The sequence below is a fragment of the Thunnus albacares genome, chromosome 11 (genome assembly GCF_914725855.1).
Source record: "Thunnus albacares chromosome 11, fThuAlb1.1, whole genome shotgun sequence".
Taxonomy (NCBI): Eukaryota; Metazoa; Chordata; class Actinopteri; order Scombriformes; family Scombridae; genus Thunnus; species Thunnus albacares.
Genome location: NC_058116.1, coordinates 18791035 through 19323275, shown reverse-complemented (window position 1 = coordinate 19323275; position 532241 = coordinate 18791035). Strand labels below are relative to the sequence as shown.

At 39.0% G+C, this 532241-nt stretch overlaps 3 protein-coding genes across 4 annotated transcripts; all 3 read right to left on the bottom strand.

The window, feature by feature from the left end:
- Window positions 1–42994: 42994 nt before the first annotated feature.
- LOC122991722 (60S ribosomal protein L38-like) lies at window positions 42995–53213 on the bottom strand. Its single transcript, XM_044364957.1, has 2 exons — window positions 52820–53213; window positions 42995–43376 (listed from the first exon to the last, which is right to left on the bottom strand). Exons 1-2 carry the CDS (start codon window positions 52849–52851, stop codon window positions 43160–43162), a joined length of 249 nt encoding a protein of 82 aa, XP_044220892.1. The 5' UTR covers window positions 52852–53213; the 3' UTR covers window positions 42995–43159.
- Window positions 53214–62022: 8809 nt separating this feature from the next.
- Window positions 62023–413293, bottom strand: LOC122992442 (receptor tyrosine-protein kinase erbB-4-like). The gene is made up of 28 exons (XM_044366234.1): window positions 412897–413293; window positions 252242–252393; window positions 209332–209518; window positions 190124–190255; window positions 186819–186884; window positions 177448–177566; window positions 175670–175811; window positions 170152–170265; window positions 169739–169865; window positions 168858–168931; window positions 162745–162835; window positions 158991–159190; window positions 153856–153988; window positions 145373–145466; window positions 139990–140144; window positions 137435–137479; window positions 134089–134221; window positions 130375–130497; window positions 128139–128237; window positions 122798–122983; window positions 82859–83014; window positions 81523–81598; window positions 79249–79395; window positions 75067–75164; window positions 74713–74883; window positions 69896–70145; window positions 67638–67766; window positions 62023–67284 (listed from the first exon to the last, which is right to left on the bottom strand). Exons 1-28 carry the CDS (start codon window positions 412973–412975, stop codon window positions 66614–66616), a joined length of 4149 nt encoding a protein of 1382 aa, XP_044222169.1. The 5' UTR covers window positions 412976–413293; the 3' UTR covers window positions 62023–66613.
- A 15232-nt stretch (window positions 413294–428525) lies between these two features.
- ikzf2 (IKAROS family zinc finger 2) lies at window positions 428526–453697 on the bottom strand. 2 transcript variants are annotated; one of them, XM_044366572.1, is made up of 9 exons: window positions 453014–453697; window positions 451681–451764; window positions 449984–450030; window positions 444164–444265; window positions 440666–440860; window positions 438999–439166; window positions 435041–435178; window positions 434255–434368; window positions 428526–433377 (listed from the first exon to the last, which is right to left on the bottom strand). In XM_044366572.1, exons 3-9 carry the CDS (start codon window positions 450009–450011, stop codon window positions 432572–432574), a joined length of 1551 nt encoding a protein of 516 aa, XP_044222507.1. In that variant the 5' UTR covers window positions 450012–450030; window positions 451681–451764; window positions 453014–453697; the 3' UTR covers window positions 428526–432571. The 2 variants fall into 2 exon arrangements, with proteins under 2 accessions (XP_044222507.1, XP_044222508.1); XM_044366573.1 differs by lacking the exon at window positions 453014–453697 and having other exon boundaries at window positions 451681–453007.
- Between the last annotated feature and the right edge of the window lie 78544 nt (window positions 453698–532241).

The window sequence follows — 532241 nt, the reverse complement described above, 5'->3', positions numbered from 1 at the left end:
TTTTCTTCTACTCCACTACATTTCAAGGGGTTATATTATAACTTTAACTCTGACAGCTATACTTTGCAGATTAAGATTTTACAAAACATAGGATGACTTTACAAAATATGATGCATTGTTATAGATTTAACTACTCAACAGTATTAAAAGCTGTTCAAATTAGCTCCAACTCTGTCAGCTATAAATACACCAACCTTACATGTATACAATCCAATAATTTATATATATATGAATGTATATTTTATATAGAGGTATATTTTCTTAATGTAATAAGAAGTGTCAACAAGTGTTCCAACTTTGTGTTTTGAATTTTGGTAGTGTGGTTACCCTTTTTTTTTTTTTTTTTAAACATTTGAATCACAAATTGGATCATAAAAACCACCAATATTCTTGACAAGCATGTTTTTTGAAACAAACAAACAAACAAACAAACAAAAAAACAGTTAGATGGGCTTGAAAAATTACCATGACTCAGATCGACATTAAAAGTGGTTTATAGTTTCAAACAGAAATGGAGCAATGTCTGTAAAGCAGGATTTCCTTTGAATTCTGTGCCTGCGGAAAATATATCATCTTTCCTTTTGATTTGGCTAAGGTTAGTAGTTGATTGTTGATGAATGTGAGTAAAGTCAACCTCTGAACAGAGAGTGATACAACAAAAGCGTATTTTACAAAGCAGAATCACTTAAACCATATTTACTACGGAACTACAGGGCTTTATTGGTCTCAAAGCAGCTCATCTTTTGGCACTTTGCTCTCGGTGACATAGACACATGGCATAGGCAAAAAAAAAAAAAAAAGCCTCAAAAACAGAATCAAAAAGTCTTTCATTAAAGTGACAGATTTTGTTGGATTATTAGGATCATCAAAAGCTCTCCCACCAAGCTGGGCCTCTGTGTTTTATCCCTGCTTTCTCTCTTCAGCCCCAGGGTGCAGAACTGCACAGATGAGTGCCAAGTGGGTTCCTTAAAATGTGGAACTTTAAGACAAGCTACATGAATAGAGCTGGTATACTCGCAGTTAATTAGAGACATTTCGGAACAATGGCTTATTGCTGCTCATATCACTAAACCGTTCCCACTGAGACAGGCCTAGGAGACATATGGAGGAAAACTTCTAACTTATCAGGCAGCTGTAGAAGTCCGACTTGCATTGCATAATTAATAATAGCAACAACATTGTTAAACATTTTAAGTCATTCAGCAAATTGCATATTGGAGGATAAGCCTGAGTCTAGTAAGAAATGACTCTGAAATTGATTGATTCAGTCTGTTTATATTCAGAGGATGACTAAGAGAAGGTTGCATAAGAAGAAAGCTCATTCTAAACTCTGCAAATGCTTTCTATGAGAGCAGCAAGAAGAACTCATTTAAAGACGAGTGAGGGGTTCACCAATGTGTTCACAACAACACAGCATTAAACATTTAACATTGACTGTGTTGCATAACTGGTTTTCTTTTAAACTCATTAGATATGAATCTAGGCCAAGTAAATATTTCACCATAGGCTACTGTTAAGTCTGATCCCTAGCCTCTCCTCTGTCTTTGACCCACATTGAAAATATCCCTCTACCTCTGTTGGTAAAGCTTGCGTTGCTAAAATAAATCCTAGATGCATTGCCATTTTTAAACCAGACCATGCTCAGCATCTTTGCAGTTTATTGTTTATTATAGTTGATTTATGAAGCTGTTTGTACTGATTTGCCTCTCCCTTAGCTCCTATGACAGCAACAGCAATACCATCCTCTCTTTGCTGTTCAGTGTCTTCCTCTTGATTATAAAAGGGCTAAACAGTGAGAGAGGTGGTCTGTTCTCTGATGCAATGCCAGGCAGCTTGTGTCAGCCATTTTCAATTTAACACTACCTGGCAAAGGGGAACAACAACATTTATTATGTCTGGCAGGGGTAGGTGGGGGGAGTGGGAGCACACCAGGTATGACAGCTTAGTGGTGCAGTGGCAGCAGTGCCCATGGGGGTAATGGCTGCTTGGGTAAGGGAACAAAAACCATAATGAGATAACAGTGCTCATTGATTACCTCTCGTTACAATACAGATGATCCCCATCTTTATTACCCAGTGGAGGTGAGACCCCTCCCTGCCTCTATTTTCTCTCTCTCCAGTCCAGATATGTGCCATTTGTGTGCATGAACACAGACGCATGAATCCATTCTAGATTGTAGGAGATTAAGGGGGCTGAAATATAGGCCAGTGCCAAGTCAAAGTCAGAGAGGCTATAACAGAGATAATAGTTTTGCCTGATTGCTGCATTTTGGAGTAGTTATAAATACAGTGAGGTGGGCTACTGTCAGGTTTAAAAAGAGTTGTAGTCTTTATGACTCTTGTCCTCCTGGGTCAAAATTGACCTGGTCTGGTTTGACTGTTTATAAAGCATAAATTATCACCCAATTCTGTATTACTCCTTTTTAGTCAACTTCATTTCAACTCATTGCCACAGGTTTTACACTTATTTTTGAAATTTATGGTCAATAAACATCATTTACATTAAATTATACCCCATTTTTGAGTAATAAAAAAGCAGAAATTATTAATTATTTGGATTATAGTTAAGATCAGAGGAACATATGTTGATGGATTATCACAGACTGGTATATGTCACCTGTTTTGAAACAGTTTCAATTTTTTGTATGGCAGCATATAATGACATCTGTTGTTAATTTTTTGGCAAAGAGTGTAGTATGGCACCATCCCTGTGCCTGTAACAGTGATTAAATATTGATATCATGTAAGTAATACACATATGATAATATTGTGTAAATAATCCAGTGCCTCTTAAAGCCCTTTAATGTTCTGATGGGCTGTCACTCTGTTAAGTACACAACTATGCTATGTAAACAACTCCTGTCTTTAAGTAGGTACTCATGCCACACAACTTTGGAAAGCTAAGATTCTTGTGATTTGATTGATGCAAACCATTTCAAGATACAATCACAACAGCAGGTACAATCAATGCCTCTGTCAAACCACCAACAAACAAACAATTACAAAATTCACGCTACTCACCTATGAAGCCTCATATTACTCCACTGACTGATACAACTCCGACAAAAACGGTCTTGTTACACTGGCAAAGGTTCAGTTGATCCAACCCAGTAAAATATTTAGTCCAAAACACATTAATACATCAATAAATATCCACGAACGGCCGTCGCATCATTTCAAATGAGCTGACAGATGTCCTAATCTTTCACCGTACTCTCCATCATAATTTGCGTTAGCACGTTAATGGAAAAAATGGAGGCTGCACTCTGACTTTTCGATTGACACCTCACTTGACCCAATAGGAGTTTCCATGTCCTGTCCACAGCCTACGATAGCCAACAAGAGTCCATGTTGAAAGGAGGTGCCTGCCGCTCTTCTTTCGTGTAAAGACAGAGCCAATAGGAACAGAGTCTGCCAATGACTGGCGCTTCAAATAGCCAATGAAATTCCGAAAATGACCATATGCTACTTTATTGCTTTACATAAAGCCACAACATGGAAATTGTGTAAATATAAATAGTTTGCCCTGATTTACTTTTTATATGAACTGATTTTCCACCATAGCACTTGTTTTGACAAAGTTTAGTTTCAACAGGGGAACAAAGCACTATAATATGTTTATGCTTCAGTTACTCTGAAGCAGGGGTTATTTGGTGTCTCTAAATGGCTTTTTTGGGGGGGACCCCAAGACATACCCTTAGAAAAATGTGTAAAATATTAATTTTCTGTGATATTGTTATTAAATTTGAACTTGGACTAGGTAAGGCTCCATGTTGTGGTCCCATTGTCTTTTCCAGCCAATTAGTCACAGCTATAGGTCATCTGCGGGCATCTGTTTGCAAAAAAATATTCATGCAGAAATACAAACTACTTCTACTTCAGTGTGTTCAAACTTCTTTCAAACTTTGTACAGTTATGGTTACCGACTCTCTCCACCTCCCTACACTCGTATTTTGAGTGTAATTCATTTGACAGAAAAGAGGCAAACACACAATAAAGTTAAAGATGATTTGACTGATAGCATTTTTTTTCAAATTTTCTATAGATATCACAATAATATAATTATTGTGAATTCTTTTGTCTACAATAATCGTCTTGTGAAAACCTGATATTGTGACAGCCCTGATCCCTGTTATTTTCTGGCAACTAGATGAAAGAAACCCATATTTCTGAGGACAACACTGTCACACAGGTGGGTGAATTGAGCAGGTGGACCCAAATGCAGAAACGGCAGGCAGGTTGGATATGACGCTGAATATTTAATTAAAGAACTCAAAAATCACAAGAGACACTGGGAACAGGAACAAAGACCATAAATGCAGGGGAAAAAAACTCGGCGCATACACAGTGCGAAGGCAGAACAAAAGCAGACAACTCGACAAAGACCAAACTGAAAACTGGACTATAAATACACTGGGAGTGATTGCAAATGAAACACAGGTGAGGGAAACGAGACACAGGTGAGACACATGAAATAATCAAACACAGGAAGTAAAGTGACCAGACACAAGGAGGAAATATTTCAAAATAAAACAGGAACTAAAGTAAACCAACAGGTGACACAAAAAACACAGGAAGAACACACAAGGGAACAGAGAAAACCAAAACCAGGAAACAAATGCAACACAAATGAAAGAGTACCTAAAAAAGTCCAACTAAAAACAGAAAAAGTCTGAGGGCATCAGAAGGATAACAAAAACCAAGGAAGTCAAAAGAACAAAAATACAAAGAGTCCAAAAAACAGAAAAAGTCCTGGTAGGACGTGACAAACAAGAGGGCTACATATGTAATATTATGGAGTTGGATAAGACGTTACTGAACAAGTAAATGAGCACCAAACTAATTTCAGGTCACAAAGAACACAAAGATTTGATGCCAGGTATCCAAGGTCTTCCAAAAATCTAACAGCAGTGTTGGGAACCTAATAGAAAAAAACAAAGCATATTCTTGCCTTCATATTGTTCCATGCCCTCAAGCTCTCAGCATCAGCAAGACAGGTTTAGAGATGCCAGGCCATCAGAGTCATTCAGCTTTACAGTTAAGTAAAACTGTGTAGAATCTACAAAACAATTGAATTAAACATTCTATTGACACACAAAGCATACGAAAAATAATAGAACCCAGGACTGAACCTTGGGGTACGCCATAGCTTATGATAATGTAGATTCCTGTTCTGAGCAAGTCTGCCTCAAGACTTTAACCAGTCAGGAATCAACCCTGTCTCTTAGAAATTATGTTTAGATGCTACAAATTTGCTTTGCCAGTTATGTTCAATGGAAAATGTAATCACTGCCTTGAACGTCTTTGTACTGCCTAAAGGTTATATGGAGGAAGTTGGGGTGGATAGTATACATTGCACAGGACCTTGGCACTAGAGATGGGGGTTCACATCCTGTGCCGTGCATGTGGCTAGGGTTAGGTCAAATAAAGAAAAAAATTGTGGTCTAAATGTCAATACAGTTAACACTAACTGTCTTGTGCGTCAAGTCACTTTTTCGATATTTAACTAAAACCACTATCTTTCCCTAACCTTAATCAAGTGCCATGGAAGCCTAAATATAACAATTTTAAAAAGTTCATCATGGTTAAACTGTGAACATTTTGCAGATATGTTTCTCAACATTTTTTGACATAGTACAGTACATATATTCATTAACAGTGTTTCCTACTTATGTTGAGGGAAAAAAAATCCAAACAGTGCCATATTCTTTTTCTATTTGCTGTTGCACATTAGCAGTATATAAATGTAATTTCTGTGAGACAGAGTTGCAAGGGCCGTAACACTGACACCAACTCAGTCATGCAGGCGGTGTAATAAAACAGAGTGGTCGATGGTGTCAAAAGCCACAAAATCTAATAAAACAAACACTGAGCAGTTGCCTGCATCTGCTTTTAATAAAATTTGACTTTTAAAAATGCCGTTTGCTGTGGAGAGATATAAAAGTACATAGAGAGGTATCAAAATGTAATTCCTTCCCATACTAGAAAAATATTTCCCTGCAACAATTTTATTTGTAAATAAATCTGAGAGGAATGTTAACTTGGGTAATGGTTTGTAACAGTTTAGGGCAGAAGGATCAACACTGGGTTTTTTTTAAGGGTTAGTTTAAGGGGAAACACACTGTAAACTGCATAACCACTGACAATTTAAAATAATATGTGTGTCCCTTTAGACACTTGGTAGGAACCACATCAGATGAACAAGTGGTGGAGTTAATTTAGAAAATTCTCTCTATGAAGTTGATGAGTGAGATTTGGTCCAGACAGTCATTGTAACAGTGCTTGGAGGCGAAGTAGCCAGTTTTCTGATGATGGAGTGATCTACAGTTTTATACCATCATGCTTGAACTCCTCGCAGTTATGAATGGATTCTTTGACAGCAAGAGGATGAGAGTATATTTTTCTTACTGTCAACAAATCTCATGTTCAGAGCCAAACCAACAATAAACTCATCCTACAAGTATTGTGCCTGTATGGAGGTCTATGGCACAGAGGAATAAGATATATCAGACTTTTAGATAAAAAATCTGATATATCTTCACAAGGTAAGTTAGCGTTTCACTGGATGATTTTGTTTTTGTCAGGTTTCCGCTTCTGCTCATCTTGTCTGCATTGTCTTTTCAGAGTCATTCCTTTGTACTAAATAATGCTTTCAAACAGCACTAGCAACTCATGCTGACTGACTACATGATGCTCCGACTGTGAACGCTTGTCTGAGAGCAGAACATCAGAGCTGACACTGAGCTGACAGAGAGCAGGAACATGTCTTTTTAGGTTCAGATTATGCCCACGGTTTAACATAATATACATAAGTCATACATGAAAATGTCGGGCTATAGTCCTGTTTTTTCTCTTAATATAAATATTCTAGTAATACAGCTAACTGAGTGTGGAGGTAATAAGCACCAAGAAGAAAAAAACACAGGATAACCTTAAATTCTATAGTCTATTATGATCAATACCCTTGGAATAAGTAGATGTAATGTCAAATGTATATGACTGACCATTTTTCATTGTTATGCTGTCATGTCATGTTCACTGGGAGTTATTTTCTTCCTCACTCCCTTGAGGGGCATATCCTTGTTTTCATGATTAATGTGGGCCTACCAAGGAATGGTTAAAGGCGACACAACTTGATGTGATTCACCTGTGGGAGTGCACCACCAATTAACAGAATGACCCAGAAACACACACACACAATAGCCTAAATTATTATTGAAATAAAGATGGATTTTTATAGTTACAGTTTATAATTTCTGCCATTGTCTTGATATAACCCAAATCTATTCAGCATTTCTAAGATAAAGAAAAAATATCAAATAATGAAAGCACCAGAAAACACCTTAAGTAATGTCAAACAAAAAGGAGAAGCAGAAGATGAACTACTGACTGACTGACTTAAAACTGTCCTTTTTTACAATGGATCTAAGTAAATGAAAACAATGTCGCCTAAATGTTCTTTTTCATACCACGTGACAGTACTCAGAGGATACTTGGTGTAAGCCAATTTAACTTTTATTCATTTTGACAACAATAATATTACTTTTAATTTCAAAATAATACTCTGACACTTACCATGATATTTTGGTAGTCTCTCCACCTCTTAATGCCCCATGCTCACATCCACTTCCCCCTGCTGTCTACTTTCAGAGCAGGTATGTGCAGAGCCTACCTTCTTCCGCTGCTGCTGATTTCACCATATGGACCATATACCACCATAACAAAGGTCAATAAGACATTAGCTGACAACATATAACACTGTGGCAAACAGTGTCATCATCATGATGTACATGGAGTTTATTTACTAGTATTATAATTAACAGAAAAAAGTGATAGTATTTTACCAGTTAGGAAACTGTCACAGTAAATCATGGTCTCTACATAAAATCCAACCTGAACAGTTGGTTTTCAGTTTGCTAATTTGAGCTTGTTAATTGTCCAGTTCAGTTCAGTTAATTGTCACAAACTTCTGTAGCAAAGCAAGGCAGAGGCAGAGTTATATGACCTTTCAACTTGCTGGGCCAAGTTTTTTCTCATGAATGTGGTCACACCGTATTGATTGCATTTACACCTGGCTGATCACATTCCAATCCCAGTGCACTCTGCATGCATTTACACCTTGCATTAACATGTGTTTTTTCCTTGTCCAGATAACATATCCAAATACATATCACATCTTAATATCAGGTGTAAATATGGTATAAATATCAGATGAAACACATTGACTAATTATTTGTGGCATTCAGTAAAAGCCTAGTGTAATGCACTGTAGTGCAACAAATGATGTAGGGTGTGCTTGTATTTAAAGTAACAACTTGCTGGAAGGAAACTCAGGTCTTGATAGCGTAGTAACACACAATATTGATTACCTGCCCTATGGGCAATTATCCAACACTACCTCATCTACCTACTACACATGCAGAATGTTGTAAAGGTTCATTTAATGGCTAGAACATTTGAATGTTTTCTACAGTGTAACAAACACATTGTACTGACTAAAAAGAGCCTCATTTTAACCTATTTGAAACTCCATCTTTGCTGCCATGAGGTTGTGAGATCATATAGGCTGCTTCTCAGCACAGTTTTCAATTTCGCGAATCATATGAGAGGCCAAGGCATTCTGTCATGAGCTCTGGGGCAGAAAAAGAGTGATCAATCAGCATGTTTGTGTCATTGCAAACAGAGGCCTTTGAGTTGAATTTGTTCAGAAAAAGACTGACCCACTTCCTGAGCACAGACCATTTCAAACAAAAACAACTTTGTGGTGGAAAGTAGCCCCTTAGAAACCTCAAGAAACCTTTCTTCAGGTTCACACAAAGATATATACTGCACTTTTGATTCAGAGGATAGAATGCAAACCAATGAGGTCAGCCCAAGTGCACAAGATTGTTTCAACTCACCATGTTGCAGCATTTCTTCCATACAGCATCTTTTCTGTATCTTTGCACCTCTAAAATCTCAGATATTCAGATTCCTCTGAGACCTCAGAAGTTCATTTTAGAGAAAATAGGTCCTGGACTGTGGAAATAAACATGAAGAGACTTTTTACTGGTGTGTGATACTTGGGAGACTGAGCAGTGTTGTGTTGTGTTTATCTTGTGCAAATCATCCTTCTTGCACTTGCACATTGTAAGCTGCTTATCTTGTAAAACACATATTCTTTTGAGTTCTGATTTCCATTCCAAAACACTGAAGGGGTAAATGCAATAAAATGCAATAATGTATGTCTGCCAGAAGCTTTCAAATGTAAGGAAATAACTTGCAACATAGTCATACCTTTTTCTGCCACTCTCTATTGCTGATTGACACTGCACATTGACGTCAATTGCACGTTGACAGAGGTACTGGGTCATTGAGACATACTCAATGTTAGAGTGAAGTAACACTGCTAATTAAATGACTGTGATTGAATGTTAGAACCACAACAACAGCAGTAATAATATTTTACATTATTTATTCAAGAAAGTCCTGCCACAGAGAGGTTGCAGATCAGGGTCAGCTACATAGAATAAATTTTAAAATTTCCTCGCCTAAATGGGGCGGCTAATTGCAGTATAAAACTTTAACCAGGATTGTCCATTTGAGGGATGGTCCTCACAGCTCCGTATTAATCCACCAAACTCACCCAATAGCCTCTGCTGTACTGAAGGTCCTCACTTAAAGAGAGATAGCAATCCATTTTTCCCCGCTTAAGCTCTCCTCTCTGTTGACCTCATCACCCCAATCAAATATTTCAGCTCTCTTAGATAATCATACTTTTTTTCTTTTTTGAAATAATGCACCTTTTTCAGTGAGCAGTGTTCTTAAAACGAGTCTTGCCCTTTTGGAAGGAAAGTAGGGTAATAATAATCTGGAAAGACCAAGTACACCTCTGTCTACGATTTACCTGGAAATGAAACCAGCAACCAGTGGTGTATAAATGTGGTCATCGCAGAATGGCATTAAAAGGGGTTCATGATAAGGGTGCTATATAAATGCAGTCCTTAAAAGATTTTTTTTTTGTAAGAGACATGAGAAAGTCTAGAGAGAAATTGAGTAGCTGGGGTTAGGTAGGAGGAGAAGGGCACTGACTGTAGGACTTACGGTGGGTTTTAAGGGCTGGTTCACATTTTTAATATTATAAGTATTTGTGTAGGAGCTTTTGAAATATATTTTACCAAATGCTTCACAGAACATCAAATAAATGCCACATCAATCAAAGCTGAATATATTATATAGTACATACACTAACAGGCACTAAGATAAAAACAAGAATTTTGCACATTTTACACCTAACACATTCTGAATGAAGAGTATTATTAGGCTGCTCTAAATTTCTCTAAACTCTAACTAATCACAAATCCTCCATTAGGGTTATTTGGATTTTGAATGAAAGAGTAATTCATTGTGTTCCTCATTAAAGTGTTAAAATTACAGCTTAATGTGTTTAGGTCCATGCCACACACTCCAGCTATCATTTAAAAGGAGTTCTCGGGCACAGGCGTGTTGTTTATGGTTTTGTATATCCCTCTAAAAGCTAGTCAAGCACATCTAAAGGTGGGCCCATACTCCATATTTATGAAATTGGCTCTGTGTGAAATTGGTTTTTGCCTAATGGATCCCTGCATGGGTGCTCCGCCTGATACCTCTGCCTCAGCTTATCGGCACCGGAGTCACACTGAGGACAGAGAGACAGAACAGGAAAAAGGGACAAATAAAAAGGAACAAAGTAAAAAAAAAAAAAAAAAATAGCTGGAAATTTAAAAAAAGGAAAGAGAATACATGTAAGAATTATCCAACTTCATCGGAAAAAAACAGAATGAACCATAAGCACCATTCAACTGAATTAACTAAATCATTACATACTGTACATTACTGCACAAGGTGTTTCAGATGTGTCAGGAGCATAATATCTAACAGAGAACTAACACACTTCCATTTAGAAGCAAACGACAGTGCATTAAGGATTCATGTACTAATTGCATATTAACACACATTTTAACTAAAGTGGTGAAGCAAAGCATCTAACAGAAAATGGACAATACTCTCACTTCAAGAACCTCCACAGACACAACTTCTTACTGCTCTCTCTCTCTCTCTCTCTCTTTCTCTCTTGCTTAAGTACCGATGAGACAGCTAACGAAGCTGAGGTTGCTCAGTGCAATGTGACACCAAATGCCATCTCAGATTAGGAGAGAAAAGAGAGTGCCAGGAATTGCCAGCACCCTCTTTTTATAATGCTGTTGGTCATTCAACCATAAATGGCACCATTTTAGCATTGCAAAGTCAACAACCACCACAAACCGGCATAACTTGTATTATGAATCAGGATTGGATCAGTGTGTGTCTGTAGCTGGATAGTCTCCTCCTTTCTTAAAATAACATCATCCCTTCAGTGTCATCCACCACACATGATGGTTGTGGTGACAACCAGATCAGGCATGTAAACCCTCTACTGTGTCTGTTCTGGGGTCTGTCAAAAGTGATAAAGGCTAACAAGACAGCTACTATGGGAGAATCACTAAATGTCTGAAAAATTTTGGCAAATGCAATGCTGTGACAGGCTGATGTCTAGTGTGTTACATCAACAACTAACACTGGCAAATGTTAGTGTCATTGTTACCAGTCCAAAAAATATGCTGCCAACTCTGCATCAGTATTGTGTCCAGCTTTGAGTCCAAAGATCCTTCCAAATGCAATTCTGGTGTCCAATCAAGTTTTAAAGAAAGTAAATATAGTTCACTGTCAGTAACTCATTTTCAGAAAATGCAACAAAAGCTTAAAAACTCAACAAAACATTGAAGAAACAGAAGAACTTACTGCTATTCATCAGCAATAAACAACCTACTGTTGATAACCAGTATGATTATTTATTTATGGTGCCAGTATGTTACAGTTGCCCTTTTACACCTTTCAATTACAGTAAGTAAATGGCACAAAGAAGGACCTCAGCACCAAGCATCACCTCTGTTACCTTTTTGGAAAGGCCAATGCCTATTTGACTAGATTAGTTGCTTTTAGTGGAGATGGTATGTACAGTAATAGTTTGCATTCAAGATTCAAAAAACTTTATTGTCTATCACATAATAATAGAAAATTGTCTTAGGTTAGGGGTTAGTCATGAAAGACTCACATAAAATTACATTTAAACACAAGCAGTTCCATAAATAAATAAGAGCAGGTGTGCAAAGCTGCTTTAAAAAGGTAGTGACAGTCTATTTGACCTTGTTTAAAATGGATATTGTAGTGGGAATGAAAGAGTTTTTATAAATTCTCTTTTTGGCCAGAGGTACTCTGAAGCAGCTGCTTGATGGGAGTAGCTGAAGGGGGTGTGAAGGGTCCTTCCTTTTTACTGTGTAACTGTAAAGGTCAGAAAGTTGGGATTGAGTGGTGCCAGTGATTTTGGTTGCTGATGATTCTTGTGAGTTTTTTCTTGTTTTTCTCTGTGAGGAAGTTGTACCAGGATGCAATGTTGAATGGGAGGACTGATGCAATGAGTGCAATGAGTATACTGCTGTTAAAAGGTCCTGTCTGACATTAAAACCTTTCAGCCTCCTCAGGAGAAACATGCGTTATTGGGCCTTTTTGTAGACCCCATCCACATGTTGTGTGAGGGACACATGGTGGTCAGTCTTAGTACCCATGTACTTAAAGATCTCAACCTGTGCCACCACCTGCCCCTCTAGCCTGAGTGGTCCAGAGAGAGAGTGTGGGGTGTCAGGTGCACGGTGCACCCTGCAACACAGCTCTTTGGTCTTACTGATGTTCAGTTCCAGGGAGCTCTCCTGCAACCAGGGGACCATGGTGTCCACATGTGACATCATAGTCTCTTTTTTGCTTTCTTCTATTTTTAGCCAGAAGTGTGGTGGCAAAGATCTCTTTGTACCTGCACTCTGGAAAAAGACCAAGGATCTTAAGGGAGAGGGAGGGAGGGAGGGTGGGTGGGTGGGTGTGTGGGAGGGATGGATGGATGAAGGTTGGCTGGAGCTGTCAGTCTCATCTCTCTCCTGTCTCTCTTCATCCATCCTCACCATGCTGACAGCAGTCTCCCAAGCAGAACACTGCCTGCCTGCCAGGTAATTCATATTCCCTACCTGCACAGCCACCACTACCACCGACACAAGGAGACAGACATGCAGCGAGGGACTGGTGGGAGAATAGGAAAGCACCAACAATTCAAATGGCAACATGTAACAGTGAAGATGTTGGATATATACTATTATGAGACAATTTAAGGTATTTTTTAAGCATACTCATTTTGATGCGATGATTCAGAGCAGACTGCACGTCATCTTTTGTTCTCTACAAGTTTAATGCCATCCATGTTCAGATACAATCAGTTCCTATAAGTTGGTTATAGAGATTAATGATGATAAATGTAGATCATCCACGTCTCCATCCACTGAATCACTCTACACATAATTAAAAGGACAGGCAAATCATCATACCCATTTCACCCTGATCATTACCTGTTCTAACATTTGCCCTGCAGGAGCCACCGCAGGTCTCCCTCTGCCAAAACAAACATCCTGCTTCAAGAACAGTTCTGAACTCAGTCTCTCAACTCCAAGATATATCCCTGCATTTATGCAACATGTTATGAACATGCAGTTTCCTCTGTCTACCTTGGAATACTGTGAATTATTATTCATGGTATGATATTTTATATTGATGTCTGTCTTGTTGCTGTGAACTGAGCCTTTTTACCATGCTGTATCAAAAACAACTTCCACCGACTTTGGTTGTGTGGTCATTTAAGTCAAGTGTCAAGAGACAGTGCCATTGTGAAGCTGTAGTGTATTGCAACACAGTGTTAACCAGCTGTTTACTGCATTGGCATTTGAGCAGCACCAAAAGAGTGATTTATTATTGCTACTGGTCACAGCTAATAACAATAAACTCTGTGCTAGGAAATACTATTTTCCTTTTTCCTCACTTTTATTAATTGCAGTATGAGGTGAGAACTATAGCTTGGCAACAGATCTATTTGATTTGTACGTTATTGTATGTTGCTTTACACAGAAGTATCTGTCAAATGAAATTAATACAATGTAATATTTTCTCTGATATCCTGAATTCCCACAAGCCAAGCAGAGAACAACAAGGTGACTGCTGAGGTCACATAATGATATGTTCGTCTCATGAACAATGATCCCATCCTGCTGATAGGGAAGACAGATCAAGAAACATTGATATGGATTGTTTTGGAAGGCAATGAGAAAAGACTTATTTTGTTGTTTAGGTTTGAGGATTTGTTGTATATTGTACACATTCTTTAGATAAGTGTTATGGAAAAGACATAATTAAAATGTGACATTTTGTCATCACAGCATGACTAGATGGTGTGACACCTGTGCTGTCATCTGACCATCCAATATCGGAAACTAGCCTCCTTATGTGTGTATCTCTCCCTCATTCTTTTTCTCTCGACTCATTCTGTTCCTCTCTTTGTCTCCCTATTCGTCCTTTGCAATTCAGGAGACATCACAAAGAAATCTCCGCCATTGGATGAGGACAGATTGTGGGCCTCTGTAGCGTAGCGTAACCGATAGGTGATTGGATTGAGAATAATTCCCTCTAATGACGAGGCCGGCTCAAGGCTGTTAGTGGTAATGAGAACACGGTGCGTGCACAGAGCCAGACACTGCTTTGCCTCTCAATGCTCCACTGGAGGCCAGGAAGCAGCACACATACATACACATCGGCTCACAAATAGAGACCCTGATACAAGGACAAGCGCACAATGTACACCGTAATAAAACAATTGAGTTGTACCTTGCTAAACATGTACTCCACTGAATCAGGCAAAGAAACACACACACACACACACACACACACAGAAGATACAAAGGGTTAAAGGTGCCATAAAGATGTGCATGCTTAATTCCTGTTTTCCTTAGTTTGCTTGAATATACTTCAGAAAACATTGTTTGGATTGGTGAAGGACACTCACTTATACCAACTAGTGAGTGTTTCTCTGCCCTGAATGAGCCCCGTGGCAATGGCAGGAGTTGGCATGGCTCCACTCTGGTGCTTAGTGCTTCTAACTGGCACGTGCAATACCACTGGTGTGTCGCAAGCCACATACCAGGCACACATGTTACATATATGTTGCCAAGAATGGCATTTCCGCACCCCTGCTGCACATAGTGTGAACACAGCAGAGCGTCCCTCTGTCTACCTGTGTCTCCATCTCCTCATTCCCACATGTACGCAATGTAACACACACCTGTAAATCATCTACACACATGCACACTTACTCACAAACAAGACAACCCATCCAAACACAAGCCAAGACACATGCAGGTATAGCAGGTCACTCAAAAGCAAAACTGACAGATGCTGGTGCTGGTTCATTCACAATCATACAGTAATAGCAGGCAGATTGTGTACCATAGTATTGGGAGCCTAACCAAATGATGCATGGCTGTGGTTGTGTAATCATAAAACTCATCCGGTGTCCCTTGCGGGGGTGTCACAGCAGAGTATGTGAATAGTAACACTTCAGATGCAGTTTGTAATGACGGACCGCCAGATGCTCAATGGAATGCTCAATAGAGCTGATCACTGCTCAGTGTGATCATGAAGCTCCCTGTATACCGACTATTCCCACTTCCACTGGCAGGGAGACGACCACTGGTAGCAGTCAAGCAGGTCGTTCAAGTCTCCAGAGCCAGTCGAGAGGACAGATGCTGAACCCCTTATAACCACTTGAATGTTCCATAGCTTTGTTTTAAGGGAATAGATTTTCATGCACAGGTACACTCTTGTTCAGCAGTTTAGGTATGTATGCACTTGAGGAATTGTCTGGTAAAGTTGTCTCATAATGACATCAACACTGAAGATTCACATTTTATTCTGCCCATAGGTAGTAGTATGTTTAAATGGGCTTCCCTGTATAGATTCAAATTTAAATATTTATGAATCAGCAGCTGAATGAAATGCTGTTCTATCATTGTTATGCCCACTGTAAAGAATATTTCAGCTGTGTTTTGTGACTAAGAGATAGTTGTTAAATGGAAGCTGCAACTGATAGTAAACACATCTAACCTCAGATTACTCACTTTTTCATTTGTTCATCACCTTTTTGTAGTGACATTTTGAACATATGTCTCCATGATGTCAATTATAAATATTCATCAGAAAGAGTTGTCAGAAGAATGAAAGCTCTAGAGGTTTATTATAATTGATCTTATTTTGATTTGTGCTAAATTGGAGGCTTCTATGGTTCATAATACACTTTGGCTTCAGGTCAGATTTTACCACAACTGCAGAAGTGTAATATCTTTGTGATGATTCTCAGAGAGGAATAGTGTTCAATGTTCCCTAAATCCAGCAGGAGGAGCTATTGCAGCTCATCTTGACTCAAAGAGAGCTCATGGGCCCAGGAGTTGTGTAATAGTTGTGTAGAAGACACACCTGGGTTAAAAAATAATATAAAGTCCTGTGAATACGCAGCTAGCATGTAACTGAGCTGGTACTTCCTAAATCCACTGTGCTTTTCATTTCATTTCAAAAGACTTGTCTAGTAAAACATGCAGAGGCCTGTAAAAGCAGATGCTGTGAGTGGGATTAAAGTTAGTTTATATAGTTTATAAAGTGTCACATTCCTGTTAAAAACATTACTTATGTGTGTATATATATATATATATATATATATATATATATATATATATTTATTTATTTATTTATTTATTTTTTTTCCCGAACGTTCAATAGCCTGGAATATCCATGAGCATATATGTACAGAAGAGTTTAAAGCTGCTGAGGGACTTCCGAAGGTACATATTTGTGTATGGAAGCCAAGTGACTGACAACCCATATCCTTCACACTAACACACACAAGTGAGTGACAAAAAGATAAAGGCAATTAAATGTTCACTATGTATCAATATTTGTCAATGGCTTCTGATAAAAAGTGATTAAAAGAAAAAAGGAGAGGAAAGACAGTCTCAAAACATCAGTCTGCGCTGTGCCTCGTTCCACAAGTCAGCTTCGGGTGTTCGCCACAGATGATTGAATTAATTCACAATTATGACTGCTCCTCATCATCCATCTACCTGCTGTGACAGTGATGAGCATGGGGACAATACTACTACCCATAGTCATATTTAGTAAACAAACGATGCATGCTTAATGGGAGGAAAACAGCCACAATCAAACTATGATCTCAGCTTGTCGCCATCCTAGTCCTTACACCTGAGTCACAACAATTGATATCCACCTAATAATATTCTGTTGTTACAACATAAATACTTCATCATTGTATTCTTCTGTGGAAAAAAATAATAATCGTAAGACATCACTTTTTTCACTGTGTGATTCCTGATATGGAACTGCTCTACTTTTACTCTCAACATACATGCCAGGTTTCTTTATTTCTTTTTTAGAAGCACACAAGCATCCACTGTTTTCACTTCTCTCAGGTTAAAAACACATTTCAATCACGTTTAGTATAATTTTGACAAAGTACAAAATTATCATAACAAATATGCATATTAAAAGATGACTTGTCATTTAGCTTTATAGGTTTTCTTAACATTTGACATGGATTTAAAGGAGGAGAGTCTTTTCCTGTTTCTACAGTTTCATATAATTACCTCTGGTCTGGCAGACACTGCAGCCCTGCAGTGCAGGCACCTAACAAGTCAAAGGGCCCCTATGCACACTTGTGAATTATAGTCCCCATGCTTCTATGAATCTGTGGATGGCTTGTGGCAGTACTTGCCTATTATGCCTGTAATGGAGAGTAGATCAGCCCCCACCCTTCAAAACCCTTCTGGACTGAATGCTGGAGTTGATTGCTGGATATCACTGTCACTTCAAAGACAGAGTGGAAAGTTTGGGACAATGAAGCACATGTCATAAAGCAGTGCTCAAAGTAGATTTAAAAAAAGTAAAATGTTTTTTACTCAGCAGTCTGCATTACAAGACTCAAACAGCTCCAAGATCAGCCAGCCTACCGGCATTAGCCTTTTCTATTTTACCTTATAACAACTCATATGCATGCAACTGCAGTTTTTAACAGCTCTGACTACAGTCAAGAGTTGCTCAGGTACAGTCAACAGCTTAATGAATGAATGAATGAATGAATGAATAAGTAAATAAATAAATAAATAAATAAAACTATAACCAATGAAATTTTCATTATTTCAGACTCCATATCTCAAACTCCTTGCTTGCATTTTTTCTGAAATAGCCATTGACATTTTATTGACATTATAGTAGTTTTCATTGTTACTGGAAGATTCTGCAACCAGTAACAATGATTCACGTCGTTCAAGGGATTCACAGGAAATGATACATACATGTACTCCTATAGCCACGTCAAAGCTGTATTAAGTCATTGCCAATGCAAACTGAACATTTCCTAATGTTGCTGCTTCACATTAAATACATTCAACTAGCAAACCATAGGGTGTGTGTTATTGTGAAGCAGCCACTAGAAATGCAGTGTGGTTGTCACTGAGTTTGGTGCATCAGCAAAAAAACCCCCAAAAAAACATAGTCATTTTTGATGCTTGTTAGCAGAGCGGTTTAAAATATTACAAGGTAGGGATGAAACAAGAGAGAGCAGCTGTTAGATGAAGAGCTGCAGGATTTGGCTTTTGAGATTCAGCACACCTCTAGCGCGTCATCAAGGTAAACAACTCCCCTTTCTGCGTCATCCTGTTGTGTGTAAAAGTATTTATTTTCTTCTTCATTAAAATGACAAATCCTCTCATTCCACAGTTTGTTTGGCTGTGCTGTATGCAGATAAATGAGTTACCTACATTGACCTAGTATGTTTGTGTTTTGCTGACAAGTGACCTCTTGTCCTTCCTAATGGCAGGAGAAATTCTCCCTATTGTCTCTCAGAAGCAACAATAGAAGCAGTGTGATGTTGTTATTGTGCACCAAAACTGCTTAGGAAAGAGGTCAGGTTGGGTCTACACAACATTCACATCCTCTTTCCTTTGGTTTCTTTTTAATTGTTACCATATTCTTTTCTTAATCTTAACCAAGCAGTTCTTATGCTTAAACCTAACTAAAATGTAACCATAGAGAGGGCAGGTCAGAGAAATCATTTTTGTAATTTGTCATTTGTAATGATTTTGGGAGGAACTGACAAACAATGTAATCATGCTAATAGGGGCACTAGATCAGAAAACGATTATATGGATTGTTTTTGAAGGCAATTATAAACAACCTATCCTGTCATTTTGTTTGGAGGACTTGTCAACCTTAGATGTGGCAACATTGGATAATCCCTGTTCCAGAAACATGCAGCACAACCACAGTCAATGTTTTAGACCCCCTACGGCCCAAAGACCATAGACCACCAGTAGAGGCAGTTTCTATTTTCCCAAGATCACCTTGCTGCTTCACTGATTTGGTTTAATTTTTGCTGTTCCACACTGCTGTAAGACCCAGTGAAAAGGAGCAGACATTAATTCAACATTTCCAGTATATACTTAGAATGCGATTCAACAAATAATAGCTTCAGGCTTTGTTTAATAAGTGTGTCCTTTACACAGATGCATTTTAACCAAACAAAGGAAGAGTGAGGCACTTCAGAGTCAATCATTAATAACAGAAATTCTCAACTTGATGGCATAAAAAGAGCTGTATTGAAGATGCTTGTCAATCAAGTTCCATAGTCTGCCTGTTCTCCGCTACAGAGCTGTCAACACTGACAACTGACAGCAGCCAAACCCTGTCTAGTCCAGTGTGTGTGTATACTGTTCAGTATGTGTGTGTATGTGTGTGTCTGTGTGCGTATGTGTGCACTATACCAGAAATAAATTCCACCAGCTTAACTGCATGGTCATTAAAGTACATTGAATTGAATGTTTGCAGGCTCTTAAAGAAATAATCATAACTAGGGTGCAACAGTTTGGTCATTGAGACTAATAGGTTACCACACTGACCAACCGTGTATTGAGTTTCTTTCACTAGAAATGTACTAAATTTTCACTGTAGAGGTTATGAATTCTGATGGCAATTGACAGGCAACTAGAATTCGGGACTTTGTCATAGCTTAGGGTTTAATGAATTGGCGCGCTGATGTGGCTTATCCTGTTTTCCGATCAGACATACTTGAGTTTGTGACGGGTCAGGTACTCTGGGTAAGTCATAACCTAATCCATTGCCAGAGGCATTACATTAAAAAACACCTCTATTAATATTCTGTTTTCCATTGACACAAATGAGAGAAAAGACCATGAAATGATCACATTGAAAAGAGTAGTACATTAATGGTTTAGACCAAAACCTCCCACAAAGCACATTTTGTGCCTATAGTGCCGAACGGCTCCCCTAACATGGGAACACACCTTAATGGAGGAAGATTGTAAGCAAGGAAAAAAATGCTATCAACAGATGACTGTGAATGAAGTTCCTTAGTGGGTTCATTAAAGAATGAGTGACCATTCTGTTTAATGATGTAAGCAGCAACAGAAATGGCAAGTTAACAGTCCAGAAAAAGTAGATTTGGTGTTTGTGTTGTTCTGGAAACTCAAATAATTTACTTATATTATATGAGCAATTACATGCTCCGATAACTGTTGAGAAAGTTATATTGTATGCCCCTTTGAGGTTATCATAACCTTTCAAAAGCTATCAGATAACACAACAAATGTGTCGTACACCCAATGCTAAAAGCTTATTTCTTACTTTCTTAAAAGCTAACATTTCAAAGTTCTCTCTGCAGTGTGGATTAGCTTTTTAAAGCAGTGTAAAACTGAAAAATGGGAGTAGTGGGGAGGAAGATGAATAACAGACTGAAGCAGTGTGTCCTCATCACTGGAACAAGAGAGATAATGAACATTTGTTGGTAAACACACACACACACACACATACATGCATACCTCGACGTCAGGTGTTAGCCAGCACAGCTTTGCTATTTATTCTCTTTCTCTAGGCTCAGCTGAAGAAGGTATTTTATGTTAATTGCCCACTTTCTGCTGCACTGGTTATCCTCTGAATGCTCTGTTAGAATTGCTTGTTTCTCTCTCAACCACCTGTCACACAGAATAAGATGAAAAGATGAAGAAGCGGATAATGGGTGCGAGTGAGAACAGGGCAGCTCTACTTTCTGCCTCTCTTTTTGTCTTTTTGAAGAGAAATCCAGGATTCACCTCAGCTGTCTCCTCCATCTTTGCATATAGGCCTGCCTGTCCACAGCTATCACATTAACAAAGCAGAAAAGATGATTAGCAAAATCTGCAATTGCCCCTGATCCAATCTCTGAGGATGTTCCTTTTGCTGCACGCAAGAGCGCAAATAGGAAGGGGTTTGCGAGAGCTGTTGCAAGAAAAGCAAAAACGACCTCATCCTCTATTTGAAATGAACCCTTATTAATATTTCAAAATGTTGGATATATGTGGGGCTTTGAAGAAATGAGCAGCCTTTTTCCAGTCATTTGCTGGTGGAAAAGGGGGACTGTGATTGGGAGCTATGGCAAAAAATGGTTGGCTCAGAATGGAGCCCTCTTTCATACAGAAAGAGCTCAGCACCATTTCCCCTACACTGAGGCAGAAGAGCATAGATGTGAAGTGGCTAAAAAGATCTGGTAGTGGAAGAAAGGTAGAGGAAAGTACACCTGCTAGTGTCTCTGTCATTATCCTTTCACTTTGCACACTGCCAAGCCCATTACTTAATTTCCCTTGCCACCCTTCACTATGACAGAAGTTTAAGTGAGTTAAAAGCAAATCTGCAGAGACATATCGGCCCAGAGAAAAGTGATGAAAAAAATCAAAACAAACAATATCAATTTTGAAATAGGTCAAAGATGCTGCTGATTGTTGGGTGTAATTGGCCAAAGGCTCAAAGGATTCTACTTATAATAGACTACATTACACAGATTGTTAGCATGCGGCACATTCACACATACACATACAGTCACAAACGGACACATTTGTGTATAGAAACCACTTCTCTGCTATCTCACAGATGCAGCACTTTAGCCTAAAAGATTTGTGAGCTTAGTTGCAGGAACATTAAAGCTCAACTCACTCCATCTTGAAAAAAAATGTCTCAGCGTTTTTGACAATTTTTTATTGTAGAAGTGCAAAACTCATTTCGGTGGTTGACACTTGGGTATAGATATCAGAGATACATGTATTTTTGGAGAGGAGCTAGTGCGTGGAAGCAAAGTATGTCTGTAAATTGGATGTGCAAGCATTTTTGGTGCAGGCTGTGGTGGGTTGGGGGATATGGAAAATAAGTACACCATTTTGCTTTAATGATATAAACCAAAGTGTATGTCATCTGTAATAGCAAGTGAGGAAATCTTCTGAGGGGATGTCTCTGATAGAAGTCCAAGCAGCTGGTAAAAAAAACACTCCACATTTATCGGGCTTTATTTCCCAAAAAAGCAGCAAAAAGTGTTTTTTGTGGGGAATAAAAAAAAAGAAACTGTTCAAAGTGTGCAGGAAGTATTTAACGCACCAGCAGAACAAGTATGGGAGCTTTTGGATTAAGTCTTTTTGCTCTCTTGCTTTGTTCAACCTACGGCGGCAGTGTTCTGAATTCATATGCTTTAAAAGCCCTCTTTTGCCAAGCAGCCAACAAATGATTAGCAGGGACAATTACCCAGGAAAGGCCTGCCAACCAAATAGGGTAAACAACAAAGGCCCATTAGTTTGTGGAGTGCACCTCAGCTCCACTGGGGACCGTTGTACTGGGCTGCTGGCAGAGGTATACAGACGTAATGGGATGTTTTCATGTAACCCCACATGTGAATGCAGTACCTTGACGTGTTAACAGCCAAGGAAAGCTGACATGGTTGCTAATTAGCTGGAATCAAACAACCTCACAAAGAAACACAGCCCTGTGAACAGGACCTGCATGATGTAGAAAGAAAAGGCAGAGCATTATTCAGAGGTTCCACCTGATGTTTGATGGAAAATGAATCAAAGAGAATCAACATGTTTTTTTCTCAATGGGTGGTTGAAAGTAAACCAAAAACTACAGACAGATTGATTAAAATGATCTATGCTGACTTTTTTGTACTCTGACTAATAATTAAGTTTGCCCATGTCCGTACAACTAGTGGTGTAGTGCTGCTGACCTTTTGTAGGCCAAATTACAAGCATTCCTGCAGCACTCAGTTTCTATGCTTGTGCTCCATTTGGCTGAAGAGCTGCTTGTTACCGTATGTGGTGGAAAGGGTAGGCGAACCTGCTTGAATAGAGTGCAGGCATCACGAACTTCAGTTAGCTGATTATCAGATAGCAGAGACTGTTTTCCCAAGAAAAAAGGCACAATAGGTGGTAATGTCAATCGCCCAAAAACAACATATATTTACGTTTGAGTGACTAGATGCCATCTAGTGCAATTATTACCTGGAGCAGTTCAGTTCAGCAGTTCGGATGACATCTATATAAAGATAAATTTCTTTATTTGGAGGAGGTGGGGTGAATGGACGTTATAACCCAACAGTGGACTTGCCACAGGAGACTGTTGTTAATTTCCCCTTTCTAACTGCTAGTCTGGGCAGTTTTTTAAAACCCATAACTACGATAATCCCCTAATCTTAAAATGTGGTTATTTTTTTAGCCATGACAATGATGGTCACTTAATTTTAAGGAAGTAGTAATTTTAACCCACACCACATTTTAACAGTGATTTGTAACGGTTTTGGAAAGCACAGAAAAATGATGTTGTCCTGCAGATTACTGCCATTAGAGGCGCCAGATTAGAGAACGCTCTTATGCGTAAGTCTGGAGTGCACATGGTCGAACAACGTATTTGCTTGTTTACTTTGGAGGACTTGTTGCACAGCAGCAGGTAGAGAAAATGATGTGGCAAACTTTAATTCAATCTTTTGAAAACTTTTAATTGTCGGCAGAGACGGCACATTACCTTTTCCTTTTGGATTCGGCCATGACAAACCATTTAAAATATGTGTTTCTCACTCTGTATTGTGTGCGATGCTGCTTGTTCACGTTTTTTTGTTTACTTGCACAACCCATCAATTCAAGTCAGCATAAGTGGCATGTGCCTTGTTGTGGGCTGAACTGAAATAGAGTGGAATGAGAGGTACTGCATTCCTTGGATGTATCTCACTATTTTCAGTATATGGTTCTGGTGGGCTGACCCTATACTCTTGTGGTGTTACCTTACAGAAAGTTACCTCACTGAACACCCACTCACTCCCATCACCACCTCAATAACCCCACCTCCCACTTGAACCTCTTCAGAGCCCCAGGAATGCTGTGTGTGTAATATCACAGCCATATTATTTTATTCATGTAGATGGAGTGTTTGGGTGGCCCTACTTGAGACTGGGACACGATCTCTGCTGCCGGTAAACACCAATTTAATGGGCCTGACTGGCTAAGAAGCGCTGCAGCAGCTTGGGGAGATGGCATGTATAAGAAATGAACAACAAGGATGTGTCACAAAAGTAGTGAGAGGGAAAAAGTGGCAGTGTAGAAAATGTCTCCGACTAGAAAAAGGCTAAGGGGGATGACAATGTGCTGGTGTGAGCTCTTGCAGCACCCCCAGGGTGTACGTACTGTATGCTGAAATGCTCTGAAATGTAAGTGCTGGCCCATTTTGCCTGTCTGGAATAGTGATACAGACAGAGAATCATGTTGGATGCTTAACAAAACTAAAAGTGACATACAGGTCCATGTTAGAGAGGGGTCCTAGGAGGTGATACACAAATATACAGTATGTGTGCACATAATACAATGAATACAAATTATATTCTGGGGCATCAGAAAGCTGGGAACATTCAAATAATCAGATTAATTAAAAAAAAACTCAAAAACTCAGCTTTTCTTGTGCAGGCAAACTTTACAATATATGTATTTAAAGAGAGAGGACAAAACAAACCCTCAAAGTTCTAAATCTTTGGATTAGATGTCAGATTTTTTTCTCTTCCCACATCCCCTGTCACACACACACACAAGCATACAGAATATGCATAAAGCACATTTACCTGTGCACACTCACATGCCAGTGGGTTGTGAGCCCCGAGAGTAGAAAAAGATTTCTAAAATATCAAGTTTGTGCTCTTATATGTTCCACAGGAGCATCCTTAGTGCCAACCCTATCATGGTTAAATAGGAATGGATTTGGGGAATGGGGACAAGACAGCAGCTTGAGCTGAGAGGCTGAAAAGTCAGCAGAGCAAAGCCGAGCAGACAATAACTCCCCACACAAATCAGCATACAAGAAATGTCCGCAAACAAAAAAGGCTTTCACACATGCAGTTTTACAGCTCAGCTACTGAAAAGAAGTCAAAAGAGCTTTCTTTGTTATGTCATATTGTGATGATTTAATGAAACTTACACAAGCAAGGGGTACCCTTGTTTGGTAAAGCTTAAAAAACAGTATGACAACACTGTCTTGTTAGCTTGTGACTCAGCGTGGCATGCAACAGTAGCAGGAGCTGGTACTGTGCTGATACTGGGATGTTGGCTTCTCTTGTCTCCACCACTTTGCCTGTTGATAATTTCACAAAACTGCTGCTGTCAAACTCTTATCCTGAACCTGACAAGTTTTCACAGTCCTAATAAAAATAACCCAGGGATGTTATGGGGGGTGGGGGTGGGGGTGTGGAAATTGAATTAAAGCAAACAAAGCCAGATAAATTGGCTTGGTGGCATTTGTTATTTAGAGAGTGTTAATCCAGAGCAATGCTGCCCAAATAAAAGCGAGGGCAGAATGAACTGTTGCCTTTAAGCTAATGAGATATTAGCCAAATCCTCTTAGCCAAACTATTTTGTGAGGGTTCAGTGAGCGATTGCCTTGCTGGCACTAATATGAATGAAGAACTGTGTTAAGTACCAGGCTGAAAGTGACTCACGTTGAGAGACACATTTAACATGCTTGAATGAGGCAGGCAAGTTTAAGATTAGTTTCTAGCTTAAAGAAAAATATATTGAAGAATCTCTAAAGTAACTTTCTCATATTTTATTGTGCAAGTCTAGACTATAATGTTATAATGTGCAGTGTGCAAGCTTCATTACTGAAGATTTATAATAGATACAATGAAGGACATGCAAAAAAAGAAGATACATATAAAGGCAGCAATAAATAACTGTTTGCATTCAGGCATTTGTGAGATTTTTAAAGAAATATTTTCTCTTTTGCTTTTAACCTTCCTTATTAAAATAATTTTGATTTTGGTAACTACCATCCGTAGCTGCTGTAGGCTTATTCCAATGATTTTGTGCTTACTACTGAGATTTCTATTTTAGCACGACAACTGCAACTATTTTCACATGTACACTAGACCAAGGCTTCCATACTGTGCCTGATACTTGCAATAGTTGTCCATACTTGCTTTTTACATATTTTTCATGTTTTCTTGGCTGCTGATTGTAAAACAGAAGGCCAGCTTTTAGACAATCAAGTCTTGAATTGAAAAATAAACCAAATAACCAAAATTATCTGTAATCTATTTCAACCAAACCAGTGGGGTATTGCACCAGAAGTCAACAGAAGCTTCACAATAGTCAGTGGGAGTGTGAAAGAGTGGGGTACCAGCCAATTCTTGATGTGAGATGCAGAACTTATAATAGACTGACATGTGCAGATTCTGTTCCTTTGCCAAATCACTTTCTTTTCCACACGAGTGGGCTTGACACTGGGGTTGCAGAAGTGATTTGATTTTTACAAAAGATCATACTAATTAAACAAGGGAAATCATCTCCTGCATGGCACAATATTATAAATAGTAGTTTGGTCTTCCTAACTGAGCACACATGACCTAAAATGCGAAGAAAAAAATATTTTTTCACCTGGAAGTACTCAGATTTTGTTGGGCCCAAGCATGAAAGTACCTACCTATTTTTTGGTAATATTATTATTATTCCCCTACGCCATTGCATTTTTGAAGGGCTTGGGATGCTTGAAAACTCACAAAAATTGGCACATATGTCAGAACTGGTGAAATTGCAAAGTTCTGGAGTGATTGGGCTCAGGCATGGGCAGTGAGCTCCACAGTGCCCCTAAAAACAGGGCCATGTTGGGATAAGGTTGCTTGGGTGTTCATCAAATTCAGTGGGATCTTTGCGCCTATCATTCTGGACATAATATATATTTTGAAAATTTTTTTTGCTGAACAGGAAGTCAGTCATTTTGGATTTCGTGTGTCAATTTTCATTTTATGAACACATGTTTGAGGCCTTTAGGATGTGCAAAAACTCACAAAACTTTGCACCTATGTTTGAACTAGTATTTTAGCTCTGTTTTGGTCTCGATCAACTCTTTAGAAAAATGGTTTACTCTTTAGCTGCTGAATGCTCCTCTACTGTGTGTTAACCATAGACTCTACATATAGATGGAAATAGTAAGGTGTAACGTCACCCACTGGTTTGCATTAGAGCTGGTTAGAGCTGGCACCAACTTTTCCTTTGGGACCCTCCAAATAAGAAGTACAGGGTGTTGCCTTTCATGTTGGAAACATGCTCCACTACCTTGGCCCGAAGTGAACACTAGCTTATTTGGAACACCAAAGGGTGCACACTTGGGCTGACCTTAGCTACTTTAGGTAAATTATGCTAACGGCGCAGGTAGAGGAGGAGGAGCAGCAGGTGAGTGAACTGTCAATCATTTCCCACATGGCAGACATCAAAGCCAACTCTAATTATTCAAATCTTATTAACAACCATTTCCGAAATGACCACCAGCACAATTATTAGGGCCTGAATTTAGTGAATGAAACCATAATTACTGGTTGAAAAAAAAAGGACTTATTAGACTAGAATTGCTATAGAGAAGTTGAGGCTTTTTGAATGGGGGTTAGTTGGAGCCTGGGATTTTTTCGAGCCAGAATCTAGCGGCAGTTGGTGGCATTGCACTACTCCCACAATGGCTTCAGCGTCAAGCCGTGGTCGTTGCTGCTTGATGTTCACCAGCTAGCTGCAAAACTTTTCTTTCTGCTGTTTAGTGCCAGGTAGGTAGTGTTCAGTGGACTTGTCAGATGTTTTTTTTCTGAAAAACAGACTATGAAATCAAAACAATAAGCTAAGATCTTTAAAACTGAGCTGAACTGCAGTTCTCAGCTCACAGTGGGTTTGTCACTAAGAACTAGTATTTAAACCCTTCACAAAATCCTTGCCCTTACTACCTCCAAATAAGGTTATTCTTCACACATTTACGCCTCTATTGGTTATTGAACTATAAACAAGACACTATACTGATTGAAGTTAACTGAAGTCACGTAGTTTGTGCACAGGTTACTTGCTATCCATTCAAAGAGGAGACCAGTCTGACCGTCTGCACAAAGCACAGCATATCTCCACTTAACTCCACTTGGTTACCATAGGAGACAGCCAGCCTTATCAAGACAGCTGCATATCCCAGCCAACCTCAGTAAACAGAGAGATGAACCACTCTGAAATAGACAGGTCATGACCTACTGCTCCCAGGAAAGAGAATGACCAGATAATGACCTGTGGAACACAAATATTTCCCCCACACCTTTCACATAACACTTTTGATCCATTGTTCATACAAACATATTGTTAGTGCAGCTTTAAGTACAGTGTAGTGTAGTATTTGTGTGAATATACTAAGCTAACTTTACGCCACTAGAAACAAGTGATGACTGTAGTGGAGTGAAAGGGTTCAGTTGCTTACTTAAACTAAGAAATCATCTACTGTAAGTGAAGCTGTCATCTCTAGTGTATGGTAAAAGTTAATCACTTACTTAATCTCTAACCTTAATCAAGTTGTTTAACTTGCCTAAACTAAAAAGTATCCACGACATATAACATGTTAATTTCACACTCTCACTATCTGTTGATTTAGCTTTTCTTACCTCAGTGATACAAGTGTACTCCATATAGAGCAATCACATGTGCTGATAACGGAATCTGTAGCTTTACATACTACCATGCCAGTACAGGGAGCAGTCTATTCTCTGAAAGGAACAGACTTCTATTTCTCTGCTTTGTATGCTAATTAATTCTAAAGGCAAAAAACAGGTTGATTTACAAGCTGACCCTTACCATCCCAAACAGTATTACAAACAGCTCTGATTTCCTTGCACCCAGGGATCAGGGAAGACAGAGAGGGCAATCATATTCATCTGTAGCCGCCCTCAGTCCGCATTTGCCAGGTCTGACAGAGAAACCGCGGGGGTTGCGTGCTCGCTGAATGAAATGTGAATAAATAACAGAGAGAGAGAGAGAGAGGGAGGGAGAGGAGGAAGGAGAGGCAATAGCATTAATTTCCCTCCTTCATTCATATTCACGCGGTGGGGCCATCGCTCTCAGATGTGTGATCTTAAACAGATTTCTTGGCGCTCACCCCCATCAGCGTATTTTCTCTGTCATGTATCAAAGCTGTCGTATATATGAATAAACCCCCAAACCCAACGTCATATCCTGCCTGAGCTACAGCGATATTCAGGACAGAATCAGGAGGGGGTGGGGGGGTGCGAGGCAGCAGGGACCCCGGTGCACATTGCGGGGATCGTGGCAGGAGACGACACCATACATCAGTGGGGACATAGGCTGTCAGAGCGTGAATGGGTTTTGTCATGAATGAATAACTACCAGAAATGTGCGGTGAGGGGAAGAGGAGAGCTTTACTTGCCTAAGCCTTTTCATCTCCTGTGATCCACACTTCAGGGTTTGAGTGAAAAAAAGGGGGGTCGGAGTGGGGGAGGCTTGTTGAAATAAACAGATTCCTCAGTGGGAGAAAATGAGGAAGGAGAACGTCCTCTTCACACAGAAGGAAGGAGAGAACAAGGAAACAGATAAAGTCCGTAACAGAAGGTGCAGCCAAGCCAATCCGACAGTGTAAATGGAGTGTGTACTGTCTGCGCAAGCATTGTGTTGTATACTCATGTGAACTGTCCCCTCAGGCTTGTGTCGTCTGAACACTTTGTTTTAGAGTGTGGAACTAATTTCCCACCCAAAGGAAACTCTGTCACAAAGAATATGCAATGAGAAAAAGACTTACTGGAACTATCAAACCATCACTGTCTCGCTGTCACCATTGTTGTCCCCGATGGTGATTTTTACAGTGCTCTTACTGTTAAGGCCATAATGGCGACAATGTATATCCACCTTATGCATACAGGAACTGAATCTGCTATAAGACTGTAATAAAAATTCTCTTTAGTGAGTGATAAAGGAGATAGCTGCGGAAACAAGATGGATAAATGGGCATTGAAAAAAAAATAGATGTAGACCCTCCTACAGGATGAAACAGTCCATACTGTGAGGAGGTGGGTGAGACTGAGAAGGTGAGGGAGCTGGGCTTAAGTAGGAGGAGGGGGAGGGGATACCAAGTCTTGCCGACCACAGTGTTTGTACTTTACTGGCACTATCCCAGAAAGCCGCCTGCTGATTTCCCGTCTGCCCTGGCACTGCCTCTCACAGCAGCTGGCATCCTTTCTCCGTGTCCCTCCCTTCCAAGAATGGCAACAATGGATTGGAGGGCTGGGCTGCTGCCAGTGTCAAAGATTAGCTCCACCTCTCACTTTCATGCTCCTGCTCTCCTGTTACCTTTTGACCTTTTTTCACCTGAGGATATGATATGCTGATGCATGCACACACTTACACACACTTATATATGCATCCATGTCTGCTGGGATATTCACAATATTACAACATATATGCTGCCTCTCTAATTCCAAACTCAGGGAGCCAGAGAAGGGAAAACCAATGTAAGCCTAGATTTACCTTTTTCATATACTATTCATATCAAACTAAAATAAGTTGCCTGATATCAAACTATTACAAAAGCATGACTGTATTTGTCATTTTTGTATTGCATTGCCTCGGATTGGTTCATTTGTTCCATTGATTATTGTTGTATGTTGATATCTTGATACCAGCAGGAGTGTAGCAGTAAGTCAGTCTCTCTCATTGTTCCGTCAATGCTGCCTCACACACACGACATTACTCTGTATTGTCCATTGTACCCTTGACTATACAAGTTGGGCGTGATTTATGTATTTACAGGGACAGTGAACAGTGAAATACACTTATTAGGTGTCATGTTCTTCATCGTTCATGAGCAAGGTTAAAGGAGGCTTTTAAACATGTGCTGCAGAATAGTAGTGTGAGTGTGTGTGTGTGTGTTTGCCGGTTCCCAAAGGCCCAGTGGTTCCCCCTGACTAACTGTGTAATCGATCATAAAAAATGCTGAATAGCTCAGTCTGGAAAAGAGACAGGGAGGCAGCAGTGTACAAGGGACATTGACCGAGTTAATGGTGGTTTGTGTGATGGCCTGTGTGTAGCTGTCTTTATGGTCACTGGTATGAACTCAGTTGCACTGAAATGTTTTACAGGATCGAATCATAATTTATATTTTCTCCACAAAAAACTATGAGCAGCATGCGTATGTGTGAGCAGTATGCTGAAAGATCTTTGAGTTCTTGACTTTTAATTGTACTATGTATTTTCTTATTCGCCTACACACACTAATATTAGGAGCTTGAAGAAACACCCTTACTTTTTGGCAAACATGTTTCTTAGCTGTAGTCTGATGAGAACATTAACTTTATCTTTCCGTAGAACAGAGATCTGGTGTGTGATGTAGTTAGCAACTAACTCAAAGACTGGTGAAACAGCTTCGATCAAAACTGGAAAAACTCTTGATGTAGCTTGTTAGCTAGCAATACAAGGCTCAATCTGGTTTGGTTCAGCATTATTATGAAAGTGAAAAAAGTTGGCATTTCACCATTAAGACTAGAATATTGATTTATTTTCTGCATGCAGTTACAGTAAATATTAACTCCAAATTGATTGGCCTGCTTGGTTTGGATAGCAATCAGTAAACCTTTTACAACAAGTCTCTCTGTCCCAGGCTGAAATAGCAAAATAAGCTTGTAAACATGGTCAAAACCTATCTCAAGGATGAAGCTCAGTCAATACACATGTGATTGTTTGATGCAAAACATGATGCAGATATAATGTTCCATTATAGCCAAACCCAAAAGTATTTTTTCCACCCACTGCAGATTTCCAAATGATTGCTTGCATTGTGTTTAGGATAAATTAGGAAAATAAGATCTCTTTTGTTCAGCAGCATAATTGTCACAAATCAACACATGCTTTACAATGTTTGAACCACACATTAGACTTCAAACAGAAAATATTGTTATACCTGGTACTATAACTGATATATAACTGGTACGATTTGTGGCTTATATCTTAAAAATGAAAATGCCATAGCCATTTAAATCCACAATTTCTACATATACTGATATTCATTTAGGGAAAAAAAGAAAAAAAAGAAAAAATCCTCAGAAGAAACCATGGCTGACACAGTTCTGGGTTTTAAAAACTACAGTTTGTAACACTACAGCTCCCACTAAAAACCCTCTGATTGCTAGAGCAATCGCATCCAAAATTACATTTTGTGTTGCATTAATAAAATTTGCAGTAGATTCAAGATAATTTACTTCTTAATGAAAATGAAATGGCCTTTTGCAGTGGTGACACTGAAGTCTTCTCTGAGAAAAAAAGAGACAACTTAGAGGGAAGATCTTGAAAGTTAAGAAACATTAATAAGACAGAAATGGAATTTTCAACAAGTAACATAAAGCAAGCATGGGAAAGCTTAAATGCACTAATGGGCAAGGCTAGGAAAAAAGAAAAAATGCACTGTCAGTAACAGCCAATTCTTTCCTAATGAAATGGTTTTTACAGTAGATTTGACTGTGCAGAATGTGACAGACTATAAAGCAGGATAACCTTAACTTCACATAAAGTTGAAACTTCCTCTGTGGCCAGGACCTTACACCTACTTCAATTTGTTAATAAAAGTCGCAGAGGTATAGATCATGCACTTTCTTCAGCTTTTAACTCTACGAAGATACATGTCTTTTTACAAAGACTCATTGATCTTGGGGTTAATGGTAACTTAATTATGTGGATAAAGGATTTTCTTTCTAGTCGACAACAGTGAGTCTGTGTCAGTAGAACAATGTCTGAATTGCTCACAGCGAGCACAGGTGCTCCTCAAGGATGTATTTCCTCTGTACTCTTTTATTTGTACACCAATGAATTTGTGATTCAAGAGCAGGGTTTTTATTTGTTGAAGTGTATGAATGACATAGCCTAGGTTGGCACAAACAGACCTCTTAAGGGAAGCTTAGTATTTGATCCAAACACAAGCTTTTCCAGCTTGGTGCAAAAGCAGCAATTTGGAGATCACTGTTGATAAGACTAAAGATTATTTATTCCCAAGCAGGATTTTAAAACAGGGTGTGTTGTATTTGAGGGCCGACTTGCTGAAAATGATTTGAATGTTCAAATATCTTGGTGCAGTTCTGGATCATCAATTAAGCTTCTCTGAAAATACTAATTGTATTTTCAAGAAATGCACACAACAGGTTCATCTAAGGAGACTTCATTTAAGTGAGTCAGTCAGGCTTAGAAATTGTTTACAAAACCCTGATTGAGTTTTTTTTATCATTCTACTTGACATTATGGTTCGGTCACCTGAACTGCAGGCTCAGAAGTAAACTGGCTAGAATACTTGGGATTGCCAGCAAAATAATTGGGAAGCCCCAGGTAAAGCTGAGTGAATATCATCCTGACAGACAGTTCTCAACCTCTATTTTCTCAGTTTGAGACTCTGAACTCTGGGAAGCACAATAGGGTGCCTTTGGCTACCAAAAATATTTTAAGAAGTCTTTTATCCCAAGTGCAATCAACATTTTAAACTCAAAAAACTCAGCTACAAATCTTGCACCAAAGTATTTTATGTTGTGTTACTTTGTTTTGTTATAGACATTAATTTAGGTATTTTATCTATTTTCTTTTCTGTTATTTTCACTTATGTATTGTAGTGTATTTCATACTTAGGGGCTTTTTGTCTTGGTGGTACATGGTTTCTATATGTACAGTATATGTCATATGTTCTTGTGCTTGTGTACTTGTGTTCTTGTGTTTGGTGAGCCAAAGGCAATTTTCAACTCTGATGGACAATAAAGTTCTATTCTATTCTATTGTTTGCAACACAGTGTTTGGACAATGATTGTCAGAAAACCAGAAAGCCAAACTGGACATTAATAGCAACATCAACATCTGCTTGAGACCAGCAAACACTGACAATGACTACATGTTATGTCACTGGTATTAGCTGCTTTATTTTCAGAAACAAGGCCTAAACACCATTATTATATCAAGTCAAAACAGTTTCTAGTGATGTTCAAGTGTGGTCTTTGGTTTGATGCTGAACCTTCACATCATGTACTGGATGTAAACCTATAAGGGACTGAACTTGCTAGAACATTAAAATGCACGCTAGATATTTTTAGTCTGAGAAATATGTGCACATGCAAACACTCACACACACAAATACACATAATCAAGCTGTGCATCCCTTCCTAATCCAGCCTGGATGGGGCCTGTAATACAGCAACTCATCTCTCCTGGTAGACCCCGGTTTGTCTTTTATCTCCCAGGGACTGTTTACTTCCAGTAATTAGGCCATTCATCACCCTAATGGGAACATCCCCCTCCACTAAATAACTTCTCTTTTCTCTGAGCAGGTTTACAATCCTGGCACAGCATCTTGGGAGGAAGGTGGTACTCCTCCTATAGGTGCAGTGCCAAGGGGGGACAGGATGTCCAATCTGTCAACATTTCTTATCAGATGGCCAGTACCCGCAGTACACTGAGGCAGAATGTAAGAGGAAGTGAGGACTAAAAAAAAAAAAGGAATGCATAATTCCAAATGTGGTGCAGATGTTCTCCAGATATAGTAATGTGCTACATGGAAGTATTCTTGTGATTAATTAGAAGCTGCTAGAGTGATCTGCTACCGGCAAACTGGATGTTTAGAAACAAGCTAACTCATCTCATCATATAAATCTACACCAAAGGCGGTGTTCTGAATGACATTAGCGCTGTGTGAAAAAACAAAGCCCTCTCATTCATTTGAATGGGGGCAGTGGGGTGCCAATGCAGAGGGCTTGGCAAAGCAACACAGGGTCATCCAGCAAAAAAGTTGAACTGGGCTCAACTTTGCGGCAATACAATGTCATCAGACAGGATGCTGCATTTGTCAGTCAACATGCAAGCGCACATCCCTGGTGGATTACTTTGTAACATAAACGTTTACCTTGCAATTGTCGCAATGAAAGATAAAATAGTTTCCGCTGTGATAACTTTCTAAAGTTGTAAAATTCTGTCTGTGAGTATTACAAACCTTTGTGCTGTGTTTTGGCTTCTCTGTTCTGGCAGCCTTTAAGTGCATTAATATGTAGCTCCAACTCGATTTATTATATTTCATTGTCTCACTGGTACCTTAAACAGCATGCCCTCACCAATGCAACCAAACTGCAGTGTTTAAAAGCAGGGCAGTTTTGTGCACTCAACCAAAGTGATATGGTGGAGGTTTGTGTCTCAATATCAGGTCAAAGAGGTCTAATTTATTAATTTCTCCCTGTCCTCTGCCTCTTGATCTAACAATGAAGTGGGGACTTGCACATGGAGGCAAACAGCCCTCTACAGACCCATATCATCTGTATTATATTGAGACTTATGCTTGGTAAGCCACACACTTTTTTTAACAATCCAGTCAAATCCTTTTAGAAATGATACCCACATACTACTGGTTCTAGTCAGAAATACATCATGTGACACTGCCATTTTACTGGACACAGTGTGTCAGAATCATCCTTGCTGCCAATTTGTCCCAGTGGTGAACTGCAGTACCACAACAAAAACAATCCCCTGTGGCCAAAAATGCTGCAATTTTAAAATACATTTTTGTAAAACTGTTGACAGGACACTTCAAATGGCACAAGGTCATTATTGAGAGTTTGTAAACCAACATAAGAGATTTTTTCCATGACAAGCTATTCTTACCGGTGTAATATCATCTCAATTTAAACTATGGGATGAGCCGGCAGGTTCAGGGACAAAATCGCTTATGTTCATGTGTTGTGGACCACACAACACTGACGCAAACATTTTTTGACATATGCACTGGATGAGCAACTTTAATTGAAATGAATAGCAGCCTTCTTTGTGCACGGCATCAATTCATAATACATCCATGACCTTGAGTATTAAAAATGCTTCCAGAAACCCCTAAACTCTGTGCATATTCCTGCCTCTAAATGATTTTTTAAACAAGCAAGCACTAATTATAGTTAATATATAAACAGATGTTTCCCCACAAAGCTAAATATGTGTGATGGTGCAGGCCTTTTATCTCATTGACAGGCTTGCTGTCAGTAAGAACAACTTGGGAAAACCTCATCTTGAGTGGAGGTCAGTAAAACCACATAATTGCTAATTATTTTCCCCTTCAAGGAACTCTAACTCTCTGTTTCAGAGTGAACAATAGCTATTGTGGTGTGGACAGACACCTCAGACAAAGCCATTGGAAGAGAAAGGGGGGTATATTAATCAAACACCGGTGGGAACTGAGCTGAAGAAAGATTGGTGAGTAGATGGCTCCAACATTACTGCCTTTCCATTCATTAACCTGTCCTGCTGTATCGGCACAGGCTGAAGTCCAAAGCCTTGTCTTGTCCACTGGGGAATGAGTGGACGAGTCGGACTCCTCAACTTCCTTTGATCACCACTCACCTCTTTGAGGGTGGCATTGTGTCCCTCTTCATTAAGATAGGCCTTAATGGACTTTTTCCAAGCTTCTATGTGCTTGCAGAGAGAGATAGAGACTAGGGAGATGTAAAAGGGCACAGAAGGCTGTGGATGAATGTGTTCCCCTTCTCTTGCTACCTATACAACAGGTTAGACTGGCTAAAAAGAAATTCCCTTTCAATAAAGAAAGGGCTCTCTTTCAATATTTGGTCTCACAGAAAGAGAAATGAAAAGATAAAAATAAGGGAGGCGGGGTGTTCCTCTCTATTCAGGGGTCTCTCTACAGAGGGTTCCTATTCCTATTTGAAAACTGAGCAAGACCAGCCCACAAACATGTATCATGCATTTTTAAAAAAGACATGTATGGAGTCTGTGCTCTTTTATCTAGATGCCTGTCAGTGGAAGTATGTTCAAAAGCTTGTTTTTGTCTGATTCATCAAGAACAATTCAGAACCCTGCAGCTTTCACTTACCCTCCTATTTCCTCTCCCTCTTTCTCTCATTATTTCTTTTTCTAGGATTGTGTCCATTTGGTTCATCCAGATGTCTCTGCTTCATGTCCTCGTCCTCCAGGAGACTAAACCATGTATTTGCTCTGTCTTTGTTCATAATAGCTCATGTATTGTGTGTTTTCTACAATTAACTGCAGTATCATCTCTCAGTATCTCATACCTCTGCTCCTTCTACGTGAATGATCCGATCCACAGTCTTCACTCTAAACACTTTTATACTCTGCTTTAAAGTATTTCACTTATTAGGGACCGAGCCCTAAGGGCGAGGACCCTATTGTTTTTCATGTGTTTGTTTGTTTGTTAGGGCCTGAGCCCCAAAGGGGCGAAGACCCTATTGTATTTTGTGTGTTTGTTTCTTTCTTCTTCTTCTTTCTGTCAGGTGGGGAAGCAGGAGTGAACCCAAATGCAGAGGCCGAAATGCAGATATGACAAAAATCTCCTTTAATCATGGATGGTCAAGTACAGGCAAACAGAGCTGAACAGAACTAGCAGACGAGACAACATAAATGATCCAACAAAGACTCTACTCAAAACCAGACCTTAAATACAGACTAAACTAATCAGGGAATGGGGAACAGGTGACGAGACACAAGGGCAGGCTGGGAGTGATTGGCTGAGAGAAACGCAGGAAGCAGGGCAGGGCTGACAAGACTGATACAGGGCAGGTGTGGGGAAGACACAGAGCAGAGCAGGGCAAATGAGGGTGAAGCAAGGCAGGTGAGGAGGAGTACATGAACACACAAGGGAAACACAGTAACAAAACTAAAACCCAGAAAACACAATACTCTAAATACAACCCACACCAACCTGTCCAAGAACCATCATGAACCTAAACTAAAGTATACAACACACCAGGCTAAACAACAAAAGGCAGTCCAAACCCACCACCCAAATATAACAAGAAAACCCATATGAACCGAAGGACTAAACAGAAGTGCAAACCAGGAGACCCCAAAGAACACAAGAACATAAAAAGACCAAAAAACACCCAAAGTCCAGGCAAGGTGTGACACTTTCTTTATTATTATGCCACTTCAACCCTAAATTTGACCCCCTAAACATGTTCAAAAACTCACCAAATTTGGCACGCGCATCAGGTCTGGTGAAAAATTTGATAAAATGTAAAAGTTATCCCCCAAAGTGCCAAAATGTGCTTGAGAACACCACATACCTATCTAATATGGCCGCTACGGCCTGTAGGAATGTCGCAGAGAGATTGAACCAAAACTCAAGTATTCGTCTCATCAAGACCTATAAATCATACACTGACACCCCTGACCTAAATCCAACAGGAAGTCCGCAGTATGCCCATCAAATTACGACTTTGCGCCAATTTTTGACCCCAAACAAATGCTATCTCCTCCGAGGGTGTTAATGGTATCGGCTTCAAACTTTAATTCATGACTTATCACACTGTGCTGAACAAAATTTATTAAAAACTTTGTAATAACTCGAACGGTTTAGATATTATAAGCCCCGAAAGTTGAAGTGCCACATCGCACCTTACAATGTAAACCAATGGGGAGACAATCTCTAGGCATGGATTTTGTGTCAAACAAATGGTTCTGATGTCTAAACTATAAGTCTGACCACTTTGAAACCTGTATCAATGGATTTGCGACAAAATTTCCACAAAAATATGATTTTTAATGTTAGATTTGGCCAAAGTAATGAGATTTATGAAGATATTTCACAAAAAGCGTACTCTAAAATCCTACTGTCCAACTGCTCCTGATGATATCACTCTCTCAGTGCTGTGAAACATTCCGCAATACATACTCATTATAAAATCACAGGAGGAGTAAGAAAAGACTTTAAAACTCACACTCTGATATCTCAAAAACAGTAAAAGCCAGAAAACTTATGTAAATTCAAGATTTGTAGGTCAAAGTCTCGTGATTCATTTAAAGTTCAAATGAAGTTTGTATCTAAAACTATGTGGAAACAGTAAATGTTCAAAAAGGTGTGGGTTCACTCACACTCTCCATTCAAATATATGAGTATTTTTCTGTGTCCAGCTGCAGTTACTTATTGTCTCTACACACCTGACAGTACACATTTCAATCACACTTTCAAAATTAAAGCACACCACACTTGTAAGAAATATCCCTCATTTTTAAAAAGCAAAATGATCTGATCTCAACGGGCCAGAGTGCGAGGTCCCGACCAATGCTGCTTGCAGCTTTAATTACACTTAATATTTATGTAATATTATGTGCTATGTACTTTATTTAAGACAGACAATATAAAACATATGCAACCAATGATGCTTTGTTACAAGTAGTTGCAAGAACCACTGCTCTAAAGTATTTTGGGTTTAATTACGGTTAAACTACTCTTTTATTTAATTTATTATTTTCTTTTTCAAAAGTATGTTTTTACAAATTTGATGTCACAGAGATTGTATAGCTGCACTGGAGTGTTGTGATAACAGAAAGATGTAGAGGATGTTTGATACTGTACATCTACATATTGTGACATACACTCATCAAGCACTTAATTAGCAACACCTGTGCAATCTAATGCAATCCAATACACCACCACCACCACTACCTACTATAATAGACATAAAGCACCTTTCTGACAATGTCAACAAAACTGAAAATGTATAAGCCTTGTATAAGTAGAATTTATGGCAGAGCTGTTGTATTGGATTGTGTTAGATTGCACAGGTGTTCCTAATAAAGTGCTTGGTGAGTGTATGTTCCCTACAATGCACCTAATGTTAAGTCAAGTGTCTCTTGTGACTGACTCGATGAATACAGCTGGTCATAAAAAAACACAACTTCTTGTGTCTCAAGAACGCAGAGCCACTTCATCTGCCCATCCCCCACACCCCTTATCAGATGCAGGTTTTGTATTCAGCAAAGGGTCACTCTCATTAGTCAAACCCTTGAATGGCATGGTAATGAATTAAATTAGGTAGCTCATTAGCCAGCAACTGGGTAATAGGCGAACTTATTTGAAGTGCGTGTGCCTTCTCTGGTTTCAACACTGATGAGGATGTTATTGGAACAGGAAGGTATGCTGCAGTGGGATGTTGTTTTGCTGCTCACCTTTGAAGGTTTTACAAAAGGCAAGGGAATGAAACCAGTTTTCATCCACCAAGCCCAGACTGATGGAAGAACTGGGAGCTCTGTTAACAATGCTGAGAATAAAAGAGAAAAATAAAAAGACCTAATTTGCAAAGACGGGTTGGAGCAGCATTGCCTCAACAATTAGTTCTTGTGTCATTATTATTTCCATTGTATTATATAGGAATAGAATTGGGTAAATATTTGTATGACATTAGAATTAAACTCAATGAGGTAAATTACAGGTTAAACTACAGCCCAACACTTTTGTGTGTAACTCAGTTCAAATCGTGCAGAATGCTCTTTAAGATCCATTGACTGAACATATAAAAGGCAGGAGCTCTGAGTGAAGTTGTTCCTCTATTGCTTTTCCATTTATTCTTCATTAAAATCAAACTTAGAAAAGAAAAAAGAGGGGATTATGGATCCACACAATGCCATCTGCAGCATGAAAGAGACTGTTCTTCTGTTTTTGTTCATGTATTCCTCATGACAGGACAACCACTTCACGAATAGAAAATAGCACTTTGCACTTTTTATGGTGGCTTAAAGCTACGAATGAAAGTTTATTCTTGACCTTGAAAGTAGTAGTTTGACAAAGCAATCTCTGTGTGATGCTGCTGAAAGCTTTGAAAAAAAGCAAATAAGTGGACCGTGATTGTTTTTCAGAACAATGTTGAGGCAGTGCTGCTCTTTCCTAGTTGTAGTTGTTATTCCTTTTCAAGTATTCCTTAATATTCAGCACCGTTACTAAAAGTAAAAGTGAATAGTGCTACTATCAATATCACCATGGATTCAGAAAAGCCTGCCCGAGGAGCACAAACTTTTTTCTGTTATGTAAGATGACAGTGGATTAAGTTATATTCATCCCCTGGAGAGTAACGTGAACCCTAACATAACCACTACAGTTCATGCTTAACCCCAACCTTAACCAAAAATCATGTTTAAATCATGATTAAGTCTGAAATTTAATGACCTTACCTTGAGGGCCAGGTTTTTGAGTACAAATGAGAAGTGAGTCTGACACACACACAAGAAACACAAAAAAAGAAACACACAGATTCTCTTTTTTCCCCCAGATTGTTGCAGTCCCTTTCCCATTGCTTTAGTTTGTCTGTATGAAGGACACATGATTCAATATTTGAGTGGTGGTGTGTGCAAAGAGCACAGCTGAGGCCCTGTTTACTACATAATGGAGACAAAGAGACAGAGAGTGAGAAAGAGAGAGACTTGCCTTCATGAAGCTTTACCATTTCCAATGGTACCAAAAAGACAAGTTTTTCTCTGTCTTTATCTCCCCCTCTTTCCCTACACACACATACACACACACACACACACACACACACACACACACACACACACACACACACACACACACACACACACACAAGTACACACATAAGTACACACAGTCCCATCACAAGGACAAAACGCACAGTAATCAGAGCTGTGAGTATCCATTATGTTATAAAAGGGGGAAAATGATTGATGCACATACGAATTAAAGTTCAATTGAAGGACGCAGCTCCCAGTTATGGCTGCTATTCATCAATTAGATCCTTAAACACCCCCTTCCAAAGAGAAAAAAAAGGTAGCACAGAGTTTCCTCCTCTAGTTTAATATTTTCCTCTCGATGGACACAGCAAAACTCATTGGCTACTTTTAATTTTAAGGAGCAAAGACAACCCTTATGCAATAATTTTGAGTTTGCAGAACATTTGTGAACACAAAAATACATTATGGATGTGAGGCTGGCAGAATACTAATAGGAAAAGAGGAAAAAAAAAACCTCTCTCTTTGGCTTTACATGCACAGCCTCCAGAGAACGATGTTCACAAGCAAATATACTCCATGTCTAGCCCAGTCTGTCTGTAATTTTTAAATACTTTCAGTGCTGTGTTAATTTTTTTAACTCTGACAAAATATATTTGTTACCAACCTTTTTTCCATGACAAAGATGAGACATTGATGAGACAAAAGAGGGTTTAAGAAACAAAAGCTGTTACTTAAACCTGCAATAATATATTTTTTGGTCATCTGCGGGCAACAAAACAAGCTGCAAATACAAAGCTGACATATTATCACTTATTATATGGCCTTTTTACACACCCAACTGACATGAAACAACATTTATATTCACCTGTAGTTGAGTTTCTAACCACCTCATGAATATGAGAGTGGTGAGAGTGAACAGAACAGTAAAGATGTGGGCCAGGAAACCAAAACAATGAGTTGAAAGACTGAGTGATAATTCTGTGTGGGCTCATCACTACTAGTGACCCATTTCACATAGTTATATGATCCATTGTTTACATAAATAATATAATAATAATATAATAAAACATAATATTTGTTTATTTGTCCCGTTATATAACACATGTATGTAATCACACTCAGAGTCTCAGAGTCATATATTGTTTAAAGCTGGTAAAGGTTGGTGTCTTTGAAAACTGAGAAAGAAAGAAAGAAAGAAAGAAAGAAAGAAAGAAAGAAAGAAAATATATATGTTCAGCAGGATTGTCGGCTAGTAGAATGGCAAAAAAAACTTTTTCTGGTCATTCATACATGTGTTTCTGACACTATAAGCAGATAACATCCCCTAAGCCTTTTTAGAAATCTCAGCACGTTTGTCCACCACAAGTGTTGATGCGTTCTTTCAAATACCACACAATATTTCTCACACTTTTGTACTACGATTCAGCTGAAAACCAATAAAGAACCAAGCTTCCTTGACATTTTGCAGCTTTACCTGTGTCAATTCTACCGTACATTGTTTCTGAAGGAGATAATCCGTGACACGGAGCTTTGATCAGGTACTTGTTTATGGTGCTGCAATCTAAGGCCTTAATCTGCTAGGTAGATATCAGGTAGTGTCATCCCTGGGTGGTGTTGAGTGGATGGGAGAGTGTCTGGTCGTGACTTTGTGTGCATAGGAGGGGATTAACTGGGAACAAAACAGAGTAGAGGAGAAAAAAAGAGAGAAACTATATAGAGGTAGGATGATGACTATGCCTCACCTTTTTTTTTTCAGTCTTCCAATTTTTATTACAATTATCTGTACATCATGGATGTTCACGGATCGTCCTTAACAGCCAGAGCTGGGGGTGGGAGCTGCTTGAGCTTGTCAGCCTTCTTCTCGTTTGTGATGACCAGGGCGTACAGGTGTCTGCTGCAGTGCACCTTGAACTTAACATTGTCCTTGTCCTTCTTGATCTTTATGGATTTAGCATCCTTCCTCTTGGCTGTCAGCAGGAAATCTTTCATTTCTTCTATCTTGCGAGGTATGTGACTGAGCTTCACCCTGCTAGGGAGGAGAAAAAGGGGCTATGCCTCTTAATTGAGGGAATAAACAGATTAATGGGTGCTTTCAGATGACAAGCAAGACCAGGACCAGAGTCAACCACGCACGTACTCTGGGTAGTTTCTCTGTTAAACGGCATCATTAGAGTAATACATTTACAGGGTCACTAATCTTGGCTTTAGCTATATATCCAAAACCATGCAATTAAATGTCAGTCACTGTACACATTCAGGAGTCATTCCACACTGGGATGAAATTTTGTATGGTGCTCTGACAAATCCACCAGCAGATGTGATTTTAGGAGTTAGTTGGGAAAGGTGATACACAAGATTGATTTTCTGATTTTACCATATGTACTTTCACATACATACTTTATATAAATTGCAATATAAGGAATCATTGGAGACTGTTTAATATTTATATTTTGTACCACCTGACTGATCTCCTATTAGAAAGCATTTGTCTGTTCCCCTCTAGTGCCTTTGTTCCTACCAGAGTAACAAGTTCTAACAACCTAAATGGCCAAATACATAGTTTGTACATGTTTTGTTATGTTAGTTTTGCCTTCCAAAATATCCAATATGCAGCCTGGCTGCCAGAATAAAATGTTGGCATTGTATGTTTCTGAAAACCACAGAAACATTGAATATCTATGTTTCAACACGTGTAATATGTAGCAACATTTCTACAAAACGTAGCATATTAACATTTAACAATACGTATCATATCAAAATGTCAACAAATTTATCATGTCAGCATTTCTACAAAACGCAGCATATTAACATTTCAACAAAACATATCATCAACATTTCCAAAATACGTATTATCTCAGCATTTGTAAAGTGACGTAGTTCACATGCGATCTATATGAGCTGACTTTCCTATTAGGAGGTGGAGGGGTCGGTGGATGGTTAGTAAGTTTCTTGGCGCAGAGAGTTGGAAATCAGCAGGGAGCACGGTTCGAGCACCCACTTCCCGTTTCAACCGAGAGAAAGCTGGTGGGTGTTTTTAGCGAGATGTCAGGACATTTGCAGCCTTTTTTCTGGAGAGAAAACTGGATATTTTTAGTGTGTATAATGGGATGTTTGCAGTCGTTTTTATTTTATTTTAACCCAAATCATGATCTTTCCCTAACCCTAACCAAGTGGTCTTTGTGCCTCAACCTAACCAGACCTTAACCACAGCATTTTCACACCATAAAACATCATAATTCAATGGATAGAAATGCTAATATGCTATGTTTTGTAGAAATGTTGATATGATACCTATTGTTGAAATGTTAATATGCAATGTATTACACGTGTTGAAATGTAGATATTCAACGTTTCTGTGGTTTGCAGAAACGTTCAATGCCAACGTTTTGGTCTGGTGACTGGGTTGCCATGTGACTGTTCAACAATGGACTTGTGTGTGTTTTCACTCAAGTTAAAGTATGGGTACCTTTAGGTTGGGCTGCAACTAACGATTATTTTCATTATCAATTAATCTGCAGATTTTTTTCTCAATAAATCGATTAATAATTTTGTCTATAAAACATAGAAAAAAGAAAAAAACAGCTCATGGTGACATCTTCAAATGTATTGTTTTGTTTGACCAACAGTCCAATATTGATAGATATTCACTTTACTCACATTCGAGAAGCTGCAATCAGCATTTTTTTTGCATTTTCCCTTGAAAAATTGACTACAATGATTATTTCATTATCAAAATAGCTGCCTATTAATTTTCTCTCAATTGACAAATCGATTTAATCGACTAATCGTTGCAGGTCTACCTTTAGGCAACTAAAATGACTTCAGAGTTCAGGTCAGGCCTTTACACTGTGCATCATGCTTCACATATTGCTACAGAAACCTTATCCACATGGATTTGTTGTTGTATGGGACCTTGAGGTTGTTAGCATGACCCCTGTACCATCCTGGTGTCTGGAATTCCATGAGAAAAGTCAGACTCATCTATGGTTATTTCATGTATTGTACAACTTTATATACTTTGTACAGTCTATCGTATGTAGACGTATTTGTTTATTAGGAAAACCTGTGATTCTAAATTGAGTTTACCTTTCAAGGCAAGTTGACTGTTGGTAGCAGATGGGATGTGTCTTCAGCTGTCCAGTGAGGGAGGCCAACACTTCGCACTAAGGTTATGGTTAAGGTAATGTTTTCCTTTATTCATAGGAATATATCACTGTTTCCACTTTTCAAGTTCATATTGTATTTTGTGTGTGTATGCATGTGTATGTGTGTTGATATGCGACTATTTACAATAGATACACCTGTATATTTCTGTCTTCAGATCTGAAATTTGCCCATAGGGTAAGCAGCATTAAGCAGAAAACAAAAGGTCACCTCCACGTGACGGTGCACATATTTACAGACAGTCAGTATTGGATCAGCAACACATGCACATTCACTTATGCTGCGCATCCACTGCCAATATCTTTTGGTGCAGCAGTGCATTAGTATCAGCTATTGTATTGTAGCAGTGGGTTCACATCTCTCATTATGCATCACCATGCCAAGTGGAAAAGAGATTAGAGTGCAGATTAGTGAGACTCCGTTATTTTATGTCCCGAATGGTTTTGGAATCAATGATCCAACCCGAGAGCATGTTTTTCATTCCAATGTTGGCACAATCCACTACAATGATAGTTTTCACTAACAAAAAGGGATATATTCTTAACGGTATCTATTCATATACGCAATACAAGGCACCTTAACAGATGCTTTGATGCTTTCAGTCAAATGACTGAACGGCAGGGAAACTTGAGTCCCCTGAACTTAACGGCTCGGACTGAGTGGCTATGCTGTTTGTGAATAAACATGAACCCCAGACTGCAATTCAATTCTTCTCTCTCTCTCTCCATTTCTTTCTCTCATATATTTGAGGAGAGGTGAGATTGCTGTAGACACTTTATAGAGTTAATTCAGAAAGAAAAATGAAATTATAGGAAGGACATGTCTCCCCTTTAAATTACACCCAAAGTCCAAGCACATCTCACGTGCAGTTGCACTGTTTAGATTATAAGAGACAATGAGATATGGAGGGGGATTGCCTGGAAGGATAGACGAAAAGATGGCTGATCATTTTTCAAACTGATGTTTTCCGCAGGACAAGGCTGGGAGGGGGATGGAGACACAGCAAAAAGAGGAGAAAATCACAATAAGAAATGCTAATATACACTGAAATTAATTAAATGATGTCGAGTCTGATTTTATCTGACAGGGAGGTAATTTGTCTCTCTTTGGCTGCCTGAGGACGATGGCTTTGTATGTGAATGTGTGTGTGTGTGTTTGTATATGTGTGTTTGGGTGGGTGTATTGGTTTTGTAATTGCTTTGTGCCAATGGGGCACGTTCCCTGTGTTGTATGTGACTGTAATATGAGCATTTTTGATTTTGCACATGCTTGCTTATGGTTTTCAAAGTGGGATGTGTCGGCTGAATCACACAAGTGAAGGACATAAGATATGGTATGGTCACAGCTACAGAATAATCAGAGGAGACAGATAGTTGGCTGTTACTTCCAGAGATACAATGAACATTCAGTTGTTGAATGTGCAGAGATTTTGAAGCACTATCTACTGAATTATTACTGAAATAATATGATTTATTTCACCTTGAGACAGAGATTATATAAGTAATATGAAATACACAGCACTTAAAGCACACTAAGGAGACTGCATGTCCTCACTTGAAAAAATGGCAGCACTGGTCATTTTTCAAAAAAAGCAGAACAAAACAAACAAAAAAACAAAAAAAACTAACACCGTTTTTTTTTTTTTTTTTACAAGTGACGTCTTGTGGTTGTGTAATTAATAATTGTCTCTCTTAAGAGCAAAACCATGCAGTGTGACATTGTAGCACTTCAAATGGTTATGGCATGTTATGGTATGTAGGCTAAGAGTTTTTTTTTTGTTTTTTTTTTACTGTTTTCATTAAATGGCCACCCCATTTATAACAGCAAGTGGAGACTAAATATTAGGAACATCTTCCACAATAATGCAATTCAACAGGGCAGTTCCAACAAAAACGGAACATTATAACCTTCATGAAGGTACCAAATGATGGAAAAAAGAATCCAACTTCAATCCGACTGATGATAGATGACAGGATACAAACTGTGGTCTCTAGTGTCAAAGTCAGACATTTTGCCCAACAATTCACCCCGACCTAGAGAGCACAGCTAGTGAACAGTTAGTGATCAAACACTCAATATTATTTTTCTGGTGGGGAAAGTGACTAGGAGCCTGTAACACAAAACAAAATGTTTTAATGTTTCTTCTTGAGGTTTTCAGCATTGTTAACCACAGTGAATTTAGAGACTGTAGACCATTTCTGATCTCCTGCGCTGCAGGTGCTAGTCAGTAAGGTCAACTCTTGTTGTGCCCAGTTGGATTGAAACCTTCACAATGAGTATTTATAAATTCAGCTTGCTGCAGTAAATCAGACATCTTTAAATGAGAGTTTAAATTCTCCACCTTTCTCTGAATCTATTCCAGTTAAATGAACTTCACTCTTGCTTTTGTAACCCTTCCAGAGACCCTGTGGCTTACATCTTAGTGAAAGCTTTTCAGCAGATAAAGAGGTGGTGGACCAGGAGGGTCTCCCACCAGGCTTTAATCCTCTGCCCTCCTCTACAACCATCTTCTATGCATCTACAGCCGTTAGTGGCCCTTGTACTTTGAGTATGTGAAGGGCTAAATTAGAGAAGGATGTCTTGTGGGAGGATCTCAAAGCTTTTTAAACATTGCTGGTCTAGTATAAAGTAAAAATACTGCAAAGACGAGGTCAGGAAGGGGCTCTGCCATCTGCTGTATTTTAGTAGCTGCTTGGATCTGTGAACTTTAAAGGAAAGTACAATTGCCTCTATTGTGTTGAAAAAAAATCAAATTGCATCATGTAGGAAGATGATGACAAGGATAATGGCACTCTGCATGATATCAAGACATAATGTGTTTCTTCCTTTAGCACCAAAAAACACAATTGTTTGTTAAGGAAATGTGTGGGAGCAATCATCACCTCTTCTTTTGCCGTGGTGATGAAACATGAAGAAAGCCAACATGACCAATCAGCACAGACTGTCCACTTTCAAGCTGCACTTTATAACTGTGTGCCCCCAATCAAAGCAAGCACAATGAAGGTACACTCATTTTGGGAGCTCTAGCTTCTGCAAATGACCATGCACTGATTGTCATATTGTCATTTAAAAAGATTAAGTTTCTGATGAACACACTCAAACATGGTGGCTGCATAATGACTGTAATCAGCCTTGCTTTGATCATGTCTTGTGTATTCTTCTCAAACAGCTATCTCTTGATGTTTTCTTGTCCTCATATCACTGCGTGAATGTAAGATGGGTTGAAGCAAAATGAAAAATCCATTTTGGAGGCAGACAGAGAATAAAAGGGACAAAAACCCACACAAGCACACAAACATTAACAAAGTCCCCTCCCATTGACTGTATGTTCTCCCACAAATAGACAGTCTGCACTCTTTCCTTTGAGGGGTAGAGGTCTCTTGGCTCTTTATTTGTCCCTTACATTAAGTGGACAGAATAAATGGAAGGCATTCAATAAAGTAGAGATCTTGACCAGACCAAATAATGTCCCCAGTTACTTTCCCAGTCAGAATTTTGCCATATAGATGGCAGGAGAAGCCAAAGTTTAGTCTGATGGTACCGCTATTGGAAAGGTCAAGTGATCTCCAAAATCAATAGGTTTCTCCTTATTGGGTGCATGACTGTGAACAACAAATATTGTAGCTATGTGAGTTTCAGGGTAAAGTTGAAAAGTTTATCCCGATGATAATAACAATGGAAAAGTCATTGGATTACCACAATAAATAGTTTCTTTCAATTTAAGAGTGAGAACAGCAAATTTTGTCCCATTCTGTAGGCCCTATATTTGTTTTTAGCCACACTAGCAGCTAAAAACAAGTGCCTTGCCAGGGGACACATAAGAACAAGTATTCAAGTGTCCCAGTGAGCCATGACAGTGACAGTGAGTCGGCATGCACAGTAACCAAAGCAGCTAAATGGAATATAGCCATCATTAATGTAATTATTTACACGTGTGCTTTTCTTATTGTGATATGTCAAAATGTCTTCTGTGAAAAAGGCCAATATGCTCTGACAGGATAAAGAAGTAACTTCTACCTTATTACTGAATGAGTCAAATAGAAAAATGAGATGTGCCATTTTTACGTGTGAAAGGACACAATTATCCTTCCACTGTAAGCCAACAAAGAACTGTCGTTAAGTCATTATGTTACACATGAATAGAGCAGCATAAATGCAATGAGTTGACTTTAACAATGACGCCTCCTCGCTTAAGACTGCTGCTTAATTAAAATTCAGCATTGCCCACAATTGGTCTAATTTATCACTCTGTTCACATGTTATTAGTATATTCTATGAGCAGAAGTCATTTAAAAACCTTACTTCATTGCCATTAACTTTGCAGACATGAGGAAATGTTTCCCTTTAAGTCCTTGTCCTTGATTAATCTCTAGAGTCTAGCAACTCTTACCATTATAATATGTCCACTTGTCTCCATGTTTGCAATATATTGCATGCTTGACTGAGTTTGACAATTATGTAATAGATCTAATGAATAGTATAGGCTTGGAAACTAAACCAACACAAATAAACAGACATGACTTACCATTTAAACCATGCAGAAAATAATTGTAATTTTAGTCGTCACTGTCTCTGAGGACTAAAATTACACAATACACAACGTGTTGCAAAGTCAGACAAAACAGGACCTTCCTCTGTTAAGTAAAGAAAGAACTGAGCGCAACAATATTTCCAGGGCTCTAATGATGCACCTGAAGATGATGCAATTGCAAAAGGCGGAATGAAGTTGGTTTGGAGCTCCATGTGACACACCTAAAAATTATGATGGAGATGACAGTGAATCTACTGCTTGAGTTTTACACTAAAATGGAGCATATCCACTGCAAAAACTCAAATACATGTTGTGATTAATAACTGTGGAGAGATAATGTCAACAGATTTGTTTTTCCATCAATGAAATAAAAGAAATGGTATGACAGTGTATCAAATTTGATTGGTCAAATGTTTAGTAGCATTATTTTAATGTACCAGCCCTCATTTTCAATGAGTTATGTTACAAGTTGGATCATGTGTTATGCTACATATAAAATTAATTGGCCTGGGGTCTGTACCTGCAAGTTTAACTCAGCTCTCCATGGGTTACTTGGCATTACCAAGCCTAATATTGGTGATCCTTGATAGCAGGTGTCCTGAAATCAGTTAGCATTTAGTTCTGCTAACTCTTTCCTATCCAGCTACAAGTGCATTCATGTGGAAGAGGAAATGTTGCATTTATAATCTACTGGGGGATAATTAACAGCGAGTGGATTATTTTTCTAATAAAAGGACAAGTATAATTTCTATTTCTAATTATCCTCACAAAGTCACCTTGTGTTTTTCTGAAATGCAGTGATGGAGTGTAAAACTGCCAGACATCCTGGAATTTAGTGCAATTAAAATAAAGCTACAATAACCATTCATTATGTGTTTAACATGGTAAACGATCCCTCTGTTTGTTAGAAGCTCTGTTGTAAATCCAAAATGGACAAATGAAAGCCTGGAACAGCAAACTCATTCTAGTGGTCTATGAAAACGTCAATTACATTTTATTACTTTAGTTTAAACTCAGTACCTTTCTCCATGTCAGGACCCTGTAGGAATGATAAATCAATCTTCAGTCAACAGTCAGGCTGTTGATAGCTTCATCAGGCACAAATTATTTTCACAAGCATCTCATTATACACAAATCTCACAACAATGACAATAAGGAACAGGTGTCCAGTCTTACCAGTCTTAAACACCATTGGCTACAATCCAGAGCAACCATGTATTTGTATATGGAGTAATCATCAACCACCAAGTGACAAAAACTGGAAACCAAAGCAATATGATAAACCCCCAAATGAATATATAGTATATAATTAAAATATAAGAAAAACAAAACACAGGCGAAGAAAGGAAAAAATGTTAGATAATAATCCAAAACAACCACGACAATAAATAAAACAAACATGTGACTGGATATATAGCACATGCAGTAGAAACCATTTGGGCCGTATATACGCTGATAGATTTTATAGAAATGATTCACTTGGAGATCACTGAACCAATAATGTCAGAGAAGTTCCAAAAACATTAAGTTCAGGATCAGATTGATTTATTATCTGGTGGCTATAGTGGATGTACTTTGTCAAGATAAAAGATGTCTAAATCACTGATCAACAGTGTCTCCTAAAGGTTAACATACACAGAGTAAGCCACAACATTTAATAATTCAGATGCTAGATAGTCTTATGAAACACGTTTTGACCAGCTCAAGTGGAAAGACTTTACTAAAAGTTTTAGCATAAGATTAGAATTCAAACTGACAGAACAGAAGCAAATACAAGAGCAACATGATTTTAGTTTCTTTTCTTCTTTAATTTAATGCTTCTGTAATAAAGTTCTGTAATGTCTGAGCTTATCTCACAGGCAAAATACTTTGAGTACTTTGGTTAATTAGCATAATAGAATTTCTGAAAAAACGTGGCTGAATAACATTATCCTGCTAACCAAACCTAGATCATATTATTCCTGTTTTCTTCTGCCTGCTGCTTCAGCTGCAGAATGTTGACTGGTGCTTTCACTGGACTCAGATGGGCAGCATTTCAAAGTTGGCATGATCTTGAGTCAGTTAACAACACTGGCAATGCCACACAAACACTCAAACGCACACACTTCCTGAAGTTATTCAGTTATCACAGTGTATCTTTCAATATTGGAAGTGAAGGGAAGTATAAATGAGTTGTAATGACCACTTTCTCTTGTAAAATGCCAATGTGGTTTCAATAGGAGCCCCTCTGTGTGAATATTGCCTTGCCTAACAAAGCGAGTGATACACACTAAATGCTGAGCAGCTCATATTCAACAGTAATCAGATGAGCTGTATTTCACAAGCAGTATGCAAATAACCAATGAGATTGCCTTATTAATCTTAATGTGTGTGTTGTCAACCACTACTTAGTGATATTCCGGACAGTTTTAGGTCTCCCCAAGCTTGAAATGACAATATTTGAATGTAGCCAAAATTAAGTAGCTTGTGCAAATCTCTCCTAACTACTGATTAAATTCTAATGTGTCCAATAAATCATTAAGCTTAAATGCATTTGGGGTAGTTTGATTTATGTTATGAAACTACTTGAGCATTCAGTGACTTGGTATAATTGTGCGACACTGGTTGTATACTTTGCCTCTGGGGTCATTTCAGTGAGGAAGAGAATGTAATATGACCGTAATATGGAAACTGAAAACCTAGCCTTCTAGATGTCAGCTTGTCCTCATCACACATATTTCAAGACTCTCAGGTAATCATGGCAAACAAAAAATATTCTTAACCTTATCCGCAGAATTTGTGTGTGTGTGTACATGTGCAGGTGTGTGTGTGTTTGTGTGTATGTCCTCTCTATTTGCTGTAAAAAAGCTGTTCAATCACACAGCTCTCCTTGTCTCTGGTTTTGGCACATTCCCAGTACAGATCCTTCTAGAGTAAGGGTTTAATAACAGTACACAGCACAAATTTCGAAAGCTGGCGAATTGCACTGCCTTATTCTGATGAAGCATATAAAGCAGAGACATTTATAAAGTTTAGTGTTAGTGCTAAAAAAATGCAGCAGCAGCTGATGATAAGGTGTTAACCTCTCAACCACCTGTTTATTGTCCACAATAGGGTTAACATGTTATAGATTATGTCTAGGTTAAGCATTACAATGAAAAAATCCATGACAGAATGTTAGCAGCAATGTGGAGTGCTGCACTGATTTAGCTGAGGTTTGCAGATTTTAGCATGTGATACATGTAGAGGCAGTGTTCTCGGAGTCAGCTGATTTGTCAGCTGAGCTTGAATATTGCCATCACCTTCTGCCTGTGCTATTTACGCAAGTCATGTCCACTACCTCACACCCATGGGCTTTGTTTTAATCTCCTCCTTTCTCACTTTTGCAGATATAAATTAAGCTCTGTGAGAGGAGATATACAAAACACATTTATGTGGAACATGTTCCTGATATTATGTTTTTGTGTTCACTCTTGGTGATCCACCATGTTTTGTGGTTACAATAATCTGCTCAAATCCAGCTCTCTATTGATTTGTAGGATTAATTGTCAATTTGACACTCAAGGTATTCCTCCAAACACACAAGTCACCAATATAAAAACGCAATGTCAGAATTGTGTGCCAAAAGCTAGCAAGCTCACAAGGTACATATTGGCTAGCATAGCTATCTAGCTTGACAACTAAAAGCAAAGCACAAAGAGGAACATAAAGTCACACTAGAGAGAGAGAGAAAATAATCCGTATGAGCATTTGCAGAGACTAAGGGGTCACGACTAAAGGAGGTTACTTTTAAGTTGTAATGCTAGCTTGGTTACTTGTGCTGTCGAAATGGGAGTGGGGTAACAGACAAAACTGGTATTGAAATTTAACATCTTGAAAAACACTTTTCATAGCAATACCTATTTTTGTGATTTGAATTGTCTTTAATGAAATGTCCAATGTACATACAATTGATGACTGGTACTCTATAGAAAATGCCAGCAATCTCACTCCAAAATGTTACTTTAATGTCACACCCTTAAGGGCTGACACTGGAGGGAGTGCTAGAGTGGATATATGGACGCATGAGAGTGAGATTGGCATACTGTAGATGAATGCAAAGAGCAACTGTTTGATGAGACTATGATGGACAATGAATGATAACCCTCACTCCTGTAGTATTTTATTTTAGTGTCTGTATGTGTTTATTTGTTAATCTAAGTAAACTGAAACCAATGCTGAACTAAGGGCACTGTTGTTGAGACGAGAGCAGAGTGAGCTGGCACCACCACACCGTCGAGTCTGTACAGTCACCCTGTATCCGGCTCCTTTTACTACATCCACGGCTGACAGACTGTATATAAAAATGGATGACATGAGCCACTAAAAGTTCACTTCAAGTACACTTCAAAAAGGACGCCTTGTCCATCAATATGTTATAGTCAGACAGGATCTCTTCCTCATTCCTATTGTCTCCTGCAGTTTTGCCCTCCCTTGTGTGTGCCCCCTGTTGGTCTCTGTTTCTGTTTATGTGTGTGTCTCAGCCTGGGGTGTGGCAATCCAGTTCACCATCACACTTGCCGCTCATCCAGCTCACAGCACACCTGCTGCTCATCCACTCATCAGAAGCCTGCAGTGTTTAAACCCCGGTCCTGCACTCCACTCGTCGCCAGATTTTTCTGTGTCCTATGTGGTATAGACTTCGGCCAATCTTCCTAGTCAAAGTAGTTATTCTCTTATGTGGTGTGTACCCTGTTTAATCTTCTGTTTACCTGTGCCTCAGGTTCATCACCTCCAGCCCTCTCAGTCTGCCGGCTCAGCTCCAAGTCTCGTTTGTCCCCTGAGTCTGCCAAGGACTCTGTTCACAGCCTGCAGTATTCCACTACCTGCCCTGGCTCAGCTACTGTTACCATCGCCTGCCCCGCTTCACTGATCGGAATCTGCTTCATCTACAACTTTAAAATAAACTTTACAACGCCTCTGTGTCTGAGCTCTTCTCTTGGGTCCAGAATAATTCACATTTAAATTTAACACTATATATAATCTGGTTGCTAGATTGCCATTGGTTAGCAGAAAAAACACATTCCGGTAACCATTCCAACTGGACTTAATTAAATGATTATGATGATTCCATTCAACTTATGTGATGGCCTAAATTCTGTTGGGGACAGGCCCTAAACCGTTACTCGAAAACAACCAGAAAATACCCTTCACCCTCTCTGTCCCACTTTAAACATGCAGGTATGTGTATGCAAAGTACCTGAACTCATACTTCTTGGCTGGCACTGCATCGATCTGACTGTAAAGGTCATGTGAAATACTGGCAGTGATAGCATCAGGGTGCACTTATTGTGTCTGCACTGTAAAAAAACAACAACAAAAAACTGATCCACTGAGAATCAGACAGGGTTGTCTACATATTGTCTAGTTCAAGGTTCAACGTTATCTTTATGGTCCCACTAGTGTAAATTTGTTTTGCAGCCAGGGCTCACATAAAAACAGAATACAAAAAGACAACAACAATGACACATCAACGCAATAAAACACAGAGCTAGAGTGGAGAATAGAAATTCATGCCAAGTACAAATGCGCAAGAGTGCAGATGTGCAAGTGTGCAAATGTGCAAGGGAAGTGAAAGGAATGCAGCCAGAGTGCTATTTGCCATTAAGCATATCAATAGCACTAGGGATGAAGGAGACATGGAATCTTTTAGTCCTCCAAACGGGTGCCCTGAAACGACATCCTGAGGGCAATAGCTTAAACTCCCTCTGGAGTGGATGATGCTTTGTGTGTGTGTGTGTGTGTGTGTAGAGCCTCCAGAGACGGCAGTCTGTGAAGAGAATCCAATATGCTGTTTCATAATAAAAGCTCTCAAGGGGGATAGCAACAGTGCTTAGTGGGCTTTGTACAGTCCATTCAATCAGAGGCTGCCAGCATGCTGGGATTTAGAGGCAGGCGCCCTTTCCACTGGCTCTCTGAGAAAAAGAGATAGCAATGCCAAAACAGTGAGAACAAGACAAAACAAGTTTTAGAGCTTTGGTTTTAAGCTCAGCCTTCATTTTAAATTATATTATTACTGTATGATTGCATCAGGTGATAGGATGTGAATGTTCGAGACTGCAACATGATGAGTAACCATCTGCTCTGGTAAAACATCCCCAGCATGTCTCGTCTACATGGAAGGTTGTACAGCTTAGTTGCTGTGGCAATTGGTTCACTAACCTGGGATAAGACAGCTAAAACAGAGAACAGTGTATACATGACACAAATGGCGTACTGTGGAAAAAATGACTTCTTGATAGAGCAAACAAAACTGCCATTCTGGCTCACAGCCAATACTTAAACCTCTGACTTTGGAAGTGTTTACATCAGCACATATTAAAATAGCTGCATGTGAAAACGTGTGGAAGTAAAATGGTTTTTCTGTGCTGCTGAGGTGTTGTGGTAAAGATTGATGTACTGTCAAATAGAGCCTTCACTTTTATTTGCTGAGAAGCATCAGTCAATCGATTCACCTAAAGACATTTAAGATCATTTACATTCAACTGTGCCGATCATCCTTCATATCAGATAAAAATCTATACACTTTGTCGGGGTGGGGGGTGAAAGGGAGAGGAGAGGCAGTGACAGATTGTTTCGATCACACTCTATTACCATCTTAAGGCAAGTGATTTGACTTTACATGGGGCAAAGGCTCCGGGATGCCGATCTCGTTATTGGATTTCCTATGATAATGCCATAAAATGTCATCAGCTGGAAAAGAGATGCATCTATCATGCCCGAGCAAGTGTCAGAAGAAATGACAATTTATGATTGGTGCTCCTGTGTGATTTTTCCTGCAAGTTTACAAGTTTGTATGTCTGTGTTGACAGAGAGAGAGAAGCTTTTAATGTGAAAAACTGTCTGAAGAATAGAGGTTGTGCTCATGGGAGTGGAGCTACAGTGCTGTCGGACTCCTTGCTCTTTCTAACCTAAAGGCATAATCTGTTGAATGGTGAGAGATGTCTGCAGCCAGGCTTCATCTAGGCAGAATGAAGATGTCATGCTGTGACTACAGGCTACACAACACTCCCATGTGTCTGGCTGAACTACTTAAGAATGGACTGACATTTGAAGTATGTGGGTGTAAAGGGCCCTCAAAACTGTAAGGGCTGAATTGAAAGTAGCACTGGATCCCATCTAGAGGGGAATAAAGACAGATGGCTATATTTAAGCCAATCACAGTTTGAAAGAAACCTTGACTGATTTGTGAACACTCACTTCTGCTATTCCTGCAAAAGCACAACCAAGTTGTAGTGGACAACTTGCTAAAATGATGGGCCATTTATTATAATTGGATGAGAGGTGACCCATCAGTGGTAACATTAGTATGCCTTGTGAAACCCACTAGGACTTAGATTCCCTTGGGTGACCCATTGAGGTATTTATGCCCCCAAGAGCAACAATCCAGTGTAACTTCCAAGAATTTCACTGGACACCCTGGTGTCCCAGTGGGACCCCAATGGGCAATCTCAAATGTAGTTAATTCAACCAGTTCATCATAACACAATGGTAAAATAAATATTATGGCCAAGAAACCGCAAGAATAAGCACAATCCATCTTTAAATATTGACTGATCTTTATTCATATTGAATTAAAAATATATTTTAATTCATGTAACAAAACAGAGAGAATACATATTTAAATGTTTTAGCTTGGGAAATGTGTCAATTAACCAGTGAAAAGAAACATTTAAAACTGGTAATATGTGACATGTAATATGGTCTATAAAACTTAGTTTTCAATCACTCTAATGAGTTGATACAAAGAAATAATCATTTATGATCATTTTCATGATAGAAGATAGTTTCTTCCAAACTTCAATGTATTTTAAACTGACAATGACTTTTGAGGAGCTTGCCAAACTGACCACTTTTCCAAATATATATGTAAATGCTGGATATTATAAAATGACGGGATTGCCACCAAATTCATCTGTGCAAATGCCCATACACTTTCCAATGGTAAGTGTACAATAGGCCTACAGTATTTTGTAGGTAATATACAAAAATTCTGACGAACATTTAAGGAATCCAAAGTTGATACCGGTTATGCTATAGCCTGTAAAATTGTGAAAACAAAATTTCAGTATTCATCATTTGTCAAGTCTACAGTATAATGGAAAACAGCACAAAACCTTTAGTTGCCTGGCTCACTTCCTGCATATACAACACAAGTTGTGCTTGAGTGTGACAGTATATTCCAATTGTCAAATTGTGCATCCATAAAATGTTCCTAAAATGGTGATCTCCCTGACATGTTTAGATTGTAAATTTAACAAACCATCCAGCTTCAGTTTTTCAGCTCTGCAAAACTTGACATCAAAATTGAACTGCAATGCTTGATCACTATTGACACATTTATCGCTACACCATTCAACTTTGGTGCAGTCATGTACACGACCAATGACCAAAATACCACACAAGTGCAGCTGAGGATTTTTTCTACAGCTGATGAAGTCCTCCAGATGAAAACATCGCTTTAATGGTTCAAAGCCCTATGTGCACCATGAGCCACAATGAAAACAGTTCACCCTGATGATTTTGGTGCCAGTCCTCACATCAAATATTAGGCAAGGTGACAAATGGGCCAAACTCCCAAAAAGTCCTGTAGAGATCCAGTGAGATGGAAATATTAATTTCCTGTAGAAGTGACTTCTGGAAAAGAGTGAACATTTAAGTCCTGATGAAGCCAAAGAAGTATACCCACTAACCTACCTGTACAGGCAAATATCAGTGATTTAAATGATCAATCCAGCCCATGCAAACTGTTTTCCATTTAGTTTTTTTTAAAAACATCATTAAATAACTCTCAGGGCTGTGACATAATATTGCTACACCATTCAATCAGTATTGCCCCAAATGGATGAAGAGCTGAATATCATCTGAAAGTAAACAATGACTGAGCTCAGTGCAAATGGAAATTAAGTTATCCAAGGAAATAAAGTGTAGGTCCTCAAAACTCAGGGTGTAAAGTGACACTGGTGGATTAATAACATTGGTGAGATAAAAGACTGAGAGAAAAGGGGGATGACATATTGAATATTCATTAGTATTGCAAGAGCATCTTAAGAGTGTACAAAATCTTTAAAAAAATCTCAAGAGGTGGCTAATACTGAGAGAAGCGTTGAAGATAGTGTGGGTATAATACACCCAATAAAAAAAAAAGAATAACACTCCCACGAAGTGAGCAAGAGCAAAGGCTGAAACACAAAATCCACCAAGTTGTGCTGAAAACACAATCACGCAATCACAGGGGAAATAATGGGTTGGGGTGACAAGAGACCCTGCAAGCATTTTAAAAGTCAGAGTTCACTCTTCAAATTACATTTACAGAATATATATACTGTATATATATTTATATACATACAGAAAAGATATTCCCCAAAGAAAAAATACAAATTCAGTAGACCACTAAAAATGCAATGATGCAAGGAGAAATAAAAACAAACAAACAAAAAATCTTCAACTGGAAAAAGACGCATCATTGTCCTATTTACAGATGCACCTGGCCTTCTTTTACCTACCTATAAAAATACTATCCACTTTTTATTGATTTTTACATTTTTTAACAATGGTAAAACCGTTGAGCAACCCATTATTTTAATCTTTATGTCATTTGGTTAAAACATAATTCTTAATTTCATTTAACAGTTTTACCATCAATTCAATATATTGTAAACTGTGCTTACTCAACCACTTTCATCTATCCCTGTTATTGTGGCACTGTAGAATACACACATATAAATCTGTGATAGAGTATGTAATGCTAAATAGTGTATGATTCTCCTTTAAAATATGGGATTTGTTTAATGATGCATTGACCAAAACTATTTCTAGTTGAGAAATTAATAATAAAGTTTTCTGAGATGTAACACGTGTTTATCCGGTACAGTAAGATCATTTAAACGATTTAGGTTGATTGAGTGAAATGTCCTCATAATATGAATAATCAAAGCATAGAAAAGTGAAATAGAACACACACTATAAATAAAGTCGCTCTCTCCCACTCCAGGGGCTGAACCTTCCAAAGTCCTCATTTCTGGGTCATTTGAATCATAAAAGGCTGACATGGGTTGTCCCATTTCAAAGGTCCCACAAAATGTGGCTGAGAAGTGAATCCAAATCTGAAACGTGAAACAACTGGTGTATGCTTTGCAGCCCTCATTATCACACTATCAATTGTGCACCAATCCGTTTTGAACTTGATTGGTGAGGCAATCCTTGCCAACTCGTAAAGCTGGGTTTGTATGTTTAACATTTGTGTTCAGGTTATCTATCACTGGTAGTTATATCAAGTTTACTAAACCAATGAAAAAGCTAACACAGTGTAAATAATGGAAGCCAGGCATGGACTCCTGTGTTTGTTAGAAGCCTGGACATGTTAATGGCAGGGAATTAAAGATAAGGGGATGTTATATTGATATTTGTCCATCATGTGTTGAAGTTATCAAACTTTTACTGTAAACTCAGGTATCATAAAACCTATTCCTGTTTAACACTAGTATTCAAAAGGTATAGGCCATTTGAGGGCAACTGCTTGATGAGTTGACAAGGAGCACCTACAAACAGCAGCTTGGCCTGTGAGTTTAGGCTGTTTCATTTGGCAGATTCAACCTGACCTTCTCATCCTCTGAAGGGCCCATCTTAGTGGGCTACATTCTTGTAGAAAAAAATCCAGCCCCTGAATTGGGACAGAGCTAGTAATTGCTTTAAAGTTGATTAGAGAACACGATTGACATGATGAAGATGATGAAGCCTTTAAACTGCATATCAAAAAACTCCATGTTGCCACAATGAGACCCTGAAGAGCAAACACAAGAGTAAAAACAAAACTTTACATACCATTTACAATACTTATGATAACATTAAAATACACTAAACCCCCAAAACAAAAGTAGATGCACAAAATAAATATAACTGTTACTATAAGGCTGATTTACTGGGTGAGCAGTCAGTATTGAGGGGGAGTTATTGTGCTCCTTTGAATACCTACTGTACCTATTAGGCTTACATTTTCACCGAACATAATATCTTCTCACATGAAACTATGATTCATGTTAACATTTGACCACAATCATTTTTTCCTCTGTTTTAATCTTTGTTCGTATTCACTCCAAACAGAACTGCTTTTCAGTTTTCACTGTTTCAGCTGCAGAACAGTGTTTGCTACATACAATCCTACAGTCATCTCTGAGGAGAAAGAAAGAATGGCAATCACCTCTGGTCTCCACTGCCAGTTACAGTGCACTTGCAGCTTCTCCCCTGCTAGCTTTTGTAACATTGATGCATTGGTCTGGTAACATTTCTGGAATGCTAATACGTTAGTTTTATTCCCGCTGCAGGATTACAACCTATTGCCTGTCGTTCAGGGTTTCTCAGCTGGCGCACTAGGTCGAGATGTTGGGTAACATGATTTCCCCCCAGAACAACAAGGGAAAGTGGATGAATTAGCATTCAAAAAGCTAAAAGCCCCTTGTGATCTTTGCCGGCTGAGAGCGCCAGCAGGTTTTCTCCTCCAGAACATTGGCTTTATTTTTCCATTGAGATCCATTACGAAACCTTTTGGTGACTCTCCACTGCTGCCATTGCACTTATACACATGGCCATACAGTAGTCTACAAGCACTATTATGAATACCTTATGGGTGATGGTAAAAATAAACTTATATAACTGACTTTCAACTGTAAAAACATAGAGAGGACATTTTCATTGCACACATTTACAAGACGAATGTATACATGGGTTAAAGCTCAGACTAGCAAATCTGAAATCAGCAGAATAATCAAGATCAATAAATCAATAAATCAAGAAAGTGTGAGAGGACAGATCTAGTACAGCTTAATCAGGTTAGTAACAGAGTAATGCCAATGCCAAAGTGATACTAAACATAGTGCCGACTTCAAGATTTACCATTTAAACCCTGCCCCCCACCCCCCATCCCACCCTCCCACTTACAAAATTCACATTTCAGTTGAGTTTCATCAGTGATTCTACTGTGGTATTATGGCACTAATCTGCCCACCATTATTCTTTCATTTCAATAGGTCTGACATCCCTTTATGCTGTGGCAACTTGTGCCTCAGCTGGCGCTCAACTGGATGATAATTATTTCCCATAAAACCTGAGAGGGGGAGAAAACACTACGTCTGGGCAACATCTGTGTTTTGGACAGTAAATCATCAGTACTGTTTGTCTGAATCTTCGCTCTGCCTGGTATTTTCTGTGTAGAGGCACAAAGTTGTGTAACAGTGGTTGTGTATTGGTATGTCAGCAGTGAGACATGCACAGGCATTGGTCGGTCTCCAACTTTCATGATGTTATCATCTATTACGTAAGGTGGGCGATATGGATAATTAGTTTTCTTTCATGGTTCTGTGGGTTTATAATGCAATATTACTATACATGTAGATTGTGCTATAGTACATTTTCTGGAACTTTAATTGATAAACTGTTCTTAACCACTGACTGTAGATAAAATAACCCAATGGGAATGTCAGTTTTTCAGTTAAAGACCCACTGATTTTACACATAATGTTCAGTTTACTTGTCACAAGGACTACTACTCAGTGTGTGAAAAAAAGTTATATAATTTCTTCTATTCCTCTAGAGGGAGCTTTCTAATATTTGAAAGAATAACCCTGATGACATCATGTCTGCTTGGGCTTGAGACTTTTTTTTACAAAAAGCCCTTGGAGGTGTGGGGTTTGGAAGAAGTGGGCATTTAGGTGGCAGAGAGGGTCCTATGAAAGACACTATTGAGCTGCACTACGGGAAATGTTGGATCTAGTGTTTTTGGAGGTTTAACCATACTAGGGATTGATTCAAAAATCCTGTTAAACAAATATTTCCATCAGTACCTGCAACAGTCTAGAATGAGAGATATTAAAGGGATAGCTATGTATATTCAAAAATTGACAAATTTCTATCACTTAGTGTATGGTCATATCGCCCAACCTGTCCTGTTACAACTATGATATTCAGGATGATGTTGGGATACTCCTGTACTATCAACAGGTAACACAGGGCCTCAGTGCAGTGGAAAGAATCTATTGTCTCACTGTGAATTATAGTTGCAACATGATGAAAAAATGAACTGCCGCTTAGAGCGAGAATAACAGCAAAGTCATCTGGCTGTGCCAGAGCAGTAAGTGCTATTAGATTATCAACCCCAGCCTAAATTAGGCTTCAAAGTCATTTGACAACAGATGCTAGTGGTCTCCATCAGTAACAGAGTTTACTGTGGCATCTGGCAGTAATGTATGTGTACAGAAAGCTGATTCAGTAACGTCTAACTAGTGCTAGGCGGTATGACCAAAAATTTGAATCATGGTATTTTTTTTAACATTCAGGTGGTTTCATGGTATCATGGGTTGTTTTTTTTGGGTTTTTTTTTTGCATGACTGAGCCTTTATATAGGTTTATAGTGGCTTATTCTACTGTCAAGAGTACATAGAGTTTACATGAATTGCTTCAAAAGTTTGTTTCTGAGTCTGAATGAAAGTAAACATAGGAACTAGCTGCCTGTAGCAGCATTATGGCTAACTGCATAGATTTCTATATCCGGGCAGTTTTCTGGATAACCGAACCACCAACATTCATCCGTGCACGCCGGTTTATTTACATGTATATGGCTGACTTTCAATGCGGTTAGACTGTAATAAAACTAAAAAAATTAATTAATTAAGCACAATGACGGATTATCCTGTGGACTTTTTTGAGGATGATTGTGAGTCATTTCACTTTGAATGGTCAACCATATTTATTTGAGTACACAGAGGAGATAAAACAGAATAAAGAAGAAAAACTAAGAATGGATGCAGAACAGTTTATCAACATTGCCATCCTGGACATTGTTTCACCTCCACAGAATCAACTGGAGGAAAAAAGTGAGGCTGGCTGGATCAAACATTCAGCGCCACATGGTAAGAAAAATGCGATTACAACACATAATTGTGTGAAGAATTACAGTATGCAAGTCTCATCATCCTTCAACAGAAGTCCATGAAAACTGTTTAGTGTGGATTTTGTAATTTTATCCTTGCAATTTGGAAGCTGGCAGACATTTTATTTCATCTACCAAGTTACTATTTCTCTAGCATGAACAGATGCTTATTATCCACAGCCTCAGACGTAAACAAACGGACGTGCAGACTGCCCCGAGTGTAGTTCCCTGTACAGTTAGCCATAATGCTGCTACAGGCGGCTAGTTTCGGTGGTTACATTTGTTCAGACTAACAAACAAACATTTGAAATGATTCATGTAAAAATCATGTTTATTTTAAAGCAGTAGGAGGCTGAAGGAGCTTGCCCTTTATGTGAGGCCTCTTTTGCCAAATCTCAGTCTGAATCTCCGGAATCTCAATAATGGAGCTACCTGGCAAGCTAGCGAGCTGTACCCAGCATGCTGTTTGGTGGTGTAATTTTGTAAATGTACAATTGGCGTTACAAGTTGTTTATGTGTCACAAATTGTTGTGTACCATGGTGTTTTGCCCTGTTAAAGAGAGTTAGTTGTGGGTTATTAATTGTGTTATGAAGTTTTAACTGTTAGTGGTAAGGTTACACAGTTAACAGGGGTCCCCTCTCAACACACTCTACACAGCTTGCCCCACCTGTAGCGCTCTTTGCGGCCTATTGAAGAGTTACAGCAATTATTTCAGCTGTGTACCAGAATGGCGGTATATGAAAAATTCATATTGTATGGGAAATTAAAACTGGTATACCGGATGAATCGGTATACTGTCCAGCACTATGTCTCACCATTATTGTCAAACACCAATACAAAAGAAAGTGTCCCATTTTCTTGTAATTTTCCATTGTAAAAATATGGAGGAGGCCTCTTAAGACAGTTTTGACAGTCTCTCTTCCTGAACCACCCCTAACCCTAAGAGACAGAGCAAGGCCTTGCAGTCAGGACTACAAGGTTAAAGTTAATTTTCTGTTTTTATGACATACAATAGTATGAACACAGAGAGGTGAAAAAAATGAAAAAAATCTTTTGATGTACTTTTCCAGAAACAGCCCAGTTCACAGAGCCTTTTTCTGGGATTGTGTCTGTCTGGTAATGACATGTAATTGGCTTATTTACAGATCTGCAGAGTTTGCCTCTTTGCCATCTCCACAGTTCAGTTTCGTGGCTGGATGTCTGTGCTGTTTATCCTGCCCTTCATTAGTCAAATCCAGTGTAAGACAAGGTGACAAAGTAAACGGATCTCTAATGTCTAAACAGAAGGAAAAAAAAGATTATTATATGCTCTGTTCCAGATTGCGAAATTTCTCCCTCATGTTCTGTTTATATGTGCTCAACAGTCATGCTTGTTGCCCTGTTTAAATAGTTGTCCATTCCCCAGCACCAGTTCCACTGTAACATTATTCCTTGTCCTGTAGTTATGTCAGTCACCATGGTGCTTACAGCAATCTTATGATGAATATACTGAACTGGATGGTTTGCTGTCTCTTCGGACTGCATTGGTGTGAAAAGGGGAACAAGAGGGATACCATTGTGGGAAGTGAAGAGTCATCTTCTGAGCAATCAACCTTTTAAATCCCACCCTATCCATGCCAATAATCCGTCAGATGCTTTCCACCAGGTACTGGGTGATATCACAGCTTTCCATAAAGCTGTGGTGACATTTACTTTGGTGTTGACCCTTTCTCTGCGTTACACCACTGAGATTGTCATTGGCACTGACACTGCCATTATGGACACACTCTGTCTTCCAGCTCAAGGTCAATCAAGCTTCTCCTCCAGAATATATTTCAAGTGGCAGCAGGCTTATCTGACAATGTGTGTGTATTTAGTCATGAATTAATGTATGGTTATTATTGGTGTGTCAAGGCTGGCGGCATGTTCACATGTTTAGGTATGATATGAGCTGTATGTGATAAATATTTGAATTCCATTACTGGTATAGCAACATGTAAAAGAAGCGTGTGGACAGACATGCAAGCCACATCTGGGCTTTTCAGCATGACTGCAGGTTTGCTGGTAAGTCACGACACAACTCCATGTGCATGTGTCATTCACAGACTGCACCCAATGTGTGCATACTGCAATGTGTACATCTAGTTGGGTGAAAAGTATGCTAAAAGCACACGGGAAAGAGTAATTTATGGGTATATAAAGAAAAGCAATCATAATGTATGTAAGGTCATGGCAATAATTCTCTCTTTGGGCTAACCTCAGTTTATTTCTCCCTTTTTTCCTATTAAAGATTTGTGTTTTTGTGTGTTTCTGGCACTAATGATGGCAGGACAATTTGCTTTAGGACAGAACCAACCTTTAGGGGTCATGTTCAAGGATGGAGCTAAAAAAGATGGTTTGAGTGTAAAGTGAGGCTGTCAGTGACTGTTATTGTAGTACTGTCAAGAAAAAGGCAGAACCTTAGAGTGAGAAGAAAAGACTTGCAATCAGACATGACAGAGATAAGTGTTCAGGGAGGGTGCAAGGAGAACCCAGTTTGAGAAATACTGCATGGAAATGAGAGGACTGTTTGAGGTCCATTCATCTCCACCCCTATCCCTCTATTCATCCCTTTGCTGTGCTACAGGGGGGTCACTACACCACAGTGTTCCTCTGTCTGTATGGAGGGGGTGGCAACACATTTCCGGCTTTCATAGCAGCCTCGGACAAGTATTCCTGGTTTTCAGCCACAGCAGGGCGAATGCGTCCATTCTGCCGGTAGAAGAAGCGTGTGCTGCAGTCCTGCAGGTACTCAGGGTTGTGCAGTGAGGTTTTCGGGGGGAGACTGTGCTGCCAGTATTCAGGATTGTCAAAAGTGGCCTTTTTGCCTTTCTTATCAAACACGATGGTGCTGCTGGTAATCCCTGAGTGCAGGGCATGTCCTGAATGCCCCGAATGCAGGGTGTGTGATGGATATGATGGGTGGGGATGGTGGCCAGGGGGAATCACATATCCAGAGGAGGAGACGGTGTGGCTTGATGTTGACGGGTTGACTGTCTGCGATAATGATTGGGCAGCAGAGGACCCAGGGCCAGAGATGGAGACAGCACCAGCCAATCCGTTCTTGTCCCCAGGGTTAAGAAAGGTATTCAGGTACAGTGGCTCATTGACATACTCATCGTTCCCGTGGATGGACTGGCTCTTGGGGGCAGCAGCAGCACCAGCCATGTGCAGGGTGTGGCAACCTGCTCCATCAATCACTGCATGGGCTTCACCATTCCTACGACGTGTGACGAAGGGGTTTTCCTCTACAGGGTTGAGATAGTCTGCAAACAGAAAGAAGAGTTTAAGATTAGTTAAGACCTTTTTATCTCAGTCGATCTTTGCTGTAGGTCAATAGAGATGCTTGTGAAATTATTTCAAAGGCTTCAGAATGAGTGCGTGTAGAAGACTATGTTATTACAGCCAATAAAATGTCATAAAGGCCAAAATAATGCTTATAATATGAAGCCTGCAGTTCAGCATGATTTGGGTTTGCATATCATATATCAAAGTGTAAAATATAAATAAATGTGAATGTGTAAACTATTCTATTTAATTCAGTTATATATCCATCCAGCAAAATGTCCACTGACTTTATGGACACATACAATAGTGCTCAAAACTGTCAAAGTACAACCTGAGTTGTTCTTATCTCTCATGGAAGTCATGTATACATCCTGGTCCTTCTCTCCTTTTGCTCCTCTTTCTGCCAGAAGACCGGTTGGGTCGGCACTGTAACGCTGCCCACTACTGTCCTCCCCTCCACCTTGGAAAGCAGAAAGAAAGAAAGGAAGTGTTGAGGAAATTATTCAAAAACTCTCTTCTTCATGATGCAAACATTTATTTTGAGGAACAAGAAAAAAGTAGAAAAGGTTGCTCCAAACGTTGCTGATTCTAGGACATGTGCACACGGAGAAAGCAGAGAAGATTTCTCTCTGGCCTTGTTTCCTACAGTACTTTATACCTTCTCACAAGTCATCTCAGTCGGTGTCGAAATGCAAATTAAGAGGTTAAACAAATTGTAGCAGTACAAAGGAGTAAAACACTAGAGTACAAAACAAAGGAAATCCTCCACAGAAGCAACAATTCAATCATACTAAAAAAAACTGACAATTTGTCAACTGTCTTCTAATAACTTCAGTGTGGAGTCTGGGTGCTAATACTAAATCTTGGATTGAGATTTGTGGAATATGGTATATCTGTCATCCTTTTAATGTAGGTCATTGTTCATCAATAAACAAGCACCATCATGTAGCTATGTTTTCCTATAACTAAACTCATGGCTATGGCTACCATGGAGGACACTAATATCAAGCACTTTGATTATTAGTATTTTCATTGGGATATGGGGGGTTTAGTGACCAGAAATGCATTTCCTTTTTAGTTTTCATCTGTTGACAATAGATAGATCACTGTCAGTGCATGAATAGGATCCACATCAGTATGACACACTCTCACACTCCCCAGTGAATGCACAGTAGGTAGATGCACATGTATTGATACAGCTTATTTTAGACTTGATTTCACCTTTTCCTAACCAAACAATTCTGGAAAGGAGGCAAAAATGTGCTGCTCAGTGGTATGAATATAGACAGATTGACTGATTCATGTTACCATCACGAAGGCTGTGCATCACATTCAGAATATGTTTTAAAGTTATCAGTTTCCCAACTTGCAAGCATGTGTATTCACTTATTCAGACCCTGTGATTTAAAGACAAAAATGTAAGTAATTTTGTCTTTGCCACTGTGTTGTCTACTTAGAGCAACCTTGTTTCTTAGAAATTGCGTCCATATCAAGTGGGTAGCTCCCGTTTTAAAAAGTGAAGCCAATGCAGAAGTGCCTTAAACCTGCATTCTTTCTACTGGCCAGCAGGGGGTGACTCCACTGGTTGCAAAAAGAAGTCAGACTGTGAGGAAGTCAATGAGACCCTACTTCTCACTTAATTTATTAACTCAGTAAACATTTTCCTAATGAGTTTATGGTCTCAATCGCTAGTTTCAAGTCTTCTTCAATACAGTATGATGTTCATTTTGTAAATTATGGTCCCGTTTAGAGAAAAATAGACGATAAAGCAGGGTAAGCTTTAGGGCGTGCTTACCTTGTGATTGACAAGGTGCTGCCACAGCAACAACATTGATTTTGTAATGTAACAATGGCATAACCCCAGATTCACAGACTATAGGCATAGCTGCCGCTATTTCACAGTGTGTTTTCCATTTATGAAAGTTAATTGTAACATTTTGGTCACCTAAAAAAGTCTACTACTAAAAGACCCTCTAAGGATGCAAACCCCAGTCTGTGCTGTCATAGTCCTGTATCTTGTACATTCCCCATCCACCCTGACCTCCTCCCTACGACTGCAGAATGATACATGAATGAAGTGCTTAATTCATTGAAAAAAGTTACCTGTGAACATAATCCAGGCAGCGAGTATGTTTGTCAACACAATGTAATTGGGAACACAGTTTAGTTGTATATGAACATGATTTCTAGGAGACAGGGTTACACACACACACACAAACACACATTATTAACGCACATTATTCAGAGCACAAACTGAACCTCATTACCTTCAGATGTATTATTCACATATATTTCTGTGAAACAACCCTTTTGAGTGTTCACATCTGCAGAACCACGCAGTATTACCTTCCGCTGTAACCTCTGTGTCCACTGTTATATTTTCAAGAAACACTTACAATCCTATTTTAACACATCAAGACATACTGCATTGCCATGTAAAATTTGATAATGGTTAATTAAAGTATATACTTTGCTGATGTAAAAATAAATATAATGGAGAAATACAAAAATAATTCAATGGCTTAATCAGAGCATTGCTTTACTTAAAGCAACAACATTATTTACATTATTGTGCAGATAACACTCTACCTTGTCCAGTAGTGAGAACTGAGCCAACCCCAAGGGCGCTTGACCTTGGGGAAGCCTGCTTCCTCAGGGTACCATTGCAGCGTGGGTCCTCCTGGTTGCCACGGACAAATCCACCACCAATCTGCCCCACTGAGGCCAGGTCCTGGGGCACTAGGCAGCCTCCAGTCACGGGAGGAACAGAGACCACTCTGGGCAGGGTGGCGAGCATGTCCTCCATGCTGAAACTGGGGTCCTGGTAGCCAAATTGGTTCTGAGTAGAAGGAGAGTAGACAGAGGATTTGGAAAGAACAGAAAAGCAGGAATTTTAGACCGAATTACAAGAATATCAGTTTACCAGGCTAGTAATGGCAAAGTTTTTTTCTGCTCTTCTGTGGATGGTGAACGATTAAAGGTCAAGAGTGAGTGAGTGAAGAAATTATTTGGTGTGTTGTCCAATATTTGGTCTATACCCTAGTTCTGAAAGCTGCGATTTGATTTACTAGTGCAATCATACAAACAAACAAACAAATAAAACAAAAGTAAATAAATAAATAAATAAATAATACAAGTATATCGTTAATTTTGAAATTTTATACAATGTCCAAAAAATGGCAATTCAAGTTCTGAATGTGACAGGCAGGGGAGACTACTAGCAGTGTCAAACAATAACATAACAGCATGACTGCCAAGGACAATTTCATTAAAAGGATTTTAATTAAAAGGCTCCACGCAGCAAAGCCTTAAACTAGCCATATCAGCCCTACCCTGCTGTGTGCATTTTGTGTCTACGCTCATAACAAAAAAGGAGTTTTTTAGAACCTCGCCGGGTGCTCTTTTCTGATTCATCTTTTTTTTCCTTTTATCCAGCAAGAGGGCTGTTTTCATTTTTACACCGTCTCACAGTGTCCTGTGTGAAAAGTTTGTAACCATACCAATAAGATAGAACATTTGTTATTTTCCTGTTGCACTCATTTTAAGGTAAAGTCAGTAAATGGCTGGTAGTCAAAGGTATGAGTTAAAATTCCCATTTAGATCACCAGTTTTGATCAGGTTCCCTAATTATCCATGACTTTTGGCCACCTGTTTACCACAAAAAACTGGTTCTTCAGTCCTGTAAGAGTCAGAACTATATATATATATATATAGTCTTTTATTAGGATTTTATAAGGTCAGTCAGTGTTATCTAACTATGATATACTGTAATGCTGGTCTGTGTATTCACATATTTGATAAATGTTTTATTAATACTACACTGGTTGTCTTTGGCAAAGACAAAATAATAATCTGAGAGAAATATGGACGGTTCTTAATTCATGGACTTTTTTTGATAGGGACATTCAACTTCAAATTTACTAAGATATCAGTACAGCGAGTGGCAGCTTTCAACCAACATTTCTGGTCAAACACTGCCTGGATACTTTTATACTTATGAAGGGACTTTTTAAGAGGCTTGCTCATTGTAACTGCATCATTTCACTTTCACTGTCAGTCTAACTGTTGGATTTTTCCTCACTCTCTCATGCAGTGATCTGCATTAAGGCTTGCAGGTATTAGATGAAGCTCCAAAGCTCATGCTGTGTTCTCATTCCCCTACTACTATATCTACTAAATCACCCTCTCTCAGTCTTCATTTACACCTCTTCATCCTCCTTCTTCCTCTCTTATCTCAGTATTCTGACAGAAAATACTGTCACTAACCTGAACACATAATACAGTTTCTTGCAATCATGTTTATAAAAGTGAAACGCCACAGTCACAGTCATATTATTTTCTCTAAATCATGGCCATCTTGGCCAAGCCCATCAAATGAAAATCACACCATCGCTATTAAACTTGCAAATACCATGCACTCAGGAATGTTGTCATGGTCACTAGAAACACAATACAAAACTTACATTGTTCAGCGTCGTTAGTTAGACAGGATACATATCAATAATGGCAGTTTCAAGTGTAATGATGACAATGTGTTTGTGAATCTTGGGAAAGCTTTCAGTTATGCTATACAGCTATGCAAGTGAAAATAATATTTATGTGTAAATATTTAATTTTGTTGGATACAGTAATTGTGTCCATTACAATCATCTACATGATTTATGTAGATTTATATGTATGAGCTTAATCAAGTGAAATCAGTGTCCACCCCATTAAGAAAGCCTCAAAATAGAGGAGGATAACTTTACAAATATTATGCAAATAAATAATATTTCATCCTCTGAAATGCACCAAATAGAGCTGGAAAAGAGTCATGCATCTCTTTGGCATTCAGAAGGCATTTTTATCCTGACACAAACACAGGAGGATATTGGAATACAAAATGGCTGAGTTGCCTGGCTGTGTGACTGGTTTTGCGATAGATTTAAGTCCAAAGATAGACGGTGCTCAGTTGAAGAACTGAAGGAATCTGGCTGAAGAAGGCAATTACCGGAGTTTCACGATGGAGAAAGACAGAGAAAGAGAGCAAGAGGAAGATGAGAGTGAAACTGAGAAAGCTGTGTGAGCTCTGTTTTAAGATTTCAATCTTTTGTGTTTGAACAGGAGAATCCTGCAAGACACCCATAGAAAACTCATTCTCACATCACTTTACAGATCATCTAAATGATCTGATCTGATTAATTTGATTTCATATTGTATCCTTCTCAGTCATGGTTCAATGCCAGTCACCCTGCTACTAAACTCCAAAAAAAAATGGTAATTAGAAATGGTAATCAAGAGTCTATGTGAAATGTAAGGATAAATTATAAGAAATTATAATTTACTCTACAAAGAAAAAATAACCAATTACTAAGTTAAATATTAAAGTTTCAAGCCGTCCACTCAAAAATGCATTTTGTTCATTGCTACTTCACTTGGATGTTTGACCTTCATTGTGCAGAATGATGTATATCAATGTTTTCCTTCAGATTTCTGTTCAGGAGCTGCATATAAATGTCACTACTTTTGTGTGGAGGCTGCTGGATCTCAACAAGGGTACGGTGAACTGAGAACTTTTACTGATCTGAAATAATGGTGGTTGAATGGCTGGTATACATACAACCCATACAACTCATTGGGCCTTTTTTTTCGTGAACCCAGAGCACGGTGCAGATCACAGTCAAGTGCAACCTGTGCAGTTTGCCCAGAGCACTTTTGGTATGTTTGTGGCCAGGATTGCTGGGCACACCTCTTATACATTTGGATATGGGGCGGGATCAGAGAGAATTCATTATCATGCATTATAGGTGGGCATGTTGGAGGCTGTGACAATCATGGCCAATCACATTCCCTACTTTCATCATGGATGGACTTTCCCCATCATGACTGACAGTTTGGGAGTCCTCAGAGGAAACTTGTTTCTGTCCAGGACGTAAAACATTTCAAATAAGAATACATGCAGCCAAGAGCAGTTGATGACTCTTTTTAAGTTGAATTTACTTCTCTGGACACGTTGATGATCCAGTAATCACCATGTTTTCCGTGCATGATAGCTTGTGATTTTACTTGGCATTACAATGATCCATACAATAACCATCTGTACCTCCGTAGTGCCATATAGAAAATGAAAGTAGAATTTAAAATGTGGGCTCGTATTTTGCATGCTGTGTTTTTTTTTTTTATTTCTGAAATTATTTTTAAAGTTTAAATCTGTTTGATTTGACTGTTTTACATGCAAAGTACCTGCTGACAGTTTGGGAGGGAAATAGTTGCTTGTTTAATCATTATATTGTGTGATCTTGGTAATGATCAGGGTTGTTAAAAGCTGAGGTGCACAGAATATAACTAGCAGACCTGGTGTGTCTAATTGTGGTGTGACAATTTGCAACATCATTCCAATTAGAAACTGCAGATGAAATAGATAACTGATACCCTCAGATGGGTTTAGAGTCCACAGGATAAAGTAAAGGCTGTAAGTATAGGATGCTAGCTGTTGTGAACGACAGATGTTGGTGAGAATCACGCATTTATCTTTATTCAGTCTTGCAAGGATTTATTCCAAAACCAGAAAGAATCTGTCTGGAAAGTGTAAAGACAAGCAAAACTTTAAAAAAGTTTGTGTGATTTCAGAGAGGTTTATATGGGTGTGCCTTCACCAAATAAAGTGACACAATATCACGGGGCATGAGTTTTCTGAGCCATTCCCTCTAGTGCACCTCTCCTCCCACTGTGGCACACGGCGAGTCACCAAGAAAGCAAATTAGCGCAGTCGAGGAAATAACCTCAATGCACCGCAGGAAAATAGCAGTTTACCAGTGTGTCATTGCGCTTTGTGCCAGCATACAAATAGGGCTAGTTATATTTCTTTTAAACCACATCTTTAGCCTGTTACAACCCTTACTATCAGCTTTCCAGATAGTTGATTTTTCATTTGAATTCTCTGAAAGATAAGTCACAACTATAAACAAATGAAGCTGAAAGCTACGAATTGTATTACTTGCTATGGGGCTACATCAAAATCATTTTTAATAACACTGGCCTGTTCATCATCACCATCACTGCAGTACAAATGCTAATAAAATCACATGTATTGCAACACAGTTCATTCTGCTGATCAGCCAGATTTCGGATCTTAAATTTTATACCTTGAGAAGAGCCAGTCATTTGAGGACTGCACTGCTCATATCATCCCTGCCATCTGGTAGCTAACGGGAAAAAAAGGTAAATGTATGTCTCAATGAAAAGAATTGGTTCCCCCCAATAATCTAAGATAACTACTGAACACATCAGTTCAAACAACCCACCACTAATAGGACTTTTAGGAAGTTTACTGCCATTACAGACTCTGTCCCATGAATATCACAATTGACATGTACCCAATGCTTCCACATCCAACTTGTTCCATACAGAAAATATACCTCAAATACCTTGTTGGAGTCCAAGCGTGTTCGTGGAGTGTATGCCAGTGGTGGAATTTCAAAGGAGTGGGGCACCAGGTACTCCTCAGCGTCCATCAGATCCTCCAGCTCCTCCTCATCCAGGAGACTCTGAAAGAACTTGCTGTCGCTGGGGCTCGGGAGCTTCATGCGGTCGTCACCCTGAGAAAAGTTGCATCAATATGTGTGTTTGTGGTGGTTTGAGGATGTAAAACGTGCAGTCTTTTCCATGGATTGCACCAAACATTATAAGCAGTTTATGCAAAGGCTGACCTAACAGTCATACAGTCATTGCAAAGACATATTTAATTCAGATCTTGTAGGAAGTCATCAACATTCACATACCTGGATGACCAGGTATCTCTGGGGATCACGAGCCATCCGAGTGAACTCTGCAGCCAGCTCCTTGAACTTAGGCCGGCTGTCCGCATCAATCATCCAGCCTGGAAAAATGTCTTTATATTAGTGTTTGATGAATATGAGGTTTCAAAGACAGATATAGATGAACTAAACCAATGAATATTTTATATTTTTTTGCCAATAGCCAATGACTTTAAATTTGACCAATTAATGTGCAAGTCTTCTAACAGAATGTTATTCTTGGCAGAAAGGAAAAGCCTCATCTACACCCATAAATATCAGTTTATTTTCTGACTCCATCTAAACTTAACTGCACCTAAATGGGAGGAAAGGTGCATGTGTTCAGTATTCTCAATACTTTGGTGTCAACGGTTCTGCCGACTCAGACTTGAATATGTATACCATGTTATATTCTGTGCCATTTGTATACAAAACGTATACAAAACATCCCTAATAATTTGATGTTGACATCAATCCTTAGGACTAAATAAAATAATGTAAACACATTTTTTTCATTTGAAGCACATGCTTATGTGGCTGCAGTGTAATTTACTGTATTTCAACATGAAATGATCTAATAGTAATAATAATGCTGAGATCAAATTAGTAAAGAGTGAGTAACTGACCTATAATAACCTCTCAATGCATCTCGTCATCAAACTTACATTCAGACAGATGCAAACACTGCTAATCATAAAATTCCCACTTCTAAAAATCTCAAAAGATTTTCTATTTAAACAAATTTCTATCATATAAAACTACCCTATTTGTTCCATAATGAACAATTACAGATTTTTAAAATGGTGTTGTCTTTATTGTAATCACTTTTTCCAATCTCAAAAAAAAATACTGCTTCATCACTAGAATGGCCATATGGAGTAATGCGCTCTTCTGCCAATTTCTCTGTGAACACATGAGTATGATGCCAAAGCAATCATGTGATCTGGCCCTGAGTGGAGCCTGTAGGTATCCAGGGAAATAAGAGATAGAGATCGAAAGAGAGCGATATGGCTTTACACACACGCACACACATACAGATACAAGAGATTTCATATTTAAAAATGATCATCTTTTATCTTGGTGCTTAGTTTCATTCCAGCGAAACTAGGAGTAGTGAACTGAACTGAAAACGAGGAATTTCTATCACATGTGTGCATCATGTGGGAGTGTGCATGTACTTAGAGTGTATGATTTATATGTGTGTAGTGATGCAAAGAAAGCCACATAACAGGCAGGTGACAGTGACCTCTCCCTGTTGTGCGTGTGTGTCTGCTTGCCAGGTTGGCGCAGGTTCTGGGTGTCAGTAAGAGCCAAGGTGACAGTGAGGGCCAGAGGCTTCAGCTCTGAGACTAGAGGACAAGGTCGGGGTGGCACTGGCACCAAGTGTTTGTCCTGGCAGCAGTGGCCAGAGGTTACGATGCCACCTGTGACCCCAAAGCCTGACAGCATGACAACAGTGACCGACCAATAAGGACAACATGTTGGTGGTGGGTGGTGAGTTCCTAATTCTATGAACTCCTCCTAACCTTTGTCATTTTTGAAGGATTTTCTACCATTGGTGCCATTAGAGAGACATATCAGTGGCATTCATAATGTAACACAAACAACTGAAATGATGAACTGAAAAGAGACAGCTGGGTTGAATTTTAGAATTGTAATATTTCTGATTCAATCTTTGACACCACCTAGATCCTTTTGTGCAAAACAGCTGTTGTGGCATTTTCAAAATCACTCAATAAAAATAATTATTTTTGCTTGCTTCAACTGAAAACCACTTGGCTTTCTCTTCACCCATAAAAGCCACTGGCATTTCAACTGTTTAGAAATACAGGGGGTGGACACAAAAACTGGAAAAACTTTACAATATACTGCAATCCCATACAGGAGTTCTGCAGTACCAGCATACATTTTATAGCTTGTAATGTTTAATATTTGTGGAGACTGAGACTGAGATGACAATTTAATTGCATGCATTGATTTTTGAGGCTGTAGTTTATGCAGGGTTATGATGGATTTCCATTACTTTGATCAAATCTTCATGACTAAACATTCTGTGATTTCTGTGTATACATGAAAAGTACAGTATGTATAGTAAATTAACCACAATAATTTCCAAATACATTTATGGCCAATAATTTGATATCTTTAATAAATTATTAGTGGTGGTGTATTGTAATACTTTAGATATGCTCATATCATGATATCATTTTGTAATGATTGTAATGAATGATGATGAAGCAAATTGTAATTTCAAACTAAACCACAAAATGAGTTACTCAAGGTTTTGTTTCACATTTGAAGAGTTTTATCTGATGTCAAGCATAACAGTGGAAAACACTCACCATATTATTTTTGCATACATTTGCCATATCATGATATATATTGATATGGGAAAAATGTTCTTATCAGTGTTGTGATATTGATTGTTATGCTATTCAGTCCTAGTGTACTGTATATATGTGTATGTGTACACTGCTGGAAAACCCTGTACAGTTAATGCTGTTAGTGTTTCATTTATGGATACAGCATCTGAAACTGACATTTAGAGGAGAGAGAGACTGTGGCAGGTCTCCTCACCATGGTTGTTGTTTTGCACAGAGCAGCAGCTTGGCTATTGAATGAGTATGCATCATGTTGCGGTGCCACAGCTGCCGGAGAAAACCGCTGCCAGTCTATTCAACGACCCTCTTACAGAGGCAGTCCTCTAACAAAACTGCCTCTCCCATGTTCCAAAATGGCAAATATTTGTCTACACAATCTACATTTTGTATGGTCTTTCCAAAGCTTTTATATACACTCACTGAGCACTTTATTAGGGACACCTGTACACCTGCTTATTCATACAATTATCCAATCAGCCAGTCATGTGGCAGCAGTGCAATGCATAATCATCATGATGCAGATAAAGGTCAGGAGCTTTAATGTTCACATCAAACATCAGAATGGGGAAAAAGTGTGATCTTAGTGACTTTATCTGAGCATGATTGTTGGTGCCAGACAGGCTGGTTTGACTCCTGAAAATGCTGATCTCCTGGGATTTTTACGCAGTCTCTAGAATTTACTCAGAATGGTGTGAAAAACAAAAAACATAGAGTGAACCACAGTTCTGTGGACACCTTGTTGATGAGAGAGGTCAGAGGAGAATGACCAGACTGATTCGAGCTTACAGAAAGGCTACGGTAACTCAGATAACCCCTCTTTACAATTGTATTGAGCAGAAAAGCATCTCAGAATGCACAGCTCGTCGAACCTTGAAGCGACTGGGCTACAAGAGCAGAAGACCATGGCAGCTCACCATAGGCAAAAAACTTAGCCTGGTCTGATGAATCTTGATTTCTGCTGAGGCACACAGATGGTAGGGTCAGAATTTGGCTTCTACAGCATGAATCCATGGACCCAACCTGCCTTGAGTCAACAGTCCAGGCTGGTGGTGGAGGTGTAATGGTGTGGGGAATGTTTTTTTGTCACACTTTGGCACCTGAATACCAATCAATCATCATTTGAATGCCACTGCCTATCTGAGTATTGTTACTGACCATGTGCATTGCTTTATGGCCAGAATTTACACATCTTCTAATGGCTACTTCTACCATGTCACAAAGCAAAAGTCATCTCAAACTGGTTTCATGAACATGACAATGAGCTCAGTGGACTCCCCAGTCACCAGATCTGAATCTAAGAGAACGCCTTTGGGATGTGTTAGAACAGGAAATTTGCAGCATGAATATGCAGTTGAAAAATCTGCAGAAATTATGTGATGCAATCGTGTCAGCATGGACCAGAATCTCAAACTAATGTTTCCAATATCTTGTGGAATCCATGCCATGAAGAATTAAGGCTGTTTTGAGAGCAAAGGGAGGCTCTAATCAGTATTAGTATAGTGTTCCTAATAAAGTGCTTGGTGAGTATACATTGTCCATGTGTAACCCACTATGTAGAATGGACGTCCCTACAGGAAAGACAACATGCTACTGTACCGAATCATTAAAACAATAAAATATTCATGAAACTATTTTCCAGAACACTTTGGGCTAAAATGTTTTTCCGCAATGTGTCCATGCCTGGAAAACACCAGGTTTTTCATGACCATATGAACTCTGTTCATGGTGCTGCTGCATTTGATTATATTATATTGTAAGGCGTTTAGTACCCTTAAGCTCTACCTACATTTGACCATGACCATGTACACGTCAATGGTGCAGATGGGTGGCTGGGGAAGACGCTCCCCTTTCTCTAGCAGGTCTGGGATATCTCGGGTGGAAATTCCATCGTATGGCTTCCCACCAAAGGTCATCAGCTCCCAGATGGTTACCCCTAAAGAGAAGAAGAGGGATGGGAGAAGAAAGGAGAGGGTATGATGACAATTTAAGGGAACAAAAGAGGAAACATGTTCATAGAGAAAAGAACAAGTGGCAAAAAGATAAATAGAATTGAGATAAAAGGAAATTAGTGTAAAGAGAGTTAAGATGAGTAAAGAGTTGAGAAGATTAAAGAGTTGAGAAGAGAGAGTTATTCATCAAGAGATGAGACAAGTGAAGAAATGGAAACAAAGTAGGATAGTTGAAAGAAGAAAACAGAAAATGAACCAGAACAAGTGAAAAAGAATAAAAGCAAAGAGAGAAAGAGAACAAGAAGAAAAAAAGGAGAAGTGACATCGTATGGGAGAAGCAAAGATGTGAGAGAGCCAAAGAGATCAGAAGGTTGGATAGGATGAAGAGACAGGAGAGTGCAGAAGCAAAGGAAAAGAGGAGGCAACAAAACAAGGGGTAAGGAAAAGATGGCAAGATGAGAGTTAAAAGAGGACAGAAGATGAGTGGAAGAGAGGAAATAATCAGAGTCTTGAAAGTCATCAGTCTTCTTCTACTTCTAGACTCTTTTGCCTTAATCATGTTAGTGTTAATGAGCTAATGAGTGGCAAATGGAGTTAATGCACATTATAAGATGGATATATAATAGCCCTCGGTCATAGAGGACCACTGGGGATGGTCCATATGATACTTTTAATCAAACACACATTATTCTCTTTGATATGACCAATCTTGCATTTTTTAGAGTCATCAGTAGAAAGGGAATTGTTATTTGAAATATGGTGATAAAAATCTCGTTAGACTGAGGAATAATGGTGGAGAATAGTCTCCAGATCTAAATCTTGCTGACATGCTGATGGCTGTAAAGACTGATTTTAATATAACAGGAGCTAAAGGAGTAGATCACCCAGTCTGCATTTTACAGTGATTGTGACTGCCACATGTTCAAGCAATTAAAGAAGTAGTGGAAATCATCAGTCTTCTCTCATTTGTCAGCACTGCTACGGTGGCAAAGCTCTGCCTTGGCTCAATAAATTTTCTGCCGGTCCAGCAAGTAGACTGGAGTTCACTGTACATGTGACATGTACAAAATATCCATTCCCAAGATTAAATTGCATCAATGTTTACACAATCTACAGCATTTCTATATTTTTTCTCAAATCTCTCTCCTTGTTCTTATGCCTACATCTAAACTATTCTTACCAATGTGTTTTTTTTTGTTTGTTTTGTTTTTTGTGGTTTCTGGCATGACCATTGCACTCCTCTGCCTCTGGATGACCACTATGTGGTTGCTTATCTCAGTCAAGGCTCTTCTCTTTCCTGACCCCACAGAAGTGGAATGAACTCCATACTGATGTACGGATGTGTCAGGACAGGAGTTGCTGCCCTTATTCTGACAATAGTACACAAACACGTGCCACTTACTACATACTGTATAATTTCCTTGAAAAAGAACTCAAGGCAAGTCAATTTATGTATAGGGCACATTTAAAAACAACCACATTGCTTTGCAGAGTTATTAGAAATAAAATTAAATGATTAGAATTAAAATACATACGTAAATAACTGTAACAAAACTGTGACAAAATTTAACCAATTATATAGTTGTATTAATATTTAAGGGCACTAAAACGCATTTGTAAAAAGATGGGTCTTAAAATGGGAATTAATAGAGTTGATACGTGGACACTAAGGAAATGGAAAATGCTCAGTCACCTTTGGACTTCAACTGGAAATGCTGAATAGTAAGGAGCACTAGACATAGAGTATACTGGTACTGGCCCATTTAGTGCTTAAAAATAAATAAGTAAAATAAATTCTGTAGGCCCATGACAACTGGTAACACCCCAGTACAATTTGCAGGACAGGAATGAGGACCCAGTCTTATTCTCATTAAGCTGGAAAACATTTTTGGACATCTAGATTTTGACATCCATTTAAACACCTGTGTGTCAGGACTGAACATATTCTAAGTTGTTTAGAAGGCATGCACTTCTTACTCTTGTTCCCATGGAGACTAAAGGAAAATTACTGAGAGGATATATTTGTTTTGTCTGATATATAGAAAATACTGGGGCCATAATGGTTTTACCCACCTAATGCAAATTCCCCAAAATGAAAATTTGAAGCTTACCGTAACTCCAAACGTCACTCTGATGAGTAAACTTCCTGTAATGAATACATTCCAGGGCCATCCATTTGATGGGCATCTGCCAAGTAAGCATAGCATGTCAGTATTATATACATACAACATCCACCTGACCATGATCTGTTTTGCATATATTTCTTTAAATAAAATTGATATGATAACTGACAACAATAGATAATCTGCTGGTGAGATGTTGGCATGAAATTAACTGTTTTGGCAAACCATATTAGAGAGAAGAGAGGTATGACAGAATGAAGGAAAACAAGGTTTTATGATGAGAGAGAGGAGGCACAAAAACTCACACATACACACAAGCTCCAGCTGTATTGAAATACAGTAAGGCAAGTGGCAGGCTGGTCTGGGATGCATCTTAACACTGTGATTAGATTTTGAGGGCAATTCTATTGATTACAGTGATGGTGGTTGAGAGGAGTGGGATGTTGAAGGTGTCTGTCTTTCATTCAGTGGAGAGGATAATACTACAATGTTCAACATTGACACAAAACATGATGGACAGACTGGAAAGAGGCGTGAGAGAGGATGCAATAGTCTTTCATGAGAGGAGAGGATTTGAAAACAAAATACAAAAGAGGCAAAGGATGAAGAAAGATTAGAAGAGGCCAGAAGCCCATGTAAAGAGAGCCCCAAGGATAGATTTGTTTACTACATTTATACGGTTTTGAGATCTCCCTTCCCCAAAAGTAAATAAAACGGTCCAGTAGAGCAGAATAGTATCTCACTGACTCCATTAAAATTGTCCTTTGTGATGGGCTAAGTTCCTCCCTCAGGATATAAAACCCTAATTAATGTTAATGTCTATTGTTGTCTTTTAAAACATATCAATGCAGGCTCAGGTGATCATATACAGTAGTACGCTTAGTACAGCACAGTATGGCAGTCACTATACCACCACAACTACTGATGCTATAGTGGTATAACTTCCACTAATAGTACTGATTTAATACTAGCAGTAAGGCTACAAATGGTGCAGTTGCCACTAGATACACTAATATTCCTACTACTTGCAAAAATTAATTCATAAATTAAAGACAGAATAATGAAATGGATTTCATATAAAACATAAATATTATTTAATCCTATAATATAAATAAAAATTCTATTTTAAGATATATTTTTTTTCTAAATACTGTATATCAATTCAGAATTTATTATAATTAGCCATTCAGAGTGTTCTATTCCAGGGGCTCATTCTGGCCTCCATAATCATGCAAAATACAGCATTGGAAAGGCTTAAATATTTCAGCATAATCACAAACAAACAAATAACAATTTACAAGTGTCAAGTGAGTCCATGATTTACCTTGCCTCCATCAGCATTATATTCCTTCTCATTAACATCCAGCAGGCGAGCCAGGCCAAAGTCAGTGATCTTGATATGGTTGGGAGATTTCACCAGGACATTTCGAGCTGCCAGATCCCTGTGGACCAGTCTGCGTTCCTCCAGATACATCATCCCCTGCAACACACACAGACACACACACACACATTTTCTATTGCGGTCATTTATATACAATCCTTGTATCTTCAGGCGTGAGTGTGCCCTGGTATGGTGCACAAACACGCACATGCAAGCCTGACTTCTGTTCAACATCACCATCTGTCTTCATCATCATCACTACCACCATCAAGACCCCATTAGAATTTTTATAATTATTTGTGTCATCATCATTACCACCACATTGTTATTTTTATGGTTATAATTCTCATCAATCAACAACTAGACTGCGGAAAAGCCGTCTTTATTGCTAAATGCTCGGTGATGCAATAACAACAGCATTCATAAGCATCAACCCAGAGGCAGGTTTTCAATTAAAAACAGGACCCATAGGAGCGAGAAATGTTGGAGTAAAACATTTCATTCAGTACATTTATTGAACAATTAAGAAACCACCTCACCACTCTTTCTCCCTGTCCTTACTTTAATTAATAATGATTATCTGCCTTGAAAAGAGGACTTTTTTTCCTGACATTCTCAGATGTTTAGATTAAGTTTCCACATGAATTTAAATTCATTCCTAGGGGATCTTAGCCCCTTTTTTCAGTAAAAAGAGTAGCTCCCCCCAAACCATTTTGAGCGTCAATTCAATGCAACTGAGACGCTGAACACGCACACTTCAATAACTTGGGCTGATACTGGTCTTTTCTTTGGAATATAAAACAAATAAAATCAGTATATTCTACCAGCAGCATCAACCAAAAACTGTCTGCATCAGCCTTCAAAAAAACAACTATGACATGTAGATACAGATTCACACTCACACATATACACACACACTGTAGAAATAAGGTGGGTATCAAACTTTGCATCACCAAAAAAACTGATTGGATAGGTCAGTCTGACACAAAATGCCAATAATGCCCTAAAGCTATAAAAGAACAGCTCTGCATAGTTGTATAAAAGCTTTGTAGTTACTGCATCTTGTGCTTGACATCTAGAGTCTACACTGCGTATCACAGCAAGAGTGGACCTTAAGAGAAAGAAAGATAGTACCTGAAGGGAAAGAACGATGTGAAAAAAAAAACAATTTCAAATTGGATGAGCAATAACAGAAGCCACTTTGTTTGAAGTGGCGAGAGGACAGAAAAACTAGGCCTTATTTGAAACCATAACAAATTGGATTTAGTTGGAATGGGCTGAAATGAAAGGAGGAGTGGATGGAGGAGGAGAGAGGAGGAGGGGTGGAGGTAGGTAGGGGTTGAGTGGTGGCAGCCTAAGAGGTGAGATTACATTGGTAAGGCTGCCTCATTTGGCTCCCTCCTAGGAGGGATTTCAGCACACACCTGCGCATTTACACACATACATGCAACTCACATGGAGATACACCTGCATTAATGTGTATGTGTGTGGGGAGAGAGAAACATGGTGACAGAAAAACTGAGACAAGACATCCATGTCGAGCTGGTCGAGAGTTTAGCAAGGACAGTGCAGTTAGAAAACAGTTTTTTATTAGATGTCATTATGTGACCCAAATGAAATAAAATGATGCACAATCACACACATACAAAAACAGTACATGCTGTTATGATACAAATATCCACTTATATAATTCATATATCAATGTGTTGTCATGTCTCATAGAGATATGTGATTGTTAGTAAGGAAATTATTGGATGGATAGTGCATAAAAGTAACTACAGCAGAGCACCGAAGGCTCATATTCACACTCATTTATTCAGATTATGTGATTAATCACATAGACTGGACTTGGCCTCCCTCATGGCGGGAGATTCGGTCAGGATATGATGAAGATGGTAAGTTCCAGCCTGATGATCAATTTTGTTAAACTTCATTCAGTTTCACACAGTTTGAGAGTCTTGCCTGATTGGATGAATGGACAAAGATCCGTTCACAGGTTCCCGCAGACCAGCAACTAAATGGTGGAGCCAGTAATGCATAGTGATTTTACTGCAAGCAAAATAAAATATAGGACTTTTTTTCAACTATAACACAAGTATGAGTTGATTGCCAAAACATTTTGTGATTAATGAACATGATAGCTTATGCAATATTTTACATAAGAATCTGATGAGGAATACATCGTTATACGCAGTCTAAGAGCAGGGAAACATAGCAAATATTATGTACACTAAACACCAGTGATTTAAGCTAAATCTGATGGTGGTGCTAGATGAGAAGTTAAGGTTGTCATCCAAGTTATCACAGTTCATCCTGAAGGGGGCATGAATGTTTTATAGTTATCCATTGTTACTGGATCCGTTGTTGAGACATTTCACTAAAAACCACAAATGTGAACCTCATGGTGGTGCTAAAGAAAAAACATCAGGGGATCAGTAGGACTAATCCTATGGGGACAATGAATGTCTGTGCAAAATGTTATGGTTTTCCATCCAGTAGCTGTTGAGATAATTCAGTCTGGATCACTGTCTGACAGACCAATCACCAGACCAACATAGCCATCCCTTGATCCTTTCCACTAGCATGTCTAAAAATAGCAGATGCCACTGTTGTTGGCAGTAAAAATGATGCTGGGTATGCTGCAGCATGAATTGATGTACAAAGTCAAGGGAGAATACATGTTAGGAAAAGTGACATTGATGTAGACAAACACAATGCTGATCAGCATCAAAACATATTGAGTAAGATTTGTGAGTTTCTTGATCTCGCCAGTGTTTTGTTCTCCTCTGTGCACACATGCATTGCACAGTCTCAGCATGAGAGTAATACATGGAAAGGGTGCAATTGAAAAGGTTGGGATTTTAGGTATCCCATGCTGGCCATTGCGTAAGGCTTACAAATCATCAAGTATATGTGTGTGTGTGTATGCCAGGTACACACCAGGTTTCTGACAGATTCTTATTTGTACATAAATCGCACCCGGTAATCTCCTCAATTTTCAAGACAATTAAGCAGTGGAGGGAGAATAGATGGCTTGGCAGCCCGTGAATTTTAATTTGCCAGCACAATGAGATTGAGAGGGGGAGGTGATGATAGAAGTGTGCAGAGTGGGAAGTGGCTGCAGACGTGCTTTCGGAACAAACTTTTTTTTTTTCCTTTTTCTACTTGGTTGCTCTCATTTACTGCCCTCCCATGTGGACATGAAGAGAACAACTCACTGCCAGAGGTTTGTAATTGCAGCAAACTTGGATGCGACGACCTGGGAGATGCCAGTTGTGGAAGCCGTTATTCAGGTAAGCCTGCCACCGGAGAAAATCCACAGGCTTCAGACAGACTCTGTTATGATCGCACCTCCAGACAAGACCTGCTTTCCAATCCGTGGGGATCAGACCTATGCCCTACACCTTGCACTCTGAGATTTTATATGGAAAAGCAAGCCAAGGTAAAAATTTCAATGAGGCTGAAATATAAAGGCTTTGAATCATATAGAACCATATAAACCAAAGTACAAGGTTTTGTACTTTGTGACAGCCCTATGTTTTCACATTGCTACATAAAGAAAACATCTGCACCCTGAAAGAAACCAAGGTTCGCACAATTTTCGACACGTATTTTCATGCAAACAAATTGCATTTTTTAAAAAAGCCCTCTATGTAAAGTCTGATGTCAAACTTTCTGACTACCTTTTGTCACTGCAGTGTGTGAAGAAAGTTACTGATTTATGCATAATGGCTTTATGTTTGTTTAAAGTAATAGTGGTATAGTGGTAAAGAAAATCTCTTTTATAGAAGAAGAAGGGAAGCTTAAGAGGAGATGAGCAGTGCTGCAGGTCTGAATGCAAGGTGCTTAACCGCGCTCTCACCGGTCTAGAGAATTATTGCCCTCCCAGAAAATATTCTGACCTCCTGTCATGGTTATTTATGCTTATTTTACCGAGTCATGTGAACAAAACCTGAGTGGACGATATTGTCCTCAGATGTGTTTTGTGAAGACAGATTTGGTGGCGAGTGGCAAAGGGCTGGAGATTAAATCAATAGGAGGAGAGAGTAGAGAGGTGGTGCCCATTTTTCACCAGCTGGCACTTCCATTGTTGTTTATTCTGGCAAGATAGACACACACACATAGTCACACATAGAGAAAGCTGTCAACACAAACAGGCAGCACACACACACACACACACACACACAGAAATCTATAATCAAGTGATTCATCCTGATGGAATGTTATTCATGAGGAAACACTTCTAATGAGATTGAACATCCTATAGAGCCTCTATAAATCTCTTGTGTGTGTGTGTGTGTGTGTTCTGGCGTAGGAGTGACATCTCCTACTGGGTATTTGTGTTCATTGTGATACAAGAAGAATTTATTCTTGGGTCTCACTGCATGTCACCATAAATTGTATGTTTTAATTAAATGTAAATTATTATTTATTCATTATCTAGCTGAAATACTATTTTACAAAAAAACAACATTTTGGTACGTGCACCAGGTTGCAAGTTCCCAATTCTACTAATCTGACGTCACTTCGGTATCGTCCACTGTTACGTGCACCGGGTTACCAAATATCATAACTACTCTTACATCATATCAGTAACATCTATCCTTTACGTGCACTGGGTTGCAAGTTACTAATACAACTAGCCTAACCTCACTTTAGTATCGTTTGCCGTTATGTGCACCAGGTTGCAAGTTACTAATACTGACTCAAATGTCACTTCGGTAACATCTGCCATTGCATGCACCGGATTGCTAGTTAGTAATGGAACTAATCTAATGTCACTTCCAATCAATCAATCAATCAACTTCCATTGTTATACGCATCTGGCACCGGGATGCCAGCGCCCCTACTGCCGCCTATTTCCAGTTACCGCAGAAGCAAACTCGAGTCGGAGCATCTGGCACCGGGATGCCAGCGCCCCCCCGCCGCCTACTTCCAGTTATCGCAGCAGCAAACTCGAGTCAGAGCATCTGGCACCGGGATGCTAGCGCCCCCCTACCGCCTACTTCCAGTTATTGCAGCAGCAAACTCGAGTCGGAGCATCTGGCACCGGGATGCCAGCGCCCCCTGCCGCCCACTTCCAGCAACCTCTGCCACCAGCTTTAATTGGGGCCTCCGGCACTGGGTTGTCAGCGCCCCCTGCCGCCCACTCCCAGAAATGCCCAGACAACACCAACTCTATAAAGGTGCTGTCCTTTCTGCCAGTTTTTGGGGGTTTCCATGGTAGATGATGATGATTCCCCTCCAAATGGCCAACCGAGATCACGCAGTTGCAGGAAATTCTCTAAAACGTCTCCAGTTCATGAGATCTATCCAGCGTCATTGCTTCACAACATATACAGCATAACCTACCCATCATTCGATCTCGTTACCGTGACAGTTTCATTTCCCTACGCCCTTCCGTGATGGCCATCAAAACACATACCATCCATGTTTACCCAAGCGGCATCAACTTCTTCTCTAATCTCCTAACGGACAGCTGGGCCTGGTCTCCAACCATTCTCATTTAATTTCACTTCTCATAGAACTTTTACACCAAGAGTGAGCTAAAAATCCTCGCCGCCTTCCTCTTACTGCCGACTTGCTGTCAGTCAGCATTCACACTATGCTCCAGATATCGCATTCTTCGCGTTGCTCGTAATTTAGAAGTCAAATTCTCATTTGCATTCTTCGGTTAGCTCATATGCTCAGAATTCACTGCCTCAACTCTTCACTCCGACCCAAGCTGCTACTCCTGCTTTTCAGACTTGCCTTATTTCTTGGATGACACCGTCTCCCTCTCTCTCAACCCAGCCAGTCAAAGCAGATGGCCGCCCACCTAGAGCCTGGTTCTGTTCGAGGTTTCTTCCCATTAAATTTTTTCCTCGCCGCCGTCGCTAAGTGCTTGCTCATGGGGGAATGTTGGGTCTCTATAAATTAAGAGTATGGTCTTGACCCGCTATATACGAAACATGCCAAAAGATAACTTATTCGTGATTTGGTGCCAATTAAATAAAATTGACCCGACTACTTAAATCGAACCAAAACAGATCAATCCGGTCAGCCATACTTAATTTTACTTCAAAGTCAATCGCTTCTAATCCTTCCGACACCAACGCACTGCTTGCAATTCCAATTCATTTTGATGGACACTCCTTCAAGACCAGTGCCGCTACTTTCAGCCTTCATACAATTCATGGGTCATCTTTCCTCCCAAACGTACCATCGCTACACCCTTCGAAATCTCAAAGATCTCAGATTTGCTCAACTTTATCTTAAGTAACTGGAGGTTTTTGGGGGTCTGCTGTCGCCCGGGTGCTGAGGCGGATTCCCCATAAGCTTCCCCACAATGCAGTCAGCAACTGAAAGAACTATGCACATTAATTGTTTTCCTCAATAAATCATCCAAACGCATCTTGTTGATGGTGTGGTCCTTGCTAGTGAAATCATATTTATTTTTACTATTTGAAATCTGTGGTTGCGGTGAAATCATTGTGGTGCTCAACTCTCCAACATCCACAGAGGTGGTGCCTGTGCCTGGTTCACTTAAGAGTATGGTTGGAGTTTGATGTCATGTTGGCCATAAAGTTAAGTTTAAGCTGGCAGTCAATTGCTACTTTCCCTTCTAATGTGCACATGTGTAAAGAATCATTGTTTAGTTAAAATATCGTTGCTGTTTTCCCATTGTGAACAATGATGACTGCATTTTTACAGGGGGTTAACCGTTATGTTGTTGAGGATGAATGAGACTTTTTAGCACTGAAGATACTCCCTCAATGATGGCATGTAAGACCCAAGTCCTTGTGGATTCTGAAAAAGTGCCAGCACTTCTTGCTTTCCTGGCTGCTGAGGCACAACCAGGAACACTTGTTCTGATGATCAGAGGTCTAGTGCATCTATGATGAATCATTAAATCACTGATATATGGTGTGCCCAAGTTGTGTAAGGCCTTAAAAGTAATTAGGAGGGAAATTTTGAGTTCAATCCAAAATATAATAGGGAGCCAGTGCAGTGGAGCCATCGCTGGGGTTATATGGGAATACTGTGGGGTCTTAGTTAGTAAATGTTTGTCTTGGCTTAACCCTCTGAGGTCTGAGCCATTTTTTTCCTATTACTGGTGTAACATTTTATTCATTTTCCACAACAACCAATATGTGCAAATGTTTACTGTCTTCATATTTGTAGAACAAGGCCTCAGATGAAAAACAAACAAAAATAAATAAAATCTCTATTCATAAAGTTTCTATTACACGGAAAAACAGAACTATTTACATTTTTATCGAAACTGTCCATATTCATTTCTTGGTGTGTTTTTATGTTGTTTTTTGTTTTTTAATGGAAACTGGCATTTTTGCCTGCCACGTCACTTCCACCAAGCTTGCTTGCCGTTCCTCAATTTCTGTTAAGTAATAAAACATTTGCAGACAGAATAAAACACCAAACAGAATAAAAACACACATTTCACTACATGTGTAATGTGCGCATGCTCCAATAGTCAAAGTGCACACAGAGTCTTCATGTAGCTCAATACGCTTCAGATACTATCTTAACACATTACTTACTTGCTTCAGTGGTTCCTTGATAGACTATCAAACCCCTGAATGGATTATAAGAACTGATGGCTTGTTGTAATGGCTGAACAGTGTGCTGCAGGACAGTTTTTAAAGTGTCTAGCAAGCAGCGTTCCAGAGATATTCTAAAAATAGCAGTTAGAGTAGTTTTTTGTTGTATACAACATTGTTACAAGTAATCAAAATGGTCCATGCAAGAGGAGACAAAACAATGGATGGTTTGTTTTAGTTGTTGAAAAGATAAGAAGGGGTGAAGTTTGGCAATGTTTCTTAACTGGAAATAGCAAGACTGAATTACTGACTTATGTTTCTCAAAGTTTAGCAGGGAATCAAAAATGACCCTATGGCTAGAGGACCTACAGCAAGAGCTGGTGTGAAATGTCAGAACTCTGATCTGGGACAAAAGCCAGAACTTCAATTTGAGATTTAGCTGAAAAAAAAAGACATCCAAGTAGCAAAGTAGACAGATTTGAAAGTTCCTCAGTTTTCCCAAATACGTAAAGCTGGACATCATCCACACTACAAAGATAAGAGACACAGAACAAATTGAGCACTGCACCAGTAATCCCTACCCATATCCTCGGATGATCTAATAAAATATTATGGTCCATGGTGTCAAACGCAGCACTTAAATATAGAAGAATTAAAATACAGCTTTGGTCACAATCAGAGTGTAACAGGATGTTATGTGTGGCTCTAAGCAGAGCAGTCTCTGTGCTTTCTGAACCATGACTGGATTTTATCAAATAAATACATTTGCCCAACAATTTCCAAAAGCTGCTTTGAGACAACTTTTTTCTAAGATTTTTCAAGCTGTTCTTCAAGGAACAGAGTGGTAACACAGTGAAATTAACTTAGTTTAGATTAGCTTTGTATTCCAAGGATGCCAGCTGTTGTGAGATACTGTATGCACTTCTCCTTTCTACTGCAGTATACTAGACCCTGTAAAAAATATTGTAATTACAGTGGATGAGAGTATTTTATTCTGAACACTGAATACTCAGCAGCAAGACAGCATGATTCATCTGTGCTTTTTTTTTCTCTTTTATTATACAGCCTCATTGGCTTATTTTGAGAGGGATGCCAGTATTTCTGGAGGGCACAAGATGTTTGGTGACTATCTATTGTGTGTTATCATATTGTGAATAACGGTGCAGCTTATTGGAGGTGTGTGACACCAGTGCAGCATCTGCTTGACGTAGTACATGTTTAATGTATGGTTTAGATATAAAAAGATCCCAGTGGGCATGGGAGAAGGTGAATCATTGTTTAGGGATTGATGTGAAACAAATCAGACCAATGTGGAGGAGAAAGAAAGAGAAAGGGGAGGAAATGATTACACAATAATGATGAAAGCGGTAGGCTTTCATTTCATTTTGAGCTCCCATGTCAGAATGAATTTTAGAAAATGACATTGGGGGCAGCTTGAATATGAACAATCTGTCTGTGTGCAGACTGGGTTAGCAGTGTGTGAGGGGAGACCTTGTCCGTATGCATTTATTCTGTCTGATGAATGCTTAGTGCAGCATTCACTACAGTACCTACAGCTCAGAGGTGGGTTTATATCTCTTATACAAACACACACACACACGCACACACACACACACACATACACAAACATTGTCATGAGTGTAATCAAACTGACACAATATACAACCATTCCTTTTAATCTAGAAATCACCTGACTTGCACTGATAAAAAAGAAAATAAATGACTGTGCACCCTATATTAATAAGTGCCTGCAATATTAAAAATAGTTATTAGCCACTCTTCAAAAATCAAGGGCACTTCTTGTATTGTATTTTTTGTTGGGACAAATGCATAATGCTAGTCTATTGTGCCTTTATCTTTGCTTGTGTCCCTGGTAAAATTGATGTGTGACCACTGACAGGAAAATCAGTATTCAATACAAATTCAATATTTGCTGGACTTTCACTTGACCAGCACAGATTCTGGAGAGGAAGTTTTTTTTGTTGTTGTATTCTGAGTATATCACACAATTGGATTCTTTGCCTGAAAAATCTGTATGCAAATATGATGTGCTGATGAGAACAAATAACAGCACATTTGGCTTCATTGCCAAGTGTTGTGTGCAGAATTATTACACACACACACACATAGTGCACCCAGACAGTCCTCAATTGTGCGTAAAGCATTCATGGATGCCTGGGAGCCAGCAAGCTGGCCGAAATCTTCTTATAGAATTAAGTCTTTCTTCTCTCTATCGCTGCTATCTCTGGTTCAGCATTAATAAGAGAGGTTAGAGAAGCAATTCAGATGCCAGCTGAAGTCAGGTCAAGGTCTTTACTCACCAAGGCACCATTCACATAAATTTTCTGACCTGTGCCCCAACAGAAGCAGAGTTAGAACGCTGTCATAATAAACCATGCAAGATGAGTTTGTGTAAGCACACAAAAAGGATTATTTAAAACCTCAAAGCTATATTGCTTTGTGCAAAATCTTAAGGGGAGACTATATTGGTATATCGGTTGTGACAACAAACAATTTGTTATAATTTTGTGAAAGCAATAATTAATACAAAACAAATTAATCTTTGCATTGTTTGCGAGAGCTTACAATTTTGTCAAACCTTTTCCATTATTGTCATTTGCTAATGGACTGTTAAACTTTTTAAAATCACTGGAATTAAATGACAGTCAACTTACAGTGTTGGAAACACTCTGAGATAATTGCAACATTATGTGAAGTTACTGTGCGACTTTTCCACAGCAAAACTGTCAATGTGCATTATTACACACAGAAAATATGACGATAAGAACTGCTACTCTCAACCTCATTCACCAGCTTTTTACCTCAGACTTTGCAGAGCTGCCTGTAGTCCGTCCTGCTTCCCAAAACACCACCAACACAAGGCCTCTGACATAAAGGGTGCACCTGTGACTGACAGCTCACATGACTGATAAATTCAACCCTTCGTTAGTATTGCTGGTTAGCTCCACCCTGGAGGCTACCATTTGTTTTTTGTTTTTCTCTCTCTCTTTGACTTATAGTTGAAAGAGAAGTGTGGGAAACACACGGGTTATGTGAAAATCTGTTGTTCTTTGTAGGATTTTAGAAGTTTTCTTTTAATTTTTATTTTGGACATCTGTGCAGTCTGGTTAGGCATCAGGTTTAACAACAGATCCTGCTCAAGGACATTTCAGAGGGATTGATGTTTGCCTGCATGGAGGCTTGAAACAAGATTATTTTGTTAAATCATAATACTTGCTACCCTGTTTACTATTCCATATTACTGTAGCTAGATAATCAAGTAAATGCACTTTAGAGCAAAGTTCAGTTGCTATTACCAAAAGTACTCCTGTGACCCTAGAATAATCATAGATCATGGAAATGATTTGTTAAAAAAATAAAATAAAATAAAATAACTGTCTTGAGATGATTGAAAACATTGTGTATTACTTCAAGACAGCTCCATACCGTGTGGGAAATGAGGATGTGATTCTGGGGAAGATGGGTGGTTCTGTTTTTGCTGAAAAGCTGTCGGGCAGCCATCACTCTAAATAGGATTCAACCTCTTTCCTGTAACTGTCACTGTGGCAGCTGAACAGGGAGTGACCTCACTCAGCCATGATTGTTGATTTTTTTTTAAGTTAACAATCCTGCTGTCATTCAGTGAATTCATTCTGTATCTTCTTCCAATAGAATAATCAGGTCAGAATTTAACCTTAGTTTTAGTTCATGAATGTGACTAGATGGTCCAGATATTTGATGTCTGGGTCCAGTCAGAATTGATATCTTTTTTTGCATTGAGGAAAGGAAGAAACGTGGATTCTTGGTAAGGTTGCATAATATTACATAGAAAAATAGTATGGGCAATAAAAAATGAAAAGATTTGAAACTGAGGGGATAAAAAAGAATTAATCTTGTCAACAATCCACAAAGAATCCCCATTACCTCTCTTGATGGGCTCTAAAAAGTGCTCTATCCATACTTGAAAAGATTACTTTGCTAGTAAAATACATATTTTATCTCAAGTCTATTAGGCAGTTTAAGCACATATTTTATAGACTAATGCATTTAGCTAAAAGGGAGTTAAATTCCTCTCTCTCCTACATGTCAAGAATTCTTATTCTGTTTTGAGTCAGTGGAACTGATGTTCACATAAACTGTAATTTTAATGAAGCGTAATGAACAAAAAATTAAAACCTGATACAATACACAAGAGAAAAACACCAGAGTCCTTTTCTTGAGAGAAAGGTAAGAGTTAAGCTAATATTTCTGAAACCCTTCATCCGGCTTCTTATGAATAAATGTATGAAGGGTATCCTTTGACCTATCCACCCACAGAAGGAGGGACAGAGAAAAAAGCTCAGGCAGAGAGAGAAATAAAGAACAACAAGACAGCAATACAAATAAAGCAGAGTTATTTAAAGCTGATTTAAGTGAAGATCGTATGCATCCCTTTCTTAGTGGCCGCAATCACAAATTTTGGCGTCAACACAAAACAATGTCCATCTATACCCATATGGATGCCAGTTATGGCTACTTGTGTGTGTAGGCAGACCTGTCATGCACAAGTGCCTCTAATAGTGAATATTACAAAACAAAAACAAAACCAAAAACAAAAAAAAACACTTAATGAAACTTTTTCTACATAACTAATTTGTTATTGCATGGAAGACTCTATTGCACCTCTAAATCTTGATTTTGTGGCTGACATAAAGGGAAAAGAAACCAAGCACTAACATGAACATTATTCATTAAGTAAAATAAAAAAAAATACAACTGCAAAATCTTGAATTGGGCACAGAGTTTACAAGTACTTGCAAACCAAACAAACTGCTGTCCATTTCCTTTTGTTGAAGCTTACATAATCTTAGCTCAATATCAGTGGAGTCCATCCAACTCTGTCTTCATTTGCTCTTGGCTTGTCCTGTCAATGTGCATCTAATCCATTCATTCTTTACTGTTAGTTTTAAAACAGACAGCCATATCCACAGGGTTGAACTCTTCTCTATCAGGACCCATCCAGTCTCCTGATTATTAATCCAAGTCACCACAGCACTGAGACATCCTGCCCAGAAATAATATGTTAAATCAGGTAAACCCAGTCCTCCCTTTTTTTGTTTTGTTCTATAAATTTGGATATGATTTGTCTAGCCAATTGAAAGTGGATATGGGTATCCTGACAGCTAAGGGTTAAAACAAAAAGAAAAGCTAGGGCAACGTAAATCTTTACTGATTCTATTCTTCCAAATAAGGACGGGGGAAGGATATCCCACCTCACCTCCTACCAGATCTTCTTTTGTTTGAATAGCTTATCATAATTTGCAGTGAAAAGCTATGACCTCTTGACTTTGTACTACATTGTATATTGTACAATTCTCAAAGAAACTCAGTACAAAGTCAAGAGGTTGTGATATGTAGCACAACAAGCTAGCAAAGCACTGTAAATGGAATCGCATTCCCACACATGTGCAGTGGCGTCTGCCTTACGCGGAACTATTCTCCGGAGACTGAAAACATGATCGCTGCTATTAGTCTTTGGCAACTGGGCTTTACGTAATTGAAAAGTAAGCAACCTATTTGCTCTGCTGCCCATCTCATAATATTTCCATTAATAAATCAAAGACCTCCCCTCAACTCTATAGGTTAATAGCTCATTCAACTTAAATCTGGTGTTTCTTTCTCACTTGATTGCTTGTGTACTCTCTAGCCTTTTAATTTAATTCTCCAGTTCCTGCTGTTTTTCAAGCCTCAGTTTATTTATCCTAGAAGATGTAGCAATTATTTCCCCTTGCTTCCCATAACATAGAAGAAAAGACACTCTCATTATGATTAAATATAAAGTACTCAGCCAGATCGTTCTGCAGTTCCTGTTTTATATTTGGGTCATCTAATAATGAAACATTATGTCTCCAGCATTTTAAATATGTGTCTGGGCCTCAAAAAATTTTAAGGGTAATTGCTCTATGGCCAAAAATCATGATAGGCTCTATTTTATTTTATTTTACTATATGTAGATCTTTTTTTTTTTCTTGAAAAGATCTTTTCTATAATATCTCCCATGAGCCCGAGACTTAGATGTGAACTCCCTTATTTTAGGGTGGAGAGAGCGCCTAACTTCAACTAAACCTATTCCCCCATCATCCCTTGGGTGGTCTTAGATTTTTTTGGATTTAAGTGATTTGTCTGTAGGTAGATCTAATTCCATGTCTATTATGCAACTGAAATCTCCTCCCATGAGAATTATTTAAAACGAACTTCCACTGACAGAATGGTTTCATAAGAAATATATGATTCTTAATATACAATATATATTTTTGCTGTAAAAATCCCTTTCTGGATATATATTTTTATAATTTTCTAATTTCCACTCTCTCTGTTCTTGACCTAAAGGTAGTTTTGTACTACAGAACTGTGCATTTGTGTCTGTGTGTATGTATGTATATATGTATAAGCAGGACCCAGTGTTAGGCCAGTCTGCCAGTGGGATGACAGCATAATGTCAACATCTATAGTCTGATGGGGTCTTAGGTGTTTAGGTGAGGTTGGTAGGAGGGTATAGTGTGCAAACTAACCCATTTAAGACCACAAAATAAAAGGACACATCAGAAAAAAGAGCAGGTGTACATGTGGTGAGGGCAAAGAAACGCTAACACTCAGCAGAAACACATCCATCCTTCCTCTTGTTAATTGAATCATCTCATACTGATAGGTCAAAATGAAAGACTAAACAATGGTGTGGAAATGGCTGGCTTCAGCAACTCACAATTTATTTCTCTGTCTCTGCCTCTGCAGGGGCATTGGCTCACTAAACACTAAGTGAAGTCCCTGCTTCTAAAAACCCTCAAGGGTCATTTTCACTGACACATCACAAAAAGGATACAGGATCTAGACCAGCTGATTTAAAGTTCATGTAGGGCACGAGACGGTAGAACAGTGAGCCATCCAGCAGCCATTCATGGCTGAATAAAATCAACTCTCACTTTGACTCAACTCTCACTGAACACGTCCCTTTTTTTCATAGCAATGCTAAAACAACAACAAAACAAAACAAAACAAAAAAACATGCATATCCCATAGTTGCCTAAATTGTAACTTTGCTATGGCTTTAAACACCGAACTTCCAAGACCAACTGCCCTACAGTAACAATGCATGACAGAAAGTCCCCTGTTAGCTTGTCACTGACACAGCAGAGCATCGCAAAATTAACACAATGTCAATTCTACAGCATAGTTTTGGATTAGGCAACTTGTACTGTGTTCAAGTTAATTTGAACAAATTAAATGTTACTTCTGACCTGGCTTGAATTTTCCACTGATGTCATTTTAATTTTAGATAATGCTTGATACTTGCCCTCTATCATAGTTATAAAAAATACACAACTTAGACTCGCTTGAGCTACAGTATACAGTTTTAAGGGTTAACTCAATAAATTGTATCATATAGTGCATTTCTCTGCCTCTCTTTTTCTCGCTCTTACACACTTTCAATATTGCAATATTTCCACTTAATGTCTTTACTTACTGCAGTCATACCATCTGTGTGTTTGCCTGTCCCTCCCTGTCTCATAGATATAAGGTATGGGCCACATTGCACAGTGTTGCACACTTGGTCATCACTGACCCACATACAACCTGGCTATGAAAGTGCAGGGACTGCCAATACCTGAGGCAGACACACAAACATACACACAGGACAAATGCATATTAAGAATATGTAGCTAAAACATTAGATCCTGATATTAGTGTGACGAGAACAAGTAAAAACAAAGAGAGAAACAGATTAAATGGAGAGAAGATGAATGCCATGAACGAAGAAAGGTGTTACTTTGTGGGTTTTGCGTGTATGTATGACCCAGATTGTGTGATCTAGCCATGCTTCCTGTCAATTTACCACTACTGTCTCACTACTGCCAGCCTGCTGGTGCGCCAGGCTCCCACAGGCACCTTTGGGATCAGGTGGTAGATTCATAACATACGCCAACAACATGACCTTGTCCTGGAAAAGCCTACTCAAGCCCAGTGATGGGGGCAACAGGGGCCAATGGGGTGAGTGGGAGTGCAGGAACAATCAGACACCAGATGGATATGTTAATGTACTTGGCATGGTGTAATCCGCTACTACTTGTTCTTTCTCTTTGTCAGTCTGACTCTTGTTTCTCTTGCTGCCTTTGCCAATGAGTATCCACAGCAGAAAATATCATTCTTAAAGTGAGGTCCATAAATATATGACTGGTCAGCTTCTATCAGCAGCCAAAGAGCAGCAGCGACATAAACAGGTTTCTGGCATAGATCCACCTAATTTTTGTCCCCTTCAATCACAGTAGCCTGTAATTTGCACAGTAAATCACAACACTGGGCACTAAGCTTGCTAATTAAAGTAGAGATCCAACCAAATATATGTTGAAGAAGATACACAGTGCAACACCACACTTCATAATGTAATAATAATCATGGGTGGTGCACTTGGATGAATAGTTTTGTAGTTTTTGTTCCCAGGACCAGAAGGTGACACTGTACAACCACAATTCTCAACATCTGACTCATTGATTATCGATTAACAACCCTTAAAAAAAATAATATTTTTTTTAAAATAACAAAGCATCAAATAACCACTTCATGTGTAGCCTGTAGTAATAAACCCAGAGAGGTCACTTATTTTGCAGTATTCTTCAGCTCTACAGAGCTGTTTATCATCTTTCAGCTCATTGTTTTGGTTTCACAGCTCACAAACTTTGCTTTGCTATTTCTTTTTACAGCAGCAGCAGCAGCAAATGTCAGACAGACAAAGTTGGTGACTAGCTGTTGCTGGTGAACACAGTGAAGTAGAGTGACTATTGGATTACTGTTCTGTGCCATGACAGACTGGAGAGTTTTTAAGCATACATTTAATGGAAAGCAGGGAGATGTGTAGAAAATGACTCACTCACATGGTTGTTGGAGGAAACTGGAGCACTTGGAGGAAACTTATTATAAGAAAGGGAAAACATGCAAAACTACCTGATATTTCTGTTCACATCACTACTGTGTTTCATACATTTTTTAAAGGTTAGTTACATTGTCTCTTGCTATTTAGTATCAGACTAAAATGTAAATTCATAGACCAGGAACATGAAGAAGGCTGGGAAGGTATTCATCCAAACAGAGTGAAATGAAAAAGTTACATAAAATATGCACATATTTAAAGAAAATAAATCCTCATTTTGTTGTGGATACGTGTATGGTATTTGTGTGTGTGTATTTACAGCCCCAAAGTCTACATCATTTGTTAAAATGAAGTGTGAGTATGATGCTGAAAAGATTGAAAATGTGCACATGAATTTGTTTTTACTTGTGAAAAAGTACACAACAGTATGTAAGCAATAAATACAGCAATTTGTGAATTCCTTTTTTTCTCTGATGTGAAATATCACATCATATCGTGAATAATTATAGGCATCAAATAAAACATATGAAAGTGATTTTCTTCTTTTTTGCAAGGTATTGAGATTACTTGCTAAAGTGGATTTCTTAATTAATTTGTTGATACACCGTTAGAAAATAGAGAATGCATGCAATGAGAAGGTGTAACTGTAATTTGTGTGCATGGAGAAGAAAATAATGAAAATAAGTGTATCTTATTGTGTGTATGAGCCTGTGTATTTTTGTCTGTTAACACCTTTTAATGCAATGAGACCAGAGGTATCAAACATAATTAATTTGTTTAAAAGATTTTTCAAAAAGTGCTGTTCAAACGCAATTCCCAAAACTATCAATGACATAATTCTGAATTAATGGCAGATGAAAAATAATTATAATGTAATTACCATCTGAACTTTTAGATATCACATGAGTCACACATCCATGCCGGAAGTATAAAGCATGCAAATAAATGAACACAGAGACAAAATTTCCCTCTCACTGAAGTCAAATGAATGACAGAAAATAGGTGGAAGAGTAACTCACACACACTCAAACATACAAATGTGGTGTGGCGATGTGTGCCGACCTCTCAACCTGAAAAGGTATTCAAATTGGCAAACACTGAAGGAGTAAGCAGAAAAACCCAATCATATCCAACCTCTCAAGGAGAGAAGCTGTTTTGTATTCAATCAACTGGTTTTGGCAGGAAATGTATTTAGAGATTTTCCACATTCCTCTTGTTACCGTTCTTCTCCTGCCCTGTGGACTTCTGCTTATAATCAAACCAGTGCAGTGCCTGCTTAAAACGTGCCTGTTCGGAACGGGCTGATTTCTTGGCCTCCGGTATTGCTACTTCAACGCATAGAAAAATTAACAGGCTACTATTGATGTGAGGTATGAATGAGTCCTACACCAACAACATGAAATAAACTAACATTCTATTATAGCCTACACAAGTACTCTTATAGTAAATAAACGTTCTTTTCACATTTCAAGTAAAATAAAGGCTGGATTTAAAAATAAAATAATGTGCATCCTAAAATAAAGTGAATCAATCATATTGGGCTCTTAAATCGTTTATTCATTTGGTATGTTTGCTCAAAAGAGTTGGTCTTCGTTTGTAGTGGTGCTTCACAGTTGCCATGGTCTTCAAACATATGATATAAACTACCTGCCTTTTGAACTGTCTGTGGAAGTATTTGTTCTGTTTTACGTGTGTATCATGTGTCCAAATCACACCAAAGTTGACACTGACAGAGTGTCAGACAGAGATACAGACAGACATAGATAGAGATAGACAGAGATTCCTTCCTGTAGTAGAGAGAGATAATCTGACCTTTGTTTCTACTGTGGCCTGTATCTATTATAAGGTGAAACACTCTCCCTGTCCCAGCTTCTTTAATTTGTGTTGTCATTTCCAAATCAAAGACATGTTTTGAACTGAAATAGAAATTGAGTTCAAAAAGCTACTGGTACTGAGGTTATATATCATATATTTCAGTCAGCCAACTCATGTGGAATAGATTATTTAAATGTAGAATATGTACATGAATATGTGTCGGTCCCACACAGCAGGGAGTGGGGAGTGACGATACTAATTTCTATCAGGGTAAGATAGATTCAGAGCCTACAGGTGAATGCTGGGGTGGAGGTGGGGCTTTTGAAACGCTATACGAACACGCTGAAGCAGCAAGCAACAACATATCTTATGTGAACAGTGTGGCAACAGGCATGGAGCAAAAGTGTGAGCAGGGCACTGATAGCTTAAGTACGCCACTATGATTAAAAGGGTGTGTTGGATGTATATTGAGCGGAGTATGCCATGTGAGCGGAGTGGCGACTTGAGTTAGGCTGCCTGAACTAGATTGCAGGCTTCGCTTCATGTAATGTATATATATATATATATATATGTATATATATATATATATGTGTGTGTGTGTGTGTGTGTGTGTGTGTGTGTGTGTGTGTGTGTGTGTGTATATATATATATATATATATATCCTGACACCAAACTGACATGTTTTTTCAAAGGAGATATTCGCACATCCAATTATCTCAGATGCAGATGCAGGTGCATTGGAAAGTATCACTTCAGTTGAGAAAAGAAGAGTACTGGATTTTCTTTTCTTAAGACCAAACTGACAGTCATTTGGATTCAACACCACAGATGGAAAAATCATGGATAAAGGTGAAGCTCTTTGCTTTCTTTTAAAAATGCAACTGCCTTACAGTATTACCATGACAACAAGAAGTCCCTGGTTAACTTTTCACTAAGGCAGTAAAGCCACCATGAATAAAAACAATGTCAACTATGAACCTCTGTGGGCTGTGTTGAAATGAATTCGAAAAAATCAAGTCCTAGCTCTCAATTATTCAAACTTTATTTACTGAAAAAATGACAGCCCTAGTGTGTTTTGGCTATTCATGAACAAAAGATGAAGTATGAAAGGAAGAACATTTCAGTCTCTAATTTGTCAGTTTCTTATCTAAGGGGATTTAGCCAGTTTGGAAAACTTAGGCATTTCCATTTTTGGTTTGCGCTGTCATTGTGTTCTTTAGACATTGAAGCAAAGTGGCAAGTCAGGTTTGATTTACTGTAATGCTGGTAGTGATTTGTTTGCTGGTTTGTTGTTTTGATAGTTTTAGGGTGTGCCTTGTCAGTGGGGCTGAGGTTTGAACAATCTGCCTCTGTGCACATGATGGTTGGCCAACTCTACTGATAATGATGATATTGTCTTGATATTTGTAGCCAATTCACTCTTCATAATGATGGATAGGCTGATGGATGGATGATGGATAGGCCCTTTTGCAATTTTTAGACTTTGTTAAATCTAAACTCACACAAAGAAAGGGAAAGAAGAGGGTACATCCCAATTCCCTTAATTACATCCGCATTTCCCTCACTTGCCTCGTTCCTTGCATCTTCTCATCACATCAAGCCATAATCTCTACCCGAAGCATAGAGATTTACAGCCTCAAATGTGACTGAATAGACATGGCAATATAAAATTAAAACGTGTCTCTTGTTGAATAATGACTGACTCCTGACTACAATATTATCTGTGATGATTAAAAGGAACAATAATATATCTTAAAAAGAACATTTTTCTAATTAATGGGAAACTTGAAGCTTTCCAAATAGGGATGTGTCACCAGGTAAAAGATTTTGGGTCAGGTCTGGTTTGATTGTTGTACTGAGATACATCACACAGATGAACATATATTTTACTGTATATCATATCACTATTGTCAGATGAATATTGTGTGTGTGCTATTCATATTTTTCCTTCAACCAAGTCTAGATGTGCTTCTCTATGGGCTGGGAACAGTGCATGACCTTTTGGATTATGAAATTATTTCAAAGCATACTGCATTATTTCCTAAAACGCATGGTTGTCAATCTAGCCCTAAGTGTATTTGTCTTATTTAATGAAAATTTGACATTTCTGAAGAGAAAAAAAAATGTTCTGCCAACAGCTGCATGATGTGACGTTCTTTCTGTCCTTAATCACATTGGTACAGCTTGTGTGTCTGGCATACAGCAAACAACTGAGTTTATGAGTCAGTCGCTGACTAAGGTTGGTGACTGTGGGAGACAGCAGCTATTTAGAGGATACATTTATTCTAATTTCTTCAGCTTTAAGAGATGGGACAGCTCCCTATCTGGTGAGCCATCCGTCTGCCTGTATTTGAGTGTAGGCAGCCCAGTCTGTTTGTGTTTTCCAGCAAGGAAGTGTGTGGAGATTGCCTCAGGCTACTTGCAAAGTTGAAACGAAGGTTATGATATTGTAACCCTAGTTCTACAAACATGGGTGGAACTCTCTACTGGACTCTATGGGTAATACTCTCCTCTACATCACACACATGCAATCGCCCACTGAAATTCGCATGTATGTAGCCGGCCAATCAGGACGTATAAATTACGTGTGTCTCGCACATTATAAAAGCAGCATCTCACTTCTCCTCACAATCCGAAACCACTTCAGTGAGCGGCGTAGGGGCAGCAGGGTCCATAGGTAGAGGGCTCTGCCTGTGCTTATAGAACTAGGGTTATAAAATTGTAACCTTCGTTCTATCTCACACAGGCTCCGTCCTCTACTGGACTCTATGGATACAGTACTCTATGGGCCAGATGAATGTTCGCCATGTCATCAGACTGCGTTACTTAGTCCAACACTATAGGTTAGTCGCCACAGCACTCCTACTACTTTATAATCCCAGCCATTTAAGCTTAAGCAGTAGGGGGCCTAACCCAGTCCAGTTAACATGGACCTGAACTAGGTGAAAACATGGCCTAACCTTGCAAGGGTCCTAGGTCACACACCAAACACCCTGCACACCCCAGTCCCCGAGTCATCTTTGATCACAGGAGAATGCAGGTGTATAATTGCCCAAGGGGGATCACGTGTACCACAGCTCACACTCACACCACCCTTGTCACAAGTTCTGAGTTGCACCTGCGAGCACAGACCTTGAAAAGGAGCCTGTCATGTCCAAGAGATGAAACCTTATCAACGGACAAGGAGTAGAATAGGATGCTGTCATGCATATGTCTGTAGATGCTGCCACACCACATGTGGAATGTGCTTGGACCACAGTGGGGGGGTCCTTACCTGCCTGCCTGTAAGCCTGGGAGATGCACTCACAAAGCCAACTAGCTAGGTGCTTCTTGGATAGGACTTTTCTGTGAACTCTCTCATCATAGCACACGAACAGCTGTTCAGTGCACCAAAAGGGGACTGTGCATTCAACATAACATGCCAACACATGTACTGGGCATAAGAGGTACAGTTTTGCCTCCCTAGGTTGAATAGTCTTCAACCTAAATGAGCTCCTTATGTTCTTAGGAAGAAAGGAGGGGTTCAGTCTGAGTATAGCACTGCTGTGGTCACCATGAAGAAGCAAACAGCTGGGGTGAATTGACAGGATGCACAATTCGCTCACTCTCTAGCTGAGGTCAGCGCAAGCAGCAAAGCTCTCTTGAATGACAACACCTTCAGAGAGGGGCACTCCAGAGGTTCATAGGAATCACTCATCAGGGCCTTGAGCACCACCTGTTCTCACTGGGGGGTGGAGACATGCATCACTGGCCGTTGTCTCCTAACCCCCTGCAAGAAATGTTTCACGAGGGGGTGGGTGAAGACAGGTCTGTTGCCAAAGCCCTCATGACAGGAGGAAACAGCTGCTGCATACACTTGAACAGTGACATGAGACAGCCCCTTTTCCACCCGATATTGTAGAAAGGAGAGAACCTCTCCCACTGCACATGTCATGGGGTCCAGTCTCCTTTCCTTGCACTAGCGTTGTAATCCCAACCACTTTGCCTTGTGACAAGTAATGGTGGATCTTGCGCTTGCTGCCTGGATGGTCTGCATCACCTGTGCAGACAGTCCAGCCCACATCAGCCTGTCCTTCTCAGGAGCCAAACCTGGAGAGGATGGCCTAATGTGGGCAGCGCACCTACCAAGACAGAGCCCCCCACACTTGGGGGATGGACCAGGGCTGGGTTGCCAACATCTGGATCTGCATATCACAGCACCAAACGGTGGTCCAGAGCTATCAAGAAGACCTACAGCTGCTCTTATCTCACTCTCTCCTGCAGCGGGGGAATGAGACGAAGAGGGGGAAAGGCATAAAGCAGCCTCCTTGGCCATGGCATATGTGCAAACACATCAGATTTTGTATTGATGTGTCTATCACCCTACGTATTTCCCACAGAAATAACCAGAGGGGAACTGAGCAGACACAGTGCCTCCTTCCTCGCCTCCCACGGGACCGGGGTGTTACTCTCTAAGGAGGAAGTAATGCCACCAACCATGCCAACGTAACCCTGAGTGGCGAGCTGTATGCGCCGGTTCCGAGCAGGGTGACGCGAACAGTGGGAGACAGTGCTGACATTAAGCATACATGAAGCGTCCTCGCTCCAGTCAGTGTGTGGGCACAAGGTGTTATTCCTGTGTGAGGATATAACACCGTGTGCCACATTACCATTTCCTGGGGAGACACGCTGTGTTGGATGGTCTGGTAAATAACGGTACTGGCGATCGCAGCAAGACTCAGGTCTGCTTTTGAGTGTCACTGTGTCAGGCGGGATATGTTTCTTTCTCAGCACATCGTGCCTAACATAGTGTTCATGGATGCACTCAGTGCTCAGCTTTTTTTCTTTTTTTTTTAGCTAGCATTGTCTGCAGCTGAATAAGGCCACCCACCGTCTGCGTCTTTAACAGAGAGAAGAGAGGCAGGGGCACCAGCAGAGCAAGTGTCTTCTGCATTACGCAGCCTCTGTGACCAGCTGGATGAGGCAGCTTGAGATGCTATCGTCCCAGAGCCACAGAGGGTCAGAGAGATAGTGCTCTTTGGAAAATGAATTTGTTTTTATTAAAACATTTTCAACATTTTCAACATGTGCACACACACAGCAAACATGAGCTTAAACTTGAACAGTGGTGGGAGGGGGCCGTGAAGTCTGCCAGCACATCTGGGGGGGCTGTTGAATATGGCTAGTGTTGATGTGACACGCCCTCCCGCTGACAGCCATTTCAGCGCTACTGACTTTCCCGGAGTGTAAACCAGCTTTTGCGGGGGTATGTCGACGCTCCTTGCTCCAGCCTAGGCTGCTCTGCAGTCACAAGAGGGCTGGTACTGCGGTGTCTCTGTTGAGGTAGTGTGGGAGGTAGCTGAGGCAGTGGGGTCTGATGCTGACTCTGCAAGTCCTCCTCCTCACCGTGGCATTGTAGCGATGCACCTTGTTTCCTCTCTGGTTTGAAGAAGGTGCAAGCAGCAGGTGACAGCTCAGCTGGGCCTTCTCTTCTTCCAGCCTCTTGAACTGCTGAGTTGTTCACTGCCACGGCCAGCTGCGCACCCAGCTGTGTGTCCAGCCGGAATATTTTGTCAAAATATTACAGCTTGTCTCTGTCCTGCATCAGCAGAGGCTGTGGCCTCCTGCTCACCGTCCAGCCAGCCGAGTGAGCAATCAGGAGGGCCGTGAAGGCCTCCTCTAGGGGTGGCACACTGGGACAGGCACTCGAATCAGAAGAGATGCCTGTCAGTGGCACTAATGTGACCAGGGCAGGTAAGATCAGTGGGCTGATTTTGCTGTTGCTGAAGAAAAGAGGATAGTGAGCAGCAGTGAGATGCTACTTTTATAGTGTGCGAGACACATGAAATTGATAGGCACATCCTGATTGACCAGCTACGTACAGGCAAATTTCAGTAGGAGATTGCATGTGTGTGATTGGAGGAGGATATTACTCATAGAGTCTAGTAGAGGGTGGAGTATGTGGGATAGACCACACTGCTGAGACACCTCTCAAGTAAACATCAACTGTGAGCTTGATTTGAACTGCAATGTTGCTCACAGGATGGGCCTTAAAGTATGTTGACTCTATTTTTAAGCAGATACTGCTGGTTAGTCTTTAAATCTCGTTCAAATGACACAAGATTGTTGCATTGTAATTTGAGCAATGAACTGGCGAAACATACTCAAAAACAGAGTAAAACAGGTTACTGTCCTTTTAGGCTGGCATGATTTTGGCTGATATTTAATTTATTTTTCTACAGGTTGGTAGTTGTTTAACTTATGATAGCTACAAACTGAAGGTCATAATAAAATCTACTTTTTTCATTGACAATAACATTGCCAGATAGCAAACACTGTTCAGTCAATCATATGCTAATTTATGGCCCAATTGGTTAGGCCTGAGGTAACCGGTGGATCGGCCTGTGCCATGTCAGCACTCGGTTAGCTTCAGTTAGAGCAGAAAACACCATGCAACAAGGTTTGCAACCCAACCAATCAATGAATGGAATAACTGCCACTTAGGCCATTATACCATCCTGTTTCGGGTCTGGAGTAATGAACTGTAATAGAGAAATGATAATAATGATGATAGTCATAATTAGTGGGATAATAACAGGGCAATCACAGAGTGCTGTAACAGGAGACATTAGCTGTGATCTATGATTGATCTGTTGTGAGGCTGGAAGCTTGGTAATCGAGTAGGAGTTTCTGGGAATGGGTTACAGAGCGTCTATCCAAGTGTGTTTGTTGATGTCATTTAAACATTTTTAAAAACATAGATCAGATCATTTCTAATGACATTTCCTGAGCTTTAAAGGGTCAAGTCACCCAAATTACAAGAGAAAAAAAAACAAACTTAAAAATAACAGCATGATATATTTCCATGAATCAGTGTCCCAGTTTCTCTAGATAATCCACAGAACACACTGTCAACAGGTCGTAGGGACTTTTTATTTGGTAGAAAGAAGTTCCAATCAAATGTAAATTTGCAAATTATGCTAAGTAAAAAGGACACTGATTCTGGAAAGAAATCTTACCAGAGAATTTATTAAATCTTTTTTTTTTCATTATAGTATTAGAATTGAAATTACATTCACTTTATTGGGGCGGAGGCAGAAATATCTCAGACAACGTGGGTAAATAAAACCAAAACCACCTGCATGACTATACCAACAGATGTTTTTTTTTTTTGTTCCAGCTTGTCCAGTGTGGGCCTCATTTATTCATGCTGCATACACATAAAACAGGGGTTGAAAGATGTGTACAGTACTTCCCACGGAAAAGTTGAGATTTATAAAAACAAACAATGATGGGAGAATGTGTGCACCGGTACAGGAAAGTCTGACCCAGGCATACATTTTGGAGAGACAGGAAAATGGAGACATGCATTAACAGCTGTTGCAGCCAACAGCCTTTTAAACTTTCCTCTGTTTTTAATACTGCTGCTCTTCCCCAAAGGAACAAAATGTATATCAATATTCATAAGGGTTTTGCAGCAACCACTTATGGTTAATTGTGGGCGGTATGTAAAGCTTGTCCACATATGCACATTTTCATGTTAATTGTGATTCATAAAGGGAAAACTGCATGCTGATGTACTTGCGCACAGTTTATACATTTGATTACTTTTTGGCGTACACCATTTTTGTCTTTTATACACAAGCAAATTTTTGATATGAATCCTAAGCACTGATTTATAAATGAGGCTCCAGATCTTTCGAAAAAAAAAAAAAATCTTAACAGACTTGCATGATGAAAGGAAGGTTAAATAAATAAACATAGCAATATTTTGTCCATTCCTTAAGCTCTTGACTCTATTTCTACCCACCAACCCGTTCTCTCTCCTCCCAGACGGTGTTTACTCAATCTGAGTTTGCTTTGTACCCTGTAGTTCCAGTAAATAATACATACAGTATCTCTCCTCAATCCAAGAGGTGTGTGAGTATGTGCACATGTAAATCTCTATATTATGGTCTGCATTTGAACCCCACTGCAAGTGTGCAAGTGTGTTTGTGGCTGTAGGTGATTGTGTGGTAAGCCTCGGAGAGAATGGGGTCTGGAAGCTGCTATCAATATTGTACGGTTTCCTCTTCTGAGCCCCGGGATGTGTCATTGTGTATGTGTCTGGATGCAAGAGTGTGAGTGTGTGAGGCCTATACAGCCAGCCCCAGTTTGCCGAGGGGAGTTTGAGACGTGCTTGCATCCCGTCCACTAGCTTTAACAAAAGCCATATTGTAACAGGAGGATTCTGTCTTGGCCATGATAACAGCTTCAACAATGCCAAACCCTGCACCCCGATCAGGACAAATGAGCAGGACGGGTTTTTCTATAGTTTTGTTTCATTTGCTTCACTTGTCAGATGATACTGATGACACTCCAAAACAACCTTGAACTGTGACAGTTCCACAGGGCATCTTGAGAGAGTTTGAATGAGCCGTGAGCTTTCAAAATATGCCATTTTAGCTTTTCAGATGTGTTTGGATATGAATCTGCACAAGCTGGGGTCCACAGGCACAGGGGTGCAGAACTGGGTAAGGACAAGGAAAGTGAAAATATAAACAATTTTGTTTCATAATGACACTATTCAAATTTGACCCAAAGACACATTAGTATGCTTACAAAGACCCATTGCGATAAGCATACCTGTATTAGCATAAGAGACAAGGTCAGCGTGTAGGTTATGTTCTTCATCATGGCACTGCAGTACTTTTTTAGCCATTTTAATTCAAATTAAAGAACTGTATACACACCTGGTGGCAGCGACTAATCATTATGAGATGGAAGTGATGCATCTGTGTGATATACTGTACCTCTATACAAAACACATCCACACACACAAACAAGCCAAACAACCTCTGTTTTTGCATGACATTTAGGTTTGTAAATAACCACATATTTAATTAGTCAGGTACCAGATAAGAAATATTTACATGTTACTTGCCACATTTCAACAATTAATAAAATTACACACTGTGGGTAAAATGTCTAATTCTGCAACTCTGTGGTCTATTTCAGCTACGGCCTATTTGAGAGTCAGTGTAGTGAGACAGGGGGTGGCGGGGGTCCCCCGACGGCGAATCAAGCCATGGACGTTGCGATTATTTGGTATGCGCCTTAAACATTAGGCATCATGGGTGACCTGCCTATTCCAATTTATATAGATACTGCTTTAGGTGGATAGTTTTCAGCTTTCACCAGCCACTATTTATTTTCCAAAAATACAAAGTAAATCTGAAAAGGAAATATGATAAACTACAATAACAATATAACAAACTATAATGCAAAAATAGCTCACAGGCACAGAAGATTTAATGTATCTCTGACTCACTAACTTGAATTTGCTTTCTTAGGCTTCTTGATGGCATAACTGTACTGTAAAAAGAAAAAAAAAACAATCAGCCAGAACAAGAGGTACTTACATTTCAATGCCCTCTGTATGAGTCAGACACTACTGAAAATAACAGATGGTGCAGGTCTGTACCATATAACTTGACCTGCACTCAAACAGCTACATCATAAGTCCGCACCCGTTCAGAGTTTTATTGCTAATTGCAGTGAACTGGAATATGGACAGACTGAGATCATTAAAAGGTTTAATGGCATGTTGGTTGTGCTTGGCTTTGATTGCTTTTTCCACAGTTACTCCCTCTCATCTTGGTAACTGCATTCTTACAACACCAAAAGATTTCCTCTTAACTGAATCATTAGGGTGTTTAACACATTTTGGGCACATTTATTTAGTACTAGCTGATATGTTTTAGGTCAAATATGATCACAGGTTTGAGAGCATTTCAATTACAAAACCAATAGGCACTAAAATGGCTAATGTCCTGCCACAATTACCTTGACATAGAGCACAAACTTTAATAAATTAATATGAAGTAATTCCCACATATTTCTATTTATAATATATTCATCTCCACATAAAATTAATATGGACTCCATATTTCAAAACAATTATTAATTAAAAAAAATCATTAATGCCACATTAACATGCACATACATACATACAGTATATGCACGTCAATATACTTCTCAGATAAGATTGTTGTATTTGATATACAAGGGACGGCCACACATCCTTCTCAATTGACCAGTGTCACCCTCAAGTCTCTCATTCAAAGATCTAGCAGGTGCCTGGCAACCCTGAGGGGTGAGATGTCACACAGACTTGCACCTGTCTAGCAAAGGGACGGACATATCCACTGGACATCATCACACATACTCAAACACATACATTCATTAACCACCTTCCTCCCGCCACAACCCTTGAAGCGGGAAAAATGCACAAACACACACATTCATATGCATGCGCACACATTTTATTTACATACAATACATAATGGGGATGTTAATTCCCATCAACAATCACTTCTCACGCACTCGCTCTCTCATTGTTACACACACGCAGACACACACACACACACAGACACACACACACACACACACACACGCAGGGTTTGAGTCACTTCCAGAGAGGCTGGTGAGGAGGCATCTACAGAGGCAGGCGACTAATTGAAAGTGAAGTGGGTCCAAGCTGTCGCAGAGTTGGCCTTCCGCCTACATGGCTAAGAGATGACAAGCTATCCACCAGCGTTGGCACCAGCAGCCTCAGCACACACATTTTCATGTATATATGACCATATACTGAATGGATGTATGAATTTATTCACTTATTTCAAAGCATGTCCACAGATTTAACCAGCAACATTTCCCACAATAAACCGCTTCTTTTTTTACATTTGTGTGCATCATCTAACAGTAACAATACACAAAGACATACAAAACATTTGAACATTAAAAATTAAATTAATTAAAAAAAAATCAATTATGGTACATTAGTAAGACTTATAATTGCATTTACATGTATTCATTTCACAGATGATGTTAGAGTTTAGATCAAGGAGAAGCTTCCAGAAAGTACCTTAACACTTTCCCCCACATACATGCCTTTTTTTTTTTTTTTTTGAGAAAGATAGAGAGATGTATAGCGAAGGGCTGAGAGATAGACTTTCCACTGAGTAATTTTAGTCATGATGACATAACGCTCAATTTCATTGGGTGAAATAATCAAACTATATTCATTGGATGTGTCTCCAACTGTAAAACTGCAGGGGAAAAAATGTCAATGGGCAAAGTGCTGAATTAATAAATGGGCACTCCAGAGCATTAAATACTATCTACAAAACAATTTTAGTAATTGTCAGCATGAAGAAATAGAGGTACCCTCTACCTTGTTTCTGTAGTTATTATAATTGTTTTTTGTCAAATGAATTCATATTTCTTATAACAACGTATGTAATGGCAGTGTGTAATGTGAGGGGTGTCACTCGCACTTAACACCTACATGCACCTACAGAGAATTATCACTAGACTCCGCAGCTCCTCTCAGCTTTATAGGGCTTTACAGTGAGTTTCAGCTCATTGTTTAGCTGTCTGGCCTGAAACTATACTATTTTGGTTCACTCTCTCACTGAACACACACAGTTAGCAACTAGCTGATGAACTTAGTTGAGCATTTACCAACCAAAGATCCAGATATGTCCCCCAGGAACTGGTAGAGACCAAAAACAGCTTAAAGAGAATAACATTGGACTTGCATTCATGACTCCAAATGGATGATAATGTTACTCCATAACTGTTGGATGTGTAAATAAGAAACTGTTTTCTAACAAGTTCAACATCTCAACTTAAAAAATAATATGTCAATGTTGTGTTCCCAACTTCCACTCCCCCCAAAGTAGCCAAAAAATATTTTATTGCAGGTAAAGATTAAAATTAGCAAAGTCTTCCTAAAGATATTTAACAGAGGAAGCGCAACACTATCTATAAGAAGCAAATAATGTGTCTTTACAAAACTCCAAATGGTAGCTGTATACATTTGCTGAAATGGTAACAGGATTGTCTGCATCTGGTGGATTAGTATTGACTCAGTCAACTCATGGAAAAACAGACATTTGCTGACATGTGTAACGGTGGCCAACGGGTACACACACACCACTAATCCTCACTTCCAATCTGGGTCACAGCACCAGTGTAGCCTACATTGTGTAGCCAAGCACAGTTCCGCACTGGACTCAAACTCATGACCTCAGAGATGGGAGGCAGGCGCGCTAGCAAGGAGGCTAAAACCCATAGGCGACAGTGTCTGTCACCAGCACGTCTCTTAAGGAGTTGGTGAGTTAAATTTACTCACTGCGCAGTACTGTACCTGCTGGCTACCGTTACACATGGTCAAAGACTTACAGGCCAAGATATGAGTTGAACTTTGTGGTGGCACTACCGGCATATATCAATGAACCAGAATGTCTAAAAATTGACCAGATGGGTCTATGACCTGCTGTACCTGCCCATTATAGAAAAATAACTAAAAAGAAGCTCACAGAAAGGCCCACACATAGTCGAAGCATGCTTGTTGCCACGCTTACGCAGCCTTGTTCTTAACCTCATTATCACAAAGATACTCGGAATAATCAATAACAATTAATACAATGCAAAGCAGTTAATTGTTTTTATAGTAGACAAACCTTTCTTCAATTCCGTGGCATTCTCTTGGCTACATCCCACACTTTTTCAAATTTCTATTCAATTGCCTTGTTGAGAAAGCTTACTTTTACAGCCTCTAGGCTACATAATGATACAAAAAGACTGGCACAGCGAACGTTAACACACACACACACACACACACACAGAAACAAATCTCTGTTTGCAAAGATGCGAGTGTTGGTATATCTATGTCCTTGGGGAAATAAATATAAAATCACAGGGTGAACCTGTTCTGTAATGAGTAGTGAAGGGAGCAAATATAGGGCGAAGTCTTGACATAAAGCAGTGGATAAAGATACATATCTCTGCCACAGTGTTTGTGTGTATGTGTGTATGTTTGAGAAAAGGTAAAGAAGTAGTGAGAACATTTGCAGTTTGACACTGACAGACAGAGAGAGGGAAAAGAGAATTAATTGGTAAATAAAAGAAAGACTGACAATGTGCTTTGTACGTCAAACAGTGTCTGTGTGGGTGGGTTTGTTTGTTTGTAAGTCTGGGGTCATCACAACACATATATGCGTGTGTGTATATGCATCAAATCAAATTATGAAATGTTCTCTTTGTTAATGTCTGTGTTTGCCAGGTTGGATACCTACAAGCCTTCATTTACCTGCGTGTGTGTGTGTGTGTGTCTGTGTGTTTGTGTCTGGCAGTCACTCATTAGCGTAGACCTGTCTCCCTGAGCTGCCAGTCTCATCCATTGTGTGGGCTGCCTGCAGTCATCCATTACCCCCCACCGCCCTACCTGACCACATCCATCTCTGCTCAGCAGGATGCTGTTAAAACTGTGTCACTGCCATATGTAGCTGTGTGTGTGTGTGTGAGAGAGAGAGAGAGAGAAAGAGAGAGAAACACAGAAACAGATATGGAGAAAGTGAGTGAATGTATTTCTCTTGGCTTGTTTGTGTGTGCGTCTGATTGACAACATGGCAAGCACAAGTCAAAGCTTTTTCTTGTTAAAATTGACCTTTGTCGGGTTAAAAAAAGAACAAAACAAGTGTAAAAAAACTACACAACTACTACTTTTATTACTACTATAACAACAAATCAATACATTCATTTTTCCACTGCTAAGTAGCTCAGATGTCCTTCCTCCCAGCATTCTCCTCCAGGTCTCTCTGAGAAATCCCAACGTATTCTAAGGCCAGATGGGATATATGATGCTCATGTTCTGTTCTGCTTATGCCCCCTCGGTCTCCTCTCAGTTGGACATGCCCGGAAAACCTCCACATGAATCCTCATCCTGCCAATGAAACTCATTTCCTCCCCTGTTATCCACAATCTCTTTCTTTTGGTCACAACCCAGAGCTTATGACCTTAACTGAGGGTTGGAAAGAAGAGTGACTTCCACTTCAGGCTCACCTTTATTTTCATCACAACAGTTTGTACACTCTGTCTACTGACGGAGCTCCAACCCCCTGTTGGTCTCACGCTGCATTTTACCCTCAATTGTGAACAACATCCCAAAATACTTGAATTCCTTTGTTTGGAGCAAATAGGCGAATAGAGACAACAGTCTGCACATTTTCATTACAACCGATCACCTCAGCAGGTGATTTCTCTGATACTGATTAGGAGTGCTACTCCAGACTTACAATTCATGCAGACACTTAGCTCCCTGATTTAAAACTTTTATTTACATTTTTTAAATCTTTGAGGCTGCAGGCATATTATGTGTAGGTATTACTGTGGCCAAAATAATGATTTCCTGCCATTAGAAGCCTCTTAATTCTTTTCACACAAAACTGGGAAGAAGGAACTCTAATAAATCAAATGAAAATGGTCAAAAAGATCAGGCAAGTAATGGTTGACTGTACTTAATTAAGTAACACACTGCACATTCATCGATTAAATGCACTGACAGCAATTGATGTGTGTCAGCTACGGCCTGAGCATTGTTGTTAATCAAGTGCAGCCTGTATGGCCAAATTCAACCCTTTTATCAAAAGGATCATTTAAGCTGGGTGATGTTTAATGTCACAAATCACTTTCACTTTCAGACGAGGATGAGATTGCATTTTCATTAAAGACTATATATCAAATATCATTTCATTTAATCATGGATTTCCTCACAACTTTAGGAATACACTATAGATGATACATTACATTGCAGAGGTGTGGACTTGAGTCATATGACATGGACACGAGTCTGAGTTTGCTCTTCATGGCATAGGATTGTCCAACCCCAATTTAAAACCTTTCTTTGGTTACTTATTTACTCATTTTTTATCTTTGAGGCACCAGGCGTATTATGTGCGTGTATTACTGCAACCAAAATAATTATTTTTTTCAGCTGTTAGAAGCCCCTTAATTCTTTTCACTCAAAATTGGGAAGAAGCAACTCTAATGAATCAAATAAAAGTGGTCAAAAAGATATTTAGGTCATCAGGCAAGTAATGGACCGTTGAATGTGCATAATGAAGTAACAAATTGCACATTCATGGATTGAATGCACAGTGAGAGCAACTGATGTGTCAGCTACAGACTGAGCATTTCTGTTCAGATGATCAACCCTTTTATCAAAAGGATACTTTAAGCTGAATCATGTTTAACGTCACAAACCACTCTTACTTTCATTTAAGACAACTAATGCAGTGCCCATTCAAAATGTGCCTGTTCAGAACAGGCTGATTTCTCAATACCTGGGGAGAACAGTGCCCGCCCCCTAAACACCTCTCATGCAAACTATTGGTAGACGCTACAATTTACCAATGCTCCCTAAATGCCTCAAATGCAGTATATCTGGACACTACAATTTTGAGCTGAGCTGAAGTTCATCGGATGAACTGCATTATGTCTTAAACATACATACAAAGAAGCCACGTGTGAAGAACGGGAATAGAGCTTAACTCTCTAAACTTTTTCAATTCATTCGCTATGGTCACACATCAACACTGCACTTCCATGATTCCTCAGCAATCTGCCTGCTATTTTATTTTTTTTCCCTGGATTTACCTACGAACTTTAGCAATAGGCTGTTGGTGATAGCATTAAAATGCAGAGATGTGGACTTGAGTCATGAATCTGATCTTGGACTTTAGCCTTTTGACTTGGAATGACTTGGTATTCTCCCTTTGCTGAAAACATTCAATTTATGTTACAAAAAATGTGCCGCAGATAAAACAAATCATGCTGCACAAGTGGGAGGAAAAGGTGAGTACACAACAGCCTGTTATCACATTCAGACATGAAAACTTTTTAAATCTAAACTTCTCCCAATGGTATTTTACTATAGAAATACAATAGCAGCACTGAGTCCCACCTCTTTTACACTGTGCTTCAACACCACTTACGTAAAAAACAGAAAAAAAAAACAAGCATCCATTAATTCCACCTAACCAGTCCTTCACTTTGATGTGAATTGCAACTGATAAAAACATGCATAAAGCTGCTGTCAAACCAAACAGCCCTTTCAGGCTGATATTTACCCGGGAGAAGGGAGGTATTCCGGCTGCTAACATTGAATCATATACTTATTTATGCAGTCATGAAAGACCACCACAAAAAAGCTTCAGAATTAATTAGATTGGAAATCAAAGAGAGGCAGACAGCAAGAGCGAGAGATAGAGCGAGGGGAAGGGAGATAGGCGGACACTTGTTGACATTTCTAAGGGTTGCTATGTATCAAAGGCTTGACGCCTGATCTGCTTCTGTGTGTTAACATGCAGGCTTGGAGCAGGCATGCTATGTGCCACTGCTGGCTGGAATCGAACATCTGAATGCAATTTGAGGACTTTCCACAATAGACAGAGTGGGAGAAGAGAGCAGAATTCGTGTTGGTTGATAGTCAAACTAACATGGGTGGTCCATATCAAAATAGAAGGAAATGAGCAAGAGATTGAGGGGTCCAGTAGACATGGGATATAACTGGAACAACAGTGTTTTCTTAGTTTTCTGCTTAATACATTTAACTCAATTGTTTAAATTTAAAATTATGGCAGCACTCCTTGTTCTTGTGTTCAGTTACTGTGATGATGATAAGGTAGTCAATACCAGGCATCTCCACTGTATGTCTGCATTGCACCAGGAGAAATGTATCAGAACCACAGCCATTCCTTTATTAAAGTCATTAAAAAAACTAAAAAGTAATCATATTCATTCAAGGGCAAACCTTTGTTGCCCTGAGCTAGCTGGTGCCCTTGAAAAATTGTCCCGGTGGAAATAGTATTCTACAAATTTTTTCATTTTGAATATTTTACTCTTGCTGTGACGAACAAACGTCCCATTTCATAGCAAACATTCTAAATGTATTCCATGAATATAAATAGATATATATACATTTATTGATATAAAGAATCGATAAATGAACAAAATAGACCTTCCGTACTATTGCACAATAAAAAAAAATTTAAAAAATTGCCAACCTTTTTCAGCATTCATAAGACAGCATTATTAGAGGTTGCTCATAGAAGTGAGGGTTTAGAAAGTGGCAACACACGGGAGACAGTTGGCCAGTGGGTAGCTTATAACAGGGGTCCACATAATGAGGCAACCTGCCTTATTACTGACATGACAGCAGTAATACAATATATGTACCAACAAAAGACAGAGAACTCAAATGAGCATCTATGGGAGCCTACAGCATATTCTTCTTGCATGAATGTTCAGAGAGAGAGACACACAGAGAAAAAAAGAATAGAATAACATACTGAAATAAAAACAGAGAGACATGAGAGGGAGAATGCTGTAGACAGAGTAGAATTGGAAGTGAACTCAGTTTTCACTGGAACCCCGGGGGCGTATGTAATGAGTTGAAGGGAAGCATGTTTGCGTAGTCTGGTTTACCTAGAAATGACCCTGTGATACACACTGTGGGGCCTTCTTATTACACACACAGATACTCGCACAATACCTGAGTTGGAGGTAATCTAAGGCAGTAATGTATGAAAGATTTGCTGGTGAATTCGACAAACAATTCCCACTGTAAAGCTTGCTTCGATGAGATATTCCTACCATGTAACTGAGATTCACAACTGTAACTGAAACCACGACAGCCTGTTGTATTGATGCTGTTCTGACAAAACACATCACCTTACGTCATCCTGACACAAGCCTCACAGGTACCGGGACACCAAGTTCTGCTTCAAAGGCAGAGGTGTGCAGTTCACACTAAATATTAAACAGGGAAATTAATCATGACAGCAACTGTCAGTGTTATGTATACCCTGTGCAAGCTCAACTTATGACATCATCTCCCCTCTTTCTGTCTCTTTTGGTGTCTCTTCTACCAGTTCAAAAGGATTCATGTAGAAGCCTCCAAATTGTTCCCTTTAATATCAGGGAGCTTGTCACTACAGTGCCTTACAGAAACGGTCCCATTTTCATACTACAATGCAGCAAATAACTAGAATAATTGGATCATCACCGGTGTTTTCAAATGAAACTCGTTAAACTTCTGATGCTTTCTTCTTAGATGACAGTGAATTGAGCACAGAGGTAGAAAAAATGCTGTCAGATTGACAAAAATTGTGGTTTGAGCAATAGATTGATTTCAGTATTGCAAGAAGACATGTGTTACTTTCACCAAATTCCCTGTCATGCCAAGAAGGTTTACCAATATCAAACTTACAAAAAGATTTAAGATCTGGAATCAGTTTACAGCTGCAACAGTCGTAATCTAATGACTGGATGTGCCGATCCGATATTCAGTATTGATATTGGTCCAATGAAAGCCAAAAGTATTGGATTGCATATCAGAAAAAAATAAAGTTGCAAACAGATACAAACTACTGACCCCGTAATGTCATGTAAATATTTGTATACTCCCACGTTGTGTGTAAAGAGAAGAAGCAAGATGTCATTTGACAGCTCACTCATTTACATATACTTAGCAACAAGCTGAACAGCTAAATGCAAAGTGTGCTTCATCATAACAAACTTCCTCCAGACACCAAAGACAAGGCAAAGCAGAAAAAGGGAAATATTATGTTGGATGACCGACCCCTATTTATTTTCATTTCAGCTGTCCAACATCTGTAGTGTGCAGGTGTGTCAGTGAGTTGTTTTCAAAATGCTCAGAGAACACTGAGGCAGTGAGTTTTAACAGATGATATATGGAAATCAAATGTGTGTACTAACTCTGACAGCACACTGGATTACATATAAACTCCAAAAAGTGGCACCCCGGGATCCATTGCAGCAGCATTTTACAAGACAATGCCAGGAACATGCCAGTTACATAATGGTTGGCTTATTGACAGTTTAATAAATGATAAGGGGGGAAGATTTCTGGTTATCTGAATGGTATCAGTTCATTTTATGATAGACTGTCCCCTCTGTCTCTTTTGGTATACTGGAGTATCAGCAGACACAGTAATATTTTTGCATTAGTATTCCTTTTGGAAATGAAAAAGTGATATCAAGCCATCTCTAACACTAAAAGCTTTAACCATGTTTGAAAGTGAATTTCATGTCCCCTAACCTACTTGACAAATTTGTGTCATGAGCAAAATATGGAAACATTTCATCCAATAAAGACAAAGCAACATAATGTCCACTTGTGAAAAGCCTCTTGAGTAAGTTGCCCAGATCAACTGAACAACACGCTGCTTGATGGTATCATATTTTGATATATCCTTTTGAATATTGTAGAGGCAGTTCCAGAATTGAAACTTCTGACACTGTAGCAACACAACACTGTAAAAGCAAGAAGCAAATAAGGTGTGAACCAAGAGGAAGAGGGATAACTCAAAAAGCAAGCAGATATAATGAAGAGGAAGTGATATACTATAGTTGGTTGTAGAAAAGGGATATGGAAAGATAAAACATGAGAGGGAAAAGACATTCTGTAGCATCAGAACCCTGCATGCTTCGTAGCTCTGATGAATCTGCTCATTAGTATGACTCTCATGGTGGATCACTCCATTATTAATCTATGGCTGTGATTGTGGCCATGACAGAGAGGGAGGGCCACAGGGATGCTGCCTCAAAAATTGAAGCACTATCACTTACAAGAGCCCTGAGATCCCCGTAAGACCCATCATGAGTCGATGTATACATCCACAATAAAGATAATGAAATAATTTGCAGAAAAGATGTTTCAAGACTCAAGAGCCTGGAATAAGTTATTATGGGCACTACACTTGGGGATGTTGATGGCATTAAGTCTTAAGTGTCCCAATTCACCTTATCGGCATTCAGAGTCCTTCGTCGTGGAGGTCACTTTGTCTATGTGGTTGTGTGTGCATGAACCCATGATTGTGCATCTTATTAACTGCGACCCCTGACGGCTATTTGTGTCCCCAGGAGCTGTAGCCAATTATTGAAAACACTAAACAATACATGCTTGGGACACAGAATAATGGTGGTAAATAATACATCATTGTATCTACCCTTTATGAATTATACATCTCTCCATGTTGACAACTGTTCACAGTGGGAATATATTTTTTCATGTGTACATAGCTGATCTCCCTCCTTTTTCCGAGAAGCAATTTAGGTGATTAATTCCATACCATGAAAATATTTGTGCTACACAGCATGGGAAGTTTGTCAGTGCGGTAAGACTTAATACATATCGCTTTGGTATAAAAAAAGCACTTCATGTGGTATGATTTTAACTGTGATCCAAAGTTTAATTTATGGTTTAATATTTTCCGGTGGAAGCTCACTGGTACTGCCTGCCTCTGATTTAGCCAAAAATGGCAACAGAAATATTTGTCTAAGATATTAAATCTAGGACTCATTTTCATACTGCTTTCCTGTTTTTTAACCCATTACTTTGCTCTCTGTGCATGACAGTTTCATCAGCTATTGACCTAATCCAGCATGTTTGGAGAGATAATTATATCATATGACACATACAGAGGTATAATGCAATCCAATACAATAGCCCTGTTATGAATACTGTTTTAGTAAATAATATAAAATGAATAAAAACATGTTTGTGAGGCTTATAATGCTCAAGTTTTGCAAGGATGGTTAGACTGTGCCAGAGAGGTTGACTCAACATTATGGTGATTTGTGAGTCTGTAATTTTTGTTCCAAATCCTACAGATACCATGAGAGACAGAGTGAGAGACTATTAGGTGTAGCTGTTACCTATTAATATTGACAGCTAAATTATAACTAATTACAATGCACATCTTCATCCATGATCCTGTACCACTGAGTTCCCTGCACTCCACACTTTCCCATACAGAGTCAAGCAAGGCTTTGAATTATTTACTTCAGCTCTCCAGAGAGGCTAGCAAGGGGCGCCGCTGTCTGCTGTTGAATCCTCCACACACACCAGCACACACTCATAGGCACTTTACCAAATCTCTAGTCCTTGTCTCAGGCTTGCAGCTATTTACAATAGACCAACACAGACATATTTTTCACTCTGGACACAGTGTAGTAATTCACTTGGTCTCTCTTAGCTGAGACATTTTGTAAAAAGATGTGTGTATGTAGTCCAAATAAAACATCTATACAGTAGGATTTCTATTGGGGAAAGGATGCATGGCGGCTTGCCACAACACAACACAAATGTGGGAAAGAGAAAACATTTAACAAGTATTGTAAAACGTGTGTAACAACAAAAGTAGATGTAGTGAGAAACAGACATCACTTGCTTACTACTAACCAAAGAAAAGGTGACAAAAAAGGGAGACACTGAGGAAAAAGGAATTATAATAGGAACACAGCAATTATAGTGGATGAATCTATACAAAATATCATGAAAAAACAGTCAAAAACAACTTACTGAAGTATAAATCTTGTAAAGCTTTGCAAATATGAGCACAGTATTGCAAACTAATCATGAAATATAAAGCAGTGGATCCACAGTCTGCAGCAGAGATCCACATGCAGTTCAAGGGCTTTCCAACTCTCCAACTCTCCAACCTATCACATATTATTGATTCAGATAATTGCTGCAACAGTCAAAGCAGCAGAAGTGCAAATCATGATAATGAACCACTGATTAACAACTTAATCAGATAACAAAATGAATCAATATTAAAACAACCCCTAATTTATCTGTCAACCCACCAACCTGCCAACTACCCAACCAAGCATTTGGCCAATAACCAAAACATCCGACCAGTCAATTAAGTAATAAATACACCAACCGTATCAACCAACCATCGATGCAGCCAGTCAAACAACTAATGAAGCAACCTTTTCTATCCTTACCTTGGCAATCTGGACACACCAATTAAGCAACAGCTGGGATCCGATGTTGTCCTTGTGCTCGTGGACATAGTCAAGCAGGCACCCATGAGGCATCAGTTGTGTGACCAGCTGGATGGTGGGACTCAGGCAGACACCCAGCAGACGGACCAGGTGGGGGTGTTCCATGCTAGCCATGATCAGGGCCTCCTGAATGAGACAGATATACACTCAGGCATGTGGGGGAAAGGCTTAGGGATGAAGGTTGATATTTTAAACATTAGGTCAACAGATTCTACAATATTGTGTAGTTCAGGGAATAACCAACTGTTAAAGATTTGTATGCTTGGATTTGAAAAGCATTGTTAAAGAATCAACAAGTAGGAACTACACCACAGCTATAGTATTTCTGTGACATTGTAAAATTCAGTGTAGAATTTTGAACTTGACATTCTCCTCCAAAACTGTAGAAGGTCACTGTAATAAAGGCGAAAAATGGCAGCTGAAGAAGAAAAGTAAAGTTTATGTTCTCAACTTTCTGTAAGCCAGGCATTTAACTGAGTTGTTCATAATCAGAATAGCTAGGATGTGTTTCTATTTGCATATTAAGAACAAAAAATATATTCAAGCACTTGTAAATACCCTATTCATAATATTTCCCTGGTATTGGGCCTTAAAATTTTTTCTTCCAGTGTCAAAAGAGAAATGCCAGAGTAAAGGTTCAAAGACTCAGCACATTCAAGAGCTGGCAGATAGAGCATCTTGTGTACAAGTATAAACTGAACTACCAAAGATCATAAGACCCCTTATTCTGTTTTAGGCTCAAGTTTCTATTGAAGCGAGCAGCAAGGTTCCACTAAGTCAGATACAGTAGAATTTTATTTAAAGCTTAGACATCAAAGTGACTTACTGCTTCACAAGACTGTCAGCAGTCTTTGTGTAAACTAAAAATGTAGTAAACACACTAAGGTGAGATTGTTGTAAGTTATGTGTTTCTGCCAAACAGTTGTGTCTTTTCAGTGGTGTACAAAGTTTGGTCTGAAATATTATCATACAGTAGCATATGCTGCTGTATAGAAAACATGTACATTTAAAGATGAAGAAGCTGCTCCAATATTTAAAGAGCTTTGAACTCACTTGTTACATCTATCTGTAGGAGGTTTAGTATTGTACAACAGCAAATATGATATATTAATCTGCAATATTGCATATGATTGTAGCATTGTAAATGCCAACATACATGACTTATTATTCAAATGATACAGACGCCCCATCCAGCAAATGCACCAAACACAAAAATACACCTTCATCTATTCTGTGTAACTATGTAACTACCAACACACATGAATACACACATGCACCCACACACACAAAAGATTGTGACTACAAGGGTTATGGGTTGATATGACAATTCATCTTGTCATATCAACTAGCTGTGCAGCAAAAATATACAACATGCAGTAAGTGACGCTGGATGTGTGTGTGTGTGTGTGTGTGTGTGTGACGGAGAGACAGATATATACCCCGTGTAAAGCTTCACTGAGCACTGACAGAGAGATACAACCACAACGCAGTCTAGGATTTATATGGCTCAAGTATTACAACACTTGCATAATCAGATCCCTGCTCGTGTGCTGGAGATGTTCGGTGGTGGCAGTACATAACGGTGATGGTAAATCAGACTCCATGTCTGTGAGAGACCAGGTCTTTCTGTCTGCCTGCTGTTTGACTGCCGTTTAAGTAAACATATGTTTAAAGGATGATTCTAGGGTTCAACTGTCACTGTGACATGGCATTCTAAGACCTGTGAGATATTATTTTTGTGGTTGTACAAGGGGTTTTTTAACTTCTTGTACCGCTGTTGCACCACAAGGGGAAATTTGTTTTTATAGACTGATATGAAAGGAATCTCCTCAACAACTTAAAAAAGGCTCTTTCACAGTGTTTCATAGTTTATTAAACTGATGTATTTTCTTTGTGCATAATTAAGATTGAGAAATGTACTGCAGTGTTTTTAGAAAGCTGAACAAGATGCATTTAATCTCTCTCTGGGTATATTTTACCTTATACTGCTACAGCCTTCACATTAGTCTGGCAGCATTCTATTCAGACTTATACCATGTTAAGAGTGATATAGAAATGTTAAGATTGCCATTGTGACTTTCACGTAAAACTGTCTGGCACTTATTCAGACACGAGACATGTTAAATTGCTATCAGATGGAGCATAAAGGGGTGCATGTCTGAAAGGGGCTCTAAGTAAACAACTAACAGAACTATTGACTACACAGCACTCAGCCTTTTAGGTATAGTTAAGATTTAATCAAACTCTGTTCCATTTAATTTGATTTGTCTGAATCCTTATCTTATACTGCTTGAAAAACGTATGCTGTTTGGAATTATGCTGATAGGCTGATAAATTATAAAGAAATCAAGTAGGGGGTATGTTTCTACTGTTTGTGTGTACATATATGGGTGTATAGATATGTATTGTAAGAGAGAAAGAAGAAGACTGTGTGTGTGTATGTTTAGTAATAATCTGTTTAGATAGCCCAATGTGGATACTTGGCTAAAAATACACTGAGGAAAAAGATAGTTCTTCAACATTTCTTTAGCCTCTGGAAACGTAACTTTCGAGCTAAGATAACCTAAAGCATAAAAGGCCATAACTGTTGTGCTTTTTAGTACAGTGCCTTCAGAAATCATTTCATTCCCCGCTGATTATTTCTCATTTTGCTGTTGAACAAAGTCAAATTAAAACATAATGAAAGAGGATTTAAAAAAAAAATAAAAAAAACTCTCGTTAAAGTAAATTTCTATAAAGTTAAAAAGAAATGAGGTGTTTGCATGTGTTCAAAGTTATATTAAAATTAAAATCCGCCAATTGCAGTATTGGGAAAAGTAGTCACCCCATTCGCTTTAACAACCTAAACACGAAGAGATGTGTTCAGTTTTCTTTAGTAATCACATTAAATATGCAAACAACGTTTCGTTGTTTGCCTTAGTTTGAGGTTATTTTCAAATACTTTCAAACTGTGAAAAAACTCAAAGGGAGTGATATTTTTTCCTCAGGAAGTGTAGGTATTGTTGTAACTGTTTTTCTGAGGCACTGTGTAACTTTGTCTTAAGAAGCACTTTGCAAAGTTAATTATAGTTTTATAAATGTGTTGTATCTATGCATGTATTTTTTTTTGTTGCTCTAGTCTGTTTGACACTAACAGAGAGTAAAAACTAAGCAAAACCTTAATGAAAAGAACAGAATATTATCATTTTCATGAACAAGGGAAACAGCATTACTGAATACAATTTCCAAGGACAAACCGTAAGAGTATATCCTGCTTCAGTGAAAACAAGCCTTGAGCAGTAGTTTGGCCTTCAGCAGGAATAACATAGTGCACCCTGTCTGCCTGTAGCCACTATTACGATTACACACAAGCACACACACTCACACACACAGGCATACATATAAATGTGTGACAGTCTTGCACGATATTGACACCCTGTCCTCTTGCTACGCCCTGGTAGCAGGGAGTTGTAATGTAATGTGTTGTAATTTCGTTGCGGGGCTAAAAACGCCCATTTGACTCAATGTGATACTATGATTTGATTGCTGTTTAAAAGGATGAGCTTCCCTTCTCAGAACCCTCAAAAGATAAGGAACACAGGTGAGTATCAGAGACAAGGGCATAAATAGAGAGACTGGAAAAACTCCATCCACTGGGAAACATATTCACACACACGCATACACACACAAAGACGATCAATCCTCAGTGACATTCTTTAAACAGTCAGTGGCAAGTGAGTGTGGCCTGCAGCGAGAAGGTCAGCAGTCAGAATTCCCAGACGGGCTGAGAAAATATGGATGGGTAAAGTAAATGAATGGCGCTCTCCTCCCCTTCTGTAACTACCACTGATGTTCCCTTGAGCAAAAGCTGAGCCCCCAGCTGCTCTGGAGTCAATAGAAGAAGACTGTGGAAATGGATGACTGTGAAGTGAGGTACCATTGGAAAATAAGATGGAGCCTTAACGATTTTACTGGGAGGCAAACGAAATGAATAAAGCAAACATCAACAAAATTGGACTGGACTCTTCCACTGTTATTATGTTTGGGTATGTAAATGTATTTTCTTCCACTTTATGTAAATGCATCTTCTAGTAAATTGTATATCTTAAAATAGAGTTATGTTTCAGTTAGATTTCTCTCTCCTCCTGCTGCTGCCTCCTTGTTACACACAATTTGTTTAAAAGTCCACTCCTCCACTGCCTGGGTGAACTCTACATCATTCAAATATAGGTGAATTTTATTGTTTCCCCTTCATATTGACTGGTTAGCACACAACAACCACAGTGAAAGGATATCCAGCATGACATGTTAATAAAAGCTCATTTGCTACATGCAGCTTTGTCACACAACCCATCTCAGTGAGTGTTGAATGAAAGCTGGGGGCGAAGGGCTGGCTTTGTGTCATGGTATGCACACATGGAGCCGTGTACATATCAGGAAATGTATGTAAATGCATGTTTTTTTTTCTAATACATGAATATGCATGGTTTATAGCCTACTTTATTGTACCTCTCCCTCTGTATATACTATGACCACATATAACCTTGTTGTGTCTCCCTTCTGATTGTCAAACAAGGACTCAAAGCACACTGAGCATAAAATATACAGTAACACACGTAGGTTATTCATCAAAGACATGATAAAAATAGAAATGCTAACACTCCAAAATTCTTCCTCTCAGACTGTCAAACTAAGTGCAAAACATGAGTGCAATTGGGTCGATGTGTGTGTGCCTGGGTTTGCATCTGTACGTGTGTTGATGGGAGTTATTTCATCTGCATTGCATCATCATGGGGTAATAATTTAGATTTTTTTCACTTTTCTTTTTGAAATGAGCTGAGGCTGTGAATGTTTTATAAATGGGGCCATGTGCACTGTGCTTGGGAGCCTGTGGCATGGTGTATGTGTGTGTATGTGTATATATAAGGGTCCTAGGGGCCTCTGATGGTTTCTTTTCTGGTCTCTATGTAATCGAAGTGTAGTACTTAATAGCTTAATTTCACCGATGGAGTGGATGTGTAAGTTGTGAAAAGTGGTTTCAATCACTTGGTGAAATTAAGCTTTTAACTTTATTAGCTAAAATTTTTGAGACAGTCATATTCTGACAGCAGCCTGGCAGTTATATGATGTATGATCATGAAATACTTCTATATGATGAAATATACATTGAGAAACCAGCTTACTTATGTAAAAATTGAGTTTGAACTGTAGAGAATGATTGTCAGGTTTAAGCTGATAGAAACCTAGCAGCATAAAATACAGTTAACTGCAATGGATTCTTTTTTGTTTTCAAGATACTCACGTCCATGAACTCCACGTTAGCCTTGGGTCCTGTGGCTTCATTTAGGATTTTAATGGCTACAGGAATCTTCACCGTTTCACCCTCTGGGACCCAAATACCCTAAAGAAATAAACAGACCATGAGTCATTATAGTGAAGATAAAGTCACAAAACCCCCACTCATTATTAAAAGAAAGAAGTTATAGATTTGAACAGGAGGAATCTCCATCAGTAAATTGATGAGTTTTCACCCTCCTATTCTTCTTATTCTTCTTTCAAATAACTACCTTCCATATTCTCACTGGTGAAGTATGGGGATGTAATGCCTGCTGTATGAGTAAAGGTTATTTTGTCCTTCAAAGAGACTTGGGTAAAACTATTTAATCATTTTGAAGTATCTAATTTCAGGTGGGATTAAAGTGATTTAGCAGCTGCCAAATTGGTCAAAGCATTTAAAAGAGGAGATGATTCAAGTGCCTCTCAACTTTTCAAAATGCTTCAAATGTCTTCCACCTTTGTTCAGCCCTGATGTGACTACATATCTCCAGTGACAGGAGGCCCAAAACCCCCACTAATAAAGTTAAAACACCTGTCCTATCAAAGCTGTAATTTCAATGTGATCCCTTTTGTTTGATACACTCACTCTACCTGCACGTGTATAGATGATTATTATTCAGCAGAGTGAATCTTACTTTTCAAATTAACTACACTTACAGCATGTAATATTGTGCATTTATTCCATAGTTAAGTGGTTTTAAGTTTGTAAACCCTTAGGTATTTCAGCAATATTTCAGACATATTGATTGCTACAGTACCTTGAGTGAAAACCTCATCACTATGTTGCTAATTAAACCTAAATGGGATGCTACAGTTGCCCCAAAAGGAGACTGCTCTGTTTTTATGGTCTATTTCCAAATGTCCAAAAACACATTTTCCCTTTTTGCTCAAGCTTCAATCATTTCTGCTTAGAAAACAATGGAAAATATTTCCAGTTTATAATATATTAAATTGCGTATATGAAAAAAATACACTGTCCAATTTAAACCAAATTGTAATGCAGCTCAGTGTAACATGCTGGTAAACAACCTATAAGGGCATTATTCTCTTCACATCGAGAAATTGAGCCAGTACCGGTTAATGGTACCATGAGAAGTAATCAAATATCGTTTACATTCAGTGTTTCTCACCAAAATCCAGTTTGTGTATCTTTAAGGCCTAAAATGTGTTTTAGTCTTCATGAAACATTCACAAAGAAGATTTTAAGAAAGAATTTTTGAAACCTTACATGTTTACATCAGCTAGCAGTTTTCTTCTTCACTGCCTTTTGTTGGTACATTGCTACATCATATGGCCCCACTATCATTTAATAGACATGGGGGATAGGTGTAAGTTAAGTTTTTATTAACTAACTCTCCTCTGCATCGTTTCACCTGTCCATCATCTTTTTTGAGCTGTTTGGCTTGCAGGCACTACACCTGCGTCCTTGTTTAATGTGGGATTTATATTTAAGTATTATGGTGTACAGAGAGCTGAGCCACAAAGCATAGCTCTAAATTTTCAAGTCAATCTGAATGACCTCTGACATGTCCCTGAAATAATAAGAACATGTAATCATGCTGCTGATGTGAGGTTTTTCTGCTGACTGGCTGGGCTGATCTCAGCATCACTCCACTGTTCCTCAACTCTGAGAGGATCCAGTGAGGAGATTTACCATAGTTACCCAGTGCCTCTTTGATGCCTCCTGGGCACCATAAACACTGCCAAGAGGTGCCTGGAGATTCCACAGGGGATTGCGCAAGATGTTTTTTTAGAAAATGACATCTGTCATTCTGCTACCATAACTCTGACCCAGAAATGTGCTATAATGTGAATGGATGGATCTACAAAATGACCAATGATGCTTTCAGTGAGAGAGAGTCCATTCTTTCCTATTCCAGCTTTGTCTGTCTTAACCTCTCCCCAACCTATCATCACACTGCTTGTGACCTCAGCTACCTCTTATTTCACTGTAACCCCAGGGGTCTCAATGTCTGCTATTACTTATTCTTTTCATCTCCCGCCTCCAGCCTTCCATCTCATTTCCTGTCATTAATGATCCTGCAATCTGTCTCTCTTGTCTTCCTCTTATTCAAAGGTCTCACATCATATCAAATTTAGAAGTATATTAGTTAATGTGGCAAGGATCCAACACAGACACAATGCAACTGAAATACATGCAAACTGTTATTATTAATGTTTGATTTTTGTGTGTGTTTTACCTTGTAAACAGTCCCGAAGGCCCCAGAACCGAGGATCTTCACCCTTTTGAGTTCTGTTTCTTTCAGAATGCGAAGCTGGGCTTGGTTGGGTGCTGTTCCACTGGGTGTTAAAGGCTCCACCAGCTAAAATCACATCCAGTAACACAGAAGACATTCAGTCAGTAAAGCGTGTAAGACAGGGTCACAGAAAAATGAATTATTTTGTCATGCAGTCGCCCACCAACGAGTCATAAGTAATTATGGGTGGAGACTGAGAGACAGTTGAAATATCTGATATTTCTCATATTGTCGAGTAATTAGTAATTAAAAAGTAAGTAACACTGTAGCTTTTTAAAGTCCAGGTACATTTAATAACCCCTTTTACTGTAGATGGTGCCATCTTACATACCCCACATTTAGGATGGCAAAAAAGAGAAACTGTTACTAAAAAACTCTGACCTCATTTCCAGGAAGTCATACTGTGAAGCTTTTATTGAGAATTATAATTTCAGGTTACTTGAAATGATGACTGAAAATAAGTACTTCTTCAAAATAAGAATAATTTGTGTTATAGTGTAATTTGAAATGCCATTACTGTGTCTAGTTGAAGTTGTGATTACTTAGAAACCTGTTAATATTACCATGTATTTTATAAAATAATAATAATAACCTTAATAATGAAGCTTTTTTCTGCAAAATACCTAGTCACAACCAGTAATTACAGTCACTGTCCAGTACTTAGGATGACAGCAGGGTTAGAATGGCATTTTGGAGTATTTCAATATCACAAATGAGATATTTAATATGTGAACAGAGGAGGAAGATGCAGAGAGAGAAAGAGGAGGGTGAGGTGGATAATTGCAGAATCTGAAAAGGAGTTGACACTTTTGTTGTCTCATTACTTCTCAAGTGGAGGAACAAACGGATGAAATAGCAAGAGAATGAGAAAGATTATACGAGGGGAGGGAGTGAGGGAGGAGGATGTGGAGTGGGAGAGGAACTGTAGCAGAAAAAAACAACAACAAGACAGCGATGAAGAAGCGAGCGGCGGAATTAGTCAAGAGGATGCAAAAGCGTAAGAGAGGGAGCAATATAAGGAGAATTAGGAAAAGGGTGGAAGATTAGAGAGAGGGAGGGCGGGCAGAGAGAGGAAAAACAGAGAGAGAGTGTAAATCAGCCTGGCTGTGGTCGGCAGCTTCTGTCCCTCTGGCTCATGGTTACCATTTGATTAAAAACAATAGCCATTCCTCATTTAAATTGAACAACAAATCAGCTTCTGCAGGGTGGAAACAAGAAGGACAAGAGGGTGGGTGGGTGACGCACATATACACACACACAAACAAGAAAACACAGATGTCTTAAAAATGACCATTTATATTCACACACACATGCACACAAACAAGTACTGTATGCTATTCCACCGTGCAGGGAGCTGTTCAGCATTAGTGGTGCTGAATATGTTGAGGCTGTGTAAAGCACAGTGGAGCTGTCCACCTTGTCACTCTACAATGTGGTGCTGAAACACTGAATGATGCATAGTTACACAAGCCATTCAGTTATGTTACCATGCTACAGTTGAAACATATCTCACAATAACAATTGTGAGACAACAGAATGATGAGTAAACACTCAGACATGCTGCTCTGTTTATTAGAAATGGTTAAAAAGACAAAGATAAAACACAAAAAAACATGAAAAAATAGCTACTGACCACTGTTTGACATACAGTACAGCATTTTCACAGTGAAAGCTTGTATGGTTGGATTGGTGATTGGCAAGTGTCCCCCCACTCATGAATGAAGGCACTGTTCAATAGTCTGCGTGGCCTTGGTTATCACAAAGACTTTGACAGATACAATTTACTTTAATGTAACTACTTTTGACTGATCTCCACAGGATAGAGGTCACAGTGCTATGCAGTGTCTTAACCCTCGCTGGCAAGTTTTCACACTTCATTTGGTATTATAAGCAATCAACAAACCTCCAGCACATGATTTGCAGTGGAATAAGATGGAAAACACAATTTAATAGAAATGTGAAACATCTGAAAAAAAGTAGAATTCTCCTCTTCAAGGCCAGAAAACAGATGCAGACAGTATAGTTTCATTCAGAGCATGGGAATTTCATTTGGAATCTTTATTTTGAAATCTTTGAAGATTTCATGGAGCACAGGCTTGTGAACTTTGCATTCATTCCTAAAGTTGACATTTGCTTCTACCTTTGGTGCAGCTTGTAACAGCACAGCCCAGTAAGCTTGGGTTTGATTGTTTAAGCTGCCAAGGTTGCTCATAAAAGTGTGACTGTTAAGATATTTTTCTCACATATAGTTGAACGCATACACAAAAACTTTGCTGTATTAGATGAAAAGCATTTAGAAAACTGAAATGCTTTACATAGACCACAGGAGTGTTGTGTGTAGGTTTATTAGTGCGATGCATGTAGTAGAGGTTTGTAAACTTCCGCCTACATCTTCGGATCGCTCTCAGAAAAATATGTTTCTTAAATGTATTAAATACTTTCAGTTTAGGCATTCAGTTAACTTTTAACATTGTTGGTGGCACATTTTATTATGCCGTCATTAAGATTGACAGCCGACTTATTTCTCATGCAGGTGTATATCCTAAGTATTCTTTATTAACCATATAATGTGGTAGAAGCATGCCTCTGTAATATATTGAACATTAGTGTAGCCAGGACTGTGATTTGTCTATGTAACCAAGAAAAAAGAGAAGATTACAAGTACTCAAGAGAGAGAGTATAAGTGTCAGCCATGTGAGAGGAATATGTGCATGATAATATGCCATATTAGTGCTATTTTGTCATTAGAAGTGTCACTGATACTTGATACTGTGCTCTGAAGAGTGAGAAAACAGTAAAACAAACTTATCCTCACTATAGACACACAAGTGCATTAAATGATGTACTCTTCGTGTTTCTAACAGAGGGGAAAAGTGTTTTCTTCTCTGCTAATTGTATGCTCCTTTACCTTTTCCTAACAGAAGTGTCCTCTCCAGTATACTATGACAAAATCAACACCTGACCCTCTGGGTTTCTGACACTTTTCTACCTCCGCAATCTCCGTCTGGAGACATGAGAAATCTGAAAGACTGAAAGAGAGAGAAAAGATGTCTCCATCTTTTCTCTCTCTTTCAGTCAGACTTCACACACACACGCACACACACGCATCCACAAATGTACACAGACTTGAAAGCGCACACATATGCGTTCAACAATGTAGACGTACAAAGTCAGACAAAAGTCTTCAGGCATTTCCTATGTTTTGATCTTTTTTTTTCTTCAGAAATGAATGAGAGACTTCGACTAAAAGCTGTCAATCATGTGCTGAAGATAATTTTGCTCCTCTTTTAATGAGAAAATCTACAATAAGAATACCCTTTTCACTAATTTGCCTTCAATTTTGCATCTCATACTGTATTTCTCACATGCTTCCAATGCTTTCAAATCTCTAAACCCAAGGTTATGGCAAGGTTATATTTATACTGTATGTCTTACAGATTTCCCAGAACTCCTTCACAGTAATGCAGTAAAGACTCATTTATGCCAAAGTAAGATAAGTAGTAGTAGTAAGCAGTAGTAGGTGTCATACATCTGTCTCTTATGTATTATGTTTTGTCTCAGTCATGCACAGCCTCCTGCCAACATGATCTTCCAGTGCTACAAGCAGCAATTACTCCTTTCTCCGTTTATCTGTTTTTCATCTACTTTCCTGCTCACCTCTGTCTCCAGGAAGCGACGAAGGGCTCTCTTCTTCTTAATGTTCTTCCGGCGCACAGACACCGCTACGCTCAGCCCCATGATCACCACCATGAAGAGGCCACCGATCACCCCCGCTGCGATCAGAGGGGTTCTTAGGACAAGAAAGTGGAAAGAAGGAGGTAAATGAGTGAATGATGAAGACAGAAGAGGATGCAGGCGATGAGAATGCATGAAACATTATCACCAGGAGGAGAGAGACAATGACAGAAGGGGGGCGGGGCAGACAGGTTGAATAGGTTGAGTAGGAGCAGGGAGGAGAAGGACAAAAACATAGCAGTTGGCATCACTCTTACACTGCCATGTGCGCACACACACACACACACGAAACAAACAAGCAAATAAACAAACATGTCCCTACAGTATATGCTTATGTGGGCGATCCTTAAAAAACCTCTTCACCTTCAGTTTTTGTCTATTTTTCCACTAAGCTTCAACTGGTAACAAATATCCCTCTATACCCTCTCATTAAAACTGAGGCTGAGATAAAAAAAAAAAAAAAATGGAAATAGCCATCAAAGTGAATTCTCAGCACCACACCAATGCTGTCATGTGAAATCAAGCCTCTCAATAATTTTCCTGATATGCTGCCCAAACTGTCTACAGATTTGCTGCAGAAATGAGGAGGAAGAGATGGTTTCCCAGTATTCCAGCCCACACTCCCTTTTTTGCTGTAATGAAAGAACCTAATTTGGTCAGGGCATACTCAAGCTCTCCCCTAAATCAGTAAAAAAAAAGCTGTTATTCAGGATTGCACTGAAAGGATACACCCTATAAAATGTTATCACAGCCAGCCATCTTCATGGCAAGTGAAGAACTATCTCCCCCTAATCTCTTTTTGGCATGCACAGGGAGATAACCCCTAGTTTGGGGACTTAAACATGCGGTTATAAAGAGCCGGTGAGAACTAGAGCCTGCCCAATAAATTAGCCAGGCAAATATGGCCATTATTAGCTTATTGCAGACATGTTGGTACCTATACCTATATATATATATATATATATATATATATATATATATATATATATATATATACCAGAAATTGCAGTAAACATTCTTAAAATTTTGTTTGAGGTAATTTAGAAACAGTGTCACCATTACATAGATTGTCTACCAAAGAGTAGTGACAATTTCCTTCCTTCTACTTAAGAGGGTGTTTAGACAGAAGTCAATTTTAGAGGCACCATGATTGCATACAAAGTCGATGGAAAGACAAGATTAAACTGCCCAGAGTGGTGTGGATATATGCAAACATTTTGCTTTGGTTTCTGCCTGAACATACCTTTATATGAAAAGATCGATATGACTCTCATATCTGTCCGTTATTATGAAGTTAGAGCCAGGAGAGGGATAGCTTACCTTAGCAGCCACCAACACCCTCTCAAAATAAATTAATACGTTATCTCTTTTGTTTAATAATTGACAAATGAAAAAATGTGTGGAGTCTATATTTCACTATGTCTCTTTTTAGAAAAACAAATAAATCCAATGGTAATTGTGAATATAACAAATCAAACAATGCTGACCCGTAAATGTCACACACAAAAAAAGTCCTGATTCACATGGTCACAATGGCTGTTTCTGCAACAGCATGTCAAAATCATTTAGTAATCCAGGAATCCATTTCAGAGCACATAAATAAAGTATGATGAGCATGAGTCAATATCTCGTAATCTTCCATAATGGCTTAAGCAAAAGGACCACTAAAGGCCAGTGTGCCACAAATAGGGACATATCAATCAGCAAGAAACGCCACAGAGGATTTGACGCATGACCAAATGTCATTTCAGCATCAAGATCCACTTTAGATGTCTAATCTGCACGCTCCACTTACGTGGTCTTTCCAGCTAACATTAACAGGTCCCTTGAGTGATTTGATAAAATCCAGCTGTGCCGTAAATGCACTCAAGACATACAGTTCTAAAGATTGCCCAACAAGCCACCTTTGCACATGGTCAGAGATGCATTTGACCACATTAAATGCAATGTTTCTCTACCATTACAAACATCAGAAAAGCAAAAAAATAAATAGTGCAAAAATAGTAATCATATGCAAGAAGCCAACCAGCGAATACTGAGATAAATAGGCAATTCTGATTACATGGTATGGAACCATGTTAGATGAGGTATTGTGAAATATTATCAGACTAATATTACGTTACATGAGTAAGTGACAGATTAATCCATCTTAATCAGATACGCACACAATCCCTAACACAATATATATGGTAATACCAGGTGGAACGATGGCCTTTAAAGGCTTAGTGTAATCAGGTGTTTCTGATAAGCCACTCACAGACATGCTCAAAAGCCAATACCTCAAACACCTAGCAGATTTACAAGATGTGTGGCAGCTCAGAGCAGGCAGCTAAACCTGAGGTTAGCCAGAGGTCTACTGTATCCAAGCCACTGCTATCAGAGATGTGATAAGGGCTGATCCGCTCACCAGGTCAGCTGATAGTTACATTCCCCCCACCTGCTGCAGGAAAATACTTTTTCAGGAGAAAAGGTGTAGATTTTGATCAGTTCTCTTAAGGGGGCGTGGATTTTTTAGATGGTATCTCCTTCACCATCTATCGTAATAATTGTGGTAAAAGGTTTAAGAAACCGAATATTGATCACTAAATACCCCAAACAAAGAAACAAATCTATGTGGCTTTGATTTATGATGTCTGTTTGTCTGTCTTTCTACTGTAACAGTATGACTTCTTTTTTACAAGCAGCCATTATTGTTGCCTCCTGCTCCACCGCTACTGCAGACAGTCTAAATGCATTTTCGTTTTCTCCAGACTTAGTATAAAGCCATACATTGTCTTTTAGCATTCTTGTCCTGTCCTGTATGTCTTTGTTCTATTTGGTGGCAGTGTTGTAGATATCCAGACGCACATTTTGTTGTTGTTTTTTTAATCATCCCCCAAACGACGCCTAACAATTCTCAGCGCCACCTGATGCCAAACAGTTTCTCTTATGAAATCTTGAATCCATTTGCTATAAACTGTTAGCAGCATTGTGTTCCTTTTTCTCGCCCTCGGCCTCAGAACAAAAGCAAAAGCGCTATCAATTGATCAAGAACCAGGCAAATTGCTTGTGCACAAACATAAAAACACACACACACACACACAAGCATGCATGTACAGAGAGGCATTAAGGACACTCACAGGGATTTTGGGCCTTAGAGCTAGCCATTAATCACAGACTTTGCTTACTGGGATTCCTCTGTGTGCGTGTGTTCGTGTACATGGTGTGTCTTATTGTGTGAGGTGTTTTTGATGAGTATAAAGGAACTCAACAGAAAGTAATTTTGTACCTGTCCATCCAGCCAATACAGTCTTGCAGCCTTGGTCCAATACACCTAGGTAAACAAACGGAGCAAAAAAATAAACAACAAATACACAAACATTCATATTTCACCATAATATCTCTAAATGATGTGATCCTGTAATGTTACAGCAAGGACCTGTGTGTATCCTCTTTTCAACCCAGTTAAACAAGATGGGGTACGGGATGCATACAGTATAACAGTTGGCAGTGCATTATGTAAATTCATGGTTGTTCTCTATGCTAGACCTATAGATATATTGTAGGCTACACTATTATTATTTTCTGGTTTGTATTTTCAATTTCAATTGTAACATATTGAATGATAGAAATATGTATCCATGTTGATAATCAATCAAAAACTAAACCTGTAACAAGTGTATTACATTTCTTTGCTATGGATACTTACCTTCATTAGCCTTTTGCTACACTAGCTCGCTCAATAATGTAACCCAAGTAATGTGGAGTATAGACTTTTGCAATAGTGAGATGCCCATAATGCTGGCTAAAATTAAATTTTCCATGCAGCCTCACTGTATCTCTGCATACATCTCTGGCAGCCTTCACATGTCAGCAATATGATAATATATCATAAAATGTACATTAAATCATCATTTATTATGCACAAGGAAATAATAAAACATGCACAGTTTAGGGCAAAATACTATAAATGAAACATTTGAAATTGTAGATATTAAAGATGTAGTTTTTAAAGATTTATATTCCCTACTTTTTTTTTTTTCCATTTTTTAGTAGTGGTGCACTTGATGTGTTTTACTGCCTGGTGGAAGCTGGATGTTTTAACCTGAACCCTTTGTGAATACAGCTGTTGAACTGAAGCCTAGTTTCTCTTCAGCAGCTATTTTGTCTGAGAACTCACTGAACTGACCCCGAGTTCAGTTTCAGTGTGTGTACATGAGTGACAGATAAAAAGATGAAAAAGTTGTGTTATGTTTTAAATTTCACCAGTCCTCCTATGTTTTTTTTTTTTTGTTTTTACTTTATTCATAAAGCACCTTTCAAAACACAGTTACAAAGTGCTTAAGAGATTAAAACGATAAAAAATAAAGACCTGAGCTGCCTAGAAATAAAAGGAAGCTCAGGTAAATCAAGAAATGCTTTCTGATAAAAGTGCATTTTAAGAAGAGACTTGTTGGCGTTTCAGATCTCCCATTATATGCCACATTTGACAGATTTGACACTAGCTCCAAAAATTTGGTGTCTCCTCTGAATATTTAGTAAGGGATATTGGTTTCATTCCTGTCTTCCTGTCTCTTTCTCTTCATCTGTCTGTCTCTCTTCGCTCTCCCTCTCTCATCTTGCCTTTTTGAGAGGCGGACCTGCTTATGAAGCTGTACCTGTGACAAAGTGTCAGCCTGGTGTTTTCCATTCACGACTACATTGTTATGCTCCAGCGAGCTGGAGGCTGTCACTCAAGAGAGGAGAAATAACACCCAAGGAAGTGACATAAACTCCCTGTGGACAAAACTCCCTGTGAGACAAAATGTTGTCTCACCTACCCTTGTTGAATATTACATTGAGCGATCAGTGGCTAGTGAGCAATGGAGATTGGCAAGAGACTTCACTGACTGCTCTCATTTCCAATCTTCCTCTCTTCTATCTCATTTTCTGATTCACTTTTCTATTTATCCCTCCTGGCTCGCGAGATGTCGGATTATAATTTTATGTTTGCAGGACATGGATACTGAACAGGAATTTCTGTGAGAGCTCTTCAACCACAACTCATATGAAAGCCAAATGTACTTACAAGAGGATGAGAAAATTTAGCGAGAATATTCTGTTAGGTCAACCAGAAAGCGGCAAAAACAGAAAAATCCATTTGGAATTTTTCTTCTGAAATAGGTGGTGCTGAAAGCTTGGTGATGTAGTGACTACTTGTAAGCTTTGTCAGTACATTTTACAATTGGTCAATGGTGCCAATGTGCATACTAAAGCTGACCAAACTCAATACTAAAGCTCAGCACAAATTTACTTCACCTCTGCTAGCAAATCCACTAATTGCGACGATGCCTTTGCAATATTGACTTTGGTACTTTGCAGTTCAAAAAGCTGGTGTGACCGAGCCCTTAGGGTTAGAGTCAGGACATTTAGTTAGGACAAAGCAGTACTGGGGTTGGGGTGAGGGTTATATGTGAAGTAAGTGGAATAATAATATACATAATATGAACATTCACATACACATACCTACGTACATACCTATGTACGTACACACAATATGTATATCACTTCCCTCATCAGTTCTCTGTGTTAACAGGGATTACAGTAATGACATTATCTTAAATTGTGTGAGGAATTCAAATTTCCAAGCTTACACCATGTTAGACACAAATGGTAGAACTGTATATGTATATATATATATTTATATTTTTATTATTGATGACATTTAACAACACCAGACATCACTACTGTTTGGTTCCGTCCATCTTGTACAGACTGAAGTAACAGAAGTGTCTTCCTTTTTTGAAGTAATAATGAGCATTGACCACGACATCTTTAACTAATCTTTGTTCTGACAGCACTCACCCCTGAGTGCAGTTGGCATGGCATGGATGGCATTCATTGTTGGCCTCGGCGTACTTGAAGATGAAACTGTTGGCACCTTGCAGGCCATCGGGACACTTTTCAACACAATTGGGACCATCCTTGAAATGAAGGCATTTCACACAATGGTCTGGGCCCTGTGGAAAATAAAACAAAACTGCTTTTTCATATGCACATATTTATTTTGACAACATACTGTAGTTCTGGATAAAATTCATATAATACAGGTCTGAGAAGTAAGTCAATGACCATCAACAAGGTGCTGAGCTGCTATTTGGCAAGGCACTAAACTGACAAATCAAGGGAGGCCTGCAAGCCTGTTCACATGGTATATTCCTCTCACTTAAACATATATCCAATTGTCAGTGCTCTGCTCACCTGCCGCCATGCCTTTCACTCAAAGCTATGCTATTACTTGCTGCCGCCGCCACTGCTGCTGTTTATATAACATTTCAAAAGCCCCACCTCCACCCCAGAGTCCACCTGCAGGCTCTATATACCTTACCCTAGAGAGAAGTTGGTATCATCACTCCGCACTCCCTGCCATGCTGAGCTTAATGTTTCCTTTTGAGACGTAAGCCATATACATATTCTACATTTGCATGATAATTAATTTATTCCATCTGTGTTGGATGACTGAACTATTGTTATTTTATTAATACAGATGATGACTAGTAGCATGTATAATTTCTGACAAAGCCTGTTCTGTAAGAGTTTGGACATCGCATTATAGCAGTATTACAACACTTATAATAAAGAAAAATTTGAACTGAAAAAAGGCAAGTTAGTGGCAAGTGGAAGAATGAATTTCTTGCAAATTCTGACTTCTTCATGACTCATGACTTTTCACCAGGTTCAGTTATCTCTGGTGAGCCCAGCTTTCTCAACAGGAAGCGCAGAAAGTTAAATTTTTTCTGTGTAGAGAAGATATACCCTACCTATACTTGACAGTGTTAAGTCGGGCATAAAGAACAAATCTACAGTGTAACAAATTTAGGGGATGAAATATCTGCTGTAGCCTCAGTTTGCAAAGTATAATGACCAATGAGTATATTTCTCCTTGATCGACTTGCCTAGTTTGTCTTAGTGGCTTTATAGATTAAATTGCTGTACTTGCATCTGGGTAGCAATGAAAGCTTGAGAGTGAAAGAAAGATAACAGGGAGTAAAAGACAGAAGGTGAAAGCAGCGAGAGGAGAGACAAGGAAACAGAAGTGCAGTAGAGTAATAAGGGAAAGAGAGACAGAGTGTGGACATGCATACAGAATGCCAGAGCAGAGGAGAGAGGCAGTAAGAGCGAGCGAGATATAGTGTGAATAAGAGAGAGAAAAAGAGGGAGAAAGTGGGACTGTTGAGGGGGGAGGGAGGCAGGGAGGGAGGGGGGCAGACAAGACGCATAAAGCAGTGTGAGCGGAGCAGGCAGATAATAACCATCGCTCACAGCACACACAATGACCATAACAATCCGCCTAGAACAGGATTTATGGAGCTAATATAGGCGAGGGAGGAGGTCGGGGAGGAGAGGAAGAGAGGCGAAGAGCTCTCCCAGACAGGCCTCGCATCATCAACAGGCCTAAAGAAAATCTCATTGACAAATAGCACACGCACACACTAACACACACACAGTAACAAAAATAAACACACTAAGTGGAAATCTACAGTAATCAACAACCATAACCAAATTCCACACATGCACGATAATTAACATAAGAACATACATTACAAACATACTGTTCTCATTGAACAAGGAGTCACCAAGGAAAAGAGATGATAGCGAAGGCAGATAACTATGCTTTCCCAAGTGGAGGAGTGTTCTTGTATGAATGCTTGATCATAAATAACCTCAAGTAGTATCTGTGAATGGGCACGTGTGTGTGCGTGTATGAATAATCTCAAATACACTGGTTATCGTCTGATGACAATATAGCCTCTGGGGGCAATGGCCAATATTTCGGGGCTACACCGGATATCTGGGCTTTCTCTACTGTGTGCTGGTCATTGTTTACAGTCCGATTAGCAACTGGCTAAAGCAAATTGAAAGAGTTCTGTTTCTTTCATTACACGAGTGGAACGTTTCTCCACACATTACACAAACATTGATACTTTTTGTGGATGTTTTAGGTCCAGACAACATTCGGCTAATGTGTTCCACCTCTTCCACTCCCCACATGGACTGTTTCTGGAAAACCAGAAACGGAAATGGAAACCAGAATGCTTCCGATACCAAAATCTTGTCCCTTGCCTACAGACTTTGAATTCATATGCAGATATCTGTTTATAGAGATTAGTGTATGAGTGACTACTAATGCTTCTGCTTGAGTTCTTTGTAGCCTTTGTGTGTGTGAATATGCATTCACCCTGGCATAATTATGCAAATTGAAAGTCTCGCTGCTCTCACTGGCTTTAGCGTCGAGCCTGGCACTTCGCTTTTATGAGTGTCTTCCCACCTGTGGCTATTAGTGTGTGTGTATCCAATAAGCCCATCACATCAGCAAGCTAAATTATGTGACAGAGCAAACAAACACGGTTTGGTCCAGCAGGGTATTGGGACAACCAAAAAATGACAGGGAGGCACCGTGTTGTGACCAAAGTACCCTGCTGTAAATTTAAATTAGCTTGCTGGTGTGCTTCACTAAATGTTTGCCTGTATTTTCCTTCTCTTCTATGAGCAAATCACACTAGTATCCCAGGCGGATTAACCGTTACTCTTTATGGTGTCAGAGCTTATACCTAACTTCAAACAGCCACATAAGAGCCACATAAAAGGCTTTTCAAGTCATGATCAGGTACATGAGTAAGTATTTACATGATATTTTACTGTGATATAACATCATACTCTATCTGACATTGTGCTATCTACTGGAGTCCTTAAAAATGCTCTCACACTAAAGTCACACCACAAAAACTTTAAGCATGGATGATATGGTGGAAAAGATAAAACATGTAGAGAGGAAAGGAGGTAGAAAAACGTGGGACAAATTAGAAAAAGATGGATGTGGTACTGTAGCTCCCATGAATAGGATACTAGTCAATGACGCAATTCAATGTCCACTAGGAATATAAAGCCACCCCACTGAATTTAAGTGTATTTTATGTAGGTAGATATCAAAGTGAACAGTTTATATGTCAGAAAATGAAATTTCTCTCAGATGGCAGCAGTATATTGCCTGAGAGAGTGTAATGAATATAGGACCTGACAGACAGCAACATGCAAAGTATCAACCTCATTCAGGAGGAAACAAAATATCTTTAAATATATGTCATGATGGTACTATAGTAATTTACACAACAGCTTTGTGATTTTTCAAACTGATCAGAAATATAATGGAGAAAAAGTAGGAACTAGGACAGAGGAGGAGAACTGAAGAGGTTAGAGGAGAGAGTTGAGATATATTTTCCTCACCAAAGGACATATGTCTTAACATTTTTGTCTAACTAACAAACTAATTAACTGTCTTTTGCAGAGAGACTGTTCTGCAAAAGTATTCAGTGTGATACTTGAGTTGAGCTCAACTGAACTGAACTAAAGTTTTCTAGTACCTGTTGTGAGATGTAAGTGGAAGCTCTTGCTCCAGTCTTTCAGTAAAGACAGAGTAATAGATGGACTTTCTGAAGATGAAATGAGCAACAACAGCAACAACATCAGATCTAGCATTCATCACATATTCTGTTCGTAACAGGGCCTGTATTCATGGCTATTGTCATATCTCCAATCTCCCTCTACACAGGACATTAGGCCTATCAAATCACCATGTGTAAACTGCAATGTAATTACTATGGGCTCTGTGGCCATAACATGATTGCTGTAATCCATTTGTGTGCCTGTGCTGCACATGTGATGTCTACACAGGGTCTCTATCCCAGGGGAGCTACCCTGGGACATTTCCATAATACACACCTTGACAAGTCACACACATACACATGCACAGACACACTCAGGCGCAAATACTGCATGAGAATGCACGATACTTGTATATGAAAATTACACCTTAATAAAGACATATTGAAACAGTCCTGGAGAAGTCACATTTATTAAGTCTTATTTAAATAGATATAACCTTTCATATGCAAGCCTCAAATCTTTAAGGGGATAATTTATCTATATGGGCCAAAAAGAGATAATGATGTGAACATAGCCCTATTGATTTTACATTTGTTCTAATTAACTAGTTGAGGCATGAAAATATTTACACTGCTAATTTAAGTCATTACAGAGCACTTATGTGCACAAGTGTTGGCTCTTGTTTTTAAATCACTTTTTTTTCCCTCAAACTGCTGGAAGTAACCTGCAGGTTTCCATATTATTTTATTGCATCCACCTTCCCATCACTTGTCTAAGAGAGTCGACTGCAGGGCTGTGAGGTATCAAGTGGTTAGCCAAGTATATAATAGTCAAACCACCAAATATCCTCCAACAACAACAACCGCACTATACTCAAGCCAACAGCCACAGATGTGCTTACTTTGGCCTTTGCTTTCCATGCTCGCATACAGACATTACTGTGGCTTTGGAAAAATAAAATCATGTTCCACACTTCTAAACTTTATTTAAAAAAACTATCTGACAGGGTGTGATGGGGCACAAACGACAGCACATGGCCCCTTTGGCTTGCATCTGTCGCAAATCATCCCTCTCTATCAAACAGCAAGATAGGATTTTAAGAGAAAGCGCAGGGTCAAGGGCCTCATGTGGCTGTGGGTGTAATGTGTAGGAAAGGCAGACAGAAATGAAGGTCAGGAATTTTTTTTTTCCCACTCTGGCATTTTTCTAATGTACAGCTGCTACCAAACAATCTTTCAACAAACTGCTATGCTTCGCTAAGAGCTTGTGCAAACATTTGATAGGAGTATAAATGTCTCTTGGTTGAAAAAGCAAACAAACAAAAAACACACTTATGGTCAAAAGAGAAAAAAAGATATTACTGTTACTGTGAATGTTTGATAGCTGACATAGAATAAAACCAGAACCATACAATGTGCACACATTAACGTACTGAATGCAAACACACTGCAAATTAGCATACAGAATAATGCTGAGCTTAGCTAAAACAGCATGCACACAACCCCCCCATCACATTAAAAAAAATTTTTTTAATAATACTACTGTTTACTGGTACATTATTAGTCTTGACTCTGTGGCTTCTAACTTTACAGATAAAGTGCTGTTTATTTTTTCAATAATGGAAAAAGCCTCCATGTATATTACTTTTTTTTATGCTGAATGCTATTCCTCTTTAACAACTAGATAAAAGGAAACAAAAACAAACTGCTCAAATAGCCGAACTCTTCTCAGTCTATATTCACAATGTGAGTGGAATGAATGCTTCAGTCTGCCTCACTACTGCTGTCTCTAAGAGCAAGCTTACCGGACCGTGGCAGGTCAAAGAGTCACCGTCAGCTCGCTCACACTGGGCATCACACTCCACACACACTGACCTGTTGGCATACTCTCGGATATCCCTGAGAGAGATGAAGGAAAGGGGGGAAGGAGGGATTGAGACAGGTGGGGAATAGAGAGAGAGATACAAGGGTGAAAGACAAGAGGGGGAGCACAACATTATTTGTGAGATATAGCACAATGAGAATGTCTTTGTCTCCCAGCCAATCTGGATGTAATCTAAATTCATCCTGTTATTGCCATTTTAATAAGATGGGTCTATTTGCTAGAATATGAAGGGAGTGAAAAAGCTGATCGACAAGACTTTTATTCTATTTGACCGAATCATTTAACACATTTATTTAAAATAAAGCTGTGCTAAGCAATATATGAACATAAAAAACATCTGTTTTACCCAAAATGGCGTGGCTTATGAAAGCAAGGAGTGTCTCAAATCATTAATTTTCATTATTCTGATGATAGGTTTAGTCAGTGGCTGGAAATGTAAGAGAAAAGTATAAAACTGGGTGTTCTGAGGACCCATAAATTATGAACAAGGCATTTGTACTACATCTACCACCACCAAATTCTAAAAGTAATAATGCAGATGTAATGCAGATAACTGTTCAGGCAGGCACGGAAGTCAGTTTATAGTCACATGTTCCATACATCTTCCAATCATATCCGTCCATGACCTACCTCTCGCAATAGGTGGCCTATATAAACATGCAGCGCTCATTCAGTCTGTGTTCAACAATGCTGATCTCCTGTATTAGCAGTCAGTTGTTTGTATATGTTGAAAGTTTCTTTGTAATATGCTAGTCAAAGGTTTTTTCACATCATCCTATTTCCTTGAATGAGAAACTGTGTCCAAACTTTTCACTGGTAATGTATGTTCATCAAATGTTGTGTATTTCAGGCTCTGCCAGGTGGGGTCTGTGTCAAGTTTGCTAACATTTGTTCCAGAACAGCATATGAGCAGAGCCACAGCACCAAACTAAAATGCCTACTGTTGCGATAAATGGTTAAAATCTTGATGTGAATGTCCTGACTGACATGTCTATAGTGTTTCATTATGTGACTTTTTAACACTTATTGTTTTCATTGTTTCATCAAAACATTTCTTGATATCAACTATTTTCTCTGCTAATGTGCCTGTAAAAAAAAAAAAAGAAATGGCTCTGACATTAAAATTACAGTTCTCTGAATCTGTCAGGTGATTGAAAAGACACAAAGCATAACGCAGAATTAACATAAAAACACTGCAAAATTACATTGTGACTGGTCTACATTTCATTATATGGAATGTAAAAAACTCAATGGAAGCACATTTTCATAATATGTATGTCTGCAAAATGAGTGGAATAACCAGGTAGACAATGTGTGCAATCTACGAGAGAAAACAAAATCCAACGGCAATGATCTGTTGAAATCTTGCTAAATGTTCATCTCAATCTTAATTATTTTCCAGAGCATTCTCTTTAAGAGCTTGAACTGAAGTGTATGAATGATCCTTTTCTATCAAAAATACCCTAATTAATGAAGAGCTCAGGATGCCATTTTCAGAACCAAGAAGACAGATGGAGAGACAGAGAGAGAAAATAATCATTTGGAGTAGATTTGTCAGTTTCAATCTGCTTGAATGAACCTTCCAGTATGAGCACTGTTTCTGACAATGCATGCTTTGGAAATAAAGATCAGTAGATGTAGTCGTAGCAGTAGGCAGTGCCAAACACACACACACACACACACAGACACACACACACAGGAGTGGGACACACTCCTGTTACACCCACAAGCATTGTTGCTAATCAGCTGGCTGTAATACTGATACCATCAGTCAGAAGTCCGACGCAGTTGAAAGGTGCAGTACCTGTGAGAGGTGCAATGTTTTCAAAAATCATTTCAATTAAGTGCCTTGTTATTCAATTTCTGCAATCCCCTTATAATAGTAGAACAGCAAAGTGGCCTCAAAAAGTCATTAAATTTGACCACAGTGCGACTGAGTTGGCACTTTGCCTTTGTCACTATAGGACAAGGAGAATGAGTTTTGGGTACTTCTCTTTTGGTCTGAAACGAAAACAGCATTCCATCTCTGCAATGGCAAAAAAAAAAAAAAAAAAATGGCCCAGTGGGATCGAAATCAAATTAGTATTAATTATGCTTCATCTGGCCTTCATAAAACCTTCCAGGAGGCAGGGGAGTTAAGCCTTTGTCTGGGTGTGTGCTGGGTGAAATAATAAAGGCTGCAGTGTAGCTGGAAAATATCACTGACGCTTAAGACTAATAGGCTATTGCATGATGTACTGATGTGTCCTGCTTCTCTGTATTTTCTGTCTTTCATGGTACAAAAACACAGCAACACATTTGCATTCAATAAAAAATAAACCCTCATATGGATTTTATGCTAAATAAACAATCATTTCAAATGGCTTACACAGGACAGACAAAACTGCATGTTTGGCATTTTGAACAGTAACTTTAAAACTATGTTGACTTTGTAAGCATATTTCACAGTTATCATTTGAGATATATTCAAGGTCCTTGTTGTCATGTGGCTGTCTGACCCATGCTGTTGTTATTATACCTTGGTCTGAATGAAAAATGAATGCACAATAACGTCAAGTGTATCATATTTGATACATGAGTTTTTGAAACTTCTACATCATCAGTGTGATAATTTTTTTTCCTTAAAAACCTGATGTACACAATCAGATACATGCAGACACCTTCTACATTCAACGTTGAGAAATTTGAAATGTGTTTTTCAGGAACTGTTGAGACTATATTCTATCTGGTCCAATACTTTGACATTTTAGTTAAATTTTCAACATGGAAATCAACATACATGGTTCAGCATGCTAAACTCAGACTTCAAGGTTAACTCTGCCCTCCAAGTTTTTGATATTCACCTGAAGACGGTCTACGTGCTTCCACGGTAGCCTTTCAGGTAGGTCTGTTGTACTGCTAAACCAATCCACATCAATTGGTAATGGGCAGCGGAACAAAAACTGTATGACTCATGATTCAAAGTATGACTCATGAAACATACAGTGTGACGTGGGAATGCTAAGAGAATGAAGAGTTGGGGTTTTACACAGTGTTTGGTGGATGACGTGCTGCTTGTGCTGGTGATGCTGATGGTGTAGGTGGTGCTGGCGTGCAGGTGGACAGGTAGGCAGGGCGTGGCCCCGTGCGCAAGTTGTGACTGTGACACGCAGTGACACGCCTAGCCCCCCTGCCCTAACATCCCTTCTGGTTCACCTCCTCCTCATGCGACCAACAAAAAATTCCAGGTTGGGACTATGAAATTAAAGCATCTTTCCAGTGGTTCTGCAAGACAAAATATCTAAGAGGTTATTTATGAAACTCAGCAGGGGAATGGTCTTCTCACCTTCCATTGTGAGGTGGATAACATCAAGCTATACATACTTTTAAAGTCAAGGGACCCCTATTGTTTTGGCACTCTGCAGGTGCCTTTTAAACCGAGAGTTACCGCCACGTCTTAAATTGTTCTTTTCACCCCCTGGCTTATAATTATCATCCATAGCAAATAGAGAAATTATTGCAGAACTTGAAAGCTGTTACAAAGAGCCTTGGGTTGTTCTTGAGCTATAATTTCACTTTTGATGGGCAGGTTATGCAGCGGGTGTTCGTGCAATTGAGGATTATTTTAAAAAAGTACAATCATGCATATCCATAGCTGGGTAGGATGAGTTGATTTATGCTCATATTTATCCCTTGATTAGATGAATGGAACACATTTCACTGCTGTTTCACTCTCCTGAAACGTAAGTGCAATGCTCCTGCAGGAGTTATGTCAAGTTCTTCATATGGGAATCAGTGCGATTTTTCCTGGACTGGTAACATGGAAGTTCTTTTATAATAGTGTTGCAGCAATATTAGTTAATTACAAAACAAACCCTGAGGCCTGGCACAGTTTGTTCAAACTGCTAACCTTTCAGACAATACATATGGAAAAGTTCTTTCATAAGTCCAGCTGCCTTAATGTGTTGAATATGATCAAAAGGCATCTAAAGTGGACTGGAAAGTGGGTATCCTCGATGAGGAGTGCATGTTTGATTACGTATTTGCAGCTAGAGGCCATTCTATTTCCACTTGGCAGTGACACAGCTCTGTATTTTCTTTTACTGTACTGGTTGCTGAGGTAGAGTTTGCACCAGCTTTGTCCATCTCTTGGACATTGGTTACCATAAAGACTTGACAAACACTTTCTATTGCTTTTTTATTTATTTTTTATTTTATCCAAGGTTTGTAATTGACCATATATTATGCTGCTTAGGAACTGGGATGGGAAGGGAGGGAACACCTTTGAAATTAAGTCACAGTTGAAGTTAACACAAAATAGTCGTTAATATAAAAGTCTACACACTAATTTGGCAAATTAGGAGAGCAAGACAAAAATGTTTAACTGCCACTTAAAATTCTCAGTACAGCGGAGAGCAGTTTCATTACTGTACGTCTTGCCTGTTTTTGGTACAGTAAGCAGTACAGCATGTATGTGGATCCAAGGGCTCTACCGGGGACATGTAGTTACTTTGGAGCACATCAATTATGTAGAGTCAGTACATTTATAGACAAGTATTAGGATCTTAAAATCTATCGTAAACTCTAAGGACTTTAAAATAGGAGTGATGTGAACTTTTGTTTTGTTCTAGCAACATTCTGTGCAAGTTGTGGGAGACCTAAGAGCAATTACGCGTAACAATCAGCCTACTTGAAATAAAAACATTTTTTATGTGGTTAATGCAATCTGAGTGCACTTGTTACTCTGTGCACATGAGGCACCTGAATTTCTTCAATAGCTGTAAAGTACTGTATTGATTTATCTTGTGACTGGCCCAAATCTACTTTTCCTACTAGCTCACTTTTAAAGGTTGAATCTTAAAATGTTTAATAAAATGTGGACTCTAGATACCATTTCATAATTGTAATGAGTGTCAAAGTGAAGATTTCACTGCATATTGTTGCAGCAAAATAAATACTGTGATAATCAGAAGCAAGAGAATGAGTTATTGGTATTTGACCAATGACAAAGTCCAGTGTGTTATAAAGCATAAATATGTAATCTATTGCTTCAGAGCCTGCTTGATTGTCAACATAGAGTTTGAAGTCACCCTAACCTACCTACCTTTTTATAATTAAAGTAAATGATTAATAACAGCTCTGAGAACCAATCCAAAAATGAAGCATTTTGTTTAGGAACATAAATTAAGTTGGTCTGATTTTGTCTGCTGTGTGAATCTTGCACCACACAATTAATATACATGTAAGCAACACGAGAAGAATGATAAGTTTGGGCAGGATCGATTGGTTCCTGGATACTGAAGCCATTCCTTGGTACATAATGGCAAAAGTAGGAAATGTCCCGGGTTAACTGAAGGGGTATTGTAAAATGCATTTCATTCATACTCAAAGAAGGTGGTGTACTGGGGAATAGCGTCAAGGCAGGGACCCTATTAATCCTAGTCATCTGTGTGTCTGTGCTGCAGATTTGCTTTGTGGTGATTTACCTGGCAGAGAGGAGAAAGTGGTGGCAGATATGGGAGACAAGCAAAAGCAAAAAAAATAAGCTTATTTATTTATTTATTTATCTTAAATTTAAAGGTTTTTAATATGAAGTGGAAAAAGCAGGAAATGCTGGGTTTGCATCGGCGGTAACTTGAGGGGCTGCATAAAGGGCCAGTATAAATTAAATAAGGAGTTTTTTGAACTGTGAATCATTCAAAGCTACTCTACTTGAGTCCTAGAATAAAAATATAGAACTGGAAATAAACATAATAGGTCCCCTTTAAGTAAATCCAGGATACATTTGCACACTGTCCACTGCACACAATAGTGTGAACATGTAGTCAATTATTTTCTCATCCTCCTGTATTTCATAGATTGGAATTCTGCCCTCAAGTTCTGCTCTTGTTAAAGTCTCTTTTCTATTTTGCTTTCTAAATTAGCCACAATTTGGCCAGCTCGATATAGCCAGAATAATCCAGACTATACACTGGGGGAAAAAATGCAGCTTTTTTTGCCACATTCATTATTCATTTGGTAAATCATTCAGTTTAGAATTAAGATGTTATCACATCCTAGGTAAACCACAGTAAAGGAGAACAGAATTTATGGAGTTTAGTAATTTGTTTTATTATGTGAGCAACAAGAAGAAAAAAAAGAGATGTATAGAGGTCAGGGTTAGAGGAAAAGATATACAAGCTCTTCACAATTTGTGCAGACCTCAAACTTCTAACTTGTAGTAACAATGAGCAAGGCCTGTTCCCTTCTGTACCTGTCCTCAGGACATTTGAAGGACAGCATGACTACAGAACGACCTCTGATCACAGCTGCTCACAGTAGCTCAGCGCAGTTTTTAAGGCCTGTGCACAGTACCAGTGAACCCACAAGGACCTGTGTTTCCACTTTGTTTGTATGAAGGAAATCTATTCACTTTCTCCTCTTTTATTTGTGACCGATTTTTTAATTTATTTTGTTTATGTTATGTTATTGACAGAGGTCCTTGTGGAAAACGAAATAAATTAAAAAATTGGTCACAAATAAAAGAAGAGAAAGTGAATAGATTTCCTTCATACAAACAAAGTGGAAACACAGGTCCTTGTGGGTTGGTAAAAGATACAGAAAAGTAACAAAAGGCATACACCTGCACCTTTGATCGCTCCTTAACCCTGACTTACGCCTGGGACACGCTGGATGCGTGAGCAGTGCTTGTGCGTCATGGAACCTCTTGCTTTTCATTGCAGCGCCCATGTTAACAGGTCAGAGCAGCCACACAGCCCACGTGAGGCTGCTGCGTCGTGTCATCTAGAGATTCAAGGTCTCGCCTATTTTCTCCACGTGACACGCGGTTCTCAGCAGAAATAGACAGGGAACACGATAGAAAGATAGGGCTGCCAGTGGATGCTGCAAGCGCGTGAGACGCAGCAGTTCAGCGACACACGCGCACTGCTGAGGTTCACGCATCCAGTGTGTCCCAGGCGTTACCCCATCCCCATGAGTCTTTCGCTAAATTCCACTATACATGCAGGATATTTCCTAACAGTACATAACTTCCTAGCCTCGAGCATAACCTGGCCTGCCCTGTTCATAATAGCAACATAGAGCTCCATGGATAAAATCTAAAATCTATTATGAAATCTATTCTCTCTCTTTTCATGTATTCTAAAGTGTGCGTTGCGGAGGGAATACTGGCATACAGTAGATTTATATTTTTATATATAAATTATATTTTTAGCTGAACTGCAATGACCAGCCCTATAAATGTGAATGTCTATCCCTGACTGACTGAGTGACTGAGTGACTGGGTGATGAAGTTACACCATTGGTTGGCTGAAGGCTGCCGAAGCTTGGGACAGCCAAGTATCCCAGAATGCATTTTGCACCAACTGGCAGCGATGGCGGAGATTTTGAGCCAGGCTAAAAATTCTGAGATGTGAGGAGACGCTGGTTGGGTGACGCTGGTTGGGTGAGACTGGCCGGAGATGATCGGCCAGTCAGCGTCTGTCATCATCCCAGGTAGAACATGACCTGAGGAAATGATCTGTGCAGCTCTTTGGTAATTTACTGCTGGCTCTAATGTCTCTGTAGCATTTTGAGATATAATTCTCTTTGGAAGATAAATGAAGATGTACAACAGATGAAATTGTAGCTGCCACATTAGTTTGTCTGAATGTAAAGTGAAGCTTCATGTTTTTACTGGACAGAACAACAGTGCTGCTTCTGGGGTTCATGTACAGATATCACCACATTTCAATAAATATAAAAATGTATTTAAAAGAAAAAATCAGTCTATATTAAATTTCATTTTATTGTATAAAGCTACATAACAGTTTGGATTTTTATTATAGCTGCATTACAGACTGAATAACATAATTTACTGCACCTCTCTGTCAATGAGGTTATGTTTTTGAGAGAAAAAAGTGTTAGTGGAGCTTTGACTTGATATTATTTTGTCACAGCACACTACAGTCAGGTAGTTGTGTTGAAGCTGCTTCTGTCAGCAGGAACACCAATTGCAGAATGATCGTACTGTGTCCCCCGTCTTCAGAAATCTGTACTCCCAAGTCGAACTTGCCAAGTCCGAACTAGCAAATATTCAAGTCCGAACTTGGTGTACTTGGTATTGAGAAAGGTCCTATGTCAAATTGACTTCAGTCAAAGCTCAGCACACTTCCTGGGGACTTGGTTGCCACTTCCTGTATCAGTCGTTTCAAATTAAAAGAATTTCATACACGATCCAGCCATATACTAGGTTTTGACCCAGTCTTGTCAATCAATGCATTGTCTGCTGTCTCTCTCAGTCAGTCAAGGAGCAAGAATGCTGCTTAACCTCCAACCATACATCCGTTTACCCATCTAGAACTGTAATCTGCAGGTCAGTATGACATATGAACAATGTGTGTTGACAAAACTGACTGTTTGTGTGCATGCACTTGCATAACTCACCCTTCATAAAGGTTGCACCTATCCACACAGGTTCGTCCACGGCTGAAGTCTCGGCAGGAGAGGCACTGGTCTGGGCCAGGACCCCAACACCCTGCATCTGAACACAGCGGGTCACACACCATGCGCTCCTTGGCTGCTCCACACACACACACAAAAAAGACAGCATAAGAGCAAAGAATTACATTCATATAAAATGGAAGTGTGCTTTGTTGATTCTGTCAGTGCAGATGGAAATAAATGGCCCCAAATTAGCTGGAGGCAATAATAGCCAAAATAATCACATGTATTTATAAAATGACACAGGGTTAGATGAATGACAGCACACACAATTTGAAAGGGTCTATTTTTGCATTAAATTTCTCTGCCTCCATAGAGTAGCTGTTAATTTGTGGTGGCCTATAAAAGGTGTGTTTTGTCTGAATGACTTAACACTGGCAGCAGTAATTGCAGTAAGACAGAGGAAAGAGTGTAGGCCAAAAATCAAAGACGTGCTGAAGGATTACGCTATTTCTACTCCCTGAACAAGAAAACATCATAGACTGTAACAGTCACAATATAATTACCCTCCTGGATGAACTGAAAGACGACATTGATCCTCCCACATAATACTCCTATTCCATCCTGTCAACACTTAAACTTCTTGAAACATCACAAGATGGCTGTCAAGTATGTGTGTATATACTGTATGTTCTGAATCTATATAAATTGTGTGTGCGCAGTACTGTGTGCTAGGGTTCACAAAGGTGGGAGCTACATGCTGCTCCGTTATAAAATTGCTGAGCCAACAATGATGAAGCTCTAGTGGGACGTAGAGAGCACCTGTGGATGCCATGCAGGTGTTTGTTTAAAGAGAGCATGAAAAATGAACCCTTAAACTTTATTGTCTGTATTTATTTGAAGGGTTTGAATCGCTGAGCAACATTTCATTCTGAAACACAGCCTGCCAGCAAATCTTTCTTGGTAATTAAATATTTGCTCTTGGCCTCGATCCAAAAATATCAGTATCTGCTTTCAAAAACTCATACCTGCCTAACGCACAAATTCATAGCTTCACAGTAAAAACAAGTATTGTTGGGTGTTTGGAAACAGGTAAAGCCCTAATAAAAGCAGCCTGAGCTTTCAAGATACAATGAAGAAAAGTATTGATTTGATTTACTCTGGATTGCCTTCAGTCATAGAAAGAAAATGCCTTTTTCCCATCCCATTCATAGTGAACAATCAGTAGCCTATGTTGTTCTCTCTGTTTCTGCCTCTCTGTTTTTCCATATAGGCCATTACATCTACTCTACTGTTTATCTCTTACTCTCTGTTTCTCTTCTGTTCCCCTACAGCACTCGCTCCCACAAAGGTTGCTACATCTGAGAGCATTACAGTGACAAAATGAGAGTGTTGAAGTAACACAGTGACACTGCAGATACACTGGGAACTTTTATCATCCCATCTGCATCTGAGATGATTTTCCCCTTGTCAGTGGATTTTAAAACAGTCTGTATATCTCTTCTCTTCTCTCTCCTCTTCTCTCATCTCCTCTCCCCTCCCCTCATCTCCTCTCCTCTCCTCCATAGATATGGACATGATTTTCAAAAGGCCCCTACTGTTTTTGAGGTCCTGGCCAAATGTATTCTAAGGGCTATGCCTCAGTGTCAGCCATAGCCATGTTCAGAAATGCTTAAAAATCCAGACAGAAGGATATAGATACATGGAGAAAACAGAAATCAAGTGTTCCTCTTTGAGGGCAGAGGATGAAAGCATTGCCATTCACAACAGATTAAACCAACTCTGTTGTGCGTCCAGCGCCATAGGTAAACTGACCATGCGGAGGGATAGATAAGGAGAAGGATGGATGGGTGCTACAAAAAAGGAAATAATCAAGGGAGGAGAAGTTGGATGGATTTTTAACTATGCAACACTTGCAAGATCAAAAAGATGCCTACTTCAGATGTTTCTGACACGGTTGGAAAACAAAAGCCCATGGGGCTCAAGCTGACAGGTTACTTTTTGAGTCCCACGAGAAATGGGAGAAAAGACTGATGATTATAAGGGCTTGGCAATAAAGCAAGAGAGAAAGCAAGAAAGAAAGAAAGACAGAAAGAAAGAAAGAAAGAAAGAAAGAAACAGGACAAAGACAAAAAATCTGTCAAATCAAAGAGAACGAAAGAAAAAAAAAACAGAACACATAATACAATAAAATATTGAGTGAAAAATAAAAAAAACCTGTCTATGAACTATGGTGATAGTTATCAGATTAAAGGGGTTGAAGAAAATGCAAGTGTTGCCTCTAGTTTCCTGCGCCCCTCTCTTCTGTATCAAAGGCAAGATTGAAAGCGAAGCAGGCCAGCCACGGAAAAGGCTTAAGTATGCAGGCAGGCATCTGGAAAAATGATCCCTGCATTGTGCAACACAGGACAACTAAATGGGTGTGGTATTTGAGAAAACTAGTTCTTTTCTGTTTTTTTTTAACTTTACTCTAATCCCATATCGGGGATTCTTTACATTATACGTAGACTATTTACTCAGACAAAGTTCCAGTGACTTGGCTTTATTGTTGAAAGTTTGCGTTGGGCCCAAGTGTGCAGATTCTTCTTCTTTTCTAAAGACCTTTGAGAAATGTAATGAAACTAAATCATGACTGACTGTCTTGTTTGCACACCATGGTTAACTAAAAACAGACAATGCCTCTATCTAAAGGATAATTTGTGTGCTACTGATAATACTTTAACTTTGATGTCATGGTTTAGCTGGTTAGTAATGCTGATCAGGACTACACTTCCTCCTGTGTACTGACTGTTCCTCAATTAAAAGAAATCCAGCATTTTAAAGCACACTACAAAAAAAAACAAGTCATCCAAAGCAGACTTGAAGAGAACAGACGATTTGAAGACCAGCTTGTCAAGCTAAGGACAGAACATCTTCTTCTATAAGATCCAAAGCAAACTGTAAAATTGTGCAGTCAAAAAACTGTGACCTTAATGGTTGAGCAGAAATTTGATGTGTTTGACAGCAGGAAAGATAAACTTCTAACTTTTTTTTTTTTTTAATAGTGAAAAGGTCAAGCCAAAATAAAAGTATCCACTGCATATGGAATGACAATGTTGTATTTGCTTTAAATAGGATGAAACATCATTATATCATTGGCTGTTACATTCAGCTGAAAAAAAAATGCTACTGTTAAAACTGGTTACCTTGTTTTCAGGTTTCTACCCACTGATATTACTACATACAACTGAACACATACTCAAATGAATAAATGGGCATATGCAAACTCCTCCTCTGTCTTTGCTGCGGGTGTGAGTCCTGCCCTTTCAAGTTCCTGCTAGGCTCAATCAAGTGTAGACACACACACACACACACACCCACACACATCCTCACTTATACAGTGCACTCTAATGCACACATGCTGCGCCATGACAAGGAGAGCGGTGTGTGACTCTTGAGTCTCACCCAAAGTCTTCAAAGTCACTGAAGAGTATGTGCGTGAGTGTGTGTGTGTGTGTGTGTGTTTGTGCGTGTGTGTGTTCAACACTAAGGAACTGCTCAGGGGAAAGGAGCACATGAACAGCGAAAAGGGGCCAACTCAATAATGCAAATACTGGCTCATTAATGAACATTATACATAAATTAATAATGTCCTAACACTTGTGGCAGTGATATAATAAAAGCTCTTCCATTTTTAGAAACACAATTTTTGTCTCGTCATTTCAGTTATTTGCCTAATTTCATTTGGCCATCTTGTATTGTCTGAATGGTTCTGTTGGTTAATTAGTCTAATTATGGGATGATTTTTTAAGTTGTTTTAGTCTATCTCAATTAATGAGATAATAGCTCATAAACTCAGACAAAGAATAACACCAGACAAAGAATAACAGAAAGGACAAGTGTGTTTCTATTATATATATCTAGTGTCAATGTTGCTGGTCAGAGTTTTGTCTAAAGTTGATTTTGTGTCACGTCAGCCCCCCCAAATTCTTTCAAACCCTTAGTTTCTGAGTCCTATGTGTTCCAGAGTAAATCTCAAACATATTTCTCCATAATCTTTCAATCTGTAGCCTTTTTTTTTAGCCCCCTTTTTTTAATAAATATGAATACATTTTGTCAAAGCAAAATACAAAGAAGAAAACTCTCTGCATGGTGCCTGCAGCTGTACAACTGATGTTAAAAGTACGACTAAAATACAAAAATACATCACATTTCATTTCACACACACAGCTCAGTGCAATTAAATAACCCTCATGTGGCGTTCCCCAATATTCAGTGACTCAAAAAAAGTCGCTCAACAATTTGTCAGAGGATATCCCAGATCAGAGCCTTAGAAATTGGTTTGATGTTATATTTTTCATTAATTTCATAGTTCTGATAACAGCCCAAGAGTTGCTGTCCAAAGGCTTTTTCATCATCCCATGGCTTACAGATTTCTTGGATCTTTTTACCTTGGGCTAAATATCACTTGCAGTAGTTGTGGTTGTGTATGACCTCTGTTTAGTGGGATCCAAAGGCGGAGACATGTTACAGTTTTTAGACATTGTTACTTACTTGCCCTTTAATATCATTATTTTTGGGTTTGGACACTGGGTTTGAATGGAGTTTTCACCATAAAAATCTAAAGATGCCAAGTGTCACATATATGAAAGCAGCAAAGGATATTTGTGAGCATCACACAAACATTTCAGACAAAACTGGTTATAAAAGAAACTGAGCGGGCAAACAAGAGTTTCAATAAGACACAACATGGCAGCTTTATTGTTAGAATTTAGATTTTTCAAGCTCAAAAAGGTGAGATTTTCTGAATTTATTCTGAATGTTTTACTGTAACAGCTGCAGCTTTGTGCAGATGTATAATGTCATACAGCTTGTTTGTATGATCATCTGTTTTTCGTAACACCAGATCCTTTGAACAATTCATCACAAGTATACTTACATCCAGATTTGGAAAAAAATGCTTTTTCATTGTGTTTCTGTTACATGTGGCAAGCAAACAGTAAAACAGTGCAGAATCAAACTGGGGACATTGTATTTAAATGTTATGTGTCTTAGATAACTAGCCAACGGGGAAGCAAGGCTAACTATTTTTGATGGCACTCCATTTCAGTTTTGGTGTGGATCATTTGTGTTTTTTGATGATTTTGGTATTAACTTACAACATTCTTGCGGGCTTCGGTTGTTGCGGACCAAAACCTTCTGGTTTGCAGTGCGGAACAGTCTCGTCCAGTTGACAGTGTCGTAGTAACAAAGCTGGCTGTTCTCTGCAATGTGGACGTTCCCAGCGCTGATCTCTCTTAGAGACTGAAGCTGCAGTGATGAAATGCCCTGTTGCTTTAACACCAGCAGGGAGATCCCACTGAGAGGGAAGAATGGGTGGAGGTGGGAGGAAGACAGAGCCAGACAGGAAGGGTAGGAAGATTATAGGAGCAGGAGGAGGAATGAGGTGCAACCGGGAGAGGAAAGACAAAAAAGGGAAAGTAAAGAAGCAGAAGAGAATGTGGATTTAGTTTTGTATTTTTTGTAGAAACAAATATTTTCACGTTATCACATACATACCAAATATTATCTCCCACAAATTTTATATGACAAACTACCTTTTTCAGGGAAACATAATGTGGAATACATTATTCTTCAGCCTTTATACTGAGTATTAAGATTCTGATCTGAAAAATATGTTATTATGTTTAGGAAACTAAAACCATATGGTTAAGGATTGGTGGAGATTGTGTCCATTGTGAAATTACAAAAATGTGCAAATTGACAAACAAATTGTGAACCACTGATGTCAGAGGGAAATCCTTACACGTGCATCCTACTGTACACCCAAACTTGACATCCTTTTTGTAGCACAACATTAGAAATGACCATTTCCACTGAATTTAAAACACTGATGGAGTATAGATGCTTATGAGTGTACGTATGTGTGTATTCATATGAGACAGGATTAGTGTAACACAGTAACATAACAACAGGCATGGAGATGGTGCAACTGGATTTTAGAAAATATATATTTTTTTACTTGTAACTGATATATAAAGAAAAAAAACATGCACAATTAATTAACATACATAGAGAGAATGAAATTATTTTCCCTCTTATAGACAATGATTCACAATAGGCATATTTTAACTTCTAATGCATCCTGAAATCAATTCATCTGAAATCAGTCCTATTTTTTCACACAGTGAAATATATAAACACAGATCAAAACCATTTGGTATATTTTAATGTATATATTGTTTTACATAACTTTTACCTCAGTGTGTTCTGCCTCTGATTTTGTAAATGAGACCTGGCAGCCTCTACTGTATGTTGCATTTTATACTGCGAGCCACTGAGCCTGATTGTGATTGGAAAATGCTGGATTTCTTCGACAATATGTAAACCAAATAGAAGATTCAGGAGGGGGACAGACACTTAATGAGTAAACTAACTTTCAGTATGTTAAAGTAAACAGACGGAGACAACAGAAACCATAGTACAAAAGCAAGTAGCAATATTCCTATGACACCACTGGAGCAAGATAAAGGCTACCAATTATCTCCATCATGGTCTCGTTTGTGCACAATAATTACACCACACTGTCATCATTTCACTATGATATAGTCTGTTGATGTTTAAATATGTTCAGTCAAGCGCCTTCACTATTCAAGTGTTGTCAGAGTACAATTAAAACTCTGCATCTGCTCAATTCTTGCTTTCATCTAACTTTTTTTTTGTTGTCACATCCTGGTATATGCCAGTGCAACGGCAGAACTTCAATAGATATTTTCATTTTTTAAAATTCTACCTTCAAGCCTCTCTTTCTATCTTTCTTTTTTTTTCTCCTATCCCCAACCTTCCACCATATGTCCCACTTGCACAGTTTAAAAATGACAGGAGGCCAGTGGGGTGTCAGAGCCATCAGATAGACAGAGAGTATGCAGGATCAAGCATGGGGGCAAGGGTGGGTGGCAGGCTGTAATTTGTACTGCTGCCTGCTGTTTCCATCTGCAGGTGGATGACACACAAGTGCACGCACGCACACACGCACACACACCCTCAGGCACACACTCAGACACATGCACAGAGACAAGACACGCTGCATCACACAGTCCACGATGCCAGCCGCACAGACACTCACTTTATTTCCATCTAAATGTCACAGAAAATTTATAGAGCACCTTTGGAAAAATCACTAAAAACGTAATGATAAATAATTATGTTCTACCAGTTAGGTTAAAACAACTCAGCTGGCTTTTTAAATGTCATCACAAAAATGTGTTTCAGGCACAGCGTTGTTTGGTTCCAACTAATGTAAAAGAAAAAAAAAAAAGAGAGAGAATTACTTAGTTAACCATTGATACATAACCGACCAAACCACACTATTACAGTTGTACAATTGCATGCATGCATGGTTCAGTACTGAGTCTGCATCTTCAAAACTCTTCACAGTCAACACAACAGCCACAATTATGGACCAAATTGTGACAACATTTGCGTTGCTTTCACACAAAAAGCACTCAATGACTACATCCTTCAAATTTCCTGAATACTTTTCTCACTCAAACACACATAACCAGCACAACTTTGTGGATCTGCAGCCCATTTTGTAAATGCTTACACATCAAAACTCTTCAGTTTATGTTCAAAAACTAACATATGGACAGCAATTTGCTGTTGTTGATCAGGATGGAGTAAGGTGTGCTTTCTGTTTGTTTTTCACTGTATTAGAGAATTTACAGTACCTTATGTTGTCTTACAGCATTCTTTAAAAAAATGTACTGTATTGATATTGTATTACAGTATTATAAAGTGCTGTATTTTGTATTTACCTTATGACAAGAAAAGAAAAAATGCCAAATATAAAGCCCACTGAAACCTTTCTTGCTGCATTTCTGACTTGTTCCTATATAATATTTTGTAGTAAATTCTATAGAGAGGTGCAAATCTGACTTTATTTTATGATGAATAGTTTGTTTGTTTGCACAATACAGACATTTCTTACACTATCAACAATGAAAAAACAACATATACAAACAAACTAGTGATCACAAACTGATTTACTAAAGGCTTCCGTAAAAAGATGCATCATGTTGTTAGTGTTTTTTTTTTTATCTCAGTGTGTTCTGATTGACACATCTGTCAATTGAAATCAAGTGTTAGTATCTGCTGGAAGGATTTGCTTTTGTATGCAAAATGAACTGCTGTGCCCAGCAGTGTGTTGATAAAGTTGACTGTGTTTTGAGGACTCAGTATTGAACCCTGCATGTAACCAATCGTAAAAACGGTAATTTGCATAGAAAAGATCTAAATATATAACCAAAGCTGCTACTACTCTCTTCAGTCTATCTTTTTAGAGCGTGTAATTTTCATTGCATGTAAAATGTTCTGCACTACCTTATGGTAGAGTGTTGTTACATGTCAAAATAAATGAAAAAATAAAAATGAATAAATAAAGATGTAGAAGTTCATCTGATGGTTTAAGTGTGCATTGTGAAATAAATTCAAGTTGTTTTATGTTTATGTTGCAAGAAGACATTACAGTTTTCAGTTGATCTAGAGCTTCAGTCTGATATGGGTTATAGCAGTCAAAGCATTTTGATTACCTGTGAGTTAAGCGCAAACATTAATAGTGTGTGTAAATTAATTGTGTCTAATTACATTGTCCCGATTTAGTTGGAAGTTTTACTACATTGACAAATTAAATCACCTTTGGTATTTTCTAATTTCCCAAAGAGCTCTAGCTTCAGAAAACACTGATGTTTCTCTACATTTTTTGCTATTAATTAAAACCAAATCCATAAATGCCTTCCCTTTAAAAGTCTGAGCTCTGTTTGAGGCATTGTTGACACAGTTATGATATAAATCACACTCATAGTAGTAGTACTCATACTAATTACAGCAAAGCTATTATGTTCTCATGTGTACCTGTACAGCGCTCTCCCCCCAATAGTTGCCAGGTTGCTGAACACACTCAAGTCTGTCATGTTGTCAGGCCAAGACTGGATGTTCAGAAAGCCTAAATGGGGACACAGACACACACAGGTACAGTACACAGGTTATAATGAGTCACCAGGACTGACAGACTAGAATCAGCTGTCTATCATATCCTCTACTTCACACAGTGACAAGAATAAAATGAGTAGGGAGAGTTGGCATCTCTCTAGAATTAGCAACATTCCAGGACGCTAGTAACCACACCACCTGAGTCTCATCAGAAAGCAGCCAAGCACTTCTAAGCCAGAAAAATGTTACACTGTAGGTAAAGCAACTCCAGAAAGGAGTTTGGTGCCAGCTATGACAAGTGTAAAGTTTGATATATCAACATTTTTGCATTTCCTTTATGTGCCTCTGAACTGCTGAATCATTTAGAGGAGTAAATGAAGAGTTGAGAGGGTGGCTGTGGCTCATTTAGGATTTTCAATAATGGATTCAGAAATATGAAATATTTAGTAGAGGAATGGTAGGGGGTTACAATCCCCAAGCCTACACCAGAGGACAAACAAAACGATTGGGTGAGGTAGTGAGACCAAAGAAAAATGTACAGCGGATTGAAGAGTAGAGGAAAGAGAGATGAAGAGGGAGAAGGTGTAATTAAGGGGAGTTCAAGTAAATATGACAACAAAGACACACTGATGATAAGGAGGAGGAGAGCAAGGTGGTGGTGGATGGTAGGAAACACCTTATGGGTGCTTTATCAGTTCATGGACATAGTTTTGTTTGTTACGTAAATCCCAGCTGAGCAGCAGTGTGGTCTGAGTGAGTGTTTGATGAAGAAATTAGAAAAAAAAAGTCAGGTAATTGTGAGGAATCACACACCAGGGCTCATTCAAATGGACCTGAGCTGAATTTGATACGCATCCCTATACTACAGTTACTGATGCGTCTTTAGCAAGAGAGCAATAGTTATTGCCAAATAGGTGGAAAAACCTAAATAAATGACATTTTATTACAATTTTCCATAATGGAAAACAATGCTCATTTTTAATATACAGTATCAACTCTTTTACTGTTTTTCTTTTCCTGGAGAATATACACTATGAGCATAAATAATGGCTGCCATTATGATAGAATAGTAATAGGAATTCATTCCATTATTAAGTATTATGTGATATTTTTAGGATGCTGAGGGCCTCTTAGCCCACAGGCAGCAGTGCTATAGAATTGTTAGCATTACACTTGTAGACACTAATTGCCTTAATGGAAAAACCTGCAGTGCTCAGGCACCTCACAGTTCCACCATAGTGCTCTTCCGGGGAATAGGGGTGCTCCCTAATCAAGGTAACAAGCTACTGCCTGCTGCACACTGTGCTAATGTTATACTGGGCTAACAGCATACATAGTCTATACCTGTACAAGGTAGGTACAGATTCTCTCTCCAGACACCAGGTGCAAACTTAAAAGTTTATAGACTAGAAATGTTACATTTTCATAACACTTTTACAACTTTTTTTTTTCTCCTCAATTGGATGCTGCTCAGAAAAGGTCGAAAGGTTGCCATTTTGTATTTCTGGAATGACTGGGTAGAGAGGGTGGATGAATGATGTTCATCATTCTCACCTACTACTGCTGAGATGACATTCAGTAATGGCAATGACGTTACTGAATGGCAGTTGAACAATGACAGCATGTAGAAAAGTGAAATGTGGAGTAGAGGTGTCTCAACCCTTGTGTCTGAAATTTGTCTTGTAAGGTTTTGATTTTCACATTTAATTTCAATGAGTTTGGTCTCACATATTCATATATTGGATGAATCCAGTAATGCCCATGTAGCCAGAGCCTTTTATTGTTTATTTAGCTGAGCCATAAATAGCCATTGCTGTTCAAAAGCTATTAACAACACATCAGTAAACCACATTGTTGCAATGGGTGACATGTTCCTTCATTATGATGAACACGGGCACTGCAGTTCCTGTTGACTCATGCACCATTCTTGCTCCCTGGTGCACTAAATGCCTATTATTTTGAGGCTGAATATAATAGCCAGCAAGTGCACTTATTTACTTATTCTGTTACACTATTGTTTGAGTACCATTTCATAAAAGCTACAGTGCCCAACTGTTTTAGATAATTACCTAGGCTTTCTCAAAAAATAAACTGTATATTTGTGACCCATTTTAAAGGATTTACTGTATGTCTTCAGTAGGAATTAATTCTTGCAGCCGAGTGCAAGTTAAGAGAAATATAGAATAAAAATTGTGACCTTAGAATTATAAGGTTCTATCCGACATTTTTGGCCAAAATGAGTTATTCACATGAAACAAGTTCTTAACATTTTGTGTAGGTTCATTTTTTTTCTACATTATTGGCCCTAAAATTTGAGAAAAGAAAAGGCTCTGTTTCCAAAATCAATCTCAAACTTGGTGCTATGTGGCTCCATCTGCAAAGCACAAATCAGTGCTCAGACTGTAGACAGGAGGACCAATCAGGTTCCGCCTCATTACCATCTGACCTCACTGCTTGGTGACTTTGAACTAAAAAAGATTATGAAATGTTGCTCAATTTTTGAAACCTCCAAATAGTTTATTTTTTCAAAATTATTATGAACGACGTTGATACAAATGCCAACTGAGTTAGTCTTTTATCTTGTTTGAACTCAGTGAGAAGCTGATTTTTACCTTTAGCTACCATGCTAGTCAGCTAGCTGTTTAAGTTTAATTAAACAGCAAAGTTCTCAGCAATAATTACTGTTATTATTAGTGCCTTAAGTTACTCTGACTACATAACAATGACAGCAACGATAGCTAAAGTATTAATATGTAAGAATATGAGAAACATTCAGGCTGCTAGCTGCTGATGCTAACTCTACCTGCTGCAAAATGGGTGTGTGTATAACGTTATAACTTAGTCCTGCAGCGGACACAGTGATGACAGTGAAAAGCTCAGACACTGACAGAGACCCCAGTTTGTCAAAAAAGCAGTAAAAAGAAAAAAAGAAGTAAAAGCAGAGCAGAAAAAGACCAGAAAGGCTCTGAATGCAATAGACAGAGACTGCAGCAAAAAAAAAAATCAAAACAAGGTAGAAGAAGAAAAAGGAAATATCAGCAAAAATTATTTTGAATTTTGTTTTTAGTAAAACTTAATTGACTGTATTATTTGTTCAAATCTGTCATCTCAGTGAAAATCAAATATAATTATGTTTAAATTTAAAACATGCAGCTGAATTGTTGTCTGTGCCCAAATTTTGTAATAACTCCCCTCAGTAGTTCCTACATTGATTTTGTGTATTAAAACAAAATAAGAGTGATCTGTCCTCTTTATTCAACAAAATCATCACTATCTCTGAAGCCTCAGCAGATTGAACCAAAAAGTGAGGTATCAGCGTTAGAAGGTTCTATCTGAAAATAACTTGATCATAATAACACCATTTAAAGATGTGACAGGATTTTGATATTATATATTTAAAGTACATAAAGAAAACTGTAATGTATATCTTTTTTTAAGAATGTCAAAGCTTTTAACTTCAACATTTCAAAACCACTTGAAATGCAGATAGAACCTTGTAATTCAAGGTCATGAAATACAGAAAAAACATCCTGAAAAAATGGAAGGATGTGCTAAGGCAACTACAGTGATACAGTATGTACAGTATACAATAACACTAGTCAAGGACATCTGAGAGCACTAAATCTTGGTTCTGTTGGGTTGTATAGGTGTGATGGGGAGAAAAAAATGCATTTAGCCTTTCTGTGTCTTTGCCCTCTTCTTACCTCTGTGGATGAGTGGTTTTATGCAGAAAAAGTGAATTGAAAAGATCACCGACATCAGCAGCCTGTGTATCAGGAGTTTATGTTCTGCTGAGAGCCACATCAGTGGCACACCAATGCACACTGCAAATTACACCATGGAGACACTTAGAGAAGAAGACCATGAGCTCACAAGCAAAGGTTAAGAGTGCTTAAATTGTGGTGATTACATTCCGAGTCACAACACTGAGAAAGCCACTTGTGTGAAATTGCAAGAGTTGATCGCCCACTCTTTAGCTGAAACCTGACCTGGTAATATGTGTTTGAAGACGCTATAAAAGAGAAGCAAGAATAACAGAGAGGATGGAAGAAAGAAATGAATTGGAGAGGAAAAGACTGGTGTGCCTTTGTGTAGGATGAGAACTGCTCTACACAGCTCATTTGAAAGCAAGAGCGACGCTAGTTGTGACCCTGGGGTCAGAGAGGCAGGTTGGATGCCTCTGTCAAAAGTCATGTTTTCTAGACAGCTTGGAGAGATGACAAGCTGAGCAGACACACATCTCTGACTACATAGTCAATGGTTTATGTCACCAGCTCTCACCCTGCCCCCCCTCCCCACAAAAGTAAAATCCTTGGGAGTCCAGTTTTTTTTTTTTTTTTATTTTAAATTGATGTTATTGCTCTTGGCATTCCTACTCATCCTGGGAAATCAGATTTTTATCAGATACACAAAAATGCATTCAGGAGCAAATCAGGGCCAGATTTGCAAGGCTACATGAAAGACACAATGCAAAAGTTGCTGTGCCTTTCATACATCTTGAGCTCACAGTCTGAAATAAATGTGCAAACTGATTACTCTATTACAGTAATGACTGAGATTGCTTACTAATCACATTTTATGGGTGAAGGAAAGTTTAAAACCATTTTAATCTTTCATCGCTATGTTGTTCTCTGTAATACTTTTTGTTGGGCTGGGGGTTTCTTTATGTGCTGTGAAGGACTAGGGCAACTGAGTAACTCTTTCAAATCACTTTTTAGTTTGTTAAGTCTTGTTTGATCAATACATATGGGTATTTCTTTTCCCCTTTCCTATCTGTTTTCTGTGTTTCTGTGAAGTTTGATCTTGTGATAAAGGGATCAGTCTGTTGTCGACCAATGGATCACAACTTGTTGAAAAGACAAACACAGCCAAATTAAGTGGATATAATTTTGATGATGACCTTTAAAGAAGCCTACAAATTAGCCATAATTACAACTCTTGAATTCTATAGTTAGTTGCTATTTTCCATTTAACATTTGACACATTCATTAGATCTGATTTTAGATTTGGTTTAATTGATCATCATTTTTGATACACAAGTTATTAGCTGGCTCACTCTCATACCTGAACTACCTCTATTTTCTCTTCGACTACAACAAAGCTACATGCTTTTTATAGCAGAGTGGTTTGCTTTTAATCACATTTAGCTCATGCAGATGATCAGAAGGATGTGGTGGCACCATGGAAGCATCAGCAGGTAGGAAAATACAGTACAGGCAAGAATCAGCCACAACCACTACATTTATCGCCCTGTGTATAACCATTAACAAATAATTACCATCAATTATATTCTTACTATCAGTTGTAAAGGAGGTAGGAGAAACATGTAAGAAAAATTATTTATTTCAGTGTGTATTTCAGAGGTGCTTTTAACTACAAAAATATGATATGTAATATGTAATCTGCTACATATAGACATAAACATAAAATGTGTATTTTTAAAGGGAAAGGAAGATACTGTTTCATGAGCCTTTTTCTGAAGCTATTTCATAACTCAAGAATGTCACAAATCATTTTTCAACAGTAATATTTTCTAATTTCATGAGGAATTGTCACATTGGAGAAACAAGGTTTCTTTCTGATGGCATTGTCAAACGTCTAGGCTGGAAGGATGACAGTGTACATGCAGCTCAGAAATGGGGGTGGCGTAGGGGAGCTGGAGGATTAACGATGCACACCGCATGTTCTGGATCTTTTCTTCATGGTGCGTGAAGGGAGAGCTGGGACTGTGGGACTCAAGGCTAGGGATTCCCCGAGGGAGAAGCAGTGGAGAGAAAGAGGAGATTGAAAGACTCATCTGATATTCATCTTATGCTGCAATGTCTGTCCTTGGTGTGGACAGTCTCGTGGGGGGGGGGATGAGATAGACTTGAGCAAATACGCACGCACACACACACACTACATATATGCACACTAGATATGGCATTAAGTGCAAGAGAGGGGACATGGGTAAGAGTGCATTTTATTTAAATATTAACATTTGTTCATTTGTATCCATATGCAGATATACATGCTGTACAAGTGATATTACTCACCCGTGATCTCCCGAACGGTGCGGAACACATTGAGTTTTTCTGGGTCCAAAGCTTCAATGTTGAGATAGACATCCCTGTGAATGGTAATGGGAGATCAGAACAACACATACAAAAGGAGAAATAACAAAGCATCTGCAATTTATACTGCATAGAAAAGAGATCCACAGAATCCTCTTAATAACAGCAATGGACAGTCAGCTGCACTTAGAGAGGTGTAGAAAATGACAATTTGGAATACCAGATCAAATCAGTAAAGCATGTGATCTATGTGTAATATGTGTTATTATTTCTCTTGTTTAACTTGATAAAATACTTAAAATATAATTACATGTATGCACACCCACCCATACATAATATATGCATGTTTGCTTTGTCCTCTACAGTCACCAACTACAATCTCACACACCACACTTGTACAGCAGCTTTCCTTTTTCACTCTTCAGACTAATTTATGAGCATATACATACTGTATACCAGCACTTTTCTCACTCTTGAGGCACTTTCAGCTTACTCACTTCCCTCTTGCCAGCACTGACACTGATACCATTAGTGATATTCTTTTAAACAATTACCACCATGCTTAAACTTCATTTTCAAGCTTTTAACTGACACTCTTATCTCAAGGAATATGCCTTATTAATGGAATAAGTAAAAATAACACAGAAAAAAACAAACAAACACATGTATCATTATTTGCAAGGTGTTCGGTCCCAAAGGGAATCATGTCGAATACCTAGTAGCCCATTTTAATACTGTCAGTCCTGGACTGATGCTAACATATACCCTATAGACACAACATAACATGTCCAAACATGAATATAGTTCTAGTATTTCACCCCCCCTTTTATTATTCTGAGAAGCTGAATATTCTCAACTTTCACCCTTTGATTCCAGTGATGAGAAAAACCAGGTTGCCGTTGATTTTGGTGCAGTTGACAAACTTGTCGATGTTGCTGGAGTCCACCGTCTGAGCAGCCTGTAGACTGGCTGTCCCAATGCCATCACATGCTGGAACACACAGTGTGACAAAAAATTGCATTTGTTTAACTAAATATCCTTAATAATCTCAACACATTACTACATAGCAGAGACAGCAGCATAAGACCATAGATGATACATCTGTTAGTCTCTGTCTCATCTCAGTGGTATTCTTGGTATTTCTCAAAATTAAAACTTCCGTACAAAACTTCTGCTAGTCTTCTTCTATTGCTCAAAACTTAAGAATTTATAGCTGTTCTTTGCAATAGAAGAAGACCTTTGCAAAAGATGAGGCTTGGTTCAAAAAGTGGTTCACCTTTTGGACAGATGTCAGTGCAAGGAATGCACATCTTAATGCGGTTCTCCTCCACCTCCATCTTGTTACTAGGGCACGCTCGCACACAGGAGCTATGGTCCACCACAAAGTTATCTGAAAAAACAATTTGTAGAAGTCGTAAATGTCAAACACAGATGGCTGCTGTTTTTCACACGGGAACATGTTAACAGAGAAGTGACACTCGGTGTAGGCAATCACATCAAAACAGACAAAAGTGTTGAAAGTCACTTTCTTTCAATTTGTCTGTCTGATGTTCACCTGACTGCACATGAACTGCATTAAAGGGTAAAACCTTAATATTTGGTTCTCTGCAAAGGTTAAACTGCATCACATTCACTAATTGGTGAAAAAACATTAACATGACATTCACATTTAAAATATAATTATTAGAATTACTTACCATTACAAGAACAAGTAAAAGGTCATACAATACCTTCATTAAAATTGTTGACAAACATATTTATTCACAAAATTCAATTGAAAATATCATATGCTGACCTTTTGATATATAATTTTCAGAGTAGTTGGTCAAACTCACAATGTGTTTATTTACTGCACTTTTATTCTGAATTTTGTTTGGATCCTGTTTAGTTTATAGAAGTCTAATAGCTGTCTGTAAGCTCTGGGTGGTCACAAAGGCTAACAAGCCAACAACAAAAATACAGGAATGTGTGAAATTAACTCAGACTCCAAAAGAGGAAAAATACACATAGAAATGAATACCAAAACAAAGCAACATTTTGCCTGAAATATGCATACAGCCATGACTTACAGCCACTTACTTTTATCATAATAAACGCTGAAATGTATACATTATATATCTTATGTCTGTCTAAAAGTAATACTGTGTTCAAGTGCAAGTCCCCCTTCCTTCCCTGCTGGTTGGCCTTTTCAGTGATGTTGGAAACAGCATGGAGCATCCACAATTAGCTGTGGGCAGAGTGAGTGGTTAGCGGCTGGCTGGACCGTGGCCACAGAACAGAAGAGTAATACCAGGACTAATAATAGTGCAAAGCAGGAAAAGGAGAAATGATTATGTGCTGTTTCTTTATCACCAAGGCTTTGTGAATAGCAGTTACCCTAACCTAAGGCTGGAGGTTGTTTCAAGGTAAACAGCTCATCAAGAAGAATGAGTGCTGGGGTGAGACCTTGACCAACTGTACACATAGGGTGACCAGATGAGAATGGATAAAAGTAGGGACTGGGGAGTTGGGGTAGGTGTGGTTACAGTGGGCGTGGCCTCCAGTACATTACATTCAGTGTCCATGAACAGTAAAACACCTTAACGTCAAAACTCAATGCTAAAATTTATCATTTTTGTTCATGAATTCAACTGTCTGTTAGGAGAAATAAAGATAATGACTGTGTCGTATGTAACAGTGTGTAAATCATTATCTGTTACATAAAATTCATTTTATTTTATTCATTTCATCAGTGCAGTGCAAATCACATCTGTCTGCACATCAGATAATTCCTTCTCCATGCCCTCGCGACTGCAACTTCTGTTTAAAAAAGAATAAATTCAGAATAAGATTACAAGTAATTTATTTTTTGAAATAACTACATCTTGTTTTCTAGAGCAGCATCAGTAATGTTTACTCAGAAAGTCAATATATAAGCTCAATAATACCTCACTGGAAACAAATTTAGTATTCCTGAGTTCAGTTGACTCACAATGTTTATATGTAGTTAAATTTCACAGCAGTCACTCACATTTTCATGTTGAAAAAACTGAACCAATGACTCAAACAGGTGGCTTAATTTTAAATGTCAAAAGGATTAAAATATATAGAATGATTCTAGTAACATCAGGCTCTAACGCTGATAATTTGTTATTAAAATTATGAAGATCAGTTTGTACAGATGGATGATATGAACTGCAGTGTCCTGGCTGTGTTTAAATGATGCACGAACCGTTACGCGCAGGTCACAGGTATGTTACAGTCATTTTAAATGCCTTTTCAGCAACTAAAATTGTCATTAAGCTGTAGGATCCTACAAACAAATATTTTTTTTTTTATCACAAATTCCTCCCGTAGTGATGGCTGCATTCTCTGTCATCTGCTTTAAAACAGGTCAGATGACATCAACAGTCCTTTATTTATGATAGCCTAATCAGTGCAATAGATAAGTGAAACCACATCAATACTCTTGAATATTTTACAAAAACAAACTGGAATTTTAATTAAATACTAAAAGCAGGAATTATAGCTTACAAAAGTGATTTGATCAGAATATTTTCACAGAGTCAGGGAGTAAAAAATAAACTATTGAGCTACTAATTCATGTAGACTAATTGATAATTTAATGAAAGGGTTCTCTCATTTGAATTCAGAGTCTTCTACATTTTCTGGTGACAGCAGCAGCTTGTTGCATCTCTGTTACGTTATTAATTATTCATGACAATTTGGCAGTGCTCCAAAAGACACAATACCTTCAGAGCAGCATTTTTCAATATTACTGTGTCACCCAGTCAGGTCTCCTCAGTATTTTTGCCTTCAAGTCTCAGGTCAAGTCGAGACTCACATCATACAGATAACTCTTGTCTTCAGTGAGGAGGGCTATGACTTGTACCATGTTATAATGAGGTTTGAGCAGGCAGGTGACATGCACAGACTCCAGTCATCCTTGGCACCAACAGGTGATACATCAACCTCATACATAATAACAGTAATCGGGAGGAAATTCTAGATTTTAAAAGCAAACACAGGCACATTTGTACTTCTATAGTTGTGAGAACCCTCATTTACATAATGCATCATCATCACAGCCTTAATCATTACAACTAAATGCCTACCCTGACCTCTTATCCTCAATTTAACCTGGCCACCCCAACCTTAACACCAAGTCTTGACTGTTAAAAATCCCTTTGTAGAAGTGAAGACTGGCAACAATGTCCTCACTTTGCGACAATGTCTTCATTCTGAGGTCTACCAGGTTCTCTACCTGCTTGTGACTGTTTTCACTGAGCCTGCACACTGTATATTGTCTAAGTTTAACTGTTTTTTTAATGGGGGCCTTGCTGTAAAGGAGCATGAACCTACCTTGTATAAATAAAGGTTGAATAAATCAATAACAATTCAAATTGTCCCTCACAACTACAGATAAACAAGAACACACACACACACACACACACACACACACACACACACACACACACAGGTTATCTTATGAGAACATAAGACAAGCTGTATTTATAGTGGCAATATTTTCCATGGTCAATGTCGCCAGTAATGAGAAGGTTATGAGAAGCTTAAGAGTAAATGCAATTCAAGCTCCCCCAGTATCTAATTGTTGCTCTTGATCATGGTAAAACTTTGATTTGTACATGAGGGCACACCAGTGGGAAGAGGTGATTGCATTTATCTGTTCAAATGCAAATAAGGCATTTAAAGAACATGGCTGTTCTTCCTGCTGCTAAGGGATGAGTGTGCACTTCGCTTGCATATAAATCCATGATAATCAGTATGTGAAGATGCACCTGGATGCATGTGTGTCTTTAAAGAGGAATATAATGTGTAAATTTGACAGATATGCACATACATTGTGTCCCTTTAATGTTAGTTGTGTTTTATAGTGTGCTGCATTTATCAACTAATCAATGTTTATCTAATCCTCAGGGACAGCAGTAGAGGGTGGGATTCAATATCCTTACTGAATTTGTTATTTAACTTTACTTATATATGTCATACATTAATTTACCATAGGAGAAACACTTACCCTTAGCACAAAAAGTAAGCCAGATTAACTAACAGTAAATTAAGCGCTCATTATTTCTTAATTCTTAAAAAGAAAAAAATCTGGGCATTTATCAGTGTAAATTATTTAGAGGCATATAATCAGTGGTGAGTGTGTTGTCCTTATCTTTCTGTTTATTTTCAATTACTAAAATCATTTGTTGAGCCATCAAATTGACGAGAGGATCTAGTTTGTAAGTTTGTAAGTGAGCAGTGCTGACTTGCAATAGGAAACAAAGACTTTTGGGTGCATAAGGAAAGTCACAGTGAAAATTTAAAACATGGCTTAAACGTATCTGCTCCTTTTGCAAAAACCCAGTGATTGTGGGTGAAATTGATATAAAACAAAAAAATGAACCTTAAGTGTTGTGAATAATGTCAGGACCTTTAGCTTATCAGGTGTCGCAAAATGCAGAGTGATCTGATTCCATGTTAATATCAAAAATATTGATTATGCTCATTTAAGTATATCAATGGGCCTCATACAAGAACCACTCGTACAAACAGCTTCGTTCTTAAGATGCATGTATGAGTGATTTAAGAACATTTGTGGCATTCATCAATTTTCTGGTAGAATCAAATTGGTATTAAATTAGAATTTCTGAACAAGATTTACGAGTGGCACAAATAGATCATCTCTGCCTTTCTTCACAGAGGAGAAACACTTGTTTGTCTTACATTTATAATACCTATAATCTGAATTGATTTAATCAACAAGAAATAAATAATATAATGAATGTTTTATTACTAAAACAAACTTAATGTAAAATTAATATTCTGTTCACCATATTATTGTCATCATAGCTGCTAATTTACTGAAAGGTTTTTTTAGATTTTAGGATTTTTATGGCCATATTTTGGCACAGTTACTTCTACATTTCAGTAGTTGCTAGGAAACTTCTTTCATTCTGACAGCTGCCTCTGTGTCTCTGCAGGTCTCTGTTCAGTATCATCTTGTGTTGCAGCTGACAGAGTAACATCACCTGTAGATTATAATATTCTCAGTGACTGTCACATCCCTTGACCGCTTCCCATCACGGAGCGCTTTGCTTTAGAAAGAGGTTTCTTAGCATCTAACTTCATGTCAAAGCATCCCCTCTTCTGTCACAGTGCAGAACTGCTCTGATGAAACGTCATTGGAAGGTGGATTCATATTTTCTAGTTGTATTGAGTCCCCTACTACTAAATTTGTTATGGTTTGTCTGATGATTTCTGAAAGCAGGACTCGAAGCTGCGCTGTGTTTTTACTCTTTGGGAACATTTTTGTGAATGAAACTCATCCACAAATGGAGCGGAACATGAACCCTTATATGACAATTTCAGGGACATCCCTAATGATCACATTAGCGCACCTACTCATGAACAGGTGAAATACATCAGGCTGAAACGAGCGATTTACGACAAGTTCAGGCAGTTAAGCAAGTTTGTTGAATCCGACTTGGAATACTCGTACAAGCAAACCTCACAGAAAAAAGTAATAGAGTTTTAGGATAAAAATATGAAAATGTTCTTGCATGAGACCCAATGTGTTTCATGGGGTATGTGTTAATACATATAAGTCTAAATGCTTCTCTGCATCCTCCAGTGCCTGTCAGTATTGTAATTTTGCAAAGTATTATAAGTACTATAAAAATAATTATAATTATTATATTATTAAAATGGCTAGGATTATCATTACATACAAGTATTGTACAGTAGTAAAGCAGGTGTGTGTTTGAGTATGTGTGAGTATGCGTTTGTGTCCAGGTGGTAAGACTTACGTGGACACTTCTTGACACAGAAGGCTCCATAGGTGTACTTTGCCCCAGGGTTATGTTCCAGTTGGAAGGTGGTGGGGTTGTAGACAAATGGCTGAGGGCACTGGGTCACACATGCCCCACTGTCATTGAAGTTGGTGCATGCCTGAAAACACACACACACACACCCCACAAAGAGTGGTGGAATAAGTATTTAGATCCTTTACTTTATTTAAATTTAACCAACATAGCACACAACATTAGTACTTGTGCTTAAACATCATGAGTAGATGCAAATATAACTACACCAGATTTGAATTAAGAGTTAAATGGCGCTGATTGAGAATGATATGCATGCACCCAATGAAAATATCACTGGGACAAAGTCACTGTGATTAGATTTCTTGCAAAAAAAAAATACTGATGTTCATTGTACAAGGTACATAGTACACAGGTTATATACCTGTCATACACACAGTATTCACTGATACTTGCACACACAGATCTGGTTAGGAGATTTTGAAAATGAGAAGCATTCTGAAAATAAGTATACCACGCTTGACCTAAATGTGTTGTCACAAATAATATGGCTAAATAATAAATTTATGTGGGTTGACTTCTTACCATGTGCAGAACACAAATTCTGAAGTGCTATAGTTCCACCCAGACAACTTTGGCAGTTGTTGCCTGTTGCCAAACCACACCAGTCAAGTTAGCGCCTGACGGATACCACATACAGTATAACCAACACAAATTTTGATTTTTCCAGTAAGATACAGTGGCACTGGACAAAGACTGTTGGATCAGACAAAAAAATGTGTGTCGACATTGATGAACCGAAGTAGAGTATGCACTGAAATCACACCAAACAGTCTGTCAAACAGTGATTCCAAAACTGAACTATACTGATACATGGATTATGATCGACAGTCTTGACAGTCAGTCAAGACTTTGCTCTCTCATTTGGAATGTAGTTCAAAATGACTTCCTCATTTATTCATACTTCATTCTTATGATGAAGTGTCAGTCAGAGAAAAAATAGACAATGACAGAGAGAGACAAGGGGGAGAGAGTGTTTAAATTGGTAATAACATTAACATATCATCCACGAATGTAAGACTTTATCAAGTGTGATTTAAAAAAATATCTATAAATAGGCCTACCTTTTTGGAAATAAGGTCTTAAGACAATTAATACATTTGATAAGAGACAATCAAGGCTTTACTCTCTCATTTGGAGAGTAGTTCAAAATGGTTTCCTGATTTATCCATCCTTGAGTGTAATAAAAGATGAAGTGTGAAGAATCAATGATCAAGAACTCGCCTGTCCAAAAGCAGGCGGAGGAGCTCCATAAGTGATGGGCTCTGAATTACAAGCACAGAAACAAGTTCAACACACAGAGGGATGAAAATAAAATGGACAAGGCACACAGCAAAGAGCCGAGATGGAGGAGGGCCTGGTGAAGTCTGTATTTAACAATGACATTCATGAAGAAATTTCATTTAATAATATTTACCATACAAGTGGCAATTCAACATAAAAACTGAGACTGGAGAGGAGAAATCCTTTTTTAAAAAGTACCCTGAATCATAGAAGTGAAAAGTCACCAATAGAATGTGTCAAGTTTGTGAAAAACAGGACATCTAAGGTATACATAGAATGATCAGGAAATGTTTCTGGGTTTTGATGATATGACCATGCAAACAATTGGTTTGCACCCATGTTTTTTTAACAGATTGGTGTAAAGTAAATGTGTGGCTGTGTATGTATGTGTGTGTGTGTGAGTGTGTGTGTTCACTTACAAAGCAGTCTGTGTCCTTTGGACCAAAGCAGCCACCTGCACACTCACGGTGGCAGCAGTCAGTCACATAGGGGCCGAAGCAACGGCCGTCACACTGCTCTGCACACACTGTCTTTGTTACTGTGGAGCGACAGACGTAGAAAAGATACAGAAAAAGAGAGAATACATGTATCATTAACAAGTAAACTACAATAATTATTTCTTAATTATGAATTATTTCTCTTGTTCATCTGACCATGAAGAGATCCCTTCTTAATGTGATCCCAATGTCCTCTTTCTGCGCTAAAATGCATTTGCAACTTTAGCCAAAGCTATTATCTGATGCCTCAGTTGTCTGAGTTAGCCAAATTAAATGAGTATCTTTTTTAGTACAAAATTCCCACTGCTAGTGTCAATGAACTGTATTTCCTTGATGATGTGCAGTAGAGGAAACATAAAGTGCAAATTTCACACTTCATATTAGCTTTGGCTGAAGTTGAGAATGCATTTTTTGTACAAAACAAGGACTGTGGATTTTATCCCCCATCTCTTGCATTGAAATCGCTTAAGGATTTCTTAATGGTCCATAGGGACAGTGGGAACAATAACAGTGAGCATAATTGTTTCAGTGTACATACAGCCATCTGAGTGCTGTTTTAAGAAAGACTTGAACAAAAATGTGAACCTACCTTTTAAGAGTAAAAAAGAATGTATCGTCACTGCAAATGTATCATTGTAAAACTTCAAGAAAAATGGTCAAGGATACCGAATAAAGAATGGCAATATAGAAAACGAATGTGTTCTTAGAGGATTGTTCTCCTTTAGTGAGTCACTCAATTTGTCACCTTCTGCTCTGGCAATATATATAATGTGGGTGTCAAATACTGCAGGTTAAGCTTTTCAAGTGAACTGAATTGGAATGAAATTAATTTAGACAGAAAAGCTTCCACCTCAAATGTCTGTGCACTATATTCTTTCACTGCAGGACACCGGATGCACAGCTGGGTAGCCAGTCGTAAGTCTGATTGTCTAAAAACTCCATAGCTATTGTCTTGTAAGCATGTGAGACCTGGCTAACTCCAGCAGACTTTGCCGCTCTTGCAAGTTTCCTTCCCAATTTTTACACATTAACATTTTATTTTACATATTATCAGGCAGCCATACAAGATGTGAGATCAGATATTTCTCATACTCAATAACTCATAACTCAAATGTTTTATTTAAGATAATCAGTCCTGTCCTTAATGATCCATCTGATAAAAATCTTAAACCTGGAAATTTTATTGATGAGGTGGAAAATATAGGTTATCACATATGACCTGCCCCTTGAATTTGTCCATATTTCCTGCATCTGTAACTCAGTTTCAAACTGTCAATATTTTGTATTTAGATCAACTGATCCCTACAAAGTTTTTAAAAGGGGTATTCCCTCCTATTAGTCATTTTATTCGATTGAATATTAACAGTTCATTTAAGACCATTACTAAAGAAACACAATCTGCACCCTTCTCACTTAACAATTATAGACCAACTTCAAAATTACCATTTTTATCTAAGGTTCTTGACAAAGTGATTTCAAAGTGATTTTACTGTTTTCAGTGTAGTTTTAGAGCCCCTTACAGCACAGAGACAGCCTTTGTTAAGGTCGCCAGTTACCTTCTTCTGGCAGTTGACAGAGGTGATTGTTGAGTCCTTGTTCGATAAGATTTGAATGCAGCTTTTACACTGTTCACGCTGTTCTCCCGCATCACCTAGAAATTTGTGTAATCCTTAAGGGTACTGCTCTAAATCTGCCATCTTTAGAACTTTCTCTGTTAAAATAGCAGACTCAAGTTCTCTCATAATAGTAATTGTGTTCCCCAAGGATCCATTCTTGGACCACCTGTATTTTCAATATACACACATTCTCCCTCTTAGTCAGGTTATGATGACCTTAGATCAGTGGATGGGGCTCTGCTGGTTATTTCCTGGTCTTGGCTGGTGACAAAAGGAGACTGGGGCTTTTGCAGGTAGAGCCCCCAAACTTGGGAATATAGTGGAAACTGCTTATAGTGATCATGGTTACAGTGATCAACCGTTTACATGGAAAAAAAACTCAGGACAGAATCATTCCTACTCAAATGCTGTTTAAATAATTTGCTTATAGTAGTCAAGTAACCCCCTTACAGTGTTCATTTGGGTCTTTTCATACATGACAACATATGAAAAAAAAATTAAACTACAGTTATTATTGTCTTGTGGTAACACATCTGCTTCTGGCTGGTTAGCTTAGGCTGGTGCTGCATGCACATTGAAATCATGATGGGAAAACGAAAGTCGTTTTCTCTCAGTGAAGAATATAGTCTCCTTGAAGCTTATGACAAACTGCCAAAAACGAGCCAACAAGATGCAGCAGCAAAACAACGAGCGTCTGAAACAGCTGCACTGTATTTTGAAATGTCAATAAAATTCAGCAAATAGTGAAGCTGCCTGTTGCACTACTTCATATTCATGTAATAAATATACAAATGACAATAAGATGGTAATCAGCATGAGAAAAAAAGAATATAATAATCATCCACTTATAGTGATCAATTTGACCCAGACAGACGTGATCACTATCAGCAGTTTCCACTGTACTGTACTCGGCCCACTGAGATTAGAAAGGCTACATTTGTAACGTCTTTCAAATCCCTTCTTAAAACATTATTTTTATAAGAAAGCTTGTATGCATACTTAATATGCCTCTTGTGATTTTATTTTTCCATCCTTACAATTTTATATTATCCCCTGCTTTTAACTTTATAATCTCCTGTGTTTGATTATCTCATTGTTTGTCTTCATGATCCCATTGTTTGTTTTTATTTGCATTTGACATTGCCTCCATTATTTGCTTTTCTCTTTTCTCTGTAAAGTACTTTGTAACCATGTCAAGAAAAGTGCTATACATATAGTTTTATTATTATTATTGTGTTTGCATCTGTGTGTGGCAGGTTCAGCCTCTCTGCCACCTACTCGCTATCTTCAATCATGTTTCCGTCTCCCAGCTTGCTCCTGTGAGGCTCTCTCGCTGGATGTGACAGAGACATAGCAATTCCTATCTGATTCAATGTACTGCCATCCCTCCATGGTGAACGCCTGTCCACCCTTTCCTCACATGCCTGTCGAAGTCATATGGGCTGCCGTATGCCTGTGTGCCTCACTTCTTGACAGTCATATGTAAATGTACACGGGACTCTGCCATTTCACAGATAAAGAAAGCTGGTAATAGACACATCTTAAGTGTCTGCAGTAGGATTTATATGATAGAGTGGGAAAACTTTTAAAGCCACTGGGAATTAGAAGTGGAATTAGCACAAGGAACAGTTACGTACACTTGCTGCTGAGACTTGTTTAAGTGTGCACAAGCATAAGTTTGTGTGTGTGAGGACAGTATGTGAAATATGCACGTCATAGCACTAAAATGGGTGTATTTCTCATAGTAGAAGAAAAGCACTTGCCGCTTGTCACTCAATAAAACAATACTTATTTCAAGAACTGCTACTAATTTCAAATAATACGACTAATGATATCATTTTATCCCCAGGGATCAGTAATTTGTTGAGCAACTTGTTAGTTCATACTTTCATCACATTCCCCAAATCCCATCCTTCCGCAGGATCCAGTCAGTTTCCCTTTTCCTTAGGAAACTTGCAGCACTGATATCCAATCTCCCTGTGAGTGGATAAAATCAAAGTAGTAGGAAAAGGTCCTACCACAAAACGATAACGCTCTCTAATGAAAACTGGTCTGTGAGGAAAACAACCAATGATGAGTAAAAAAAAAGAGATTAAAGTAGAATGAAGTTACTGGATAATTCAGCTTCATTTTTATATTCACAGTAGCTGATAACACTAAAGTACTCTAAGTATTACTGACATTGAAATTGTAAGTTGTCACACTCATTTATGGGAAAAGTATCACTGTTAGTGTACAACATTACAACACAGTGCTGGTGCGTGTATGTGTTTGTGCTTGTGTGTGAATGCACGCAGTGGTTTGATGTGTGCTGCGTTTCCCTTTGGGCATTGCGGGACGAGATACTATCACAGTGATGGATACAAGCCACCGACAACCCGCCAAACACACATGCAAACACACACACACTTCACCGTACGTCTAACCTGCCATCAGTGGCATTCCATTAAAGGTGCCTCGGCTAAAATGAAACAGCCTACTTTACTCAAAAGACACTTTGTCAAACAAATGACCTTGCCAAGAGAGAGACGCAACGTTGTTGATCAATCTGGCTTTAAACTTCCACTTTATGAAAAAAAAAAAAAAAAAAAACAGACTGGTGACAACAAATACAAAAGGAATTCATCTCATAAAATATGCCTGGAAGCTTCCATTTTAACAGGCTGTGGACAGCGGCATCAGTCACGGGAACCACTCTCACAGTTCCCATTTACATGAGCTAAAATGTGCTTCTTTCACATCTGGTTTCCAAAAGAACTTCATAAATAAAGATGGGAAATTTGGTGCAGTGGAAACACTTTCTTTACAGGGTGAAATTTGTGTAGAATATGCACAAATGTCAACAAGAGGAGATGTAACTGAACCAGATTTAGTCTGTTTTATTTAATAGGCCTTCTGTCTTTATATGAAACATGAGTTTATCAAAACCCCACTGCACTTAAACAATGTCTTATTGATTAGATGTTGAATAAAATAAGGAAAATTACAAGACAGATGATCTTTCATCTTTCATCTTTTCTTAGTGGGGTGTTTGTGAATACATGTCCCTTGTTTTGCTGTCAGCTAATAGAAGTGATGCAGATTCTATTTTAATATTTTTTTTGCTATGTTTTAGAAGACTCAGTGCTCCTCAGAGCATTATTTTATGACAATGAACTAAGAGAGACACAAAGGAAGGTGATCTCTCTGCATTCCCCAGAATTTATGTTTTACTGATCCACTGTTAAATAATATGCCAAAATAATTACTATGCTGACTGTGGCCTTTTCACCCTTCATATCAGTAAATATTTATATTTCAGCGATTATTTTCTAACTATGCCGTAATACAAGACAAAGTGCCTGTATTATCTTTTATGAAAAGGAGTCAAATTCAAATAAGTGATTGATGTTTGCAATTACTGCCCAGAACGTTTGGTGAATTTGTGTTCCAGCATCATACCATAAGAGGTGATTGTATTTTTTTTGGATGACTCTATTTACTTGGATACAATACATTTCATGTTTGGTCTGATTAAACATGTAAATTTAGGCCTGATGATTGGGTGGTTGGACCTTTGTAGTGTTTCCTCTATTTATTTTTAAGCAAGATGAACGGGAAAGTATGGCTATTCTGAGATGTGGTATAAGTTAATGGTATTGATCTTTCGACTTTAGCTTAAGCTGCAAGTTGTGGTCTGAGATCTCCTAGCCAGCTGATGGCTTCCCAGACAAAATGAAAAGCTATAATTACAGCTTCAACAATAGCTCTCAAAAAAACAAGCAAATTAGTTGCTGTTCAGCAGGAGGAAACAGCAGTGACCTGTCAGAGAAAAAGCACAGAACAGCATCAGCTCATAGTTTTTAAGCTAATTTGACTTTGTGCTATGTAAATAGGCCCCTCTGCATCCTTTTAGACACTATGGACTGAGGTCTGAGAGCAAAGTCATATAAAAAACACATTACAAAGATGATTGATGTTGTGGACAGTTAAGATTCTTTCTAGTGTTGACCTATGGTTTAAAATTGTTGTCATAACATGACTCCATCTGTTGGTAATGTTTATCTGGCCAGTCACCAGCTGGCTAGAAGATCTCCAGTTACACCAACTATAACCATAAAATTGAAGTTTTCTTCTCCAGGTTTTATATACGTTAGAGGTTAGACGTACGGTGCGTGTGGCTAGAAATGCTACTTAGGTGGTCTTTACCTCCAAACAGACCTTTTCTCACAGTGGACATTTCGACTTGCCGTCGCAGGAAAACACAAAGGTGCAAATACTAACTTTAATGATGGCTCTGTTCCATGTACAGAAGATGTTAAGTGACCCAGCATTAACGACAACATCTGCTAATGGCAAGTAGAATGCAACCAGTATTACCGTAATTATCTGTGTTTGACAAGTCAAAAGGTCTAATGTGACAAAGGTCTACCCCATTAGTATTTCCACAGCAATTTTGTGTTATCAAGTACATGTGAAAAAAATAAGGATTTTCAGGTTTTTGTTTTGTTTTTTAAAAAATAGCACACATCCATTGTCAATTATTTAATGAAGTAAAGGCAGCATCGGTGTGCTATACAGACATTTTGATTAAGTTTTATAAGGGAGAGTAAAATTGTCACTGAAGAGGCATCTGAGGGCAGGAGCAGTGATTGATTGACCCTTCGGTTTTGCTACACTGTACCTATATAATCCACAACAGCCTCCGGACCACAGTTTAGTTTTGTTCTTCATGTACTTCGAGGATAAAATCTGTACTTCTACTTATAGGGCTGCACTCCGCTAGTGTTATACAGCTGTGACTCTCAATTCCAGTTGTGTCGAGCTCTGAATTACTTCTTTGATGTACTCACTTTCCCCCTGAGGTGCTGACACCATCAACTCCTGTTTATTGTTGATCTTGAGACAGTTGAATAATTATTCATGAAAATGTCACAAAAAGCATCTCTGAAGTTGTTTTTCATTTCACATTTTTCCACTTATTCATTCCATGTATTTCAGCACAACAAAGTTAAACGGTTGTGAGAAAAAAAAGAAGCAGAGGAAGAATGAGTCATGACATCCACGTATGGATGAAGATGGAGAGATAGCCTCATATCGGCAAAAAATGAGGCAGACAGACAGGGCCCGGGCTTATCGGGGGCTGGTCTGTGACGTGTCGTTAACAGGTCCTGGTCAAACAGTTCATTCCTCATTATCTTAATGAGATCGAGACCACAGAACAAATAAGATGAGACATGCCCGGGTTGGAAGGCATAGATTAAGTGGTCTGTGCACAGAGTGATGGAACGAGAGGAGGAAACTGATGGTGGGGGTAGTGCAATCAAATTGGAAGAGGGAGGAAAGAAACAAAGAGATATTTCATGGGGGAAAAAAAGTGTGTGTGAGTCTTTTTTTCGTCTGCATGAATATGTGTTGTGTTCATAGTTAAAGCTGTAAAGTTTCAGTGTGCGGTGTGTGTTGTGTATGTTATAATGCACAACACAGAAAAGCCAAACATGGTCATATAAAACATCAAGCTTCCTGTGTATATGAGTGTGTGTGTGTGTGTGCATGGAGGATGGGGGGAGGGAGGATTAAAGAATGGATGGATAGACATCTGTAGAGACAGTGTTAGTATCTCTGACAGCAGATTGATAAATTGCAGGCAGAAGGACCATGACTTGACACTTTCTCATGTTCACTGCTTAAAAAATATGTCAGGTTCCATTACTGGTCAGTTTATCTATTAAAGGCTGAAAACACTGAAACTTAAATCATCAATGTGTCACAGGCCTCAAGTGCTCTATGTGCTTGATGCCACGGCTTGAGTGATAGTTTTTCCCTCCCCTGACACTCGGATGTTATGTTTTACACTGTGCTGAGTGATTGTGAGGTCTATGCCAACAATGGGACTCAGTTGGAAAGTAACAAAGTAAATTTAAAGTATTGCAGTTACCGACAGTTTAGAGGTACTGGTACTTCAGTATTTTTATTGTCTTACATCAAGTTTAAATTACCTAACAATACTGCATATGTAATATTTGACATTAGTGAACTATAAAAAGGAAATATGTTTGCATTGATTACTTTCACATTTGATACATTTCACCCTCAATATCGTTCACAGGAAAAGTAGTCAGTAGACCACTGTTCATGTCTCATTTCCTACTGACAGTCAATATTGATTTAAACAAGACAACAATCTTTTCCTAAATGTAACCAAGTAAGTTTTATGCCTACACCTAACCAAACATAACACATAATTAATTTTTGTAACAGTCATACACTGTTATGGAAGTCAAAGATATGGGTCAATCTGAAAGGTAGTGACAAGTGACCTAATTCGTCATTTAATTTGATGGGACTTAATTGGATCTGAAGCACAAAGACAAAATTTCTTATTCATTGGTTCAAATTAATTGGTGGCATGTGCGTGGTCTGCACTGTACATTGTCCCTTGCCCTACACATGTATCAGGTGAGAAGGGGAAAGGCAGACGGGAAGGGTGAAATGGAGAAAATGATGGAGAGAGACACTGACAGAGTTTGAGAGCCTGGGAAAGATGACTGAAGGAGAGGGAATAAATAACATAGAGCTCTCCCCTGCTAATGGACTCAGTAATGCATCATTCTCACACTCTCTTCCAGCTGCCATTAGCTGGTATGAAGGGTGGGAGGTCCCAGCAGGAGGGTGTGCAGTAGATGTGTTGGGGGTCTGGGGAGGTTGCTGGTTAATGCTATGTGTGAGTGAGCCATTATGGACTCATGAATTCATGTACAGTTGGTTTATTTAAAACACTGGCTGAAACCTTATAAACGTATAAAGGCTTGTATTACATAACATTTAATTGTCTATTTATTGTATTAGACATAAATGTATTATTTATGATGTAATGGTCAAAGAGTGTTCCTCCTTTGGAAATACCAGCCAGAACCATATTATAAATGTCAGGCTGCAATTAAAAGTTTCTCAAAAGACATTTGCAAAATGCTAAGAAATGCTTTGGCCTAAAAAAATCAAAAGACCTTAATTTAGGAAAGTACAGGCTATATTGCCTTCCAAAAAATCATTGCTACTGGAACTGATGACTCACCAGTTAATTTTATTACAAAGATTTGGGTTACATTTTGTGTTTATAGGAGGCGTCTAGAATAACTGTTGTGCTGCATTATAAAATCATGCACATTGAAATCCCTTCTTCATTTAGATCTTGTAGTTACAGTTAGAATTTTATCTATTAAAATTTTAAACATAGATGCAAAACACAATCTATGACCCAGCTGCTCAAGTTACCTGATTTGAGTTTTTAGCAATTAAATAAGTACATTTCATGACTACATTATTTTTCTGAACCAAGTTTAGTTCATACTTATGTAAGCAATCCAGGATTGTCACAGTTAGATAGATTAGCATAGAATCATGTCATAGACTTCATTTTTGTTGTTTGTTTTCTTGGTGTCTGAATCACGTATGGATGTAGATACATGTTACAAAAAATAATGTGGCAGCAAAAGGAAAAAAGTGTAGAATTTTGAAACAGAGAAGACCACTACAACAAAATCTATATTAATCTAACAAAGGTGTTTATAAAGCATCTATGTCCAAATCAGAATATGCAAACAATTAAAAAATAACTTGAAGGCATTTCATGTTGATCCTAAACTGAGAGGAAGCCAAAAACAGATCATCTTCAGCTAATAATAGTAATGTACTTACAGCTTTGACACTGGTCCTCTTTGGGTCCCCAGCAACGACCATTACAGGTACGATGGCACTTTTGACCTGCACATAATGTCAGGGAAAGAGATGATTGGCATTTCCAATGGCAACTTAATCACAAAATATGATCAGTATCCATATTAGCTTAATCTTAAAATGTGTGTGCCTTCAAGCACGCCACTGGACCCAAAATTGATCCAAATAGTGTGCGATCATGTAGCTGCTCCTTTGGCTTACTTGTAAATACCAATAAATAAACTACACATCTTTAAATACAAATAATGTGTAATGTGCAACATGTGTAGAGAACAGGCTGATAATACACACGTGTGTGTATGCTTGTGTGCATAGTGCAACACAATTAGATTTAATTGAAGTGTTGAAGATACAAGGCATCACCATACGTGTATTTCAAGCACTTTGTGATTCAATGATAATTATTATAATTAGAATTGGAAAACATAATGAACACAATCTGCAAGAAAATGCAGGCACTTGGGTAATACAAAGGACTGGTGAGTTAATTATACAATATGATGATATGTTTATTAATTTATTTAATTGAAATAACAGCTTCTATCCATTTAATGGCGTCATAGATTTATTTGCACTTGTTCAACATTGACATCACATAAAATTTAACAACATGCTTCTCTGGTATTTTTATTATTATAAAAGAATGATGATGAAACTCACAGTCTTTGGTAACAACACAGCATCTTCCTAGACTTGTGTGTGCTGTCCTAGTCATAAAAACTTATCTTGGCACAGGTTGCTTTGATAAATTAAGACAATACTTTTTTGTCACTCCACTCTAAATCAGCTCAACATGAAATCCGCACACACCAGGTTGAGATAAAAGGAGTAAAGCAGCAAAGCACAGCATTATACCCTCAGAGCTCTAGCCAGTGCCTTTCTGGTGCCTTTTTGGAGGACTTAAATGACTGTCTCGTAATTGACTGCGGGGGAAGTGAGCCTGGATAAGTGCAGAAGTGCTGTCCTCTGTCCATCAGCCTCTCCAGATGAGAGCTATTAGCATTGAGACTGACTCTATTCCCCAACACGAGTCTCTCCATCTTCTACCCTCCTCTTCTTCCTCATCTGTGCCCCTCTCCATCGCATATTTCGTCTCTTCACTCCATCCCTCGACCCCTCCCTGATTCATCACTCCTCTGTGGTTCACTTTAACTTGATGCTTTTCCCCGTCTCTCTTTGTATTTTCCAGTATATCCCTCTGTTTTTCTCAGTTTCTTCAACGTGTTGCCCTCAAACTAGCACTTTCACAATGTTAGAAAGAGAGGTCAACAGCCTTGACTATATGAAAAGCAGCCTACAAACAAGATAATAGTATAAATGCCAGCCAGCCATAAGAGGTTGTCTAAAAGTGCCAAGTGTGCAGAGACTCTGCTGCACTTAGCTATATCTCTGTTCTCCTCTGGGCCTGGCGCCCTGTGAAGTCAAGCCAAAGAGTTTTCATTTAGTGTCCAAGGTCTTCACTATCTCAACTTATAAATTCTCAGTGACCTAGAATAAACCTGTCCCACCCCTCTTCCTGCACCATAATCTTTTACAGCTTTTTTAAAACAGTCCCTGAAGGTTAAAATGTTGAGAATGCCGCCATACCAGGGCTGGTGGAGGGCAAAAGACAGATGGGGGGGTTCAACTAAATCAACAGGGCATGGATTTCAAATTATTGTCTTGTTTTTGAAAAGAAACCAGTAAACACAACAACATTGGCACAAATAAGTCAGACGTAATGACAATGTAAAGCTTGTGTCTCCCAAAAGAATGATGCGGAGATTACGTTCTCAATAGTGGATTACGGGTTTGGAGACCCTTGAACTTTTGGCGGAGTCCCATGAGGACTTGCACGTGAGTAAGGGTCGATCAAGGGGTAAGGGGACCGCAGGGAGGAGGTTGATTGAGCAGAATATCAATGCTTGGGGCTGCAAATCTGCATAGGAGCCTTCAGTGAGTGTTGTGAGAGGAAATCCAAGGACATATGCAGAGAATGTCTTTTTATCTTTTACATAATGATAATTTTGTATTTGTAGACAAACAAGGTGAGACGGCTTAAAGAAAATTAAAAAAACAACAACAGATTTAAATGCCAAACAGCTTGAGCACTAAATTAATAACAAATGGAGAGTGTGTTAAGAGTGTTAAGTCAGTGAATGAGCAGAACAGGGTTAGAGTAGGTGACTTATTTAATCTTTACGTCCCTGACAACCACCTCAAACATCATCTCCCTAACCCTTAACAGATTGCAGTATGTTTATTTCACCCTAATAAATCCCCTCATAACTCTAAGTATTCATTAACTTGTCTACCAGCTGGCTACAGTGGGGCATTAATGTTATATGAGCGAGCAGTCACTGTAGATTGTTCTGGTTCGCAGACTGACAGAATGGGGTCACAGGGTAATTTTGTGATGACAATGTTTTGCTGCTCACACTTGGTCACTTATTATGAATGGAGCGGGGTACGATGTAGGGGCTCTTTTGGGCTATTTTCCTTGTCACAACTTACTGACCCCTGTTGCTTTACAAAAGATTTCTCAGAGAGTAAAAAAGTATGGCTGTATATACTATATACTACCATACAAGACTTTAAGTCGTCTCAGAATCCAATTAATTTGAGTTCCAGCAACCTTCATGTAGGACTGGCTGTGCTTTCAAATTAGTCATCACATCTGTAATCATGAGCTATCCTCATTAGCAAGGTACACTGCCACAACTACTGTACCATTTTAAAGTCAAGAAATAAATGAAATGGCAGGTGGGAGAAATTATGGGATGCAAGAAATTGTCAGTGTTGGAGGAGAAAAAAAGAATTAGAGTTTGAACTGGGTGGGAGGAATGTAGAAGTGATGAGGTTGTGTCAGGTGCACAACTTGCCATTAAAATAATCAAGAAATGTAACAACTACAGAACCTAAAACCTCTGTGGTTTATTGAGTACAGTGGAAATTACAGAAACTCTGAACAGTTCACAATCAACTCTTTACTGTCAAAAAAGACCCAGTTGAGAAATGAGGACCAACTTATGTCACGACCTAAAGGTTGTGGGTTTGATTGCCAGATCACCAGAGTAAATCTTGGTGAGAAAAGTGAAATAGCTAAACTCACCTCGCTTACAATTCCTGAGGTGCCCTTAACTTCCAACTTTTACATTCAACTGATCAGAGTGTGGTTGTACTGTGAAGCATTCAGGTGTGAATATGTGTAAATGAGTGTGTCCTAAAATAAAAGGTCAAATCCAAATAATTTTTTCTCATACATTTGTGCTTGCTTGGTTACTTACACATGACACTGCTGTTGGTGGGCACCACCAAAGAATGGGTCCGTGGATTTTTGACAATGTCCTGCCAATGGATGGTGTCTGCATGACACAGGAACCTGTTCCGGTCAATGTACACACCTCCACTCAGGATCTCTGTGGAGAAGATAGAGAGCACACACTCAATATGTATTTACAAAGTTTTCTGGGTACTTAACTGTTTCTGCCTGAAGGACACACACTAATTCAGAAATCATGCTATCAGGCTCCTTTTTAACCAGGCTTACAAGTTCCACAGACATGGCTAGACACTACATGTTGAAGTCATTAACATCGCTGAAGAAGTGTGGTTGAGGCAGTTTTATCATTTTCTCTCCATCTGAGGGCAAGAGCAGGGTCGGGATTTAGGGCGAGCAGCTAACCTTGGGACACACATCTGATGATGGTTGTTGTCATAAGGCAGACAGGATGAAGCCATGTCATATCACTGTTATTACAACCTCTGATCTTTTTCCATTTTGTTGTTTATCCTCTTCTTTCTCTTCCCACGCTGCGAGCAGACAGAATCAGTTATGCCCCACTACCATCACAACCCTAAATCCATCTGGGATTTAAGCTCCGGTAAGGCACAACAGCTCCAACAAGTTTGTAATTTTATATTATATCTAGGTGGTGGAATAAAAGACAAATATCTTCCCATCATAATATGTATTACCTTGCTGAACCAGACTTGGAGCAAAAGTTGATTCCATTCACCCACCTACCCACCTACCCACCCACCCACACACACACACACACACACACACACACACACACACACAGTCTGTTGAATGATTTGAATGGTGGTTCCGATTATTGTTGTGTAGGACTTTAGAGAAAGCCTAATCCTGACTTTTGTGTGAGAGAGACAGAGTGGTGAAGAAAGAGAGACAAAAAAGATGGGAGAAAGCCACAGAGGGATGGATAGAAGGAAAGACAAAGTGAAGCCCAGTAGCAGATTTGCATTATTTACAGAGCCTGTGTGTTCTCTATCTTCCTACGAACAGATTACTGACACAGGGCTAAAAACCGATGAGACACATAATCATATACGAGGCACCCTGCCAGCACCACACAGAAACGGCAAAATACAATATCATCCCACAAAGGCCCGATTAAATGATACTCCTTGGATAATAGGTGGTAGGTATTACCTGCAAACCCCTCCCCATCCCCCAACCTCAGCTCTCCCTCTCTATCTTTCTGCATGTGTGGTGGGAGTTAGGGAGAGAAATTAATCCTGCCTCTCACCACAGGAGCAATATCGCTAGGCTAGGAGGAGGCCACGTCTCAAATTCAAATTGTTTGCACAATGGGATGCTGCTGGCAAACTGGGGCAATGGACAAACCAGCAGACAAAGCAATGACAAAAACGCCGGCAGGACATCTCGATTCTGGTTAAGCAAGATACATTCACATCCTCTGGGTATTCACCTTCATCCTGGCTGGTCAGATTGTAATTGGTGCCGAAATATATCAAATTCAGGTGTAAACATATCCAAGACATATTTGGCCACATTTACATTTAAATGTAAATGCCATCTCTATGCAACAGTTACTGGAAGTGCCTTCCAATGGGCTTTGAAAGTCCTTGTTAATGTATGTTTTTTCTTCATTAAAGTTTGGATTAATGAATGTCCTTAATTTAAATGTAAATAAAGAACTATCACACAAGCTGCCTGCCTCTGTCTCTGATTTATCTTCGCTTCACATCCTGAGGAAACGGTGACACATAGCAGCAATTGACAACATGATCATATGACCACAATGAGTAAAAAATGCAACCACATTAAAGTGTATTTGAGACTGATTTATTTCCTTAACCTTCAGTGACTTTTGGGGTCTATTAATTTCACTAAACATACCTTGAAAATCATTGCAAAGTCCTTGAGTTCAATCATTATGTAGCTCACGCACTCAAGGGTGGAGGGGAGGGCGTTGCTTTTCTGCTCAAGACTTCCTGATCGACATTATGCAGCAGGATTTGAGAATTTGAATATTCTCAAATGAGCGTGGAAAACCTGTTGAAACTAAACCTAAATTTCTGGGGTCCCTTGTGCAGAAATAGCAATGCTGTCCATCATTAATTGCACAGATAAATGTTTCGTTACATCCTTAAATATGAGCCAGCAGGCCACGTAGCTACAACCACAGTTTTTCATGGATCTAATATGCAAATATAAACAATTGAGTTGAATTAATAAGTAACAACATAGCCAGAAATGAATTGTCAGGATTCTTGTGTGTGGTAAACAAGTGAGACGAGGTGTTTCTGACTAATTCCAGCTGGAAGTGAGGAGCATCCACTCTCAAACCCACAGAAGGCAAAAACAAAACAAAACACATTGTTCAACACTGTCACAACAAGTGACCGTCAACACCATCCAGAGGGCTTCACTGTTTGCTAATGCTTTTACACACACATGGTGCACTTGGATATGTACTATACACATAAAACACTAATTTGAAGTGTGACATGACCAACTTCAAGACACTGGATAACAGTTTAATTGGCTGGCGCTTTGCCCGGGAAAGTTCTGGCATTTCCCATGGCCTCTGTCACAAGATATGAATAATTAACAAACACATATTACAGAATGCCTCCGAAAGCACGCAAAACTCATACAGGCTTTGCTTTCATTACATGTAAATGCTTGGCTTGCACATTTGCTGGGTGTGCAGACGGTGGCCAGGGGGAGATCAATAGTTAAATTCTGTTGTTGATTGTTTAGTGGATAGAGAAAATGTCTTAATTAGTTCGCTCACAAAGCTACAGCTCGTGTTTCCAAACTACCCCCTCCCCTCCTGCCTCGTCCCGAGAGCAACTTCTCTGAATGAGGGTATGGCTTCAAAAGGCACAGCAATCGACAATATCAGGCTGCATGACCGTTGGAGGAAAACAATATGAAATTCAGGGAGGCAGAACAAATGCATGCAGGCAATTATTTTGATGGTAAGTGCTTGTTGTGATTTTCTTTCTTTATTGCAGTGTGGGGATGAGTTTGATTAAGACTGGGAGGCAAATAGCAAACCAATGATCAGAAAAAAAGCCATATTAATGAGTTTGTGAGAGTGAATTAATAAGCGTTGTGTGGACTGTTTAATGAAGAAATATGTAGGACAACAGAGGCACAATAATAAACGGTTGATTTGCTCCAGTGTTGGAAGACCACATTATTGAATATCCACAATAGTGTTTATTCTTCTGTATACTGAAGTAGATCCCTGTGCTGAACTACTACCATCAATACATACCACACTCAATATCTGAACTTTAGTCTTTTTCATATTGTCTGGCACAGGCAGGTGCGCAAACATGAGGAAAAACATACTGACTTGATGGATAAGTAAGAGCAAACACAGTCAGCTAGATGATAGTTAAAAAGACAGAAGAGGCGGCAGGAAATTAAGAAAGACAAACAGTCAGGCAATTACAGCAGACAGACAGGTATTCAATCAGGGCGACAGAGGAGTTTCTCTTTTTCTCCAGCAGTGGGACTGGGGATTTTACCCTGGGTCTCCACTGTGCTGTCTCATTGACTCTGAGAGCTTCAACTTGGTTTCGGCTCAGTGCTGCTATCAGCTCAGTGGAGCAGAGGAGAGAAACTCTGCAGGAAGATGAGGATGCATTCTGGGTCAAAGAGGCTAAATGCCGGGGCGCAGATCCCGCTGTATACCCCGCAAGCAACGCAAAGCTAAAGTTGTTGCTAGACTGCGCTCAACAGGCAGACTGGCAGGAGTGCCAAAATAAGAGACGAGTGTACATGAATAGTCTACACACGGGAGGAAGCATGCTCAAAAACACATTCATGTGCACACACTTACACACATGGCCCAGGGTTGGCAGTAATGAGTCATTATACTTGCCATGAGCATCAATTAAATTACCAGTGTGCTTTATCAGTGAGCTTGCAACCAGAAGGTCACTAATTTGAATTGTTAAAAGAGCTGGGTAAATGTGGGCGGGGAATGTCAGCACTGCTATGCCGTCCCTCTGTAACTGCTATCATGAATCGCTTGAGTAAAACACTTTATCAGTGACTGTTTTAGTGGCAAACAACAATAAACTGTCTGGGATCTCTGAGGTAGAATTGAGAGGAAACTACAACGAGCAAGGTGTTGCTGGGAAACAATATAGACTTTCCTGAGACTGTGCAGTTTGTCTAAATTCTAAATAGGGTTGTTAACCATTACAGTAGCTCTGTTGCTCGTCCACTTCAGCATCCCCAACTATTGATTCAGCAACAACAACAAGAAAAAAATAAGATATTCAGTAAGCAGTTCTACAGGGAAGCTCAAAGTGGTGTAACCCTTTGAACCGTTGTTTTTTTTTTTTGTTTGTTTGTTTTTGTTTTTTGGGGTTTTTTTTAATTTCCTTAATTTATAGGCTTATGGCATAGTCGCTGTATGTGTTACTCAGGCATGCCATGTATTAGGCAATTCAAAAATGCCATCATTTTGCATACTATACATGCTTTAGGTGACTTTTTATGAAAAAAAAAGTAAATTTTGTGATCTTTATGTCTAGACATTTTAAATACAGCATAGATATACATATGTGAATGAATATAGGACATTGTCAGGGCTCCAGGGATCAACATTTTAAATGTTAGTAATGTCATTCATTTTATTACTCCTATTGTTTTGGTGATTGTAATTGTTCTGTATCAGCCAGCAAGGCATGAATATGTTTTGTGACATAATTCTGATTAATGTCAGGTTGTGGTTCCATGTTTTTGTTTGTTTAGCCTACGGAAAGTACCCTCACCTTGACCAAACGCTTTGCTTATGTTCCCTCCTGGAGGCTGTTTCAAAGAGCCACTGTTAAAAATCAAAACATAAACTCATTATCGTCGGTAAATTCAAGTTCAGGGTCCGCTGACATACAGAAGAGAGAGAGAGAAGCTTTGTGCAACATGTGCTCTCACCCTATGGTACCAGTAAGCTCTCTTATGCGCAGCTGTGTTAGCTTTTACACACGGTGACGTACAGGCACAGCTGTAGTTTTGAGGCTGCTGAGGATCTTAAGCCCTGCAATTTTTGTTGCCCCGCTGGATTCTAAATAACAACAACAAAGATGAATTAGCAACCTGATGGACTCTGTATGAGATCAGCCTGACTGTCCGTCATAACTAAACTAGTTACATGATGCTTGGGTTTCATGGCCAGTCATGTTGGATACTCATAGAGGATGTTCCTCTTCGCAAGTGTGTCAAACAGCGCACTGTTAAATAAGTTAATCACCGCCGGTACGTCCATTGTCAACTGACATGCAGGAGAGAGGGGGAGACAGCTGTGTGTGGCACACACTTTCCCGCTGAAGGAACCAGTAAGTTCTGATTTTGCCTTTAGAGATAAGGTGAAGTGTGGGCATAAATGAAGCTCATTAGGTAACCATGTGGTTTACAGTGAAAGAACAGATAGCCTAATGAAGTGTGTTTCTTTAGCATGCCTGGACTGAAGAAAATCCACGTGTACATTAATAAACTGCACAATAATATTGCAAACTGTAAACAAAAACAGTCAGCGTGTTTCATTTAAATTCACCCATTCATCACAGAACAAGTTGACAGCATGTTATAAAAACTAAAAGTATAATTAGCCTGTGATGCATAATAAGGTAAAGGTAGGAAACACTGTAGGTGGGTGAAAAAACAATACATTCCGTTGAGAGATAACATTCATTCACTAATAACTACAATGATCCACTTCTGTTTCTCAAACCTGAAACATTGATCTACGATCTGATTTTGATGCGAAAATAAAACACTGATGCTTGCACTAAAAGAAGTCCACTCCAAGCTGCTGACTGAATGTGGACCACTTCATATACAACAATGGTGGGATGAATGAAAGAATCACTTGATAGAGAGCCACTCCAAAAGCCCCGGCCTCGAGGAGAACCATCAGCACTGCTACTGAAAAAAAAGAAAAAAAAAGAAAAAAAAAAAAAAAACGCCCCCACGAACTCCAACTAATAACAACACTGATAAACAACCAACAATAAGCTTTAAGAGATGACATTTCTTGTGCAGACTTTTCCAACACCGCTTATGTTGCCGCACAGCGCCGCGTCAATCACTGTGCTCTGAGTTGCTCAGTTGCCGACAGGAGATGTCAGGACAGCAAAGCTCTGCCTTTGCTCAACAAATAGGTGATATCCCCTCCCATCCATCATCTGCTGCTACTGCACAATTCCATCCTCGCCCTCCAGCCCCCTCTGTTCTCAAGGAAATGCTTGCAGATTCTGAATGTAAAGTGTATGTGTGTATCTATGTCTATGCATGCATGTGAGTGAAAGACACCAAAAGAGGAAGAGTGATTGCATGAGTACCTGAATTTGTCTTGCGCATTTGTGTGTATAGACATGGAAGAGAAAAAGAGAGAGAACATCAGTGTGTCTGCGGATACGGCTTTGGTGAAATTAAAAGACTGTGTGTGTGGATTTATACAATAGAAAAGAAATCAAGAGAAGTTGTTCATGATTTCCTTAATTTTTCGATGCTTGTGGATAAATTTGGCCCTGTTGAGATGAGCTGTATAACTTGGTAACTCACTACATTATTTTTAAGGCAATGTGTGTTACCTCTTGTTGGTGTCATCAGGAGCCATGGTATCTCTTTTCATCGCTATGTTGATGACACACAGCTTTATGTGGCTGTGTCATTTGATGACAGAGTACCAATTAATGCTCTTTCTAGATGTATTTAAGATATTAGTGCCTGGATGTCACAAAACCTTTTAATGTATAAGTTATTTTTATGTTCTAAGATTCAGAGCGAAAGTGGCAACAATTTTAATTCTCAAGGACATACCCGTAGCCAACACGCAAGTAAATCTCGGTGTCATCTCTGACTCAGAACAAAACTTTAAGGATCATGTAGGTATGTTATCAAACTATTTCTCTTTCTGAGTAACACAGACAGTCAGATGCATACTTCAAGGCTTTACTGTTATTGTAATGCTCTCCTATCTGGCTGACATTTCCAATTAATAGGAATCTAATAACATATCAATATCAGTGTCATATTAACAAATGAATTCCTTAATTCAACTTCTGTGTGTGAGGTGTATCTCAGCATGCATCACAAACTTTGTCAGCTCTCTAATCTCATCTCATAAGGTCAAAGGATGCAGCACCTCCCACAGGAATGCCATGCAATTTTAACGCAGTCCCCAAGCAAAATGGTGGTACCCATTCGAATGTAATTGCACTTTTATGTGTTTAACTATTGACCTGAAAAGAACAACTACATTAATTCGACTACATCAAAGTGCTTTACGAGAGGTTCACCAGAGAGATGGCAGCACTGGGATTTGACTGCCTCTGAACACACTGCGGTCAGAAGCAGTGGCGTGGGCAGTGTTTTTGTGTGTGTGTGTGTGTGTGTGTGTGTCATTGGCGGGTTGGTAGAAGACAGAGAAGAACTAGCAAAGGTTTATGAAGAGAGATGTATTATAAGACCAAAACAAATAGATGGCAGCATGTTGGGAGATTGAAAGAAAACTCAAATGGAAGAAAAAGGAGATATTAAAGATTTTTTACATTAAAAATTGAACAGAAAGAAACATAAAGCTGCGTGTTTTCCTCCTGAGTAAATATGTACAGTGTGTATCTGCCTATTCCCATGTGCATATGTCTGTGGAGGGACCTTACACATTAAATGCATATTTAATTTTCACATGATGACTGACATTCACATGCATAGCATCATGTACACAATGGAAAATTTTGGGGGGTGATGAATAGCCTCTTCCACTTCATTGCAAAAAGCTGAATTTGAAACTGTTAGTCTCACCAAGGTCTGACCTTGAAATAAAGCGTTACCCTGTTACTTCATTGAAGCTAAGAGTTCTATCTTTCCCTGCCTGGCAGTCGACTGTTTGGGTGGAAAACAAGTTGTGGAGCCCCATATAAAGGCAGCTGAAAATAAGTGACATTGAGGATAAATAAAAGACAGCAGTGGAGAAGACATAAATCATCCTGAAAAGGGGTAAGAGCTGTGGATAAAACAGTAACAATAAATGGTAAAGGAGGAGATGAGAGAGGTGGCTTAGAGAGAACAGAAGAAGAAAAATAACTGCCTGGATGCACAGCAGGGGTTGTGCAAAAAAATGGTATTTGTAAAGAAACAATACATTTGACATTGGAGTACAGAAAATTATTGAGGTACTGGTATAATGGAACAATTTGTAAGGTGTGATTATCTGATAACTGCTCATTTATTTCTCAATATAACACATATACACCATTTAATTTGAATATGTAAGGAAAACACATTTTGTACTCCACCAGTGGTGCATTTCAACCTCAATATAGGTCAATTTTAGTCAAAATAATAATAATTAAACTTCATCAAAATGGACTGAATTTGTCATCAGAAAATTCTTTTGAGCTGATATTTAAAAATAAAAAACGGATACATTGGTCAAACCTTAGTCATAAAATGAATCCTTTTTATCCTTTGTGTCACTCTGAAGGAGAATGTTGTTGAGATCTTTGCTGAGGCATAGTAGATGACATGGGGGCGTCGGCCATGGCCCCCATCCCCCAAACATACGCCTCTCCTCCACCAAGATAATTGCATTCACAGGCTGCTGATTAAATTTGGCCCATCCCTCACGCAATTGTTTCCTATGAGTCTTTATGAAAAATGGCTGAGATTTAGGGATTATGGAATTATACCCGAGCAAAGGCAAAGCATCTGCTTAAAGATGACAAGAGGAAAAAATTAAATCATGACAGAATGGTTATGGGGGAGTGTGAGGTTGCATCCTTGCTTGTTTTCAACTTAAACTGTGATAAAGCCCTGGTAATCTGAGCTTTATGGAAAGGACGGAGGAGGAGGAGGAGACATATTACAATACCTTGAGATTAGATAAATCTATGAGCAAGAAAGAAAAACAAAACAAAGCAAACAAATGAAGAAAGAGACAAAAAAGAACGACAGAAATGATTATCAGGTGGACAAACAAGTGAGTGATTAAAAAAGAGTAAAAGGACCTTCAATTGATCCTGCTGAGGGCCACTTAGCTTATCAAGGCTGATGTGTGATCAGCCTGCCAGCTGAATTAAAATGAGCCACACTCCCTGCAATGGACAAAACAAAACAGGGTCTGAGAGACAGAGAGAAAGAGAGGGAAAGATGGAGAAATTGAGGGGAGAACGAGTGTATCTTAACACAAGCATACCAAGTATGTTGGTTTTACCATAGAGGAAGCTGGCTACAGTTAGTGCATGGTTTGCTAAGACAACAACACGTCATTAGGCCTTGTTTTTCCAGGCCTGCTGAGAGACATTAACACACTACAGGCCATGGCTCCCACTTTGTTCACACAGCACTCTTACATGGCATGTGTCAGCCAAGGTGGGAAAATCCACCCACAAGACTGTATATTAAAAGTGAATCTACGAAGCATTCAGAGAGTGCACATTGCTGCCAAAGCTGTACATAGTCCTCTAAATGTGTTAACATAATGACAACATACTGTCTTTTAGTTTAGTAGATTCGGATACGTATTGGATGAGATCAGAAGGTCAGTACTGAGGTCACACAAGGGGAGATATAGGTATGATTTGTTATTAGCCACTGATGCAACACACCTGGAGATCCATGGCAAAGTTGTTTAGTGGTGCCACACTCATACATTTCCACAAACTGTTTAATTACTTTGCAACGATTTGTCATCCACCTTTTTACCCATAAAATAAAACCTAAAATGCTAAAGAGGAACAGGCTGGGAAAAGCCAGAGAAGGCCTACCAGGCTAACAGGTGGATGGTTTAGGTGGAAAGTGGATGTTTTCAAACTTCCAACAGTAACCTATTGTTTTTGTCATGTAAATATATATTAAGAGATTTTATAACTGCTAGGTCATTCTGCAAAGTGAAACTCAAACATCCAAGTGAAGTAATAAGCAAAACACATTTTTGAGTGGTGGTAAACATTAAAAAAAACATCAAAGTGCAGCAGAGTAGATAACCTTCCCTTAATTGATTGTCATTGATTTGCACCTTGCATAAACTAACCTCTTGCTCCCCTTTCCTCTAGAATCCCAATAACATCAAATGATGTATATAATAATATCAAAAGAGGTGTCCAAAAGACCACGTAAATTTACTGCTGTTTCCATCATCTTCACTGTCTCCAAGGTAAGGTCATCTTCTGTGAAATCAGCCATCATTACCAACTGTGTCCATCCTGTAAGTAAATGTCATGCTCATATGCGTGAGAGGCCACCCTACATGTGGGCAGGAACTGTCTGAGTACACAACTATGGATCAAATGCTTTCAGAACACATTCGTGATAGAACATCATTGATGTGTGTGTGCAATAAGCAGCTTGGTTGTTGCAATAACAGGCTGTAATAGAAAAAAAAAAAAAAAAAATGACATTATCAAAAAAGGGACCACCTTGTAAATATGGTGGAAATTGACAGAGTCAGAAAAATAGTATCGATGGAGGTCAGAACGTTTTAGCCCCATAACAAATAAATGCACCATGGAGAGGTGGCAGGGAATGCTTTCTGATGAAAAAAAATTATTTGGTGAAGTCATGCTTGATGTTGCATACAGTAACACCCACCATATCTCTGTGGAGACCTGAGATGAACAGAAAAGTCCTTTTCATGTTCCATTACCCACCACTGCTCCCATCAATAGCTGCTCCACTTACCCAAGGCTTCGGCCTAAGAGGCAAAAAATAAGCATATTAATTATTAAGCTGCCAGGGGAGAAAGGGGAGGTATCGTAGGGTTGGAGGGTAATATGTGTGTGCATGTGTGTGTTGGAAATGAGGCAGGGTTATTAAATTGGTTTTGGGAACACTGTTTCTTTCAAACTCATGGAACGCAAGCCTCTGTGATAAGTATATAAATGGGTGGTTACAACTGGAAATCTCAGGCCTTTTATGTAGCTTTTTAATGTATATGTTCTCTGTAACTGATAAGCTCATATCTATGTTGTGTATATATTTGTCAGTGCCAGAATAACATGGCCCTCCATTTAACTGGTAACTTTTTAAACAGGACAGATGCATTTGCTGTGTGAAGATTGAACCACTATACATAGGTGCAGTGACCTGTTTGCCAAAAGATTGACTGGTGAACCACTGTCCTAGAGCAACATAATTTCTGTAAAGCAAAAACTTCTACAACATGTCATTGTGAAAATGGATGGCAGACAATTATTACACAGACAACACCAACACAAAAGCAAACAAAAGACAAAGAACGAAGTTAACTACCATTAACAACAGGGCATTCTGCTGCCTGCTTGCTTATATTAATGTAGAGCACGTCACATCCCCTATCTTTTATTGCTCAAAGTCACAGGTGTCCATTTAGGCCTCATATCAGAAGTTGATAGAAAGTGACATTTTACCTCAGTGGCTTTTGAGACCCACCAAGCTGCCAGTCAGCTCCTTTTTTATTTGCTTTCCTCCCTCATTTTGCTCCTCCTCCGAGATGAGCACTGAGCATCTCTGACATCAAAGACCTGTCTGAAACACAGTCTGGCCTTCAGAATCAAAGTAAGAACTGGCTGCACAGCCGTGTGCTGACACGGAGAAGCCGCAATGACAACCAGTCAGTGACAGAAACTGAACATGACAATCACAGTGTGACTGTTTGTTTTGTGGACTGTTTGTATTAATGGGCTACTTTGCAAAAGCAGAAGAATGAATAGAGAGAAGTGGGCAGAGTATACATTGGACAAACAAGAAAAATGATTGTTATGTTTACAGGGTTAACAGATTAAGTAAAGGAGTTAATATACTGTGCAAACTTGTTGCAAAGCGCAGGTTTCTCTCAATTCTAATTGACAGGGGTCCATTAATCTAAAGAAACCGGACAGGTGTTTGTTTGCAGTTCTAAATGAATATGCCAGTATTAAACTCAAGCTAAGAACAGCAACAGTATGACTGCAGAGAAGTACAAAATAACGGCATATGAATACACAGTGTCTGATAGTTACACACTACATACTGTACTTATTTAATACTTTACATCTGCAGTGTCTGATTTTGAATAATACGCAGTTCAAGTGGATGAGAAACACATGGTAATATATGTAACCTACAGAGCAAATTAATCCCTGGCACACATACTCTACCAGACACACTCACACTGACTCTGTCCCTTACTCCCTGCTTTAACAACAGGGTAGAATTCAGATGAGATTTCAACTAAGTGAACAGCGTCCTCTTGGTCTCTGAGCCAGTTTTACATCTACATCATGGCAGATCTTAGCCTGATCTAAGCCATAGCCCAGGGGGATGGGAATGTTGGAGAAAGAGAGAAGGGGACTGTGTTTTGATTATTAATTGGCATTAAAATTCCTTCCACGCCTACTTTAACTTTTAATGAGGTGAAAGTTGGCTCGCACTTCCAGCGGGCCGTTGAGGTTCAGTTTGGAAGGCAAACTGGTAATAAAGGGTATATAGACAAGTTTAGGCAAGTCAGAATATTTTTTCAAGCTGACGAAAGTTGAGGCAGAGGTGGAAGCTTGGACTGGACAATATTTTTAATCAGTTAAGATAGTTAGATTCCTCATAGGCTTGTCCCAAATGCAATCATAAGCGTAGGCAATATGAATTATTTATTGGAAATAGACACATACTACACATGTGAGCACTACTGTATTGATGTATTCACACACTAACATGCTTGCGTGCATAAAAAACTAAGGTGTAAATTGTCCCCAGAATAGAAATAAAACACTAACGGGTCTGTATTTCAGATTCACATCTAAAAGAATACACATCCCAGTAAAGCTTTTGTTTCAGAAAGTGTTTTCTTCACACTGATTTGAAACATCTGATATTAAACAATTTGAAAGATGAGAGTTGTTTATCATAAAAGCCTTTTGCTGTCTTAGGGAAGCTGTGTCTGATAAACATTTTCTTATCCATCCTTAACTGATAGTTACACAGTTAGATGCAACATTGCTATCATAGGAATATAATGTTAAGAAAATATGGGTTCTTTCATCTCAACATAAAAATTATCGGTCATTTATTTATTTGTAGGCAAAGAGTTCGGGGGAGGCAGGGAGATACAGTATGTTGCCTTCAATGGAAGACAGACGGACACAAGTTGCAAGTAATTATATTGCTTAATTTTAAATACTAGCCGATCCGAAATATATAAAAAAGTCAGTTGTTAAGTGCTAGATGTGCTTTGCTCTAGTATCAATCCCTGTACAAGGTAGCAAACAAATGCTCAGGACAGACATAAAAGACTTAAAGATTACAATCATTAATCTGCTCTTTCTATGGAATTACAAAAAACATGCAATAGGGATTGTAATATCAGAGCTATGTGGTGATTGAAGCTGAGGGGTGATTGTATTCTTCTCTCAATTATGCCAGCAGAATAATAATTATCAAAACAAGGAACCTACACTGCGCTATGGAGAGTCAGTTCAAGGCTTGATATGAGCTACTTTAATACTGCAACAGCGTGTCCATTTGATCTAAATGTAACAATTACCAATCTTTCTTCCTTTCAAAAGCTTTTCAAATTCCTCTCTCTCCTTTATCATTTTATTTATGGTTTCTAAAGGCCTATAGCTTTTATTCTAACTGTTCTTACATCCTCCTGTTCTTTGAGTCAGGGTGAGGAAAAGGTCCAGTTTTAGGTAAATATACAGTAGACATAAATGGTTGTCATATTGGTTGCCTTGATGGTTGTTTAAAACGTTATCAAGTCTTGTAACAGTTGTATGAAAAAAAGGAGCCTGGATTGACACAAGAGGATTTTGAGCAAAAACTGTAATGTGCTACAGGCCAGCAATATAATATGTGAAATGCACGCAGACAAAGACGCACACACTCATTTTTAATTGGTAAAGATCTATTTTGTATTATTAGTTCTCCTTTCTAGTGGCAGGTTGGGCTTTTGTTGTCCATTAATATTTCATAAAGCTCAGTTATGTTCTGCTTATGAAATCTGAAACATCACATTATTAAAGAGTGGAGAACACAACAAATAAAAAAGCAACACTGCACCCTTAAGCCACGCTGTAAGCAGCTATGCGGATGGATCTGTACACCAGAAATAATCCAGATAATTGTCCTGGTTACAGTTTATTGTGAGATTAGGCACGGAGGGATTGTAAGATTTGAAAAGTGAGATTTTAAATTATGGAGGATATAATACTTATTTTGCAAACACAGAGAAACTGGGCCATCATGGGCAGAGGTGGCCAAAGGTATGGAAATATTAAGCATGTAAATAAATAGTATCTTACCATGTTAGCTTACCGTGTTTGTTTGTTATAGTGACGAAAACAAACAAAACTTCCAAAAGTAACTTTCTAAAGAAATTAATCCCTGCTGTTCTTGTGGCATAACAGACTGCCCATTGGCTCTAATAGTCTCACTATCTCTGTCACACAGTGGTATTACAGAGCAATCAATTAACACCAACCACCACTGATGGCCCGTTCCGGACTTCAATTTAACATGTGCTTCCTCACGATCCACATTAGGGGCTCACAAATGTGACAATATGAATGTCGTCCTTCAAAAAGAAAGTCCCTCTTGCCCCCTTCCTGGAGCAGTGAAATATTGAGTGTGACACGGGAGTAATTGCATGGGAAGTAATCAATTAGACACACAGTTGAAGGAGACCTGAGGTCTGTGGGCTGCCAGGCAAGAGGCCCGACTGAATTCTAGTGACGTGCACTGAACCAGGCTTGCCTCTTGTGGCAGAATTGCTCTTTCTCCTCCTAGTAGAGATGGTGAATGGAAGTCTCAAGGATCAGAAGAAGGCAGCAATTTTATGCCCCCCTCTCAGCAGTCCCTTGTCTTGGGGGAGATGCACTGACTGTAATCGTCCCTTTCACCTTCCCCCATCCCATCCTTTCCCTGCTTCCCTTGTACATCACCATCACAAGATGCTGAACAGAACACGTTCAACCGATGACAGCATACGTTCACTAAGATTTCACCTTCAAAGAATTGCAGTAGGCTTTGGACAACACAGTAAGACTCGAGTGCTCAAAAGGGTGTTACATATAGTACAAAATGGTACAAACATTACATTGCACGCGTTTGTGTGAAAGGCATCAATGTGACAAATCAAGACAGCCAACTGAAATATGATGAGAGATCGAGAGCCAAAGAAAGAGGGGTAAAGAGATGGAAGAAAGACAGAAAATGGGATAGATAAAGAGAGAGCAGATGGGCCATGAAGGAGTGGATAACGCCTTGGCGTATAACACAGGCTTGTGTACATGCATGCAATGAGAGAGGATCATTCAGCAGATGGGGCCTCAGATTGGATGCTTCATTTTGGACAGACGCAGCGCAGGCATAGGGTGGTTAGAAAAATGAATCAACAACACTAAACAAATCTGAAAAAAAATCATACTGGATGAAATGGGGGAAAGTGGGGGGGAGAAATAAAATGTGTTAAATAAGAAAGCTCATCTGCGTTGTGCTCCTTTTTGAGGCTGTTATTCTTTTGCCAGGGAAGCAGGTTGTAATTACCACGTGAAAGGATACTGGGTCCATGTGAATTCAGACAGAAGTTTTGAAAATGTTTGCCTAAGCAGAAAGGAAGACGTTATAGGTCATGAACTCTAAAAATGTCAAGAGGTTGCTCTGTTTAACCCTTTTCTTTGGCTACATGGATGAAAGAAATTCATGTTTGCAGCAATCATTAGGTTCACTTGTTGACAAAAACATTTTAAAAAAATGTATAACCTTATGTGGATCTTTTTGTCTTTAAATGACAAGGTGAGTCCCCACAATGTCACTGTGCAAAAATATTAACATTAAACAAACAACACAACTAAACTTTCCACATGTATGCAAAGACTCTCTTTTACATTTGCTATTCACTTCTATACACCCTTGTGCACACACACCATCCCTCAACTTTTCCCGGCTTGACTTTGCCTTATATTTCATATTCATGAGGATAACTTGGCTAAGCTTGATTGAAAGGTGCATCGGAGGGAGTCCTATCCCTGCTCAGCCAGAGACCTCATCCACCACATCCTCCAGTCCCCTCAAATCCAGAGAGTTCATTCACAGCTCGCAGAGAGTGCACCAGAAAAATCAATAAGTGCAATGCTACAATATACTGGCGACAAATTGATTTCATCCCAGGCAATTTCGACCCAAGTAGAAATGCGGGTGGGTTTCATCACTGAAGGGGTCTTTTACTGTGCCTTCTCTCGATTAGCCCCTTATGTAGTTAATATGTTTTATCCTCTTATATATGTTGCTTATGGATTATATCGATCATTTTACACTTCTCCTGGGAGCTGCTGGCAGAGGAACGATGGACTAATTTGACAGCAACATCAAAGGCCTTGTAATGAATGGGACAGCTAGCCCCGAACTCACCAAAGCACTTGAAGGAAGGAAAGAGTTTTGATCTGTGCTGCTTGATGTACAGAAGTGGATCTTTCCTGATGATTCAAACTTATAGAATGATGACAACTGCAACAGAGCAAACTGGGACACAAGTGTCTTGTTTCTTTCCTCAAGCAAGAGCTTGTTTAACTGTCGGGGCCATCTATGCAAAAAGCAGTGATATGATAGACTCCCCAAGACAAGTTCACAGTTGAGATAAGTTGATATTCACTGGTCAAAGACCAGTGACCTACTGTAGTCCTAGTCCTAAAGAGCCCTGTGGAAAATCTACTGGAACTTGGGCTATTTATGAACTATTTATTTGTAACAAAAAATATAAATAAGCAAATATTTTAAACAATATCTATTTTCTTTGGACATTAACATTGCCTCTTAAAATATACTCAATATCATAATGTGCACCATTTAGGGTTATTTATATTATTATGCATTATTCAAACATATCATGTAATATTTCATATTCATATTTTAAGCTGATCAACGTAATAGTCGTGAAGCAAGACCTTCAGTATTCGGATCAAATAGCTTGTGATAAATAAGGTGTAAAAGTCACTAGGCTGTTAATCACATACTTAATCAATATATCTTCTGCTGTCCATCTCATTTTCACATTTTATCTATTAGTTGTGATCAATAATTATGCTGCCACTCAACACTGTAGGGTTTATGCCTTCTCAATCAACAACAAGTACAAAGATCAATATTTTTGATAATTTGAGTGATATAATTTGAGTTTTAGTTATTTTTAGCTTCTGTCATAATATTGTAAGATGAGGACAAACTGATTTAGTAAGGAATTCAAAACTAGATCCTGATTTCATAAAATGCTATCAAACCCTAACTTTAGTTACAGGAATAATACATTCCAATGCACACATGATCATTCTGCCTTTTATTGATTTTTTTTCTAATTGTTACTTGTTGTTACTCTGTTATATGCAATAATTCCATGAGGAGCACATAATTACTTATTTGCGACTCAAAACACAAAGTTTAGAACTTGAATTGATTTGGTAATCGTTGTTATTGATTTGGTACTTGACTTAGAACTTTGTAGCCACAATGTGAGGCTTATTTGTAACTTGCACAACAATTACTTGTCCCAAGGGGACCACTGAAGACCTCCAGATGGTGTCTTGTAACAAGGAAAATGCCCTAACATGAAAGTAAGTTATTATAACAACAAAGAAAAACAAATTTTTCTGTCACAATGGCAGCAATATGCTGACATACAATTCTGTTTACCTCCATGTATTTCTGTAATCTTAGCTCCACTGTAGTGTTCTGTACTGCTTTATTTCTATTCTATTCTATTCTATTCTATTCTATTCTATTCTATTCTATTCTACTTGTTAGCAAGAACAGAAGATACTAGTGTGAATCTCAAACAGTCAGATTTATGAAGTAAGAGCAGATTCAGGCCATGGCTGTTGTGCATAACTTCCCCTCTACTTCATGGCTCGAGGCCACGGATGGCACATCAAACAGCAGCCTCTCACAGAGTCCAGCCCTGGCTCCCTTAGCTCTGGCTTCAACTTGGCACCACAATGAAAAGGACCAGCTTGGCAAAAATGCAGCTGTGGTGCTGGACAAGTGCAATTCCCTAAGTATATCGCAACATGCAAGAAGGAATATAAGATGGAACATAACACACAAGCACATACTGTACTCCACATACACTCGCGGACGGCTGTGTTGTTTCCTTCGACTCTGGGGGATCACCAGGAAGAAAAAGTTGAAGAGAAAAATGAGAAACATCTAAATTATTTAGAAAGAGGATTTGGAAGCAGCAGAGACACAAGCTCCGTGCCATGCTTCTTCCTTATAAATCTAAATGAATTCTGAATAAATTGTAATCTTTCAATACAGAAAGTGTACTTGACAATTCTAGCACAAACAGATGACACCGTCTTTCTCATGTTGCTTCAGTGTATCCTTGACATTCATGAAATCATGCTTATATGTCATATATATTTATATCACATTACTTCCAAAACATCATTGGGTGGAAGCAAGCTTTCTCTGAACTGTGTGCCACCAGTCCTGTCTGATTACCCTGGGAGCTCATCCCAATGGTGAGATAAGCAGCAAAAGTCATTTTAAAAACACATTATACTGACATTGCTCATCAACAAGGACATGCATGCACTTTGTGGTGCTAACTAATAAATCATTCAAATCTCATTTCTCATGGTCCCCAATGTGCAAAAGATAATAAGGGGAATCATTTCTGTTATGATTGCGCAAAAAAATGGGGAAAACATTTGCAGTGTTTGCACTACGGAGCTAAACATAACGGACCAAGACTTACTGATAAAGATTCTACTTATCGTTATCCAACCAAAACACAAATTGCTTCTCTCTCCATTTTCTCTCACTCAGAAGATTTGTGAGGTTGGATTTAGCTTCAAAATGAGTAAATGACATCTCTGATCATGTGTTTCACACATCATGAGTTGGTCCTGACATTCTCTACTTAGCCCTGTAGTGGAAAAGCTCTACATTTATCAAGTCAAGAACTTCATTTCTTTCTGACCTTAGGGTCGGGATGCCTGAAGGAAATCTAGCAGCACAGGGATCCATTGCTCATAAAGAGACAGACAGAGCCATCCACACACTGCTTTCGTACTTATTGTTGTACTCTTTGTATCAGCAATCCCATTCACTGTCTTTAACCTTTATGAAACAGGGTTGGGTTGATTGCTGAGTGGGTTGTTAATCAGACACTTCACATACCAACAATAAAACACAGAGCAGACAAAAGTCAGTAACAACAATGACCAACTACAGAAAAGATTCACTCACCTGTGAGGTTTTTCAGACCCAACTGCCGCAGGCCGAAGTTTCTATCACGTCGGTAGTTGAGGAAGATTGCGAGGGAGTAGCTGTCCTCGTACAGCTTGGTTCCTCGGATGATCCTCAAGTTCTCCAATGGCAGGTAGTCAAACTGGTTCAGAGCCACCAACACATAGCCTGTCACTTCTCGAATAGACTGTGGACAGATTTATTAAGGGAGGTGTTAGCGTGTGTTTTAGATGCTTAGATGTTGCATAAAAAACACTTCAGGGACATTTCCTGTCATGTGAAAGACGTGACTCGAAAAAAACAACTATTTTTCTTGGTGGATCTAAAATTATTGATTTAGCAGGTAAGCTATAGGTATTTTATTGAGCTGTAGTGCCCACTAGCAGGCCATGAGGACACCATTTTCATGTTTTTCCAGTGTGTGAGTCTGAGGAGTTCAGGGTTTAGCCAGCAATGTTCTCAGCTAACACGCACAACTGTACAAAACAAGCACAAATGATCTGGGAGATGAAGAGAAAAACAGCCACCTGTTCACCCAAGTTGACAAATTCAGAGCTGCCAACTCTCACACATTGACCATGACACTTACACAATTGATACAGATCTCACGATCCCACACCACACAAGCTTTTTCTCACGCAAACTTTTTGTCTTCACTTCCTGTGATGTAAAATTTGTGTTTTTTAAGCAAAGAAACAGCAGTTCAGACAAGCTGAGGCACAGATTGTCCATGAGCGCACCGATCATCATCTGTTTGAACCGAAAGCGTGCAACAACAAATCATTGCAATGAGTGTTCCAGTGGGTTGATGATTTATTCAGATATTACATTTATTTGTATAAACCTGTGAGACTAAAGTGGGGGGGTGTTGGATGATAGGAGCAACTTGGTGAGCAGCATAGATCTTTCTTATCCTATGTTTTGAAGAAAAATATGTGTAATATCTGGAGTGTATATCAAAAATGCTACCCAAAAAACACAAATTAGCAAAAAGAAAAAAGTCTTATGAAAAAGTTACTAGTTCATAAGGTCAGAAAGAGGTCAAGTGGGTCAATTTACCACAGATAATGCTCCCTTTATTGTGAACAAAAACAAAAATAAGTACAACTAAAGTACCCTCCTACCCCCCAGTTGGCAGACCTGCAAAGTGCATTATGCTATATTTGTACATTGTGCAGCCTGAACTCTAGTGTCTGCCTACTTTAACTACAATTTTGTACACATAGCTCAACCTTGTTGTACACTAATGATTTATTTCAAATGAAATATACTCCATTTAATCTCATTATTCTAGCAATTACAAGCTCCTCTGAGAAAATGAATTAACACTAAGCTGTTTAAATGATGCCCTTTCAAACTTCAGGTCTTGGCAACTATAAGAAGAAGTTAACAAAGATATAAATGCACTAAATGTTAGCTCTTCTAGGTAATTCTGTGTCTGTCTGTGTTGCAGAATCGACTACACTGCCCTCCGTGGAAAGATTAAGCTCTTAAAACACAACCCAACTAGATCTTTGTTGTGTGTTTAAGATGTTCCATCTTATATATATATATATTTTTTGTTCTGCTGGCATGTCTCCTCCCTGGACAGCCCATCCTCACTAGACAAACAACAGTATATGTCTAAAATTCAGGCTGGCAAAAACAACCTACAGCAATTTTTACACCATCTAGCTGCAAAGTACTTATGACCCAGGGAAGTGGCGCAGTTCAGATAGATTCACTATTAGAGGACGTGATAAGATGATTTTGCCCTATTAGGAGGAGGTCGGTTGGGTGGATGGCTAAATAGTTAGATGACAAAAAGTGGACTTTGCTGCAGGAGACTGTTCGCTTCCTGTTTCCAACCACAAGTATCATGTTCCAATTGAGGTTCGGAGCATTTTTTTAAAAAATGTAACATTGTGGTCTTTACTGTTGTCATGACGACGAAGGTTGCGTGACTTTAAGGAAGTGTAAACCACATGTCAAGTGATCATATTAACCCAAACAATGATCTTTCCCTAACCCTAACCAAGTGGTTTTTGTGCCTAAACCTGACCAGAACTTAACCTCGGCATTGTCACATCATAAAGCATAATTATTTTTTAACAGGGATTTGTAACGGTTTGGGAAAGCACCATATTACATTCCTATGGGTCTTTCTGAAAACGCTCCTATGGGTCACTCTGGAGTGCAGGTACAATCAACCTGTGTGGTCTGGTCCCCATCCGTCCTATGGAGGGCGCTGAAAACACTCATATATGTCATTTTGGGAGTCACTGGAGTCGTTTCGGTATGAGGACGTGTTGCCTTAGGAGCTATGAGCCCATCACTGCTCACTTTCTGTTAACCTGTCTGTTAACCAACAACTACTAGCTATTGGATACAGTGCATAGTTTTACAATGTCTCTACATTTTTGCAAAGTTTGAATGAAGTCACATATAGACCAAATTCATGTATATACATGCTGTGGCCCTTAGGCAGCCTGCAGAACCAGTGCAGAAGATCAATGCCATTTCATGCATTGAGATTTATCCCAAGATTGTAATGTATTGTGCCTTTTAAATGCCCAAATCCCTTGCAAATTTGAGTTACTTAGTAGAATCAAGTGATGGGTTTATCTTGTATCCTTGTACAAACCGTATTTATAACGTGTGCCCAGTATTACTAATTAGAGAAGTGGAGTGGAGGGGAGAGAATGAAATAGAGAGAAAAAAAGAAACAAACAAAACATGAAGGGGGAAAAGTATATGACAAGTACATGAGATCATTGACAGTATCTAACTTCAAGGTCACTTTCTACATATTTAATCATGCCAGTAAGCTGAGTTAGAGCATCTGAGTGCAGAGAATTTGCTCCAGGGTCTCTGACCGCACTGCAAAACTTGGCACAGGGTTCAGCGCTCATGCCTGAGGCATGGCCTGGGGTGACTGAGCCACAAGGACAGCCACAGCTTCACACTTTAAATGACGTTTAGGAGTGGATATAATGACTGTCGAGACTTTGGCAAGGAGCCACCCAGTTGGAGTTGCTATTGCATGAATCAAAGCGACAGACTGTGTCCTCTTTCTCCCATCCACCATCATGGTGGCTGTCATTAGCAGACAGGCGGTCAGAGAAGTCTTTCCACGCTGGCCCGCTGATGCTGATAATCAACAAGTTTGTGTGTGAAGAGCTGTTGCAGCTGATGTACTGAGCAGAAATAAGTCCTAAGGAGGGCCCTGGCAGCGTAGTCATGGCGTCTGACAGCTGTCAGAGACCATGGCCATCAGCCACCAGTAAGAAAGCCACAGTCACAGCTCTGTCATCATTACCCTGCTGATTACCATTAATAGAAACAGACGGGTCAGAGTCTGGTGAGTCTATGTGTATTTATGTGGAAGAGTGATGGGGAGTTTATACTCAGTATGTGTTTGTGTGCATGCGTCTATCTGTTTAAAACTAGCTGGAAAAGAAGATAAGCTACTTTGTGTAGATAAAAGTAATATTCTCTATAACATTCAGAGAATCTCTGAAGATAATGGTAGGTTCTTGAGACCTGTGTGCATGCATGACTAAGTACAAGATTACAAGATGTAGAGCTACTTTGATGTTTGTGTTTGTTCTACATTGTGCCATCAGTGTAAACAAAGAGTTAAACTTTATTGCACTAGCCAAGAGCTGAGGTCTGCTGAATGATTCACATTCACCCTGTTAGGGCATTCCTGTAAGACAACCAAAAAGCTCCAAGTCTAAGGAGTCCAGTGACATTGCCCTGGGAACTGCGCCATAAACTATCCTTCACATCAACAACCATCTTGCTACCACTTTTTTTTACACTTTATTTTCTGAGCCTGTTTATTGCCACACTTGCACAGTTGCTGGTTTGTTATTTTCAAGCCACCAAATCAATACTTTCCAAAGTGCAGCCTTGCAGAGGGAAATAAAACGAGCGAGAAAGAAGATGGCAGGTACACACACTTTTCTCTCCATAGATTGTTTGTTCAATAATGAACTGCATGAAAAAACGGAAACAACTTGTAGTGATTACAGGCCCTTGCTGAGCTAATGGCCAAATCTGCTCTGCGTGGTCACTTTCATTAAACACCGATCAACAAAACAAGCAACCCCCACACCACCACTGGTGCAGGCCAAGTGCACCATATGCCCACTTCAGGGAAACAGGAACCTGAATTAAAGCAGGCTGTAACACACGCAAGTCCCTGAAGGAATAAAACTGAAATCTGATATTCAAAAACGTGTTAATACACAGGAGTTTGGCACAGGTGCCAATGTAATTTCATTTTTCTGTGTGCTTGTGCTAAATTTATTCCTGAGTCATTTGCACAGCCTCATCTTTTTAGCTACAATACAATTAGAGCAGTAAATTACCTGCTAAATATAACAACATGACCCATTGTTGTCCCGAATTTCTCAAAGCAAAAATAGCTCCTGATAGAGATGTATGGGGCACATGTGACAGAGAACCAGCTCTATCTTGCTTAAACCCAAGTTGTAATGCTGTCTGTCTTACTTTCTATTCCAGTTGTTAACATGGTCACATATTATGATGATATAGGCACTGCAGGAAGATGCAAAATCAGTAATCCCTTTAGTGAATTAGTAAAGTGTAAAGTCTTTTGTTTTAAAATTGCATACAACTGCCCATAGACTGAAGTGTGTGACAACCACCCCACTCACCCGACCACGCACCCACCTCACACACACCCCACTTGCCTCCCAAGAGATCAATGCGTCAGAGTCCCAATAACAGTGAACAAAAGAGACAGAGAGAGCCAGATTCACTAGATTAACAGGGATTTCTCCCCCTCCCTCCTCCCCAAGCCGGAGCATTTGTGAACGGAAGTGTGGCAGCGGAACAAACCCCTCACTTGAGTCACTGAGACGTGCGCGGTTTTGAAATCGAGTCCTTCAATCCCCAACTTCTAAAAGAGAGGGAGGGGGAGGGAGGTTTTGGGGTAGAGTCAGAGAAGGGAGGAAGGAGAAAGGATATAAGGGAAGAGAGACAGAGAGGAGGGATACAGTGCAGGAGGAGGAGCTCAGTCAAGTACATCAGACTGTGTCTATGTATATTTTAATGCATAATTAAAACCACACCTGTTCCAGTTCAGGAAAAGTGAGAGAGACAGCAAAGGGTCTGATGAGGGGTGGTGGAGGGCTGAAAGTGTAATGACACCATTAGCATGTTTGAAGAGACTGAACATACGTTAGCATGATTGTCTCTCATTTCCATACATATTGAGGTGTACCAATGTGCTCCACAGGGCCGCGGTCATTGATGTCACATGCACAGGAGTGTTTTGGGAGGGCTTAAGGTTTGCCTTGCATCACTAAGCCCTCATCCTCTATTTCCATATCGCTTCCCTAAACCCTCTGCCTCAGCTCACATCCACATCTGTAAACAGACACAGAATCCGGATGGAGTGCCTACATGTGTAAGTGTGGAAATCTTCCTGCATTTTCCCAGGAGATCATCCTGTATATATATACAACATATATAGCTGGTAATTGTCTCATTTTGAAAAGTGAAGGCTTTATTACTGTCTTGACATTCCTTTCTGACATTAAATCTTTATACATGAGTGTTAACCCTTCATAATTCATATCACTCGGAAAGCCTGTTATAATATGATTTTATTATATCATCATATTGGCGCTATGTGAGTGCAATATTTCCCGGTAGGAGTATTCTCTCTGATGGAATTTGTGAGCTTTCTTTCACTCACAGCAGCAGCACTGCCATGCTTTGCTTTAAGTCGCCTAAGTGCCCACCTCCAGCCCCACAAACCGCCAGCTCCTCACTAACACCTCAGTCCCTCTGGAGTGGCTCAAACCCAATATGAGCCACTTCAAACACCTGCTGATGCTGCCTTTGATGTGTGAGTGTGTGTGAGAGTGTGTGTGCAAGAGTATATGTATATGCATCGCTCAAGTGTCTTTCATTGCTTGGACAAGATGATTATGATGACTCATCTTTGAAGATGAATAGGAACTATCCCTTCTGTTTCTTACATCACAAATTTTACGCTCTCATGAAATAAATCACTGTGTGTGTTTGTGTGGCTGTACAAAGGCATTGTCACATGAGATTAGAAAGATATTTTGTTGACCATGGTAACAAAAGCAAAAAGAACAAGCAACATGAAAGATTATAAACCTCTCTGTTGGCGTTCCATGTCTTTCCCTTGCCTCTGTACAGAGGGTCAATGCCAGCTGCTTTTCCAGGGATTTCACTGATGCTTTCAATGAGGAAAATAAAATGACAATTCTCAAATTTTATGGCAAGCAAGGCCCTTTTACTTTTTAAAAATATGCATGGAGCAACAAGTAAAATTACAGAAGTATATAATGAATAAAATAAAAGAAAATGCTACAGCACCTTAATTATCTGAAATATATTACTGAAATTAATGTGAGTTTCTGGCTTTTGTTTGAGATATTATTGGAGGGGCTGTCGCCTGCTAATGAGATTGGCAAGAATGGGTGACTTTGAGAAGTCCCTGTTCAGAGTGTGCATGTCATGTACACCAAGGCAATGTGTAGTGTTCAGTCAGTGTTTGAGTGTTATTGGTTGTGACAATGTGACAGTCTACTTGTCAAGCATGATGACAAGAGAGCCCTGTAAGGTGCATGAATCATTGACAGAGAACTCCATGATGTTCAAACTCAGAGAGAATATGCTGAATAGGGAGAGAATCATGTAAACACACAAAGGTGGACAAAACAATACAACATGAACGGGTTGTAACACAAGTTAAAAAATGAGACCTTCCCCGACTTTTGCTGTTGCCTGTATCAACCTTATCCAACTAGAAACACCCAGCAGATACTAGCGCTCCAGGTTGGCTGGTGTCTAGCCACCTAACCATCTACAGAGGACAGAGAGGAGTGCCCGAACAGCAGAAAACAAGATGAGTGACAGTCACAAACGAAGAAGCAGTTGGATGCATTTTAATAAAATACAACACAAAGGCAGAATGTAGAATTTGTAAGATAAAACTATCATATCAAGGCAGGGTCTACTAACAACCTTCACAGGAATATGAGAACTGTACATCCAACAGTGCAGTTAGAAGAAAAAAGGCAAGCTAGCATGCCTGCAATCTCAGAACCCATCAGCCGTCTCTCTGACAATGATTTAGCCTCTGGGGACAATAGCCAATATTTTGGGGCTTCCAGTATAGCAAGCAGATGTCTGGATAATGGATATCCAGACCAAGACTTCCTCTTCCATGCGCTGGTCATTATTTTACAGTCCAATTAGCAACTTCAGACAGTCCAGACGACATTTTGGCTAATCTCTATGTACATATATGGATGCAGATATTTTTTTTTTTAAAAAAAAAGCTAATAAAAAGCTAAATCATAATCAGACACAAGCTGATGGGTTCTGAGATTGATTTCAGCCAATGCGTTCTGCTTCTTTTGCTCTCCACAGGGACTGTTTACCTGCATGCAACCAAGGCCCACTCAAATGTGATTTTTCAATACTACTCAGACTACAAACAGGCTACAAACAGAAACCAGAAAACTTCGGGTACCAAAATCGTGTCCGGTTGCTTACAGATTCTGCATTCATATGCAGATACCAGTTTATAGAGATTAGCATGCCTGCTGATGAACATGGAAAAGACAGTGCGCCATCTACTGGAACCATTGCTGCTGCAGTGTCTACAGCCCCTTGTCAGGCATCAGACATATTGCAACCCAGAGCTCTGTAAGCCAATTCATGCCAAAGGTCAGGACCCCAGCAAGACAGAACACAGTTGATGAGGAAATGTCTAGAATGACTGCAAGAGATTTCCAACCACTCAAACATGGAGGACAAGGGATTTAGGAACCACACCCATGCTCCCAATCCAATGTATGTTCTTCCAAGCAGGAAAACACTCCCAAACAACCATTCTAAGACTGTATGACAGACAATGTGCTTCACTGCAAGAAAGGGTTAAAAAGTCTTCAGCAGTTTCCCTGACAACTGACTGCTGGACATCCAGAGCCACCACTTCTTTGTCTGTTACATGTCACTTCACTGAAAACTATAAAATGGTGTCCTATCTTCTGGACTGTTTTGAGTTTAGTGACAGACACACTTCAGAGAACTTGGCAGAGGAACTGCTGAGAGTGGGAAAAGAGTGGCAAGTAGAAAACAAAGTGGTTTGCTGTGTTAGCGACAACACAGCTAACATAACCAAAGCTATTCAAAACTTGAAATGGACCCACCACCCATGTCTCATGCACACAATCAACCTGATGGTAAGAGATGCCCTGAAGGTGATGAAGCCCACTGTGGACAAAGTGAGAGTGATAGGTGATAATTCTTCCATAAGAGTTCAATAGCAACGGAGAGACTGAAGTCTACTCAACACCAGATGGGTATGCCTGAGTTGAGGCCCAAACAAGAATGTGTCACTAGGTGGATTTCAACATTTTATATGCTGAAACGGTTTCTGGAGTCCAAGGATGCAATCATATCTACCCTGGCTATTATCAATGCACCTGTTGATGCTCTAAGCTAAGAAGGATGGGAGGTAGTGCATGAGACACATACTGTTCTGGAACCCTTTGAGCAGGTCGCTGTTGAGATCAGTGCATGTAGGTACAATGGACAATTGTTATTACAATTGGTATTATTATATACTTGCATAATAGAGGTACATTTTAGAGGTGAATGCCAGGAAATAGACATGAATAAACTGAACAGAGTCCATACACCACATGATAAAACACAGCATAATTTTCTTTCTGCTACTGTTTTCTCTTTTTTTCAGCTACGTGACAGCCTATAAAATGCTACTCCTGTGCAAGGGTCTGCAGAGAATAACAGCCCGCCACCAGACAGAGAGAACAGTAACCACAGGGAAAGTGACAGAATTGGTGACTGCTCTCTATGCATCTATGGAAAGAAAATTCCACAGAATGGAATACAATACTGTTCTGTCAGAAACCACCGTACTGGGCCTGAAGTTCAAAAAGCTGGCCTTTAATGACGACAGAGCTGTTGATGAGGGACTTCAAAGAGTAACAGCAGCAGCAGCAAGATGCAGCCCCAGCAGCCAGCCAGCTCCACCACCAGGAGGCCAAGAGGGAGAAGAGAGAGCAGGGGCATGAGAAGTGGAGCCACAAAAGTCTGCTGTTTGGAGGTGCTTTGATGAAAGAGCAACAGGAGACACTGCAAGAAGGAATCCTTCAGTAGATGCTGTACTGGAAGTAAGATCCTATCTTGAGGAGCCCCTTATCCAAAGAGCCACAGACCCGCTGAGCTAGTGGGAGTCCAAAGCTTCAGTTTTCCCACAACTTGTCAAGGTTATGGCAGGGAGACTGTGCATCATAGCAACATCAGTCCCTTCAGAAGGAATCTTGTCCAAAACAGAGCAGATAATAACAGAGAGAAGAAACTGGATCAGCCCCACTAAGCTGAGGCGCTTAGTGTTTCCTATTGCCAATCTGCCCTAAAGACAATAAAACAATGTTTCACTGTTAAAACGGTTGGATGCTGCTGTTTTGCATATTGTAATATATTTGTTATTTGTCACTTGGCACACGATGTAACATCATGAGTATGATTTGTTTGGAATGCTTTGTATTTTGGATAGTATTATATTTGTATTATTTAATTTTATTTGAAATGGACATCACAGTAGCATTAGAATTGTAACTTACAATTATGCACAAGAATCAGATGCACTGTCTTTAGTGTTTGTAGCGAAATGCTAATGTACAATGTTCAATATAAATAAAACATTCAATACATGTGTAATCGTGTTTGATGTTTTTACATTATTTAATATTTTTATACCAACCCTAATGTAATGTAATGGGGGGGCTGACTGACTCTAGGTGAGAGATGCTTTGCTGAAGTATGGTGCAACACAACGTTACAGATCTTTTATGTTATTATGAGAAGTGTAAGTGAGGACAAAGACATCACCTGCAATAGTCTTGCACTGCTGTTCGCAAACGTGAGCAACAAGATACTGACTGTGGCTCACTTAACAGCCGTTGGTGTCACTAATAAGAAGAAATTTCTGATTCTTACATATAGAACCTTTAAGTATCTGGATGGGAGAGGGGTCACTTCTGTCATTCAAAGTTCAAGTTTTCTTGGAAGGTTACTATATGATTCCTGTTTTGTTCTCCTTGACATATTCATCACTATGCAGTTTTTGTGACCACGTGAATTCTGTTCAGGCTGTATCATAATTGTGTGCTCTGACATAGCATGAGATGAATTTAGGAGGCTGTGCAATTGCACATAAAGCCAATGAGAAAAGATGCGCCTAGATGCTAATTTGCCTGAGGCGGAGCCAACCTACACAGAGACACGTTTAACCCTCCAATTACATGGTGGGTCAATTTGACCCATTTCCACTTTTGAGTTGATCTCTTTACCTCCCTGGAATTCTTGACTTGTCCTAATTCATAGTCAAGACCTTTGGTGTAAAATGTTGACACACTGATGTGTTGTGGAATGTCTGTACCAAATTTGTATACAACAATGAGCTCCTAAAGACTGAGGACTAAAACATGCCTCTGAACATAGGCAAATCTGTATGAGAGTCATTTGGAGATGTTTGCTTATTCTTTTATACTTGTATGTCATATTATGTACAACTTGTATACCGTTTTTGATTTTTTTCTTCTCTGTTTGGAACCTGCCCCCTGACAGGAATTGGATCAACCAATCAGGTAGCCTGACACTCAGGTCAGCACACTCGTTGTTGAAATGTTGGCATTGCTCCTCTGCGAGACTCCGGAAACCTATGTTTACACATAACATCTTTCTGTTTTTAGGTTTGCATAGATGTTTACCTGTATTTCTGCAGAAACATAATTACTCAACAAGACAGTGAATCCAGCAGCATGCGTGTACAGTGCATTCAAGAGGCAAACACTTATACTGTGCTCATCATGTAAAGAATATGAAAAAGGTTAGGGCATTATACTGACAAACATGAGGAAATCATATCTATAGTTGAGTGCAAGTGGACTTACTGTTACGTTAATTGTTAACGTTAACCTTTACTTATTGTAAAAATGTTATAGTTATCTGAGAAAGCAAAATATATGTTTTGTTACAATTGTTAAATCAGCATTTTGTATGCTTTATTTTGAAACAGGAAATTACCTATAACATGTCAGGTGACTTATAAACAGGAAGCGAAAGAAGAGCATGGCTCAGAGCCGTTGTTTTTGTTAGTTTACCAATCCTCTCGAATCTGCCTGCACCTTATGCCTTTTGATGGCATTGTTGGTATGTATTGATTTGTTTCATTGTTATTGATGATCGCAGATGATTGTTTTTGTGACAATGTTTAGTTTGGGAAGTTTTATGAGGAAAGTCCATCGAGTCATTATAGTTACTGTGTCTACTCAGCTAGGACTGTTGTTAAAGTTCATATGAGAGAATAAATACAATAAATATGAATAAATAGTTGATGATATGTTAAAATACATTAAAATACAGTGGTTTACAGGAAAATAATTGATAAATAAGCCATAAATAAATAAAAGGTAGAGGTTAAAAAACAAAGCAATTTATTTCATTTAAGAGTCAGTATATTTACATTGTGTGTATGTGTAAGCATACAAAGAAAGCACTTCATTTGTATTCATTATGCCTTTTGTGTGTTTTAGTTTTACTCTTTCTTACGTCATTAAACCTTTGGACAATGGACAACTGTCTCCAGAGTCGTGATGTCAGGAAGGAATTTGTCTAACTGCCAAGGTATATCACAGCACATATACTGAGGGCAGCATAATATAATAGTTGTTTAAAATACTGTATACATCAAATGATCTTATATTTCTTCTTTCTGAATTATCTGACATGCCATAATGAAATTTTACCAATAAGAATTGATTATTTGCCTGTGTTTGAGGGTATTTAAACAGCAGAGGTCAATTTGACCCATATGCATTATATGGCTTATGAATCTACTTCATAAACATAGACAAGAGGAAAGGAGAGAGACTGGAGGGAAATAACAGAAAGAATTGGAGTATCTGCTGTGTTCAGAGTTCAATCAGAGGCTAAGCTGCCACACAAACACACAAACAAACACACACACAGACACACTCCCATACGCACCAACATTGCATACGTTGCCAGATAGCTTGCAGCTAACGGCTATAGAGTTGGTACACTGACTGTGTACAGCAAATACAGACTACACAAGTACTTCACTGGTGAAATTCCCACAAATAAATGCAAGTGCAAATGCAAGTAAAGACCCTCTGAACAAGTTGTGAGGCGATGCAGTATTCGGGCCGAGGCTAAACTACTCCAAATGTCAATGGTGAAGTTGAGAGCTGATATGTCATGCAGCAGGCAGTTGAAGTGCTTTTTCGCAAAGTCTTGTACCTTTGGTTGATAGCTGACCATCAATAGCTAGTCACTGCACAAGAGCACTGTACAGAAGAGCTGTATGTATGTATGTATATATGTATGTATATAAGAGCTCTTGGGTTGCCTGGTTTCTCCAGAGCTTGCTGCAAAGTTAGTTGTTGTTGCACTGCTACAATTAGCAAACTCGTTGAACTCTGTGTTGTGTTGGTTCTTTAGTTCTGTTATCAGGTTACTTCTATTAAAGGAGCTGATTTTTACTCCTCTTGTTGATAATTCGGCAGAACAGAGCTTTCAGTCTGCTATGCTTTTAACCAATGAGGGCCTAACTGCATTGCTATAAATTGGTACCAAATGCATTTGTAATGGAGTGATGGGGTTGTGACTTTTACAGTTTTTACAATTACAAGTACAGGTACATGAACACAGTATATGACTTAGGATCTGATGCTGTTGTCAGTACATCCCTGTCTTCAAGTACAATACTGTATTAGCTGATATAGATGTTCCACAAAACCTGAAAACTGTGTTTTTTGTTTTGTTTTTCTGTTTGATGTCAAAACAAAGGGTAGGACAACAATTGAATAATTCTTTTGGGAAATGAAAGAAAATCAAAGTACTTATCTTTTGACAAATGTTGTATTCAGCCAGTACAAATGAAAAGGATGTGGGTAATTTAGGATAATTCATTTCGGTAGCATCAATCAAATGTCAGAATGAGTTAAATTGGAAAATTACCTTGTGAATGAAATGTGAGTGGGAGCAGAATGTACCGAATGAGTTCAACTACATTTTGATTCAAGACAACGTCCCTTTTAGTCGTTTTCTCAAACTGATTTAATTGCTGCACTGTAAATTGAACTCCAGCCACAGCACAAGCCGCTCCATCTGATCTGGAAAAATGCTTTACTTTTATATAAAAAACAAAACATTTCCTTAGTCGGGACCCATCAGTCATCGACACTGATGTGTGTGGGTTGCTCCATAAAGTGGCACATTAGTCTGGCACTACCATTATTGTTCTTAATCAGATTCTCCCCTTGAATTTTCAGGATGACTTTGCCATGCATTCCATGTATTTGATAAATGGTTTAAAAACATTCCAATAATTTGGGTTTAAACCATGCACAGTCAAAACTGTTATTTAAAACAAAATATATAGCAATGTGCTTTATGTGCAGTACTGAAAATAGGTCTATTTTTTAAAAAATTCTGTTTATCCTGAATATTACACACACACACACACACACACACACACACACACACAGACACACAAACACACAGACACGTCCATATACTTTCTCTCACTGTCTCTCATCATGGTAGCTCTTTCCCATTTCAGCTTTCTGACAGCTCCTAAATTGAGCTAGAAAGCCCTCCGTCATTAAGACTGACTTTCGCATTTGGCAGGAAAGGGAACAGTGTGGTGTTCACCTTATGCTATGAGAACCATCAATACAGAGTAAGGAAAGAGAGCCATATTCTTCCCATTGCCACCTTTAATACCCGTTTAGTTAAGATAATCTTTATTAATCCCTGTAATTTGTCCACATAACTGTCAAGGACCAGTGGACAGCAACAGTACAGCACACCTCCAGTTCTGAAGCCAATGCAGATATTTCCTGTTTTTAGAAGGGGGTACGACTGCTAATAGACTTGCATATTTTGTGAAATGAACTACGTTAAAAGGTCAGTAATGGCCAAAATCCATATTGCAAGTGACAAACTGCTTTGTGGGCTATAATTGAAGGTTACCTTCGGTAGAAATTACAATCTACCTAGCATAGCTGTAGCAGGTTGGTACTCAAAGGTACCTTCATTAGCTTCAATTAGCTTCCCACTCTTCTATACTTAGACAATACAAAGAATCTGATGTTGCTGTAGTGGTTTTAGTTGACATGTTAATAATTTGAAATGTAATGCCAGGTAGCAGGCGGCATCAATTTCATCCTCCATTTGTCTTCAGCATCCTACCTTGCGGAAAGAGATGAAGACAGATAAAAAGAGTGAACAGAGGAGTGACACCCCTTCCCATGAGGAGAACTTGCGACTCCATCAGAGCACCGGTAATGAGTGGACTCCTTTGGGGAATTCTCCAAATGGACTAATTTGTAATTGATTCAGTGCATTAATTACTGTCCTGGTTACGCCTGTGTCATGGTTAATATTGTGCCGATCTGACGAGGCTGGGAGGCCTGTCTGCATTGGGACTGTTCGGGTGAAGCAGCCATTATTCAATTATGCCGCACATATCAGTGGCGAGGCAAGTCTTAATCCGAGAGTAATCACTTCCCCATGCTCCCCTACTATGAGCTGATGTGTGGGAGGGTGGGGTGGTGTGGGAGGTAGCCCTCGATCCATGTAGCCCATGGTTAGCTCCTTAATCAGGCCTGGGAACCAAATCCCATTGGCGCTGTAAGTTTTCTTCCAGTGGGAGAGAATTCTGCCCGATAATAAAAGTTTACAGTGTGTCTTGATTCTAGTTTCCATGTGTGACTCTATTGTCAGTGATTCGACTAAGAATGCGAGACAAATAAAGTGTGTGCATGTTACACAAACTCATCACTATACTAATATAAAGCCATATTTGTCATACTTGCACACCTGTTTTGCATAGCAGACATTAATATCGACACACATCTTAATGAAAACACTGGATATCTTACAACAGCACGTCAACAGTGACACAAAGTGAGGCTGCAAGAAAAAAGATACATTTTTCAACATTGACTGAGATGCTGAAGAGTCAACATATAGTCTTTTGTTGCTCTCATCCTTTGGTATCCTTAAGCATAACTGACTGGTGAACATAAACATAACGTATGCAGCTTACTGACACAGGTAGCGGGTAACAGTGCGCATTGTTGTCTCCCACAGTGTCTTTGGTGATACAGCTACTATTCCACCCACTGGATCACAAGAACTCAATATTATCTGTTACACTAAGTTGTTTCATGTTCAAGCTAGCAATTAGCCTTGATTGACAAAACAATAACATTTTTACAGACTGTGTCAGCTTATCTGTCTGGATACATGTTCATTATTCTGAAGTCATTATTTTCTATTGTGTGTACATGTATTTCTGCAAATGAGTCACTTTGTAAACGTGTTAAGAAAAGATACAGATAAAATATACATTTTTACTTGCTTACAATTCACATACTAGATAACATTTTTTTAAAAATGTATAATACATAATATTATACAGTGGAATGTAACTCTTTACATGTAATATAAATATCCAGGGGAACTGACGTTGCCATCCTAATGCTTACATAACGTACGTTATGTAACATTACGTACTACATTAAGACTATGATATGGGAGGAGAGGCCACTGGTCCTCATGGGTAAACTTTCTTCACCGATGGAAGACAAAAACTTTAGTTGCAGAGACACTTAAATGGGATTGATTCAGAAGGGATTCCCTCTTTGTAGGTATAAACACCAACAGAATCCACCATCCATCAATTTGTGTGTGTTAGTGACAGTTAAACACAATCAACTAAGAAATGTAACGTCATACTTTAATGGTCCATGTTCTTCCTCCTGTACAAAAACTTGATGCAACAGTAAGCAATTAGTAAGTGGCTCATTTTAGCCTGCTCATGTTTACTTCATACTGTAAAAATAAATCTCATATTCTAAAGAACTGAGTGCTGTCCATGTAACTCATCAAAACAGACCATGTGCTCTATTTTCACTTACAAAAACAAGTGAAATGCACACACTGTACACTCCTTTTTCCCTTTATCAACTTTTAGTTCAACAGCAGTGTATTTTCAGCCCTGAGCAAGGAGAGAAGATAAAATAGAGGGCTCTCTCTCCCTCACAGTTGATTATATTTCTGCTTTGATCTACGGCGGCCATCCCCTAACCATTTTCTAAGAGTTTGGACCCAGCACAGCACAACAAAAACAACGCCCACGGCCTTGGGAGTAACCAGACTCCATTGTGCCCTTCACTGAATATTTCAGTGCGGCAATCTAAAGAGTGCCTGCAGGTGCTTTAAATCATCTACAGTCTCCTCTTTATGAGGCACTTTTACTTTCTATTTGGACAGGGCATCTTAACACAGAAACATAGAAAACAGTCATTCTCAAACTGATATCCAGGCATCTTTCAGGAAACCTTCGGGCATTACAACAAATGACTATAAATGATCCCTGAATGTAAGAATGAAAGTGTTGGTTTCACTCTCACCATTGTGGATTGCAAGCTGTAGATCAGACAGTTTGGAAGCTCTAGGTGGGTCAAAAATCCTTTTTTTTTTGGGGGGGGGGGGGGGGGTTAAATAGGAAAATAGTAGATATATAGAACCTTAACTGTAACAAAACCTTAATGTTCAAAATAAACTTCTAAAATCTTTAAAAAAAGACAAAAATCTGGACAATGTTTTACCAGGAGTAATTTTTGCCTTTTTTGCTTTTTGCTGGATTTAAGTGACACACCATTTACCCTCTGGGGGTGCTGTGCTGGTCTTAGCACCATCAAATTAGAAGTCTAGTCAGACACTTTTGTGTGGGGGGGGGTTTGTCACACAATGGCCCTGTTACTTCAGCCCTCCACCAGTACCCCAGTGAGACTGTTAAGCATTGCTGTGGGGTAGCCTCGGCCACGCTTAATGGCCCTAACAGCATTATTAGCTAATAAAGGTTGATGGGCCTCGCAGCTCTATAAATTTAGGAGGACAGGAGAAGAAGAAGCACCGGCTGTTTTAAGGTGAGGTCTCAGTCTGGAAATGTATGTATCTCTTTTACTTTGCACAGTCACAACCTGCATAGGGATCATGGTAGGATTTGCTAGTATAAAAGTTTGGTGGTTTTGTTGAAATTACTTTATGTGTAGAAGTCTAAGAAGGAATAAGAATGTTATTCATAAGAATACTGACAGATGATCTTCTACAATCTAAACTCTTTTACAATCGTGCAATAAAAAAGGTACCATCCTAGTGCAAAAAAAGAACATTGTCACAGTAGTTCGAGTTGGTAGGGATCAGTCATGATAACTGCTAAGGTGCTTTCAATCTAGGTGTTCATGGTTTTTCCCTTTTGCATTCCAGAATGTTATACTCAGTATTACTGGAAATTCTTTGCTAAATTTGAAATGATTTCAACTCAACTTTCAGGGAGAATTTCTTCACATCAGATTGCTGCACAAAAGGTGAATGCATTTGTTCACATCTTTCCAAAGATTTTGAATACATTCATGCTATCTTTCAACTGTATTTTGTGTTGTATTATGCAGATGAAAGGTGGTTAATAAAAACAAAACAAAACAAAAAAAAACATTTCCCATGGAGTAGCAGGTTTTAGTGTGGGAGAAATAACTGAAGTAATTAGGATGATTTGAGCTGGAGTGCTGTCTTTCCTTTTAGGGTGAATTCACACTTCTTTCACACAGTTATCTGCTAGCTCACTGATCAGTAATGTGTAATTTATATGTCTTATCTTTATGTAAGTGGAAAATCCAAAAACATGACATGACAATCAGGAGTTACCATCAATAATATCAAGGACTAAACAACTGAGATTAATGATTTGGATAAAATAAATGCAGATAAAGGTGGAGCTTGAAAAAAGTAAAAGTTCAAATATTATAGCTGGCAAGACTGTGTCTAAAAACGCCTACTTTATATCTTGTCATGTCTCATCTGAGTTAAGTGTTGGCCCAATAAAACTAATATAAGAGTGAAAAAGAAATAGGTGATGTGGCCTCTTATTCTGACCACAGAGGAACTCTCTGAAATTGAAGATAAAGGTCTTGCTCTCTCCGCAGGGAACCATGGAATCTGATTTCTGACCCACTTGGCTGTCCTCTCTCTCACACACACACACACACTCGCACACACGCACGCACACACACAGACTCACACATACAGCAATAGAGTGGCTGTATGTAGCCCATGGAGCTTTATTTGGCAGCCAGAAACCCAGATAACAATCATGTTTAATTAAGATGTTGAAGTGTTATGGTGGAATTAGAGCAGAACACTTTGAATTGATGCGCCTCTGAGTGTTTCTTGCAGATCATGTTAAGCAATAAAAGAAAACATATTGCATTTGTGCATGGAGGAGAGTATGGAGGAACTTTTAATCCAGCAGAATGGAAACAGATGTCAGTGGCTAAGAGCTCTCAGAATACTAACTCACATGTCTGCTGTGGAAATTTACTATATACATATATATATACATATATATATATATTAACTACTGATCATCACACTTTTGATAATCTCTATAAACAGATATCTGCACATGAATACAGAATCTGTAGCCAACAGGACAAGATTTTGGTACCAAAAGCGTTCTGGTTTCCGTTTGTTGTCCATTTGCAGTCTGAGCAGTACTGACCAATCACGTTTAAGCAGGCTTTGGTTGCATGCAGGTGAACAGTCCGTGTGGAAAGCAAAAGAGGCGGAACGCATTGGCTGAAATACAATTTTGGAACCCATCGGCTATCATCTGACAATGATTTAGCTTTTTATTAGCTTTTTTAAAATTTATCTGCATTCATATGCATATGTCTGTATACCTGTCTGGACCGTCTCAAGTTGCTAATCGGACTGTAAACAACAACTGGCAGAAGAGGAAGTCTTGACCCAGATATCCATTATCCGTTATCCAGATATCCGCTTGTTACACTGGAACCCTTGAAATATTGGCCGTTGCCCGCAGAGGCTGAATCATCATCAGACAGATAGCCAATGGGTTTCGACATTGCACTTTTGAGTTGGTGACCTCAAAGTACACATGTAACTTTGAGGTTGAGATTATGGCGGAAGTCACCTAGGGAAGCACTGATCCAATTTTTTCTCTTCCAATAGTGACATCTCAACTCAGAATATCTACTCATGAACCAATCAGATACCAGTGTTTTCACAAATTTGAAATCTGTGAACCTCACTGTGTGCAACTCATTGGGATCATTTTTATGTGAGGTAGCATGAAGCCAGGGACTGCTGTGGTGCCCTCTGAGACCAAATTAATGTAAATGATGGCAGAAACACTGAAATTTATAATGACACTGGTCATCATAGCCGATACCCAATCCACTTAATATGTTCAGTATCAGTGCCTATACCGATCCAGCATATCAAATTGGTGAATCAGAATGTGACCCTGTAAAATCCTCACTAAGGAAAGGTCCTATTTAATACACTTTAAAAAAAAAAAAAACCCTGTTATATCTGCATTATCTGTCAGACTTTTCACTTTTTTTTTCCAATTTAGAAAGGATGTTTTAAAGAGTCAAGTTATCCAGCTGAAAGAAGTAATTCTGTCTTTTACGCAATGTTCTCCTACCCTCCTGAGACAGACTCCGTTATCAAATATGACACAGTTGTGTGTGTATGCATGCATGTTTCTTTGTAAGAGTATGTTGGTGTTGGGGGCATTGTCATCTTTTTTAAGCTTATTCTTGAGTAAATGGGACATGGGGGAGCAAGTTGGAGCTGTTACAAGTAAAAAATGATGAATATTTTAATTGTTTTAATGGACATTTTCTGTACGAGCACCTACAGTACAGTACATGACAAAGAAGTTAACTAGTTCACAATCAGAAGCTGGAGCTGTGGAGGGATCCTAGAAACAGTTTTAAGTGTGTCCCTGCAATGTGAGGTCTTTACATTAATCTATGCTAATTCACTGAGTTTTGACCACACCTGGAGCTGATGTCACACACAAGGGTACTTCAGATGGGCCGTAACTTGCCAGCTTGGGGGCTTGATCAGTTTCTGACCAGTTGGCCACCCTTTATCTCTATCCCCTCCAAATACAAGTGTTCGTCCTGTCGTTTCAGGTTACCTGACTATTCTATTCTATTGTTGTATATAGTAATCTTGAAACAGGGCAACTTCACAACAACAAACTCTGAAGGGGCATGAAACATGAACAGTCAGACGATCAGGCAAGTTGTAAACAAGCCAACAGTTTAGCTAGATTGGCAAACCCTTCATTTGGAGTTGAAACCAAAACTAATGTGGCAGGAAATGTTAGTAATAATCTCTCATTGCATATGGAAACTGTCTGCTTAGAACTACACGAGTTCTGTAGGCACTGTGGGTAACAGCTACACTTAACTCGATAAACTGTTCACAATGGACAGTTTGGGCAATAATTGTATTGTTTAGCTTTGTTTTCTTTTCAAATAGCTCATCTTGCTTGTGTCTTTTGCCCTTTGCCACATCTTTTTAGCATTTTCTTTGTGTTTCCAGACTTTTGTTAAGCACTCAATTAAGTAACTCAATTAAGATGATGAGAAATTTGCTCTTCCCTCACTGTGAGGTAGGGCGCAGAGCATAGTGCAGACACTTGGTGCAGAGGCAAAGTGCAGTGCAGGTATACTTCATCAAAAAGTGTACAAGGTAGCTATTCACCATGTTTCTAGGCAACAAGGATGGTACCAGGACATTTAAAGAACAAGCCTCCAATTTTTAATGTTGTGTTATAGAGTTCAGGGAACCCTGAAACAAAGAGTTTTTCTTCCATCACTCTCTACCTTCCCTGCTTGTATGTGTCGCTTCTGGCTACGTCACATACTGCGGTTATCTCATGGGTTGTGCTTTGAAAGGTCAGCAGCAACCAAGGTCAAAGTTGAAATAATGTGAACTTGAGCACAGCGCTCGGTGGCAAATCCGAGCAGTGCGCCATGCCAAGGGTAGCACTTCCACCTAGTCGGGCACCACTGCTCTCCCCATAGGCAAACAATGGCACAGCCAGCGCAGAGCGGTTTTACAGCTGATCATGTGTGGGCACCTTTACTTTGGTGAATAAAGTACCAGAGGAAGACATAGCCGCAAACTCTGATACAGTGTATATGCTGTAGCATCCAGGACCAGTGTTACACTCAACCCTTCACAGAGGATGTTTAAATCTTGAACAGGGCTTTTTCTAATGTCACGTGTAACCCAACAAAATTATTTTGTAAGCAAACTATTGTCCTTGAAAGTGATGCTAGGTCACTTTCAAGGTGAAGAGCAGTAGTTAACCTGGCATGCTAACATTAGTGGCTTACATTAGACAACAAATGCACAGATTAAAGGACGGGTTCACAATTTTTCAAGTCTATCTTAAAACAAAAGTCAGGTGCCCAAATGAAGACTGAACTAGCTTTTTCTTGCCATAATCATTCCTCCTGTTCAAACTGACTATTAGAAGATCCCTTTGTGATGCACTTACAATGTAAGTCATGGGCACCAAAATTCACAAGCCTCCTTCTGTGCAAAAATATTACTTTCATTACATATTTCAGTATTACAATCTTTTTAGCCCTAGAGTCAATCTTATTGTTACTATACTTCCACTGCAGCTCAATAGGGAAACACTGTCCGAGGAAACACAAAGAGGGAATTTTATTCTAAAAAAGACTGTAAATGTGGCAGATATCCACTTGATATGACTAACTCAAATTGTTGAAGCCTCATACAAGCTTCAGATAAACTTTTAAATGCATTTTTGCACAAAATGACTGTGTTGACACTGTGGATTTTGGCCCCCATCACTTACACTGAAGACAGATCTTTTAATAGCCAGTATGAATAGGAGGAATGATTACAGCCAGGAAAACCTTTATTAGTGTTCATATGGGCAGCTGAGTGTTGTTTTAAAACAGATCTGGAAAAAATGTGAACCTATCCTTTAATCTACTCCTGTGTTGCAGTTGTGATTGGATTACAGCTTTTTAAGGAAAGGATTTATCAAATGGTCAAGTGCAGAGTGAATTTGTAATTAAACTGCATGATATCCATATCAGATTTCAACTGACTGTATGTGGAATATATTGATATATCAGCAACCTGACGTATCATCCCAACCACTCCTCCAGCACATCTTTGTACTACCATTTCTCCATTCAGCTTTCCTTCTATTTCTGTCTCTTTGTCTCCCTGTCTTTTCATTGAAATGTCTCTTTTTGTCTCCTCTTTTTATAAAAAAAACTTACCCATATACTGTAGATGTCAATGAAAGAGACGTAGACGTAGCAATTTTTGCCTCCCAGATAGTTGCGCATATCTAGACAAAGCCTATGTAATTACAGTTGTAGTCACTGGTCCATTAGTGATAAAGACATGATGGCTCACAAGGGTGGAGCTGGCACCGTTTGCTCCCCTTAATGCATTCATTGCATGGTAAAAGCTGCAATTATACTAAAAGAGACTCTCTTTCTAATTCTCTATCTCTTGCTGTTTCTTTATGCTTCTCTTTTTCCATAGACTCTCTCTCTAATCCCTCCCTCTTCTTTTGCCATCCCTTTATCTACAGTGTGTCACTGTCAAGCAATGGGATATTATCTGCATAAAACAGTGTCATCAACTCAATGAGCAATTAAGTTATTCTCTCATCTATTTGGAGGAAGAATCTGAATCACTCTGAATAGAACAAAAAAGAAAAACTTTTCCTCCCCCACCGCCTCTGTCACATTTGTGTCTTGTGTTCTAGGAGGCTTTTTGCTTTCTTTTGTGGTTACTCCTCAAATGACACAGCATTACTTTTGGTAGAGAGATAGTAGGAACAATGGAGTCCCCTGTTGTGTGGCTCTAGGCTTGGCTATGGAAAGCCTTTTCTGTATTTCAGTTGCAATAATTAAGCCCTTATTTGCCCAACGGTCAGCCCCAAACAGTCATGCCCGCACTGATTGATCAAAATGCCCACCCAGTGAGAGAGGCTGAAACATAAAGCATTATGTTATTCACGATGATTATTCACTGTAGTGCTGTGTAGAACTCACAGAGCCAGAAAGGACTTATTGAGGAGGCCTATGAAATTTTGACCCATACAATAAATTACTGATTGAAGACTACAGGACAGAGGATACAATAAAGTGAGAATGATAAGAAAATCCAGATCAGTGCTGCAGTGCTGTGTGTAGCCCATAGACTGTATAGAAATAAGGTGTAACCATGGTGTCTCCGGTTTAACAGTACTGTGCTGGGCGGCTGACAGGTGTTTACGGTGTTTATGTGCTTTGAAAGACATCACAGCACAGATGTAAAGTCACAAAGCTGATGGACTGTTAGTAAAGCATGCTAATGCTACATAAACATATGGATATCCATATGTTTACGTATGGTCTCTCTATAATAATGAAGTACACAGAAAAAAGGCCCTCTTTCACACCATGCAAAAGAGGGTCTTTCACATGGTGTAATGCTACTTTTCAGCTGTAGATAAAAATACAGCAAGATGCACTACTTGTGAGGAGAAAATGCCACACAGCAGCAACACAAGTAACTTGCTATTAGGAAGTGTTAAATGTTCTTTACAAAGTGTAAACTCATTATGTAAAGAGATAACTTGCTTTTTCATGTAGGCTTAAAAAGATTAGGAAATCTTTATGAACAATCAAAATTAAGTAAATAAAATGCCAAGATCTTTCTGTTTGTATTTTTGTCATCATGGCCTGTTTAAGAAGATTAAGAAATCTTTAAGAAAGTGTAAATGTGCTCATGTTTTATGCTGTTGGTATTTTAATTTATTTAATTCATATTTATGTCATAATTATTTATTTTATTATTATATAATCATAGTATTCTGTACTTATTACCTATTCTGTACACTTATTAGCACAAACAGTTTTATTTAATTGTACTCATATGTGCTTTTGTAATATATTTATTTTTAATGGCTGGTATGTGTCATGTGATTTGCCCTTAAGTGTAATGATCTTTTTTTTTCTAAAAACAAAACAAAAAGTAAAGGTACAGTTAGGTATTGGTACCAAATTCCAGGTACCGTTAGTGGTATTGGTTCAAATGTGAACAGTACCCGACCCTGCTGCTCCATAGCCCTTTAGAAGTGTATAGAAAAACTCCAATGGGCCATTTTAATGGTGCATTGCATGTCTGTATTTAATCAATACTGTAATGCAGTGAGCACACCCAGGTCCACATTCAGCTGCAAAAAAGGAGTTGGAAGGACAGTGTGCAAGAGAAGGTTGGGGTGAAATTGAAAAACAAAACAAAGGAAATTAAATGAAGAAGCGACAACAGATAGAAATGAAATAAATGCTATTGTGCACTTTGGTTTTATGTGTGGTCAGTGTTGCTGCATAGTTGGATAGTGATCTATGATTGTGGCCACAGAGTTGGTGTAGGAAGATGATGAAATTAGATAATGACACTAGGGTGAAATTAAGAGTCTCAAAAACAGCAGCGAACAAACACTCGACCACAAGTAAGCTGGCTCGCCAAATTTAGATATTATGTTTCTTTCATTATTGGAGTCCTTTGAGGTAGCATTAAAGGTGCAGTGTGAAGAATTTAGCAGCATCTAGTGGAATGAACTTGGCAGGAATGGAATATAATATTCATAAGTATGTTTTAATTAGAGTATAATCACCTGGAAAAAAATAAAAATGTTTTCACAGAGCTCACCATGTTGCACCACCATGTTTGAAAGAAACTCTCTAGAGTCAGTGTTTGGACAAACCAAAAATTTGACTCTAGAAAGGGCCTTTTGCGTTTTTTGCGAGTTTTGCGGCCACCGTAGGTTCTCCTACACGCTTGGGAGGTGAGGTGAGGTTGCAATCCGCTAGATGCGTCTAAATCCTACACGCTGGTCTTTTAAGCTGATGGCCGAATACAACGGCTCAAAGACTGTGTATTGACCATATTCCTGACAGTTGATGTTGACAAATGTAGACAAACTTCGAGCAATGCATCATTCATTAATTCATTTCCAGTGTCTTATGTGCCTTGTTTTCAAATACTCTAGACTCTAGATTTCATAAAATGATATGAAATTTAGATTCAGTGAAAATGAAAATGTGTACTTGTATTTTACTGAAAGGCTATGATACCCCCATGAGAGGATACTTTCAAGTGCATTGAAGAAAGAGGGAAACCTGTTTTTTAACTATGGTGGGTCAAGGTCCTGCCTCCTAGCTATAGCTTTTGTAACTCAGGGCCAGTTTTAAGGCTTGTGTGTATTTTTTATTTTTTGATGTTTTATTATGTCACTTCAACTAATTTTTGTTTCCCAGGAACACGTTTAAGATGATAATATCATGATTTAATGTATAATATTTTAAGTATTAGCAGTAACAGGTTTTGTCAGTTGGTCAAAGCAAATATTTTGGAATCAAGATCACTATGTTTACAAAGTTGATTTTAGTGATCACATAAAAGTCACACTGTTGAACTGTGGCCACTGAACTCTCTTTCGCTCGCAGGATGCGTCTGGAGGGCAGTTCCAGATGCAGACGCTGACTGCGTAATGAGCTGCTGTGTTAGTAAATCAGACACTGAATACAAGCACATTGTGGCTGCAACCTTAGTGAAAACCGCAGCACACATTTGCATTAAAATCTGGCCCTCAGTGTTTTTTCTCATTAAGGTTTTTTTCATCAGTCTTTCTGAAAAGCTAAAACATGTTCCAGGGTTTTGTGTTCATACTCTAAGTCTAATGGTTTTTTCATGGTGAACAGGATAATAACATTTTAGCACCTTGATATTTTACCACTGATAAAATAATAAACTTATTTTTTTTTAGCAACACCTTATCCCATGAGTTGCACAGAGGCATTGTCAAAGCCTCATTGGAAGCCATTTGGAATCACTGGTACTGCAAAGATACTGTGCCTAGGACAGCTTTACAAAAATAAAACATCAGATATCACTGGCTTGTATTAAAAAATATATCAGCCAGTATTGACCAGTGTTACAATATGTTCAGTGTGATGAGTTTGGGTGGGTGACAAAGTGAGAGAGAAAGGGCAATAACAAGGGACAGAAAGTGAGACTTTGCTTGTCTTTGACACTTAGTTTTCATCACTTCCAAGTTAATATATGTTGCATGGGTCAGTCCCCCTGACCGCAGCTCCCTCCAAGGCCACCCAGCACCCCTTACCCCATCTAATCTCCTCTCGCTATTTATTCCCAAAACCCACTGGTGGAATTGGCTGAAGGCTAATCAACATTTAGCTCCTCCGAGTGTGTTATTACACAGCAATTGATGGATGGTACAATTACACCCCGTGTCACTTAGCTAAATGGCTATGTAATCCTAATGAGTTTTTATTCAAACACTGACTAGTTAGCGCAAGGAGAGCTCGGGGTGGGGGGTAGAGAGCAAGTGAGGATGGAAACACAGAAGGAAGGCACAATCACACAAAGAGAGAGGGAGTGAGAGAGAGGGGAATTATGGGTAAACAAGATAATCAGGTAACATGATGAATGTGTGTTGTTCTTGTTAACAAGAATCAGCAGCAATGCAGCCTGGGTGGTTAATACTTTTCAGCCTAAGTCTGAATGTAGATGCAGGGAGTTACAAATAAAGCTTATACAGCGGATATCACTATGACCTGCATCAAAGGTCATTATACCCAGTTATCACATCCACATAGGACAATTCTACGGTGAAAAGTAAGGGTGTGAAGGTCAGTAGGGTGAATGGGGAAATAGCATGTCCATCTTTCATGCAAGAGACTGAAGTTCACGTTCCAATACAAATGTTCAATTAACATCATCAAAACATGTGTTTTTATTAGTTGATTAAGTTTTCCTTAACATTAACAAAGTGTATTATTACAGTTGCTTAACCCTAACCAGGCCAACATATTTTATTTGCCAGGAACAGGATCTTTCCATAACCTTATCCATAGTGAAGTTGCCTAGTCTAGATGCAGCATAACGCAATAATTTTTAAAACATTTGCATTTGGATTTAAAAAATAAAAAAAAGGATTACGTAAACTCCATAATTCAATAATTCAGTGTTTTGCAGAATTGTTCAATATCGATGCTCTTGTCTGGAGAGACTGAGTCTGGTTAGATTAAATAACGTCCTATCCTGCCTTTGAATTGTGTCAGAAAGAACCAAATTTACTGGTGGGAATTCCACTTTTATACTATCATGTGTTTCCAAATTTTTTCTTAAATTATGCATTCCTTCTGATTAAAATGCCAAAAAATCATGAAGTCTGATCATTTAAATCATAAGCTAGCAAGTCATTCCTGATGGGTTTCATTAGCTACTCCACACAGCACAGACAGGACAGAAGCAGTACGTTATTTCTTCTCAAACCCTGTGTCATAACCAATTTCAGACTAGTGCCTTGAGACCGAATAACTTCGATATTCACACAGACTACCTTCATCTCTTGAAGGAGGCAACTGCAGACCGTGATTAACCCAAACATCTCTGCCTTCGCTGTCAATGTAAATGTGTTCAGTTCCACTCTGCCACCACAGTCAGGCTGCATTGCTTAAGAGCGCAACATGTAAATCCGCTATGGTGATGCTATAGTGACCTAGAGGCAAAATGGATGAACCGGGATGAAGTAGGGGTTTAGCGGCAGTCTAAATTTCAGAAATTCAAGACTACAATCTCAAGGTTATGAGTTTAAATTCCTGCTCAGCTGGGACAATATGGATGCAGCTACTGTAGTACTGTTGAGGTGCCCTTGAGCAAGAAACACTAGCTTTTCCAGTGTAGCAAGCAGAAGGTTGTGATTTACCAAGTTTAAACAACAGAAAAAAAGAATAATAAAAAAGTAACAAGCTGATAGAGAGATGACAGAGTCTCACTACTCTGAGAAGGCAAGCCAAACTAACAAGATTCCTGATTATCATGCACAGACAATTCACCAGCACAGCTTGAATGAATAAAAAGTAGGTGGGGGCCTAAAAAAAGCCAGGGAGGATTAGATGTGCTGGTGGCTGTTTCCAATAAGTGCTGTTATCAATAGGGTGTTGTTAATGAGGAGAACAGAGTCTAGTTCCAGAAAAAACTATTGTACTCTGACCATCTAAGCCTTAACACCAGCCATTCTTGAAAAGGACTCCCTCATCTAAGTCGCAGTGGGAGGAAATTGATTTCGATCCTCCTGAGAAGTTGGTCTATAATTCACCTTTTTTTGGGAGGCTGCAGAGGGAAGCAGATATGACGGTTGACAGGCATCAGAGAAGCAGGTTGGGCTGTTGTCACACCCCAGTTCTGCTTCTTCTCTTCACTGTCTCTCTATTCAGTCTGACTGACATTGCTCTGTCACAGTAAGTACTATCACCTACTGGTTTGTGTGTGTGTGTGTGTGTGTGTGTGTGTGTGTGTGTGTGTGTGGGTGGATGCACACGCAATGTGACGGCGTGATTTTTTTTTCAACTTGCCCCAATGCAGTTGCATCTTCTGAGTATGACTAGTTTTCACAGCTGTTGAAGAACCCCTCATGTAGGAGCAGACTTTACTATTAGGCAAAGTAGGCAATTTCCTGGGGCGACCAACAAAAAGGGGCCCAGTTTTAGCTCTAAAACATGTAAAATTATGTTACTGTTCTAACTGTGATACAATATGCATTACTTTACAAAACTCACTCAAAGAGCTTCTTTTATCACTGTAAATGTGCCACCCCCATGCATTACAGATTAATGGACTATACCATTACTTGACAAGCCATTGTGACTGCTGCACACTACTCACTTGTTGCGAAGGATGCTGAATCTCCAGTGTTTAAGCCTCAAGGTAACGCGCAATTCATCACAACATCAAATGCAGTTATCATAGTGAGTATTCTTAAAGAAAAAATAAAAGGGAGAGTAAAGCATTCGTTGCAAAACTCCTGATGGTAGTATTCTTTTTTGTTGCTCCCCCTGAAACAACTAACATGAGTTATTAATGTTTTCCTGCCGCATTGACTCACTTGTTAGATGATGGGAGCACCAACCCCCTTTTCCCCTGACCCTCATGAAAATAGACGAAGATAATGATTACAATATAAGAAAAGAAAACTGTATTCAGGACAGAGAAAGAAAGAGGAAGAGACAACGAGCCCATAAGCAGAGGGAGAGAAGGAGAAAGAATGTGAAGCAACATGCTGCTCCTAGTGCTGGGAAATTACATTATAATGCAGTGTTTCCTCTATAATCGTATAAGCCTAGCAAGCCGCCGGGCCAACGAGAACCCCCGCCATGCCAAAAAAATTTATTTTTTTAATGCCAAATATCCATTTGTTTGGAAATCAATAATTATTTGCATTTGGGAGCCTCTGTGTGGCACTGTTCCGAAACCTCTGTGTCGTTGCCTGGGAAACCCTTGGTAGCATAGCTCCTTTAAGGAATAGGGCAATGCGTAATGTGTGTGCGTAGCAAGTATGTGATGATGAATGTGTGAAAAGTGACTTGTGAGTGAATGTAAGCGGAGCAGAGGAACACGTTAGCAGTAAGTTGTCCGTCTGGCAGTAAATGTATAGTATAGGCTACAGTGTGTCAGTTAGTAAATGCTGCAGGTCTCAAGACCAAGAAAAGTCTTGTCTGTTGTTTCCCCAAATGCTGGAAAAGTGAAGGGGGTTAGCCCCAAAGTTAGCAACAATGGGTTAGCCTACCCTGACCAGGCTCACTTAAGGTGGACTGACCTTAAAGGTGGACCAGCTATTCTCATTTTAGTGTCAATCTCAGCTGCTCTTAATCAGAGAATGAAGAAATGTCTGGCTGCTAAGTCTCTTCTGAGTTTTTGCTCAGCAACACCACATATATGTATGTATAAGGTGCTTTTAATGCTTGATTCTGATGCTTTTATTTCTGTTTTTATTTGTTTCTTACTTATTTTTTTTACTTTTGCCTGTTTGTTTTATTAATTTTTATTGTTTTTACATTAATATTTGAAATTATCCCTGTAATAGTTGCTTTGTTAACTGACACTTTGTCTTTTTTCCACATGACTTTCATTACTTTACTCTAATATATGTATGTACAGCACTTTGTAACTCTGTTTTTGAAAAGTGCTATATAAACAAAAGTTATTATTGTTATTATTATTATTATTATTATTATTATTATTATTATTATTATTATTATTATTATTATTATTATTATTATTATTATTATCATTATTATTATTATTATTATTATGGGTCAGTACAAATAGAAATTGTGTATTCACTCATTTGAGAAATGGCAAATAGAGGCAGTTGAGGAAAGTTTTTTTTTTCTTTTTTTTTCTTTTTTCTCGTCAAACACACAGGCATTTTACTTCTCCCTTTCTGTTATTCTCATTTCATTGCCCTATCAGTCCAGATCATTTCTGAAAGACAGGCATAGAAACGATATGGGCTGACCAACAGTGGGAAGGGGAGCAAGAAAATGTATCTGTCAGTCAAACAAGGAGACAGATTTAAACCTTGCGTATTATTACAAATACACACACACACACATACACACACACACACACACATACTTGCAGACACAGATTCAACCAATTGCTTCCAGAGCTGGTCCTGACCTCCCTGGGGCCCTAACCAAAATTCTGCTAAGGGGCCCTCTTACTTTACCTGTGAGCCTTGTAAACCATTGGCCATCGCCACACAGTCAGACCTGACACCCCAGTGCTCCCACTACAATCCTCAGTTTGCACCATCAGTTTGCTCCATCTGTCGGTCTAACAATAATTAGACCTATACAGAACAGAATGAGGTATAAACAAACAATATTTATCGAATAGAATATTTTCTATAGAATCTTAAGATAAGTGAATATTAAGATAAATAAGGAATATAAAATGTAAAAAATAATAAAATATGACACTGAGCTTTGGCTCTGCTAACTGGTAATTAGTCCAGTCCTCACAATAATATACAATTATCTTTTGCTATACAATGTAAACATAAGCCTATAGGCTATGGCTGCAGCTGTATGTCTTTAACAGTAAAATAAAACCTATACAGCTGTGTGATTAGCTTTGGATCCCTCTACAGCCTGGACATTTTCAGCACCAGCATGGGTACCAGTCTGAGAAAGTATGTCACATAGTTAAGCAGTCATTTACACAAATGCTCTCTCTCTCTCTCTCTCTCTCTCTCTCTCTCTCTCTCTCTCTCTCCCTCTCTCATTATTCTGAAATAATAGAACATATCAAGGTAGCAATGCACACATATAATCAAATCAAATGCACAATTCACTTGCATTGCTGTCCCAGCATATGCACATATGCACAAATGACAGACAAAACAAATGAAAACAAATAAAAACAAACAAACAAAAAACACCCACACATTCATAGGGAGAGATTCAGAAATTAACAGTCAAATAGTATGCTTGGTAAGCACAATAATGCCAGTCTACTCCAATACAGGTAATGGCAGGCCACTCACAACTAGAATACATGCTCAAGTGTGACCATTATTTTCATCAAGTCATCAAAGGTTTCTTGTAATACATTGGATAACCTCTTGTATGGAACAATAGTAATTTATATACCACATTGACAAAGCAGGTGGATGTGCGTCAGGCCAAACAAACACACTTCTGCTATACAATCTCAAGTGTTACTAAATGTGTAAACATTTGAATGTTTGAATTCAAAACTCACCATCAAAATATTCCTCATCTGCACTTTCTAAAGGCAAAATCATCAATGATGTCATCATAGGACATGTGTTTCCCCACGTCATAATTTATGCTCATGATAGCCAGACCACTCAAACATTCCTATGACATGGAAGACCTCAGGTAGCTTTTGCTGAGCTTTATGCTACTGATACTGTTAGGGTGGGATTCTTCTTGTGGCTATCCAAAGGTTAGGATAGAGTTCCACCAGGTTTCTCTCACAGAGAAAGGAAAGCAGCTCAAAGGCAGTCATCTCATCTGATGGCAGATGAGGTAAATTCTGGATCTTGTGTGCGAGATCCATTCCACTGATGTCACAGTCATCTCTGAAGGTTAGAGTGTTTTCAACTTCCATGCAGTGAGCCTTTAAAGATTCACTGGACATCTGAGAAGCAGTGCTAAAGTTCAGCAGCACTCCATATTTGGTTTTCACCTGGTTGAATGTTTTTCACATCTCTCATCCATGGATGTCACAGCAGAGTTGACCAAAATGTTTAAGTAGTTGACTTCAAGGTTTTTCAGTGCATCAGTCACCGTTTCATCAGGAGCCTCATAGCTGAAATGTCTCTTGCTGTTTCTCAGTCTCTTCTCTTTCAGAACAGCATCCATGTTCATTTCTTCTGAAATGCTTTTGGATGTTGTCTGGGCCTCAGAGAATCTAGTTTCCCGGTATGTAGTGAGGGAGGCCTTGGCATTTGAGATTAGATTCACTGCAAATGCTTGTGCCTTCGCTTTGGCCACAGGATCCTTGATCATCTGTCTGGCTTCCAGTAATGCCTCCCAATCCTCAGAAGCCTGATACCTGATTGCATGAACACTTTGGAGCCTATTCCCCCATCTTGTGTCACTCCATGACCTCCCGGTTATGTTCACGTTTCTTCAAAACACTCTATCTTTGTGTGCCAGATTAAAGGAGGTGAAAAGCTTTTGCACATGCCCCAAAAACCCAACTGCATCTTTTGATGATTTGGCAGCATCTGCAATGACAAGGTTTAGAGTATACGCTCCACATGGGAAGAACATGGCTCTGGGATTTTTTTGAGCAGTCTGGCTTGTATTCTTTGGTGCTTGTCCTTCATGTTGGCCCAATTATCATAAGCTTACCCTCTGCAATCTTCAAATGGAACATTCAGCTCATTCAGCTTATCTAAGATGACAATGGACAGATTCAAGCCTGTTGTAACCTCAACGTTCACAAAGCTGAGGAAGTGCTCCTTGATCTCTGGCTTTCCCTGTAAAGCCACACTTCTCAGAATAATGGACATTTGCTCCTGGTGACTTATGTCAGGTGTACAGTCCTAGATAATGGAGAAGTATTTGAGTCTCTTACTTGAGTCACTATTGCTTCCAGAATCTTGTCACTCACAATCTGTATCAGCTCATTTTTTGTGTGCTTGCCAAGGTAATGAGGATGTGTCTCTCCATCTTTAATTTTTGCTGAGATGATCTTCCATAATAGGGTCAAATTTTGCCAGTAATTTAATCTCTTTTAGGAAGTTTGCATTATCTGGTTGGGAGAGTTTGTCTGATGAACCCCTGAATGCTAGGTTTTCTTTCAGCCAGAGGCAGGGTGATACTTATGAAACGTGTAAGGACATTCCGCCATCTCTTTCTTTCAGTCTCAAAAACTGTCATTTGTATCTGGTCAAGAGTTTGGCCCCCGACTTATCAAATCAAATTCTCTCCACTTAATCATATTGTTTGTGTGTTCAGGACTACCTTCATGGTGTTTCAGAATGGTGGTGATATTTGACCCATCATTCATGCCTTCCTCTATTATTTTGTAGTCTGTTGTAGAAAAGAGCTTACAGCAAAAACAATACACAGTGTTGTTTTTGATTGAGTATGGAAGCCAGCTCCTGGTAATATTTTCCTCATTTGACAGCTGTCTCTGTAATAAGCCTGAATGGAAACCTCTTCTAGACTTAAGGTAAGAATAATCCAGTCCTGGTTTGAATGGACCTCTGTGCACAGTCCTCATAAAGTCTGTTAAGACTGGAGGCCAATCTGCTGGGTCATTTGGTGGAGCAGCAACTGTTCTATTAGGGTCTGAGCTGCTTGTATCTGATGCTGGCTGTGCACCTCTGGCTGTACTAGTACTGGCTGAGGCTGCCTGTACTTCACCTGGGTCTGTGTTAGTACTTCCTGTGTTAGTATTTGCTGAAGCCAGCTGTACCAGGTTTGTGTTGGTACTGGCTGAATGTGGATCAACTGAGTATGTGCTTGTACTGGCTGATGATCCAGCATCTCCTTTACTAACAAACATAATTATAGCACATGTAAATTATAGGTAACAATGCTATTATTAATTCTATCAGCTGCATCAGGCCCATTCAAACTGGCTCATCCAGATTTCCTTTTATACATTTTAAAATATAAAATACTATTGATATTATGGCTTGGCTGAATACTTGATGGTTATTATGTACTGAGAGATGTGCATCCATATTGCCCAGTATGCCCAACTAATCAACATTTTAAATTCAATATTTAATCAACAGTCAATGTCAATCCATCACTTTCCATCGTGCATTAATCCAGAGTTGTAACTAAACCTTGACTGAGAGACTAGATAATCAGTGCCTATGAGGAGTGCCATCATGCCCATATATTGTCTAGACTGGTCCCCACAGAGGTTGCTGCTGGAAAGCGGAAGTTTCATTTCATGCATGTGCATATGAATGCATGTTCACACACAACGTGGTTATCTTTTCCGAGCTGCAGTTTATAAATACTGTTGCCTGTTGGTGTTTATCAAATGTAATAAATAGCTGTATTTCACTCTCACTTTTGTCAGGCACAAAGTCACAGAACACAGCCCTAGAAGTGGCTGGCAGGCAAGCAAGCAAGCAAGACCCAGACAGATCAGAGATGCTCTGCCCAGCTAGGTTAACAAAACAGACGGACTAGAGAGAGATGCACTGCAAACTAGTACATCAACTCAATGTAACTGTTATTTGCTGACATCGAACTTGGAGAGGAGAGAACACAAATTTACCCGATTGCTATTCCTGCAACTCACTCTCATGTTTTTTTTTTTTTTTGCTTTTTTTCTCTTTTCATGACCAAAAGGATATTTCAACTTCATCCTCTCACTGAAGTTGTAAACACTGACACCCGCTTTGATACAAGGGAGAGACAGGGCCCTTGTGTAATTTGTGGTGCCCTGCGAGCTCTGTAGGGCCCCACACGTATAGAGCCACCAAGCTCTGATTGCTTCAGTCAATATGTGGGAAGATAGGTGTAAAATGAATGTCTCTACTGCAAAGAGAACATTTTCTGATGTCACATTTCATATCAGTTACAATAACACACACATAAGCATGCACACACATAAAAAAGGAAAATGAAATATACACAAACATGGCACATCATCAGCCTCTGACTATCATTCATTGCTTCTATTCCCGTGAAAGGATGGAGAATCATTAATTTCCAGGAGCTGCTGTCCCTGTATCTTGCACACTCCATTTTGCAGGTGAGAGAGGAAACGTGGGCAGTGAGAAATTACTGCTGTAAGGCAAACAATGAGGACTTTCACGCTGAAAAAAAAAAAAAAAAACACTGAACTTTACAGGTGATAGTAGAAACCACAAAGTTGATATCACAACCTATACTTGGCTTAAATGTCTCAAGATGGATTTCACTCTAATACAGACTTCTCTCTAGCTGCTACTGTACATGAGAAAAGGTAAAGACAGAAGAACTAAAAAAAGTGAGCTGCAGAAAATCATTTCAGATATCGCTGAGGAAAGATTTCCAGCGACTCTTCAATTTCTTTCGTGTTTGCTAAAACATGCTCCTCCTCTCTGCTGTCTAGCTTTCAAACCAGTTCCTGATCAAACTCTTTCACCCCATTTTCCCTGTCTAATCTTTCTCCTCAGGATTTCTTTCTCTCAATGTTCTCACTTCCCACCCCACACTGTCCTTCTTCATGTCAAATTAAAGTGATGGAAATGAACTTGAGGGGACGCTAATTGCAATTGTCAATCCAATCTAGGTCAGGGCTGAAAGACAGGGGCTCCCAAGCACTTCATCAGTCTTCATTAATATTGAAGGAGTTTGCTGAGGAGCAGGGGGCCAACATAATCTGCACTCATCTAACAGTGCATCAAAAATTAGGGAGCTGGGGAGGGCACCAATGGTGCCTGAGGGACAAATATGCCAGTCAAGACATATGAAGAAAGATGTCACAAGATGGGGATGGAGTGCAGGAATAGATGCCGCTTTCAAATGTGGTGGGAAATAGCATTAAAAACTATCATATATAACTATTGTGTGCTATGAATTATATATATATATATATATATATATATATATATATATATATATATATATATATATACAGTACTGTGCAAAAGTTTTAGGCACCAGAATTAAAGTGAGGATACTTTCAAAAATAATGCTATGTATACTTTTTATTTATCACTTAGCTTCAAACAAAGTTCAGTAAAAAGAAAATAACTAAATCAAATCAGTATTTGAGTATTTGGTGTGATCACACTTTGCCTTTAAAAATGGAACCAGTTCTCCTCGGTATGCTTGTGCACAATATTTCAAGGTTCTTGGCAGGTTGGTTATTCCAAGCATCTTGGAGAACAAGTTTCTGTTCTTCTGTGGATTTAGGTGACTCAGTTGGTTCTATCTTCATGTAATCCCAGACAGACTAAATGTGTTAAGATCAGGCCTTTGTGGGGGGGGGGTTAGGGTTAGGGTTAGGGGGGGCATACATGCTGTTGCATGACTCCTTGCTCTTCTTGTCACTGCAAATAGTTCTTTATGACTCTGGCTGTGTGTTTGGGGTCGATGTCATGCTGCAGAATAAATTCGGAAGTGATCAGACGCCTCTCTGATGGCATTTCATGATGGATAAGAATTTAAACATCTAAAGTGCCTTAAACTTTTGTACAGTACTGTACTGTATATATATATATAGCTTAAAGGATAGGTTCACAATTTTTCAAATGTGTCTTAAAACAATAGTCAGGTGCCCATATGAAACACTGAAACAGGTTTTGCATGCTGTAATCATTCCACCTGTTCATACCAACTCTCATACAAGATCCCCTACAAATGTACTTACGCCTACAATGTAAGCTATGGGGGACAGAATCCACAGTCCTTGTTTTGAGCAAAAATGTATCTAAAAGTTTATCTGAATCTAATATGAGGCTCCAGCCCTCTGACTTAGTCAAATAAAGTGGATACCTTCCACAGATACAGTCTTTTTAGTCTTTCTTTGTGTCTCGACGGACAATGTTTTCCTGTTGTGCTGTAATGGAAGGATTGTAACAAAAAGAGGGAATCATATTGAATTGATTTCACTAATGTGTATGGCTGAAGCCTGATATTATCTTCAAATAAAGTTAAATATATTATTGCACAGAGGGAGGGCTGTGGATTTTGTCCCTCATCACTTACATTGAGAGTGCATTATGAGGGGATCTCTTAATGGCCAGTATGAATAGGAGGAATGATTACAGCAAGAAAAAAAATGTGTCAATGTTTGTTTGGGCACCTGACTACTGTTTACGGATAGACTTGAAAAACTGTGAACTTATCCTTTCAGGAAGGCACGTGCTGCTGATTTATCATATTAAACCGTACCAGCAAAAAAACGCAGCGGCCGTCCGGCAAAAAGTTGACTTTTGCCCCAACACAACCGTAAGCCATCCATCTTGGTGCGGCGTTGGCCAATCACATACATGCAAGCTCACATTCCTGGTGGATTATTTGTAACATGATGCATTTGACTGTTTACCTCACGATTGTCGCAAAAAAATGAAAAAACATTTGCCACCGTGATAACTTTTCAGGATATAGAATCCTGTCTGTGAGTATTACAAACCACTTTGCAGTGTTTTGGCTTTTGATAAGTCCTTAAATTCAGTTATTTTGAAACTCCAACTCGAATTCCTGGATCATATGTCATTATCTTAGTTGTACCTCAAACAACACGCCTCCACCACCGCACACCCCAGCACCCTAGTGCTGCACTGCTAGTTTTGGTCTGAATGTGGACTTAATGGCTGCTAGTTGCAGCAAATTAAAAAAAGAAAGCATAAAAGGAAGAAAAAAAACTAAATAAATAATAATTCAGTGCCTGAAGGAAGGGGAAGCAGTTTCTTAGTCAGTACATCTCATGTTAGAACTGGGCTAGAGCAAGCAGTGTAATCACAAACCTTTTAGTTTTCAACAAAACATCCCCTTTAGTATAACCTGCAGTTTGCTAACACTGATGAACTGCTGTAAACCTTGTTTGCACAATATGTCTCATGGAGTGATGGCTCTTGCTTTCTCTGTTAGCTACTGTGATCTGTGTTTGTGCAGGAGCACAAAGCATCTGATCATGTCCTCAGTGGTTCATGTTGACATTTCAGCATAGAGAAACAGCAGGTACGACCTACTGCAATCTAATTTTCCCTTGGCCCTAAATGCTCATTTCAAAATACAATAACTGAAGACACTGCGGTTGAACTACACTTCTCTTTACCTTTTATTGCCAGTATTGCATGAGGAAGCGTTTCTCCTTAGCTGAAGGTTTTCTCACTGCCAATCACTATTAACCCATAATGGAATTAGATAGAACAGCATGTGTTGACATTCTGTGCATATATAAAATTTTTTGCCCTTGTAAAGTGTTTTTTCTTTAACTTCTAGTCACATTAGTCTCTGTTCCTGCTCACTGGGGCGCTCACAGTGGTTTCCATTTGGTACGCATCATTATGACAGCTGAGTTTTATTTGAACAAGAGGAGGGTCAAGTGATCACTTGACACAAGTGTCATTGAGGGCCACATTAGCAGACCACTGCCCTCAGTTCCTACAGGGTCTCTTCAGTACATAGGCCTTGATAGCGTGTGAGACAGACAAACAAGGCGAGGTCAAACCCTATTATATGTGGCTGGACCGTGTATGATCAATGCATGAAATTGTGGCCAATTTGTTAGAGGGATAGTCAGTGTGTCTATAATATAAATTCCTGGATATTAAATGTTCATCAGCAATTTTCTGTAGTGGTCCCAGTAATGTCTGTTGTTAAAGTGTACTGAAGTAGCATATCACATGACATGGTTAAGTTTAAGTAAAAAAAAAAATGCAGTTGCAGGAACAATACTTTCCACTCATATCTTGGGATGTTTGATTTGAAACAGAACTTATTATAATTCTAATTATAACTATTCTAATTATCTGTTAACTCCCCCTGCTCTTCCATCTGTTTCACTCTGCAGATGTCTCTCATTTTTCTGCATTGAGTGTTTTGTCAGAGTATTTGTTATTTGGGGTGCTTCAACTGTGCGCTCTCCCTCATGCCTCTATGCACCTTATTTCTGCCTATTTCCTGGTTGATGATTGTGAAGGCTGCAGTGGAAATTGTAAATGAAAGCTTTGACAGCATTTTGGGTGCAAATTTAGGAGGCTCATCTCCGCCCAGTTACCGCAGTTACAGTTAAATCAAGCGCACCTGCAGAGCAGCCACCCCACACTAAAACATCAAGGAAATAAAAAGCTTGCATCCTGGTATTAGTTCACGTATAAAATGCAAGCGCACCGCAGAGCGTCTCTCCTGCCGGCCAAAGAGTTGATTACACTGGACGGTAGAGACGCTAGTATGCATCTGTTTAAACAGGAGTTCAGCCTTCTTCACTGCATTTAACACCAGAGCTGAGAGTATCAGAGCTCGGAGCAACACAGAAACACAGTCACTCTGCGTCATGCTGCTGTCATTTTGTGCTTCCATCATCTCATGCCCATTCATTTTAAAGAGCAATGGCCAATGGGAAACTCCAACACTTGGCCGGCCAACCGATGGTGTAACTTCATCACTCACTCACTCACTCACTCACTCACTCACTCACTCACTCACTCACAGACAACTGTGGTTATAGGGCTGGTCTGAGGCTGGTCTAGCCAAAAAAAGCTATTTATGCAACCTGTTACACATTCATAATCCTGCATCTAATGATTGACCAGAAAGAAAGAAATACATGTACAAAGCAATGCAATTTATTTTAACTTACTGGTATTTAATGGTATTTTTGTGTATTGAGTAGTTAGATGAGTGAGTTAAATTCTACCATTTCTATGATACAATTTAAGGTCATAGTTTGTGGTTTGGTTATATTGGACTGCATTATATTGAAAGCTGCTTATAATATTGTTTCTACCTTATTTACTTGTACGTGTATGAGTGCAACAAGATGAAAGGAAAGTAACAGAAGGTGGGATATATTCTGATTCTTAAATGATGCATATGTAACAAAATGTAGATGTACAGTGATTCTTAACTTCTTTTACATTCTCTTTCTTCACACTAATAACACAAGGCCTGTTGAAAATATTCAATTTTTCCATCTGTAAATGATAATTCAATAACTTATTTACAGCTACAGGGATAGAGGTGGGGAATCAGTGAATTGGTGCTGGGCTGATAAGCAGGCTGATCATCACATTAATACTCTGGGAAAAATTACATGTTTACTAATGGTTGCAATGGTAAGACAAACAATCTGATCCGACTGCATGGTTGTGGGTCCCTACTGAGACTGGGAAGAGGGGAGGAGGGGGAAAAATTAATATTTCATAATCACAGATCCGTTTATGAGCACATGCAAGAAAGTGACATGAGGGAAAAGAGATGATGCAAAGTGTGTGTTTGCATTCTTTGGTGTCCCATTCAGGAAAAAAAAAAGAATACTGAATTAAAAAGAAAACATCACACTAGGATATGTTGAGCTGGGTACAACTTTATCTCAATTTCTTAATGTGCAAGCATTCAATATGCAAATGTATATCTTATAATATAGGAGAAAGATTCAAAGGAATGGGAATATGGATTTAGGAGTGACTTAAACATTAACGATGTATACACTAGATGTGATTAAAGCTCAGTGTTGGGATGTTGGTTTGAATGTGCATATGTGAGAGAGGGGAGAAAGCCTCAGTGGTGAAATGCAGTTATTAATCACTGTGTGAGCGTCGATTCATCTGTCGTGGAGGCAGTTTGGAAGATGGACTCTATTTACTGCTAAAGCTCTTTGAGGGACTTTGGGAGGCAGCCATCAATCTCTTGGCTATCTTGAAACGAAGGAGCCAATGCACAGGCATCAGTTTCAATCACCTCCCAGAGACAGGCGGTATGGTAAGGTGCTGCACAATAGTTTTTTCTTCACTTCTTCTCTACCTCAAGGTGAAGTTTTTCCCTCCCTGAGGAACTGTGTTATTAATGTGTTTTATCATAATAATAATAATATTCCCTAAAAATATACTGCACCCTGCCCTTTTTGCTCCCTTGTTGTTTGGCACCCTGTGTTCTTAATTAGCATGTTCAATTAACCCATGTTAATTGCCAACCATGGAAAGGTGGAGGAACCTGGCAAGTTGGCGCCACAGGGAGCCGTTTTGTAAATGAGTGGTGGTGTAGTGAAGAAGCAGACAGGTATAGAGGGGATTGTAGTCAAAAGCACCTTTAACCTCAACCTGCAAATACTCCTTTATATAATGTTATCTTGTACTGATGAGACGAGATTAAAAGACCAAAACTAAAATGGGAGTGTGAATGTTGTTTTAAGACAAAAATTGGTTCTGTGTAGTTAAACAACAATCACACTGGGTTTTTGAACTGCATCTTTCCCCCCTACCATGTTTTTTCATCTGAGTCAGAGGAGCTTATTACCTCTGCAGGGGTCTAATGGTAGCACTTTACCATCCATTGCTCCCCTTTCTTAATATCATCTTGGTTTTGTTTTGCGTCACTGGGGGGTGGGGGGGGGGGGTCGTCAGTATTGCTCTGGAAAACAGAGACCACTTAATGACTCTGTTTTTGTTTTGCGGCTTTGATCAATCTTGATTTTTTGTCCATACAAACTAAATACACAAGATGCACTCCATTACTTTTATACATGATGTAAACAAATTATTTTACCATATTAACTTAAAATCATTGCTCTAAGGAGCAAAATATAAAAGCACAGCTTGCCTTGTTGGGGGACTGTCTTCCCTGCAAAGCCTCGGTAGCCCAGTTCATTCACACAGCAAAACTGGCCCATTAATGCAGTCAGCAGTTTAGCGCAACACCAGGGGAGGTCTGCAGCCCCCCCAGATAGACTGGAATCAATTGAAGTTGGACGGCGTTAGTAGTGCAGAGTGCAGCCAACATGGTCTAGGATGATGTTCTTGAGAAGTGGAGGGCCAAGAGAGGTCAACAGTAGCAGCTGATTTCACCAAAAAACCAATGTATTTTTTTCTTTCTCCTGCAAATTTCACTACAGTGACTTCCCTTGCCTCCTTCTGACCTCACTTACCACACTATTACTGCTTTGGCCCTGAAGGGCTGGAGGCTGACATCAATTGACACTGTGTTTGTGTGTGTATGCATGTGTCTGTCAAACCAAACTGGAAGCAGGCATTCATGTAAGCAATTCCACCTCAGCTCCCTCACCCAAACAACACGCTTCAGCATCAAAGCACAACATTAACCAGAGCGCTCCCTCAGTCATTTATCGCATTCCAGTGTTTCCAATAGATCCTGCCTGAATCATCCGGCTCACATGCTCAGTTTAGGAATACGATGATAAAAAAAATAGCTCCTAAATGTGACTGAATAGATCATGAATATGACAACTGAGTATTTTCTGAGAGGTAGAAATTAGTGTTCAATGCCACATCACTTTTCCTTTTCTGTCTTTGAATCATGAACAATCAGTCAGGCACCCAGAGAAGAGAGGAAGTCTGATTACCCCTGATTAGAACACATTTCCTCTTCGCTTATCATTGGCTATGTAGACACTAATCTGAGTGCTGATTTGAAGAAAGGAATCTGAGCACAAGACATTGTCTGGGCCACAAGGTCAAATGAGAAGACAGTGATAAAGTTCAGATTCTGAACTTATGACTCAGTTTTAGACAATCCCTAGAGATGTGGATGTTTGGGTGGTTATTGTCATGTACTGAAAACTAAAGACATTGTAGAAATGAATGTAATTAACATTAATCAGTGACAATAAATATGTGAAACCCTGAATTTTTTGTTTGTCTGGCAGTCTGCCTCATGTGAAAGAGCTAGCAACTTTAAAGCAGATCTAACTTGAGACAGTCAGTGCCCACAGCCCCATCCAATCACCAGACTAACAGTGATTACCGGGTAAAAATCATTTTAGTTACATGTCATTTCAACTGACAACAAGACAACAAGTCAATTTTCAAATGAATTAAGCACATTGACTACACAATCTATCAGTTTACTGTATCATTTTATTTAGTCCTTACTCTGAGGAAGGTGAGGTCTCGACTGCCGTCGATGCTTGTGATCTCAAGGTTGCCCATTACGACTTCACAGTTCTCGTAGTATTTCCTCAGGGTGCGGTACTGCTGCTCCAGGTCTGACAGTGTGCTCAGCTTGTTCTCTGTGCCAGCACATACTAAGAATATAAGAGACAAGGACAGAGGGATAAGACAATGTTAATACCACAAATACATATTAGATATAGCAGAGTTTAGTGTAGAAACAATAACAGAGAAAATGGTACTGCCAGTTTAAACAGACTCAGCTTGAAAACTGACCATAAACACCACCGTATTAGTTGTCATGATAAGATTTGCTTGTGACTTGAATGTTAAGACTGGTAAAAGTAGTGTGTTTATTTATAAGAACTAAATAAAGCAAGTATATCTGCAAAGAGCTGGTGTGTGTGTATGTGTACCAGACCTGTGCTACAAAAATCATTCAAAGAGAATGTGGGGTAAATATCAGTCAGGAGACAGTGAGATACAGCTCAGCTGGCCTGGTCATGTAAGACTAAGAACTCACTGGACCCCATTGCCTCCCAACCCTACCTCAGATCACCTGCAGGGCACTCGCGGCAGATGAAAGCTCTTTAACAGCTAGCTGGGCTGCTCAGTTGACAAGTAATTAAACAGAACCCTTTCCATCCATCACAAACCTTAACCGCCCCCCACGCCCTCACCCCATGATGACACAAGCCATCTGCCCAATCAACTGCTGCCCGATCTAGCATGAAAACACAGACACATACACACATATGAATACATGTACATGGACTGAGAAAAAAAGCACATGAATCCCCAAGTCTGTTGCCAGGCATCCAAATGTAGAGAACATTTTGACCACATTTCCAGAAAATCAGCAAAAGCAAATGCAAATTTATGTGTGTTTCCGTCCACTACTATTATGTGAATATTAGGAGTTGGTTTGTCGAAATTAAACAGCTGGTGGCCCTAAATTTTTCAGTCAGGCGCCATTGAACCATTGCAGAAGAAGAGGGCACAACAACGTGACATAATTAAAAGAGTGCCAGTCAAACCTCAACTAGTGAAAAAAAACAAATAAAACATTAGGGGAATATCACATTTATGTTTCTTTCATATATTAATTTGAAGGAAGCCCTCACTGACCTCTTGTATACCCTTCTGGACTTAAAACAAGCCACAGTCACATTATATAACTTCAGAGTTTTTATCTTAGCATATTCTGTAAACATGCTGAATTGTGGCCAACATACATATGGACACTGACATTCGCTCCTTTGAAGCATTATAATTAAGTTTAATTTGCATTGCCATAGTGGTGTGCTCCCACCTGCACCCTCTTCACGCTTGGTGACAGAGGAGCCATCAGTGTGACGGAGGGGTGATGGTTCCTTCCCTGAGTCTTGTCACACTGTCACCCATGAGCTGTTCCCTCTCTCTCTGAACACCTCCACCCTGAAAGATCTTTACTGACGCTTTGCATTTTAATCCAAGATCCCTTTCACACCCTGCTATACACTGTACTGTGCTATCCTTTTTATACCTTATAGCCCCCTCAATCCAACCTGAGTGTTTGCACTCTATCCTCTTGGCAAGTAATAAACTAAGCCAGACCCTTTTTTCTCCACGCAGCCACTATGTGGCAAAACCTTTAAATTCCATTTTCTATTTACTCCCCATCATTACACCACAGATACATATAGGAAAAAGGAGATTTAGCCTAAAGGCCACACATGCTGTAAAGACAAATGGGACTGTGTTAAAACACTTCCATATCTAAGCAGATATTAGATAAGGGGAACTATTCCAATGTGACCTGGACAATACCCATATGAGCTGGTGGTGATTAGCTGGGTTGCACATAGCATAATGTGCTGCTCAGGAATGATATATGGCAGACCTGGGTGTTTTCAATAACAGTTGAGGGAAGCGGGTTGGGGGTTGGGGGTCATAAAGTGAGGATAGGTGTAATAAACTGTTATTGCACCCTTGGGGCAGGGCGCCAAGATCAGAGGAAAGGGGCATTGTGGCATGTGATGTCTGGTGAAATTTACTTTTTATACCTATTTGCTTCCTCAAGCATGCCTTCAGTAAGTCTGCTGACTTCTGAAACCTGTCTGGAGTTATGTGAAATCTATGTGATTAAAAAAAAATCCTCTTGTGATTTCTAATGAAACACCATGAAATCCTATAGCTCTGCATGAGCCTGAGATGGAGCTGACTGCCAAGTGAACCACAACAAAACCATCTGTGCTGTGTGGAGCATATATCGAGGAAGTATGAACTGTTGCAGGTTTACTGCAAAGCTCGGGGATCCTACTGGTGATACGTCTGCATGCGTGTGCATGAATGCGGGCAGGCTGTAAATAATAGACCTCAGGATGCATTTTCCCCCACAGCATGATCGAATCCGTTTCTCTCCATGCTTAATATGTTACATCTGATCCTGTAAATCACAGTAAAGGTTGTATAAAATACAGTCTCTTCGCTTTATATTGGTGCGAGCTGCCCGCCCAGGAGGACATGCTATAAGACACTGAGTTGCCAACTGTTTAACATACTGCCTATGATGCAGGAATAGACTGCAAGAACAGATGAATCTTCATATTGTTTAAAACTTACGGCTGTTCCATGAAAGAGAATCCATCTTATCTGTTTGATGGATTTCACTCCCCTGCATACTTAAAGTAGGGAATGCCAATGAGATTCAATGTCTTTGTTCCATAAAGTTATGGAACAAAGTCCATATGTTAGTATTTTGCCCATGTGAGTAAATGGATTGCACTTGTTTGCAAGGATTTTCATTTCAGCAGTGATGGATTAAAGTTATACTATGCAGGAGTTTCCCAAAAAACAATGTACAGACTCACACAAAAATAATGCCTCTCAATCATCACTTATGATCCACTAGAAGTGTGTGGCGGTGTATGTATCTACCTGTATTTTCTTAGTATTTTGCTGTGTTCAGGACATTTCTTGGCATCAGCCTTTGAGCAGTGGCTGTGTTGCCCCCAGCCAATAACAGTGTGCAAGGTTTGAGGTCAGAACTTGTAGCGTAGCGACCGGGTTACATTACTGTCTCCGTCTCTCTCCTCTGCTCTCTGTCTGTGTCATGGATGTATAAAGATAGCAAGTCTCTGTGTCTGTTTAACTGAAGGTGGGCTTGAGCTACACACACACGGAGCAGAGAGGCCGCAGCAGACAGGATGAAGTGTGCGCTTCAGCTGCTTTCACACCAAATCCAACAATGCGGCATCTTCCCACAGGGTTATGCAAAGGTGTGGGTGTGTTTATTTGTGCTTTAGAATGTAACCACTGTGAAACAATCAGAAAATAATGTTTTATTTATCTGATTCACTGCTTTGACTCTCTTCATTCACTCTCTAGCTTGCTTGACCACCACTGCTCTCTCTGTCTCTCTCTCTCTCTATCTGGTGTCATTGAGCTGGAGAGGACGGGGCCTTTAAGGCAATCATAATAATTCAGGCTTCTCCAATATGTGTAATTAATGAGAAAATTATATGCCAATGGGTGGAAAACACATATCTGGCTCAATTTATATGGCCTACAAGTTTGTTTGTTTGTTTGTTTTTTTTGTAATGCATTGACACAGACAGCAAGCTCGTGAGTAGCTTTGTTTATCTTCTCATTAGTTTTTAAATGGCAACAACAATATTGGCGTATAGATGTAGCAAACTTGCGTATCTATCAGCAACCAAAGGTTTGTAGGGACCAAATACCAAGAGTGGCATGGTAATGATAGATAGAAGTGATGTCTACCTGTAACTGAGTGAAGAAGCCATACAAGCTCTCTCTCCCCTTTCTCCATCCGTCTTTCTTTCCTTCACAAATCAGTCACATACTTTCTGAGGGACAGATGAGTTGGTAGTCGGGTTTAAATGGCTTTTATACATCATATGTCTCCAACAGACAACCACAAGACAAGACCACAAGGCATCTATCAGTCTCTGACATAATCACCACAGTCAGTGGGAATATAATCAGTGAGCTCTTTCCATAAATGTTTGTTTTAAATGTTTGCAAAAAAAACCTTTATTGCCCCAAGCCACATTTTTTTTTTATTTTCATCAGTTTTAGTTTCATAAATATCCTCATCAGGATTACATAGGCACTGCACTGCCGTGGTTTCTGTTCCTTGCCCACTTCATTTCATAGGTGGTGCACACAACAACTTCATCAATAGTGCCTTGTGCAATTATTGAATGCCTGTAAAGCTGGTGAGTCTCTGAGGTTTATAGGTTCCTGCCAGGGAAGGCAGCAAAAGGTCATCCCAATAGCCAGTAACTGACTGAATTAAATAAAGTTGCAAATGTCACTTCCATAAGTAAACACTCTCAATAGTTGAGCTTGGCTAACGTGCCTCGAATAAACAAGAGGAGCCTGTAGAAGTTCAACTGAAATGCTGCCTCACACAACATTTTTTCTCAAGCTCAACCAAATAAAGAATGCCATATCTGAGGTCAGAGCTGTCCTTTGTCCCCGATGTCCCCCAGATGAGCTTTGGTGGCTAAGTATGAGTTACAAGCCACTGCTTCTGATGGTAATCATGGCCCACATTATCGTCCATCTGCTGAGCAGCTTAATAAGCATCAGAAACAATAACTGGATGAGTGTTCGTGATGGCTGTACGGTCCAGTGAAGCTAACCTCTCGCTGCCCTCTGAGCTCTGGTCACCTACCAACAATGCTGTCGCTGTCTCCATATGGTATACCATAAATTAGCATTCATACCTTGACTAGTGCACTCAGTCTCAACACCTTGTGGGAGTTTTCCACAGAGGATAGCCTGCAAATGCCAGAGTGTGCACCCTTTGCTTACAGAACTTATTGCATTGCATGTATCTGATTAAAAATTTCACTAATAAGCAGTCCATGGATATGATCAGTACATTTTCTGTATTATTCAGTCTCACCTTTCTCATTAACCCCTTTCCCTGCAGCAGGCAGCTGTTTTCAGCAAACAAGCACTAATAAACAGACTGTATGCTACCTGCCCAGTATCAGACCGCAGTCTAACAAGCCACTATTGGGTAAAGAAAATCAATCATTTAGCAAGTAAAATTTTTTTTGTTGGCAGATCCCAAAACACAGATCGCCAGAAACACAACTCCAAATGAATGCTAATGTTGCTCCATGCCTGCTAGATGTGAAAATTTGTTTGCTAAGTTGTTAGCCATGACAACTTCATAAGGTGATAATTTAATATGTCAGAGCTGTGTGTCTCTTAAGCTTTTTTGGAGTTCTTCTGCCCCAACAAGACAAGAAAAAATAAAGTGTGAGGTTTGTTAGCAATTGGAAATGAACAATAGACTATGATATCAGCCTCCCACTATCCCTCATATTTGATTGAAGCTAATCCTGCAACCAACTGTTAAATTGTTGTCATAATACATTAGAACTGAGGAAAAAAAAAAAACCTCAAAAAACAGATTTTTCCTAGATGAATGTGAGCATGTAATACTCTAAGATATATGCATAAACTTCCTGTGGGAAGTATGTAAACTTACCTTCCATTACATCCTTTTAAACTACATTAAGTTTAACACACACACACACACACACACACACACACACATCCATTTATGTATCATTATTTCTAATTAGTCTATACAACTATTTAAACTCTCATTCACTGAGGTGACAGAGTGCTCAGTGATACTGTAGCTGTAAATGAGAAAGCCTGGTATTACAAGAAGGAAAACAGAAGGGGCGAGTGGAATTTTTGAATGGAAGCATGCAAACAGTAATCAGGCCACCACAGATAATACACTACTGTCACCTATCAGTGTGTGGGTGTGTGTGTGTGTTGTGGGCGTTGTTAATGGTTACTTTTGCTATTAAAGGAGTAAATTAGCAGTTATGTGTCAAAGTGTAGCATAGTATGCACCTTGCAAACATTTGGATATGAAGTTTGAAGAAAATGTCTCATAGATTGTTGTGGAAAAACTGAGCTGGAACTTTATGTAAATTAATTCATTCTTTTCTTTAAATGCACCTTATTTTCTAATTTATTCGTCCAGGTGGTCACCGAGAACATTTTTGTGAAGATTTTTTTTTGTGCCCAAAAAGTATGGAGGCTACAGCCTATCCACTTATTCTCTCTCACCACCTTGCTCTCTTTTTCTCTGTAGGATTTAAACATGTCTCCAGACAAGAAAAAATACATCCAAGTCACAGGGGAGTGATTGGCTGACACTAACACACACCTCATTACCCCAAATCCTCTGGCTGCTTCTTCTTGACTGAATATGTTGCTGGTGGGTCTAGTGAAAAGCCTTTCAGGCCCTACACTGACCAGTGTTTGTGTATGTGTTTTACCCTAGTAAAACCCACGTATACTGACCAGATTGTCCCAGTGATCTAAACTCATTCTATGCAAGGTTTGAGAAAGACCACCAATCACAAATGGCAGACACCATCAGCAGCCTGATCCCAGGTGACCCCTCAATCACTATCAAAGTCGACACTGTGGTAAGGTGTCTGAAAAGGACACAGGCTAAGAAAGCCCCTGGTCCAGATAACATCTGCAGCCATACACTGAAACACTGTGCTGAGCAGCTAGGGGGAGTACTACAGCACCTATTTCAGAGCTCTCTCGCTACTGCCACAGTCCCTCAGGCATAGAAACATTCAACAATCATCCCCATCCCCAGAGCAGCCCCAAGGTCCTGAATGACCTAAGACCTCTAGCCCTAACCTCCCTTTTCATGAAGGTCTTTGAGAGGATCATGAAAAGCCACAACACCAACGCCACAGCCACACAGATGGACCCTCTTCAGTTTGCGTATTGCGCCAAGAGAAGGGTCGACGATGCCAAACTTTTCATACTAGACTCTGTCCAGAAACACCTAGGGCCAAAACACATCAGCCCAGCTCCTGTTCATGGATTTCTTGTCTACCATCAACACCCTATAACCCCACATCCTAGCTGAAAAACTTATGAACTGCTTGCACCTGGATCATCAGCTAGTTCTGTGGATCATGGACTTCCTCACCCTAAGAATACAGAAGGTGCTGGTCAACAAAAGGCTCTCCGACCTTCAGCATACATCCACCAGTTCCCCCCAGGACTGTCCTCTCACCCCTCCACAGACGACTGCAGAAGCCGTTATCCGTGGTCACTGTTTGTCTATCATTTATTGTCTTATATGTCTTATATGTCTTATATGTTTGTATGTCCCTTTACTATGCCTGCCTCACAAATTACCCCTTGGTGTTAAATAAAGTTTTTTTAATTGAATTGAATTGAAGATTGTTTGCAGAAAACAGTTCAGTATGCATTGAATTGACTTCAGATAAATGAGGCTCTGAGGTAACTGCACTGTGGTCTATTTTAATGCACTCTGTTGTCAGGCATGCAAGTTATTTTTTTTCAAATAATTAACATTGTAAAGATAAGGTCAAATCCAATATTTACAAATGTTATAAATATGTTTCTGTTCAGTACAATGGCATATTTCTTACACTGAACAAATGGAAGGGAATTTATTTGTGAGAAACTCAGATGATGGTGAGAAAAGCTGTGATTGTATCTATGTCGTGGCCTTGGCCAGATATTTTAAATGGTCGGCCAGTGCTTTGTATGATGCTTTTTCCCTTTATTGTTTCAGATTGTTTGTAAGTTGCCACAGCATCCAGTTGGTAAATACCATTACAGAAAATGCAGTTTTGCAGCGGTGATCGATGGAATGGTTTTCCAAGCATTGATTTTGAGTTGTTTATTCATGGAAGATGGAGAATGGATAAGCTTTGAATGACTGTTGTTAACTGTTGGCTGAGTTGGTAAAAAGAGGAAGGGTGAATATCTCATATAAGCATACAATGCATGTGGTAGCATTTTTTGTAACTCAATAATTAATTTAATAGAATTGTCCCTGAGCATGAGTGCATGACCGCCAGCTGTTGAGACCCCACCATTATATCAATTATACTCCAACCGCTGGAGGGCAAAATGAACCTGGTTTAGTGAGATGCTGACAATAAGATACACATGATTTATGGTGCATTTCAAAACTAAATAGTACCAAAGCAGCCTCATCATTTTCTCCAGAGGCTTCATTACCAAGGAAGTGGGTGGAGATGGTTGCTCTGGACAGTGCTGTAGAGTTTGACTATGAAGACTATGTGGTTTCAGAGCTTGGTTTAAGGGTGTGTGAGGGGTATGATGATGGAGTCTGTTTAATCTCCCCCACAATGGGCCAGGTCAGGCATTTTCAAAAAGCAGGTGTACGACAAGTTCAGCTTGTTGAGCAGCGAAGAATGGTTTACCCTCTTGTCAGACACCTGTATTCTCTCCTTCTGAAATTTTACTGCAACAGTATTCAGGCCATAGGCCTATATCATGCCAGGAAGCTTCCCAATTCTTATTGCTCAGCCAACTACAGCAGGCATTTCTGACTTAGGTGGTGTTACTCACAGCGTGAACACAGTTAGATAAATTACATGGTAGAACAGGGTTACTAGTATATTATGTATTGGATCACCTTTACTAACCACACCTGGACTTCATTTCCCTTAACAATTAATATTCTCATATTCACTCATTTTTAGTTATAGAACATTAATTACAGTAAGTCTGCTCGGTTGTATGGTTTTGTCAATGCAGTTTCTTTATGCCTAATTAATCAATACAGTACAGTATATCTAAATACAGTCAGCATTTCAAGGTCTGTTTGGTTTATTGTTACTTCAGGAGATCAGTGTGAAGACAACAGAGGATCAAGAGAGTCACACAGCATGTCTGTGACAAAATGTTACTCCTAACATGAGTGATGAGTGATTTACAGTTGGGCTCCTCTGTGTTACTGAACCTGTTTTACATTTGGCCTGAACTGCGTTTGTGTTTGTGTGTTTGTGTGAACATGCACTGCCTGAATATGTGTGTCTTTGCACATGTGTCTGCACATGTGCAATTGTGTGATTACTGTATTCCATTGCAAAACCACCTGACTTTCTTTTAGCTTCTGGCAGAGCCTCTTTAATCACAAATAGTTTTTGAGTTTTCCCAGAAGGCATTGCCTTTGCTCCTGCATTTATAGAAGCTCCCTGCTAACACAAAGGTGGAGTGAAATTTATGCTCTTTATATGCTAATAGTAGTAACAGTAAACCCCTGAGGTGGCTCATATCCCAAAAGTCTGCTAAAGAGAGACGGCAGATAGGCTGAGCAATGGGGTCAAATGAGCTAACATCCTAAATTTGATGTGTGTGTGTGAGAGACAGTGTCGAGTGTGTGTGCAAGAGGGAGAAAGTTTGGTGAGTTTGTGCGTGGGCCTTGAGCTATTCTGTTTCCAGACAACATGGTCAACGGACTTGACTGCACCTCAGGGGGTGATCAGCAAAGTATACACATGCAGTATGCAGTACATACACAATGCTGCCATTTAGAGATCAAATTTGGTTTATTAGGATTTTGACTCACACAAGGGGCCACATAAATCATGGGACAGCAGTGCTAAACAATGACTCTGTGTGCCTTACATCTACAGAAGGCTAAAAAAAATGATGAAAGACTAAACTAAACACACATTCAAACTGTACACACACAAACACACTGTGCTAACCATAAAAATGAAAGCATCAGTCCTTTGTTTAAATGCATAAAAGACATCACCCGAGGCATTTTATCAGATTTTACGCAGCTCCCTCAGGAGTCACAATAGGCTTTATACAACTTTTTTTCACATATGCAGTAGTAGAAGACCTTTAAACAGACTTTGATGTGTAAAATTCCCCTTTAAAATCAACATATGTTTATGTTTTCCAGACAAGTGACCACTTGTGGTTTTGTGAATAATGGCTGTTCTCTCTCAGATCAAAAATGCCCAGCATGACATAGTTACACCACCGTAAAACCTCTTAGGGTGAAGGTCGGAGTGGATGTGTCATGGTCATACACAGGATCTAACTTTGACACTGGACAACATATGTCTCATTGTTTCTCCAATCAGCAGTCAACGTTGGTTTTAGTGCTGGCAAAATATGAAAGAATTATTCTTTTCTACTGATACTTTTGGAAGTTGTACTGCGCCCAGGAAATAGCCATATGCTCATCATCATGACCCCAATCTTTTCTCAACCTTGTAGTGTATACAGTGGGTAGATCTAGTTTTTTATGGGTGTACCTGTTCTGTTTAACAGTACTTAATTGAGGTTCAGACACACAAAAAAATCAGCATAACTTTTCTCTTCCCCTGGAAAGGTCTTGATCTGCATTTTGTACAATTTATTCTAAATGCTGTAATCCTTTGTTAAGAGGAATTTTACATGCTTGGTGCATGTCACCTATGTGTAAAATGAATCAAATGTTGCTATGTGGTGAAAGTGATTCTCTGAAATGTTTACATTGCACTGCTGTGTTAAATTTGAAGTACTTTCATACATTAATATATCATTGTCAAGTTAACTGTTACCTTTATTAATATTAATAAACTAGACTATGAAGCAGATAATCTCACATCAGTGCTCCTGTATTAGTCCTATTAATTCTCAGAATGGCAAGGGTAAATCACAGACCCCTTTGCTTTCTGAAGAAAAGACTTTCTTTTTTGCCTTCACGGTAGGGCGTCAACATACTTCCTGCTTCCTTAATTTTAAGAACACCCTCCTATTTTGATTCTTTTATTTTATAAACACATATTTCGGTGCTGTGAAACAATCCAACATACAACCAAAATTGATTTGTGGAACACAATGTAAAATGCATTCTTCAGCCCAGATGCATGTGCTCTCACTAATAAATGACAAGACTAACTGATGCTAAACCATTAGATGTACAACATTTCATCTCTATTTTACCATCTCCCCTCAGTTTTCATTTTTTTCATTTCAGATTTTGTGCATGAATTCCCATGCATTGTCACTACAATATAAATCACAATCAGCTCAGCGGGTCAGATCTTTACCATGGGTGAACCTGCAAATTGCTGCTATAAAGACACCTCATAAGACAGTATAAGGTATTCTATAGCTGGCCCCTTTGGGATCTATCTGTCTTCATAAACAAACACTGATTGGAGGAATGGCTGATAGGTATTCATTATATAAAAAGATTACATGTTTTTTTTTTAAACATAAGTTACTGTATCCATAAAAACTCAACTGCACTTTTCCAACAAGACCCAACTTCACATTCATACAGTGGTCACATTCGCAGCAGAAGCTATATCCTCTACAGTTACTGTGCAGCTCCGCTGGGGCAGTGTGTGTTATGCACATTGCTGAAAGGCTCCTCAAGGGAAGTTGTTGAGGGGTGGGAGTGTTATTCACACACTTTCCCCACAAGCCTTTTTTTCATAGCCAGTTTGGGGATAGGAACCACTGACCTTCCACATGCAAACCTGCTTCTCTTGCCTCTGGGCTTCCACCACTCTTTTCCACTTTTTCTCTCTCTATCTCTCATTGTCCGTCCTTCTCAATTCAGGCCCAGGTGTTGGAATCCACAGACTCCAGTCCAGGAGTGAGTGAAATCCCCTCTGATAGTTTCTTCTTTTTTTACACTGCATCTGGGACAACATTCAATCAATTAAGCCAGCAGGCCAGTCAAAGTGTTGCCTCATATCCTTCATGCCTCCAGCACATACTGCTTTCCAGCCCCCATATGTGGTCCTACCCATGAATCTTAATCTTGTACCCAACAGTTGCCATCAATTATCCTGGCTTCTACTGCTAACTCTTCCCCTGCCTCCCATTTTTCCCCATTAAAAAAAGCCTTTTTTTTCCTCTTCGCTGGGACAGAATTGCCTCGCTCGCTTGCTCGGGAAATGATTTCTCAGCAGGCTTGTGGACCAAGGGCCAGATGCATAAACGATGCATACACACAAAAGCCACGCATACGCCATTTCCCGCACGTAAACTGGTATTTATAAACAAAGAATGTGTGGTGAGAATGCGTGTACCTAACGCATTCTTCAGACCAGTGTACGCATGTTTTTCTAAAACGATCTGAGGGTGATGCGATGAGGTGAGGAAGAAATATAAGGTGAGAGACGGAATGTTTTAGTAAAACATTTTTTGTTTTGGTTGATAACCAGCTACACTGATTGCGTAATTTTTTGGTTTACACAGAGATTTGTAAAATGCCAAAGGCGTATTTACAAATGTAATATTGATTGATCATTTTTGTGTGATTCATGTTATTCTTTTAATTTACATTTTAATTTACACTGCCTGTTGGCACCTACGTCCTAATGGACCTGAATTTATTTTATGGCAATTACTTGTGTTGTTCTCTCCTGACTAGATCCTTGCTTGTTTTGTATTAATTCTCATGTGTATGTCACTTTAGATAAAAGCATCTGCCAAATACAATTGTAACATTGTAAAGTCGGTTTAGATAAGAGAATTACAAACTAATCATTGATTATATTTCTGAGATATTGCTGCCGACAATGGTTCACGGGTCCATGTGATGAATTAGTGATAAGAGCTGCATAGCCGTCAGTAATGACAGCTGTTGTGGAGCAGGCGGTGAATTGATATGAAAACGGCTGGTTAAGGGTGCATCTTCATCCATTTATGGCTAATTGTGGTAGTGAAAATGAGGCTTGTGCACGTGCACCCGGTTCCACATTGACTGAGATTTATGAAACAGAACCATGTGTACACACGGCTTTATAAATCTGATGAAAAGAATGCATATTTCTGGCTTTGTGCATACACACAGATTTATTTATGAATCTACACAGAGTTTTATTCATCTGGCCCCTGGTGCTTACCACAGGTGGAAGGTATGAATATATGCATATGTGTATTTCTGTGTTTATTGCATATACACATGCAAGCATATGTAATTCCATGTGTGAGTTGATTGTGCAGTGGGTTGTTTTTAATGGTTCAGCGAAGGTCAGTTTCCTTGCAACAAATGTTTGGGAGCAAAACATCTCTTCAGACATTTATAGAGCCAAACAAGCTGTTTAGCATCAAGCCAGAAGAGAAAAATAAAATATGAATAATACAGATAAAATTACAACAAACTTAAAGACAATAGCTAAAATACAGGAAATGCAATTGTGCCAACATTCAACTAGAAATGATGTGTCCGATATTTTGAGTATTTAAATGTGAAGGAATTTTCGTGTATGTCACATATATTAAATGCTCCTATTTTCATATGCGTGCTGTGTATGAAATGCTCCTCAGACAAGCAGACAGTGAGGGACAGACAGCTCTCTTCTTCTCGGTCGAGCTGACCTGGCTTTATGATTGTTGCCATAGAGACAGCACTAAAGTAAACAATTTTATTGCACTGTTGTGACTAGGGACAAGGTCGCCTGGGCGCTGCCTGAATAACTGAGAATGGTTCATCTCTTCTCCTTCAGACTTGATGTGGCATTTCACTGTGTCAACATTGGCACTTTGATATGAAACTGTTGTCCCCTTGATCGATTAAGTTTGTGTTTGTCAATAAATCTCTTTGCTTAAGACATCTGTACCTCCTGGAGTTTCTGCAATTACGAGTTAACCAGTTCTCATTATTTGCATTCACATTGAAGATGTTTCAAACTTTTGTTTAGGCAGAGAAATGCTGGCATTTAACTCAAATAGACATGTTTAAAGTCAGAGAACAACACAGACTATCTTTGGAAATGCATATCCTGTAAAATGCAGTGGGTATTACATCAGCAAAAGCAAGCAACTCCTTCATAAATGCAGAGCGCAGCACTGAACAACAAATAAATGCAACACACAGCTTTGAGGATCACAACTTACCCTTTCTGGATAGAGAGAAAGAACGGTTTGAGAGAGGTGTAAAGGACACCAGACATACCATAGTGGTGAAACTCAATAGGTGAGAAGCAGTGGAGGCTGGTCCATAGAGGCAGAGGAGGTTGATCCTCCTCTATATTTTGAGAGGCAAAAGGGAGATCAAAATATAAAAAAGAATATTTGGTTGAAATAAACCATTACCAAATCTCAGTATTATTTATAAAGTATTTTTTTCTCTCCTCTTTGGAAAAAATCCATTACTGAAATTCTGTTTAAAATGCTTCAACAGCGACACCTGCAGGGCAGGAGGAGAAAGGGCAGTGTGTGAAGTGGTGGGGGGGGGTGAAATGGGTGGAGGTGGAGTTGGGGACAGAGGAGGACGGGTGCCTGCTGACATCCGCAGGGCAGGATCTCTTACATTGGACTTAATGTATTTCATTTTTTTTCATGCTACTTTGTGTTTTGCCATGGCACGTAAAATGACGCTCCAAGGGAGGCTGTCCTCCCTTACCAATCAAAAAACAAGAATGCAATATTGACATCGCGTTGGTCCAATGATAGTTTCTAGATTTCATCTTCAATTCTCTCCACTGTAAGGCAGAGTAGCAGCAGTAGATAACTCCTTGCATTAGCCAATGCAACAGCTGGCTTGTTGTAGCAGCCTGAAGGACTCTTTATACATCCATGGAAGGACTATTAAGGACTGTTGTTAAGCTAACGGGAGAATAGATCTGGTCTGTGCAGCGCAGCAGCAGCAGGACGCTGCCGGGGAGGCTGGAGAGAGAAGCAACTGGAGAAACAACCAGGAGAGTTAGCTTGTTTGTCATTGTTGCTAATAATATCAGACTGGTTAAGCAGCAGCCATAAAGTTCTGTTAACTAACATACAAGATGACCAACAGCCACAAATGGACGTTATGACATGAATACTTCATCTCCATGAAAGAAAGAAGAAGACGTCAGATAACGTGAGTCAGATACAGCTTCTCTCTCTCTGTCTCTTTGGTCGCTAATTTCATCTCTGATGGTTAAATGTCTCTGTGTGGCTTTTTTGTGTTTTTTATCTCCTTAACAAGAATACAGCAGAGATCATATAATGTGTTGTGGGTAGTTTGCTTGTTGAAGTTACAGTGAGCTGTCTGGACTCACTCATTCATTCGTTTTTAATTGAGTGGTTGTTCAGTCACCTGTTGATGTTGTGTGATTAGTGAATGAGTGCAGGAGGTCTGGGTGCTTGCTTCTGACAGTTTCTTTAGTTTGTTTTTAAGCTGAGCCGTATATTGAGTAATAAGCTTAAAGTAACTAGAATAACAAGTGTTAACTAGTGGTGTAATGGATTGTAGTTGATCCGTGATCCGTACGGATCGCCCCCCACAGTTCGGCAGGCATATGAACTGCGGATTAATTACAAAATTTAATGTCTCAGTTAAGACAAAGTAAACAAAAAGCTGTAAGTACAAGTCAGGGGCAGACAGCGTGTCCCTAACAGGGATTTTGAAGAGCAACGATCAAACCAGCATCTAACGGTTCTGAAGTGACATTTGAGTTATGTTTACTTGCTGTTTAATGTGCTGCAGCTGAGCGGCTAATTAGCATCTAGCTGCTAACTGATGTTAGCGGTGAATGTTTGTTATCATCAAGTTTTGATGATGTGGACAGAGGCTGTTTCATTCACTGTTTAAAAGAGGAAGGTTTCATGCCTCACATTACAATAACTGAGCATTAAATATTTTATATATTTTATTTTATTTAAACATTGGACATCTTAAATGTTGTTTTCATTTAAGACCATAGGCAAAAGTTCCTTGCTGTTTCTGGCTGTAAGTGTGTTATAGAATAAATGGAAAACAAAGTTTTATTTGTCTCCCCCTTTTTTTTTCGCTGATCCTAATAATGATCTGATCCGTGACTCAAATCTGTGATAGAATCCGAACTGTGAGTTTTGTGCTCATGTTAACACCCCTAGTGTTAACATGTCAGCTTTGTAGACTATATTCTGTATGTTGTGCACATAGATAAGAGTGTGTAAGTCATGTATTTGATACATGCATTAATACTTTCTGATGTGAACCTACACTTTTAGATCTGTGAATGTTTTTAGTGTTCAATCTTTCTAGTATTCAGCACTGATCTGAACCTGTATCACATTATAAGCTTTGTGCTACTTTATATATTTCCTTATACTAAGAAAATACATAGGAAACACATGTAAATCATGTGATATGTTGTCTGTTTTTGATGAGAACATAAATTTGTTGTCACAATAGAACAATACTATAAATTTGAATTTCACTTTGTCGGTAAAATAACACATTTGAACCACTCCATGGCTAAAATGAGCACTTCTTTGTTTAGAGACAATATGTATGCTAAATGTCTTTAAAGAAGCAGCCTTTTCACCACTCAAGCAAATTGTTTTATTGGAATATAAAGTTGCCCCCCACCCCTCCGATTTCATCAGGTGGGACAATGATATACTTTGATGCGGTTTGTTGTAAGATTCCATGTTGGTTTTCCTCCTGTCCTCCCTAATTTTTTGAGTCACCAGCCACCACTGGTGAGAAGTCTGCAACATCACTTGTCTGCTACTTAAAATGCAGCATTAACATTACAACCTCAGCATTTCTCCAAAAAAGCAAGAAGGCATGACATCCACGCACAATTAAATTTTTAATTTGTAATTAATTTAATTTTCCCCACCTAACAACAGAACAAGGCATTCAGATTAATTTCTTCATCAAGTTTTAAACCCTTTGTTGGACTGATCAGATCATTATTGTACAGCAATGTCACAAGGTTTGAATTTTAAAGTTTTCCATCACACCTCAGCCACACTTTAGTCACACGTGAGTAAATACTGAACATTTCAGAATAAGCCCTGCTGTAATTAGAGTGTGAACAGAAAAAAAAAAAGAAAAAAAGTACAGTAAAATCATTTTGGATCTCGAATGCATGTCGTATGCCACAAGCAAGTGTCTCTGGGTATCTCTCTTTTCTCAGCCTGTCAGACAGTGACATGATTTACTGTATCATTCAGGAGACTGTATGTTACATACAAAAGACATGTCTGAAGCTGTCAGAATGGTAAGTTAATTTATTCCATTAAACTGCTGGAACACGCTGACAAGCAGACAGGTCAAATGTTTTATGTGTGAGACATCAAGATGACAAGAAGACACTGCTGGAGGCATTTGTTTGTCTGAGTACATGACTGTTTTATTGGTCCAACCTGAGATATCTCTGTTGTCTGAACAGTCTATAATAAGGTTTACAATGGGATTAGACATGTTCTTTGGATTTGGAATATATGCCTTGAAAAGTGTAGCATTCCTAATTACTTCACATTTCTCCATAAAGATACTCCACTATTGGTTTCAGCTTCTTTAAGAGATGCATTTTACCAAAAACAGCTACCTGGAGGCATTGCTTGCAGGCAAAGAAAATGAGAACACATCCTCTATATTCGACTTGTTAAACACAGAATTTTTGTAGGCCTTCTCAGTGCAATGTACATTTAAATGTGCAAGTTTTTGTTTTCATCAATTTTTTAAAACTTTCCTTTTTTGGTCGTTCTCAGCCTAATTCATAATTTAATAATAATACTTAAGAGTTGTAATGACATTTATGTTCTCAATGGTTTTGTTTTGACTTTCTCCTTGACTTACAGGAGTCATGTCACAAAAGATCCTTCCACTTGTACGTCATAGACCTGAGAACTGTCAAGCTTTGGATGTGAATTGAGTGATGGATTATTCATTAATTTATTTATTGTAATACCCAGTGCAATTCAATTTCTGTAGATGAACTGAACAAAAAGTATTTCTTGCCTTTTAACAATACTTAGTCATGGGGGTTATATTTTAGAGTGGGAAAAATGCACTTTTAAAAGACCTTTTGCCTCTATTGGACAGCTCACAGTAACTCACTGAAAACACTGTGAGAGAGTTTGTGGTCAGATTTAAACAGAGAAGTCATTTGTTACTGTATGTGGTATTAGTCTTAGTCTGCGTATGCGTCTTAGACGTCCAGGTTATTGTGTTTGTTTATTGCATCACACACTCTGTCGAGCTGATTGTGATTCTGCTGTCCTTGTCACCTTGTATTCCTTTTAATTTGCAGAGGGACCACCCTTTTCATCACGCCCCAGATCGATAATAATTTGTTTTAAGGCTTAGCGGATGAATGTAAATAGCCAGGCGCTGACGCTTAAAAAGATATAAGCTAACACACAGGCAGGCCAAGCAATCAGCTGGGATGCACAGAGTGAATTCAGTGTTGCTTGTAATCTATGTTCTTATTAGAGGAGAGAGCAAATACATCTTGTAATATAATATCAGACTCAGCAATAAATTACCAAGTGGCAGAGAGTTGCAGTGGTCTGGCAATATGGAGTGTGCCTTTGTATGTGTGTTTACATACAGTATGTGTTTGTAAGTGTGTGTGTTTGTTAGTACTGTATTACAACAAGCAGAAGATACAGAAAAAAAGAGGACAGAGGGAGAAGATGGCTTATAAATGAGACTATCTGAAAAGGTGAGTCTCACTCTGCTTTCAAGCAAACATGGTGTTTGTGGTGTGGAAGCAAAAAGGACCAACCATGGGATTTTGTGATAGTGGTTATGTGAGTTTTCCATATACCATGGCACTATAGTACCACTCCAGATCACAGCTCGGTGTGGTCACAAGTACAACAGAGCCCACCTGTAGTGGGTGTAGTCAGAAGTTCAATATATATACAGAGGCCAGAGCAGCTATGTTTAACCCCTTCACTCTTTAAAAACAGGTGTATTTTGTATTTTGTTATTTACATGTTTATATGTTTGTCAGCGGCGACACAAACTGAATAAACTAAAACTGAAATAAAATTTAGAAATGTGTGTATTATTTCCCTGCTCTGGACCAAGTGAACCACACTTAAGATTGTGGAAAACACAGAAAAAAAAAACTCCCAAGGAGCTGAGAAGAGAGGTGAATGGTTTTCACTTTGGAGGCACTGACTGGCTCACTTGATGCAAATAAGATATCATTAACTTTCATCATTCTCTTTCAGAGGTCAAAGGACATCAAGAGATTATTTGTACATTGTAAATACTGTAAATAATAAATTCACATGTTCTCATAAATAAATAGTGAATAAATAATCACCCTCTTCCTCAAACACAACAATATCACACACATAAAACCCAGCAAGCTATTCAACATACTCAGGTCATACAGATGGGCCCCAGACAGCACTGAGCAATACCAAGAGGCCAGCAATAGTGAGGAGATTCAATTATTACTAGAAGAGTTTATAGAATACCCCTACCCTCCCACTACTGAAGGCATATGTGAGGCTGTCCACAATATAAATTACATCTTCAACACAACAGCAAATAAAGCTAAATTGAAACTACATACAAATAAAAGAAAAACAACAAAAAAGAACCATTGGTTTGACAAAGAATGTCAAAACCTGAAAAAAACAAGTTAGAAAATTATCTAACCTGAAACACTTAAGAAGCACTTAAGACATATAAAAATACAATCAGAACCAAAAAGATAAACCATACTGAGAAACAGCTGTGCCTACTTGAAGAGAGCATAGAGTCGAACTCCTTCTGGGACCAGTGGAACTCTGTCTGTCAGTCTGAGCCTGAGGAGCTGGCCATACAAGATGGAGACATATGGACTCAACATTTTCACACCTCATTTGGGCCAAAACCACCAAGAACTGACTTACAAACTAAACAAATACTGGAAAAACTACTAAATATGGAATTGATATTCAAAGACCACCAGAACCTCCTAGATTTCCCCATTACTAACAACCACCTGAAAACAAAATTGAAGACCCTGAAAAACAAAATCATGTGAGCCAGATGGCTCCAATTGGCTATTCTAAAATTATTCAACTTAATTCTGAGTGTGGGATATTTTCCTGAGAGTTGGAATAATGGTCTAATTACACCTATATTTAAAAGTGGAGACAGATTTGACCCTCAAAATTACAGAGCGATATGTGTCAGCAGCTGTATGGGCAAGCTGCTCTGCAGCATCATCAACTACCGTATAGTTGAGTTCCTCAATGAGCACAATGTCTTGCATAAAAGTCAGATTGGATTCATGCCTAACCATCGCACATCTGACCATATCTTCACCCTCACCACTCTCATTAACACACATGTGCACCACAATAAAGATAAAATTTATTCATGTTTTGTTGATTTCAAAAAGGCCTTTGATTGTATTTGGCATGAAGGGCTCTTTTATGAATTATTAGAGAGTGGCATAGGGGGTAAAACCTATGATCTTATAAAATGTATCTGAATAACAGATGCGCAATTAAAATTGGAAACAAAAGAAGCAGTTACTTCAAACAGTACCATGGGGTGAAACAGGGCTGCAGTTTGAGCCCAACTCTCTTTAACATATATATAAACATATTTGCAGAACAACTGCAAACATCCACAGCTCCTGGTGTGACTCTGCAAGACACAGAGGTCAAATGCCTGATGTTTGCTGAAGACCTGGTTCTCCTGTCTCCCTCCAGAGAGGGTTTACAGCAGAGCCTGGACGTCCTCCACATGTTCAGTCAAACATGGGCCCTAACTATAAATATGAACAAGACCAAAATATTGACTTTCCAACTCACAGAAAAATAAATTCACGTTAGGAAATATAGAAATTGAGCATACAAAACATTATACATATCTAGGCTTGAATATCAGTTCCACTGGACATTTTGGCCTGGCTGTGAATGAGCTGAAGGAGAAGGCAAGAAGGGCTTTCTACACCATCAAAAGAAAAATACCGATTGACCTTCCAATTAAGACCTGGCTCAAAATTCTAAATTCAGTAATAGAGCCAATAATGTTATATGGTAGTGAAGTGTGGGGTCCACTTACCAGCCAAGACCTCCCAAAATGGGAAAAACACCTGTTAGAAGCCCTGCATGCAGAACTGTGCAAAAACATACTGAGAGTCCACAGACACACAGCCAATAATGCATGCAGGGCAGAACTTGGTCAATACCCTTTAATAATTAAAATTCAGAAGCGAGCCATCACATTTTATAAACACCTCCAATCTAGTGACCACCAGTCCTACCAGTACGAAGCCCTTCAGTGCCACCAGTTGAACAGAGATCAGAGTCCCCTCTGCCAGCTGCTGCTGAAGCTCTGCCCACACACACCAAAAAAAAAAACAATCTGGCCCAACCAAATCATCTCAAAACAAAAAGAAAATTATATCAAATACTGGAACAAAACCACAAAATCAGAAAGTAAATTAGAATTGTATTTGACCCTAAATAGAGAGTACATGGTGGCAGAATACCTGATCACCGTGACTGAGAGAAAACTGAGAAAAATGGTGACAATGTACAGACTGAGTGGACACAGCCTGGCAACAGAAACAGGCCGTCACGGGCAGAACGGGCTCCCCAGAGAGGCCAGACTGTGTTCACTTTGTCATAAAGGAGAAGTTGAGACAGAATCTCACTTCCTATTATATTGTGACAAATATAAAGATTTGAGAGAAGTTTTCTTTGAAAAAATAAATCATATATATCTTGAATTTATCCACCTCCCTGATCTTCAGAAACTGTCCTATCTATGTGCAGTAATAGCTGCAAAATATATTAAGTCTTGTCATAATCTGAGAGAAATAAGCTCTGTAGTAAATGTTTCTGTGTGATTACATCTGTAAAAAATGCCGTTTATTATATTGTATTTAATATTATTGTTTATATTTACATGTTATTGTAAAATTATTAGTTAATGTTTATAATTTTCTGTACTGCTTTGGCAATGTAGATTTCTGATCTGCCATGCCAATAAAGCATTTGAATTTCAGAAGCATTTCAAATTTGAATTTGAATAAAAGGACAGGTCCAATAGAAGGAAGTGGAGTAGGTGAAGAAAATACGTCATTACTCATTATTTCCTTACAAAGTAACCTGTTTTATTATGTCTGACATGTATTTTAAATTGTCCCCTCTTCTTGTCCATTATTTCTTACGTAGTGAATGTGATTATGCAAAAACATTCTGTATCCGGTGCTGAAATGTCAAATCAGCATACTTCTTAAAAAGCACTGCTGTCTTTTTTAATAATATTCTGGCTTTATAATATCTTGTTGATGTCACAGCATATACTGTTTTCTTGAAAGACCTGTTTGTGAAAGTGAGACCGGTCAGCCTTCATGACTGATAAGATCGCAAATGCTTTCTTCAAGCCCACCTTACTCCAAGCTCCCTTTAAAAAAATTGGGAAAAAATTGATGTTAACAACTTTATATTCATTTTTTTTGGCAACATACAATTTTTTTTATGCATGTTCTATTTTATAGCATATTTTAATTAGCTGTTATATAGATACAAGCCACTGTGTATACAGAAGATACAGCAGAGTGGAGAGGTGAAAATGATGAATTTTCAGAGTCCTGAAACAACAGGGTCCCTCTGCATAAACTCCATCATGCAGTGAACTCTAACAAACAGTGCACTTCTATTCCTTCTACACAATTTTTAATTGTTTGTACAGCTAGATGCATCTTTGTTAGAATGTGTACATCTGGGCAGCTCCTCAGTTACTCATTAATTGTGCTCTGGTGGGCCGTTGTGTAATTGTTTCTACCACCACACTGGAAGTAGCTGGCCAAAGGAGCTTAGTATTAATTTTTCCCGGCCACAGCCAAGGGATTAGATGTGCTTTCCCCTGGCAAGGCTGTTTGGCAGCCACACTTATCTGCAGCGACTTACAAGGCTTATTGAACATTAGCATGCAATTATCTTTGATGGTCTAACTTTCCTTCTGGCAGACAAGACCCAATGATTCCCTGTTAGGGCTTTTCTGAGGACATGACATGAATATCAAGGTGCCGGTGAAGCAGAGAAAATAAAAAAGTCATCTAGTTGAAATGGACTCTCAATAAAGCTGGTGGCACACTGGAACACGTTTAAAATCCTGATTGATTTTGAAATGCTTAGCGTCATTCATCACACACAGCGATGGATTTCACAGATTGTTTTGCCTCTCGGTTGTCGATACGCTCAAACTATATGACTACTATGTTCAAGGAGGAGATATTGCCAGTGGTGTCGGTGTTCAGAACAGTCTGTGCCACACAGACCTCCACCACCATCAGAGCCTTCAGAAATGACATCTGCTGTTTAAATGGATCAACCATGCCCCACCTGTGGGCTCTAAATAATTCAATTAAGAAGTGAGAAACAAAAAGGAAAAGTCTAAGAAGTCTTCACTTTGGAATATACTGTATTTTATACACAGCAGAACGAAGAAAATATACAATGTAGGATTAAAAAATAAAAACATGAAACAGAAAAAAAAAAAACATTCATAACCAATCCAGTAGTCATATCATATTTCAAAACCATTTAAAGTCACCAAACAAATACAATAGGGTCATAGTAGATCGCCTAAGAATGCAAACTTTGTATGATGCCCACTACTCATTCAAAAGACCATCATGATAAGTTGAAACATGGCTGAAAAACACATGGGCTTAACCATAGAAAACTAACACTGTATTGATGATTATAGTGTTAAATATGCAATTTAGATTTTTTTTTTTCTGATAGCACCTCAAGGTAGCATAATATTTATCCTTTAGGGTGGAGTCTGTCTACAAACAGCCTGGGGCCATATGTACACTTGCTCAATTTAGTAATTCTTTTTGTTTTCATTAGAGAAATCACTGAGTTTATTTTATTTCATCCTTTATCATGAAGTACTTCGTAAAGTCTGTTTGTATATGAGAAGTATAAACTAAATCAGTTATTTTAGACTTTTGATGATGATGTGATATCACCAATGATGGTTTATAATATGGGTGCTGTAAATGGCCATACCTTTGTGTAAAGGTCATGAATAAGAACTCCAGTGGTCTGTGCTTCTTTGCTGTTCTTTTCATTGACAGGTCTCGAGCTTGATGGAGTAGCCAGTGATAATAATGTGCAAAAGGTCTTCAGTGTGAACATGTATACTGCCTTGCAGCAGGTAGTAAATCGACATATCACTCCAATTTTCACATTGTCTGCATGCCCTGCACACCATATGGCTGCACTGATCCCAGACTGGTTTTTAGAAGCTGCTAATAGTTTTATCAGAGCTGGAGTCAATTTTCCCTCTCCTTGATTACTTCAGAGCCCCCAGATACTTCCAATTAGGGATGACTCGACTCCCCTTCAGATCATTTAATTCCCATGCACCTCTCCCTCTTTTTTGTTTCCCATCCTCTGCCAATCACCCATTTCCTCTGATTGCCTTTTGCTCACTAAGTCAACTCTCAGCGAGAGTGAGCATGGGAGTAAATCAATCCTCTCCCTCATCAGCAGTCAATAACTGGTCAATGGCAAGAAAAGGAGAGGAGGAACTCTATTGATGATTGAGGAGATGTTGTCACACTTGATTTTCTCTTTACAGTATATCTTGCTCACCTAGGGCCCTGTGATAACATTGGTATTGACTTTAACGGTGCTGGCTAATTCAATAATAGCAGAGATGTGGTTGGAATCAAAGGCAATTACATTTATGCGCTGTTTTCACTGTGGTTGCAGACATGTAAGTGACAGCTGATGTTAAAATACCTATAACTAAGTGATTGATTGGAAAAACTGAGTATGTTTGTGCAAGTGTGTATAACTGTAATAGTAGCTGTTGTAGACAAGACAATGACTTGTCTCTTGACAGTATGCCAGCTCATTGTATCTTCTCCTCAAATACACACACACAGGTGACCTGTAGAGGCTTATGACCAATGATCCCCTCGCTGCAAATGGATTGCATTATTAACTACAGTCTGGCAACAAAGAGTGAGGAAAATTCAGAAAAATCCTGCATTAATCCAGAGGTATTATAACATAATTAAGGCGTGTGTGCAGATACACTCTCCTATACACATCAGTGCCTATATTACCAGCAGTGGACTATAATCCCACAGTGACAGTGTTTTTTATTGGCAAGAGGGGTCTTGCAATCCTAGCTGATGTCTACCTAACAAAGAGGGGACATCCATAGCCTAGATTGGTACTGTCACATACTGAATGGGTACCTGAAATAGGTACACAGACTTTCTTGATTACTTTCAGAAAATAATAATTAAACTTTCAGATTTTCATCATAAATATTTTGAATATAATCACAGCCACTTTAATTCAGAATTTAATTGTTTTACCTGTGATTAGTTACTTGGCAGCATGTAGTAATTATACTGCATCACACACTTCATTCTCATTAAGGGTGTTTGCATGTTACTGTGTTACTATATGTCATTATTATGAAATATATACAGTGCCAGAGTATTTCATTCATCATGTGTTTCACATCTAATTTAGTAGGTTTTCTTAGTAATTCAGGAGAGAATCATTCCCATAATGTCAGACTTTATTTGAATCATGTTTGGACTACACTTTGCTGTGGCCGTTCAGCATCTTCAGAGCATTCATGTTAATTACAGTCCTGACAATACCAAGACCAGATAAAAAAAAAAAAACTGTGAATTATTCTCTGTCTAATTAGGACTATTCACAATGCTAATTTGATCTTCTGTCCCTGTGCATCCATATTACATATAGGAAGTAATATAGAATAGTATAGAATAGTAAGAATGCTGCTCCATGCTAATAAATTAATAGAACCGACTGATATATTAATAACCATGTTCCCTGCCCTGCACATGCACACACACTTACTCTTCACTGTTTGTTTTCTAGCACACAGTCTCACGTGATCTTCAGTTCTGCTTTTCTAAAGGCACGATCTCTGACCTCTGAATTGATGCGTGTTTCATGAGCCAGTCCATATTAAAGAGTCATCTAAATGCTTAAAGTGTGACTGTAGAATGAGGACAAGACAGATGGGCAGATAGACACAGAAGCAAAAAAGATAAATAGGGAGCAAAAAAAAGACAGAGTGGGGTACAAATAGGATTTTGCTGCAGTCATTCCTCATCACATTATTTTACTCTCCAGCGGAGGCCAGGCAAAACTACAGAACCCCTTCCCTTCCCATGCATGTAAGAAAGGACTAATCCTCAGTCTCTTTATTATTCTGAATTTTGTGACATACTGACATATATATGACATACACATACATACAAAATTCAATTTATTTTTGTCCCTAAAATAAAACTGATCGATAAATGCAAAAAAGCCAGGGTTTCTGCCATTTTTACTCTACTTTGTGAGAAGACATAATCCATGTGAAAATGAATTGAGTACAGGATTCAATATAGATTATCTAGAGAAAGCGATAAGAAACATAACTAATCTTATTTTCTAATTCATAACAATTTATCACCGCAACTAAAGCATGAATTTCTTATGCCTGCCATTAGGGTACCAATACTGGACTACATTATTGCATGAATTGATAATAAGTAAAGCAAAGTGTGTGTTAATGTGAACGGAAGCACAACCATACTAACCTAAACATGAGTCACAGAAAAACTTGTGCTGCAGAGGGTTAAAATTAGTGTCTTTGTGAAAACTTTGTTACAAATGTAGCTGTCAGGTGCACAGAATGAGCAGAATGTGCAGAAATGGTCTGGCAGACTGTGTAAGACAAACAGACACGCAGTGATGCAAGACAAAGAGCTTGTTGAGCAATAACTGCTCTACGGCACGTACAAGTTATGCTTCCTGACACATAATTTGATTTTAATGAACAACAAGTCACAAAGAATGAAGCTCAAAAAGCCTGTTTCCATTGGCGTCCATCTGCAGAGCTGGGCTAATGAAGTGCTTTGGCACATAGCACCTGGGCAAGGAGAGGAGGATGTGTGCATTTAGTCAGATACAAGCATACAGCCTCCTCTCCAAACTGCTTGAGTACATACAGTAAACACATGAGCACACACTTTTGTGTCAGATCAGCACATCAACTTTCTTGTATGTGAAGTTTTGCATGTAGATTGTACCATCTATTGGATGGTAGTGCTGTGTATTTGCTGTATTTACATTCACTGTCATCACTCTCACCTGGCATCAGAAATTTGTAAGAGAAAACATACGCTGCCTAATCACAGTTCTTGTAGTCTCCACATAGTCTCTCAGTCCCTGGCGTGTTTTGGAGAGGTGGCTGTCAGCTATGGTGTAGCAACGGAGCCTAAGCATGTAGCCGTAGGTAATTCTTTTCCTCTTAATGCTGACATACATATTAATTAAGCTTTAGTCTGGTTCCATTACCACTAGCAGCATAAAGGATGCACTTGCAAACTCTGGTGCGACAAGTAGCCTAACATATTATCCAGGGAGTGACAAGTAACAACAAAGTTATACCTTTGTCTTGTAATACTTCCATAATTGATAAACCCTCAGTGTTTCTAGCGGCGCTCATTTGAACTATTATTAGGACTTAGAAAAAGGGACCAGGTGGGCAGAAACCTCCTCAGGTTGAAATGATTGATTAAGTGAGATTGATGAAGAAAAACGGAAGAGAGGGAACAAGAGGGAGAAATGACGCCAAACTATTCAGACGAAGTCAGCCCAGCCAGAAACTGGGTGGTGATTTGCATGTAGTGTGGCAGATCCCACTCTGACATTCTTGCACAGGATTGTGTGTGTGAATGACTGTGGGGATTTGGGATTATCAGCTCTGACATTCAGCCGTCACTCTTCACATATCTGAGTTAATGTATACATACAGCAGTGGTTCTCAAAGTGGGGTCCGGGGACCCCCAGGGATCCTTGAGGGAATTCCTGGGGGTCCCCAACAAAAAGAGGAATAATTTATTTTCACTATAATTCCGTCAGTAACACAATGGAGGAATGTATGACTATTTTGGTCATGGGTTTTATTTTTTTACACTTATATCAAATATCTAAGAGCAAAAATCTTATCAGATGGGGGAACCTGGGACAAAATCTTATCAAATGGGCGTCCGTAGTCTGATATTTGTCAGTTTAAGGGTCCTTGAAGTGAAAAAGTTTGAGAACCACTGACATACAGTATTTAAACAGGCACAAGCAAACACACTCTGACTCCCTCTCTTACACTCTCTTGCCCACACAGGCATTTGTCAGTTTTGTGTCGCTCACACCCCCACACACACATTTACACACACTATACACACAATACTAAACAAGATACCCAAGCACTGTATGCTTCCAACCGAAGTGACAGCTTTTCTGAACGTTAGAGTGAGTTAAAGTGTTTAAGATTGCAGTTTTCAGATTTATGACAGATCACATCTCTAATACAGATGATGCTTCTAGACATTCTTTACCGTCTAAGAAATCACTTTTACTTACAGTAACTGCTGTGGGATGCCAAACTGGCCCAGATTATGCCTCTGTGATCATTTAGCCCACTTTACTAAACATTTTAATTGGCTATAACTGCATATCCTAATTATCTATAAACTAATGAATGTGCTCAATGAAATACAGCCTGACATACAGTAGAGTAGCAAATCTTTTACTGAAGAAAACTGGTTTTAATTCCATTTCATGAGTCATTTGATATTATTACAGGGACACAAAAAACAAAGAAAAACAACCAGGATGCTTATCTCTAGGATCTCTTTGTGGCTTTTAAATATAAATTGAACCTAATAGTTAAAATTGTAATAATTCAAAGAGCTGTTTTCAAATCTCCATGATGCTCAAGAGTTTGTTTTCATGGTTTTAGAGACTTTTTTTTTTTTTTTTTTGGAAATGCATATCAAATAATCTTCAAGGGCATCACATGTCATTCTCTGGGACCACTATGCCAAAATTTCAGCTGTAATTATGGTCTTCATACTCATAAACAATGTATCTTTTCTAGGGCTAATGTTACACATAAAAAGGCTGCAAATTAATTTGGATTTGAAATGATTATTTATTATTTTTTAAATACTTTCCCTACTTCCAGAGAGCAGAGTGACTGCATCATTGGCATGTTGGCTTTCCCGGCATGCTGAGATTTTTTCAGTAAGTAAAAGTTGCATTTGTAGCCTTGAAGGAATATTTGCACCCAAATATGTTTTGTTGAGTAACACTCACTATCTGTAGACTTGAAATGTTTCTCTGAAAAGAGTGTGCACATTCATTCTTTATACTAGAAAATAAATAAAATAAGTCCTTAGTGTCATCTGACAGCTGTGCTTGTGGGCCTAAACTGAAAGGGAAAAGTCGAGGAAATCTCAAATGTACCTCAACCATTAACAAAAAATGATTTCAAATATGTAGCAGAAAGAGACGTCCACAACACAGCTAACAATACCAGAGCTAACACAAGTGTGGAGAAAGGAGACTGTGACGCCGTGCTTAAATAAACCTGCTGTTGCCGGTGCATCAGAGCAGTCAGCGGAGTACAAGACTCAGGGACGTTCACCAGATTATGAGAAATACCAGACTTCAAATGACACTGGGACATGTTTACCTCAAACCTCAAAACGCCCAGTAAGGCTAATCAATACTTTTTTTCAGAAAAAAATAAATAAAATACCACATGCACACAAAAGTGGAACTAAAATAATCTTGCCGAGGACAAAAGTACATTCTGCCACAGAAGCAGCATTATCAGAGCTGAAAATGACAGAAAATTGTACTGTACATTTCACATGCATGATGCAGAGAGTGGAAAGCCTCCCTAACAGAGGTGGTGGTGTGTAACTACGGGTGTGGTGTTTGATTATGTGGCCGTTCAGAGCAAAGCTGTCATGTTGCTTTCCCATTTAGATCGCATCTCCTCAGGGGGAAACACTTGTTCGTGCATCTGCCGCGTACAGTCACGGCATGGCAACCTCGATCTCATCAAAGAGATGGGGCAAACAGGAAAGAGAGAGAGAAATGGGTGTTTGTAGCAGTGTTTGACTGTGTTTGAGATGTGTTCCTGTTCTTTTTTTTCCCTGTCCTTGTGTGTGCTGATGCATACCTTTTTGTGTGTCCTCCTGCAATATGCCAGTGAGTGTGTGAACAATGAAAATTTAATGGAACCAACTGGCAGTATATGATTGCAATACATCATGTTTCTATCCTTTCAGCGATGCTTTGGTTAAGCCGGTTTCTTCATTTTAGAGTCAGTGTTGTAAAGTTCAGGTACACGTCACAAAAAGTATTGACCTTTCTGCCCGAATGCCGTCAGAATTGATAATCAAGGAATTAAGTGAATTAGAGGCTGGCAAGGGCATTTAGAGAGGGTGAGGGATGGATATGTGAGAGGGACTGTAATGAAGTCAATGGTGCGAGAGTAATGCCCCATCACCCGGCACTGACAGTCCCCCCCCACTCCCCCGCCACACACACCTCCCCACTCCTCCCACCATGCTGCAATACCTCTGGGCATCAGGGCAGAAGATATTAAAAAACTGTGGCACATCCTTTTCAAGGACGATTAGACATTTCTCCCCTTTGGTCTCCTTATTTACAGATTGCCACAGACTCTGCTGAGACGGCTCAGGAACAATATTTCGCAAGCTAACATTCATATCAGTCCTTGCTTACTAGGTGGTGCCTGGCATTTCCTTCTGTTTTCACCACAAACAAAAAGACCTTCCCTGTCTTCAAAAGCTAGCTTCGAGATTAAAGCCTCCCAGATGGAGCTGCCTCTGACAGCCATATGCTAATTGATGATGATACTCAATGAAAAACCCCAGAAACCTGATAAAGCTGCTCTGCAACATGCTGAGCTACAATGTGAGCTGTGCACCTTACTATCAATGACCATTTACAATTAAGCTTTAACTATCTCTAAAGCACAGTCATTCCCATTACTGTAAAACCTGCCAATTTACTTAGAAAGGTTAAATGAAAGATTAAATGACCAGGTGTGTTAGGAATATAATGTGAGACAGAGGATAAAGCATCTAAAATTTCTTATAATCATAATTCACCTCCAATGTTCTTCAAAGGCCCACAAACCTTCTGTACTTCTAAAAAATGACCCTGACTATTCCATGGAAAATTGCAAATATATTAATAAATGTATCACTTGGAGCAGCAACAGTAAAAAAATGTGAAAAAGAAAAGATAACTATTTGTTGATAGAGTGCAGGGAGAACACTCTCAAACCCAAAGGGATACAGTATGGGATGTTTTTCAGTGTCATGACAAAGAGGAGAGGGAATGAGAAAGGTCATTTCTTGGTTTCTTGGTTTCTCACATGCATGTGCACCCACAAAACATCCATATGGTTTTGATCTATTGTCTCTTTTCGGATAACAAAGTCAACTTTTAAACTTGGTGAACACACCACTGAGGTTGCATGGCTCTGGTGTGTGCCATGAATCCTCTAGATCCCTTGTCCACATTTGTTTGTATTCTGTTTTAGGCTCCATTACACATTCTGCAGAGAGTCTGCTCTTCAAGTGGAAACTCAGGATGGGGACACTGCAACAACCAAAATGTCCTGCAGCAAACAGTGCTCTATATTTGTCTTCTCAACAGAAGTAGTCATACGCTAACAAACCAAGATGGGCAGAGAGTACGAGCGATAAGAAGAGACCCGACTCCCATTTACTTGCATTGTCAGTTTGTGTAGTCCAATATTTGATGTGTTGTTTTTTGAAAGTTTGAAAGCCGTTGAGATCGTGTGCTACATTGTGTAAAGTTGCAGATAAAGTCTCAGGAGGTCTTGTTAGACACGACCGTGGAACATTGGATGAAAGAAAAATGCAGTCATGTAAACTTCCTCTTCCTCTCAGTTTTGATGGTTAGAAAGTGACTGGCTACCTCAGGCTAAATTTGCACCACTGTTCATCTGACTCATGACATAGTAGGCAAAGGGCACTTGTGGGCACAAGTGAAGCCATACTTCCAGAGAACAGAGAGTGACTGCCTCATTGAATTAACTGTATCTACTCTGTGGGTTGGCATGTTGACTTTCACCGCCTGCTGAGATTTTTCAGTAAGTAAAAGTTGCACTTGTATCCTTGAGGGGATACTGCACCCAAATATGTTTTGAGTAACACTCACTATTTGTAGGCTTGAATGATCGCCCTGAAACGTTCTCCTTTGCAGAATCCATATGAATGAATCAATGCTGACTACATCTGTTGTCATCTGTGAAAAACCAAGCTATACCTTTCCTGAACCACCGTTCGAGTCTACAAGGAGGTGCATAATACTCAGAACAAACTTTTGATTCATTGTTACAAATATTACAGCTGATTTTTTGTGGGTTGTTTAACTGTTTCTCTAACAAGTCACAGTAAACATAAAGTTCTGTGGTCAAAGTGACTCAGGTCAGACTGATACAGAAGCACACTAAACTGCCTCACCGAGTTCAGTGTAATCACATAAAAAGGCAGAGGAAAGGAGTTTTGTCCTTGTACTTTGTACTCTAAAATCAAAACTTCACTGTCATCTTTTAGAAAGGTTTATCTTCAAATCAACTGAAGCCTTGCTTTCAGCTTTATAACTACCAAAATTAACCTTCTGGTGCCAGAGGAAGGAGCACTGCATGCACACAGAGGCTTCGAGGGTGGGAGCATGGCCTGTGAAGCACCTCCTGCCTTAAAAGACCCTTCCTTTATCTTTCTCTAATTTATTTTTGACTATATTCACTCAACAACCTTGGAACATGTTTACAGAAATCAAAAAATGTCCCAAGGATTTAAAAGGAAAAAAAAAAATAGAGAATGTGGTAATGGATGAGTCAGCTCCCCCTCTGGCGTCTTTCTGTTTCTTTCTCCCTGACGCTCTCTCTCTCTCTCTCCTCCATCACTACCCCTCTCTCCATCTAATTAGATTTGTCTGTAACCTCACTGTTCCTGCCCGGCTTTCAGTTTTCTTTGTCTAGCAGCAACGCTTGATCCCATGTACCACAGCTCACTTCACAAATGGGATTTCAACTCACCACAGGGATTTTTTTCAACTTCGTTCTAAAACAAGCCTACTTTAATACAATGGCAACAAACATGGGGTAGGAAGCAGGCCGTTTGAGGGGTGCAGAGGGGCTTGCATAGCGTTAGTGTTAAAAAAAAAAAAAAAAAAAAAAAATATATATATATATATATATATATATATATATATATATAAATTCATGCTATGCTTCCATTATGACTGGTCTCTTTAGAGGACTTGTGTAACAGCTGGGAGTAAAGGGCAAATCTGTCAATGAATCCCCGTTTGGTTCTTCTTTTCTAGTGCCTCTGAAGGCTTTCTCCTTCATCTCTCTGACTGATGTATTTTTAAGCAACGTCTATTGCCAACATGAAAATGAGTGCTAGTCTGCTCACAGTGTTCAAACAGTGAGGTACTGTGTTTCGTGAGACGATCATGTATAAAGCCCCAGAGCTCTGACAGACTGACCATCTCCTGTTCATCTCACCACAATATCTTTGTCCTCACACCACTCTGTTCTTCTTTTTGCAACCATTTAAAGGGACGGACATATTACAATGATGATTTGTGAAAGAATTTGTGGCAACTGACCAGAGCAAATCTGTAATTTTTTGGCTTAAATTTCAGCATAATGTTTTTAGTAGATGTCTGTCTCTGTTTTGGTACAGTGTTCTTGCAGGAATTCAGGGGTTGCGTATAGTTGTGGGACTTTACCCACTGAGTGAGTTGTCTTCTGTTTTTTCTCAGTTGTTCAAAATGTGCTCTTTTCCGACAGTAGAGACTACAAATTCTGAGTGACATTGGAAAAAACTACACAGGGTCGTCCGGGGAAAAAGTTGAACCTGGTTCAGCCTTTGCTGCAACACAATGTGACATCATTCAGCAAGGTGCTGCATTGGCCATACATGCAAGTGCACAGTCCTGATGGATTGCTTTTTCACATGAAAAGTGTGTTTCTGCTGTTTACCTAGTTGCCACTGTGATAACTTTGATAACTTTCCAGAGTAGTTGTGTATTGTCTTGCCTTGAGAGCATAGACTGACAAGCTTATGAACTGACAGCATAGTGCGTTGCTCTCTCTTGTTAAAAGTCAGTCTAGCTCATCCAGCGGTTGATCTCTCTCTCTCTCTCTCTTTCTCTCTCTCTCTCTCTCTCTCTCTCTGCAGTCAACTTAAACAAATAATAATCCAGCCAGATCATCCAAACAAGTTGGTATTTCCTTAAATAGAATTAAAATACCAGTGTTCTAAATGAATGGATGTATTGGTCTACACAATCCACAGCAAAAAATAAACATGATAGATTGGATACTATGTTTAATTTTCGCACAATTTGAGCAAAATACCCGTGTGCGCCGCTTTTAATAAATGCAAACTGTCACGGATAAATAATAAACTATCTCGGCATTTAAAATGTTTTAGAAAAAGATTTAAAAAGTGTCATAATCAACCAGATGAGCTAGTCGCCCTCCACAGCATGATATCAGTCATTTCTGTTTTAGTGAGACTACCAGTTGGAAACCGTCAAAGGAAGGCGAGCAGTATTAACTTCTGTAATTAAAAGGCCCAGCCAAAATTACTTTGGCTCATCTAAAATTGAAATCCTGGCGCCGTGCCTGACTCCAAGTCATGTATGGGTGGATGTTGAAGCCGGGACACTTTAATTATCCCATACATTTCTTATCAAGCAGCACAACAAAATAAAATCTTGCTTAAAATTTAGCCATTACTTAAAAGGCCTAGAGGTCCTCTGTCCTCTGTGTATCAATCTAAAGCAATACATTAACATTATGTCAGTAAGCTTCACACAGTGCGGTTTTGTTTACCAAACTGATTCCTTGCATGTTTCAAAATGAACGAAATAGGAAAATATTCATAAGTCCATCTTTTTTGAAGAGTGCTCTCATTGCTAGTAAAAAGACAGATTTGTGTTTTAGTTTGCTACGTGACTCTGGAGTTCAACGGACTGAATCTACGCTATGTCCAGATGGGAAACTTTCTGTCTGTGTTTAGCAAGTTTCTTCACTAAACTCATACGACTGCAGTTCCAACACTGCCTACAATGGATCAGCAGTGGTAAATCTGTCAATTACTCTGATGACTATATGCAGTATGTATCAACTATATAACTCTATTCCAAATTTACTTAGGCGCTTTCTTTAAATAATTTAAGGAATTCAATGTAAACTTGACTTTGGATGTTTATATTTGATAAATAAATGGAAGAATTCTGAGCAGTGAGACCGCTTGTCCTCTGTCATGTTGTTTTCTGTTTATTTTTAAGCACTGCTTTTACTGTAGCCACCGATTCATCGATCGCCTAGAGTAAAACTCCAGCACTTCAGCAGCCCACCAGGAGCCTTACATGAGTGAATTTCCCCATCCACCATTGCTCTTCTTCAGAGTCCATCTCTCATCCACTTACTGTAAGCAGGGGTGATGAGATTGCAGGTGAAAGGGCCTGCCAGTGGCCACTGATCCCATTACTAAACCTGTTTTCCCAGTGCTAAGGTCAACTTGCTGTAGCAAGTGATGCAGGAAAAGCAGAGGGAGTGTGTGTATGTTTTTTGTGCATTGATGTGTGCATTTGACGACACACGGGCTGATGTCAGTGTGTGTACGGTGCATGGTTGTGTGTGTTCCAAAGACTAATGGGCTGTTGGGGTCCACCTTTGGTCGAGGCTAACTTTAGAGAACAGACCACATATTACTATTGAAGCACTCCTGGCCAAAATAACAACCCCTGTGTACAATTTTCTCATTCTGGTGATGGACTCTACTAGGTCTCCTTTGATAGAGTTTAGAGAGGGAGTGAGACAGAGAAACAGCGATGAAAACATAGAGATAAAGAGAGAAATATTGACCAGCAGGCACAAAGACAAAGAATAATAAAGAGTAAGAAACTGAGAGTGATAGCAAAAGAGTAAAACAGAATAACAGTGAGAAATGTCTACAAAGTCCACCCCAAACCTGTAATTTGTCCGCTGAATGTTGCTAAGGATTTATAAATCTATCACGGCAAGGCAATGCTGAAACCAGCAGGATGCCACCGACATATAATGAACTGCCTATGGTAATAGAGGTACAAACAATGCTCGGTATAAGAGTCACATTCATCCACCCAACCCCCACTTCCCCCTGCCTGGTTTTGGCACCAAAACGAAACATTTCCCTAATCAATTTCTGGGCCTCGAGGTGACAAAGCTGTCCCCATTGTTCTGGCATTCAATGGTCTTTACTCAACACTCGCTTTGGGAAATGTTGTGGTTGTATGTGCCTTTATATTGCTGGATGTCAACAGGGAGAACACCGACAGGGAGAAATAAAGAGAGCTGGAGATAGCTGTGAAAGAGGCATTTGTACAAGTACACAGAATGGTGGTGATTTTGTGTTAGAGTAGTGCATTTAAGTTACTTAAAAAACACATCTATCTTTGGTTGTTCAATTTCTCTCTGATGGACAGTGTATACGCCCATGATACATGCTCACACACACACACACACACACACACACACACACACACAGACACATATTCACACTTCAATCTACTGTTTTTTTTTTAGCCAGGAGGGGAGGATATGTTGCCAACATATAATTCCTCTCCATCTCCTCTCCTCTCCTCCATATCTATGTGGAATGCTTTTGAAGATGATAAACTGCTATTTTTCCATTTGCCCTCTGCAAGACTCCTCTATCTCACAGTTTTCTCTGGTCCAGCTAGACCAGCCATCATATTCTCACATCCATCATGCATGCAGAGATGTGCAGGGTGCACTGAGCCAAGGCTCTGGCTTCAGGCGTTGTGGCTGGCTCTCCAACTAGTGACCAAGCTGTCAAATGTGACCCTGCCGGAGTCTTAGTCACAGTATCTTTATTTCATCCACAATCACTGATTGAAAAAAAAGGTGAAGGACTGTTGTCAAGGCCCGTGAGTAATTCTGCAAGATATATTGCATGGGCTAGTTTGCTCTGGTGTTCCTTAAAGGGCTGTTATTGTGGAAAACAAGAAAAATGACCTTTGGGATGGATTAGGGTGGTGGTGGGGGGCTTACTGTGCTATAAAATTACTAAATTCTATCTCCTCATTTTTTTTTAAGTTATTTGAAATTTTGAAATTTGCGACTCAAGAGCTAGTGTTGAGGCCGAACTTATTAGTACATTACACCAAAAGTCAAATCAAATATGCTGGAAGCTTTAGCATGAGCCCACCCCTGCTGTAACTTCTGTAGACAGAGTTTGCATTTCAGCCGGATAACAAATAAAGCAGGACACTGGAAGTGCTGCTGGTTGTTCAGCAGCTAAAAAGTCCTCACATAGCCTTCTAGAGGATGGAAATTTACGTCAGGAATAGCTGAAATTCATTTTTGTAGACAATCTTCCCTCCAATGTTGGTAAGTGGTTGTTGATTCCGTAACGAGAATCTTTGGATGAAGTTTTAAAACAAGCACACTGGTAAACATTGTTTCTTTCTATTACTCAGCTAAAGGAATATAGTATATCTGTGCTAAAGCTGAGCTAGCAACCTCCAGCTGTGTTGGAAAAAAAAAAAAAAAACCTTGGGGGGAAACCAGTAAGGAAACTTACTGCTCTGAAATGTCCTTTTGAAATCTCAACTGTGCAACAGCAGGTTCTTTCCTTTCCCATCCACTATATAGTGTTGTACATGTCCACCTGCAGCCGTTACTCCAGGTGAAAATGCAGTGTAAGGGAATATGCATTATTCATTAGGTAGTATTCTGATTGGCTGGGGGTAAAGGTAGGTGCTACATCTCCAGCCAATCAGAGTAGGTGGTCATTAATAATGCACATTTTATGTAAATAGCTTTGGAAATATCCTGCTGGAGGATAGAGAAGAATCTGAGCTGTAAGGTAAGATGGATTTAGAGAAACCTAAACAACCGTTGGTGAATAAAATCACAATAAAGTCACACATTTACACGTTTAAAATAGACTCAGTATTTATAAAAAATATTATTTGTAAAAATAATTCCAGATCTTTAAAATTTGACTGAAGTAAGTTTCCTCATTTGCTGAGACCAATAAAAATTCAAGGCAACAGAAAGCAACAGTGGTGTCCTAATTATTGTGAGTAATTGTATAGTAACACATTCTGTCCACAAATTGAAAAATACAGTAGCTTTTGCAGTATTATGATTTTTTTTTTTTTACTGCAAAACAAATTCGCACATTGTGTGTATTTATTCCAAACTTCAGCATTAGCATTTTGCCCCAGGCAAACACAACAATGAGAATTTGCCTTAAGGAAGGATCCATTCCCACAGACAGGACAGGCAAGCACATAACAACTCAACATTTACCTGTTGGTGTACACAAGTCAGTAAGAAGGTGAGGGAGAAGCATGTGTGTGTGTGTGTGTGTGTGAGCAAATGTGCTTTATATGTTTGTGTATGTGTGATCTCAAAGGAAAATTCTGGTTTATTTCAACATGATGTATTTCCCATAAATGTGAACATTGTGGCTCTGTGTGTCATTCTAATTTTGCTCTCTCCAGCTCCGTTATACAGATTCGGGGGATTAAAAAAAAAAAAGATGTATATTGCACAAAACGACGAGCATCGGGGCAAGCTGCTGAGACTCCTACATCTTTCTACATAAACATGATGTCTACATGAATCACTTCAAAAGTTTGTTTGAGCCATAACGACCACATTTATGGGAAATACGTCATGTTGAAAGAAACCAGAATTTTCCTTTAAGTGTGAGACAGCCAGAGATAAACTCTATACACGTCTATGTATGTTTGTGCTGTGTTATGCATAACATAAAAAAGAACTCGTGTTGAAAAAGTGGGCGTGCGAGCATCAGTGTCAGAGCATTAGTATGTGTGTATATCTAAACTTCATCACCAGCTTATCAGTACCCCTGTACAATATAATACAATCCGGTTCAGTTTTTGTTGGCTCTCTGTGAGAGAAGTTTGGATTCAACTCTGGTAAGTTTGATGCTGTGACGCTGTGCTGGAACCAAAGGCGTACGTGTACACTACAGATGGGCTTTGTACATGCAGTGATGTGGCCCATAACTACTGTACTTGTCCACAGGGAGTACTATAGTTATATATAAAAGGCTGGACATTCACAGCATATTGTTACAACTATAGCATAATTACATGTCATAGTAGAATAGTGGTTTAACTAAATTTGCATTGCATTGTGATTGTGTTTATTTTACTTTGAGACACAGACTCCTGTAGCTACAGTGCACAGTTTTGGTGAGGAGGGAATTGCTGAATAAAAGATGTAGACAACTTTTTATATATAAAGTAGTGTGACAGTTTGACAATGTTCCTTCGTTTGTCCAAGAATATAAAGCCCACGCTCGACAGACAAACTATGATCAGGTTATTCTGAGTTAGCAAATATTGAATGTACGGATGATACGCATAAAAGCACTCTGATGTTGATGAGTCATCGGTTCTAAGGGAGGATTACTGTGAGACAGCTAGCCAGACATCCTTCTCCTCTTGACTGACAAAATACCAACTCCCTTAAATCCCAATGCACAATTAGCTTTGCAGAACCATATTTCATTCAGGGCTGTCTTAGTCCCTCTCTCACCGAAAAACTGGCAATGAGGAAATGTCCAAACATCAGTCCAAACATTTTTTAAGAGTCAACTTGCCCGGGGAAAAATCACAATAAAAAGGTAAAGTGTTTGTGATGGTGGCCAGCATAGCCTCAAATCAGCTAGTGGCAGCACTGTCTACACCCACTTCATACCCTTGAAGTGAACAAGATTTCCAAGTGCAGCGTTGCCAAGTTGTCAATGGGCATTCACCTCAATTGTGCAGATACAGGGTGCTTTAAACTGCAGTTAGATTAAGTTTTAATCTGGAAGCAATGTTTGTTTTTGTTGAATCATCTTTAGGACATTCAATGAAAAAAGTTTTCACGCTAAACACCTTCACATCTGAGCCAATTCTTCTTCCTCCTGACCTTTATGACATGCACTCTCTCCTCTCCTCAAATCTTTTCACTTCTCTATATCTCCTTTTGCTATCCACGGTGTATGCCTGTTATAATCATGTTTAAAAAGGAGTTAAGATGTGGCAGACTTGAGTTAAAGGGATAAATGCACATCCAGTAGGCGGACAGACAGTAAGATTGGCAATCCCTCTTCTCGCCATCTGAGGCAAAATGGGTTGCCAGGTTGAGATGAGGTCACACATGATCTATAGCCCAGCGACGGGACCCTGGCTCTGCCTCATGGCTCTAACAGCGCAATACACACACACACACACACACACACACAGACATACACTTACAGGAAATGGTAGCTTAGAGGAATGCTCTCAGTCAGCACAGGGGCAACGGAAGTCTGTCAGAATGAAGCTGCGCGTTGATGTAACTGCCAAAGAGCTGGAAGTATTGAGGTTGCCAGTTCAGTCTCAGACAAACAGACACACACACACAGGCAAAAAAAAAAAAAAAAAAAAAAAAAAACTGACTGCGTGAAATATTGTGAGACTATAAGGCACTGCTATTCAGACGAAGCTGTCTAACAAAATGACAATGTCTAGCTATTCAGCTAACACTGATATAATTGAATGCACATAGAAATGAGATATCATACAGGTTTACATTTATTTACACATTGAATCTCCATTCACTCCTCTCCCGTGCCCAAAAAATGTTAACTGGGATGAGGACAGGAAGCCAAAGAGAGATGCACTGATTGACAAAACCACATCCTGTCCCTGAGAGTTTATGTGTGCATGGCAGGCATATTTACAACTGTTAACAAACAGCCTTAGGGGGAGAGGGAGCACCACAGAGACAGAGCCAGAGGAGTGGGAGGTAGTGGAGAAATACACTTTATGGAAATGGTGGACCAGCGGAGACCCCCGACTACAAGCTGCATAATGCAACAAAAGAAGGGGATGATGTTTGTGTCAGAGTACTTTCTAATATTCATACGTTACATTTTCCAACTTAATTGGAATCTGTCAGGGCGCATTGGCCATGAGTGGCATCACAGCGGCAACTAGGCTGTTTCCCCACGGCTGATGAGATGCAATAAAAAGAGAGAGAGGGAGAGAGAGAGTGGGAAGTGGATTGCAGAGCGCCAAATGAAATGCAATTCAGAGTCAATGGGAGTCAAAAACACATTACTGCAAGCATGGCTTGAGTAAACCTGTAAAGGGAAGACTTTTTAAGACAAATACATCCAGCTATTCAAACCCAACTGTTCCCTCTGGGGTCTGTCTTTCTCCCATCATCTCTATTTGTCTGTCTATTTATCTGGATTTCACACACCCACAGACACACACCCATGCATAGGGTTTTATAATAACCAGAGCACTGGACTTTTGAAGCCAATGCCGATATGAACATGTGAGAATTTACAAATAATAATGCTAAATCCGCCAATATTTGTTTTTTCTCGCACAACACATTATGTAAACAAATATTTTTGATAAAAGAAAACTGTATCTGTGGTAAGTTAAAGTCAGCCAATAATATCAGCCCGTCCAATGCATTGGTTGGGCTCTGGTTTTAAAACACATCAGCTGATAGAGAGACACATTTATGAGCCTCATTATCAGTGCCACTGATGGTGGGGTGAGAACACATAAAGGATTAATAAACAACTGATGTAAACAATACAAATATGTTACATAGGTTGCTGTATTCATGCACACTGGCAGTTGGTGGTGGCACTGGAGTTGCCTAGTCTTAGAATAGGCATGCAAAGGTGTTAGTGCTGCACCTACAAGCAGAGCTACCTGCTGATATAATGCCATGTACACCACAGGATCTGACAAAGGCTGACATTTCAAAATATAAGTCAATGTGTTCCAATATGTGGAATTTGTGATAAGAGGGTAAAAACACTCATTTGAATATGTTCTTCCAGTACACAATGACTGAGTTGGCTTAGCACTTGTAATTTAGCACTTCCCTAAAGCTGAACTGAAGGGCTAACCTTAAAATGTGTCACTTGCACACTGGAATTGGAGAATGAATTCCTATTTGTGTACGGCTCAACTTAGAATACTGTCTCCACAAATCAATGCAAGATCTTATCGTGTAAAGAGCTGCCCCTAATTTTAACCCGATTTACAGATTTCTCAATCCAAGATTGGCCACTAGCGTGCAGCAGTGTGCAGTCACAACACGTTTTAATTAAACTCGATAATTTCCAACTAAAACCAATTTCAATGCACAACATAACATGCTTAAAGGAATTTGGCCTAATGTCAGTGGCTACAGCCATTATTTTTTACAGTCTATGGTATGAACACATTTTGAAGCTGTTGTTTTCACTGACACAAAATGGAGAGAGACATTGAGGTGGAGTTACTGTGTGGAATATTACCCTCAACAAATGATATGCCATAAAATGTCCAGTAATGGCTTGAACCTTTATTCATTCTGACAACAGAGAGGAACATGCTTTTGCCTGTGAGAGACTGCTGTTTCATTTGGGAGGTCTACATCAACTGGTGGGCCTTAAAGTGGTGCACTTTACAGGTATTCATGAGAAAAGAACTGTTGAAAAACTACCTTTTTATGTTTATGAATTTAAATCATTACTGGTCGATTAACGCCTTTTGACTGCATTACTTGTTAGTTTATTGAAGCTGATGGTATCTCAGCCTCTTCTGTTCTCTTTCACAGTCATTGAATACCAACGCAAAATAGTGACTCCTTTCGTTTTTTTTTTTATTATGAAGGCTGATTTCCCATTTGTCATTAATGTTTTGCATGACTGAAACAATGTGTGCTATCATTTGCCTTTGTACAATTAGACAGTTTTTCACTCTGTATGTCACTCAGATGAGATTAGTGCAAGGTGAAAAGGAGATAACGGATGAAAACTCACACACAACTTTACTGTACACATATGCATATGTTCAGAGACAACCATAGCCAAACACACACACACACGCACACATACACACAAACACACACACACACATACACACATACGGCATATAGCTGGGAACATCTGGAGCTGAAGTCGATTGGAAGTCAAACCACAAAGCTGGCGTTGAACCAAAGCAGAAGGCGACAGATCTAGGCAATCACAGCTATCTCCATCATTGGCCTGCTCTGCCTCCCTACAACCTCCGACTCCCAAATTCACCACAATGACTTTGAGAAAGAATCACGGCCTCTCTCCACCAGCGCTGCAGGGTGCAGCAAGTTCAGGACCAAAGTCAAACCAATGACATTGATAAGTAAAACTAATTCGGAATTTTAACTCTATTGGCACCCATAGCAGTGAATACTGAAACAGCAACATTTTTGGTTTAATTTTGGAATTTTAGCTTATAATACATGTTTCATTACCCACTTGTCATGTTTATGTACTATATATAAGGAATGGTGATTTTTTTATCATATCATACAGATGAATCAACACAATTACAAATCATACATTTTATAAAGCATTCATTACAGGGCATTTGTATTTGGTTGCATTACACAATATGTATACAGACAGAAAAAGCATGTGCAAGAGAGAAGGAGAGTGGGAGTGTCATTTTCTGAGCAAGTCATGCATTAGCAACACTAGACTGTGATTGTAGTAAATGTCATGAAGTAGAGGGCCAAAAAAAGAGCTTGTAACATCCCCAGCTACATGACTATTATTCGTCTTACCCTCCAGTCTCATCTCTCTTCCTCTTCTGTCACTCACAAAGCTCTAACATGTAATACAGCAGAAATTACATTCAAATAAACTGCAATTGACATTATAAAGTAAGGCACAGTCCTACATTAGCTATGATGGATTCAAGGCTATCCTGTATATTTGTGTGTGTTCAAAAAAAATGAAAAAGATGAAGTATAGATGCATCGATACGATTCAATGAAAGCATTATCATTTAAAATGTCTTACGAGGTGAAACCCTGAAAGATGTGGTTGCACCGTCAGCACTTTCTGGTTGACATTTAATAGAGGTTTTCGTCCCACAGGAATTAAAGTCACAGATGAGGGGAAATGGCAAGGAGAGGTACACAAACAAACACACACACGCACCCTTGACTAAATTAATTCTCTAAAGCCTAAACTAAAATGAATTATCTAAACTCTATTAAAACTAAACTCTTTAAAAATCATGACAGCATTAACTCAAATATGACAACATTAACATCACAAATATTAATTCAAAAATAATGTGAGCTTGTTTGCCATGTTGTAATTTAAAAGCCCAAAAGGTTAAACATTTAATTGTATTAGGACTTCACCCCAATAATAATTTTCCTCTATGAATTGCCAGTGTAGGTGGAATATTTAACTTTTGTGTGGGGTTCCCACTCTATTTCTGTATTTGTTGTTTTGTTTTTCAACTACTTAACATTATTACTGATAATGCTGATAATAACTGATGTTTTTTTCTTCACACCTTACCTACGATTATAAAGAATATATTATTCATGGCCACTGCCCAGCTATACCTGCACACAAGCCGTCCAACACTTTACAGCCTACATGTCAAGTCTAAAGGTTTTGCCTACTGTACATAGCTCACATTTTAGTATCTTTGATCATCATCATCTGTGATCTATAACATTCAGCAGCGGAGCTGAGAGCTTCAAAGCAGTAGACAGAAACAAGTCTGTTTCAAATACGCTTAATTTTGTAATGTATGTTTGTAGGTAATTTTCAGACAAGACTAGGTTTGTAAGAGTTTAGAGCATGCCATGTTTGAATTCTGTGTTTCTCTGTGTACAAGTGCCAAGATTTGACTGACAAAAGGAGCTTCGACTTGGGTGCTGATGATTTGGATCATTGACATTTAGCAGGCAGCCTTAAAATGTATAGATTTAAATGAATTGATTTGTATTTAATCATTTTCAATTTCAATTAATAATAAATGAATGATATTTTGTCTCCACCTTGTAAATGCACAGTATACAAATAAATAAAATTAAAATAGATTTAAATGATTTTGTTTCAACCACCTATTTGTGGATTGCTTTACTGTAGTGGTTGTTAGTATACAGAACAAAAACGTGTAATTCTGTTGGGGGGTTTGTCTGCAGAGAATGTTCACACATTGTAGACTTATACAACACAATAAACACCATCACTGAGAGAGAGAGAGAGAGGCAGAGAGAGAGAGAATGAGGGAAAGCTTGGTGTCAGCACACCTTAAAGTAGAAAAAAGCTTATTCATTACTACAAAATGTGGAACACTGATAACCACCAGGATAAAGAAAAAAAAAGAGAGAAATTGTGGTGTGAGCGCTCAGTAGTCTAACATCGGACAACACACACAACGCCGCTAAAAGGGTTAAAAGAAGTCTTTTTTTTTCTTTTTTTCTTCTTTTTTTAAGACGAAATCCATACGCCTATCCCTCTGAACAAAGATGTCAATGATTTCGTTGTAAAAGTCCTCCTTGTTAGGTGTATTCCTCAGTTTCACAAGTTTCTTCATGAGACAATGTTGAAAATCTTTTGAAGTAGGAAATATCCATGCTGACTGCCACCGTTAAGCTATCCGTGCTAAGTGCTAGCAGCTAGCCAGGGAGGGGAGCTATGTGCAATCACTGTGGCTTTAGCTCCTCAGATATTCTGTCAGACTCTCGGAAAAAAGTCTTAAACTGTAGATATCCGCATGGTGTCAATATGTCATTTTAATAGATGCTACTGGTCTTTAAAACCAAACATGTAACAAGCTAACTGGTTAGCTCACTCATAATGCCCGGACAGATGGTCACAAACACACTCACGTTTGTAGCAGTGCAGGCCCACTGCATGTGAACTGACTGCTGACAAAATCCACATTCATTCATTGTCTATGGGAAGCGATTAATTTGCTGCACAAAGCATGATGGGATACGTGGAAACGCAGACCAAGCTGGCAGTGCAAGCTGGTGGGACAAATTCAAAAATTCAGACAGTGCTCACATCGAGACAGCTAATCAAGCTGCAGCACCAGTGACTTCTTGAACAGCTGTGTGTAACGGCTGTGTAACTGGTGGGGCAGGGTGGATGCAAGTTTATATGAATTGGTTGCATACAGTAGGGCAGCACCACAACAAGTGCACTAACCGGGGAAAGGCGTGGTTCAGAGCGAGAAGGAGTGGATGTCACATGACACGGAAGAACTGTGTCCCAATTCAGGGGCCACATCCTTCAAAGGACACAGTCTACAAAGGCTTTTCCTTCATCGACCATGAAGGCCAGAACTGAGCGTTGTTAAATGAGACAGTATGGTCTACGGAGGATTTCCAGCTGCGTCACTAGCTGTTCCCGCCCTTGCATCATAAAGCACCGCTCCTGTCGCTTAGCAACCTCAACAGCTGCAGTGGACAATCAGGACACAACTAGTAGAAATGGAGCCAGAACTTTTAAATTTATTATTGTGGCAGCCCATCAAGGTCCAGCAGCACCACCGGGGACTCCCTGCTCAGCTAAACCAAAAAATACAAAAACACATTTTCTAAGGCCTAATACTTATAAAATTGAATTTAAGGACCTGCAGACACCCTGTTATTCTACTTCTTATGTAATTTATTTGTGATGTAAATAGTTGCTGTAAATGAAGTAAACAATGTATTAATAAACAATTACTTTATTTAAATTCATTTAATAGTTTTTATTTTTCAACTAATCTTGAGTAGAGAGAAGCGCCAGTCTATTCTCTCTCTCCTCTCCTCTCCTCTCTCTGCAGCAGTGTTCCTGCTGACAGCAGCAGCTCAGCTTCAACACACCTACCCGACTCTACTGTGACAAAATAATCTCAACTCAAAGCTCCACTAACACTTTTTTTCTCACAAAAATAATAACCTCACTGACAGAGGGATGCAGTAAATTATGTTATCCGGTCTGTAATGTAGCCATAATAAAAATCCAAACTGTAATGTAGCTGAATAAAATAAAATGAAATAAAGACTGATTTGTTCATTTTAATACATTTATATTTATTGAAATGTGGTGATATCTGTACATATAGAACCCCTGAGGCAGCGCTGTTGTTCTGCCCAGTAAAAACATGAAGCTTCACTTCATATTCAGACAAACTAATGTGGTAGCTACAATTGTTAAATTTCAAATGTGAGACCAACATCTTCCAAAAGGAAATGTTATATATCAAAATGCTACAGAAACAGTGGTAAATCACCAAAGAGCTGCACAGATCAGTTCATCGGATCATATTCTCCCCGGGATGATGACGGATGTTGACCGGCCGATCATCTCAGGAGTTGGGGTGCAAACAAGGGTTATTTGGATAAACTGACCACATATTGGGAATCTAAATGATTACTTTCTCGCCTGAAAAAATCTTAAAACTTAATAAAGTGAAATATTAACAGTCCTACAGTGAAAATTACAACAGCTTCTCTGTTGTCTGTCTCTGTCTCAATCTCTGCCATTGCTGCTGCCCGTTGGTGCAAAATACATTTTGGGATGGTTGGGCCACGAAGGATCAATCGGTCGGATCCTCCAAATTCGGGCAAAGAAGGCAGAATTTCTGGATTTCTGCATTTGAAGTAGACTTTGAAATGGGACAGCCTTGGACGCACCTCTGTGAAGCATTTGGTCTTCAAATGCAAGTCCACAGAAAACGAGGCCCCTGAATTGAGACACAGCTATAGACTGTAGGGTTGAGGCAGTCTTTGCCTCAACGATCATTCAACACAGTGTGAGAACTGACTACGCATGTGTAAATACAAAAATGTTGGCCTTAGTGCAGACAGAGGCACAGATAGCCTCTGCCTCAGCATTCAGGAGAGGCAGATTTTAGGAGCAAGCTGTGGCAAAAGGAGCATACTATACTTTTAAAACAACTATTCTGAGTAGTTTTACAGGAGTATGTGTAATCCTGAGACAAATTATGAATAATGAAACTTTAATCATCACATCACCGATTCACTGGCAAGGGTAGATCCTTGTGAGGCAAGGACAGTAAAATATCTGCTTTCAGAAAGATGTTTTCTCCATTTACTGACATTTATGCTCCACCAATAAAAACATGGTGTCATTTGTAGTTCTTTTATATTTGAGTGTAGCATTTGATACAATCGAGCATAACATTCTTCTACATTGTCTCAAAAAATGGATTGGTCTCTCTGGTAAGATACTTGACTGGTTTCGCTCCTACATTACTGGTAGAAAATTCTACATTAGTCTCAGAGAATATACTTCAGAGAAGTATGACGTGTCCTGTGGTGTTGCACAAGGTAGTTGCCTGGGTCCCCTCCCTTTTTCCTTATATATGCTCCCATTAGGTAATATCATCAGAGAACACAATGTGTATTTCCATAGCTATGCTGATGATACATGAATATATATGTCAGTCAACATGTAACGCTGTGAGCTCCCTGATTATCTGGCTGTCAGCAATCGATAAATGAGCGTGCAATAACTTTTTAAAGCTGAACCAAGACAGGACAGAAATTCTTTTGGTCGACTTAAAAGCCAAAAGAGATATGCTGTACGAGAAATTCAGTAATCTGGCTGCTCTGGTCAAATCAGAAGTGACAAGTCTTGGAGTAAACTTAGACTCCGATTTGAATTTTGAACATTATATAAACAAGGTGACCAAAACTATCTTAGGAATATTGCAAAGATACATCCGTTTTTAACTTTAAAAGATGCAGAAAAATGAATTCATGCTTTTACATCGAGTCAACTTTTCTATTGTAATGCTCTTTTTAAGGGTCTCCCTGAAAATATGATTCAAAAGCTGCAACTCACCCAAAATTCAGCTGCCAGGCTACAAAGATAAGATAACCTCTTTACACTGGCTCCCAGTTTCTTTTAGAAGTTATTTTAAAGTGTTTTTAAAGCTTTACTTGTTGTTAAAGCTCTTAACGGGTTAGGAGCAGCCTCCAGCTTGACATTTTATGCCTTGGTCACACTACATGACTTTCAATATCGTCAGATCGCTGTACTGTTCACACTACACAACTTTCTGTCTTGTAATCGGGAATCTTGAAGTCTTTGTGGTTTGCACACTACATGACTGATCAGTGACAGGGGGTCACACATTACAAGATCTTTCACCAGGAATCCCCGATGTCTGGTCTCCAAACTATGTTTTGTCAAGAAAACACATACAAGACGGGACACAGAAAATGACGTGATACCATGACCCATGACCATGTGACCCTGACTACACACCACTTTAAAAGCCAAAAAAGTTGGAAACCACTGGTTTAAAGGTAGAGTCAGCAATCCTAATCCAATACACTTTTTGTCAAATTCAGCAAATATCTGCTTACAGTCTGCTAGTCCGTTCCATGTGTGCGCTGATAAAAAATCTGACGACCATACACAGCCCTAGCTCTGTAAATGGGCATGTAAACACAGTAGCTTGGAGCAAGCCAACCAACACTACTCCGGCCAATCAGCAGCAGGGGGCGTTTGTGCTCATGCACAGGACAGGGGGGGGGGTCATGAGAGCAGCTGTCTGTGTGAGGACATGAGTCTCCCATCTCCAGCACCCGCTGAATGGTGGGGGAGAGAGGCCGTGGTCACTTCACATAGAAAGCGTTTTCTCACGGAACAGATACGCTTCCATTTTATTAAATGTATCGATCCACACTGATTACGAGACGCTGTTCAAATCACACAAATATCTTGCTGCATATGTGTTTTGAACTTATTAACCATATCAATGAATCAATAACTACAAACATTGTTCTTCCTGTGGAGCCAATATGCAAACTATTTTGGTTCAGTTCTGCTGCCTGTCAGTCACCCTGGTGAAGGCAGTTTGGCCGGCTGCTGTCCTCTCAGCTCCCCAGGAGCTGCAGCTGACAGACGGCTGCTTCTGTGGACAGAGACAGTTCAACAGTTCTTTGAACAATTCACACATAGCAATCGAGTGCTGATTTGTGAGTGCCGAGAGAACGCAGATTTGCCTCTGATCTGGGGGCTTTTGTCGGTGATCTCCAAAAACTGCCAATGAGTGGAAAATCAGGGCTACAATCCTGTAGTGTGAACTCGGTATTACTGTCTCCCATGTGCCCTTAGGTCATCTGCTGCCGGTCTTTTAGAGGTTGGAAATCAGGCCCATAAGAACAATTGGGCATGCTGCCTTTTTTTAACTATGCCAGAAAATTATGAAATTTTCTACCGAGACATATCAGAGAGGCCAACTCAGTAGCTAGTTTTAGAAACAGCTAAACATATTTGTACATCCTGGCGTTTTATCAGCTCCCTTCCTTACTGTAACCAAGCTTCTGTTTTATCCACATATCCCAGTTTTATCAACCTTTTATTGTTTTGTTTGGTTTATTTTGTTTGTTTTTGTTTCTCTTTTTTTATTATCTTTTTTTATTTGTATTTTATTTGACTTCTTCCTAGCGCTATGACTGTGTCATTTGCATGTAAAGCACTTGAGCTGCAATCATGAATATATATGCTATACAAATAAAGTCATTATATTATTATAAAGTTATTATCATGGAGAACATGTAGTGGATGGGGGATAAAAATGGGTGCTTTGATGAGAAGCTGTCCTCAAGGTTAGGGGTGAGTGGGTAGCCTCAGAGGATGTGCGGGGGACATGCTGCTTCCCTGGTGAGAGTAAGAGTACCCTCCACTTCTGCACCGCTGGCTCTAGAGAGATGGGTAGAAATGGCAATGTCTTACTAGGGAGCAAACCAGTCCAGCCCCACCAGTAATGAGGGCAAAATAATGCATAATACAGCGTGGCTCCCTACAGACTCCTTTAGAATGTGCAAAACAACGATCATGTAAGTTTTATTGCATTTCACACTGTGCAAGATGAGTCTAAGAAAATCTTGGTTGCAATTTTTGTAAGACTGTATGATATCAGTTTGACACATTGTCAGATTATAAAATAAGCAACATGGAAAAATAGGAAGTAAGGACATCATGTAGTATGTGGACAACTGAACAAAGTGCATGGACACCTGATATGTGATTGCTGAACATCTCCTTCCATTCTACTGGAATGGTTTGCACAATATTTTGGAACCTGGCTGCAGGGACTTGCTCCCATTCAGCCACTTGACCATTATTAAAGTCAGGTGCTAATGATGGGTGATAGGGCCCGTTTCACACTTGATGGAAATCATGTTCATTGGGGTTGAGATTAGGATTCTGTGCAGGTAAGTCAAGCTCTTCCACAACAATGTAATTTATTAAAAAGTAATTTATCCTTGCACGGACATGGCATTGTGCGCAAGTACTTTGTCGTGTTCATCAAGAATCTTCCCCAGTGTTGGCACAAAGTTCGCAGCATACTACGGGGGCATCCACATACAGTACTTGAATTAATGTAAGGGATAATACTTCACACCAGGTGGTTCTTTTCCTCCATGTCATCCATTATAACTGTGGAACATGCAAATCAGAGGCTATTATCCTGCTTGATCAGCCATGGTCATTTCTCTTACCATTCAATGGAAAAGGCAAAGATAACTTAGATAAGGCAGACGGTATATACAGGAGACACTTGATGACCTCACTTCATAATTGTCACTTCATACACATATACACTTACTGTATGTCTAACCCTTGTTCAGGCTTGGAAAAACATTGCATTAAAAATGGAAAAAAAAACAAATTTGTCTTTAGAAGACAAAAGCAGAGAGGAAAAAAGCAATGCCCCAAAAGGGATGGTGTGCCTACACAAGATGATAGAGACAGTTTTGGGCGGGCTGACAAAAAATATGTATATATCTCCCACGACAGTTCTTTCATGCCGCTATTTTTCTCCTATGTCAAGGGCCAAGCCTCTCAAGGTGTGTTATCATTTAGTGTGGTGAAAAAGTTTTTCTGCTGGTGAATTGATTCTGTGGGTTGAAGGCTACCCATCTCCTCAGCATCCTCCAGCTAACCCCACCAGACTGAACCTGATGTATTTGTGCCCACATATTCTCTCTGTTCTTGTCCAAAAACCGAAAGGGGTGAGCACGAAAAGCCTCCTTCGAGGGAGGAGTGTGAAACCCTCCTTGAAGGAAAAATAGGGCCTTCCATCGCTCTCTTTTTCTCTCTCCCCAGCTTGCGCGTTGCTCACAAAGGCAACAGACAGGCGGGTGGAAATCAATTCCATGGAGCCACCAGATGAAAGTAAGGAAGAAAAAGAGTAGAAAAAGACAGAGGAGCTGTATGAAGATTTCAGCAGGCGAAAAGCAAAAATAACCAATGGTTATTGGCTGGTCTTCCACCTGTGTCTACACACAGTCAAAATATGAAAATGTGGAAAATCTAGTACTATAGGTGCTAGGGTACATAAGCTCCGAGGAAGTTGTCACTGCAACACAGTCTCTTAACCAACCCAATGACTAAAACGATTCTCTCATTCTATCAGTGTCAAAATTACCTCACAATTACATCTCACTTCAACTTAAGTTTGTCAGCTATAATTTTGTAAACAATAATCCACAATATGTTAGTAAGCAATAAAATATGAAACCACTGAGGTATTCAAAAACAAAGTGTGACCTAACTGCCTCTAGGTTTGGACAGAAACAGTATCTTTAGCTTTATTACATTACTTTCCCCATTTGCATTTCTGTATAGATTAAAATGTTCTATAGCAGTTTAAACTATACATAAATGCTCTAGGAAAATGTTTATAATTCAACATCATTAAATTGTTTGATCAAATCATGCAGAAAATAACCCTTAAATGATTGTGCCACATGTTATCACTCAAACAGAGTGAGAGAAAGAGAGAGAGAGAGAAAGAGAGAGAGAGAGAGAGAGGTGCCAAAATAAAGTCATGGCAGGAAGAAATCTGAATCTGAAACCCGACAAGTGAGGATGAGAGTACAGGAGTGTAGAGAATCACATACACACATACCCTGACCATAAACAGCTTCAAGCTGGATCCCAAACGGCCCACTTACAGGCAGGATTTTGGCTCTATCTACAGTCTGCATCACTGCTCTTGTGTGAGTGTGTGTGTTTGTGTGTGCACTCAGACCAGAGAGTGCCAACAGCTCTCAACCAGTATTAGGATTAACCCACAGATTGATCCTGGCAATGCACAGGAGAGATATAGGGAGAGAGAGAAAAGAAGGAAGGAAGGAAGCAAGGGAGGAAGGAAGGAAGGAAGGACAGACGGGAGGAAGGAAAGAAGGAAGGAGGGAACAGAGGAAGAAATGGAGGAGAGGAAGAGGGGCATGGAAGTGGAGTCTAGAAAGAGAGAAAGTGTGTGTTTGTGGGTGTAAATGAGTGGGAGGATTAGTAAGAGAGAGGAGGGAGGAATGGAGGAAGCGTAGATACACACACAAATACATGATGGCAGATGGACCGTAGTACCTTCTAGACCATACAATCGTGTGTATCAGTATGCATGTGCGAGTGTCTGTGTGTGTCTGAGACCATCCAAGACTCACCTGTCAATGCCCCACCTGTACTCTGTTCATGCACAATAAGAACTAGTCTCAGTATATCTGACTTTTTTGTGCGTTTTGTACGAGAGTTTGTGTCTGAGTGTGTTTATGAGCATTCGCCACTGTGTCCAACATTTATTCCTTTATCCAGTTGTATTACAACCTCTTATCAGCCCTGTGAATCGTAGCAGCTACACCAATATTTCCTTTAGCTGTTCGTGTGGTATTCCAGCCAAAAAAAAAAAAAACTGCACTTCACATCCCGAGCAGCAGATTTGAGCTGACAAGATATCATTGGATTACAAAGCTCATTTCACCACGCTTGACACACTAGTGCCTGGGTTGGTCAGGCATGCAGATGGAGATGAAGATGGAGCCACGGTTCACTCCTACCCATCGTTGTCAGTGGCATTTGCAAAGGGCACTTGCAGGAAGCCTTAGACATGACAAGCTCCGGCTCCATCTGCATCCCGTGATTGCTCCGTGGACTGAATATAACAGACGCTTTCCAAACCAGTGGAGCGACGGGACACTTTACAAGCGATGCGGCAAAAGTTACACACACAGGTAAAAACCATTAGTGCAATAGCGTTAATACTTTCGATGTCGCCCACATCCTCTTCTACTGAAGGAGGAGGCCACTTGCTGGCTAGAGCGCTGGCCTTTATTGCAAAAAAAAATAATTAAATAAAAAAACACACTCATTCAAGCGAGATAAAACAAAGACATGCTTGAGGGTAATTGAACGAGCAGGCAGGGCATCGCTAGGCTGGAGATGGGGAAGAAAAAGACGAAAACGCACGGAGCTACGAGGCAAGGGAACGCATCAAAGCTTGATTAGCTACGCATTAGAAAGCAGGCCTACTTTCTTTCTGCAAGTACTTAGCCCTCAGTGAGACCCCAGAGCCTTTCACCCCCGAAACCTCCACCGTCGCGAAGAGAGCAAGAACTTGTGTTCTCTTTCATGGTACATGTGTACTTGTGATGTGTAGCAGGGATTGTAATGTTCCTGATGGCTGGCCCCGGTGATTTGTCAAGAATGATGGTACATCTGCGGGAGACAGTATTAATGATGCACTGGCCGTGGTTACAAGCTCCCTCTGTGCTGAACAAACACATTCACACACGCACACGCGCACACTCACACACATTCACACACACACACACACACTACCACACAAAGAGAATGTAACACTCACATACACACAAGAAAGATATCTTTTAGTGAGTGTACTTGTACCCCTGCTCCTATTTTGTTAACACATGCAACTGCAAATCCCTTCATTGCATCCTAGGCAATTCATCAAATAAGAAACAGTCACTGTTTAAACACTGATTAAATGAAATCAATTTGCAGGTTCTACCTTCTGAAATGTGAGGAATCACCTATTCTGTATGTTTTATGATCATTGTAAATTAATTACTGGACAGTCGTAGATGTCGTCAGTAAGCATTCGCTTGCTACATAGTCAATGACCCCAAATCTTTGATGATGATCGTGATGTGAACATTACGATTCAAATCAGCATAGCGATTAGTGATGTCCCCCCTCTTGGCTGACCTGGACCCAATAAGTTCTTTCAAAATTCCAAGACAGTCAAACCTTGAGACATGAGACATGCTTACTGAATGGAAATCAATGAAGATAGATAGGACAGACAGAGTAGGTATAAAAAGCAGAGAAGAGGGCAACAAAGCCTAGGACACAGAGAGGTTAGTGGGGTGTATTGAGCTTGTGCAGTGGCTAAGAGGATGGGAGGCGGGGTGGGGGGGGCATCTGTCTACTGTTTAATTTGCCATCTGTGAGGCGTACTACTGCCAGGGTCCCTAATCAGGCAATCCATCACACCCTCATTGAAACACTTTCGATTACACAACGTCCCAAGGCTGACAGTTTTCCTCATGCCATTCAAAAAAGTCGCTTTTCCAGGCGTCACTGTGTAGGGATTTTTGATATTGTATCCACGGACGCAGACTCAGAATCACTTCAGCTGGAAACAGTTGTACTTCACTGCTTTTTCTTGTCAAGCTGCATTTTTTACCACTGTTGTTAACACACCGCCCCGGCTACTGGTGCTGCCACACATAATGTTATGAACGAGACATTAATATTAATATTTACATTAACTGCTATTACATGTGCATGAGTGTATCAAGATTTAATGGGTACCAGATCTACTCAGTCAGTCACAACTGGGACTATCAGATTTATAATTAAATTATGGTTTGTTCCTCATTAAGTATTCATTCTCGTTCAAAATTATTTCTTCCAGTTCTCCCATGTTCACTATCATGTCACACACTATTCTAACCACAATGATCAGCTGTGTTCAAAAAAGATGCCAACGTATTTTGAACTTGGTTCTCCCAGGTTGTCTTTGATCCCTTTCATTCTCAGCAAGAAGTTTGTGCTCTAACGGCCAAATGCATGATACATTAGGACAGTTATAAACTGAGGCTATTCCTAAAGAACAAGAGAACCATAGTTTTTATCTGCTACATGTTCATAAATGGTTTGTTACTGTGTGTGTCTATAACTGGATTTCTTTCATTTTCAGCATTTGTTTTTATCCTTGTGTCCTTGTTCAGTCTACATGCTGCTATTGTCCACTCACCTAACTGTTCTCTAAAGCGAAAACAAACTTTCAAACTATTACTACTAATACTATACTAATACTACTACAAATTATCTACAAGATTAGCAGCAAACAGGTCATTCCTGGGGATGAGACAAGGTTTTTTAGTTTTATTCTCACCACTTTTTGCACACAGTTGGACCTGTGGAAAGTGGAAATCTATCAGCACTTCATTATTATTAAAAGTATTTCATATACCTTGACTTTCCTGAATATTTCATAAGAGAAGGAGGAGTATGAGGAGTAGCAACCTACAATACTTAATCTCATAAATATGCAGCAATGTACACTTGTGTGAAGTCTGATTTTACACAAAACTATAGAAGTGACCAACACACACACATGCAAAGATACACATGATCTCCAATGGTAGCCTATATGAAATTTGCCATCCAAAAAGGACGTCTAGTGCAAAAGAACACATGGAAATATAAGAGGGCTGCAACAATAAATCATTATAAGCACCTGTATGTGTCAGTACAAGATTGAATCACTTATTCTATAGACACCACTGAGTCATTTAACATACATCTGTTGTTGACTTATTATGCTAATTTATAACTAAATATGTATTCACAATCCAAATGCTTTCTACCTCCTCTGTCAGATCTGAATTATATTAACTGGCACTTGCAAGTCACACACTAAAACTGTAAAGACTGCCCTCATTCACTTACCATTTAACTTAGCATTAATCGAAGAGCCGACAAACAGTTGCACTGCTCATTAAACCAACAATTAACATTGACACACTGAGTGAGCTGTCTTACCTTAAACCAGGTGCTTGTTCTTTTCCTTGCTCTGTGCAGAAGCAATCACCAGTTTACTGCCCTTGCAATGAGTTCTTCTTATCAAAGCTGGACAGTTAGCGTTAGCTACCAGTGTGATGTCGTCCAACAATCACAAGGTCTGACTTTTCTTGATAATTTAATTTAATCTTCACAACTGTGAAACTGCAATGAAAGCACACATTGCAAACAAAAAGTCTGAATCAAAATACTGGCAATGACAGCCATCAGAGGACACAGCTTTTAGCGACAGAAAATGTCTGAAACTGCAAACACCTGCCTTTAGCATTGTTGCTATGGTAGGTAATGATTAACTAAACTCAATTTGCAGCCCTTGCAGCCAGTCTAAAATTGAGTATCTAAAATAAAACAAAATAATTACAGACAAATACTGTTCAAACCAAACAGCATGAAGATAAACTGCAGCAGGATGCTTCAATCCATGCTTCATTACCAATGAAGAAAATATGACTGTGACAGAATGACCAGGAAGGGAGAGTACTGTCCACAAAAGTCTAGTCAAGTATAAAACTCAATCTTAAATACACTGATTCAGAGGGTAGAAAAAACACTACACAACTGCTATATGATAAAGACCTCCTGGAAAACAAGCACTACAAGGGTGTTAGGACATTAGTTCATCGGTTTTCATGGCGAACATACCGCTGATATTATCAGCTAATAAAGTTGTTATGGCAAATGTTTTAGTACACATACACAGAGAAAAATATAGTGTTCATTTGGAGACATATGGCCTTCTGGCAATTAAAAATACAATATTTTGTATTAATAAGTTTTGTCACTGACTTTGTGTGCCATTTGGTGCTGAGTAGGTAGCTGATTTATCAAAGCTTTTTTCACTGAAAACAGCTGTATTTTACTGCTGGAGAATAACATTGATGAGAGCTGTAAAACTGAACAAAAACAGTAGGCTAAACAATGACCTAAAAAGACGCTGAAACGCTCCATCAAGGTGAGGGGACCTGCAGAGTTGAGAAGGGTCCAACCGTGGCCCTCACATGTGTGGACCACAGGTCTGTGAGCCAATGGGGGAAAAAAGGGTTCCCAGGCATGAGGTGCATTACAAGTTAGACATTGTTTTCCACACCTTGCATATTAACATGGGTTGATTTAGTGATTTAGTGGAATTACTTATATCTTTTACATATTTAAAACTATTAACATCACATTGTAAAAATACTCTATGTCTGTATTAAAATAGTACTTCAGTAAAAGTATAGAAGTATCTATCTATTTTTAATAGATGCAGACCAGTTCTAATTTGGAGACCATCAGCTTGCTAAATGCACTCTAACTGTCTCTGGCACTGAGGTCACTGAGCCCGCCGAGCACACTCATAAACAAATTAATTGGCTTGCCAACACTATTTATGTGCTCTACACACACAACACCAAACACACACTTCTTCCATCCCCGCCGATATAAACATGGTACCTTGTGGTCTGGACAGTAGTGAATAGCTATTATGCACCTCTGCAAATTAATAACGTTCCACTCTAAATGAACCTTATTTTGAAATGTTCAACTATTTTGCAGCTTTGTAAGTACAATTTCACATTAACATTATGATGTTTGAAATGACTTCTTTTATCCAAATCTGAATTAAGTTTTAATGCATGTTGGAGATAAATGCAGGCAATTTTGCCAATTATTTTCTTTAGCAATGGATCGTACAATTTAAGTTACACTACATTTGTTTATGGAGAATGTAAAAGCTGAATCCTTTAAAATGTTCATATTAACATTTGTAAGAATAAATAATGAAGCCATGGTATTTCCCTAAATTAGATTATATGTGGGCAGTGGCTATATGACTCTATGCACAGAAAGTGACGAGTGATTTTCAGAGCAAATTGCAAAATTGAGAAAGTGAGAAGGAGAGCGAGAGAGCTGAGCCTTTTCAACTCCTCCATCCCTACTTCAGGACCATGCAGTGTGCGGTTTGACATCAAATTATATGACTTCCAGGTTTTGAAGTGTCACTATTCAAACCATTACCTTGTGCTGCTATTTTGTGCTACTGACACGGGAAATTGTCTCATTCAGGTTTAACAAGAAAGTTTGTCACAGAAAACAAAGCACAAAATGATTTAAAGATCTTGCTGTCATGCTTTAGGAAATTAGGACCTGAGCTTGTTCAGTGTGGTTCAGCAGGCTTTTACTTTTACTGTTTTACATCTTAAAAATATGGTTTCAAACAATATAAGAAACTGTATTCAGTCCTTCAATTCCATTTGCAGCATGTGCATAGTTTCCAATAAGCAGCCACTTAAGAGAACAATGAGTCACCTTTTTTACAAGCAAGAATTATTTATATCATTCAATCTTGTGCATGAATTATTTATAAAGAAAAAACAGTTGATGAAAATATGGGTTATAAAAATATTATTTAGGCCTACATACAGTAGAAAATGTTATTGATATATAATGAGGATACAGCACTTTCAAAATATCAAAGCCTTTCTGTCTTTATGCCATTTAGATGCCTAATAGCTTGCAAGTTCCTTTATTTTTCTTGAAGAATACTAAATTGGCCTTAAGATATCATAGCCTGTAGCAGGTGGTCTTATAGGACTCAGAGTACAGTGCTAGATTTAAAGATGTCATCCTTACTCTTGGATATTATACCAGAAATTTTATAGCAAGAAATGTGTGGTGTGTTTACCCATTCCATTGGATGAGAGAGATAGGCTGTCTATCGGTGAGCATTTTTGGATTCTTTGAGCTTTAGTCATGAGAAGAGTCTTCATGACTTGCAATGAAGTCAAGCAAATTGTTTGCTTTTCAAGTCACCCCATGTTTACAGACCAAAATACTAGTTTGATTTTTTTGAGAAGCGAAATAAGTGTACAAACTGAACTACAGCTAAGCCAGCAGATCGATGCTGAATAAGAGAGAGACATTTTGAAAAGGCATTTCAATCTATTATGCTTGTCTGCCTTATAGACAAAGCTATAACTGTCTGATGACTGGTGCAAACTGCTGATTGGTCCTACAATTTATCCCACTGTGATGCTTACTAAAGTGGTTCAAGTTTTCAAAAATAATTCTCCACTCTTGCCAGTCCAGAAGCAAACAAGCTCTCCTAAACTGACTATATGCTACCTGTCTAAGAAAAACAAGGTTCAAGGATTTAAAAGATTGAACTTTCATCCATCATGCGGCCAGAAACACGACTCCAAATGAACACTAATGTTGCTTGTTTTTGCTGAGCATAGGCAACTGTTTGCTAACTTGTTAGCCAAAACAACTAGCCTGTAAAGTGATGATAGAATTAGCTTGTTATGTCGTTCTCCAGCCCCTAAGTGGCCCCCAAAAAGCAATAACTATAGTTGTAACCATTTATTTTTCTTTTTGTTAACATTTGTTTTGTTAGGCATGACAGGCACATGATTAGAAGTTCATTTGCATTACTCTTTTTTCCTCCTCAATTTCTATTAATGAAAGTATTTTCTTGGCATAAAATCTGAATGAAAATCTGTTTAAACTAATCTGCTTCTTGTTAAACATATGAGTATTTTACCATGTAAATCAGTAAAACAGCAAACAGTGACTCTAAAATATGTACAGTGCACACATTTCTTTTTTTTTTCTCTCTTTCGTTTCAGTTCCCAACTCAAACACACACACAAAAATGTACAGAGGACATCAATTAACAACCCCCCCACGAAAAATAAGCTTGCAATTCAGACAAGTTATAAAAGGAGGACCTGAAAACAGACTTAGTAGAGGGCCAGTCTCCAAGTATCATTTATAACACACACAAGCACACACACAAGCACACACACACATACACACACACCGCTCTGTCAGCTTCGGGCAACGGTTTACATAAAACCTCAAATCACCGTTGGCACACATCCTTGATAGGTGCATGCCTGGTCTTGCTGAAGTAGAAATACAGCTTGATCTGGGAGGGATTACACACACAAACATACAGTATGTTGTACAGTAGTGTCTTATCTCCATGCAACTGAGCAGACGGGAGGTGTGGGCTGTATATTCTTTTATACTTACGAGTTCAAATGCTTTCACAAGGATAGCTAGATGCTTTCCAGTGCCAGCAGCTCAAGGGCTATAAAGAGTCAGGCTCTGAGTTTAGGGTTAAAGTTCAGATTAAATGAAACAGAGCTTTTTAAAGTAGTAATTTGGTCTTGGATTTGTCAGTCAACCCTGAGGAAATCAGTCCTAACTGGGCAAAAATTCTTAGAGTGGTGCATTTTTGATCTGACTTTTAGGACTAAGAGTAAAAGCATTGCATGACCTTTTATTCTCTGACATCTATGGGTTAAGAGTATATTTATGACTGCCAAGAGGCCAATACAACTGACTTTCTGCAGGAATGTAAAGAAGGTTATTGAGTAAATGTATGAATGATAATCCTCAGCCAACAACAATTGTAAAGAGAATAAAACCTCAGTACTTAAAAGACACTGAATGAGGGTTAGTGGAGCGACAAAATCAGAGAGTATTGATGTTGCCACAAGGCCAACAGCAGATGGAAATCAAAGATCTCACTGGTGTGTAAACCTTCATTTCATAAATGATGAGAAGTTTTTTACGTGCATGTCTAGTTTGTAGTGTGTGACCTCTCTTTCTGTGAATATATCTGAATGTTTCATCTTTTCTCCAATTTGCAAAGGAGGAAAGATAAAGAGATTCTCTAGACTGACTGAAAATGGAACCTACACACCTCCCTTAATTTAATTCTAACCTATACCCTAAAACCAAGTTTTAACCCTATCATAGCCATTTGGAGAAATGAAGATGACCAAAATCTCCTCAATTTCTCAAAAATCCTTATACTCATGGTCTAAACTACACAGAACACACACAAACACCCACAGTGAGCCCCTGCTTCTCCGTACCCACTCTATAATTGCAATCACACACACACACTCTCTCTCACACACCCACACACAGAGATTAGACCATCTGGCATCATCTCAATTGGACCTGAGCCGAGCATCGCTCATCCTACAACCACTGCCTGCACCGAGCAACTTGGGAAAGACATGATCCCTACACTTTAAGTATGAATGTATATAACAAAGGAAGCCTTTGTTATCCACACACATGAACACACACATCAAAATCTTAAGCAAGCACACATCAAGTATGCATAAATGCATTCATGTACTCAAAGATGCATTTGTGCCCAACTAATATACGTACATAAACAGATCATGAGAACTGACTGTACCATTCGATATGATCTATCCTCATAAGGAAAGAGACGAGAGAGCTTTCTTCAATCAATACAAAATCAATCTGAAGATGAAAAAGAAGGACACAGAACACAGAGCACAATCAATCCCTTTACTTCAAGTCAAATCTTCAAAGTATTGCTGTCTCCACAGCACTCTTTTGACCTATATGATGAAACTTTAATGCTGTATTCGACAAACCAGTATGCAAACTTGATTTTGTGGTCGCACCCTCATGTTACAGGGTAAAATAGAAAAGCTGGTTTGGCCATGAATTATGAATTGTTCTGAAGTTTGCTGAGCTTTGTTTGCTCTTTGTGATCAGAAAAGAGATAATGATGACAGAGAGATTATAAAGTAGTTTTTAATGCATTTCATAGGGGGTTCACAAGAATACCAATGTCTTCAACTTAATTCCACTGTTCACAGATTAAGCACGGCACCCCGCTCTCAGTCTGGCCTTTTGAAGCCTTTTAACCTTCAGCCACACTGATGCATAGAAGAATCATCACCATCTCTGCTGTGGCACAGTGCAAACTCTTTGCATTTATCACATGTAATAGCCATAACTAACTATATTATTTATTATAGGTTGTACAGAAATATCATATTTATATTACTGATAGTATATGTTGCTGGGAGTAATGTAAAAATGCACATTTACAACATATGTTTCTGAAGTTCAACAAAGCACAAGTCAGCTAGGTGAAATAGAATACAGGAAATGAAATTTTGAAAATCTAAATCAAAATGATCTATACTCACTAACAGTGATTTTCTAACAACATTGCACCCACACAAAGACTCTTTGGACAGTATAATCTTATAGGTCTAACAATAGATGCTGCTGAGATCACCGCAAACACACACTCAGACGTGCTCACGCACCCTGCAAAAAGCCTGAGTCATATCTGAAATCACCTCAATTTAAATTTCAGGATGCTAATGTATCAGAAATTGTTTTAATTGAGGCCCTGAGTTCATCAGAATGACAGCCAGGAAGAGAGAGAGGAGAAAAAGAGGAGCTTTTAGCTTCCCATCCTCTTTCAGACAACCCTCAGGAGTGTCCAGACGAGAAGGTATTCAAGTGCTAAATCCCTTTAATCTCACACATCAAAAAGCAACTCACTTACAGAACTTGGCTATCTATAGCTGCTGAAATAAACCGGGACCTGCAGCTTCATCTTTTCACAAAACACCAGAGTTTCCTGTCAATAAATCAGGATGCACTTCCCTGGTAATACATATATTATTTGCTTGATTCTTCCTCCTCTTTTTTCACACAACATTTCTACTCAATGCCAATTCTCTACCTTGTTTACATCCTCTCAGTGCAATACCCCACTCTGTAGTCATAATATGCTCCTCATTGTTTGCTGTAGCATGCTGCTTTTTGCTTAATGCCTTATCAAAGTTCTCACTATCTAATATCATTCTACACATACTATTCCACCCTGCAGAAAAAGCAGCGTATGGTAATTTGTGGCAGACAATACCACTGCGCCCCCGAGCATGTGTAACACAGGGAAGTCAGTCAAATGGATAAATTAGTGTCACCACTCTTGTCCATCTCCCTGTTAGAGGTTATCTCCCCTCCACATCACACCAACATGCATCATGTTTGATGGCTGCAGGCGACAATTCATGTCAACTCAAACCCGTTGCTTTACAACTCTGGTCTCTGCACTATCAATCATAGCATCCTTGGACACACTCACATATTCCTTAGATAGCACATACAGTATTGTACATGCATGAGCCCATATGCTTACATCAGCTCATGCACACACAATAGAGGCCTTTGTTACATGCAAACACATGCAATGTAAGTCCATACTACCACACAATCATGCACACAATAAAGAAGTCTGCAATTTGTATTTATTTTGAGGGCTGCTGATAAATCAAACAATCAACCATACACGTCACGCATGTGTGTGTGTGTTGGGGAGGGGGGGGGGCAGAACAGAAACAGATGAAACGTGATTCAGATGAAGAAATGAACAAAGACAAACATGCCAGCAAACACCGGCGACTCGACAGCATACGCTTCTGTGATCACATAGCTTCAAGATGATAGAAACGTTTTGTAGGATGGGATGTGGGACACTTCACACATAATTACAACAACAAAAACAGGTAAGGGTTAGCAGTGAATTGATGTGGATTGGAAAGACTGACGGCTGGGGTTGAGCGAGTGATGAATGACAGGATCATCATCGGCCCAATTACTTATTCAAATTTACAAAACCCAAGCAACTTCACTAACACCATAAAGTGCAAAGAAAACTTTTTCCTCATTTGTTCTTTGGTTGAGAGTTTTTTCATGTGCTGAAATTATGCAGAGTTCATTTTAATTTACAAAAAGGGAATTTACATTTGAATTAACCAACAGATGATATGAAAAAAAAAGCTAAATTATGTGAAGAAAAAGAAAATCCTAAAACAATCAGGCTTTAAAATCATAGTTCGCCGTTTAGTCTGAGCATTTGGAAAATAATGTTGTACAATATAGTTGTCCCAGATCTCTACAATATTCTGCTTGTAACCCAAAACACCCAAAATAATAAATGCAGTAATAAAACCGCAGCACTGAAACACACATCATACTGCTGAAGAGACAGTTTTTCCCCTCAGGCAATCAGAATCATGAACAGTGGTTGTGCTGTCTGACACACCGTTCTGTTATACAGCCATTTGTTGTTTGTGTTGTCCTTTGAATGTCCTTTAATGTCTTTTCATTCATTCACTGTAGGTGCATTGCCCCAAGCACCATATTTTTCATATGTATATGTAACATTAGTAACTTAGGAAGGTCATACGTGTGTTTGTCCTAACCACTTCTGTGAAACTATATACTATAGCCGTTGGATATACTGGTTTTAATTGCTTCATGGTATCAGTGCTGGCTGGTCAGCAGTCTTTTCCCTCCTATAAACCTGAAATAATTTCTGAATGACATGGCCCATTAGAGGTGGCAGTGTGAGAGACAGATACTGTGACAGATACTATTGGATACTTTTACCCATGACAACATAAAATGAGCGCACCATGATAAAATGCTTAAATTCCCATGTCACTAATAACCAACCAACTGTAAAAGGTCAATTCTTTAGTGGCATTATAATATTTTCTATGACCATAAAATGTATATAAGAGCAAAATTCAAGGGGAAATCAACATTTTCTTAATCTCTGCAGAAAAAGACTGTTTGACAGAACATCTCACCGACTCACCTGGATTAGCTGTATGTATTTACTTATTTATTAGATGTATGTTTAATTTTTTTCAGTACCATTTGAGTAAAATGTGTCGAATGTTGTCCTGTCTGTCCTAGTTTTTTGCTCTTTAATGCAGCTGAGCAGCTATATAGCCTGAAAACTGACGTTAGCAGTGCACTTTTCCCTGCTGAATGTTTGTTTAGTGGCTCTGCCTTTAATAGAACGCTGACATTACTGCTTTATGCAAAGACTTGATTAGCTGTATGGAGAAGTTTTCCATCTAAAATGGCTAAGATCACTTACTATCAGAACAAGATCTGAGGTGCCACAGATGCTTGAAAAATGTTTTCTGCTTTTAACTCACTCCTCAATCCGCCTCCACCTCCGCGCTCCACTCTGCTCACTGCAGACATGCTTGCCTCCTTCTTTACTGATAAGGTTTCTGCCATCAATAACAAGTTCTCTGAGCCCGACCAACTCAGTCTGCCGCTGCCAGCTAACACAGCCGCACTCCTCTCATTCTCTCCTCTGACTGAGGAGGAAATCCCCCAGCTTCTGCTGGACTCTCGTCCCTCTACCTGTCCATTGGACCCGATACCATCCAACCACGAGGTGGAGCCATCATGAAGACAAAAATTACGAAATATAAATGTGTCCCTTTTGGTTGCCCCACTGTTTATGTATTAAGGGAAGAAATAATGTTTCCTATAAAAATGATACAGTTTGGCTCAGTCAGCTGTTTCAGTATGTCAAGCTCGTAAGTAATGTGCTCCTTGATATTAAAGCAAGACTAAGTAACTTTTGCTGAACAGTGGCCACTGTGTCCACAAATGGCAATCAAAGGATATTGGTAAATGCCAAAATAGTGTGCATGAGAGTTGTAAAAGCAGTTACACAGCAACGTCTAAAGTTTGCTGACATAAACTTCCATGAGTAATGACTGCATCAGCAACAAGTATATTGAACTGACCATGGTTGTGTTTTTTAGTTTATGAATTCAACTTTTGTTTTTTTAGAGCAAGAATGTGTTATGTCATCTTCCAAAAGTTATGTAGTGTTAATTTAATGTTAATTCCTTGTTTAAAATATTAATTATTACAATGTACTAGGTTAAATTTAAAATCATATTTTCTCATTTGTGATTAAATACTGCAGTTATCATAAACTACATTCATGGTATTCATGCTAAGCCTCTGGGAATCAACCTTGGGTATATAACTAACACTTAATTGTTAATACAATGACTAATAACCTTATTTCACCTTATTGATGCCAACTAATCTCAACTGATGATACATATATTTTTGAGATAATTAACTGTCAGCAAATCAAATTGAAAATCTATACATCAAAATGGACACGCTGTTCCATGGGGTCTGGTCCTGTGCCACGGGAATACAACAACATGATTAGTCTGTTGTCATACATTGTCCTGCATTATCACGCTGATTCTCCCCTCCCACTGGTTATAACTCAGTGAAGGTCATCAATCATCATAGTCAACCAAAGGCTTTTGTTGAACTACGCTGCTTTCATGATGAATTCTGATTATTATGATATCCCCGAAAGAGTATACCTCACCATTTATTATGTGCACCTGTGCAATATCCATGCATATCCATGGTTGGCTCTGCTCAGTACAAATTAGCAGTGATTTTCTCCTTTTATTTCACAATGTGCTCTTTCCATATTGCCCCAGACACAAAGTAGAGAACAGTGTAGATAGATCTATGCAGTCCTTTTACTCTTCTTTATAATGAATTGGCCGCCAGGAAAGATTCTCTCCAGACTACCCATTGAAAGCTTGAGAGGCCATTGGTAAATGATTACTTTTAAAATGTACCTAAGATCAGAGGTGAATACAGATGAATTGAGCTGCTGAAAAAGGAATGAAGAGACACACAAGCCCAGACCAAGGACAAAGTAGTACCGTTTCTGAAAAGGTGCTGATCGCTGGAAAAGAACAGCACTACACAAGCGTCACCTTATAAAGACACTTGATGCTGGGAACAATGTAACTTGGCATAATAAGAAATTACTGAGGGGCTGAAAGGAAGAAAAGACCTTGTAAGCTGAGGGAGAAATAGACCTTGTACAAAACCACATAGTGGAGACAAGGAGATGACATTTGAGAGTGCGAAAAAAAAAGTTGAGGCAAGTAGTGGGTTGCAGTGGTGGGTGACAAGCAGCTGAAGTGAGAAATGTCAGAAAGAAGGATGTTTAGATGGGAAAGGGGGTCAAATAAACTTAACGAAGATATTCTTTTTTACTGGAGACTGCTTTCAACTCCTCCTCGGCCTCGCCTGTACCTCCGCTTGGGTCCGCTGAGCCTGCACTTGCTAAACCTCCCTCCAACCCCTCACTGTCTTCCATCAGGCAAGACAGCACATTGTTTTAGTTCATTAAAGGGGACATATGAGCAAGGCCTTGATGGGTTAGACTGTCTGTCATCTAATGTATCTAAATGTATCTGTCCTTGTAAAAGCAAGTAGAGCTGAAACAAAAGAGGCTGCCTATCTTTGGGCCAGTGAATTTTATTGATTGTGCCATGTAAGCAGGAATTTGTGTGTGTATATTTGTTGCATGTGTATTGCAGGGATTTATTTTTCTTGTGTGTGTGTAGGTGGATGTGCAAATGACGGTTCAACCAATACAGTCTATGAAAGGTCCAAGCAATTTAAGATAGAAATCAACAGTTGATTCAATTCTTAGATATAAATCTGATCATACTGTATGCTTTTCAATTTCTAGGTGCATGTGTGAATAAATGTGCATTAGAAACAGTCTTTGGTATGCATTTTAATGCGGAGGATTTGTGTCTACACACATCTGTACAGTAATTCATTACTACACAACAAGGTAAGAAATTAAAAGCAGAACCTGAGGAGACTAGTCCCTAGGGAAGCTTAGAATATGCACAAGTGAGGTTTTCTGTTCTTATTCATATGCTAATTATGTCCTCATGCTAAAGCACATAAATTGGATTTTCTGTCCTCGGCTATTAAATAATGAGCTCTCACTATCCAGCTGTTTCTTGCTTTATTACAAGTTCAAGTTTATCTCTAGTTTATGCACTATTTATTTGAATCTCCTCTCAACTTTTTGTGTAGCTTAAACGAGTAATCGCTATTGGTACTGATGTTTTTTTTTTTTTATTTCAGTATCTCATTGATGGTGCTTGACGTCTTGCTCACCTCCTTTTTTCTACTTTATTTTTTTTTTTCATATCTTGAATCTTCACATTGAATGCTCACATTGTCTTCTTTGATCTGAAAGAAATTTAACAACCTCGAGGCTTATACAAAACCCATGGCGTGTAGTTTTGAAAAATGCATGGTCCTGAATCTAAAAACTAGCTTGGTTTTATTGACTCCTGAGAGGCCTTTTCTTGGCTCTGTGGATAAAAGGTTTCATAAGACAGGTCTGAAGGTTTCCATGTAAAACTGACAAGGAAATAATATTTTAAAAAGCTGTTTGCCTGCATTTTCCCTTATTCAACCTCTAATTAAGATTCCAGTGGATGTTAAGTCTACAGTTGAAGAATACTCAATATTTTATTAACAAAGTTGAGTGACGTTTTCCATACTTTCATCATTTTTATCATACTTTTTTTATTTTACTTCCCAAATTGTTTCTGAAATAATGACAGAATGATTATCTACATGACTAAGCCATGTCAGAGGAAGACTGTCTAAAGCCCTGTGGGCAATTCCAGGTGCTATCAGATCCAAATGACAGACACTGATATGTACATGTCTAAGGCCTGTCAGAACTTCAGCACCCATAAATCCGTTAATATGGCATGAGACACCAGCTGCTAAAGATAAAGGTGGTGGTGAAGAGGTTCAGTTTTTATTAGTGAACACTTCTCTTTCTTCACAGAGTATTCACTCACTGCTGCTCCAGTAGCACTTGTGCACATAACTCTTGAGAGTCCAACTGATATTAAATGGATTTTTTTTTTGTCTACTACAGCATATCTGCTCTGTAAGTCACATGTCCTGTGCTCTCCTTTGAGAGAAGAAAAAAATCAGAAACCAAAAAGGTGAAATTTATATTTTAAATTATTTGGTTCAAAATTGCACCCCATAGTTTTGCATTAATTCAACAGAATACCATCTATGTAGCTGGAGACCCTATTTCCATATAGCAAATCAAATCTTTAAAAAATCGATAGTGTGGCGTTCCATCGCAGGCAGAGCAGACAGTCACACTGAACCTGATAGCATCCTGCTACACAAGACAAGAGCCACAGACTCTGAACAACAACCCTCATTAGCTTTCCCACTAAAGTCTCCTTTTTATCCAACTTACAAACATGAACAGCTTGTGTGGATCATTTTTTTCCCCAGTTACACTGTACTAAGAAACACAATCACTGTGGAGATTATGTTCACTGCAATACATGAAGTGCATCATATATGTACTGCATCAGAGTTGTATCGGGAGGTGGTTGGGGTGGATGCTGGGCATACAAAGTGCACGGCTTTGAGAATGGAGACCAGGATTTGCATGGATGCTGGAGACCTGCATGTGGTTAGGAGACAGAGGGACTTCAGGTTAGTTAGTTCAGGTTAGTGAAAGATTGTGGTGTTGGCTAATTGTTACTGCTGACTTTTTCTGTAAATGATGTTAGTGCCTTGGAGCCAGACTCCAGACTGGCTCTGACTGACTTTGCTGTATGAGTTGTGGACTCTGGCTCATAAAAATGAGCTTTGGCACTGCCTACATGTTACACAATGTAAAATAATCTATAATTCTCTGCGCATATATAGAAAAGATAGCTGTCCAAAATGTGGTTCTCAACTTCAGTAGCTGAATGAGCTTCAGTGATGTCCTCAGACTGAAAAAAAGAAAAGACGGCCAAACTCAAGTATCTCGCTCTCTGTCCATAGATTAGCTGATGGTTTAAGTGAACTATGCTGCTACAGATGACTGCAGGGATAAAGACAATATTGGAAAATGTTGTGGATGATATATGTATATCTGTATGATATCATATCATTTTTATCGTTTTATGTATGAAATTATTTTCTGTGAATGAAATTATTTATTGCCACCTTTTTTGTATTGTATTTTAGTTTCAATCATTTATTTAAGAGTCTTGGCAACTTTGCATGTTGGCAGCCCCAGACAGCTGCAGCAAAAGGCAACAGTTTTAAAAGGCTGCACTTCAAAACCCAGAAATCCAGTAGGATGATGCCTTACCATCCTGGCTGCTCTGTGATGTTTAGTACTGAAAGTCACCAAAAGGATGAGAGATTAAAAAAAAAAAAAAAAAAAACACCTGGGATAACCTAATGTGAGTCCAGTTTTCACTCTTTAGAAAATGGTTTATATTTCCCTCCACTGATTCAGCACATCCTGTGTGCAGAGAAGAGCCCATAGCAAGCACCAGGACCCATATTCACAAAACATTTTAATGCTAAAAGTGGCTATTAACCGGCCAAAATATGAGCAGCTAACAGGGTGGATCCTTCAATACAAATCTTGCTCCCTTAAGCCACTTAAAAATATTGAGGCTATGACTTAAAAATGTGAAAATACATTATTACAGAAACAACAATCAAAATATCTTAAGGTCTTAACCTAAATGAAAACTACTCTAAATTACAATCAGTACAATACTTCAGAGGCATTTTGAAGGCATAAATACAGTTCCCCACTTTTGAGCTGATTGATTGTGGGTGGGTGTTGCACATTTTCACACTGCCAGAATGGGGCCTGTTACACACTGCCATTTCATGATTGCACTCTCATGTAGAAATGACACCACAGGACAGACACACTCACACACATAATAATCACTACCAAACAAACATTTGCAAACATGCGTGCGCAAAAACAAACCTGCTCTGGTGCAGGATCAGCTCAGAGAACTGGATCAAAATGTTTCAAATGTCCATCAGCATTGACATGGACATCCTAAGTACTATGTATAACTAAAGTGACAAGTAATAAAGAGCACAGAGTGATGTGCACTGGACAGTTCAGGAGAATCATTTTGCTTTCCACAATAACTCAGACAGCACATTTGTCTACTCTGCTGTTCAACAGCAGTACAGCGGGTGACCACTTAGATGTCAATGAATGACATGGAAATTAATTGTACTGCAACGATTGTAACAGCAGTTATTTCATGGGAAAAAACGTGACAGTGTTTATAAAATCTTTTTATGGACTCACTGGGATGATGGTGATTATAAATAAAGTCTGCCTACTTAAGCCTTTTTATTATAAAGACATAACTGCACACTGCAATTAGCTACCCATAAATACACAGTCAGGTATAATCAAGTGTTAATCAAACTCTTCTTTATAATAGTTGTTCATCTTTGGACATAAGACCACAAATGTCAGTGAATCTTTTGTTTCTCACACTTATTCTAATGTAGATGAATTATTAACAAGTGGATGCATAAACCATGTGGATAAGTCTCACACTAAATTATATCCAACTACTTCATTGTCACTGTTTATTTTGTACTATCTGTATTAAATCGTTTTCTATTTTAGTTGTGCAATTATATTTCATGTATTTTTATCTTGCTGAGTATTATTCTCAGCTCAGGCAGTGATCTAATTTCCCAACAGGGATAGACACTTTTATCTCATCTCATATTCAACATGCTGCTCTTGATCTGTTTATGCTACATGTGATTGTAATTAAAAACCCTGGCTGTGAGCATGGTCAAAGCTGCATAGGTTAACATGCACAGCTAAGAACCATCTTTGTGAGACCAGTTGTCCAGGATTGCAAATCCAGTTAGCCTGAATGTGTTAAACGTCGTTTGTGATACAGTCCCCTCAGTGCAACGAGATTCACACAAAACACATGATGGTGTTTATGCCATAAGATGTTTATCTCTTGTTCATCTGATAAGAAGTAAAAAGTAAAAAGGAAATGTGTGTAGGAACCACTTCAGGGCGCCCTATCACACCACACTAATAGAGCAAGCCAGTGGATTACAGAGATCAGAGGAACATGGTTGCAGGATAGAGCCAGACATCATATGTGAAGATTTGAGATAGCGAACAGGTAAGACTCTCACTTTGGTGTACTCCTCTTTAACCCACTGTAATTTTGAGGGGGAAAAAATCTTACTGTAACTATCATCAGTTTCATAAATAGAGGTAATTATATCTCCCAAATGGGAAAATATTCAAGGTCTAAAAATTTAACAAAATCAAACCAAAATATTATACAAGACCAAGTCTATAATGAAGCAAAAGAGAGACAATCACACTGACCTTTAAAAGCCTAACCAGGGACAGAGGCTGCAAATTAGCTTTAGCTAGACATCCCATATGCATTTCATCTATTGCATTGCTTCCTCCTAATGCTTATCCATATTTATCTTTAAAAACTAATACAGTAAATACATAAAATTACATAAAAGTAATCTCTACCAGACTAAAAAGTAAACCATAGCACACTATATCAAACTTCCCCAGCAAGCCAAACTATATGAGAACAGACACCAGACTGAGTATAAAACAAACCAGGCCAAACCAAACCAAAGAACAGCAGATTGGACCAAGCCACACAAAATGAGACTTAACAACATCAAAAAACACCAGCCCACACCACACTACACTAATCCCCACCAAACTGAGTCAGATTAAAGCACAATACACAATACAGCTTAAAGCAAACTGAGGAAAACAAAACCAAATGTCTGATCGTGAAATGACACAAAACCAAACCAAGATTGAACTTTACCAGCATATCATGATTTTTACCTCCAATTGCCATGAAGTAGGTATTTACGCGCAACAAATTCACAGCAGGTGGAGTCATAAGAGTGTCACAGAGAGTGTGACTGCCCTCAAGAGGTGCGAACAAGCCAAAAACAAACACGCCTCTTCCCTCACCATCCTAGGAAATAAATAATTGCTTACGTGTTGGTTTGTCTGGTTACGTAAGTTCATAATGTACGAGTAGCACTTGCTTTTGCATGTCTATTGCATTAACAACCATTGTGCAACTAACAATTTGTCTTGTGTGTGTATGTGGATGTGTTGCAGAACTTGCTTGTACACAATTAAATGCATTCTTGGCACGCAGGTCTACGCTGTGTAAAGTGCACATAGTGTATCCTTGTGTGTGCTGGATGTGTATCTTGAGTGTGTTTTCATTCTAAGGAAGGACCGATTTAAAGTTGTGTGGCTGGTGGTTCTTTCACCTGCTCCTGTGCCCTTACATGGTTACTCAGTCCAGGCAGACATACAACGGGCTGCCACTCAGGTCATGACCTTTCCCTTCACCTTCTCACTAGCCAGTCACGGGTCAGCACTAATGAGTGGCAGGTCGGTTGAACAGCCAAGGTCCTAGTGACCTACCGCTAACACATACAGACACACACACACGTCTGCCAACGCCAACAGGAAGGCCAAAGCTTTGATGTTGTGGCTAATTAGAAAAACGGAAAATTAAAAAGGAAAAAAAAAAAAAAAAAAGTGTGTGCATGTGTATGGGCAAGCAGGCAGGTGGTTGTACAGTAAGGTGAAGAGTAATATGGCGGGTCAAGTCATAGCAGGAGCAAATGCAGGGGAGAGGTAGAAATTTTTAATACATTTGAAATGTCTCTCTCCTGGCAACGTGTGTTTGAATAATTGGCCGTTACCCCGCAATCAGTCACAAAGTCTGATGTCTGTCTATGACGTATTTGATAAATTGTGTGTATATATGTGTGTGTGTGTGTTTGTAATGGTATGAAATACCTCAATGGAGGCAACGGCGGGTGAAAGCCTGGGTGTGACGACTGTGAGCATTTGTGTTTTTCATCTCGCACACACACACACACACACACACACACACACACACACACACACACACACACACACACACACACACACACACACACACACAAATACACACACATTCAGGTTTTGCTATTATAATCCAAACTGTTTTTTTTTGTGTTCCTCCCAGTTTATAATCACTCTACCAGATCTTACTCTACTGTGTTTTTTATGCCAACATTAAGTTACTCACCATAAAATTTTTCCTGTGCTCAGCATAATAAGGAGGTAATTTATTCAGCACATGCACCCACATGTACAAACGCACAGGGCCGTTACATTGTTTGTCATGTGCTGTATAGCAGTCATAGCCATGAGGTGATTTTAAACATCACCTCCAACTACAGACCATTTTAAATTCCAGGTAAGGCTGAAGATCAAATTAAGGCAAATTGACTTGCTATGATTGAGTTTGCTTTATGTCATCTCTCTCTCTCTCTCTCTCTCTCTCTCTCTCTCTCATTCTTTCTTTATACATACTTTCTCTCGCAGGATGTAAAACACTGTTCTGATCTCTTTCTGCTTCACTGCCTTTGCTGGAGCTGTGGGGCTTTGCACACTCACTGTTGACTTTTCAGCAGATATACACACACATACACCGACATGCACACACATGCAAGGTCTACTGGCTCAGTGCCAGGTACAGTAACCATGCCAACAGTCAACAATGTAATGGAAGGGAGTATGTGTGTTGACATCTTTATGAGATACAGTGATTGGAATTACCACTGCAACACGAACAAACACAAACATACTGCACGTTGCTTTTGATACACACATAGCAGACTTCAGAAAAAACATAATAAAACATGACAAAGATATACTCTCTCTATTACATGACATTTGTTTTTCTTGTGTTTAGATACTACGCACAGCGGTATAACAAGGATGCCCTTCTGAGCTGGTTAAGCCATTGAAGGCTACTATCACTGTCTCTTTATTAGTCGTACTTAAAGTCAGTTCATCAATGCACAGAAGTTGAGTTCTGTAAGTTCTGAGGTTAAAAGGAGACAGCAGGATCAAGGTAAACAGGTAAGATTCAGGATGCAGAAAATGTACTGTTTTAAGATAATAAAAATGCTCTCCATCCCCCTCATCCAATTAATATTCCAAGCAGAAGGCGATCGCTCTGAAGGCCGGTGAGGATTTGCCAGCCTTGACCTCCTTATGCAGACAAACACCTGCACCAACATTTAGATACAATATATTGTATGTTATATGCAAATGCATAATAATTGTTCTATATAATTCTCAATAAATATTTTTTTTTTCTCCAGTGTAATAGTGTTTATGCAGTTGTAAGAAGCTGTAAACTAATCACTAACCTGTTGAGTTTGACATATTCTGGGCCCTATTTCAAGTGCAACAGCAAGGGCAAAGGAGTAAGCCTTGGTCACATGGACTTTAAGTATGTGAAGCAACACAAAGTGCAAAAGGGCTGGGTGCAGAGGAATATAGAGAATATAGATCGGAGGGTGTGGAGAATAATAATTATTCTCTCAGCCAGTCACAAGTCACATCGCCACTGTTTCATAGATCTGAAACAGCCCTTTGAGGCAAATTTGTGATTTTTGGGCTATATGAATAAAAGTGACATCTTCTTGTCAGTGTGAGACTGCAGCAGAGACTCCAGGAAGTCACTGCATCTTGCCGAGTCCCAGCACCTAACAACGTATAAAACAACTTTCAGTTTTTGTATGGAGTATAACAAACAAACAAAAAAAAAACAACTTGAATATCCTGGCTCTACGTCAGCTCAAACATGAGAGTGGTATTGATCTTCTCATCTAACCTTCCGCAAGAAAGCAAATAATAGTATTTGCCAAAATGCTGAACTATTCCTTAAAGTAGCATTTCAATCAGCAATTACTATTCTATTCTAAGAAGTGTTTTGGCAGTCTTAATTGGCTTGTAAAATTCTGTATCAATTGGGGCTGGCTGACAAAAGTCTTTGATAAAAAGTGTATGTGTTGTGTTGACTTTGAATAATACATCTTACCAACTTTCCTTGTAAATAAATCACCTTGTCTTCCTTTTTTTCCCCTCCTTTCCTTTGTCCTGTCTTTTCTTTCATCCAATAATTATTATTAGACACCGTGGCAACCTCCAATGCTGCTCTGCCTGGGATCAGCAACCTAATCACTCTACCTGTCTGCATCTACCTACAGTCAGTCTCTGTACGTACACCTACCTGTATGCTCAGCGGCACCTACACATATGAATATAGATAGAAACCAGATAACAAATCTTTGCTGTGTCCCGATTGAATGACCTATTTCTTCTGTATGTTGGCATGGATTCAGAAAAGTGTGCCTCACCTCTCTCTATCTGAGCATATGTGGGCAGGTGAACAATTACAAAGTTGAAAGTTGCTGTAAAAATGTAGAAAATAAGAGCAAAGGTACGCATGACCTAGAAATCTGCAGGTCGAGCTTGTGCAAGTCAAGTCAACCGTATTGTACGTTCAACCAGTTACACCACATTACAGCGCAGAGGAGAAAAAAAAAAAAATGGCACGACTTTGGCAGTTAACTCTTATATCTCACATGTGCAGCACTCCCACAACTGTCTCTGACACTTAAGTATGGGTTCTGTATGGGTTTACGCTATTTACTATACTAGTATTGCAACAAATATTTGTGTTTGACAACGTTGTTGAAGGCAGGCGACCATCCCAAATATTGTCCAAACCGCCCACATGAAGAGAATGGCTTTACACACAGATTGTCCATATTTGCTGTCACCAGATCAGGCAAACAAAGCTATTTGTGCCAGTGTAAATAAATATGTGTGTGCTGTCATGCTGTTGAGTTGTTGTATCCATATATTTGTGTGTGTGCACGGCTCTATCAATGATAAACAACACGGGTCAATTCCTGACACGTGCTTCTGGAGGGAGTGTGTTATGTCATGGTGATGACACACATTTACCGCATTAGTATATAAATGCTAGCAGAGGGTGTAAAGTTTAAAGTAAAGGGTGTTTTCCTTTTGTAGCTGATTGCAGACAGATATCTCTTAAGTCAAAACTGCACATATTAATGTATTCATATGCGTCTGCTACAGTATATTATGCCTGTTATCCTATTTTGTGTGCGTTTGCTACTGTGTTTGTATTGGTGTGCACATGGTGTGTATACAGTAGCGCTGTATCTCTCCTGCTCTGTGTGTGTGTATATTCAACTGTAGCCCACAAAGTAAAGCTGTGTCACTCATCACATCCGTCATCACTCAGGCTGCACCCATGAGGAAGAATAAAGATATACCACGTTACCTAAAAGACAGAATGAGAGAAAGGACAATGTTAGATGACGGAAGCTGAGAGGCTCATTACTGATTGTCAGGATGTTTCTGAAACTGCAGCGATTTTAAACAAAGATTTACAAATAAAAAAATCAGATAACATATTGTACTACAACATATTGTGCCATTCATGTTTGCATGACAAACAACTAGATTATCATCCATGTACAACTTGAGGTCCTGGTTTTTTGCAGTGGGGCTACCACTTTTTTTTTTTTTTTTTTTTTTTTTTGCAGCTCTCTCAGGAAAACAGGTTTCTTATATTATAACCCAAAAACTGTGCATTTGTGCCTCTTATATATATTTCCTAGATTATATAGTTACTGCGTTAACTATGTTTGCATGCCATTTTGCTGGGCTACCAGTGCACAAATTTTCACACCGTCCACCTGGATTATAATACCGCTGTGATAATCCATTGCTAGTTTTCTTTTTTCTTTTGAATAAAACATGCAAACACAAAACAGATCATGGGCATCTGCTGTTGATAGCAAACATGGCTTGGCAGATTTTTTTTTTTTTTTTTTTTCAGTAAATTGATGCAAAAAATGTGTTACAAGGAAAACAGGCAAAGCAATCTGGACAATTTGTTAGCCAGGATTTAGTCTTTTAAGGCAGACAAGGAAAGAGTTAATTCGAGGACAAAGGGTTAAGACTGGCAGGTAACCGCCAAATGTTTTATAACCCCTATTTTGTTTACTTGTTCTTTTTTTTTCCTTTCTGCTTCCCTCCCTTCATTACCTCATTCTACCTTTAACAGACAGACTGGTTGCCTATTTGGTTTGGCAGCAGCAGCTAAATGCAATCTCTCTGTTACAGAGGTCCTGGTGATGTTTAACCCATTCATGGCAGTGAGACAAGGAAATCAATCACAAGGTTAAAAAAAAAAAAAAGGTCTGTCCTGCCAGCTGCCGCCTTAACACCTATTTTATGTGGCTGGCTGACATGGAAAGGAAACCCATGGGAGTGAGACAGAGGTCAAACTCATTTAGGCATCCATGGGAAAATGCCTACAAATGGTTGACCCCTTAAAATGGTTGTTTGTTGGTCTCGGGAAATGTAGCAACTATTACCCAACCACACAGAAAATATGCATAATGAAATGTCATTTTTAAACATCATTGCAGGTTCAAAGAGGTGAAACATCTCTGACAAGCTAAGATGAGTCAAGTTCTGCTCATGTTAGCTATTTTTAAACACATCCATTCCCACTGCACATATTGTATGTACTCTTCCATCAGAAGTGCACTGCCTATTATGTGCTGTATGTTTCAACATTAAACATTAGTGTTTTTTTCTTTCATTGAAATTTTTTTTTACTTAAATCAGTTTGATAGTACAATATGTACCATCGAATGGCCAACATCTTCCACCACTGACAAGGTGGAGGAATGAAAATACATGAAAACAACCTGTAAGACCTAAAAAAGAAATGTTTCATTATTCACTATAATGAAACCATAACTATAATATTTCAGGGCTGGAGGTTGGAAGCATACAGGCTTGCAAGCTTGCAGGTGGTTAGATATACTATGAACATCTTGACTGAAATGGGGAAAAAAGATGACAAAATGCTTATTTGGGGTGAACTCTTCCTTTAAATAACTGTTGAGCTACTTAAAGCGTTTTAATTGGTTTGGATTTTTTTCACATTTTAGGTGTTCAGTGATGAAGATGCTGTTTTAGAGGCAGTGAGAACAATAAGGCTTACCGCCCACTACACACTCCTGCATAAGTGATGCAAATCTGCATAATTTATGTCAGACTGTACATGTGCAAGCATCTACAAAAAAAAAGGGCTTTTATTCATACAGAATCTGGGAGAGTTTTGGATGGCTGCACCATTTGCTCTAGTAGACTTAAAAGCCAGTGATCAATACAGGGTTTGAAGATAAGGAAAAGGAGGTGAGGAAAAGGTAAACCGCTGCATCAACAAGTGACTCTTCCCTTTCCTTGAATTTATGTGAACATGCTACAGATAAGCTTGAAGATCCCCAGTGGCTTTTTCAAGTGATATGCATAACTGCGAGATGGAAGCATGTAGGTGTATCAGACACAAAAAGAGAGAAACACAAACACTCTTACACATACTGAAGCTTTTGAAGGATATGCAAATTAATATTTGAACGTGCTTTCATATGTCAATTGAGGTGAGATGCTTGATAACAAGATGACCACAAGCAAAAACTCCTTTTGTGTAAGTATTTTTAAGTGTTTTGCCTGAGTCTCATGTTGTTGTCAGGTCAGGCAAGTCTTCTAGTATTTCTGGCCTTGAAAATGATTAGAAGCAAAGACAAAACAACCTCTTTGAAGAATGTTGTCACTTTAGAAAGCTGTCTGTGAGAACATTTTTATATGAGAGTTATGATCGCTGAAACTTGACAACAGGTAAATAAAGGGGAATATCAGGAAACAAAACAGCCATGACCCTCAGCCCCACCATCATTTTTATGCATCTCGGAGGAATTTCAGAATCTGAGAATTCTGTTAATCAGTCTAGTTCCCGCTTTTGCTTTTTCCATTTTTCTTCTCCATTTCTTTTCTTTTCCTTTTTTTTTACACAAAAAACTGTAGATGCAGAGCAGTGTTGATGTCCCTTGCGGTGTTAATTAATTGTGACTCAGGGCCAAGAAACAAGCCCCTTCATTTGAACAGTGAGCAACACACTGTCCATTACTCGTTGTGCTTGTTTTAATGAGTCTCTACAAAGTCCCTCTACTTCTACAGTTTCTGTCTTTTTTTTTTACCTCCTGCTTCTCCTCAGTTAATCTCTCACTGCCAATTGATGTCCTTTGCCATTGCCTACCAAAATTACCCATATGAGCATTTTCTCTCATACGTCCCTATCAGCAGGGTGACACCGTGTTCACTAGCTGCTTTTTGGCTTATGACTTAAATATAAATAATAGATACATTACTCATCATTCAATGCAAAAGTATTATCACATGCCCCCAAATTCAAGGTTGCCCTCTACTGAATGATAAGGAGATTACAGAGTGATAATGCTCTGTGTTCTATTTGTGATTTTATGGGATAAATTCAAAGCAGCGGAGACATTCAATTTGTCACAGTTCAATAACATTATTGAAACAATAAATACATAGTCAAAAATGTAATACATGGTTTACAACACATTATAATGTAAAGTTGAGTAAAGTTGATAGCAGAAATGGCAGGAATGCCATGGCTTTGCAATATTATTTATGTGAAGAGGGGACTGACAAGCTATTGATCAGGTGACTGACAGGGCAGAGAAACTAAAGAAAGGGCAACAAGTGAACAACAGGTGAGGAATGAAGTCCTGAGGGAGGAAGGACAAGACACAACTGTCATCACAACAAAAGTAAACTGTTGATTATTCTGCTCCCTATCAGATGAGATGAATGAGATGAATATTTCACTGTAACAGAATATTAGTAACATTAGATCTACTTATTTTTTTCATTGGTTTCTCAAATTGGAACAGCACCGTACTACATTGCCTCTCGCTGACAAAAGCAATAACATTAGGCTTATGTTAAAGGCCCAGCATCAGCTGTAGAAGCTACAATATACTTGTCTCACTGCCAGCTAGTTCTCCCCAGGTGCCACTTAAAGAGGAGAGATTACATATATTTACCCTAGTTGGATGAGCAGAGGTGGAGTGCTCTATAGGGCTCAGTAGGCTTGTCCACTCTCCTGCACAGCAGGACATGGAAATTTGCATACACAGCAGGGGTGTAACGCAAATCTATCTGGTATGTAAAAATATCAATATTCGTATCTGTATTCGGGTTTATGTTGGAAGTGGGCCTGGCTTATACAAGACAATAGACATTGTCTACTCTGCTTCATTATCTGCATTCAATTGTTTTCTACTGCCATTTATACTCCTTGTACAAGTTTAGCTGCCAACAAAATAGTATTTTAAACACTGTATTAATCAAATTATAAAACATAATTTGTATTTAAACCCCACCTTCAAAAAAAAAAAAAAAGAAATAGAACAGTAGGTTTGTGTAAAAATCTAACCTGGTGAAAAGTGTTGACACGCTATTGAGGCACCATTAGTATGAGTATTGGACTGGTATCGAATAACCTAAGTAATTTTTAATTTGAATTTTGGATTTTAAACCAAAAGACATCCCTGAAAAGATAGCCACCCTTAGCCACCATACCATGACATCTAAGACTTACAATCAGCACATTTCACTACAAAACAATAACAGTTTCAAATATTTGCTTAATAGGCAAATAAGTAGTGCAGTTTAATTCCCTACTAAACTACAGCAACAAAATGGCGGTTCAGCTGCTTTAATTCTGCTGATTGTGAGTGAGGGCTGGGGGGGGGGGTATCGTAAGGGAAGAAACTGAGGCCACCATGATAAAGTGGGGTAATAATTTCCCCCCACTGCCATGACCACAGAGGGCTAGCCTTGGCCTCCATTCCTTTCTCTCCTTCTCTCTCCTTTTACACATGGAATACGGCCAATATGTGCCAGAGCGACATATCCTTCCCCCAGATAATGGAATTGCCTGGCTGTAATAATAATTTGAATTTCACGCCCTGGTGCCTTGGTGCGGAGGGATCGCCGGAGCAGTGGCATAAATTAGCCTCCATGCACTGAGCTGATCGATAACTGCCCTGTCCGCCACCTATTGATCTAAGACAAGTCCTGGGGACACAAGTATACCCTGCATCTGTGCACACACATGCGCACCACCACTCTCTTTACCCAAACTTAGCAGGAGATGGTGAAAGATGTATTCAGGTGTCATTATAGCATGGTGTTGGCCTTTTTAAGTTACAATAAATATGCATAAGAAAACTGGATAGTCAGCATGTGTCTTTAATATGCTCAGAGCAGATAGGACAAGTGAGTTTTGCACAAATAAATCTTTGTTTATTACAGAATGACAGAACAGAGACAAAATAATATTCTCCCCACAGATGCCTTTAAACATGACGGCAACTGTAAATTTGCACAATATGTCTTTAAACACACTTTGCTTTAGGCCAGAATGTTGTTCAGCCTGCTTGGAGAGAGTAACTTGAATTGATGACAGCTGCATTTGAAAACTCAACCATTCCTTTAGGTTTGTGAGACACATTGAAGAATTTTTACTGCAGGTATTTGCCGCATTTTCATGTGAACTTAAAGCCACCTATCTACAAGTTAACTATAAGCTATAAGAGCAGCTGTTGCCACCAAGTCTGAGCAGGTTTAAAAAAAAAAAAGTGCCACCTACAGAAAATCCATCAAGGGAAAATTAGATCAGCAATGCTTAAAAGGATCTTAAAAATCACCACTTTAAAGCGCTGTAGTTTTTGGCAGAACTGACTAAAAGAACGCTTTGGCATCAGTAAATCAACTTATCATTCAACATAAAAGGAGGAAAAAAACATGAATAATGACTGTGTATACAGGCGTAGTATATGGTACATCATTGAGGAAGTTTAGAGACACAGCAAAGAGTGGGAAGGCTCACTTTTGAAAAATGAATCTCTGTCCTTTGATGCTTGATGGTATAAGGGAAACATTCTATCATAAATTCATTCAGAAAGCTGGAGATGGCTGAGAGCTCCTTGCAACACAATTATGCAAGGAAACACACACACACACACACATACACTAGAATATTATCCACAATCATGACTTTACACATTCAGACATACGTGTGTAGATTCAAATGAGTAAAACACAACAGAGTCCCACTAAAATACAGACACACTAATTAACCAAGTTGCTGAAATGAACCACTACGCTGGAATAAGCACATCTGGGAGCGTGTTCAAAGCATCAACTGCACAGTGGGTGCTCTAGCCAAACAGGAATGCAAATGGGCCCCAATGGGTGCTCCTGCCAAATAAAAAAGGGGAAAAAAAGAATCACATACTGAGCAAAAAGACTATACTGAAATATTGAAAAAATTCATCAAATTCACAAATCAATAGAGGCACAAGCAGCCAAATCCTTCTGACAGAGAGACGGGAGAGGTAATTTCTCTGACCTTTCTACAGGTCTGTGACTGTGGGTGCAGCATGAGGATTGGGACCAATAATGATGAGAATCAATCCTCAGTTCAGGTCTTCCCCCCCCATTGTGAGGGTGAGAGATGTTGAGGAATCAATGAGTGTCATAAAAACTCCCTGCATGATGGAGAAAGCCCAATGCTCACGAGGGTCCACACATCACGCAGGGGGTAATGGATTCAGGATCAGGCTTGTCCTGAGGCAAGGCTGCACAGACTGCGATGGCATTACAAAATATCCTTCCAGTTATTAGAAACCTGCCTGTTTTAGAAGTACAACTCATTTCATACTGTGCTGCAGTTACACAGTATGAGCTGTAACAAATGGTAAGTTATACACACATTAAATATAGTTGCAGCCAAATTACACATTTGCAGCTGCAAAAAGCCAGACTTAAACATTGGGACCATTAAAAGTTTAACCAAATTGAAATCTGTGCAGAAACTGTGCAGTACAGCGAGGTAGTCTGTGAGGTCAGACAGTTACAAAACTTGTTAGACAGGCCTCTCTATGCTTTATCTTTGAAATCAGATCATAGATTTTCTAAAGGTTTAATTCAATACATAACAATGACATAGTGTTTGGTAGCTCTAAATGCTGTACTAGACCTGTACTAATATGAATACAGTGATTATTAAACTACTACAACAACTAAATTAAGTAAACACACACACCGAATTGTACTGATGTGATGCTAACTGTTGAGTGTGGTGAACAATCATGACAGATAAGAAACAAGACTTGGCTGATTTACTGCTTTCCCACACTTACGCAGTCTTTATCTACTAAAACATCACCATATTCCACTGTGAGAGAGGCACAGGTAGACAGAGAGAAAGTCAGCGGGACGTTACACAAGAATATAAGATCCAAATTGGCCTCCCACGCTCTGCCCACCCGAGTCGGTTGGAATGTCTGGCACCTGAAAAGTCCAACGGGTGGTCATGCTCTGCTGGCATCAACCAAGCTTCCTTTTTTTAGAGACTTGAAATTTCGGCCCTTGATATAAGGGACCTGTTTTTGGTTAGATATAATCATTTATCTTTCTGTAATGAAAAAATACATATAACATTTTCAGTAGTGGAAACTACCCTGTCATTCTCTTTGGAGGAAACTGCTGTATATGTGCCGCAAAATTCAATATGACAGAAAAAAACACCTCAATTTCATGGCATCCATTATGACAATTAGCCACAATAAAAATGTAATATTTGTCATATTTACAGTCTGGCATGTTTTTAAACTGCCTGAGATTAACTCCTTTTTTCAGACATTATCAAACAGTCTGCACAAATCCAGGAATAGACAAATTGCATTGAATTACAAGAACTATTTTACCTGCATATTTTACATTTTATGCCTTATCACAAATGCTCGTAAGTAAAGTGTCTCAAAGAGAAAATGGAAGATCATTTTGTGAAGCTGTGCAGAAAAGAGCAATTTGGCTGCCAGTTCTCTCTGAAGCCGTTGGATAAGCTTTTGATCTCCGCAATTGTGAATGTTACTTTCACACTTACAAAACGCAACACAAAGACTTCACCAAAAGCCATAATGTCTGAGTGATGCAGCCTATTGCAACATCGGTCAGCTACAGATGGATGTTATGTCCTCTGCGATCATGCTGAAAGAGATTGGCTTTTTTTCTCCACACATTTTTATTCCATAGTCTTATTATCTATCAGAAGAGGGTTGAGTTGTTGCATAGTCGGCAGCCACTGGGCTAGACCGTGAAAAAAAAGAGAGATATGTAGACATAATGCCAACCATATTATTATTTTTCTCCCATCTCTGTCCGGGAGGAAAAACAGCTGAAGGGCATGAATTGTGTTAAGAATTCCCTTTCAACCTCTCAGCCATACTGGGCCACGCTCCTTCTGAGGATCAGACAGAAGCAGAATCATATAATCGTATTCACAATTACATGCGACATAGTTAGAAACTTAAAAACGCAAGAATACAGCGCAGTGCGTGTTATACAGTAAAGCACTGTGCAAGGACAAATACTCACTTTTATTAATCTTCATTTCATCGGACAATTTAACTTGGTGCTGTACATAATGAGAGATGTTAGGTTAGAGAAGGTTGCCCATTTGTGTTTATTTTTGCTGCAATGCCAAACAGACATTACCTGGTTTTACACTTTCTCTACACAATTCTTTGCCCTCCAAATGATCACTTCTGTGATTATTTCAGTAATCCGCTATGAAAACATAATGTTGCAGCTGGGACAAACTGTCATTAACCTCCCATCTGGGCGTCTAATCAAATCAAGGATTGTATCAATTCAGTTTCATATCAAATGGTTCAATTGTAAATTGAAACTGCAATTCGCATGTCTTCATATGACAGTGCCTTCATTCCTCTCTCTCTCTCTCTCTCTCTCTCTCTATAAATATATATTTATATGTATATGATCCTGATTGTGAGTGTGAAACCCATTTGAAACCCAGACTCTTGAACTATATCAATATATCTGAAAATATCTTTCCAAAAAGACAAGATAAAGACTTGAGGAAGGATATTGGTAACTCATCAGGTTAGGAGGCCTCCATCTCATCCTACTTATAGCTATCCTTGCCTGTCCTTGTAATTAAACCGAGAAGCAAAGCAGAAAAGCTGAAACTTTTTAAAAACACAATTAATGGAGAAACCTTGCCATTGTGGTTCCAAAGTTATCAAAATTTGCACCCAGTTGCAGGCTTCAGCCCACTGACTTACAGGCATCTGTGTGGTAATACCATATGGTGCTTCCTAATGAGGAGGTTCTAGGTGCTAGGATCAGTATTCCACTCTCACTTCCTCTCCCCACAGGAAGACACCCCCCTCCCCGCTCATAAGGAATTCACTGCACATTGTTGGCCCACTTTGTAAAAGAAAGTCTCCTTGAATCATTGAAGCTGTGAGTTTCTGTTTCAGTCAATCCTCTGTGCTCTGAGGGAAGCTTATTAGCCAAGCTGAGGCATTACAAAAGGATTTAAGTAAGAGAGCAGTGATTGTCCAAAGCCCTCTACTTGGTTTTATTTTTTGCTTAACCCTAACTAAAGTCAGGCACATATCCAGGTGACAAAGAAATTGTAAGAGAGTTTAAACTCTTCAACATTTTCTTGTTAGGATTCTTTTTTAACACAATTTATAGGCTACCTATGCATTTACACACCCAGGCACGATGATGCTGAGGTTTGAAAAGATTAACTACAAAGTGATCTATTTGAGGCCATATTAATTTGACATTATATTACACAGGCCTAATATGCTCCTATCAGCAAATGAAAAATAACATTTTCATCCTGTATTCCAAATTGAAATTCAAGTGCCTGTTTTACATGTGCAACACGTATGCTGGGGTATTTCTATTATGGATGGGGTCATTCTTTGTACAATGGGAACTGAAAGGTTAAACACACACACAGTATATATATATATATATATATATATATATATATATATATATATATATATATATATATATATATATAGTCAGTCAGTTAGTCCTACTGTAAAGCACATTTTGTAACAGTAGAAGAAGCAAACTACATCAATGTGTGGCTAATTTAATATGACTGATATATCAAAAAACCTAAAAATGCTTCCATCATTATCACTACATTTATTTTTGATCCAAAAACTCTCTATGTTCCTGTACATACTGTGTATACTTTTGAGTTAAAATTATATAAATCTTTTGGTATTTTTTTAAACAATAAAAAAATATATTAATATTACACATGAGCTTAATAATTGACAGCTGTCATTGCATGTTTAGGTGAGATGATTCTGCTAAAATCCGACCAAAATAGTAATCTCCTGGCTGTTCTTATTAATATGGTGAAACTAAAACAGTTTGTCACCTCTCAGAAAGGGCAGGTGAGCAACATTTCTGTCCACCCCCCCCCCCCCTCTCATAAATAACCCAGATGAATAAATTACCCTGTTCATTTGACGTTTAACCAGATAATTACGTGGTGCGTTGCAGAGCTGGGAGCTCGGTAGCAGGGCAACTCTCTTCCTGGCTTGCCAATGGGCTGCTAACCCAGCCATGACATTGGGCGCTCCTCATCAATCTTAATGAGGCCGGCATCACCACTGGACTTAACAATGAGACTCACAGACACACGCTCACTCAGAGAGCTGAGTGACACACTCATATAACACATGCATTCTTGAATGAGTGATGGGTGTCTAGACACATTTAAAACACAGAAACTGTTTGTTGGTTACTTCTGCATTTGTAGTTACATACACTGAGGAACATTTTTGATCGAGTGAGTGACAATGATAAAGAAATGTGTCTGTAAATTCACATGTGCACACATACAGTATACATGTAGAATTTGATAGTATTCATAGATGAGGAAAGTGTTTCCCACATAATGGAATTCATGTAAATTTCTGACATCGTTACAGGAATGTTATGTTAGTTAAAAATATGGACATGATAACTACCTTGTAATTAGCCCTGACACTTTAGAAATCTTTTATCAAAGCACATCCTTGACCTATCAACGACACAGCCACATTTTTAGTTGCACCTGCTGTACATTTTTTTGAGTTTGGTCAAGAAACACCAATGCCACAACTCTGTTTGAATCAATAAGAGCAGATGTTCAAACACATGCTCTGTACTGTGGGATGAGTTCTGTTTTCACTGTTAGTTCTATAATCAAACTCTAGACATAAACTCAACTTTGATGAGATTTCTTTTTTTTTTTTTTTAATAGAGGAAAAGTATCTCAAAGTCAGTTGGATTCATTTTCTTGGGACGGTTGTCAGTACAAAACTTCATAGCAATCTTATAGTTGTTGATGTATTTCATTCTGCACCAAAGTGGTGGGCAGACAGACAGGCTGAACTTGCTATCCCTAGAGCCGTGCTGCTAGCATAGCTAAAAAGTACGGAGACTGACCTCTCTTAATTAAACTTTATGGATGTTTTTGTTTGTTGATTACTATATTGAAAACCTGAACTCCTAAAGGAGGATGTAGCAGGATTCATTATTTATTCCTTAAGTTATTTCAGGTGAACAGTTATGTTGTTTTGTTTTTCTTGCAAACTGGCATTTGCTGTGGCAGTCTCACATCACCCAGTGCATTCACTTCATGAAAAGTTTGGTTTTAAACTGGAAGCTATTTAATATTACAGTACTATACTTACTTCCATTCCCTGGGATGAACTTCCTTCACAAAGACACAGCTGATTTGCATTTCTTAGATTTGATAATCTAATAATGGTCTATCAGATCTACCTGATCCTATCAGTTAAAAAGTAATTTGATCAAAATTCTTTTTTCAAGTTCATCATGACTTCTTTTAACGTCAGAACTTTGGTAGAACTTGTAAGCTCCCGCAAATGAAGGCCTACAAATTAATGAGCAAAAAGCAGGAAAGCACTGAAATAGCGTAATGGAGCCCATCAAACATTTAGTTTGGTATATAAAACCTATTAAAACACTGTGTACATAAGGAAGCATATATAAAAATAACAATGAATAGGGAACTCTCTCAAAGTGAGTGTCAGAATTAACACCCAGCCTCCTCACAGCGTACTTTAGCAGTGTCTAGCACATGCTGAGATACATGCTTGCACCCCCACACACTCGAGCACACACACACACACACACACACACACACACACACACGGTATGTCCTGTATGTTACATGTCCTTGGAGCAAATCGCTTTCAACTGCAGCAGGTTGACATTGTTCAGCACCAAATGTGAACAAATTAAATGAGGCAATTAAAGAGTGAATAAGCCAGCGTTGATAATTGCGACCTGATACGCCAACAGCAATCATAATCAAGTTGCCATTCTGCTCGGCTGGCTTAGTAATGCTCCACAAGCAACCCCAAGATAGTGTGTGTGTGTTTGTGCGTATGGTAACACGCACCGCTTAGCTCAAACTCTGAATCCATTCTCTACAAACACTTATCCAAACCTTCAGGGTGGAGTTTCAATATGCCCGTGTCATGGATCATTGTCATGTGGTATGTGTGTGTGTGTGTGTGTGTGTGTGTGTGTGTGTGTGTGTGTGTGTGTTAAGAGCAAGTGTGAGAAATAGAAAAAAGCATGTAAGAGAGAAGAGGGATAGATATGAAACACAACATGAACCAAACAGAGAATCTGAATTACAGAGAAGGATGAGATCATCTGAGAGGAAGAGATCATCTGAATAAGAGACACACACACACACACAAAGGCAGAACAAAATGAGCGAAGGTGAGAGGCAGTCTGGCAGAAAATTGAGACGGTCGGCCATTTTCGACTCTCCCTCATCCCTCTGGGTTTATGGCCCGTGAAGCCTCTTGTCATTGGGACTTGCCGGAGAGCCAAGTTAACAGGGCCTGTCCTCGCCCCACCAGCACAAGAGATATTCCTCTTCATCATTAACCCACCTTAGACACATGAGAGTACGCAGCTGAGGTGCAAAACAAATCCAGAACAAATGATTATAAAAATAACTAGCTAACCTTAACTAACCTGCTAAACCCGTCTCCACATGTAAAACAAAAACAAAACCATCGTGCAGGTCATGCAGTGAGTCGTGTTAAGGAGTGTTATACTACAGCACTCAAAACATGACTAACAATACAGGGAAAGGTTACGTAATTCATAGCAAAGTAAGATACATTTTAAAAAAAGAATATGCGATCAAGGTATCTCTGGTAATCACTGCACACACTTTCTGGATTGTTTAACCAAGAAAGATAATTATGTATTTTAATGAACTGGCTGAACCAGTAATGTGATACCAACATCAGTTAATAAGAGTAATGACACAGACCAATGTATAAATGATTATTTCAGTGGATTCTTTATCTGTCCTACAATTGATGGTCATTTTCAGTCACTGCTAGGGCATTTGAAGCATTTGAAGGATTTGCAAATCCATCTTAAATGAAAGGAAGATATGATATTAATAGAAACTGCCATAAATCTCTCCCTTATTTATTTTCTAAACACAAAATCAATAGAGTAGAAAAGAAAAGGATTACAGAAAGAAAAAAAAAAACAAAACAAGGTCAACACAAGGATTGCTGTAGTGTTCAGACCATGCCATAGACAAGGCTGTGACAGGAAATGAAGCCTTCAAATTAAAGGCTTTTGGTAGATTTACATTAAACCTTCAACAGGTCTGATAGACAATTTCATTGGAGCTTTTAAACAGCAATCAAGCAAGCCAAGAGAAGAAATTTTGACCTTGCATACACAAATGTGGCTTCATATGCTGTTAAATTGTGTTTTTGTTGTGACTCAGATGACCATTGTTGTGATGAGATGAATCTCCATGAGGAACTTATGGAGGATTTAATGCCTCAGTTCAGCTATTGTGTCATATAGAGGCTGCGAAACAGAACGGCATCATCCTGTCCTATAAACTGTCACATCTCAGTTTGTTCTAAAGTACAGTAAAATTCCTCCCTCCAATATTTTTGTGGGATGGGAGATGTTAAAGCACCAGATGTGAGAAATATTGAATTCCTTAATTTAAAAAAAAAAAACCCTCTAAACTCTAAAGACTCACAGTCATGTCATGCTCGGTGCAACCTCCATCATCCTTGCTGCACCGCCGCAGTAAACAATCTGGCCTTGAAACTCCCTGTTTTCAAGCCTACCACTTTCACACACTCTCAATCTCCTCTCCTGTCACAGGGGATTCAAGCAGGCAGTGCTGGCCAACCGCCATGCAGTCCCACTCTGTTTATCTGTTTGTAATCGCTGCCTTTCCTCTGCAGGGACAAATGGAATCCAATCAGTCTAGCTAGGGAATGACAGGGTCACAGGCCTGACTCACTGGCTGGCTATCTATTTGTCAATGGTGTCAAATGGAGGGGTGGTCCGACGTGTTGCTGGGCCAATAGATCAATCTGGTAGAACACTGATGGTAGACAGAGAGAGAGAGACAGATAAAAGTGAGAGAGAAAGGAAATATACAGTGGAATAATGGACAGCCATGTTAAGATAAGCTAAATTGTTTGCAAAATGTGTGTACACAAACACATCAATGCTTTTTAACACATCGTAGACGGTCTTTTAATCGTTTGATCTTGTAATAGATACAGACATGAAAACTTGCAGTGAAATACAAAAACAAAGTGCAGACAACAACAGTCGAATGTCATTTTAGACAGATGCACAGACACGCAAGTTCAGTCTAGAAATATGGGTATGTGTGTGTGTGTGTGAGAGAGAGAGAGAGAGAGCATGAGTGTGTGTGTGTGTAAGGGGGGTGGTTCTCATCATCATAAAGGGGGACTGTTACATACAGGAGGCCCATCTCAATGTGACCTCTATTAACAAAACCTGAGGTATCTGAGTGTGAAATGAGCAGTGTGTATGTGTGTGTGTGTGTGTGTGTCTGTGTGTGGACAGGGTAGTTGAAGAGGGACTGGAATGGCTATGGCAGAAATGGAGACAGGGCCCAGTATATACGTCCTTCTCTCTTTCTCCGTTCAAACTTTAAATACTTAATAAATGAAAACATGATCAAGATGATTAATAGCTTCTATCTCACACCAGCAGCTCTGCTAGTTCTAGTATTTCCAAAAATTAAGGAGGTTCTATATCTGCAGTCGGACAGTGACTCCCTCTCAGCCTGTGAGGGACAATCCACTTCTTTCCAATGGAAAATATGGATGTCCATAAAATTACTCACTGTAAAATGTTATACATAAGTTCCATAGATGCTGCAATTTCTTTGCTGCTGGTCTTGTTTATTTATGGTAATTGCAAAAAGAAAACAAATAATGCAATAAAATGATGTTTAAGACCTACTGTATATATAACAGATTTAATTCGGTTCTTATTGTAGTCTTTATTATTATTAGCTTAAAAGTTATCTCTTTAAATACAGTCAGCTAGTGAATTCCAAAATCAAATTTCTTTATTTTAAGAATTCAAAATCAGTGGAAACCTTTATTAGCTCTTCTTAGATATAGATCTCGATGTGAGAAATGATCCAGGGGTATGCGGTGTCTGTATTTTTGAGGATCCAACATTCTCTACAATAAAACAAGCATCTTAAAATCAAGAAAGTCCTGAACTGTCATTTTGTGGCTTACAGAAGGAAAAGTATTTGACCTTGAACGCTATCAACTGATAAATGTTTTTTATTGGTTTTTAGCCTCATGTCACATTTGCATTGCAATTGAAGCAGCAATGAAAGCATCTTTTATCTACATGACTGTGACTTTCACAAAATAAATCTACACTGTGCCTCCCCATTTGTCTAACTCCCTGTGTGTCTGCCCATAAGTGTATATGTACTGTATGGCGGTACATGAGCCGACTGTGTTCGACAATGACAAGGAAGCAGAGGTTGAGGGGTTTATCTGCGGGGCGCCAGTAATTCTTTACGCATTGGCAGCATTACAGGCAGTTAGCATCAATAATTAGCTCACTCTAGGCAGTCAATACTCTCCCCTGAGATTTAGGAGGCCATAACCAAATACCTTGTGACTGCCTGCCCTGCTGCCAGACTTCAAACAGGCAAATAAATCATTCAGAGTGCTGTACGTGAATATGATATAACCATGCACATACTGGCTCACACATATAAATAATAATATAAGATGGCGAAGGCAGTTGGTAGAGGTTGGCTGAGTAAATCTTGAATAAAACCAGAGATCTACATGGCTGTCGATGGCAAAATTATTGTGGATGATGAACTTTTAGACTTCCTCATCGTCAAAATGAAAACTCTAAGCTAGGATGACATTATTTTATTGGCTGTGAACCACTTCAGGTTGGAATGGAGTTCCAAGAAAGTTCTTTTTGAACTCTTCCCAAGCTCCAATGCTTTGTACTACATAAAGGGACGCATAAGGATGTAAATAACATTAAGAGTTGTTTGAGATTACTTAAGGAAGCTGGTGAAAACATCCCTCGCTTTGTGTCTCATTATTTAGACTAACTTCCGTCTGTGACTTTCAACAACCTTGACGTTTCTTGTCTGCTTGGGAAAACTGAATGTCTAAGCACAGACATTTCTACCATGAAACAGGCTATATTTGAGCAAACAAATGTCTGCGAGGATCTCCGTATAGTAACAGCAGATATAGCAGTGTGTGGAGCCATGCAGTAAAGAAGGGCAGCTGTCTAAAACATGTCACTGGAAATGCTACTATACAGTCCAAACCCCATCTGAATCTTCCCAGGGAGAAGACGAAAAGCGGCATTGTTGGAACCAGCGTTGGGGGAAACATAAAAGGTATAAAGACTAAGCTGGTGAGTGTTTTTGCTACAAAATTCTCGCCTGACTTAGAGTCAGTGACACTGGCTAATTATCTGAAAGACAAAGTCTGCCACGATGTAAATTGTTAAAAGATAGACACTGCTCAAAGTCGGTTTAGCTCCTTGAAAATGACCCCCAAGTGTGATGAGATGGGCGAAATGTATGAGCCACAGTTTTGACCAGAAGGGACTTTTGTACAGCGTTTCCATGAGGTGCGCAAACTCAGGGCTAACACAGGGCCAGTGGATGTAAAAATACTTATTACTGAAAGGAATGTGCGGGGGTTTGGGTATAAGCTGCAATGTAGATATGACCATAATTTATCTCTATTAGAGTTGTGTCATATAACTTGCATGGCTTACACCGAGGACAGAGTGCTGGAGACACGACGCATTGTTATTGACAAGCTCCTGGAAAATGCTGATATCTTATGTATACAAGAGACTTTATTAGCTAAACAAGACTTAGATAAACTTCATTGCGTTAATAATGATTTCCATGGGGCAGGGGAGTCCACAACAGATCTAAGCACGAGAATAGTGTGAGGCAGAATACCTTGGGATACCTTGGGGGGTGGCCATTCTCTGGCATAAGAAATATTATCCACTGATTAGCATGGTTAGGCTAGAGGTGGACTGGTGCATAGCAATTAAAGTTGTACATAATAAGAATGTTTTAGTAATTTTAAATGTTTACACTCCTTATGAATGTTACCAAAACGAGATGAATATCTCAACAGGCTCACTTTTATACGTTTTTTTTTTTATTAAAGTAATTGCATATCCATGTATATTTGCTGTGGGTAATATGACTGCTGATATCTCAGATAATAACATCCTATTTAGTCAACACTTGATTCAATTTTATCAAGATAGCAAGTTGTTTCTTTTCTTGCAAAGTGCTGTTACCAGTAGATAGCTACACATATACCAGTGAAGCATGGCATACAACATCTTGGCTGGATCACTGTTTATGTATAGCCGATGCTCATGATTGTCTAGAGAAAGTTGAACTCTTGTATGGTCTGGCCACAATAGATCACATACCTGGCTCTATGTTATTAAATGTTGAGAGTCTACCTGACTTGACCAGTTACAATAGCCATGAACAAAGTGAGAAAATAGATTGGTCAAGGCTTACAGAATATGACTTCTGGCATTACAATTCACTGACTGATAAGAGCCTATTAATATTGATGTACCACTTGATGCTATTCTGTGTGGCAACATTAGCTGTAAGAACCAAAACCACAATTGTGATCTATGTATAATGTATGATAAAATTGTGAACTGTCTAAATAATGGCCATAAATCATTTACCAAAAATGAATGTGTGTCTGAACTCCATGTAGAGGCCAAGGAAGCTTTTAAAAACTGGGTTTTATCAGGAAAAGCTAGGCATGGCCCAGAGTATGAACACAAGAAACACACAAATGCTAGATTTAAATATGCTGTACGCGTTATTAAAAAGAAATGAGCAAGCCATGAGGGTGAATTCCATAGCCAAAAAGCTTCAGCAGAATAATGTTAATGAATTCTGGAAAGAAGTTAAGGTTATCAATAACAGTAAGATGGCCTTGCCATCCAGTATTGATGGGGTTACTGGATCTGAAAATATTGCTGAACTGTGGAAAAAACATTATAGGGATATTTTTAACTGTGTCAATGATGAATGTAATGTTGGTGATGTTTCTAACAATAACGGTGTGGTTATTAGACCTGATGAAGTGTGTTGTGCCACTGAGAAATTGGCAGTGAACAAAGCATGTGGCCTTGACCAAATAACAGCAGAACATCTGAAGTATGCTAGTCATAGAATCTCAGTGTTATTTGCTATGTCTTTTTCTGGATTGTGAATGCATGACATACTACCTGACTCTGTGTTATCTGTTTTAATAGTGCCAGTAATCAAAACCAGTAAAATATCCAGAATATAAATTTATAGACCCAGACCTGCCAACCCTGGACAAATTTTTTGAGTACCACTTCAGTGACCTAGATGCGTCAGATGTGAACCAATGTTGTTTGCACAATGAATTATTGTACATAATTTGCATATATACGCATAACAGTACATCATTTGCATACATGCAGCAGTCAAACAGACAAAAAAGTGAGAGATGCACTGATATGAAAATTCTTGACACCCTTAACAGATTGTTTACAAAAATATCTGCAGATGCTGTTGATGCAGGTGAGTTGGTCATTTATGCCTGTATTTGCCCATTTGTCTTTCACCTGCCTAAACATAACTTACCAAGGAACACAATTTCACTTATGCTTCTTAACCTTCCACTACTGCTGCATTTATATAGTTTCTATTGTATTGGAATTTGAAATTTGGTATGTGTATCAAACCATGCAAGCTAGATGGGGTAAGAGTATATCTGCACCCTTCCTAGTGACCAATGGTGTCCAACAAGGTGGAATACTGTCACCTGTTCTCTTCAATCTGTATATGGATGACCTTTCTAAAAAGTCAAAAGAGTGTAAGACTGGATGTATGGTGAGGGATAGTCTTATTAACCGTCTGATATATGCTGATGACTTAGTCGTCCTGTCTCCTTATAGTGCTGGCTTATAGCAACTGCTCAGTCTGCTCAAGTTATTCTGTGCAGTATGACATTAAATTTAACTCTAAAAAGAGTGTTGTCATGGTTGCTAAAATCAAGGAGGACGAGAAGCAAAATTTTCCTTCATTCTTTATGGCAGACCAAGCGCTAAATGTGGTGAACAAAGTAAGATATTTGGGTCACATCAACAGGAATGATCTGAGTGAAGACGACGATGTGCCAGCGCCAGTGTTGCAAACTGTATGCACAAGCCAATATGCTGGCATGCAAATTTCATATGTGTACAGACGATGTTAAAACAGCCCTTTTTAGAGCCTACTGTGCTCCACTCTACACAGCCCACTTGTCGTGCAGTTATGGTAAGGCAAAAATGAAAAAGCTTCAGGTGGCATTTAATGATGCATTTAGAATTTTGCTCGAGCTCCCAAGATGGACAAGTGGAAGTCATATGTTTGTGACTAGTAATGTTCCCCCTTTTCGTGCTGTGTTGAGGAATTTTATGTACAAGTTTATGTGCCGATTAATTGATTCAAAAGATGTAATCATAATGGCCTGAGCTGAGCCTACACAAAGAGGTAAAAGGTACTCCTCTTGTTTTAGGAAACATTGGAACAAATGTCTGTATGCATTTTAATCACTATGGACTTGTAAACTGCAATGATGATATCTTTAATTAAAATAATAGGCTGAGAAACATATAAATGCAAATACTTCCATACAGGTGTACCTACCCATCATGATCTGTGACATGTATAAAAATGCTGAGCAGGTCCAGCTGACCTGGATCAAGATGGCTACGTGACTAAGAGACTAGAAAAGAGTTCATTATCAAGGCAAAGATGGCAAGAGCTTCAGTCACAACGACTGGTCAACTGGCTGGTGTTTCAATAGGAACAGTGACAAAAGTAACATCTGCATTTAGATCTATAGGATCAGTACAGGCCTGAATGTTTGACCCCTTACAGTGGTGGGGCAACTGTGTGATTCTGTGGTGGGCATTTCGCTGGTTGGCTCTGCTTGTCCTCTTGGAGGGAAGGGTCACTGAAAATCAATATAAACCTTTTCTGAGTGATAACCTTTAACCTAACATTTATATCCTCATTGAAGTGGTCTCTTCCAGGATGACAACGCAAGCAGTGAGCATGAGAAGTCACTGAATGGTTTGATGAGAATGAAATAGATGTGAATCATATGCTATGGCCATGACAGTCACCCCGATCTCTGATCAGTGAGAACATTTCTTTTAGAAGAATGAACTTTAAGGTACTTAAAGAAATCCATGCTGCATTGAAGCTGTTCTGGAGGCTCGTGATAACTCAACACCATACTGAGACAGTCAGTGTTGGTACTTCCTGTAAACTGCCCCTCATTTCTATTGTAAAGTATTGGAGTGCATTACATAAAGGGGTCTTTTCAGTACAGCTGTACTACTACAGCATCTACTGTATGTAGATGGAGTAATGGTGTTGGGAAAGAGGAAAGTAAAATAGAGACCCTTGATAAATAGATGAGATAAGGGAAATATCTCATATTTTTTCATAAAATTATTATTATTTCCCTTGCGTTTCAATTTTTTTTTTTAGAGGACCTTCAGCCAGTGTGCATACCTGTCACCAGAATCTTATTTAGCAAAAAAAGGACAAACCCACAGTGTCTCAGTTAGAAGATATTGGACACTGCAGGCCCAGTTGGTGATTTTGGCTGATAAAGGACATTTTATAGAAATATGTCTTGCCGAAGTGTCTTAATAACTACCTCACAGGGCGTCCAACATGGCTAAATTATGTAAAAGAGATAGAAATTAAAAAAGATGTTTGCTCTTTATCTTAATGATTCCACAGGGTTGAGTAGTTGTAGTTCTAGTCGACTTTGCAAACTGATAAATTCTTCAAAAAGTACTAGATGTACCAGACAGAGCTGTAGTAAACCCAGCAACTTACTTTTAAGATTAATCAATTCATCTCTCAATCTCTGTCAGGCTGTCTAAACCAACAGCCAAAGGCAAAAATACACTAATGAATTCACCCATGACACTCTACTGGTTGAGAGAAATATCAATGTTGCAAGCTGAGCTTTAAAAAAAAAAGGCTCTCACTCTCTGAAAGCAAATTTCATTGGGCACTGGATCGTAAACAATTATTCCAGTCTTATGGGATGCGTGGTGTAAAAAAGCAGCCATTTGAGTCGATGTGGAGGTTGTTGTGTAGGAATAAGAGGTGGTGTCATATTACAGTGATAAGAGGGGAAGAACAAGATAACCCTGACTGACTGAGTGGCATAGAGCAACATTAGGTGTTATCATCTTCTTTCAGAGAGGCATGGAGGGTGAAACAGGCAAGAGAGAAAGAAGGGGGTGGATAAAAAAGGGAGAGCTGATGATAGGGAATAGGGCTGCGCAGGTATTACAAGAGAGGGAAGAGGGAAAGAATGAAGAAAGGGAGGGGAGGACATAAAGAGAGGGAGAAAAAGAAAAAAAAAAGGAGAAAGGCCAGTTGGAGGGGGAGAGGAAAGGATGAAGAAGTTGGATAGTTTGAAAAAAGGTAACAAGTAAAGGGAGACAGAAGGATAAAAAGGAAGGTGACAGAAGAATAGAAGACAAAAATAGACAGGGATGGCAGAGAGATATGAAGGGATGAAAAATGTAAAAGAAAGTTTGAAGAGAGAAAAACAGAAAGAAAGATTAAATAACGATGGACAAATGGAAAAAAAAAGATAAAAGAGATGTTAGAGAACAAGTACAGGTGAAGGAAGGAGGAAAGAAAAGAAAACTGAAAAATTGGGAAAATACAGAGAGACAAAGGGAGAGAGGAGAGACAGTGATAAAGAGGGGGTTGATGAAGCTGGAAGAAGTTTGTGACAGTGGTATGAATGAGACAGAAAAAAATATATATAAAAAGGTAGACAGAATGATGATGGGATTCATCACTGAGGATGATCCTCTGTAGCTGGGAAAACAATTTAAGCCTACATCTGTGAACAATTACACAGACTGAGAACCCATTTACCAGTTGCAGCTCTGCATTATCAAGCCAGACGTGGTTCACTAAAGATACATACATACCATGTCTTTACATACAGCCACAGACAGGGGAAGATGATCTTGAAGTCCGCCTAGTTAACTGTACAATCATAGTTATCCTATCCTTTGTGTTTGTTACCGTGTTCAGAAATGAAATAATTAAGGGAGGTGGGTGAGGTATAAACTTTTGCCTATGAACTACCTACCTATGAACATGATTTTTGAACTTTTAATTTACTTTTATAAACTTTACTATAGCTGCTTGCCACACACTGTGGCAAACAGCTGCTAGAATTACATCATACTGTATCATTCCAGTTTCACTTCTGCTCTGGCTGACACACAATAATACATTTAGACTGCCAACGCAAGTGTGGGTCTAAATGCAGCCCAATATCCCTACAAACTACATCAATATTGGACAATTCCTTGCATGCCAACATTCAGCACTAATGCAGACAGTAGTGTGCCCCTTATGTGGAGAGGTGGTTTCTTACAGGAGACCAGAGTTCACGTCCCATCTCAGACCTGTAATTAATGTTTTTTTAGTAACCATAACCACAATCTGTGTTTAACCTTATCCAAGTGTTTTCGTCAGCTCGCCCTGACCATCAGTGGAAAAAAGTACACACATCCAAAAAATTCTCTTCACAGGTGCTGGACCAAGCAGGAGATATCATGACAAAAAAATATATAATGCCCTAAGCTTATTTAAGTGTTTTTGTTGCCTTACTGTAATCATAGTTCATTTGCCACAACCACAATCTTTTCTTAAGATTAACTATACTGTATTTGCTCTGTGTAGATACTGAAGTTGTGCAGAATCGTCCAGTGTCAATTTTCTTGTCTGGCAAAAGAGAGTGAGGATGCACAATTTATCATCTTTTTTGGTATAGTTAACAAATTGTATTAATTACAACAGTTGGAGTGAGCCATGTATTGCCAGTGCATTGCTCTTTTGCTTCTGCTTGGACTGATTCAAGAAAAACAGAGGGTTTGCTCAGCATCTCAGGACTTCCTTGACTTATGCCTTTTCACCTCTTGAGACTCTCTTTTTCATCAGTTTTCTTTTCTTAGTATAAATCAACCCAACGAGAAGATGCAGAAGGGAAGCCATGGACCTTGAAATTCACTTGTATCTTTCTGGGAAGAGTACACATCAGAGGTCATATCTCCCATTAGTGGCTCTGAATATCCTGCAGTCTCACTATATTGCTGCTTTGATCAAATTAGTGTGATGCTTTATGTCTAAAAATAAATGCATCCCAGCAGAAAGAATATAGGCACACAAACGCTTTGATCAAGACATACAAGTACAAATGAATATCGATATACCAATAAATCAAGTCAGAGTGGAGATAAAGTGCTTTTAACTTCAAAGGCAAAGAAGACCATTAGTAATCTAATAATTTGGGTTAAATGTGCTTACAAAAGATGTCCATTCAGTAATGCCAGTCGACCTAGGTCAAATATCTACACTACATTTCAAAGTCTACTTCCAAGCAGAGATACAGTATGCACACATACAGAATCAAAATCAGGTCACTCATGCTAATACATGCATTATTCAAAAGGATCTGTAGCTTTGAGTAAGCATTGAGGTTTGCATCTTCATTAGACATTGAAGAGGCTTCAGTAAGCCCACAAATTCTCTACAGTCTGGTTTTCCCGAAAATAAACTGGCAAGAAACATCGAGAGGAAAAGAGAGCCTCTTCCAAATTCACGGACATCAGGAACAGTGTCTCTCCAAACAGCTGATATGGCGAAATGTGACAGGCCCAAAGAGATGACATGAATAGCAATAAGGCCTTCACAAGGCAGAAAACAAAGACCTGACAAAAGGTATTTTGGAAATCTCTCAGGAGTTGTTTTCTCTGTGTGCCCGAGAAAAAAAAAATAATAAAATAAAATAAAAGATGCCTTTGAGGAGTGAGATTTCAAAGTCCCAAAAGTAAAGTGAAAGATATTTTGTTTTTATGTTGCCTTGTGGTTTCTGGTGAAGCCACATTCAGCCACACACAGATTTTTTTTTAGGCCCTCATGCACATGATCTAAAGATGCAGTGTTAATACAAACCCAGTTTTGTCAGCCTATCTATCGACATTGAGAACTTTATCAACACCATTGGTTGTGACTTTTGGCAAATGCAACATGTAGGACCATGTCCATACTGTACCACATCATCTTTTAGACTCTGATCTGCAAGATTTTGTTCTTTTCTAAAGGCTACTAACAACAGAAAAATTTCAACTTTTACTTTACTTCTAGTTCACTACGGATATCTTTCTACCACATTAACTGTAATCTATGTTACCTGACAGTATTGCTATGGAAACAGCTCAGTATTGGTGTATTTTCAGACACTGCTAATGGCCAGGGTATTCATTTCCTCTACTCATTTTCAAAGGCCAAAGCCATAAACTTCAGTCTTTAACTGAAATAGCATCTACAATTAATTTATTATTCTCTACTCCCAATATTGAAGTCATTATGCTACCTTGTTGAATATCCAGACAGACCTGCAAAGGTGACAGACATAAGTTAAACTGTATTTTTTTTATGGACCTTTCATACCTGCTCTTAGTTTGGTGTAAAATGTGTACAGCTGTAAGAGCAAATCAGAGCTAGCAGAAATTAAATCCATACATTTTCTATGTTTTTTTTCCCCCTTAATGGCAAAGTTATCGTATATTATTAATATATATTATGTTACTGCTTCAAACTTTAAGTGACAATTTACCTCTGTTCTGCTATATAGGAAGATTCTTTGATGCACTAAATTAATTCACAGAAACAACTTCAAAGACCTTGCAAATGACAAAGACAACATATAGCTGAAGTCAATCACCAAAGGTACACAAATTATCACATTTCTATGTATTGGTTGTTTATTTTTTATTGTTATATTATTTATTGTGGTGATTTTTTGTAGTAATGTTTACACTCACAGAATCCATTAGACTGGATTATTGTGACAAAAGTGTCACTCCGCTTCACTATTCAAATCACTGCCACTGCTCTGAGCTCCACCTTCATGAGGTGTGTGGTTTGTTTACATATTTCAGCCTTCATTTTTTCACTGCTGCCAAGCCAAACTCCCAAAGGTTTGTTGACAGACTGTCTGTGTACACATCTGAACTCACAAGACTATACAACTATGAGGCTATGTAGTAACACCATCACACCTAGTCGCTGCTCATTACAAACACAGCCTTCTACTTTTGCTTGGGAGAGCTGCCAAGTTCAACCATATTTACACTGGTGGTCATGTTTGTAGCTCCACTGGAGAAGTCAGGAGTTTGTTGCCTCACACAAGGACACCACAACAGAAGTTGCTGGGGGAGGCAACTTTTTTTTTCTTCAAAAGAAATGGCATATTCACTAGTGTCAAACCAAATGAACACAAGGATCTTCTAAGCCCATGTTAAATGTTTTATTTGACCCTGTTCCTGGCGAGCATCACTATGCCCTGTTCTGTTGAGCATTTGTCTTTTGGCCTTAGATGTTTACAGTACTCTATGTAAGGTCTCTGCACACCGGTGCCAGGCACATGGATATGTTTTGGCAAGGTCAACCTACCGCACACAGAGCAGAACAGGTGGAAGTGAATTCCCCAGCTGTACATTCCAGACAGACGGCGAGCTGGCCACAGGCAGGGCTGTACTCTTGGGGAAAGGATGGGTTGCAGAGTTGGGGGTGAGGTGCAGTTGGGTTTGTCATCTGTCATCAGCAACTGTGGCCCCTTTATAGCCATATCATACAAAGGATAACACCAAATTGTCTCTCTGAGGTTTGGCAAACCACCCCAAGATATGGCTGCAGATGCAATGACTCTCTTGACTCTCTTGGCTGTTGTGGTGTTTTGATACACATGCACAAATATAAGTAGCCATGAGGTCTGATGGTCACCCACATATGCACATATGTAAACAAGAAGATGCATATATACAGTACTGTGCAAAAGTTTTAGGCACTTTAAATGTTCAGATTCTTATCCATGACGCAATACCATCAGGGAGACGTCTAATCAGTCCCAAATGTATTCTGCAGAATGACAATAATCCCAAAAATACAACCAGACTTATTAAGAACTATCTTCACAGACAAGAAGAAAAAGGAGTCCTGCAGCAGATGATATGCGTGGTCACACCAAATATTGATTTATTTATTGAAAATTTTGTTTACTGAAAAGTTAATTTATCAATAAAAACTATTCATGGCATTACTTTTGAAAGCAGCCTCACTTTACTTTTAGTGCCTAAAACTTTTGCACCAGTACTGTACATGATACTCTATGTATTTGTGTGAATGTTTGATACTTCATGTTCTAAGCAAAGGAATATTGTATTTCATTACATCTATTTGATGGCTGTAGTTACTAGTTACATTGCGGATTGTAGTGTTACATGCACAACACACACTTAGCTCATAAAATTTCCTAAAAAAATGATAAATTGCTTAAAATAACCATTTCTGCTGCTCAAACACAAGGCATTTCCACAATGCCTACTTTTACTTTTATTAGAGCCTACTTACTACTTATACTACTTATAATTACTGATTTTACGGCATGTTTTCCTTAATTTTACTTTAAGGGAATTCAAAAGCAGGTCTTTTAATTTTATGGAAGTGCTATTCCATGTGGCATTGGTATTATTTTGGCAGTATTTGAGAAACTTCTTCCACCATATACCAAACAGGCTGAATCAAATCATGTTACAGAAAAGTGAGCAGGAGAAAGTGGCAGAGATATTAACAAAGTGCAACTTTTTTTAATTTAATTTGTCCTTTATCTTCGAGCTGCCACTAATTTGGTAGAATGTGGAAGAACATAGGGGCCAGAATAGAGGATACTGGGGGTTGGATTCTGCTTTTACTACCCTCCACAACCACTACTGTTCCCCCTCAATTTTTAGAAAGTGGTTACTCATTAGCGGGTCCCTCTAATGAGTGTCAATAATCCACAATCGTTACAAAGATTAACTTCAGCTGAAAGGTTAGCTATCAATTGTGTCTAGGGAAAGGTGTGGCATTTAGAAGTGAAACCCTAAAACTCAATCAATCACAAAGCAGTAGCAGTAAAGTCGAGACTCCAGGGAAAATAGCAAAGGTTAAAAAAATCTGGTAAACATGAAAAAAGACACAAGCTTGTGGTTTCAGCAAGAGTCAGTGCATGTTCAGTGACAACTGTAACTACTGTGTCACTTCTAAATTAGCACATTTTTCCAACAGTCTGTGAACGGCTGCTTAAAGTGTATGCAGTGAGTAAGATTTAGTGGCATCTAGCAGTGAGGTTGCAGATTGCAACCAACTGAACTGCACCTTTAAATCCCCATGGGACAGATAGAAAATGCAATCAGTTTACATTTGTCTAACTATCTTATTATTGCTATTGTAGATCATGTCGGCAAGCATCTGCTCTGAAAGTAAGTGCAAATAAAAATGAGCATCTTTCATCTTTCATCTTGTCATCTTGTGCGTAAGGGACTCCCAGGGTTTGTTGCTTATACAAGGAACAAAGCTTCAAAGTCAACCTGTTACTGGCACTGCAGTGGAGGAAAAATTAAAGTAAATATATAAAAGCAGAAAGTAAATTTCAAACTTTGCAGTCGTAGCGTAGCAGCGTAGATTAAAAAAAAAAAAAAAAAGATCAAATTGCATTCAGAACTTGTATCACTCACAGGTTTTCCTTTTACTTCCCTATTAGAGAACAAGTGAAAAGTTTGTGTCTTCACAGAGAACAGGAGCTATGATCAGCTAGAATTCACAGCAGTCAAAATGGATTCCAATACTAACAAGTTTTCACAGTCTCTGTAGACTTTGAGTGGTGTCACCCCAAGATGTTAAAGTCTGATTCTGGCAATAGCATTATTTACCAAAATTGAATGCAACCCTAGAAATCGATGCCTTTATGGATGTGGGTGAAATAGGCGCATTGCCTTATAACAGCTTAGACATGTGTTGAGCACAGGAATTGTTGAACAAACACAAAAGAGCAGATATGGCCTAGAATTGATTTAACTATGAGAATATTCTTATGGAGGTGTGTGTGGCAGAAACAAAGTGCCGTGTTAATTCGTTTAACCTCTATTATTCTCTGCTGTCACACAGAGATGGTTATTGATTCCTTTGCTATTTTTCCTTTACCCCTCTATGTGCATGAACACACACACACACACACTCACAAATGGAGGTACGCACAAGTACGCGTACAATCACACATCACTGAGCCCCAGCATAGAGTATATGTGAGAGATGAATAAAGAGAGAGAGGCATTAGATCAGATCAGATAAGACCTGCAGTGACTTGAAGTCATCAGAGTTTCAGAGAACCAATCAATAACCAGAAAGAGTTAGGCCAGACAGAGAAACATAGCTGTGTAGTTCACAGTGGATCCAGTCCCTGTGGGCTGTATAGTCATACTCACTAATAAGCCAAATTACACCATAGTGTTTGCCTTAGAGTGAATTTTCACAATATGATAGTCATAGTTACGGGCTCAACTTTAAGAGGATGTTGTGGAGGATTGTCAGAAGTGTATCTAATCACCAACCAAGCTCTTCTCTGCTAAGACTTTCAAACATTGTCTTGTACTTTTTGAAGATATCTGTCACTTTAAAAAAAAAAAAAAAAAACAGAACTCATTTCAAAAACACTAGGTAGTAGTTTTTTGTGATTCTGGAAGAAAAAAAAAGCACAAGAGATGACTCTGAGATGACTGAATCACAATTGAAAGATCCTTTGCATTCTCTTTCAATGAATATGCAGTAGGTTTTTTTGGGAAAAAATATCAGCACTTTACAGTAAGTGTACATACATTGTAATGAATCCATTAAAAAACATTAATTTAATAATTAATTTAATTTTACAATCAATGCATAGTGTGATGTCATAATTAAGAAATTGCATGAATTAACCATTAGAGGTGTAGTTACCATAAAGGTACAGCCAGCACAGGTTCATTAAAATTATACCACATGCAATGCACTGTAGATGGAAACGGTCTTTAATCTTTGCTTAATTCACAAGGATAAAACAGAAAATTAACAATTATGACTTTCATTTTTATTTTGCATTGAGAAAAGAGACATGACACACTTAACTTGTTAACTGTACAAAAACATGATGAGGCATTCTGCTGGTTAAAGTACACAGTACTGATTTTTTTTTTTTTTTTTTTTTTTTTACAGTGCAGCATGCACAGGTCCCAAAGTTCCCTCCAGGGTATACAGTATCTGTCACTTTCATAAACCGAAAGAGTGGCTGCAAAAATAAAGGAGGCCCCAGCTGTGTGAATGCTGCCGCAACAGAACGCATTGTCTAGACAGCACATCCACAGAGGAAAAAAGAATTTCTGTGTCCACACAAATCGTGACAAATCACTTTACCCTAGACAATGGAGCTGAAGCAATATAGGCTTTGATAACTGTGAAGGTTGAGGAGAAAACACAGGTGAAAAATAAAAATGAAAAGTCACTGAGGGGAGCTGTGAGAGTGTGTCTGAATATGTGTGCGTGTGTGTGACTATATGGGTATGTGAGACAAGGAGAGTAGCTTGTGGGCAGGTGTGGGGGGAGCATGCCTATGTGTGTGTGTGTGTGTGTGTGTGTGTGTGTGTGTGTATGAGTGAAATTACTTATCACAGAGTATTGTGCCATTTATATCATTGCCTTAACACATGCCCTCACACACGCACTCACATACTCATACACACAAAGCTCCCTTGCCAACTGGAAGCCCAAAAACAACTCACAACACAAGATTCATGATGCCATTCTTCTCTCCATGCTTGTCTCTGGGGATCAGGGTCGCAGGCTGTGTTGGTGCTGTGGCCAGAGCCTGGTGGGCCTCAGAGAAAACCAGTCTGTTACCGGTTTACCAAACCCACCCCAAAACCCCCACCAACCCACCCCCTTATTCAGCCATCTGCGGCTTCATCTGCCGCAGTCTTCCAACACACTGAATGAATAACTTCTTGGCCCTCCTTAGAGATTTTGCGGTGCAATAATCCCACAATTTATGCAAAATGCATAAACACACTCAATGGAAAAGTAATAACACTTTTTAACTGTTACGTTCTGTGTTTTATGGCAGCAGATAATTGTGTTTGCTATAGTGTCGTCCTTCAGTTAGTGAAGCAGCACAGACCAGAAGCTCTGTGGTTGTCTGGATGGTCCTACGATGTGTATATAAATGGAATTAGAGATACAAGTAAATGTGTTGAACTACTTGTGAGACTATGAGTAAACTTTTGGTTGTTTCCATAGAAACATGATGATCTTTCAAAATGAATAAGAGTGAACAAACTGTCTTAAAAACACAGACTTCACCTGTTTTTCGGGCGTTTTTTTTTTCTTTTTTACTGTTCGTTCTAATTAATGGTAATGTTGAAGGGCAATACCAAATAAATGGTACATGGTTTAGTTGGAAAAAATAGTACAAATTGACTAGTTTCAAGAATTTCCTTCATTTCGGTATAATCTGAACAAAGGTAACAACAGATAAGCCTTGTTGTTCTCTATTTCAAGATGCTACATTTGAATGTAATCAATCAGGAAAAACTGAGAGTTCAGTTGATAAAAAAATACCTTTCAAAAACTGATAGCACTACCTTAAACAGACATCAAGTTTGATATGGTATGAAGAAGGCTGTGAAAAAACATCATCACCTGTACAGTAATTACACAGACACATAGAAACTGTTATGCACTCACACATATGCACTCACTCTAACTCACCCTACAACTCCCCTTCTGTTCTTTCCTCTGCTTAGCTCAGTGAGCATGAGACACCAGAGAATCTCATTCATCAGGTTTACTTGCTAGCTAAACAGATGGAGTTTGAGCAAACTCCTGCGGTTCCCCCCAAGACACATTACAAACCACATCCATTGACTGTTCAGAGAGAGAGGGAAAGAAAGTGAGAGTGAGCTTTGAATTTGATGGGGAAAGATTGTATGTGAATTCAAAATTCATCAAATAGTAATTGTTTCTCTCTGTCTCTCTCTCTCTCTCTCTCTCTCTCTCTCTCTCTCTCTCTCTCACACACACACACAAACACACACACAATATAATATTGTGTATAAATAACAGCACACACATTCACATCCCTATACTGGTGAGGACATCCTAAGACAACTGAGTCCCTAACTGTGTGTTCAGACAAAACATGAAGCAAATTTTCGTCTGGCATCATTTGCGTGTATTTGACCACTTGACCAAACAGCCAAAATACATATTACTGACCATCAGCTGTAAGCTAGCTAGCAACAAAAGCACAGACCATGTCTGTTGGAGTGTTTCTGTGTTTTCAGCGTCTGACTGAATGCAGAACTCACCAGAGACTCCAGTTCTTTCTGTTATTTTCAACTCATGCAATCGCGTCTTTGTGTCAATTCACACTGCCCTGGGCAAAGTTGTGTCTACTCATGTATTGACTTTGTATGTAATTGTACCGCCTCTAAAATTCACTTCGCATTCTGTCTGAACACACAGTAAGACTTTCATGAAACCAAATTGTAACGTAACTGACCTTACGTTACCTTAACTTAGACCTATGACACCTTACATGCAGTTGGCACATAGTCTTGAAATTTGAAAACTGCAGTCTACAGCCATTCAAAACATGAGACTCCTTGTTGATGATTGGCTTATTGGTCTGTCATACTCCCAAGCCAATCACTTCTTCTTTCACCCTCTTAAAAAATACACCAGCACTCAGAAAGCAAATGTATTTTTTAAGGACAAGAAGAAAAGGGAGGTAAAAAAAAAAAGAACACAACACAAGTGGTGAAAAATTTTGAAATTCACCCATTTTGAAAGTTTTCATTTCTTTTCACTGCTTTTGTAAATTTCAATAGTAACCTTTCTGTGTGCTTGCTTTAGATTTGTCTACAATGCCCATTACAGCATCAGAAAGCCAGTGCAACTCTTGCACTGCCAAGAATGCAACTTGCTTGAGTTTATATACAATAATTGTTGTGGAAAGTGAACACAGCTGCAGTGTGGATGGTGCACTATTAGCACAGGGACCAAGCTAAGCCCTTTATGCAAATTCTAGATTTAGCCTGATCAAACTATGAACCAAACTTGCTGAGCAGAGTCCCAGCCAAAAATGTCTTGACTCAACAAGACCGACACAAAAGGATGGACCTTATGAAGATCATTTCCTCTCAATTATTTAAACACAAGAATCGAAGCATACACACACACACATACACACAGATTTATCAACTATGAGTGGTGACAGATTGTGTATTCTGTAACTGAGCTAATCTGGGAATTAGCAACATGGAGACCACTGAGGCTCAGAAGTGTTGTCTAAATTTAGAATTGAACTAAGACTCACTAACATGAGTCACAAAGAGGTAAAGAGTGAGGGAAGTCCAACATGCCTCACCCACTCTAGACCCTTCTTTACCTGAAAACATGAATTCAATCTCCCAACGACATCTAACAGTTATTGTAACTGATGCACATAGTACATTTACCCTGTACAGTTTAACAAGCAAATGATACAAGTGAAAATTAAGCACTATTGATTCCATCTTGCAGTGGGTAAAGGAAAAGGAATTTACCTTGGAACAGCATCAAGTAATGACAGTGTGACTCCCAAATGGATATCGTAAGAGAGCATTTATACAAGGGGATGTGCCTGATTGATACCATCAGCTCTCAGTTGGCAACAACGCAAAGCAGCATGCCATTGTAACAGACACTGAGATCCATGTCAGCTTCAGTCTCTTTAGCTGGAGTATTTCTGCAAATCCATTCTTTTGTTTCCCGAGGGTGCTGGACAGAGAGGCAGACTGAGGGACTTCTGCCAGACTCAGTCCAAAATTGTGCACCTACGTCACTCTCTGCCCAGCTGGGATCTATTAAAATCATTATAACATCTTTCCAGATATTCAGGGAGTACCAATCGCACTGTTTTACCTCCATGCCCTCTGAAGAAAAGATGGGACACATTGGCAGGAGTTATTGTTTGACAGGGGATAGTGTGATTTGATGTTGTGTTTGGAATCATTTTTGGATCTGATATAGCTTATGTTAATACAAGGTGTCTGGTGCATTAGACATACTTTTAGACAGCTTCCATAAGGACCATAAAAGTCCTTCATCACTGTGTGTGCTGATGGTGTTGATGTCTTTTACATTAACAAATCTTGTCATTGCTTCTTATACTCACAAAGAAAAAAACACACTCAGAACAATACCCATCCACATCAAGTTAACATGGTCACAGTTTAAGCACTCTGTAAGCACCCATTTAACGTTTGTGATCTCTAAGATATTAGAAGTGGTTGCAGGGTATAAAAACAATCATGGGAGTTTTCTTTTATGGCCAAAAAAAAAAAAAAAAACCAACACTGAAATGATTAGAAGTATTGAAGTGAGTGATTGAACTGTGAGTGTTTCTCTTTCGTTAAATTTATCATCATGTATGCATTTTGTTTTTATTGCAACATTAATCTGTATGGCCTCTCACTCTTCAGCAATCTCCAATTTTCCATGGATATCAGGCCTGGGATCTGTTACAGTGTGAATCTAATGGACATGCTGCCCAGACAAGCCAAGTAAGACATAAGTTAGGCATTTCTTCAACCTGGCAACATATTTGTATTGGCATTGCCGTGATTTTACCAGCTGTGTTGACTTTTCCTCTAAGTATCTAAATCATATGAGAATTGAAAACAGTTGGTTTGTAATTTAACCTGTGCTTGCGTGTTGCCCTAAAGACATTTTAAAAAATACAACTATACCATCACCATTTTAATAAATCAAAGCAGCCGTTACATGCTTACACAGTGCTTTTCTTTTCACTATTGACTGGGCCATTACTTTCCCACTACCTAACGCATGATTTGGTTTCATGTGACTGGCTCCATGCATGTATTGTACATGTGCCCTGAGGGCATGCTGCAGGAAACCCCATCATCTCACAGATCAGGATAAGAATTAAGAGCAGCTTATGTAGTTGAGTAAGCAACAAGGTACTAGCTAGGTAATAGAACAGCAAATGAGATACTGACAAAAGGAGTTATATCTGAGACCAATTTAGTCACCTTGGTGAGGCAGTGGACTATAAAAGCACCTAGTGAAAGCGAAATCCCACCTGCTAGATGGGGAGATGAAACAGTGCACTATGGTTGGGAAATGGGAAAGCCTATTTGTTACATTCTGGATTTTGTGCTAAGTGAAGTTGCTGCAGGTAAGAGGATGAGATCATTGCTCTGCATTTTGAGATGTGAAATGCTGAGGGGTTTCAGTCCTTTTGATTTACATCACAGCACATCCTAGAGGGAATCACTGTGCCACTGTGTTTTTTTTTTTTCCACACTGATGAATATTTACATTTTATTGAAGCAATCTTCAGAAAAATCAAATGAAATGAATGAAAGAACACTTTACTGTCAGATGAAAAGCCTCACAGTGGCTTACAGTGTGTGTATGATGTCTGTGTGTTCTGGTTTGATTCACTTATGATTCTGAGATTAAGGAGAACGAATTTTGATGCAAATTGCGTCCCACGGGTATAAAGTGTTAACCACTAAACCACAGTCAGCACCACACCCAATATAAAATAATATTAATAAAACCCAACCATAAAATAATATTTAAAATATAATGGGAGAAGTAAAAAAAAACAACTTTAACATTCACAATGCCTAAGGATTGTGAATGAAGTCAAGTCTGCAGCAGTGTTCATCCAAAGCATTAAGTCAGTGTAAGAAAACCCCTGCAAGGCTATCCATCTAGCTAATCCCATGTCTCTGTCGGTGCTTATTGGCTCTCTCATTCCCCTCTTAAATCTCTATGCACAGCGCAATTCAATTCACAAATAAAAACCTCATCGTGTTTAATTATATATTTCCCAGTATTGACTTGAATTTCAATAGTGCTGGTTCGCAGTTCATTAAAAGTCAGCCGAGTCTGAAACTGATCAATATTATTAAACAAACGGCCTCCGTAAAAGGGAGTTACTATTTGCAATCTCAGCAACTTCTTATACTTTTTTTCAAGGCTGATGCCCTTTTGAATGCATGTAGGATGCAGGTTAATTTCAAGAAGCAACTTCATTACTGCATCCCCTATCCTTTTCCTACTCTTCTCCATTATCAGCCCCGTTAAGAGGTATCAAAATTAACAAGTTAAAAGGACACTGGAAATTGGCTGCAGGAGGCAGTGGAGGGCTTGTGCATAAGAAATATGGGAATTGTGGTGAATGAATAAATCAGGACTTGGTGTTTTGGACCCAGTAAGCAGGCAGAGTGCCAAACTTATATGCATCCTGAGAGCCACTCCTCACACTGAAACAACTCATAAATAACACAAAGAGTCCCAAGACAAAGCAGCTATTGCAGTTTACATTGTAACAAAAACTGTAGCTGTTAAGTTGTTAGCCACAGCAATGTGGTTGGTAGGTCAAAAGAAATAAAGCAAATTTGGATGTTAGTAGGTATTAGAGGGTAATGCTAGGATGTCTACATAAGCAAACAAACACACACACACACACACACACACACACACACACACACACACACACACAACCCTGTTTTCATCACTTCAGAGGACAACCCTAACCTTACTTTAACCTCAAACCAAGTCTTCACCCTAAACTTTTAATGATTTACATTATGTGGACTTGCTTTTTGTCTGCAAAAGGGAGGCAAGTCCCCACTATGTGACTGTGTAAACAGATTTATGTCCCCATAACATGAGTACTACACCTACACATTGCACAAGTACACACTCCATTTTTAGAATACATTTGCTGCCTTGGGCATTAGCAAGGTTTCCAGGGGACACATTTAGCACAAACACTTTAAAGAGGATCTATTATGCTCATTTCCAGCTCTATATTTTTATTCTGGGGCTCCTCTACAGTAGATTTGGATGATTCACAGTTCATCTCAACAAACTAAACAAACTCTTTATTTATCTTATACTGGTCCTTTATGCAGCCCCTCAGTTCAGCCTCTGTCTGAAACAGGCTGTTTTAGCTCCTGTCTCTTTAAGGCCCCACTCCTGATGAGCCCATTCTGTTCTGACTGGCCAGTTTTCTGGAAGCCTGCTAAGGGGCAGGCATATCAGATTAATGTTGAGTTACTGCTAATGAAAAAAAAAAAATCCTGCTTCACTGTTTCATATTAAAAGCTTTTAAATGACTAAATAACGGGAGACTTTTATTGTGAAGAATTTACAGAAAATTAAATGTTTTCCTCACCAAATCAGCAGAGGTTTGTTAGCAGCACTAAAAACCAGTTGACACAACAAGATATGGAGGTAGTTGGAGGTCTTTGTTCAATGGATCAGTTAGAATTAATTCAGGGAGGAAAAGAACAGTACAAGCAGAAACAGCCACAGTGATGATGATTTTTGATGAAGAGCTCCAGACGACCAGCACACATCCAACAGGTAAACAACTTACCATATTTTATTTTGCCATGCTGTGTAATGGAAAAACACTCACAGCGTGCCAGCTCCACTCAAGTCATGGCTCAGCATGACTACCCCCAAAACAATGGAAAAACGCCATAATGTTAGCGGAGTGGAGCAGTGAACTTGCACGCTATGGCCGGAGCAGATGACCATATAAACAAATCCATCACGAGTTGACGTTGGGAAACATTGGAAACCAAGTGTTCAGAGCAGTCGGAAGCCATCGCTTTCTGCTCACAGAGATTACTTCTACATACATTTACCTCATTCTTTGACAGTTTGGCCAAGTTTAACATGAACATCCAACATTGTAACATTATATATATGACTGAAAATAAGAAAAAGCATAATAGGTCCCTTTTAGCAGCCCATTCAATATTTTATCCTCTCGGTTTCCACCAAGCCTACAGCAGTGCTTTAGGATACCAATGGTGTAAGCCAGGATACTAGGGGGTCTACACATCTAGCCCTGGAAGGCCATTGCCAGTTTTACTGCTGGGTTATTTTTTTAAATAATCTTCCTCAGTCTTCCACTGTTTGAAAAGACCAATTACATTATATCAATAAACTATCATTCTAACTATCGTTAGATGTAAGATGGCTCTTGCAGCGTAAGTTCACAAAATATATTGAGAAGTCAACCCACAGCAGAAGATGAAGAGTAAACAAAATATCTAAGGGTATCTAATGGAGCATAATTGCCAAACAAGCTGGGCAGTGAAGAGGGGAAAAAAGGCTTTAACACCACCAATGACATCTAGAAATCCACAGATTGAAAGGGTGCACACACCCACCCACGTCATCCACCCATGTACAACAAGAAAGGGATACAGCACAAAAGAATACACTGTCTCTGACTGTGAGGTTATGTTCGTGCATACACTGACACAACACCATTTCTGTGTTACATATGCAGTACATTAAGGGATGGGCATACATACACGTACACACTCACTCACACATATACACACACAGTGAACTTAATAGGGCCTTTGTTTGAAAAAACGCAGTGATCCCTCACATTTGCACAATAAGCAGCATGTGATTAAAGGTCCACTGGCAGAAAAATTAAATATGAGACATCCTATGACACCAAGGGTGAAAAGAGTACTATAGTATTTTACTTAGTAAAAGTAAAAGAAAAAAAGAGAAACCCCTTAAGTAACAGCAAAACAATTCGCATAAAACTACTTACAGCTGCTCTAATCAACATTTTGTATTAACAATGGATCAAATGGCAAAGTGTAATATGAAGGGTGTCACTCCTAGTTATGAGGCTACATAGGATTATTACCCACTCTGCAGTTCCCCTCAACTCTATGGAGCACTTTAGCATCTTTCAGTTCATTGTTATGTTTATTACAGTCCACACTGTTACTGTTTTAGTTCACTTGTCAAACCTTGTTTGTAAAATTAATGCAGGTTTGTTTATCATTACTCTTTCATGTGATTTGTATTACTCAGTAATAGATGTAACTTACAATGTAACATGTACCAACAAGTACTTGGTAAAAATATTTAAGTAAATGTAAAATTACTGATTTTAAAAATATAGAAAAAGTACACAGCTAAACAACTTTTTTGCAGTACACAAAGTCATTCTTGTTTTCCACTCCAGTATGATACCAGTTTAACCTTGTAAGTAAAAGAAAGACAACCGTTTGTACATCTAACAGCATGTGTAAAAGCTACAAAGAAAATTGTGTTATCTATCCTAACCTCTTGTTGACCTTTAGCTACCCTTAGACAGTTTTCAGTAACATTTTGATTTTCAAGCTCCGAAAGTATGCAGAAACAGTGATTTGGAGAAATTGTTTAGTACCTCAAGTGGGAAATATCCCTCACAGTATAGAGCGCATACTATATTTACATGGGTCCACTGTGGCTCCCTGTCAGTATATGAGAGAAATATACTATCAGAGTGGAGTTTTTTTGTACACATCTGTGAGTATGGATATTGAACCAGCTTTTTATTTTGTGTGTGTGTGCCTGTGTGTGGTCAATTCCACTCAGTTTCTGCTCTGACTTTGACTTTTTGTGGGTTTTCTTTCTGTCTTTTTTTTTTTTTTTGGCCTTGTTGGTACAGGAAACCACACACACAAAAAGCAAAAAGCTGTCTGTAGTGTTTTTCTCCCAGCATAGTCACTGGGGGATTTTAGGATGCTTCTGTAACACCTCTGTAGAGGCTTCAGAATTCTGCGAGCCAACTGTCCAAGCAGACAGAGTGGCCATTGAGGATCTAGGTGTGTAAAAACATGTGTGACTTGTATTGACATGTCTGTGCTTGGCCTCCATCCAGCCTGGTGTATGAACATAGTCCTATGGGAAAGCTGAGACCAAAAAGAAAAGGATTGTGAGATTTATCCTTTTGACTGGTATTAGAGCCTGAGCAAATGGTTTGGTTTAGAGCCAGCTTACTATAACTCATTATGCTTAATGCAACAATTTGTGAAAACAGTGTACATCATTAAAGTGGATTTTACTGAATATCAATAGGCTTTATTCATTATTACGATACTGTATGCTGCTTTTGCAAGAATGCCACACTGTAAAGACAAAAGAGTGTCTGTAAAACAACAATGGAACAATGGGTAGATGTTTTGATGAAAGCATTACATATGCCATTACGTTGGCAGCACTGCATTTAATTTAGGCGTAGTTTGCAGAGAGGCGGTGTGCTCATATGGTCTCAGTAGGCCAGCAGATAATCCTTTCACTCATATCCGTAGGACACACATGCTAGCAAGCACATATGCCAGGTGACACAGCTAACGGAGCCAAAGGAGACACATGACATCATATCCGATTTCATATGGAGAGCCTCCTATGATACTCTACAAATACACTCATGCATTACATATATGTGATTTGTACCCTCATTATAAAGTGTTATATATTTAATATACTCTGTCAACGTATTACTCAATTGCAGTGAAGCTGAAAAAACACAAAGAAATACTGATAAGAGTATTGTGACAGAGGTCAAATCATTGTGTTCCTTGAGTATGTGTGTGCCAGTGCATATGGGCGTGCACTTTAGTGTTTATATGGTGAGATTTATGAGTAAAGAGACAGAGACTGGACTTGTTATGCTACAAGCATCGACCTCCATTCTTCTCCCAACCAAGTCTGCACCCAGACAATCTCTACCTCTACCATCACACAAGCACACAGTGGTTACTGTGGTAACAGTGCATCTCTCCCATCAGTCTAAGTCTTCACTGAACCCCACACCAAAGTAAAAGCAAAATGTATTTTCACTGATCTTGTTGTAGAGGATGATGATAACACATAAGATAAGAGGGTCTGTCTCTGTCCATCTGATCTGATTTAGTAGCTGGTAGAGGTATTGTATATATATATATATATATATATATATATATATATATATATATATACACACATATATATATATATTAGTATATAAGTAAACAATGTTTTGGCTAAGTTGGTCTTCATTACAGTAGATATATGCTAATTTCTCTTCAGTTTGTCTCCAAGAATCAAATGGAGTTAGAATGTGATTTGGGTAAGGCAGGTTCTCTAGTTATTTACGCTTGGGAAAAAAGCTAAAAGAAATTCTTTCAAATACCTCTTTCACTTGTATTGGACAGATCCTCTATCTAGCAAACCTTTCTTTTCCTGTTGATGTCATGTACAAATTCATTGTGGGAATTCCTTGAATTTCCTTGGTAATATATAAAGTCAAAGGGAACTTAATTGTGTGTGCATTGTTTCTTTTAAGATGTACATGGACATTCTTTTCATATATTTAAAAAAGTCACCCTGGGGCATTTTATCATATTTCAAAATTCCAGAGCTGTCACTGTCCTGAATGAATCCCTTGTTTCAGATATGATTTGTTAAGATCAATTCCTCCTCCTCCTTTCCATCTTTTGCCACATTGTCCTATGTAGTCTATGCAACTCAAGTGTCAAACTGCCCTCTGTCTGACCCTCCACTGCCACTTTGTATGGCTCATAAACCTCAGTGCCTCTCGCCCCCCCTGCAAGTACCACCATCCACCCAACACCACCATGGGTACAACATCGGCCTTAGCCACTCCAACACAACTGAGTGACCAAACTCAATTACATGTCCCATTTATCTCGGCTGGGGCCGCCTGGCCCCGTGGCTCCAGTGTAAATCTCTGGTCCCAGTCAATAATCTATTCTCAAACTCGTCCAAGGGCCCTCCATTGTCATTAGACATCCGTTTGGCAGAGGAACGATGAATGGGGGGGGAGGGGGGTGGGGAGGTGGGAAAATAGAATAGAAGAGAGAGAAAGTGAAGTGGTGGGAGGTGATGGGGGACTAAGAGACCAGAAGCCATCCATCTACTCAATGACTCCTGGTCACAGTTCATTGTGGGTCGTAATGCAGCCCAGCATCACACATACCCAGCGTTAAGCCCTAGCAGTGCTCTGGCGAAGGTCAGGTTGGGGCCCCCCAACTAGCCTCATGTGAATGCTGGTCTTCAACACAGCTAGATGTAAAGCTTAGTCAGATATTGAGGGGAAACATCCAGAAAAACTGTGTTAATGATGAACTCTTTCCCCTTTTTTCTGTTTCATTGAGCTATGGTGTTGTAAGTTATGCTGTACACAAACATTGCCTGCTGGATAATTCGATGTATGTGGCCTTTGTCATGATTCTTGACTTCAAGTTAAAACTTCACTTGCTGCATATCCCTCAAGGACCAAGCTCAGTAGACCCAGACAGAGGCAAGAAGGACAAGGACTGAGCCATCAAGCTTTCTAATGCCAGACTTGTTATGTTGCTGTCAGAAGGTGTCTGTGTACCCCAAACAGAGAGTTGATGATAACCAACAGTAGTATCAGATGTCAAACTAAAGATGTCATATTAGATAGATAATTATGGCTGATATAGTAGGGTGGGCGGCTGTTGTGCTCTCCCACAAACTCTAGGCAAAGCAATCTAATTAAACGATGAGAGGGCATATTCATCCTGTTGTCTGAGAGTCCACTGGTGATGGATGGGATAATGAGTTTCCTGAAGAGCAGCAGACTGGGATAATGAGTTTTATCCAGGAGAGGCTCACAGGGCGCTCAAAGAGGGCTGCTGCATCCCAAGCTAGGTGACAAACAACTCAAGACACTAAGTCGAGTGTGCCTGCAATTGAGGAAATGGCATCATAACTGTTGGCCAACACAGCCTATTATTTTGTGTGACTGGCTTTTCGAATGAAAACTGCCAGACGTGTTGGCATAGCAATCTATTAAGTCGATCATTCTGCATGATGGTGAGGGTGGCCTCTGGTATCATTTGCAGACAGATTAAATGATGGTTCATTCTCTCTGTGTCCTTATGAGTCACTGGCACAAGCCTGCTGTCCCTGTAACAGCTCATTCCATGTAGAATGCAGGAGGGCTTTTTTATGATATAACACTGAATGGCTTCAAGGTTTTTGTCAGCTGTGCAGATGGCTATATTTCTCATACAGTGTATCTTCAGTGCCCTGTTTTAGTCCCTCATGGTTTGGATATTTTCTGTCTTTATTTTGTTCTCATGTCTGTTGTTTTTGTGTACTGCAGCTGGCAGAAAACCTTTGGATGCCAACTGTGTGGACTTTGTCAGTCACAGGCACAGCCGGCTTGCTCTACACTGCCGCAGGCAGTTGAGTAAGATAGGATGAGGCAAAGCTAGCATATCTTTACAGTGGTCATAAAGGGACAATGAAGAGACTTCTTACTGCAGCTTAATGTCAGCTGGCAGCTGCTGCTGGCTCCAGCAAGTGCAAGTTACGGACAGGCACAATAAACAAGGGCATACGAAACAGAGTATGTACTTGTGTGTGCATGTCTGTGTGTATATGTTTATTAGCATGTATACACATATATAAAAAATATTATCTGCACCTTGCAATAAAAATAGAAAATTTTCATTTCACTCCTCACACTGTATGAGCAGAATTCAGTCAAACAAAGTTGGAATTAAATGGTGAAGAAAAATAAGAGCTACAGATCTAGACTAATTTCCAAGCAAATTAATTGTAAGGTCTGTCACTCAAATTGTAGAGGTAAATGTTATGAAAATGTTTCCAAATTAGCACATTTGTTAAACATTCTCACAGTTTATCAGCATAGGTTATGCACATGGAATAGCTGCTTTCTGCAAAAGTGAGAGTTGATCAGGAAAATCTGTTTTTGCATTAATTGTGGTCATGTTTTGCTGCTTGTGGTTAATGAGGTGGAATCTTATTCTAAATGTTGCAGGTGATGTGATCATATACCAATGCAGCACACACTCTTAGGTCTCAAGTTACCTGATAAAATATATTCATGCACACAATTTAAACTCATCTGTCTTGATTTCATGTTGCCATGAGCCCTGAGCTCAAATTAATCAATAAAACCAGGTGACCTGATTGCATTTGTCTTTACAATGACATATGCAACAGAACAGTTTGCATGGTTTCAATTATTGACTAACTGACTAATCCACCTCTGACTGGGTAGGTGTTTCAACCCACTCAGCCAATTTAAATTGACTTCCTTTAGTTAAAAAAAACATCATCATCTCAATAATGTTACTGTAACAATTGTAACAGATTGTAATGTAAAATATAAATGTAATTTGTGCAACTTTTATAAAGATTATCATGGTTATCATGGAGCAAAAATAGTGCCAATATAGTCTTGCATCTCCAGTTAAGTATGAAAATTCACAAGGTCTGCAACAGCATTAGTGAATCCAGGTGAGACCAGTGTTATCATCGTAAATGTTGAAGGTAAGAGATGATACAATCTTTAATTATGGGAGCGTTACCAAGGAATGTATGTACTGAGCTGAGAAATGTATAATAACTATCATCATCTGACCGTCTTAAAATTAAAAACACACACACAGGCAGTTATTACTTATACCTCATGAGACAAAAAACAAAACAAATTATACAGAGAAAAGGATGAAGGCAAAGTTTTCCAGTGAGTCAGAAAACGAACACAGTAATCTTTCTTTTCAAGCTTCAGATACAGAGCAGGCCAACTTTCCTCCTGTCGATTTTAAGATCTGTGTGTTGCCGCTATTGAACTGTGGCAATCAGTGTCTTAAGTGAACACTAAGCTACACCGCTGGTGTTTATACAACCCTGACCTGCCTGGTAAAAAAGAGATAGAGAGAGAAAAAAAAGACAGACAAAGAGAAAACAGTTGAGAACAAGTGGTGGCTGAAATAATCAATAACTCACACCATACTGGTGTGGCAGAAATAAATATAAAGGGAGAAAAGGAAGGAAGGAAGGAGAGTATAAAGTTTCAAGCACATTTGTGTTGAACTGATCTGAGATCACAGGTGTGTTCTTTAGAAGTCTGGCCTCATTTTGGTAGTAATAAGTTGTCCTCAAAGCATTAAGCATCTCCACCAGCTTCCCTCACAGCTTGAAATTCTGCCTCTGAAGTGATGTCTGTTAAGGTTTTCTTTTAATGATATCTTTAACATTTCTCTGATAACTCAACAATTTTATAGGTTAATGTTAAGGCCATCAGTTTTAATTATTTCTCCTTTGATTCTGAGAAATCAAGGTTTTTTTTTTGTCAGTTTGCGATTGTGGAAGCGACTGCATTACCCAGGAGCTGACCATTACTCCTGACCATTACTATGGAGACAAAGTCAGTCCACTTTGCATTACGCCACAAAACTTTTATTTACTATTATATCTGCTATTTACTTTTAACTGTTGAATTTATTCCAAACTGATTAAGATTTTTGTGTGCAGCTGGTTCATCGAGTCCCCCCCACCCCCCAATTCACACACACACAAAACGTTGGAGTGCTTTATTGGATGACGTGGCTCAAAATTAATTGAGGAATTGTTTGCAGGACTTCTTTTTCCCCCCTCTCGCAGTGAGAGTAATTACAAAAACACTGTTGACATGCTTACGTCATAGGCTCCACCGTAGCTTACTCCTTTGCTACTGTTGCAGCTGTAAAAATAACTCGTTTCATTCTCAGAATTTGATTCATTCAGTCCGATAACATTTGGAGAGTCTAGAAAAGCTGCATGATTAAATTATTTTATCCCCATTCAAGTTAGCAGAGAGTTAACCGTAAGTTAGCTGGCTCAGCCAGAGGAAGTCTCTAGTGTGCAGGCTCCACCCATAGAGCATGCACGGTATGCATTCATTCGACCAGTGCGGGAATGTCAAAACTGACGCCATATTAAAAACTCTGGTATACTGTGAAATACAGAAAGATTTAGCTGGTGGTGATAGAGTTAATCAGCATTGTGTCAGCTCATTTGGCAAGCACTTAAATGTAACGGACGTTCATTTATATGTAAAAATTCCACACTGCAGGTTTAAGAAAGATGAATTCATATTAAAAATCCTCAGCCACATATTCTTGGAAATATAAAATTAAGCAACTTCCCATTTTACAATCACATGCTATAAAACACCTTTTCTTAACAGAGACAGTGGCGTTTGGATTTGGGTTACGGCCAACCAGCAGCAATTTGGAATGCAATGAAGCCCACAAACGACAGACAACCCAAAACAGTAGTTGGATGCGCCAAGTCCACCCACAACACAATGCTCTTCTATAGCCTTATGCTATCAAAAGCTGACGTTTCTCAAAAACGAAGGAGAAATTATTAAAACTGATGGCCTTAACATTAATCTATCATATTGTTGAGTTATCAAGGACACTTATGTGATTTTGTGTGGAGAAATGTTAAAGATATCATTAATAGAAAACCTTAACACGGTGACAATGAGGAAAATACTTCCAGGCAGCGGATCCTCCGGTCCACTCACCAGACTGATGCAGACTGATAAAGTTAAAACAAAGAAATAAAAACAAGAATACAATCTTGTCATTAAATGTTAAGTAATGTAGCTGTTATAGTTAAAAAGACGAATAACAAATGAGAAAAAACAGTAAAGCTTCTATGCTCTGACATTAAAAAACAAAACAAAACAAAAAAAAAAACATAGTGCAAGCTTGAAAGATACTCTGCTGGTGGGCAGACAGATGACAGTCACAGAAATATATTCAAACATGACCTTTTTGCATTAGCTTATATCTTTTTTAGGCTGCATTTTATCACAGTTTGTCCCACTAAGTGAATGATGTCTGTCAAATGTGTTACAGGAGACAGCAGAGCCTCTCTCACTGAAAAGAGCACATTTATCACATTTATCAAAATAGGGCAGAGGGGAAAAAAAAGGAATGCAAGAAGCAAACTGCTGAACTCACAAATGTAATACAGGCTAAATTTAGTCTCTTCTACTGTTGATTCTGCTCACCCAAGTGCAGCAAAGAGCAACCTACTGCTACCAGGAGTAGCGCTTCCTCTTGCAGTACATTAGCACCGATAATGATGATAATAATACCTTTCCCTTGTGATGATGATGATGGCGTTGAAGTCTTACTTGTGAAATGTGTGATTCTGAGAATATAAGACACAGCTCAGAAGCAACACTTTTTCAACAGCAAGCAGCCAATTGATGCTAATGGATGAAAGTGTTGTAGGTGAGATTTTCTATATCTTTTTTTTTTTTTTTCAAGCAAGTAAGATATCTCATGTGCTCTTGCTGTGTCTCTCCATAATGCATCAAAAAGGTCTGAGTGCTTTGGTGTTTGAATAAAGCTCACACATTTTGAACACCGATTGCCTTAAGCTTTTATGAACATTCATGTTGCAGGCTGTTTGACGTATCGTACTGTACTGTTTAAAGAGCTGCAACCTGTTTCCTATCTGCTGCGATACTTGACGCAACAAGCATAACTCATTGCTCTGGCTTCACATGGCAACATACTCAGTCTCACGACACATAAGGTCAAATTTCTTTAACTTAAGAGATTTCAAAACCACAAAACAGCATAAGGCTGGCAAAAAAAAAGAATTTAATCTATCAACTTCGTCATCTCATCTTGAAAAATATAGCACCTGCCAAGAAGCTCAGCATTCACAAGACATCAGAAAGACAAAATGCTGGAGCAGCGTCTATCTGACAGAATGCCCTCAGGCCTCAGTGGTGTTTCAAAGCGAAGAGAAAGAGATATAGAGAAGAGCGGATAGAAGCACTCTTCTGCTGAAAAAGTCAAGTCACTCGGAGAAGACAGACAGTGGTATAAAACAAAATCTTTTGCCCTTTAAAGAAAGATGTGCAAAAAGAGTACAGTGTTTGTGACATGGCTGGAAGGTAACAACGGTGGAAAGTAACTAAGTACATTTACTCAAATACTGTACTTAAGTACAAATTCAAGGTAGTTGTATTTTACTTGAGTATTTCCATTTTATGCTACTTTATACTTCCACTCCACTATTTATTTGACAGCTTTAGTTACTCTACTTCAGATGAAGATTTGACACAATGGATAATATAACAAGCTTTTAAAATACAACACAGTGTTAAAGATTAAACCAGTGATTGAACCTTTTTGGCTTTTGACATCTTACAAAAAGCAGTGTGTAGTCAGGGTCACATTTCAGATGTCTATGAGTTGTTAGCAGCTCCACTAAATAGTGATTTTTTTCCTCCAAACTTCTTACATGATTTTATTTCTATAAATGTTTAAATGATCCAATATTTTACCAAAATTCAAAGATCAGAGAAAAGGTCCAAATACTGAAAATGGATTTGTGTATCAGAACTTTGTTTTTTCTTCTTTCCTCTCCCATTAATCATCTCACAACCCCTAAGACTTATCTGGTGATCCTTTGGAGGGGCCCAACCCCTAGGTTGGGAACCACTGGACTAAACTATCTAACTGTATATAAAGTAGTTCAAACTAGCTTCACCTCCAGCAGCAACAACAGTAACATGCTGCTCTAACACTGATGCTCCAGTATTAATAATTAAATGATGTCACATATAATAATATATCAGTCAGAGGGACCAAACCACTACTTTTACTGCAATACTTTAAATACATTTTGCTGTTCACACTTGTACTTCTACTTAAGTAGGATTTTCATGCAGGATTTTTACTTATAATTACTTGAGTATTTTTACATTGTTGTATTGGTACTTTTACTTAATTAAAGAATCTGAATACTTCTTCCACCACTGGTAGATATCCGCTTAAAGTGCATAGGTTTTACTCCAACTTGCTTCATACAAACTATGCATTGACTGCAAAGTTTAAGACCAATGTTTTGTCAGGTCTTGTTTAGATTAAGCATTCGTGTTTAAGTAAGTTTATACACATAAACCTTGAGACTGAATCTCTGTTTCCTTAAAAAATCAATTATCACCATAATCATGTCTACTTGTGGGTTTCTGTTCATAGATATAACATCCCACTAAAAAAGTATGGATGGATTTACAAACAGCTCTTATAGCTGGAAACAATGTTATGAAAGGTGTGAGTGTGAGCTACAACAGTAAAGTAAAGGCTGGAAAACCAAAACAGCTCTGTAGAGGTAAGGGGAACTGTAGAGTTATCAGAGGTGATAATTCTCTGTGGTCATTGGTAAAATAAAATACTGATAACAGCCATTTTAAGGTAGTGAAATGTACTCTGCTTATTGTTACTTCATTTGGATGTCTGAGCCTCACTGTGCAGAATGATGTATGTGCAGAGTTTGACACTAGAAGGCTGTTTCTCTGTAGTCACTGAAAATCCGAGTTTGGTTGGGTAATGGATGGGCCCACGAGCAGGATTGGTGACATCACAACTAGTTTGGAGGCTGATTGTGGTCCAATTTGCAAGTTGCACATGTGTGTTTTGGAAACTTGAAGCATCCAGTGCACATACACTGAGAATGGAGTTTTCATTGAAGCAGGAGACATCTTGTGTCCAGCAATAAAACTTTTGAAATGAGCAATATTTGCATATTTATAGATTATGAATATTTCAGTGAGAGAGAAGGAGGAGATCTATTTTTACGGATTTTATAAGGTAATGGACTTTTTTTTTGACAGAAAGACCATATTATTATTCAAAGCAGAGTATTTTTATATATCTTGCAACATGTCTAGAGGGGATCTTTAAGAACAGAAATGTCTGTACATATGAACATGGTCAGTGGTATCTTTAGTATGAGATGCTGACCTCCTGATGCTGATCCCTGGAGAGGTGAACATGTAGAGCTGTAGAGCTGACAGGGACTCGGGAATTAAAGTACTGAAACCCAGAAACTGATTTATGGCCAATGGTGTCCCATAGGTGCAGGGAAGATTTTCATATCACAGACACTATGCATGTTTCATTAGAGGAAATAAAACATCTAGCAGCCCGTCCAATAACTCTGGAGATTTGTTACTTTAACTGTTATCATGGGTCAGTGAGGGGTTAGCAGGGCGACACAGATGGGCGAGATTTATTGGAGCAAATTGAGAAGATGAGGAATCTACAGTATACAGATGACTTTTAGTAGTTCACACCTCTCTGTTTCATTATTATAAAACCATCAAACAATAGCACTGTGGCACTTGTGAATGGAGCAATTCATTCGTAATGAAACTGCACAACTACATGGTTCCTTGCTTGAAACGTATTCTCCAGTAATGGCTTTCTCAGCAGTCTTAAATTTATTAGATATCCAGATAAAACACCAAACTTATGGGGATTTTCAACACAATATATTCTCTTGGCTAAGTATATAAAATGTCTAATTAACTTGAAAACCATACTTTACTAACACTAATGAGGCTTTGGGCAAAAGATTTTTTTTTTTTTTTTTTTTTTTGGTTGTTGGGTTTTCTTTTCTTTTTTTTAAATTCTCATTCCATTACGTTTTAATTAACTCAGCTATGATTCTGTGTCCTTTAATGGCATCGCTTGGAGGAGACATTCATACTCATTAACAATCAATAACTCTTAAACCAATTGTAAACGGAGCAGAATGGTCTCTAGCTTTGGTATATGCATATAGTGAGAAAGAGTGCATGAATGTTATTTCTCTCATAATTTCCCTTTTAAAAATGATTTGGAGAACAGAGAAAGAAAGACATCAGAGAGTGTATGAGACTGAGGTACTACAGTGAGACAGTGGGAGGGATACAGGCAGAGAACTGGAACCAATGTTAGCATTCACATTTTCTCAAAAAGCAAGCACCATATAACAACATTTCAAAAAATTACCAGTGCTTGTTTGCAAAGATTTGCTGTTACATTGAGTTGAAACTTTTGCTTATACAGTATATATTCAAAATTTCACCTTTGTGACCACTCAGGCGACAAACAATTCCTTTTGTTCATGATATAACTTGTTGACCATAAACCTGTTTGATAACATATTTGACATGAGCATTCTCTTGTAAAAGTGATAGCACTGAAACACGTGATCCTAATTTAAACTTAAATATTGTGATGATTCTGATGATCAAAATGAAATGTTATCAGCACATTAAAGTTACTACTGGTGAGCTGACTTTCTAAGACTCCTCTGATTTCTGGAAATGTCTACATGTAATCCAATATTTCCACAAACATGTCTGCCACTTTGCTCTCTTAAGCAACCTGACACACAACAGTTGTTGTAGCAGATTGGTTTAAACTGATTATTGCATGGAAATTATGTCCCCATGCATCCAAACGTTGCTGTGTTTTCGCCTGCAAGAATTAATGCAACAAGCTCAGAAGGCTTCCGTTTACAGAAAGAGAGAGAGAGAGAGAGAGAGCAATAGGGAGAAAAAGCAAATGACTGTTCATTTTGCATCAAGTTCAAAAAGGTAAGTGCAGTAAATAAGAGAAATGTTTACACTTTGCATATGGTAATTCTTTCAAGATCTGGTATTATTGTCTTTTTTTTGACTCATTTTTATAAATACTGAGTCTATTTTAAACATATCTGTGACATGTTATTCACCAAACGTTGTTTAGATTTCTCTAAATCTATCTTTCCTTACAGCTCAGATTCCCCTCTATCCTCCAGCAGGCTGTTTCCGAAGCTATTTACATTAAAATTGGTGTCATTAATGACCACCTACTCCAATTGGCTGGAGGTGTGGCCCTCACCTTCACCCTTAGCCAATCGTTATATTACCTAATGAATAATGCAAATTCCCTTATGCCATATCTTTATGTGGAGTAATGGCTGCAGCTGGAGACATAAGAAAATATATAGCGGTCTATGAAGTCTGATCATGAATGGGAAGGAGAAGAACCTGCTGTTGCACAGTTGAGATTTCAACAGGATGTTTCAGAACGGTAAGATCGTGTCTACGTTTCCTCACAAAGTAAAAGTATTTTTTCAGATGTAGCCAGAGGTTGCTAGCTTAGCTTTAGCACAGATATATTACATTCCTTTAGTTGAGTAACAGAAAGAAACAATGTTTAGGAGTGCACTTTATCCAAACATTGAAGATGAAAAAGTTGAAAATCCTGCAGTGTATTGAGTCTCCTTCAGCATACAGTCGGCTGATTTTTCACCAGATTTTCCATGATTTCCATCATTTTAATTTTTTTCAGTTAAATATAATAATAATGATATTATTATTATTATTATTATTATTATTATTATTATTATTATTATTATTATTATTATTATTATTATTATCTTGTTATTGAAGTATCACAACTTCAATAGGTTGGATTTATCTCCTGCTCAGTCCTGGCGCCAGAGGAAAATCACTGGCAGGGCATTTAGTTAATGGGAGCCCCCCACCCCCCACCCACCATCATGACTCAACTATTGCCCTGTCCAGCCTTTACAAACATCAGCCATGCTTAATTTGCATACAATAATGCATCAACAATCACTCATGACTGTGTAACGGTAATCAGCGGGGTATAGCACTGTGCACTGAGTAAACCACAATCCCCTATACCTGTAGAGACATGCTGGTGACACACACTAGTGTCCACAGGTTTTAGCCTCCTTGCTAGCGCACCTGCCTGACATATCCAAGGTCGTGAGGGGGAGTCCCGTGTGGAACTGTGCTTGTCAACAAAAGGGTTGACAAGGTTGCAACTGCATTTTAATTCAATGACTGTTGCAGTGCCAAACACAAGTCATATAACCATTATAAACCCATAGTGAAGCATACATATACGACACAGAAATAGCGACACCAAAATACACCCATATGTGTGCTTACACACACACACACTAACAAATGAAAGCGAGCGCTTTGCTTTATAAATTCAGGTGCCATTTAGTCTAAATGGCCATAAAAGGAGCACCAAAAACAAAACTCTTACCACACTGGCAAGTGAAGCCTGCATGCATCCTTCCATCCACTTACAAGTGGTGCAAGCATAAGAATATTGCACAAATCAATCAGTAATCAGATATTATAGTCCTTGTTCCTACCTTTAAAATGTCCTCCTGATTTTATATGTGTGGCAAAGTCCTTGATTAGAGTGGTAAAGTCCAGGGTTCTAACAATGTCACTTTCCAATGACATGTAAAGTTAAACATGATTCCATTTTAATTTAACTTGTTTCAATCGTTAGCCCTGGCATGCTAACCTCAGCTAGTCGCTTTCAAACTTCCCGCTCCGGCATCACACACCAACCTCGCTCTTAATCCAGATACCATAAACAGACAAAAACAATGTTGTCGTGCCCGGGGTAACGCTGGGTCTGCGGCACTGAAGCAATAGTGTTATGATATGAAGGCCAAGTATCTCTGTATAGTAATGTGAAGTCATTACTTTGGCCCAGTTTAAAAGCCAAGACTGACAATCATGAAGTCATGTATTCTAATAGCTGTCGATGTGCTGACAGAATCAGGCTGCCCATTACCATCAACACAGCATGAATCCTCAATCCTAATAAGGAGTAATAATTACACAGCAAGCATAATCAATGCAACACTTCTTTTTTTTTTTTTTTGTTGTTTTTTTATGTTCTAGAAGTTGATCAAGTTTGACCTAAATCTTGTTTGATTTTAGAATATGCCTTTTGAGCTGAAAACACTGTTAAGCTTTGTGATTTAATGCAGGTATTAATAGGATATATATCTATAATATTGCCACCTACACACTGACTCTGAATCAATGATTTTTTTTTTTTTAGACGGACAATGTTTTGATCCCAATAGCTGTCATCAAGACTGTGGACAGTGATTGACAAGAAACTTCATGCATACATTTTGACTTGCTGAAAATAAATTTATAATATTCTTAGTTCAGACCTCTTGGTGTCAGAATTAAAATTCAATGACTGTCCATAGCCTTGATGATAACATAAATGAATGTTAATAGAAAAATATGAACAGTACAAGAAATGGTCAGTTTACCTTGTGTACAGACTGGCAAATTCATGCACTCATCATAATATGCCATTGTCATATTTGTATGTTTTAGGTTTTTTAAATGTGTGAATTAATTGTATATGTATACTTGTTTGCAAACATGCTTGCCTCAAATTGACCCTTGGGGGATAAATAAAGTATTTTTGAATTGAAAAAAAAGAAAAATATGACGCATATGCATTGAAATTTTCATGTGAAATACTTTTTAAATGCTTTCTGTCACAAACTAAATATTTGTGTTTCCTTTCAGATACCTCAGAGTTGTTTTGGATATTTTTGATATATTTGAGATATTTTTGTGATACTTAATATCTGTGATGTATTATTGTCTCTGTGCTCCCAATCTTTGGGATTGATGTACTTTTAATTGAGTTTTCATTGTATACTTAATTACCTTGGGTGGGTTAGATTGTTATCTACACATTATCATGGAGCCTATTGGTATATACAATCAGTGTAATTCTCACTGTGAAACATTTTGACCTGACAAGAATCCAACTGGGATGGAAACGTTGTCCATGTAAATACATTTGTGGTTAAGAGTCAGTGAGCAGGCTTTACTCTTTTCACCGATGCTGTTTTCCAGCCTCGCACTTCCATGTGATGTGTGTTTAATTACACTCTTTCCAAGTAGCAGGGTTAGAGTCAATAGTCAGTCCTATTCAAAAGAACAAGACTATAATATATAATTAACAGTGAACACACTTCCATTCCTTTTCTTTTAATGCAAGGGGATTTTCTCAAAGATCAACAGATGTGTAAAATTATCTATAGGAGCTCAGCACTTAAATATATACCACTATATATATAATATACACTTGGATCAATGTAGAGAAATAGGAGAATGATCACTGTACATACACAGTGTTATAAAATGAATTCCCTTAATTATTCACAGTATTGCCATAAGCATAAACCAAACACTAATATAATTGCCCATTGATCTTTCTGTATTGGCAAAGAAAAAGAGTTGAGTCAACATGCCAAGACAAAGGTTCAATAAAAAATGCTGTGGAGACCCAGTACAGTCATGGGTAGCTTTTCTTCACAGTATTATCATGTCTGTACAGTTGAGGCCCTTTTAGTCCACACTGTGCCATCCGCACTTCCCTCTGATCTAGTTGTCCTGAATGTTGCATACCCTTGAATATATTTTCCATCTCCCTCTACTGTACGTCTGTCCATCTGTCTATGTGTTGCCCTCCCTCTCTCTAAGGAGATGGTAATGGGATCTTAGCAGAAGTCTGATTAAAAGGACACTTCCTCCTTGGAGACCACCCGACAGTTTCCCTTTTTTCTTCCCTTCTTTTCCTCAGAGCGTCAGAAACCTTGGGTATGGGAACAGAAGGGCCTGATAGCAGGCTCACGCAGCGCAAGCTAATTAAATTAAGCCTCCTTTAATAAAAGAGGAAGTGAACTTAATGCTTTTATCCCAACTCTGCCATCAAAGGAAGAGGAAAAATAAGGCAGCAAAGGAGAAAATACACAACCTGAAGATATGAATTTCTTCCTGTTACGTTACATTCATGCTACCCCTGAGCTACATTCAACCTCATGCAGGAAAAAAAAACAAAAAAAAAAAAACAAGGAAATTGTTTTTAGAGAATGAAAGAGTCCATGAAGACCAGAACTCTTGGAAAAACCATGACAAACTTTTCTAGTCTTGCGGCTCAGGGTCGTCTTTGTAGTTAAGGTTATTTCTGCGTCTAGTTGAAACTCACGTGCGTCACATACTGTACCGCAAGAACTTCCATGTGGTGTGTGCATGTGTGTGTTTTGCTCTGAAATGACAATTATTGAGAAGGAATGTGTTGGAAGTGCTTCTCCACCCTGACGTCAGACGAGTTACTAATGGTTACTGCTGAAAAAAGAGTGTTTCAGGTTGATGAGTTTGTGTACTGAGTTTGGATTTTTTTTTAGCATTTCATAGCAAAGCATTGCAGACTAAATATGTAATGAAGTTAGAGACCCAGTAAAAATCCTTTAATCTTTATAGCCAAGAGGAACTGCAATTTAGGATGCTTGAGGCCTGAAGGGTAGATAAAACAACTTGTGATTTGAAGAATTCAGTATATTCAGTGTATTACAGGGGGAAATGCCCCTTTAACCTGTAGCTATGGAGAATTAGGGGGGTGTCCTTCAACACTCGGCAGTTTGCTTTCATATTCTGAATCTTTTCAGCTTCTGGACTTAAGTCTGAGTCCATCACTTTTCATATCTGGGATGCAGGAAATGAAAGGTAGGTGTGGGGCAAAGGGCAGAAGGAGAAAGTCAAAGGGATTATCATAAATTTACATGATCAAACTCTTTGCTTTATCTGCAGAGAGTTGGAAATCTGAGAAGAGTAGAAAACAATTCCAATACAAAAGCAGATCTAATATATATATGGCCCAGTACCAGAGAATAATTAGTCTTGAGGGTTTGATGCCCAATTAATGAACAATTTGAATTTAAAAAAAGGCAATTTCCTGTCATTTCCATGAGTCAAATCCCACTGAATATGTGTTGTGGTATCAGGTCAGTGGGAGCTGTACGACATTGGTCATATGCAATAGCAGGAAGTGCTGTTCTGCTTTGGTTCAACAGGCCAAAGACAGAGAACGAGAGGGAAGCAGGGAGAAAAGAAAGAGGAGAAAAAGAGCCTCTCCTCTCATCCTCATTATGTAAACGAGGTGCATGACTGTTCAGTGGGTCCCTCGAGAGTTAATTACCAGTGGCTTCTCAGCCTAATTGGCTGAAACTAAAGAATTTGCCATTTCTTATTCCCATGCTCACTCTACCCCCTCTCTCTCTCTTATTCTGTCTTTCTTTGTTTCTCTCTCTCTCTCTCTCTCATAAGCACATTTTCCCTCTCCCGCTTTTTCAACCTGTTTTCTTGTTTTCTCCTCTCTCGCTCCTCAGCGTCGGCCTTCCAGCTTAGCTTCATGCCAGTCGAAAATCTGGCACTGATGCTTAATTTGAGCATCTGCTCCAGCTGGCAGTGGATAAACAGATTTTTACATTGCTAATTCCAGCTATTTGGCTAGACTAATCACTACTGGATAAAGAAGAGAAACAGGGGCTGAGTTGCCCATCACTTAGAAACAAAAAAGAGATAGTGAGAGCTGGCATCTCATCTATTTCTAAATGGATGCAAATTAAATTCAAAAAGACAGGGATAACAAGTTGGAAGTAAGAATGAAAGTGGGCAATAGAGTGAAAACATAGAATAAAACAGGGCAGGGAAGAGGAGGAACCAAGGGATTCAGAGAGCTTTGATTTTCATAGGACAGTGCAAAGTAACCAAATAATCTCTCTCTCTCTCTCTCTCTCTCTCTCTCTCTCTCTCTCTCTCCTAGATTTTTTGACACTTGTCAGTCAAATAAATCACCCATTCATTCAGGTGCTGCAGCTTTAAATACCATATTCAATGCTGACAAGTCATGTGGATGATGTGACACTGAATCTTAAAAAAAAAGATTTGTTAAGGAACATAACTTAGAGTTTTGATAGACTCTGAGAAAACCTGTAAAACAAGGAGAATCTAATACCATAGCTTATTGACCAAACTGGCCAAAAATGAAATTATTTTAGAATTACAAATTTATCCACTCCTCTTTTTAAAAATCCAGTGGATAACATCTAAACATCAAAGAAAAACAACAGCTTTCTAAGCTCAAAAGTTATATTTTGTTTCAACCCATAAAAAACCTATAAAAATATTATTTAGTGAGATCATTCTGAGGCATTTTGCCTTGTTCAGACAGAATAAAGTAGTGAGATGGACAGCACACAGAAAAAAGTTGCAGACCAGAATCTAACCATGTTATGCAGTTTAGACTGTCGACCACCAGGACACCCTGACCAAATAATCTTAAAGCTGCATTGTAAGGTTTGAGCACGACAGCAGGTGATATACAGCCTGCCTCACAGGTGTAACTGGTTGGTTGAGGCATTTCAAGTAAGACTGACCTTTAATAAATGCTAGTCTTCAGACAAACATGTCAATCAGCTGACAGCTCTTGACAGCTAGCAGTATCTGTGATTTACTCTGTTACATTTAATTTTCCCGCATGTCTTCCACACTTTTGAATTTGTTTTATGGACAGAATATATTCTTATTTTATTCACTTCATCCACTCCTTGTTCCAACCTTTTCTCTTAGAAATACATTTGCATAATACTAAATTGTTTCCCCAATTATATTTTGGAGGCAAACATAATTGCTGCCTGGATTTTGTTCAGGGGCAGTTTCGGAATAAAAAAATAATGAAATTCATTGTCACATTCACAGTGAACATTTTACTGATAGATTCAGTATCAACATTTTTGCGACTTGCCAGATAAGTGTATTGACAACAATTCCTCATTATGTTACTATAAAACCTAATTTAACTGGCATTATTAGTGCATTTGCTGTTGCAAATTAGTTGTTTATACATGGAATTTCTGTGAGACAGGACAGGGTTGCTCCTCTGGATGCTGTCATGGTATAATACAATTGGACAATTCTGGACTTTCCTCCCATGAAAAACAACAAAATAAGCCGTTTCAAAAAGTGCCCCCAAAAAACAAATATGTTTACATTCAAGTGACAAAGCTAAGCTGTAGTTATTATGATGGGAGCAAAGGAGGAAATCAGGTCATGTTTTTAAAGAGCAACAAAGTCCACGTAGGAAGGAGGTCAGGGTGGATGGATGGATAAATAAGACATTGGACTTTGACTTAGGAGATCACTGTTTTTTTTTCCATTTCCAACTGACTACAGTTGTTCCCTAACCTTAGTTTTCTGTGCCCTAACCAGACCTTAACCATAGTGTCGTCACATCATAAAACATTTTTGTTTTTCAGCTGTGATTTGTAATTTGGTTTTTGGGGGCACAGAGAAATTATGTTGTCCCATTGATAACTGCCAATAGGGGCGTCAGATCAAAAAACGCTTCTATGTGTCAGTTTGAGAGGAGGTTGACAATTCTATTGTCCATGATTTATGTCCAATGCCGATGTTTAGTGGAGGAAAATGGAGGAAATACTGCAGTGTGCTGTTTATGCAGCCAGGCAAACACTAAGGGTAATAACAGATAATGTTTTCATTTGTTAGGACAGGTACTGGAGTTGAGCATCCTGTAGATCAGGGGAAAAACCACATAATAACTAAGAAAGAATCAGAGTCACAATGTAATTTTCTAATAAAACATCTACAATGACAGTAAATCTCACCAAGCAGTGTTCAGCAAAACACTGAATTAAATTGAAAGTAAGTAATTTTGATGTCCCTCTGTTTGAGGAAAACAGAGACATCCGAACAGTCAGAGAAACACCGAGGGACTTAACAGCACACTTTTGTGTAGTATAAACACTGATCAGGCCCTGGCAGTGGCGCGGACAAAATATGATTAGCTGTGCTTGTAGTTCAAAGGCCCAGTACAAATTCTAGTTGCTCTGTGCAGGCATATCTGTACCTTCACAGCTGTGTTTTTAAAGATAACCACCATATTCAATATGCTCTGCCCAGAAATACTATTTATTCAGTGTAATGAGCAGATATTAAAGAGAAAATGAGAAACAATGAAAACAGAGGGACATTGAAGAATGACAGAAAAATAATAATGATAAAGGTAGAATAAAGAGAAAAAATAAAGACATTAAGCCCATGAAAGGGAGATGTTTTCTTTCTTTTCTTTTTTCTAAGAAATGTCATTAGCAACTTTTTTTCTGTCCTGAAAGTGTCAGACACTCATCAGAGTGTGAGGCTTTTAAATTATGGAACAACACTATTTTCCTGAATGTACTAACTAGAAATGACTGTATTAAGCAAGCTGACAGTATTCACGGGTCAGTATTCAGGTCTTTGATGTAGACACTATGAGATTCTGAAATGTGCAGGATGACCTGAAAGGATGCTGTCCAAAGAAATGAAAGGCACCATTTAAGGAATGTCGCAATTAATTGCCACAAAAACCTCCAACACATTCAACCTCATTCTATTAAATTTAAGGAGAATGTATTTATTTTTCTTTGTAAATAATTAATCAACCTCATTTAAGAGAAGAACACACCCCTGAATACACACATATTTGACATCCCAGCAGAGGAGAGGAGAAATCCTATGATCCCAGAGACTCAGTCAGAACCAATGACCTGATCATGTCAAAACTGACCTGATTTATAGTACTGTGCAAAAGTTTTAGGCACCAAAAGTAAAGTGAGGATGCTTTCAAAAATAATGCTAAGTATAGTTTTTATTTCTCACTTAGCTTCAAACAAAGTTCAGTAAAGAGAAAATAACTAAATCCAATCAATATTTGGTGTGATCTCACTTTGCCTTTAAAAATGGTACCAGTTCTCCTCGGTACATTTGTGCACAATTGTTCAAGGTTCTTGGGAGGTTGGTTGTTCTAAGCATCATGGAGAACAAATTTCTGTTCTTCTGTGGATTTAGGCGACTCAGTTGCTTCTGTCTTCATGTAATCCCAGACTGCTCGATGTTGTTGAGATCAGGGCTCTGTGGGGGGCCTTACCATCTGTTGCAGGACTCCTTGTTCTTATTGCTGCAGATAGTTCTTTATGACTCTGGCTGTATGTTTGGGGTCGATGTCATGCTGCAGAATGAATTCGGAATGGATCAGACACCTCTCTGATGGCATTTCATTATGGATAAGAATCTAAACATCTAAAGTACCTAAAACTTCTGCACAGCACTGTATTTCAGGATGATTTGTGTGAGGATCACAGGTTTAACCCTGAACCTATGAAGTTATAAATACTGCAAATCAGTTATAAATACTGATCATTTAAAAATGATGCAGAGTTAATATGTTGTGAAGTGTTTGTCCTATTTTTTTCCTGAATGTAATTTACAAGCTGCAAACATTACATGTGTTTTCAATATGTAGTTACTACAGCCCACACTGAAATATGAATGCACACTGTATAATGTAAAAATCAAAACATGATTAATACATGAATTTACACTGAATCATGCAAATTAAGGGGTCTGTTGTGAATTTCAGTATGTGCAACTCCATCATTGCCAAACTGGCAAGAGCATATTTGCAGCCAGAGACAAAACAATGAGAGGAATCTGTTACTTTGTCTGTGATGCCTGATGTTTTCTAAAAGTCATTTATTGTTCCTACTGTAGATGTAGAGTTAATGTTTTGTTGTCTTGTAGAAGTAGCTTTTGTATAAATTTTTGTCAATTCCTACTTGGTCTTTACTATCCATTATATTAACAAAAACTAAAATAAAATATGTGACAGATACTGTGACAGATAATACCCATATCAAGTCAAATGAGTCACATCAGGTTTATTTGCACAGTCCAAATTCAAATACAATGTCTCGATGGGCATTACAGGCCAACAACATCAACAGGTTTGGACCATAGACTGTATATACAGATGGGCGTAGTGAGATGTCACCCACATGTTTGCACTGGAGCCGGTTTGAAGCTCAGGAGAGTTTCTGCTCATGGTCAACACCATTTTTTTCCCGTTTGGAGCCAGGACCTTCCAAATAAAGAGTGCAGGATGTTGCCTTTCACAGTGTGGAAATATGTCCCATTACCTCGGACTGAAGCTAACACTGGCTTACTGGGAACACAGAGTGGTGGGGCTAGGGTTAGCTACTTTAACTAAATTGTGCTAACAGGTCAGGTATCATAGTCAAGTAACATTAAACTTACCAAAATATTGCAACAATAGTCTGACTCAGTGTGAGTCACAGAGTCGAGAAGAGAAGCAAGTGAGCCAACTGTTAATCACAGCTGTCAATCAACACCCACAGGGCAGACATCAAAGTTACTACAAAGCTATTACACGTCTTCAAATCTTATCAACAAGCATAACTTCCAAAATGACCAACAGCACACTTATTAGAGGCCTGAGTTAGTGATTGAGACCATAATGATTAAATTTTTGATTTAGTATTTTGAGAGAGAAGTTGGCACTTTTTGAATGGGAGTCCATTGGAGCTAGCATCTAGCTGCCGTCTGTGGCATTGCACTTTAAGGTACTTTCACACTGGCTTCAGCCTCAAGCCGTGATAGCTGCCACTTGGTTTGGACCCAGCACAACCTCTCTATGAAAGCAAAAAAGAATACTTTGTTAGAGCTTCTCCTGCTTCTTGGACAGCCAAGTAATAAGAATTAATGTGGAACGTTTCAGTGGCTCTCCTCACTTTGCCACCATACCATGGAGTTTAGTTATGTTCCTCCAGAGACATTTGACAGTCACACAAGAGGAAGATGAATGAGATTTGTCTTCTCTGACTCAACGTCTTGCCAGCCCTCGGTGAGCACCCCTACTGTTATCCTTCCTCTATCCTTCCTGTTTTTTGTTTTTTGTTGGATTTTTTTTTTTTTACTCCCCTGGTCCTTTCCTGTCCCTCTCTCACTGCGAAGAGTGTACATATATCAGCAGAGTGGAGGGTGCTGGTGGTAGCAGCAGTCATGGCGTTTAGGAAACAGCTGCTTACCTCCCACTTGCCTCGCCCTGCACCTATTACGGTGATTATCAGTACTGCCAGTCAGAACACCCCCACATGCACACACACACACACCTCGAAGTCGCTGTCCATCCCTCTGTCCCACCCCTCTGTGGCCTGGAGCACTGTGCTGATAGACAGATCCAGCGTTCCCCTGAGATGCATAGGGAGATGGAGGCAGGCAGAGGAAGCTTCTCAACACCTCAACAGGAAAGATAAGCAGCAAGGGAGGAGGAGGGTGGCATTGTTACTGCCGCTCTCTGCTGGTTTTATTCTGGGGAATGCATATGATATGGATGAGGTCTACTGGGCACTGGAAGGAAAAGGTGGTGATCCATGTTACCAGGGAGTTTCTGCTGGGTCATAGAGCTAAAAGAGATTGTATAGAGCGAACAAGTCAGGCATCATAAGTATACAAGTATACTATATCTGGTACAGATACTATGGTTTTCTCTAGACACAATCCAAATGGTACTGACCAATATCTATAGCTGGAGAGCCAAATTTTAACACACACATTCATCTCAGTTGTTCTGGAACATCATGTTTTGAATCAAATTACTTCTTTTTAATTCATACACATGTGCAAGGTTGTGTCAGTATGGCTTAAACCAATCTCTGTCTCTCTATCGCTCAAATGCTCTTTAATATGCATATCACACATTTCCTACATTGTGAATTCAGTTAAAGATCAAACAGGATTCATCAAGATGTCCACATGGTTACAAATCAATCAGTGGTCTGCACACAGACCAACATTTAGAAAGAAAATAGCAATGAAACTGTTGTGCACAAGGCACAATGAGTGCAAATCTATAGCCCGAATAAGAGTAAAGAACAAAGACAAACCTCTATGGGGAGACAAAGTTGAAAATGACTTACTGCCAGTAGAGTGATCAGACTAATTCTGCCCTTTTTCAAAACGTTAGTACATGTGCATAGGTAAAAGTAAAATGGCCCCAGCATTAGTCTGCAAAAAATTTCACTTGTTTATCATTTGTATGATTGTGCAGAGAGAACATTGGGTGGTGGGAGTAACCAAATACATATTAACATGTGAAATTTTTGCAATTCAAAATGTTTTAAAAATATTTTTGGCCTTTAAATGTTTTTTCATGACAAAGACATGGTATTTTTTTATGATCTCTGTAAATTACATACAGTACTTTAGCTGAATATCACATGAGGCCCAGCAGAGTAAAACAAATCCTTTGTATGCATTGACTTTTAGTTTTAAAACTCAAACCTCTCAAATAAGTATCCTGTATGTCCTCTTTTAAAGAACATGCTTCTGTACATCATTAACTCATGTTACTGGACCAAAGACTAAGAACCAATGACTATAGGACCACTAATATAAAAGGCCATCCCTAAACCTTTGATCTTTTGTTCAGCTTATGCCATTAGTGTAGAGAGCCACACACAGTGGCTTGCTGACAGGAGTTTGTTAGATCTGACTAACGAGGAAGGCTCAGGTAGTCCTAATAGAATCTTTCCTGCTCTTATCTGTATTGACTTCAAACAGTGAGGAATGAATGGAAAACAATCTGGATCTTTCGGAGTGAGGTTGAAGAATACTTATGGGTTTGGGCTTTTCTACAGGCTGGGCTACCGAACTCCTACTACACTGCGGCAGATCAAAGTTAATTCCCCTCTTAATTAAGCTGAAATTGGATGAGAGCAGGCAGGGACTAGCTTTTGTTTTCCTTTGTGCCAGCAAACATTACAAGCTGTATATCTGCGTGTGCATGAGTGTGTGTGTGTGTGTGTGCGTGTGCGTGTATGTGTGTGCTCATCTGCAAGAGGGAATGATTTCTTGTATCTGTAGCCATAACCATAGGTGTTGGTGCATCCATGCCTACTTAAGTGTGTGAGTGCATATCCTCGTTAAGTGTGTGTTAGAGCTGGTTGTTCTCTCTCTCTCTCGACAGCCACTCTGCCTCCATGCAGCCCGGGCGTAAGCACAGCGGTGCTCCGTAATGAGACTCCTTCTGCCGCTCTCTTTTTCATGGCCTTGTCCATGTGTTGTGATGCTAATGAGCCCTCGCTACCACAAACACCCCCCTTAATTGTCCTCTTTGATCTACCGCTAATTCTGCTAATTAGGAGCCCAACTTTCAAAGTTAAACGTTTTGCTTCCACCTCCAAGTGTGCTCCAGCACGTGTATGTGAGAGTGTGTGGTGTGTGTGTGTGTGTGTGCACGCGCAAAGGGAAAACAATATAAAATGGCATAAAGAGAAGCAAATTGTCATCCTTTTTTCCCCCAAGCTTGGCACAGGTTGGTCGCAGGGCATGCAAAGAGAAGGCATTCACCTGGCATTACATTAACTACATTCTCAGCAAACACACACACAGTCCAATGAATCTGCCAACAGAGACTGTATCATGCTCCAAACAGATGTAAAGGCATAAAGTTGTCTTCTGCACAGATTACCACAGATGCCTCTGTCTCCATCAGTCTGCGCAAACACATCTGTACATGCACAAACAAATTAATGTACTGTATGAGCAAGTTCAGCTCAGAGACACGAGCAAACATTCGCTGACATAATAGGAAGGATGCATCCGGCAAAGCCTCTTTTTTGCCCAACAATTTGTTGGCTCTGTCGCCTCACACATTGCACAATTATGAAAATACGCTCATCCAATTACACCATGAGAAATCAGATAAAGGTATTTAGCTTTAGTTAAAAAGTTCTGTATCAGTCTAATCCCTTTGAGAATCCAAAGGGAATCAACTTTTTTTTAAAACAGTTCCTTTAATATTTTTAATACTCTAATTGACATGCTAATTTGTGTGGATTTTTGTATCCTTAAAGATTCAGATATCACACTAATTAAAAAAATATAAATTAAAGAGGTCTGGGTGTGCTGTACAAGAATTTCCGACACGACCACAAATAGCTCCACTATCTTACTGCCCACTCAAGTTGCTTTCATGGTTCCTCGGGCATTTCTGCTTTAAAGCCTTGAGGGATCCAACAACCCTTAAGATACATGCTTCTTAACTCTACTGACCACTCACACACACACATCAGTGAACATACACAAAAGTGCACATGTGCATGAGCACATGGATACACATACAGTAGATCAAATATACATACATGTGAAGCTGCCCTCTGTGGCCTGTGCTAGTTCTTGCCAGCAGTGTCCTCCCTGCTCCATATGTATGAGTGAAGAGACAGATCTGAGCACAATCAGTGGGCATGTCACTGGTGCAGCCTGCCCCAAAAAAACAACTGACACGTCTCTATCTCTATTGTTGTGTATTAGAACCACAATATCCAGCTGCGTAAGAACTGTGACACAATTCATTTAGATAAAGACTAATTAGAGGAAGCTACAGTGACATTTAAAACACATTTAGTACCAGGACAAATTAAGTGGTTTACACTTAATTAAAAGTGAGTAAAACCTAAAGAAAACAAGTGGCCCTAACCTGCATTCAGAGTCACAAAGGCACTTGGTTTTATTGGTTTCTGTGGGTAATCAATATTAATCACTGGCCCAAAAGAAAAAAAAAAAAAAAGAGTTTAAAGCTTCTCTCCATCTACATAAACAGCCCCTGGTCACTTCCCATTCCTATCAAACTTAATTGTGATTAGCTAAAGGCACCAGATAAAGCAAGATGAGCAATTAACAGTGTTGTCAGCCCACTGAAAGAATTCTGCAGCACTTCATCAGCACATCAAATGTTACTTACGCTACAAAGAACATCTCAAACTGACTGCGCTTACTTTGCAGCAGTTGAATTTTATGGTGTCCAAACCAAAATGGCGAAGGAAACAGTTCAACTTAATTTATTTGGTATGCCTTTCAATAATTACAACTTTAAAAAAAATCTACAAAAAAATAAACTCCTCTGAGAGGCTGAAGCAACACTCCGGCCAAGTGCTGGAGGGAGTCCATATCTCTCCAGATTTGAGAATGCTAATAATGTGAAGAAGAGAGGAGAGAAGGCAGCAGCCTGACACAGCACAGCCAGGGGATCCCATGCCAATCGGAGCATGGCCTTTTAGCCGAGCGCTCTGTCAGAGATGCCAGTTTGACGGACGATGCCGGCCCAAGTGACATTTCTCCAGGGTAGGAAAGAGGGGACAAAAGTGTGAGACATCACAGGTTGTTAAAGAGAAAGAGGGTAAAAAGCACAGAAAAGCATCTATAAGCAAAAAGGGTTGAGGGTAAGACGGTTATTTTTGAGTCAATTTTGTGTTATTTCCCCAGGTGTGAAGTGTACCAAAATGTCCTACTGAAGGGGAAGTAGTGCAATTTTCTTGCACATTTTCTTGAGTAGAAGTAGATTCTTTAAGTCTACTCAAAAAGAATTGAGTTGTTCACATGCACTCATAGTCAAGTACACTAAATATTGTCACATTTAAAATGTTATCTCTGAACTGAGGGCATATTATTTAAACCACATAACTAAAATAATTAAAATGTACAAAATGTATGTAATTGTCGGATTTAAAATATAGTGAAGTAATATGATGCTTCACAAAACATATTTCAGTAATAGTAAAAAAACTGAAAAGATCTAGAATATTTGGATAAGACTACAATTTAAATAAGCTTTCGTTGTTTGCTATTACAGCCTGTTTTTGTAGTTTCTGCCAATGCGTCTGAATTCATCTCATCTTACCTGCAAGGGTGTTAAACAAACAAGAGGGGAGATCAGAGGTGAAGGGAGGGGAAGGGAGCGCTTGTTTATTGGCTCGGAGCTCATTAGCATCACACCCATTAGCGTCCTGCCAGCTTCGCTGCCCCTCTTCGTCACTCAATCCTTTGAGACAGACTGGCTGTCAGTGCAAAGAGGGGGCCAACATGCCCCACAGAACAAACACAACCACTGCCAATTTTTGTTCTGTCTTTATTTATCCATTTGCTGTCTGTCCATGTCTGAAGTATAAAGGACAGGTAAACAGATGGACGAGAGAAGTATTGTAGCAAGATGCACAATGCCAAGGCATGAATTGCTAACATCTTTTGTCAACTCAAAAAGCAACCACAGTAATGGATTTGAGGGACCTTTAAAAGAGGGCTGTTTATAATGATTAACCTATTCATTTTAGAACACTGAATCATTGTTTATTTCTAATCCGGTAGTCTGAATTTGACAGCAGCTGCCCTCTGCCTCTTGATTTACTCTGCTCTCATTCTCCATGCATCCTGATTTTGTCAATTTGCAAGTAGCTTTATGTGAACACTGTGACATGCTAGAGCCCATAACACCTTCACCCAATAAACACTGGTTTGTGTTTGTGGTAGGAGGTGGTGTTGGTGGAGCCAAATGGGGATGCATTTGAGAATTTGAGGATTAGGAAGAAATTACAGGTCTCCGGTGTTTGCTTTGGATACTTGTTTATTTATTACATAATTTTTCATCGTATTGGATTTTTGCTAAGAAGGAAGCAAACATTTGGCCACAGTAATATGGCTGAACTGTAAGAAGAAAGAAGAAAGCATATCTTCTCTTCCTGAACTGACAGAACTTTCAGCCAGGAATCTTTTCAAAAATGCTACTATATTATTGTGATGTGATGTAAGGCTTTGGTTGTCATGTAATTATGAGAATCTTGACTTGCTGGTGCAGTTGGTTCTTCACACTCACTCTGTAACAAGCCAGTGCTTGGGGCCAGACGTTTCCACACTGCTGTTTTAGCTTTCCAGTGTGGATGATAAAGAAAATTATCTGAAAATACTTGTGTTGCGTGCATAGAGTTTATGCTACTGAGTCCGATTGACTCGGGAACTCACCCTGCAGCTCAAAAAAGAAAAAAGAAAACAAAATCGAATGGCTGAAAGGAAGTATTGGCTCATCCTTAAAGGATATGCTCGCAATTTTTTAAGCCTGTCTTAAAACAATAGTCAGGTGCCAAAATGAACATTAAAACAGTTTTTGCTCACTATAATCATTCCACTTGTTCATACTGACCATAAAGAGATCCCTTTGAAATGCACTTACAATGTAAATGATGGGGGACTAAAAAACCACAGTTTGAGCAAAAACGTATTTAAAAGTTTATCAAAAGCTTATATGAGGCTTTAGCTGTCTGTGTTAGTCAAATAAAGTGGATATCTTACACAGTTACAGTCTTTTTAGGAAAAAACGCCTCTTTTTGTGTCTCGACGGACAGTGTTTTCAAGTTCAGCAGCAGTGGAAGGATAGTAACAAAAAGAGGGAATTTGGCATTAAAAAGGCAGTAACTTTTAAAGATTTTGCCTTGATTTGACTTATCTGGATGGCAGAAGCTTCACATTAGCTTGACATAAACTTTTCAATACATTTTTGCACAGAAGGAGGGCTATGGATTTTGGCTCCCATCACCTACACTGTGCACTGTGCACATAAGTGCATTATAAAGGGATCTCTCAATGGCCAGCATGAACAGGAGGAATGATTACAGCAAGAAAAAACATGTGTCAATGCTCATTTGGGCACCTGGCTATTGTTTCAGGACAGACTTGAAAATTGTGAACCTGTCCTTTAAGATAATTTAAATAAAACCACATCTATTGTCAATTATTATCGTTTGTACTTTGCCTCTCCTGATTTTTAACCTTCCCTATTATATATTCCGCTGTCCTCTACTCCTTTCCCCTCGGCTGATCACACTGTCATGATATGTTTTTAAAAAACTTATTCTCTCTCTCCATCTCTTCCAATATTTGTTTTCCTCTCTGTGTTACTCACAGCTCATTATGGGAATAGCCTCCCACAGGCTGAACCTTCCGTCACACTTTTTCCGACTCTCCCTCTTTCCCGCCAATGGCTGACCTCTGAACTTTTCTATCAGTGTTTCCCTGTCTCTCCTACTGCTGGCATGTTCGGTTGGGCCTAACGAGTGCTTCGTCAGGTCGCTTGTTCCAATTAAGTCAGTTAGGGAAATGCTGGGGCAGATGGTGGGTGGGAAGAGGAGGAGAAATGATATCACATCTTATGGACTTTCCCCTCCTGGCAGCCAAATAGGGTGTGATGCCAAATCACACATGACATGTATGTGATGTGTGTACTGTACATGTGTGTAGTCAGTGGTTTGTATGTGCAGGTGTGCCCAGACACACATATATATAGGTGGAGTGCAACAGAGCCCACTGTATTATGTGTTTCTATGAATGCTGGCTTTCAAAACTCATGTGCATATGATTCCCAGCGATGAAAAACACTACATGTGCTCAATAGCTATAAAAGTATATAAGGCAACCTATACACACACATTCCCCACTTTTTTTAGCAGAGTTGTGATTTCCACAGCACAATGGGATGGCAGGGGAATAAAGGTAAGAAACAGGCACTGGCACGGATGAGTGAGATCTGTTTTCTGGTTGGCTACAGCCTCCTGTTTCCATACAACAGGATTTTTTTTTCAGAGGGCAGACAGCCTACCTTACACCAGATGGCTACAAAGAACCAGTGGACAATTCATATTACAAATTTGCTGAATCAGGGTATATATGTGCTTAAGGATAACTATCAGGAGGTTTGAAATTTTTAGATCAGTTTTACAAGTGCATGCTACATAGAGAGTTTACTGGCTTTAAAAACAGGTTGGACTGGTAGAACTTAGTGTTTGTCATTCATCACATGGATATCTCTGAGATGTAAGATGGCAACAAACACAGAGAAGACAAGTTGAGACAAGTTAAGCATTATACCTAAATAATGATTTAAATGATGTGATTAAGTCGAACTTCTCTGCTACATACACATTTATGCAACTTGCCTCACTCTAACTTCATCATGTCTTGATTATCTTGCCCATGTTTGGATAGTAGTGTGTGTATAAGAGTGTGTGTGTGTGTGTGTGTGTCTTGGTTGGCAAGGCAGAAAGTCGAGCTAGCCTGTCGGCCCCCCGAGGGCCATCAGTGTTTGAGTCTCCATTAGGCTGATGAGGTTTGGCAGCTGAAGTTGCTGGAGTTAGCGCTGAGCTTCAACCCTCCTCATGGCTAGGCCTAATTAAACCTAGACCTCATCCCTAATTTAAAGATTATTAGCTGTAGGGGTTAGCTACTACCACCATGGGCTGAAATGTGTAGTAATGCGTGTTAAATGGTAGTTTTTCACTGACAGGACCACTTGAATGAAATGCACATACCATATGCAGTTTGGTGGATGTTTTTACCCACAGCGTTTGCAATACCATGGGTGCACATACATTTTCACACTGGAGAGCCCCAGTGGAAATTGAACCTCTAAGTGAGAAAAAGCACCATTTTCAGCCTGCTGAGCTAAAAGACTTCATAGTTTTTCTGAAAACTCTCTCAAGACATTAATTTATAAATTGAAAAAAAAACAAAAAAAACTCTCTTATTCATTATGATCATTCATTGACAGCAGTGGTTGAAAACATCTGAGTGGGTTGACAAGGAACCACTTAAGGCAGAGTTCATGTATTTGTCATATACAAAGCAACCAAATGGCCTGGCTGCATTTTTTTTAAGTGCTACGCAATAAACTGTCCAACCCTTGGGACCAGCCCTGTGTTTTCCCATTAAGCTATACTGACAGCTTGACATTTCCCAGGGTAGAGGGCTCTGATTCAGGTATGTTTTATTCATCCTATTGACTTCACATTGCTGCCAAGCCAGACAGAGAGTAAAAGCCTGAAGTGTGGTAGGCAGCAGTGAGAGGGAGAGCAGAAGATACTTGTTGTTGTTGTGTTTACTGCTCAGATAGCCAGACACAGCTCTGAGACAGCTGGGTGACACATACACAATATACTTATCACCATGCAGACAGAGATATGTGAGATATTGCCAGCGCTGAGAGGATGAAACTGCCTATTTACTGGGAAAACTTGAAGCAGGTAGGGAGCAGAGGCAGGATTAGACCCCTCAAGAAGTTCTCTACTTTGCTACATTATCCCTAAAGAAACTGGGAATACACCCAGACTAAGCCAACTAAATTATAGAAGGCATCTTCTCTCCACTTTGGCCCTCTGTCCACACTAAGCTGAGTTTTCTCACCAGCTACACTGAGCTAGGCAAAGTCATACCCCAGAATGGGTAAAGCTGAAATATACCAGCTTCGTGTGGACAGGGAGAGTGAAGTTTGTGTTGCCTCAAACCTTTTCTGTGATCACTCATTTTAAATGTCAATATAGCCAATCGCACAGCACAGCTGTTCTTATTAGCTACCTCACAGTTATAGAATAATGACTTTTTCTACTGATGTCTCAGTGCAGCATTGTAGAGAGTACTGTTCACCTAGTTAATAAGTAGCATGTATGAGTCGTGATCACATCGCCAATTTATGCTTGCTGTGACAAAAACAGGAAAAAAAAGTAAATGAGAACAACTCAATCTCAAATTTATATGTAATAAAACACAGTATATGTATTCATGGAAGGTAGAAAGGAACAGAGTGTGGGTTCTTTCAGCTGAGACTCAGCAGTTACCAGACTATTTACTTTACCAGATGTCAGCAGTGGTGCACAGTTTTGTTGTTTGCCAACAGTAAGAAGATGATAAAAACAAGCTTTGGCTATTTTTCTACTGTTCAGTAGACAGAGATATTTAAGGGAAAAAAGAACATTAAAATGCTAGTGTGGACATACATTGTCACCTGCAAATATTTTTCCAAAATTAGCCGGCATAGCTTCGATGTACTGTGAATACTCCAATGTCAGTTAGCAGTACGGGTAACCTTTAAAAGAGATTTGACCACCATAACTTATATATGTGAGATGTCAAAGCTGTGTCAGGCAGCTAGCAATTTAAAGCCAATTAATGGTTGCCTTATGCAGAAACACTACCCATGAAAACTCCAAAATAATTTGATTTAGTGGGCAATAGGAGACAAATAAATAAATGAATACATACATTAATAAAATAATCTGTTGGGTGGAGCAGTGGTCGGTTTACACGGACTCACTGCAAATGAGCTCTAAACTATTCTTTAACTGTTTAGTGTTCCCATAAATGTGTCCACCAACTGTATCTATCATGCTCTTTCAAATGTTGATGACTGCATCAAACCCCAACACTGTGTAGTGAACTTAATTTGGTTATATGATGATTTTGGTCATTTTTACTTTACAACTTAAAGACCAAATTAAATAGATGCCAGAACATATGGGGGGGTGCTGCCACAGGGATTGAGAACTATACCTGTGTGCTCCTAAGATGAGCTTTTTTATGCACAGTTATAATGAGAATGCTTCACAGCATGGCACTTCAGATATCTTAGGTATATTTGTCAGTTTTGTTGTTGCTTGTTTGTTTTTCCATATAACTCAAGTACATCCCAACATGTGTAAACATTTGAAACCATATTCAGATCTATTTTGCTCAGGTCTGACTTGTTGAATGCAGAGGGCCCATCCCCGTGCTGGACAATGTTTATAAGACAAGTGCTTCCCTCATCTCCAGGCGTGTCACGTGGGACTGGGCGCCGGGAGCCGCGGCAGGAGCCTCCTCCAGGACAAAGCACTTGGAGCAGGGAGACACTGCGGGCCTTGTTCCCTTTTGCCTGGCTCTTTGTCAAGTGGGTGTTTGCTTACTGGGAGGGCCGGGACCCCCTGGAGGGGAACACAGCACAGAGCCTCCACTAAATTCAACCCAGAGACACATACACACTGGACCTACTGCATTTTGTATCATATTATTTATGTCTTTATATCAATACACTCAACAATAGCTACAGCTTAGTTTAATATGTGACTGTATTTAGAGAGGTTGAGGTTAAGATATGGAACGTCAACAGATTGGTATACCGGCATGATATTCTCATTTCATTTTCAAGAAATGAACAGCATACTCTATTATCTGTTTCGTGTTTGGAATAAGGCCCTGTTGTTTGTTGGCTACAGAGTGCACAGGCAACAGTATGCTGCCATTGTCATATATAAATCTTAATCCCCCTTAGGACTTAAACTGTGCGCTCTGAGAAAATACTACAAACTGCAAAAAAAAATGTTTAAAATCCCTATCATAAATACAAAAAATGCACTGATGTCTGACTATAAACAGTGAGCAGAGTCAAATCTAATTCCATCAACAAAAATGTCTCTATGTATTGCACTCAGCAATAAGGTACATTATTGAAACTCATTGCCTTTAGTGTGCATTCAGTTACAGTCACATCATTACAACCCAGCCATATTGGAAAAGCCACAGGGTGATGCAATGGAAAACTGCGAACAGGTGCACCATTTGAGAAAAAGCTTACTCACCCCAGCAACCCTGGCAAGGCATGATGGTCAACAGTGTCTAGTTCACTCTCATCCCTTTCCTTTCTTTGTCTTTTACTTTCCCTGTCTGCCTCTCTCCTCTAGCATCTGGCTAAATCTCACCAGTGTCCTTGCTAACGCCCTCGGGTAAACCGGGCCATGTCAAACCTGAATCCATCAATCACTCAGCGCCAGCCGTGGGGAGAGAGAAGGGGGTGGAAAGGCAGAAATGAAGGGATAAGCAGAGGTAAGAAAGGAGGGGCGGTTAGGGTGAAGTATAGCCAACAGTCCACCCTCTGTCACTTTATTCTTCCTCTCTCCTAACCTCCCTGTCTCCCTCTACAGCCGCAAGAAACTCAAACTCTTACAGAGTTTAGAGCCAGCTGTCAAATCACAAGAGGGACTCTCAACTGATTCTAATCAAGAGGTTCACAGACCTAAACACATGTTTGAGGAGAGAAGAGGAGAGGAGAGAGGAGAGGAGAGGAGAGGAGAAGAGAGTAGAGGAGAGGAGAGGAGAGGAGAATGAGAAACGAGGTCAGAAAAGAAAATAAGAGCAAAAGAAAGTGACAAAAGGAAAGTCAAGGGTAGCAGAGAAGGAGGGGGGAAGTGGACATAAGAAGAGGAGAGAAGAAAAAGAGGAGCATTAGAAGGGAGATGAGAGGAGAAAGGAGGACAAGGAGGAGTCATGAGAACTGAGGCAAAAGAGAGAGGTGAGAGGAAGCTATGGGTGAGCCTGTCAGCAGGTGTGTGTGTGTGTGTGTGTGTGTGTGTGTGTGTGTGTGTGTGTGTGAGTGTGTGTTTGTCCTGTGCAGAATGAAGCGTCCCTGTCAGAGCCCCGGCTCCCCTCTGGGCCAGTGCTGATTAATTGTCCGTCCAGCTCCTGTGATAGCGACCACTTAGACCAAGACTCCCGAGACACTCACCCATGTTCCATCCCTGCTAAAAGACACCTCTCCTCCCGTGTACCTGGCTGCCTGGCTGCCCTTCTCTGGGTAAAATTAGGAGAATTTCTCTCGTTCAACCCCCCACCCTTTTTTTTTCCTCTCACTCTGACGGCTACAAATAATCTTACATCAGCACCCCATTCACCTTGCCATCGGGGGATAATGTCTCTCTGTGGGAGAGAGGTTTTGGAACAAAGGCAGGGGGCTGAAAACAGCATGATATGCAGTGTGCCCCCCTGTGTGTTTACACATGCACTAGTGACTGCCTGAGACAAAGCACCCCTGTCTCAGGTAAACAGTCTACCACAGCAGAGAGAAATGGCAGGGTTGACTTTGGACCTGGATTGTACTTAGTCAGCTCCTCTCAAATTTGATATACACTCTCGTTCCACACACCCATCCCAACACACACATCCTGTCTCACAAACACAATGTAAGGCTTGCTGTCACAGTGTCTGTCTGAGGTTGGTATGTATTGGTAAGAAACTGACACTTCATGACTTTAAAATGTCATATTATGTACTACTATAACTGTTATTATTATTATAATATATTATGTCCATTCACACCAATTTTGGTAAAGATGTTACCAAAGAGAAGATTGTCCAGGAAGTAGGTTTTGCACAATGCTTCAAATAGAACGGTTATGCATACATCTAAAAAAAACAAAAAACAAAACACTTTAATAGTACACTGTGAATAATAATTGTCATACTCAGCATTGTCCCTTTCTTCCCCCTCCTTCTCTGCCAAGCTGCAGAACCACAGCATCCATCCGGATGGCTATATAGCCAGCCACCAAAAGCAGCCAAGGTCAATTGCCTTTCCTGCTCCTCTCATCCTGTGCTTTATGTACCTTCACATCCAGGAAAAGAGAGCTGCGCTATTTCTGCTCTGCTGCAAGGTGACAGTGACAGCCACAGTACTACAGGCTAAAAAGAGTACCAAGCATTTCCTTTGAATCAGAAGTAAAGTACAGTAAAAACGGTGTACTATAAAAATCTATTTACAAATATGTTAAGTGTAGTTCATTGAAATTCATAGGTCATGACTTATGATCTGTCAGTGATACTAATCTTATTACAAAGTCTAAGCAGGGCTAAACAACCACACAAAGGCCTGAAAAAGAGCTGTTGATCAACTCTAATGTCTTATTGCAGGGTGATATTTATAAAGCCTGTTGCAAATTACTGTCAGGGGCTCAAAATTTTGCATTACTGTTAATTTTTCAAATTAGCAGGGTTTTTACTAAGACTACAGATGTAAATGAGCTGATACCAAGTTGTTTTGACACATGTTGCACATGTCTGGAAAGTAATGGAGCTGTTGAACTTGGAATATTGGTTCAAGAGAAGACACTTTTGGGACTACGAGTCTGCATTCAGCGTGCAATCAGGCAGCCATAGTTGTCAGCTCAACAAAAAGACCAGTGATTAAATGACTTTTGGTAAACTTCTTTGACAGGATCATTTCTGTGAACGGATAAATAATTATATAACTGTGTACTTAAATACTGGCAACTTCAATCATATTGCACTGGACTGAAGCTGCTGTGAGCCATTGAAACTTAGGAAAAATAAGCAGGAGGCAACTTCAGGAAACAGAAAGTAAAGTCGTATGAAAAACAACAGGTTGTTTCATTGTTGCTCTTTAGTCATGTGTTGTGTTGCTGTGATGAGCTTTGTTAAAGTAACCTCAGCAGTAGCCAAAGTAGTCACTTTTCTTTAATACATACCTATAGTATAAGTTCTTTGCAGGTTGTTACTCCCTTATTCTCTAACTTGTTCAGTTACCTACATGTATGTATTGGTGTGTGAGTACAAAAAATTACACTGTAAATTAGGAGGAATTATGCTTCACACCGCAGGCAGTAATCTAAAGCGTTGCCTATATGTAGACCTTGACATGTTTGTTGTAAATTGAGGGAAAGGTTGAAAAAGGTTTACCTGATTACAATTAGGAAATTAAAACTCAACACTGTTTTTTTTCTTTTTGTTTGTTTTTATACAGGCTTTCTACTTTTCTGGTTCTTTGTCTCAGTCTGTGGTTCTTTCTTTATTGCAGCCTTTGTTTCATCTCATCTACATCCCTGATGAAAAACAACAATTTGCCTTAAATTCAGACGCATTATATGCTCATGCTCCTCAGGCATAGTTTACCCTGTGTGTGTCATTGTTATATTTTTCTCCTGTTGTACTCGGTAGTGAGATCATCGTGATTTCATATTAATCCTGGTGGTATTACAGTACGGTTCTCCATGGCATAACCTTTCATTTACAGAATTTATGTGACATTTGTATAGTAACCAGCTAAAATTTTACAATAGCATTACTCTTATCTCTTTTTGTACAAGTGACGGCATGTTTGGTGCAGCCATGTTTCATTGTCGCATAGATAAACTGTTTGCGTGCCAAGTCTGAATATCTCCCCTTCTCTCTCTCTCTTGCTCCCAGATGTCTCCTTACAGCTGCTATGACTGACTGCAAACTCATTTATTACAGGTCACAAACGCCAAGTGCCTCATTTAAAAGGACGCCACCACCCCCTCTCCTCTAACACAAGTGAAAAATCGACCTGCAGGAATAGCATACAGGGCACACCGCTTCATTACCACGAAATGCAGGCCGAAAGTGGGGGAACAGGGTTTGACTGGTGGGGGCAAAACACAAAGACATCAAAGACGTTCATTCTGTTGGAGCTATTATAACAACTCGGTAACATCATAGACAGTGAACAATTAAACTCCTTTCATAAGGCCCCTAAAAGTGAATAAATGATCAAATCTAATATATGTGTTATATTGTTGGTTCTTCAATGTGAACTCTCAAAGTGTACTGACCGCCTGAGTAAAACATTTTGTTTGTTTTAACAAAATAAGTAAATAAATAAATAAACCTTAGCCCACATAACACATCCCAAGTCTGTTTCATATTTGTTCAAGCACACAAATCACCAAGTCAAGATTTTGCAAGAAGCGTGTGTTCCGCCGGCCATATCCGATATCACTCAAAGCCCGTCTGTAATTACATTGTAAATGCAGATTAGCTATGAATATTTTAGAAGGGGATTACTAAAAGAGGAAAGAGACAGAGAGGGAAAGAGTCGAGAGAAATCAGCCCTTTAACACGCACCCACATGCAGAACTGCATGAAAGGCTCGTTTGAAGGTGGAGCTAGTCTTTCATGCCCAAGTTGTCAGCCTATTATCATCCTTTCATATGTTCGCCACCATTATTAACTCGGAGCGGGAATAGGACAATAACACACAAAAAAAGTGAGAATAAAACACATCACTCCAATGTGTCAGGCTGTCGCTGCAGAGAGAGAGAGAGAGAGAGAAAAAACATGGCAGACCAACTCTTATCATTGGACTCTCATTCTAAAACGTGGCGGTAGTGAGTGTGTCTTAACAAAGATTAGCCATAATTTCCATTGTCATTTTAATGCTCCCACATTATGTGGAGGCTTACAAAGCCACAGATGAAGGCAGGGGGTGGGCGGAGGAAGAAGAACAAGCAGACACTGGAGCAGAGAGAGAGTCTCTGGAGCTTGGTTAGTCTGTCAGTCACCCTCTATCCCTCTAACCATACAGCCATACACACACACAAACACTGACAGACGCAGTTACCACACGCACAAACACACATAGAGTGTATATGCACGTGCAGACCCTTTGTCATCATAGTTTGAAACCCTCAAAATGTGGTTGTCAAAAGGGTCAGTGTCTGACAGCCTCCTGCAGCCCTACAGGAGGATGAGGAGGACAGACAGCCTTATTGTGAGAGGGGGCACAGCAACAACAATGGGGATCAAAAGTCTCACAAACTGACAGACATACATGGTGCGTTCAGACTCCCGACATCTACATTGTTCGGTGAACATTGGAGTGAAGCTTTCAAAGGCCTGGATCTCACACATTTGCCTGATACTTCAGAGTGATGGCCCAGGGTGAAGGCAGTATGAGTGCGTGGGTATGTGTGTAAGTACGTGGGAGTAAGTCTTGGAGTTAGTACGCCAATGTGTGAGGCACACTGGCACCAGTTCACACTGACAGACGACTTTATGTGAATCCTATAAAAAAAAGAATACACTATATTTTGAAGAACATTATGCAAATATCAAAACAAAAGTTTGTTTAGAAAATCAAATGTTAAAATGTTTGTCTGATGTTTTGCAAAAACCACAAATTTCCTATGTGAGAAAATGATAGTCCTTATTTTTTGTAACATTACTGTGAATGTTGCTGTGCATTTTTGTTATCTTTTTTCGTTAAGGAACCTTTTTTAAGTTTGAAAACACACAGTGAGTGAGGTGAAGACCAGCGGGAGCTGAATCACCCTGATGAACGCAAGATAGCACAGACTGAACACTTTTGGGTAGGAAAGCTATAAACTATGAAAACTGTAAACATGCAATTTGAAGTGAGAAATAAGGTTACGTTAAGGTTTTGGTCATTGTTTCACTTGCTTTAAGGGTAAAAACAACGCTAGTTAAGCTAAAGTGTGATGTATTTACAATATTTACAGTTTATATGAATAACAGACATTTCATTTAGTACAAGTAACTACATATTTACCCTGATAGCAGACTTGAACCTTTCAGGAATGGTGATGCAGTCTCAACAGGAATTTTTGACTGACAGTTGTCTGCACTGTGCATGACACTGCATCATTTGGCCTCTTTTCTTGGAGTGTTGTTTGTGTCTACTCCATTACAACAAACTCAAAAAGGCTGAATGTTCACAGAAGCCCTGAGAATTTTATGTTTTTCATGCTGTAATCTCTTCTTGGTGGCCTTAAACACACATTTGCCAGCCTGATTAAAACACAGCGGATTGGTTTTCCGGCTACTGAAACTGAATGTCCCCAATCTGTCTAAACTGATGTGGTAATTTTCAAGGATATCAAACAGGACCTCGCCTGTGTTTGTGTATAGCAGCACGGTGCGGTTAACACTGTTGCCTCACAGAAGAAGAAGAAGGTGTGGGTTCGAACCCCGGCCACCCCAGGTCCTTTCTGTGTGGAGTTTGCATGTTTTCCCTGTGTTTGTGTAGGTTTCCACCGGGTGCTCCTGTTTCCTCCCACCATAAAGACATGTATGTTAAGGTTAATACTCTAGTCAGGGCCCCTGACCAAGGCACTGGTAAAAGAACTGGAGTTGGTCCCCAGGCGCTGCAATGCGGCTGCCCACTGCTACTAGTGTGTGTGTATAGGATGAGTCAAGAGGATCAATTTCCCCCACGGGGATCAATAAAGTATTTTTTCTTCTTCTTCTATATGAGTGTTTGTTGCTTTGCCTTGTTAATGTTGGTTAGGTCGCCGTGTATTCAGCACTCAGGCACTGTGTGGCACATAGGAATCAGTATTTCTGTTTATGTCACTCTCTCATGCTCCTTTCTCTTGCTTTTACACACCAAAACACAAAGCTCACTCGATTTACCAAAAGCAAGGACAAAAACCACAAAAGCAGAGAAATCTAGAGGCAGTCAAAAACAGCAAAAAGCAATCCATTTTCAACAAACCTTGTCAAATCTGCAGTAATCTAATTGCTTGTAAACCACACTACAGACACAGAATTTGCATTTTAAATGCACGTTATAAACAGCTGTCCAGATTAAGCATGTACAGACATGGCTGATGCTCCAATCCAATTATGATATCCTTCACAAAAAGGACATTTAATAGCTAAGCTGACAATGACATGCACATGTATGGTGCATTTATAACTGCAGGTGATAAATTACGGTGGAGCACTTGTAAAGGTCACACAGGATATGATCCAATCATTTCTGCTGGCTGCAGACAGTCTATGAACCCATCAACAAGTCAGAACTGGAAAACAACGTCTCTAGTTCTGTCTTCAGAAGGAAATATTAAAAACAATGTTCTTTTGTTATCAGACAAACACTATGGTAATGTAATCCATTTTGAAGGATATGATACAAATATAAAAGCATAAAAGTTTGAAATCCCTGAGGTACTAATTAAAGACTATAACGGTAATATCACAGCAGATTAAAAACACCATTAGGGACAATAAGGTCATAGACTTACAATTGAGTAGGCTACTGCACACACACTTTCAGTCCTTGTTGGAATATGGGAGTGATTTTTCATTAGGGATGCTTGGGATACATTGTGGGCACTACATTATTGATGCCAGTGGTTCAAAAGCAGTTTGTTTGCTGAAAAGTGGAGAGATTTATAGGAAACTTAATGGTTTCCACTACTCTCACAATGAAACCACAGACAAGATTACACAAACATACATTTTTTTTTATTCCTTATCTGGTTTCGGGGTGAAATCCCCTCGAGAGGAAAACACAATAAAAATGTTTAGAATTTCTTTTCTGCAGCAAATGTCTTATGGCATTCTGTTTATTTTTACTGTCAGCAACATATGGCAAGGTATGGGCAATAGAACATCTAGAACAACTAAGATCCTTTCATTTTGACCATTGTCACAGAAAAGAAAAATCACCAGAGAAGGGATAACAAAAACATGATAACATACATCTAATAATTTATTCACATTCAACAAATAATCACACTGTGTATTTGTTTGGATCAAAAGCCTTAAGTTACTCTTCATCTCTCACCCAAACAGAGACAGAGGAGATGAAAGTAGAGCTGCAGCTAATGATTTCTTGATTAATTGATTAATCATTTAGTCTATAAAACACCAGGGAACAGTCAGAATGGCCATTACAATTCCGTAGATCCAAGGTGATCTCTTCGAATGTCTCATTTTTTTTGGATCAACAGTTTAAAACCCAAACAGAATCACTTCACTGAGATGAAGAAAAACAGCAAATTATCACAGTCAAAAAGCTAGAACCATCAAATCTCTGGCATTTTTGCTTATAAATGACTTGAAACTAGTAATTGATAATCACAATAGTTACTGACTGATTAATCATTGGAGCTCTAGACAACAGCACAGATGTTCACATTCTGTATTCCGACAAATAGAAGTGGGTCACCACCTAATCAAAGACTGCCATACTTCTAATAAAAAGCATGGCTGTGGAGGGTCAAAGCTCCTCTAACAGGTGACAGCAGGAAAAGATATGACTGTGAGAGGGCTTGGTGGCAAAGCGGAGCTGTGTGGGTTTCTAAACGTGACACTGTTCTTTCTCTATACTTCAAAACTGGAAGAAAAAAATACACGACGACAATTACAGTGCAAGAAGTGTCAGTCTTCAATGTGGTAAGAGTGCAAAAGAGAGAAAAAGAAGAGAAATAAATCCTCATGTCTCCTTTTTCTAGCTGAGTCTCTCTTTGCCTCACTCAGGCCTTTTGTAAACAGCTACAAACTGGAACTGCACTGTCAGTTTCAATGGAGTAAACAGTGAGTGCCGCTAAAATCAAGGATGTACTAGAAGGTATTGCCACTAACTATTCTTCAACTAATTTCCAGAAGAGAGTCCATCCACTATCTGAATTCTTAAAAATAAAACTCTTTACATTGAATTAAGACAGAAGAAGCTGCAGAAAGCTGTAAAACAGGTTGATTTAAGGAAGTAATTTACCCACATTTCACTGATTACACTAATTGAAAGAGCACACACGAATACACACGCAGTTGCATTCGGAAAAGCAGACTTGACTGTACTCCTGCGCACAAAATATATGAATATTCATAAACACAGACAGAAATTCGGGATGTGGCCATATGGTTCAGAATCGCCAGCTGTATGCTTTTCCCACCTCGACCCCATCACTCCAACATATAGTTGCAGTCAAATAAAGAGCAGAGTGCAGTGCAGGAACCTTGTGGCACACTCAGCATAATGCAGACATGATGTGCCCTAATGGCATGTGAAAACCTCTTAACTCCTCTTAACGATTTTGGTGTTTTCATTTCTAGTGAAGGATGACATGGCTCTCTTGGAAAGCTGCGGAAGTTACAGAGTTCATGAGCTTTTTCCAACGGTGCATAAAATTACTGTTCTGATTTTCATAGTTGTGGCAAAGGTGACATTTTGAAGACGGGAAAGTTTCAAGCAACATGCATGGTATATAATATTCCATATATTTAGCCCACTTTATAATGGAGCCTTATGTGTTTTAATGACTCATCAAGGGAAAAGCAAGGTTGCATCAAAGAACCTCATGAAAAAGCAATTGCGCAGGTGCGCGTGTGTGAGTGTACATGCGTGTTTGTTTCCTTATTATCATGTTGTACACTGTGCCACATACACATCCCTTACTACTGCGTGCACAGTGGAGCGAATCCAACCACGCGCAGACAGCTCGTTCGCGCGCGCACACACGCACACACACACACACACATAGCAAGGCAGACATTTTCCATCACTTTGCCTTTCTCTGCCTTTCCTTCTCACAGACAGAAATTAATCCGTGTTAACACAATGATATTTGCATAATCTGCTCTTTCTTCGCTTGTCTTCGGCTCTCTCTGTCGCTCTGTTGTGTTCATTTAACTTCAAAATGAATTTACAAGATTTGGAGCTATACAAGTGTGTCTGTGTGAAAGTGCATTGCCACTGTCATCTCCATGCTGGATTCTCTCGTTTCCGAGGAATACATCAGGCAGGTTATCGAAACATAAGTACGTGATGTAGCCCAAGAGGGAATCATATTTTTAGATTCGTTTTGTTCTGATAGAATAAAATGTTTTTCATTTCATTTCCTGGTGTGCAGCTTGTGTGGGTACGCGCTACAAAACATTAATCTTGACAAATAAATCAGTGTTCGGTCTTGAAATCGAAGTTTGCAAAAATAAGTAGAAAAAATAACCCAAAAAGGAAAAAAAAATAGAAAACACAAATTATCTGATTTATGTCCAAAATTCCCCGATATCCAAATATCAAATTTGAATTGGTTGAATTGAATGAACCACTATTTCCTTCGCAGTGAGGGGGGGTCACCTCCAAATACTACAATGTTTCTTCAACATCATTTTTTGTTTAGAACAAGAATAATACATTTAATGATGTTTTCATCTCTGGTATTTGCAGCAGGACAATGTTCTGCGCGTAAAATGACAGGAGGAAACACTTTCCTCTTCTAAACCGCATCCAACCTCTTAATTCAACCGCCCCCTGTTACCTTGAAGGCTCTACTGGATGCGGCTCTAATCAACAATAGGTTATAGTGGTGGGCCTCTGCATTAAACTGGTTATGAGATCAAATTGTAAAACATTCTCATTTAGTGTTTTCCCTTTAAAACAAGTTGTGCGAATGGAACTGAGATTGTTTCAAAACAGTTTCTTATTTTAAGATTTTGAAGCAGCAAGACCAAGATGCAGAATGAGGTAGAACTCTGCGCTAAAAAAGAAAACTACAAGAAAAAAAAAATACTAACATGAATTGACCCTAAATAAAGATAAGTAGAATCATCTCACATCCATTGCAGCTTTCAACACTGGCTTGAACAATAAAAACAATATTACGCTGCGTATGATTATATGTCTCTGTATGCGTCATTGTCGATTTAATCCTATTTTTCGCCTCTCTCTGTAGGTGGTCAAAATTATTGCACAGAGAGGATGGTATCATTGGGCGTAACGGCCATCACTAAACGCAGAGAAAGGCAATTGATAAGGGAAGCGAACGTGTGTGAGTTATACACATGTCATTGGTTGGAAATTCACACTCGCTATCCTCTCATTTCAATCGTCGTCCTGTATGAAGGTGATTAGGCATGATGATGACAATGATGATGACGAGGGTGATGAGTTTTGCTTTTGTCTATTCGGTGAATATTTGTCAGCCATCCTCTCTCTCTCTCTCTCTCTCTCTCACACACACACACACACACACACACACACACACACACACACACATACGTACACGCACACGCACGCGCCCCCACAACATGAGGAATACCTGGACCACTCGCTCTGTGAGCGCACCTATACCTCCCTGTGCGTAAAGAGCGCCGCTGCATTGTACAGACGGTACTGCCACTGTCAGCGTGAAAGTCCTATGCGCTACACACGCTTATTGTCAAACTGTGGTGCACATAATCCCTGAGGGGAGTCACTATAAAATTAGGAATAATGCAATTTCACGGTAATCCGTTTTGCTTTTATCCCGATTAGAGAATACATATGGGCGACTGTTCACCACTGTTCTTCCCGATAGACTGTTTTACTAGTCCTTGCGGGACTTACAACTTTAAGCAGTTTGATCAAAAGGGTGCCCTTGGAATGACAACGCTCGTTCTACAAACCGATAGGCCTGCTTCAAAAGAATCAAAACATGATGCAGGGGGTTTTAGCTTATTATCTCTACTATCATAGTTATTCTACGGATCTTTTTTCTTTTTCTTAGAGGAAGTAAAAACTGAACCGAGAAGGAACTTTTTCATACGGAGTCACGCAATAGATCTTGTTTTAAAGCAAGGCTGTCACTCCTCTGTGTTTGTCCACGCTGTGTCTAAAGGACACGTGTGATGGACACAAAATGCTCGCCTTTCTCTCCAAATTCAACAGTGCCGCTCTGTGCACGAAGAAAGACAGAGCAAGTCACTGGCTTGGATTCAGTCAGCTCATCACAACTGATCAACTACAACCTGCCATCTGTTTGGACCGTCACCTGTGTCTCAGTATCACAGTGCGCTGTGCGTCAGCCCTTTTTTTTTCTCCAGGTGAATGTTAAGACTGCTGTTGCTTTAGACGTTTATCCAACATTAGGATTGGAGGCTGATGGTGAAAAATGACAGCAGGAGGTGCGGATTGGGTCTGTCAAGCCTCTTGTTAAATTCATAAAATAGAAAAGTATGCTCGATGGATAGTTGTGCCACTGCGCTCCGTGCGCACCGACTCGCTCCACGGATACACAAAACTGTGCACCGGGGAGCAGACGGATGGCGTTCACTCACCTGATTGTGACGAGCTCGACCCAAACAAGATGCAAGTCAGGAGAAAGCCGAAGAAACACAGGGCAGTCGTTGGTTTCATTGTTGTTCTTGGCAAGTATCTCCTTTAAATTCACATGTCCAGCAGCGTATCCTTCTCTGAAACAGCCAGAAAGGATGATTCGTTTGCGTTTGAAGCCTCTTCAGCCTGTGAGTTTAGAGACTTTCGTCGCTTTTGACTAAGTTTGTCCGACTGTCCTCCGCCTCGCCCCTCGGTGCCTGCAGGCGTAATTTGTGACTGACGTGAAAGCAAAAAATAGTCGAATAATAGTTTCCAACGCGCGCACTGTAAAGCTTGTCTAAACAGTATAAGCAGTACTCATGCCATTACTCCCCGACTTGGATACAGTATGCAGCTGTAGACTCGTATTCTTCAGACACACCTCCGAGCCCATGAACTCCTCCTACAGATACTGTGATTGGCACAGGTACCCGACGATCACCCCAAACCCCGCCAGTCACAACTCCACGAGCGCGGCCATTGGTTTACACGAGATGCCAAAACCCCTTGAATATGTGCATCGGGGCCGTTGCACCTGTCACACTGAACACAGCCGAGATAAATTCTGCGAGAGGGATTTATAGGTGTAATGAGTAAAATAGAGTTCAGTATCACTTAAAGGTGGCTTTTCCCATGCGTTTTTGAAGATTTGAGAAGATATAGTCTGGTCTCAGGACTCATCTTAGAAGTGTTTTTTTTTTTTTCATTCATTACTGAGCTGAACTGTCAACTCTGTACTATTGGATTGTAGTGATGGATAGTAATTCCCACAACTATATATCTTTCTTTATGTATTGCCAAGTTTATAATGAATTCAATTGTCATTTTGTTGAGCCATTTCCTTTAATCTATATTTATTCCTTCATTTTATAAGGTACAAACATCATAATCAGGCAAGAGAAGGCATTTTGACAGCAAAATTATAACCCAAGAGACTTTTTCATGCTGCGTCTTAAGCAAAGATTTCCATTTTCCTCTGTTATCACAGTGCATTACTGTTGAGAGCAATATCTCTCCATACACAGGGTAATCATTTCTCCAGGGGTGGCACAGTGTAAATGACACAAAAGTCAAATAGAGCATTTGTGATGTTATTGTGCTTACTGCAGCTATGTGTAATAGTTTGAAGGCAGTGACTTTGCAGTGACAGAAGAAAAAAACTAAGATAGTAGGAGAAACAATGTGACAAGAGGTTATTACTTCCTGAACCTGCTGCCGCCTACTTTTGCACTTGAGGAGAGGGGTGAACGCCTCCTGGAGTTACAATATGTCCCCACATCTGGAAAGAAATCATGCACTCTCATTGCCCACCTCCCAGCCCACCCCCGCACCTCTGCCTCTCTCTACATAGACACACACACACACACACACACACACACACACACACACACAAAGGTCAAAAGAAGACATGAAATACTTTAGACCATTTGTGTTAGACTTGGTTTATAAGTTAAATTGAGACGATAAAGTGCAATAAATACTCTCCTTGTTATATCCTATTTGTGAAATTCATTCAATTTATCATATTTGGCGTTAAAATGTATTACAGTGGGCAAAATATAAAAAAAATATGTTTTACTTTTTAATTTGAAAAATAGTTAGCCACCTGTTTAAGAAGAAATACAGAACATTCTTGGTATCAGATATTAGATGTAATGTGTTAGCACCATATTATCAACTTTAAGTAAGTTCCATCATTATGGGGTCTTTTAAGGGACACAAATAAGATATTTATGTTCTTCTGGAAGTGGTTGTTAGCTTTATTATGACTGGAGGAGGCAGTTTACCTTCCTTCCAGTTTTCCAATACATCAAAGTATATGCCTGAGCAAGTCCATAAACATTCATTTCAACATTCATCATTTGCTATAGGCAGGTCACTCCTCCCTAGAGATCATTCAAGGCTTTTGTTTGCTTCTAATGGGGAGGCACACTGCTCGCCCACATACACACACCCACCCACTGCCTGGCGTGGTGCTTTTACTGATCCTGGAACAGTGAGCTGAACTTTCCTGAGCCAAGTGTACCTAACACTTTAAGAAAATTGGATGCACACAGTTTTCACTTTGAAGAAAGTCAAAAGGCTCTGTTGTTTTCAGCTTCGTTGCAGAATGAATAGTGCATTGAACTGTGAGGGGCACTTCTTGAACCTCTACTGCAGTATTGACCCTTCACCAGTGGGGGGCAGTCCATTTCTCACCTCATAGGTCATAGGAGCAGCAGAGTGACACAGTGGGGGTGGGCCATCCAAGCTGCCACGAACTAGTTTCCTGACTCTCTGTGTGACATTGGCTTCCTATCACACAGAAGCTTTATTAAATATTCCTCAACAGAAATGAGCTTTTAATATCACTGACACCACAAATTTATTAAGAAATATAGAAAAATGAGATCTGGCAGCATGCTACGAAGAGAGGTTTCACTCTAAATACGCCCCAAATGGCTGCCGTTTATCATTTTTAATACCAAAAATGCAATTTAGCAACGTTGTGTATTTTCATTATATATTACGCTTAAAGAGGCACCTTCTGACGGTATCACCCTAATGCTGTCAATTAGGTAATTTATTCCAGGGGATTATGGGAGGGAATGAGACGAGGTTTCATGTGTTCTTCTAGGCGTTCCCTGGTGCCTGCTGTACAGCTAATCTAATACATAACCCCCTGATTTGTTTAATGGATGAGACTTCGCTGCTGCAAGAGGCACGCCAATAAAAGCCGGGGCCCTCCAGAGGCTATTGTGCCTCATAATGATGCCAGACACACAATGTGAGAGTTATGAAGCCATTTTTTATCATACGGTACATTGTTTTGCTCCGTTGGTGCCGTGCAAGTAAAGGCAATCTCTCCCTGCAGCATAGCACTTCTCCCCCACGCTTAGATAAACCTTCAGTATGATAAACGGTCCTGGCCACATGTTGCAGAGATGAAGGAAGTTTTGGATTGAAATGTTCTGTACTGATGATTTGCTATTTAGTCAAAGACTTTTTCTTAAGTTCATTAAACATTTCTTAATATATATATATATATATATATATTTTTTTTTTTTTTTTTTTACAGATTTTAGTCCACTTATGTTGAATAAGATTATTCCTTGGAAATAATTGAACCATGTTTTACAGTAACAATAGCTCCAAAAACACCAGATCCTAAGTAGGCATTTCGAAACACCAGAAAATAATTGAGAAAAAGATGAAAAAAAAAAAGTATAAAAGATGCTGGTCCTTTGAGATATGTTACACGGTTATGGAGAGAATGAAAAGTATGTATCCAATTGCAGTAAAGCCTATCATTGATCTCTGTCTGCTTCTGCAAGTGTTACGATGTCCTTCAAATAGTATATTAACAGAAGGATTTCCACTACATAAAACCACATCTACAGTAAACACGTAGAAACCAGCACTGAGTACTAAATTGCTTCTTTTTGAGCAGGACAAAGGTGACAGTTAAGTCATATGAGTCTATACAAAATAGCCTATGATAGCAGATAGCACCACAGGTCTTCCTTCATGTCTCTGAGTACTCCTATCTTTCCAAAACAATAAGGGAGAAAGAAGATGAATACTTCTTTCAAAAATTATATATATTTCCATTTCTTAGATGCCAGGGCTGCAAAAACTTAGAGGCATTTGTTATTGTCAAAACAAAATGGTTTGTTCAATAGATAATGCTGAAGTAGGCCGAGGAAGGCAACCAAAGAGCTAAAAGACTATCGCAACGCCTGGGAGTATTTCAAAGCCACAGTCTTTCTATGCAGTGATGGAATACTAAATCAATATGTCTGCATGCACTAATCGCAGCAAACACCCGTAACAACAATTCAATAAAAATATAGATTTAATACCCAAACTGGCTCTTTTTTTGCTTTTTTCTTTAATTTACAATGCAAATGCTACTGTTTAAACATGGTAGATTATTAATCGTTTTGGATCAGATGTGGGTTTGGGACAGAATCTCATTCCATAATGACAAGTACAAACAGCAATGATGAGAATTTTCCAGCGTAGATTGCCATTGATTGTATCTGTGTCAGTTGACATCTCAGGCTGCCAGCTGTTCTCAAGTCATACAGGACAGTGGATGGATGAACAGAGATTACACATCATTTGACATGTTGACAGATAAAAATTCAAACAGAGACCCCCCCACCCACTCCACTCACCATCCTGTTCCCCTTTTATCATTATTCATTGTTAATGGACACTTTTTTGGAAAAGCTGTGTCTGTAAGCTGTGGAAAGCTGTCTGAAGTACTGTTTTAAACACAAAAAAAAATCATCACCAGAATGGCTATTGTTCAATTTCCTATTTACCAGATCTTAATGAGTTGCTACAAATTAAAAGGAGCTTAATAATGTGATGTTTGATTTCTATGGGGAAATTAAGCTCTTCCTTCCTCCTCGTAAGACATGAAGCAATGTCTTCTTGCTGGAGCATGAGTGCTGGAGCAAGTGTGGAAGTGTCATAATGGTGGCAAATAATCGCTATGTGGGCTTCATGCAAACTGTGACTTTGTTGAAATTGATTTTTTTTTTTTTAAAAACAACCTCCTCCAAAGTCAATACATATGTTTTCCACAAGGAATTAGTGGTTAATGTCACTTATTCTAATGTATATGTTAGTGATGACTGTGGAAAGCATTGATCTTCGGAAAGATTACTGGGAGCACCTTAGTCTATAAAACACAGCCGAGTTTTTTTTTTTCTTTCCTTTTTTTTTTGCTGCCTCAATTCCATACAAACCCTTTTTTTATTTTACCTAATTTAACTTTTCTGGCTCTGCATCAGTTGAATTATGTTGACTCTACCCACCAAGCTACACTGCTCATTTTTAGTGACATCTGATTGATGCATGTGGAGAAGAATGGGCTGTTATTGCTTTAGTAAACCTAACATGCATCAGAAAAATAACCCTCTTAATGACATGTTGTATGTTGTGTGACTTGAAAACAATGATGCATAATATGCAGGTATTGTGCTGTAGAAGTAAATCTATTATGTTTTATGTTTTGTTTATTCTCTGAGCAATGACAACGAGTGAAATGACAAAAGTAAAAGTACTGTAAATGTAATTTCAGTTAATGCACTAGTTGTCATATGATTTCCCTCGATGAGAGACATAATATTATAAATGTTGGCATATGGGTAAACGAGAAGCAGCTTCTGAATAACTTGCCAACAAATACTCCACTTGTACAATCATTTTGGACCTTGCTGTGGGCTTGAATCCAAACTTGTTTATGCCATAAAAAGTGACTCTGTTGCTTACGATTTGCATCAGCTTTGTGTGCATAACCAACGTGATATATGCAAGATCAGTAATCATCATGCAAACTAGGAAATGTTGCGTAACACAGCATAAATGAGAATATTTGTACAACAAACCAGTCTGAATTCTTATGGGTGGATCAGTAAGCTGGAAGCTTTGTGATTCATATTAGAAGATATAAAGGAATTCAGAATGAAGATCAGTGCAGATGGTAGGGACAGTATGAAGATGGGTAGTGGGTTCATACACATTTGATTTAATTATCTAAAAAATTATTGTGCCTGCTGATTATAGATAACTTTCTTATAAGCAACAACAATGGTGTGATTATTGTCCTCAGGATTGCGTGGCATTAGATTTGGGCACAAAACCTTCAGTCCATCATACATGTCATTATCAGTTTTTGATGTTTTTTAAGGTAAACATATAGTAGGTTGAGATATAGAAGTCTATCTATCTATCTATCTATCTATCTATCTTAGATTAGAAACTTCTCCAGCTGCTGACCCTTGTTTGTTTTTGCAATAGTTTTCATTAGCTTAAGCATTACAAATGTACATATATGAAAAAGGTGTCTAAACTGACCTGACAGCAATAATACACTGATACATTAACATTAAGAAATTACTCACAGATTGACTCAAACTTGAGAGCAATGGCTTCTATCAGTGTGCAGTGATTCCTAGTTTTAAGACAGCTGAACTAGTTTCTGTGAAAATGACAGAATCTATTATTGCAGCTGGAAATGAAAACTCGGATGCCTGCCTGCATGGAGGAGATGGAGATTTGGGTATTCTTGAGTGTTTACATCAGTGTAGTTGTCCAGAAAAAAAAAAAAAAAAAAAAAAAAACAGAGTTTACAAAGTGCTTTGACAGACAAAGAAAAAGCAGGATACTCTGGAGGCAATATAACAACAGAAAGACAAAAAAAAACCAAAAATAAAAACAAAACAGTAAGGCCAAACAAAAGCAAAACAGAATTAAGATAAAGTTCAAACGATGAGATGAAGACGCAAAAAGTAGAGAGAAGACAGAAAGATGATAAAGATGGTAAAGGAGATAAAAGACAATAAAAAAACATTTAAAAATGTAAATATAAATCAATACAAATAAAAAGAATAAAAGCAATAAAAAGATGACATCACATAACAGCAGGCATAAACAGTGCCTATTTCTCAGTGTCATTTATTCACATAGTCACCCCCCTTGATTAAAAGGAAGCAACAGGAATTATTTGGCTTTGTGGGAGATTTGTTTGTGTGCATATATTTACTATAAACTGACAAAGTCCAAGACAACAGCGTGTGTGTGTTGTGTGCACTTATAGCCATTTGCCCCTCGCATTTTTCCTTTTATCAAAATCATATGGTGGCTAGAGAGTCAACTGAAACTCTGACTAGTTCTGCATGAGCCAGACTCAGTGAGCAATAAGCAGCGTTAGCCCATTACACACACATGATTACGTGGCCATTTCCTCTGTGAATGAGTCTCATCAGAAGTCACTGAAGAAGCCACTGAGTGTGTAATTGTTTCCCATTAGGGGAAACGTTGACTGCCATAGAGTCGCATCTCACGGCAGAGTTTGCTGACGAATGCTTGCTGTCCACTGAATGGAGCGGGCTAATTCTGCTGTGGGTTGTGATGGAATTGCTCAAAACCCCAAAACCACCAGATCAGTTTTAGGGGGAGGGTGATGCATCATTTTTCTAGCGAGAAAGGAACTGCAGGGCAAGAGTTCAGATGTTTGTTGATTCATTGAAGTGACACCAGACTTTAAACATTATTATCAGTCATATCAACGCCTGGGGCACTAATGTCTCTGTAGCTCAGATGCAGTCAGTGCTCTGTATGCAGCAGTGTGTGACTGTAGGGACCATCTTACTCTCTTTTTTCATGTGCTTCTTTTGCTATTTTAAAGGTTCCAAGTTGGAGGTTATCACAATAATAAAAGTCCAGTGTGCTTTTATGTGTAGGACTCTGAAAAGTATTATGCGCACATATGTATTCTTGTTTTGACAATTCAATTTAAGCCCCTCCGTAAGATAGTAGTCTTTCTAGTGTTACCATATCATCTGCAGCATCACACACACTAACACACACACACGCTCAGAAGCCTGCACTGCAGCGATGAAAAATCGTTAGCATGTGCCCTTGTGAAGGTGTTGTAAATTGGATAGCTTACATTGCAAATTACAGGAAGGTCAAAAGTTCAAATGAGGCCAACCATGTCAAGTAAGACCTGAGGATGAGGCAGAGAGACGACTTTTCTCAAGTTATTAATGGCTGCCTGGGATGGGCTTTGCTACTTTGCTGCTGCTCTATTAGGCTGATGAGGATGGGAGAATAATCACTGGGATGCTGGTTGTGGTGGTGGGGGGGTTCGTTTTACGCTGCTGCCATCTACAGGATGGAGCTGAAAGTGTCATGACGACTGCTGGGAAGGTGAAAGGGGTCCTTACAGCCTTTATGGACTGAAGAGGAAAAGGTAACATTCATTACTGTCAGATAAATAGATAGATAGACAGATAGATAAAATAGAATTGAATAGAATAGAAAAAAAGTTCAATTCTTCAAATCAGGTGCAAAAGCTCCCCAATTATAAGAATGGAAAATAATCAATTGAAAAAAGAAAAAAAAAATAACTGTACTGCTTTACTTCAAGCTCAACTATACTGTGTTTAGATTAAAATAATAAAGAAAAACAGTTTAAATATAAAACTAGCAAGATGGCATGCTGCTATAGTTTGGCTCCATATAGTTAATAGCACCAAGGCACCACTGGATGGCAGTAAGAGCAAGGGTCTGAAATTGAATACTGGTCACCAGTCAATGGCACAGTTATTGAAGAGAGAGGGAGAAAAATGTAGTTTCAAAGTATTGCATGTGTGTGTCTCGAAGTGTGTTAATTGTAGTCCTATGCATGAGTGGAGGGAGAGAGAAAAAGAGTATAAGAGGGATAAGAAATCCTGATGTCTCACTAAGCTTTAGAGCAGTCAACGCTCCCCATTGAGAAGATAAATCAGTCTAAGAAGGAACAATCAATCACAAATACAGTGTGTGCAAAGTCAAAGACTCCTTCTGACTCTAGTTCATATAATGTGCTGTAGGCCACAAACACGAAAAAAGTGAGGATAGTAGCTAAAAAGGAAAAAAAAATGTAAGGGTTTAAATTATATTTTTTAAAACATTTGACAGTTTTACACCAAATTTAATTAAATACAGTCGCTGTTTGAGCGAATAAGACTTTCTTTTCTTGTCTCCATAGAAAGTAAAACTGTTTGGAGATACTGTGCACAGCTTGTACTCTCTGTACAGTGGATGAATACATGGCTGCACATGTAAAATAGTTTCATAAATCAACCGGCTTTACAGTAAATCGTTTAGCATAAAATGTAACAGCCCAAGCTCTCTTCCTATTAACTGCAAACAGAAAAGCTGAGAATGCTCAAAGTACCAGGATGTGATCTTGGTTCACGTTAAAGTTATATTTTCCGGTTTCGGATGCTGACTTACTCAGTGAAAACAATTTAAAAGTCCCAACATGCATTTGTTACAAAAACAAGTCATGCCGATGGTAATATAGAATTTACAGACATAAACCTAACCAAGTTCTACTTTTGAAAGCAACTGAAGTGAGAAATAAGCATGATTGGCCTGTTTTTTAAACCAGCAGGATATTATTATATGACCATCAATGACTAACAACCATCATAACCTGTTCCAGATGGATTTTCCAGCATATTTTCAGTGTCACTCTGCTGTTACTGACATGAGTGTGTAAATACCTCACATATTTTTAAGATTCACATCACTGTGGCCATTAATCATTATTTCATTATAAACCCACTGGGCTTATATGTAATTCATGTTAGTTACTTTACTTTATATACCTTTAATGTTCTGCCATGATGATTACAACAATGAAAAATTCTAACTTTGGAAATGAGAACATAAATTACCACTCTCTGTCGCAGTTCAGTTTCTTTTAGTCCTTGTAGTCATGTCTCCTGTGAGATAATTATTCTGGGCAAAGAGAATGATGGTGATGACACACTGACGTTAGTTCACTACCTTGTATGTAAAATAGTAGATATGATTCATACAATAACAATGAAGAGAATGTTGAAAAGGTTTTTATTTACACTCTATCATCCCAATGTAACCTATCCAAGAGTAAGGAATCTGGCAATTAATAATGGTAAGACAATGAATAAGAAACTCATAGAGTCTTGGTAATCAGGAAGATTCCTCTGAGGTAACTTACTTTGGAGACCATTAAGGCAATCCAAATTAATCTTTTAAAGTGGTCTCCTGATGGTGTTTTAATCACGTAAAGATTATAGACAGTTAATCTCATCTATTGTAATAAATTCTCTCTTGACAGAAAATATTTTTTTTTGTTTATACAGTGCTCTCTTTGTTTTGGAAAAGGCTGAGGTAGGCCTCATTACTGAACAGAAGTGTATCACTGTTTCCATCTGAGTGTTCTCCACCTGTTCTCTTGACCCAAGAGCCTCCACAAGAAAAGTGTCAACATTTGAAAAACAAAAGGCGAGAAGTGTAACAAAAGTACTTTGCACCTGTTGTTTCATTCTTCACTTTCTCTCTTCATTTTACCAGAGTTGCAAGATAAGCTGAATGTGTGAATTACTGATTGGCAGAATTTAGTGAGCACCTCCTCCACCAAATACATTTCTTAGCAAATAGTCAACAGTAAGATCTACATTTACTCTAATTACTGTTGAGTTATTTGATTAATGCTTTTACTTGAAGTATTTTTAAAACTCTCCTCTAACTTCAACTGTAGACAATTTTACCTTGACATTATGTATATTTATAATTAGTAGCTTTATAAAAAGGAAAAATATCAACCACAGAGTTTTTTGTTGGTTTTTTTTTAGCACAGACTTTTTAATTTATTTTTTTTATGGTCTTTCATTTGTGGAATCATTCACATCATAATTGCAGGTTTAACTGCAGTAGCAGCATTTCACTTTGAGTAACAGTAATGTCCCAGCCTCTTCTGAGAAGCACAGTAATGCTAACTTACTGACAGCTCGTCAGCATCATTGCACAAAATCGATATGAGTGTGATCCACTGTGTCCATCCCTTTCAGCCATAACAACAACATGTATTGTCTATGAAGTAGAATACATTGGTGTCAAGGGAATGTAGTCTGATTTGATGTTGACAGATGATAAAGTGCAGAAATTTAAAACAAAAAACAAAAAAACAACAGATACAGGGAGGGGCCAAGACACTGTGTCTCCACAACCCACATTTAGCAGCAGTGAATATGATGCAAATGGAATAACATAAAGGGCTGACATTTACTTTTGCACTTTGGTTTAGACTATGTGTGGTTGCCATTTAAATCACTTGTGATAATTTTGAAGATGACTCCTTCTGTTGACCCCTTTTAGGTCCCACCCCTGAAAACTGGTAATACACACTGTGGGTGAATTGCAGGTTTGTCAGTCAAGCTGAAAATGATGAAAAAAAAAATATTTACAGTCCAGGAAAATCTGTTTTTGAAAATGACAGTGATCGCTTATGCGTATCAGTCTACTACTGATGTTCAGGTTAGACTGAACATGGCTTTGAATTGATGAAACTTCCTTCTCTTTACTTGTCTGTGTAAAAATAACAGCTTTTGTGTTCACGTTTATTTCCTGTTTTCAGTTCAGCTCATTGCAGCTGTGCATCCATTTATGTCAAACCACCAGTGCTTGTATCCTCACATCCCAATGCCAGGTTCCTACAGTAAACCCGTGGCTGTCTGTTACATGACACCCCTCAAACGCTATCTCACTTCCCAGTATATGTTCACAGTTCAAGCTGATCAGCAGGTGTGCACTGCTCTACAAAACCCCACTTTCTCTCTTTCTGTCACGTTCTCTATCTTCCTGTATCAGATGCATTCATCCCTTTCTCACTCTGTCTCTCTCAGTTTCTCTATTATTGTTTCTCTCTGTCTCTTTCCTACTCTCTCAGTCTGATTTCCCAAGAAGCGATGTGTGTGCTGATGTGTTTTTTTTTTTTTTTTTGGTGACCTCCCTAACTTGCCCTTGCTACCTTTGCTGTCTCTGTCACTGTTTTGCTCTTTTTTGACTTTCCAAGTTGAGATGCAACCATTGCAGCTGCACATTCTTGTTTTTTTTGTGTCTGAAATGCCTTTCTCCAGTTGTCTGCCTTTGTGTGTGTGTGTGTGTGTGTGTGTGTGTGTGTTGTTCACCTCACAGTTCCTCCCCACTAGACTTGGCTGCATAACGCGGGTAAAGCAAGGAAGGAAAGTGGAAGTTCCCCCACAGTCCTACTTCCTCCCCACATGAATATTGCGACCTCGCTCTTTTATGCGCTGACCACAAACCAGCCAAATTACCCAGGGGCCTTTGCAATGACACCAAGATCTTCCTCACCAAGATTATGGTGTCTGTGCACAGGGTGTCAAAAAGTTGGCCTCAAAATAGCAGCTAAACTAGCACTTGTTTTCCAGCTAACTGCAAACATAGATGTACAGTCATTTGCTTCACTTTGTGTTATTGATCTGTTTATTTGCATAAACTGAAAGAGTTGTAGGGACTGAAAATGTTACATCAGCCAAGTGGGTTGACATAGTAGTAAGAGCCACAGAGACACAGATAACCACCCAAATATACCCCACAGATTCTACATCTTTGTAACACAACTTCTTCCACTACCTCACCTCCAATGTTTCAACACTGAGATTACACCAACAACTGAATTGCATTAATCTTTTTCTAAATTCCCACGGTACATCTGACACAGGCAGCACATACTTCATAAACACTTAACAAAGCTACTGTATGTGATACACATTTCAACAGTGCTTCAACTAGCCTGAGTAACATCTAAAGTATGGGTGTATAACAAAAACTGGGCGTGTGTCAGTGTTGGTTGTTATGTGTGTTGTGTGTGTGTGTGTGTGTGTGTGTGTGGGTGGGTGGGTGTGTGTGTGTGTGTGTGTATGTCGTTGTTGATGTGTGTGAAGTTTTAAGGGCCAGTCCAAACATCCACCACTACCTGGCAGGAAAAACAGGAATAGGACTTGACACCGGGTGATTGCACAACCTTGCTGAGGATTCACACTCGGCTGAAAAAGACCTGGAACTGCTCCCTGCTCTGTAACTTGAAACCCTGAGGACAGGTTACACTACTTATAGCGCAGACAAAAGCAACATTGATTCCGAATTGCTAACAAATTACAGTGACAATCCACTGTGTTATTTTTGATTTGACGACCATACATCATTAGTCAGTATGCCTACTTGATATCTGCACCATATGTGTATATCAGTCACTGTCAGTTGCGCAGTATTACATCTACAAAAATATAAATTACATTTATTCGGCCCAGTCAAAGATTATGCATCTGTGGAGTTGATGTTTGTGGTATATTTTACTCAACCTGGCATGCTGTGTATTAACTGCATGTTTGTCAGACTGCAGTGCCACTGTGAGGTGTCTTTCAGTGTTAATCTGAGTGTGTAAGTCTGTGTATGTAGGTGTGAATGGCAGTAGTTTCCAATGCTTTGGACACCTCCAGACAGCATTTATCGTCTAACAGGATCCGCAGAAGAAGCTGCATGGGCAGTGGCACCCAACAGAGGAAGTCTCGCAACCAGAACCACAAAGCTGCCTCAACCCTCTGTCCTCTGTCCTGAAAAGAGAGAGAGAGAGAGAGAGAGAGAGAGAGAGAGAGATAGAAAAAAACAATATCAGTGTATATTCTTTGGCCAGAGAAGTTATGTGTGCATAATACTCACACTGAGCAAACATTCAAAGAAAAAATTCCCAGTTTACACATGCACATAAATAATGCAGAAGTACATGTATATAAATAATGCAGAAGTACAAAGCATGCAGACAATGTTCAGAAGCTTGACAGAATGTTAAACATGTAAGTAACTTTATGTGTTGCAAAAAATCTACCACACTACTGGGATTTTCAGACACTACATTGTATAAAATCAGTCACACAAGTCAAAGAATGACTTCTTGAAGCTATACTTACTGATAGGAAAGCTTGATACTGACCACATGTATCCCTCCATGGCCACAGTTCACACCGGTGCATAGTTTCAGCAGGTTCATGTACGATGATCTTCACAGTGGTTTCAGGAACGTGACATTGACTCGACAGTTAATTTTCCAGATCTCAGAGTCCAGACCACAGCACTTTTAAATGAGTAGGAAGTTACCATTGTATGAAATAGCAGATCACTTCAGACGTCACACTTAAATGGCGAATTACTAATTATTTGATTGACAAAGTGCTTTAGTATATTCTGCGGTGTTAAGAGCAGAGAGCTTTATTATTTCATATAACAACAATTTCACAGAGTGCCCTCTGCCATTCTGATAACCTCTTTAACATGGTGGGTATTTAAGACTGTCTACAGTACATTACATCCTCACCCGAAACACACACTGCAGGTGTCAGGGATTTATTAATCGAAGTGGTGATTTAACCCTCAGCAAGAGGAAATTATCTTACTCTAACCATTGACTGTCACACAAAGAGCAATGTGTGCTCTCTCTGTTCCAAGGAAACACTGACTATGTACTTAATTTTTTCCAATCAGTGATGATGACAGCTTTATTTTCAGATTCCTCCGCAAGCCTTTACTTTCCTGAGCTGAAGCCAAAAGTTACATTAATATGTGGACTGTCTGAGAAAAACCTCTCTGCTGTAAGAGCACCACAAAGTGAGGGCAGGTGTATTACTCCTGTGTTGAAAGTATGAGTCAAAAACAGATAAGATCTATGTGGGAACAATCAACTGACTAGCAGGTAAATAGTGGAATCTGAAGATGAAAAGATACAGTTTGGGGTCTGTTCAGACTTAACACCTCTCAGTTTTTCTACCGCCTTCAGGGAGCTTTGATTTTGTGTGTGTTTGCTGTTTGAAAATGTTTGTGAGACAGTGTATGTGTGTGTGCATTAGACAGATTAAAGAAGTAAGGGGGTGAGGAAAACTGCTCTGACATTTAGAGGGTTTAACAGGCTATAGCACCCATCTGTTCAAGGAGGAGGAACAAACACCGTTACAGTGCAAGTCAAGACACTACTACAGTATGGTTGAAGGTCTGGCCACACATGGAATTACTAGAAATCTTTACTTAGAAATAGAAGATTTTAGAAGTATTTTACAGCCAGCATCTTTAGGTTTCCTTGCCATTTACTAGTAATAGCGATGATCGCTGACATTTTGAGGTAGATTTTAAAAAAAAATTAAAAATCAGCCAAATAAATAAGTCTTAAAGTCCTCTTAAAGACAAAGTGATCAGCTCACCTATCAATATCTAAGATACATTATGTCACAAAATACTGTATTTAATAAATTCAACAACAATTCAAACAAGTTAAAATGTATCACAGGCTTTAAACTGTTTAATGTGACTGTATTCGGAGTGGAAGCAGCGATCTACATGACGGATTTCTATTTGATGTTAAAAATAAAATTAACACTGGCTTGCTTCACCGACAAACTACACTGTCAGTGTAACCCCAGTGCTTCACGTTCAGGGCTTAATCGTCTCACTCTAATTATCTAATTCTTTTCTTGATTCATGGCCAGGAAATTGGCCTATTAAGGTTCAAATTACAAAAAAAAAAAACACTTTAAAATAGATTTCACATAGTGTATGTTATTTTTCTAACAGGTTGCACTGCTGAATTTGAATGAGTTTGAATGAGCAGAACAGACTGCGGTTGGACAAATCCTGCCTCATAGGTAGTATAATATAGTAAAATAAACTATATAGTTATTATAACTCGAGACTATATCTTGGTCCTGGGCTAACAAGACCACATTTTACGATTGAAGCATTTCATTCAAATAACATATTGAGTGAGTTCACAGAGTCTCAAATTTCTTCCAAAGTTCACAGACATTATCAAGTGTCACCTAGTGAGTCAGAACTTGATCCTTGTCTGTGTTTGTAGATTTTGACTGTACTGTTCAAAATCACTGGGATAGCGCCATATAAAAATGTATTAGAGGTGAAATTCCCCTTCCCCTGAGATTATGGTCACAGTCACAATTATAACAATAATAATTCAAATCCAAACAGTAACAGAGAAGTTGTAGCACGCGTTAGTCATCAAGTCACATACCTGGAAATGTTTAAACCTTTTTCAGTTTTATGACCTTTGTTTTTCACAATATTTAAGCATTGTATTTATTCGTCCCACAATGCAATTATTTAATTACAAGTAAGATACATTTTGCATGTTTGAAGAAATTTTATTATAACAATATGTCTGACTTCCTGTTTCAAAATTCACAAAACAGACAAGGCAGTAAAATCATTTCTTTAATAGAGAGAAACCCATGCCTTAAAAATATACATTGCATTCTTCAAAGCAGTGCGTCTTCATTTAATGTCACTGATGTTGAAATCAGGGCTGAACAATCCTCCAACTTCCATCGACATATTCAGTGTTGGACTGTCATGAGAAATTACCAAACAACTTCAATTACTGTGCATTTGTTTGATAAGTTAATCACATATTTTAGGAAATAAAAATACACAACCATATGCAAATACCTGAGAGCCCTCGCATCAGAAAATTGTCAACAATATCAGAGATGACCAATCAGCACACACTTCTGGATCATTTCAATATTCAGTGCCAAAATATACACCTTTCATATATTATTTCTAAAAAATACAATACACCTGAACCCTGTCTTTTACATTTTTGTAAACATTTTTAAACTTAAAACTAAAACACACAAAATTTCACAAAACTATTTGCATTAACATTTCAGCAGAAAAATAGACATTTAGCACACTCATTTTTAAAAATTTACAAAAACATCCCCACATTCGGAAACAATAGCAATGATTTTGATTTTCAAGTAAACTCCTCACTCACATGGAGGGCTGACAGAAGACCTCTTTTTTTCTTTTTTTTCTTTGTTTTTGTTCATATGGCTGCTTCAGTTAAAGAATTTGTGTCCAAGTAAGGCTGTTGTTATTACAATATTACTCTAAGAAAAAAAAAAAAAGAAGAAAAAAATATGTGCCTCATATCTTACCAAATATATCATGTAGAACAAAACAAAAGAAAAAATGAGGAATTAATATTTCAATTGAACATCATGTCATGTTATTACCAATTCAGTTTAATTTACTTCTGGTCTGTTTATTTGTTATTCTTTCTGAAATGGATTAAGAAGAAAAATCAGGGTAACATTAACTTTGATCATAGTATTATTAAAAGGATATGCTTTTTTAGGAGGACCCCAGATAAGGCTTTTTTTTTAGATAATAAATATATACAGGAACAATATAATAGAAGAATGTATAGAGTCAGTATCACTATCACAGCTCAAGGTGTAAACAAATTCCAGTGCCAATACTTTATAGACAGTAAGTTTTTATGCTAGCTGGGTACCAGTTGCGCATAAGAGAAGCAACATGTAAACAGAGAAAAAAGCTGCCTTTTGATCACAAAAAGACATTAAATGTAGATGATCACTGAGTTTAACCCTAGAGAGTAATCAACTGTTCATGATAGAAAACTAACCAGTGTAAAACTAATAATACCAAACTTCTTGCATGTACTGATACAATAAAAGAACATGTTCATCAGGCAGCGTAGCAAATTTCCTGTGTGCATCTCCAAGATTGTTCTCTCAGACATAGGACTAACCTGTGTTGTATCAATGATTGTCTTCCCCTCTACTTTAATGTGATAATTAGAAAAAAAACAAAAAAAAACAAACAAAAAAAAAACAATGCTCCCTTGTCAGGGCATGGACATAAAGTGCATGGCCAACTGTACAAAACACAGTCTTATCTGAGTCCTTTCACAGGGAGAGACGGTAACTATGAAAGAGCCGCAACTGGCCTTACAGATCTTAAAATCTGTTATCCTTCAACATACTGTAGATGACGGACAAGGGCGGCTTATCTCCAATTCACCATTTGCATTTTGCATGAGCTTTGAGCAGATTTACTGAGGTGACTTGGAATGCTACAGTTTTGGGAAGTGCCTTCAAAGTAGTACAGTGTGGTAACCGCACTCCTCTCACTTTTCCTCTTGCTCATGCTGTCTCGCTCTCAGTCTCCTCCGTAAAAGGTCATGTATGAATGTGGTGACATAATGGCAAAGCAAAGAGGAAGATTCAGAGAGAGAGAAAGAGTGAAACACATTAGTGTGTGTGCTTGTGAGTAAGATGGTGTTGGTGAGGAGGAGAGAAGCAGCCTGGTTCAAACAAGGTTAATAATACCACGGTAGGAAACCAAAATGACGAAAGCCCACCATATACGTCAAGAATTTTCTCAATCCCCTCAATTCCTATAATGCAGTAAATTGTAGAAGATCAGCTTCAAATAAAGCTGCGTTAGGCACAATTTTAAGGACAAAGTACCTCAAAAAGAGCTAGGCTTTTTGTGCAGAGTCTGATGTGTCCCTGTATTTGTCATGACGTACAAATAGAAAATGGCATTGAAACTGGACATGTAAGCATGTATTTAGTGTGCTAGAAAACAGCACGAATAATGTGGACCCCACCTGACCCCACACCCAAGAACTGAAGAAGCAGCACAACACATACACACACCCATCCAAGCTAAATCACAAAGTGTATTACATCAAAAAGAAGGGCCTAAAGCATAGAGTGGGCTACAACAGAGAAGACCATCCCATGCTGTATCATTACCCTGCTTTGCCATTATCCCTGTGGTATCCATTGCTATAAAGAATCAAACTCCAATAGTTAAATGATTAAAAGCAAAATTTAAACCACCCTTTTCCCATTTTAGGCTGTCGATGTGCAAGTCCGCCTGGAACTGTTTCAAACAAAGTACAATGCTCCAAGTTATACTGTGTGTTCACACTGCAAGCAACACAACCCATGAGTCACCAAGATTGATTAATGTTCTATAAGAGCAACCAGGTTAAGAAACATATGGCCAGTTATTTATGTGGAGAATGCACTAGCTGGGCAGCTTAGAAAAAAAAAAAAAAAAAAGATGAGAAAAAGATGGCTGTGGCAAAACTTTATGGTCACAGGGCTGACAAGAACCACTGTGCACTTCCTTGTTTCATGATCAGTAGTTCCATCTCATAAAAGCAAACTGGATGGAGGCTGGTAACTTTGGAGAGAGTCACGATACAAGCAACAAATGTAGTTGCATGATATATGAATAAAAAATAAAAATAAGATTAGATTTACAAATGTACTCTATATGATCACTTTAAATGCAAATTTTATAATTTCGTTAGATTAACTATTTTATATTTCCAACTTGGTGTTAAGAACTTTTGCATTTGAAATTATTCTTTGCGCTCATGAATGTAATATATTAATGTATGTGTTAATTTATTTACAACTTTATTTTATTTTTAATTATTAAACTCTAGTGAGCAAATCAATCTAAGTATGCTAATTCATAAAAAAATATACAGTTATATGAGGCAATACCAAAGCAGAACAAAATTCTGGAGATGATGGCATGATGGTTCAGATTTCTACAGCAGCCGCAGACAGGTTCAATCAGAGACAACCACACCACACCACTGACAGTCAAGTCCAAATGGACACCAAGTTGCTAGAAGTTTGAACACACAGTACCAGATGACCATCATGTGCCCTGGCAAACAACACCAACTGTACGGATTTTGTGCAGCATGCCACAGAAAGTGGTCCTGTTCAATGCCATGATTCTCTGTGAGGTCTGTTTTTAGCAAGAATTTAAAATGGTTTTAAAACATTTACTATGTTAGACATAGATGATCAAACTTTTTTGAATACATAAATTCCATAGCAGCACATCCTGCTATTATGTCTATGAAAGAATTTTCTGAATTTGAGACTACCTGAAATACTTTGGCTCTGTCATCTTTGTTAGTCATGACATTCTTTCTGGTTAAACAGTTTATCCAGTGCATTAAGCCCACAAGGTTGGAACATGTTCTAATATTTTTTATGCATTCTTTACTACTTGAGGGTGAAAACACTATTTCACTATAAAAGCATGATGAAGGGACAGCCACAAAAGGAGACATTTCCAAACAAGACTAAAATGAAAAACGAGTCAAAGTCATCTAACAGCTGCACTGTTATACAATTCATGAACAATTTCTGAAAAAAAATGTACCTTTCTTCCTCTACAATAAATCGTAATTAAATATGTATAAAATGTGTCTTTGGCCCGTACCTTCATATGATTGTTCAACTGTTCAGGTTCACACTAAGTAGCTTAAAAAGAAGTCTATGATTGTGCTACACTTGTCTACAATGCCATTCAACTGTGGAGTCTCAGAGGTCTGGGGATAGGGACGGATATCAGGCTATTGCTCCTTTCCCTTCTTTGTCTTTCTTACCCATCCTCTTACTGGAAGGTGTGTTCACCACGGACTATGTGAGAGGAGAACTCATAGCGGTCTTTGCTGCGGTGACCACAGATGTTGCATTCCAGTGGATCTCTGTAACCATGGCAACCCATGTGGATGGTATACATGACATGGTCCAGGAAGAGTACCCGACAGTGCTCACACTGGAAGGCCCGCAACTCCTGGCCTTCACGTCCAAAGACCCGCACCCCTTCCTGACTTACAGGCCTCTCTGTGGCCACTCGCATTATCCCAGTCACCATTCCACTTCTGGGTGATGCTTCTCTCACCCGGTCACCTGAAAAGACCACTGCTGGACTTGCTTGCGACCTGAGGCCGGGAGGGGGGTTGCTACCATGGTAGCTTTGCCTCTCCTGAGGGCTGCTGCGAGCTGAATCGGCCGAGTCAACTCCACTGTGGTTGGGAGATTCCTCTTGCCCTGGCTGAGCCTGCCTGCCCTGCCTGGTCAAAGCAGTGGGGCCATTTGAGGTGGGATGGCTGGGGAAATCAGTGAGCAGTGGTAGCTGTGGTGGCAGCGTGTCACAGTTTCCTGGGCGGTCTGTTCGTTGGCCCAGGGGCAGGACATGATGGAACAGGGGGTTGACCATGGGCACCACCTCAGCCATAGAAATATGGGGCCCTGGATGGTGGAGCATGGGCCGAAGTGTGTCTGATCCAAGGTAAGTGATGGCATTGCTGATGGCCTGGTCCATCATGTGGGCCGGCATCAGTTCAGCCTTCTTCTCGTACTTGAGGCCCATCTCATATCCTAGGTCAGGGTAGCTGAGGCGTGGGATCTTGTCACCTGCATGAAATAGAGTAGCACTATGACTATATAGATTTAGTTTATTTAACAATATTAGGCCAATTTCAAACCATATGACACCAAACATAATCAATTTAGATCCAATAACACATGTGGAGGGAAACACTTTTAGCTTTTAGCTACTCACAGAGGGGACTAATAATATGCACAGGTGAAAGCGTAATTTGACTTCACAAAATGTCCTCTATAACCAGCCAAACGTGGACTTGTTTTTTTTTTTTTACATTTTGTATTTGATGTTCTGTGTGTACGAGTCTAATGGGGTGGAAAGCCCCATCCATCTACTACTGCACTGTTTAACCCCTCCAGAACAGGGATGCGGTGAACTGTTTTCTCTCGATAAGAGCAATGGCAAAGTTACAGGTGTACCTAACCACAGAGTGAAAAACATTTCCTTGCCTCTCAGTCATCCGCTTGCTCTAGCTCGCTCAAGCTCTATGTCTAATAGTGTGGCAAATAAAACCAATTTCAGAAAAAAAAATGCTCAAAAGTAGAGCATGGGTATTGTGTGAACAATCTAATTTTGTATGATGCAACGCTGAAAAGGAAAGGAAAACTAAATTAGCACAAAAACAAACTGTTAATAAAAAAATATTCCATTTTATTAGCATAAAAGTGAAATCAGTAGCAAAGTGCTTTGCATGATGAGTATTTAATTAACTAACTACTATTATATGTTTTAAGACTACTTTTTGTTTTGCAAAAACAAAAACCTTTTGTTTTGCAAAACAAAAAGTTTTTGTTTTTGCAAAACAAAAAGTTCAAATCACTCCATTAAAGTCTGCTTAGACAAATAATACGTGTCTTGCATGCCAATAACAGAAAATAGTGCCTGACTATGTTGATATATACCCACCCACAAATTTCTGAGGTGTGGTGCTCTTCCTCTTGCCAACATTGCTGTGCAGTCTTTCAATAACAGGTGGCCGATCAAAGGTAGCCATGGGCCTTGACTCTTTAGGAACCTCACCTTGGAAGGTTGAGAAAGGAAGGGGGTTGGAGAAGGCAGGAATACATTTAGGTGTTAAATCATGGGAGTTTGAGAAAGTGAACTAAAGTGAGATTGCTAGATTAACAGATCACTCTTCCTGGGATGTGAAAATTAAAAATGAAGACAGAATCACTTTTTCCCCCCAACTTTTCATTGTCATTTTAAAAAAAATCTTAACCACGACGCATCAACCATTCAACCACAACTCAACCCCCACAAATCTTCCCAGTCCTCTTATGATAGGACACTTTGTTTTTGTTAAAGAGTTGCATTTAAAGAACGGATGGATGATTTAATTCAATAATTTAAGAAGTTAAGTTAAATTTTAGATTAATTACAAAAAGTGTTTACAAATAAATTACTGAATGTATTTGTAAACACTATTTTACACACTTTTCCATTTTTATTCAAATGAATAAAATGTAAGAAATGTACATTGAATAAATAATAAACAAAAAGCCAGAGAGACACTGCAGAAAGAAAAAAAAATTCACTTCTTTATACTGGACCAAACGTATATACACAGGGTACATTTTATATAGCAATTTTCTTCTGTAAACAAAATCCAACTTTGCTACTGCATTGTCTCCTCTCCATTACACAGTAGGCTGCCATCATTTTCATGGTTTCAGTTTCAGTAAAACTATTTACCTGTGTAAGGGCCAGTGTTAGCGGTTGGATCCAAGCCGATACTCTGCAGGTAACTATGGCAGCGTTCTTTGTGCTCCTCTAGGGAGGTCCGCTGTTTGTAGCTCCGCCCACAGTAGTTGCACTTGTGTGGTTTTCCAACTAAAAGCAAAGACATTCGAGGGACAGCATATTAATTTCATTCACTACTGACAAACAGACAAAGAGAGTGGGTAGTGTCCAATGAGATAATGCAACCTGCTGCAGCGTTCAGGCAGTGCGTAATAGTAAATGCTGTGAAGAGTCAGCAAACAAACCAGAAGCAACCCTCTGAGCTCATGGATGTTCCACTACTAGTGTGAGGATTCCACACTGTTGCCAGACAGAAAGACAAGTTGTGGGCGACAAAGATAGTTGCACCAAGAAGTCTGCGTTGCAAAACGCTTTGGTCTCTGAAAACATACAGCTAACTCCCACTTCTTTGGCAAAGCATGAGTGAATAGCAGAGTTGATAATGAATCCCATAGTGGTGGTAGGAAACAAACTCCAATGTTAAATGGCTATGGAGGTGGAGTATGATTCATTGAGGCGTTTCTATGTAATTCAATTCCTTCCAACCTAGCAAGTGGAAAGATGAAGACATATTCTTTACATCTATCTCTGTGAAGCCATAAACCCATCCATTCTTCCATCTATCCACCCCTCCTTCCGTTTGCTTTATCACTCAATGGATGGATCAATGCATTGGTGGATATTTGAATAAATAAATGCTTTAATAAGTGAACATATCAGTAAATCATGTTTTATCTTGATATGTATGTAACTGTAAAATTATTGGTCTTACACATTATTTCATTACACTTTCAGCAAAGACATTAAATTGCTTTTTGTAAGATGAACAGTGATTCTTGGATTTTAAAAAATACAGGACATCAAGGTGTAGGCCGATAGTTGTTTGGGTCCCTAGTGTCACTGCCTCTGTGCAATGGAACTACCTGAGTCATTTTCCATATTGAGGTAAGAGTTGAATTAGAAATGTGTAAAAACTTCATTGTGTTTAAAGTGAAAATCCTACGCATGCAGACACTGCTGAAGAAATAGGTCTGTGTCCTGTGCTAGAGTATTCTCAAAACTAATGTAATGACTCATAAAGGAACTCGGTGAGTGAACCGGAGGCCACATAAGCATACCAATGTGACCCAGACACCAATAATTTGCAACGAGATGTAGTAAGACATTCACTGGCATAATGGTGACAACAATTACTAGAAGAAGATGCAAAGATGAACCAGTGCTCTTGTCACTGCAAGAACAAAGAAACCAAACATATTTCAGTTTGAGGCACGGTGGCTGTTACACACATACATACACGCACACACAAATTTAGAGACAGACACGTGAACATACTGTAAAAAGTCTTTCTCCTGCAAAAATGGATGTTGGGTTTCTTCTCCTCTTTTTTTTTTTTTTTTTGTTTGTTTTTTCAATAAAAAATACTTAACATGTTCTACAAGAGGATGAGATATTCCTTTAGCTACTAATGTTACACTTTCTTCCCTGGTCTATTTTGTTGATGATTTGTGTAAGTGAAATGAAACCCACTTGTTACAGAATGACATGGCCAGTCATTGCCATTCTTACATCAGCAAGCACTTTTTCAGTGAATCATGTGGAATGGTAATAGGTTTTCTGCTTTATCTGTAATTCAGTACTCTTGTGGTCTATGAATGACATTGTATCGATATAACTCGAAACTCGGATTCATTATGATGTTTTTTTTTTTTTTTTTAGTATGAACAGATGTTGGTGAGTGACAAAGGGTTTCAATATTAATAAAGTGTGGGTAGGTGTACCCGCAGGGTCATTGCAGTAATATTCATTTTGGGTAGTGAAAGAGTAACTTCTAAATGAAACGTCATCATGGAAATATTTTTTCTTTTGCTCCTTTTCAGCCGTGAAACTAAAACAGTGCAGTAGGCAGTATTCAATCAAGTATCACTCCCTTGTTCTCAGTGGCTTACATCTACACACTCTCTCTCTCACACACAAAACTTCGTTATTTTTTCATATTTAGATAACCACCCACACATGACTTTGTGCAGATGTTGGATGGACCTTAAGAATCCACCTTTCTATTCTTATTAATGCAAATGGACCATACTGTGCACTCAGACTCACTTGAATGATTGCATTTGGCTAATAAACGGGAACTTGCACAAATTTACATCTTCTAGCTTACAAAATGTGAAATCCTTTGCCTCTCAAGCAATGCCTCCCCTGCATTATGATTTCACTGATTAACTATGCCTCAACGGAAAATGTCATGTTCCCAGTCTAACATTCAACCTGGCCTTAGGGATAGCTGCTTAATGCAACACACTTTTGTTCTGCTGCTCTTCCTCCATATTTCTTACTCTTGTCTTACATTTTTCAACGCCTGACTTCTCTTTCTATGCTTTATTTCTCTCTTTTGGCTACACCTGTTCTACCTGGCAGGGCACCAGGCCAGAGCTGCCAAGTTTGCAGCACCAACAGACTAGAGAGTAGTGAGTCCCTGTATGTAAAAAGAGAATCATGACAGCACAACTTGGCAACATCAAATTTCTCATATTCCTCACTAAATGACCAGAAGAAGGCAACTTACTAATCATGATTTTACATGACACAAGAGGAGGTGGTGGAGGTGACAAACATATTCAGCTGAACAACAGGAAGGAAGTGAAAATAGCAAAATGGTCATGGTTGATGATGGAAGATAGATGTGGAGAAACAGATAATAAGATATGCATAAAAGAAGCATCTGAATGGCAAATAGAACCTAATCCAGAAAAGAAAGGAAATCTGTGTTCATAAGTAGGCCAGGGCTATTGTGTGAAATATATAATATTGTCTAATGCAACACTGAGAAGGAAGGGAAAACTAACTCAAAGTGTTAAATAAAGCATATTTCATTTTTTAGCACAGAAGTGAAATCAGTAATTGCATGGTGAGAATGTAATTGAAGAAACAACTGAGATAGAGATTACAGGTATGCAAACAGACATTGTATGCAAACACATGGACACACACCCAAACACACAAATTACTACCTAAAAAGAGAACTGTGCATGAATAACCCCTGTGGCGGCATTACATGCAGAAATGACAGTATTGTCTGACCTTGATTTCAAAGGCGCAAAAGAGGGGAGAGCACATCCTCTTTGATAGAAAAAGTGGGTTACAGTTGAGAGACACAGCCAGCACTCCACATGTGTTTCTCAACAGACTGATAGTTTCCTCCTTAGCGAGTCAGCCAGCTAAGGAACAGTATGTCCTTGGTACCTAACCACAAAGCACTTTCAGAGCTGTCTATGTGATAAAAAAAACACCACAGCGTCTGTCCAACAACAATATAGTGTCACCAGTCAGCACGTATGGCTACTGTGGCTAATATAGCTCTGCTAGATCTTATATAAGCTGACACACAGTCGCACAACAATTCAGAGGAAAGAAATATCTCAGGAGAACATTCAAGAGGTACTTACAAAGATTGTGTTTTGAAAGACTGGGGGGATAAATTATACTTATCACAAAGATTTGAGATTGGTTATGTTTAACTAGGTCTATACTTCCTGGTGTATGTGTATAGGAATATGGTTTGGCTTTTCTTAAGTATATTTTAGTTCAAGATCATTCATTTCTAAAGGAACTAAGTATTTTTCAAGGTTACTACATTAGGTCAGAGGTAAACTAAGGTTATTAAGTATAGCACAGGAGTGTGGGCATGTAACATAAGCATAATATTAGGAAAAAATATTTAGGCAGGGGTCTGTCTGAAATGTTTAACTATCTTTAAAAATAAATATAGTCGATCCTATTATTAAACACAGTATGGGTTGATTTTTTTTTCAGATCTCTGAAGCAATTCTGATGAAATAAATTAAGCCTCTTCTGGGTAAAAGAAGTGCATTCGTAAAAAGGGAAGAGAAGAGGGTGAGCTTACCAGCATGAGTGCGCAGATGACCAGTGAGGGCATCTCGCCGCCGACAGGCATAGTTGCAGAAGGGGCATTTGAAGGGTTTTTCGCCTGTGTGCAGCTTGATGTGTCGAAGCAGGTTTCCCTTCTGGGTGAACGAGACGCCACACTGGTTGCACTGGAACGGCCTGTCACCTGAAAGAGGCAGGCACAGGAAGTCAATACCACACTCATTGTGGATGATGTTTTTAGAAAGCATCAACAAGCCTGCAAACAGTTTTTGTCTTTAACTGAACTCATTTACCTTTTCTGATTTTTTTTTTTTTTTTGTAACAGCTGACTTTGTTTCATCATGTGTACGAACCACTTTCCACTGATGGATGCTTTATAGTTTATAAATGAAATATCACACCTATCAAATTCCTACTATATATACTACATGTCCTCATTTGACATATGATGCATAATAATGACAGTCAAGACACAAACCATCTGTTAAATGCAATATCTCATTCGGATAATGAACCATTTTCTACATTTCCACAGTTGTTATAGTAAAAGGATCAAAATATAACTGTAACTGTAATAAGCAAGTACAATATTGGTGCACCATTGAAAAAACCTTATTGAAAAGGATGTATTTATTTGGGCACTATGAAACTGTGTTCTCAGCCATAATGTATCTTAGTTTGTGCATTCACACTGTTTTACGCTGACCCAAGCCCAACAGATTACATTTGTAACAGCTACGTATGGGCTGACGAGTGATGCTGTTGCATTGTGACATCTAAACCTGTTTCAAACACTAACTTTAAAGTACTTTGTTTCCGTTTCATCATTATTGACAGGTGGTTGTATTATGCAGACGGATCGCCCTATTGTAGACTTCCTAAAAAAACAGTGTAGAAGGGTAGAGTGGTTAAGATATTGCTGTCAGCATTTAGAAAATGATTTGGATTAAAGAAAACTAAAGTTAACTGCTATGTCTTGAACTGCAATCGAATAAAACAAAATACAATTCTAACAATTTAATTTAACTCAATTTAACTGAACTGAATCAAAATACACTTAATTTAATTGAGCTAGCAACTTCTCCCCTTGAGAAGACATGTACATCAGGTGAAGAAGTTGGTATATTACAGATATGGCTATAGTATACTTAAAAAAAAAAGTGGCTATACTGCATATACTATACTTCTGTATATTTTCCAAAATACATGCAACATTTTCTATAGTTATGAATTGGAGTATGAGTCTTTCTATCTAGTGTATGGTGGACTTTATATCATAGAGGATACTGCAGTTCAGTGCACACTTCTGATTTAACAAGAGAAATATGATCATAATACTGTGACAACCAAAGCAGTCATGCCGTCAGTTGGAACAGGTTATGGGGGATTCCAAGGATATTTTTTCCCTGATAATAATTCTAAGTCTAAGGTATTGTCTTCAAACAAAAAAGACAAAAAGAAAAAAACACAGAAAGCATTTCACACCCACTGTCGAGGATTTCTCACTCTACAGATGGGGAATCGTACACAATGCCCTGTTTTTAATGGTTGAAAAATAAATAAATCCTGTGTGGATTGTTAATTTCAAAATATATCCATGAAAACAATGTCACAATTATACCAGAAAGCTTCTTTAAGCATTACAAGCTTTTAATGGCACTTGGAAATATACTGATCCGTTACCATTAGGTTGTCGACTTTCTGCATCAGCTGCCATACTTTGCCCAGACAATCCATCCTGTGTGTTGCTTGGGCTGACAGTCATGGATTCCTCTAATGCTACTCCCTCCTCTTCCCCTGTTTGGCCTAGCCCTTCAAGTGCTGGACTTTTGTTGTCAGCCTCCTCCCCTGTTTCTTCCTCTTGCTTAATCGTCAGTTCTGTAAAACAAAAGAAATAGGGATATCCTGAAATGCTAAGTTGTGTCTAATGCAGATGATGTAGAATTTAACTCCAACCCTAACTAGGCAAGTGCTAGGGTTAGGGTTAGAGGTATGAGTAGGCTCTAAGGAATTGAGCTGGACTGTAATGGTATGAGGATGGACTGAATTGAGGTAGAAAGGGAATGCACATGGGTTGACTTGAGTGGGTCAGCTGTGTGAAACAGTATTATACAGAGGCCTTTCTGCACCATCTGTTTCCAAGCCATTCGATCTGAGTCTACAGCCTCCCAGGTGTTCAGGTCGACACTCAAGGCCTTCAGGTCTCTCTTGTGGACGTCTTTGTAGCGCAGTTGGGGTCTGCCTGTGGAACATTTTCCCTGTACTAATTCTCTGTAGAAGAGATCCTTGGGGATCTGGCCATCATCCATTCACACCACATGATCGAGCCAGCACATGCATCTCTGTTTCAGCAGGGTGTACATGCTGGGGATTCCAGCTCTTTCCAGGATGGTGTTATTTGGCACTTTGTCCTGCCAAGTGATGTTCAGGATGCACTGGAGGCAGCGCATGTGGAAAACATTGAGCTTTCATTCCTGTCGGGCAGCACAGGGTCCAGGACTCACTGCCGTACAGGAGGGTGCTCATGACACAAGCTCTGTAGAACTGGATTTTGGTGTGCTCCGTCAGCCTGCTACTGGGTGCATCATAGTAACTTAGCAACTCAACACATAAGCAGCATTAGGATGGACTGACACATTGACAAGAAAGAGAGAGAGAAAGAAACTGGCTGGTCTGGTTCCTGGCTGTCCCTGGGGAGAAAGGGAGTGTCAGAGGCCCTGTAGTTTGTAACACCTGATTAGCAATGGAAGACCGGCTGGATGAGAAGGGTAAAAGATTATATAATTGCACATGTGTGTGTGTGTGCGTGCACGCGTGTGTGTGTGTTGGTGCGTGGGTGGTAGTGGCGGGAAACTATTCACCACCTGCAGTCTCTAGTGATCAGTCACCAGCAATTAGTAATACTTGCTTGCATGTACACTAAAATAAAATACAAAAGATCAAAAGATAGCACTTCTGCACATGCAACAGACACAGCTAGACTCAGCTGCATTCACCTCCAGTCTTGTCCCAAAATAATCACTTGGATTGTGCATATACAGTTCAGTCATCAAGACAACAAGAAATTGTGCTTTTTTGTCAAGTCCTTTGAGACAAACTTGTGATTTGTTCCTCTTGGTCCCCTATAGTGGACTTGATTTTGTTCCTACTATAGTTGTGACAGGAATCGTCCTAGGTAATGAGCCAGTAAATTTGGGAGTGTCTTATACTGAGAATCAACTCCCTGTCCTGAAATGGCTTAAGATAGATGTGAAAGGGGCTTTAGATGTAGTGCGGAAACCGTCTGAACACTATCCAAGCAAAACTTACTGATCCTGATGATCCGGTTTTGGGATTTACAAGGGTAATAATCACAGTGTGAGCGTATGTGGTTGCTTTACTAAAGCTTCCCATTTGACTGCATCCATCAACTGTCCCCTCAGGCTTTGGAGCCCCATCCATTTAACTATAAAAGGTCAGTGAAAGCAATTTAAAAATTCAGACATTTTCTCCATTTAGACTACAGCAGGAAATTTCCACAAAGAACCTGAAATCTTTAAACTCATACTGTATGTTGCCAATGCCACCGTTTGTTCAAAAGAAACACTTATCCCAATACCCACATTGCGATCGAGCCTTGTCTTTGACAGCTGTATCCTGGCAACACGGAGCAGACCTGAACGTCCTTGCTATTCAGCTCCTTGCATCTTTACATCTGTCTCTTCCAGTGTGGCAGAGAATGCATAGAGTGGTCAGATGAGGATATACTTGAAATTGTTGCTAGAACAAAAGCAGCAATGAACAGTCCTGTTCCATATAGAGTGCAGCAGAGTCTGCAGTTTTTTTATGTTTCCATTAATGCATAGAAAATTAGGAGTAAAGATCACAATTGATTGTAAGTTTGACTGAAAGCAACACATTATGAAGAAGACAGTCTGTCACTACTGTACCATCCCAACTGTCACGTAGCCCAAAGGCTGTAATTCCTACCTTTTAATACCACACAGAGCTCACAATACCAAGAAATTTGACAATGTTTCATGCGTATTTTCATCAGATGATATGATGCAGTTCTTCTTTTGTAACAAAACCTCAAATGCAAAATCATGTTAGGCAACTTCCAGCATGACAACAGCTCTTTTCAGTGAAGAGTATTTCCCTGTGAAGACCATTGCTCGGCTCACCTCCCTGTATCTCTAAACTTGTGGGAAACAAGCTTCTCTTTTTCTCACTAAGCTCCCTCATCTCTCTTAGTTTCCCCTTTTCTTGCTTTGCTGTTTCACAGTGACAATACTAGAGCTAGTCTGAGCAACACCTCTGGTAAGGTGCAATTTAGTGCAATACGTGTGATATGGTACAACAAAATGCTTTGTACAAAAGCTCCTACTATAGAAATAATTTACTCACTGTGGCAAGTGTTCGTCGTCAGTTATATTTATTACTAGTGGCTTTTTATTGTAAATTCTCAAATTCAATATTTGAGACAGGACTTTGTTTCTGTTTTTTTTTCTGTATTGTAATTGGACTTCATTTATACAGCGGTTTATGCAAAGTGATTGTTTGCCTCTCATTCACCCATTCACACAGATGGCGGCAAGATACAAGGCACTGGCCTAATCATCAGCAGCAGCACCTCTTTTCTGATCCGCTCACATTTGCCATGTTAATTTTCTGGTTCTGTTGAAGAGAACTTAACACATCCTCTGCCTGTTTCACCTAAAAAGCCTTTAGGGGAAATACACAAATCCATTTTCTTCACTGGTAGGCCTTTATTATGAATGTGTTGAGTAACTTAACGTTGAGAAAGAAAAGTACTGGTGGAATTCATTACGTGGCCAGTGTATTACAGGTACTGCTTATTTTATTTTTCATCAATTTTTTTTTCAAGCCTTCATTCGTGAAAGACCTTGATTACCTCACCACCATTTATTTGAGAATTAACAGTGTGTTTATGTGTGTACATGAGCTTGTTCGTCAGACTCTGGTCAAATATCTTATGTAAAAATAATACAAGAGAAATCAAGGAGAAATCTGACTTGTCAGAGGTGGATGGCACTAAATGGACATCATTTGATTGTTTCAGGTCAGTACAGGCTCAACATATTGTCAAACTCTAATGTTGTTATCTGTCTCTGCATGTGCACATACTTTAGTTGTTCTTGGCAGACTGCACAAATGTGTATCTATCGATTGTGCACTCACCACTGGGGGAATTAGGACCCTGAGGAACAGTCTGTCCATTAGGTGTTGACATATCCACCAACATTCTCGACTTCTCCTTACCGGGAGAGCATTGGCCGTTACCTAGGAGACAAACAGAAACACGACAATCTTCATTGTGCTGTACAACACTGTAGTTGTTTAACAAGTAGTACTGTTATGTGAAAAAATGAAAGTTTTGTTGTGTTTGATGTTATAGTGTATATGCAATTTTAGGATTAAAGCTCATGAAATGTTTCAAAACCAGGTGAAGAGAGAAATAAATCGTGGAGAAGCAAGAAACAGTAGTTTCTGAAAAACCTAATGTTTTAGAGGATGAGATTCTTATAAACATGATACACTCCACACCTGACCTGGGAAAGATTTCTTCTTCATTTTTATGAAGATAAAAACATTGAAAGTGAGTAGAAGCAAATCTTATGGCTAGCTAAAAAACAAACACATCACATAATGTACAAAAGCTTTATGCACAGCATTTCCACAAATAAAGGAAATTCAATTAAATGATTCATTTTATCCCTCTCAGATCTCCCTCTAAACTTAATCTGAATGGAGGTAACACTACAAAACGCAGAAAGCTAACTCAACTGTCTTTATGCATCTATGGGATCCTAATGTCCAGCAAATGTGGATCAGATTGCATCCTCTCAGCAGTCTGCACAGAACCCAGGCTATGGATAGCCCCATGTCCACTCAGAGGGAGAGCAAACCAATCCCTTATCTCCTTACACCCCGGCCCCATCGGGGTCACTTGAACAATACAGTGGCAACAGGCAAACACCCCTGCTGACCCAGGTGTCAGATCCCTGAGGAACCACAGTGAGCCATCATTCACCATCAACACTATTAACGGTTTTCTCAAGCACACTGACAATTGAGAAGAGCTAAAAAGAATTCATGGTGAAGTTCTCAGACTGCCTAATGCTTTTAAATTTGATGTAGCAATAGCTGTAGCAGAGGAGGTTTCAGTAAAAATCAAAGGGATATACGTACTATATCTGAAACTGCTACAAGGAAGGCCCTGTTACAATTTGTCGGTGCTGAATATGTCTGCAATGATCCTTCATACATGAAAAAGAAATCTGTGTCAGATCTCCTTTTGCTGTGACAGCTCCTCTTAGTTTGACAACCTCTTCTGTGGTATTGTTCCATTGTAGTGGCGGCCCCACTGAGTGGGGCATACTGGGAGACGTTGTCCATGACACAATCCCTGGGCCTGAGCTCGGGTTGCACAGGTTAGGGTTGGAGGAAATCTCAGGTGACCAACGCTGGCTATCCCTTGGCAATGCTGTCCTGGAGACAGGAGTGGCCCAGATTTGTCATGAAGGATTTTCCATTACTGTAGCAGACGCTGACAGCTGCCTAGCAGCACCATGGCTAAGTTGGTTCAGGCATATACTAATGGTTTTGGGCTGTCTGTGTTCAAATAAAAAAACACACCCCCCAGGGGAAAGGCATTTTGAGTAATACACCAAATTGGGATAATTTAATGTACTAGCAAGTGGAAAGGAACAAATTTGTACGCATGATGAAAACAGAATGAGACATGTAGGTGTAACAATTGACTTTTGCATGACTTTATCACAGATGCCAAATTAATGCATTGCTTCTAAAGTACAGTCATGCTCTCGGGAATTTAACAAGGGTCAATGCAATTTATGGTCTTACAAGGGAGCACAAGCAATTAGAAATGGTATCTAGGGTCAGGAAAAGTATGCTATGACAATAAACCAATATTAAACCGAGGTCAAGCTCTATCTGCCTGCTTGTGATGGCAGAGATGAATGAAAACGATGCAAAGAAAAGCACATACGTCTCACTGTGTGAGGAACTGAATAAGATTATTTTCTTAAGTGACAAGGCACTCCGTTCCGGCTTGCTGGATACACACCGTATGGGATCTGGTTTTTCCTGTCAAACCCTCAGCCTTCCTTGAGACACAGATTCATAACACAGACACACGCACACACACACAAAGACACACCACTGTCCCAGTAACAAACATACAAATAGAAAAATGATAGTATTAATTAGCCTACTTCTGAAAGCTATGACATACTGTACTGGAGGTACTACAGTAGCATCATGTTTAATTTGTGAATATATGAATACAGTTATATACATACACCTTATTAATTCCAGATGTATTTGAAGCAGCTGTTGTTGATTGCCAAGCCATAGAGTGCACTGGTGCATTCCATTTTAAGTAATATATAGTATGACCCAGAAAGGAGGGAAATCTGGTACAGTACGCAGATAACTACTCTTACATTATCTGCAGAGATGATCTAGAAATCAGTGAAATCAGCAAAGAGTCTATGGTAAACTGGAGCCACTGAGCAACTTTGCAATCTGCAAGTTGCATTACAGTAATACTGCAGCATCCACGGAGATGAAAGACCATTAGGTCATGCGGAAAATCATATTTGCTCTCACATACACATATCGTCATAATTTCACACATATAGACCACTATACTCCCTCACACTCCTAAACACACTTATATTGAAACATACTGTCTTACTCACATTACCATTTCAGCAAAAAATCATGTTTACTTTACAGTATTAAAGGGAACTTATCATGCACATTTCCATGTCTATGTTTTTATTCTGGGGCTCTAGTGGAATATCTTTGCATGCTTTACAGTTCATAAAACTCCTTGTTTATCTTATACTGACCCTTTATGCAGCCCCTCAGTTCAGCCTCTGTCTGAAACAGGCCGTTTTAGCTCCTGTCTCTTTAAGGGCCCCCTGCCGATGATCCCTCTCTGTTCTGATGGGATCTAAATGATCAGATTTCACAATTGCACACCTACTTATGGACAGGTAGCCTTTATCAGGCTGAAACAAGTGACTTATATTTCTGTGCAGTTAAGGGAGTTTGGTGAATCCAACTTGGAGCACTTGTATGAGCAAACTGCACAGAAAAAATAGTTTCAGGAGTTTTAGGATAAGAATACAAAATTGCTCTTGCATGAGGCCCAATGCCCATGACAGTATGTTAAAAAGACAATAGTGCATGTGAGAGAATGGGATAATCTATTTCAATTCAATTCAATTTTATTTATATAGCGCCAAATCACAACAGAAGTTATCTCAGGGCACTTTTCATATAGAGCAGGTCTAGACCGTACTTTTTATGTGAGAAAAAGATTGCATATGTGATAAATTATGATAGTATATGTCAAGGGGTCAGGTTTGGCCGTGTGCCGCCATATGCATACCACTGGGGTATGTGATAGAGAACAGGAACATATGTGTGTGGAAAAAGTATACTTGTATGTGAGAGTATGATAAGAGAGAAGTTACTGTGACAATGACTGTGCATGTGGCTCAGAATAATAGTGTGAGATGATTGGAAGGTTGGTTGGTTTTAAGCCAGAGGGCAGCTTAAATTCTTGATTCCTGGTTATCTAACAGGCTTCTTGAAAATAAAGCCTGTTGACAGTGACACTGTTATCAACGTTTGGGCTACAAGGAGTATTTAAATCCAGCATTGGTGCATTTTACTGTAGGTCACCATGTTTTATTAGTACAAAAGCAAGATGGCTCTGTTTTTTCAGATATTTTACCTATCCTTATCCTTAGATTTAAGTTCTTTACAAGGCTGTAAGCAATTCAGGAATTGAAACCACAAATATTGTCAATCACATGCAATTTCATAAATTGTTAGGCTGTATGTCTCATATTACTATTCTGACTCATAGATAATATTATCCTCTCTTTTATATAGAAAATATTAGTATCTACTGTGTATGTGAGTGAGAATAGTAGTAGTAGTCTCTCACTCTACTATTCTAATTAAAATATATTATTCCCCCCCACTAAAACTACTTGTATTCTTTCTTATATATGTTTTCACATGCATGAATTTTCACCTTTCTTTATTCACACAAATTTGACTGCTGGATTTTTTGGCAGTCTTTGTTTATTTATCCCAAACAGTCAATGTAACAACTGTACATATGTTAGTATTATTAGGCAAATCCATAACCATGGCGATAGTAATAAAAAAATATATCCACCAAGTGTTTTGGATAAAGTTTCACTGAATGTAAAAAGTAATCACTAATATGAACCTATGTGAGCTTTTACAATGCTTTTATCACAGAGCTACAACTCTGTAAATGAATAACAATTTGAATAGGAAATGAGTTGCAGTCAAGTTTTATGAACTGAAATAACATTTAGTTTTATCAGTCATCAGTTACAAGTTACTCTGTGTTGAGTCAATTGAACTCAGTTCCCTGTCAGTCTAAACTATAATAACTGGAGAAGAGAAGGAGCTGATTCACTGGACGGTAACTATCTGCAACTTGCCATCAGGGGAAATCGCTCAAATGGTACAAAATGTGGCCCAAATTACCACATCCGACCAAAACACATTGTATTTGTCCAATCAAATACAAATTTACCCAATTAGGCGGAAAACCATAGAATCTGACAAAATTGGTCACAGAACCTCAGATAAGTGCAAATTATTTGCTCATTTTGAGATATTTTCAGCTCTCACAGACGTGTGAAATTTATCCAGTCACATCTTTGAACTGACTTTATATACACTTTTGCCACCTATAAAATTGAATTCACGTTCAGTCTGAACACTCTCACTCACACATACTTCTCTGTATATTCGCAGTCGCATATAATTCTCATTTACATGTATTCTTTTTGACACACACCACATATACTATCATTTTCTCTTGTGCGATTGTGTGTGTATAAAAGTATAGTAGTGAGCGGAAACAGAGATTCCTGCTGCGTGAAGAACACTATCGCTTTGCATATAAGAGAATATAGTTTGTGACAAGCAGTGTATGCGGGAGTGTATGAATGACAGTGAGTACAATATTTCTGCATGCAAGAGAGGATAGTAGGATATACTGTACAGTAGTACAGTGGGTAGTAGTGTATGTGGGAGAGTACAGTTGTGTATGTGCAAGATTATGATGTTGTGTACCACAACAGGTATGATGTATGACCTAAATTTTCACTCATAGTCAGCAGTACTTTGTCAGTGTATTGATAATGCAGTAAAATACATGGGAGTAATGAGGATGTAAACTGTTGCATTCCACAAAGATTTTACTTTTCCACAATATTGTGCTAATGGAACAGACTATTATTTGTTCCACAACTATCATTTCAGAAGCGTCCCACAGACGGACAAGGAGAGGAAGAGCCTCCATTTCTTCTTCCACCACCAACCCTACCCCGCCTGCCAAGTGTTCCTACAAGCACAAACCCCCAATGGAGACCTGAAAGTCCCCACTGATGTCATCAACAACATGCTACCTGTTTTCAGACATGCATACCAAAGCAAAATGCAAGGGGGGCAGGGAAGATATTCAAGAGACCTGCCCAAAGGAAACCAGCAAAGGGCAATGGAGCACCACAAAGTGCATATCCAGTATCTGCTGCATTCAACAGGATGTTGCTAATGCATCGTTTTCTCTACCTTTGAGGGGTGAACAGGAAAAAGGCTGCACTAGGGGAAAATCCCTTGAAATGTTTACAGTGTTGTGATTGCAAAAATGTTATTTTTTGTATCAGTTTTGTATCACAAATGTGGATGCGATGTGAAAATAAAAATAAGCTAATAACGTCATAATCACCAATAACCTAATAACACACAGACAAAGTAGAGTCATCATTGTCGTTATCATGACTGCCATCATCAGTGCAACAAAACACAGACACACATTCGGATACACTGCATATACTCTGTCATTGGCCTAAAGTATGGGCAGTGAGTGTCAGCATGCATTGAATGTAATGAGTTAGCCATATGAGGACTTACTAGCACAGTAGCCTTCGGGAGCCTCCATTTCAAGAGCTATGGGAGTGCTGCACGGATCAAGAAAATAAATATTATTGCAACTTGTACATTTCTATAACACAAAGACTTTTTTGCATTTTCTCTCTATTCTTAATTTGTTTAACTGGATGAGCGTATTAAAAAAACTGTGCTGCCTGGGTTTTGTGTTACATAAAAAGCGTGCAACAATGATATGCAATGATATGCACCTTCAGAATGAACCTTTGTCGAGCATTCACACAAACAACATGAAAATATAATCTATTAATTGGTTTGAAATCATATTAATACCCACATTTACACCTTCAGACACGTGGATTTCAGTGTACAGAGGTGCATTACAACAGAGACACAAGTCTGAGCAGCTTTCTTTTTTGGAAGTAGTCATGTGTATTTAGAAAGCTACTCTATGAACTATTTTAAATGTGCAAACATCCGCGTTTTAGTGTCATGTTCTCTGTAAAATATGTTCTAGTCTAAATAGAAGTTAAATTATAGCCGGTTTGGTCTCTCTATTTGCTGCCTTTAACTTCCATGAAAGTACACAGTTGTGGTTTGCATATCATATATGAGACCCAAATTTGATTGAGACAGAAAGATGTGATTGATTATTTAGGCCCTAGCGATTGATTACTTAAGCCATAGTCTTCCCATTCAAAACACCCAAAAGAAAATGATTTGAATGTACCTACTCACTACAGTGACAGAGTGATAGCTGTGATGCTTTAACACATTTTAAAGGGTGGAAATTGAATAATTTCAGTTCATTATGTTACTTTTTTTTTTACTTTTTGTTCAAACCTGGCATTAAACCAACCAAGAAAGCTAGTTCAGTCACAAAAATCACATTAACTTCAGGTGCAACACGAAGCGTTCAACTGTGCAGAGATACACTTTAACACAAGCTTCTTTCTAAAAACTACATATATTCTCTAAACATTTAAAGGCATTGGTAATGCATGTTGTCTGCAAGCGCTTTGAAGTACTTATAAATTGTAAGGAAGTTGAAAGTTACTAGTTTATTCGGATTTTCATGAATTGCAAGCTGAAGTTTGAGTCCATCTTCATCTTTCAAGCCAATGTTGAGTCATTGTTGTGTAGACGGTTTGTTAAAGTCAAGACATACTGTATTAAGTGTGTTAATAATATTATATAGCATATATTATATATGACATTATTATATTATAATATTATGTAGCATTGCATCAGAAAGAATAATAAAAGACTTTTTCAGTATTTATACACTGACCCTGATCACACTACTAATTTGTATTGTGCCACATCACAATTGTCGGTGTCCTTAAACAACATGGGTTTAACTCTTTAATTTGGAGAAGCAGAAAAAATAATTCTAGTCTGTCATTACAGAAACTTTCCTTTTGATTGTGAAACATATTGCCCAACATCTTTTCTACAAGTAATTCATTGTGGTAATGTGACTCAGAGTCAGCTGCAATTTTCTTAATAGTCTAAGATCCTAAATGAGCCCCCCTCTACAGTTACATAGAGGAAACTTTGGCCAATTTACAGTCCCAACAAGTTGACAAACCATGTGTTTTAGATTCGAAATAACATGATAAGCCTCTTAACAGCTAAAATTAAAAGTGAAACATGAAAGCAAAACAAGAAAGTAACATGCAATAAGTAGACAAAAAGGTGAATTCATATAGGCTAATTACCTTCAAGTGTCTCCCCTGTGCAAAATGAGTTGGTAATTTCAGTCAAGGACGGAGGGAGGGGGTTGGTAAAATGTCTCCACCTCCCTTTAAAGAAACAAAAAAAGTCAAAATTACTTATGTCGTCCAGTGATGTCTCACCAACGTATGAAAGGGGGAAAAAAAGTCAAGTCAGCATGTTTCAATAACACTCCAGTGAAAATAATGTCAAAAACATCAGAAAATTAATTTGAGTAAGTTCAGAGAAGCAGAAAAAAAGTTAAGGAGGAGCGCATCTTTCCTACAGGTGACTGTCGCTGCGTTAAAGCCTTTTCTGCGCGCGTCCGGTCGAATTTTTCACTTTAGAAGCGACACCGACACCGTCCCGTCAAGCTCCACACGCACTCGACTCAAACTTGTGACATTTCTTTAGAAGTCTCAACTAGCAGCTGAGCCTTACACAATGCACACTTACAGTAGGAACATCGAGGGGGAAGACTCAACAAGTTGGTAAAGGAAAGAAAGAGAGGGATGGATCAAACTGGATCCACCGGTTCCTAAGGAATTAGCCATAGTGGCAGGGAGCAGCCGAGCTATTTTCAACTGGAAATCCGTGGGTAGGCAATGTTGAAAAGCTAACTGTGGAGACATGACTCAAGGTCGGACCTCACGGGTTTTACCTGCTGAGGCGGGCAATGGGAATAATATGATGTAGTGGCAAATTAAACGATGGGTAAAGTGCTGCACCACCCCACCTTCAAAATGCATTAAACAACAATATGATAAAAGCTATGAATTATCCAATCAGAGAATGTAGAAATTAAAATTATTGCCGCCCCCCTTTTCTTAATTTATAGGCCTACCACTTTTGATACTTCCTAGTATGTCTGCACCATGACTTTGCAACCGAATGAATATTTATGTCAGCAGCAAAACGGTGGGAGAATTCTGTGTTACAGACAGGTTAACCGGTGAGGACGGTGCATTCGGCAACAGTGCATCTCTGGATCAGCTAGCCTGTATAAAACGTGAAGCGCGTTTGTGGCAACGCGTTGTGCTTCTCGTGTTTGATGATTTTTTTGCTGGCTGTTGGTGCCTGCGTGGCTTAGCACTGACTGACAGCGGCAATTCAACAGGTTATCCGATCACCGCAGTCTACAGCAGAGCCCGTCTGCCTTTCCATTCATCACACAGACGCTCCTTGTCTGCCTTTGCTGCAGACATGCGCCTCTAGCAGCGTCTGTAGCCTATTGATAGTCGAATGATATTGAATTGCTATATTAAAACAGCAAAATGATGATTAGTTAATACAAACCGTCTCATGCACTTATGTTTCTCTCGCTCTCTTTTTATTTACCTTAAACACGTAGGAGTTTATATCCCATGAACTTGCACATTGATCCAGACTGAATGTCTCGGTTTGGAATAGACTTCATTCTAACCCGACATGCGCCATGCAGCGCGGACTCAAAGGTAGTTTGGTTCCGCAGCAGAAGCAGCAAAAGCAACAGTTGTTAAATCCACCACTGACTTCCTCCATCTCCTACAGCAGAGCAGAGCAGCAGACAACCCGCCCGAGTTGCTATTCTGGGAAGTTGGTCTGACACAGAGAAACGGATCACAGAGTGTGGACCCAGTCTGCCTCTCTGCTCGGCAATCGATTAGGTTACAGGGGCCTCTTATTTCTAAGGCTGCAGCCAAGTTATGTCCTTTGGCGACAGAAAACATCACTGTCATACTGTTAGAATATTTCTATAGACACAGCAGTGTACTCAAGGACATAAAGTGACCACATGCGTTTTTTACATACCCTGCAGCTATGTATATATTTTAATAAAATTATCACAGTTATATTGCAGTAATTTGGCAAATGTGTGACATATTATTTAATTGCACATGTTATTATCTAGTCTTGTCTTGTCAAGAATGTAAACTATTGCAATAGAAAGAGATTTAGTAAGAAATTTTTGAGGATCAATATCAATATTTGAGAGTTAAGAAACGTGATAACAATGTACTGCACCTGCCGATATTCACTTCTTAACATAAACACAACAAACGTTTTTGATAATTATCTCTTATTATTTTTATTAACGAATTTCAACCAAGATGTGTCCTGAGCAGGACATTGTATAGTTGAAAAATAAACTTGTCAGTGCTCTCTGGTGGATAATCTATGTAATGGCAACACTGTTTGAAAATTTCATTAAATTTACCGTATCTGTGGCATTTTCAATTCAATTAAATTTTATTTATATAAATTAAATTGTCAAATCACAACAGAAGTTACCTCAGAGCACCTCAGAGCAGGTCAAGACTGTACTCTTTAATTTTCAGAGACCCAACATTCCCTCATGAGCAAGCACTTGGCGACAACAGTAAGGAAAAACTCCCATTTAATAGGAAGAAACCTCAAGCAGAACCGGGCTCTAGGTGGGCGGCCATCTGCCTCGGCGCTTTGGGTTGAGAGAGAAAGAAAGAGGGGGAGAGAGAGACACAGAGAAGCACAATAACAACAATAACAATGTTATGATGATGATGATGATGATGATGATGATGGTTATTATTATTCTGATTATGAATAATCAGAATAATAATAGAAGTATGACTGATAATAATAGCAGGCGTGGGTGTCAAGCAGGACCACGGGGGTTCCCGCAGCCACAGTCCATGGAAGCCCACGATCCATAACTAGGGGCTCCACGATCCTGATCCATAGGAACCTGTGAGACGAAAAAGCACATGAACTCCGGGGAAGAAGCCAAATTAGTAACATGCATTTCTCTACTGATTTTTTTTGTTATTTATCTGCCAACAAACACACAATATATCTGTGATAAGAGAAAATTGGTAGATAATATTGGCCCCGCTGATGTATCAGTTGAACTCTGACAATAAAAAAGAAACGTTGCAGTATTGTGGTGGCTGCAACTCAAGCAAGCCAAGCAACTCGTGCCGCGTCTCAAGTTCTGACCCCGGCAGAAGATATTTTGAACGAAAGAGCCACTTTTTTGTGAGACAGGGGATTCCCCAAATGGTCCTTAGGTGGAAACATACTATGCAAATGCAGTGAAACATAAATGTGAGTGTTATTGTGTAGTCAAGCTGGTATGTTCAAGGCAAACGGAAATGGCCAACTGCTACCTCACTGAAAACATCAAGAGCACGCTAGATAAGGGTAATGTAGTGGGACCAGTGTTTTTAGACCTCAGAAAAACATTCAACACTGTTGACAACCATGACATACTTCTGAACAAACTTAGCACCTTTAATTTTTCAGAGCAAGCAACTGGCTGGTTTGCATCATATCTCAAATGTAGAGAGCAACATGTTAAAATCAATGCAAAACTTTCAATCCCTCAGCAATCCAGAATGGGTATTCCACAAGTCTTGATTTTGGGGCCTCTGCTTTTCAGCTTATATATAAATGACTTACCAACATGCTGAATCTGGTTGTTAAATGTACGCTGATGATGCAATCATTTATGTACCAACTAAAACCCCATCTGCAGCAGCAGGGATATTAACAAACAAAATGGAGGGTGTATCCCAACGTCTCAAAAACAATCATCTAACACTGAAACTTAAAAATACTGTGTCAATGTGTTTGTCAATGAGAAGGAAAGCAAAAGATAAGTTTACAATTAAAATAGATTAAGAGTAAATAAATGAAGTCAGTGATTTTAAATTCCTAGGTGTCATTTTGGGCTCCCAGCTCAAATTTGATGAGCACGTTAATAAGCTATGCAAGATAGTAAAGACAAATCTGAACAGTTTTAGAATGATAGGACATTACATACCCCTTAAGGCAGCTCAACTGTTCATGCATGCCATGACATTTTTACATTGTCCTATTGTGTTACTGTATAGAGCCAGGCTTCACAGTCAACTTTCATACCCATTACATCACTATATAAGCAAGCACTGACAGCTATATCAAGTTTTCTTTTATGAAACTGATTTTTAAATGTATGAATAATCTCGCCCCAGCTGTACTTTGTCCATACGTCACAATAGAATAAAAATCAGAAAATGGCAACTGCAGAGTGGCACAGCACATACATTTTAGGAAAGCCCTACCAACAGAAATAAAAACACAAACTGATCTGAAAACGTTTAATGAAAAGGTGAAACACCGGCTGAAACAAAACCAAACCTTTGATCATTTACCAATGATCATACACTTGTGCACACACACAGATAGAGTAACAGAGACACATAGACGAACATACATACATACATACTCATAAAGACTATGTGCATGCATGTACACGCACACACACTCCTATAAACATTATGCGCATATACACATATTGCCATGAATTAGGGAACATACACACATACACACATATGCAACATGTAAATTGATTGTTATGTGATGTAAATATTGTTGTTATTGAGAATGTCACTATTTATAATGAACTTTATTTAACTAATGTACTTTTGGTAATGATATGCAATGACCATTTTTAAGTAGAAAAGCCTAACCAGGGACAGGGGTCACAAATTAGCTTTAGCTAGAAATCCTATGTGCAATACATCTGTTTCATATTATTGTAACCATGTTACAATAAACAATAATGGAATTATTTCAACAGGAAACAAATGCATCACAACTCCTTCTTTGTTCAAATGAATAAGGGACCCTGTTGCTGTGTAAGGTTTGTCTGGGTTTGGGTAAGATAGTCTCATGTCCTTTGACAAATCTTTTAAGATTTCTAGTATGAAGGAACAGAAGTAACAAAAGCTTAAATGTATAGGTTGACAGTTGTTGGACTATAGTAGAAGTAGTGGGCTAGCTGTAAGCTATTTAAATCAGTAATAGCAGTAAAAGTGCTAAATGGGGTGTAACAATCAAGTTAGCTCACAGTTCAGTACAGTACTCAAATCAGGATGTATAATTTTACTCACATTATTTTCAAACCAATTTTTAACTGTAAACACATTATGATAGTAGAAATTCCAGTTTCATTCCACCTGAGGCATAAAATGTGTATAACCATTGCGTTGAATATGTTGAAGTTCATGTTCTGTATTTTTTTCAAGTTTTTTCAGATAGAGTTTAGTTCAAAATTCTGATAAATCAAAAAAGAAAAACCTTCATTTTCTTGAACATGTAAATTGAAGAATAAAAACACCTATATGACAATGTCCTCATTAAGTTAATAATCAAAAGTCTGACCGAGGACCCAAACTCCAGTTTAAACATCTTTAGATCAAATACATGTCATATCAGTGCAATTTATTTGTCTTTAAGTGTAATATTTTCAGGCAGTAGTTGAGATGTCAGACACTTAACAATGTTAATGTATGCAATTTGATTGTACCCTCTTTAATTTAAGCACTGTTAATAAAACAAGAACAATCTCACTAGTCATTCAAATATTTGACATAATGATCCATCTTTAGCTTCACAATACACACACCCCTACTATAGTGGTAATATCGATAGCCTGTAGTACAAGTAGTAGACTAATATAGTATTAGGACAACCAATGAAATGTTTCATTTTAAAGATCAAAAGTAAAGACAATGACAGCCCAGTGAGTGGTGAGGTCATCCAAGGATTCACATTGATATCTGAGTGAAAGAGAAAACTATCAAGCATCTCTCTTCAGCCTACTTGAAATGATGCTTTTTAAGCCAATTAATCTATGTCCCTGCCAGACATCAAAGAGCGCAGTGAAAATTCTGAGGCGTCGGCAGGTTTAAATAGCACAAAAAAGGAATATTCATAGTCTCTCCAAAATCTTTTAAATCTTTAAGAAGCTCCGGAAGTAGCCAAACTGAAAAAAAGAACAATGGAACACCTTTTTTTTTTCTTTTATTACGAAAACCCCATGGATTGAATTAGCTATCAAAAAAGTATAATCAACAAAAAACTGATCCTTTCATTCAGTCTTTTCAAATAACACATGGCAGAAATCATGATAGAAGGGGAAATAAAAGTCTTCATATAGCCAAGATGACAGTACAAACACAGCACTTCCTCCTTGTTAATGCCACCCACCAGTTTCATAAGTTAAGAAACCATACTGTATGAAAAACGAGCATGTGATCTTTCTCTCTGTGGTGCACAGGGGCCCCGTTGCGCCAACGATTTTTTTTCTCCTTAAATATAAACTGACTTTTGGTAACCAAGAGTCATCATATCTTAAGCTCACAATGGCTAAAAAAAAACGTATGTATAGATCAAAAAGCACAACTATCAACCTGCAACGTAAATGCTGTTAACTCACCTCTCAAATTCAGAAATAGCGTTTATGCAGCCTTTCAATCACTTTACAGCTGTTTACACTCAGACTGGCTTCCTACCGCAGTTTCTGTTGTAGCCTCTAGGAGCGCTTGTTTTGTTTTCTGTTTGAACATTGTATCCTTGTATGAGACATGGAGATGGCTGTTACTGTTAACATGGACCAACAAACCATCACCCACCCATGGTATGCGGGTGCTACAACAAACAACCCACCATGCTGAAGTTAGCAGGCAGACTGGAACCACTTTAATGAGACAGACCAGCCCTGTCTCTTCAATCTGTGTAAGAATAACATGACTTTACACTTTCAAAAATGCGTATAATGCATATGCCAGAGGCTGCATTCAGACCAAATCAGGCAATGTGTGAAAAACAGCAAACAGCCCTCCCATTCATTTGAATGGGGCAGTGCGTTTCTGTAGTGGAGAAGTGGGGGAAGTAGGGACCACTTAGGGCTCAGCAAAAAAACGCAAAAAAGTTGAACTGAGCTCAACTTTTACTGGTAGATTACTTTTACTGGTAGATTACTTTGTAACGCGAAGGCCATATTTGACTGTTTACCTTGTGAGCATTGCACTGAAAGATAAAACAGTTGCCACCGTGATAACTTTCCAGAGTTGTAAAATCCTATCTGCGAGTATTACAAACCACTTTGCAGTGTTTTGGCTTATGATAAATAACTCCAACTCATCTTCCTGGATCGTATTTCATTGACTCACCAGTACCTCTAACAACACACCTCCCACCACAGCCCTCTTACCTGATTTGAATGTAACCAAAGTCCAATTTTGCATGCATGTGATACACCAATCCTTCCCAGGTAAGTGACATCGATATAATGTGACTTTCTTTTATTTTATACAAGTGGTAGTTCTATCTCACACAGGCTCCGCCCTCTACTGGACTCTATGGGTAATACTCTCCTCCAGTCACATGCACACAATCATCCACTGAAATGTGCATGTATGTAGCTGACCAATCAGGACATGCCTACTGATTACATGTGTCTCACACAGTACAAAAGGCAGCATCTCGCATCCTTCTCACTTCAGCAACAGCAAATTCTGTTAACTGATCTTACTTCTCCACGGATGGAGTCAGCTCTCCAACCTTGTTCCTGCGCATCATGCCCCGGTCTCACCGCTGCTGCTGGACGTCCCTTCTGATTTGAGTGCGTTGGACAAGATCATGCAGAGAGCAGCATGATGAAGCCACTGCCCTGTGTGCACTGCCAAGGTCTTTCTTTGACTCAGCGCTGGCAATGATGGGGCCGTTTTCAGCTGTGTGACATCTCACTCCACTGCGATGAGAGCAAACTGGAGGTTGAGATTGATTTCCATGTCGAGGATGAGTCCCCCGTCTGCCACAGCTGGTCACCTCAGCTGAGACCGTCCCAACAGTTACATCAATGGACAATGACGACAGCCTCCCGTCTGTACCTGCAACATTGCTGATCTTCAGAACTCCACTGCTGACTTCAGTTTGCCCTGCTTTCCCAAAGGTTATGGCCATGGTGGCAAAGTGTGTAGGGCTCTCACTGCCCCTGCCTATCTTGCCCATGCCAGTCAGCCAGCTACGTGAAGGCTCATCCAGCTCAACCTGCCTTTGTTTTGCCTCCTCTCCCAGACATCTGGCAGTGTGTTGAAGCATCCTGGAAGGAGCTGCTGAAAACAAAGTCACCAGTCATGGGACTGATTTCCGTCCTGTGCGTGAGTGCAGGGCCACACGGAGACAGGTTGTCCCAGTGTGCCCCCCCTGGAAGAGGCTCTCAAAGCCCTTCTGATTCCTCACTCAGCTGGCTGGGTGGTGAGCTGGAAGCTGCAGCCTCCACTGGTGCAGGATAGGGGCACACTGGAATATTTTTAGAAAATTTTCCCGCTAGATGCACCTGCTAACAACCTGGGAGTGATGGGCGTCGCTGCAGCTAATACACCACTGGACACCCCAAGCTGACTTTCTGAGCCGCACCATCGGCCAGATAACCTGATTCTGGGTGTTGCTAATGCTGCAGGCTGCATGATGTCACTTGCCACAGTGGGCACACGTCACATGTGGCTGGACTAGACCTAGGCTAGGACCTAGAAGACCTCCTGGGAGCTCCAGTAGCTCTGCACGGGCTTTTCAGGTCCATTTCTTCTGTCACTCAGCACTTCAAGAGGCTGAAGAAGAATGCCCGGAGCGGGGCAACATATACCTGCATTCTCCCGTGATCCAAGATGACTTGGGGAATGTCTTGTTATATGATCTGTGACCCCTGCAAAGTTAGGATATGATTTCACACAGTTTATGTTCATGTTAACTGCAGCTGGGATTATGAAGTAGTAGGAGGGCCGCGGGGACTAACCTTTAGCCGGTTGGGTTCAGTGTGGTAGTCTGATGACATGTCACAGCAGGGCAAACATTCATTGGGCTCCACCTACTCTACCCATAGGGTCCAGTAGAGGGCAGAGCCTGTGTGAGATAGAACGAAGGTTACGCTATTGTAACCCTACTTCTATAAGCACATGTAGAGCCCTCTAGCTATGGAGCTTGCCACTCATACACCATCCTCTAAAGTGGTTTTGGGATGTGAGCTGCAGCAAGACGCTGCCTTTTATACTGTGTGGGACACACGTAATCAGTAGGTGCATCCTGATTAGCCGGCTATGTGCATGCCAGTACATGCCTGATGATGATGATAATTGAAAGCCTTCTGTTTTAATCTTCATAGTGATAATTGTGTGTTATTTGTTATTTGTTCATAGTTCATTTGCACCTTTATCTTTATGCCAGTTTCATTAAGCCTTATCAATAATACTTCAGTACTTGGTTTCATTTATATGCATATGGAATATGTATTCATGAGTGCTTGAAACAGGGAGGGGGGCCCCCGAACAAGATTTTGAATAGGGCCCCCAAAAAGCTAGAGACGGCCCTGATTCTACATGAACCCACGCGGAGCCCTGCTTGCAGAATCTGTTAACATTGATACCCTAACCAAAATTGTCATATATTCATCACAAAACTATGAATACAGTAAGCAAAGAGGGCTTTTATTAACCTAAACAGTGAGAATCTAGCCATTATTGTTTCCATTACTGCCATTTTCATATTTTCTTGTTTATTTTTCCAACTCTCACCACCTCTCTTTTACAGCAGCTCCCTCCTGTGGTAAATAAGGGATAACTGTTTTATTTTGCAACTATTGTAACAGCTATGACGTTAAAGAAAGGTGAACTGAGCTGTTAATGTCTTTTAACATTTGCTTAACTTTCATGAGATTAAGGCTTTAATGTCATTTTAAGATTCCTGGCATTAAAGAATATCTGATGTAGTCTGCAATCTATTATGATTGTGGTGGAAAGTTTGCTATACTATAAGAAGCACTACTCAAAGATATTCATATGAGACTGTTTGATCTCTTCTGTGTAACCTCAACCAAATGATGTTGATCAGCTGCCATTAAGTGGCTGAATGGTTCCCCCTGGTGTCTGTATGCTGACAAGGGATTTATGTCTCACTGGTAGAAGAACAGCATAAGCTGAAGTGTAACTTCTCATTTAAAATAACATGTAAGGTTCCACAACAACACATGGAGTAAACATAATGATAGTTGTGACAGTATTCACCTGAGGAGGAAAGGTTTTTGCCATCTTAAATATTTAAAGAAATACCTCCTATGTACCAAAGACAATATGAGAATTATGAAGCAAATGTAACATATTATCAGCATCCTCCATTTCTCTGAAAGTCGTATGACCATTTAGTCTGTCATTGGATGACCATGACAAGTGACAGAACTAATCCACACAGTGCCTCAGTGTGATCAAGCAGAAAACACATTTCACCCTAAAATCCTATTGACTGAAATTACTCACAACTCATAAAGTTGCTGCTTCGTTTCTATGTATCGGATAGAAAAGATAACATTGATAAACTCAGACTGGAACATGTCTACCACAGTCTAGGGCAGATTAAGATATCAACAAGACAGAAACAAGGCTTTCGGTTCCTTTCCCACAATCAATTTTCAGTTTCACACACACGAACAAACACTAATAGCTGCCTGAAGACCCTTTCACCACAAAATGAGCCCGTTGCCAGTACACCCACAGGTTTGGTTATTGCATGACTCTGTGGTAACTATATAGTTAATATATACAGTATATAAATAATTTTACAGGCACAAAAAGTCATAAAGTCACTTTGGAATCTAAACTAACAGAACAACATTAAACTGTATGTATTAAAAGCTCAGAGGAATTCAGTTAAGAGTGGTTTCAACCAAAGGTTAAGAGAACTGTAGGCTGAGAAGATTGGTTGTTGAAAATGTAGTTTCACATACATCATGCATTAAACACAATGTGAAAATTGGAATATGGTTGTGAAGACTATATTTTAAATATCAAACATTCATTTTCAAACTAGGTAACATCTTAATTTTAGTGCATTAGTAAATAACACACAGTGCCCTTTAATGTTATTATAATACATTATTTAAAGTAAAATGTATTACATTTAAAAACATCAATAACAAACTCTGCTGCCAGAACTCAAGATAAGATAGCATGTCTGCTAAAACACAGGGAGGCCAAATCAACCTTCAGAAGAAAAGTATTAAATATGTGATATCCTGGTTGAGGCTGACAGAGGGCACTGGTGGTCTATCTATCTATCAACACAAAAGTACATTTAACTGTATAGAACTTAAGAAAGATTGTGTCCTGACTGCTTTAATAATAACTCACAAGCACAATCAGATACTTGTAGTGTAAAGCACTCAGGTAATTCAGGAATTCATTAACTCTCCTGGGGTTGAGACTGAGATTGAGGGATATAGAACGCTGAAAGCAAAGGTGTCTTTGTTTAGGCCTGCAGTACCAGTGGCTCGTGATGTGAATACTACAGTTAAATTTCACATTGTGTGTCATGTCAAGGTCATGGCTGATTCTTTTCCAAGGGAAAATCTGAAACTGGTGCACAAAACTTTTGTTCAAAACTGCTGATCTCAAACCAATAGATTCTCTTTTTTGGGTGGGAAAGCACGCAGCGTGTTTGCAGCGTGCATGTGCTACAAATCAGATCATGAAAAAAGAATCAACACTGATATAATCTTAACGGACGCTTTCCAACCCCACATTTTCATAGTGTGTGGGTGGGGTAGTGGTAATTGTGGCGATGGGAGAGTGTGTGTGTTCGTATGTGTATGTGTGTGAATGTAGGTGGAGGGTGGGTTGATCTAAAAGCTGCCCATACACAATATTTTATGCTGGTATTAAGAGATGCAACCAATACTGTAGCTGATCAAAGCTGCTTGGAATTACAGCTTTCTCAACAGGCAGAGTCGGTCCAGTTCTGTTTTTGTTGTGAGCTACATGCTGTGCTCTACGCAGTTAGTTTTGCATGCACAGACACATAGGCGACAAGCTACAATGCTGCTAACATTAGCCACATAATTGAATGATGTTTTTTGTTGATGCATAGCAAATGTTAATGCCACAGCACTGCAGTGGGCTGCTGTTTTCTGAGGCTGCAACCTGTGTCAGTTTATATAGGGTACAAATAAAAAACACAAATGATACTTTGAATGTGAGGCATACCGCTTACAATTACCACCTTTACTATGGCACCACTTCACCTGAAGTAGTTTGTATTCAGTGGTGCAGGCATGAATACTCATCAGTGTGAAACTATGCCAAACATTTGAGACTGTGCTTTTGAAAAAAAATGTCAGCATTGGTGGTTTGTTTGTTCCAGCAGCTTACAACTTAACCTTATAGGTACCTTACAAAGGGTTAGCTTGAATTTTTTGTGTGAAATCTTGATTTGGAATTTGCTTTCAAAAACAGATGAAGGTTGTGATGTTGTTGGAGCTCCCTCTATGCCGTATCTTCGTGATGGTATCCCTGATATTTTACTCTGTCTGTCTGTACTCTCTTTTAATGTTGCCTCTGAATCCTCTCGTCCCGTTTTGTTTAAATAGGTACAGCCTTTAAAGTGGCAAGACTATTCTTGTTCATAGCTAACAATTACAGAGCAGACAGCAGATTCCTGGCAACAGCTATAAGGCATAACAATGCATGTAGGTAGTATATACAGTCCATGAAGATAAATGATTGGATCGAATGATCGAGACATGCAGGGCAAAGAGATGTCACAGTTATCCACGGACAATCATTTGGTCCACCGTGAGTGCTTAGACCCAGTAGCAACACCTGCATGGGTGACTGACTAATTGTCCCCAGTCACTGACAGCCACTCAACCCCGTATAACACCAACACCTCCCAGAGCCCAGCCAGGGTTCTTACTGAATCTATTAACTGAAAAACACAAGGTCGATATACAGTAGAGTGCTCAACAGACACTGCATCACAACAATTGAGTTACATCTGTTATTTTAACAACATACTGTATACAGTGGATAGTGATTTATGTTTATATTATGTCTTATTCAACTGGAATTCAATACCACGTAAGGTTTTTCAAACTCTCTATGAACATATTCAGTTTCCTCTGTATCCATGGTGCCAGTGTAAGCAACATAACATATCTTTAAGTGTCTCTGTTTACAGACAAGCAGAATGATTATTTATGACAGTGTGCGTGTGTGGGTATGTGCTAACACAAAAACCATTCTGCTAATACATTCACATTCAGTTCACAAATCAGCCCTGAGGATATTATTGGGATTGTATTGAAGGTGGTAGGGATGTCTCCGGCAAAAAGTAAAAGGGACATTTTTGATTTCAGCGCTATAAATGATTTGCCTCAATGGTTTGCTTTTTATGCAAAAAAAGACCTATTTATTCAGAATGATCAATACACATTATGCAAAATTTTTGAACCCTTACACAAAAATTGTGTGCTTGAGACTACCAAGAAAGGAAAATAACATCAAACAATATCTCACAGAATTATTTGGACATCCATTATTCAATTTGTTCTGGCCTTGTCCATCTCCAGCAACTCCTGCAATAGAAAGGTATTCTTTCTTTGACATATATTTGGAGCTCTTTGATTCATTTTTCATTGAGTGCAATTCATTCTAAAGCTGGATGCAGACAAAGTAAGGTCAACAGACTCTTTAATTTATTCTCACCGTGTCTGTAGACCCTGAGCTGTGAAATTGTATAACAGCAACTGAGGCAATACAGAAACTGAGGCAATACAAAAACATTCACAGAGCACATCTGCCTGCAGAGCATATCCCGAGTCTTGCCCCCTTCATTTATGTTGTTTGTTGTCATGTAGAGTATGTGTGAACCAAAATGTATGAATATGTGTTTTGTGTATAGGCATCTGTTTTGTGCAAGAGCTCCTACCTGCACACACAAACAAACACATGTACAGACATCAGTCCAGCATCCTTGACCTTGTGGAAAAAAAAGATTTACAGATTAGAGAAAGGGGTTTTGAAGGCATGATATATAACCTCACTCTGTACTACATTACACTCCAATCACACATGGCCTCGTAGTACCGCCCAAATAATTCTCTGGCTTTGTTTTGGCGTTTTGATGCTCACTGTTTACCCAGGATTTATAATCATGACTTCAGTGACCCACAAGGGCTCAGCAGATCCAGCTAGAGGCTTACAAACTCAAAAACCATGCAGAGGCAGCTGGCAGACAGTTTATCATGACCAAGGTCAAGAACCTCTCCAGGTTTTAATAACATGAAGATGTGTGTGTCTCCCTCTCTGTCCACTCCTTGTCATGACCAATTTCAAAATAGTCTTTTTGTTTGTTGATAAAGCCTTGGAGTCCAGCCATGGCAGAGGAACCCATCACCTCTCTGTTACTGTCAGGCAGCTCTAGCAGCATTTGCCCCAGATTGATCTGAGCTTTCAGATGACAGTAAGACCGTTTCATTTCTGTTGATCACAGCTTTTCCACCTCAGGGAGCATGGGCTGTAAAGGACAATTCATGCTTTCCGCATCCTTGGACAGCTGTGGTCATGCAGACACACACATGGTTCCATTCATACTTCTTTTGGAGGTCCACAGACACAGACATGTTCCACATGTGCCCACTAGTAAACAGGGTTGTAGTGTGATATCTTTCCAGAGTAAAATCCACCCTGTGAGTATTGCAAACTGCTGTGCAATGTTTTTTCTGATCAGCCTCTAAATGCAATAATCTGTTACTCCAACTTGCTGGATCGTATTTCATTGTCTCACTTGTACTTAAACAACACGCCCACATCAACACAGCCCCGTGTACTGTTTTACATGGGGCTGTTTTCAGTCTCGGTGCAGCTGAGGAGTTCCTGTATGTTGCTGAACAACAAGAAAAAGTCAAAAAAAGATAAGCCACAGCTTCATGAGAATAGGAATACAGTACATACATACAGTAGATGAGACAGGCATTCCTTTTTGCTTTTCTACCATATGTGCAGTTGACACACTTGCTATGTGTACAGTCCATGCGGTCACAAATTTTTGGCTACACACGGATGTCCGCAGAGGGGCCACACGGACCCTCATGGACATTTACGTCACATGGACCAACACGGACTTTCACTGCCATGCGGACCAACGCAGACCCTCGTGGCCACACAGACATGGAAAGTATGAATTGGTCTTAATGGCCCTCCAGCAGCATGGCACTCATTACCTTCCACTCTGCCCTGCAGTAGTTTAAAACAGTGTTATACTTAACTGCATTTTCTGTCAAAATGATAAGAAAAGACTTGTGACCAATTAGCTGCTACTGCTCGTAAATGTATAAATAGGGGTTATTGTGTTATGAAACTAAATATTCAATAAAACATTGAAGTGGAATTGCAGAACACACTTTATTCCATTGTAGACAGATGACAACAACAATCCAAAAACCAATATGTCGACTAAAAGACTTTTTCATTTTGTCCCATCAAGGGGTTGTCATAATTTCACATCTGCAATGTTATCAGATTTGGGTCACAGTGGAAGGAAAATGTATTTCAAGAGGTCTGAGGAAAATCTCATTTGGCAAGCACAAGTCAGCTGCAGTAGCTGAAGGGCATAGGATGAGCGATGTCATTACACTAGCATTGTGAATCTGATTGGTCACAGCTCATTCTGTATGTAGCAAATGACCTCAGTGTGCTCCACTGGTTTGTAGTGAGGCTAAATGAGATCAATGGATTTGTTAGATGTAGAAATTATCAAGGGAATAACATACTTTTGTTATGTAAAAGTATTATGAAATGTTATTGACAGTATACTGTAAAAACTGGGTTTATTTACATTAGTAACATTTGGAAAAACTTTTGTAAAACCAATTCTGATAGTTAAGAAGCAACAAAAAAGTAGATATTTCATATAAACTCTGTAATTACACTATATTTGTGAATATAGCTGTAATTTGAAAGGTACAATATAGAGCACAGATTCAGCCTTGAAAGAGGATCTGTTCTCCCACTATTGACACAAATCTTCACAAGAAAGTTGCCAAACAGTGCTGGATGACATCATATTTTCTCAATTACTGCCTGTGTGTGGACCAAAAAAAAAGTGCCTGAACAGTTTTAAGATGTATTAAATGATTAATTAATACTGTCTCTGTGTCTTGTAAAGGTTAAGTGTTACATCACGTTCAGGAACTGTATCTCGATGCTTTTTGGGCAAAACACAATTATGCAATATCTGTTAATAGAATTTAAAGGTTATCTGCACTATCAACAGAAATCACTGAGGAGCTATGCAAATATTTTGATTCTAAGAAATTTCCCTTTTGAAGCAGTTGAAACTCACTGTATATAAATGTGATGGGCATTTAGGCAGTTTGGTAAGTGAATAAAAAAGCACTAGATTTAATGTTATCCAAGGTTTCATTCATTTAAAACCCTAAAAACTACATCCATTTTAAAGAAAAATGTTGGGAAAATGTGATTTTCCCTGTCATATCCTTTAAAGCGTGCATTCTCAAAGAAATCAAAACTGAATGAAATTGATGATTACAGTACATCAAAAGTTTTTACTTTTATCCTACCCATTCTTTTGTCAAACTGATGGACAATCTGTTTTGAAATATAATTAATTGTTCTGTCCCTTCTCTGAGGAGTCACACAGATGCTACTATCTTTGGTGCCTCATAGTCATCACTGTGCTTAGCGTAGGTGTCACAAGATAAGAAGGGTTAGGCTCAGGTTTAGAAGAGCTGATAACATGTCTACATGCCTATGTTTAGAGAAATCACACTTATACTTACGCATTTGAAAACCACAGAAACCAGGGTGGAAATTTTGTCAAGTGGGGGTGTTTACAATTTGTGGACCACCATTTCCCATACAGTAAGTGACTATTTTCCCTGCCACAGAACCGGGAGATATACTGTGATGACAAGTGAAACCTTCTCACGTTCTCTTGACTCCCCCTGCATAACCACAATGGGTTTGCAGCATGACAACTTTATCTTAGAATCTGTTGAAAACTGCACCTGACTTAAAAGAGATTTTGTGGTCTGCAGGCAGCGCGCGTGTGTGTGTGTATGTGGAGGGGGGTAGTTTTCAGAGAGAGAAACAGAAGATTTCATACCCTTTCTTTTTGTATTATTCTCATCTGTATAGTTCTAATGCATATTTGGTAGTGGTAACTGTGTGCAAATAATAGGTTGCTATATAGTGAAATTTAGACCCATGTATTAAAGTGCTAGCTGTTTAAAAAATGTTTGAGGTATAATCATGCCATGTGATGTCACTTATATTTACCCCATTTATTTTTAGCCAGTTTGAAAGGCTTTACACCAAAGGATATCTGACTGATGAGGCATTTTGCAGTGTGCAGCTTTAAATTGGATATTTTCTGTACTGTGTGGCACCTGGCTGTGGGCTTTATGGCTTAGCAGAGAAATAATGATTTGTACATGGATAATCTCATTAATGGTTTCAAAATCCAGGTGCTCAGGTAATCTTTTCATTACATTCCACTAATCTTAATCCTGACGACATAATTCCTGGACTGCACCATGCCAATCTGATCTCTATCACCACTTTTTTTCTCTCTTCTCGGATAAAGAAATGTTTTTATGCTGGGAACTGAAATAGCTCCACTTACAATCTTGACATGTACAGTCTCGATACTGTATATAAAAATTTAGGTTAGGCATGAAACCTCCACTATACGTGTCTAGTCACTTAGTCATTTTGTGTGAAGACCTCAGCGTTTGATAGTTTCCTACCAATGTCTAACCACACATTTTCTATGTCACACACACACATACACACACACACACACACGCACACACACACACACACACACACACACACACACACACACACACACACACACACACAAGCTCATGTGCCAAGCCAAGACATACATTTACTCTAGCATAACAGCTTAGCTATAAAGCAATACGCATACATGATCCCTGTACTGTGGCATGACATTCACTGTGTTTAAACATTATCACATGAGAGGACTAGTCTAACACTCATATCAGAATTCATTAACCTAAGTTAGCCAGGCTTAACCCTAACTAAAACTGCTGCATTTCACAAACAAAAAAACTGAAAACTAAATTAGTATCCACTTCTTCATGGACCCTAATTGGTTGCTACAGTATGTAAATAAAGGAACCTTATGCTACCAACATAACTGCTCGCTGATCACTGACTGCATCATACCAGGTCTCACAGTTCCTCAGACCTCATATAATGGAAGAACAATACATTTCATGTTCTCGAACAGCAATATTAATTCAAGTGAAATACCCAGCCCGTCCAGTATAGGTAGACAGTATAGGTCTAAAATTCAGGCTGGCAAAAACAACCTATAGTTACATTACGCCATCTAGCGGCTGTAGTAATTATGACCCGAGGAAGTGACAGTTCAGATGACGTCAATATAAAGTGACTTTATATTGATTATTTGCCTTATTAGGAGGAGGCGGGTTGGGTGGATGGCTAGATAGTTTGATGAGACTGCTGTTCGCTTCATGCTTCCAACTGCGAGTGTCATGTTTCCAACCGTGAGTTGGCCATGATGATGAGGGTTGCATAACTTTAAGTAGAAACCACATTTCAAGTGGTCATTTTAACCCAAACCATGACTTTTCCCTAAACCTAACCAAGTGGTTTTTGTGCCTAAACCTAACCAGACCTTAACCACAACATTGTCACACCATAAAACATCATTATTTTTTTATGTTTTTAATGTAACTGTTTTGGTATATTACGGTCCAATGGGTTCTTCTGTATGTGGTCTGGTCCATATCTGTCCTATAGAGGGCACTGAAAACACTCAGATATGTAGTTTTGCGAGTAACAACTTTTCTGTTGTTTTGGTATGAGGACATGTTGAAAACACCACTTCATTATGCCAAACAAATGTGTGAGCAATAACACCTTTGAAGCTTCCAATAGGTAAAATCACCTTAATTGCAATATTAGCTGCACAGCCTGATCTTACAGTTCAAAATGTATCTGAAAGTGGCTCCAACAAGACCCTACCTGCCAAATATAACCTCTAAAGCCAACATTAAAACATTTATTGCACTGTACAGGCTGCAAGACAGCTGATCCTTCCCTCTACTGTAGCTGTCCTCAGGAATTGGTTAGACTGTTTTGAGAAGAGTGTGAAGGCTTACCTGATAGAATGGTGCTAATCGACAGGACCTCTTTGCTCCTTCTGCCATGGTACAAGCTGTACTGAGCGTTCTAAAATCACTGGTAACGTTTTATTGATCTACTTTAAAAGGAGTTTTGCTTTTTACTGCAAGCATGTGCTCAGAACTACATGGAAAGTACTGCAATACATTAGTTGCATTACAGTTAAGAAGTGGTGGAAGACATTCAGTATTCTTAGTATAAAGATGACAACCAGTCCCTCAAGAACTATTAATACCAAAGTTTTGTGTTCTATTTTAGTCTGTTTGTGCTTTGTAACATTCAAATAGTATATAATACAAATAAAATAGGACACATACAATTAAAAACAGGTGTTGGATAAGAAAAGGCTTATATGTGTTGTTCTGGAGTGCACAGACCAAAAATGTATTTTGTCGTTTAATGTGGAGGACTTGATGAAAATAACATACAGATACCCTGATGAATGCTTGCAGATAGAATGCGGCTCAGTCTCAGAAAGGAAGCAAGTTCAAGAGGGAGTTCACATTGCTGTCTGAGTGCATGGAGAATGAAAACCTCATGAATCAAATTCTGTCAGTTGTGATGGCAGCAAAATGACCCAAGGGTCCATGCGATCGCTTTTGATTAAAAATGTTGCCACTGTTAAATCAGACTCACTAATCCATTACGAAGCCAAGGGACCACCAGCAAAAAGATATCGTTTTTAATACTATGAAATATTTACCTGTGAAACACGGAAAAAGTTTTACATAATATGAAAAACATTTGCCAAATAAGAGTGAGCAAGTTTACATCAGAATGTTAGACAACAGTACGAGCTAATTTGATTCACTGACATATTTTCCAACTTTTCCTTTTTTGTGCCTTATGTCTAATCCCTGCACCTAAGAAAGAAATATGCCACAGCTGTCACTGCTACTGTGGGCTGAGAAATGTAGCATGTTGGTCTCACATTAGCACACACCCTCTGTCTCCTTTATCCTGCTGAGACAGATCACTACAGTGTGTCTGGTGTACCTTTCTCTCCACGGCACTGTCTGCTCTGGTAATTGACTCTTACAGTCTCTGCTGAGCCGTCCGCTACATGGCCTCTCAGGCTCCACACCCAATTACAGGCTGCATCTCCCTGACGGGCTGAGGTGGATGACCAGGGGGAAAGTGAGGTGGGGGTGGTCAAGTGCGGTATTATTAGTCTTTGATGTGGAACTCAGAGTTAGGTGGATATACAAGAGAACACTTATATATCAATGGCATACCCCTGTAAAACTATTAACTTATTGAGTTGGTGAAGGTGTCACAGCATTGACACAGGCCTCATTTGACACATCTGTTTCACCAAGGATACATTGTTGGCATGTCAGTTGAATCAATTAGCCAACTCACTGTTGAACAAGTGGAACGTGAAGGCAGCAACAGTATCGGATCTGTTCCGTTTATCTGCTGGGTAAGGCAACATATTGGGTGAAAGTGCTGTTCACTCTTCAGCCCACACCCCACAGAGAGAGAGGTGTTTCTTCTTGGCTACCTAGCACACTCAAACAGCCAACAATAGGGCACCATTGGACAGTGGCAAGCTGTCAAAGATAATAAGCATCATTGGGTTAGCTCTGTTTGCTAGAGGGAATGCCTGAGCAGCAGTGATTTCTATGCATGTTTCTCTCTTGACTATTTTCAATTAAGTCCATTGTTTCTTTTTCAGACAAAAACGTCACGGCAAAAATTCAAGGAAAATTCCAGTCAATTACAACTTCTGTCTTATTTTTCTAGTTTTGGCCACTAGCTATGTTAGTTTTGATAACATTGTAGCCATCAAAGTAATTGCTAAGATCTGGGAACATCATATCAGCATCACTATAATAAAGTCTAATAGAGACAGAAACAACAGAGGTTGGATAATCATGCTTTAAAAAAGCCAGTAGATTAGACATATTATCTTGGAGGTAAAATTGAAAGTGATCACAGCCAAAATCTTGGTAATAGTCCCTCATTACACAGGGAAACTGTGTAATGAGGGACTATACACATACACATATTACAGTAAGTGTTGTAGGTCAAAGTTGAATCAGGACATGGTCTGTAAACTTTAATGGATGTGCTCAACATACATTTTAGGTAATAACTTTCCTTTACCTGGAAGTTAGCTAACCTACTTATGTTTCTTGTCCTGTCGCACTTTTTAGCAATGTTGCCATATTCCTAGATCTTAGCAATTAACTAAACGCGTATAATGTTATTATTACTAATAAAGGCCCAAACCCGCTGAAAGTGATATTGATGTGCCTCATTTGACGCGGGCAATTGATGCTCCAATGGTGCATTGCAGGCATCAGATCTGAAATGTGAACACCACAGAACCAACACAGATTTGTCCTGTCGTTCTTTGTGTTTGCTGCTGCATTAGTTGGATGTAATGAATAAATGAAAAGGAGAAATAGGAGGAAAACGAAACTAAGAGTGTCTGTTTCCACAGTAAATCGTCTGTTGAGTGTTTGATGGTTATTTATTTGTGCTTTATAACATAACTGCTGTGGAACAATCAGAAAATAACATTTTATTTCTCTCATTCACAGACTTTGTTCACAATTTTTCAAGTCCAACTTAAAACAATAGTCTGGTGCCCATATGAATAGTGAAACATGTTTTGCTTGCTGTAATCATTCCTCCTGTTCATGCTGACCATTAGAAGATCCCTTCCAAGTGCATTTACAACGGAAGTGATGGGGGCCAAAATCCACAGTCCTTGTACTGAGCATTCAAAAGTTTATCTGAAGATAATATGAGGCTTCAGCCATCTAGGTTTGTCAAATAAAGTGGATGTCTTCCACAATTACATTCTTTTTAGTAAAAATGTTCCTCCCTGTGTCTCAACGGACAGTGTTTTCCTGTTCAGCTATAGTGGAAGAATCGTAACAAGAAGAGAGAATTTTGTTCTAAAAAGACAATGACTTTGAAAGATATTGACTTAATTTGACTAATCTCATATTAGCTTCAAATAGACTTCTAAACAGTGCAACATACAGACAGGTGACATATTAAAAGAAAAACCAACATAAAGTGTCTTAGTACGGTGTTGGGCCACCATGTTCTGCCAGAACAGCTTCAGTGTGCCTTGGCATTAATTCTATAAGTCTCTAGAACTCTACTGGAGGCATGAACACCATTTTTCCAAAAGATATTCCCTCATTTGGTGTTTTGATGATGGTGGTGGAGAGTGCTGTCTAACCAAGCAGCAACCTCTGGGGCCAAAAAATGAAGCCAATGCAGAAGTGCCAAAAACTGCAATTCCTCGAATGGACACTTGAGGCTGGCTCCAAAAGTGAGACCCCATAGACTCCCATGTTAAAATTCCCCAACTTTACAGCAGAAATAAACTTGTTTACAGTCTGATACAAAAAATGGCTTTGGTCTCTATAGCTAATTTCCCCTTTCATGACAACTGTACAGAGGGTGATTTTTTATTCAGCTGCTTTGAGTGACAGGTGGTGCTGTCACAGGTGGCTAGCTAACTGCTAGCTGTCTGGTAGGCGTCACCTCAGCTAATTTGAGTCCCTGTTGGAGTCACTGAACCTGACCTCTTGGCCGTGTTTGTGGTGTTGATGCCTTTTGGAGAATTTTCTGTGCAAATATTGAACAAATAATATGGCTTGCTGTGCAGTAGATTGTACTAACACACTGTCCCAGAAGTCCGTGCTCCAGTTTTTTTGGTGAGTGAAATTTTAGTATAATTTTTTTTATATATTAGCACTAATTAGCAGGTATCAGTGTCTGCAGTCACCATACCTTGCTTGTTAGCTTAGCTTGTTCACTAGCTAGCTAGCCAGTTAATTTATTAGCCTTGGGCTAGCCTTCAAGCAAGACGCCACAGTTATTAAACCATCATGCACCGAAGTCAAAATGTAACAGAGAAGTGAAGTTGCATTATTTGCATGTAAAGAAGTCTGTGATGGAGGTACCCTAACACATACATTACTTTGTATATCCATTTGTCTGTGTAAAGGTTTGCTCTAGGTGATCCAGACAGGCTTGACCAGTGGATGATAAAGCAACTTATTAGTTTAATTTGATAAGGTATTGACCATAATACATTAGTATACATGACATTAAATTACAATACATTACATAATACATTACTACATACTTGATTAGGGCACAGCTGGCTCTGTGCTGTCACTGTTAGGGTGAAATTACTGACACACCAGTGTAGTGTTCCTCTGATGCAAAAGGCCAAATGAAGATATTACTAATCAAACGACACTTTTTTTTTTTTGCCAACTTTCACATTTCAGTGCATTCAGTGAAAAGACCCTTTATCATAGGGTGAGAATTACTACACCTTCCCCCATAGACAGTCTGTGAAAAACCTGTGGGAAAAATGATTCTGCAAGTGAAACAGCTGAACATAGCATGACTCTACAGTGGCAGTAAGCTTTGCGAACAGTTAAATATTCTTTTATTAGCAACAATAATTTTAATGTGGATGAACTGCATACTGTACATTTATACTCCAATTGTGGTAGTACACTGTTAAATTTAAAACCACATTTGATATACAAAGTTGAGTATCTACATAACTTAAACACACAAACCTCTTTTATAAATAACAGCCACTTAGTCTGTAATAATGTCAGATTTTTATGTTTCTTGTAATTTTTTATAAGGGAAAGACATGCAAGAAGGACACCACTGTGCCTACTATTTTCTCTTTCTCCGAGGGCAAAGATGAACAGCCAGAACAACATCATTTGTTTCACAAGATATTAAGATTTTGCCAAATTATAACACTGGGTTCTTATCCATAGGTTCTATCATGATAATTACTAGTACAACAGTTACACATCTTTTCATGTATTTAAAGTGTACTTAAGTCATACAAAACAACTTTTAAATGTGTAACCTTTAATATGAATGTTTTCATGAATGCAATATTTAACTTTACATTGTTAAACTGTTGCCTGTGTAGTTGTTATTATTTTTGTTATATAAAATGGATCAGACTAAATATACTTTAGATTAAAAGTGCATTCTTAAAAGCTGTCATTTATCAGTTTTCTACGTTAATTGAAAATATACTGGTGACCTAAACTTTTAACGAAATATAATAGTTAATAGTTATAAATGAAAATATTAAAATTGTATTTATATGTTAACATTTACTAAATTTTGCATAGATCTTAGCAGAAAGTAAAAAAAAATGAAAAGCTGATGTTATGTTCTGGTTTTGTTTGGACATTTCTTCAAGACAAACTGAGAATACTTCTTTTGTGAAAAACAAAGAATTATCTGCACACTGAATAGTTTTAAGCACCTTAAGAGGTATCCTTTATTTGCGATGGTGTGACCTCTGAGAAGGTCTTGTGGGTATTGCACAGTTATTGTGAGGCTTATATAATGAGGCCAAACAAAAAAAAACAATACACACACACACACACACACACACACACACACACACGATTGGCTGATAGAATGTACCTATTTGCCATAGGTGCATTTGATGTTTCTTTTTGCATCACTATATAAGCCTCATAATACCTGTGCCTTGGTATTTGCCTGGGGAACACCTTCTCAGAGATTGCAATGTCGCAAATAAATAATACCTTCTATGGGGCTTCAGGACTATTCAGTGTGCAGGTAATTCTTTGTTTTTGCACTTTGAGCCCTTTTATCCAGCACCTGACCCACTGGTTTATTTGGATGTGTCACATTCTTCTGTGTTTAAACTAGACTTCTATCAGAGCAGCAAACAAAAGGCACTCTCCAACACCTTCTCAGGCTCTGCTGCTGGGTGTAAGGCTCCTTAGTTATCTTCAAATAGAAAGTGAAAGTACTCCCGCACACACAGAAATGGACTCTGTGTAATTATTTGTCAACGTTTCGGTCTTCTGACCTTTCTCAAGACATTTCAAGACAATGTCTTGAAAAAGGTCAGAAGTCTGAAACGCTGTGTGGGAGTACTTTCATTTTCTATTTAAACTAGACTTCTGTCCCTTGGCAATAAGAGTTGAGCATTAATGCTTAATGTTTTATCTGTATTGTTTTAATTGATAGTGAGATTTGAATGTGAAATCTAACATTTTGTCAGTATAAAGATAAAAGGACTGCAAATATAAATAGAATTTATTGAAATGTGAACTAGATGTTATCATAGATTAACTCTCAAATAATGTTTTAAATAAAAGGAAATAAAACACAAAAAGGTGGAAATATTGGAAACTAAAAAATTAACTCAATATTAGCAATGACAGTCAGGGCTATGTTTAGGCCTAACAAAATGGGTCCTAAAGGCCAAATTCAAAAGCACTGACACTGTAAGAACTTCACTGTTTTTAGAGGTGTTTTTTATGGCAATTAGCTAACGTACTTAAAATGTAATGTACATAAAAATATAATTTCTCCTAGGTGTGAAATGAACTCCGGCACACTGAGGTTGATTCCCATAGTCTCTGCATCTCTCTGGGCACCACGCCGGACACAGCTGTCACCAATTATCCACTCTGTGGATATAAGAGGAAAATAAATGTGTGTAATAAACGCTTCAGGTAATGAAAAAGTTAACTATAAAAGCCCTGACCTCAACAAGGTCATGGCCATCTTGTAACAAATATAAATGTGCCTGTCTTTCTCAACAGTTGCATTCAAGATAATAATCTCGCACAGCGCTGTCGATAGCAGTACACATAAGTTTCAGTTCCCCATAGACTTCTATCAGTGTTAAAACCATAAATATGTGTACTGTTTGCAATAGCAGTGTTGGGAACACAAATCTTTAATGCAAGCTGTTATGTATGGAATCAAATAATGGTCATAAATATTTTGAGCTTGTGAAATGGTTTGTGAATGTGTGAAAAAGTTTTGTGCACACAGATATATTTTGTACATGTAAAAATGTTTTGAAGCTGTAGAAATATTTTGTGTAAGTGTAATTAAAATTTGTGCAGGAAGTTTTTTCAACAGTGAGGTTTCACAAAGCTTAAGTCAGTCTACAGCTGCAAAAATGTATTACACATTCACAAACCATTCCACAAGTTCAAAATATTTATGACCATTATTTGATTCCATAGCTATGCACACTGAGAATTGTACTACAGATTTTCGAATTTCTTGTTTGGTATAGTTCCTTAATAGGCTAAAAAAAAAAGACAGAGCAGCAATAATAATTATGGCTATGCAATCCAGAATCAATAAGACATTTATTGTAAGGATACTAAATGGCTACCATCACATATTAAAAGTATAATCAAGTGACAAATATATACGACTCATAACTAAAATTATGAAGAAATCTAAATTCAGGTTAATTGATTTGCTTGAAATTGTTCGTTAGATATGTATTAAATAAAAGTTGCGCTAATTCACAGTAACACACCAAATTTCTGCAAGTCTAGACAAAATCTAGTGTTGCAAATTACCACAATTATATGTTCAAGAAACACTGACGCATTTTAAGCTTGTGTAGTATAATTTCAAAAAAATATATCATTATTTCAAGTTGTGTTGTATAATTTCACCTCAAGTAATATAAACTGCGACGGTACCAACTGGGAGCAGGAAGACCACAGGGTTAGCTACATAGCCTAGTTTGTTAGCCTAGCTTGTTAGCCTTAGCTAGCTTGGCAGCTTTGAGCTAGGTGGGCGTGTTTCAGGAACTAGGCTTCATTCGACCCGCCTCAGCTCTACCTCTTTGCCCATTTTGGATTTGGATTAGTCCATATTTTTTTAAAGTCTATGCTCTAAACTAGTAATGGAAATACAGATCAGCGTGGCATGGTTGGACTCGGCGCGGCCAAAATTGCCAGTGGACCCTAGGGTCAATATGCAGGTGTTAGCATGGCAGAGATGTGGTCTGAGGAGCCAAGGTAGGGGCGCAGGGGTGCCTTGTATGCCTTCTTTAAGCTGGTATAGGCCTTATCCAGTAAGTTGTTTCACCTGGTTGCAAAGTTTATAAAACTTTTGCAGGACTATCTTTAAGTAAGCATGGTTGAAATCCCCCAGTACAATGAAGAATCCATCAGGGTGGGCTGTTTGTTGCTCACTAATTGCGTTGTGCAGTTTATTCAAAGCCTCCTTAACATTGGCACTTGGGGGGATATACACAATCACAATGATAATGACTGTGAATTCCCTCAGCAGATAATATGGTCAGCACTTTATAAACATGAGCTCCACTAGTGCAGTGCAGTGCATAGAGACAACTACGGCATCCTGACACCATGATTTGTTGATATAGACACACAGGCCAACCCCGTGGGTCTTACCAGACAGAGATGTTATTCTGTCTGCTTTGTAGAGAGAGAATCTGTCTAGCTGAATGGCAGTGTCTAGAATGTTTTTGTTCAACCATGTAATCATAAATGCAAAGACAACGCAGTCTCTCATCTCATGCTCTGTAGTCCTCTGTAGTTTCACTTGACTATTGACCTGACGTGCACCTCCTCAAAAATGAAACTACATGTCAGGGCTTTGGCCCACCAATTAAGATACCACTTGGAGGGAGCAAGAACTGTGATAGGTCAGCTTTGGCTGCTTGTGTTTCCAAGTTGAAGAAAGAAATCTTTAGTAAAGCCATGACTCTGAACACAACGATTAAATGGCAATAGTCTATTATTCAGTAATGAGAAAGTGAAACAGTTACTGTATGTGCATGACTCACATGGCCCACCATTGCTCTGTCACAAAGTATAAGAAATAATATTAAGGCAGTTACTGTAGAAATATATTTTAAAGCATGGAACAGCCTGATCATATATGATACATCCATATTGTATTATGGTGGTACTTATATATTATATAACTGTAAATCCAAACCTAAGCCGTAGGTAACAGCAGGACTGTCTATACCCCTTGTGTCAAAAAATGCAGCATTACCTTAACTCACAGTCATGGTCAATGAAACACAACCCCCAATCCACAACACCATATCCCCTACTGTATATAGTCCAGGAAATATATAAGAAAAAGGAACAAAAGATGAAACAGGCAATCATCATTTTGCTTGCTTACATATGTAAGCCATAGATGGCACTGGATGTTATTACTTCTTTTTGGACCACTATCACTACCTCCCATCAGCCACTCTCAAAGAGAAAGCCAGACAGAGAGAGAGCGAGAGAAAGAGAGAGAGAGAGAGAGAGGGGAATGTTTTTAGTTTAGTAGTTGTGAGGCCTAATGGTCTATCTAAGATGTGCACAAACCAATTAGCCTGGGTGACCTTAGAGATGGTGTGTCAACCTGTCAATCTCGAGGAGAGGGGGTGAGAGGCAACTCTTATCTCTGCCTGACTGTTAAAGGGGGTAGATGAGTTGATGAAGAGGATGGAAGAAGTGATGGGAAGATTTTATTGATGGAAGAGCCTGGTGGAGGGGTCAATTAAGAAAACCACTGGTGGCACTGACCCCTGAAGACAAAAAAAGATCCAATGAGCACTATTGTATCAGCTTTTAGGGAAGAAAATCACTATTATCTTCTACAGTACCACTATTATCATTCACGGAATGGAATTTCTTGAAAATTCCTATTATTACCATCACCTCCGTAGTGACTGCTGACAAATTTGACATCACCTTCAGATATTTCTAACCCTAACACGGGTTTATGGGGCGTTTAGAATGACAAGCTATGTAAGTACTTTTTGTAACTGTGTTTTTTTAACAACTTTTACTCTTTCAGACCTATAATTACAGCAGGTCCATTATCAAGAAGTCAAAAGGTTCCTCAAAGGGTCTTTAGTTAAGGTAGGGTAGTTCTCTTACTGTTGTAATGGCTCAAGTGACTGATTCGTCAAAAGAAAAATCTCATTTTAAAGACCGTGTGGTAAAATTGTACTGGGTTTTAACATCTCCACACAATAATCTACAATTTTATGCATGTTTGACATGACAACAGGCCTCATTGATAGATTTTGCTAAATTGGCAAAGCTGATTTGTATTTGCAGCTTTCTTGCTTATGCCCTCCTTGTTTTCCTCTTAATTGGGGTTTGTGGCATAGATAAGTGCAAAGAAATGTGACTGTCAGATGATAGCTCGAGGCATATGTTTTGGCATGCATTATTTTGTTTAAACCAACAATGTATACTGTATATAGTCACTCAATCGCTTGATTTTTGTTAAGCATCGGAGTGTCAAACCACATTATTATTAACATATTACCCTCAAGCAGGACTTCTATAAACGTTTGCATTATTTTAGTTTAGCATTGCAGAGGGATTGATTTACAGGGAAGCCCACCTCCACAATGTGCCACTGAGACACCCGATGCAATTCTCATATTTTTAACCAGAAACAACTCACAAGTAGCAACTATCCACTGAAGAGGCTTATATCACTAAAAAAAGAAAGTCATCTCTGCAAAGCTTGCTTCTTTTAGATGTTGGTCTATGAGCTACATCATTTTAAAAACTCTCAGCTACAAGTGTTTTAGAAAATGTTTGTAAGAAAGCTCTCAAGGTGACTAATTTATTCAAATTACGGATACTATACATCATTTAGACCAGTTGCATGTTGAGGTAGTCATCTATGTGTAAACTCCAATGAAAGTCATTATTAAAAGTATGATTAATACCGCTAGCTAATATATTTCAATTAAAGCTGATATTTACATGTCATGTACATAGTGTTTTTTTCTAACAATACAATAATAGTATTTATACTATTTATACTTATTTGGTGGGTGACACTAATGGCCACATTTACCATAAAATAGTAGACTGGCACTATCAGCAATCTATTACATGAATGTAAACCTAATCATTCTTACAGCTAAGTGAACAGTATCTTACTTCAGTTCTCTTCCTCCCTTGTTCTTCTAGGTGCATTATGTCCCTCAGGGCCCCATATAAACTCTTTACTCCTTGATTATGAGTCTTGTCAAAGCTGGTAGAAAAGATAGGTCATTGTTAAGGCATAAATCATAAAGATAGATCATTGTTAAAGATTACTGTTAAGGTCATGGCAGAGTCATCTTCTCCATCCTGGTTGTTAGCACATGATGTATCACTGTTGTTGTGCTCTTCCTGGATCTGGTGCTACATGTGTGTCCCCATGGCTAAACTCATGAACGCCAAATCAGCAGCACCAGGATACTGTCATTAATACCCTGTCACAGCTACACACCAAGGACACACTGGAGCAGAAACATTTGCACTTTATATGTAATACTTACAAACTGCAAAAGGTCAAGCCACTATGGATGAACTGCTGTACAATATCCTGATGTACCTCCCTTTAAAGTGAAAACAGTTCATAAAGGAGGTTTTTGCTTTAAAACATAGATCAGGAAAAGCTTTTGCTCTCCTGTCCAACCACATTTTCTCACATTAGACAAAATAAACAAGTATAATAATTCAAAATACAGTGACTGTATTCCTCTTCTGTCTTGGAAGATGTGGATCTTTTTAAGATAATAGTAGTGGCTCTAATGACTGGCACTTTATAAGCCCTGATTCTACTAATGGGCAGGTGTACTGATAAATGTCTTGCCCTTGTTTATACCTTTAGCTCAAAGTCATTCAGATGAGTGGAACACCAAATGACCCTTGAGGACACTGTGTTTATTGACTGTAATTATAAGCAATTTAGTTATAAACCATGCAAAAAATTCTGAATGTCTGGCTGAATCTAAAATGAGCACTCATTATTGATTTTATATTTCAAGGCATGGCTGTGTCTGACATGGAAGTTAAGTGCAGGAAATAAGTGCAGGATAGAGCATCTTTTAAATGTGTCAGTAGGGGGCAAAATTGGTCTAGCATCTAAGAGTCAATGACCTCACACCAGCTGTGAGAAATACCCAGTCATGTGCAGAGGGTTTACAGAAACCGTCAGAGTGAAAAGGCAGAAATTATTTTTCATTGAGAGCGAGCGCTGAGAGTTTAACAGAGATGCATAAGGACTGACTTCTGTAAACAACAATGCCTTAACATCCTGTGTGAGCCACTTCCTGTGTAATTTTCTTTTGCATCACCAAAATATACTTTAATCTCACCTCATAAACCAGAATGACTTTGGCATCTTCCTGTCAGTAATGTGGTATTCATTACATTGTGTTACTGGAAACAGAAAAAATGCAAAAAGTGATTTACTGTTATGGTTGCAAGCTTGAATCAGCAAGATAAATAATATTTAAACAAAGGGAGAAACATAATTGAGAATGATGATGACAAGGAAAGGGCAAATGATGAAAGACAATGGAAGTAACTCTGGTCTTTGTCAGATAAGGACAGAAGCTCTGTGGAGGACCATGCAAGTGACATTTAACCTCACTCACTCATTCTCAACACTCTAGAGCATTTTACTCAGTTAAACTGGAGGTCATGTTTTACTTTGTGAAATTGTACAGAAAAGTAGAATGCCACCTGTAAAACCTAACAAAGTCTTAGTATCTGTGATATATACCATTATGCAACTTTGTTAATCCTTTTAAAAAACAGGTATAAGAGGACTTGGGAGACCCAGATTTAAAAATCAAAAAAATATAATAAAAATTAAAAAAAACAAAAACAAAGGTCAAAATCAATAGGTGTTCTAAATTTCTAAAAACTCTGAAACCCACATTTTTCATAATGCAACTCAGTAGTGTTTTCTGTTAGACAATCCTCTTCCTGTTTGTGTCTGTGCTGCCAAGCTTGTCACAGGCAAGAGGGGCAATGATTTTTGACAGGAACACTGAAACTATCTGCTTATTCAGACTATATGGTATTGATATGACTATATAATTGACTTGCATCTCAAATCAGAGTATTGATTAAATACTCATCTATGGCTTACCAAACTTACTGGTTGTTACAACCACAGACACTGCTCTGTAAATATGGAATCAAACTGTAAAACTACAAGGGGAAACACAGGGATTACAGTATTGGATAAATATCCAATGATGATTTTACAAGGAAATTCTACAGGACATACTGGGGTTTGTATATGTATGACTTCCAAGCCTGGTTTTGGAAAACAAATAATTTAAATCCTGATCCCTGAAATGTAGTTAATCTCAGTTCAGATGTACAGACCATAAAGTGTAGAACTTTTTTAAATCCGTGTTTTTTTTTTATATATCCTCTGCACTCACATTTTAACATTGTTTATGCAGGCTAAGAATCAATGATAATGAAGGCCAATCACTTAAATGCATCTCAGAGGAGACAAATATTGTTGCATGGGAACCATTAATGTCTGTGCCAAATTTTGAGCCAATCCATCTGGTAGGTTTGGATATATTTCACTTGATAAGAGACAAATTTGATCAGTTGTTGGTGCATATTAAAACCAATTTCATAGGATTCATTCTCTTGGGACCTTCAATATCAGTACCAAATGTGATAGCAATTTTGAGGTATTTTGAGCTATTTCACTAAAATATATAATAATTCACTGCTGCCACATGGTGGCACCATGTGACCATATCATTAGGATTCATCATCTGGGGACCATGAATGCCTGGACAAATTCCATGGCAGTCCATTTAATAGTTGCTAAGTTATTTCACTTTGGACCAACCACCTGACCGATAATTACCATCCCTAGACCTTATCCTAGCATGGGCTAAAAATAATGGTACTCTTCTCTTTTTCTGTAGGCCTCTGTAGTCCGTTTCTAATTTAACAACCTATGCTGCACATGATTTTAATATGTGTATGAGAGACACTGCCAGTCTCCTCCATTTATGCTTCTTTTTTTCCTAGAAAAGAATCTATGACTCATGCTAAATGCCTTATATCAAGCTAATGATGTGTGGTGCTTTGTGGAACATCTTGTTGGGCTTACAATCGGAAATGCAGATGAAAAAAGTTGCACTTGGCCCTCCCCCCTTTGCATCCCTCCATCCCTTTAGAGACAATATTGCAAGGCAAAAAAACAACCTCAGCAAGCCTTATTTATATGTGGAAACAGAATCCTCACTGGATAAGTTGTCAGATATTATCATGGAATATTTTAAAATCAAAAGCTTGAATTTAGTAAACAGTTCAAGCTACTCAGTCCTGAGTAACTATGCCTGATTTTTGAAGACTCTGCCTGTTAAGCCAATGACTGGTCTCTTGAATGTGATTTTGGGAAGGGAGCTTGTGAAGTTGGCCGGTATATGCATCTGGATTCCTGACCCCTGGCTGTTTATTACTCTTGCATGAAAAATGGACAGCCTCAAAATGAACTGGAGACCAGTTCACTAAAGGCAAAGATCCACTGTTGTTAGAGAAACCAGAAACAGCTCAGAAACTGTGGTGGTACTACAATCCCATATCAGCTCATAGGCACACAAGAATACACTGCAAATAGGTAACATCTGATTTTATCAGTGAAAGTTTTAGCCCATGACGTGTGTATCATTTACCATTACTTAAACTGAAATTTAATTGCATGTTTTTTTTAGTAGGAAGCGTCAAATGTGAGACAAACATATTTGTACTCATAGGTTTGATTTGTACTCATTTGTAACGGTAAACTTGGGATTAACACACAGTTGGTCTTTGTATGAACTTTTTTTTACCCACAATCAGATAAATGTGTATCTGCAAACCTTTTTTGTAACTGCAAACCTTTTTGCAAATCATTGGAAATTATTTATTTATTTATTTTTTTTTATTTATTCACAAAATGTCATACACAGCTATAGATCTGCTTACGGATTCAAAAATTAAATCTGTTCAGATATTGTTTACACATTCAAACATTTGAATTCATTTGATCAAAATGTTTTTTTTTACATATTCACTCATACACATACACAGCTACAATACATATGACCCTAATTTATGCTGTAAAAGAGCCAGCAGACAATAAGCAGTTGATAATAGAGAGTCTGTGAGCTGACTGTCTGAAATACCTCTTTCATAAATCTAGTGTGGATGATGTCTAATTGACAAGTGGAAGAATTTAAATGGGAGATTAACTCCTCTGAGTCTAATATAGAAATTTGCTTAAAGTGAGGCATAGTGGTGAGGCTTCAGCACAGATGAAGAGATTTCTCATCACTGGTGTAATATGGAGCCTAATGTCATCTATTTTTATTTTTTTATTTATATATTTTATTTATGAAATGGTGGAGAAACTGCTCACATTTCTCAGTGGATGCTTCCATAGGCTGGCTCGGAGGAGGGCTAAACACTAAGTGGCAGCCACTAGCAAACAGATTGGAAAAATAGGAATACCTTTATTCTTTAACTGCATGCTGATAGGCCAACATCAAACTTTTAAGAATATCAAGAGATACCTTGAGTTTGTCTTTCTTCTATTTTTGCTCAGCTCTCCTACATTGCCTCTTTAAATCCCTTGTATGGTCATTAAGACAGGAGAGGGCATTATGTTTTGCTCGTTTCATCTTGATAGGGGCGATGTCATCAAGGATAGTCTGACATGTTCTATTAAAATTATCTAGTAAATCATTTACAGAGAGATCCTTCTGATTAAGGGTATTACTGGCAGAAGCAGCTAAGAACTTTACACAAAAACTGCTAGCTGACTTGGAATCAAAATACCGGGAGCGGATACAGGTTTATGAGCAGGAAACAGAAGCAAGATATGGAAAATCACACATATACGGTACCATTCCATTCTTATTGTCTTCACCTTATGTAAAGTATACATGTTACAGTGTGTAGTCCAGTGAAAATACAAGAGTTTGTAAATTGAGGGGTCATGTTTTGAAAAGGAGAATGCAAGATTTATTCATTATTTTTGGATACTCTGCTTCTATAGTATATTATTTGGACGTCCAACAACTGTGTGTTAAATGGTACCTGTCATTTCCATTTCTGGACTTTAGTTACAGCTGCTTGTTTGTTGGGCCCTAAGCTTGTTCAGTGGTTGTTTCATCACCCCAGTATATATACAGTATGTCTAGGAATTCCCTGATGCATTGAACTACTTGTATTACATGGCTCTGGTTGTGTTTTGGTGTGTGGTCTTTAGGGTGGATGAGATTTTGCTGTATTGCTTGGTTTGAAAAACATAGGGATTCAGTGTTTATTGAAAATCCTCTCAAGTTTCTCACACACTGAAGCCATGTGCAATATGTTTTTGTGTGTGCTCTGTTTCTCTCTTCTGTCTGTTATTCTGGAGTCACACTGCTCAGTATCTGACTTTTGACTGTTACCACCCACTGGAACACAAGTTGGGAGTTTTAAGAACTGTTTACCGCTCGGCTAAGAATGTGCTAACTACATACTATATATGATGAGATGGAATAACCACTGGACATGCATATGGCCCAACATAGGGTTAAGTCCTCAACTCAAGGACAGCAATGTACACAAATGTTTCACACCAATACATTACCTAACTCATGTGACTCCAATGACTCGCACATAACATTTAGGTGTGAACCTACAGGGGGACTGCTTGAGATTTCTGACCAGTCAGAAGAATTGATGATACTGTGTCTCCTGGACAAGAGGTGACAAAACATTTTCAGGACTAAAACAGCAAGTCTAGTTGCCTTGGACTTTAACATTTACTATTGAGTGACCTTAGTGACTGGGACTCTTCATTAAGACCTAGTGATGGGGTTACTGTCTGATATCACCAAGCCCTTCTTGATCAACACCATTGATATTCCTTGCTGATAACCAGTTTGTTATAGTCATATTCCTGGAAGAATAAAATTATAGAGGAGAAGAGATAATGACACTCAAGCCATCTGGAGAGCTAAAAGAAAATTGTAGGCTGCCAATTTGCCCCAAGGGCAAAACATTAGATGGCCTTGTCATACAAGTTCACAAAACATTTTCTTCTCCTGTACTCTCAAAGTTATTCAGCTGCACATACAGAGAAGCAGAAACACATATTATAAGCGCACATTTAAACCATCACATAAAAATGTAATTCTACATTAAAATTCAATTTCTCTTTCCAATACCAAAAAAGCATCCATGCAAATCACTTAAAACCATAAAAAACAGCACTGACTATGATTAGAGTGCAGCCACAGGAAAATATTTACACACACAAACCAAAATCACATGTCCACTTCTGACAGTGTAGGTTTTTATAGCACAGCATTTCTGTGCTCTACAGGTGTAGGAGATGGAGAGAAAAAAACATTAGTTCTTTGTTTATGTAGAACTGACCATCTGCATAAAGCAGTAATGCCTGTCCATCATAGGCAGAGCCAGACAGCAGCGTGCTACACAAGATCCACAGATGCATGTCTTGTCTTCCATCAAGCTTGTTGAATGAGTAGGGTGAACATATTTTCAAACCCCAAAACCGGGACCCTTAAGTGTACTGCACCTTCATGCACGCAAACATGTATGTGCTTATGCAGGCACCATAGGTGTTTACATCAGGATGGGGGACAATTATTTCAGCACTTAGCACACCTATTGAGCATTCTTTTCAACACCATGGACAATTCCTCAGCAAATGAAAAATTATGTTTTGTCTCCCAAAATCCACCAAAACATAGTTAATTTAAAAACTGTATAATAACACTAGTAAACACAAAACACAAGGATTGCATTGGTGTAATATAACATATTTATTGATTGTCAGGTACCTTTTAAAACAAAACACAAGGTAATTGTCAGTTTTTAGAAGCACAGGCTGCCAGCTAAATAGCTGACTGTGACACATTCTCTGCCAGCTTTTTTTAAAGTTTTTTTTTTTTTTTTTTTAACAAAACAAGGTAAAAATCTCTGTGGCCTATAAACAACTTTAACAGAATGCAGTGTTTTCGTTACCAGGTACTTTACTAAGGAAGGCGTAAGTCTCCTGGAGCTCTTTAGAAAAGACAAAGTGTCTCTTCAGCATGATAGCTAGCTGTTAGCATACTGATAGGTTTGTCAGAAAGAGCCACAGGCATTATAGGTTAGCAAGAGCCTTGACAACGACACATTGATTGATAGACACACATACAGACAAATCAGTGTTGAATTCAGACGTGTAGTGCATTGTTTATGTTTTCATATTGAGTTAGGTAATAATGAGTGAGATACATGATAAACATCTATGTAAGCACTGAAAACTGTGCAGTTGGAGTTCAGTGACTGTCGGCCTTGCTACTTTCCAGATTCTGTTAATATATTGCTTAATTCAACAGATAATGCATAAATCATAATGTAAATAATCATGTATGACTTTGTACGACTCTAAAGATAGACTTTTCATTTTGGCTCAACTGATGTGTAACCCTACTGTTTGACATTATGAAACACCACAAGTCAGCACGTCCACACGAGTTTTATAATGTGATTTCATTAAATCAGAGATCTGCTTTGTGAAACATGACGCCGAATTTATCAGAAGAACTTAGTGAGTTGTGAAAGGTCTGTTTGATAAGTTAATTTACATTTTAAATGACTGACAACGAGGCAAATACAGGCTTCAACTGTTTCCTACAGTAAGAGGAAAACCTCAGGTTAACATATTGTTAAATTTAATGGAGCCGAGCTTATCGGTAAACATCTACTCCTTCTAAAAGAAAATGTATGATTTCTTATGACTCATAAATAGACACTAACTCATTTGGCGAACATTTACGGTATTAATTTTAACTCCATGTAAAGTGAATAAACGTGATATTTCCCAGATAATGCTTGTCTGCCATAATGACGCAGTTTACACATTTTTCTGCTGATGTATTAAATCAGAGTTCTACTGAGTGAAACATGATGCCAAATTTAGCAGAAGACCTATGTAAGATATAAAAAGTCTGTTTTGTCAGGTAATAAACATTATCAGTGTCTGATAATCAATAATGATGCACTGCCATTATTTATGGTTAGATGCTCTGATTTAACTACCTCTTCGCCCTTAATATCTTAGTGTATTTTGATGTGCTTGTTAAATAATAATCAGGTTTCATGGGATGACATCATTGTAGTTAAGGTCTGGTTAGGTTTAGGCACAAAAACTACTTGGTTAGGGTAAGGGAAAGATCATGGTTAGATTTAAATTGATCACTTGCAATTCGAGGGAGAGTGTATTTTCGGAGCAACAGGCCTTTGGAGCACTGAGCTTTTGTTTCTGGGATAATGGGCCATTGGACTATGGGCTTTAGGTTCAATGGGAAGTTTTTCAAACTATTGGGGTTTCAGAATAATGGGTTGTTAGACCAATGGCATGGCACAATCTAACATAATATTGTAGCGAGGAGTAAGCGCTTCCAAGGTCTCTCCTAATCCCTCATCTTCACATCTGAGGTCATGCTACTGAAGAGGGCTTCCAGAGACTCAAAGGATTTTCCCAAGACTGGACATTTGATCTCAGACAGTTCCTCAGTGTTCAGCACACCATCAGGGCTTGCTGACAGCCATGGCTCTTCAGCGCTGACCACACTGCCTTTGCAACTGACAGAGTAGCCAGAGCCTTTGAATCACTGGGAAGCTACAGCTCACTCTCCTTCCAATAGTGTGTAGCTGCATTCCCACAGAACCTTGGTTAGAGATCCTCTTGGAGGAACTTCTCAGGACTGGCTCTGAGTGGAACCCTCTTGGCAGAGTTAGCTGTGATGCCAGTTTTGCAAGCATCACGCCATATGTGTGAAGCACTCTACTCTTTAGCAATGTGCCCCAGTGATGTAGAGTGTTGGCCAAGTCAAGTGCAATAGAGGTACTGTAAAATGACAGACACTTCTGGTAGGTGGTGGGAACATCATGCTCCCCATGGGGAAGGGAATCTGGCTGGGATGGCTCTCTTCTCGGCTGAGCATTACAACATTTGTAAAGCAGGCTTCCTACAGGCAGCAGATGTGGACACTGCGACCTTACCTTGGGGTGCTGAAATTGGTCAGTGGCTCTGTGGTGTGAAAAGCTGGTGTCCACTAAACGCTTTGGGGCAAGGTTCCTCTGGGTTCCAGCATTCCAGTGGCGTTGCTCATCAGTGCACACTATACTAATGAGCCCCTGGGACACAGCATTCTGGCCCTGAGACAGAGGCAGTTACAGTCAGAATAAAATGAAGACATTTATTTCAAGCAAGAATGGACTGGTTGGATCAATGTACAGCAATTTTAAATCTTTCAGATAAAAAGGCAGACATCTGGTGATCCAAATAATAAACTTACTTTGGATCCGAGTGATATGATTAGACTACTAAAACACACTCTTTATTGTGCTTTGTGCATACATAAACTGGCTCTATTGGGAATGATCTGTCACCATACAGTGTGCCAAGTTCTTACCCCATTAGCCACTCTTGTGGCCAACTTTTCAGTTATTACACAGAGTGATTTCAAAAGTTATAAGAATGCAAAAATCCAACCTACAAACTTGACCACCATCACAAGTAAATTCCAATAGAGATCTATAGAGATCCTGAAGGTTTAGTTCATGAAGAGTTAACATGAAGAGTTCATCAATTACATAATGGAGTAGGAAATTAAGCAAATCTCTAGATCCGATTTTTTTTACTGCAAGGGTAATGACTGAAGACTGAAAACAAACCTTATTGATACTGTAAATTAAATGCACAATTAACAGTGTTGCATTTGAGAATTGTTTAACTGGCAAACTGTAAAATGGGTCTTTATTTCTTTCCTAGTCTTCTGATTAATGTTGAAATGCAAAGACTGTGGTACCACAGATTCACAGATCAGAGCTTCTCAAACATTATAAGCTTGAACACAGACATTATGGATGTCACCATTCCTATCCATGCAGATATTTGAACTGTCCATGCACCAGCAAGACTTGGAATGCACTTTTGAGTCATTTTTCGAGATGTCATCATCAGCCATCCTCACAAAATGAATTGACCATATTTAAACCCATCTTGTGTGATTACAATCAACTTTCCACTCTATAAGACTAATTTCAACACATCAGTAAGCATCTCAAAAAACCACCAGACAGTTGATTGTGTTTTTTAAGGTTGTTCATACAAAATAAGTATGTATGGTTCTTTTTGAACTCACAGAAGTAGAAAACATTAGGATTTCTCAGTAAATTACTTAAAGCCTGGACTACTTGAGAGACCTGGATCAAGGGTTAGTCTTCCAGTCAGTCATTGAGCCATCTGATGATAATCTAAGTGCAGATGAATTGGTTGGTTCTAGTTTTGATGTTCAGAATTCAAATGATTCACACATGATATTGAGCTTAAAGATGCTTTGCTCTTACTGAAGTTGAGCATATATTTCTTGTACCTAGTGTAACTGTTGAGATTTTACAAGAGTTTGACTATTTAATAAGCACGGTGTCTATCCCTCTCATCCATCAAACTATAACTCGGCATCTTCAGGGTGGTAACTGTCTAGTGGATAAAACTGTTGTGCAAGAGCTAGCGTCTGTACTTTGTAATTCAAATACAATTACAGCTGTAATTGGTGGCGACAGTCCAATCTCCACTGTGTGGAAGCAAAAGGTCTACTATATACAAAAAAAAAAACATGTAAAACCTGTAGAGTCTGTGCTTGACTTACAAAATAGAAAATCATTCCAATACATCCTCATACTAAAATTTTTGTTTTGACATTGAATTTAGATAATCAATCAATCATGTGCTCAAAGCATAGCTAATTCTCTGGTTGAGCCGGGATGAAAGTAACAAGGCAATTTTCTCCGAGCCCATACAAGTTTGATACATCTAACTGCGTCAGTACATACAGCACACAACACTTACCAGAACTTCAAAAAATCATGTGGATACATGAGTTTATACTGTTGCATTACTTTTAACCCACCCATGTGTTACTTTTGTCCTGACTGACAGGGTTCAAAGTAACAATGAGCCATCTCTGTTCAAAGTCAAATTATACCAAAGTCGTTCCACATGTGTAAAAAATAGCTCCTGGTATTGATAGAACACACATGAGTTGTTGATCACAACAAAAATTTGTTTCTGTCTGTAACATTATCTTTTAAAATGACGTTTACTTTCATACCGGCTCTCCTCTACTGTATTTTTGAGTGGCCATATGACAAATTGTGTCACAAGTGTAATCTTGATATCTTTAGGCAGGTTACACGACAGGAAAGGATCATTTGTGTGTGTGTGTGTGTGTGTGTGTGTGTTTGTGTGTGTGTGTGTGTGTGTGTGTGTGTTTGTGTGCACACCTAGAGCCTGGAGGTGAATGCAAGAAGAGGGTGTCTGCTAAGGTGCGTTTAGGCTGCATTCAGGATGAAAACTGCCCTGCGTTAAAACAGCACAAGGGGTTGTGGTGGTGGGGGGCATCTTGTTTGAGGTACTGGTGAGACAATGAGATACGATCCAGAAAGTTGAGTTGGAGTTACAGATTAATGTATTTAATGACGCATCAGAAGCCAAAACACTGCAAAGCAGTTTGTAATATTCACAGAGAGGATTTTACAACTCTGCAAAGTTATTATGGCGGCAACTGTTTGATCTTTCGTTGTGACAGTCACAAGGTAAACAGTCGAATATGGTGTTCATGTTACGGTGTAATCCACCAGGAATGCATGCTTGCATGTAAGTGATTGGCCAACACAGCACCTTGCCAGATAACGTCAGGTTACGCTGTGGCAAAATTTAAGGCTGGTTCAACTTTTTGCATGACGACGACGACCACTGTGTTTTTTTGCCGAGCTGTGTGCGGTGGCACCCCTGTTGCGTGAATGCCCCCATTCAAATGAATGGGAGGGCTGGGTTTTTTCACACACTGTTGTTTTTGGTCTGAACACAGCCTTATGGTGTACTTGGGGGAAGACGTGGACAAACTAATTCAACCAAACCAGAGCTAAAAGGTGGGAATGAATAATGGACTTGCATTCCTCAGGTGGACACAAACATGAAAAATGAATACTAATGTAACTCTGTGTCTGCTGGATCTGTAAACAGTCAACTATTTGCTAACACATATGCCATAAGACAAAAGTGATATGTTGTGTTTCTAGCTTATTTTGGATTTCCTCTGTCCCCAAGCAGCTATTGATCAATATAGCTTTGAGAATTTTACATTTCTTCTTTCCTCATAACACAACTACTACAAGGATTTGTCTCTGTGCAGGTTTATATCCTCTATTAATATTAATAATGTATCATTTGAAAAAAAGATATATGTAGAGATCATAGAGGACATAGTATATGTACTTGGAATAATAAGACATTTTAATGAAAGATTGAAAACATTGTCACTTCAGCTCAACAGGAGCAATACAGATGAAGCAGTGGTAACCTGTACATAATGTCCATATACAGTATTGATATCAGAGAGAAGTGTTGGTCTGAGGCCATATTCTGAAGTAAATTAAAATATCACAAAAGGTTGGCACAGAACATTACCGAAAGTGCCCCAGTATATACATAACTGTAACATCAAAATGAAATACAGTACAGCACATAATTCTGCTTGGACAGTTGAATTGACTTTTGTCTCAGCAGATTTTTTGACTTGTCGGAGCATGACTGTTATTAATGGAATTAGTTAGGCCTGTGCTTTGCCTCTGATGACAAGTCAAAATGTTGTCAGTGACTTAAGTATTTAGAGGAGCCGCTGTTACCTGCTAATTCAGAATCCCTATTCTCACTGGGTTCAACAGCTCCATCTTCTGAACTCTTTAAATCATTCTATTATCCTCTGCAAAAGACTGAATCCATTTCAATCCATAATAGATTTAAGTTAAAAAATATACTAGAGTTGAGGTAAATTATTTTTGTGTACGTGATTTTATATTGGTACATGAGACAGTTTTAATCAGATAAAATATTTTTTCTAATACATGTCCTATCTTTTATCAGGTTGTTCAGAAGGATGAAGCTGAATCAGCTTGAGAGGTGCACCATAGCAGTGTTTGTCCTCAGGGAGGTAGAGGATCCTCTTCTCCACTAATTACTCATGCACTTTGATAAATGGACCGATACTATGTTTATCAAGGATCCTGTGAGAAGTAAAAGCCAGAGCTTGTGTGCCTTGATGATACCTTTTTTTTCATCTTACACATTAGTGACATATGGATGCAGTCTATTTTCCAAAGTTAGAATGGCCTATTGTTATAGTGGTCTGTCATGCCTCATACAATGCATGGCACCAGTGGTATTTTGAATGCTCCAGGTCCTTAGTGTTGTTCACACCTGACATTAACATGCATCTTGGGTGATCCGAAAACAAGTGGACAGCTCAAAGTACCTCAGTTCACACCTGGCATTAGAATGCATCTCCACATACATTACGAGTGACCATTTGTGATCAGATCTCACTTCCACGCTCTCTATGCAAATAAACATGTACATAATTTCCGTTAGCAAAGACCAAAAGTGTTGTTGTTTTTAACCGGCAGGAGTAACCGGCGAAGACCTAAGCACGCAGGCAAAATCAAAACTCTTAGGAAATGGAAATCAGACAGTGTGTTTCATGCATACTCCATCCACAAGGATCCATTTTGTCTGTTGTTGTAGCTTCCTCTTCTTGTTTCATACTTTAATATAATGCCATTGGTGTGTGAATGAATATGTACTTCCACTTACACAGAGGACATGAGTTGAGTAGGCGGTCCTTTTAATGAGGCCTAGGCCATTTGCATTCACACTGCTAAAAGAATGTGGCCATATGCAGCCCAGACCATCTCCGAATGTGGTCGGATCTCAGTGCATCTTGGGTGCATTCACACTTGTACTTAGAGCTGTCCACTTGTGATCCCGAGACGCATTTTAATGCCAGGTGTGAACAGGGCTCTTGTTGGTGCAGTTTTTGATGATGCCGTTCACACCTTGCGATTTGGAGGTACATACGTGTCATCTTTGAGAACATATCTTTCATTTTTCAAAGGCTGCACACAGCACATTACTATTCAGTGGCTGCATCTGTCTTAACCAAACCAAGAAGTGATCAAATCTCTCTTAAACTGAGGACGAAGAAGGGTATAGGAGGGTGACAGCTTGTATGAGGAGGCCTTGTAGAAATCTCCCTGTGAAGAGAGATAAAAGGAGAAAGTAAAGTGATGCTCTTTGGGTTAATTGCATTTGACATCCATCCTTGCCTTGTGTATTTCTCCTCTGTGGTTGCACTCTGTAAGACAGGACAAAGTGTGGGATTGGGTGCAGATGAACAGAGGGAATCTTGAAGCAGTGTGTCAGAGAGAGGGTATTGTAAGGATACATAGGTTTCACTTTGATCATGATGAATGTTCAGCTGACGCTGCTTTCCTTTTTGGTCTCCAAGGAGACTGGAGAAAGGGGGGTTTAATATTTGAAGGCTCATAATAGAGCTGGGTGGGCGAGAGATGAGCTAGTCACAGCAGGAGTTTGTAATATCTGTAACTTGAATTATTTTGCTGTTGACTTTAATGTTAACTGCCATGTTAACACTTGGAAATAAGTAGATTTGGTTGATATGCAGTTGTTATGTAGAATCGGTTCATGGAAGTTTTATACTTAACTTAAAATTCTGTTGAGCAGTAAATTATTGATATAGCTGCATTAAATCTGCACACTGATATTAAAGATAATACTGTATAAGAAGATAAGAAGGTCCAGCACATTCACCACACTTTTAGCTAACTGCCAGTAATGGAATATAATTCCTATCATGCATTTCCTGGACATGCTAGCTACATATAACATGAACTCAATTAATTTTTCCCATGCCAAAGATAATGTGTTATATGCTCCAACTGAAGCAGGATGAGCAGCAGCAGCTAATGTGAAATACGAGTGCATTAAGAAAGAAACTAGAGAAACTTGAGAGCAGAAATCACAGAAACATCACAGAAACAGAAATGTCCCTTAACATTCTGTACAATTCTCCCACTTTAAATCAATACAAAAACCTTGCTTTTTCCATCCAACCCCAAAACACGATTTCATGGGTCTGTATAAATACCCCCTTTGGCCAAGAATAGTAAATACCCATCTCACCTAGTGAAGCTTTGCCTTCTTTCCGTCACCTGTATCCGCATAAGCTTTTATTGTCCCAGTCGTTTATATGGATCAATTTGCATTAAAATGATATTGGCAGCTATGTCTGGACAGCTGGACACTGCTGTTACCCACAAATCCCAGTTATACCCTGTTTGGGAGCAATAATATTTTCAGTTTCCTCTGAATAATTTTCTGACAAAATTAGTCTGACTCCCTCAAGCTAGACACATGCCAGACCAGACTGTAAATGAGACTGAATGAAACTCTGTTCATCCTGAAGGTGCGAGGCAGAAATGTGACTGCTTAATGTTGTTTTTACGGAGAGATTGGGATCTACATATGGCCTAAGTGGTGCAGCAATTCACTGAAGTTAGTCGATGAGTCAGTCAGACCAAATTTCAACATCTGTCTCACACACACATTTATGTTTGGCCTGTCTCCCTCCCTCTCTCATTTAATGTCTCTCTTACACTCAGTCACTCACTCAATCCCACCCTCACTCCATCAGCTGCTCTGTCTCACTCATTCAGAGCAACACCTTCACTGATTCATAATGAGGGAGCTCATTCACTTACTCATTCATCCATTCCCTGTTGCCTTCACTCTGCTATTCACTCACTCACTGAACCACTCACTATCTTAAGTGCTGGTATAACAAGTCTCTACAGGCTAGTAGTGGCTTTACATTATCTCTCATCCAGATCAATTTATGTTAAATTTATTACCTAGAAACCTTTTCCATCCAGTGTATAAAGGATCGAGGATGTTAAGAAATATAACGCTCCAGAGTGGCACACATACTATTCTGTCACTCAGGGACTGGTGACAACCCCATCAGTTTTACATTTGGTGAGGCATGTTTGGTAGTCAGGGGACTATGCATGAAGGATTGTACAGACCTGCTGACATACATGCTACACCGTTGAAAATAATTAAAAAGTGGTGACAAAATAAACATTGAGATGAAGAAAATTAACACTGCGTGTTGTTGCAAGCTGCTGCTTGAATTGCTCACATGTAGTAAGTCTACAGCCAAGCCAGCACCTCTGTGAGGCTGTACTTATAGCACAGTGGTGCTCAGCTGAACGCTGATGTCAGCATGCAAACATGCTCAATTCAACAAAGGTAAAACCAGGTAAACATGGGAGAAACATGCATACAGCTCCAAACAGAAAGGAACAGGTATCAAACCTGCTCTCTTTGTGGTGAGACAACAACTTAAACACTAGACACTGTATTGTTAACATGGATTGAAGCTACTTTGATATTGCACAAATGATACAGAGGTAGAATCTGTGATTGACAGTCATAAAGTCATTTTTATTTTATAAAATTACACACCACACTCATGGCAAAGCTACCTGTGCAGATTTATGGATAAACTAAAACACTCTTAGTGATGTGATGATCCGTGGGCAGACTAGAGTTGTTTTGCCTTTGTAAATGGACTGGACTAAATCTTGAGAAAGTGATGCAGTGGGTGGACTTCATCTGAGCCCAGTGAGGTTTGAATCAATTGATTTTGCTAAGGAGGGCGAGATTAATATGCTTGCTCATTAGTGTCACATTTACAACTTTTTGTTGGTACTTAGTGGACCTGAATCAACTGCAAAATCTTCACAATCATTTTTAGTGCCATGATATGTAGTGGTTAATGTGCAGTTAAAATGACAGTATGCATGTCAGTAGTTTTCCACTTTTAAATAATATCTCTGAGAGTCCGCCAAAACATTGTCAATTTGGGTGGGTATGCAGGCCACTTAGGGAGTGTCATTAAGCTGACAATGATCAACGCCTTCATTAGCAGTGCCTAACGGCTTCCATATCTGAGGAATTTTCAGAGCATGGAGACTGTGACTGTGTGGACTGATCCATCCACTGAGCTGTTGATTAGATATGTCAGGCCATAAAGCACAGTCATTTCTCCATAATTCCCATACACCCGGGAAAAATGAAGCGACTGTATCTGAATATAGGAAGGGCAGCTGCTTTTGTGTCATTGAGGAAGAGATTCTGGTAGGTCAGTGTGCAAATAATAATAATATACAAATTTAATTTAGTTTGTTAGTTAGTTGTCATAAGCAGCATTTGCATGGACCCTAATATTCCACTAATAATCAAGCTCCATTAGCTCCTAATAACCATATAAAACGCTTAATCAGATTGTTTCTCTCTGGTTGGAAAAAATATATTCTTTCTGCGCATGTTACCCTTGGGTTGGGAACCACTGGACTAAACTAAACTAACCAACCATATATAAAGTAGTTCAAACTAGCTCCACCTCTAGCAGCAACAGTAACATGCTACTTACATATTGATGCTTCAGTATTAATAATCTAATAATGTCATATAGAATCATATATCTTATGATTTATGTACTTTTATTTAAAGTTTTAGTTCGGATTTTGGGTGTATGATTGGGGTTGTATGAGGTACTTATCCATAGTCAGTGTTTTGCCTACTATAGATGGTAGTTGGCATGCCCATAGTTTGGAGAAGCAGGCAGGGGTACCAGCATGGAAGTTAAGCAATGTACTGCTGTGGACAGGGGCAGCAGCAAAACATATTTTAGGCACCTAAAAAAAGGCCCACCTATAAAAAGTCAATATCAGTTTAAGTGTACACTATATTTAGAATATTTTTGCAGCTTTACCTTGCCATCAGACAGCCCTTTCCTTTTGAACTACATTTTCTCAACCGTAGAACTTCTGTATTCCTTGCACAAGTGCACCTGTGCTGGGAACTGTATTTTGGGGCAGATCAGCTGTTTGGGTCAGAAAGTACTGTTGCAAGATCAGACTGGAATCAAACTTCACTTTTTTGAAGATTTCAAAAATGGTGCATACTTGTGCTTTTCCAGGAGCATAAGTGTCCTGCTCACCATATAGATTTCACCATCTTCCGTAGACCTTATGCTGACCCCATCCTACATGATAATTGGGCAGATTTTGGGTCCAATTCTGGCTGGTCTGATGCTGGTCAGATTATCTGCCTAAATGATCCTGTAGTGTGAGGAGTTTACAGACTTAATCTCAATGTTACAGACTGAACCGGAGTCTCCCCGATTTTGAATCCTAAAAATCAAAAATGTTTGATATTTCCGACTTGAAATACTGAGGTGTGAAAGGAACAGAGATGGAAGATTGAGCAGAAACCTGCAATAGCCAATGAGAGTGAGCTGACCGGGAAGCATCAAAAACCAGACTGAATATAGACATGAACATTCCACGCACAACATTGAGACAACTCTGTTTTTGCAGTGATAATTTCTCTGAAGAGGATTATGTGAAACCACTGCCAAACAAGCCAGATAGACACTTGCTGAAGAGCGCTGTTGTACCAACCATAGTGTAATTTAGCACTAAATACCTACAGATAAATTAAACATTTTACCAAACAACCAATAAAGAAACGCTAAGGACTTTTTTTCTCATTTTGAATATACCATTGCAGCACAAATTTCTAACACATACCCACATAAATACTGTACATCTATTGTATAGGCTTTAGTGAAAGTAACTTATCTTTTTTGGTTTGTGTTCATGATGGATATGTAGGCCTACAGGCTATGAATTAGGCTCATTCACAATTTGTATGTGCGATATTGCTTTCACAGGCATACACTTCACAAAGCACAATGCAAGAAAAACATGAAGCACAGCAAATCTTTTCTGGGTCCCCACAATCCACTCCAAAGAAAGCACCAATAAAGAGCCATCAGGCCTCCACATTAACATCACAAGTGAAGCTTGTTCTCACCAGCCCTGAACAGTCCGTCCCCAGAGAAAGACCATCAACCCTCTGGAGCTTACCTTGCCTTTCCTGCTGTTTGGAGTGAATCAGAGGTAAGCTGATGGGTGCTGTCTGCAGTGCATTGTTACATAATCTAAATTTTTACTGTCAGTGAACATAGTGGTGAAAATGAAGTATTTCAACTTTTCCACAAAGTTATCTATTTAAGTATTCTGACTATTCTGAGTGTAAATGAGTGTGCAGCATCTATTCTAACAATTAGTCCTCACAATAATTATACAGTTACATTACAGTTTTATTTCGATATTCACACATAATTCTTCCCCCATCTTTGTCTCCAGGCCTTGACCGAAGCAATTGGACAGCTAGAAAGAAGCATGTCATCTATGTTACTTCAGCTGAGTAGCAGTTCAGAGGAGGTACCAGTTGATAAAGAAGCTGACAGCATCTTTTTTCCACACAGTAGCAAATCTACCTCCACATACACATCTAACTCAGATTTGGAGCTGCGGCAGCTGGAGACCCCATCAGTTGTCTATCAGGAGGTGATTGCCAATGAGCCCCATCTTATGCAACTGTTTGTAAACTGTCATCAATGTGGGGTTGCCATTGATGATAAGAAAATCTCCGGCTTTGGGTTGAAGATAAGGATAGAGTGGAACTGTCTGGCTGGTGGCAGTGTTATCCTGATGTCAGAGGAATGCCAGAAAACAACCTTTTGTCTTCAGTAGCCATTCTTTTCAGTGGCACAACAGAGACAGAAATTTCAGAGTGGGCTGAAGTTTTAACTCACAGTTGCCAAAGAAGACAGCTTATTATTCAATGCAGTCTGCGTACCTCATACCAGTGGTTCATGAAGCCTATACAGAAATGCAGGAAGAGCTGATGACATATATGAGGGAAATTTCAAGCGCTGGTGCAAAGTTTGATAACGGATCCCAGAGTAACAGGGAAATTGAAGTCAGTTGAAACTAACAGCCAACCAGTTAATTAGATTCCTCTGGAATTATTTAATGATTCCTTCATGTTTGTGCATTTTTTTTCTAGTAAACAAACTGTTAAAATAAAAAGTTAAGTTGAAAAACAAACAAACCAGTAAATCCTCTGCTAAATCTACTGAACACTCATTTCTATAAACCTATTGGCATCAAGCTGTTAAGTGTGAATTTTCAACTGTGGTTGTGAACAAATTCTAATCTGTATTACATTGTGCAGATTTATACCCTACAGGCTATATGTGGACAACTGCTCTTTCCTCTTCTTTCTTTTCTTCAGAAAATATTAATGTATATCATTTACATGATGGAGAATCTACTTTAGCATATACAGTTAGATAGTAGTAAATTCTCATACCTTATGTCATAGCCTATACAGTACATATGATACAGTAGATTGCCTCTTATTTAGACTTATCAACAGATAAGAATGGCAATGACTTGGTAATATGGTCACACTAAAACCCCTCCCAAGATAGAGAGATTAGTCAATTAATAATAGCTTTCATTATGTTATTTTTGTGGTGTTTGTGGCTGGTATAAATTATCATTTCTATTTGAGGTTTTTATTTCATGCATATATACATACATACATTCATAATTATGTACATACATACACACATACACCCACACACAGAAACAGTGCATACATACATGTTTTCCTTTATTCATTCATTTGGCTTGCCCTGTTACTCTCTTCAATAGAAAGCAAAATTGTTGGTTTCTCAATTAGGTAAAAATGTGTAAATGGGCAAAAATATTTTACTCAGTTTGTCTCTCGTGACAATTGGATCCTTTTAACATGTTACTTTTGTTTATATTTTGCAGATTGATTTGTCAGTAATTACACTGATGTCTGAAGATCTATCAAATTATATCCCACATTACGGAGGCGGACTAGCAGCTGTAACCTTCTGCTGCAACAGTCATTGTGGAGATTCAGCAGCATCTAGACAAGGTCAACTACTAGAAAGAATAAGGGGAAAGTGCTGTGCTCCAGATAGCACAGCAGTTAAAAGACTGCAGACTTTGGATAAATTAAAAGGAAATGAAAATTCAAAGAAAAAGACAAGGACATTAGAAATTTGGTGGATGAATTTCAGTGAAGAAGAGTGGTTTCAAACAAGTGCGAACTGTAAAACAGGGTGGGACCCGGCATGTCTCTGTGAACAGGCAAACAGAACTCAGAGACATCCAAGAAAGGGCTGAGTCCCTTTTTTCCCTAATGGTATCTGCAAGTCTCTGAAACTGACAGACTATGTTCACAGGATCCGTGACTTTGCACAAAACAAGATTGACCCAGATTTTACAGTTGAGGATCTGTATGAAAAAAAAAACAAAGTCAAAATTTTCAGATTGTACCTCTGCACCAAGAGAAATGTTCAATACATGAACAGCTTTACTCCTTAAGTGACAACTTCAGAGGTCATATGAAACATTTCACAGGAGGTCAAACAAGGTCAGGCATCAGAACCGGAAGTCATAATTGACTTATCTTTACTGCCAGACCCAGATGTGATAAACCTCTTGTATCCACATTCTGAACTACTGATGTATCAAGAACAATCAAATGTGGAGGTGGTCAGTGACAACAAAGATAAAGAAGGAAGAAGAATATATGTGGGAGAAATAAAAAAAAACCAAGGAACCCAAGAAATGGCAACCGACATTACTAGGACTGAGCAAGAAGAAGACCAAGGTACAGGTGTAACAGATGCTTTGTCAGAAACCCATGATGCTGAAATGCAGTGTAACACCTACACTGATGGTGCAGTAACTGTTGGCACGTAATTTAATGATTCTTTTCAACTAGATGATACTTTGCCTTGGTAGGTATCAAAGCCAAAGGTCACTTTTGTGGTGTGGAGTGGTAACTGCCTTGCTGACCTCCAAGCAGCCTTTATTGACCCGGATATGATGAACAAAGATGTGCACATTAAGGGTGTGCCCGAATACAAATACATTACTCGGCAAAGCACAAATAGTGGGTTTTATACAAATATTTGTTTCATACAAATATTTTAAAAATTATTTGTTGGGGGTGTTCCCCAGAGATAAAGCTGAGTTACTGACACAAGCAAAGTGCTCCCAAGGGCCTCACCATAACCTGTTGTTCCCCTTCTCCTTTCCACAAAGTTAGGTTGTAAAAAATAGGCAATAAATGAAAAGTGCAAAGCAATAATTGCCTTTGAAGTTCCTCCCTACAAGTTACATGGTGTGCTGTCTCTGTGTTATGGGTGTATAAATAGGTGATGAGTAAAGTTTTAGCTCAGTAATCAGCGCCGTCGTCTATGATCTGGGAGACTCCAGGTCAAGACCCGGTGTGGGGACCTCCTTCATCAGGTAGTTTATAAATGAACACTTATTGTAACACTTTAATTTTCTAAAATTAAAAGTGTCATAAAAACAAAAACAGATTTTCAAAGTCTCTTTCCACTTTTATTCAAATACAAATACAGATACAAATAATTTTGCTGCCTCAACAAATACAGATACAAATATAAATACTGGGATCTCTACACAATCCTAGTGCACATCAAAAGGAAACTTCCTAATAGAGAGTTGGAAGAAGGTGAAGGCTCAGATGTGTGACTGCCTGTCAGAGTTCTGGAGAGAATTCCATAGCAAATGCACATTAGGTACCAACATAAAGATGCCCTACATTAGGCATGAATACCAAGTTGAGGAATGGCATGCAATTGCTAGGATCCTTGTGACAGGTTGGAGACCTTTCAGGTATATTCCACTGCTTCTCCCACTTCCATTCTTGGAAGAAACCCCATATGTAACAAATTACAGCAGTGTATGCCTCAAAAGAAGAGAGGGAAATTCTTGAGCCTTGCATTGAAGTCATTTGAATTTGTTGAGAAAGATGACTTACTGGATGTGTTGATGCACATGACTTCCACCAGCTAGCGAATGAAGATGACATTGCTGGACTATTGTCACAGATAGGTCACAAGAGCCTAATTCAGACACTCACTGAATTCAATTGAGTCATTGAATGCTGGAAGCCCATCTTGAAAACCTTGGTAGATACTTTGTATCCACAGAAACTTGTTGAGATAATGGAAGAAAAAATCCCAACTCCAAAGAGTGTTAAAGGACTTCTGAAATTACCGGAAGAGATGACAGCCCCTTAAAACACTGCAGCGAGACATTTGGGGAGGTACATCAGTGACTTTGACAACACCATGTTGAAGGCTTTCCTCTGGTTCTGCACAGGGGCAGATATCCTCTTTGGACGCCATATCACAGTTCAGTTCATAGCAACTTCCACATTTCACTAAGGTGACATTAACCTAGATTTAACAGCAGTATCATATGTTTATTAATGAATTTTAATATACTAAAATGGACATCAAGACACTGAATAAACACCTAATGTTGTATAGAAATGATTCACCATTTGAAAGTTATGAGAATATGGGAAACTGACAGATTGTTATCATTTTTGATAGGTTGCACAGTTAACAGCAAAAAGGTAAAATAAAGCCCAGTGCCCATGTCTTTTTTGTAGAAAGAAGCTTTAGCTGTAATAAACTTAAATACAAATATGCTGCTGGATAGGCATAGATATTAACTCAATGTATGGTAAGATACTGGCACTGTATCATTGCTTCTATATGAGAAAAATGCCAACAGCGACAGTAAGCAAGCAAAGCGCAATTCATAAACTCAAGTGCGATAGAGGTCAAATACGTCTTCATCACAAGGGATGGTTGAAAGGAACATGCATGCCCGTTTGCAGGCACCGAGGTTGCTGTGTGGAACGACAGAATCCTCAGAATCCCACAGCTGTGGCTAAGTACATCATGTAATGTCATGAATGCCACTGGCTGCATTGTAATTCTTTGTTGGCTGGATGTAGTGAGTGTTCCACACTGTCTTGATCTTATCCAGGTCTTCCTAAAATGAAGGGAAAAAAAGAAGGTCGAGAGACTGATCAAATAGAGATTGAGTTTCAGTTTTAATGAGATTATGTTTTTATTGAGTAGTGATTGCAAACATTTCCACCACAATATGGCCTTACTCAGTGCATACAATGTGTGTCAAACTAAAGTCCCTTATAGAGGTTACCGTATCATGTGATAAGGTGAAATGTTAATCACCTGACAACAGCAATTCCTACATAATTTCCTTCTCTCCAAAACTCACATCAAATATTGAGTCAGGTCACAGGAAACATGTCAGTTGTATTTCTTCATTCAGTTTTTTTAAGGGTCTGTCTGCTTGGATAAGTGACTAGATTTTTTAAAATAGCAGTGACTACCTTCCCTTAAGATGAGGATTTGAAGATAATTAAGCCATGGAGATGCAGATGTTCAGCTGAGTCAATAACATGTTTATTGACATAGAGAGCAGTCTGAAAAGGAGTTCATACAATGTTTAAAACACAGCAAACAAACTGATGGAAGATACTGCCATAACACGTTTTTAAAAATGGTCACTTAAAAAAAAAACTTCCCCGAAGCATTTTGTGAAAAAAATACTATAAAGTGGGAATAGTTCATATATGGTAGTAGCTTAAACCACAGGGTTTTGTCAACCTCACCTGAATCATTTTCTGAAAACTCAGCTGCACAAGAGATTTGTCCAGGTAGTCACTGACAGACTGGCATGACCCCTCCTCCGTTACACCTGCTTGCCTGTTGTGAGTATGGTTTTGGTTATCTTCAGCCTCCTTAGTATGAGTGATGTGTGGTTGGTGTGTTTTGGTTTTGTCTGTCTATTTGTTTCCCGTCGCCATTTGCCCTCTGTCTCTCTCTGCATATCTGCTCATCATTGGGAATCAGTGCACCTGTCTGTCATCAAGTCATCACCACTCCTCTACAAGAACTCTGCACAGCCAGTCCCTGCCTGATCGTTGTGCCATTCACAGTTTGTCAATGTGCCATGCTTCTAGCTCTAATGCCAGTCAATTTGCCTACTTGCTCTGCTTGTCTGATTGTTTGTTTGCCTGTCTGCCAGTCTGTCTTGCACTTGTTCTTTCTGTCTCCAGGATTACCTGCCTGCTTGCTATTACACCTTACCTGCTTGTTTGGTGTCTGCATTTGGTTTCAGCCTTAATTCCTGACAGTACAATCTGAGAACCATGAACCCAGCAGACTTGGACGCTGTCCATGTAATCATGCAACCAGGGAGCCCTCCTTGCCCGGCATAGTCAGACTCTGTGGGATATTGTGGATGGTCCCCACAAACTCTCCATGTCCAGCCTTCAGATCCAGCTAAGCTTGTTAGTTAGCTCCGCTCCCACTCCACCAACCCCAGCTACTCCAACTCCACTGACTGTTAGGGAAACATGGGTTCCTCCTCCTGACCGGTATGATGGAAATCTGGGATTTTGTTGATTATTCCTAATGCAATGTGACCATGTTTTTGAGCAGCAGCCCTTATCTTATTCCACGGATAGAGCGAAAATCGCTTTCCTCATGGGTCTCCTCCAGGGAGACACTCTGGCTTGGGTAATAATGGTAAGGGAGGAGCTGTCCTCAGTTGCCATGTCTTACTCAGACTTCACCTCGGAGATGCGTAAGATGTTTGACCATCAAGTACAGGGTAAGGATGACTCCAAGAGACTTTTCTCTCTGCAAGGGTTCGTGGAGTGTTGCTGAATATGCCATAGAGTTCTGGATGTTGTCAGTGGAGAGTGGCTGGAATGAGGAATTGCTCCAAGCTGGATCTTCCCATGGTTTGAGTGAGTTAATTCAAGACAAATTAATGTTTCATCCTGAACCTGCTAAACTTGAAGATTTGATTTCATAAGCCATTTGTGTGGATAACCACCTCTGTGAGCAGAGAAAAGAGAGGCAGCACCACTTCTCTAACAACTCTCCCTCTCGGTGAGCTCTGCCTCTGCCAGACTCAGCGAGCCAAGTACAGATGACATATTCCTTCCGAAGACCTCCGAGGTGAGAGCCTTCACTGTTAGCCTTGATTCGGAGGAACGCCAGTGCGGCATCACCAGTAACACCTATTTGTACTGTGGCCAGCTGGGTCACTTCCTTGCCTCCTGTCCTCATCGTCCGTTAAACTAGCAGGCACTTTGGGAGAGGGGAGAATCCTAATGAGCCATGTCACCTGCCCTTTGACCTCTGACCCAGCTGCACATGCAACTCTCACCTGGAAAGTCCGGTCCACTGAACTATTGGCATTAATAGACCCAAACTCAAGTTTTCTGGATGCTGTTGTTGTTGAGCAATTAGACTGGATCAGCCATTAGAAGCCAACACCTTGGATGGATGGCTCCTAGCCAGGGTCATCTCTAAGATGGCAACGGTACACCTCCTGTTGTCAGGTAACCATCAAGAGGAGGTATTGGTTCCGACGATGTAGCTCTGATCACCAGATCTGTTGTCAATGTCATGGCGGCGGAGGAAGGTTGGGATGTCTCGGATAACCACATTTTCAGTTCCCAGATCCACCCGCCTAATCCAAGGATAACCACCACTTTGCTTTTTTTTTTACATATGCAAATTCCATAGAGCTTTAACTTATCATAAGAATCAATGTGCCAAATATAGTTTGGTCCTTGAGCAAAATACTGTCAGTGGCTTAGTCTTAAGGATCGACGCAGTGCTAAGGAGTTTGGATCCAGAGATGCATTGATCCCATTTATCAGGCATTTATTATGTATCCACCTGTAGCCATGTATTCTCCCAGGTTCTCCCGGGTTCTTCCAGCTCCTTCCTGCCCCTCCCTTTCATGTATGTAGGAGAACCTGTGGTGGCCATGAAACTCGCAAAAGCGAGCCAGTGTTTGGTTTGTCCATTCTGGGCTACTATAGAAACATGGTGGTGCAACATGGCCGGCTCTGTCCAACAGGACCCGCTCCCTATGTAGATATAAAGGGCTCATTCGAAGGTAAGGAAAACACAGGGCTAACATAGATACATATAGGTAAACATAGCCTATGGAACTTTGGTTGTCTCATAATCAGTCATTATGCAATAAAATGTAGTAGGAAATTGTCGTGAGGTCCTCTTGGTCTGTGATGTTTTTTCAATTTATCTTTGGAAATTGAAGAAGGTCGCAAGACACCAGCATTCAGTAAGGCAAATAATTTTTAATATATTTGTATGAAACAAATATGCATAAAAAAAACACTATTTGTGCTTTGCTGAACAATTGTATTTGGGCACACCCCTAGTGTGGAGTAGGGGTGTGCCCAACAAATTATTTGTTTTTGGGAAGAAAAAATAAAACATTAAATACCAATGCACAGGTTGGTTACATCACTATCTCAGTCTCTCTCCTCTGCTCCACTGTTAGTCTATCAGCAGGTCTCAACGAGGGGAGTCACATCCACCTGCTATATGACGCACATTTCCTAATTTGGACATCACTCCCGGAGTTGGGGGTGTTCCCCAGAGATAAAGCTGAGCTGCTGACACAAGTGAAATGCTCCCAAGGGAACACTTCATGAACGCTTATTATAACACTTTAATTTTCTGAAATTAAAAGCGTAATAAAAACAAAAGCAGGATTTTTAAACCTCTTTCCACTTTTATTCGAATATAAATACAAATAATTTTGTTGCCTCAACAAATACAGATACAAATACAAATACTGGGCCCTCTGCACATCCCTACTCCACACTGGGGGCGTGCCGACCACCATCTACTGTAGGTGATACACTGACCACTGAAGTACCTCATACAACCCCACTTCAAAAAATCTGAACCAACTCTTTAAGTAGGATTTTTCATGCAGGACTTTTACTTGTAATGGAGTATTTTTACATTGCTGTAGTAGTGGTAGTAAAGGATCTGAGCACTTCTTCCACCACTGTCAGGTCCTAACAAAATGTTTTCATATACTCATGCAAGTATGTCCAAGGTTCTATATGTTCAGACACAAAGCGAAGTGTACTTATTCAGCTCAGTGTCTGACTACTCTCAGAACTCACCAGAAACTCCACTTCTGTGTTATTTCCCTCCAGCCTATTCTTTTTTTCCTCTTGTCTCATCATCTGTATGTTTATGAAGTAGATTCATAAAGCCCCTGGTTAAGCATGAATATTTTGCTCATGTAACATTTTTGAACTCACGCTTACTTGGATTCATTTACAGAGCACCCTCTAGCGCTGCTGTTCCTCCTTTCCTGTTAAATATAGACACATATGAATTTGTCGCAGTGACTGATTCTAAATCCTTTCATGTGTTTTGACTGAAACAGTTCAGTCAAAAATAATTAGGATAATAACAGACATGTGTTTTGTTCATCTCTTTAAGTCCATCAGTATAGCTGTGTCCATTGTTGTCTGACAATGTCTCTTTTTGATGCTACCATTTAGTGGTGCAGCAAATTTCAAATCATCACATCACACTTTATATTATTGGTGAATAGAAGGCTTTTGTGGTACTAAAGAAAAATACAAATAATAATTAAGCATGATACCACACACAACAGACTTGAGACCTGAAACAAATGCAAAATTCCACTCATTTCATACTCAGTGTCAGGAGAGGAGACTCCTCTGACAGTGAGGACAGACTGCTCACCTTGACTTTTATTTATTACATTATCCATCACATCTGTTTTATTTCAAGTTCTGTTGATAATATTTCAAGTACTACAGAGGTATATGCATATACATTGTGTAAATTATTCATGTATCAATGTACCCTTGAACATCCATGGACATGGAGGTTGCATCTTACTACCATAGCAACCATAGCACTGTCTGTTGTTGCACATAACAATGTATACTCAGGAAATATATATTATAGTTATGGTTACATCTCTAGTCTCTATTCTATTTTTATTTATTCTATTTATCTTTTTATATTTCAGTTAGTCTTTTTAGTTACTGTATATAATTTAGCTTTTAATTGTATTTGTTTCTTTTACCTAACTCATTGCTTTTGTATTGTGTCAAGTGGCTGCTGTGAGACTGTAATTTCCCTTTAGGATTAATAATATCTATCTATCTATCTATCTATCTATCTATCTATCTATCTATCTATCTATCTATTTATCTGTCCGTCTGTCTGTCTTTTTGTCTAGCACATTGAAATTCCAGAAGCATATTTCCATTTTACATTTCAGCTTATTATTTATTGATTTTATGCAAACACTTGGAAATATCTAAATCCAACTGTATTTATATCACATGGCATCTATTGACTTGCTGAAACTGGCCACAAGATTGGCATAAAAGTGTGTTAACACAGTAGTTAAATGAACTAGTGAAACTGAGTATTTTTTTCTCAGTCCTCATGTTTGTTGTATGTGCAAGCTGCACCTTAGGGTGTTGGACTGGGAGTTATTTTCTAGTTGCCCAGGCAGATGCTGAGTATTACCTGAATAAATGCTAACCTCTCACCCATCCACATCCAATACACCTCTCCTTTGCGTCAGCTGTAGAGTCACTTCTGTTCCTCTCACACGTTATCACGAGAAAAACATTTCGTCTCATGTGAGTACAACAGTCTATCTACACTCTCCGCCTCTTGGGCAGCCTCCCCTCTTCTCACTCGACTTGAGTTCAGCATCTCTGTCCACAGAAGTCAGCTGCCGCTCCTGGGGAGCTGAGAGGACAGCAGCCAGTCAAACTGCCTTCACCAGGCTGACTGACAGCAGAAATTACTGAACCGAAATAGTTTGCATGTCGGCTCCACTGGAAGAAATCGATTGTGTTTGTATTTATTGATTCACTGATACGGTTAATAAGTTGAAAACACATATACAGCAGGATATCTGTGTGATTTAAACAGCTGCGTGCTCAGATGCTTCAGTAAACGCAACAGAAACAGGCACAGAGTGTAAAGAAATGCGGGGGGTCTCTGTGAGTCTGTCTCAGATTCAGTGTTTATTGATACAGTTAATGAAATGGAAGTATATCTGTTGTGTGACAAAACACCTTTGTGAATTGGCCACGGCCTCTCTCCCTCCAGTTCGCCAGCCCTTCCCCACCATTCCATAGGTGCTGGAGACAGGAGACTGTCATGTCTTCATGCAAACAACTGCTCTGATGACTTCCCCCTGTCCTTTGCACAAGCATGAACAACCCCTGCAGCTGATTGGCTGGAGTAGTGTTGTGTGGCTCACTCCCAGCCACTGTGTTTATATGCTCATTTACAAAGCCAGTGCTGTGTATGGACACTTGATTTTTTTTGTCAGCACACACACAGAAGGGACAGCTAACAGACTGCGAGGAGATATTTACTGAATTTGACAAAAAAGTGTGTTGGATTAGAATCACTGACTCTACCTTTAATTGATATCATTCAAATCTGTTCAATCTAATTTATTGTTGAGACTTGCCTTAGAGCATATTCCATTTCTGCTTGGGGATGAAAATGTCATAACATTGCTTCTCTTTGCGTTGCTATAATGATAAATGTGGTGATTCCACTTCTGCCTGAAGTGAAATTATACTACAGCAGGGTTATGAATCAAAAACACATTGTCATATAACTCTGACTAATAGGACTCATCAGGTGAACTAGAGTGCATTTGTAATCCGTTCCTGTTGGGCTGCCAGGTTAAAAACAAAAATCACAGAAATTAGAACAGTGAAATTTGTCTAAAAAAGGCAGATTTGTCAGATATCATACCCACGCTTTCTCATTCATTCAGTTGATTTATCCTACTATTAAATCCCAGAGAGAGAAGAATGGAGGAGGCACGGCAAGGCAGATAACAAGAAGATCTACAACACATCCAGGTCTCAAGGGTAATCATATTTTCTTTAGTTTTACAGTGCCAAGGAATGTTTTATCACACTATAACTTTTTACTGGTCTCTTTAGAGTGTCATCATATATTTCACCTTTGAAAACTTGTGCCTATACTGCTAGCTATGTAAGAAGCATTTGTATTTCTCCAATGGACAGCTTATACCATGGAGTTTGTTGAAACAACTGAACTCTTTATTTGGAAATTTGAAATTCATATCAAGGAGCTGATTAATATTTTAAGAATTCTGGCCAAGCTATGTATTTGTCTGTCTGTCAAATTACTCCTGTCATAGAGGCATTTCATGAAATGCACATTCTCCAAACTGTACAAGTGTGACTATTTTGCAATACATTCAGCTTTGAAATAGTGTGAATTTATATTAAAACCATATATTAAGATCATGTTTCCACCAAACAATGCTGGTATCAGCTAAGAACTACTGTGGATGTCGTTTAAACTTTTGGTGCAGAAGACAGGTGATAAATGAAAAGCCAAATGCAAATTATGCAGAGAAAATGATGTCTGGCCTGTCATATGCTACCGCCTCTGCAGTCACAATTTGAACGTCTATGGGAGACTTCAGATATGCATGTCAGACATAATCAAAACACCAAATTAGTGAATATCTTTTGGAAGAATGGCGCTCCATCCCTCCAGTAGTACAAAGAATTTGAGAATCTATGCAAAGGAGCACAGAAGCTGTTCTGGAGGCTTGTGACATTTTCCTTAGAAACAACTGATTTACTGTCAAAATGTTTGCTTGGAGAGACAGATGGCCTAATGAACAAGAAAACAAGTAGGCAAGCACAAAAATATCTCTTAATTTGTAGGTCTGCATGCACATATACTGACAGAGACTAATACTCACAGCTACACCGACACACACATAGACTAACATCCAGTTATAATCCATGGGGTCTGATCAATGCCAGAATTCTCTACTTTCCATATTGACACTGAGAGGTTTTTCAGGTGAAGAAGTTATCCAAAGTTCATAATCAGCTATAACCGATGGGCTTAGCTCTGGCTGAATCATCCCTTTGTGAATAAAAGATCATCGGGTCACTGAGAGCCAAAAATCCTCTCCAGTTCAAATTGAACAAGGTCGCTGCCTGTGTGAGCCATAACCATTTTCTGCATTATGTTTAATTTATAACCTTACAGGTAGAAAATGTCAAATATAGATTTATTATAAGTATTTCTACTAGTGCACTTCAGTGACTACAATTAATTACAGATATCAGAAAAAGATGATGTAATCACAAAAAACATGTATAAAAATTAAATACATTTCATTTATTTTATCCTAACTGATTAAGAGGGTTGCATTTAGTTAGACATGCTGTGTTTGGCTAAATTTACATGTTGTGTCACCGTTACCCACTGGCAGTAATGCATGATGATAAACTGACAAGTCTCTTATCTTGAAGAAATAAGATAAAAAGATTAAATAACTGTCATAGTATATTTAGAGAAAGAGAGAGAGTGCGAAAGCATTGTCCAAAGTAGGCCAAAATGAAATGCTCTCATGGGTGGTGATTCTAGTGAATGGCTCCAGTGTGTCTGCACTATTGTGAGTGCTCTCTTCTTGTGCACAGTACTTCATGCAAACTCCCAGTGTGTTTCAGGCCTTAGAGAGCCTACACAAAATGCCCCCCTGTTCTCAAAGGCTGCTCGAGTGACTGATAAAAGGCTTTTCTAGCTGTGAAGTGTGCCGGCCTTCGCATCAAAACCCAGCCCTCCCAGAGGACTCACTGCTGTTTTGAAGTGAGTCACAGCTTGTTCGTGGTGTCACATAGCATTTTCCCTCAGTTGCCCAGGTCATCATTTTCAGCCGGGCTTGGAACTTTCTGAAAAAAAAAAAAATGCACAGACTTTCCTTTTTCTTTGTTTAATATTGTTTAATAAGAGCTTAAAATTTGCAACCTGCAATTAGTTGCAGGTTTTCATGAAACTTACAGTTACACAAAGCAATTCAAAAATATTAAGTCTCATGCAATACGATTTAATAGTTTATTTCACTAAGATTAGCTAGCTTTGTAATTTTTCATCTGTCGTGTTGTTTTCTTCTTAGATTATATAAGTGGGAAGTACATTTGCATCTTTCGATCTTATTTCGTATTTCATCAATTTGGATGTTGTATCACTTCTTCTTCTGGCACTGCTTGGCTACTTTGTTTCATAATGGCTGTCATAATGGCTGAGAATAAGAACAGAGCTAACAGTGCATTAATGCTTATTGATTTTCTGGAGGAAAAAACACAACCTAAAAAGGCTAAACGTCTGTGGTTGAAGGACTGGCTACTCAAAAGAGAGACCAATGGATCATTTCACACTCTATTCAAGGAGCTTGATGCAATGAGCCTCTGGTGAGTGCATTCTCCCTTTGATTCAAGGAAAATAAATAAATAAATAGTTCTTTGTTGCCACCTGGTGACATCAGAATGAAATTGTAGCTTGATATATGATTGTATTTTAGATAACAGCTCTGATTCTCATCACAGCTTTATATTATAGCATTACTGAACATTTGTTTCTCAACAGTTATGTGACCACTATACTTCACAACATGTCAATATTATATTGTTTTTAACCCATGTAGATCCTGGTCCTGCATGGATCAGAGTACTTCCCAGGCTCTACTAAGTATGGTAACACCTAACATCACAAAAACAGACACGGTGATTAGGGAGCCCATCAGCGCAGCAGAGAGATTGGCTGTCACCCTCAGATTTCTGGCAAAAGGGGAATTTTGCATTTAGAATAAGTGGTCCTGCCATCTTTTCCATTGTGATTGAGACCTGCAATGCAATCTATTAGGCCTTTTTTCCCCACCATTTTTAGCAACTAATTTTGTGTAACATTTTGAGCCAAAGCACACCTTAACCCTTAAATCCAGAAATTGAAAGGGAATATTGATAATAGAAGGAAAACAATCACAGGGGAGGATGTTGTCAGTGGAGAAGTGATCCCTGGGGAGTGGATGCACCTGCACATTATATGCTATGTGTTAGATCAGCATGCAACAACTACACCACAGCAGCAAAGGAGGTCAGGGAGGGGTATCTGAAGGGGCGTGTAAACATAGTGGCTCTGAATCCTTTGTAAATAATGTACATATTAAACATCAGTATGAATAAAAGCAGTGTCTGTTAATCCATTAAGACTGGATGCAACATTTGTGTGTATATCCCTTTAAGACCAGGTGCAACATCTCTGTGCTTCTTCCTTCAAGAATTGATGCGACATGAGCGCATTTTAGAAGATGTCATCATTTTTAAGACACGAGACTGATGAAATGCATTGTGATTCACCACAACACATATGAGGAAGCCGGAATGCATTATGGGATTTGTATTGGTTTCTTAGCCTCCGTGTGGACCGCAAAAAAGTTTCCAAAGTTGTGCTTCAGACAGTGACAATGGCTGATGACCTGAATGAGGGGAGCAACATTGATGCTGACTACAACAGTTATGTCGAGGACAAAAACAACAAATTAGACGATTCAGATCCAGATCCAGATTATGATGTGACTGCTGACCCATGATCCCACTGAGAAAGGGTCAGTGAAGAGAGAGAGAGAAGGAAGCAAGTGTGCAACCAAACTGAGGTTGTAGTGCCAGCATGCCTTTCTGACAACCAAAAACACATGAAAGGTGTGGATTTGCTGGATCAGATGATTGGATATTATAAGTTCCAGCATTGCTCAAAGAAATGGTGGAGGAGGCGCTTCTTCTTCTTCTTCTTGGCTGTCAGATGCTAGAATGCATACTTTGCTGCAAGATGTGCTAGAGGAACAACATTCACAGCCAAGTACAAGAGTGGCTACAAAGAGTCGCTGGAGGACCTGGCACAGGAACTTGTTACCCCAGTGACAGCAAGGAGTATTCCTCAACCAACAGTACCTGAGGGAGCCACATCTGAGCATGACTGTAGAAAACTCTATCAGAAAGAACGGTCTGCAGGGAGTGTGCCCTGACGCTCGTGCCAGTGCCACCGTCTATGGCTGCAAACAGTGCAATGAGGCTATACACATGGAGTGTTTTGGCAAGCACGTCCGTCGATATCCTTAGTTACAGCAAGATGATAACACACACTAACTAACTGTGTACACTTTGAACAAACTGTGATATAGTTATTGCACCACCACTGTCAGTTTGTTTTGTTGATAATATGGCTGGAAAAAACAAGCACATTTAGTTATGGAACATTTTCAGTTCAGTAGGATGATGGCATACAGTGACTTTTTATAACCAAGTTATGTTCTTACACATCCACTTTATTTTTACATCGCCACACTTATGTTCTTGCAGTGCCACTTCATATAACAGTGCCACTTTGTTTTTTACACTGCCATTTGTGAACAAATAACAAAAATGTGTTCACATTTCTTTTTTTTTGTTTAATTAATTAAAAAAAAAATGTTAATGAGCATTTGTGCAAAGGCAATGACTTTCACTGAAAGCCAAAGGTTTAAGCTCTCAAATGTTTGTTTTTTTTAATTTTTTTATTTCATGTTTCTATCTGCTATAGAGGCTGAGAAATAAAGGTTTTAGTGAACATTAACAATTCTGTTAAGTTTTTCAGAAAACCCTCAGGTTTTAGGAGGTTGTTCAGGTTTTAAAACATTTTTTCAGAGGTCGTCTTAGGTCTTAATGGGTTAAGTTACAGGTACTGATATTTGTGTACTGGTTTTAATATATTCAGTTGACCAAATAATGGCCTGCGTGAAAGTATGCATGTCATCATGTATTAGGAGGAAGTGGATACTTTTATCGTGAAGGTCCTGGAATGGAAGTACTGTGTTGTTCTTGTATGCAGAGTGGTGGTTGAACATGGCAGTCACCAATAAAGCAGTTGTTGAGTAACTTCAAAAAGTTCTCTTCTTTTCAAGTAAAATGGTAGCAGAGGATGGTTAGCAACTACAGAGTCTGACCAGGCTTCAACAAAGGGAAACCATATGGAAGAATGTAGTAGCAATTTGGACCAGAGTTACAGAGCTTGAGAAAAATAAGCAAGTGCTTGCTATGGTTTTGGCGCTGTCAGGGAGAGCAAGAGAGATGGCGACAGAAATACTGGTAGATGATTTGAATAAAGAGACTGTTACTTGGGAAACTTGACAATTTGTTTCTCAAGGAAGAAAAAGACTGAACCTATGAAACTTACTCGACCTCCAACCGGATTATGAGAGACAGTAGTGTGTCCATGGAGGACTATATAATTGATTTTGAACAACGTTACTCTCGGATGTGCAAGTACAAGATTTAACTTCCCAATGCAGTGTTAGCTTTCAAACTGCTGGATACTGCATGCTTGGACACGAAAGATTAACAGTTAGCTTTCACAGCATGTACAGATCTCACTTTTACATCAATGAAGTCAGCATTAAAAAGGATATTTGGAGGAATAGCGTCTGCTTACAGCATGGGAATTAGCCAAGAAACTGCATATGTAATGGAGCAGAGATGACAGGGGGGCAAGTCAGGGCCTCAAAAAGATCAACAGAAGACATCACTGCCTGGCACAAACCCACCGGACAGGTACAGTCGCAGATCAGAGTGTGCTGTTTCTCAGTCCACATTTCACTGGGCCAAGGGCTGTCCACACAAAAGTGAGCAAGTCAAGCTGACCTAAGATAGTAACACAAATGAGGTAGAGGAGTGCAACAATACTCTGTACACCACTTAAGGAAAACAGAAACACTCAGTTGTAGACCATTTAGGAAAAGTGGTCTATTCCACTAAAAAGTTGAAAATTCCTGCAAAAATTGGACAGACCAAGTGTCATATTGAAACTGATGTAGTCCCAGTTAACATCCCACTGCTTTTGAGCAAAGCCTCCTTTAAAAGAGCAGGAACAGTACTGGATACTGAAAATGACAGAGCAGTGATGTTCAACAAACATGTAAAAATCAACTTTACAAGCTCTGGTCATTACTGTTTGAACATTATGGACAACAAAAACAAGAACACAATGGGATGTCAAGGTCTTGGCAATAGCAGTAGATGACACTCTAAAAGGAAAAAAAGAGTGACCATGAAGAAATCCAGTGTGAGGATGAACTACTGACAGTTTCAGAAAAAATGAGCTCAGCAACAAAACAGAAAATCTTGTTGAAGGTTCATAAACAATTTGGTCATGCTTCCACTGACAGACTACAGAGGCTTCTAAGAGTTCAAGCAATAAAGATACTATAGGGTTACTGCAGCGGCTAATCTCCACTTCCTCGATAGGCTGATTCAGGCTGGAAAACCTGGTCTTCCTGCCTGAATCAGCTCATGGAGGAAGCAGAGATGAGCCGCTGCTCTCCCTGCTGTTTGAGACACTAAATGTGACTCTGCTCATGCGGACAGCTCCTGGACAGCTTTGACTTTCTATATCAGTGTTAACATACTGTATGTGTGCCACAGAGCACTCTGTCATCCTATTGCTGAACGTCAAGGAACACGTCATAATAAACTAGGCAGAAAAATACAAAAAATTCAGACATGCTAGACTTCTTGTTGGGGCATCCCGGCGTGTGGCATGTGGGGCGTCCCAGATGCCACATCGCTGTTCTTCAATTATGTCACACTACAAGGCCCATTCGTCATTCCTGACATTCACAATTGGGCCCGATGGTGGAAATTTGTTGGCGATGACAAAATCATGTCAAGATCTGGCTGAAGTTGTGTTGTCAGATCAAGTAAAGTTGCGTGAAAGTTTCACTGTGTAAAGCCAGCCTTAGGGTTTATTAAAATAGGAATAAACACTTGTGTGGAGCTTTATTGGAAGGCTGATTATAATGTAATTGTTGGCTTTTGGCCATTAGTGTCCTTTTTGAGCATTTGACCAATATCCCGATGCTCCACAAGGCTCAATGCAACGAAAGCTAATGGATTGGCCTGACTAATAAATAGCATTATTGATCTATGTATGCCTGTGAGAGCATGTTCAAGGCCTTTCCACACAATAAAAGAATCACATGAGCCTCCAAACTCTAGAGACAATAATTCTCTGTGCTCTAACACAGAATTCATTGAGTTAGTCTTGGTTATCTCTGGTTGACTTTACTATTTGGGTTACTGTATGTAAGTGTTAATGAAAAATGAAACACAGAAATACAATTTATGTGAATTTAGTAATCTTGACACAGTTCCATAGACATTTGACTGTCTTGACTTAAGCAGTTATAAAAGGTAATTTCAGTTTGGTGGTTGTGATGCACTGATTGATGACATTTGATACAGGAGTTAATTTTTTTAAGTGAGTGCCTTTTCCGTGACAGTGTTTCAGAGAATGTACTTAAGCAATTGAAAAAAAAAACTTTAATAACAAGTCTTTCAAACAAAAACGGTAATTAACATCAAGTAAGATCTAGTAAGGATTTCAAGACTTTATACTTAAAGGTACTGATCACTGGTAAGGCCACATCACTAAGTGCCAATTAACCTGATGGGACCTGTATCTGACCTCCAAGGATTTGAAATAGCATTACCCATTGAGATTTGGATTATAAGAGCAGTGTCAGTAATTACATCAAACATTTCCTAGACCAAAAGTGGATTGAATAGGGTGAAAATTATATTTACTTGTTCATCTGGTGCTGTAGGTGTGCAATCATCAGCAACTGTAGGCAGTGAGGATAGACAAACAAGTTGGGGAAAAGGTAAAGACAGGTAGGCAAAAATGGGAAGTGGTCATCAAGCAGGCAGAGGAAGGATTAAATTCTGGACTAACAAGGCTATGGGGCACATTGGACTCAGGCAGTGGGGTGTGGCTACTTGGCTGGTGTATATACTCAGTGACTAATGAAGTAATGCAGGCAGTTAACTGGCAAGGGCAGGGACACACTAAGGACAACTGGTGGGCAGGACATGAATGGTGAGTTAGAAACAACAGCCAGAGGCTAACAGGCAGAAAACACTAAACCACAATGACCTGTTTAACAACATTAGTGAGTTGGCAGCTATCTTGGGGTTTAACTTGATCAAAATTGCTCACTTTTAATCCTTGTAGATAACTATGTTGCACTGTGTTTTCACAAAATGGATGAAAAGGTAATTTTGTCCAAAAGTAACAGATATCTGGCTCAATTTCTTGAGTCCTGACAGTCCCATAAACTGTGATGTGAATACCATACTGTATATGTCCACTTTGGGTTTTAAAAAAGGTTCATTTTGGCCATACTAAAAGCCTAATAAATGACATATATACAGTAGTTATATGATTTTCGCACTATTTTTTTTATTCCAGGAATTTTGACAAATTGGCCAATTGTACAGTAGCTGCAGCCAGTACTAAGTAGACTGTTATTCAGCTACAGAAGCTCAGGAGAACAGGAAATGAACATTCTTCGTTAGACTCAAGCCGATAATGTAAAATGTAATGTAAATTGAGAAAAGTATCCCCACCATAGCCTTTTTTATTACAATTCATAAAAAAGAAAAAACATAAAATAAAAATCCTGAAAAATCTACTTATTATTACATAATGCATTTCTGTCAGATAAAGACCAAAGACCGTTGGAGCAGCAGAGCTTGCTTGAAGATACAGGGCACAGATGAATGAGATGAAGTGCTGTCACCATGCCAGTATCAACATGCCAGTATCAACCAGTACTATCACTGTCGTAACTGAAAGAAGATCCAGTAGAAATAAAGAAGTCTGGAAGTGCATATCCTACCTGCTTGCTACATTAATTTAACAATTTCAAGGTTTAACTGTGACTGGAGGGAGCTTTTTTTCATGTAATCAGGTTCTGCACAAAATGTCCTTTTATCACTTAGGACACCTGTCAATAAAACAGCTTCCAGACATCGCCTCCTCTAAGCACACACTAGGAGATAGAGACATAACCCTGAATGCAGCAAGATAGCATCATTCAGCAATACACCATTATCCCTCTTTACCATTCTTTCCCTTGACTACACTAGACTTTAATCATTTATTAATTTCCCTTGTGGTCTGAGGGCAGGCATCAATTTAAACGGCTAAGATCAGAGGATTGAAGTGTCATTTTCTTGTATGAGAAAGAATATGGAATGTGGTGCTTTCATCCCAGCAATCAGCCAAATCCACCGTGGACAAGCATAGAAATGTAGTGGTGAGTGATTGCTTCAGGGAAAGTACATAAAGAAAAATTGAATCATCTTAAATTTGTTGTGTTGACAGTTTTGCTATACCATCTAGCTCTGGCAGACTGGCAGGAGAGCATATACAGTGACATATCCGTCATTTATGAGGACAGGTTTGTAAATAATGCTGTGTGTGATGGTATACAGTATTGTGGTCATACTACATGTCCTCCATTGATCTTGCACTAGTGGTTCTGTTGGGAAAGACACCTGACAAGAATCATTCATTTATTGAGCGTGCATATGAGGTAGTATGTTGACCTGGCAGTGGCTCAGCTGATCCACATCAGGAGGGACAGAATCATAAACAGCACAGCTCTGGGAATCAGCCCAACTCACTCATGGGTCTCACCATTTGTGGTGACATGGAGGAGGAATGAGAGCAAAAATATACCATTTAAGGTAAATTGGAAGTTGTAAAATCCTGTCTGAGTATTACAAACTGCTATACAGTGTTTTGGCTTCTGATAAGCCTTTAAATGCATTAATCTGTAGCTCCGACTCAACTTCCTGGATCATATTTCACTGTCTCTCTGGTACTCTAAACAACACACCGCCACCACAGCCCCCTGTACTGTTTTAATGTAAGGCAGTTTTCAGTCTGAATGCGGCCTTAGAGGGACTGAATTTAGTGATTGAGACCATAATGACTTGAAAAAAATATATTCCTTAACCCATTCCACTCCCACCCTCCTAACATAGACCCATTTTTTTGGGGGAAAGGGGATGTTTAGGGGGAGATAGCAGGTCAACAGTATATGCCACATAGAGTTGGTCTACATCATCTGAAATCTGGGAGTTTTTCTAGTAATAAATCTGTAATGAACATTGTGTTCTGATTGGGCGCCTATTCAAATTTTGAAAGTTTAGAGTGTATAAGGGCTTAGAACATTTATGGTGGAAGTATATAATGGCCATTCACATGATCAATTATGTCTCATAAGTTATTGCAGCAACTTTTGGGTTGATATCATTTGCTACACAGATTTGGTGCAAAATTTTACCATTTTTGACCACTCAAGAATTATAAAAATGGTAAAAAAAAATCCCTCCAAAATACACATCAAGACCTTGAGGAACACTATAGAAAAATCCATGTTGTGGTTGGAGATTTCTGTAAGAGATTTCTGTAAGAATTGCATTTTTTGGCGAAATACAGAGAAGCAGGCAGCAGCCTACATATGGTAGCTGACATTCAAAAGCTGGAGAGAGCAGGTTGTGTGGTTAATTGGAGCCAGGCACTGAAGACACACCTACAAACTGGCATATTCCACCACATGGTCCAGCATCATAGAAAAAATTGTGTGATCTTCAACTGTTGTCTTCCAATTCAGAGTTGAGAACTTGAATCACCGTCTGCTCCCTGGGCCAACATAAGGACCCTCTCTTTTTGCTGTGCTAACGGACGGATGAAAAGTTTAATTCTTTCAAAAACATTATGATTCTTTTTGGCCTAACAGTCTGTCTTTGTCGGTGCAGGGGCACATACACAGACCCAATGACCTCTGATTTAAAGGCATAAGGATATCAAGGAGACATGAACAGGACTAAAAACCTATACCTTCCTCCACCAGCGACAGGAGGAAAATGGACAGTTGGAATTAACAACTTTGTTTTTCTTTTCAGATACAGACTGCACCAACCTGAATGAACCCTTCTCCACTCTTCTGCCAGCTCACCATCTCTTAAGTCATAAATTTTAGGAGAAGCCACATTCCTTTAAGTTGCTCCCTCTCCTCCTGTCCTTTTTTTTAAAAATGCACAATAAGTGTCTGGTGTAGGAGTATTAATACTTTATTAATGAATTACCTCGTCATTAGGGCACCACCTCCTTTTGTTTGGAATTGCTAGTGCCAGGAGGGAGCACTAACCCTTGTTCAGTTTAATCAATGAATCAGTCTCATAATCGTAAGTTCTTATCCCAAACAGTGACCTCTGTTTACTGCAGCTCAAAGAAACAAGCAAACACTTTTAGGATAAATTAAGATATTTATTAATAGCTAAACATATTGAGGATACGTGATAAAGCATAGATAATATACAGAAAATAATAGATAAAAAACGAAATTAAAATGAATAAATACATAAATAAGGCCTGATTCAGCAAGAGTGGCTCGAAGTGCGTGATTCAAGGCTTAACATGTTGTACCGGGAAATGCTAAGGGAAAGCTAATTCAACTTCTCTAAATAAATTCTTGAATTTTAACGTTATTCGACATCAACCCTTGATCACAAAGCCATGTTATGCCTTACTGTTGAGGTGTATCGTCCTGGTAGAGGCGTCATTTTGGCAGGTCCAGCGTTGTTTGATGCAGCATCACCAGGGTGTTGCAGTGAAAGAGCCCGTTTCAGCTGTGGCCTGTGGCGCATCTCAGTGGATGCAGAGGCGTTGAATGCCGGTAAATAATCAAGCCGTTTCAGGCTGCTCTGGCAGAGTCTTTAGGCCGGCTTCACTTCTGGGTTGCAGTCTTGCTCTCAGAGAGCAGTTTCAAGCGTTCTTCTTTTTCTTCTTCTTCTTCTTCTTCTTCTTCTTTTTCTTCTGTTATTAAACATTTATTAACTCTTCACATAAAGGGATTTAACTCTTGTCAATAGAGGAGCAGTATTGTTACCTGTTAGTATAAAAGGATAATACAATCTAAGTCTTATATCTCTTTAGTAGATAGTCATACACCTATGAAAGTTATACTGTTCTTCTTGTATTTACATGACAAATAACATGATATAAGTTACATGATGATTAGACATTTAATTTACATGAACTTCAGGTTTGTCTCAGATTTGAAAGGGGCTTCACAAAGTCCTCAGGAATGTGGATTACTGTATGGCTTTGGTGATAAGAGCTTGTCTTCCATCTATAAGGTGGGAGTTGTTTTCCTCCGGTCCAAATGGCCTTTAGGGTCATTTCATGCTTTTAGTTCTTGTCGTAATTCAACTTATCGAAATAGTTTCTAGGAAGTCTTTCTGAGTCTGTTGAACATCACTGATAGAACCCCCATTTGGAGGGTTACAAAGGTCAGTTCTGCAGGCCGAGGGTCTGCTCTTACAAACTTAGGAATCCAGGGAGTCTGTCTCTTATTTTCCTTAAGAATCAAAGATTAGTTAACAGAATTAAAGAACAAGCGGTTGTCCTCCTACACTGGCTTGGTCAAAAAATGCTACTAAATGTGTGAACTCTTGACTTGTCGAACACGTTAACTTTTACTGTGTTTAGAACAATTTAATTAGTTTGATATAATATATAATTCAAACTCTGCTTCTAAATTGTTAATCATAAGTCACACATATTATTGCGTTTGATTTATTTGATATTGACCAGTATAAGTCTATCATTTAGCTATGGTTTGATTGCTAGGATAATGCTCTCCTAATAGGTTTAATTACAGATTAGGAAATTAAGGTTTATTGATTTTATGCTGTTTTTCATTTGGTTAATCGATATTTCAACTGTAATTGCTGTTTTCTGTTGGTTATTTGCTTTATAAGAAACCACAACTGTAGTAAAACCTGTACATAGGAGTACAGAAAATGAACTGTTTGTGAATCATATGATAGTGGCGGTGTTCTAATAAAAGGATTGAACCTGACCCTTGGACTTGTGATTCTGACAGATCACCTGTGGTGGGCTAGTTTTCTCAGACCCGGCATATAAGTTTTATTTTGTGTAGCCTCAGTCAGCCATTCTTTCAATTCAGTTTGTTTTCATAAAAAACAAACAAAGAGACATTCAAAATACATAGGTTTCTCATTTGGTATAACAAGCTCTGAAAACAAATTTGAAGAAACATATGTAACCACTCCTCCTCCTCTAGCACCCCTATCAGCTCTGTACAAAACATAGTTGTCAAGTTTAATTTAATTGTCAGAGATATTACTATTCAACCATGTCTCAGAAAGTGTAATTACACTAGGTTTATTATAAACAAGCCAGGCTCTTAAGAGATTCATTTTAGAAGGTAAGCTCCTAATATTCAGATGACTAACATGTAGACCTTTTGGCAGTGTTAATTATACAGGGAAAGCAATAAAATAAAAATAATAATAATAATAATATTCGCATAAGTACATCAACATATGTCCTGGGTATAAGATAAAAAAGGAGTGGTAGGGGATAAGGGTAGGAAGCAAGAGAGCATCACACACCCAGTACTCCCAGTAACTCTCAGCCTGGCAAAGTAGAGCAGAGAGTATTTTATGTCTAGGTTATGGAGCTTTTTTTTATGGGTTTCAAACTGTCGATGTTTCTGAAGTAACCCAGTACTGAAATATGAATATGAATTCCTTTTTCTCCCAGGCAAGTTTAAGGATCCTCAGTTTATCCTGGAAATTAAGGAATTTAACCAAGATTGGCCTTGGACCAGCTCTAGACTCCTGTCAGTGTACAGTAGGAGAACAATAAACCTGCTCAATGATTAGCAGAGGCGGAAAGTTCTCTTTACCGAGGAAAAGTGGGATCTGTTGTTTCACGAAGCCCAGAATGTCCCGGCACTCAGCTTTTTCAGGGACATGTAAGAAGCGAAGATTAGAGGACCGACTTTGATTCCTGGCATCTTCAACCTTTTTCTTCAGGTAGGAGTTTTCTTTCTCCAGTGTTTTGACACAATTTTCCAAATCTGATATGTTGTCCTCATTAGAGCTGACTCTCTGTTCAAGCTCTGAAACTTGCTCCTCAAGTGTAGACAGTGATCCGTGTATGGTATTTAAGCTTGAAGATGATCCATTTTTGAATCAAAAAGGGAAAGCATATCAGACTGTAATTGCTGTATGGCACCCCAGATGGTTTGGTTGGAAACCGATGCTTGGTCTGTGACAAAGAACAAGCTGATTTGGAGTCAGATGAATAATGAACGCACAAACTCATTTTTTGTCAAAGAGATTAGGTCTGTAAATACTGATTTAACAGTATAATTATCGGAAATGACCAAATCAAAAGTTTTAAGTCTTAAAGGCCAAGCAAAACCGATTTATAATGCAGACTGAGGCTTCAGCAGACACTCACGCCAACACCATTGCAGCCATCTTAAAAGGGAAGCATCCTTTATTGAGCATGAATAAGATCAAAATCTGACCCAAATCTAACTTTCCCTGGTCCACTGAGGTCCTTGTTTTTGTCAATATACTGTACTTCCCTGACTAGAGATGCAGCAAAGTATTCTTGCTGTCTAATCATCATATTTATTGATGTTTTATTCATTGCTGTCATACCTGGAAAATGATGCAGCCTGTGTGCATTTTACATGAGATGCCTTAGGGCATTATCTGACACTTATGGGGAAATCCATATACATTCAGGCCTGCAGATATTAAACTTTCCTCTTGGTGTGGATGTTAATACACCACACATGACTTGCTGCCGGGCCTCAGTTCTGCCATACTGTACAAATAAAAGGCAATCATTTCAAAAGATTTGTGTGGAAGAATATAGTTTGTGGTGATCCACATTCAACAACCAGTGCCAGTCAGATAGCGTGTTATTTTTCTCTCAAAAATCTAAACAATTTTCTTTGTTATTTTATTTTATTATCATTTGTAGACCTTATTGTCCTTTTTAATTATTTTCTTATGCTTTATCTTGTATCCTGAAGACATGTAGCTATTAATAAATGTCTTCATTTATCCTAAGAAGTTGTGTTGTTTTCTTTGAGTACAGTAAACAGAGGTCACTGCTCGGACAAGTACTTAAGGTTTTGAGACTGAGTAATTGACCAAATTGAGAATTAAATTCAAGCTTTAATGTTTCCTCCTGACATAAAAGATTACCCTTAAGGAGGTGGTGCCCAGACAAGGCTTTATATTAATAAAAGCATCAATGTGCCAACAAGGTGAAGGGCATCAAGAGCTATTATTATTATTATTATTATTATTATTATTATTATTATCATTATTATTATTGTCCTGATTTTAAGCTTCGGCTAAAGTTCAATAAGGAACATTCACAATTTCGATGTTACCATACCTGACCAGTGATCTTTCTGCCCGTGTTCCTTGAACCAATCAGTACCTGGATGCAGTCCTTTAAATATCATTGCAATTTTGTCATTCTGTCTTTCAGCACAACCCACCTCATCCCCATCACCACCATGACCTCCATGATATACAGGGAGACTCATCTGTCGGTTTCCATCAACCACCTGCTGGTTCTTCTCCACCACCACCAGCATCTAGACTCCAGGGGGGATCCTGTCTTATATCCTATCTTCAACAAAAGCCCCAAACACACTGAAAGCATCTGATCACATGTTTTGAAGTACAACTATTGTTTTAAATGGCCAAACATGCACCAAAAGTGTTATGAGGCACGTCAAACTGCCTTGACACCCCTACTCTGACCTTGTTTCGATTTTAGAGCATCAAATGAGTACCCAGTGACCAAAGCTGTTTTTTCTCTGCAGCCGAAAAAGAGAGAGATAGTGCGAGCAAGCTGGAGGCACCATCAAGTGAGAGAGAGAGAGAGAGAGGCAGTGCAGTGGTGGTTGAGCAAGGGGAGTGAGTGGTAGTGAGAACAAAGCCAGTGAATGAAAGAAATAAAACATTATTTTCTGATTATTTCACCGTGGTTACATTCTAAAGCACAAAAAAATAACCATCAAACACTCAACAGATGATTTACTGTGGAAACAGATGCTCATAGTTTCATTTTCCTCTGCTGCATTTCTCCTTTTCATTAATTCACATCCAACTAATGCAGCAGTAAATACAAAGAACAACAGGAACAACAGTGTTGGTTCTGTGGTGTTTCAAATCTGATGCCTGCAGTGCGCCACAGGAGCATCAATTGACGCGTGTCAAATGAGGTGCATCAATTATCGCTTTCAGTGCGTTTGGGCCATAAGGGCCTACACTTAATGAAGATGCTTCACATCGAGAGCCTGAATGCCAAAAATCTTTCTCGGTCTCTAACCTGAAGAAATATTGTTATACATTTGTATTTGATCTCTCCTTATTGAAATATAGATGGATGTTTACAGTAAACCCACATACTTTTTGTCTTACAAGAGGGACAAGACAGGGCTACCCTGCCACACCTGTCACATTTGGTCTTTTCACATTTCCCTTTGCCATTGCTCTAAGGATCATGTCTCAACCACAAATCCAATACCAAATCCATACTCACATGATGTTGAAAATTATTATTAATGTATTTATATGCATTATTTAAATGACCTGGTTAAAGCTATAATATGTAACTATTCTGCATCAAAATGTCTAAAAATGACTAGACTTATGTCATATATTTTGTTGAGTTGTGTACTTGCATTACTCCAAATGTTTCCAACAATTTTCAAAACCCAGAGAAATCTGTAATTTTCATCGATGTAATGGTCCATTTAATTTGGTCGCCTGTCAATGGCATCATATCCCTCTACCAAAGAGTATATGCACACAAGATGACTATCATCTTGTGCGCATGCATCGGCATTGTGCTTGTCCACCACAATGGCATCTATCAAAGAGAATATGTGTACAGGATAATATGTCGGCATTGTGGTTGCCCAGCAGAAACTGTCATAAATTGTATTTTATTCAGTTTTAAGCTGTACTTTTACAATACAGTTTTTAGATCTTGGTCATTTTTATGTCATGTCTGGATCTTAATAATAATATATAGTAATGCATAATAGTAATTATGAAAAGCATGTCTGTTTTACTGTATTATGGTTGTGGGTCATTTATTTTCTACTTGTATTTTTTAGCTGCACAGATATTACACATCAAGCAACAATACATACAGAGTGATAGATCATGACCAAGAATTGTATCCTTAATTTGTTTCTATCTAATTAAAAACATTTGCCTTTGAAGTTAAAGCACCAATCTAGTGAATAGTTCAGTTGCTGACTTTGTCCCAAAAAGTTTTAAATTATTCTCACCTTTGTTTGTCTGAAGTGTGCTTTAGATGTCTTATAGTTTGCTTGATGGTTATGTGTTTGTTCTGTGTCTAGACAGCAATATTTGGTATTTCTCCCTCTCTCTCTCTCTCTGTCTCTCTCTTTCACACATACACGCACACACACACACACACACATACACAGGCACATAGAAACAATAGTACCATAATGCCTCCTCTATTTTTCAACAGCGACAGCACAAGAGTGAGTGGATGATTTTAAAGGATGTCTTACATCAACATGACTCTAACAGGGAAAGTAGTGTCTGTTCTCAAGCCCTGAATGAATTAACTTTTCATGAGGCCAATGGTTATTGATGAACCCCTGCATGTCCCTCTTTTTAAGTCCTGCCAAATGGAACTACCATAGAGCCAAACAGTTTTCACTACAAGCACACACAGGTGTGCGCGCACACACACATACACAAACACACACAGGAGGTTTAAACACACAGCTGCACACACATAAACTCACAAGCAGTTCTTAGAAAATACTGCATATAAAATGTCTCCTCTGCCAAGGCACTAAATCATTCATCTAGAACCTCAAAGTAAATAAGAATTAAGAAGGCTATTTCTTTCTTTTCTCATGGGTGAATCAAAACAACAGCAACAACAAAACACCTCTGCAGTACTCTGTAAGTCATTCATAAATGACTTACTGTAATGTTTGATGAATCACATATTTAGCCCCGTTTTGACCAAAAGTTCCAGGTACTTTGGACCCAGAGGAACTAATCTCAGGAACTAAATTTGGAACTTTGAGTCCCTGTTGTGCAGTCTTGTTGGCATTTCCACCACATTTGAGGAAACAGGTAGATCATGCAAATTAGACTCTTGAGGAATTAAAAAATTACAGACATGCTTGAAACACAGCATTCACACACGAGAAAAAAACAATACAGATTTGACCTGTTGTTCTTTGTATTTACTGTTGCATTAGTTGGGTGTAATGAATGAATGAAAAAGAAAAATGCAGAGGAGGTAAATGAAACTAAGAGCATCTGTTTCCATAGTAAACTTAGTACTTTAGAATGTAGCCACTGTGAAACAATCAGAAAATAACGTTTTATTTCTCTCATTCACTTTGTTCCCTCTACTGCTGCTCCCTCTCCTTACTCGACTCACACTCGTGCCCTCAGCTAGCTATCTCTCTTTCAAAACGAGACGGGGGGCTGACAACAGTTTTACTTTACTTTTAACGTTAACAAATATAAAATTGTCCTCTCATCCTAAAGCAATACTAGAGCACTTCCTTGTTTTATGAATGAAGCAGTACACAAGTTGAGGCAGCCGCGCTTCGTGTGTTTGACCAATCAGGGACGGTCATTTCTGCAAACCATGCCCACAAAGTTCCTGTATTTTTGGAAAGTACTACCCCACAGCTGGGACTTTTTTTGGGTTAAAACAATCTCCTTGGAAGTTAATTTAGACCCTGGTCCCTTTGGTGGAAACGCAGGCCAAGCAACTGAGTTCCTCAAAAAGGTTCTTAGTCCCTGGGGAAAGTTTGAGTGGTCAAAACGTGGCTTTTGTATCTATTTGAGTGAACAGTTTTTCAATTCAACTGCCTTCCTTTGTTCAAATGTCACTCATCAGCTGCCCTGGCCCATCAGAAGCATCATGTTGATACACCGAGACCCATATTCCCTTTATGAGCTGGGGGAACCTACCATGAGAATGTTAAATATTCATCCAAAACTTTTTAAGGGTAGAAAAAGGCAGAAAACACAGTCCAAAGTGTCCCTGGTTGATAGAAAAGAGTCCATTGCCACCAGACTATACCAGCTGTGTATGCTTGTTATTGTTTTATTCTATTTATACTGTGTTATGTTTTCATGTCTGAGGGCTGATTATCATTTATAGATTGTGCTTCCCAATAACTGGATGTGTCATTTTAAGGTACCGGATAGGGACATGCTACAATGCTACAACATGGGAACTGTGATGGGTAATATTGCAAAAATATAATGATTTAAATAATTGTAAATGTTACTGTACTTACATTGCTAAAACATTAAATCTCCAGGAAATTAGAATGAAAGACAGACCAATGAGGTATGTCTGTGGCATACTGCAAGAGATATGGATGAAGTTCAGGATAATAAACTATGTCGACAAGCAAAGAGGAGACAGATGTATTAGTTTAATTCACTTACATAATAGCAGATATGCTGGCGATGGTATAGTATCAAAACAAATGAGCTCAGCCTTCCCTAATGATGGAAATTCATCCTCAAAAAATCTTGTTGTGGATGAGCCTGCTTGGCTTTTCATACAAAAAGCCAATTGTTTGGCACCTTAATGAAGAACATTATGCATGTAAAGCTCAGATGGATTCTCTCACTAATGTACAATAACTACAGTAATCAAATTCATCCTGTCACAATGGTCATATGAATATTCTTTATAAGCATGTTTACCAAGTAAACCAAAGACCACACAAAGCAGTATACCATGTAGATCATTCAGTGTGCAGCCCACAAAAGGGGAGAAAGTAATAAACCTCTCTGCTGTGTCAGTCAATTTGAGTTTGTCAAATAGCAGATGTCAGAGAAAACAGGACGTCCTTGATGTTACATTGTGATTGATGACGAAGACTCAGTGAAAGTAAATGTGTGTCTCAGAGACTGAGTGCCTTGGCCTCCATAAATCTGGGGATGGGGCTTGGGTGCATGCAAGGACCACCTCCTTACATGTATCCAGGCTTCATCCCCAGATTTATGGTTAGGATGAGCAACATATATCCATGTAACAGTCGATAGTCAGTCCTCTAAGACTGTTTGTGGACTTGCATGAGTGCACGTCATTGCACATCCATCTTTTACATGATGTAAGAGAAAGTAATATGATTGGCACTTAAATCTTGAAATTACGTTGCAAGCCATGATAAAAGAATGGGAGAAACGCAGTTTTAAACTGAAAGATGTACAAGTCTATTACTTAACATACAATAATGCAAAAAACATAGTTATAAGGTGTGTTAATCAGTGTTATCAGTGTGCCAGCAGATGGATAAGTGGTTGAGTGATGAGTGGAGGGTGTTGCATAATGTAAAACCTAAACTAGTAACACTGCTGAAAAACATGGTGTCAGAAGAATAGAGAGAGAGAGCAGATTGCAGACAGTCAGGTCTTAAATACCCCTGGGAGACTGGCCCGATCCTCCCAGTTGCACTGATGAACTGCACCCACCAGGGACCTGCACAGCAACACAGACAAACAAGGGTAAACACACAACAGGCTCTGCCAAAGCAGCAGGGCCAGCACACTCCCCTCCATAGAAACAGGGTCCCAACTCCAGAACCAGAATCAAATTCAATATAACATACATTAAACAACCGACCTTAACCAGTGATTTATTTACTTATTTAAAAAACAAAAAAAACATTGACCCGATGCTTGCCACCCACCTCTGCTTCAACCTTTCCACCACCACATTGTCTGACTTAGCCTTAAGTGCATAACAATCAGCTTTCCAATGCCCCTTTTTATGACAAAAGTTACAGACCTAATCTGAACTCTGCCTGCTATGCTTCCTCACCTCAGATTTACCTAAATGGACAGAAGAATACACACCACCTGCGTTGGCATTCTCCCCA

Bases quoted from the DNA above. Each gene is read 5' to 3' on its own strand.
- LOC122991722 (XM_044364957.1), bottom strand. From the start codon at position 52,851: ATGTACACACACACACAAATTCTGCGGATAAG. The intron at 43,377-52,819 runs GTTAAGAATATT...GGTGAAGCTCAG, and splicing joins ACACAAATTCTGCGGATAAG to TCACATACCTCGCAAGATAG.
- LOC122992442 (XM_044366234.1), bottom strand. From the start codon at position 412,975: ATGAAACCAACGACTGCCCTGTGTTTCTTCGGCTTTCTCCTGACTTGC. The intron at 209,519-252,241 runs GTAAGGACTAAA...ATCTGTCCACAG, and splicing joins GAGACCTCACCTTCCTCAGA to TCTATTCGAGAAGTGACAGG. The intron at 177,567-186,818 runs GTAAGTACATTA...GTCGCTCCACAG, and splicing joins AGAGGACCAGTGTCAAAGCT to TAACAAAGACAGTGTGTGCA.
- ikzf2 (XM_044366572.1), bottom strand. From the start codon at position 450,011: ATGGAGGCTCCCGAAGGCTACTGTGCTA. The intron at 444,266-449,983 runs GTAAGTCCTCAT...TTTGTCTCCTAG, and splicing joins TCCCGAAGGCTACTGTGCTA to GTAACGGCCAATGCTCTCCC. The intron at 440,861-444,163 runs GTGAGTGCACAA...TTTGTTTTACAG, and splicing joins GGGTCCTAATTCCCCCAGTG to AACTGACGATTAAGCAAGAG.